Source organism: Solea solea, chromosome 9, assembly GCF_958295425.1.
Source record: "Solea solea chromosome 9, fSolSol10.1, whole genome shotgun sequence".
NCBI lineage: Eukaryota > Metazoa > Chordata > Actinopteri > Pleuronectiformes > Soleidae > Solea > Solea solea.
This window is the reverse complement of record NC_081142.1, coordinates 9,093,884-9,670,599: the sequence shown is the minus strand read 5'-3', so window position 1 is coordinate 9,670,599 and position 576,716 is coordinate 9,093,884. Positions and strand designations below refer to the sequence as shown.

The 576,716-nt window shown below is 40.8% G+C and overlaps 30 protein-coding genes and 1 long non-coding RNA gene across 55 annotated transcripts in view; 16 read left to right on the top strand and 15 right to left on the bottom strand.

Annotated features, from left to right (window-relative positions):
- The first annotated feature begins 483 nt into the window (after positions 1-483).
- Positions 484-2,827, top strand: timm13 (translocase of inner mitochondrial membrane 13 homolog (yeast)). The gene is made up of 3 exons (XM_058639426.1): positions 484-716; positions 1,316-1,384; positions 1,788-2,827. The coding sequence occupies exons 1-3, from the start codon at positions 597-599 to the stop codon at positions 1,884-1,886; spliced, it is 288 nt and encodes a 95-aa protein (XP_058495409.1). The 5' UTR covers positions 484-596; the 3' UTR covers positions 1,887-2,827.
- Positions 2,828-2,913: 86 nt separating this feature from the next.
- tmprss9 (transmembrane serine protease 9) lies at positions 2,914-12,199 on the bottom strand. The gene is made up of 16 exons (XM_058639425.1): positions 11,782-12,199; positions 10,001-10,213; positions 9,715-9,842; positions 9,567-9,634; positions 9,307-9,482; positions 9,142-9,186; positions 8,759-8,872; positions 8,440-8,605; positions 7,497-7,771; positions 7,112-7,254; positions 6,059-6,344; positions 5,836-5,952; positions 5,587-5,755; positions 5,230-5,495; positions 4,950-5,086; positions 2,914-3,555 (listed from the first exon to the last, which is right to left on the bottom strand). The coding sequence occupies exons 2-16, from the start codon at positions 10,116-10,118 to the stop codon at positions 3,394-3,396; spliced, it is 2,370 nt and encodes a 789-aa protein (XP_058495408.1). The 5' UTR covers positions 10,119-10,213; positions 11,782-12,199; the 3' UTR covers positions 2,914-3,393.
- An 801-nt stretch (positions 12,200-13,000) lies between these two features.
- Positions 13,001-15,254, bottom strand: lsm7 (LSM7 homolog, U6 small nuclear RNA and mRNA degradation associated). The gene is made up of 4 exons (XM_058638771.1): positions 15,159-15,254; positions 14,842-14,932; positions 14,639-14,710; positions 13,001-13,482 (listed from the first exon to the last, which is right to left on the bottom strand). The coding sequence occupies exons 1-4, from the start codon at positions 15,162-15,164 to the stop codon at positions 13,340-13,342; spliced, it is 312 nt and encodes a 103-aa protein (XP_058494754.1). The 5' UTR covers positions 15,165-15,254; the 3' UTR covers positions 13,001-13,339.
- A 313-nt stretch (positions 15,255-15,567) lies between these two features.
- Positions 15,568-18,111, top strand: LOC131465105 (kelch-like protein 23). Its single transcript, XM_058637452.1, has 3 exons — positions 15,568-16,562; positions 16,992-17,403; positions 17,507-18,111. Exons 1-3 carry the CDS (start codon positions 15,608-15,610, stop codon positions 17,808-17,810), a joined length of 1,671 nt encoding a protein of 556 aa, XP_058493435.1. The 5' UTR covers positions 15,568-15,607; the 3' UTR covers positions 17,811-18,111.
- Positions 18,112-19,887: 1,776 nt separating this feature from the next.
- On the bottom strand, positions 19,888-30,479 carry LOC131465096 (ceramide synthase 2-like). The gene is made up of 11 exons (XM_058637429.1): positions 30,308-30,479; positions 28,603-28,779; positions 26,454-26,571; positions 25,044-25,162; positions 24,410-24,467; positions 24,152-24,202; positions 23,002-23,094; positions 22,355-22,483; positions 21,681-21,787; positions 20,228-20,384; positions 19,888-20,150 (listed from the first exon to the last, which is right to left on the bottom strand). Exons 1-11 carry the CDS (start codon positions 30,475-30,477, stop codon positions 19,950-19,952), a joined length of 1,380 nt encoding a protein of 459 aa, XP_058493412.1. The 5' UTR covers positions 30,478-30,479; the 3' UTR covers positions 19,888-19,949.
- A 19,575-nt stretch (positions 30,480-50,054) lies between these two features.
- fbn2b (fibrillin 2b) lies at positions 50,055-107,412 on the top strand. Its single transcript, XM_058637661.1, has 65 exons — positions 50,055-50,207; positions 52,448-52,769; positions 60,196-60,278; positions 60,413-60,520; positions 66,452-66,547; positions 66,940-67,035; positions 75,309-75,506; positions 77,997-78,122; positions 81,812-81,937; positions 85,546-85,698; positions 86,763-87,008; positions 87,145-87,288; positions 87,509-87,628; positions 87,717-87,842; positions 87,926-88,048; positions 88,602-88,877; positions 88,987-89,040; positions 89,127-89,252; positions 89,704-89,829; positions 89,952-90,071; positions 90,873-91,010; positions 91,123-91,173; positions 91,343-91,468; positions 91,600-91,827; positions 92,122-92,247; positions 92,351-92,479; positions 92,619-92,744; positions 92,923-93,048; positions 93,245-93,367; positions 93,459-93,584; positions 93,680-93,805; positions 93,972-94,094; positions 94,210-94,332; positions 94,450-94,575; positions 94,667-94,789; positions 94,993-95,115; positions 95,691-95,852; positions 95,956-96,024; positions 96,150-96,275; positions 96,370-96,495; positions 96,872-97,021; positions 97,140-97,211; positions 97,304-97,429; positions 97,996-98,121; positions 98,382-98,507; positions 98,730-98,846; positions 99,128-99,256; positions 99,349-99,468; positions 99,645-99,767; positions 99,871-100,023; positions 100,156-100,221; positions 100,322-100,447; positions 100,662-100,781; positions 100,904-101,026; positions 101,362-101,493; positions 101,615-101,740; positions 101,841-102,047; positions 102,145-102,270; positions 102,404-102,526; positions 103,046-103,162; positions 103,252-103,380; positions 103,508-103,627; positions 104,032-104,263; positions 104,356-104,509; positions 104,629-107,412. Exons 2-65 carry the CDS (start codon positions 52,591-52,593, stop codon positions 105,004-105,006), a joined length of 8,673 nt encoding a protein of 2,890 aa, XP_058493644.1. The 5' UTR covers positions 50,055-50,207; positions 52,448-52,590; the 3' UTR covers positions 105,007-107,412.
- On the bottom strand, positions 107,251-121,479 carry LOC131465222 (cortexin-1-like). The gene is made up of 2 exons (XM_058637662.1): positions 121,300-121,479; positions 107,251-109,982 (listed from the first exon to the last, which is right to left on the bottom strand). Exon 2 carries the CDS (start codon positions 108,854-108,856, stop codon positions 108,476-108,478), a length of 381 nt encoding a protein of 126 aa, XP_058493645.1. The 5' UTR covers positions 108,857-109,982; positions 121,300-121,479; the 3' UTR covers positions 107,251-108,475.
- A 19,012-nt stretch (positions 121,480-140,491) lies between these two features.
- timm44 (translocase of inner mitochondrial membrane 44 homolog (yeast)) lies at positions 140,492-155,758 on the bottom strand. The gene is made up of 13 exons (XM_058638173.1): positions 155,559-155,758; positions 155,059-155,163; positions 145,972-146,184; positions 145,782-145,862; positions 145,542-145,691; positions 144,949-145,082; positions 144,373-144,458; positions 143,501-143,593; positions 142,889-143,013; positions 142,667-142,717; positions 142,472-142,561; positions 141,914-142,024; positions 140,492-141,293 (listed from the first exon to the last, which is right to left on the bottom strand). Exons 1-13 carry the CDS (start codon positions 155,628-155,630, stop codon positions 141,174-141,176), a joined length of 1,431 nt encoding a protein of 476 aa, XP_058494156.1. The 5' UTR covers positions 155,631-155,758; the 3' UTR covers positions 140,492-141,173.
- Positions 155,759-155,804: 46 nt separating this feature from the next.
- Positions 155,805-163,879, bottom strand: hnrnpm (heterogeneous nuclear ribonucleoprotein M). Its single transcript, XM_058638174.1, has 16 exons — positions 163,603-163,879; positions 162,004-162,185; positions 160,397-160,449; positions 159,692-159,699; positions 159,201-159,294; positions 158,837-159,112; positions 158,469-158,622; positions 158,312-158,361; positions 158,177-158,234; positions 157,814-157,942; positions 157,679-157,729; positions 157,400-157,468; positions 157,198-157,299; positions 156,485-157,080; positions 156,348-156,399; positions 155,805-156,261 (listed from the first exon to the last, which is right to left on the bottom strand). Exons 1-16 carry the CDS (start codon positions 163,701-163,703, stop codon positions 156,098-156,100), a joined length of 2,139 nt encoding a protein of 712 aa, XP_058494157.1. The 5' UTR covers positions 163,704-163,879; the 3' UTR covers positions 155,805-156,097.
- Positions 163,880-166,137: 2,258 nt separating this feature from the next.
- Positions 166,138-172,472, top strand: dmap1 (DNA methyltransferase 1 associated protein 1). Its single transcript, XM_058639479.1, has 10 exons — positions 166,138-166,572; positions 167,251-167,342; positions 167,834-168,029; positions 168,188-168,346; positions 168,442-168,609; positions 168,837-169,022; positions 169,913-169,984; positions 170,695-170,767; positions 170,960-171,309; positions 171,817-172,472. Exons 1-10 carry the CDS (start codon positions 166,477-166,479, stop codon positions 171,874-171,876), a joined length of 1,452 nt encoding a protein of 483 aa, XP_058495462.1. The 5' UTR covers positions 166,138-166,476; the 3' UTR covers positions 171,877-172,472.
- A 17,752-nt stretch (positions 172,473-190,224) lies between these two features.
- Positions 190,225-218,485, top strand: rnf220b (ring finger protein 220b). 3 transcript variants are annotated; one of them, XM_058638541.1, is made up of 16 exons: positions 190,225-190,518; positions 191,767-192,378; positions 209,460-209,586; positions 211,002-211,044; positions 211,159-211,251; positions 211,570-211,612; positions 211,923-212,012; positions 213,686-213,729; positions 214,022-214,109; positions 214,443-214,542; positions 214,906-214,965; positions 215,089-215,162; positions 215,819-215,903; positions 216,780-216,888; positions 217,679-217,753; positions 217,852-218,485. In XM_058638541.1, the coding sequence occupies exons 2-16, from the start codon at positions 191,787-191,789 to the stop codon at positions 217,921-217,923; spliced, it is 1,695 nt and encodes a 564-aa protein (XP_058494524.1). In that variant the 5' UTR covers positions 190,225-190,518; positions 191,767-191,786; the 3' UTR covers positions 217,924-218,485. The 3 variants fall into 3 exon arrangements, with proteins under 3 accessions (XP_058494524.1, XP_058494523.1, XP_058494525.1); XM_058638540.1 differs by having other exon boundaries at positions 215,086-215,162; XM_058638542.1 differs by lacking the exon at positions 211,923-212,012 and having other exon boundaries at positions 215,086-215,162.
- Positions 218,486-219,207: 722 nt separating this feature from the next.
- On the top strand, positions 219,208-223,341 carry guk1b (guanylate kinase 1b). 2 transcript variants are annotated; one of them, XM_058638937.1, is made up of 9 exons: positions 219,208-219,294; positions 220,324-220,439; positions 220,616-220,657; positions 220,913-221,035; positions 221,718-221,814; positions 222,405-222,543; positions 222,679-222,763; positions 222,833-222,918; positions 223,137-223,341. In XM_058638937.1, exons 2-9 carry the CDS (start codon positions 220,328-220,330, stop codon positions 223,164-223,166), a joined length of 714 nt encoding a protein of 237 aa, XP_058494920.1. In that variant the 5' UTR covers positions 219,208-219,294; positions 220,324-220,327; the 3' UTR covers positions 223,167-223,341. The 2 variants fall into 2 exon arrangements, with proteins under 2 accessions (XP_058494920.1, XP_058494921.1); XM_058638938.1 differs by lacking the exon at positions 220,913-221,035.
- Positions 223,342-223,611: 270 nt separating this feature from the next.
- On the bottom strand, positions 223,612-265,640 carry obscna (obscurin, cytoskeletal calmodulin and titin-interacting RhoGEF a). 3 transcript variants are annotated; one of them, XM_058638933.1, is made up of 85 exons: positions 265,389-265,640; positions 264,499-264,566; positions 264,144-264,410; positions 263,615-263,776; positions 263,358-263,462; positions 262,413-262,679; positions 262,037-262,306; positions 261,355-261,621; positions 260,988-261,251; positions 260,633-260,899; positions 259,733-260,002; positions 259,313-259,579; positions 258,924-259,190; positions 258,246-258,518; positions 257,655-257,918; positions 257,311-257,577; positions 256,369-256,635; positions 256,003-256,272; positions 255,526-255,792; positions 255,111-255,386; positions 254,680-254,946; positions 253,843-254,109; positions 253,144-253,410; positions 252,781-253,047; positions 252,385-252,651; positions 252,031-252,297; positions 251,630-251,896; positions 251,161-251,427; positions 250,713-250,991; positions 250,284-250,541; positions 249,885-250,151; positions 249,193-249,459; positions 248,820-249,086; positions 248,402-248,668; positions 248,034-248,300; positions 247,599-247,865; positions 247,116-247,382; positions 246,726-246,992; positions 246,281-246,547; positions 245,691-245,957; positions 245,314-245,580; positions 244,920-245,186; positions 244,439-244,705; positions 244,006-244,272; positions 241,714-243,897; positions 241,548-241,620; positions 241,342-241,436; positions 241,128-241,240; positions 240,816-241,016; positions 240,292-240,374; positions 239,869-240,042; positions 239,628-239,787; positions 239,409-239,510; positions 239,155-239,319; positions 238,876-239,034; positions 238,261-238,438; positions 238,067-238,180; positions 237,445-237,612; positions 237,095-237,197; positions 236,866-236,995; positions 236,678-236,783; positions 234,861-234,969; positions 234,576-234,712; positions 234,371-234,483; positions 233,685-233,853; positions 233,336-233,423; positions 232,921-233,121; positions 232,764-232,824; positions 232,590-232,667; positions 232,325-232,497; positions 232,155-232,181; positions 231,896-232,048; positions 231,645-231,690; positions 231,460-231,537; positions 229,256-230,996; positions 228,939-229,067; positions 228,702-228,824; positions 228,070-228,237; positions 227,813-227,918; positions 226,774-227,013; positions 225,666-225,889; positions 225,525-225,539; positions 225,187-225,283; positions 224,427-224,576; positions 223,612-224,312 (listed from the first exon to the last, which is right to left on the bottom strand). In XM_058638933.1, exons 2-85 carry the CDS (start codon positions 264,536-264,538, stop codon positions 224,132-224,134), a joined length of 19,923 nt encoding a protein of 6,640 aa, XP_058494916.1. In that variant the 5' UTR covers positions 264,539-264,566; positions 265,389-265,640; the 3' UTR covers positions 223,612-224,131. The 3 variants fall into 3 exon arrangements, with proteins under 3 accessions (XP_058494916.1, XP_058494917.1, XP_058494918.1); XM_058638934.1 differs by lacking the exon at positions 250,284-250,541; XM_058638935.1 differs by lacking the exons at positions 244,920-245,186; positions 245,314-245,580; positions 245,691-245,957; ... (1 more) ...; positions 246,726-246,992; positions 247,116-247,382.
- Positions 265,641-266,616: 976 nt separating this feature from the next.
- On the bottom strand, positions 266,617-274,422 carry zgc:153738 (uncharacterized protein LOC558115 homolog). 2 transcript variants are annotated; one of them, XM_058637457.1, is made up of 20 exons: positions 274,217-274,422; positions 272,457-272,784; positions 272,187-272,306; positions 271,857-272,039; positions 271,689-271,760; positions 270,922-271,127; positions 270,747-270,831; positions 270,543-270,650; positions 270,310-270,385; positions 270,115-270,221; positions 269,915-270,001; positions 269,772-269,833; positions 269,579-269,661; positions 269,202-269,309; positions 269,046-269,114; positions 268,915-268,967; positions 268,498-268,584; positions 268,239-268,416; positions 267,907-268,145; positions 266,617-267,826 (listed from the first exon to the last, which is right to left on the bottom strand). In XM_058637457.1, exons 1-20 carry the CDS (start codon positions 274,225-274,227, stop codon positions 267,710-267,712), a joined length of 2,379 nt encoding a protein of 792 aa, XP_058493440.1. In that variant the 5' UTR covers positions 274,228-274,422; the 3' UTR covers positions 266,617-267,709. The 2 variants fall into 2 exon arrangements, with proteins under 2 accessions (XP_058493440.1, XP_058493439.1); XM_058637456.1 differs by having other exon boundaries at positions 268,915-269,114; positions 274,217-274,419.
- A 1,179-nt stretch (positions 274,423-275,601) lies between these two features.
- alkal1 (ALK and LTK ligand 1) lies at positions 275,602-284,140 on the top strand. Of its 5 annotated transcripts, none has more exons than XM_058637461.1 (6): positions 275,602-275,737; positions 276,067-276,348; positions 278,991-279,044; positions 279,641-279,721; positions 281,087-281,160; positions 283,656-284,140. In XM_058637461.1, the coding sequence occupies exons 2-5, from the start codon at positions 276,078-276,080 to the stop codon at positions 281,149-281,151; spliced, it is 471 nt and encodes a 156-aa protein (XP_058493444.1). In that variant the 5' UTR covers positions 275,602-275,737; positions 276,067-276,077; the 3' UTR covers positions 281,152-281,160; positions 283,656-284,140. The 5 variants fall into 5 exon arrangements, with proteins under 5 accessions (XP_058493444.1, XP_058493443.1, XP_058493445.1 ...); XM_058637460.1 differs by having other exon boundaries at positions 279,638-279,721; XM_058637462.1 differs by lacking the exon at positions 281,087-281,160 and having other exon boundaries at positions 276,131-276,348; positions 279,638-279,721.
- Positions 284,141-288,193: 4,053 nt separating this feature from the next.
- On the bottom strand, positions 288,194-295,437 carry mindy4 (MINDY lysine 48 deubiquitinase 4). Of its 3 annotated transcripts, none has more exons than XM_058639035.1 (18): positions 294,985-295,437; positions 294,625-294,744; positions 293,814-294,019; positions 293,473-293,734; positions 293,133-293,386; positions 292,955-293,007; positions 292,733-292,854; positions 292,517-292,633; positions 292,307-292,398; positions 292,069-292,170; positions 291,737-291,800; positions 291,033-291,098; positions 290,866-290,933; positions 290,719-290,782; positions 290,306-290,467; positions 289,981-290,161; positions 289,317-289,395; positions 288,194-288,868 (listed from the first exon to the last, which is right to left on the bottom strand). In XM_058639035.1, exons 1-18 carry the CDS (start codon positions 295,057-295,059, stop codon positions 288,820-288,822), a joined length of 2,136 nt encoding a protein of 711 aa, XP_058495018.1. In that variant the 5' UTR covers positions 295,060-295,437; the 3' UTR covers positions 288,194-288,819. The 3 variants fall into 3 exon arrangements, with proteins under 3 accessions (XP_058495018.1, XP_058495019.1, XP_058495020.1); XM_058639036.1 differs by having other exon boundaries at positions 289,981-290,077; XM_058639037.1 differs by lacking the exons at positions 288,194-288,868; positions 289,317-289,395 and having other exon boundaries at positions 290,003-290,157.
- Positions 295,438-295,483: 46 nt separating this feature from the next.
- On the top strand, positions 295,484-313,392 carry mutyh (mutY DNA glycosylase). The gene is made up of 26 exons (XM_058638536.1): positions 295,484-295,757; positions 296,346-296,414; positions 296,498-296,664; positions 296,763-296,959; positions 297,220-297,304; positions 297,405-297,521; positions 297,847-297,910; positions 297,980-298,109; positions 298,204-298,281; positions 298,397-298,481; positions 298,576-298,594; positions 307,608-307,753; positions 308,413-308,546; positions 308,884-308,923; positions 309,007-309,080; positions 309,172-309,213; positions 309,297-309,368; positions 309,596-309,709; positions 309,825-309,922; positions 310,678-310,822; positions 310,951-311,038; positions 311,547-311,729; positions 311,891-312,036; positions 312,124-312,273; positions 312,754-312,804; positions 312,910-313,392. Exons 1-26 carry the CDS (start codon positions 295,552-295,554, stop codon positions 313,042-313,044), a joined length of 2,835 nt encoding a protein of 944 aa, XP_058494519.1. The 5' UTR covers positions 295,484-295,551; the 3' UTR covers positions 313,045-313,392.
- LOC131466005 (uncharacterized) lies at positions 300,617-306,993 on the bottom strand. The gene is made up of 5 exons (XR_009241369.1): positions 306,644-306,993; positions 305,893-305,967; positions 301,690-305,430; positions 301,291-301,610; positions 300,617-301,201 (listed from the first exon to the last, which is right to left on the bottom strand). It is a non-coding gene; the product is annotated as an uncharacterized LOC131466005 (long non-coding RNA).
- Positions 313,393-313,875: 483 nt separating the features above from the next.
- elovl8b (ELOVL fatty acid elongase 8b) lies at positions 313,876-319,757 on the top strand. The gene is made up of 8 exons (XM_058638049.1): positions 313,876-314,095; positions 314,212-314,269; positions 316,095-316,282; positions 316,424-316,504; positions 317,546-317,602; positions 317,680-317,794; positions 318,749-318,876; positions 318,966-319,757. The coding sequence occupies exons 2-8, from the start codon at positions 314,212-314,214 to the stop codon at positions 319,125-319,127; spliced, it is 789 nt and encodes a 262-aa protein (XP_058494032.1). The 5' UTR covers positions 313,876-314,095; the 3' UTR covers positions 319,128-319,757.
- An 88-nt stretch (positions 319,758-319,845) lies between these two features.
- On the bottom strand, positions 319,846-391,083 carry LOC131465404 (zinc finger protein GLIS3). 3 transcript variants are annotated; one of them, XM_058638048.1, is made up of 12 exons: positions 390,718-391,083; positions 390,220-390,546; positions 359,337-359,514; positions 356,625-358,158; positions 337,967-338,128; positions 335,640-335,750; positions 333,571-333,712; positions 330,258-330,432; positions 321,834-321,979; positions 320,850-321,005; positions 320,678-320,757; positions 319,846-320,294 (listed from the first exon to the last, which is right to left on the bottom strand). In XM_058638048.1, exons 1-12 carry the CDS (start codon positions 390,731-390,733, stop codon positions 320,292-320,294), a joined length of 3,030 nt encoding a protein of 1,009 aa, XP_058494031.1. In that variant the 5' UTR covers positions 390,734-391,083; the 3' UTR covers positions 319,846-320,291. The 3 variants fall into 3 exon arrangements, with proteins under 3 accessions (XP_058494031.1, XP_058494030.1, XP_058494029.1); XM_058638047.1 differs by having other exon boundaries at positions 319,846-320,757; positions 335,652-335,750; XM_058638046.1 differs by having other exon boundaries at positions 319,846-320,757; positions 390,718-391,082.
- Positions 391,084-393,541: 2,458 nt separating this feature from the next.
- On the top strand, positions 393,542-397,154 carry dio1 (iodothyronine deiodinase 1). The gene is made up of 4 exons (XM_058637419.1): positions 393,542-393,950; positions 394,036-394,179; positions 395,916-396,115; positions 396,428-397,154. The coding sequence occupies exons 1-4, from the start codon at positions 393,614-393,616 to the stop codon at positions 396,491-396,493; spliced, it is 747 nt and encodes a 248-aa protein (XP_058493402.1). The 5' UTR covers positions 393,542-393,613; the 3' UTR covers positions 396,494-397,154.
- Positions 397,155-400,189: 3,035 nt separating this feature from the next.
- On the bottom strand, positions 400,190-416,031 carry ssbp3b (single stranded DNA binding protein 3b). Of its 3 annotated transcripts, XM_058638860.1 has the most exons (18): positions 415,851-416,030; positions 414,089-414,161; positions 413,915-413,976; positions 413,745-413,829; positions 406,810-406,899; positions 405,631-405,705; positions 405,327-405,389; positions 405,165-405,228; positions 404,997-405,070; positions 404,690-404,754; positions 404,552-404,600; positions 404,239-404,274; positions 404,035-404,089; positions 403,884-403,948; positions 402,837-402,915; positions 402,594-402,622; positions 402,395-402,496; positions 400,190-401,603 (listed from the first exon to the last, which is right to left on the bottom strand). In XM_058638860.1, exons 1-18 carry the CDS (start codon positions 415,904-415,906, stop codon positions 401,574-401,576), a joined length of 1,152 nt encoding a protein of 383 aa, XP_058494843.1. In that variant the 5' UTR covers positions 415,907-416,030; the 3' UTR covers positions 400,190-401,573. The 3 variants fall into 3 exon arrangements, with proteins under 3 accessions (XP_058494843.1, XP_058494845.1, XP_058494844.1); XM_058638862.1 differs by lacking the exon at positions 403,884-403,948 and having other exon boundaries at positions 402,837-402,899; positions 415,851-416,031; XM_058638861.1 differs by lacking the exon at positions 405,631-405,705.
- A 1,546-nt stretch (positions 416,032-417,577) lies between these two features.
- On the top strand, positions 417,578-428,109 carry acot11b (acyl-CoA thioesterase 11b). Of its 4 annotated transcripts, none has more exons than XM_058639406.1 (18): positions 417,590-417,607; positions 417,697-417,739; positions 418,734-418,832; positions 418,930-419,121; positions 419,771-419,840; positions 420,473-420,533; positions 420,613-420,714; positions 420,809-420,944; positions 421,036-421,189; positions 422,411-422,530; positions 422,676-422,814; positions 422,931-422,986; positions 424,297-424,363; positions 424,460-424,543; positions 424,845-424,978; positions 425,562-425,693; positions 425,845-425,971; positions 426,322-428,109. In XM_058639406.1, exons 4-18 carry the CDS (start codon positions 418,932-418,934, stop codon positions 426,469-426,471), a joined length of 1,722 nt encoding a protein of 573 aa, XP_058495389.1. In that variant the 5' UTR covers positions 417,590-417,607; positions 417,697-417,739; positions 418,734-418,832; positions 418,930-418,931; the 3' UTR covers positions 426,472-428,109. The 4 variants fall into 4 exon arrangements, with proteins under 4 accessions (XP_058495387.1, XP_058495388.1, XP_058495389.1 ...); XM_058639407.1 differs by having other exon boundaries at positions 417,592-417,607; positions 418,712-418,832; XM_058639404.1 differs by having other exon boundaries at positions 417,578-417,739.
- Positions 428,110-428,601: 492 nt separating this feature from the next.
- On the top strand, positions 428,602-432,838 carry fpgt (fucose-1-phosphate guanylyltransferase). The gene is made up of 4 exons (XM_058638451.1): positions 428,602-428,786; positions 428,892-429,062; positions 430,420-430,512; positions 431,371-432,838. Exons 1-4 carry the CDS (start codon positions 428,693-428,695, stop codon positions 432,768-432,770), a joined length of 1,758 nt encoding a protein of 585 aa, XP_058494434.1. The 5' UTR covers positions 428,602-428,692; the 3' UTR covers positions 432,771-432,838.
- Positions 432,839-434,249: 1,411 nt separating this feature from the next.
- On the top strand, positions 434,250-447,445 carry tnni3k (TNNI3 interacting kinase). Of its 2 annotated transcripts, XM_058638449.1 has the most exons (25): positions 434,250-434,485; positions 434,762-434,870; positions 435,047-435,132; positions 435,428-435,525; positions 436,147-436,257; positions 436,341-436,439; positions 436,545-436,683; positions 436,888-437,032; positions 437,120-437,224; positions 437,349-437,443; positions 437,561-437,710; positions 437,813-437,896; positions 438,000-438,056; positions 438,668-438,760; positions 438,844-438,901; positions 438,978-439,172; positions 440,245-440,349; positions 440,435-440,487; positions 441,135-441,187; positions 441,780-441,912; positions 442,878-442,987; positions 444,553-444,612; positions 445,165-445,334; positions 446,189-446,268; positions 447,089-447,445. In XM_058638449.1, exons 1-25 carry the CDS (start codon positions 434,446-434,448, stop codon positions 447,166-447,168), a joined length of 2,508 nt encoding a protein of 835 aa, XP_058494432.1. In that variant the 5' UTR covers positions 434,250-434,445; the 3' UTR covers positions 447,169-447,445. The 2 variants fall into 2 exon arrangements, with proteins under 2 accessions (XP_058494432.1, XP_058494433.1); XM_058638450.1 differs by lacking the exon at positions 434,762-434,870 and having other exon boundaries at positions 434,423-434,485.
- Positions 447,446-448,353: 908 nt separating this feature from the next.
- On the bottom strand, positions 448,354-460,095 carry erich3 (glutamate-rich 3). The gene is made up of 15 exons (XM_058638535.1): positions 460,007-460,095; positions 458,628-458,721; positions 457,444-457,569; positions 457,240-457,311; positions 456,929-457,057; positions 455,989-456,147; positions 455,673-455,873; positions 455,172-455,352; positions 454,887-455,073; positions 454,478-454,689; positions 454,254-454,394; positions 453,451-453,801; positions 451,600-451,734; positions 449,709-451,499; positions 448,354-449,639 (listed from the first exon to the last, which is right to left on the bottom strand). Exons 1-15 carry the CDS (start codon positions 460,024-460,026, stop codon positions 448,354-448,356), a joined length of 5,085 nt encoding a protein of 1,694 aa, XP_058494518.1. The 5' UTR covers positions 460,027-460,095.
- Positions 460,096-473,843: 13,748 nt separating this feature from the next.
- On the top strand, positions 473,844-483,152 carry LOC131465581 (LIM/homeobox protein Lhx8). 2 transcript variants are annotated; one of them, XM_058638393.1, is made up of 8 exons: positions 473,844-474,024; positions 475,400-475,525; positions 475,696-475,817; positions 476,768-476,988; positions 477,864-477,967; positions 479,349-479,444; positions 481,003-481,192; positions 482,103-483,152. In XM_058638393.1, exons 1-8 carry the CDS (start codon positions 473,938-473,940, stop codon positions 482,177-482,179), a joined length of 1,023 nt encoding a protein of 340 aa, XP_058494376.1. In that variant the 5' UTR covers positions 473,844-473,937; the 3' UTR covers positions 482,180-483,152. The 2 variants fall into 2 exon arrangements, with proteins under 2 accessions (XP_058494376.1, XP_058494375.1); XM_058638392.1 differs by having other exon boundaries at positions 477,864-477,994.
- Positions 483,153-483,191: 39 nt separating this feature from the next.
- Positions 483,192-518,578, bottom strand: slc44a5b (solute carrier family 44 member 5b). 3 transcript variants are annotated; one of them, XM_058638389.1, is made up of 23 exons: positions 518,276-518,578; positions 502,529-502,577; positions 498,379-498,452; positions 496,552-496,636; positions 496,265-496,349; positions 496,029-496,142; positions 494,583-494,643; positions 494,349-494,472; positions 492,592-492,675; positions 492,223-492,335; positions 492,014-492,145; positions 491,593-491,692; positions 491,407-491,499; positions 491,138-491,225; positions 490,651-490,913; positions 489,906-490,000; positions 489,695-489,798; positions 489,524-489,597; positions 489,237-489,307; positions 488,870-488,958; positions 488,198-488,282; positions 485,929-486,023; positions 483,192-485,572 (listed from the first exon to the last, which is right to left on the bottom strand). In XM_058638389.1, the coding sequence occupies exons 1-23, from the start codon at positions 518,313-518,315 to the stop codon at positions 485,501-485,503; spliced, it is 2,190 nt and encodes a 729-aa protein (XP_058494372.1). In that variant the 5' UTR covers positions 518,316-518,578; the 3' UTR covers positions 483,192-485,500. The 3 variants fall into 3 exon arrangements, with proteins under 3 accessions (XP_058494372.1, XP_058494373.1, XP_058494374.1); XM_058638390.1 differs by lacking the exon at positions 483,192-485,572 and having other exon boundaries at positions 485,741-486,023; positions 518,276-518,577; XM_058638391.1 differs by lacking the exons at positions 483,192-485,572; positions 485,929-486,023 and adding an exon at positions 486,143-487,440 and having other exon boundaries at positions 518,276-518,575.
- Positions 518,579-539,191: 20,613 nt separating this feature from the next.
- Positions 539,192-541,596, top strand: ptgfr (prostaglandin F receptor (FP)). The gene is made up of 2 exons (XM_058639313.1): positions 539,192-539,974; positions 541,270-541,596. The coding sequence occupies exons 1-2, from the start codon at positions 539,192-539,194 to the stop codon at positions 541,594-541,596; spliced, it is 1,110 nt and encodes a 369-aa protein (XP_058495296.1).
- A 1,893-nt stretch (positions 541,597-543,489) lies between these two features.
- On the top strand, positions 543,490-552,242 carry zfyve9b (zinc finger, FYVE domain containing 9b). The gene is made up of 16 exons (XM_058638452.1): positions 543,490-543,748; positions 545,125-545,930; positions 546,094-546,193; positions 546,280-546,479; positions 546,597-546,708; positions 547,184-547,306; positions 547,415-547,570; positions 547,659-547,883; positions 548,789-548,871; positions 549,003-549,107; positions 549,218-549,368; positions 549,869-549,949; positions 550,233-550,395; positions 550,656-550,761; positions 550,849-551,028; positions 551,510-552,242. Exons 1-16 carry the CDS (start codon positions 543,685-543,687, stop codon positions 551,669-551,671), a joined length of 2,817 nt encoding a protein of 938 aa, XP_058494435.1. The 5' UTR covers positions 543,490-543,684; the 3' UTR covers positions 551,672-552,242.
- Positions 552,243-565,901: 13,659 nt separating this feature from the next.
- elovl1b (ELOVL fatty acid elongase 1b) overlaps positions 565,902-576,716 on the bottom strand; it is a 14,025-nt gene continuing 3,210 nt past the window's right edge. The window contains exons 2-9 of one of the 2 annotated variants that reach the window (XM_058637728.1): positions 571,092-571,173; positions 568,129-568,229; positions 567,856-568,046; positions 567,679-567,759; positions 567,497-567,553; positions 567,312-567,417; positions 566,820-566,956; positions 565,902-566,737 (exon numbers count right to left, since the gene is read on the bottom strand). In XM_058637728.1, the coding sequence (XP_058493711.1) occupies positions 566,387-566,737; positions 566,820-566,956; positions 567,312-567,417; positions 567,497-567,553; positions 567,679-567,759; positions 567,856-568,046; positions 568,129-568,207 (1,002 nt within the window). In that variant the 5' untranslated portion in view covers positions 568,208-568,229; positions 571,092-571,173 and the 3' untranslated portion in view covers positions 565,902-566,386. The remainder of the gene's footprint in view (positions 566,738-566,819; positions 566,957-567,311; positions 567,418-567,496; positions 567,554-567,678; positions 567,760-567,855; positions 568,047-568,128; positions 568,230-571,091; positions 571,174-576,716) is intronic. The other variant, XM_058637729.1, reaches the window with a different exon arrangement.

The following is a 576,716-nucleotide window of genomic DNA, read 5'->3' as shown; positions in this document are numbered from 1 at the left end:
AACATTTTTTCCATATGCAATCATACAGAGAACAAATACACAACAATCACAAAGCAAATGTTTTCACTCCACCTTGATCTTCAAATCCAAATCATATTACACACACAGCAGGCATCCGATATAAATAATTAAAGCACATGTACAATCATCCATGTTTTAACACAATATTACTACAACAAATACTCGGTGGAAGACAATTCCTCCATGTTGAGGTAATTGAGAGTTTTCTCTGTAGCTGTAGTTATTACAGGTGCCCATGTAACAGAGAAAGCTTGTAGCTTGTAGTTTTTCACTTTTCACGTATAAAGTCCTTAATAAGCACAACAAAAACAACTTTTAATGTATGTAATTGCCGTATTGAATATTTATTCTGCTCACTACTTGTGATAAATTACTGCATTGGCGTATCCATGTCTACACTCGGAAAACTACATTTCCCTTAAGACTGAAAGCCGTACACGGAAATGACGTATGGAGTTTTCCGCCGCCGTCAAGGGCATTGAAAACTGCATTAACGTTAGCGTAGCTGCAACTCTCCACACGTGTTTTCTGTCAGTCCCTTAAAGTTCTCATTCTCAGTATCGACATCGGTGGAGATGGACGGGTTCGGTTCAGACTTCTCAGCGGGAGCATCCGGCGGTAAAATGGACCCCGGCACCATCATGGAGCAAGTGAAGGTGCAGATCGCGGTAGCTAACGCTCAGGAGCTGCTGCAGGTAAGTCAGAGGTGCTAAGCTAACATGACTAGCCTATGGAAACTAATCTAGTATGATGATAAACTAATTAAAGTTTCCTGTTGCAATGTTTACATAGAAATTTGAAATCGCATCAATGACACATTACTTGTGTAAACATGTTCAATGCTGTTGACACAAAGACTGTTACGTTCATAATCGATTCATCTCTCAATCATGTTTTTTTCGATTAATGAATTAGTTTGTCAGTTTAATAATAGTGGTGAAAAATGTCGCTCATTGTTTCGTTTATTTCGTTATTTCGGTATTTTCCTCTCATAGATTTAGTTTAGTTTAGTTTAGTTTAGTTTAGTTTATTTGTCATAGGCTGTCAAAGAAATCCTCATTGACGAAGCTGAAATCAGAGAACTTGCTATTATGTACACTTAAACAATTCATCTAACATTGTAGCCTTGCATGCAGTTTAGTGAGCAATTGATAACCAATGAGTTGTTACTGAAAAACCATGACTTGACTACCAGATGTATGTTGTACTTACAGTAATTTCAATACTTCTTAAGCCTCAGCTGTCTATAATAAACTAACTGTGATGATTAACAATATCTCCCTTTATGTTCCAGAGAATGACAGATAAATGCTTCAAGAAGTGTATAGGTAAACCTGGAAGTACACTGGACAACTCTGAGCAGGTGGGTGTGCACCTTCTGTCACCTTCTGTGCTAGTAAAGTACATTTACATTGGGCTTTAAACAAGTTATGTTGTTCAGTCATGTTCTGTACATTGAATTTTGTAGAAACTGAATTAAGGAAAATGCTTGAAATGTCAAAAGGGGTAATTTTATTCAAACATCAAAGGTATCATTGTGAGCATCATACTCCCAACAAAACAGGAAAAAAAGATATATTTTGCCAAATCCATTTTCAACATCTAACACTCATTTAAATGTAGCTTTCTGTTATAGTATATTGAATATTGCAGGGCTTTGAAAAAGTTCTTTGTAGTTGTAATTAACAGTTTCTTCACTTTTTTTGACATTTTCTAGATGAAATAGGTCTGATCCTTTTGTAACCTTGTTGCTTTTGGCCTCACAGAAATGTATTGCCATGTGTATGGACCGGTATATGGACGCCTGGAACACCGTGTCCCGAACATACAACTCCAGATTACAGAAGGAAAGGGCTCACATGTGAACATCCATGCCCTTCTTGAGACCATTGCTGACACAGAAGGAGCACCTTCCACCATCAGAGGTCATGAGCATCATACCTCAGACAGGCGGGGAGAGCCTGTGGACTCTAGCCATAACACTGTCTTTGTGAACATTTTCATTCTGCTCTGAGGAACAGCTCACAATCCAAGATTGACTAATTATGTTTTTATGTTAACGATCATTTAATTTCCTGGTTGATATGTTAAAAAAACAACACTTTTTTTTTTACAGCGTTGTGATATGTCCATGCTGTGAAAGCAAACTGCAGCACCATGGCATTTGTTTTTTGGTATATTTATAACATAATATGTTCAGTACAGTCAGACTTCAACATAAACATGTCATTCAGTTTCATATATTCCTGCCATAAAGGTTGATTTGAATTGTTTTGGTCGCAACAGTTTAACCTTAAAACACAATCAGCAGTGTGCCACCATTTATTTTCTATTCCTAATGACATTCTGCTCTGAAAAACACTCTGTGAGAATAAGCAACAACACAACTGGCTTTTTTCTACACATGCTGCTACTCTGAAAGACCTACTTAAAATCAGCAGGGAGAACTGAGGAACACATTGGTGTTTTCACAACCATGAACCTGACATTCACAAGCTTCTTAACAGTCTGCTATCACAGTACGCCTGGAGAACAAAACAGTTTTGTCTGACCTGTTTTCTAGTTGTCACTCTATATGCTGCCCTCCACAGTAGTGGGCTTGTTTGAGCAGGGTCTGCCTTGCTGTAGATGGGGTACTGAACCATTCCTAGTTTTTTGTGTGCAGTTCATGGGCTGTCTGGAAACCAGAATCTTTTTTTCCCCCTCTATCTTGCTGAGTTTGTGTCTGGAAGTAAGACCCAGACAAGCATGTGAGCAATATTTGAAATATAACGATTATCAGGAGAATAAAGCTCATCAAACAGGTCGTCTTGTTTCTATGTAATAAGTGTCTATCGATGAATGAAATGTCAACCTTTACCCAATTCAAGTTTAAAAAAGAATTAAAAGCTAATTCCACTACCACCATCTCACACAGGATTATTTTCCCCAGAAAATCCCACCCACAAATAGCAATTTATAACATTGGAACTTTTCCCTATTTTCCAAGAACAGATACAAAAAGACAAGGAAATGTACCCATAAATGAACCATGTATATTCTGAGCCCCACACACAATGAAAAAAAAAAGTATCAGGAAAATAAATAACTGAAATAAATACTTTCAGTCATGCTTTTTTTCCATCTGGATTCTCTGTGTTCCCTTAGTACATGTTGAAAAAGAATTTCAGATGACAGTACAGGATACAAACCGTAACCTTAACACGAATAGATCAGACAATTCAATACTTTGGTATCAGAATATCTGTGTGGCTTTTAGCATGACTTAAGTCCATGTACAGTACAATGCTCGGGAGAGGATGTATTGAGAAAGTCCACTGTGTCCACATGGATTGCCATTTCCTTGCTACTACGGCTGAATTTTTAAAACCTTCAGAAAGGCACGTAAGTGGATATCCATTTCCTGACAGCTGTCACTCGAGTGTAAACCCCTGGAAAACCTATTCGCCCACATCCATGTCCCCAGCTGGTCACTCCAGCAATAAACCACTGGCCAGAGGGCTGGCGACAAGTCAGCGGTCCGCCAGAGTCTCCCTGGATGAAGGAAGGACAGGAGGGAGAAAGACCAACAGTGCAGTTACAGACATGGACAAATATGTATTATTTAAATCATCATATTAATGTAAATGGTCTGTATTTATCAGTGTTGTAACAAAGCACAAATACTGTGTTACTGTAAATACACGTATCTGTACTTTATTTATATTCTAGCATTTTACTCCACTACATTTCCTCTAACTATATTTGTTACTTGTTACTACCAAATAAAATCACAAGAAGAAGAGTTGGTAATGGTCTGTATTTATTGTACATAGAGCTTTTCTAGTCTTGATGAGCTGCTTTTACACTATAGTTTTGCCATTCACACACTGAACCCACAACCTTCCAGTTGAAAGACAACTTGCCCTACCACTGAGCCACCATGACTCAATCTTAACTCCTCACGTTTTTAATACTTTTACTTCTAAAACTAGATGTACTAAAAATACATTTTATATAAGAAAATTACTTTTGAAACTTAAGTACAGTAAATGTCATATACTTTAAGACTTTAGTAATTAATAAGTAAGTGATATTTTAAAAAGTGACTTGTAATTGTCTGGTACTTTTACTCAAGTATCCTTAGGTACTTTATACAAGACTGGTATTGATATAGCCATTTTCTCGTTTTAATGATCACTCAAATCTGATAGTTTTTGCCATTCATAGAGTGCGTCTACACTATGTGCAGCTGGGAATCAAACTCACAACCTTCCACCACTGAGCTACCGTTGCTCTGGTATCAAACTTCCTGCTGATGTTCATATTTGTTTGTTTGTTTGTTCCCCACTACAATTTGTATGCGAGTGCTCTTCCACTGGAGGAGCTCTGACCTCACACTCCTCACATGTTTTTTTTTTCTTTGTCAGTTTTTCACATGTTTCACATGTTCTCAGTCACTATTTTCTAACATATATAATATGTGAAGAGGAGAACCTCTGCATGTGCTTTACATGCATTTTAAGGAGGCGTGTGAAAATGAGAGAGTCAGAAAGACTAAAAAGAGAAAACTAAGAGAATGACATTTGGATCACTGCGAAGATGCCAGGTGCTCTGACCGAGACAGGAATGCATGTGGTTTTCCTTACTTAAGATTACAGAGAAGGAGCAGGTGAGACGGGGTGTGCTGTATTTTTAGGAAATAAAAGTCTACTCAGATAAGCATCTCTCATAGGAGTGCTTCAATATTTCAAAACAAGCAACACTTGATTTTCTTCATCAACTGTTATTTTTGTAACCATGACATGCTTTTACATTCATTTTTTAAAGAAATCATCTGCTGTAAAAGATTTCCATGTCCCTTCTTTCCAAAGTATTATTATAATCTTGACAAACAATCAGCCAGATGTCTGGACCATTTCCATACTGTGAATTGTTTTTTTTCTTACCAAACAGGTGTCCCTGCCTCCCCCCATGTATCCAGCACACATCATGTTGGGAGTCAGCACATTTCCATACGACTGCTGGCAGCCTGCCTGGTCAATGATGTTCACTGCAGCTTTCTGCAGTAGGTTGGTCAAGGAACCTGGTGAATAGAACAATAATAATAATAATGTTTTCATATATTTACCCACTTCACTTAACTGAGATACTATCCATGTAAACAATGGTTTCCATGTTCTTTATGGCACAAAGCTGTTTGTACAATGCATTGTTGTCTTCACTCACCTCCTTCCCTCATGGATCCCCAGCCTGTGATGTAGCACTCTGCATTGTTCAGGAAGTGGTGCACAGGTGAGGGGAGACAGACTGACTGGATGGTGTAGGACACGGGTGCAGCCGCTGTCAGCTCCAGCAGAGCCACATCGTAGTCCATGTTGGTGCTATTAAAAGCCGGGTGAATGATGACCCTCTGAATGGGAATGACCAGAGCTCCGACCCCTGAGCGCAGCACTGACCCCAGGCTCACAGCCCAGTTTGTGGGGCTAAGATCACTGTTGGTGTAGATGTAAATAAAAGAGCATGTAGTTTCAACACAATAATGAAGGACGATGAGTGTTCAGATCTAGAATAATGACACAGTACCTTTTGAAGCAGTGCGCTGCAGTCATTAACCATTTGCCATGAATGAGTGTGGCGCCACAGCGATGAAGTCTCTGATGCTGTAGACTACCAATCCAAGGCCACTCTCCTCTTCGAGCTGTTACTCCACCAACAATCCGATGGGAGCCCAACGCAGGACGCAATCCACAATCTGAAACAAAAACACCCATCAGAGGTGCTTCGTTTTTAATTACAAGTGTAGTCTTCTTTATAAATTTGATTTAAACATACCACAATTTCTTTCATCTTCCTGGTTGGGGCAGTCTGGTACTCCATCACACTCTGGGTTTACCTTGCCAATGCATGATGTGGTGCTACACTGAAAGTTTCCAGTGCAGTTCTGAATGACTGGGAGACAATAGAGTTCGGATATTAAAATAAAACCAAATTCATTATTTTTTTATATTTGAGATATTATATCTATTTTTTCAAATTTTTAAAGCTATGATATTACCAGATGGTGTTTGTGCAGAAAATGCGTCCATGGCTATCGTCATAGGTACATGCGGCTTATTAAAGCTCACTTCTTCCTCAGTTACTGGCACCGTGGGGACATGCTGGAAATAATAAGGGACCAAGCTGGGATCTGTGTGGCTTAGAATCCAGTTGTGGAGCCTGGTGACCCGGGTATAAACCCCAGGCCTGTTGATCTGGGCACAGCCCACACCCCAGCTCACCACCCCTGCCAGGAAGAACTTTCCTGAGGCTCCCACACATACCAGAGGTCCACCAGAGTCACCCTGCAGGGAAAACACGAAAAGAGTTGATCATAAATGTCCTATCCGGGCTGTGTGTCATAAGTTTATTTAATTCAATGATAGCCAAAATTAAAACAAGCCTCCATATATGCAGACATTATTTTTATTGTACAAGCCTATGGGCTGTGTAATGATCTGGGGTTGCTTCAGTAAGGTCTAGGGGTGTGCCCAAAATAAATGATGTCAGCTGACCACCTTAGTATAGTGAATGACCAGGTGACAAAAGATGATCCAAGATGACAAAACCAGGATTCACTGGGCTCAAAAAATGAGAGAATGAGAATCTGAGATTTTCATTTGAGATGAAACCATTGAGAATCTGAGATTTTCTGAAGAGAATTTCACACAATGGTCCAACCGTATCATGAACACAATATACTGGCAAATAATTAATGCAAGAGCAAATTGAAACAAAAGTTAACATATAGAAGTGATGCCATGGCGAATGCATGCCGTCATCAAGGCTAAAGCTAGTCTAGCTGCAAATATTTGAGTTTTTGTGCATTGTCGTTTGTCTGTCACAGTACCAGCACACATCACCATGTTATTCTAATAACAAAAACAACATATGCGCCACTATCTTTATGGTGGGGCCAGTTTTGATCCTACTCATAGCTCCAAATAAGAAAGAAAATGAAAGCCCAAACTCTGCCCCAAGACAAGAAAGTGTAATAAAATGGAAATTGATAACTACTGCTATTGTAATAATATGTGAAGAGTTATCGTACAGGCACAGAAATAGCACTGACCTGACATGAGTCCACCTTGCCCTGCAGGAACCCGGCACACATCATATTGCGAGTAACAGCACCTCTGTACACAGACGACTTATTGCACACCTTTGAGTCGATGATTTTCACCACTGCCCTCTGAAGTGTAGGAGGCACCGCAGCTACACAAGAGCATACAGCAAGTGAATTACTCCTTACATGCTAATCATATAACAAGAACAATACTAATAATGTATGTATGATTTCTGACTTTTGTCATGCCTCATCATGGTATTGATAGAGCAAAGAAATGTTACGATAACTTGTTCTTTATGAATGATACAGTGTCTGTCAATCAGTTCATTTCCACATTAAACTCTTTCTCTGATGTTGTGTTGTGGTGCACCTCTGTGTGCAGACTCACGGTTAAACTGGTGCAATGCTCCCCAACCCGACACCATACAGTTCTGGCCTGGAGAAAAGACATGAGATGGGGAGGGCAAGCAGACTGGCTGGACGTAAGAACTGAAGGTGAGCGGGGTCTCAAGCTCCAGCACAGTTATATCATTGTCAGTGGTCATAGGGTTGTAGTCTGGAGACACAACCAGTGATTTGATGTTAATCGTCTTGGACTCCGACTCCTCACCGCTCACCAGACTGGCTCCGACCAGGGCCGTCCAGTCTCTTGGGTCACTGTCCCTAAACACAAAAAAGAAGACAGAAAAAAGGTTAAAATATACCTTTGTGTCACTTGGGCAGGATGGTGTGGCAGTGGGTAAGACCGCTGTCTCACAGATTAGGTTATGGGCTTGAATCTGCCATGACTGGAGTTCATTATTACTAAGTTCATTTGACCTCCTTTTTATTGTTTTAATTAGCAACTTTATTTACTGTGGATTTTTATGACGTGTCATTATTGTTGTTTCTATGTTATAAAGATGTGGGGAAGCCCCATCTTGCAAAAGGTCAGCTACTACTGGACACATACTTATGTATGTGTGTATACTTTATATATGTATATATGTGTATATGTATATGTATAGATATACATATATATATATATTTACTTAATAAACTGTAAATACAGTTTATTGTATATAAATAATGTTTTAGTTTTTTTCTTTTTAAGTTTTATTGGCATGGAGAAAATTGAATTTCACTGCAGAGATCACATGTTATCCTTGAATCCTCATTGGCTGCAGCCTTCATGTTCACCCTAAAAATACAGTGGTATAGTGTATGCGAGTCCCTCAATGTATAGAAAATGTTATATTAATGGATTGAAATGAACATATACAGTATAACTGTGCCTTGATTTAAACTTCAAAACTCCTCACTGTCTTGGAAATATGATGCCCGATACCTACCTTTCAAAGCAGTGTGCTGCACTGACCAGCCAGCGTTCACTGATGATGGACGCTCCACAGGTGTGGCGTCCATGGAAGCGCAGACTGACCTGCCATGGCAGCTCACCTTGCTGAGCATCCTCCCCACCAACCACACGATTCCCCATGACAGGACGGGTCCCACAGGCTGAGGAGAGAAGTGCAATCGTTAGGGTTAGGATGTATTGCAGGAACTGTGATTTAAAAAAAAAAAAAAAAAAATTTAAAACCAGAAATAACTAAAGAAAAAGAGAATTATGGGTCTTGAATAGACGGAAGTAAAATGTATAGTTTCCCTCACCACAACGAGCCTCGTCGGATCCATCTGCACAGTCACGGATGGAGTCACACTCTGGATTTAATTTGGTGACACATTCTCCATTGTCACAAGTGAAAGTGTTGTCAGGACACCTGGCTGTAGACAAACACACACAATTATGAGTAGACAATTGGGGAGGAAGAATCAAAATAAAGAATAAAACACTAAAGATGTTTGAAAATAAAACAGTACAATCTGTGCAGAGGAAACCCCAGATCTGTATCAAATAATGTGTAATATTGATTTTCCCAAACGGTCTCTGAGTTACTTCTCATTCATTCAGGTCAGGGTTATCAAGAAAACATTGACTCAATGTGATGTGGGTTCACAAAAGGTCAGAAAGGGTCATTTTCCCCATGACTCACCTGTCATGTCATCTCCAATGACATAAAATGATTTCCCACTGGCACCTAAGGAAAGAAGTGCAACACATTAGATCCTGATGAGACTGCGGAGTGCTTGTCACTCCCTCTGCACACATCCACTTTTAGAACCTCAGTCAGTCAGACTGTAGTCTTTACTATACCTACCGAGTAAGATGATAGCATTGATCTGTCCAAATTCTGGCACCTCTAGCGGTTTCCCGTGCATTAATGAGCCGAACCCTGCTCTCAGCAAGTCCTGAATGAAACTGTCTGAATACTGCTGGATCTTGGAGACCCTGAAGACCAGTCTTAACGTCACCATCACCCCATCATTAATGTTACTGGGAAGGAAGAGCAATAACACAACAATTATTAAATCTATTCAATCTAGATTCTTTTTTTTGGATCTACCTGCTTGTACTTACCCATAGGAAACAATATTACAATCAACATAGTGACGTGATATTGATGAAGCAGTGAAGACATTCTCTATCTATAAAACAGAGACAATTCAAGTTTTAGGACAACAGAGGAAACATTGACCTCTCATGAGGGTGATAGTCTGTTACTTACCTTTGACTTCAAAACTGAAGACAGTACTATGGAGAAACCAGAGTTTTCATCCTGTAAAACAGGATCATACTTCAGACCCTTCAGCTCCACCGTATCCATGAAATAATGCTCCTCCTGCACCAGGTATGCTGGCAACGACAGAGGGGAAAAGGTTATGGCATCTGTGATTAAAGAATGTGGGAGTTTCATAAGGCTTAGGGGATAATATTTGATCTGTTTCAAAACAGGGATTTACCAATTAGACTAAATTCAACTAAGTATCAGACAGTACTGTTTGTGGACCCACCGATCAACAGGCCAACAAAGGCTCCAATAACCAGGAAGAAGAGCAGCAGGGCTACAAAGCTGCTCCTGTAGCAGGCAGGGGACGAAACCCACTGCCCTCCATCCTTCTTCCCCTCCATGTTGGATTCACAGCCTCCAACCTCACAACTCACATTCCACTGACTCCAGCATCATCATCATCATCATCATAGTCGACTGACAAAATAATCCAGGCCTGGAAAAGACACAGTAACAAAAAATGGCACTGATGGTGGTACATTATACAACCATGCAATAGGCGAGGTTAAGGGATATGGAACATTCTGCCAGATCATCTTGTAAAGATATCACCATTACAATTAAGAAAGAAAGAAAGTTATTTTGCAATCCTCCATCACATTTCTATAGTTAGTATTTCTACGGTTAGTATTGTTGGACTGAATTGGGATTCTACATGCTATTGTACACATTATATCATACCTAAAGCTTAATAAAAAATTGGTTAACTTTCCTCAAGCAGCATGGATAACTAAAATCAATAAATACTGATTAATGAACAGGGACTTTTCAAAGGATTCTAGTGGCCCGAGGCAAAGGCGACCTGCAATTGCTGCACCTAACCAAACTGACTATACATCCCACATGACTGACAAACCCATTTTCGGCTGCTCCAAATTAAACCTTTGGCAGCTGAGTTTTAAATTCAACAACACCAACCATTCATTTATTGCTTTATCCTCCACATGAGGCCTGCTGGAGCTAATCCCAGCTGACATAAGAAGGGGGTAGTACACTCCTGGGCCAATTCACTGTCACATTCTCACCTACAGTCAATTTCAGATTGTCTAATTAATTAACCTCTGCATGTTTTGTTTTTGGACTTATGGGAAGAAACCAGAGAACTAGGAGAAACACACTGGGAGAACATGCAAACTCCATGCAGAAAGCCCCATTACTGAAAGTCCTTCTTGTTCTTGGGGGTAAGGTGAGCTTTGTTTCAGGCGCCCAAAGCACTTCTTAGTTTGTATGTTGGTGTTGAAGCTTTTAGCAGCAAGCTTAGAGGCCCAGGACCTCTTTAGTGGGTTTCTGACCCTGGTGGTGTCATATAGCCCATCATATAATTTGCTGTGGAGTAACATACTGTAATCATTCATTCTTAGGGACCCCTCTCAGCTTGGGGCCCCAGGCACTGGTCTGCAATACCTCTGAATAATACAGATTATATACTCCATAATCCCCAAACATGAGTACACATGACTGCATTTTATACAAACATTCTAAAACAGGTTACTGGTTTTGGTGGTGCTAGTAAACATAAGATTACCAAAAACAATGACATTGTAGTTAAATGGTGGGACACATTTATGTGATTAGCCTGTACATTTATTATTTCCTTTTTAACTGTTTTTTTTATATTATTATTGTGTTGTTTATTTATGTGTAAGCTACTGGAATTTCCAAGGGATAATAAACTATATATCTATGGTAAATCAAGTTTCGAGTATCAACAGCCACATTTTTAAAAAAGCTAAAGCACAAAAACGTTCAATGTTCAAACATGAAACCGTGATGTCTGTTGCTGCTTCAGGTGAGCGTAAACGAGACTATGGTGGCCATGTTACAAATCAGATGTGGAGAAAGATCACAAAAAAACCAAAAAAAAAGGTCTAACATTAACATATTTGAATAAGTCAATTCAGCGCCTGATGTGAGAGTAGCTGAGTGGACACGGTAAATACAGGCGCGTCTCACTGTGGCACATTGAACAATACAGGCTTTATGTTCTGAGGCAAATTCACTCACCTCCGTCTTTTCTCATTCCTCTCAACAATGATATTCACCACATACCACAGTCCTCCGCGTGAGACTGGCCCAGTGCACATCCATGGATGGGAGAAGTCAGGAGTAGATGCAGCGGAAAAGAGCCGCTATATTTGTTCCACCTGCCGAGGGGCGTGCCGTGCGCTTCCCGCAAGTAACTCACCTTTATAGTTTACTTTACTAAGTGCTCTCGGCTGCAGAAATCCCCGGCCGACCCTCCACCTATCCGCCCTGATCCCCTTGGCTACACCTTTATGTGCACAGGCATTTCTACTGTCATCTCAGGGATTTCCATGGTGATGCCAGGTTAAAAAAAACAAAACGAGCATTAGACTCATTTACGCAACGCACAAAGGAGAAAAGTAATAATGAATATTGGAAAGAGTGTGTATAAATCAATCCCCAGGCTCTTCAGTGGAGCTCAGTAACTACCTGTCCTGTCTGTGCTCCATTGACACAGTGACTGAGCAGCAGAGGAGGAGCTAAGCCTCCAGGAATTCAGCGTTTTTTACTTTAGGAAGTAGAAGTTTCCTGGGCTCTCCAACACCTGTAAATGTACCTGGATCCTTTTACAAAGATTACATAGATTACAGCCTCCACCTCATGTGTCTTAATCATGACCATATTCACCTACAGCTCTTAAGGATGACAGGGTGAGAAAGATAGACCTTTAACTTACCAACTTGTGTTTTAGTGGCAGCTTTTCATTTCTAATTACACAGATCCAAACTAAACAGCACCTGTCAACTTAAATACAAACCCTTTGATCTTTACCTCACTTCCTTACCTTAAAGCACTTAATACCACACATATATCATCAGTGAGCCTACAGTCTTAAATGGCTTAACTTCTAACACATGCACACATTCTCCAATTATTCCTCTAAACACTAGAAGATCAAGAGTAAATTTGGAATGTGTTCATTAATCACCTCAGCACTATCAGAACTGCTAATTATTCTATTTTTGTAAACTAAAAGATTTTTCAAAAAATCTTTAAATATCAATAACTGGTGCTTTTGGTCTTCATAGATGGAACATGTCACTCACACTTTAGGAAATGCAAAGGCGGGGGTAGTTGAGTTATTCAAAGCAATAAACTTAAATTTAAGGACTTTAATTCTCTGCCATCCAAACAAAATGTTATTAGGTAGATGCATGTTAATTTACATTTCTGTATACTAGAAAGAGAACAAAACTAATTAGACCCAAGGTACATTTTTATTTTCTTATCAAAAACAAAAGAGTAAAAAGTTAACTTATCCTGAATAAAAAGAAAACAGCACAGTTAACACTTCCCAAACATGTGGGTTCTTTACAACTCAAATTTTTGGAAAATTTGCACATCACTGACAGGAACAAAAGCAAAGTGTTTATTTGTGTCCTTTGCTAATTAACATATGTATTTTTACAACAAAAAATGCTCTGTTTTTTTATGCAGTTTCCCTGTTTTGATTAAAACAAATAAAAAAGAAAAAAAAAAGAAAAACACTCACAAAATATTCACTGGTATTACTGGTGTGTGTGCATGCTTGAGTGGGTTAGCCATCCTGTTGCTGTATGAATGGGTTTGGAATGGCCTCCATGCCATCCTGAGGACAGATGAGCACGACTGATGTTCCTCTACAGACCACCAGCCCCAGCTGCCTGGTGTCTTCCGTCAGCTTCAGCTGATCATCTGGATCTGAACACACAACAGACAGAGTAAGTTGCATGTTATGCAATTTATAAAAGCTTAACTTATTTATTAAATGTGTAGTGTGCAACTTTTGGTGATCGATTGTTGTCTCTATTCTGCCTCCGTTTGTCTCAGTGAATAGAAACACTGTAAAAACAATCAGACCTGACTGAAGGAGCATTTATGTGCATACACCAGCAGAGCAGTGGCAAGAAGCCTTAATCCTGACAAACAGCTTAACGGCAGGGTTGTTTAAGCAGCAGATTTCACTTCTGAAACTTTTCGTGGGTGTTTATTTGGGTCTGTTCATTTTTTAACCCGTTAGCAGTTGTCTCGTCTGAAAATTACACACATCGCTTCCTGCTTGGGAATGTTGAGATCTAAACATCGCTATCATGAGAAACGTAGACAGTGTCATGTGGAGCCGATAGACTTAATCATCACAATCTTTTTTTGTTTCAAAATCATTCCAAATCAAGCGCCATTGGATATGTTGATCCAGGCACGTTTCTCATTGTGCCACTTGTGTAACTGGATTCTAAAATGGGTTTCAGTGCAAACCACAAAATGACTGCAGTGTGGCTGAGGTGATTGACATGTGGTGTACCACCAAAGACACAGACCTCAACTTCACTTTAATGACAGCACCAATCATTGTCTATGTCCCGCTGATGTATAGGGTGCTTTTGTGTGTAGTCTTTTATGCCAAACCTGTAAATATGATATTATGTAACTACATAAAATAAACCTTTGGATAAAACCTTTTATAAATAAATATGTGATAGCAGTAATGTAGATTATAAACCACATTATTCCTCAGAGAAGCAAATATTTTGAATAAGATTTCATGAATATACTAACTTTATTTAGGTCATCAATTTGCACCTCCCTATCCCTTTTTGGTTTCCACCTGCTGTAAAACTACCAATAGTTGACTAACAACAGTGGATGGAAACACATATGAACATGCATTTCACTTACAGAATTTTTAGAAATTCAGAAAAACTGCGCTATGTCTTTCAATGTCTTATTTACTTAAACAGCAGTTACTAAAAAATGTGGCTGGGATTTCAGTCTTCTCCCAAATATTAGTGACATCTTCAATAAAATGTTGGTGCAATCTAAATACACACTCGTTTTCTCGCTGTTTTTATACACTTACCACGCATGTACTCGATTGTGCCGTCCAGTACCAGGTTCAACAGGGGGTCGAACCCCTTCAGGACTCCACTGGCTATAAGAAAAATAAACATTTAAGTGTGCAGTATTCTTTAAGGACACACAGCTCGTACATGTAGCGTTAGCTTCTGTGCTTACTAGCTAAACTGGGTAGCGTTAGCCTGTTAGCAGAAATGATTCGCCTACCTTCTCGTCCTCCTTGAAACTTCACACGAATCGGCTTGTCGATGTATTTTGACAAGTCGAAGATGCTCTCCTTTTTCTTCTTTTCTTTATCCTGCACAGAGGGAAGTGTTGTTAGTCACATGCGAGCTCACCACAAACAAACAAAAACAACTTAGTAGCCCGAGTTTAGCTCCGCTTTGCTGGCTAAGTCAGAACAGTTCTACGCCTCTGATTAAGACAATAACTAACATTTAGTGAAAATAAGAGAATAACTCAGAATAAGTGTGTGTAAACACGTGAAAGAGAGTTTGAATGGCAAGAAAAGCAAACGAACTCACCGCCATGTTAGCTGTGTGACACGGAAGTTAAACTATGACCCCAGAAATGCTCCACCAATCAAATCGTTCACATTTGTTGATGACGCCATTGGCTTTCATTCGTTCATGTTCACTATAAAAATGTACTAATAAGGAATATCAGTTATACCTTAACAGTATAATGATTTTTCCCTATTGATACACCTAAAATGTTGTTGATTAATACAAACTGTATTGAGAGTATACAAGACAATAATTACATGAAATAAATCATGACAAAACTAGCATTACATGTATAATAAATTATGGTTTTGCATGTGATATAATTGACAGACCTTCAAAACTGACCTACTTTGCTGTGTTGCATTCAGTCAACAGTAAAGTCAGGTGGAAGTCTATTAATATCACCAGTTGGTGTGTTGGTCAGCAGAAGGACAGGCACTGTGCATAGTGTGGCTGTTTGTCGTGACATGGCCATGAGCTTGAGATCAACAGTTTTCCCTGAGCAGATAAGTAAACTGGAGGAGGACAAATCAGCTGTAAATGTGGAGGACTCTGAGTCTGATATCCCCGATGCCACGCTATGTGTTGAAGGTGAAAGTTTTTATGTCAACCGTCAATGTCTGGCCCAACAGAGTCCCTACTTCAGGGCTCTGTTCTTTGGCTCTGGAGTAGAGAGCAGCAAAAGAAAAGTTGAAATTAAAGGTGTGGGCCGGCAGCATTTCAGGGTTTTGATGGAACACACCAGGAGATCCAGGCTCGTTTTGGACAGAGAAAATGTTCTGGGGATCCTTGAGACTGCAGACTATCTCCAGCTCGAGCGAGCCAGGCTGCTGTGCTGCAAGTTCCTGGAGCGTGAACTGCACCTGAGTAACTGTTTGGGTATGATGACTTATGCCTGGCAGCGAGGCTGCACTCCACTCTACACTGCTGCGAAACAGGTTGTGCTCACACACTTTCCTGCGATCATCGCTGAAGAGGACTTTTTGCCTTTACCTAAGGAGACAGTGGCGCATATTCTTGCCAGTGATGATCTGGCCATCATTAAAGATGATCTGGCCTTGGAGGCCATCCTACGTTGGGTATCATTTGACCCTAAAAGAGAGGAACACTTTCTGGAGCTCATTGAGCTGGTGAGGCATGAGTCTCTGTCTTTGACATTTATCACTGAACTTTTGACCAAAATGAAAAGCTCTGACCCCAGAGCAAACCTCATCCGCAAGCTGAATGAACATTACCCAGTCTCGTGGTCAATAGGCAGGTCACTGAGGAGGATCAGGGCCAGGGAGACCTTCTTTGTCTTGGGCGGACCTCACGATCAGGAGCAACAGGCACTGTACCAGTTTCATCCTCTCAGTGGGAGATGGCAAAGCTGTGCACCTCTGCGGAGGAAGAACCTTACACAGTACTCGGTAGCTGCAGTAGGTAATGTTTGGGTATTAACAACAATCTTTTAATGACAAGTGTATTTATCCTCTATAGACAGTGTGAAAATAAAAGGCACTTTAAATGCACCGAATGTAATTTCTCTCTGTCAAAACAGTAACAAAATATCCAGTTTGATGGAAGTCTGGAAGCAGCATGAGATCGCTGGACTTGTTGTTTTGTGTCTCATTTCCTTCCCACATGCTTTCTTGAATAGAAAAAAAAGAGATTTCTATGGATTTAAAGAGTGTTATCAATGTTTTGACTAATGTAAGTACACTACTGCATGACATTTGTATAACATTAGTCTCAATGTTTTTAGATATTTTAATGCATAAATGTTATATATTATAACTTATTATACTGAACATTGAATTGATTGTCTCTTTTGTTTAAACACTGATTTTTTTAAATGTTCTCATCATGTAGGAGACAACGTGATTGTGACGGGTGGCTACTTCCGGGATGTGCTGTGGTTTAGCGTGGACTGGGTCAGTGTATACGAATGTGGCAACCAGCGCTGGGTGAATGCACCAGCCTTGCAGAAGTCCAGACACAGCCACTGCTCCATTGGGGTGGACTCAGTGTTGTATGTCCTGGGTGGCAGTATGGATGAAGGGCTTGTGGCTGATGTAGAAAGGCTGGTCCTGGGGTCAGAGGACGGCTGGGAGGTGGTCAGCCCCATGGTTAGGGCTGTGGAGCGGGCCGCCACCGCTGCACTGGGGTTGTGTATCTATGTGGCTTGTGGCCTGGATGAAAACGGGGAGGTGTACAGTGGAATTCAGAGGTATGTTGTGAAGGAGGATCAGTGGGATGTAGTCTCTTGTTCTCCATTTCCACGGTGAGTCAGTCCTTAGCTCTTCTGTTTTACATAATCAAAGTGATATTTCTTTGTTAACTTGTTGAAAAACAGCAAACATCCTCTATTTTCAACATATTCCTAGATATGACCTGGTTGCCACTGAGCTCAATGGTGCCCTCTACCTTTTTGGAGGCCAAACCTTACGTTTTGACGTGGAGACAGACGAGTGGACGGTGCTGGAGGAGGAATCTCTGGAAAGGAAGTTCTTCTGTGGCTGCACCACAGTCAGCGGTCAAATATTCCTGGTCAGTGAGAGGAGGATTAACAAAGCATTTCCAAACATGGTGCTGATGGACCCGTATATAAACACTTGCATTGAGATAGATGATGCCATACCCTGCCCTGTGCCCCTCAGAGGGTGTGTCACCTTGAGAATGATCATGTGATGGTGTGTGATGTGACTACTGCATATAACACAAATTGTAGTTATATGTAATGAAAATGTAATTTCTTTTTTTGTGTAAGAAGTTTTAGCTTCTGCAAAAATAAAATGAAGTTTCTGAAAAGTTAAAACCTAAAATGGACTGTGGTAACACATTCAACACATACAGGCAACAACATTATTGACAAGTGCAAATTTCTACAACAGAATTTATTAAAACTTCAACTTCCCACACAACCAACAAAGCATCCATGTACACTCATACGGTAAGAGTCAAGTGTAACATCAGTGGATACATAACAGCTCTCCTGCTATTTGCTAGTATTGTATTTTATACTTTTCTTTAATAAAATAAATAATATTGTAGTGGGGGTCATTAAGTAATTCAGTGGATCAGCCCTTTAAATGTTCTGGATCATTACAATGCACAGTAGGTACAGTAATTACGTCCCTTTTCAAAGTCAGATTCAGTACAGAGACAGAAACCAGAGCACCGTACATCGTTTTCCTACAAAAACGTAACAGCAGTTTTTCATAGTGGTGTTATCTATGAACATTATCTGTTTTTTTTTACAGTCCTGATGATCAAAAGCCTGTGAATCTGTAGCCAAACAACATTACAGACAAAGTCACCTGTCAAGTCTGGGTTCAAGTATGTTAGATAAATGCATGTACAAGCCAATTATCTCTTGTTCCCTGTAAAGCATTACAAAAAATATCCTTACTTACTGTATATAAAAATGATTGAATCTTTACATTTCATAGGCTTTTCTTGTTCTAAACCATAAACCATTACACCTTTGACAACGCCACTATCTAAAATAGCTAACATTTCACAATGCATATCTAATGCCCATTTTCTTTATGGCTCACCCAGATGTTACCAGCCTCACCTACATTTCAAAACTAACATGAACACAGCAAGGCCTGGTCCAGGTGTCTGGTAAACAGGTAAAAGTATTCACACACGGAGCTTAATAGCAAGTGTTCATCACGTAACAGTGTTAAAACAGCAGCCAAGGCACAAAACAAGGGACAGCAGAGCAAACCTTAACAAAAACATCACTGAGAACGCATAATGCCTGTCATAATATTTAAAGTAGAACATCACACCTGTGAGCACATGTTCGCACAGCTATCCTTTAAAGGACTCGCATTGACCTCCGTTCTTTCAAACAAAACGTTATCCCCAAACTTAACATAACCAGTTAATGCTTAACCCTACTCTTAACCTAACCACAGTTCAAATCTTAGCCCTAAACTTGACCAATTAACCAAAAATGAGGTTCTGCCTCATTAGGTACAAGTTTTAGTCTCCATGAGGACTATTGTCCTGACAAGATCAGTGTTTATGCCAGGATATGTCCTAAAAAAAGGAAACAAATGCAAGGACACACACACATACAGGCATCAATTTTGAGACACGGGGTGGTGTCTCTACAAGGATATGTTCTTCTTTGTGCACTAGGGGGCGCCACATCACTTTTAAGAATCAAGCTCAACTGTCTACATCCACAGAACAATGTCATTTGTAATTTTCCACGTACTAACACAATGTAGAAACTATCTGTTGAGTAAAGGCTTCATAAAAATAGTCTTCAAAGTGGTTTGTCGACAAATTTACAATCAATGTTTTTACTAGTTTCTGTACAATCAGCCATGTGTGGACACACAGCCTGAGGAGTGAAGCACCACCTCATTCAAGCTTTAGTTTGCTCGGTTTAAAAAAAAACATTACACAGTCTATCACACAGCTGGATGTTTTGTACAAAACACTTGGTTTCGATTGTTGAACGGATGAATGAAGTTCCTACACTAGGTATTTACAAACAAGCTAATATAATACAATGAAAACAAACAGCATCAATACAAACTCTGCAAAAACAACACATATGATCAGATGTAAAGGATTGTTTTTTTTAACCCTCTCCTTGTTTTGCCAGTTTATTTTACAAAAGGTAAAAGTAATGATGCTGTTTTTCCTTAATCGTACAACGATTTACAATCATTGGTGTCTCTTTTGACCTCTCTTTTGAATAAATACGATGCAGACCTACCCTGATGTGAAATGTATCATGTGTCAGAAAACAGTGAATCTCCAGTATAGGCAATGGGGAACACGACTTCAGGTGAGGCTTGGCCACTATCTGGCTTTGGGGAGTCTGCTGTTCATATTCCTCTGATTAGTCAGGTTGTTCAGGACACAGTTGTTAGCCAGCGATGCTAATTTGGAGTTAATTGTACCCTTCCTCTGCTGCCAGCTGCATTCATCCCCATCTTCTTCATGCTCCTCCTCTTCATCGTCCACTTCACTCTCCTCATCACTACGCTCATCACGCTCGACCTGAGAAGAAAAACAAAAGTCGACAAACTCTGTAAATACCTGCCCTATGATATAATGTAACAAAGTATTCTTCTTACCTTGCCCAAAAAGACAAACTTGTAGACCATGCGCAGGATAAGATATGCCCAGAAGATGTGCAGGGCTTGCAACACTAACAGCAGGACATTGAAGAAATAATAACCAAAGAAGGGCTGGAAGAATTCTGTAGACGCCACCAGTGTAGTGTAGACCACTCTATAAAACACAGACAGATACAGTCCAGTGGCAGTTGCTGGTCTTTGAAACATTTCAGGCCCAGTTATTTATACATAAATCCTTACATTAATTCTGCAAACACACAACTAGAAAAAGGAAACGTGGTTATTGCGTAAAAGTGAAATGCTATAATAGTGTTTTTAATTACAGTGCATATGTACAAATGAAAATGGGCTATACCATTGAGCAAATAACACACAGCAACCAGCTATTTCTCTCTGAACTTCCCTTGCAAAATCCACACAGGACAGAGGCAGCGCTGTCAATCAAAAACTGGTTCCGCCTTTCAGACAGTTCCTCCATCGTCATCCATTGACTCCGAGAGAAGCTGAGCTTCCTTGGAAGTGATGTTTTTGCTGCATTTGTCCAATCACTGTCGAGCTCACCGCAGTGAACAAACCCTAATCTGTGCTGTCCCTAATCTGTTAATGCGGAGGCTGCTACGGGAATACGAAATTCATGTAAGGCGATATTTTGCCGACATTTTAGTCGCCACTGATACAGGCAGTTTTGATCCATTCTAGGACCCTGCTCAGACATAGTATTAACATCCATCCTAAGTGACAGGTCTGAACAGACCGAATGTGTTTTCAGATCCGATCACATAAACCACATTCAGAGCAGGTTTGAGGATGCATTTGTCCACCTTCCTGAATTTGGAAAAAAACTCAGTTTCACATCAATATTACACTAATCAGCGCTTATAAGTTAATTTATTCGCAGCCATAGCCACTTTTTTCACACTCATCGCCAACTACTTAAAACCCTTAAAAGGTACAAGCATTAAATTCTGTGTCCGATGACAAAATAAACTCTATGTGAGGCCTTTTCTACCTCCTGGTCTCAGCTTAGGAGCCAGTGCAGTGAAGTCAAAGGAAATATGAGAAAGAGTCGTGGGATCTGAGCTGATCCTTGACAGGTCAAACAAAACATTACAGACCACAACAACTATGGACTTTTTTCTTCTTCTTCTTTTTTTTAAAGATGTCAGTGATGTCATACCAAAACATTTAGGAGACTTTGACTTGCAGTGTTATTGTAAGGACACAGATATGTACACCACTTCCACTTCAAAAGTAAGTCAAGCTGAAACTTTTCTTTTGATTGTTTTGAGGTGGATGTGGTTGTTATGAGATTGATAATGTCATCTGTATCATGGTATCATGTTTAAAAGATAAAGAAAAAAAACATTTCCATCAACCAAGATGATGCAAGCACACACACTGTCACTAAAGCATCTGCGATGACAAACACTTCTGCAGTAGCATGGCCTACCTGCCAGGAAACACCACCAGTCTTGTGACAAGGAAAAGAAGAGCGAAGACGACAAAGAGTGAGTCACATGTCCTGGTCCAGCCAGCATAGTGAAACATCTTGGCAGACTTTTGTAAGGAAAGAAAAGATAAATAAAAATGATTACTATCTTCATAAAAAGCTAGTAATCACAATAATCTCTACATAAGCAGTTTATAGATGATAGACAACAAAAGCTGCTGGAAGTTCAGACAGACAATTATCGTCATCTGAATGGGATACCCTACAATAGCCAGCCAGAGAAGCCAGAGAAGAATGAATTCAAGCATAGTAAATATAGTATGTTGTTATAGGTTACTGTGTCCAGATGACACTCCTTCACACCAGATGACTCGCTCTAAACGTTTATTCAGCTCTAATATGACACTGATTTCAGATAACATATTTCAGATGTTACCAGGTATAATGGACCTGTTGTTTTACAGCCACAACGTTTTTCTTTGCTTTAACAGCACAAACACAACACATTTCTTTGCATTGCTCCGTCCATACTAGACCCAAGAATAGGAAATCAGGTGCAATCAATGCAAGTGCTGTATTCAAAGTGGAATGAGGGAGGTGCAGGGAGGGAAAAGAGGGTTAAAAGGGTAAAAGGGTAAAATATTGACATTTTTAAAAATGATGGAATATTCTACCTCGAGAAGGAAATCCGAAGAATCGTGCACCAGCATCACCAGAGTGCCAACTCTCACATAGTTTGCACAGTAGGAGAAACCAATGAGAAACAGGGTGGCGATGTGATGAATGACCTGTTCCTTGAAATCCTAGAACACACACACACACACACACACACACACACACACACACATAAATCACACAGCATGAGAAAGTACAGTAGTCTAACCACAACTTTTACAGTCTGTCTTGTTCATCAATTGTGTTGACGACAGTCAAGACAGATTTACGCGTTGTCTGTAGTTTGTTTGTCGTTGCAGCTCAAATATCTTTGTGTCTCTACTGCTTTTTTTTTATCACGAGCCAAACTAAATTGGCTAAAGGGTGAAGACGCTGAAGAACAATAGTTTCCTCAAAGCTACTTTTGTGGGTGTGGTGTAAATCTACAAGCGTTCCAGGTATCTTAAAAACTAAAATGGGAGCAGTAAGTGGTGATGTCCCACAGATAATCTGTTTTACATACATATTAAAGCCAAAGGATCAGAAATGTGTGAGAAATGACATTATGGTTTTGTTGTTGTTGTTTTACCATTTGACTAGAACGTTCTGTTTGTGTCTGTGGGGCGTGAGTGTGTGTACTGTATGTGTGTGTGAAAATAATACTCACTTTTCTCTTGACATCCACAGACACGCACATGAGCAGCGACAAATAGAAACCCATTTCCAAGACGTAGTACCAGTAATGAGCCTCAGCCACGGGCTACAAAAAAACAAGTGAATGAAACAAAGTCAAAATTTAAAGACAGTGCTTACTGGCATTTCCAACATCCTGCTCCCTCAGCTGTGCATTTCAGGAGCACATACTGTTGATGTGCTGTATTCTGAAGCTGAATACATTCTGTATTCAGAATGCTGTTCATGCAATATGCAGAATGTAGAATTAACTGCAATTTCAAAGTGATTTTGCCACTTCATACCGTATAAATCGTTCTTCTCATTCCTATAAAGACTCAACAAACCTTCTAAATGAGGTGTTTTGTTATGATGAAATAGGTGGCATACTATGTTAAATCTAAACTCCTCACTAACTCTGCAGCAACACAATGGAAGGAAGTTTCTTTGTTAGACCACAGCACTTGTAGAAAAGGAAAAGGGTCAGCAGATGTATCGCCTGCAGGCGCAGTAATCAGTCAAAGTTCAGACTCTCAGGCTTTTCATTGTTTATTTTTGTTGTTTTTTTTCGTTCGTGCTCATGACCCACAAGGAAGAGCTGGTTTTGTTCTGGGGAATGCAAACCTGCCTGCATACCTGACTGTTGTCACCACAGACAGATATTAGCTTAGTCACTCAGGGTGACAAAAAAATCTAGAGACACAAACGTATTCAGGGCAACATGAAGGAAGTGAAGAAATGGATATGAAAGATAGTGGGTGGAGTGTTTGCTGTGGTCGAATCCTTATACACAGACTACATACTGTTGTTTATTTTCATTGAATTTATCAATAAATCAGTCTTGAACATTCAATAAGTTGTGACAGGTGCAAGTATAAAGAAACATATTTGTATATTTGTTAGAACAACGAAGCCAAAGATGTTCCTTTATACACAAGAAAATGCTTCAATATGACTTTCAACTTTCAGGCATTTCAGAAATGTAGGTAAATCCCACAGATTATCATTATTCAAGGCAAGATTGCTTCTTGAATTATTGTCTGATATAATTTGGTGACAGTTTTTTTTAGTTTTTTAAATCAACAACATTACAATCATTCATAACCACAAAACTTTTATTTGAAATCACGGTGTTTCCTGCTCACCTGTTTGGGATATCCTCGCCAACATTCTCTGTGGTCCCACAACCACGGGCTCTGGAGGATCAAGGAAACAATAATTCACATGAAATAGACCGCAGTCTGAATATTATTTAAACCTCAAAACCAGGTAAATCACACTATGAGACCAGTTATGCTATGAAACACTTGTGTTTTTACATTCAATTCCCCACATGCACACCTAATACAGGCAGACATAAACTGTCTGCAAGTGTAATGCAGGACAATGAAATGAAGACTTACATTCATTAAAGAGCCAAGCCCGGCTGTGAATGCTACAAGATAAAAGACGAACCTCCACCTGCAGAGACAGGTATGTGCAATATCGCCTGTTAGAGAGTTTATTATTAAAAATATACAGAAACACAAACAGGGGAAATAGATAGAAATATATGAATATGGCTGGATCATGCAAGTAGGATGACATAAGTCACAGAGGACTGTAAATCAACTTTAATACGACCATTTTCCTCCATGAAATCACCATGGAATTTGCACACTAGACTGCCGTGAACTCCACCAAAAGTTTCCTTTGCAAAATTGACTCAGTGACTGCTGTTAAATTACAGCTCCACTTAGAGGAACCCTTCCAAAAAAAGCACAACCTGCTTTAATTAGAATAAGAATACTTTATTAATCTCAGAGGAAATTGTATGGTCACACAGTATTAAGAGATACACAGTTATAGGAAAGAAAGTACCAAATATTACAAACAAAAGTCATTATATACAGTATATAAAATAAAAATAAACATTATCAATATGATAAATAAGAACATGGGTAACTGTTAAACTCTGTACAGAACGTGCTGATATAAAATATTGTTCTGTGAAGTTAATGCTGTTAAATTGGTGTATTTAGTAAAAGAAAAACTCACGAGGCCTCGCAGAACTTTTTGGTATTGCTGGGTCGATCCTGGTTCCTTCTGTGTCTGAACCAGGTCTGGATTTTTCTCTGTGAGAGGCCACATTGTTTCCCCAGGTTCACCACATCGCTCTGAATACAGACAAACATTTTCACACATATGTGTGCACACAGTCAGGGTTAGAATACACCTTTTTTTTTTATTATTATTATTGTTATTATTTTCATGTGCATACATTTCTTGGTAAAGTGTGCAAAAATCTACCCTCTCAGTGTCTGAGCTGCAGAATTACACATGTGACACAAATACAAATACAAATACTGTGTACAATGCCAGGACAGCAAATGCTTGACACGTGCCTTGCTCCCCGTACAAACCAGATGATTTTCAATCCCATGTGCATGCACTTATGCACGCAGACCCAAAACACAGAGCAGCTCTCAAACACCTGTGGATTTTTAATATGAAAAGTCATGTCACGTCTTGTAGTGACAGGTACTAAACCCTGTTTGTCCTCACAGGAACTTTCAGTGTCACAATGCCAAATGAAACCAAGAGGTGGGAGGAGAATTTCCACGTCTACCTGAACATCACCTAATATCTATAGGTCATCTACTATGAAAGGGAAAGGGAACATATCTGCGTAAAGAGATTGTCGAGCAGTTGTCGAGCAGTTTTTAAACGTCTGCTGTTCTGATGCGTCTGTGGTTCACTCACATTTGTAATTAGCAGTTAAAAAAGGGTAAGGACAGTGATTAAGAGAACAGGCAGCATTCTCATGGTTAAGCATTTTAAGAAGGAAACATTTGACGATGACATCTACTGAAGACTGAAACATCATAATCAGCGTGACTCGGTACTAAGTTCACTCACTGGTTACTTCCTTTTTAAAAATCAGTTCCTTGTTCCTGAAATTTAAAACAGGTTTAGTTTGTGGGCTACCATAGTGACATGGTGATCAAAAATCACAGCCTCTGTGGAGCTGACCTGACTTGATAAAAATATAAAAGGCCCATTCTGGGGTCATGAAAAACAACAACTTCTGTCAATTTCTGGTGATTGTTCACTTATAAAAATATATCTTTAAAGGCTTTAAACCAAGCAAGTGGCTAACTAAGGGCACCAGAGTGTGCAATAACAACTTTGATGATTATGATGTTTTATCAGTAGAAATTAGACAGATAGATGCTACTTTTGCCCCCTCAAAAAAACAAGCACACATTGAACAGGTATTGTAGTATTAACTTTCTTTATCTACAATCTATCTTCTGCCAGATGAAAACACACTGAACCTTTAACATGTAGATGAGTTTGTAGTACTTAACATGAAGTTAGAGGGTTTCTGTCTTAGCAAAGCGGCCTTGGAAGTTGCTGCTTTCACAAAGGATTTTCAGCAGAATAAAAAGGGAAAGAAATACAAACTTGCGATGGTTGCCGGCTGTTCTGTTTATAGAAGATCTCCAGCTTTGGTATGGAAGCAGCTCGAACACGAATCGGATCCTTCACACCTAAATATTTGCTAAACGGGAAAGCAATGAGCCTGAAGGGACACAGAGGAAAATAAAATGTCATTTCTACATCATCTTCAATCTTCATTTTGTTTTTCAGTGGATAACAAGCATTGGTCGATACTGACGCCTCTTTTTCAAAACCTTTCACACATCTGCATTACTTTCATTAACCAAAACCCATTAAAACCCAACTAAACAGAGTCTATACCTCTCAAAATGAGCTAATTCGACCATAAAAAGACAATGAGTGAGTCAGAAAGCAGCATAAATGATTGTCATCTTTGAAGATGTGTTGATATTTCACATCATAGTATAAAAGTAATACTTTTTTTACTTACTAACACTGTAATCAAACTGCAAAAATGCAGAAATTTGTTTCAATATCTTCTCAATTTCTTTATTTTCTTTATATAGCCTAACATCACAAATACAATTTGCCTCGAAAGGGCAAAAAACATGCACAAAAATATAATTAGCAATATCATAATTGTCTGCAAGCACTCTTTTATAGTCATAGCACAACACACTGGGTCGTAATTCAAGAGGACGTACTGTGAGGCCACACATCAAACAGCTGTCCAATGTGATCTCACCCCACCATAGTACAGAGTAATAGCAACAAGATAGCTCGTTATTCTTCTGCCCTGACAGCCCGTACTGTCTCTCCCATGGGCATATAGTGACATTTGGCAGGTTCAGCCTTGGTCATTAGCTGATATGGCATTGAGGGACATTTGATCTGCGTGTGTGTTTCATACAGATGGACACACACAGAGGACCAAAAAGAAGGGGAGGGACAATGTGACTGTATGAGCACAGGTGAGACGTGCTTGTGTGCACGCATAATCACATGTGTACAGTAACTCTACCTAAAAGATAATCACCATGCTCAAGTAAAGGACAGCAGGGTTAGACTAGAGAATGAGAAGGTCAGGGTAGCTTTACACAGACACACACAGTCTCCGGTTACAGGAATTAGTCAAACAAACACACTCATAATCTATCCCTTTAAGACCATTTATTTCCATTCATTTGAGACGCCTTAACAAAGCCTTATCCATACACCTAACAACAATTCAAATCATAGGCCTCATTTTTAAGGAACTTAACCAGGTTCTGCCTCATCAGAACCAGGTTTTGGTCTGAACACTGGTCCTGTTAATGCCAGAAAAGGTCCAAAAAGGTAACAAATACAAGTACAGACACACACACATAAACCCACTTATCTTACTACAGGGATCAAATGAAGACACATGTTTTCACCTTCCACCTGTCTGACCGCTATTCACACACGTGCAACACCTGAGAATCCCCACAACAACAGTAACACAATACACAGACGTCTGCCTCTACCACACACACAGGCACCGCATGTTCAAGTTTATTATATGTTATTATCCAGCCCCCCCCCAACTCAAACTTATACAGCTACTTCTAGAGCTGTGTAGTATTGTAAGTGTATTGATAATTATCATGATAAAATGCCTGCTAGCTAAAGACTGACATTTGAATAGAAAGTTGAATAAACTAGTTAACTGTTGTTTTAAAACTTATTTTATGGTCAGAGAGTGTGTTTAAATATTAAAGAAAATGAGATTAAGGTATTAAAGTACTATTTTCCTTTTCTTCAAACACACTCATGCATCACACCTTTTAAGGACCCACGACAGTCAAGGAGCACGGCCTTTTTCCCACAGTCAGCAGCTAAATCTGTCCACTCATGATGGCTGCCTCCCATTGCAGGTCTGATCTACACCCTCCATCTCCTTGGAGCACTGATGCAAATAAAGGAGTCATGACTCCGAACCACACACGGTGTTGCAGACAATGAAGGAACCAAACACACACAGCCAAACCAGTGCAAGTCTAAATGAAAGCAGAGGAAATCAGACGCCGTGCTTTTAAACATTTCCTCAAATTTAATCGGCCTTATGCTTGACTTTCGGGGACTGTTACGTTAACGTTCATGCTCGTAGGCAAATGACAATGACAACAGTCAAGAAGTGGATCTTGCACCTGCAATTTCATGATCCAGCTGTGATGATGCAGGCGTTTCTCACCTCTCAAAGACATATCTAAGAGCTATAAAGGTGAAGGCCAGTGGCAAAGTGTAGATGAGATCCCTGGGTAAAGGAATGCGGCCGTCGCCCTCCTTAATCTCAATGTCCTGCCAGCGGACGCCCGGGGGAAGCCAGTACTTCTCCTGCCACAGCCACTCATTTATCAGGGCCTCCATCCTGAGGAAAGAAGCAGAGGAGTGGTTCATGCAAGTGTTTGCTGGACCCATGACCTGGGCTGTTAAAACATTAACGCCTTATACATATTTAAGATAAACACAAGCTAAGACTCGAAAGGTTAGTAAAGAAGTGACACACACAGGACAGAAAGTGGCTTCTTATGATCATGATCATGTTTGTCTAACTCCAAGAGGAAACTATGTTTTTTTTAGCCTTTTACCTGAAAATTGTTAGTCTATAAAATATACAAAAGACAGACAAGAGGTTTTAAACCCTTTATTTCATTTAACCATTAATCTACACCCCAATTATAATGAGCTATACAGCCGTACACAACTAATTAAAGCAGATCTTCACATCTGAGGAGCAGTAACAGGAGACGATTTGCATATTTGGTTTGCTTGAAAAATGACATAAACAATGCATCAATAATTGTTGTAGTAGTTGCAGCCCAGTCTCTGTCAATCAAATAATTACACAACAACACCCATTCAGGTCAAAATCAGTTTGCCAAGCACAGAAACAAGAATGATATCTGGTCCAGTTCCAATAACTTGCGTGCAAAGAAATCAAAACAACTCAGCCTTGATGCTTGCCAATAGTCTCTCTCTCTCTCTCTCTTTACACACTCACACACATACACACAGAGGGAGAGAGAGAGAGAGAGAGGAAGAAGAGAGAGAACCCGTTTTGGTCTCTATTGATAACCACTGGTTACAAGGTCAGTGTTGTCCTTAAAGAATGCATTACCTAGCCTCTTACCCTTACCTTAACCATCACAACTAAGTTCCTACCTAAACCCAATTCTAACCCTAAAACCAGGGTTTGACCTCAAAAAAGTCAATTTAAAGAAGAAAAGAAGTGAGAAACAGTCAAAATGTCCTCACTCGGTATGGTTTATTATACGATTGTTGGTCCCCACAAAGCCACAAATACAAGAAAACACACTATCTATCGCTCTCTCTCGCTCTCTTTCTTACACACACACACGCGCGCGCACACACACACACACACACACACACACCCCTTTAGGACATTCTTAAATCACATGCACAGATCAGGTCGATTTCACTCCTCGTGTAAAGTCCATTATTGTAAAAACCTCTTTCCTGTAGCATTGATTTTATTGCACATATTGATCGTGGGCCTCGCTGCACAGCATGTTATTATTAAAGGCTCCACGCAGCAGCACGCGCTATCAAAGCAAAGAGACACAGCGACACGCCACTTGCGCACACACAAACACACACAAACACACACACACACACACACACACACACCAACACACATCTACGGAGACGGAAAAGCGACACATTAAAAAACAACGCGTAACATAATTAACACTCATGCACAGACAGAAGAGTGACATCGCGACCATCTCTCCTCATCATCACCTCGACTACGTCAAGCCTCACTGACACACAGTCTCCCCTTCAACACACACACAACATAGAGAAAAGGAAGATAAGGAAAAGCTCAGTGTCATTCAGCACAAGAAGAAACATGCGAGGGCATTCATCGCTGTTACCTGTGAGCGCTGAGCGGCCTGTGATGGGGATGGAAGAGAACAGCGGCACCACGGAGGAGGAGAGCGAGAGGAGGAGCGTGTTTGACGCAACCGGCCCCTGCTGAGGGAGGGAGGGAGGAGGGAGAAAGGGAGGGAAGGAGGCGCTGTTCCACTGCCTTCATCATAATCATTATTATCATCATCATCATCATCATTGTCAGCATCTTCAGCATCATCAGCATCATCATCAGAGACGATCCTAGACTCTAGGGGGCCACAGGCAAAGAAGCTAATTGGGTCCCTTCACCATCAACAAAAAATGCATTTAGGGTTTTCAGTAACAGCTCATTACTGCCACCAGTGGGCCAGTGATCTGGGGGGTCGCTCAAGTGAAAAGGGCTCAAGGGGTCGCATGTGGCCCATAGGCCCCTGGTCCAGGACATGGCTCATGTTGGTCAGTGTATTTTTTTTAGAGGTGAGATATTTTCTGTGGTGAAGTTTTACACATAAATAATTGTACATTTCTTCTCTGAATGCATTCATGATAAATTGCTCTGGACTGATGAGGAAAGATTGCTTTGAAGTCGTATGTGCATGGGATCAGGGTTCAGTTAGAGGACAGGGGTGTTGTGTTTCATTTTAAGAAAAGGGAAAATGGACAAAGACTATGTTTTCCTTTCAAATCACCTTAATTTATTACATATTCATAAAGGGGATGAAGTATCACAACACTATGATAATGATAATGGAGGTAAATTATCATAGTGTTGTGATATTAGATCGAGGACTTGCAGACTCACTGTATGCATTGATGCTTAGTGTAATTACTTAATGTAATAATAGTAATAATTTACCTCCCTAATGATAATGGAGGTAAATTGTTGTTTATTAATTTTAATAATTACAACCTTTATTGGTTTTTAATAGGTTTTCACTCAAGTATATTGCACCATGGCGCCATGGTTTGTCAGTTGCAGCTTATTTATTATTGGCAGGAGAAACATGCATTTCAACAAATAATGCTCAAGGGTTTAAGTATAGGTGTCAATTTTGTTATTATATTCTAGTTATTAGATGAGTCTCATGCTGCTCAGAGAACCAGGGTTACGAGAGTAACCTAAAGTTAAGATCTGTCCTATTAGTCTACATTTGAGGTCATGTTGTGTTGTAATGTTGGAAGTGTCTCTCAGGTGTCATGTACTCTGTCTCTACTGTCACGCCAATGAAAATGTGACATGTTTTTATTAAACATAGTTTCCCTGTGGAGACAATAAACTTTCTGCTCACTTCACAAAATCTTGAGCCATGATGGAGAGATTACGAGACTCGTCTGTCTGCACCTTGACATAATGTGTGACACGATCTAAAGTGAGTAAAAGTACGAGTGTCCTACTAGAAAATGACTTTGGTAAAAATTGAAGTCACTTTTAAAATAATACTTAAGTAAAAGTCTTAAAGTATATGACATTTACTGTGCTTAAGTATCAAAAGTAATTTTCTGGTATACAACGTGAGACTAGAAAAGTGCTATATAAATGAAGACCATTAACAACTCTTCTTCTTCTGATGTTATTTTGTAGTAACAAGTAACAAAGATAGTTGGGGGAAATATAAATAACAGTAGTAAAGTACAGATATGTGAATTTTGTACTGAAGTACAGTAATGAAGTATTTGTTCTTTGTTACATTACGACACTGATATGAGTAATATGATGAGTTGCGTGCCGACTCACTCTATACCGATCATGAAGATCATGAAAACACAAAAAGCCCTCTTGACTGACGTGATAGTGATAATATCACCTAAGCTTCCCTCAGCTGGGTGTGTTCTGTCATTGCTGTTTTTTCACATGACATATGACCAAGTATGTTACTGCTCGTGATGCACTCCACTTCCCTATCATGTGCTGCAATCTATCAGACGTAACTACCGCATTATAATCACAGGAGGAATGTGGGCGGCCTGTCCGGAGCGAGCTTAGCACATTCTATTGATCACAATTCTAGAAAAATAAACACGCGTACATGTTTGTACAATTTAGTGTCAAAAAGGTGAAATTGGCGTTTGTTTGGAAACGAAACAGTGTGGTTTTACACGACAGTGTTACTTTGTGCATGTGCCCAGACAAAAATTGAAGACCCAAGTGTCGTCTGCAACAAATTGGTACAATGGTCTGTCCAGGCCTGCAATGCCACAATGCAGCCACAAGGAGGCTTCAACATGTAAACCATTTAACAGCACAAATGTCCACCTGCTGGTGGCACTGGAGGTAAAGTTACTGAGGTAGTTACTGAAATCCTAATTAATACACAGGGATTCTTCCACGTCTACCTCATTGCATTACATAACCATTAGAGTTGAAGGGGTATTTCACTATGGATGTCAGTGGTGGACTGATTTGACCAACAGACAAATCAGATACTGATGCTGCTAGACAACCCTCCCTGCAGAACATCCACTGTTATCGTCCAGTAATGTCTTACTGGGCTCTCAAAGCCAAAGTAATAGGGACCTGGAGGATATCTGAAGATCCCCTGGTTTGTAGCCGTGTACCACTGTGTCTGGGCCAACAATAACAGGCAGTGAGGTGGGGAATGTGGACAGGAAACCAGTGCTTCACAGCAGCAGCAGCCGTGGCGGCTCTGAGGCTGGCTGAGCGAAGCTGAGCTGCTGAGGAGCTGACTACAGTCACATTTCAGCCAGCACTCAGGCGGGGCTCCTCCAGGAGACGCACACACACACACAACTTTCCCACGGGATTCTGACAACGGATTAGGCCACTATGCACAAGAAAGTGTTTGGATGCACTTACTGTATGTCTCACTTATACCGGATTGTGCAGACACACAAGAGCACAGACAGCCAAGAAATTTTACAGTTTAGTTACATGCTGATTTTTGCTGTATTTTGCACCAGATTTCCCCATTATATGACTGTCATTAGCTCTTACACACACACACACACACACATACTCATGCAGACACATGGCCTCATCAGCACGTTCTCCTCACACACACACACACACACACACACACTCATGCAGACACATGGCCTCATCAGCACGTTCTCCTCATCTCCCCATTGTCCAAAATCCCCCTGGTCTCAATTAGCTGTGACTCTCCTTGTCATCTCTTTCTCCTTCCCTCTGCCAGGTGTTTTGTCGGCACCGTGTGGCTGCCAGCACAATGCAGGCTCTGTTCTCATCCCCCTGTGGAAGACCGCTGGGAGACCGTTCTGTCTCGGGCCCTGCTTCTATTAATTTCTCTCCTGGAGCATTCCTCAACCTCACTGCTGTTGTTTCTCATTCTTTTGTCTGTTGTTTTTGGCACCAGGTCTCCCTTACACCCACAGAGAGAAGCCTGCTAACTTTCCAGCTGTAAGCTTTAGGACAACAGTGCAAAGCATCCTTGTCTCTGTCTGAGACCAGGCTAACATAACAACTGGAGGCTCACAGTGAAAACTGTGCTCCTGGGTTAAAAAGAGTTCTCTCTTCTGGACCAGGTTTGACCTAATTCCAGTGCAGGATTAAAAGGTGATACCACTTTATACAGGCAGAGGGCGCCAGATATTGAAGCCTTTTCGGATGACCAAAAGTTTTATAATCCATATGTGGGTGATATCCAGCACCCACCCTTCTAAATAGTGCGCCAGTTTAAAAGGCACATTTATTTATTTATTTGTTTCTTGGCGTCCAGACCTCACTTATCTGTTTTAATACACTATCACATTTTATTATTACATTAAAACCTTATTTAAAAAAGTAATGGTAAGGCTTTTCCATAAGGATATCATGAGGTGAGAAATGGCAAAGTGTAATAATTATAGATATGGACTTCTAGAGTTATAGATTATAGACTTGATAGACTATAGATTATAGAGTATACCTGGTTACTTTTCAAAACAAAGGTACAAAGGGGTTTACAGGACATGCAATGGAAGGAAAACGTGGGCAATTAAAACATGCATAACAATAAGAACATAACACAGAACTGGATAAAACAATAAAAGCAATACAATCATTTTTGAATTACAAAATTGCCTTTTTATTTTAAAAGAAAGCTGGAAAATAGGATCTCCAGTCAGCTATACTTACATTTCACATTCATTCATTCATTCATTCATTCATTCATTCATTCATTCATTCATCTTCTACTGATTTATCCTCTGGTGCCAATCCCAGCTGACATAGAGTGAAATGTGGGGTACACCCTGAACAGCTCCATTTAAAAATGATTTAAGAGTTTATTGCAAGCCTCAGTGTTTGTGTCCTCCTCTGTGTAACTGTACATTTTGGATGCCAACATAATACTCGATATTTATTTCTGCTGTGGAAACAACAGCAAACAAAACATTCCACCCCGCTGTATATTCCTCACATCCCATATGCTTGTGTGCGTCTGTGTACAGACGTGTGTTTATGTGTTTGGTCAAAGGTGCATTTCCATTCTTCAAGGGGACGGACATAAGGAGGTAAACATCCTTCAACTTCATGTGAGGACGCTTGATTGTCAAGCATAAAGCCGGCTACAAAGCCTCTCTCACCCACCTGTTTACACGCTTAATTAGCAGGCAAACACCAAGTCAGATGGAGGCTATGTCATCTGCCGTGTCAGGCTGGGGGTCAGTGTCTCATAACCTCACTCCACAAGTATTTAAGAGACACAGAAGCCTGGAGACACTGAAGTCATGAGACAAAATCTGATCCACAAAACCAAACACTGCAGAGTATTGGCATCGCTGGCCAAAGGTAATGGGACACAGTTTAAGAAGCTGACTGTTGTTTGCAAAGAAACGCAACATGCCAGTTTGATAAAAGAAAATGATTAAAAACTGTGTAAAGGTCATCTTGTTCTTTTTCATTGTGTTAGCGTGTGAATCCGTCATGCCAAACTGAAGTGGAACCTGCTGCGGGGAAACAAACGCAATGGGAATGTAAAATAAAGCATTCAACATGACTCCAAATATTCTTTTTTTTTAATTTGAATCATTATTCAAGGACAAGGAAATAAATAAAACATGTCGTGTGATGGGAATGTCTAATACAACTGAGTCAGAGATCAACACATATAGATATTCAGTGTTCTAAACTGTCAGCAAGTAATTTGGTTAAATGTTAGTAATTAGTAGTTAATTACTTAATTTACTTACATTATCATTATTGTTACTATTGCTGAGAACACATCTTAAAAAATTGATGTTGTGAAGTTGCTATTTTAGCCAACTTTATATTATACAATGACTGAGAATGTCTTTATGTGCTTATTTACTATATATGTGTGTATGTGTTTTTCCCCCCCATTTTTTAACCAGTTAAACATCTGTTTTTTATACATATTCAACTTTTACAAATGTAACAACAAATATGTAAAGGCAGTGCATTTGATCAATACAAGATCAAGGACAAAACCAATTATGATGCCGATGCAGTTTCTCAAAATGGGCTTGCCAACAAATTCGAAGCAGTTACATCAAATTCTTTTTCAAAATCGACTTAAGTTCTCCCTCAGACATCACTCTGCAAGTTATTCCATGTTCAGAGAGCAGAATATTAAAACCTGTTTTCACTCTCGGGGCCATCATCTGTAGAGTACGTTTGGTCTCTACACATGTAGACAGACAGATAAGGAGGAACCAGGCCAAGAATAGTTTAACATATAAAGGTATAGTGTATATGCAGGGACGGCCATTTAGCAATGGCATAGAGTGCAGTGATGTGTGTGATTTCCATCGCCAGTAATAAAGCAATGGGGTTGGGTGCCTTGCTCAGGGGTATCCCAGCCCTTTGACCTGGTAGGGACTTGAAGCTGCAACCCTCCGGTTACAAGCCAAGTTCCCTTGGTCATGGCTGCCCCTTGCTGTGTTGTCACAGACGAGAGTTGACTTGGGTGTATGTGATTTTACATTTGGGCGTGAGATAATGACTTTGAGGCAATAACAGAGGAGGCCCACGTCTCATCTTCATTCTTCACCTGTCCCTGGCCCGCAGTTTTAAAGTTTCTGCAGAGAGAAACCAGGTGAAGCTGAGCAGTAAAATTATTGCTATCAGCCATTGCCTCTTTCCCCAGTTAACGGTACACCTCCCTAATGACCCGCTATTATGTACAGCTGGTGTTCGGGGTAAAGGTCGCAGATATCCGTGTCTGTTTCGTGGCATTCCTCAGCATTGAATGCCGTCCTATTTCTGTCCCCCATCCCATTTCTTAATTTTTAGACAAAAGTAATGCAGACTTCATTTAGTCAACCTGGAATTAGGTCAGAAATGTAAAAAATGCATTTGCAGCTTCTGCCTAAATGACATATGGCTGCACATAAAAAGACCGAAATCACAGATGTTTCCACTGGTCCATTATTTCTATGCTGTCTTTGGCACCAACTGTTATTTCATATAGACAGTTTTTAAAGATCTTGAATGTCTCTAAGCAACTGCACAGATGTTGACAAATACTACACTTGCTGGGGATTACATTCAGGTATGAATTACCTACGGAAAACAACCTCCAGTGTCGGTGGTCATTCTGAGAACGCCGTGCAGCGCACTGGTATGCTTTAATATTTGAGACAACAGTGCCACGAAGTAATGAGTATCAGGACCAGATCACTCCTGGTTTAGATCTTTGCACGGGATCTGTTTTCTTTAAGAGATAATGAATATATTTGCATAATTATTCGGTAACAATTCCTGTGTCCCTATGTGCTCAACCCCAAGTCTCTAAAACAAAACATGACTGTTTATGATTTTACATTTGCACACACTGTTCCTCTTAGCTCTAGATACCTAATGAGCACGATTTTGCTGGATATTTGTCTGTGTCTAAATATAAAAATGTGTTCACATTCTCAGACAGCATCCAGTGCTCTCCCAGAGACTTCCACCTTTTCACCAGACATTCTTCAAACATGTCCTTTAATAGAGAACAGACTTCATACTAATGTCATGGGATAAATATTTTTAAAATGATCTTCACCGCACTTTTGTTTCCTCCATCGCAGCTGCACCTCAGTCTTGCTCCCTTTTTACAGGTTGGGACGTGCACATCTGCGTCTCCTCACCTCAGCTTCTCATTGTCTTCCTGTGACATCATTGAATTACTAACAGGGAACCCTTCTTTCAACTTTATTTCGGTAATGATTGTCATTATCATACCACCAAGTGTCTCGCTCTGCATCACGTTTGGTGATGTCAGGGGAAGGTTGCGGGGGAAAGGACAGGTTCAGGTGCTGTGGAGGGAGAAGATGTCTCAGACTAAGAAGTCAGTTATATTATCAGTATCATCACCTGTAGTTAAAGCTGTCGTGTGGAACTTTTAAATATAAACAAACGTCTGTCACATTCAAACAACATTGTTATATGAGTTCAGAGTGTGTCGATTAAGCACCACAAAAAAACCCCAAAAAACTCTCATTTGTGGCCATAAAAATAAGTAAAACGTGCACAGTAATGCACTGCGGCTTTAACTTTAACTTTATCTTAGTCTCATGAGCTGTTGTCAACATTCTCACAGTGGACACATCACTTTATTGCCACCTCTGATCACCAGTTGCTGCTTTGATTCATCCTCCCACTGCTCCACTTATTCGACCCTCTGTGTTTGAAGTGACCCAGGACTTACATGCAACTTCTTTAACTTTATCGCATGAGTTTCAAACCCAAAACTTATGACTGTGGTAAAGGAAATCGAGTGAATGTTCCAAGTCACACATTTACTTGACAAATAAGCAGTAATTGAGTTATATGAATAATACGAATATATGAATAAGTTATACATCTTCTCACTCCTTTTCGAGTATGCAACTTTATTTGTTTGTTCTGTACTTTTTGTTTTGCATAATGTCTGACATTCCTTTGCGGGCACTTCATTTGCTATCTTATACATTTGCGTTTGCATTTACGCACTTGCATTTTGGAAAAAAAACATTTACATTTTTTTTCTTTACAATGGCTTGTGCACAATGAGAGGAACGGTCACTCCACAGCTGCATTCTTATCTCGCGTCAGCAACAACAGCCAGGAATGTGTTGTAGCGGTCACAAACCTGCGACATTGTTTTCATGACCCTGCTACATTTGAGCAGAAGGGTGGGGCTTCTCCTGCTTTCCGCTCGCTATATGCCCACGTAAATATTTACTGTTTTTTCAAGCCCTTGCATTAATAATCTGTTGTTTGATTTATTCACCGTCTGTTGTGTTTGGTGTGTTTGGTGTTGCGTCTCACGGTGAACACTCAACAATAAGCCACTGCAGGTTAAAAGCCAAACTGCAAACATGGACGACATGTGTTATATTTCAGGCTAATCACCACCGCCGCATACAGCAGAGGTGTTTAGTGCACTCGCTCCATGAACTGGCCGGCAATCTGTGCTGAGGTCTTATGTCAACAAGACTCTGGAGATTTTAAACACTGTAAAACTTCACACCTCACAGAGAAAACCCTGGACTTGAAAATGACTCCAGTGTTTTTTTTTTGTTTTTTTTTGCCCTGTCTCTTTCTTAAATGGCACCTGTTTTTATTCTTTCATCATCTGTGATTGTTGTCACTTAAAAAAGAAAAAAAAGAATCTTGTCTTACTTTATTAAACCTCATTCAAACAGCATAATTAAAAAATCTGGATCATTCCGTGTCCTTTTCCTTTGTTTGCTCCAGTCCCAGCGTCTCGTCTCCTCTCCTCTCCCCTTTCCCTCGTCACCATCCCTCCTCACGTCCGAGCTCCTCACCCCTGCTGTGTGTATGAAACATGGCTGATCCTGGCCAGGAATTTGCCCTATATCAATGGAGTTTGGGGCCCGTGGCTGTAAATCACATGACCAGTAATGTGGGAATGACCATAATGGAGATGGACAGGCTGGGGAGAGAGCGGGACAGTGGGAGTCGCATTCCTCAAACTACTCCTTAGATTATAGTGATTGTGCACAAATCTATGCATTCGTGTATTACCTACATATCATGTCACCCCTGACCTTCAACATATTCTACAATACCATTACTCCCAAGTGAATTGTTCCCACGCCTTACTCAGTCTTACACATATCCCTTCCTCTTCCACAGCATACTACAGTGTCACTATGGAATATCTGTGATGTGCCTTTTTATGTGGCAACACAGTGTAAGGTATGCAAACCAAGTTTCTCTGCACTGATGCAGCAGCTTTCAAACTATGCAGAGCACAATCAAACCACGAGCCTTCAACTAGGACCAGATGCTGAGACCACGCTGTAGAAAGGCTTACACTCACTTCCTCAGTGAGACCACACAACTCCCCAGTCACATTTCAGCTATTTTCCTGTGCAGCATACAGAAGGAAATGAATGTCCAAGTATACTCGGTATCGGATGGCCTTTTTAAGTGATTATCACAGTTTTGGAGATGGATTTAGGACAGTAACTAGAGAACCACAGAATAATGAACTGGCAACTAACTCTGTGAGCTCACAGGCTCTTCAAGTGAGAGTTCACTGAGTCTATCACCAACTCAGCCACTCACACACAGGAACAAATATTGATTCTTTCAGACCTTGTGTCTTTCTTTGGTGTTGGGCTGGCAGAGCAAACAGCTGGACTGCTATAGCAGCGCCTTTCATCCCCGAGAAAACCCCCTCCCACTCCAAGGCCTCTGTCTGTCTGTAAACCTACACGATTGCTTTCTCGGCGTGTGTGTGTGTGTGTTCTCCAGTGGGGTGACAAGCAGAGCGTTGCAGCATTGCACTTGTCAATGTCAAACAGACACATTCTGTAGATGGTGTGTGCAACCTACTTGGATTCACGGTGCTTTTTCCATACACAGAGAAATGCCTTATCATTTAAAAACTGTACTGTGTTACTTTTAAATATAAACAAATGTATGTTGCACTGAAACCATTTTTCACACAATGCTGCATAAGCGTCACATACAGTAACTCTCGTCTGTGTTTCTCATTACAGCGGTGTTTAGATCTCCTGTCACGCGGCTACGTTCCCTCGCTGCACACAGGAAGTGATTTGTTTTATATGAAGACAGATGGAGGCAACAGCAACATTGAGCTAGTAAAGCAAACAGGTTTGAGGCTGACTGAAAACAGGAAGTAAAGGTTTAGAGCAGCAGTCTGAGACCTTATTCATAATCTCTGAAAGTGGAAGTTTTATCTCAGTGTCTGTAGAAATTAGAAAGTGCAAATTGAAATGACGAAAAGCTTCCTCAAAAAGACATTTAGTGATATATACTGTAGTTAGAATTCAATTGTAAGATCAATGAGACTGTTAAATATGATGCCATCATAGCTTTGCATACAAATGGGAGCAGTTAGGAATGGAGTTGATCTTCTGTCCACACTGACCTTCAGAAAATCCTCTGTGACCGTTATGACCATGCGGCCTCGATGGGACCATTTGTATATGTTCACAGTTTGCAGCGTGAAAATTAACTCATCATCCCTTTAGATCTCCTCACTTGTCACTACATATGCTCTGTTATGTGCTTCCAGACTAAACACTCCCCCCTTTCCTTTTGTTGGTTTGTGTAAAACTCCTGGGTGGTCCATTGATACAAGCCTCTACTGCTGTAAGACACGCAACTGAGGTTTGACCCTAAACAAACGTGTCACTGATAGTCACAGGAAACAACAGCATCTGTTAGTGTTGATGGGGGGGGGGGGCGGCATGACTTCAAGTGCTCATACGGTGAATACGTTTGTTTTATTGGACATTAGCACACAGAGAGTGATCATTTCTTTAAATAGTTCATTTCGTTAGGTATTTTCTCCCGCCAGTGTCCCCCCGCGGCCATCATGTGGAGGATAAAGCTGAAGAAGACGAACAAAGATATTTCCTCCTTATTGTTTTTGTTGTTGTTTTCTGTACGCACACATCCCTCACCTCCGTGATTCCCTGGAAAAACAGCTGTAACAAGACAAGACTCAAGACAACAGCAGGAAGGACCAGAGGGATGGATGAAAGGTGGAAGGAATGCTGATAGACAGGTGGGTAAGGAGGAGGTTCCAGGTATCTTAGCATCTGTTGTCCAAACCTCTAATGATCATATTATAATAGCAGCAGACTGGATGTCCTGTTGTTCTATTTGTCCCAAGTTCACCTCCTTTACTCGAGTTTTACACCCACATAAAAAACATGACACATGACAAACATGCAGATGCACACGCTTACTTACATATACACAGGTGGGACTCACAGATGCCATGTGCGTGGATGTGTTAAGGGTAAAGTGAGGTGAACACAATGTTCATGCTCTTTTGACTTATTGTAAATTGGCTCAGTGGATTGGAATGACACAAACAAGGAGAATGTGGTTGAAACTGTGCTTGAAGGAAATCATATTAGGTTCAATCCTTTGGCTTTGATGCCCAAAAACCTCATAGCTATCTTCATCTGTTCTGCAGACGGACAAGGACTCGTCCAAGTAGTGCAGCGCTTGCATCTCTCTCAAGAGCAGTATTGGCAACAACAGACACATTACCTGTGTCAGAAATCTACCAGAGGAGGAGGCAAGTTCAGATTCTGGTGCTGGAACCAGAGATCCATGTGTCGAAGGGTAGGGTTAGGGTTTAGAAATCTTTGCACACAGCCTGTACCCCTCAGACGTGTTAACTGGGCACTCAAACCATGTGTCTGCGAGTGAAAAGCACACAGATTTATGTCAAGAATTGACTTTATGCTTCACTGTTTCAATTACGATCTAAACAAGCATCATTTTTGCACTTCCTACGTAGCTGAGGATCAACTGGAATTCGTCTGTCTGTGTTGTGACGCTCAACAATTTGGATGCCTCCCAAAACTCCTTTACAGTAACTCACCCAAATGTCATACAAACACTTTACAGTTAGACAGCTGGGCATTATCGTGTTTTTCTCGAACTGAAGATTTTGCAGATGTTACAATGTACTCTTAAGGGCAATTTGTATTTGAATGGAACAAGTTTAACCAGCATTACTAGGCCACTGACAAAAAAAAAAAACATCTTGTAAACTTAATAAATCAGTAATTTGGGGCAATGTTTGTTAAAGCTGTAATTACAAAATAGCACAAATAAAGTTGAAGATGTATCATGATAATAGTGGTTTCTTCTTGAGTGTGTGTCGTCCTAGTATCACCCACAGCTGAGGTCATGAAGAACCAGGGCTCAAGGTTTGAGTGGTTTGGAATAAACTTGAGCCAAAAGCTACTCTGTGAAATCCAAGACCTTGTTATAGACAGGGTGACGTTAAGTCATGAGAGAACACATTACTGGACAATATATGTTTTCTTAAAGTCTTACAGGCTCCTCATTAATTAAGGCTTGGCTTTTCCAAAGTGAAAACATAAATGTAAGTCGTTTACACGAGACCATGGTACATACAGCATATGCATGAGCTTCAGCATCGGTCAAAGTATGGTTTCACTGAAACGGAGATGAAAAGTTTATGGTATGCTAAAGAGCAAAAAAAAATCAGAGGGGAGGAAAGACATATCAAAGTTGTTATACTTTCTGGTTGACAGATTGTTCCAAAATCCGGACGCCATGCTGCCCATCCCCCTCATTCAACAGCCAGTGCAATCATTTTTCACCCTTTTCCTTTTATTCTCAGCAGTGTAAATCATTTTAGAGGACCACACCTCAGTAGGGGCAGCCTGAAACTCACCGCAGAGGCTAGGGTTAGGGGAAAATTCTTGGTGGGTATTATTCAATGAGCTTAGTTATTGAAAAGGATTACAGTGAAGTTGGTTATACGCTGAAATCTGGTGAAATCTCAAGTGTAGTCACGAGTCTTGTAACAGTAGAAAAAGATATAGATATTTGGTTCATTCTGTGTAGTGAACGAACAACTGAAAACTGTGTTCAAAACTCATTTCATTTTGCAAAACCATAAATAATATACATTGTCTGGCTTTGACTGAATGAATATGCTGGACTATGGTCAGTGTATGAGGAAAACAACACAGGCTTTCAGGGAATATACTATATATATACTTTTTAAATGTCTGTACTGTGGAGATGTATTTCCATATAGATAATATCACAGCCTCTGTTTCACTGAGTTAATATCTGTCTTTTAAGTAGTAGTTCAACATTTTATTGCTTTTGACTTAAGTACCACACATTCATAGAACAAAATAAAAATTTTTTTTTTTAAATAAATTACTGAAGTGACAACATAATATCTGATAATTCAGCCCCTGGTCTGCCACAATCTAGCCATGATTTGCCCGGAGCTGAGAGCGGACGAAGAAATGACTGCACTCGTTGGAGTTTCAACTTTACAGTTGGAGCAAGAAATGACCTACTCTCGTCCAAGTCCCAGCTCAAGGTCTGAACAGGAAACGGAGGGGAACACCACCCCCACCGAGCCCCTTGCTTTCCCTCATTACAACACTCCCAAAGAGAAAACAACACAAAAGAAAAGTATGGCACCTAATCTCAGAGATGATTAAAAGACAACAACAAGCGTGTTTGTGAGTGTAAAACACATAATACTTGTAACCAGTGTGATCATGAAATAAACCTTTAGCTCTAACTGCTGTTGTGAATTTTCAGTCTGTGAATTCCAACCGTTGTTTGGATTCCTCTGAGAGAGAATGTTTTATGCTCCTTTAAAAATACAAAAGACGCTGCACACATCTGAAAGCCATTAGCCCCTCAAACTGTTACCAAGCAGTCTGAGGATTCTTTCCGCTCTCTTGGAATCTTGCTACATTTCTCTCCTTGCCTCTTTTGATTTTTCAGCTCTTTCTTTTGCAGCGTCTCCTGCCCTTGCCTTTTGCAGTTACAAGGGTAACGGAATTTCAAAACTCTCATCCAGAAGCTTTTGCTCCATGGCCCACTAAAACCCGAGTCTTCCAAACTTCAGCCATAAACCTCTCTCCATCCCACTTCCCCACTGTATGTTTTAACAGTCATTAAACCATGGCCAAACGAGCTGTGCGGAGTTACAATGTGCTCTATCACTGGAGAGCAGCATCACGTGTACATGAGACCGCCTCTTCCTCCTCTGGTTCCCACAAAACAGGCAGGAGACATGTGAGGCAGGTCTTCCCTCCTCCCTCCCTCTCATCCTCCAAAGTCTAACCTTGCATGAAAGGACCAATGTGTTTGTGCGCTATTTTATGAGATCACATATTCTCATCCCCGACGAACACTGCCATTCTTTGTCTTGACTCGCGTTATACTTTGAAGTTCTGCATTCCTCTCCCACTGCATCACTGGGGCAGCACAGCTGCACAAGGCCAGGTCTTTACAGGAGACCAAAACAGCAACAGGTAAGGTGAGGCGAGAAATGCTTCGCCTTCTAAGCAAGTGATGGAAAGAAAGATGGAAGAGGAGGTACGGAGGGGAGTGGTGAGGGAGGGTTAGGAAATGAGACTGGGTTGAATAGAAGGAAAATCTGGAACAGGAGCCTGGGGGGAAAAAACAGGAGGTCAGAGGGTTGTTCTATTGCCCTGCACGTGAGGACATGTCTGTCTGTCTGTCTATCTATCTGTCTATCTATCTATCTATCTATCTATCTATCTATCTATCTATCTCCTTTTCTAGTAGATAGTCCCAAAGGTAAGATTTATATACTGTGACACTTTTATTTTAATTTCAGAAACAGTTCTCAGTACGACTATTTTTCTTTTTTAAGTTATAAAAAATAGGGTGTCTATCCATCCATCTGTCTGTCTGTATGTCTATGCCAGTTATAGTTCCAGTTTTAGGCATTCAGAGATCATCTTTTCATTTGTTTGGTATGTGCACGGAGCACTGATCACATTTTCATTCACACAGGGAAAAAAAAAAAAAAACCCAACAGCTGACCACAAGATTTCCAACTGAGACCATCTCTAGACCCAGCCACACTCCACCCTGACCCCACAGGCTCCAACCACAAACCCCAAGACCATGATGACACTCTGAAACCAACCACTAATCCCTCAGCCCCGCCTTACGATATACAGTGCACACGCTATGCACGCACACACCTCCATGCTCCCATGACCTTAGCGCTACTCTCTGCTGTAAAAGCTGAAGAGACAGCATGTGAGTGACATCAGTGTGGAGAGCGGGAAATGTTACTGATGCACAAACGACGGGGTTTCTGGTTTTCTTCCTTCCGCTTATTGCTTAAAGCTTCAGTGAACTACTTAATTGCTTTATTTAACTTTTCTTTTTGATATTCCACATTTTGACGGATATTGCTGTTTCTCTTCTTGTTTTACATTAAACACGTGGCTGGATGGGTGAATGATTCTTCCTTTTATGAAGTGTTTACCAATGAAAACTTTAGTCCATCTGAGACACATTTCAATGTAGATTTTCAAATGTTTCGGGCATTCATATGACATTCATATTCATATGGTTACTTATATATATATGAAACAAATTGTGGTCCTTTAACACATACTTCTCAGGTCCGGTCCTGCCTTCAGAGACACATGTGTGATGGTTCACTGCTGTGGGCAGTGGGACAATATGACTAATTCTGGCTATTAGTCTCTCCCTGCTGTGAAGCTGTCATGGAAGTGATTTGGCTCAACGATGTCTCTGCTGACAGGACTAGACAGCCTGAAAACCCCCTCCAGGCTCCGGTGGGATCTCCTGGTTCTTACTGTCTGTGTCAGAGGAGATCAAGCATTAAAGTCAAACACTGCACAAGCAGAAGTGCAGATCACTGCTGTGTCCATACACTCACACAAACAGTTAAGACATGGAGACACTTAGCCTTTTCCCATCAGATAAAGATGCTGTTTGGAACATTTTGGCACACAAGGAATCCCAGTTAGACATGGGATATAAAGATTAGCCGGTGTACGTGAATGTCAAAGTGTGTAGCTATAGCCCCAGTTCCAACGAGCAGTTCTATTTGGTTCAGTTTGGTGTATTTTACGATTATTTGTGTTTCCTTTGTCCAAATGTGTGCAGGGTACCCAACAGTCGCCTAGCTCTTAAAGGGTGGACTTAGAAATACCACAGTTTGATGATTTATTGACAGAATCATCACTTTAGAGGAATCGGGAGAATAGGAAAAAACACAAAACACAGTTTTCTTCGCAGCGGGCCTTCTCTCAAACAAAGCTTGTCCTCTTCTTGTGATTAACAGCCACATGCCAAGAAGACAGAACGTGAAATGCTGGACTTTCTCCATTGTAATCCTTTGTTTACTGCGTTCCGTTTTTCCCTCTTCGTGGAATTTATTGGCAAGCTACCCTGTGTCAAGCTGGTATGACATCACACTATTTACGTAGCTGACACAGATATCACCATCTGGCCCACACACCCCACGGTGGAAGTGCAAGGCAGATTAGGGTGTACCATTCCAAACCACACCATGGCAGGCTGAACTTCACTGTACCGTTTGATGGAAATTTGGCTTACATGTTCATATGAGGACAATCTAATCCTTAACTGGTTTCTGGCTTATTATACCAAGTGAGCAACAAGAGGGACCCACATGCTCAACGAATTGCCCACATTCCTGCCCCCACTATGCCTGGCACATGTAATAATATTCTAGTCTGGTTCGTGCAAAACAAATGGCTTGCTTTTGTCAATGTGAGCCCGAGTAGTCACCACAACAGTCACCACAAGACCAACCAGGGCCATTTTTTTTGATTCACGGCATAACAAGTATTAAACCTGACAATGGAACTTAATCTTGAAAACACATGTTCATGTTTGCAATCGTCTAAACACGAAAAAACCAAACAAACCAACAAAAATCTCTTGTACTTCAGAGATCGCAACGGGAAATATGTGTGACGTCAGAAGTGCGAGTGTGTGTATTTACCGCAGGTCAACGTATGGTGTGTTTACGTGGGTGTTTCCATATGTGTACACAGAGGTACTTACTGAAAAGCGATGGGAGACAAGTGAGAAAAATACAGAGATAAAGGGAAGGAGAGGGGGACAAGGAAAAGGAGGGGAAGGGACAGCTACTAAAAGTATTTCGGTGGGCTCTGGAAGCACAGAACATACAGACAGACAGTGGTGTGTTTTTCCTCTGTAGCCAGATCACTGCTTGGCAAAATATGGTTCTGTTTAGAGGGGAGAGGGAGGGTCTGCTGGGGGAAAAAAGAGAGAGAAGGGACACACACACATACTTGCAATGGGCTTGAAACTCCTTTAGGGTCTAAATCTTTGTTCCCATCTATCCCTGTCTTTCATGGTGTCAGTGTGAGCCCGTGAGACTCCTTCAAGGCTTCTGCACCACACCACAAATCATCTCGCATGACTCTGCAGCATGTTGAAGGCTGGTCCTACAGCATGTTCCCCATTAGGGTGAAATGCCCTTTTCAATAGGATGATCTGAGAGAGTGTTCGGTGGTGTGTACATGATAGAGGTACCGGTTTGAATTCTTAACTCTGATGTAACGCGACATGCCCTGGTTATTTTCACTGAGCACTTCAAGTTGGCCACAATGCCGAGCGCTCACTTAACAGTGGAGGACAATGTGGAAATGTTCATGCTTTCAAGTTAAAGTCGAACACATCCCTTGATAATTAAAAGTGGCTTTACATCATCTTTTCTGGAAGTCAGTCCCCCTCAGTTTGTTAAATTTAAGGCATGCCCAAGTTCTGCAAAGACAAAATGCATTTTGCACATGGTTGTAATTACCCAACTTTTTTTAATCTTTGCTTTGAATACTGGCCGGAGAACAACAAGAAAACGCCTGCCCTTTGTAAAGCTCACCAAATAATGTCAGGGAGAGAACACAACATCCAGGTAACCTTTAAATCCACCTAATGACCCTTACAAAACCTGTGTGTGTGTGTGTGTGTGTGTGTCCTGTCCGCTCTGCTTGTTGTCCCCAAAAGAAGTTTCCACTCTGACAAACAAACAATAACTCTTCAGAGTTCTTTCTGAAGCTTTATGAGCGGATTACTGACTGAAGAACCACTTGAACATTGAGAAGCCTCTTTACCACAATTGACCGACGGTTCCTTTTGCAGCCAAATTGTGTTTTTGCTTTGACTGTTCTTAAAACCATTTCACCAAAGTATGTACTGCAGCGCGTTAAAGCACGGGCTGGTGGTGTAATGGTTTAACAATCACTTTGACCAACAATACTAGTATAGTGATCTGGAATCAACTGATGGACTGAAGAATCCAGACAGCAGGTACAAGTGGGACAAAAGATGTCACTACAGTCGCCATATGTCTCAGCTGACATAGGACGATAGAGAAGGCATAACCTGGATAGCTTGCCAGTCCATCACAGGGCCACATATAGAGAGACAAGCAACCATTCACTCTCACACCTCCGGTCAATTTAGAGTGTCCAATTTACCTAATCCCCAAATTGCATGTTCTTGGACTGTGGGAGGAAACGGAGGCACCTGGAGAAGACCCACGCACACACAGGGAGAACATGCAAACTCCATGCAGAGAGGCCCTAGTTCTGACCGGGTGCTAACCACGACACCAACTGTGCAGCCCGGACACAGACATACTCTCGCTAACTGCTGTAAAATAGCAGCACATAATTATCCAGTCGGGGATGAGCTCAGTCAAAAACACCTGAAGTTACATTGACACATTACTAAAATACACACTCTGTCATATCGAGGGAGATGATGCTATGAACGAATCTCAACGCACATTTAACACCAAGGACAGTCAAATGCCTTTGATTACAAAACAACAATGTTGGGCAATTAGACAGGACACTTCTTAAGCCCTGGACACACAAGCTGACCAAGTGGCATGTGTTACAATTGTACACACCACATTGACTGCAACCATCACGGAAACCAAACCAATAAATAGTTTCTGTGCCTGTGAGACTTACTTTCCTTATTAGAAGGTGGCATTCATCTGTATTTGTCATTTAAAAAAGGGAAAGGGGAATTGTTCGTCTTTGCACTCAGTCGTCACACACACAGATGGACTCTTCGTCGCACAACAAATTCAACTTGGATGACATCTGGGAGGTAGACTGAAACTGTGCTGGTGTTGTCAGAGCCATCCACAGAGCTGCTCATGGTGACAAGAGCCAACGGTGCTGCACCCATGCGGTTTATGGACGGCCAGCAACTGCTGCACAACATGATGGGCCTCACAACAGCACACACACATAAACAACAGCGTATGAATTGGATGTTTCTCTTATCAGTACAACCAATAGTATGGAAAGCTCTGTTAAATGTGAAATGTCTTTACTGCTGACAGGAACAATTGGATTGTGGTTATTCATGCTGTGGGTGTAACAATACGTTTGCACCATCACTCAGGCCAGCTGAACCACACGAGAGTGGTGAAATCAGCACAGTAGGTAGAAACATCTGAGATGTGCTCAGCTGTCCTCACCAATATACCACCCAGATGGCAACTCTGTCAATGTTAACTTCCTATCAGCACTTGTGGCAACAAAGCACAAGGATGTGTCAATCACAGGCAGTAAATAGCCGGATGATTTGAGCAGCGAGCGTAAATTTGACAAACTGCGATGGATTTCTTTTTTTTTTGAGCCACATGAGAAACTGTTGAATGTCGACTCAAATGAAGCCCCATGACACGACTTCCTCACTTTTTAATGGATAATGTTAATTTCCTAATTGTGTTTCCACTGTTGGCTTACTGCTTGGTGTTAATGCAAATGCTGCTTAGCAACCATCAAAGATCCCTCACTGGTGTCATCACTCACGTGGCCCGAAGGAGTGAAGATAGTGAAGATATGTTGGTCACAGTGTGAAGGTTTAGCTGCTTGGCCCCTTTTATAATGACTCTAGGAGTCTTGAGGAATGTGGGTTTGTCCTGCAGTCCGTGACTACCCCCTCTCTCCCTCTCTCCCTCTCTCTCTCTCTCTCTCTGTGTCTCTGCCTCACTCTGTGTCCCCTCCCCTCTCCCTAACAGGGCAATTCCCTAACTTTTCTCTTTTTCTCACAAGGCTATAGTTAAATATTCCATTCTGGAGCGCATATCCTGTCTCAAATTCCGACTCTGGGCTCCTCGACGCCAAAGGCTCTCCAGTTGTTGCAAGGTATTGTGTGCATTAGTGATCTCTGACAATCAACGTATCAATAGCGCTGATGGTGACTATTGTTTTACGAGCGCGTTGTTTCACGGGACATTATCCCGCAATGCGCGTCTGCGGAATTGATGCGAGTTGTGCAAGTTTAAGATGCGCAAAGATGGATGATACATTTATTTTATTTATTTATTTTTACATTTGTTGTAAAGAGTGTGTGAATCGCGACAGCTGCATTTTTAAACCGGCTTTTTTTTTTAATAGGGGAAACATTTTACAGATTGATTTCTCGCCTTGCAGAAAGAAGTTGTCATAGTGTGGGAGAAGTGCAACTATTGATGTGTTAAAAGAACGTTTCCACTCGTGGACAGAGGACACACACGCCGCTGTTGCGTTTGTCTTCATTCATAAAGTTGTGGTGTCACACAGACAGAGGTTTGTGCTGCAATATAGTGGGGAAAAAAAACAACACATTTTGTTTCTGTCAGTAAACAACAGACACATCATCAACAAGAGTGTATTACATTTATGTACTATATATGCGTGTGTGTGTGTGTGTGTGGTTAACGCTACTGTACTTTTATTTATTTATTTATTTATTTATGACTTTGTGTTTGACATTGCTCAGGAGACGCCTTGTGGCTTCACTGTGGTGTTTAATTGATTGTGTAGGAACCTGTTTTCATTTTGACAGCAGAGATCCTCAGCGCAGCTTCCTCTCGATAATTGATCAGGCATTTCTTTTGTTCACCATTGATCCCGCCCCCATCAAACTTCTCTTGCTGCGTGCAACTACAACCACAGCTACTTTTGTCGTGTTTAATGTGGGAAAAAAAGAAAAGGAAAACTGTAAGAATCAAAGTACCAATGGATTAGTAAATGAATCAATGAACTGATGTGTTTCTGGGTTTATTGGAAAGGTGGAAAGTTGTCTGAGTTGAGCCTCTTGTCTGTGAATATGATGTGGTTTATGGACTCTTCTTTGGTTTATCAGTGTGGGATTATGTGGTTTGGGAATTTATTTTATGGACCATGAACAATCGTGCGATATAGGAGATAAATAGGGCTTACATTTGAATAGAGTTATGTGGGGGTAATGTTATTTATGTATAATTTAGGTACAATTACATTCACATCAGTACTCCTTCACATTCATCTTTTTCTCTTCGTGCTTTAGCGAGTGCACAGCTCATCTACTCAATCTTCCATTTTCCATTTAAATTGATCTGAGTCACTGGGATGTGTGGAGGCCATATTTCTTTTTCTTTTTCTTACTTTGTCAGCCCTGATAATGTAGTTGGACTCATAAGTTGAGGGCTGCAGGCTGGATCTGCTCAGGTTATATATCACCAGGGGCCCGCAGTTCACTCTCAGACCTGTGGTGTATGTTGAGGTATAGAAGAGAAAATAAACCTCCTGGCTGTGCGGTCCAGCTGCACTCTGGGTGTTTTCCAATTTAATAAAGTCAGGACAGGCTTCGAAGACTGTTATCGTGTATCGTGTATCCAGTACTGTACAATAAATGCAATTTAAAGTCATTTAATTTGAGGTTTTTGGAAGTGCATTCATTGATCTAATATTGAGCTAATTGATCATCATTGCATCACCATTTAACTCTTACTCAACTTTGACCCCTGTCCTTTCATCAGTCCTCCCTCTGGTCTGTCTCTTTGGCTGCCTCCAGGCACATGGCTATGGTTTAGGGCAGGGATTTCCAACTTATACGCCATGTCTCCCTTTAAATCCAAACAACGTCTACAAACGACTTGAAATAATACAGTGCGATGGATAAACTGATGGGTGGAGGTTGTTCTGCATGCAGTGATTCACAGGCCAAAAACTATCTCACACTGAGATGTGTCACAGTTTGACAAGCCTCCTGTTTTTATACGTCTTTAATATGATTACAATCGCGATGAGCAGCATTTTAATAACAATAACTATGAAATATTTGTGTCTGTGTAGTCACAGAAAGACATTTTCCTGTCTACAGTCAATACATACAGTATTTGGTGTGTGTTGTTCTTCTCATACAGTATGTCTTCTCTTTCTTTAACATATCCAACAACAGTATATCCATTTCACAAGGTTGTTAAGGTCGGAAAGGGGTGATTTGACTTGTACGACAAAATCGTAAAAAATAAACTTGATCTGTTGGATCAGTGATTTCCAATCCAGAAAATGAGGGCATTACAATTATGGATAAGGGGCAAAGATTCCATAACTTTTATCTCCTCTCGTCCTCTGTCTAGCCCCTACACTGGTGTGCACACCAGGACTGGATCCAGGTCTAGATCTTCCTGTTCACCCTGGGTCCACCCCGGTGAACGGACAGTCAAGTAAGTGAGTGGTAACGACGGGGTGCTGCACTTGGAGGAACAGCCAGACAGAACCAATGGGATCAGGGAATCTGGCTCAGATGCTGCTGCGATGGGCAGCGGTGTGTCTTGCAGCGGTCAATGTGGCATGTAGTCAAACTGGAAATGCACCGTTTGAGGCGAGCCGCTTAACCAGTGCTGTGGACCAGAGAGCGGCGCAGCGGGTTCGACGCCGTGGCCAGGAGACACTGAGAGGGTAAGGATGAGAGTCTGCGTCTGTGTGTGAGTGTCACTGTCTTTGTCAAAGCCAAATAATCAGCAGTGCACGACACAGTCTGGTACTGATTTTGTTAACATTACAGTGTAGAAGTATCCACTGAGTTGCGTTAAGTTTGGTTTTGCATACACAGCTCAGAATATTTGCTGCTCTATCTGGAGAAAGGTTTCAAAAAAATAAATGACTTTCCCCTCGCTGCTTTCCTGGCAGCTCTCTTTCTACTGCTGTGCTTTCTGGGCAGAGGCCAAGATCGCCTTATAACAAATTATGCTGCTGAATACTACCACATTGTTTTCACAAAAACAGCACATGTTCAACCTTAACAGGCAGCTTGCCACACTGGAATCCCACAGTGTGTTTACAGCAAATTGACATTTTCGTGGGAAAGAGAGGGGAAATGCAGCTTTCCTTACATCTCATGGAGAATAATGAGAGAAAAGCATGATTCCCCAAATTCCCTTGAGTGTATTAGTTGATCTGGAGAAAGTAGTTCAGGGCTGCTGGGGTGTGATCGCCGCCCCCGGGGTTTTACCTTGAGGCAAGCAGTGGGGAGAATGGTGTGTGTGCGTAACATGTGAACATACATGTGTGTGTTTTTAAAGGTGTTGTTTATTTGAGTGCCTGTATGTGGGGAGTATCCAGTGAAATGGACTGCAGGGATCACATCACCTCTCACCAGCTGCGACCCCCCCCAAGCCAACCAAACACCCCCAGATCTGGGTGTGGGACGTATGTCAGTGTAGCAAATAAAAACGTTCTTACTGTATATTTCGCCACAAAACAAAAGATGTTTTGTTGGGGCCCGTTTTTTGGTGTCAGCGTCAGTTATTCCAATCATTCTCCCATCTGTCCCAGCTTATGGTTTCCCCCCCAGTGCCAAGCCACAGGAAATGAGGTATTCGTATCACCCAAGGGGGGGGTATGAAAGGGGGCATTTGTTTCATTGCTGTAGGTGACAAAACAGCCGAAGGAATAACAGAGGTCAGGAGAGGCACACAAGAAAAGAAAGCAGAGTACCTAAGGAAATTAGATGAAAGACATGAAAAAGAAGATCAACAGTGAAAGAGACGGACAAAAAAACCAAACTTTGTAAATTGAGTTCAGTTGAGGCTCATTAATAGCGTGTGGCTAAGCCTACATGCAGTCTGGAACTGGTGTTTTTTTTCTTTTAGAAAAACATGTTCTGCACAGGTTCCAGCTGCATAATAGAAATAGAATTCCACTTTTATTTTATTATGGTTCATTTTGAAGTCAATTCCTATATTTGCATTTATGGTTTATATGAAGTTATTTCACTTTTAATTCAATGTTCTTTATCCTGTCTGCTCCATCATGTGTTCACTGATAAACTGAGAGGATTGGGACTGAGTTTGATGTTTTATGTTTTGTCTGCAGCTACAATTCACATTAACAGAGAGTGAAGGCCAGCGAAGAGAAAAGAGAAACCAGGAGACCTTGCACAATAGCATTTTTATTCCCGTCAAATAGTGTGGTTTCATGAAAACAAGTAACAAAAGCCTGAAGACTTTTTCCATTGCATTGTTAAGTTCTGGAAACACCACTGTGTTAGGAATGAATTGCTCATACAATGGGCTTTGTGTACTGAAATAAATAGGTGACAAATTTACACAGCATCCAGCGTAACAAACAAAAAACCATTTTTTTTGACAAAATGGTTCAACATCTTTTTGATTATTTTTATTGTAATACTAGGTGTTGCCTGGTAACTGTCACTGGAATTATTACTCACTGGAATTATCCCCAGATTTAAAACCAGCTCCCATGTTCTGATGCAATCTGGCCAAAGCAAACACGCTTAATGTGTTGAATTATTCTGCCGTATAACTGTTTCAGTGTCACTGGCTGAAACAATTACAGATCATCTGAAATCATTCGAGATAATTCGTCGTCATCTAACCACTCATGTGATGACTAAGTGTTGATATGTCAGATAGTGTGAGCCAACTGTGTTTTATTCAGAAATCAGTGAATTTTACGACAAATCTTTGGTGCCAACACCGTCCAAGTCACTCGGTGCTATGGCAACCAGAGATAAACACCGCCTGGATATTCCTTAACGGAGTGTACGCAACGGCCGCCTTCATTCACGCCGACAACCCAAAATACATGCAAACCCATGCTTGTGTCGTACCATAATGCTTTCATCCAATAGTTGCACCACAGTGAACTGTCTGTCAGTAACTCAGTGTGGGCTTCACAGATTCTCTTTGTGGGAGATGGAGGGAGGTTAGTTTAATGATGGTCATTACACTGGCCTTGGGCTGAGGTGTAGTGTTTATTTGCTGGCTGGAGCTCCATATCCCCTGGTCTGTCTCTGGTAGTGCCCGGTCTTATGCTGACTGACTCTGATTTATTGGCTCCCACACTAAAGGCTGGCACTGGTCCACTCAAGGGGCGGCATCTGATCAGACTTTAGACCCGGGTGGCTGCCTGGCTTGTCTGCTTTACTAGATGAGTGATGAACTGTCTGGTTGGTTGAAAAAAGAAGGAAAGTGTGAGGCAGACATGGAGGGTTTCTCTTACTTTCTTTTTAATGCCCCCAAAAAGTTGAATATTTATAGATGAATGCAGTCTCTGGTGTTAGAATAGCCGTTGGAGTATTTTTGGTGTAGCCACTCATCTTATATTAACTTGGCTCTGCTGTACCCAGTTCTGCTGAAAAGCGTCCTTTTGGATGCTGGCTCACTTGGCGGACACTCAAGTCCCTTCTTGTATGTCCATACCACCTCAATGGTCTGGTTAGTATCCTCTATTTATACTCTGCCTCTACTATGTAGACATTGAAAGGAGAATAAGGCTTCGTCACACCAGAAATAAGTGATATGAGGACAAGGAGCATAATGAAAACTCATGAAACACCTCCAGAAGGTATTTGCGATAACTGAACATCTGCCAACTTCTCTCTTTGTGTTTAATGTGCTTCAGGGAGCATTTTAGGTTTTTATGTGTCTACCTTCTATATTTACTGTACATACAGAGTAAGACTGAGAGAGAGAGAGAGAGAGGGAGAGGATTATCTGGGACGGCTGATTGGCATGTGGTCTGTGAATAAAGCCGTTTCTGTTTAATGTCAGGCAGTGTAAAAAGATTTAGCCATCAGTCTGCTCCCCACATTCCACACTGCCACACACACTGACTCACAATAAATAAAACAAAAGTGCATTCTCGTGCATAAAGGCTCCTTGTGAGCATATTTCTGCGCAGAGCTGTGTTTGATTTACAGTTAAGTTATTTTTATAGCTGATCACAAACAGTATTAGTTTAGCCACGAATCATACAAGTTAAGAAAGATGTTGGCATTTGATACATTTTGTTGTCATGGCACAGAAGAATAATCAAATATCTTCTCTGGGGCTTATATGGTAGACCACAGTTTAAGTTAATTTAATATAGAGCTTAATCTCTTGTCTCTCAGCCAGAAGAGTCTTCACAACAAACATGGCCAAGTCCCTTCTTGGCTGCACTGCTAACAGTCTCTCACTCTGATTTTTCTCTTAATTGAATTCACTTTTTTTTAATGGCATGGGTTTAGAAGGACAATATTTCCAAGAGAAAAGGACCCATTGTTTTCTTGTCTCCATAATAATCACAGCTGCTTAAGTCTGGTGACTTTTTTTTTTCATAAGGATTTTACAGTTTAAGCAAAAATCACAAACTGCTTTCTTTTTCCCTTCCTTTCTTCTGAGCAATCATGAGAAGCTTTCAAACTTTTATCAGACAGCTTTTATCTGCCATGTGAGTGAAGTTAAATGGTGCTTTTCATTACAATGAGACATTTTAATATGTTTATAAATTGTATTCATGTTCCCTTCTACTTAAACTAAAACACAAGGTACACTAACTACTCATCTAGCATTTATCACCACCTGTGGTCAAATCCAGTGTGTAACATTAAGGAGGTTTTTATTATCAGATATTGAATATACGAGCCATAAGTGTGTTTGTATAAGTGTATAATTGCCTCAGCCTCCTGTGTATACTTCAGACTTCGGCCTTGCTTTAAAACCAGACTAAAAGGTCATGCGTGTCAGAATTAGTGACATCTGACTGCTGATTGTAAGAGACGGAGGACTTAGGCTCCACGTGATGTACATTTTGTGAGTTGGGCAAAAGACTCAACGAAGAAGACCGAAACCATGGAAACTTGCTTGAGGTTGTGTGAGGAAGACCACTGACTTGTACACATGTACTACTCCGCACTCAAAGAATACAAGGAAGTACAAATTAGGCCAAATTCCTGGTGAGAACTTGGAATATGCAATATGTATAGAATCCTAGACTCACGTGGACCCTACGGCATAAGATATTGGCCGCTGCAAACGTGTAATACGCTTATTGTCAGTCTAGGAAAACCAAGCATATTTACTTTTAAGTAATGATAAAAAAAAATTCAATTTCTGCCATCAAAACTACTACACACTCCATTTTGTATGACCAACAAGTCTTGATGTTGCTACAGGCAGCTACATGGAAGAGTTTTGCTGAGGTGGTTCAGATGCCAGGCAGAAGACCTTTGACCTATGACCAGTACACATGGACACAGACTCCTGACCTGGAGCCCTGGCAACTGTGAACTTATGGTCTGTGTCTTTATGAAAACAGATTGTCTGCAGTCATTTTCTGTGCCTGCCCAGCTCTGCCCTTCTTTGGAGCTTAGTGGAGGCTGCCGCTCTAAACTGCCTTAACATTTGACCCCCTGGATTCCTGCAAAGGAGCAGGACCCTCAGGCTACGGCCTCATAACAGCACTGGTGATTGAGCGTTTTCGAATAGTATAACTTTATATAACTCTCTGGTAACCAAAGGATGCCATATACACTCAATACTTAACAAAAACAGAAAACTAAAGTTAATTGTGGAACATGTAATTTATGGAAAATGTCAAAAAGACTTTTATCTAAGTTCCATGATGATAAATGATATGCGAATACAAGCGAATAGATTTATGATTATTATGGAGGTTGATACTGTCTCCTCTTTTAAACTTTGAACCCTCACTACTGTGTTTGTTTTAACTCCATTCAACACCCATTTTCTCTTTATTACTATTAATAGAAGTTAATGAGCCGTCCACAGAGCAGGAGGGAACTTCAAAGGCTTTGACATGGCCACTGAAGAGTTAATCTTCTTTAGATTGAATCCAGAGAACAGTAGGACATTTCAAAATTGAGGATAAACCCCTGGGGCTTAAACTCCTTTTTTATGACAGTCTTTCAGTCTGTTTTACTTCACCCTCAAAAGCCCCCTCTTTGCGATAGAAGAAGGGAAAGAGAGATGAAGAATAACAAACCATAGCACCTCAAAATCAGGCCTGCATAATCCTCCATATACTGCCATCGTCCAGTTCTAAAACAGTGGAAATTCTTGAACGTTTTCTAGCTAATTAGATCAGGAGGAAATGTGGTTCCCTGCTCATTAATTGACGGAATGCAGACGTCTCGATCGATGCATTTCTGAAGTTTTTTGTGTGTGTTTTTTCCCCCCCGAAGTTCGACCCTCACCAAGCTTCTGCTGTCTCCTTTCGTTTCCATATCTCCTGCTTTCTGCTCCCACTCCTCCTCCTGCTTCTTCCTCTTCTCAACAGAAACTTGTTTTGCTTTCCCTCCCACTGTTCTCCTGTTCCTTTCCCACCGTCCTGTTTTCCCTTCTCCCCACTGCCGTCCCTCTTCCACTTTCCCTGCAAAGCCAGCCGTCGCGTTTTTCGCCTCAGCCCTCTCTGCTTTTGTCTTTTCTCCCACGTCTGTTTTAGTTTCCCCCTTTCTGTCTGACCACTAGTTCTGCCTACATAAATATATCTTGTCTGTTTGCCCACCTGTTTGTCTGTCTCTCTGTCCCCCACATACCATCTGGTAATGTGGTTGGAGGTGTACCCTGCTAGCTATGCATCAGAGATTCAAACCCCAGCTGTCATCTGCCTGGTGACAGCCCCGGGTTACTGTGGATGCTGTCTAGTGAGTAGGAAGGAAGGTCATCTGTTTCATGCTGGAGGAACTTGAAAAGTTCATCAGAGCAAACACTTCACGTTCCACTTTAGCTCTAGTCTTGCAGTCCCCACGTTTTAACTGCATGTTCCATCTCATCTACATTTTTATGAGAGAAAAAGCCAATCGTCAGGTCAACTTTTTAAACTTTATTCATTCTAGGCTGCTAAAACTAGAATATCATAGCCTCTGCAGTACCACTTGACCCTTTAGATTATTTTAACTACTCCCTTAAACGTGCCTCAACTTTATAAAAGTATATCAAACCGCTAGGGTATCCCTTGTTAAAGGCTTGTTAAATTATTCTCCAATTTTACTAGTCCTCGGTCTCTGTCAGAAAACACAGAGTGATGTAGCCTAAGTTTAAACAGTCATAAATCGTGTCCAGGGGGCAGAAATGGACTAAAGTGAGATGTGATGTGATCCCTGAGGCAAATTACTCTACTATGAGCATCTGGATAAGGCTTTTTCACAATTTACCACGCTATGGTCCTGCAAACAAGAAACCACCAGCACAGATATACACATCATCATTATTATTATTATTATTGCCATTACACACTCTGAGAGGTCACCAAGGATATCATTACTACAACCACATGGTTGAAATCCCTTCAGCTTGTTAAACCGATTTCTGCAGGGTATTTCACTTGAGTGCACACAGTGACTCACACTTCCTTATAGATGTGGAGTTGGGCTTTGGGATTGATGCATGTTGGTATTTTGGGTCCAGTTCTAAATAAACTGAGCTACAGGCAAAGGAGTGTAATTATTCATGGATGATAAAAGTGAAAGGGAAGTGTACTTTGCATTAGATTGTAAGGCAGCTGCACACTTAAGTACCACTGCACGTTTATGTGTGTGTGAGCCGAGCTTGTCATCTCTAGATGTGGTTTAGCCATTTCCTCGGCATAAAACTTTGTGGCTAACCTGTCAGGCCAGTCAAGCACTATATGCACTGTTATGACTCCTACATCTGTCAAACTGGGTCAAAGTTCACTGCAGGCTCCCTAGAACAGGAAGAATCAGAGCTGTATGAGGGGGGTGGGCAGCAATGCGGAGGATGACTGGATACTTGCCAGAGGACAGGACAGCCAAGTCTGTGATTTGAGGAAATGGCGGAACCTTATTGTCCTTCAAATGTTAAATTTAGCCTTAAACGAAAATGAAAATCCTACGCCTCATTCTTCCCTCCATTCTCTGAAAATACCTCCATCCATCACTCGAGGAGGCTTCGTATCAAAGGTTGTTTTGTTTATTCTGAAAGCAGAGCTGTGCAGGTCTTGGCCAGCTCAGAAGATTACTCAAAACTGTGTGTATTTGTTTAGGGATTTTTGCTAAAATATATTTGGGAGGTCTGGGTGAGTAGTGAGTTTGTTTGTTCTATCTCTTTGTCTCCGTTAGGCCCAATGTGTGTGGCTCTCGCTTTCATTCATATTGCTGTCCAGGATGGAAGACACTGCCCGGCGGGAACCAGTGTATTGTTCGTAAGTAATCCTTAAACTTTTGATACGACAAAGCCCAGTGGAAAAGATAAAAAAAAAAAAAATGCCACTATCGAAAAACAAGTGAAAGAGCAAATTCTCTCCTCTCTTACCCTCTCCCCTCTCCTCCTCTTCAGCAATTTGCAGGAATTCCTGTGGCGATGGCTTCTGTTCCAGACCCAACATGTGTACCTGCTCGAATGGTCAGCTCTCTCCCAGCTGTGGAGCAGGAGCAGGAGCAGGAGGTCAGTAATGCTTCTAATCAAACACACACACACACACACACAGTATATATACAATAACATGTTCTCCTAACATCAAACTTCATCATAATGGGATAAACAGAATCAAATTCTATCTGCATTCAAGCTGACACGTTTGTCCAGAGCAATTTACATTTCTTCCCAAACAACTTTTATTATATATATATTTTATGGACCAAATGTTTTATCAGGGAAGAAAGGAACCCGAAATGCTAATTAAAAAAAAAATATCATTGCATTCAGCCATAAACTATGATTAAAGGATTTGTTTGACATTTTGGAAAATGTGCCTATTCTCTTTCTGTTGGAGAGTTCACTCATCTGTCCATTACAGTTAGAATGAAGCTGCAGTCAGTTTACTTTGTCTTGCAGAGTCCAAAAAAGAGTTAATTGTTCCCGCTGTTTCCAGTCTTTGTGCTAAGCTGAGCTTACATTCTACTTATTATAGCCTTTGGCCTTTTCAGCGCCATATCTCATCATTTATTGAACAAAGTGATTAGCAGAACAGAACCCTAGATCATTGTTGCAAGTCTAAGTATAGAAATAATGCATTTTCCTCTGAACTTCTGAACCTGCCAAGCAGCTTAGACTCCTGATGTAGCCAGTTACACTGAGCAGTTTCATCTTCTACTCATTCAATTGCTCTATAATTTTACAGATGTAATGGTTCCACCCCAGAATAGTTATGCAGCCAGTGTAATTGTAGCATGTAGAGTCCTAGGTTTGCACTAGAGACTGCAGGTCACCAGGTTTTTATCAGGATTAAAGTAGAGAGTCTGGCCACTCCAGCTCAGTCTGCAGGCCTTAGGTGCAGACCACTCTGCATGTGTGTGTGAGCACACGCAGAGTGTGTGAAATCACATTTCACACACTCTGTGAGATCAGTGCATTGTGTGCAGGGTTTAAGAATGAAGTTATTATGTACAGCACACGCTGGAATCAGGTCACTAAGCAGCACTCGGGGAGCAAGCAAAGTGTAGCTTTATTGCTTCAATTGGCCAAAGTCAGCTTGTCGGGTCATTCCTGAAGTCCGACACTTTTCACATGCTCACATTCCATTACACACATGTGGCTGTACACACAGGTAGACTGCAGACAGATAGAATACCATACATGTATGTTATGACCCAGAGGTGTAAAGTGGGATCTGTTCCATCTACAAGTAAGGATGAACCTTAAAAGGAAGGGGTGGACAGAGTCTCCTGCAGAGTCAGTGCTTTGGCAAGACTCGTGTCCCTCAGAGACCGGAATGACGCTTGAAAGTGAAGTAACTGCGAGAGCTTTGCAGAAGATGGAACTAATTGATTGTCACACTTGGTGATTCTCAGTTTCTGTCAGCTGGGATTTATGGTGACTTTTATCCTCAGCCACTGAGTTGCTCTATGATCTGTTAAATGCATTGTTAATTTTTGCCATGCCAGATGTTGATTAGTGTACATACATCACCCAAAACGTTTTCAACGCTCCAAATACATAAAAATCAATATTTCTAACTAATGGACCGTCTAATTTTGATTGCCTTTTAATGACTTCATCTGCTTTACCCTTCTGTGCACTCATTTCTGAGCTAAAGCCCACATGAAAGGCCAGAGTAAGGAAGGAAATATTGGGTGGTGCTAGTTAGTCAGTGTGTTTGGATGGATTACACCTACCTATTGTCATTTGCTGTGTGTTCTGCTGCTGAAGCTCTCTCAATAAAGTGAAAAAACACAGGGGATCTAAATGAGACAAGCCAACAATACCAAACAGCCAATGCTACTTCCCAGTGTCATCAAACTAAGTGGTTTTGGCTGAGAGACCCCAAACTGTAGAAATTAATGCTGTGTGTTTAAACACTTGGTTTTCATTTATTGGTTTTTATCAAAGTTACAAAGCCTTGTAATTGGACTATTATAGTGGCAAACACTATGCATTGTACTGCTCCTCTTTCCATTCAATAGGATCATTTAGTGCAGTTGGAAACAAACTGCAACTCAATGGAGATCCGTTTGGAAACGCCAATTTCCTCGGCCTTAATTATGCAGCCTGATTCTAGCACCCTGCTCCAATGGGTTACAGATAGCATCTCTATGCCTTGCGTCTTGCCTGTGGAATGCAGACATTCAAATAAATCAGAAACAGATTTGTGATTTTCTACTGGAGCCACACCATGTGTTTATGTAGATAGATCAGCAGATGGTCAGAAATGTACACATGTTCAGAAACAGTGAAAGGAAAAGCCAGGGCGGTCTTGGAGTTGCATGAAACGTGTTTACTGATAACCTGGAGATATACGTCACTTCCCAGACAACAAGGGCTAGCAAGTCAGCCTTAAAGAAAACCAGACATTCTTACAGCAGAGCAGCTGTGCACAGAACCATACAGGGTCATCTTTATTACCTTGTGACTTCCTATAACCATAATTATGAAATTATGACCATGGTTATTCTCGCCCCAATTGCTGAGAAACACCTGTCTTTAAACTGACTTCTATTGTAGGGTTGAAGGTGGGGGTGGATGCGTGTTAGACGGATCAGGGGAGAGAAAGAGAGGCACTAAAGACAAAAGACAACATTATACCATGACAGTAACAAAGGCAACGATAATATGAACGAAAAAACACCAAGTAGAACCACAGCAACAACAACACTGGCTATAACAGTTTGAAGCACTAAAGTCCCACGTTAAGTGAAGCAGAGTGTTGTGTGTGTGTGTGTGTGTAGGGGTTGTCACTAGATGTGGTCAGGAGTTAGAGTGGGGGACCATGACAGTGTCCGGTCGGCCCTCCACAGCAGGCCTATCAGGCACAGATAGCTGGATGTATGTGCGCCTAACCCATGGAGGACCTGGCACCCAGGGCCAGCCCCCAGACAATAAGAAATGATAAGAACCAAACCACCTGACAGAGGACCTTTTTAATTAGAAGCCACGCCGTGTCAAAATATTCCATATTCAAAGGTCCAGTGTATAAGAATTAGTGACATCTAATGGTGAGACTGCAGATTGTAACAAATGGACGACTCCTCCACTCACCCCTTCCTTTTCAAGTGTCAGGGAATTACGGTGGCCTCCTTGTACTAGTAAATGTACGTCAAAGAAGGCTTTTTCTGAGGCCGTGAAAAACAACAATTTCTATTTTTAAGTGATTGTGCACTTACAAACTACTTACACGTACACATGGGTAGTATCTTGAATGTCTGCCAATAAATCCTCCTTAATGTTAGATACAGTACTGGACTGTTAATGCAAATGTTGCTTGGTCTTGTTATGATGTATGGAAGCAAATCAATTGGTCTGCCGGCTCAGGCTAGAGACGTGAGTTACTGTCTCCACAAATAAAAAGGTGAAGGCCTCAGATTTTCCAAAAATCAGCCTGCTGTGACGGCATCTCATATAGCCTTCCATTTCATTTCATTACTTTGCCCAACACTGAAACTGCAGCTGACCAGTCTCTGGTCCCTGGCGTCTGAGTAAATCAGGACAAAACACAGCTGTAAAGTTCCTCAGCTTTCCATCAGACATGTGTGGCCATGCACCCAAACACACACACACACACACGTACACATGTGCGTGTGCACACACACACACAGAGAAATCTGGACTTCCTGTGTTTCGCAGCCTCTCGTAAAAAACACCCAGATGTGAGCGGCTCACCGTCGACACTACCAGAATACAGAGGTGCATTGTGGTGCCTCAAAGCTACACCCAACTCGTTTTGCTCCGTATGCGTGGAAGACTCACACATAGATGCAAGCGTGCGCACACATCCTGTTGCTCTGCACGTGTAGCTGTTCAGACACAGGCTATTGGGGCAAACCATGCCTCTTCACCTGTGGGGGAGGGAGTGCCATGAAAAGGGGGAGTGAGCTGCAAAGTCAGCCAGTGAGATCATCGTCTTCTGCCTCCAAATAGGCTTGTTTGCTTCCTTCTCCTCCCTTTCCTCCTATCTAGTTCCTGTAACAGATAAAACACATGAGCTGAATATCTGTTACTTATATACCTTCAGTCTCTTTCCATCCTATCAGCACTTATCCCATCATCATTTATTCCTGAGGGCAGAAACATCAGTGACTACAAGGGGACAGAAAGACTCTTGCTGCAGAGTCTCTTTCCCCATCCACCTCACTCTGCCAAATACTTTCCCAATACTTTCCCCTGCCTTGACCTATTTGAAAATATGTTTTCATGGGGAGGGGGACTTGTTGAAAAATGCATGAGCTTACCCAAGATGCCCTTTGTTTTGTGTGAGTCTAGGTTACAGCTCACTGGAATGGTTTCCTCCAAGGTTTGCTCCACAGTTGGGAAAACAGCAATTATTTACTGCAATAATTATTCTTATTCTTAGAAAGCTTCACATCACTGCCACTTTGCATTGGCCCGAGTAAGGACAACAGAGTCAAATGAGCGCACTGTGGCTTTACACAGCTTAAGGTGAAACCTGATAGGACGACTTGACTGAACTCCCATGAGAGTGAAAGCGAATGATGGAAAGTGAGAGAGAGAGAGAGAGAGAGAGAGAGAGAGCCAGCAGTCTACACTAACATAAAAACCTGGATTGCCCCAGAGCCCCAAACTATTTGCTTTAATTGATGACCATATGTTGCCATGACGTTTTCTGCCAAATCTGTGCATAGAGTCTGCCAAGTGTTGCATATGAAAAAGATTCTTCCAGACTTAAGATGCATTAAGTACATGGAGACATGAAAGCTTTGTTGACAATCTCTGCCTTGCATTTACTGAAACTCTGCAGGGTCCAAGATATGTACTATTGACTTTGACTCATGTAACTGAAGTCTCTGCATGTAAGTAAGCGAGGGTCGTTACGATGAGGAACTACCTGAGAGTAAAGTGGCTCATCATGACTCACACAAGTATTTAGTGTGCTTGGGCACAGTCAGAATAAGTGGATGGATTGTCGCAGCTGAAATGTCCCTTGTTGGCAAGTGTGCGTACACAGAATTTGTCATTAGAAAGAGTCACCTAAGGGGAAGCCCAGTCATTTCCCTTCTTCTGCTGCACGCCACTTAAAGAGAGAGAGAGACATAGTGGAAAGCGAAGCGGAAAGAGGGAAAGGAAATTGATGTTAAACTTGCATTTAAGAGATAGACAGATGAGCATGAAAGGCACTGGGGGAATAAGGGAAAGTGGATGAAGGAAGAACAGTAAGAGCACAAGGTAAAAGACAGTAAGACATCCACCTGAGTCGAGCCTGAAGGAAGAAGTAAAACAGGATGTGAGAAAACAGTCTGCTGACATCCAGCACTGTAGGTGTCTGCTGTCCTCTTGTGTATGGTAAAAGGCTGGCTCAGCTGAAAGATGCTGAGCTGTCGGCCAAGAGGACCAATTAGTTTCTCTTATGGAAGCTGCAGCTACGTGTTTAAGACCTAAGTCTCACACTTTGACAAAGCAGTCTGCCCGCCGGAAGGTCCTGTTTCAGATTATAACAGCTCTACTTGTCTGTTTACTCAAAATGGCATGCTTTCTTTCTTTGTGCATCCTGCTACGTTTGACTTACACCCCTTACCCAGTTTCCCTCTTCCCTCTCCTCTCAGCAAATTCCTGAATGACAGACTGTAGCACACAGCTGGCTTGACTTATTGCCTGATCCCAGTCGGCTTGACTTTTTTTTTTGGTTTCGTGGCCTGGGGGCCTTTGAGCTTTGTCTGATAAAACAAAACTAACAGAAAATGTGAAGATGTTCTTAAACAACTCTTAGAGTGGGTTAGAATAAAAAAACAAAAACCTTACTGTAACCAGTCAGTCAGCTAAATTAAATTATTTGACACTAAACATAACGTCGCAGCTTCTTTTTCTTGATAGAACGAGAAGAGTGAAGTTTCTAATGTTGATTTTTGAAGTGCATCTGTTCTCATGCTCATCTTCACAGTCGTTCTCATCACCCTCATGTCCCTCTCTGTTTCTTGTCTCTTACAGTTCAGTCCTGCAACATCAGGTGTATGAATGGAGGCAGCTGCGCCGAGGATTCGTGCTCCTGCTCGAATGGCTACACAGGCAGCCACTGTGGCCAGCGTGAGTGGAAGCTGCTGCAGCTCTGCAGACTTTTTGCTTCTTTTATTCAGACCTCGTTAGTCAATTAAGACCTGTTTTCAGACTAGTCTAATCCTTTTGAAAGGTTAGACATGTTTTTGGAGTTAAGTGAGACATGACGTGAGGAGGGTTAACATCACTGGCCAAAGGACTGATGTCATCCGTGACAATCTTCACATATGTTTGTAATACAAATATACAATGCAGCGTGTGTTTATGCGTTAGTGAAGCAAGTTATTCAACAGTGAAGTCATTTGAAGCTAAATGAAAGACCAGTGTTTGTGTCTGTGACAAGAAAAGAGTGTGTTAATGTGTAGCTTCTCTGTGATTCACTCTCTGTCTCTCCCCCCCCCCCCCCCCCGTGTCTCCTGTAGCTGTGTGTGAGAAAGGCTGTCAGAATGGTGGACGCTGCATCGGGCCCAACAGATGCGCCTGTGTTTATGGTTTCACCGGTCCACAGTGCGAGAGAGGTGAGAGCTCATCCTCCTTTCTGTTTGTCATTGTTTCTTTTTTGTCGCCTCGGCACAGCGCGGTTATTTTGCTTCTCCATTAGTGATAGTACCTGGTACTTTTTTTTTAGTTCCTGCTCAGGTGACGTTCCAAGCGAGCTGAGCCGATACTATGCGTGACTTCATCAGACTGCCGGCCACTGATTGGCCAGAGTGCCGTCACTGGAAGAGGCACAAGAATCAAAGCGACCAATGCCCAACTGTAGATCAGTTAAAAACAATCAACAATCCTGAAAACGTGGGTTAGTCTCCAGCATTTTGCAAAGAAATGTCTCAAATCTCATCATTTAACAGAGGACTGTGGTGTATTTAGTGACAGCACTGCTGAAAGCCTGCGATTGCCAGTGGCGAGCTACATCACAAACCCAGCCGCTGTATTCAGTGACTGTGTCAGAGTCTGTGCTCCGGTCATGGATGAAGTGCTTAACAAATCTTTTTTAATGAACGGATTCTAAGGATTCAGTACATCGAAAAACAACTGCTTTACAAGTCACACGTCACTAGTTTGTGTGTGTCGTGAATAAAACAAAGTCGCAGCAATTTCATGCAGCCGTGCTGTGATGACCCCGCCCACGTTGAGGAGGTACTATATTGTAATGGAAAACCAACCAAACTGTGTAGAGTCGAGGCGAGGGGAGGTGGTACTATGCAGTGGAAAAACGTCATTTGACTTTGTCAGCCAGGATTTGATTGGCCAAACTGCCTGATTGGTGAGGTGGTAGACTATGTGACCCTGCGTTTTATCAATACGTTCCCTACAACACACACTAAACTGGTCCAGGTACCAGGAAAGCTTTGACGTGGTCATGCAGTCAGGAGTGCTGTTCCCATCAGATGTGCTGCTGCATTACTTCAGCGCTGAGTGAGCAGGCTCTTCTTTATGCAGCGTCAGACAGACAGTTGGTGTGTATCTCCTGGGCATTGAACAGAGGCCTGTAATATGTGTGTGTGTGTGTGTGTGTGTGTGTGCGTGTGTGTGTGTGTGTGTGTGTGTGTGTGTGTGGTGGGAAGCATTTGGAAGAAGGTAGCACATTGCTGTGGCAGAAGAAAAAAAAACCCCGTCTGAATTGATGGCTACTTTTAGTCTCTGCTCACCTCAGTTCACCTTTTCAGAGAAGGAGAGAGATGTTTATGCCTTCATGTGTGACCTTACTGTGACCCTCACCTTTTTGTACCGCCCTCTTCCTGCCCCCCCTCCACTGTTACCTGAACTGAGGCAGGATAATGGCCACTTTTCTTTTCTCATATCCCTCTCTCCTGTCGTCCTTTCCTCTATACTGTAGCAATTGTCACTTTCCTAGCATTTCTTCCACTCTCCGTGAAACTCAAGGATTCTTTTTTTTCTTGGACAAAACAACATCGGAGGGGTTGAGTTTGTCAGAGGCAGCTCAAAAGACATCTGGCAACAAATACTATACCCCGTCCCGCTCCTCAACATCCCCACAGGACTGACAGAATAGACTTTCTTTGTGGAGTAGTCATGGACGTTTCCTGATGAGGAGTGGAGACTGAGCGAAAGAGAGAGAGGGAGGGGAGGAGATGAGGGAAAGGGGAGGAATTGGGTGAAAATGAAAATAGACTCCCCAGCTGTGTACACACAGTCTTTAGAGGAGACATAGAATTAATCTCCATGTTGTAAGATTGAGTAGAATCCCGGAGCTGCAGGTAGCATAGACAATTAACTTGTCTGTTTTCGTTGCAAAATATTCCCCAGAGAAAAGAGAGATGATGTCATTTTTACAAACAAATGTATTTATGAAGAATCACTAACAGACATGAAAATGATCTTGGTCACTTTGTATAAATTATATAAAAATACATGTTTAGACAATAGATCTTCAGGTCACCAAGGGAAAGAGCCCAAACTCATAAAATCTGGAAAGTGACTAATACATTTTGTTAGTATTGGGTTCATCCCGAGGAAGGCTGGAGATTCCCTGGTGTAAACTCTTACGAGTATTATATATCGTGGTGTTTTCAGAGTCAGTGTAACTGAGGCCATGAGTCAACAGATTTATTGTGTGATTCAGTGAGGGGACTGCACTGCAATTATGAGGGCAGTGAGAGTCCCTCACTTTCGGAGAACTGGGAATGTGGAATGGAGTCATGGGAAACTCCTGTGTGTTTGTGTGTCTAGTGTGTGTGTGTGTGTGTGTGTGTGCATGTGGAGCAAAGTGCTAACAGCTCATACAATATGTGTGTCTAAGGCTTCAGTTATGGTTAACATGAGATACTTAGCATTATCTAAAGCATTTACCACAGTCTCTACCATACCTTATCATAATTCAGAATCTACTGTCTTCATGATGTGTTTCAGAATAACTTTGACACAGTTAATCAAAAGTTCTCTATCGCTAGTTTCTGGTCCTATTCAATAGCACATGATGTCAAGTTCATGCTTTTATGGACGATGTCATGACCCTGTCTACGAACAGATAACTCTGTGTGGAGCAGATATAATCTCTATAATATGTTAACGCCCGAGTCATCCATACTTCTCCGTCCAAGCATAATTATGTGAGAGCGCTGCTGGAGAACCTCAAGGTCGCCTTGCGGTGATCCTTCGGAGATTCTCCTGCTCCTAAGTATGTGCTTCTTAGAGAATGTCAGGACCCAAATCTCTGGAAATGCTTTTAATTAACCACTTATCTTCAAGCTGACATATATTTACCATTAATGGATGTGTTTGTGTGAAGATGAATCCCATTGACTCTAATAATCTGATTTATAGACTTAGTTGAAATTTGTCAATGACTTTTTTTTTTTTTTTTATTGGTCCACTGCATTGGTTTGAAACAACATAGTTGGAAAAATAATGACATTAGCTTTGGCCCAGTTAAGCCAGCTCTGCTCCAGTAATACCCGGTCCATTGTGTCCCAGTGGACCTATATAGTTCCTCTGTCGCCAGCCCCAATTCCAGACCAGGCCAGACCAAATAAATCGTTAATTGCAGAAGAGCAATTTTGTCCCCCAGCAGGCGATGATGTCAGGGGCATTTTAAGGTTTTAGAGGTGAAGGAAGTCGTGATATTTCTCTGAATCTGTGTAAGAGCAAGAGAAACAAGGCTTAGATAAAGGACTTTGGAATTTGCTAAATTTGGTCTACAGCAAGTCTTTAAATGATGTCCTTTTGCAGAATGATGATGGATAACCCACATTTCTCTTTTCCATTAGATTCACAATGAATTCCATTTAACCATAAACGGGCAAATATCTAGACATCAGAACCAGCTGATGGTATTTTCAAACAAACATAGCAACAGTGTGTTTTAATTTGCATCTGAAAATGTGTTGCTATCATAATGAGCCTGGTACTTCATTCAAATTAAATAATTGTATGATTGAATAATGTGTAATCCCGTTTCCCCAGCTGTGTTTTATTTTCTGTTTTCATGGCAGCCCTTAATTTTAAAGAGCTATCTTGTAAATGATGAATTGAGGTTGTTTTTTTTACCAGTACCAGGTCAAACTTGGAAGCTGTAGCTTGTCCTAGTCAGAATTGAACTGGGTTCACAGGATGGCGATGAAGGCAGTGTTTGATCGAGCAAGATGAAATATGAAGCCGTTTACTCTCACTGCTGTTACTAAAACATTCCCGTGTGCAGAATAAATAACACGTCTCATGAGTGGCTGTTGTTGATGGAGCCAAGAGCCCACTCGCCCACCAGTGTTTCTTCCTGGCGGCGTCATTTAAAAAACGTCTGCGTTATTGTGCCACTCCTGCAGCACTGTGTCAGGAAGTTTCCCAAAACAGACACACAAAAACTGTGTAAGTCAAGATAGCTTCTACATACAATGGGTGAAGTATAGGAACAATGACAGAGGAACTGTATCAAGCGATCTGATGCCATCTAAGTATAGATATTCAAAATGAACATGGTGAAAGCAGTAATGTGTGTTATGTGTGTGTGTGTGTGTGTGTGTGTAATCACCCCCACACAGCAATTTGCAAGAGGTTTCAGGCTTTTAGATCATGGTAGATTGCAGTAGGCTTATCTCTCCAATTTCCATTCTCCCACAGTTTTTGGCCCTCGTAAGTGTGTGTGTGTGTGTGTGTGTTAAACATTTGGTCATGTTCGACTGGCTGCTGTTGGTGTGGAAGAAAGCGAAATGAAAGGAGCAGACTCCTTGAGGAACGATTAGGTCTAAAGGAAAAGGGAGATTTCAAGCCTGTTGATAATGGCGCTGATAAGACTAACAGTCTGCTACAGTTGGCCAGGATGGAGGCTAACCTCCCAAACACAAGGACACACACACACACACACACAAATGCAAACAAAAAAGCCCACACATTCGAGTGATTTATTTATATCAACATTAGTGGGGACTAAGGGACACAAACACCACACTGGAATCAGAAATTACACAAGATTGGCCAAACATATGCTCAACCTGTACACACTGACCAGACACAAACACACACACACACACACACACACACACAAATATGCAGAGGTTGTGTATGAATATATTTCTACACTTAATTGATTTGACTTGATGACCTCTTGTCAGAGTGTAATCAATCAGTGTAATCGCCTCATATTTTCAACAGTGTCCTATCTTCACAAACCTTTCCCTCATGGGAGTTTTAGAAATAGTTGAGCGGCTATAATTGAGTTTTTCCTCTTTTCTCATGCAATGTCTCTTTCTGCTTAGTGGTCCGCTCACTCAAATCCAAGATAGCACAGTTGGACATGGTTGATGGGAAAGTTTTTTGTTGTTGTTTTTTTGCGTTCCAGACAGATTTAAGCATTTTTTCTCTTTAGCTCGTTTTTTTAACAGTATTTCATCTTCCTTTAATCCATCTCTCATTAGAGCAAGTAGTAATCTGCTTGAATGAGTGGCCACGTTCTCTTATCAGATATGGCTGACTTGACTACAAAAACATTATCACATGCGAATGGTCAGATCATGGTCAAATTGCCTGATTTGAACGACGTTCTAATCTATGTGGACTGATCTGGGTTAAAGGTTATAAGTGCAGCAGTGGCTTAAGGCAAATTGGGGTTACAACTTGTTGAGTGAATTTACAGAGCACATAGAGTAGCACAAGAGTCAAAAGAGAAAAGGCAAAATGAGAGCCAATAATAGAAAACATAGGACAAAGTCCAAATAAGACATTAAAGCAGTGATGTAAAGCAGTTTGAAGCAACATCAATGGTGATAAAAACCATGGAAAGCCTTGTCACCTTTAGTTTTTTAAATGAGAGAGGGGAATTGACAGGATCTGTTGGTATCACTAATCCTAATCCAGAATACAGTGTTAACAGGGATGGCTCAATACCACTTTTTTTGTGACTAACGTCCAAATCACAACTTTGAACTCCCACCAATACTGGTATCACCTCTGGTATTATCTCTTTTAAACAGTTTGGCTCTTGCTAAGACATTTGTGTTGATGCATTTACCACCTAACTACAACCAGCCAATTTAAAATAATATAATTCTCGGTGGAAGATGTTTGCAGCACTCACATGACAGTCAGATTTCTTTCCTTTACCTATATGTGTTCTTGTGATTTGGGCCAGTATCACACCTATACTGATACTGAGCATCAAATCAGCTCATCCCAATTGTTAAGGATCATGAATGTGTTACAGTATTTGACCACTGGAAGTAATTCATTGAAGATTTTTATTGGAAATTGCCTCATAAACATGTATGACAGAATACTGCATTTAGTCGAATGCAAAGTGGGAAAGTTCTTCCTTTACTGTGAAGTACACTGGATGGAGAAGAATGAAGAATGAAAGCAGAGATGTCTCAGTGAGGCAGAGATAGCTCACGGTGGAGTTAGGAGTAAGACATGGTGAATGTTCTTGATCTACTAAGTCATTTGAACACTAATTAGACAAAATTGTTTCCCAATGTCGTCAGCAGGACTGAGTCAGGATGCTTGATTATGCTCCTGTCCTCAAGTGCCCACCACGCCCCTCTGAATCTGCATGCATAACTTATAGATGTGCATACCACTGTGTCCCTGTCACACTAACCTCTTGATTCAGACCTACACACACATCATAAAAATGTTTACGCACAAGACGATTAAAAAAAACAATACAAAACAAACAAACAAGAAAAACCCCTGAAACATGAAGTGCACATGTTTCTTCTGGACACAGTGAGACAGCCAGACTGTTCTGCATTGTTTGTTATTGTGTGCTTTCAAAGAAACCTGCTCCAGTCTTTTGTTTGGCTTGACGCTGGCGCTCAGATGGATGATGTGTTGTTGTTCAGATGTGTGTATCCACAGAGACAAGTATTTCCATCTTGTGTATACACATGTGTTTAGGAAACGGAGAGAATAGGGCAATGTTTGAGACTTGGCTGTTGTGTGTGGCCACAGTGTTGCTGGATGACCAGTGTGTGAGTCCACTCATGTCCTCTGTGTCATAAGAACAAAGCACTGATGCTAGAAACACTGTCTTATTTTTTTTCTTATTGCGCAATTTGCTTGTGTTGACATAGAGTTGTTTTAGTCACTCAAGCTATTGGGGAATTGTTTTTATTTTTTTTTACAATATTATTAGATTTATATCTTTCTTGAGCTAAGGGCCACTTTCAGGGCAGTGAGTATTTTTAGCTTTTACTCACAGAAAGAAAAATATAAAATAAGGATTCCCATTCTTCAAAAAAGATCTCAATGTAAATATGCTGTATCATGCTTCTTCTTAATGACAGTTTTGGAGAACGTGACCAATTGCCTTTATGAGTCTGCGTTCTACTGTGAAGATGAAAGTTCAAAAAGTGTCTGATAGACGTGCAAGGAAAGAGCAGGAGACACACACACACAGACAGACAGGAAAACCTTCAGTGAGCATAGAGAAATAAAGACAGATGGATGAAAGGGAGAACTGCTGTGAACTCCAACCTGCACTCTGGATGCCCACTTTGACCTACTTTACTTTCCCTCCCTCTCGCTCGCTGTCATTTTGTTTCTCCGTCTCCTACTCATTTCCCCTTCTCTCCCTTTCATGTCGGACAAGGAACCAATAAGGGCGGTTCCATTCTGTCCTTCAGAGCTCTCTGAACTCTCCTTCCTCCTCACATCTCCCTGCCTTGGCCAACCGTGCACCACCGTGTCTTTCATCTCCTCTGACACAATGTAACAATCCACGTTTCAAATGGAGGCTATAGTGAGTTTGGCGCCACTGTAGAGAATGTAATAATGGTTTCCTCCACAAGGGAAGGCATCATTACGCCGCATGTGATTGAAAGGATAAATATTGTATTCCTGAAATCATTTCAGTATGAGGTCAATGTGTCTGAATTTGTTGTAAAGTGCATTTAACAAGATTAACCCTGGGTTTTGCTGGAAAGCTGCGGAGCAAAAACGGAGGCTTGACGATCCCTGAAGCCTGGAACATTTCATACTCACTTTCTTCAGAGTTTGTTATGCATGCAGCATCTGTTTCAATGATTGAATTTGCTTGTTTACTTTCTCTGTTGCCGTCATCTCCCCAAATACAGACTAGTAAATTTTCACACAGTATTTATACGTTAATGTTTTGTTATTAATATACAAATACTGTATATTTTGAAGTTGTGTTGCTGTCAAACACCTAGAGTAACTGACTGTTATTGCCTGTAGCTGCTCCTACTCTATTTTACTATCAGTGAAAATAGAAACCTCCACTGTTCAGCTGACGTTATAGTTAAAGCACTGGAATGTGCTTCACTAGGTTGACTTATTATCACAGCGACAAAATGCATAGCAGTCATTCCAATCCTATTGCTAAATTCCTGCTGAAAGAGGAACAGCATTGATTTGTTTTCCCAGTTTAATCTGAGCAGGTTTAATAGGATAATGGCGGTGAACTCGTGCTCCGGCGTGATCCCCTATGTTGCTACCAACGCTCATAATGTTCCTCTTAAGCTCTGGTTAAACCCACTACTTGTAAATGCTCCTTTATTGTAAGCTGAACTTTGATCAAACGACTAAACACTTGAAACTATTAAACTGTGACGATGTGTTAAAAGGCCCAGTGAGTCACCCTCTAAATTCATCCTGTTCATCCTTTTTTTTTATTTATTTTATTTATCACTTATTACAGAAAATATGGCTTTTGCCCAAAGAAATCTCTCATTTGTGTGCTTGTTCTGGTTTCATTTAGTGCTACACCAGATGTGTTGGAGGAAGTGAATCACCATTTTTTTGTTTTGTCGTTTAATACTTTAAATGCAAAGATAGTCATTAACTAACAAAGGACATGTGCCTCTCTCTCCGACCACAGACTACCGGACTGGACCGTGTTTCACGCAGGTGAACAACCAGATGTGTCAGGGACAGCTCAGCGGAATCGTCTGCACCAAGACCCTCTGCTGTGCCACCATTGGCCGAGCATGGGGTCACCCCTGTGAGCAGTGTCCAGCCCAGCCACATCCCTGCAGGAGAGGCTTCATTCCCAACATCCGCACCGGAGCCTGCCAAGGTCAGTGTGGTGCACGTACAAAATTCTCTCTTTCTCGCACACACACACCTGATGAGTTTCCTTATTAACTTGTTGTTAGCAGTGATGAAGGAGGCTAATACTGTAAGACTACATACCATCACCACAGTGAATGCTGTAACCATTCATTTATCCATCATCATCTAAGCTGCATATCCGACCAATAACATCCTCAGTGCAGTGTTAACATAGTTGGAGGGTGTGGTGTTTATGTGTACTCATGGACCGGATGCCAGCTTGTACTTTTCTGTTATCCTGCAGAAGCTGTGTACATGCTTCTATATCGACTGCAAGACAGTAAACAGGTTGACTTGTTTACTGTATGTAGGTGTCACTGTGAGTGATATATGCACTCTGCTACATACAGTATGTAAGGTTTGGGTTTGTAGCCTGAATGACAGATCGTGTGATCTCGAATCTTAGGAGACGTACCACTACAATAAAGACTAATTATAAGAGAAGTGCTTACCTGTTTTTTCCTGTCCTGTTTTGTTAATAGTACACTCTGATACTTTTGCACTTTACTAGACTATTAGGACTTGAATTTAGGCTGTAAAAACGGTTGTGTAATGCCCTCTGAGGGACATCATCAAGTACACAATGACTTACTTCTGTGATCTTAGTTTTGGCTCGGAGGTTTCCGACTTTTAACACAAAGCCTGCATTACAAACTGGGGGTGCGCAGTTGAAAAGTAGCAATTTACAAGGAGCACTGTGTCTATTAAGAGCCACAGCTGAGTTATCTAATGGAAGAATACAATCCAGTGTAAGTGTGGTTCCTTTTGACCATTTATTTTTAAGTGTCTTCTTACACGTCTTACATGTTTGCTCTGACTTTGTGGAAATGTAAATTGAAATTGCTGTCCACGTGTCTTTACTCGCGCAGCATGTATGGATTTAATATAATAATATAATCAAACCACTGAGGCTCAGAAAACCAAGCAAAAGTGAACTCAGATTTTCCCCCTTTTCCATGAACATTCCTGCTCACAGTGTTCCAGGCCAGACTCGCTGTGCATACCTCTCTAATAACCTATGGCCCAGCTCAGATGAAGCAATAAGATTGCATCAATATCCATATGACAACATTATGGATGGTATGTCCAACATGAGGCCAGCTCGGATGTGTTTCTGCCCTCATCCAGCTCCCCTCACACCCAGGCAGATTGGGATGAAGATTTTAATTTGAATCAAAAACAATGAGCAACGGAAGCAGCCAGAAAACTACTTCCCCTTTCATATCCAGTCTGTGGGGCCGACGTAGCCTTGGTTAGTATATGGATATACATTTTTATGTAGACAGGGTGGATGCTTAAAGACAGGATGAGAGGAGGGTCACCTGTCACATGTTCAGACGTGTAGCTGTGGAGTTTCAGCTCGACCGCACTGACCTTTTCTTTGGACGCGGCTCTGACCAGGCTGTTCTTATGTTAGAAGTATGTCAGTGTGGAGCCAGAGATCCCTCATCTCTCTGACAATCTTCTCTCTTACTCTTACTTCTTTTTCTTCTTTCATGAATCTGTGTTTCTGTCTTCTCTCCCGATCTCTAATTCTCCTTCCTCTCTCTCTCTCTCTCTTTCTCTCTCTTACACACACATACACTGAAATAGCTCGTTGCCAGAGAACCTAGAGCAGCGTCTCACTGGCAGGAACACAAAGCACACATGACCATGAATCCAAATGTAAGGCTCCACGTCAGAATGTTGGCCAGCTTTTTTTCTCTCTCACACACTTTGGCTTTTAGTTTTCATCATTTCTTCAGTACACGGATTACAGATTGAATGCTTTATGGATGATTACAAACAGGCTGTCTACGTAGTATTTGTGCATGAACGTGCAGGTGTGCACACATGTTCAGAGGCTTTTGGGTTTTTCTCGAGAATAGCCCTCATAATTCCTCGGTGTGTGTGCGTGCAATTTTATAGGAATCAGCCAACTGCATATCCTCAATACTGGGAAAAGTGACTCACGTTGAATGCTGGGAAAAGCGTACATTTAAAAAGTCATTTCCTGTTGAAACAAGAATTAAAGCGGGTCTTTCTGGAAGTGGTATTAGACATCTGTCTGTCCCACGTTACTTGTAGTTTAATGTTGCCCAAATGTTGACTGGCAAATGAAGATCAAGTCAGAGATTTCTCATAGGGCAACATTTGGGATTTTGGTCTTTGGATGTAAATTATGAGGTAACTCCACTCTTTCAGCCTGTCAGCATCTCAATTCAATTCAATTCAATTCAATTCAAAAAACTTTATTGATCCTGAAGGGGAAATTCCATCTGTATAAATTGCCACATATTTATATATAGTCTGAATATTTTTTCTGCCATTGTCTTGACCAAGGAGGAAATATTGCTTATTATTGTATGCATGGGTGGTGCTAAAACCAGTACCGTGTAGATACAATCAAACATTTGTTCTTATCTGTTCCTGTAACTGTACATTGACTTCTATGTTTACATCTTCCTTCTCTTAGATGTGGACGAGTGCCAAGCTGTGCCCGGCATGTGTGCGGGAGGTAACTGCATCAATACTGTGGGATCTTACGAATGTAAATGTCCCGCTGGTCACCGTCAAAGTGAAACCAGCCACAAATGTGAAGGTGAGTCTCACACACACGTAGCAGAGCTGTAATTGTTGATTTAACACAATTACTTGGAAAATGACGTCTCACGGCCATCTTGATTTAAATTGTCCGATGGTCAGTTGCAGGGGAATATGAGTGAAGTAGTTAAAGCAGTGACAGTGTGAGGTGACTTTCACACAATGTCTTGTATGGAGAGCTGGATTATTATACACAATTCTAAGCCAAGCCATTACAATTCCCCCCTTCCCATCTGCTGAGGTGTCCTTGAGCAAGACACAGTCTTGCTGCTCTGCTGTCGATCCACCAAACATGAAGAAATCCTTCTTACTATTGAATCATTCCTAATTTAGTGTGTACGGCCAAATATTAAATACCCGTTGGTTTTCTTTTAGCAAGTTTTACAGTGGAACTGATTTAAAAACTGTTAAATATTTGAACTTGAATTTAAAAAGTGAAACGTTGAGTTGGTAAGAGTCATGGCCTGTGCACTTTATGATAACTTTAGGTTTGCTAATATAATGTGACAACATTAAGAAACAACATACGCGTTGACTGGATAGAATATTATATAAAGCCGAGGTTAAACAATCCGACGGTTAGTCAGGCTGATTTTGTTTCTCTTGGCCTGAAGCTTTTTTACACGATTACAGAAAGCTGTTCAAATGTTGCACTAGCTATGTACCTGTACCACATACTTTAAATCAAAAACAAAAACAAAAAATGATTAATTGGCAAGTGGTGTCTCCGCCTTCAGATTCATGAGAAGCAGTTATTGTGACGTGTGTACAAAAAGTGATTTATGTCTCGGTGAAGGGAAGAGGAAACAGAAAGTCTGACTTCACTAATTCACCAAGTCAAGGTTTTCAGTTGTGGTTTTGGGTGACTGCCTCGTCATGTCAGGACTTACTGTAAGGAGAGAATGAGCACTTCCAGAGAAGGCGGGCACTGCCAGAGAGGTTTGGGTGTTGATACTGAGCAATTATACCGCATGGGAAACAAGGACAACACGAAAAAAAAAGCTAGAAACACAGGATATGGAACTTAATCAGGATTTACCAAGTGCTCACACATCCATGGTCACTATTTTATCAACCTAACCTCTACTCTTTACTACTTTACACTGGCAAAGGATAAATATGATGCCAATTAATGCTATAATATATTTTACAAATATTGGCATCGACTGCCGCTGCTTAGTTTTCTCAGAAAACGGCCACACACAAGGTTTTCAAGGGAAAACGCATACATTTTGCTCCAGATGTTACTGCAGTGGTGTAAAGCCCCAGAAAGGAAGAAGTTTGTTAAATACTTGCAGGTTCGGTTTTAACATTCAAACATAAAAAAAAACGATGATGGAGTGACAGTCATTTGTTTCCTGATTAGTTTTCATTGGCTATCAGCCTGATTATCGGCTGTGAATGAAAAGCTCTTTTAAAACACTTGCTCTTTCAGTTTCTCCTCGTCTTACTTTTCATCTCTGTTGTTTCTCATTAGTAGAGCGTTCTCTAATCAAGCACATGGCAGGGGGGGTGTTTACACAGGCGTGCACATCTCCAGTTATATGACATATGTTTTTAGGTGTGCCGATTTGCCTCTGAGTTTTTTTTGTTTTTGTTTTTAAATCTGAAAATGCTCGTGTGAATGTATCCCTCGTTGAACAATGTACTCTTGTAAATTTCAGCTCTCGTACCGACTTGTTGTTTTTAGGCTTTATCGAGCTATTTCACTTTGAGAAGAGAAACAGTTCAGTGTTGGTGAAGCGTTTTAAAACAATGCGTCGCTTGTGTGAAGATGTGTGTCTTAAGTCATGGATCTGCAGGAAACCGATGTTTAGTGAAATCTCACAAAAACCAGCGCAGGTCTTTTGGGGGAAAGATTTAATTGACATGCCCTTCTACCTAATGCACAAACAGCCTCACCCAGTGCTTTCACTGTGAAATTAGTGAGGCTTGGTAGTAGTTTAGATAAAGTGTGGTTAATATGTCCTCAGTTCTGTTTTGGGGCACAACAAGGCACCTGGTTTTATAGCCCCTGCTCCTCCTCCTCCTCCTATTTCTGCTTCTTGTGCTTCTCCTTCCATTTTCCTCCCATAAATACAGCCCTTTGGCTGAAAACCAGCTGTTTATGCTGAACAAAGAAACACTGACTCCACTGGGAGACTTTCTCATGATGCACGCAGACCTCCCTGTTGCCCTGACACCTCTCACGCACTCACACTGCACAAATATGACACTTTCACACATCCGAATTTAGACGGAAAGAAATATACTAAATGACACGCATAGCCTACAGTAGATTAGCAGATTTAGTTTGGCTTTATCACACTGATGACATTTATCCAGGTGACAAACATTTCCCTTTGTACACACACACACGGTCAGTCTCACAGTGTAATGTCTGTGTGGAGTGTAATGTCTGGCATGCTGTTGTTGGTGCTGACACAAGGTTCATTTGGCTGCGTGCTTTTACAGCTTTAACTAGGCTCTCTGCCACTGGTGTCAGACACACAGTCAGCAGAGGAAGGACCAGCTCAAAGCTTCCCACCACATATCCCCTCTAAGGTGCAGGCACATATATACTCCATGTCACCATGATACATGGATATAAAGAAACACACTCTTTACTCAGAGGAAGACAAACACTAGCACATTCTTCACTTTTCCAGGCAAATGTGAAGGGACACAAACACACACACACACACACACAGTTCACCAAGACTGAACGTATTCTCTAATTATGCCCCACAGTGGTGTTGTAATTACGTATGTGTATAAATAAGTGTCACGTCATAAAAACTCAACACCTTCTGGAACTTTGAGTTCCCCGCGTCATGCAGCAGTGAGGCGCCCTCTCTCTGAATATTCCAACATAAAAACGTCATAAACGTGCACCACACTGAGGCTGGCCCTGCCAAATATCATGGCCGGGCACTCTCACGTGTTCTAGGCATTTCTGAGACATGTGTTAATGCGATTAAGCCAATTTATTCACTTAAGCAGGATGTTTTGCTCATGTACTTTACGGTTGGCACTTCTTATATTGAGAACATAAGGCTCCCTTTAACTCATTTGCCAGCACATACAGTACATTAGAAAGTGTAGTGTACATATTTTTAATATAATATAATATCATACAATGCTGATTTAGCCCATCAGCTCCACATGAACGTGTTTAGATCTCGTTTCACGTGGTGACCGGCAGTATGTATGTTTTTGGTGACACAGAATGATGTGTTTTATATCGGAAGTCGGAGGCATAGCAGCTACTCTTGTAAATTGAGCTGGCAGTGAACTTGAGAATAAGGAATTATTCCAGAATCTCTGAAACATGAGTGGGTTTGTGAGATTATGAATCAAAGGCTCGATTAGAATGGTCGTCCTTCCAGAAAGCTCTGCGAAGTGGGGTGGGGTTGTGACGCGAGTGGTATTTTGGTGACAGAAGTTACACACTGGAGCTTTAAGTGCAGATGTTTATACCTAACAACACGTTAGGTATAAAAATAGCTGCACACTGAGGATCTTATTACTTTGTTTAATTTCCCCAGAGGAAATTGAGTGAAATAAACTTTTACTGCAGTGCACTACTGCATCTCTCCAAACAAAGGAAATAGCAGCTTTGAAACCTTTTTTGGCAGCATTAGTCACAGATGTGTCTTGTGATCTGATGTCATTTCTGATAACTGTGTGTGTGTGTGTGTGTTCCAGATGTTGACGAATGCAGCACCATCCCTGGTGTGTGTGATGGGGGAGAATGCACCAACACTGCTGGTAGCTACGTCTGCACCTGTCCACGAGGCTACATCTCCAGCACAGATGGCTCCAGATGTGTGGGTGAGTATTACACACATTATCAGGCACCCCCCCCCCCCCCCCCTCCCCTCTCTCATTTCTGATTTCCCTTACCCCCTGGCTTCACATCTGGCCTGTAACTTCCCTCTCTCCATCACTGCTTCCTGTGATTGGAGTCCTGATGACTCAAGCTGGCTTGTAGACCCGTGGTCACCATGTGCAGTCAAACACACTTGCACGCACTGTTTGGCCATGACTGCATTAATCTGCCCTAATGTTTGTCTCACACACACACACACACACACACACACTGCCCATACCTAACTGACATGTTAATGTAATCCTGAAATCCTCACAACCTCATGACAGCCACAATCAAACACAACCAGGTGTTAATATATTATTTCAAGATTTAACACAAAAAATTAAACCCTCTGTTTCCTTCTATCTTTCATTGCCCCAGTAAAGAAAAAACTATTGTAGAAAAATGAAACCACTGGACTGCTCCAAATGTTTCCTCTGAGTAAGATATTTTATTATGCTATGCTATTGTGTTATTCAGAGATGTAACCTGTCCTCCTTAATCTCAACATGAGCAGCTTGTTTTGCAAAAATGAATGCACAAGGAAATTGGTTCAGGGTTCAGAACTTCCTCATCCCAAAATGCCAGATTGGCTTTTTCCACACATGCACATACAGAAACAGGGTGAAGGCAAATTGACTGATTGAAGTTCACAGATGTTGCCTGCAACCTATTAGCTAAGATAATAGCTGTCAGGCACACTGCTGTCCACTCGTATGTGCCTTGTTTTATCGTCTAGTTTGTGTTAAATGGGAACTTGATTTTCAAAATCGACATTATGTTCTATTGAAGAAAACCTGAAACTAGCAACTGAGAGAAACAAAAACATATGGGGTAAAATGAAGAGCGGATGGAAACTATTGGAAATAATATGTTTTCCTAATCATACTGTAGTGCACTGGCGATGGGGTTAGGTCTTTTGGGTCTATTTTTGTGCTATAGAACATGAATCATACATTGAATCAGGGTCATGCATAAAGACAGATCTTGTCCATATTTTGTCTTTCCTTACTCCACTGTCATCCCTGCTCTTCTTTGATTTTCTGGACTGATATATCATTCTTTCACTGTGTTTCTCAGTAGAAAGCAAGGATCATGTTCAGCAGCACCTCAGTGATTTACAAGAAAAGTCTCTGTTTACTTTGGAACTGTGCTCATTTCTGTTTCCATTTGCACTTTTTCTCTTGTTCCATCTCCGCTGGCTGTTTTTTTTTATACAACTCTTTATCTCTGAAACTGAGGCATTCTTTCACTCTTTGTCATCCTTATCTATCTTACTGTTTCCTCTTGGCCCCTTTTTTTTCTCCCAGTCCCTCACATCTGGATCCTGCACCTTGCTTCCCTTAGTTGTGGTTTTCAGTTGCTCTTCTGCAGCTGGCTGAAGGGAAAGAGAAAAAAGGGAGAGCAAATAAAACAGGTGCCAGACACAACTCCCATATATCCTTCCTCCATCTCTGACCCTCTTCCAAAGTGAACTGGATTTGTTGGAGACAGGGGCAGAGATATGTAAATCAACAAGTCCAGACTCGGTCAGGCAAGATCCAAGCCATCTTTTGGATATTTCAAACCAGTGATCCAAAGTCAAACAAGATCATAAGTGATGATTATCGCTGTGCCTCATTCTATAAATGCATATTTTCTGGACTTGAAGCTATACTATGCAACCAGGTGTTTCGTCCTGTGCTGTGTGAGATGCACTGGATCATGGTGTAGTGAGCCAGTGGGAGGTGTTTGGGGGGGGGTTAGGCGCTGACTGTAATCAGAGCCTAATGCTCTGTCACACAGTGGAGGCTCGGAACAAAAAAAGAACTGTCCAGTCAGTCAGTCTGTAAAAACACCTCGCCAAATGAAAGCATATGCTCATGTAGAGGAGGAATAGCAGCGAGCAAACCACCGTCTGGATCCAATTTAAGTCATCGTCATCCTCATCAGCAGAACCCCACCCACCCAACCCCCTTCTCCTCCACCATACCTCCAGCACGGTCGCTCTAGTGGGGAATTTTTGGGTCGAGTTTCTGGGCATTTATGTGTGTGTGCGCATGTGTTTGAGTGGATAAGTAGTGGAAGGTGTATCTCCCGTTTGTGTGTGTGTGTGTACTGTACTTGGTGATCTCAGTCAGCACAGCAGCCTCATATTCTTTGTAATTGGCAAGAATTGCTCCACATGAAACTAACTAATTCCAGACTGCTGGCTCATTAGTGAGTTAATCGACTTTTGCCCCCTTTACTTACTTACTTACTTTTTTTTTTCCTGTAAATGAACTTAAAAGCCTCTCTTGCATATGTTGTCTGCGTTCTAAAATAATACACGTGCATTGGCTCTCTCTTCTCCCCTCGCTCTCTGTTTTCCATTCCATTTACTCCATACACACACTCATTGAAGCTCAGGCCCCTCTCTCCTGCCCCAGTGACCCTGATCTGGCAAACTGTAACAAATAAGACCCCCCTTTTTGGAGGCCCTTCAGATGCCTGTAGTCAGTCGAGACCCGAGCCAAACTCTCCCACCGCTAGCCCATTAGGACGCTTCCTCTGTCCCGCCACCATGAAAAAGACAAGCCAGACTTCTAACTGCACTGCTGATTTGAAAGGAGCTTTTATTACATGTTACCTTTTCCCACGTATAATACAGCGTTCGCTCTGGAAATGTTACAGATGGTGTAACCTGAAGTCTGTCTGGCTGAAAGGTTCATATCTGTTGCCCGTCTAACCACAGTCACTGGTGATGTCGTAATGTAATGATATATTGTGGGGTAAACCCAAACATCACTGCATCAAAGTTCTGGTTTATTAAATTACTGTTGTAGATTTGTTAAGATAATAGTCGGACTTAACAGTTTTCAGGCTGCAATTATTTTATTATTGGAATTATTTGTATTTGTAACCATTTATTTAACATTTACATATTTCTTTTTTTAATTGTTTCTCATCAGTTATATCAGCTATCAGCTATATAACACTGTAACACAGTATATCCTAAGCAAATTCATTGTATATTAATTATATATTAATATAGTATTGGCAATATGACATATTTTGATTCTGATTCAATCAATAAACTGAAGCTAGACTTAAATAAATTATAATGCATATCAGTAAAATAGCAATTTTTGATATTATTGTCATTTGGTCTCAGGTCACGGTGTAGCAAAACTAGTTGCCAAATATAAATAACATCCTCCAATATAAAAATATTAGAAAGTATTGTTGTATTAAGGTATTATGGTTTGATTTATATGTGAATTTTCTTTTCGACTTATCAAATTGGGTTGCAGCAGACAGAGTAGCTCATTCCAGACATCCTGTTGTCCAGTTTTCAGCTCCTCCTAAATAGTATAAACTACAATATAATGCATAATCTCGCGTACAGTAGAAAAAATTATGTTCCAACTTATCTGTTCTTCTTCTTCCTTAAACCTAAAGTTTGTAACTTAATCTTCTGAAATGGATCTTTGTCATGAAATCAGGGGAAACTTGGAACATGCAAACTTAATAATGAGATATGTAAAGCATACATTTGTTGCTTGTCCAGTCCTCTCATGATGTCCACGTGTCTCTCCCCATCATTCAGACCAGCGAGTGGGCACCTGTTTCTCTGCTCTGGCTAATGGCCGCTGCGCTGCGGAGCTGAGTGGTCAGCACACCAAGATGCAGTGCTGCTGTGACACGGGACGCTGCTGGGCTATGGCACAGATCCCTGAGATGTGTCCTGTCAGGGGCACTGGTGAGTACACACAGAATCAACATTAAACACACGCAAATCCAATGTTTCATTTGTAGAAAAACCACACAGGACCAACCGACATCTGTGTTGTCGCAAACCGAATATAAATAAATGAATAGATATAAGACACAACACACACCCATCACTGTCGTCCTCTGTTGACACAAATCGGTGTTCCCCTCAATGGAAAGGTTGATCATTTTGGCACGAGCGCATGTGGAAAATGATGACACGTCTGTTGTAAATGGCGTTCAAGCCAAATGGAAATTCAACACAGTAATGTTAAACCAGACAAGACTGACTTTGTCAAAGAGAAGCTGCTTTGAGTTTGTGTATGTATGTATTCTGAGATGGGCGGGGTCAGAGCATTCACCCAAAGTGATGAGCATGATGTCATAAGCACAAACTAAACAGAGAAAGATGGAAAGGATTTGTGCGGAGATAATGGTCCACCAGCATTTGCTCCTCTGCGTGACATTGTGTGATCCATAACTGATCTTTTTGCTTTTGATTGTTTTGTCTTTTTACTGCACCGGAATAAAACGGGTGTGTTTGATTTATTGTGACTGCCAGACTAACATGAATACCTACACATACATACCTGCATACACATATTAGTCATATGTGCCAACATCCAAAAATACACAATATATCTGCTGTCATTACATGCACAAGTAGAACTGAACAGATCGTCATCTGCTGTGTGCCCACATTTTTCCTCTTACTACTCTGTCAGGCTTCGTTCCAGTAAAAGCAAAACTGGATCTGGTGCAAGTCTTACAGTAGACACTAGACACTCAGCTTTGTAACAAACTTGGGGAAAAAAAATGACACAAAGTGCAAGTCATAAAGTGTAATGCGGTTTGTAAAACCTGGAACACATTTAGCAAACGCACAGTGTTAGAATTTCCAGTGATTTAATCTGAATTAGTGTTTTAATCCTCAAACTCTGCTCAAACAGAAACTCTTTGTTAGTACAACTGGTAACAGAGAATGTAATCTACACCAGATTTGCCTCAATCTAATGATCATGTTCCCTGTGATTTCTGTTTTTTTCCTTATAGATGAGTTCAGGCGTCTGTGTATCGTGGGTGTTCCTCAGGTACATGGTTTTCCTCATGGTTACCCCAATGGACACTTCCCTAGCAATGGCAACGGTTTCAACTATGGTCCCCAGTTCCCCAACGGACCTAATGGGAACGGGAACGGCGGCATCGGTGGCAACGGTGGAGGAAGCTTTGGAGGGAATGGTGGGAGCTTTGGAGGCAATGGAGGAAATGGAGGCGGACGTTTCAACCACCAGCATATAGGTGTGTCTTGCTGTGGATCTGAAGATGATAATCGTGTCTAGAATGTCTTGATGTGTCTGCATTTGTTTAGTTTTTTATAAATTAAATTACATTTATTTATAGTGTTGATAAACTCCCTCTGTTTGTGTGTTCCCAGGCACCGTTTCTGTAAACGAGTCCATTGACGTATGCAAACACTTTACCAACCTCTGTCTAAATGGACGCTGCATTCCCACGCCTATAAGCTACCGCTGTGAATGCAACATGGGCTACAAGCAGGATGTTCGCGGGGAGTGTATCGGTAAAAGACATGATCATATACATATATATATATATACAGTATATAGACACTCTATATGTATTGTACTCTCTCAGCCATATGGGCAAACATGAAGTGCTGCACTGCCATCTCCTGCTGATGGAGGGAACTTAATACAAGTGAATGTTGATGCATGCAGGAGAGATTTGCTTTGTGTGTTTTGTGTCAGGATGGTTCACATTTGTCCTTTTTCTCTCTCCAGATGTGGATGAGTGTGTAAGTAATCCATGCATCAATGGAGATTGTGTCAACACACCTGGATCATACCACTGCAAGTGCCATGAGGGCTACACCGGGACATCTACCAAACAAGCCTGTATTGGTATGTCCGACCTAAGTGTGTTTTATTATAACCTAAGAGTGATCTTCAATACTAATGTAGTGGTCTGGCTCTCCTCTCCTTTCTTTAGATATAGATGAGTGTATTATGAATGGGGTGATGTGTCGCAATGGCCGCTGTGTCAACACTGAGGGAAGCTTTCAGTGTATCTGCAACGCCGGCTTTGAGCTCACTCCTGATGGGAAGAACTGCATCGGTAAGAGCGCAACATCAAATCAGCTTGAACCTCACATGAACCTCAATTAAGTGAACCTAATTCCATCTCTCTCACCGCTCCAGATCACGACGAATGTGCCACCACCAATATGTGTCTCAACGGCATGTGCATCAACGAGGATGGCAGCTTTAAGTGCCTCTGTAAGCCGGGCTTTGCACTAGCGCCGAACGGACGCTACTGTACTGGTATGTAAGATTTATGACGTACAGACACGGGCCTCAAGACTTTGGGCCAGACTCAAACAGTCTGCTTCACTGCAGTGCTGACAGATTTGGTGCTCCCTGAAATCCCACATGTCAGACTTTCAAACATTGCCAGCATGATCTAACCAGAAAATGACACATGTGTTGATTATTTAGATTTAAATATATACATTTTCTGAGTCTCTGGCGAGAGATTTCTGGATGCTTCAAGAGTAGCTGTCTTATCTATCAGACAGAAGTATGTGTCTAAACTCCACATGACCTGATGTTCTCATGGAGACCTCTGTGACCTGAAACATTTTTTATTTCAATTTAGCTTTAAAATGCTGAAATGCTTTGAAGTCGGGCTAATTTTTAAGGGAGTACATTTGTGTGACTTTTATTTTTGAAAGTGTGATCAGTGATCAGAAAAAATATCATTTAAAAACACTGATTTACATAAATCAAGGTGTTTGAAATGTCATTTTACTCCCACTTTCTTGCCTTAAACTCTCTGTTATGATGCCTGAAGACTAATCCGTCCTCTCTTAATCAGACATCGATGAGTGTCAGACATCAGGCATTTGTATGAATGGCCGCTGCATCAACTCCGAGGGCTCCTTCCGCTGCGAGTGTCCACCCGGCCTGGCTATCGATGTAGATGGGAGAGTGTGTGTGGACACACACATGAGGACCACCTGCTACGGTGCCATAAAGATGGGCACATGCTCGCGTCCATTTCCTGGTGCCGTGACAAAGTCCGAGTGCTGCTGTGCCAATCCTGAACACGGTTTTGGAGAGCCTTGCCAACCCTGCCCCTCCAGAAACTCAGGTATTTTCAAGGCTTTAGTCTTTTTTTTTTTTTTTCATGTTATTAAAGTTTGAATAAACAAAAACATGTAAATTCAACTCCTCACATGTGTCGTCTTCTCATCTGTCAGCTGAGTTCCAGGCTGTGTGCAGCAGCGGCATCGGCATCACGGCCGATGGCAGAGGTGAGTGTGTTTTCCCACAGTGTTGTTAAGAAGCACTCCTCCAAGCATTTATCTACGTCTGCTGGATAATGTTTCTCTCCTCTTAGACATCAACGAGTGCGCTCTTGACCCAGACATTTGTCAGAATGGCATCTGTGAGAACCTGAGAGGGAGCTACCGCTGCATCTGCAACATTGGCTACGAGTCCGACACCAGTGGCAAGAATTGCGTCGGTGAGTCAGAGTGGACTGGACTGTGTTCGTGGTTTTAATGACAGCGTAGATTAGGAGGAAAAGTCAGCTACACCCCTCAGTATACAAACAGCCACTCAGTCAGGTCTGATAGTATTGATTGACCAAGCCTGTTTTCAACTGAAGGGACACAGCATACAAATAATGTTGCACTGTTTCTCTTCACAAAGACCAAATCATTTCTATTTCTATTTCTACAACTTTAGCAATAGAGGAACAAAAGCAAGTGGATGGAATTAAGCATGTGTGCTCTTTATAATAAACTAAATAAAGAGCATCCACTGTCCTCAACGTCTGTGTGCATTATTGTTTACAAGTTAAGCCGCTTGGATTATCACAATGCTGGTTTAAATAAGGTTTAGATAAGATGTAAAATTTGTATGTTGTTGTGTTGTATGAAACAATGACGATTTTGACCTCTTTTCACTTTCAGACATCAATGAGTGTCTGGTGAACCGGCTGCTTTGTGACAACGGTCTCTGCAGAAACACGCCTGGCTCCTACTCCTGCTCCTGTCCCAAAGGGTTTGTCTTCAAACCTGAATCAGAGACGTGCGAGGGTGAGCGCATACACACGCAGAAAGTTTAACACAGAGTATTTTTGAAGTGCCAGCATGGTGACGATTTGTTTGATTTAGCCTCTGGGCCGCTGACCTCAGGCGTTTGTTTTCTCACGTTCCAGACATCAACGAATGCGAGTCCAGCCCATGCATCAATGGAGCGTGTCGCAACGTGGCCGGGTCCTTCAACTGCGAATGCGCCCATGGCAGCAAACTGGACTCCACCAACACCATCTGCGTGGGTAAGACATCCGCTCCTCCAAAAACGCTTGTTAGAAAATTGGAGCAGCACCACAGGGTTTGGAAACAGCTTGTCTCACACGAGTGTCAAAGGGACATAATTGGTGCAAGATTCTTTTTGTCTGTTTACATTTGAATAAAAGTTTACTCTCCGCTGTTGTAAACAAACAGTGGGGTTATGAGGTTTCAAGGAGCCGTCCAGAGACATTATCATCCTCAGATGGCACACACAGATTTATTACATAAATAACTGCATGCATGGAGATTGCTTTACTTTGAAGAGCTCTGCCACAGATTCACAATGACGTGTGGTATGTAAGACTCCGCTGAGGTCAAATATTTCCGTGTTTGGAGGTTTGTTGTTTTTGAGAAAGGATACTGGGAAAGCCACATGTTAGTACGAAATACAGATGTTATTGTATCTGACTGGCAGAATGGGTCGTTAACGACACTCATACATATTGCATGAGCTGGCTCTGTTAGAGTTCTTCACATTTCTCTGGTTTTGGGTCATTTGTGTTGGATGGTTTGGATCACAGTCCTTCAGTTCATTTGAAATGCACTAGCATAGGATTCATTCTAACGACGCATGGGCCTGAATCATCTCATTCTGCGGTCACAGACACACACACAGCCAGCGATTGTCTTTGGTTGCCATGGCTACAGCTTTTCTCTATTGAGACAGTAAGGGGGAATAATGTGTTAGACCTGAAGGATACACAACGTTTGCTTGAGTGGCAAACAGTGAAAGAAAACTCCACAGAAAGAAAACTCAACTCTCTCCCGTTTCTTCGTCTCCACAGATAGCATGAAGAGCACCTGCTGGTTGACAATACAGGACAACCGCTGTGAAGTCAACATCAACGGAGCCACGCTGAAGTCTGAGTGCTGCTCCACGCTGGGAGCCGCCTGGGGCAGCCCCTGTGAACCCTGTGAAATCGGTCAGCTCAAACTCAGATTTGTCTATCACATATGCAGGAGTCATCAAACTAGGGGAGGATTCTGGTATAAAACACAAACTGTTTCGAACCTGTTCCTTCTTCTGTTCCTCAGACACCGCCTGTTCTCGGGGATTTGCGCGTATGAAGGGCCTAGTGTGTGAAGGTGAGAGCGTCTGATAACTTCATAACAATTTTGACGTTTTTGACCTTCTAATGTGCCGTAATGTGCTCCCTGCAGATTTGTCTTTTAGAAAACGAATTATTAGTGAATGTGTTTGTTGGGTGTGTTTCACCTTGTAGTCATTGTATGTACTGTGTGCTCTTCCCTGTAGACATCAATGAGTGTGAGGTTTTCCCCGGAGTGTGTACCAACGGCCGGTGTGTCAACACCCAGGGCTCTTTCCGCTGTGATTGTGCGGTGGGTCTCACCTTGGACAGCACTGGACGCACATGCGTGGGTAAGAAAACTGCAACAACAGAAAGAGTACACATCATTTTAAGGGTTTTTGTTATTGTTATTTCACTTGACTGTGAACAAAAGGACAACACTTGTGTTGGTGTTTTACAATTTCATAACCACTATTTGTAGACACGCGCAGTGAGCAGTGCTTCTTGAAGTGGCATGAGGATGAGTGTGGCGAGCCCCTGCCTGGCAGATATCGTCTGGACATGTGCTGCTGTTCAGTGGGCGCTGCCTGGGGAATTGACTGCGACGAGTGTCCCAAAACAGACACACTGGAGTACAAAGCCATCTGCCCCAGAGGGCCAGGCTTTGCCAACAGAGGAGATATTCTGACCGGCAGACCGTTTTTCAAAGGTACACAAATTCTCATTTTACAGAACGTGGACATATCAGCTGATTTATTTACTTAATTTATTAATACATGTATTTCCTATTAGGGAATAAACAGGCCACAGGGTCAAGCTTCTACAATCGACATACTCAATTAAATGGGATATTTTTTTAATTATTATTGAAGCTGAGGCTGAGGTCTTCTGGAATTTTATTGAAGTCATACACACTTTGTAAGGCCAGTTCACTTGAGTGGTTTTGGATAGTGCTGTGAACATTGAAGGATGCGTGTGTTAATAACATTGTCGTTTTCCTCAGATGTGAATGAGTGCAAGGTGTTCAACGGTCTCTGTACGCATGGAACCTGCAGAAACACCATCGGCAGTTTCAAGTGTCGCTGCAACAACGGTTTTGCTCTCACGGCCGAGGAGAGGAACTGCACAGGTATGAGAGAAGGAGTGACATAGATTTACTTTTAGTTAATAACCAAAAAAAAATAGCAAAACTTACTCAGTAAGTTTTCCTCGTATCACTCACTGTGTTTCAGACATCGACGAGTGCCGCATCTCCCCTGACTTGTGTGGTAGTGGCACCTGCGTCAACACACCTGGCAGCTTTGAGTGCGAGTGCTTTGAGGGCTACGAGAGTGGCTTCATGATGATGAAGAACTGCATGGGTGAGCAGTGAGCACATTTCTGCACACAGAGACACAACTTCAAATCCCAGACTTCCCTCCCTGTTTTCCATTTCAACTCATCTTTTCCTCCTTATTCCCCTCTTTGTGACTCTTTTAATTTCGTCCTCTCTGTTGACAGACATCGATGAGTGTGAGAGAAACCCCCTGCTGTGCCGCGGAGGAGACTGTTTGAACACAGAGGGGAGTTATGAGTGTGAATGTCCCCCAGGACACTCGCTCAGCAATGATGGCTCTGCCTGTGAAGGTTGGTCACACACGTCTCAATGGATCTTATAATATATAATTCACTTCCCATCCAAGTCTATTTAAATAGCCACTGTGAAGTCATTTTCACTCTCACAGAAAAGGATGTAAGGATGTGGTGCACAGTTTTATTTGTTAGTGTTTTTTTTCTCTTTAACATATTTTTTTTTCCGCATCAGATGTGAATGAATGCCAGCTGAGTGAGAACTTGTGCAGGAACGGACAGTGTGTGAACTTGCAAGGAACATACCAGTGCACCTGTGACACGGGTTACCAAGCCACGCCGGACCGACAGGGCTGCGTTGGTGAGTCAAGCAAATTTATTCTAAAGATAGATACACCCTGACTTTGGATAATAATAATAATAATAATTTGATTATGTTGTGCAAGACAGCAAACTTCTGGAGATTGTATTTAAGCACTTTGAATAGTTGGAGTTCTATATCCATTCTGTCCCTGAAATCTGAATGTCTCAGCTGAAACTGTGACCACATTTTGCAGACATTGATGAATGCACCATTATGAATGGAGGCTGTGAGACCCACTGCACCAACTCAGAAGGCAGCTACGAGTGCAGCTGCAGTGAAGGCTACGCCCTCATGCCTGATCTCAGGACGTGTGCAGGTGGAAAAAACCCCACAAAAACATACACAGCCACCTACATGGTGTTTGCTACCTTTATCACACTGACATTTATATCATCTATTTCTGTCAGACATTGACGAGTGTGAGGAGACACCAGACATCTGTGATGGAGGCCAGTGCACCAACATACCTGGGGAATACCGCTGTCTGTGTTACGACGGCTTCATGGCGTCCATGGACATGAGGACCTGTATTGGTGAGAGAAGAAAGTTGTATTTTGTTTTTTATATATCTGTCCTCTAAGGTCAGAGCATTCACATACTGTCTCTCTGTGCGTCCCTGTCCACGCAGATGTGAACGAGTGTGATCTGAACGCAAACATCTGTCTCCACGGTGACTGTGAGAACACCAAGGGCTCCTTCATCTGCCACTGTCAGCTGGGATACTTTGTCAAGAAGGGATCGACAGGCTGCACAGGTATACACACACACACACACACACACATGTGTGATGAGAGGCTGAGCTGTCTCTGAGGTTTGACACCAACGTGTTCTTTTATTTGTTTTAAGTTACCATTAAACGTTTACAAGAAAAGAACTCGAATTAAAAATCTGTTTTATAATTTATATGCACAACCTTCCAGATGTGGATGAGTGCGAGATCGGGGCTCATAACTGTGACATGCACGCTGCCTGCATCAATGTTCCTGGAAGCTTTAAATGCCGCTGCCGGGACGGCTGGGTGGGAGACGGCATCAAGTGTGTTGGTGAGTTCACAATATACTGCACAATATTGCTGTAATGTGAATTTAAGAAATGTTTTGTATGCGATGATTTTGTAATCGTGCCGAGTTTTTTTTTTTTATTATTATTATGGTGTAGATCAGGATGAGTGCTCTCTTGAGGACCACAACTGTAACCCCAACGCGGACTGTGTCAACACACCAGGATCCTACAGGTGCACGTGCAAAGAGGGCTTTAATGGAGACGGCTTTTCCTGCTCTGGTAAGGCAGACAAAATGATATCTCTGACTAAAGGCTGAGTGAATTTCAATTCAGTTGCTATCACGGTAACGAGCTCGTTGCAGCTATTTCTGACGCATTGATCGGATCTGTTTTTAGACATGGATGAGTGTGCAGACAATGTGAACCTGTGTGAGAACGGCCAGTGTCTGAACGCTCCGGGTGGATACCGCTGCGAGTGTGAAATGGGTTTCACGCCCACAGAAGACAGCAAAGCCTGTCAAGGTACTGAACTCCTTCTTGCCACATGTCTTACAATCGTTTGGGTGTTGTTGGTACTAAAAGAAGTGTTCTCTCTGTGTTACCTTTGTCACAGACATTGACGAATGTAACTTCCAGAACATCTGTGTGTTTGGAACGTGCCAGAACCTCCCCGGGATGTTCCGCTGTGTGTGCGATGATGGTTACGAGCTGGACCGCAGTGGAGGAAACTGCACTGGTCAGTGTTCTACATGAGTAACTATGAGTCTAACAATGTTTCAGTCAATAATAGAATGAAGGTTAACAATGTGACCCTTTAAAATTCTTAGACCAAAGATTTATCTACCAAAAAAATAAAGGATTGTTAGTTTTTTTCACATTCTGAAAGATGTCTGGTGTTGTGGTTTTGTCTGAGCTTGTGTGTGTCAATGCGTATGGCAGATATCAACGAGTGTGCAGACCCGGTGAACTGTATCAACGGACTGTGTGTGAACACTCCGGGAGGATATCAGTGCAACTGCCCGGCTGACTTTGAGCTCAACCCCACAGGAGTGGGCTGTGTAGGTGAGTGGAGAAAACTTTTAACAAGGAAGTCACACAGTGAAGGACAAACTATTGGACCACACTGGACCTTTGTGATTGAAAAGACTGTGTGTGAAGAGAGAATATTTCTATGTTTGAAAAACATGCAGTTCAACAGTGGGAAGTAGGGAGAGTTCAAAGGAGCTCAACGATTTTTTCATTGCACTGAGCAGTATTAGAAATGATGTTAGAGAATTTGGTAATTTTAACACAATAATATTGTGTGATCTGATGAATCTGTTAGTCAAATACATATTTCTTCAGCTATAAACAAAAATCGCATGCTGTCTTCCTCAGTGCACATGTGAAGAACTCCATGAAAAATACAATTTGTTTAAAACAATTAAGTTCAGAGAAGTTTTTCTTCTTGGTCAAAGATGAATAAAAAACACTTTGGGGGGGAAAGAATCTTGTCATCATTCATGCATGACAGATTTAAAATAATGTTGAAATACAACAGTTCAATATAAAAACTATTGTTGAGGTTAATTTCACTTGTGGTCTCACAGCATTCTGCTGCATGAGTCTGTCTTAATGAGTAAATGCGTGTCTGTCAGATACTCGCGTTGGCAACTGCTTCCTGGAAATCAATCCACGCGGTGACGGAGGAATCTCCTGCAGCGTGGAGATTGGCGTTGGAGTGACGAGAGCGTCCTGTTGCTGCTCCCTGGGAGGAGCCTGGGGAAACCCCTGTGAACTGTGCCCCGCCCCCAACTCTAGTATGCCACAAAAAACACTGCAATATGCTATAATTAAAATTGATAACATTTGCTTTTCAATGATTATGCTTCTGCTCTAACTTGCTGTGTGCTGTGTTTGTAGCCGAGTATAAGACTCTCTGTCCTGGAGGAGAGGGATTCAGACCCAACCCCATCACTGTTATCTTGGAAGGTAAACCATCCAGTTTTCTCTGTTCACCTCTTCCTTATTTCGTTAAAAAGGGAATATTTAATATTACTACCAAGATGTCACACAGATAGACATGTAGTGATTTAACCCTTTGAATTATTTCACAGATATTGACGAGTGCCAGGAGCTGCCAGGGCTCTGCCAGGGAGGAAACTGTGTCAACACCTTTGGCAGTTTCCAGTGTGAATGTCCAGTGGGCTACTATCTCAATGAGCAGACTCGGATCTGTGAGGGTAAGGACTGAAAGACAAATGATTTATGTGTATTGATTCAAACGTATGTAATGCCTTTACTTGTTTTGTATTCACCACCTTTCCTCATGTGCAGATATTGATGAGTGCACAGCGCACATTGGGATCTGTGGACCTGGTACCTGCTACAACACTCTGGGCAACTACACCTGTGTGTGTCCACCTGAATACATGCAAGTCAATGGAGGAAACAACTGCATGGGTGAGTGCAGACTGAGAGGCTTCTCTTTACTCTCATTATCTCTGGTAAAAGTGAGCACAAAGGCCGAATTAACGACAGTAAAGTTATATATTTTAAAGAAAAGACAGGCAGAAAATAATAATAATACTTAAAACATAAAGAAAGAACTGTTAATACTAATGCCTTTTTAACATATTAAAAATGACACACATGCACCCTCATACCCAAAGTTAAATAAATGTTTACATGGATTAGTTATAATAAAAATGACTGAATAAAAAAAAGATGATGGTAAATAAAGAGGAAAGTCACTCTGCAGTGATTTATAGACTAAACATTTACCTGATGGTCCCCCCCGCTTTTAAACTGACTGTCAACTGTCCATCTTTTAATTCAGACATGAGGAAGAGTGTGTGCTACCGCAACTTCAACGACACGTGTGAGAACGAGCTGTCCTTCAACATGACCAAGAAGATGTGCTGCTGTGCCTACAACGTGGGGAAGGCCTGGAACAAGCCATGCGAGTCCTGTCCTACCCCTGCTACCTGTGAGCAACATTAGCACCTCTTCACTATTAAGAAAACACAGACACCAATATACACTCACACGACTCATCAGTGTACGACTACTTTTGACTACAGTCTCCTCTGTCCTGACTCTTTCAGCTGAGTACCAGTTACTGTGTGGAAACCAAGCGCCCGGCTTCATCATTGACATCCACACTGGCAAACCCATTGGTAAGAGTCTTACATTGCATGGTCAACATTGGTAGTGGTGAAGAGTGTAATCAGATTTTACAGCAAGTGTTGTTTGCGTTGTCTTCTTGCAGACATTGACGAGTGTAGAGAGATCCCGGGTATCTGTGCCAGTGGAGTGTGCATAAACCAGATTGGAAGCTTCCGCTGTGAATGTCCCATGGGCTTCAGTTACAACAACATACTGCTCATTTGTGAAGGTAAAAGTTACTTCTTCTCTCTCACTCCCCCTCTTTGTTCACTTGTGAACAAAAAAAAAGTCATTTTATCCACACACTTGTATGAGTTCCTGTCTTTTTATTATTAAATCCTGCTCCCTGTCTCTCCTTTTCTGCACACACAAACGCCCCCGGGCACAATCAGACACCTTCACCTTTGGACGGTGCTTCTGAATTACTGTGTGCTTAAAGTGTCACTTATACAACATGCAGTATATACTCACTGCTGGCAGGAACACTACCATTTTAAACACTACATCCCACCTCGATCACTGCCCGAAAGGCACAAGCAGTCTACTCAGCGGCGGAACTGCAGTGCTCCTTCTTCCTACATGAATTATGTCCTTGTAAAGAGAAGTATAGTGGCTCTGAATGGGAGCACATGCCCCGACTTTAAATCATCCAGAACCTGCCAGTGACTGTCTCAACTGTATCAGCTCCAAAATGGCGCCCTTGTGTTTACTCTCCTGCTGTCCACTGCCCTGACCAGACAGTTATAGGGCCTGTGATTGATGAGCACTCTCGCTCTGTTTCCTCCTCCCTCACAGATATTGATGAGTGTAACAGTGGGGATAACCTGTGCCAACGTAACGCCAAGTGCATCAATATTCCAGGAAGCTACCGCTGCGAGTGCTCGCCAGGTTTCAAATTGTCCCCCAGTGGGGCCTGTGTGGGTGAGTCCATCCGGTCCGTCCGGCCTCATGAAGTTTTCTGTTCTTAAAATACTGAAGAGCAGGAAAGATGATGCATTTTCAATCTCACTCGTTCAATAGTAGTGCTAGATGTATGAGTTGAGACGCAGTTTGTTTCCCGTGTTTATTTATAAAAGTGTGACTGACCGTCACAGCTGCTGATCTGACGGGATTTGTTTACAGACTATACCGTGTCAACGCGGTAAATCTACTTTTCAATGTGTTTATTTTTTTTCTCTCAGATCGTAATGAATGCCAGGAGATTCCTAATGTGTGCAGCCACGGCGAGTGCATCGACACAGAGGGCAGTTACCGCTGCCTCTGCCACAATGGTTTCAAGGTTTCTGCTGACCAGACCATGTGCATGGGTGAGAAGGACACTCCAGTGACCACATCATTACCACATTATATTATATTTGACATAATATTTTATGATCAGACTACTTCTATGTAGCTTATTCCTCTTTTGTAAGTTGCTTTGGATAAAAGCGTCCGCTCAATGTCTACTAAATGCATTTGAATCTTGTACGTCATAATACATGTAGTATCCATTTGTGTAGTAATTTGAATATTTTGTTGTTCTTTTTTAGACATTGATGAGTGTGACCGACAGCCGTGTGGCAATGGTACCTGTAAAAATACGGTGGGATCCTACAACTGTCTCTGCTTCCCTGGTTTTGAGCTCACACACAACAATGACTGCATGGGTATGGATCCTTTACTCCTCTTTCTCTTAAAGCCTTAACATACCTACACCTGTAAATTCTAATAAAAAACACACTGCTTTTTCTGTAGCAGTGTATTTTGACAGACATACAGTGATGTCTAACTGTTCTTTGACTTTATAGAGAAAAATGTGAGCGTATATTCATAACCAAATGTCTTTTTAATTCAACTTTAACTGTGGTAACAAAGGGCTACAGCCGTGATGCCTGGATAAACATACAACATCAGAGTCCTGATCTTTCCAATGTCCCTGTTCATACAGACATAGACGAGTGCAGTGCTCTCCAGGGCCAAGTGTGCAGGAATGGACAGTGTATCAACGCACTGGGTTCCTTCCAGTGTCTCTGCCATGAGGGTTATGAGAACACTCAAGATGGGAAGAATTGCATTGGTAAGCGTCAAAATAGAAAAGTGGCCGGTGTGTGTCTCACAAACACCAGCAAACACACTCTCTCTTGAATCTTTTACCTGTTTCTTTCGTAGATATCAACGAGTGCGTGAGTCTGCCTGGGACGTGTTCTCCAGGAACATGTCAGAATCTTGATGGTTCCTTCAGGTGTATCTGTCCTCCTGGATATGAGGTGCAAAATGACCAGTGCATTGGTAAGACACACACACACACACACACACATACAGAGTTAACATACAATAAATCAATCCTGATAAACACTGCAATTAAACATGAGGGACATTCATGATCGGAGCATCTGCTCCAACCGCCCTCCATCCGCCCTCCCCCTCCTCACCTTCCTCTGTGCCGTTTTCCACTCTCTTCCCAGATATCAACGAGTGTGAGGAGTCCAACATCTGTCAGTTTGGCACCTGCACCAACACCCCAGGCAGCTTTCAGTGCTCATGCCAGCCAGGCTTCGTGCTCTCTGACAACAAGCGCCGCTGCTACGGTGAGAGGAGAGGCTGTTAGTTAACATTAGGGCACAGCGGACAGTGCTGGAGATGAATAACAGATAGACTACTGCTTACTGGAGCTTGTTTTCTCTTTTACAGATACCAGAGAAAGCTTCTGTTTCACCAAATTCGACGCGGGCAAATGCTCCGTCCCCAAGGCCTTCAACACCACCAAGGCCAAGTGCTGCTGCAGCAAGATGCCCGGAGAGGGCTGGGGACTGCCCTGTGAGCTGTGTCCACGAGAGACTGACGGTGAGTAACACAGGAATCAAGGAAAATGGAATTACATTTTGGTGGCGTGAGATAGGGAGTGTATTGACTTGGTGGAGATTTGCTCTCTCCGAGTTCTTTCTCATGATCAGACCTTTCCCTGTTCATCTCCAGCTGCTTTCAACACTCTGTGTCCCTACGGCCATGGAGTCCTGCCTGGACCGGGCGATGCACGTGAAGGTGAGTGCTGCTCTAACCAAAAAAGTCGTTATGGTTGTGGTGGAGATGTGGGGTGTATTCTGAAAGTGTGCAAATGTGTGTTTTGTTTTCTTCTCTTCAGATATGAATGAGTGTCTGGATAACCCAGGCATCTGCCAGAATGGTATCTGCATCAACACAGACGGCTCCTTCCGCTGTGAATGCCCCTTCGGATACAACCTGGATTACACCGGAGTCAACTGTGTTGGTGCGTTGCTCTCTGCATTTATTATCACCTGCAGATGCAATGCATCACTTTCATTAATCCATGACTCACATAAGAAGAATCAATTCTTTTGATTTTTTATTCTCAAACAGCAGCAGTTAAAAAGACTAAATAGTTAGTTTTAGGATTTTTAAAAGCTAAAATTGATTGATTACAGCTTTTAATTGCCTCTGTCCCTGATCTTCTTCTTTTCCAGACACTGATGAGTGCTCCATAGGAAACCCGTGTGGAAATGGAACCTGCACTAATGTGGTGGGAGGTTTTGAGTGTTCATGCCATGAGGGATTTGAACCTGGACCCATGATGACTTGTGAAGGTCAGTCATTGACACATCAACACTCCACACGCTCAGCAGAATATGCACAAGGTGGTTTTACATGACAAAACAGACTAAAAACCTGTGATTTCTCTTCTCCTCCTTCTTCTTCTTCTTATCAGACATCAACGAGTGCTCCCAGAATCCTCTGCTTTGTGCTTTCCGGTGTGTCAACACTTTTGGTTCCTATGAGTGCATGTGTCCTGCGGGCTATGTGCTGCGAGATGACCAACGCATGTGTAGAGGTGAGAGAACACTTTGATTTAACACTACTGTCATTCTCAAACACCAGCAGCGTCACATGATGCCCTCACATGATGGGGCTGTGCGGCTGTTTTTGAAAATAGAAAGTCTTGCACCGTCAGCCACGTGCATCTCACAGCAAAAGATTTTTCACCACTTGACATTCCAGACATTTAATTTTCAATGGCAAAGCCTATTTTAAACATGCTCCAAATTTGGAAAAACAGTAGATCAGTGCTACAGCGGTCACACACTGCATACACCCAGCCTAAGACTTTAAATTTAATCTGACTGATTTATTGTCTCTCTCTCTGTCTCCCTCTCTCTCCCCCTCCAGACCAGGACGAATGCGCAGAGGGTATGGATGACTGTGACTCCAAGGGCATGACCTGTAAAAACTTAATTGGTACCTTCATGTGTATCTGCCCTCCCGGCATGCAGCGGCGACCAGATGGAGAAGGGTGTATGGGTGAGTAAAAACATTCAGCCAGTGTCAATGTTTTATCTCAGTCCACAACAGCTGCTGTTGTTACTGTGTTGTTCTCTGCACTCTCTTCACCCTCTCACCCTTTGCTCTGATGTACTGGCAGACCTGAACGAGTGTCGCGCCAAGCCTGGCATCTGTAAGAATGGACGCTGCACCAACACAGTAGGAAGTTACCGCTGCGAGTGCAATGACGGTTTTGAGCCAAGCTCCACTGGAACTGAATGTATCGGTAAGTTCACCACAAAGTGTGGTGGTGGTGGTGATGTTATAACTTAAGTTTTTTAATTCAGCTGTTACAGCGTAATTATTATTATTATGTTTTCCTTCAGACAACAGAAAGGGCTACTGTTACACCGAGGTTTTGCAGACGATGTGCCAGCAGTCGTCCACCAACAGGAACAGTGTGACTAAGTCTGAGTGTTGCTGTAACATGGGCCGAGGCTGGGGTTCACAATGTGAGCTCTGCCCGCTGCCTGGTACTGTGCAGTACAAGAGGATGTGTCCACTCGGACCAGGCTACACCACTGATGGAAGAGGTGAGGAAGCACGACAATAACAGGGGTTATATATTCTATAATTAGTGACACGCTCAGACTAGAAGCTCTTTGCTGAGTTATGTGTCTGCACTTCCAGACATCAACGAGTGCCAGGTGATGCCAGATCTGTGTCAAAATGGTCAGTGCATCAACACAATTGGATCCTTCCGCTGTCACTGCAACATGGGATACAAGACGGACTTCACCGCAACTTCCTGCATCGGTAAGACTGATCTATATCCTCTCTTGTTACCAGTTATTCTTGATCTTACACATTGATTAACACCGGTATCAATTTGTTTGCAATATCTGCTGCTGTCCTGTGTATTCTTAATCTCCTTGTGTGTAAATTTCAGATTTGGATGAATGTGCTCTGTCTCCGAAGCCGTGTAACTTCCTGTGCAAAAACTCAGAGGGCAGCTACCTCTGCTCCTGCCCCAGAGGATACATCTTACAGCCAGATGGAAAGACATGCAAAGGTACACGGATTCACTTGTTAATGTGCCTGAACGTTAATTTGTCAGTGGAGAACGATAAATCATGTAGAATGTCATTTAAAGGTCCAGTGTGCAGTAATTAATTGCATCCAATGGTGAGACTGCAGAGTGCAACAAAGATTAAGATTATTATGCATCAGATTTGTGGGGGTGGAGATGTTCTTCTTTGTTTGCATAGTACAGTAAACTTTCACTTCAAAATGCACAGTTTCAGTCTGTACAAGATGACACGCTCTGTCTCCAGAAACAGGAAACCCTGTTGCCTAAAGATATAATATAACATATAAAAGACGTATTTGTAAGCAATAAAAACCAAAAGATCTGCTAATAAACCGACATATATATATGTATGTATATATATATGTACATATATCATTTTACTCATATACATCATTAATTGATTGATTAATTATCAAATGAACATAAATATAATGTTGAGACATTACTTACCATCATTTTAGTAAGTTTAAGTTTGGTTTTGGTGTGTCCTCCCCCTCTAAGATCTGGATGAGTGTTCGACAAAGCAGCATAATTGCCAGTTCCTCTGTGTCAACACCATCGGAGGCTTCACCTGCAAGTGTCCTCCCGGCTTCGCCCAGCACCAGACTGCCTGCATCGGTGAGTACATGACAGAAGAAGAGCTGTAGTTTTTCTGCTGAGAAATTGGAAGAAAGACAGAAATGAAAAAAAAATCTTTCTTTTTGCAGACAATAATGAGTGTGCAGCTCAGAACAGTGCGTGCGGCTCTCGGGCCTCTTGCATTAACACGGCGGGTAGCTTTAATTGTGAGTGCTCTAAAGGGTTCTCCTTGGACACCACTGGCATCGAGTGTGAAGGTGAGCGCCATATGATATTTTCCCGGATAAAGAGAGTTCTGCTGAGGTGTCAGCGCTCGACGCTGGAGACACAAAAGTTGTAGAGAAATAAATAAAAAAGAACCCTCTCTATTTTCCTTCTCATCAGATGTGGATGAATGTAGCAGTAACCATCGCTGTCAGCACGGCTGTCAGAACATGCTGGGAGGCTTTCGCTGCGGCTGTCCTCAGGGCTATGTGCAGCACTACCAGTGGAACCAGTGTGTGGGTGAGTTACTCCGACTCAGAGTTTCATGACAGTAATGAACAAAAAAAAAAGTTTTTGAAAGTCTCTCTGTGAGACTGTTCGTTCTTAATTCATTCATCATTATAAATTAGTTTCTTAAAGCTCTAGTCTGTAATTTCGCTTCTTATCCAGTCGGATGTTATCATTTTTACAGTTTATTGTTGCTCCATTTCTTATCACATTGTACACCTGCTCATATTGATGAATATCATAAGGTGTTCATGCTGTTGACCTTAATTAAATGGTCTTCAAACAAGTTTCATGTGAGAATCTATGGCCTTACTGAAAGTGTGCAGTTGTATATGTATACATTTACACATCATAGAAATGTGTTAGGGTTGGTATGTTTCCAGGAGTAATTTACCCTGTTTTCCTTCCGCCTGCAGATGAGAACGAGTGTCAGGGAGGATCTGTGTGTGGCTCCGCCTCCTGCTACAACACACTGGGAAGCTTCAAGTGTGTGTGTCCTTCTGGCTTTGACTTTGAGCAGAACAGTGGAGGCTGCCAAGACGTGAATGAATGTTCCGCAGGCGGCAACCCCTGTATCTACGGCTGCTCCAACACTGATGGAGGCTACCTGTGTGGATGTCCTGGTGGTTTCTACAGAGCTGGACAGGGGTGAGGGAACTTGTTTTTTAGTATTGCGGGTGGCAAACACACACTCCTCATGCTCAGTTTACTGACCTTTCACTCTCTGTCTCCATCCACAGTCACTGTATAACAGGCTCAGGTTTCTCAGGCGAGTTTGTGGAGGGTGAGGATGATGACAGTCTGTCTCATGAGGCCTGCTATGAGTGCAAGATCAATGGAGGTGGAAAGAATGGAAGACACAGGCGCAACGCTGATAAAAATGACATAAACCAGGTACATGTGTCAACACACTTCCTGCTCTCCTCATGCTCCTCCTGACAGTTCCAGGGTCAAGAGTGCTTCATTTCTGACTGATTAACCAATTCATCATTCTGTGCTTGTCCTCCCTATAGGAGCCAGACGTGAGCATGGCCAGTATGGACACTCAGGGCTCCATCCCCATGAACCTCTCTTTGGCCACGCTGGTCAACAGGGAGCCTCTGCTTGAGCTTCTGCCTGCCCTGCAGCCTCTGGAAAACCACGTACGCTATGTCATCACACACGGCAATGCTAACGAACACTTCCGCCTGCTGGAACGCCGCGACGGAAAGAGCGTGCTCCGACTTGGCAAGAGGCAGCCTCCACCAGGATCCTACCGGCTGGAGATCGCCAGCCTGCCGCTGTTTGGGCCCCGAAGACTACACCAGATGGAGAAGCAGCATGACAGTGACTACCTACAAGCAGAAATAGGAAACGCCCTGCGCATCAAACTTCACATCCACCTGCACTGAGCTCATAATGTGTCCCTGGACTGATTTTTTTTTTTTTAAAGCCTTTGAGTTTTATTCTGACCTTCTATTCAATAATTCCATCTCTCAGCTTACCCCCCCCCCCCCTCCCCCCGCGGGACCATCCCCACCATCAGGGGGGTTATCAAGGGCAATGAAAAACTGAGTCAATCAGCCCAACTCACTACCACTTTGTTACTGTTCATGTTATTATATGTTCATGTTTTTTTTCTTGACTACACTCCTTCTAGTGCCCCTCCACTTCTACCTGACCTAGCACTCTTTTTCCACTGAGTTGTCCAGTGGAATAGATGGCAGAGAGGTGTCTTTGTGCTTGGACCACTGCGCTGAGTAAAAACAAAACAGCAGACAGATGACCCACAAGTCCATGAAGCACTTTTGTAGACAAGCAAAACAAAAGTGGCCAAAATGTTGGTATTTAAATCACTGTGCAGGAGCTGAAGTGATTAATTTTTTCATTACAAACAATATTAAAGTTATATTGAGTGTAGAGATCGGGGATCAGGTGCTATCATAGTGGTCTGAGGACTCTTTCACCTCTCTGTAATCTTGGAGGAAAAAAAAAAAATCACAACACTGGGGAACAAGGATTGTCACGTCTGCCCCTCTCAGTATTGTAGTGTGTCATTTAATGTGTTTGTGCTGTTTTAAAATGTTAACACGAAGGACTGCAACATTTACACAGCATTTCAGGTTCTTCTGTCTGTAGCAGTCTGTTTTATAGCTGGATGCCAACCAATTCTCAGACGAGAAAACAGCAACTGCTGTGTTCTCCATCTGATGTGACTGACTTTCTGACCTGCCTGCAGGCTGTGGCAAGCAGGGATCGACGTGTTTGCATGTGTGTGCTGTCATGTTTGGTTACCTCAGTACCTCTCGTCGGGTATGGACACCATGCTGTGATGCTGACTGTAAAACAAGAGAGGGTGCTAGTGTCCCTCAGCATCCACCATACGCAGGGATCACATCAGTTAGCTTGTAGACTTTAAAGAAGATAGACCAGGTCATTGTATTTTATCCTTTAAGGGATTAAGACTTCAGGTGCACTGAGTTTGGACCTGATAGCGACCTGGATTGTAAAAAGCTTCAGAGGAATGGTGCTGTAGCCCACAGGCTGAAATTGATAATAAGCTGACTTTAGCTGACTTCTTTGACTTTACAGTGAGTTTGATGTCGGAGGTCTCGTTTACAACGCAAAAAAAGAGACACACAGCTGAATACAATGACGGTCTAAAAGGTACATGACGTGTTAACATTACCTAAGCTGTAACTAAAGGTAGTGCTTGGCAGTGTAAGGACACGCACAGGTGAACACGAAACCTCACAGAAAAACAAGCAAACATTTGTCAGGTCATCTTTCATTTCTCTCAAAGAGAAAAACGGTGCTAGATAATGATACCATCTCTCTTACGATGTACAAACAAAGTGCAGTCTTGAATTTGGATTGCAAACGTGACACTTCTTTTTGCTAGGTTTTATTTTTGTGTTTGTCTGTCTTTTGTATTGTCTCAGTGCTGAAAAAAAACAAACAATATTATCAAACTTGCTTCTTGAAAATTAAATTGTATATTTTTAAATGAAATGTTTTTTTTTTTTATGTCAAGGCTGCCATACCAAATACTCACAGTAAACCCAACTGAAGGCTTGTAGTTTCAAAACTTGGCAAATGCAGCATCCTACTTGTTGATCATTGACTGAATCATTTAAAACCCCTGGCACCAGTCATGTCAGAAAAGAAAGGAATCAATATTGTTATTATAAAAGCGTACACTGTCTGTACAATACCATTAAAGCCAACAAAACCATCCCCAAGAAGGATTTTTGGTGCTAATTAATATTTTATTCTCTTTACAATAACGGTTGCTGCACTGTCCCACAGCCTAGGCAATGTTTATAACACATAACCATTTTTCTAACCTGGGAACCTTTGTATACTTTGTGTCTTTATTGTCAGTTTGTAATTTTTCTCCTATTTGCCACTATGTTTAAAAGAAAATGCAGTGTGCTGCGTGTGCATACTGTATCTCAGTGTCAGTGACAAACTTGAAACAATATTGTCATTGTCTGCTTGCATTGAAATATCTTGTGCTTTATATTCAAAAAGGAGTCTGCAGTTGAAATGTCTAGCACATGCCTGACATCTGCTTTACCAAAGTCCAGCTGAAAGCTGAAATGACAATCATCCAGATGCACATCTACTAGTTAGGGAGTAATAAATCATTCAGCCATTGTGGAATTTCTTTTAATATGATCATCTTTGTGCAAGACAAACACCAAAGATTTAGCAAACCATCTGGCAGTCTGTAAGATTACAGCAATTCATATAAAATTGTACACTTTTGTCCAATGACATAAATGGCAATAAAGTATTGTGGGTTATATTTTTAAGTCCTGTGTGCCTGAGTTTTTCCTTTTTTGTCTTTGTTCATGGCTGACAAATGTGACACGTGATGAGAAATAATAATGACTTTATTTCATCTCCAACATTGAACAGTGAGGACCCTCCATAGAGTCTGTCGGATCTTTAATTTCACCGATGTATTGAAGGGTATCAAAAACCAAAGCAGACGGTCAGAAAAAGACGTGATTACAAAACACAAACAAGCAAAGCTACCTGCTTTGCTTCCTCATGACTGCATGGCTACTTCAAAAACCTACTGTCTAAGGATCGCTTCAGAGAGAGGAAAATAGCAAAAAGGAGACTCCCAAACCTGAGTCAGGAATAGAAAAATAAAGCTTTTTTGCCTAAAAGTAGTTTGCTTCATCACCACACTTGGCAGGCTAACTAAAGCAAAGGACAGGAAATATTCTACTTGCAGTAATAAGAGATTATATATTTTCAGTATGGCTTCTTGGTTATAGACGGTAACACGAAACATACACGGACGGGATTTCTTGGAGACGTAAACTGCGGGATCGATATCTAACGTCGAAACACGTCGAGGCTTTGTGCAACTTAATCAGCACTGACACAGAATCTATGTTATAGACACTTTGTAATGGACCTTGATTCGTTAAAGGGGCATCTGCTTCCGTGTAAACTCCTGTGTCTTCATCACAAATGAGGCGTCAAACTACGTTGTGATCGAAAAGCACTGGAATTTGTAAAACCTAGCCCTAAAGTGATGTTGTAATGTTAGCCTCATACATTAGTTCAGGTTAAGGCAGCTGTGCAGCTTATTATTTCAGGGGTTTTTGTTTTTTTTCTCCATGTTCACACACTTGGGTTTGGGTGAGTGCTTGCCTTGCAGGGTGTGGCTCGTATTGAATCAGACTTGTTATAGTTGGATAAGATACTGCAGCCTCATATTTACACAGACTGCAGTTACATCAGGCAAACCTCCCCCTTACAGAGCATTCACGTTACTTTCCATGTCCAATTCTAAGTTCCACTATGTATGCTACCCTGTCTGTGTACCATGAAACATCAACACCCTGTTGAAACATCACCCTACACCAGTGCATAATCAAACTGACCCCTCTCCAGCCCCTCCTTGTGGTCAGTCCAGGATGATGCAGGCATGCGGCTGTAGGGGTCCAGCAGGATCCTGAAGCACCTGACCAGCAGGAAGACCAGGAAAAGCATGAGGAGGCCGACGAAGGCCAAGGCAGTACGCTGCTCAGCGTCCACACCCACCAGGACCAAAGGGGGGCTGCTGCTGCCACCACCAGGACTGCCGGGGAGAGAGGAGCTGGCCGGGGACAGCAGCAACTCATAGTCAAGAGTGGGCACATCATTCATCCTCCACGGGACCCGAAGGCAGGGCTTACACACTGACTGGATGGTTGGTGTGTTGGGAGGAGTTGATGAGAAAGAAGTGAAGGTGCTCATGAGGGTCAGTGCAGTGAAAATGCCAAACTGGAGACGGGGAGTTTGATTGAGAGGCAGAAAAAAAAAAAGATGCTTTACAAGTTTTTATATTGTAGACCCTGTTTGTTGGGTGATGAAGTTTAACAGCCTAATTCAGCAGATAATTAACAAGAACGGTTTCCTCTGGTGGCCAGTTTATTTTGTCAAATCAAGGTCAGTCAGCGTGACATGACTCAAACATGTCTGGCCTTAATGTGCTCTGACACTGTGACAGACACACACACACACACACACACAATTTCCAGTTAATATTGACTAACTTTTAGTGTCACATTATTTGGAAATCTATGGCTTCTAGCTTGAGCGGCCCACCTGACAGTAATGTTTTTGTTTCTCTGCCACGTCAGTTCTCACTCTTAATCTGAGCAGACAGGATGTGACGCTACCTCGTGCTCATCCAAACACAAACACTTCTGATCACAGTCAAGGTCAGTGTTCCATGCGGGAGCTAATGGTGTACACACGTGGGCATCTAACACCATGTGTATTGCAGTTGATCCGTGTGACTGGGTGTTATGTCAGTGAACCACGAGCCAGACACAAGTGTTATAAAAACCCCACAAGGCTATTTAAAGCATCTGCAGAGGCTGGCAGGTGTTTATCTGTGAGCGCACATGTATAAGTGTAAGTGTGTGGCTAATTATAACACGAGGTCAGCCGATCAATGGCCCTGAATATTAAACAGCGCATCACCTCATCGCTGAAGTTTCCTGCTAAATACCCAAAGTTCTTCTCCTTCAGTGCCGATAGCTGAAGCGTGATAAGTGGGTCAGAGAGCTGTCAGGTGTTGTTATGAGTTACTTTCACTGTTTCCCTTTGGGATGATCTCCTCAAAAAACAACCTCTCTCCCTTCCAGCAGCAAGAGGTAGGAAATGAATGGGAAGCTAAAGGTTTTCTGTGTTTGGTGTCAGTCAAAAGAAAAGTGGCTCCATCCGGTTCAACCTTTAGTCCAGTGAAGGCAGAATCTGTCCACGCAGCTCCTCCAGCTGTCTCGACATGACAGAAGGATGTTAACGATGTGACTTCTTATGGTCAGATATTGCTGGTTTAGCCGCAGAATCTCTGGGGCTTCTTCTAAATCACCACCTGAAAATAAAGGCAGCACATGGTTAGAGAGGAAATTAAATGAACTATTTCAAAATCTCCTTTAGAAACACTTAGAAGCAGTTTTGTAAAGTGTCCTCCCATCAATCAATAGTAGAAGGCAGGATAATGATTACATTGTCTCATCTGAGTCACAAATGCTGATGTTTATGACTTGCTCCAGGAAATGCGTACAGTTAGAGACTCTTATATTCCCAATGCCCCTTTCTTCTTCTTCCCCTGTCCTGTGCACAACATTATAGCCCCTTTTTGCTGACGTCTGGTGTCGTGTTGTGTTTTTAACTTAACTAAGCACTTTTATGTTGCTTGTTTGGTTAATGTGTCGTGCACTGTCATTTTGTTCTTCTTCTTTAGCAATGACACCGCTACTAACAACTAACACAGAGGCTAGGGCTGCATATGTAAACATTTTTAGCACACGCAGAATGGACCGGATTACAAACATACTGTATACCCTACCTATAATCTCTGATATAACATCAGCCAGACAGATGTTTCTAATGTGGACCATAAGGACAGGATTAAGTCATTCCTTCCTGATTTCATCATTTGATGGTAAATGAACGTTATGACTCTCTGCTCAGTAAGTGAGAGTGACATGATCCATCTGCAGGAGAACACAGCATCCTCTGCAACGACGCACAGTGAGGGCGCTGATTATGGTGTCATTACAGCCACATTAGCAGTAATGGATGCATGATTATAAAAGCAGATACCACATGACATCACCCTCATTTGTCAGTGCAGTGTAACACTGGGCCATTTGTTCAATTGTTGACCCCTTCAATCATCTGCTCACATGATGGAGGGCAAGACTGAGTGTGTTGGAGCCTCATTAATAAAAGATCATGTTCTCCCATTGCAGACCAGGTTTCAAATCATTTAGCAAACATGATATGCAAACCATGTTTGTGTGCTTTGCTTAGACAAACACGATACATGAGATATGGAGATTATTCTCTATGTGTGTGTGTGTGTGCCTGTGCAAGAGGTGTTGATAGCAACTACTTTTTTTTATTGTGAAGAGATTAAAAGTCCATTTGAATGCATTATATTAATGAAGAAAGACGACTCAACTCATACTATCCACTGCATGACTATGGCAGCATGTCTTTTCCATACATGTTATCACCTCCCTTTTTCTCTTCTCTTCCTTTCAAAAGTCTTCTATCTGTTACTTTATCAGTCAGTGACTCTGGGGGTGCATTGGACTCAGGCTGGTAGCAGGATGACACACCTGGGAGGAAGCACTGTGAATGATTGTGCACTTTTGTAAATGTACAAACAGATCTGCTCTCTCTCTCTCTCTCTCTCTCTCCCTCCTCTCTCTCTCTCTCTCTCTCTCTCTCTCTCTCTCTCTCTCTCTCTCTCTCTCTCTCTCTCTCTCTCTCTGTTTGCCCTCTGACTGATGAAACTTGCAAAACTCCCAAAATAGGTCAGAAACCTTGAAAGTGCTTTCAAGGACAATATCAACTCCATTCTATCAGGAAGTCCATTCATCAACACTGTTGATACTTTTTCTTAAAACCCAACTTTAAAACCAAATTCTCACACTTTTAACGTTTACATTATTATGAGAGACTGGCTTTGGGCGCAGCTATCACTAAATCAGAAGGAAATAAAAGAAAATGATATAAAATAGTAGATTAACGTGTCTTGCACGAGGAATGATATGAAACAAGACATGACAACAATAGGAGAACACGGGAGAAACGTGAGAAACTCAATTCCATCAAAGATGCCTAATTAAGCAACAACAGTAATCCCACATACCCAAGCCTGGTTTTTCCCTGCAATGACAACTTATATTGGCATCATCATGGCTAGTTGGCTACAGAACGAGAGAGAGAGGGAGAGTACATGTAGATAGAGAGGTACTTGAAACTCAAGTACGAGCAGCAAACACACAGAAAATAGAACATTGCTGATGAAACCCACACAGTGTGATCATTTCCATTGTGAATGCGGGCGGAGCAGCTAAAAGCTACAAACATAACCTCCCCATCCGATCCTATCCAACCTGTAATTATCTAGTGGCAGCCTTTCTCCATTATGTCTCATTAACTCATCATCTGAGAGAGAGCGAGAGAGAGGGGGGGGGGAGAATGGTCATGTAGTTCAGTTATGGTTCCCCAAGTGTGTGTGATTTGAGTTGTGGTTAGTTAAGGTTAGGGTTAGGCATTGACTCCTAATGTTTAAGATTAGGGACAAACCTTTGCTTAGGCTGTCTGAATGAATGGAGGTCAATGCAGTGTCCTAAGAAGAACAGCTGTGCAAACGTGTGTGTCTGCATGTGTGTGAATAAGTCATTGGGAGGGAGAGGGAGGACAGACAGAGATTGCTCAGCTTATTTTCCTCCTCGTTAAGTCTCTCCCCACCGTCGGCGTCATCCTCTCTCACTCACACTGTGTCGTCCATCAGCCTTGTCTCAGTCGACACGCATTAGTTCTTTGCCCACTCCATTTCCTCTCCACAACAGTTTTGCAAAGCGCAGACAAGACCCCTGAGATGGCGGGAAGTGAAGCAGACGCTGCTTAGTCTTCATTGAAAAGCCCTTAAACAGCCACTTCTTCTCACACAAGCACACACACACACACACACACACACACACACACACAGTTCACGTATTGTAGATGAAAGATGCAATTAAACACAGTCACACTCTGTAGGGCTCTCCTCACAGAACCATTGGTCAAGCTATGCCGACTGACACAGTATTACATTTACATGCACATACTGCACAGTAAATCACACAGTTCTGCTGATTTTTGTAGTTATTCCCATTAACGTGTGGCATTACAACCAGGGCTCAAGTTTGGCTGTTCCATCAGTTTCCCCAACACAAGGCAAAGTTCTGTCTTTTCAAAAGAAGGGGCCACAGTCCACCGCTGTCCTCTGACCGCACCGCTCCTCAGACTCCACAAGATTCAGTGCAGAGGCAGGCCGGATTTGTCATTATATATAGCCTGTGTGAAGCCACTCTCTAAAAGTAATTAGCCATCGGTAACAAAGAGAAGGGGAAGAAAAAGAGTAAGAGAGAGCAAGTGGAAAGAGCAGCAAGAGAAGGAGAGAGTTAATGTTCCCAGCCACAGCCACAGCCTGCTTGAATTGGATGAACCCTTTTCCAATTTGCTGCTTATAAAGATAAAGTGGACCTGAAGAAAATGCAGAGGGCAGCTGCATGAGATGCACATGCTCAGGTGTGTGTGTGTGTGTGTGTGTGTGTGTGTGTGTGTGTGTGCGTGTGTGTGTCCCCTCACAACGCTTTGTTTACAAAACAGACCCAGCACATCGTAAGCAGCATTATATATACTGTCAGATAGTGGGAGGCCTCTGGAAGATACTTAACACTGATACCATCCATCAATCACTTATCGATACGTTTGATTTTCTTTTCGTGGTGACACTGCGTTGCTTTGTGCTGGTTCATTCGTCACCTCTGGGAGTTGCCGTCTTGCAGCGTATCTGTGGCTAATGAGATCAATGAGGACCAGGTCACCTTCAGCTGTGCACAACAACAAACACTCTCCAACTAGCAACCTTATCTACTATTAACACGTGTAGTTTAACCTGCACTTCAAAGACACTTTGCTATCTTCTGAGGGAGACACACACACACACACACACACACAGGTGTGTATGCAAACTCATCTACAGACATTACTTCACAGGTATTTTTAGCATCTGAAAGAGACAAAGTGTCTGCGGAGTCATTTCTCTTTACACAACCTGCCAACTCATTGGAAAGCCTGTCATAATTAGGCTGGCAGACAGTGAGAGGTTACAATAATGGTGATAAAGCTGGGCAATTAAATATGCTGTGGTTCAAACACAGCCAGTCATTTGGATCTGCATAGACACGTGATTTTGGACAAAAACATATGTATTTCAAAGTGAGAGACAGACATAAAAACACACTGAGAGAGACAGAGAGAGCAACCGGTTCTTTTACAGAGTGTACATGCAAATAAGGACACAATGCCACGAGAGTGGAACGCAATCTAGAATGCTGACCTTTTAAATCTAAAAAGGGACAGTGACACAACACGGAGGGCATTACATTTTGCATTAATGCGTCCTTTAAGGACGCGTCCATCGACATGAACACATACTTTCCCACGGCTCACTCGTAGTCAGGTTGGAGTATGGATCTCACTGTCAAAATGTTTGCAAAGAGGAAAGACAATAGCTCACTGCTAATGTTAACACTGTAACACACAAAAGTGTTCACATCAGCACACAGAAGAGCACCAGGAGAAATGAACAAGTGGTGGAGATAAGAGAAGAAAAGACAAATGGAGGGGAAAAGGGAAAAGAAAAATTCCAACGTCCAACATCCATGGCCGCCTGCCATCTATCATTTTATCACAAGCCCAGATGAACACGCAATCTTTTTTCCCTATCAGCATATTCAGAGATTTTCAAGGTCACTCCTCCATCAATATTCGAAATATTCATGATTTTCTGATCAGTATTCATTTTGAACAGGACAAGCTTCCTGTTTTACCTAAATGCAACACAGCCTGATTAAGATACAGCTGAGGTTCTGCCCTGACAGCGACAACTGCTGCATGGCAGACTGCACGTAGCTCCAAACTAGGTCCGCTCATCAGGAAGGTTGCGTATAGGGAATTCCATCTTAATTAGTTTCCAATTATTAGGGCTCATCCCTTTTCCCAGTTGTTCCGTGTCACTCTGAATGACAACCTGAAGGGTCAGTACTGTATGTCTGACTGAACACTGGGAAATATTCCTGTACATCTTTGGAGAAACTGGAGGCTGCTGCTGATCAAGATCCTTCAAAACTGTAAATGTACTAACTGTCAAAATACAGTGATGACAGCAGGATGCCATATATGGACACAGAAAAAATCACTTCCTGCTGGTGAGCAAAACACACACAGATGCAGCAACATAAGCCCATCACGTGCCAACAAACGTAGCAATATATGTTTCTTGCATCCGTCGTGTTAAAATTAGCTCTGTCAAGCAAAACTATCAGACCTGACTGAGGGAGCGGTTGTGTGAACACAGCGGCAGCATCGAGGAAGAAGAAGCTTTTGTCCTGTCAAACTGCTGAACCACCAGGTTTTTTTTGGAGAATTCACTTCTAAAACTTTTTGTCATGGATGCTTCTTGGGAGTTTTTCGTTCATACTCCAACTTGTTTGCAGTCGCCTCACTTTACTCGCACAAATTTACTGTTGTCGCCGTCTGTCTTGACTTAAACGAATCACTTCCTGTGCGCAGTGCAGGTATGTTTCTGTTGGTGTCCAGCTGATCGGCTTAATTAGCACTGTTTAACCTCATCTGACGACTGGAAGAGGCTACAGAACAAAACACGGACTACGTGGGCTCAAAATGTGCTACACAGCATTCAAAAGGATATGTTTTACTTTTTACTTTACAGTCATTAAACTGCCACGAGGTGTTTTATTTTCACAAAAAAATCACATCATGACACTTGATCATCAAATAGGTCCTCACTATATGCAGAAACTCTGCTGTTAATAGAAAATAGTATCCGCTATAAAATAACCAATGCATGCACACACAGTGAACCTATTTGTGATTTTTTACTTTTTATTTTACACAGTCATGACTCTCTTGGCTCTAAATGCGATTCTTTTTTTTTTACTGTCCTAAAGCTCCTGGGGTCTGACTCAAAGGCACCACAGACTTCAGAAACATATTTCTTGCTTCCAGCCACCTCCCTCACAGATGCTGGGTTACTGGCAAACATTAAAGGAAACTGCCTTTCTCTCCTGTCCCCCACCACCGCCTCAATCAATGCCGCTGTATATGACCATTATTTTATGAGATTCCTCACAACACTCAGCCCTCGGTCTCTGTTTAAAATGGACTTCCACATTCAGGGTCAATGAATGTCTGGTCAACTTCATCCTAATTCATAAATTACAGGTCAAAAAGGACAAAAATAGGGCTCCGCAGTTAATGGATGAAAGTGTGGATGAGTTTGTGAAATAGAATGGAATGTTTGGTATGGAACAGGACAACAAGGGCAAATGTGAGGTTGCACTTTAATCCCTACAGTTTACCTCAAAAGATCACCACTGTGCAACATGGCAGAGTGGAAAAACCCAGTGATGAGGTAGGATGTGATCAGATGAGGTAAGAGTTGAAGGTGCACAAAGGAAGTGGAGACAGAGAGAGAGAGAGAGAAATGGTAGAAGCACAGAGCAAAGGTGAAGAGTGGAATGGTAATCCCAATGATTTACACCTGTGTTCGGACAGAGCAGAGGTCTGTCGCTGCCCAGGGAATGCAGAGGGTCAGGTAACATCAATCAGATACATGGAAAGAGCAGGAGGAAAAAATAAATTGGGGAGGAGTGTAAAAGAAAAAGGAAAATGTGGATTAGAGAGGATGGAAGTGTGTGTGGAAGATGTGTGTGTGTGTGTGGGGGGGGGGGGGGGGGGGGGGGGGGGGGGTAAAGTAATATGGAGATGTCAGCAATCTTAAGTTAGAAGACAGCACTTCCCTTCCATCAGGCAGCCATTCTGTCAAATCCACTGGAACAGAACAGAGCCTGTGCCAGCCAGTCAACTGACCCTTGATGAAGGCTATATTTACACAGTACACATATATATATATATATATATAGTACTGTATATATACATTTATATATATTACATGCCCTGCCCACACAAAACTTGCTCAAATCCAAGGTGGCAGGACTTTCGGAGTCAGCATTAAAAAAAAAAAAAGGTCAGAAACTTAGTCGACCGTGAAAGGAAACGACCTGAGACATCAGAGAAACCATAAACCAGGATGTAAAACAATGCTTTTCACTCAGCAATGCAAAAAAAAAAAAAAAAAAAAAAAAACATACCAGAAGACTTTCACCCATGGAAGTGATGACACGCACTCCTGGGTGCAATTCTCAGTGAGTCCATATCGGAGACAGAAGCTTTAAATTCTCAACAATGGCAAAGTGCTGATTCAAACAGTGAGGCTGAAAAAAGTGCTCAGCGGGGAGCGGAGGACGCCTCTGATCCACACTGAAATAGGAGCCACCAGTTGAACTCCTAAGCACGGATTATACACAAAAGAAAAGTCATCCCAAAGACACGGACGTTCCGTCTCGCTGGAGTGAAGGTGAAGGTAGTCTGTTCAGCTGATTTGATTACTGGGCTTACAGTGGGGCGCAGAGGAGGCCCTAAAGCCTCACAGACCCCAAAAAAAAAAGCAATGCCAAACACATCTCGGGCAGAAGAAAGGAGAGCTTATCGGCACACTTTATTTCATGGTCCATCAGCAGATTTCATTCCAATAAGTGAATAGGTCTCATCTCGTTCCCTCCTCCAGTGTTCCCACATGAGTTAATAGACTTGTGCTTGGAGCTGAGTCTCCGGGGTTTATCTCTAAGCTGAGGAGAGAGACAATAAATCCTGCGGCCAGTGTCAGTTATCACAGTGCAATAGATCATGAGGTTGATGAATATTTGTCAAGGGATGTTCAATGGAAATCAAAACCACATACATCTTGGAGGATCGTCTCTCTCTCTCTCTCTCTCTCTCTCTCTCTCTCGCCTGTCGTGGATGGAAAAACTAACGATGACTTTGCCGTGTGTCGTCCATCTCCATACTGGTTCTGTGATCACGTGAGCAGGAGGGGGGCCCCCCTCTTTGCGTGGCCCCATGTGCTAGGTTGCCACATGTCAACACAGTGCTGATATCGCAGGGTGCAAAAAACGACAAAATGAACGGGTGATTTCTTGTTTGGTGGTTCCACATGAAAAAGCCGTTCCAGCACTGAACTGTTCTACAGGCTGGAATTTCAATGATGGCATCAGAGCGACGGTGCAGGGGCCATAGCGCCTCACTCAGCTGCTTTTACACCAAGCCTGAACAATTTAATAAAACAACCACTTTGGTGAGCAACGGAGAATAAATGATGTAAGATATTAAGCGTTAGCGCAGACATTGGCAGTGACACAGAGCGAGGCGGCTGTGTGGTGGAGAGCCTGATTTGCTAATGTGCTTAATGTAATACTGTATATGCTGACGTGAGTGTGAGGCTGAGAGATAAATCCACCTGGTTTTCTCTTTCCCTTCCATCTCTCCTCTCATTACAGTTCATTACATGATGACACTGACAGCTTCCTGCCTATCCGCTTTACCCCAGTGTTCAACAGTTAATAAAGTACATTTTACTCTCTATTGACAAAAAATGAACTGAATGAACAATTTTTAAATATTGCCTTTCCACAGTCTGTGGAGTGTTTGGTAACAAAAGAAAAATCAATGGTTATCAGACACTTAAATAAAATGTGTCTGCCTCTACTGTTGATTAAAGTAAAACCTCTTAAAGTTCAAAGCTGCTTAACCTTATAGAGATTCAGCTCTTGGTAGAACACTGACCTTTCCTGGATTGTTGAGTGTTCACTTTTCTGTTTTGTCTATCACTAAGAAAGGGGCCCTGTGGTTTTGGATACCAAAAGTGATAATAAAGGTTTAAATGTCTTAAGTTTCCTATGAACGTCTCTGTAAAATGCTCTAGTATTTCACTCCACTGGTCTAACAATGCTGATTTCTTGAGATTTCTTGCATCTTGCCAGCTCAGCAACTGAATGAACACTTGGTATTGAGTTATTAATAAATGAAAACAACAGCAACATTGTCGGGTTGAGGTTATTGCTCAGGGCAGCAACTGCACAGATGAGGCATCAAAAGCTTTTAAATGTACAGTTTCTGAACATGTGCCAAGTGCATTACAGAGGACTGTGATACCTTCAAAAGTATTCATTTGGCAACACCTTTACAGTCTCACTGTCAACAATATGGAACCCTGAATGACAGAGTGACCTTCAAAGCTTTAATCTGAACCCTCTACCTCTGTCAGATTCCACATACAAACACAAACTCACATTACTCATTACTGTTAAGAAGGCACATTTAATTATTCAGCAGTTGTCACCGTAACACGAGACAATACGGATGTGGGCGTCCAGGAAGGCCATGGTGCATCCAAAGCCTGGCACAGATTTCAGAGTCCTGGTGGGTAAATGATAGGGTGCAGGACAGGCCAAAACACACACCTCTATTCACAAACGGGATCAAATTACACAAACCGAGGTGACAGCAGATCACAGATAAGATAAATGCAGTGGCAACGCGGTACAGATAGACTGTTTAGGATTTAGGATGCTAGCTATTTAGGACGTGTGCATCTGACCTACCCTGTGCTTCTACCAGGCTTTCAGAGGAAAAGAAATAATTCAGTCCTGCTGCAGAGAATTACACAAATTGAAGAGGAGCAATGGTGCCCCGTTCTCAGGGGGACATAAAATATGATTGGGTCTAGAGGGGACTTTATTTACTTTTATATTGTTCTTTAGCAAATGGCAAAACTCATCAGTGAGCACATTTTCTAAAGCTGTTCATGAGGATATAACTGTAACAGGGCAAAACCTGACATGTTCCAGTAGACCAGCACAAGCTTGCTAGTAAAACCTCAAACACATGTCTAACCAAGAGAGGTCACTGCATCAGCTTCATTAAGACTAGGCCTGGTCTTTGGTCGCCAGTCATCAGCTCATTGTTTACTTGTTTGCTAAATTTACAGACACTGTCGTCAACATAAGTAAAGGACAGTAAAATCATACATCAACCACAGTATAAAAAACACACACACATGTATAAATTCCATTGTGATATATAATTTAAAAAAAAAAATGACATTCAAAGGGAAAAAGATTATACAAAACACAATTCAGTTGACTTGCTTCTTACAGCTTTTCACAGCCTGATTCAGGAACCCCTGAGCTCTGACCTAATTAGATGATTTTAATGTAGAATTGTGGTCTTTTTGTTATACATTCTAAGCTTTAACCCTTTAGTGAACAGCTTGCACAAGGACAATAGGGATCACACTGATTTCTGCAAGTACACACTTTAATCTGTGGATTGGTTCATGAAAATCTACACACAACATTAATTTAGCAGATGAATCACGGCTGATGAAATTTTATATCCTTTATATCCTTAAGGAGGAAAAATTGCGTTCTTTAAAATGTGGCGAGAGCAGAGCTGTGGTATTTTAAACAGCTGCATTTTTCACCTTTTCCACTACTTACTCTTACACAACTTCATCTAAACTACCAACGGGGGAACAATCAGAAATTAGAAACTGTCAAATGAAATGATATTGGAAACGTGCACTTCATCATGGAAACATTAAGTTCAGCTGAAAGCACATCTTTAATCTTTAGAGTTAGCATTACTTCATTTATATTCTTTTATGCACCTAACAATGATAACAGCAAGGTAAATGACATTTTGATTTTTGAGGTATTTCAAGGATGGAGGTGAACAAAGGCAGTGAAAGCACTGTCATTTCATGGCAAATTGGTGGATGATGTGGGGACCTGGTGGGTTTTATGTTTCAATTAATCAAAAAACCTCTGGTAGCCATATTAAGGAGTGCTCCTCTATGCTCCCGATCTACTTCTTTATTTCGGCTCTTCTTCTCTCTAGTGGCTGCCACAGACTATCACCTGCTTTTTCAGTGATCTGCATATTTGATTTGGCAGATATTTTTACACAGGATGTCCGTCCGGACGCAAGCCTCCCCATTTATCCAGGCTTGGGACAATCACAAGGCGTACCTACTCGCTGGGGTCAATTTCTTTGTGTCTTATTAACCCAGTCAATTGGGAGCAATGGAGATTGGGCACCTTGCTTGTTGTGATTCAAACCACCAACCCTCCAGTTACAAGCCAAGTCCTGATCTAATATTGACAAATCAAGTAGATCAATAATTACATTTGTCCAAAGAGGTATAAATGACCAGAATATACCAATTATTGAGATGACACAAGAGGCCCTTATCCATGCAGTTGATATAGGGATCACATTGGGGGGGTAGTCTGCAAAAAATGCAAGGTGTTGCTCTGACATCTTTATGTAAAACTTTGTCTCATCAAGGCCACATATCGAACATCTCTCATGTTCATTTCCAAAACAACAGAAGCGTTTACTGCTGCTTTTTGGCAGTGGTGCTGTTGTGATCAGCTAATAGAGGTTTGGCAGACTTGACTTGTCTGAAAGAGAATAGAGCATCTGTAGTGAGAGGACGACTTTCTAAAGTTTGACACAAATAAAAGGAATCGACGACGCGGAAACTTTACAACAGAGCATCTTTAAAAAAAAAACGTGTTTCATATCGCACTTCTCTAAATGCATGTTCGTCACATTTGCGCTGATTTTTTTTTTTATTTTTTTTTAAACAATGCATGCACTATGAGTGTGTTTGTAAAGATATTTTGAAATTTACAAACCTGATTCTCCATAATCTGCTCCAACTGTGTCTTCTGTTCCCGGACAAGCTGCAGCCTCAAACTTTGGGATGCGCTCGGATCTCCTTCTCTGCGTGTCCTCCTGCTGCTCCTCCTCCTCCTCCTCCTCCGCTGCTGCTGATGCTGATGCAGACGATGATGCTGCTGCTGCTGCTGCTGCTGCTCAGCCTGTCGCTATGACCGGAGACGAGACTGGAGGCAGGCAGAGACTCTTAAACTCCCCACCCACTCCGGCCTCCTCCAGCGCACACAGCCAATCACAAATGTAGCCTCAATTCAATACTAAATTATTGATACAAATCACAACTATTTAAAATCAGACAAACACATGGACTTGACTTGAATGTGGGATGGGAGACAATAGTGTGCCCTTAGGCAGGATTTGAAGCAAATATTTTTTCGCATCATTAAGTGCACCTTACGGGGGGGGGTTCTCAAATGCAGGTGGAGGGACCATTGGGGGTCTATGTGACACTGGCACAGGCTCCAACATGAAAATGATGATGATGTTATACATTAAAAAGCACATACAATTATTTTATAATGTGAACAAATGTACAGCTTTTGCACTCATTGTCTACCACGTTATCTGTCACATGGGGGGGGGGGGGGGCTGACCTAAGGCAAAAGGTGGGGTACACCCTGGACAGGCACACATGCACACGGGGAGAACGCAAACGCCACACATAAAGACCCTCAGTTGAACCGAGATTCGAACCTGTGAATTTCTTGCCGTGGTGCATCAATGCTAACCAATGTCTCATCATGTGACCCATAGAATTTTCTATCTAGTCTTTATCTTCTATCTAGTAGGGGGGCCTTGTCTAGAAAGAAAGTGAGAACCTCTGCCTTAGAGGAGTATAGTCATAGACAAATAACTGACCAAGAAAAACACTAATCTGACATAAAAATGAATAACCAGCTCTTTCCCTAACCTTGCTGTCAAAACACCATTTTCATATACATCATTTAATTCCTATCGAAAATAGGATATTTACAACCGCGCTGACTATTTCTGCAACAGACAATAACACTAAACCACAACATTATACAAAATATGGTTGCAAAACCTTTGCCAAATCAAATATGTGGATGACTGAAAACAACACTGGCATACCAGATTGGTCAAGGCCCGACTGCCATCGGTGCTGTTGACCAGCAGGGTGCCAACGGAAACTGTGAAACTGTTGGCTGGAGACAAAGGAAGAGAAGAGGAGGAGAGCGTGTTAGGAGGCAGCGGGACAAAGGAAGGATGGGAGTGTGGAGGTGAGAGCGGAGACTTTAGAAGTTTATTTATATAACACTTTTCAACAACAAGGTATTCCTAAGTGCTTTACAATAAAAAAAGAAAGAGAAATACAGCAGCAGCATAAAAGATATAAAGGGCATCATAAAACACAATAAAAACATTTCAATAGAGAGGTGAACGAAAGAGGGGGAAAAAAAGAATTAAAAAGAAATTTAAAGTTGCAGTTACGGCTGAGGTGAAGCAGTAATTAGCTTTTTTTTTTTTTTGAAACACAGTGACAAACAGGTAGATTTTCAGGTTAGATTTAAAAGAATTCATTGATTTAACAGACCTGCACTCTTCTGGGAGTTTGTTCCAGATATTCGGGGCATAAAAACTTGAAAGCAGCTCCCCCATGTTTAGTCCTGGTTCTGGGGACTCAGAGCCAACCTGACTCAGATGACCTTTGTGGTCTGGATGTTTCATAGTGAGCCAGCAGGTCAAAACTATCCAGTGCTTTATAGACTAATAGCAATACTTTAAAATCATTTGTTTAGCAGGAAGCTAGTGTAAGGACATCAGAACTGGAGTTACTGTATGTGTTGTGCCGGTGAGAACAGCATTGCAGCAGTCTAATCGACTGAAGATAAAGGCATGGACCAGTTTTTCCATAGGTCCTTTAAGTCTTGATGTGTTCTTTAGATGATAGCTGGCTGGTTTAATGGCGAGAAGGAAGGTAGATGTATGGTGTGTGCAAGAGCAGGCAGAAGGGAAGCCAGGTAGAAAGCAAAACGGTGCAAGGGGGAATTTGTGAAGAGTGCTCTGAAGGTGACGGGAATGTCAGACAGAGTCATGAGTTTCTCCAATCTTCAAGAACATGATGATGATGTGCGACAGGTGGTTGAGAAAGTGGATGAATTTAAATACCTGGGGTCAAACATCCAAAGCCATGGGCAGTGAACAAGAGGGGTAAAGAACAGAGGGCAGGCAGGGTGGAGTGTTCGGAGATAGGAGTCAGAGCTGATGTGGGAAAGGGAAGGTCTTCAAGATGGTAGTGAGACCAGCTATGATGTATGGCTTAGAGACTGTGGCGGAGAGCTAAAGAGAGGGAGTGAGTGGGAGTGACCAGGATGGACAGGATTAGAAATGAGCACATTTGAGGGACAGCTCACATGTTGAATGGTTTGGAAATAAAGTAAGGGAGGCGAGGTTTAGATGGCCACATGCAGAGGAGGAAGAGGGAATATATTAGACAAAGGATGGTGAAGATGGAGCTGCCGGTCAGGAGGAAAGAGGATCATGGATGTTGTGAAAGAGGAGATGAAGACAGATGGTTGGAACAGAAGAGGACACAGGGGATAGGACACCCCTAAAGAAAGAAGCTGAAAGTGGTTTTGCTATAATATTGTGGCTGAACTGTGTACAGTGTTCCTATGTTTGAAACAAAACCCAGAGCAGGAAAAAATCTAAAAACAGCAATCCTCACACCAAAAATGGAGAGAAAGTAAAAAGGAGTTTGTTGACAGTCTGTTACACACACTGTGCAGCGGGAAGAGTCAGACTCCTCATACATGCACAGCTAAAGTGGACCTTCCACTTTTCTCTTCTCCTAGTTTTGTTTCTGAAAGTCTTTCCATTAGACAACCAGAATATCACATTCAAATGGATTAAATTGCTTGTGCAGATCGTCGTATGGCATTTCCTGTCAGTTTATCCAAATATCTTGAATGGAAATGTAAAAGCTTGCTCCACATCCTTTCGGTGTTTTCACTTCACTAGTCTGCTCCATGTCTTCATGCCTCATTGCTTTCCTCCTCTATTTCGTTTCCTACACAACCCACCCAGGCCTCTCCATCCTTTTTCTTTCTACACTCATATGAGGTTTCCATGCGGGGAAAGGGGAAACGTGGTGGCATCTGTGCTATCTGTGCCATCTGCTGTCATCCCTCCATCTCACTGCCAAGTGCTGCTGTGGTCAGTTGTCTGGTCCTGGACCCGCGGGTCAAGCCGCTGGGTTGTGGCAGGTGGAAGACTGTGGTGAGAAAGTGCCAGCAGAGAGGTCCAGTCTAGAAAGGGACCTTAATTAGATTTATTAGTGTCGTTCTTTTGGTCCATAGGGGTTTACCTTTGAGGTGGTTATATAATTGATGGGGGAACTGGCCAGCCTGCTTTGCTGAACTAATTTTTCCAGGAAAGACTGCTTCTTTCTGAATGCTGCATGTTCTCTTCTTTCTAAAAACAACCAAAATCATTGCTCCTGTGGTGCAGTATGACTAAAAATGATTGCTGGGAGGGGGCAGCTCGCAAACACTGACCACCTTAGTAGCAGCAGGAGATGAGGTGACGACATAGCTCTATGAATCAGTCCCATGAACAGATGCAAGCAGATGTTTAAAAAAAAAAATCAAATACTTGAATATAGAATTTTTGTAGGGGAGAACTCAATTGTCCCAGCTTGTTGTTTTAGTGTCACACACACAGTGTGTTTGTGTTCCAGACTTTGGAACACACACACACACACACACACACACAGGGATGTTGCAAATATTGTCTGCAAAAAAGTTATTTGCACATACATTCAATATTTTTATGGATCAAGACACAACTTTGCATGCAAACAGTGTCTGTACATAGTATATATACAGACACCTCATCTTTGTATACATAACACATTCAGATACCCTATCTTACATTCAAACACTTGACAGTTATTATACAGTCAGGGCCAAGATGTTTTTGTATTGGTGTTATGTACCACATTCTATCTAACCCCCTTGTTTTAAAAACTGATTCTGCTGCTGGAGTTTGTTTTGGGGTTTTTTTCATTTATCATTCTTCACATTCCTTGGATTGATTCATTATAAAAAAATTCAAGCCAGCCTCCCTGTTCAGCTTAGTAATGTCTTCTTGTATTACTAAAGCAAACAGAAGCTCTATAATATTGGCTGAAATGTCAACTTGTTTTAACTGTACTGTGGAAAGGCTGTGGTCGTGTATAAGTACTTATACAGTACGTATAAGTACACGTTAGTACTGCTAACGTGGAGTGGGTCACTTTTACAGGTGTGTGTGTGTGTGTGAGAGAGAGACGAGAGAGATGTTTACAAGGAATAACATGTTTGAAAGAGAATAATTACTTGTGCCTGATATTGTGTGTAATTGTGAGTCCGTCTGGTTCGGTTTGTGTGGGTGGACGGGGCAAGTGTCCATGACCAATCAATAATGCTGATAATGAGATCTGAGGGGTGCCATTATTGTGGCCCCTCGGGCATGTAACGCCTCCTCTTCCGTAAAGAGCATCATTGTCTCCTCTCCTCGGAGTGAACATACACCTCATTAACCTTTTGAGCCAAGACAACACAAGCCAGACGCCGTTTAAATGTGCCCGACATGTTCTCTTGTTTATTTTCATAATCTATTTTCTCTTTTTTTGAGTCATTTCTCAAAAGGTTTAAACAACTTTATCTGCTTATGTGTAGTGATGTCACGGCAGTTGGTGGTTTTCATAGAGCTAAAGGTTGGGGGGGGGGGGTAGGGGAGACAATGAGATCCAGGTGAGACCTGAGCAGGTCCAGGTCATCAAAGAAGTGGGAAACACAGGTGAGGAGCATCTGAAATGAAAAAATACCTGAGTATCAAAACTTAACAGGAAATACAAGATAAAATGTGTGTGATATAGAAAATAAAAAGGGAACTTTTGGCTAATATGTGTGTAAAAAACTGTTAATTTTATCAATTTAATGAACAAACCTTCACCTGCTGCTGCTACTACTATTCGATGGATTTTAACAAAACTGAGAAGAACCCATACATTTTGGTGCAGGTCTGATAAGAGGACGGATACAAGAGTTTCACTTTGTTAAACTCTTGCCAGCTACAGTAACTCTTCGTGAAGGGAATCCCCTCTACTGAGGGCCATTGTAGTTATTAAAGGGAATAACCTTCTGGAAATGTCCCTGGATAATCTCTACAATTGTTCCATCATACATCCATCATCGAGTTGAAATGAAAGGCTTTTCATCAACTGCGAAAAAAGTGTTTACGGTGATAAAAACTGGCAAAGCGGGATCATTCCCCCCCTCACTGAAGCCTGCCGTCCCAAATGACAGTTATCCCCCCATGTTGGACACCAGCTCATGCATTATCACAATTATATGCGGAAAACAAAAACCCAGTGACTTCTGCTTTCAAAGTGAAAGTGGAAAAGTGAACGGAGAGTGTGAAAGTCATTAAAACCAATGGGAATCAGAGCTGCTTTGTAGCCGCTGACCTTGATGTCAGTTCCCCTGGTGTGTGCATGTGTGTGTGTGTGTGAGAGAGAGAATTAGTGCAGAGGTTTGACTGTGACTATAAGGAACTTGGCTAAACTGCATTTAACTGAATGAGACACTGTGGGTGCTCCAGAGGCTGTGCGCTGTAAAAACATTTAGTGTTTTCATGCTCATCCATCATAAGCTGTTGAATAAGTCAACTAAATGCGCACATATAAATAAAATTCAGCAAAGATGCTTCTCTGGCTGAGACATAGCACGACATCAGCACATTTTCTCCTGTGCATGGACACATTTTGTAATCAGAAAAAGGACTGGTTGAATATTTACATGTAGCTATTAACACAAAAATTATTCTAACACCGTAAAAATTGGCTCGCTCCGATCCCTAACATTGATAAATGTTTGATATTTAAACCAACACCCATCTGCAGCTGTATGTGTTTACATGTTCCTCTTTATGTGTCCTCTGCTGTCAATGATTGCTGAGAGTATACCGCAGAGGCTGTGTTTCCCACATGGTTTGATCCAGGCTGCAGGCGAGGTGATCGATGAAAGGGTTTAATTTCACCTCACTTGTGGCAAAGAAACAACATTTATCATACAGTCTTACACAACTTCACCCCGGATTGTCTAAGTGCCACTCACACACACACACACACACACATGCAGTGATGAGTCAGGTCTATCTCTATCTCTCTATCTCCCTCTCTTTGTGGGTGTGTGCAAGCTTGCATTATTTTGACCAGGAGATGTGACACAAAAACGTACCATCGTGTGATCCTGTGTGTGCTAATCGATTTGTGCGTGTTTGCATGCCGCGGTGTTGTCACGTCACGTCCACCGATGTCCATTTCCACTCATTTTAAAAACCTAACAACAAAACCTTGAGACAATCCATCACTCCCTCATTTACTGATGAGAGAACACTTTCTAATGAGACATTAGCTCAACCCCTGACCTTGGTAAGAGCAGTTTGAAGATTTATATTCCTCTCCTAGGGGAGAGTGTGGTATGGTAAAATGCAGAGTCTTAGTTATTATTCATAAGAACTTTAATTATGCATAGCTGCTCTAGAGTAGTAAACAATCTAATGTGTAGCGTGAGAAAACAAGTACTTAGTGAAAGGCTTTTATTTATTACCTCAAAACATAAAGCAAAGTGACAGATGGCTGCTTGATAACTGCTTTGGAAAATGAGGGGAAAGCAGTGAAAGTGTGATCATGCTGAAGAAGAAGAGAGAGATGAGAGGAGATTATCAGGGAGAAGAGAGCGTCAGTATTGTACTTCTCGTGGTGTACAAGTCATTCTGCTTGTTGGGGAGCATTCAATTAAAATGAGGGGACATTTGGTTCAGATAACAGATTCTGATGTAGCCAGTTGACTGATGATGCGCCGTTTCAAATTTTCTCCACACGATTAGCATCGCCACATAATTAATTCTGGCCACATTTAAAGTGATTGATTATTTCTATGAATTAATGAAACCAAATAGTACAAATATTAATAACACATGAGGGATAAGCCTTGCCACAAATTCATCCAGCCATGCTGCCGTAATGGATCACTTTCAAGTTTGATATTTGCATTTTCTTTTTTTTCTTACACATCCAGGGTCGTGCACTGACACACACATACTGTATGCTCATGGGTATTTTCACTATACTCACTCAACACTCTGGGGTCACTGGCCTGTTTAACCGCTCACTCTCTCACCTCACAGCCAATAAATCAATACCACCTCTCTACCTGTGATTAAATAGGCAAGGTCAAAGATCGATCTCCTCTGCTCCACGGCACAGTTTGAATCATTGGAGCTGAAATACCATACAGAGGCTTCTCTCAGGCCAATGAAGAGATCAGGCTTTGATGATCTAAGTGATTTGACACACTGAGTTGCTGAGCCCGTCTGTCAATCAATCAGTGTATCAACACTGACACTGGAGTGAACATCCACATGAAAGTGACTAAAGCAGTTACAGTGTCAGGTGTGCGTCAGCGTCAGTACCACGCCGCATGAAATCTGCACACTGAAAACGCAGTTAGTGGACTGAGCTGAAGACAGATAACTAATTAAGGGTGACGTTTTATGCTGATGTGGAGAGAATGAAAAATAACGGAATCATTTTTGGTAATTATGCAATCAATTCATGTGTCCTTCACATCATTATGGTTATTTTACAGAACTTTTTTTTCTAAATTTTCAGGCTGTTTTTTTCCTAACACTGAAAAATAAAAGAGAATGAAATATTGAAGTCAAAGGAAACAAATTCAACTGCACACTAATATCAATGGCCACAAATTTAAAGGCTTTTTCATCTGTGAACTCACACCTTTCACAGATGATGACTAAAGCATTTTGAGTGTTGTAAAGGTCTGGTTGGCATTTGGTAGGATTGTTTTTACCATCATCATCATCGTCATCAACCACTGTATGACAAGCAGAAAAAAAGTAGCGATAAATCAATGCATCCTTTCTCCAAATGAAAAAACTGAAAAACTTTACATCACCAGGCTCATCCATATTCCAGAAGATGTTTTACCAATACTGAATATAAAAAATATACAAAAGACACAGACAGATGATCTCTGATCTAAGAGAGCCACAGTGCTCCAGTTGCCTCCTCGTCTCTTGAGTCTGAGGACAGCTCGGGTGAGATCTATGTCTTAATGATTTGAAGCTGCAGTGCGTAACGTTTTGTGGTTTTTCTTTTTTTGTTGTTGATGTGATGACTCTTATGAGCAGAAACAAGCATACAAACATAATGTGTACGCCACGTCCTTCAACAGTAAACAGGTTGCATCACTATCAGACATGACTGAGGAAGCATGTGTGTACATACTGGCAGTGCATGGGTGGGCAGGGGCAAGAAGTGTGAACAACCATGTGTTTTGAGCAAATCTACTCAATTGTTATTATTTTGTTTGTTGGTTATTCATATTCCAACCTGTCTTGCTTTCTTATAGAATATAAAACATATTTCTTCCTATGTGCATGCATGACCACAAGATTTAAACCCAGGGGTTTGGATGTACTGTTCGCTGTCATTGAGTTCACAGGTGTATGAGAAGTTCAATCGAACAATTAAGTGTATCTCCCCTTTTTTCACGAAATATCTACTTTTATATTTATAGTGAAAATGCTTTTGATCTTTTCTCCCAACTCTGAAATGTCTGATTTCAATATTTTCATATTCAACAGTTTGTTTTATTTATTCTCCGGTTTGTTTGATAAGTCCCATCAGGGCATATGGTGCAGTAGTGCATATGTTGCATAATTATACAACATCTTGTATTTTCATGCAACCAAAAGGACGGTGCATGGTTACCTGGGGAACACTGTGAACCAGAAGCAGCCATTCAGAGAATGATGGGTCATGGGTAAAATTTGAATATTGCCCTTGGGAGCACACCCTACCTGTGTGAAGTGCACAATGGCCTTTCTGTTGAGGCTAAGAGGTGTTTAAAAACCAGAAATCACTCTGGGGCCTAAAGGGGACTCATTAAAAATGTAAAAGTGGCCCTGCTCTCACCATCAGTTACTAGAAATCTAAGGTAGAAGTGAGAAGGAGGGAGGGGACACTTTGGATATTTTTGTCCAGGATTTAATTTCCTCTTGCTGCATACTTGATCAAAACCTCTCTCCCCCACTTCCTTTTTCTACCCCCTTCTTCTCCTTTCCTGGTGTCTTATGCCCATGATCAATCACACAGTCGGACTTTAATATGCATTACAGAAGAATATAAACCATCCATCACATGGGGGCGAGGACCAGGACAGTACTATGCTGCACATTTCATAGGCCAGTGAGCTCCAGCAACTACAATGTGCCAGCTGCAGAGCTGCTTATGCCTCTATTTATTCTGCCAAGCAGACCTGGTACAATCCGTCACTACAGGCTTGACTCCCTTGACTATGTTTCATGCCTTTTATGGAGCCATGAGTTGTTTTCATACTTAACATCTTCCTAAAGTCGCCCAAATGGCCTTTTGTGAAGATGGATGGATAGATGCAAAGATCTGCCTGCGCTGTGGCAACACAGCAAAATTAAACAATGCCGGAGAATGCATGTATGTGAACCATCAAATCCGATCTTTACTTTATCATAAGTAAACAATGTGGCTGGTAATATGAACATAACCTGAAGAGACATCTCATATTTCCTTCATTTTGCATTTAGCTCTCTTCAGTGTGTGAATCCAGTGTAACTATGGCTGTCAGCAGACTTACATCATGCACATGAATGCTTGTAAAGAGTCAAATGGCACGACTCTGCACGTTTTTGTTTTGTTTTGCTTTTCCATTAATGATAATACCCGGTACGTTTTTTCGTAACTGTGCTGACGAGGTTCAAAGTGAGCTGAGCCGTTACTGAGCGGCCACTGATTGGCAGAGTCCCTGCACTGGAAGAGTCATGAGCGCGACGGCCAACAGAAGAATCAAGCCGAACAATGCTGAACTGTAGATCCGTTAAAAGGACTTAAAAATCCTGAAAGCATGAGTTAATCTCCAAGATTTAGCAAGGAAATGTCTAAAATCTCAATATTTAACAGAGGAGTGTGGTGTATTTAAACTGTCAGTGAGGTATTTAATTAAATCATTGATACATGAAAGGTTATTTTAAAAATGATGGATATCACAGAATACAGTGTTGGCTTAAATAGGAATGACCTTTTATTTGGCAACATCTCAGTGTTCAAACAAAAACAACAGAATTCTCCTCATCAGTGTTACAGTTGTAGCTAGTAATAGTTAATATTCACAAGCAATCATATACAGGAGCCTACAGAGTGAGAAGTCTGCGGGGAAAATGAACTCATATTATCAATTACCGTTCATACATTGCTTTTAAATGACTGCAATTATTATTTCAAGCATGATTAGCCTTGGGGGGATTCTCTTGAGGACAGCGTGGTGGATTAACCCTGTCATGTAATTTGGCAGGGGACTGCAATGGGGGAAGTGCACCCTAAGAAACAAGTTAGAATATGTTAATGTGACTCTAAATGTAATGTACTTTAGGCTAATTATAAATCTTCAGTCCATGAATTAATTAAAAACAGTCATGCAATTAAAAAAAAGCTACATTAAAAACAAAACAAATAAAAGATTACTGGCAGTGTCTTATCACAGGTCGCCCGAGTCCTCACTCCATCAACATCACTAATCCTGCAGTTTGATAATTGGTGTGATAATCATCTGTGCATGTTGTACATGTCGGACATTCTTGACTATGCTACTCACATCATCCACAGCTACCTCTCTGCAACTCAGCGATTCACTTACAGCCGAGGTTAAATGCATGCTCTGAATACACAAGTCTGCCCCAAACCTTTGATTCTTAGCTGATTCAGTATTCTCCAGTTTCACATGCATCTGCATATTTTCCACTGTGTCAGTTTGCACTGATGTCTTAAGTTCCTCGATGAGCTTTTTTTCTTCATTTCATGTCCTCCATCTTCTCCACTTTCCCTCTTTTTTTTTTACGTTCTACCTTCTGCCTCCAATAATAAATCACCTTACCTGTCTGTCGCTCTGACCCTGACCTTGATAACTATTGATGAGCGGATGGAACTCTTTTTTCTTTTCTTTTTTTCCCTCATTCTCATCTACCTGTCATGCTGATGGAGAGAAAAGAGCAAACCAACCATAGTGTGCTGCAGGCTGGACACACAAACACACACACACAGCCACATTTCGAGGCAGAGAGAGGAGGAAACGAGAAACACTAGCTCTGTATCTTACATCCACTGGTGTGTGGATTAGACCTCCCTATCCCGGATTGACCTCTGATCTGAGGACAGCTATAAAATCCTTACTTTTAATGATTAACAGTCTGTAATATCCCTTATGCTAATAAAAGCCTTTGACAAAGCCAACATTTATTTCCCCAGCTCACTGGCCTCTATGACTGATAGGACATGGCAACAGTGGAAAGTTAATCTAACCAGGCCTCCATCCTCATTAGAGATATTGATATGTGGTGCAGATCAACGAGGGCAAACACACGAGTCGGGCTGTACCTGTAGCCCGACCCCAGGTGCTCTGAGACCAGAGCATCATTCTTATTACTAGTATAGATTAACTGTCAAAGGTGAGATGATCTGTATCAGTGTCTGTTTGCCAATGGGCCCAAGAAAAAGAGAGGGTATAAAGAGAAACATGTGACTCATGGTACACTCACCGAAAATGTGCCATTTTATTACTGTAGGGGTCACACGGTGGAAGAGTGGCTTTAATTGTTGCGTCACAGCAAGAACGTCACCAGTTTGTTCGGGCGAGGGTCTCTCTATGTGGAGTTTGCATGCTCTCTCTGTGTGTGCAGACCAAACACATGCAAAATTGGGGTTAATTAGACACTCTTAATTGACCATAGGTGTGAATGTGTATCAAGTTCTTATATCACATTAAACTGCAGAGTAGGTAATATTTTACAGTGCCATGTGGTAAAGCTTCATTACTTTTTATTTATCTATCTCAGAGTGAATTAACCCGAAGCTTGACTCTCAAATCACATTGCAATCACATTGAAATATCTGTCAGAAAATCTGCAATTACTATTAGAATATAATATTTCCCCCACATCAATTTTCAAATGTCTATTGTTTCTCGCAGATCTGCACAAATATCACACAGTAATCATTTAAAATATGTCATTCAAATGAAAATGAAAATAATTATGGAAAAATTATAATTTCCTCTGATATCACACATCATATCATAATCGCAGTTCCGGTCAAAATAATCACAATTAGACATTTATCCAAAATTGTGGAGCCAGTTACATATGGAGTATTACGTTGCAGTTGACATACTGCACCTCATTTCCTCTACTTGTTGATCTATCACCAAACACTTTAGGCTAAACCCTATGATATACTCTGGAGTGTTTCTTAAGTGATTCTTTTTTTTTGTACATGTTTAAAAGTAATGACTGTCTTCCACCTGCCTGTGCTGTTGAGAACGTATGAGTCAGAGGTTAATGGCTATGTTTGAGGCTGCAGGCAGCTTGTGAAGCTGCATCTGTCTGGTTAGGAGAACAGTCTGTATTTAGAACGACACTTCCCTCTACTCATCTACAGAAATACTCCCTGCAGAGGCTAATGTGGCTCACCCAAACTGACATGTCAGACCTCTGGACTAGAAAAGCTGGCTGGAGAGAGGACGGAGACACTGCTGATCAATAGAAACAGCATTTGCTTCCATTGTTTTCCCTTCTCTCAGCAGATTTGTTATTCTCATAAAGAACCTGCTTCCAGCAATTAGAATGGGCTTACTGATAGTGTCTTGGGTGAACTCTCTTAGAGATTAGATTTAAAAAAGAAAAAAGGAAAAAAAAGGGAGGGGGAGGAAGGTGATAATGGAATTTAAATAAGTGGAAAAAAGAAAAACATTTGTATGGAAATGAGCACTGTGAAAAAGCAGAAGCTAATACCCACGTCCCATCCACCCATGTCCATGTATATACATCTATATATAGATATATATATATATACATGTATGTATGTACAGTGGTGCCAGTGTTATATAATGACTCTTTATTTAAAGTAACATATAATGTAATTTCTATTCATATTAAACATTTAAGTTTTGAAAATTGTTCAGTAAAAACAAACCGGGGTTGTTGGGGGTTTTTTTTAGCAGAGGTTGACACCAGCGATCAATGCCATGATACTGGTGGTCAGACAGCATCAGCCTCACAAAGAGCATTTAGTGCACTACACACACACACACACACACACACACAGCTAATTGACTAATGAAGACAATGCTGATTAGTCACTAAGTCTACTGATTGGAGTTTACTTGACTTTTAAATATATGTAACGGCAGGAGCCAAGAATTGGTCTCCTTCAATAAACGTTGGCTATGCTGTGTTTCTTTGGCTCTTGCCAAAAGCTAATTTCAATATAATGAACTGTACAAAACAAGGGAAAGAGGCCTGTGTCTATATACATTTGTATTATATTGGAGATGCTTGCAAAATCAGCAAATGTATCCGATCAAATTGATTTTGTGAGGAGGGGGGTGGAAAAAGAAGCACCGTGCAGGAATTAAATATTTCAGAGAGGAATCCTTTCACGACCACCTGTGTGTGCCTACTCTGAGTATTTATTAGCACCAACACATGCAGACACACAGAGCTATGTCTGATATAGCCGGGCCATAGGAGCCATTATCCCACGTCTCTGCTGTAATTCAGGTTCTGGGATTTCTAGCACGTTCTGCTGGTCTCAGGAAGTGCATGGCTGGATTTGACAGGGCTGGTTAGAGCACTCACACTGTCTTTTACTGTTGATCAGGCACACCTGACCCTTTGCAGATTAGCCTCTTGCTTGGCCACTCATTTACAATGCTAAGCAAGTATTGCCTGTCAGTCGCTCTCCCTCATCAAGAGAGGCTTCTTACCAACTATGGTTCTCCATCTCCCTCTCTTTTGTTTTTATTAAAGGAGTTCTTTCATAACACATGTCCAGTGTTGGCACACCATCTCTGTTATTGCTGTCTGATCTAACGGGACTGCAGCAATATATGAAAATGAGATAAGGATGTATGGACCGCTGACTTTCATAGGATGATACAAAGCTACACTATATTAGATCCTGAATGCTGTTAGCAACGCTATAACAAGTCGAGCTTTATGAAAAGATGAAGAGGATAACCGTTTAAAGAAAAATGGCAATATCCCCAAACACCCGACGGTCCATTATTGAACCAAAGGCACAAACACGGCCCTTTGTTGTGTTGTTTGGTATCAGAGGAATAGAAAACATGACTGTTACAGCATACTACTGACGCTTCAGGTGACTTACCTCCAAATAGAGATTAAAGAAAACATGTTTACTTAGGTGGAATTTTACGGATGGGTTTGGTCTATTTATCTGAAATGTGTTTGTAAGGCATAAAACAATTAAACTATTAAATTAGTGTGCCCCTAGGGATAGTTCCTTGCCGTCAAATACAACCAAAATAGTAATAACTTAATTTACCTCCACAACAGCCCTGTATAACTACAACTATACTGTATCTTATAGCTAGATAACACTAAAACATTGGTCTCTAATCTGGAGGTTCAAAAGAGGATTTATGTTTATATTTATCTCTTTATATCCTGTAAAATTTGGGATGCTTTTATTTATTCAGGGCTTAATTGAAGTACTTTTGGTTTAACCGCTCCTTTACCCACTCACTGTAAAGGGGTCACAGGCTAAAAAAGTGCTTTCATTTAAACTGCAAATACTTAACCTACATTACACCATGTACAAATGGTGTCAAAGTCAGAGCCAGGAAAGTAGCAACATGGGTGAGAGGGTCCGGAAATGTGTCTGTGGGGAAGTCACAAGTCTCGACAAGAATACAGCCACGCTGCAGTCCTCTGGTGATTAGCAGGTTGCCTTGGCACCAAGATGTTGAGCCTGATTTGGAAACAGGAAGAGATAAATAAAGAAATACATGGATTAACAAAGAAGTAACACTTGCACCATAACACCTTCAGCACTATACAAGAGGGGGAGTGTTCATATCCTGTTCAAACACGGTGCTGCAACAGCTTTTTACTAACACAAGCATCTTGCGTCCTCCGTTTTTACACTTTTGTCTGACAACCTGTACGAATGTGAGAGTGTGCTTTGTGTGGCCAGGAACTGGCATGTTGGCACAGTGCCCACTTCATTTGGGTCAGGTATGAGCAGCCATACATTCACACACACACACACACACACACAGACAATCTTTGGTGACCTTGATTTTTTGGTTCTTTTCAAAATGCAGTGCGTGTCCCGTGTGCCACGGAGCTTTTGGGCACATCAGAAGACTGTTGTAGTGTCAATGCACGACTCTACATCAAGAAAGGACAATGTCATGTTACATTACGCTCATCTGGAAATATCCAAGAGCCCTTTGTGTGACACAGAGGAGTAAGAACGGTATAGCCGTCTGCCACTATCTTGTTATTTTATATGATAAAATACAGGCAAAAATGATGTCGTATTGTTCATATGCACATTTTTGCCTCAACAGCAAATCTATTTATAAAAGATAATTAGATGTAAGGACTAGGGAAAATGACAATGATGGTTAAATTTTCCTTAAGGACATAGTGTGCCAGGGGAGCTCAAGGACAGCATAGTTAATGGGGCATCAGATGACAGCAAAGAAAGGAAATGGGGAGGATGTTGAATAAAAGAATGTCTGACAGGCGAGAAACACTTGGCATATGTTGGACAATTTCTGTGATATATACTGTAGATGAATAGTTAATGTTATGGTTCTAGAATAATGCAGCCTTCATTCTTTAACCATAATGTAGAACGGTTATGGTGATCATTGCCATCAGCAAAGGAGCAAAAATTGAAGTCGGTTACTTTAATAGCAACAGGGGGCTCATAATATATGCCCTTGCACTACTATTATGTTTGTTTGTTTTTTGGTTGAGTACATTTGGAATAATATTGTACTATTGTACATTGTTCTGGTAAATATAATAATAAATAAATGAAATAAAGGTAGTATATAGGATTTAGTAACTTTGATTGATGACGTTGCAGCTAAATATCTTCTCACCTCACTCTTCCCTTACAGGCATGGAGGAGAACATATGTTGCATTCAGTTGTCATTAAACCTCAAAACCTGTTTAGTTGGTCCATTAAAGACATCGACGTCTGCAGGGAGGACCCACTCCTGGAACGAAAAACAATCTGTTTTAGTATTTAATTTTTGCTAAATGGAGATAATTTCACTTAAATCACACATACTAGACCTTTAATAATAGCTGCTTCCATATTCATGTTATTATGTGTGATTTTTCTTTTGTGCAAGTTCTTCCTTCTTAAGCTCCCGTCACCCTGCTTGTTAGTCCTGCTGCGGCTGCCAACCTGAATCCCAGGCCACAGTGGGATGTCAGCATTCACCCGTCAAGTCAGAGAGTCCATGTGACACTTCTGCCCCACTTCCTTGGGACTTGACCTCGCACCACTTCAGTGTGTGTGTGTGTGTGTGTCTTAAAAATGACACGCATGTGAGAACAGCCCCCGGTCAGTCAGCTGCATGACTGCTACTTTTTTTGCTCTTAAGTCAGAGACTGTAACTCATGATCTCATACAGGTGCCAAACATCCTTAGTAAAATCAGTTAAAAAGCCTCAAAGTGGGATTTGTTCAAAGCGGTTTAAGGCCAGGTCAGTTAAGTCAAACCAATTTGGAATTAAAATGAGTCTAAAGGTTAAAGCTTGGTTCAAATTAACATACAGCATTAGCAACAACTTCTCAATCCATAACCTTATACAGGGTTTATACACCTTTGCCAAGGTCAAATGCAAGCACATTTCAAGCACTTTCAAGGTCAAATTAATGCAAAGTTATCTGAATACATGTACATAGTACTCAAATATAGTTATTGCTATAGAGATATTATCTTATAAACAGCCAAATATTGTGGTATAAAATGGTCACGGTCACACTGTCCAGGTTGACCGTTTTAATTCTGACACTTCTTGACACTCCTCCCAAGCAAACAATTCAGTCAATAAGCTATTTCTTGTTAATGGAATAGTCATTATTGAGAGCATTTTCAAGCACTTTATCCAAACCTTTACTGAACCTCAAACACAGCATTTAAATTGAAGTACTGTTGAGGACTTTAAGCACTTGTATGAACTGTGCTTATAGATTTGTGATTGCAGAGATATAATTTGTCAAATGACATTTTAAATACGCACCAACACTATCGACACAAACACTTAATATTAACAGGTCTCTCTTAAAAATGAGACCTCATGCCTCAGTGAGACTATCTGTGTAAATAAAGGTGAAATAAAATTGATTTTACAATAAAGTAGCCTATAAAAAATATTTTATGGACACTTGAAGTATTCTGGTTTGCTAAAGGGGTGATTACTTATCCACATGCAATGATTTATATAGGCATTAATAAGAAATGTTTTGGTAACTTCTATAGAATACACAGCTAGGCAAATTAAAAGTATAACTGTACTAAATGTTTAGTGTGATGGATTACTTTTCAAAAATCTCATTTAAAGGAGCTCACCACTGAGACTGCTTTGGGGTATTTAAATCAGTGTAAAAGCCTGTGGTGCAAACTCACAAGCGTGTCAAATCCTCTCTCGGTCAGTCTGTCAGGGTCCATGTGACCATCAGCCCCTGCAGTGAATTCATCCTGGATGGCTCCTCTGAACAGCTGTGTGTAGAACAGTGTGTATTGCGGGGTTGCATCATGAGCAATGACTGCTACATTGGGGAGATGCAACCTCAGCACAGCTCAGCAAAAGAGAATCCATCATCCAGGACAACGTAGGAACTGAGGACCCGCTGGTCCTCTGGTCCTCATGTAGAGACAGACACACGGTACACTATGCAGACATATACACAACAACCAGCCAGGACTTTTTTTTAAAGCCACCCTCTACCCTCTCAACCAAGGCCACTGCAATCAATCCTGCTGTTCAGGTCACTCCAAATTCATGACATGACAATGGATGCTGCGCCGAACCGCTCCAGCTGTATTAAGCTACCCGAGTGCTGCCATTGATGAACAACATCCTTTCTCTTGCACCCTCTACCCAATTCTATTCACCTTTCACTTAATACAGCCACAGTGGTTGGGACATTAAAGGTCATTTCTGAAAGAGAAAAAAAAGAGAATAAAGATCAGGTCAAAACAGAACAAGTAGGCATTGCTTACACATTTCAAGTAAGGTGGACATCCCTCAGAACTGGGCCAACTGCAATAAAGGATGGAACAAATACTGTATGTGGCGGTTTCCTGTTGGTTTGACAGATATGATGCAACTTTGTGTGAGATTTACATTCTGACATTTGTCTAACTATTGCATGCAACTAATTAGGGAAGACATATTTACAAACAGGACGTGTAATGAGGTGTAATGATACATCATCAATCCATATAGCTTTGCCTAGTTCACATTCATGTTAAATATGTTCCAGTGAAGTACAGTATGTGGATATACTGTATGCCCACACAGCCTACTCAGGCTTTTCTCAAAGACATGCTGGTCATGACAAATACGTCCACATATCCTCACACGTGTGATAGATTGTTGGTGTGATTTGGTGGAAAGATGGGCGTCATTCAGCCTGTGTTGGAAATGTCTAAAAGAGGAGGTTTGGCCTGGGAATGTAGAGCCATACATTTGGAAGGATTTCTGAACCCATTCTGGGAGGTCACAGTGACCTTGACTTTCCGCCACACAAATATAATGAGTTCATGCTGAGTTGAATTGAATGATTGTGCAAAATTTGAAGAAAAGCCCTTCACGATGTTCTTAAAATCTAAAAATAAAATCGCATTCACAAACATGGGACAGACATAGGGACAGGCAACACAAGAACATTATCACCAGTGTGGAGGCATATAAAATAACCATGTTGATGAGATGTAAAGCCAATGGTAAACATGTAGCATTTAGGCCTTGTAACAGATCATTCTAGTCCAAGACAAATGCCAAAAATAATTGTGTTCAGGCTTCTGGAAATATAACTGTAAACACTCATTCATACATAGCAGCCCTCTCCCCAAAGAAAATGTGATTGAAACACAGAAATGCCATTTGAGAATTTAATTAAAATAAATAATTGTCAACAGTCCTCATAACATCCCTCAGATCTGAAGGCAAACTCAACCATTTAAAAGGCAAAAATATTTTTCATAGGGTTTTATTTTTTTAAAAATATCTGCCAACGTCAAAAAATGTGGCACATTTGTTTGTTTTTTTTTAATAATAAATATAGCCTCTTTTACAGTTCAACAGTTGCATTGGGCAATTATCATACAAGCAAGGTTTGAAGAGATGAATGATTGGCCACAACACTGCGCATCACCAAGATAACAATGCCTCAGTGGGACTGATTAAACAGGACAGTGGCAAAGCTTAGGTACAAATTTACACTGTTGTTTTCTACATTTTCATCTCTTATGCTCAAAATGAAAGAGCTGAATGCAAGTTGAATAACTTCCTTTATCCAACAACTGTGCTGCACCATAGTCAATAAATGGAAAGCCAGGCAGGCATCTCAAACAGAACACATAATGTTGGTTTTGAATTCTTTGAGTGTACCGCCCCCTAGTGTGATCCAGAGGAATAGAGTCAAGCATACAAAGACACTAATGTGCCAGTGCAGTACGACAAGATACATTGAAGCACCCAAGTGTTAAGCAGCATCTTTCTACAATGATCCTGTCATACAGTGAGCCCATGTCCCACTGGTGTGTCCCTCTTTTTCTCGCCTCTTCCTCTCTCTCCTCCCAGCCAGCTCTGAGGCCTGTTCAGGTACAGTATGTTTTCTTCCTGGATGAGTGCATCTTGAGCACGTCAAAGAGTCTTAGAGGATTTGTTCGGTGCTAGATGCCGACATGTCAAGTAGTCTCCAGGCAGCACAGGGGTTAAGCTCCTCCTGGTCTCGACAAAGAGCCCACACATACATCATCCTGAGCACTTTCTCCTTGAGAAACAAAAACAGATGGATTCATTTATTTGAAATGCTCTTAATCGCTGTAGAGCAGGTCATTTTTCAGAAGCTGCAACCAAATATTAACATCCACTTTATGGTTAGCCTCATCTTAGCCATGTTGTGTTTTATAGAGAAAATGCTCCATTTATTACCAAAACAAAAAAGAATATGTTAAAAATCATAAAAAAAGATGCTTAGTTCAAGGTCCATCTATTATTAATGTCCAGACTTTCCAGACACAACTCTAAAGAACTGTATACCCACCATTAATCCCCTGGAAATAGTCTTCTACTCTGAACACTGAGCAGGTGCCAACTGCACGGTACTGAGTGGACATTTTTTTACCAATTACAGGTGTCCCTGAAGAGCCCTGAGTGGGCATCATGGCTGCTTTACAGCCCATAAAGCTGTAGTCTGGATCCTGGGTGAAAATAAATGATAGCATGCCCAAACAGTAAGAACTGGCTACAGTGTCTTATAACTTTCCCCGGGTGCTTTGTTACTACAGCATCCAAAGCTTTCTAATACGAGTATAACCCAACACAGATGAGCAAACTGCCAAATAACTTACTTTTGTTGTTGTATTTGTGTTTGTCTTTGCATTTACTTACAGGATCTCCCTCTACAACTTCTCCTTTGGTGTTTCGGATCACCATGACTAACTGAGCCTGGAAGGTGATAATCAATACTGGACCCTGGTCCATGATCTTCCCCATGGCCAACTGGAGAAGACACATATTACATACACAACAAATGTGATTTTCAGATGAAATTCTAATATTAAAACTTTGTAAATCGTGGTTTAATAAAGTTGATAAAGACACTCAAAACAATAACAGCCCATCAAAAATACAGCAGGGTTAAAAGTTAACAAAAGACACATGCTGTGCTTGACAATGCCTTTTACTTTATGTTAATTCTTTTTTCAACCTTTGTCCCTGCAGATCAACATACTGTATACAGTGAACACAAACTCTTAAAATCAAAGCAAAAACAACTGTGCACTAAAATGTTGGTGCTATTCTCTTGTGGAAAAGCAAAGCAGCTTTAATGTCAATAAAAAGGAAAGAAAGACAAGTTGAATCTAATGATACATTTTTTCATTATAAATCTTCTCATCTTAACCATAACAATTAACAAAAAATGTAGTATAGTCTACTATAACTTACATCCACATTGTCAATGTCCAGGATCTTAGAGTGGAACTGAAGTCCCATGGCCTTAGCTTGCTGTAGTGGGTGTGCCAGCTGACTGTATGTCTACACGCCCAAGTGAAGGAGATAAAGAAGGTGAGATTAAGTTATGACCAGTAGCATTTCTTTAATATCTTCAAGGTCAGACTCAGAATGTAAGAAAGATCATACCGCTTCATAACACCAATCCTTCAGAACCTCCAGCTCCCCTCTGATCATTGCCTGCGTGAAGACATACCATTTATAAATACACACTGACACCTTAGCACACACAGTACTGGTGTGTTCTCCCTCTCAATTGTAACAAAATCCAAAATGCATGAAAATAAGTATAAATTCACAATCTTGCAAGTGACACTGGTCACTACTAGCAGTGTCTGCAGCCAAACATACCTCCAGTATATTAGGAATGATATCTCGTTCACACTGCTTGAGGAAGGAATCTTTGTCAAAGGAAGGGTCCACCTTCAAAATCTCTGTAAGGACTTCGGACATCTCCGTCTTTGAAAATAGTCCGCCTACGCACATGTGGACAGGAGACGCAGGGTTTAAACATAAATCGCTTTAGATGCGAAACACATAGAATAGCGAAACATAAATAAATACAATGGAAACAGTAAAGCAGCTTGAGCAGAGCTATTTTACAGCAGGACATGGATGAACATTTGTTGGGGTGGGTTCACTCCAGGTTCTGCAGCAGGTTCAAAAACATGCAGATTAGGTTAATTGAACACTTGTTTGTCTCTGTATGTATCGTGGCTGATAGAAGGAAGCTCTGTACATACATGTGCTGTATGAATGTATGAGGGAATGGTACCAAAACCGTCGCGTAAAGCAGCTTTGAGTGGGAGAGACTAGACTGGCACTGTATATATACACAGATATTTACCATAGATAACATAAAATCTGAGACTATGAGGCACACGTTTTCTTTGTTAAACCTTTCTTTGTAAAAGCTTGATTTGACTTCTTGGTTTTATTAGTTATCAGACTGAAGTCTCTCACCTATAAGGTCGGTCATCTTGTCAGTGACAGCACGTGATGCTCTGATAAAGGCATTGTCGCTCTCATCATACTTCATCTTCATCTCAAAGTATCCTGCAGCAATAAGAGTGAGGTAATCAGTGAATGAAGCCATACATTTCCAGTTCTTGCAATTTCCCCATTTCAATCAGCTGAAAAAGGTCTATACCACATGTTTTCGCATGGATGGTTCATTGTTTTATCACAATATAAATAAAAACTTAAAGTTTGAGGGGTAAAGTGCTAACAGTGCTGACAAGTTATGGAAATCTACATCGTTGCAAATATGTTGACTTTAAGCAACGTCCTAACTGAGGCAATTTTTTTTTAACCTATCAAAAGATAGACAAAGACAAATGATCAAATCAAATCATCTTTTAAATCAACCACTTGCAAGAATCCCTGATTCTACACAGTCTAGATCTAACATTATAGCAGCAAAATCTACTAATTAGTGCTTACAGCAAATGTTCATCAGTGCCGCTAATATAACGCTTCAGGATATGTACATTGGTCTCCATCCAAGTAAGACATACATTCTATATTTTAATTTATCTGACCAGAGCTAAGTAATCCCCAACAACAGTAGACCATTTTCAGCGTGAGATCATTTCTCCAGAATCTTTGCAAACTGTTTAACTACTAGTGCTATCAAAGTGCAACTTTATCCCCACTCAGCAAATAAACAAACAGTATGGCTCTGGTTAGTGACACTTTAACACAAACATGGATAATAAAAACATTCTATTTCATTCTAATTGATTTATAACCCATAATGCATATCAGCAATGAAATTAAAAGTTTGTTGTAAATGCACATCCAAGGATGCTAAGATAATGCAGTGAGTTACTTACTGTTAAAGACAACATTGTTGTCTTTGAAGTCCTTCCACTGTTGGTACCATTTTGAGTCCTTGTGGAGCACAACACCCATAGCTTCCCTAAAAAACACAGAGGGGGAGGTTTTGAACAGAAGGAAGAGAGACATGGGTATCAAAAACTAGTGACGTGTTGCACACAGGTTGCTCGTCATGCTTAGTATGAGATTTTCACATTAATATAAAGGAATACAATTCAAATATTTATTGGTTGAAGATATTCATTTGCATGTATGCAGTTTTGGTGAAGAATGTTTTTACACCCCTCATTACAATAAAAGTACTTAATGAGGTTAGATAAGGGTCTAAATCCATTTCTTATTCAAAATTCTGTTAATGGAGGGACACTGCAGATGTAGCCAGAATCCAACAACATCTTGCTCATCTCTTACAATATTACTAACAGGTCTGATTGTAGGCATTTATGTCAGTCTCTTGTTGGCTGACCAGGTGTGAGACCATAGACAATGATTATATCTACATAAGTGGTACTAGCTAAGCAGAGAGTTGTTAGTCTCTCAAGACCAGGGCAAAGCAGAGGGCACTCACGTACTCGTTGGCTTTGAAGACTTTGTCATCTCCTCGACCCTTGGATGAAAACTCACTTCTCTTTCGGAGTCTGGCAGGAGGCCGATAAGGGCCAGTGTGACCAAGGTCACCAATCTCTTTCTTTACACTCTCCATGCCCTGAAATTAAATTAACAAGTAGTAGCCAAGGTAGACATGTCATATACAAGATAAAATTGTGCTTCGGCCTTCCTGCTCTATTTTCATAGTGATAGTAGATATAAACAGACAAGGCAGGGGGAGAGATGGGTGGTGACATACAGCAAAGGGCCCAGGTTGGACAGAACATGAGCATCTTACAACGTATGTAATCTACCTAAAAAAAAAAAAAAAAAGGCAGGGCATTGCTGATTTATCATTTTCAGAACAACCATTTGTGAGTTATATTCAATATCACCTTTATTACTTAGAATTCATCACCAGTCTTGAAATGAGATTTTTGTACACAATGCTTTACATAACAGGGCTGAAATTTATTTTTCATGTGTACATACTCATTTGGACACAATTCAATAAAAATGTTTCCTCATGGTAAAATACATTGTACGTACATCTTCAACCAAGAGTAGCACTCCATACCTGAGATATTGCTTTAAACGCACCGGTCTTCCCAAAAATCTCTCCACTCTTTGTGACTGATTCTGCTGAGGTCTTAGCTGTTTTGGCTGCTTCCTCCATTCCTCCCTTGATTTTCTTGCCAATTTCTGTGCGACTGACCTCTTCCAGCCCCTGTCCACAAACACACAGGACAGAGTTGCACATCTATTCTGTGGCATCAAGGAGGAGGCTGTGTCTGATTGAGGCATAAATCCTACTTGCCTCTTTAACTGTCTCAGAGATGTTTCCCAGCTTCTTCTTTAGAATCTCAGATGTTTTTGCTGTTTCAGACTCTATAGTTTTCTGTGTAATAGATGGGAGGAAATTGGTTGAAAGACAACACCACATACCCTTAAACTTATTTTGCAGAACATGCTACAATTTTGAGTCTTAAGTGTGGACTTATACTAACATATTTCCTTCTAGCTTGTTTTAATGCATCCGACTCCTCCAGTTTTTTTGCCTCTTCCCGAAACTTCTTAATGTTGTCTTTCATTTCTTTATTCTTGTTTAGTTCTTGCTTCAAGTTGTCCAAAAATTCCCCAAGAAAACCTTTTCTGCCACCACCCCGCTCCCCTGACAAATACCTCACTTGCAGAGGGGGTAACCGATGCATGTGGGTGGTCTGAAACAGAAACATCATATTAAGATAAACTTATTCAAAGCATGCCAGCCACAGTTCACTCAAACTTGGGCTACATTCACATTAGGTCAGAGTTTTAGAGCTCCCAAAACAGAAACGTTTGAAAAATTGAGTAGTGTGGACGTAGCCATAACATGTTCATTGTGTTGCTTATTGAGCAAGTAGGAAGGGATGGAAATTGTGCCTCTTGCAAGGGTAGAACAAAGCCCAATGATGTACAGGGTGTCCATAAAGTCTCTTTACAATTTTAAAAATGTATTCCAAAGGTAGTTATATCTACCTTTGGAAGATATAACTAAGAAGATATCTTAACCAGATTTGTTTTATTGTAATCAGTGGTTGTCAAAGTTTGTAATCACATTGAAATGATGCGTTTCAGGTATCCTGATTGTGAAAGAGGTACTGTTAAATGAAACCATAAAAAATGTCTACTCCTCAAGAGAAGGCACAATGTGTATCATGGTTTATTGAAACAAAATTAGATGTGCAGACTCAGCGAAACTACAGAAGTATGGAAGAAAACCACCATCACGTCCTTCAATTCGTGTCATGCATGAACAAATATTACAGTTTTTAAACTTTCAAAAACAAACTGCAGTGAGATTTATTGACCATGATCAGAATTAAAATTAAGTAAAGTCAGTTTTATTTATTAAGCCCAACATCACAAATACAATTTGCCTCAAAGGGCTTTACAGTCTGTGCAGCAAGTTCACCCCTCTAGAAACTCCACAAAACACCTTGCGCGAGGGGAAAATGGGAGAAACCTCAGGATGAGCCACAGGACGGACACATGTAGGTACTGCGGTCAAGTGAGCCGTCATTCGTCTTCGCGTGGTCAAGTGAGCCGTCATTCGTTTTTAAGTGCGCCCGTGCAGTCGAACTTACGGTAAATGATGGGAGTCGGCTGAGATTCAGCGCTGGTTTGATACCGAGCAAGATCACTTCCGGTTTTCAAAATAAGACAAGTGCAATCAATCGCGCTGATAGCCAGAAGCTATTGAACTAAATATTTTCCTTAACTTATTTAGATTTTTACTGTACAATAACAACATATTGGCCCATAAGTTCTGACAATGGTTGGTACAGTTGACTTCAGGGGCATGCTGGCTACTACCTCACTCATTATCAAACAGTTTTACTGTATCATTTTTGAGAAATTAATACTCAAAGTTGTCTCTTTTTTACTCAGAAAAAGGCAGACAACTCCATTTTTACTGTACAATAAAATCACTTTGGCCCATAAGTTCTGACAATGGTTGGTACAGTTGAACTTAGGAGCATGCAGACTACTACCTCAGTCATTATCAAACAGTTTTACTGTATCATTTTTGAGAAATTAATACTCAAAGTCGTCTCTGTTTTACTCAGAAAAAGGCAGAACTCCATTTTTACTGTACAATAAAATCACTTTGGCCCATAAGTTCTGACAATGGTTGGTACAGTTGACCTCAGGGGCATGCTGACTACTACCTCACTCATTATCAAACAGTTTTACTGTATCATTTTTGAGAAATTAATACTCAAAGTTGTCTTTTTTTTACTCAGAAAGAAACAGAAAACTCAATATTTACTGTACAATAAAATCACTTTGGCCCATAAGTTCTGACAATGGTTGGTACAGTTGACCTCAGGGGCATGCTGACTACTACCTCACTCATTATCAAACAGTTTTACTGTATCATTTTTGAGAAATTAATACTCAAAGTTGTCTTTTTTTTACTCAGAAAGAAACAGAAAACTCAATATTTACTGTACAATAAAATCACTTTGGCCCATAAGTTCTGACAATGGTTGGTATATTTGACCTCAGGAGCATGCTGACTACTACCTCACTCATTATCAAACAGTTTTACTGTATCATTTTTGAGAAATTAAGCATCAAAGTTGTCTCTTTTTTTACTCAGAAAAAACCAGAAAACTCAATATTTACTGTACAATAAAATCACTTTGGCCCATAAGTTCTGACAATGGTTGGTACATTTGACCTCAGGAGCATGCTGGCTACAACCTCAGTCATTATCAAACAGTTTTACTGTATCATTTGTGAGAAATTAATCCTCAAAGTCGTCTCTGTTTTACTCAGAAAAAGGCCCAAAACTCAATTTTTACTGTACAATAAAATCACTTTTGCCCATAAGTTCTGACAATGGTTGGTACAGTTGACTTCAGGGGCATGCTGGCTACTACCTCACTCATTATCAAACAGTTTTACTGTATCATTTTTGAGAAATTAATCCTCAAAGTCGTCTCTGTTTTACTCAGAAAAAGGCCCAAAACTCCATTTTTACTGTACAATAAAATCACTTTTGCCCATAAGTTCTGACAATGGTTGGTACAGTTGACTTTAGGAGCATGCTGACTACTACCTCACTCATTATCAAACATGTTTACTGTATCATTTGTGAGAAATTAAGCATCAAAGTTGTCTCTGTTTTACTCAGAAAAAAACAGAAAACTCAATTTTTACTGTACAATAAAATCACTTTTGCCCATAAGTTCTGACAATGGTTGGTACAGTTGACTTCAGGGGCATGCTGGCTACTACCTCACTCATTATCAAACAGTTTTACTGTATCATTTTTGAGAAATTAATCCTCAAAGTCGTCTCTGTTTTAATCAGAAAAAGGCCCAAAACTCCATTTTTACTGTACAATAAAATCACTTTGGCCCATAAGTTCTGACAATGGTTGGTACAGTTGAACTTAGGAGCATGCAGACTACTACCTCAGTCATTATCAAACAGTTTTACTGTATCATTTTTGAGAAATTAATACTCAAAGTCGTCTCTGTTTTACTCAGAAAAAGGCAGAACTCCATTTTTACTGTACAATAAAATCACTTTGGCCCATAAGTTCTGACAATGGTTGGTACAGTTGACCTCAGGGGCATGCTGACTACTACCTCACTCATTATCAAACAGTTTTACTGTATCATTTTTGAGAAATTAATACTCAAAGTTGTCTTTTTTTTACTCAAAGAAACAGAAAACTCAATATTTACTGTACAATAAAATCACTTTGGCCCATAAGTTCTGACAATGGTTGGTATATTTGACCTCAGGAGCATGCTGACTACTACCTCACTCATTATCAAACAGTTTTACTGTATCATTTTTGAGAAATTAAGCATCAAAGTTGTCTCTTTTTTTACTCAGAAAAAACCAGAAAACTCAATATTTACTGTACAATAAAATCACTTTGGCCCATAAGTTCTGACAATGGTTGGTACATTTGACCTCAGGAGCATGCTGGCTACAACCTCAGTCATTATCAAACAGTTTTACTGTATCATTTGTGAGAAATTAATCCTCAGTCGTCTCTGTTTTACTCAGAAAAAGGCCCAAAACTCCATTTTTACTGTACAATAAAATCACTTTTGCCCATAAGTTCTGACAATGGTTGGTACAGTTGACTTCAGGAGCATGCTGACTACTACCTCACTCATTATCAAACATTTTTACTGTATCATTTTTGAGAAATTAAGCATCAAAGTTGTCTCTTTTTTTACTCAGAAAAAAACAGAAAACTCAATATTTACTGTACAATAAAATCACTTTGGCCCATAAGTTCTGACAATGGTTGGTCCATTTGACCTCAGGAGCATGCTGGCTACTACCTCAGTCATTATCAAACAGTTTTACTGTATCATTTGTGAGAAATTAAGCATCAAAGTCGTCTCTTTTTTACTCAGAAAAAGGCAGAAAACTCAATTTTTACTGTACAATAAAATCACTTTTGCCCATAAGTTCTGACAATGGTTGGTATATTTGACCTCAGGAGCATGCTGACTAATACCTCAGTCATTATCAAACATTTTTACTGTATCATTTTTGAGAAATTAATACTCAAAGTTGTCTTTTTTTTACTCAGAAAGAAACAGAAAACTCAATATTTACTGTACAATAAAATCACTTGGGCCCATAAGTTCTGACAATGGTTGGTACAGTTGACTTCAGGGGCATGCTGGCTACTACCTCACTCATTATCAAACAGTTTTACTGTATCATTTTTGAGAAATTAATCCGCAAAGTTGTCTTTTTTTTACTAAGAAAAAAACAGAAAACTCAATATTTACTGTACAATAAAATCACTTTGGCCCATAAGTTCTGACAATGGTTGGTACATTTGACCTCAGGAGCATGCTGGCTACTACCTCAGTCATTATCAAACATTTTTACTGTATCATTTTTGAGAAGTTAAGCATTTGATTAGAAATTGATGCCTAATCAAAAAAAGACAACTTTGATGCTTAATTTCTCAAAAACTATACAGTAAAACTGTTTGATAATGACTGAGGTAGTAGTCTGCATGCTCCTAAGTTCAACTGTACCAACCATTGTCAGAACTTATGGGCCAAAGTGATTTTATTGTACAGTAAAAATTGAGTTTTGGGCCTTTTTCTGAGTAAAAAAGACAACTTTGAGGATTCATTTCTCAGAAATTATACAGTAAAAATGTTTGATAATGACTGAGGTAGTAGTCAGCATGCCCTTGAAGTCAACTGTGCCAACCATTGTCAGAACTTATGGGCCAAAGTGATTTTATTGTACAGTAAAAATTTAGTTTTCTGTTTTTTTTCTGAGTAAAAAAGAGACAACTTTGATGCTTAATTTCTCAAAAACTATACAGTAAAAATGTTTGATAATGACTGAGGTAGTAGTCAGCATGCCCCTGAAGTCAGCTGTGCCAACCATTGTCAGAACTTATGGGCCAAAATGATTTTATTGTACAGTAAAAATTGAGTTTTGTTTGTTTTCTTAGTAAAAAAAAGACAACGTTGACTCTTAATTTCTCAAAAACTATACAGTAAAAATGTTTGATAATGACTGAGGTAGTAGTCAGCATCCCCCTGAAGTCAACTGTACCAACCATTGTCAGAACTTATGGGCCAAAATGATTTTATTGTACAGTAAAAATTTAGTTTTGGGCCTTATTCTGAGAAAAAAAGAGACAACTTTGATGCTTAATTTCTCACAAATGATACAGTAAAAATGTTTGATAATGAGTGAGGTAGTAGTCAGCATGCTCCTGAGGTCAACTGTACCAACCATTGTCAGAACTTATGGGCCAAAGTGGTTTTATTGTACAGTAAATATTGAGTTTTGGGCCTTATTCTGAGTAAAAAAGAGATGACTTTGATGCTTAATTTCTCAAAAATGATACAGTAAAAATGTTTGATAATGAGTGAGGTAGTAGTCAGCATGCCCCTGAGGTCAACTGTACCAACCATTGTCAGAACTTATGGGCCAAAGTGATTTTATTGTACAGTAAAAATTGAGTTTTGGGCCTTATTCTGAGAAAAAAAAAGACAACTTTGATGCTTAATTTCTCACAAATGATACAGTAAAAATGTTTGATAATGAGTGAGGTAGTAGCCAGCATGCTCCTGAGGTCAACTGTACCAACCATTGTCAGAACTTATGGGCCAAAGTGGTTTTATTGTACAGTAAAAATTGAGTTTTGGGCCTTATTCTGAGTAAAAAAGAGATGACTTTGATGCTTAATTTCTCAAAAATGATACAGTAAAAATGTTTGATAATGAGTGAGGTAGTAGCCAGCATGCCCCTGAAGTCAACTGTACCAACCATTGTCAGAACTTATGGGCCAAAGTGGTTTTATTGTACAGTAAAAATTGAGTTTTGGGCCTTATTCTGAGTAAAAAAGAGATGACTTTGATGCTTAATTTCTCACAAATGATACAGTAAAACTGTTTGATAATGAGTGAGGTAGTAGTCAGCATGCTCCTGAGGTCAAATATACCAACCATTGTCAGAACTTATGGGCCAAAGTGGTTTTATTGTACAGTAAAAATTGAGTTTTGGGCCTTATTCTGAGTAAAAAAGAGATGACTTTGATGCTTAATTTCTCAAAAATGATACAGTAAAAATGTTTGATAATGACTGAGGTAGTAGTCAGCATCCCCCTGAAGTCAACTGTACCAACCATTGTCAGAACTTATGGGCCAAAATGATTTTATTGTACAGTAAAAATTTAGTTTTGGGCCTTATTCTGAGAAAAAAAGAGACAACTTTGATGCTTAATTTCTCACAAATGATACAGTAAAAATGTTTGATAATGACTGAGGTATTAGTCAGCATGCTCCTGAGGTCAAATATACCAACCATTGTCAGAACTTATGGGCAAAAGTGATTTTATTGTACAGTAAAAATTGAGTTTTCTGCCTTTTTCTGAGTAAAAAAGAGACGACTTTGATGCTTAATTTCTCACAAATGATACAGTAAAACTGTTTGATAATGACTGAGGTAGTAGCCAGCATGCTCCTGAGGTCAAATGTACCAACCATTGTCAGAACTTATGGGCCAAAGTGATTTTATTGTACAGTAAATATTGAGTTTTCTGTTTTTTTCTGAGTAAAAAAAGAGACAACTTTGATGCTTAATTTCTCAAAAATGATACAGTAAAAATGTTTGATAATGAGTGAGGTAGTAGTCAGCATGCTCCTGAAGTCAACTGTACCAACCATTGTCAGAACTTATGGGCAAAAGTGATTTTATTGTACAGTAAAAATGGAGTTTTGGGCCTTTTTCTGAGTAAAACAGAGACGACTTTGAGGATTAATTTCTCAAAAATGATACAGTAAAACTGTTTGATAATGAGTGAGGTAGTAGCCAGCATGCCCCTGAAGTCAACTGTACCAACCATTGTCAGAACTTATGGGCAAAAGTGATTTTATTGTACAGTAAAAATTGAGTTTTCTGTTTTTTTCTGAGTAAAACAGAGACAACTTTGATGCTTAATTTCTCACAAATGATACAGTAAACATGTTTGATAATGAGTGAGGTAGTAGTCAGCATGCTCCTAAAGTCAACTGTACCAACCATTGTCAGAACTTATGGGCAAAAGTGATTTTATTGTACAGTAAAAATGGAGTTTTCTGTTTTTTTCTTAGTAAAAAAGAGACAACTTTGATGCTTAATTTCTCAAAAACTATACAGTAAAAATGTTTGATAATAACTGAGGTAGTAGTCAGCATACCCCTACAGTCAACCGTACCAACCACTGTCAGAACTTATGGGCCAAAATGATTTTATTGTACAGTAAAAATTGAGTTTTGGGCCTTATTCTGAGTAAAAAAGAGATGACTTTGATGCTTAATTTCTCAAAAATGATACAGTAAAAATGTTTGATAATGAGTGAGGTAGTAGCCAGCATGCCCCTGAAGTCAACTGTACCAACCATTGTCAGAACTTATGGGCCAAAGTGATTTTATTGTACAGTAAATATTGAGTTTTCTGCCTTTTTCTGAGAAAAAAAGAGACGACTTAGAGGATTAATTTCTCACAAATGATACAGTAAAACTGTTTGATAATGAGTGAGGTAGTAGTCAGCATGCTCCTGAGGTCAAATATACCAACCATTGTCAGAACTTATGGGCCAAAGTGATTTTATTGTACAGTAAATATTGAGTTTTCTGTTTCTTTCTGAGTAAAAAAAAGACAACTTTGAGTATTAATTTCTCAAAAATGATACAGTAAAACTGTTTGATAATGAGTGAGGTAGTAGTCAGCATGCTCCTGAGGTCAACTGTACCAACCATTGTCAGAACTTATGGGCCAAAGTGGTTTTATTGTACAGTAAATATTGAGTTTTGGGCCTTATTCTGAGTAAAAAAGAGATGACTTTGATGCTTAATTTCTCAAAAATGATACAGTAAAAATGTTTGATAATGAGTGAGGTAGTAGTCAGCATGCCCCTGAGGTCAACTGTACCAACCATTGTCAGAACTTATGGGCCAAAGTGATTTTATTGTACAGTAAAAATTGAGTTTTGGGCCTTATTCTGAGAAAAAAAAAGACAACTTTGATGCTTAATTTCTCACAAATGATACAGTAAAAATGTTTGATAATGAGTGAGGTAGTAGCCAGCATGCTCCTGAGGTCAACTGTACCAACCATTGTCAGAACTTATGGGCCAAAGTGGTTTTATTGTACAGTAAAAATTGAGTTTTGGGCCTTATTCTGAGTAAAAAAGAGAGGACTTTGATGCTTAATTTCTCAAAAATGATACAGTAAAAATGTTTGATAATGAGTGAGGTAGTAGTCAGCATGCTCCTGAGGTCAAATATACCAACCATTGTCAGAACTTATGGGCCAAAGTGATTTTATTGTACAGTAAATATTGAGTTTTCTGTTTCTTTCTGAGTAAAAAAAAGACAACTTTGAGTATTAATTTCTCAAAAATGATACAGTAAAACTGTTTGATAATGAGTGAGGTAGTAGTCAGCATGCCCCTGAGGTCAACTGTACCAACCATTGTCAGAACTTATGGGCCAAAGTGATTTTATTGTACAGTAAAAATTTAGTTTTGGGCCTTATTCTGAGAAAAAAAGAGACAACTTTGATGCTTAATTTCTCACAAATGATACAGTAAAAATGTTTGATAATGAGTGAGGGAGTAGTCAGCATGCTCCTGAGATCAATTGTGTCAACCATTGTCAGAACTTATGAGCCAATGTGTTGTTATTGTACAGTAAAAATATAAATAAATTAGGGAAAATATTTAGTTCAACAGCTTCTGGACAATGTGACCCAATGTCTTAAAATCAGCATGATTGATTGCCCTTGTATAAGTAACGTCTTATTTTGAAAACCGGAAGTGATCGCGCCGGTATCAAACTAGCGCTGATTCTCAGCCGACTCCCAGCATTCACCGTAAGTTCGACTGCACGGGCGCACTTAAACAACGAATGACGGCTCACTTGACCACGCGAAGACGAATGACGGCTCACTTGACCGCAGTATGTAGGTGTCACATGTACAGAAAGAAGTTCAAAGCAGACAACGCAAATGTCTGCTGTGTGACCTGAAACACGGCTTATGTCAAGTGTTTGTACCTTTGAAGAACATGTGAGGAAACCTCGTATCCTGAAGACATTGGATCTGTAGTGAAGACGTAGGTAAGAGGAAGGGAATGACACCAATCCTCTTCCCGCACAGATCTGGAAACATACACAGAATGGAACACTCCTGCCAAGAAAATGCGTTCACTCCTAGCATTGTATACACTTTTCAAAATGGCATGTGAACGAAAAGAATTTGTATTATAAATTCGTTTTTTAAGAAAACATTTCTGAAATGTGTTGCTACAAAGCCGAATTTGTACTTCGCAAAACTTTAATTATACGATGTTGAGCTACAAAACCCAAACACCGGTTCAAAACACATCGAACGAGCTAACTCGGCTAGCTTACGCCACTTTGCACCCTGTTAGCAGATTACGTGACATTCTTCGCCTGTGTTTAAACATACTTTACAAATACAGATAAACGCATTGTCACAATGTTACGCCGTGTCCTAGGAACAATATTCAACACAAAACGCTTCCAGTGCTTACCTGGTAGGACAGCCATACGGGGACCGCCATTTTGAATGTTACCCTGACCTCCTTCCGGTGATAACCTTCCATGTCCGTAAGGGGAGGATATTCAGAGTCACGTGACACCCCTGAAGGTTCATGTACCCCAAGTAGACTTTAACTACATGTAATCCAACTACTATTTAGTAGTCTTGAAGGTTTATGAACGATGGAGTTTCATGGTAATGACCATTCTTGTTATTGAAACGCAACACAAGAGTCTGATAATTTCAAATGTTGAGATTTACTTATCAAAACACCTTATACAACAAAGGCAATGAAAGATGAACATGACAGAAAAAAATTAAAAGATTGGTCTCTAAAAAAAGAAATACGAAAATTTCAGACAACTAAAACAAAACACTGTCACTGATACAAAGTACTAACTAAAATAACATTTGCAGTTACACATATCTAAACAAGCAAAGTGTATTAATTTTTGCTGAGGGGTGATTCAGATCAAAAGAGTGTTTGGACAATGATAGACTAAATGAAATGCCACAACTCAGGCACATAATTTATGCATTCCTATCAATTCTAACATCAATCTCCCTTCCATTCAGCCGGTAGCCATTCATCGTCCGGCAGGCGCGCTCAGCAGTTTCAGGGTTGTCGAAGCGGACGACACCACAACCCTTGGACTTGCCATTCTCCATCTTAATATCTGCATACTGGACCATGCCTGCATAGGTGTTAGAAGTTACATTTGTGTAAACAAGTACATATTGTGATTGTTTATTTTATATTTACACAACTAAAAATACTTACCACATGTATTGAAGGTGTCTTTCAGCATCTTCCAGGTGAAGTCAAATGGCAGCTAAACAAAATTGAGGCAGTTTATTAAAATTAAAAGTCAGAAAATCATAGTCTAATATTTTTCTGCACAATTATACAAGACTTACATTTCTGACAAAGATTTGGCAACCCTTCCTGACATTGCCACCCCCAGTTCCAGCTCCTCCAGCACCAACTCCTCCAAAGGAATTACCGCCAAATCCGCGATCCAGGTCAGCAGAGCGATCGAACTGGCCACCACCAACTCCTCCAGATCCCATCCGGTCCATGCCAGAGCTCATGCGGTCAAGGCCACCTGTGGGGAAGCGATCCAGTCCTCCAGTGGAGCCCATGCGGTCGAAGCTGCCGGCCATTCTGTCAAGGCCAGTGTTGCCCATGCGATCCATATTCATTGGGGAGCCAAAGTCCAGGCCAGATCCCATGCGATCTATACCAGATGGACCCAAGCGATCGAACCCAGAGGGGCCAACGCGGTCCATGCTGGAGCTCATACGGTCCAGGCTAGGTCCAAGCCTGTCCATACTGGGCCCCAGCCGGTCCATACCTGAGCCAATTCGATCAAACCCAGAACCCAGCCTGTCCAGGTCAGACCCACGTTCCATCCGGTCCATGCCCATGCGGTCCATTCCGGACATGCGTTCCATGTTGCTTCCCAGTCGGTCCATTCCAGAGTTCATGCGTTCCATACCACCCATGGAGTTTCCTGTAAGTAAAATAAAGAAACATTATCAAATGTCTAAGCTAAAACAAGGGTTTATCTTAAGAGGCTTATTGCAGGACTAATAAGAGGCGCTTCAAGCAAAATCCTGAAAATACGAACCCATTCCTCTTTCAAAGGAGTCCCCAAAATTATTGCGAGACATTCCCATTTCATTTCGCCCAAACTCCCTGTCAAAAGCACCACCAATTCCACGGTCCATCTCTGACAATGCAAGAGATTAAACCATTAGAAATGCCCAGCAAACGTGAAAGTAATCCACGTTTGCTTTGGTGTGCATGGCACAGCTCAAATATCTTCTTACCATTCATTCTGCCCATTCCTGAAGAACCAAAGCGATCCATGTTGTTCATTCCTCCAAAGTTGTCCATTCCTGTAACAGAAAACAGAAAGTCTCAACAATTGTGGAAAAAAATAAAAAATATTTTTCAGATTTATCACTGTTAGAAATGTGATAGAATTAAAATGAAGGCAAATGTTTGTGTGGTGAGATTATGCCATTAATGTGAGGAAATTGTTCAGAGGATTTTCAAATGTATGGCTGTTTACATTAGTAAAAAGTTAATAAAGGTTTGGTACGTACCACCTCCCATACGGCCTCCCATGTTGTTGCCAAAGCCCATTCCATCCATTCCTACAAGTGAGAATAATGATGATGAGCTACTTTAATTCCCTCTCTTTTCCTTTTTTAAATAATAAAAACAATGAGTCAAATTACCACCAGGGCCCATGTTGCCCATTCCTCCGCCTCCTCCTCCTCCTCCACCACCACCACCTCTGTTAAGTTGGTTAGCATCAATAGGCTGGCCACCAGGCCCCAGACCCATACCAACACCACTTAGACCACCTGGAAAAAATGATTACAATATAAACATTATGTGAACGAATAAATCAATTATTCAAAGCATTACAAACTCAAGTATCAAGGAGACCACTGTGAAATCCATGAATATTCTTATGGCAGAGCACCCTCTGCATGTAAAGCATAACAGCAACATTTACTTGGCTAACAAAGCATATTAATTTACAGTGCACTTGACATTTAACTAATCCAAGTGACACACAAACACAGTAAACTTACGTGGAAGAGAAGAAGCTCTATCAGGTTGTCCAAAATCTTTGGGCAGGGATTTCTCATCCTGGGAAAAAAAAAAAGAAAATTCAGTCTATGCCCCCCAGATACAATCTGATACATAGAAATGTTCAGGCAACTTACCAGCTTGACATGCATGACCCTGTTGAACAGCAGTTGTCCATTGAGCATAGCTGCAAGTCTGTTAAGGAAATTGTACAAGAGGGACCTGGAAACAATGTAGCTTTACTGAATGAACATTACATGTTAACCCCAGTCAACGTGTTTTATAAAAGGATACAGACAGCTTGGACTGCTTCAATAGGCATTTCAAATGTTACTGTGCCCATGCCTCGGCTCTTCCCTTCCTTGTCCTCCAGAATGTCGGCCCTCAACACCACACCAGCCATGCTGAACACCTCTTTTAGCTTCTTCCAGCCCACTTTGTAATCAAGCTAAAAGCATAAAGAACAATTTAAAGGGTTATTGCATAAGCAAAGTCACACTTAAGTTCGATAGAAAAACATTTGAACATTTGTCAAGTTATTTTATCTACGACAAACATCTTTTATTATTTGACCAATTTAGCTTTATTTCTAACTTCTGATATCAATTAATTATTCAGATAAAACTAAAAACCAAACAATAATATAATTGTAGAAACCTCACATTAACAACAAAGATAGTGCTGCCAATTCTGCCAGCCTGGAGACCATGGATGACTTCATTAGGGATGTTGGGGTTGTTCATCAGGCTGGGAGGAATGTTGACCATGGGGCCATTTGGTCCAGGTCCCATACGCTCCATGTTGTTCATATTGTTCATGTTGTTCATGCGGTCCATTCCTCCCATTCCACCCATTCCTCCCATCCCTCCATGTCCTCCTTGAGGGCCTACACCTTGAGACTTGTTGATTTCCCTCTGACATATGACACCATCAGGGTCCTAACACAGCACAGGATAATATGACAAGTCACATACTGGTCTGAAGAAAAAAGTTTATAAATGTTAGTTTTTTGTTGTCATAGCCTACCTCCTTCACTTTCAGGGGTCGTCCATTAAGATTGTGCTTGTTAACCTTCTCAACTGCTTTCTTCATTAGCTCTTCAGTCCTAAACTCAACAACACTGACAAACAATAGGAACAATTAGTGCTGGGCGCTATGACCAATAATGTATATCACAGTACTTTTATTTATTTTTATGCATGAGCATGGAGAAGTGCTCCAGCGAGACAGACAGTTGTATCCTGTATTGAGTGTGGACACAACTCGTATAGCGCTCTTTCTTACTTCTAGCTCTTATTTGTACCCAAATGTTTAAATGCACTTATTGTAAGTCGCTTTGGATAAAAGCGTCTGCTAAATGACATGTAATGTAATGTTGTGGAATATGAAAATTCATATCAATATATATGAAGTTTTCAGTGTGAACCAGTATACCACCCAGCACTAATTAGCAGTCCTGAATGCACACTGGTTCATGAATGTGTATGTAGTATGATAAATCAAGTCAGAATACTTACGCACAACCCTTTGTTGATTGAAGCAATCAGAATGGTCCACACCAAAAGATGTAAAAACAGTTCAAATTAGTAAAAGCAACAGTTATTATAGATGTTAAATTGTCATACAAACTAACCAAAATGAGAATTTCATGCACAGAAGATCAACACCACACAAGCCTATGGCCTTGGCCACAGCCCCGTGCTTCCAAATAAAGTTACATTATATCAAGATTTTCCCCATTCTCTTAGACAATGCAGTCAAGTCTGAAGAATATAAAGAGTATTTTCCAACATCCAAAGGGCAGAAAATCCATAGTGGAATAAGATTCCCAACTACTGAGATACTGGAGGTGTCTTTTCCATTAAAGCAGTTCTACAGAATGAATTATATTTAACAACCATCTAAAGCCTTGTCACAACCACTTGCAGACTTAAGTTCATATGCAAATCCAGCAACCAAAAGGGACATTGTCAACTACTGCAATCCCACATGATTGTCTACAAAGAAAGCTGAAGACCTGTTAAACTAGCATCAACTCTGGATGGCCTCAAGGTAGTGCCACAGACGACACCAATGAAACATGCCTCTGGCATGCCACCATTTCACACTCCACCAAGTTTCTGAATCTGAACAGTTTCCAACAATGAAAATAAAACCAAAGCTGACAAACACAGGTTTGCCTTTATTGTTGTTTTTTTTTATTTGTATGTATTTGCACTTACCCTCGATTTGCCTTCTGCGTCCATTAAGTGTTCCACGTACGTTACCTCACCCACTACAAATCAGATTCCAGAGACGACACACACCAAGGGGAGAGAAGCCGAGAGAACATTTGGGGTTTAGAGCAGAAACACAAGTAGGGCGGCCGTTGACAGTGAGCTCAGACTGCCAGTCCTGAGCATTCCCCCAACACCGCAGCAGCACAATATGGTACAGGTCGACAAAAAGCAAGCTTAATTTGTTTTGACAATAAAATAGACTTCTTAGCCTGTCCTTGTTGGAATTCTCCTGAGGCACCAAAAGCAATCGAACCGAGGACAACAACTACTAAAATCGCCATCAGCATTCCCATTTGAATATAATGCAGTGCACACCACCTTCAATATTTAACCAATGAATTTCAACTCATCAAAACCCCTTCAGTGCCTCAACCCATGTCACTGCAAACCTGCACATACTGTGTCTATCACAATTTGAACATCAAACTAATGCACTGATATATTTGCCATCAGCTGAGCCTAAGACGAAACCTACAGTGAGAAAGCTAACCATAATATTTGTTTCATATGGGACAGAAATTCACCCATTTTAGGATGCACAATATAATAATTTTGATTCAATGTTGGCCACAGCCACTTTTAATTTCAGGTTTGTTTGTTAAAACAAATCATATCATGAACCAGAACCTCCAAATACAAGGACAGTGCTAAAGAAGTTGCTTCATTTTGTAGACCTGTACCCCAAGAAATCCCCAACACATAGCTGTGTTTGGCACAACATGGAGATCTGCTGAGAAAACATTTGCTTGTCAAGGTCACACCTAAAAAAGAAAATGCAATTTAACTACAGTCAGTTGTCATACAACAAATACCAAGCACTCCTTCTGAAAGAGGATTTTACCCATCTTGACACTTGCTCTAACAGGAGTAAATGCCAGTTTAGTGCATTACTTATGACTAATCAAAAGCTTTCCAATAGCCCTTAATAGCTAGTTTCTCATGAATAACAAAACATTAGATCCATTTTGTACCTTTAAGAAAAAACTTAAAAGTTAATACCCTTTAAATTCATAGTTGCTGCATAAGTGATTTATTTTGAACCGTGTCTAAAAATGTTGACCAATTTATCAAAAGAGCAGAGGTCTTACTGTTTGTTGACATGTAACTGGGAACAACTGGTTCCTCGTTTCAGGGCAAAAATAATTACACTACAGCAAAGTAGTGCATATTTGTTCATGCATTTCTTGAGAAACACATCTCTTTATGCCCCTTATGATTCCAGGCCACTAGACTTTCACATTAGTGCACCAACTTTCTTTCACTTCACAAAAACCACAAAAGGTTGTAATAGTCACAAGAACAAATGAATGTTCTGACAAACACCCAGGTTCACAGCACTTGTGCAAGTCTGCAGAAATTCCTTTGACAAACGAGTAAAAAGACCCCATTTCTTGTTTCCAAAAAACTCCCACAAACATTGTACACCTAAAAGTTTGTGCAAAAAAAAAACCCACAGTCCTTCAAAACTGCAGTGGTCAAACAAAATGATCCCAGTTAATTTTAACCATGTCCACAGCAGACTGTGTCTAGCCATTTTCCAGACACCTTACCTTTTTCTTTCATTAGGTCTTTGAGGGCTTGCCATTTCACGTCATATGGGATGTTGCTGACAAACACGCGGTATCTCTTGTTCACATTCCCATAGGGTTCATAGCGTCCGGTTCCACCTCTCTTCTGGGGCCTCTCTTTCCTGCTGACATTAGGCTCATGCTTGACTTTCCCATTGATTTCTCTGTGAAAATATAAATTAAAAACAACCCTTAAGAATGAGATTGTGATTTTAAATTATGACAGGTGAATTTGTAAAAGCCACAAAAAAAACAAGCACGCACTTGTACCAAACAAATCTTACACTGATACGTAATACTATAAATGTATTTTGTCTAATCTTAGGTAAATCAGAGAGGCAAATATGAGGCCAGTTCTTGTAAAGTAATTTAATATTGATGGTTCCTTAGTTGTAGCTATGTAAGAAATTAAATATGTTATATTTACAACTTAGGGCTCCAAGAATACAAGACAACGCATAACAATTTCCTGGTGAGAAATTACCACAACTGGAATTGAATATGAAATTGAGAACCCATGTGGGTAACGCATCACTGATGAGGACCCTCAGTGTATGAAAGGAACCATGGCTTGTATGCAAGTGGATTAATGTAAAGTGGCTAAATGGAGACAGCACTGGCACATTCCATTTGTTCCAACTCGACATAGGCTTCCTAAATGGCTGCTACTTTTACCATTGAATGCTCACAGTGAACTAGTCATACACACAGCACTGTATATATAATTGTTGAAGAAATGGGCAAAATTGTCTTCGACTGGTATTGCTTACAATGCGTCCATATTGTCTTTCGACTTAACCGGAACATGGTCGGAGGTGATGTCAGGCCCAATTCGGACTTCCGACTATCGATGTAAATGGAACGCAGCCGAAGTAGGCGCCATTTAGGACCTACTAATTAAACACGAACCAACTGTTAACTAACCTATACTACCTTAACGAAAAATCGGTAATAAAGTTCTATGTTTTATTATCTACCGTTCATTTGTTATTAGAGCATATATTTTAAGAAATGTGTATTGTATGCTGTACATTTAACACGAATAAGAGCTATTTTTTATAATGCTTTACTTAAGGATCCCAGAAAGAATAACTGCTTCTTTCGTGGAAGCTTATGGGGATCAAATTGTGAATGGAGTAATAATTGACGACTTAAAAGCAGTACGGATACATTTGCTACTCTGTACTGCATGCTAGCAAATCGGACGATTAGGTTAAAGTGGCGTGGCAAGGCCGCTCTGAGAACGTAGTTGGACTGACTGATTGTACAGTAATGTAACATATTATCCGTTTAAATTGCTAACGCCACATTTTAAAAACCCTAATTTTGCAATCGGTCGACTTACAATGACCACATGGGCCGATTAGCTTTGAAAAAAACACGGCCTCGAGCACGCGCCATAACAGACGAAATGTACCACTTTGTCGTGAAATTGTTGTGAATAAAGCCGTTTAAGGGGACGCACTAAACCAAACGATTCTCAACACATACGAGCCAATAAAATGTATTCCTCGTGTATATAATCATAACCATAAACGAGTTCCATAGAGTCAACAAAGGAATCTGGATGAATGGACTTACCCCGGCTGCTGCTGCTGCTGCTGTTGCGGTTGCTGTTGCGGCGGCGGCTGCTGCTGCTGGCCTACTTTCTCAGTCGCGTTTTCGCCCTGTTCGTTGGACATCTTCTTTCGCTAGTTTGATTATTTCTTTAAAAAAAATAACACTATCGCAAATAATATCGAAAACGAGGGTTTTCACGATTGCTATCAGCAACAAATAGCACGGCTAGCTGGGGACTTCAGAGACCACTCCTGCGACACCAGCTACTGAAAATGGCGGTGAGAGCATTCGAGTCTACCCCAAAGAATGCTGGGAAGATCAAAGGCAGCGGCGGAATTCTTCTTCTTTTATTTTGATGGCGGATTTCAAGCAAATGGCGCATTACCGCCACCTACTGTAGAGTTGCGTCACCTCCATGTTGTTGTTGTATAAGCTGTGGGATTATTTATTATAAGTTTCAGACATGTTTCTGAAGATATCGTAAGATACTTTAATTGATTAACTTTTTTTTTTTCAACAATTTGTGTTATAGAGGCTGATATATCTGAGTGCATATGCATACATTTGTTCACAGTTGACTATAGAAGGCAAAAAAAATAATTGTTTGCTTATTTGCTCTTTTATTTATTTATGATTGTTTTATTGTGGTACATTGTGAAATTACAGGTGGTGAAGTTGTGGGGGTAGTTAATTTATGTATGATTCATGTTTATTTCACTTCAACAAATGTTGTGTTCAAGGGTTTGAGCTTTGCTTGTTTGTTGTTGTGTCTTTGTGTCTGTGTTTTTTTTTTATACTTTTGGGATATTAAACATTTTCCTGCGTTGTTTCTCCTGAAGGAAATGAATGAAGAGGACATATTAAAAGCAGGAAAGTCTATTTTGTCTATGTACACACATTTCACATAGAACAGTCTTCATATAAGCTTGCACTACATATTTCTTTAAATAAATAATGTTTCTGCTTTTAAAGATTCTGTTGTTGGCTGAGGTAGTATTTTTGTATGTTTACCAGTTCGAATGCTAGTTAGACTAAGGGCCTTTCTGTGTGGAGTTTGCATGTTCTGCATGTGCTAGTGGGGTTTCTCCAGATACTCTGGCTTCCTCCCACTTTCCAAAAATATGCAGTTTGATGATAAGGTTAAATGGACCTTGGGTGTGAATATAGAGTGAAACAACCAAAACACAAATCCAGAGTGCATGAGGAAACATTACATGGCATATGTTAGAGAACACACTTTATTCTAAACACAATGCAAGGTCCAACAATGTAGAGCCAAACTGGGCTAAAAACGAGGTTAAAAAATAAATAATGAATAAATAAATAAAAATACAGGGAATAAAAACTGCACAGGATAAAAAGATAGTAATAAATACCTAAAAAAAAAAGAAAAAGAAAACATAAATACATAAATAAATTCAATAAATAAAGCCCATAGGTGTATTGCACATAACCCTTCAAGTTAAGTTGGCTCTGTGTTCAACAACATGACAGCAGAAGGAACAAATGACTTGGAGAATCGGTTTGTCTTCCTGGGAGGTTGCACATAATGTCGTCCTGTTGGAATTAACATAAATTCATTGCCTAGTATAAGGTCATAAGTAATTATACTTATACACAACTGCTTTGCATTTCTCCTCATATCATAACATATCACATCATATTATAGTTTTAACCCTCTAACTTTGTTGACTATTGATACATGAATTGTTGAGTTATTCTCAATGCCAAACAAAGTCAGCACTGCACACACTGGTGCACTTAATAAGTCACATGCCAAGTTTGAATTGCCTCACAAGTGAGCCATCGAACAGTTATGCAATTACCAGGCAGACAGATGGACAGTAATTAGTCTACTCTGTTGGTGGTTTATCATGTTCAGTTGTATTTCTTGCGTCTATTTTGTTTGTTCACAATCCTCACCTCCAGAAGGAGATTCAGGAGTCTCTACTCTAGAAACAAACTGAAGAACAGCTTCTTTCACGTGCGCACACAGATAATCACACCCACACAACCAACTCCACCCCACCTCACAGACAGACAGGAGCCTGGACTGGACATTAAACAATATACACTTCATACTGTAAATACGATCAGTATCACACGGGTCATTGCTTTGTACATACTGCCATAGCCATTACTGTATTACTCTGTTTTGCCCTTTAATACACTGCTATTTGCACTTCTGGTTACATGCCAAACTGCATTCCATTGTCTAAGTGTTTGTTTTTTTAATGACAATAAAGTTAAATCTAATCAAATCTGAACTAGAGGAAACACTCACAGAACACACATTTCTGGTGAGGCAATTCAAGTTCCCTCATTGTCAATGCACTCAATCTAATCAGATGGTAATCTTTAATCCGACCATTTCTGCCTTTGGTCATAACCTACATCCCGAGAAAATGTCATATTTTCAAACAATAATAGCCAAAAACATAACTTCTTAGCGATGATAAAAAAGAAAAAAAAAACTTCAGTTCATCGCCAGACCACGCGGAGGCGACAGTGAATATTTGAGTATCTCAATCAAATCTCACCAGAGACGATAGCAGTTAGCGGAAGTAATGTCGGCTCTCCCGGTTGCTGCTGGCTACTCGTCTATCCTTCTTTCCCACAATAGCTTTTTCTAATTCTTCATTAATTTTCTATTTTGCTTGACGTAGATTAGACGGGTTCGCAAAATATTAGAAAAAAAACCTCTTAAAACTGCGTCTCGTCGGTTCTCGACTCTCATCAGTTTAGTGTAGTTTAGAAATGATGTTGTTAGCGTTAGCCTCTACATAGAAGCGCATTTAGCTGACAGTATTGTATTGTACGAGCGCCAGTAAATGAATGAAGACTACTTACGCTTGACATTCTGAAGAGAAGCGTTAAATCACAACATAGTAAACAATGACTACAGGCGCTGATGTAAGGGATATACTGGAATTGACTGGTGGAGATAATGATGGACCCATCAGCAAGAAAGACCTCATCAACTCAGACAAGGTGAGAAACAAACTGAAAATATCCTCAGTGATGCATTTCAGTCCGTCCACACTGGGCGAAACATGACTAACTGTTTGATTAGTAACTTAAAGTTAACTTGGGGGACCACAGTTATCCCATGATACGCTGATATATGACTGAAAAGAGGCTTTCAACTTCAAAATAATGTAAAAAAGAATACATTTTAAATTTCATAATTTATAGATCGATAATAACTCTATTAATAAATGATACAATATATATATTACTGCTGATACTACACACCACGGCACTTCCAATATCATAGATGCAACATTATTATAAATGTAGGTCAGGTGTTTTTCTCATAAGGATTAATTGTCACATTTGTCATTAAAACTTCTTCAGAAAAAGCCTCGCCAAGCTCTGCAAAACAGACATGATAAGAGTGCAGCAGATAAATCACACATTACAATCTGTCTGCCTTCAACTAGAGCTGTATGTATCATTTCTGCATCTATTTAGAAATGATCACTCAAAACAACAACGCTGACGATAATTTAAACCTGTCAACAGTAATTATCCTCACACATATATAGTTGTGTATATATATCTATATGTTTTTTTTTTGTTTTTTTTAAATTCTAGTTCAAAAAATTGAGCTTGACAGTGTCACAAATGAATGATTTAAAATAATCTATTTCTCCATCACATTTTCAGAAAAAATCGAAGAAGTCAACAGAAACTTTGACCTTCAAGAGACCGGAGGGAATGCACAGAGAGGTCTATGCTCTGCTCTACTCAGATAAGAAGTATGGAGTCCTTTTTTAAATCATGTATCTTGAATTGTTGTGTGATGACAGCATAGTCATACATACACACAAACACAAGGTGGACACAAACATTAAAATCACTAAGCATCCAAAACTGCAAACATTTAAAGGTCAGCTTTCAATAGGTCATCCAATTTCCCCTTAAAAGTGTTCAATGAGACCAACTCCTTTAGTTTGATTTACTCTTAAAGCATTTCAGTTGCATTACCAGGGCATCAGTGCAGCGACAACTGGTAATGTTTTTCACTTGAGAATTCAGACAAGAAGAGTTCTTATACTGTATTCTTACATGCTGCCTCTAGCTGTCTGATCTTTCACACCAATGATGCTTGCTTTTTAATGTTCTGTTTGTCACTCTTTTGTGTGTGTACTGAATGTCCTAATTGATCCAGGTAGATAATTTTTTAACAAAACAGATTTTCATAAAATGATCATATTAACGAAGACGTGTGTTTCCTGTTGTCCCCCAGAGATGCACCCCCTCTGTTGCCTAGTGATACTACTCAGGGCTATAGGACAGTAAAAGCCAAGTTGGGCTGTAAAAAGGTGCGTCCCTGGAAGTGGATGCCCTTTACTAATCCCGCTCGCAGGGATGGGGCTATCTTCCACCACTGGAGACGTGTGGCAGAGGAAGGCAAGGACTACCCTTTTGCCCGTTTCAATAAGGTAGGGTTTTCTAGTGTCTTCATTTCAGTCCAATCACAAACAACACATGTGTTTTTAAAGCTGCCCATCCCCTGTCATATCCTCTCCTCCAGGAATGCTTGATTTATTTTTTTAACTACTTGTCCTGATTCAGTCTTTCCTTCTGCCTGCTTTCATAGACAGTACAGGTACCAGTGTATTCAGAGCAGGAGTATCAGATGCATCTCCATGACGATGGTTGGACTAAAGCAGAGACAGACCATCTGTTCGACCTGAGCAAGCGCTTTGACCTGCGTTTCACAGTTGTCCATGACCGCTACGACCACCAGCAATACAGAGTAATCACTGTTACTAACCCACAGTACCCACATTTTCTTTTATGTAACTCCCTGTGACTTAACATTAATGAACATTTCTTCCATGTTTTTTTCAGAAGCGTTCAGTGGAGGACCTTAAAGAACGGTATTACAATATTTGTGGTAAGCTGACAAAGGTCCGTGCAGCTTCAGGGACAGAGCCCAAGATCTACATCTTTGATGCTGGCCATGAAAGACGTCGTAAAGAACAACTGGACAAGCTTTTTAATCGCACACCTGAACAAGTTAGTAACGTTGTCTTTTTATTTGGCATCTAACTTGGTTGTTTCCTGAGCCAAATAAAACTGCAACTAGTAGTGCAGTTGTGCTTTTCAAGTCAAACCTTTATGAATAAATGCTAGAAATATTTATCAAACCTTTATGAATAAATGCTAGAAATATTTATCAAACCTTTAAATTGTTTTTCAACCTTTTAAATAATAAGATTGCACCGCTCTCATTTTTCCTGCAGGTGGCAGAAGAGGAATACCTAATTCAGGAGCAAAGGAAGATTGAAACGAGAAAGAAGGAGCGGGAGAAGAAGGCTCAGGATTTGCAGAAACTCATTAAAGCTGCTGACACAACCACAGAGTTAAGACGGGCTGAAAAGAGGGTGTCCAAGAAGAAACTCCCACAGAAAAGAGAAACAGAAAAACCGGTATGACATGCACTCCCACAAAAAGAGCAAAGAAACCATGAGGCAACCGTCGATACACGATAATTGTTTACCCAGTGATTAAGTCACAAAAAATAGACATAGTAAAATTGTACATTTTAATTCATAATTTCCGAAATGTACAACGTTTTGTTGCACATTTTTCCTTATTAAAATTAATTGGATAGTTCAAAACACACATTTTCATATTCCATATACTTGAATCTAGAAACTTCATTCAAATCTACACATTTCCAGCTCAATTAGCACATTATTCAATTAGACAATTTCAATTTCTCATTAAAATAAATTGAAATGAGCCTATCCAGCTTCTCCATAGAGCTCAATATAAACTGACCTCCCCACTTTTGAACACACAAATCCCCACACTAGATAGTCACAGTAGTTAAAAGCAAAAGTCAGTTGTCGTAGAGATCAGTAGTAGACAGAGTACAACGCCAGTCACAGAGTGACACAATACATTGTCACAGCATGTCAACTCTTCACGGACGGTGCTCTTAAAGGGACACGGCACCTGTTTAGCCACCGGTGCAATGGCCCATTGTTTCTGCTGAAATCAGCCTCAATACAAGGTGATGTCAGGTGTAGTTGTGTAATCTTGTCTTCCTCTGTGATTGTATTTCATTTTTGTGATGACTGTGACAGCCCCAGTCGAAGATTGTTTTCACAAATGTTCAACTTCTTTTTAAACATTCAGTGACTGAAGTAGAAACTTGAATTCATCATTTCAGCCTCTCATTCATATCAATTCAATGCAGCATGTCAGAGAGGCTTCAGCTCAGACAGAAGGCAGCAATCCCACTGCATTGTCTTGAGAAATTGCCTTCTCTAGTTTTGGTTATTATTCTTATTGTTCATTTATTTTCCTTCAGGCTGTTCCAGAGATGGCAGGCATCAAGTTTCCCGATTTCAAATCAGCCGGAGTTACGCTACGCAGTCAGAGGGTGAGTATGTAGATCCTTCTTAGGTGTTAAAAATAGTATTTTACACACACACACAACTTTTTGGCTGTCTCACACTAGTGTGGAACCTATAATACTAATTCAAAACAATGAAACTGAAGCTAGAGTAATTAAGATAAGTGCTCTATCAGGAAAAGTATTGCCAATGCGTCAGGGTGTGTTGTAAAATGCATGTCAAACTTTTAAAATGCTTGGATTGTTAAACCTTTTTTTTTAAGAAAATCAACTAAAGTAAAAATTTGATTGAACCACTATTAATATCAAAACAAATTTTAGCGAAGCTTGAACCTGCAGTTGATGTATGTGAGAAACCAAAAAGTCTGACTTCAGCTGGCCATCTCTCATTAGCACTGCGATGATTAATTCTGTTAGTGATGATCTCATATCTGTAAGATCTAGCAAGGGAACTCTTATTCATCTTCAAGACTGATGAGGAGCTGCCGCTCTCTATGGAAAATGCATTAGCACGGCTAAAGAAGTGGAGTGCCCCTCCAGCTAATCAGTCAGACAGAGTTCAGTGGATAAAGACATTTTGATCTGGCTCACTGAAGTGCATTTCATAGGAATTAAAAACCCTGAGGTGGAGCTGTTTATCCTAATATCTCCACCACCTGAAATTACACACTTGAATGTGTTGACGTGTGTGTATATCTCACTGTGTGTGTGTCTGTGTGTGTGTGCGCACAATGCAGATGAAACTGCCAAGCTCTGTTGGCCAGAAGAAGATCAAGGCCATTGAACAGATTCTCGTAGAGCAAGGAGTCGGTGAGTGTGAATTACCATTGGTAATCTTCTGATATGCAAAAGTCTAACATTTTAAAAGTTGTCAGTCATGCCACAAAAGTGGCTTCAACGTAACGTATCATAACACACAATGTATATGTGTTCTACATCTGCTGGGTTAAAATGACGAATGTCAAACCTCATGTCTAATCATCTTTACCTCTGTGTGTTTAGATCTCAACCCCATGCCTACAGAAGAAATCGTACAGATGTTCAATGAGTTACGTAGTGACCTGGTACTGCTCTATGAGCTGAAGCAGGCCCACAGCAATTGTGAATATGAGCAACAGATGCTGCGCCACCGCTATGAGGCTCTCCTGAAGGTCGGCAGTGGAGCCGGGTGTGGAACTGCAGGGGCAGGACTACTCGCTTTACCACAAGGCGGTGAGCTCAACACCACCAACAGCACTGTAACATCCACCCCAGGGGGCGATGTTCAGAACTGGCCCTGTGTAGATGACATCAAAGTGGAAGCCAAGGAGCAGATCATTGATGTTGTAGGAGCACCGCTAACCCCTAACTCGGTACGTCTGCACCAGCTCAGCGCCATCAGACATTTTCCATGCTTAGTTTTCAGCTTGTTAGTATCAAGCGGTTTCCAGTTTATGCTTGGATTCTGATGGAATCCAAGCATAAACTGCTTAAATGGATTTAAGCTGATGCAATTCAGTCCAAAAAAGCCATGATTTTTTGTCACTGTCTTCCTCCATTATTTGCGGGTTAAAGTCTGGGGTGGGAACTATGGTGTACGTGCAGAGCACCCAGGCCAGCTTGACTTAGACTCTGGTCCAACTGAAGGTATACATGCAGTAGTTATTTGACTACTAATCACATTCATTGGGACTTTGAGAAATTCAATTTATTTGATTTTCGATTTTAATTTGATTCTACAATTTCACTCCTTTTTGCTGCACTAGTGACTTGCTTTTTTCATAACAATGGTCTGTGGTTTGGATACATGCAGAATTTAGAACTACAAAAACATTACTGCTTCAGTAAACACTCATGTGATCTTGTACATCCCATTGCAGCGCAAACGGAGAGAATCTGCATCTAGCTCATCGTCGGTGAAGAAGATGAAGAAGCCATGATGAAGATGAGAGCACCAGCTGGTGCATAGTGGAGTTACTCTAGTCACAGTGGAGAAGCACCACTGACTCCACACACACACACAACTTTTCACCTTCTAAACAAGACCTCTCCACCCCATCCCCATCTGGATTGCCCAGCATTTTTGTGACAAAGGCAACAACTGAGTGACATTTCATTCCATTACTGCTCGTCTTCCTGCCTCCACCAATGCTCGGCTATAGATGAGGCAAAATCAACTGTAAATTGCCAGGCTGAGCTAATCAGGACATTGGCAAGAAGGTGGGAGTTACAGGGTAATTGAAATGAATTGGAATGAAAGAAGAGACTATGTGAGTGGGAGGACCTCCAGCCTCAATGCTCATTTGACCCATCTGAGGGGTTTTTGTAGCCTAATCACGCCTTAGTGTTTACTGGAAATGTGTTTTTGTTGTAGTCTGCAGAATTGACTCCATCTCCACTGAGGAAAGAGATGCCATTTCTATCTACTGCCTGTGTTTTATGTCGGACTCGTGAGGCTGATTTGTTTCGTTTGTCCTCAGGTGACCTTGAATATGCTTTCGTCAATGATTCAATAAACCTCACTGACTTTGTTTTCTCGCTTTGTTTTATGCGTCTTTCTTCCACGGTGATTATCCCTTTTCATTGCAAGCCCTTTCTCAGATAAGATCTTAACGTGGAGGTAATTAGTGTTGAATACACGTTTACTGAGGAAATTGTAGGATCACGGCATTCTTGTCTTACCTGTCATTTAAGTTAAGTGACAACTAATGACTTCATTAATATGATAATTAAGCATTAATCATTCTCCGTTTGGCTCAGCCAATGAAACTTCATTAGGTCCCGTTCCCATAATATTGCTAATTGCGTGTCAGTTATAGAGTTTAGCCTACTTATACATTAATTTGTATGCAAATTTTGAAAACGTTTGCCCAAAAGAGGTTGCGTTATCTGGACACGTGTGTAATATTTATATACTGTCTCTGAATAGATATAGCTATAAAGATATTAAGAATAATAAAATAAAGACTTCAGGTTAAAAAATCTGCTTACTAATATATTTCAGTTTGACTTCTGTCTTTTTATAAGTTTTATTCTTTTTAATATAGCCCTTGTTAGTATTTTATTAAAAAAAATCCCATTTATCATTATGAAATAATGAATTACGACAAATCAAAAACTGAATTATATTATATAATTTTTGCAAGTTTGTTCCATAGCCTTGAATATGTACTCGGATGATTTGCTGTATTACACTCAACTCTTCACTCTGTAATGTTTACATGTGTGATGAACTCAGTTGACTTCACTTGATTTCTAAAAGAAGACGAGGTTACATAAGGTTGACAGTGCACTTCAGAGCAAAAAAACAAGCCATGAGGTCTAAGGAAGTCAATGTGCAGAACTGTCTCTGAAAAAAAAAAATCTCTGCATTGAGGATTTCCTGAGCTGGCTGAGGCGCAGAGGTCCTATATGAAGACAGGAGAGCTACACTCAACTAAACTCCCTCATCTTTATTTTAGTCTTGATCCTCTCCAACCTCAGCAGGTTCCTAACTTAACTGGCACAGATGAGAGCACAATAACAGCCACTGAAAGCAGCATCACCACAATCAAAACACCATTATTATCAGACCAAATTAGCACCGCTAAGGTTAGGAGTAAGCTCATTCGCCCACTATACGCTGTTTGATTGAGAGGGAGAGAAAGAGTGAGAGAAGGCAAGTAAACATGGGTAAAATGGATTCTCTGTGTCTATATTTCATGTTGAAAATTGGCTCATAAATCCAGTGGTTTGATCTATGGAACCCGTCGTTGCTTGAAAAAACCTCCGTAAATGTGTAATTTCTCCCTTGACAGAACACAGCCGAGAGGCTATCTTTCTTTCGTTTCCTCCTCCCCTCTCTCCCTCTCTCTCCCCATGGTCTCTGTCTCTCATTCTCGCTCCCTCTTTACCAGCCTGGTGTAGGATTAATGCTCTGCTCTCTTCCCCCTCTCTCCTTTCATGCTCCTCCGATATCTTCTTTTCATCACCGCTCATCCATTTATCAAAACTGGAGTTTCCCTCTCTCTCTCTATCTCTTTCTGTATCTAAGCCAGTCTTAAGTTATTTGGCAGGTATCTTGTAAGATAGCTTTCAAGAAGGTGGAGGTTATTAATAAATAGTAGTCTAAATTGAAAATGGGTTGGCGGTGATGCATCACTAGCCATGTGTGAATGAAAAAGACCCCCAGGAGCCACCATCTACATCCATCTGCCACGAGCTTCATCCGGGCCACAGTGTACGTTCTGCAACACTGATGTGAAAAGCATGAAGCAGAACACCACAGCAGAGTGTCTTATAATGTGGTTGTGATGGCATTGAGATGGGATCTCTTTATCAAGGCCAGGCTGAGGCTTTAATCACAACCTAAGAGGTGCACTGGCTGTTTATCATAATTGAACTGTATCCAGGCTAATCGCTGGCATACGTCACTGTCGAGGGGTCGCCTGGCTGCACCAACAGCCGAAGCTGGTGTTGGTGATTGAACACACAGTTAAGGGAAGGGATGTGTGTGTACTGAGGGACATAAGGCAGAAAGAGGCAGGTAATAGCAGATGTGATAGAGTCTTCTTCAAATACATCACACCTGGAGGTAATCGCTGATGTGACAATGATTAGATTGTCAATGCCTCCTTTCTGTGGCACAGCGCTTTATACCCATCATGTCACATACAATCACTGATTACTGTAAGGGAAAGAGGCAGGGATGTTGCAAAAGCAGTGCAAAGTCTGGGTTGGGATACTTTCCTTCCTGGGCTCTGGATTGAGCGCTTTCTACATGGACCATAACAAAGATCTAAAGCAGAGCTCCGCCTCCACGACCCTCTCTCATCTCCATGTTTCTCACTTTGACTTTCACCTCTCCCAGCATTCAGGTCACCTTGAGGGAGAAAACTTTTAATCATTTGTCCACATCAAACTCACCTGTGCCCTCTGGGACAGCGAGCTGCAACAAAGAGCAGGGGAGTTGAAACCGAAGGTTGGAAAATCACAAATGCCCACAGGGCTGGACAGTGGAAGTCATTTCCACTGGATTTTTTTTGCTAGTGGGGGAAAGCTTGCTACAAGAGAGACCCAATCACTGGTGCTAAGCAGTGCTTACAGCTAGGCATTAACCCCACTGTCCACTCTCCACATTAAAGCCCCGGGGAGGTAGAGGAGAGTGGAGTGGAGTAGAGCAGAGAGTGTGGGACTAAATCTAGACTTCCTATTCCAAGGACTGTGCTGCTCTCTGGAACATCTCCTCGGTCAGGTGTTATTGTCTTTCAAGGTGTCCTACCTTGAAGGGAAGGAACGCGGCTGGTAGTGACCGAAGAGAAAAAGTCATTTGAGGAGTACTACTTTTCTGATACACACTGAGTTTATAAGAGATTTTTAAATTATTTATAAATTATTTATTTATAAATAGTTTGTACCAAACTAACATTTAACATAGACAATACAATACCACAAAGAGTATAAAATGAAGGTCAAGGACACAGTAATTAAATTGTATGAAGGTAAAAAAAATTAAAACATGGTATACTCAGTCTTTCGACTTGTACCTAATAATGTTCTCTCTTGTGTGCACAATGAACAAAGGGACACACTGAGATAAGCAGTGACCCTGTTAGACCGCGGCCTGCTTAGGTCAGTACAGTAATTGCATGTTGACAAGACCAGGCTGGACAGGTCAGCCTCACACCATCAACCTCTCAGAAACAAACCACTTTGATTTGATTGGTCAGTGGGAGAAAGAGAAGCCTCTGATATGTGGTAGAGTTGGCTCGCCAAACTGTGACGGTCTTTCTCGCTCTCTCTTTACCTGCCCAAGCGCAATTCTAACAAAAAGAGCGAAAAAAAATCCAATTTACCATGCGGATCCACAGCTGTCACGGCAAGGGAATTAAACATTACCCATAACTCACTAGGGGTGCTGAGCAGGTCAGTGGATGGCAAGGATGGTAACATCACTCTGGGGTGTAATAACAAAGGATTTTAACCTCTGACTCCATCACGTGGGCTGCTGGCAGATTGTCCTCACCAACACCAGCTTTCACCAGCTAGTTAATAATCTTTGCTTGAGTTGACGACTCAACTCACAGGACACACCTTGCAACTCATCACTCAAACATTTTCCTAACACAAAAAGGAAGACATGGGGAATTGTCAGTATAAATGCAATCTTTTCCAACCCACTGGGTCCTGGAGCAGTTCCTGTGATGCTCCATAGGGGGTTGCAGGGATCCTGTAGCTGCTCGCGTCCTGGTGTCATCACCCACACATGCTGACTGCTTGCCTGGCTGGCCTGCCACCACCAGAGCCTCAATTACCTGACTGACGTTTCATTAGCGCCTGCAGCTGATCCCGTGGCTGAGAGGCAGTGGGGCGCAGAGGAGCATGGAGCGAGTGAGAGAAGGGGGAAGAGAAGGAAGCTTCAATGCATTACATTCTCATGCGCTGTCAGTGTCACAGCTCTGAGCAGCCACACAGCCACTCATTACATTGCAGCCATTTAGTACATGCTCTTATTGAGCTCGACTGTGTATACTAAAATAGAGCTGGCTAGGTTTTTATCTGTTGACAATAGCTCTGAGCTGACACTCACATACCTGCCCTGGATTGTTGAAGTGTTGTAGGTGTGTGGTGCACTCAAACGTGAGGTAGCTATAGAGTGTCCATGAGATGAATCAATCTGGTGCTCTGATCAGAGGTTTATTTCCTCTTTTGTGTGGATGCAATGGAACTATATATTTGTGGTCCTGTGTACATCATGTACCTGAGTTTGTGCGTGGTGTGTGTGGCGTCTTCGCTCCTGGGGTTAGTGCAGGCCATGTCACAGATGATCCAGGGCAGAGCTGAGGGGGCTTAGCGAGGCCCCCGACCTGAGCCTCTCCACAGAGCCCACGCTTGGCTGGCCTCTCCTTCCCATTTGTCATCCTGGGCCCGTAAGACCCCCAGAGAGATTAGGGCAGAGCAGAGACACTGGAGGAGTAGCAGGAATAAGAGGATCAGTTAAGCTATAAACACAGACAAGTACAAACTTCTCTCACCCACTCTGGCGCAGTGACAGTCTGTAATGGCTGTCAAAAGTTCCTTGTGTGTTGTACATCTTCCTTTAAAAGACACCACACTGCCCGAATGTGTCGTACTTCTCGTGTCAGCAAACACAGCAGGTTTTTTGGAGGTTCTTTACATTGATGAAATCCTGTGTGCGGAGTGAAAAGTGGTCTCGAGTTAGACAATAGACAAAAGAGTTAACTGCATCGACCCACACTGACCCAGGATAATGAACTATGACCCAATGCAGAACAGAAAATGCAAAGGTTTGCCTGTAATTAGAATTGTGTGGCACAAGGACCATTAGTCAAATCTTTCAGAGCTCCTTCATTTCCATATTTTTGAATATGCTACTTAATTATGCAAAGGGAATAGTGAGGTAGCTGAGAAGTTTTAAGAAAGCCTCATAAAGTCCTTATTAAGAGCAGAGGGGATTAATGACAGTTAATATGAGGGCAATCAAACATTTAATGCAAAGGCTCTCCTGCAGGCAAACAGTATTTAAATGAGTCAATTAGACATTCATTATCTACAAGCCTATAAGTGGAGTCAGATCTACATAAATGTTGGTGCAGAGAATCACTCCATCTAGAAAGTAACTAATGAAATATAAAAAAAAGTTAACAACTAAGACATGGAAAATTTACAAATATTTATTGCTAGAGGGCTGGTTACATGTTCTCGTCAAATCAGTGAGAACGTGTGATATCCAGTGGAGATTATCTCATAAATCAAAATTATTGAGTTAGCATGATCTCGCCTCCCAATTAGCTATGTAGCATTGTTGAAGTCGAATGAGAGAGGGGAACGAGAGGAGCTCAATTGCTTATTATAAAATTACATCAAATCCTGCACAAGAATTTCTCCAGTTTTACTTTAACTGCGGCTAAATTATTGTCATTCCAAAAAAAACAAAAAAAACAAAACACCTTAAAATAATCAGACTTACACAAAAACGTACATATTCTGCAGAGGATGGCTTTAGTAATAAAACCAAACTATGCAGATATATCATTGTCAGGACCTCCTCCTCCTATCCTTCCTTCTTTCCCTCTCCATGTCTGAGCTTCCACTCTTGTCAGTTGCCCCAGCACACAATTACTGTGTGTGATTGCTATCAGGCGGGACGGTCGGGGAGGCTCCCAAATTAGGGCCTAAATAGGATTTCCTACATGGCGAAGGGCACAGGCCTGGACATGGTAATGAAAGCCTATACATCACAATCAGGCCGACAATCCTATTCATACTGAAACACATTACTCTCACTCCTCATAATTATAGAGGGGTGACAGACGGGCCTGTGAGGCATGGTGGAGGAGGCGCAAGAGTGACGAGGAGGAGGAGGAGGAGGTGGAGGAGGTGAAGGCGTTGGAGGTGGAGGTGGGGGGTGCTGGTTCTGTGTCGGTGTCTGAGGTGGCTGTCAGCTTCAAGTGGCTTCTTCTTCTCTCCACTTCTGTGATCTCTTGTACCTGGAGTGACCTGATTAAGTGGGAGTCCAGTGGGTTCAATTCCACACTGTTCCAGCATGGTGATCCCGCCACCTATAGATCTGTGCAATTACAGAAAAGAGTTCTAATTTGGGCACTTTCTCCCAATGGGGCAAGATTCTTCAAATGGGACACTGACCACATCTTCCAGCAGACTGACTGACACAGGCACAAACACACATATATAACCCCCCCCCCCCCCCCCCAACACACACACACACACACACACAGCAATGTGATGAGATGTGAGGGGGGACAGCTTTGCGATCAATACCATGAGCAGGAATCAGCGATGGGGAGAATAAGACAATGGCCTATCAGATTGAGGTTGACTTCTCCTTGTATGCGTGGCAGGCCTGTGACAATAGATTGGCCCAGAAATCCGATGGCACAATCTGACAGTGGGGAGAAGAAAAAAAAGAGGAGACAGATGAAAAGAAAGATTGCTAATGCTCTCCAAGCAGGCATTTTAATCTGTGACAGAGGAGGGATTTGGTGAAAGCCATTATCACACGGCAACCCTGCTTCTTCCTCCCTCCCCTTTCTACTCTGATAAGACAACCTTATCAGACTGCTTGGGGGAGAATATGTATGTGTATGTGTGTGTGTGTGCGTGCATGTGTCCACACTTTTGCATGTGTTTGTGTTGCAGGATCTACCAAATGTGATTCACTGGACCCCACTAAGCCCTACTCACACAATGTAAATCACCTTTAGAACTCAGTCAGACGGAAAGCGTCACAAAAGGGGAGTCAGACCCAATAACCCACTTTACTGGGCAAAGAAACAGCCTGGGTGTCACATTCTTGCAACTGCTTGCAGCTGAGACTTGAGCGAAACTACCTGCTTGATTCTGTGTGTTCTATTGTTTTCTGTGTCTCAGTTGCTCTTGTACAAAAAAAAATCCTTTCATCTTATGGCCACATCACAAGAGAAATGAGGTGGTGATGGTGCAGGTGGTGATGGTGCCTGCCCATTTAGGTCACATGTTCACCCTGAAAATATCTCCACTCTGTCAGCTTGGCCAGGTGCAGGTGTGTGTGTGTGTGTGTGTGTGTGTGTGTGTGTGTGTGTGTGTGTGTGTGTGTACGAGGCGACAGATAGAGGGACGTATTAGAGCTGGCTCTTTCTGAGTCAATGGACTGATGGAGATTTACTGTGTGAGGCAGTGAGTTGACAATGTGAGAACATACACACTGTATATAATGTATATGTACTGTATATGTATTCAATTCAATTGAAATGACTTAATTCGGAATTTCATTTGTGTAAAAGCATCACTGGGTGTCACACATCACATCAACATATCATCACCTCAAAATATGGCAAACAATAATCCACTCTTCTCAACACAAAATAACATGGTATTCACATCGGTTAAATGTATTAAATAGAGGTTTAAAAAGTAATGGTGTAGGATGTACATCAATGATAGTGAATCTGACAGATGTTGGCACAAAGCCTGACATGGCGTGTATGTGAATGTGTGTGGGTGCGTGTATATTATATGTCTATGCATGTGTGTGTGTGTGTTGAACTATCCCCACTCATTGTGTGTCTCCTCAACACGGTGTCCCTTCTGTGATCAGGACAATCCATCAGGACTTGCTCCTCATTAATCACCAGACAGACACACATGCACCTTCACACACGGTCAAACGCACACAGTCACACCTTTGGGATCAGGGCAGGCAGTGGGGCTGGTTTGGAAAATCTCTCGTGGCTGCACCACAGAAAGCATGTCACCGGTGCCAGGTGACACAACACACCTGTGGACACGACCATGACTTCAGAGAACCTATCAAAGACTTCCTCCAGAGACAAAATGCTGCACCACAGAGGTTTCTCTGTTTCACCACAGACAGACAATATCACGATGTAAGCATTCAAGTCACTTCAAACATTGATGATTTTTCTTGTGGATGATATTCATGGTCCTCAACGCACAACATTTTCTGTAGGAGATACTTCAATTTGAGTAGGTCACCACTGGATACTAGATGCCCCCATTACAACTGCTAAGTCCTCTTTGCCTCTGCACTTGTCTCAAGTATCCACTCATGGCCTTTTAGTATGGATCATCAGATCAGAGCTGAGCAAGCCTCCATAGAACCAGCACACTGGCTAATTCACTATTGATCCTATCCCATAGACCAATTTCCCCTTGTGTTTGGTTTGGGACTACGGTTTCGGTCACGCTCTGTCTCTCCCTTAGGGGTCAGGGAGGAGCCCCTGCCACTCTCTTATCAAGCAGAGAGCACACACACCAAGAGTGTGTACAATGGAGAGAGAAGGGGAATGAACGGAGCGAGGGGAGCGTTACTAGCTTGCAGAGAAAGGGAGAGAGGTCATTAGTGGATGGTGATGAGTTCCAGAGTTTGAGAGAAAGCACAATGACACGGGTTTAGCTCAAGCTAGCAGTGTGTTTTGCTGCTGTGGGAATCTTTGTGCCAGGAAAGTGAGAAAGTGTAGTATTTTGGGCAAATTTCAAAAAAGACATAGAACTGTCCATGGTGCTGAAAAAACACAACATTTAAAAAGTTTTCTTTCTTTCTTTTTTCTTTCTTTCTTTCTTTCTTTCTTTCTTTCTTTCTTTCTTCTCTCTCTCTCTTCCTCTCTCTCTCTTTTGCACATGTGTCCATCACAGAAGAGGGATCTCTCATGTCTCTGGGTTTGCTACCATTTTCTTCTGTCAATTTCTGTGTATGTTTTTTTTTTGGAGGGGGGGGGGGGGTCCAAGAGGATATCATTCCATGTATAGATTGTAAAGCCCTTTAAAGAAAGCTATCATTTGTGACTTTGTGCTACACAAATCAAATTAATTTGAATTGATTTATGTTGCGAAGTTCCCCTGTTATTATGTATATATACAGTATATGTATACATATATATATATATACACACACACACACAGTCTTCAGAGATCAAACTTGTCTATGCTCACATTTCTTTTTTACCTCCCTCTATCTACTCACCTCTCACTCTCCATCACTGCTGTCTCCACATGTCTTCCCACCCCCACGTCTCCCAAAACCATCCTCTTTATCTACCCACCTCTCACTCTCTACCCATCCACCCTTTCCTTCACTTTCTTCCTATACCTGTCCATCCTGCCTCCTTCCTCTCTGGTTCCCCTCTGTCTCTCTTTTTCTTTCTCCCAGTAACAACATTCCCTCGACTAATTGCAATTCTGTCAGCAGGTAAATGCTTTGTGACCAGCCACTGACAGTCACGCCAGCCAGCTGCTGACAGTCATTGTGGGGCAGACAGGACAGCCTCGGCAGCGTTGGCAGTCAGTTAGCAGGCAGTGTATATGGATGTGGCCTCTCAGCTGAACAGTGAGACTCCAACTGTCTACTAGTGTGTGACACTCCCATTACCCCACCACAGAAAAAGGTAGACAGCCACAGAACAGCTGGATAATGCACTGTCTGACTGACGATACACTCTACCTCTCACACACTCTGCTTCTCACCTCGTCTCCGGGCCTGTGACAACACCGTCTTGATACTGTCAGGTTAGGAGCTGGCAAGTGTGACACGCCAGCACTCACACAGGTGATGTACAATATTAAAACAATCACGAAAAGGACAAGGTCGAAGGGAATGGGGCTCGATGATGAATGACTGATCAGAGGATATAGAACAGTCATGTGCTGAAGCACAGACTGGAACCGCTTGTATCGTGCTACCACCAATTTAACTGATTAAAGGGATTGTGCAAACAGTTTTGCACAATATGTTCTTAATAAACATAATTTTGAATAAAGAGTCAGCCCCTTGACGCAGTAGCTCCTTGATTACCAGGCTCCGCTAATTAAAGCAGGCTGTTGACAGTTGTCACCATGACCCTTAGCACAGCTCCCCTGGGCGTCCTTTTAGCATGCTAATGCTAATCCCCGGTGACGGGGGACAGGACAGGGCTGTCCCCTGCAGCCCCCGACTGTTGTGACCATAGGATGTGTCAGGACAGGCACAGTGATGTGCTAACACGGAGACGTGCCCATGTGCATGTCACACATCTGTAATTAGAAAAGAGGGAGAAGAGGCAGCTGCAGCGGGAGAGCTAGAGGGGACAGTTGTTGTGGGACCACTTGATCTCTGTACGCGACACAGCTCGGAAAAGAGCAATGTGTGCCTCTAAACAGGCCTATAAAAGAGCAACTGGTTTCACAGGCCTTAATGCGACGATGTGCCCCGATTTGAGCTTGAGAGGCATGTACGAGATTTGATGCAAGTGGATTTGTGGAGAATAGAGCCACACAAGGCCACACAAAGGGAAATCAGAAACCAGTTAATGTTACTACTGAGAGGAAAAAAAGAGAGCTCTTGCACTTGTCTATCAGTGTGTCTGTCGCTCTCTTCTCCTCTCCAAGGGAAGGTCAAGGACACATGCATATTCATGGAGGAGCCTGGCATAGGATCGATGGCTTTTAATTGTTTTCTCTTGGTTGGTGGAGGGACGTGCCAGTGTCTATTGATCTGTTTGAGTAGAGGCCACTCACAGAGCACGACTGAGAGACCTTTACCTGACTGAACACCGATAGACTGTGTGTGCACAAGTGTGTGTTTCTGTCTCTCCCTCTTTGTGTGTGTGTGTGTGTGTGTGTGGAGGGGTTGACGACTATGTGGTGATTAGGATTTTGACACACACAAAACCACAGGCTGCAAGCAAGGGCCTCATGGGGCTTAGAGGTGGATAGACATACACAGAGGTGACACACCGCAGCAGAGGCGGGGAAGACAAGGGAAACGGAGAACATCATTTGCTCGGCATGGATTTGAATGATGAACAAAATACCACCACGGACAAATGAGTAGTTTCAGTCACATGTTATATATTAGTGGGTCCCTATAGCCTTAGAAAGCCCTGTACTAGCAAACAATTATGGGTCATTATGTTTAAAGGTGACACATGTAAAATATGTACAACAGTGACATTTAGCGTGGCAGTGGTTGCTGCAATCCCATTTCAAAACCTGGCATGAGTGTGGTTCAAGTACGTTGCCAGATTTGCACAAATAAAAAAATTACATTGTGTTCATGCACATACGGTACACATCTACATACATCCCATCATTTTTGATAAACATTGAGACTATAGGAGACTATAACAGACTGTAAAAACATGATATATACATTAACTGACAAAGTGAGAGTGTCTACCCTAGCATCGTCTTTGGTTTGTCAACTTCCTCAACTTTCAGTTGTCACTACAGACCCTCCTTTTTCTTCTCCTCTGGTCACGATGTTTTTAACAGGGACACCAAGGCTTTTTGGGTTTGTTAAAGTTCGGAATTTTCAATACTTGTTGCTTATTCTGCTGGCATTCCATGAGTTTGTATTGTATAATTGCTGAATATGTTTAAATTGAACCCATTTCGGCTTCTGAAGAACATCCAAATGTTTGTGAATTGCAGAGCCTTGTTAATAGCAGATGGATGTGTTCACCTGTCCATCTCCCAGCCAACCAGATCTTTCCCTCCGCAAATATTATCCCCCAGAGCTCTCTCTTTCATTTATTCTTTTGTAGCTGGGTGAATTAGTCAATTTGAACAAGCAAAGTTGGGAGATTGGCAGCAAGTTGGAGTAAAAAGAGGGTGCACAGAGAGATAGGGAGAGAGGAAGAGAGAAAGATAAAAAAAGAAAGAAAAAAAGATGGTGACAGTCATCCATTTGACCCAGGCTGTTGAGTTAGAGCAGCCTGGCTTGTCAAATCTCTGTGCTAACAGTGAATAGCCATATCTGTGCAGAGCATAGAAGGGTGTCATGCACTATGGTTTCATGGTTCAGGATAAGGCTGGATAAAGCCATTGGCGGGATGACACAGACAGAAACACTTTTCACTCTCTCTCTCTCTCTCTCTCTCTAACTCCCTGTCTCACGCTCTCTGTTACTGTCTCGACTTGAGAGTGAGAAGCATGAACACTTATTTCAATCACATTGGCCGAGTTACTGTATGTGGGAGATGGTCATCAATTAAATGAATGCTGTGTATTTAAACAAAGGGAAGAGTTTCTCGCTCACAGCCTCCTTTTATTGAACAATAAGAAACCTCCACCCCCTCTCCACAAGTGCCCTCCTTTTCTTCTCGCTATTACACTGTAATTTCCTCCTCATACATACATATATTCACACACTCTCTCAAACACACACACACGCACACAGGACCTATTAACGGCTCATTAGCCTGAATCATACATGAATTAGACTCCTGCCTGCTGACAGTAGCTCAGAGAACAGGCCTTTTTTTTGCTGAGGAGTCAGGGGTTAAGTTACCAATCAAAATAGCCACGCAGATGTATTCAGACATTTTAATATTGGCTATTGTGGGAGCTCTAAAAAATGTTAATCTCTTACCGGCGCGGCTGCACCCCAAGGCAACTGAAATAATAGTCTTCAGGAGGGGGGCTGGTGTCCAAAGAATTGATGTACCCTGTGGCATTTGGATAATTGTGTTGGAATTGCTGCCACTTTGAGCAGTTTTCAGGCTAAGCACCCTTTCTTTTTTTTTTATGTCTTTGATTACCTGGACCACAGAGCGCTGTGTCCTCTCCAGCCACACTCCACCTCCTCTTCTACTTTAAATCCTTCAACTGAGTTGCTTATAAGGGAAATCAGAGGGGCACTTCCCATACTAGGGAACCAATATTGTGCTAACACAGTAGCACTATCAGCATATTGGTTCCTGGACAAAGGGCCAGGTGTTACCACAGTCAATATAATGTAAACCACCAGAGGGGGCCAATGATGAAGACTGGCCCAAGAGAAGTCAACACACCTACACATACAAGCTCACAACACTGTTTTACATGTTTTACAACTGCTAAGCAGATTATTTGTGTTGCACCTGTCAGGTCTCCCTTCCTCCTTACTTTAATTTCCTCCGTCTACACATGGTATAGCCCTCCTCACCCCCCCCTGCCCCCCGCTCTGTGGCCCTGTCCTCTCCCAGGATTCAGACTAATGACTAGTGACAGTCCACTGAGGGGAGCGAGCTGTTTGCAGTCAGCAGTGCGTTTGTTGGTAATTATTTTCCAGAGTGTCACATTAGTGTCAGCCTCATGGCAGTGAGAGAGGAGCAAGAACGTGGGCCCCGGATGGGTGAGGGAGCGAGGAGAGGGGAAAAGGGTGTGATATTTGGTGCTGGGCAGTGTTTTGTTTATGTGTGTATGTGTGTATACTGAAGTGTTTGCGTTGGGCTGAGGACGCGGGCTGTCACTGCTCTTTATTGTTCGACTCATGACTACATACGACTCAAGATTTAGGATGGAGGTGAGCAGGAAAAAGAAATATTGGTGTACTGTTTTCCTGCCCATCTTCACATCTCTGCCTGTCTTTCAAAGATACGGTCGGGTCATAGGATAAGGAAGGTAACACTCATCGTTCTAACAATTGCCTCATGAAAAGACTAAAAGCACCATGCACTCCACTGATTCACAAAATTCACACAACAGTGAATTGGATGACATGACATGGATATGGCACTGAAATAAATTTGATATAATCATCATAGAATACAATCTACATTGTACATTGAACAACAAAATGGTCAGTGCAATAGTAACAACATGCAACACTGAACAATTAACACAGCAATAGAAAACCACTAAAAAAAAAACACAAAATATTGGCTATCCCTTAAATTTCAGTGTGCAGTTATTGCTTTTGTGTAAAAACATTTTTTTTGCCTATTTATCCTTGTGTCTATATGCACTGCCATCATACTACTATATTTATACTGCTGCTGTTTTTATACCTTTGAGGACCCACTAGTTTTGCCACTTCTCACTCATTGCTGTTGGTATATCAGTCCTTAATAACATATTGAGTGTTTACATCTATAAAGAGGTTCGTGGATACATGTGCTCTGGCAGAATGTCGTAAAAAGTGATCCACTTGCACATAAAGGTTTGTCAAGTGTCCTGCTGTTCAAACTATACATTTATGACTAAACATTTTGAGATCATTTTTCATCTTCTGGATGAAAGGTTTAGTTCAGGATTGAGGGCCATGGAGAGGAATCAGAAAGTCTCACAAAACAAGATTTGTGTGTGAAAAAAAAGACATTTTCCTAAAGTTATACAAAATAATAAATGCTCTCCCTCTTGTAAAACGCCCTACATCCACCGTGTTCTTACAAACAGTCAATTCAGGAAATGTAAATTTCAGCATAAACACAGTTGAGTTTATACAAACTTGTGCAGAGAAAGTGAAAACACAGAGAATGCTGATGCATGCATGTGTGCTCACCTTCTGGTTTATGTGTGTGTGTGTGTGTGTGTGTCTGTGGTGGGGGGGTCAGTCACCAGCCCCCTTGGGAGGAAGCAATCAATGATGGAGACCATAATGCACCTCTCTGTATTCCTCCTCACATTCACGCTCACTGGATGCTTTGGGGAGCTGCGACGCGCACACACACACACACATTGTAACATGTTCGACAGCTCATCTTGCACACGTTCCTCTCCACTCCATCTTGTAGCTGTCTGGTCGATGGCCTCTCTCTCTGTCTCACTTCCACTGCTCAGTCTTTGGCAGACTGCTCTCCACTGGCACTGTCTCTCCCTATGTTAATATAGTAGCTAACCTCTCTCTCCATAGCACTGCTACCACACAGTCTCTATGTTGATATACTGGGGCAAGTGCAGCACTCCACCGCTCCAACTACAGCTGACTCCAGAGAACTGAGGACTCTTCATCTCCACCACTCTTACTGCCACTGTGGGGATCCTGCCGGGCTTTGCCATCGTCCTGTAAACTCTCTTTAGCTTTAGTAGCAGGTGCTTCGAATTGATTTTTTTTTTCTCTCTTGCTTTTCAAATGAAGGAAGATTATATTCATTTTGCAGTCTATCATAACTGGAGATTGTGAGTCTCGCACCGAAAGCTAATTACCACTAATTGGTCTGTGGAAATGATTACAGCAGTAACTTAGTTTACTCCAAGCACCCACAACAAGAACTGGGAATCGGGGAGATTACAAAATAAAGCATGACTGTTTACTAAAAGACTCCACTGGTGACCTCTGGCATCGTAATAAAGGAAGTGGAGAACTCTTATCATGTTGATTTCATTTGTCTGAACTGCACATTACAGGAACTAAGCTGTACTGTGTTTAATGTAAAAATCTAAATATGAACCAAAAACCAAAGCGCATAAACCGCACGCGATAAGATGCTCTGCTCTGCGAGTGAATGTTTGAGTATGGCAGTCAAAAAGACAGCTTACTGACTCACATCCTGTCAGAAAATGAACACATACAATTAACATCACATCCCATCATCCTCAGCTGAGTGAGTACGCCTGTAATTGGCTGGCTGACCAGCATACGTGGCTCCGGGTGGCAATTTATTCTGGGAGCCATGCAGTTTACCCTGGGCGGCTCACGGCCCCTGTGCCATAACCTGGCTGAGGCAGCGGGGACATCATTAACACTTCACTGGGCTGCAGGACACACACACACCCATCATCCGCCGTACAACACCCACAGCCACTAGCACACGGCATGGCAAATTGGAGAAACAGGGTAGAAATGATGTAGTGTTGTGTTCACTGATAAGGTGGCAAATTAGGATATTTTTGGTAAAATAATGGGTAAGCAGTTTCCCAAAAGAGCTGTCAACCTAAAGATTACTTTTAATTATTGACGTGTGTGTGTGTGTGTGTGTACTTGTATTCATTATCTCTTTAGGACCTTTTTTGGGCATAAACACTAACCTTGTCAGGACCAGTAGTCCTCATGGAGGCTACACCTATCATTTCTGGGGAACTGGTTAAGTTTAGGGCTAAGATTTTCAAGCCTCATTTAAGGTTAGGGTTTGGCATTAAGTGATTCAGGTTAAGGTTAGGGAGAATGCTTTAGGTTGTCCAAATTAAAAGAAGTCATTACAGTGTCCGACGTAAATAGCTGCGCAAACCTCTGAGTGTGTGAATTGGCATGCGGTTGTCTAACCACAAAACAATGTGTGAGTGACATGGTGCTCCAGTGGAGTAATGACCTTGCCTTGTCACAAAAAAGACATGTGCAACACACCTCCATATTGGTTGAAGGGCAAAACAGTGAGAAAGTGAGTTGGGACTCTGGTCCATTTAAACGGTCTTCACGTGCTGTTTGTCCCTCGACTTCTTCACCAGGCACTTGTCTTCAGGTGTGGGAGGAAGCAGGCCCACAGGGAAGGCTCCATTCCTGGGAATGTGAGGGACAGATGACAGATAAGACATTGGGATATTTATTGTTTAATATCCCAATTATTCCACCTGATTTCAGGCTGAGTTAGTACCCACTGATTTCAGGCTATGTCTCCCCACAAGCCCTATCCTTGTCTTCTTCTTCTTTGCTCTAGTATTCCCATTTCACTCATTTCCTATCTCAGGACTCTCTCGCTCCCAGATTGCGCACACACACACACACACACACACACACACACACACAGGCACACACACACACACAGGCTCACAGCCAAATGGCTGTTCATTAAAGACAGGGACCTGAGGGGAAGCAATCGTCTGAGAGACGGAAATTGCGTGTCACATTAGATTAGCAGTGTAAAGCCTCTGGATTGGCTCCGGGGAATAAGGAATTATTTCAATTACATTATTTCAAAAAGTCTTTAAGCAATACCAATACCGATAAAAACAAATTAAGAGTGATTTGGGCTGATTTGTGGCGCTCTGAGCTGTGCTTTCTGACAATGTGCTGGAAATCAGATATGAATAATGTTGATATTACACTGCGTGTAATGTGTTGGAGTTGAAAGCAGATTATCTGTGACAAATAATACCACTGGTTTGCATTGTGTCTCATCAAAAGGGAATGTTTCCACGTGTCAGTCACACAGGCTGGATGGACACTGTGGAGCCACGGAGGAGAGGACAACTCCATCACCTGCCATTCACAGTAACAAAGCAGTGACTCCCACTCACAGAAAGTGATGACTTGAGTGGGTTAACATGAATTTAGACGGGGGGGGGGGGGGGGTTTAAAACATCTTAATGTAGAGTCCTGTCACAAGTCTGACATGTACTGTCCCAGACATCAACTGGAGCAAGGATCCATACAGCAACATTTACAGTGTTAACTCTGGAAAAAGTCATTTTAGCACCAATTCTGATTAGGACCAAATACACTCTGGATGGAACAGTGTTAAATTGAACTATTTTAGCCATAAAGTAACACTAAAAGATTTAAATACGCCCTGAAATAGTGTTGAATTGAGCTATTTTATTTATAAACTAATGCAAAAAATAAAATCAAATACATGCTGAAATAGTAATGCTAAAAGAGATGAATACACTCTGAAATAGTGTTAAAACACTAATTCAAAGTGTATACTGTATTACTGATCCAAAATTTGAATTGGTGGTAAATTGGCTCTTTTAGTGTTACTTTAACACTGCAAATGTGTTGCTACACGTGGAATTATTATAAATAGGAACGTTGTAGACCAAATTGAAAATATACAAGCTTTACTTTTTTAATCAAATATACAGATTTTTTTTATTCTGTATTATGGGGAAGCCACTTCTACAAGCCACAAGGTTTTTCTTGTGTTTTTCCTCCAGCAAAACTGAACACTGTGTTTTTCTTTTGACTCAATTTCACTCTTTACCGAGGGCAAGGAATTGAATGAGTCCATCGCAGGCAAAGTCTCAGGGGTGAAGAGCAGTTGTGGGAAAGGGGGGAAGCGTCTGCACCGAGGGAAAGAGGGGCAGGGAAAGAGGGAGCGAGGGAGGGAGGGAGGGGGTGTCACAGGAGCGCAAGAAGGATAGAAGGAGAGACCAACAGAGGGAGAGCGGGTCCACTCACTGATACGAACCCACGAACACTGCCAGTCCTTCACTTCAACACACCTCAGCTGCGACTCAAATCTCCAACACGCGCAACATCTGGAGTTGGGACAGAGAAAAGCCGACGCTTTCAGCAGCTGCTCGTCTCTTTTTTTCTCCTCTTCTCCTCTTCTCCTCTCTCTGTTCTGTGCGCTTCCACGAAACAGTGCCGCGTCCTTGAAATTAAGTTGGAAGAGAGTTTTTGGTTGACGGCGAAATAAATCTCGCCCAGAGTTACTTCAATCGCGGTAAGAACCGTCGTTCTGTTAATTGATTTTTAATTGGTGATATGCTTGCCATGTGTGTGTGTGTGTGTGTGTTTGTGTGCGCGTGGATGAGAGCGATAATTCGTGGGAAACTTAACTTAGGCAGAGTAACTTGGAAGCTGCTGACGCGCTTAAAAGTGAGAGAAAATGCAATTTCTTCAAGTGTGAAAAGGTCAAACCTTTGACCCCCGTGCGCGTATTCACGTGTGGCAAAGTCTTTTTATTATTTAGTTATTTGGCGAGAACAAAAAGTTGATTCAACTCTGCGTAAACTTTTATTATCACCTTTATCAGTCTTATGAAACTTTAAAAAAAGTTTTTTTGTAAATGTGAGTATTGTTTTTCGGAGGATTTCAGTCTTTCAGTCTAATTAAGGTCAAATGAAAGGACTGTAATGTGGTGAATTGTATTATTTTAACTGCTTTAATTGTTTTTGCGTGTCATGGCAAATAGAGATCCTTCAACAAAAAATATGCATCTATCAATTGAATATCATGAAATATAAAAATGTTGACATTGTGTTTTCGATTGGTTGAACTTGTAACTTGCTATTTTAAAGGAATAGAAACGTTACACTTTGAGCTGTTTTTCACATTTTAAAACACACATAATGAGAAACTTTAAACTTTTATTTTAGTGGGCAAAATCAACATGATTTAAAATGCACTTATTTCGGCCAATTATTATAAATAATTGATTATGTATTGGCTGTTTGTGTGGTAGATTTTAACGTTGCTGTTTGTTACATTTTGCTTTTGCTGCAGAACCAATGTCATTGTCAATTCAACATCAAATGAAATAATTACTTATTGACATTTGAATAAAATAGGATCAATTGTAGTGTATTGTGTGCTTACTTCAGTATCAAATGTATCTTTTGCAGGCTCAGCCACATGTGTGTTTTAATGGCAATTTCATTGTAATTATTTACAAAAACTGTAGCGTCCTCCACCCTCCAGGCCAAAAGTGTAATTGTAAAACTGGAGTTTAATACAGTAAATAGATTATTTTCTTAAAATTAAAAAATAAAATCCAGCAATCAAATATATATCTTCCTAAAGCAGATGAAAGTAATTATTATAATCATGTTATCGTGAAAGGAAATAATTACCTTATGTTTGTCATCTAAATAAAATGCCTTTTGTTTTTCTTACATGCGTTCCTGTGTGTTGTGGTTCAGCAGCGGTTTATGCTCCACCTGAACTCTCTCCTCTCTCTGTCTCTCCTCAGGACCACTCAAAGGGAGGTGAATGGACCTTCACCGCCCCTTCAAGATGGACAGCCCCTCCTACCTGCCAACTCCTCTCGCCTCCCCTGCCCTGATGGTCCTTGCTTCCACTGCCGAGGCCAGCCGAGATGCCTCCGTCCCCTGCCAGGCACCAAGGCCCTTTGGCGTCCCTGCTTCCTTGGAGAAGGACCTCCACCTCTCCTTCCCCTCTGCCTCCTATACTTTCACCTCCATGTATCAGCGCCAAGGACCCATGTCAGGCACCTTTCCCTCCCGAGACTTCCCAGCCTCCCTGCTCCACCTGCACCCCCAGTTCACTCCTCCAAACCTGGACTGCTCCACCCTTGGTATGCTCAACCACAGCGGGGTGGGAGCCTTCCGACCTTTCTCATCCCCACAAGAGGAGAGAGAGTCGGCTGGTTATCAGTCAGCTTTCACCCCTGCCAAGAGGCTGAAAAGCTGCTTCCCAGAGGTCGAGGGGAAGGAGTTTGACTTTGGCTCGTTGGGGGGCGCTCTCAAAGCTGGGGAGGACTCAGGGAGGAAGCTGTTCTCCATGTCAGGCCTGCTCTCTGATGGAGAGGCGTCGTCTAGCCCAGAGGAGCGCAAGGAGCACAGTGAGTAATCACTTAACTCACAGAAACCACACATGCATATGAACCTTATAAATCTTTCCCTGCTCACATCTAAAGCTCACAACAAGTCACTTATTGCACATCTTTAAAAGATGCTGTGAGTTTAATTGCGCACGTATGAAAAGACCTTGCCCCACACACACACAGCTACATTGGCTAAAAGTGACAAATTGAAAAGAGCCCATATGAGTAAAGATGTATCTGACAATATTTTCCCTTTTGCTCTCTGCTCTTTATCGCCTTGCTGGACTAAGTGTTTACAGTGACTGGCTGTGACTGACTTTGACACAGATAAATTGAACAGTGTCACTTATTCAGCTTAGTGATCATTAGCCACATATGACCATTAGGCCTTTTGGAAGTCAGACTTTTCTTGGCAGTTGAGCAACACAAATACATTGCAGCATATGGAGGCTTGACACAGGAGGAGTAAGAGTTGGAACGAATGACACCCTGTCAGAGATAACGAGGTGGCAGAGATAGAGAGGAAGGGATGGAGGAGGATAGAGAAAAAGAGAGAGGGAGAGAGAGGGAGAGACGTGACGATGCGCCTCAGCCTGAGCATCCCAACGACAACCCTCAGCTCAATATGGCCGCCCACACCAGCCGTCTGATTTGTTGACAAATGAGTGGGAGAGGTGTCAGTCAGTGCACTGTGGAGGAAGAGACGCTCCTCATTACTCCTGGGGATAATTGCCCAACAATGCGAGGGCACAACACTCGCCTCAGAGGGAAGAGGGGAGGGAGAGAGGGAGCTGGAGTCAGGGATGCAATGCTAGGCATGATGGGAAATCAAACCTCCTCAGTGGCGGTCGCCAAGGGGAGCGCCTGACAGATGAAAGGGACCAGACAAAGATAGAGAGAGAGCACCCAAAGGCTCGGCAGATCAGAGGGGGATACCATCGAAAATAATGACAATGTGAACGGGAGGGGGGCAGAGACAGAGAGAGAGGGGCAAAGGCAGGGGGGAGACGCTGATACATGCTCTCACACATATCACCTAAAGGAAACTTTCATCCCACACATAAAGGATGGAAGCAGGGATGAGTTGTCTTAAGAAAAGTTTGGATTGTGCGCCGTGTGTGTCTCTATGCATATGTGTGTGTCTTTGTTGAAACTTGCTGATTTTGTCGCTGGTTGGTAGCTGAGTGACAGGGCCAGGGAGGCGGAGTGGCAGGAAGGAATCTCAATATGGAATTTTAATAAGGACGGAAAAGGAAGCGATGGCAGCCAGCATGCTGGTGTGAGAGGTGTGTCTGTCTGACAATGTTTGCTCTGTGCACTCGTGCATGCGTGCACCCCTCACCTCCTGATTTTGGGAATCTCATTTGGGGAATGTTGACAAGGACAAAAGACGGGGTGGAATAGAACATTGGAGGCACCCCCCCCCCCCCCCCCCCCCAAAAAAAAAAAAAATGAGAAAAACTGAATTTGAGAACATTGGAAGCTGCTTTTCCAGCTTTATCCAATTAGATTGGAGCTCAGGCAAACTAAGAGCTTTAATGCAATTGAGCTCCCAGCACTTTTCTAAGTCTGACATACACTTGTTCCTCTTGACTGGGTAACAGACAGTCACTTCAGGACCAAAAGTCTGAAATGTTAAGCTTGAAATCTTCTTGGGGGCGTGAGAGCGTCTCCACTGCAGAGGCGATGGCAATGCAAATTCTCAATGAACTATAACCTAGACCATAAAATCATACTTTCATACCTTTTAAGTTTTAAATCCCATGAGTGTTGCTGCAGTCTCCCCACCAGTGTATCAACGTTAGGTATACTTGATGGACATTGCACTGTAGCTGCCCAGGACATTTTCAGGTAATTTATTTTATAGCACATTCTGTAGTTCTGTGCAAAGATGACCAAGTAGATCCTCTTTCAGCTTCATGTCAGGTATAGTGCACCATCCACCTCGCGTTTCATTTCCAGTGGATGTCACCTTCTGTCCATTTAGGGTTTTTCCTCTGTCGACTTTTTCCCTCCAAGCCTTGCTTCTGTTTTATCAGGGAAGGTCTGCGATGCACGGTGTGCTCTGACAGCTGTTCAAACAGCCATGCTCACTTTCAAAGGGCAGAAGTCTTCACTGGAGCGAGTCATGCTTATTTTCCTTGGGGAGATGCTTTCCGCCGCAGGCCTGAGCTGGAACTAAAATGGCTCTTTACCAGAAAAACACAAGTTTGGGAACCGGAGGAGTGGAGTGGCAAAAAAAACAACATGGCCAGACACTGACAGTATGGTGTGGGTGTGTGTGTTTCTGTGTCTTACTGTGGTGGCAAAGCTGAGGGAGAGCTGTGATAACTGGAGTCAGATGTCTGAGAGTTGTGATACTTGTGGGATTCCTGAATGTGGCTGTCAGAGAAGTGAAAACTGTATATACTGCACAGTGGACAAAAAGAACAATGAAGGCCAAAAAACAGATTCAACCCATGTCCATCTGACAGTTCAGACATTTTACCTACAGTATTTATAACTTCTTTTCGTAGTGCTTTAAAAAGACGCGAGGCAAATACATTTTTATAGCAAAGACAACTGTTTCAGAGCACACATCTGGGTTTGAAGGTGATGGTCAACATGTCATTAGTGTTTGCCGCTCACAATAAATTACATGCCCACATGTGTTGTCCCAAGTGTGGCCTTTGTTGTGACACATGGGCATAGAACTATAAAGGTTTCTGCTTATTGTTCATCCTGAGATGTCATTTTAAAATTCAAATTCAGTCCAATTTTTGTGATTATTATTCATTTGTCCTGTGAGTCTGTGTGTGTCCACTTTCGCGAAGGTGAAACCCGTGAGTTGAATTACACAGTCCACTCAGCAAGTATTGAATCTGACGGCAGGCGTCAAACAAACTCCCCACCTCGACACAATCCATGCCTCAGGTTTCTGAATCGGACACAAGAGTGAAAAGAAATCCTGCGTGAAGTTAACAGAGGACAAACATTTAAGCATAACACACACTTATGCCTCCCTGCCAGATGTGCTCTGTGTATAAGTGTTCCCCACGGTCGGTTATTCATGGGTTGTTAGCGGACTAGTGCAGCGCACGGACAGAATCAATATTACATAGATTAATCTTAGATCTGTCTCCCGGATTATTGCCGCGCTGAAGTTTGATGGGTTGTTCCTGACATGGCTTACAAGCTTTGTGTGCACGGGTTAGGGTTTACATAGATATTACTTAATTTCTTTGAAATATTGTTAATTCATTCTACAAACTGTCTTCAGTTTTGAGGAATTAAAGTGTCAACCTCAGAGATTTTGATTTAATAAATATGCTTGAGTTATCTCACATAGTCATTGTGCCTATGATCAACAATTTGAAATATTTATATATTTGCAGGATTTCAAAGTGGTGGAAAAAGGATGTATAATGCAAACCTAACATCTCCTATACTTCACATTAAAAACACACGTTTTATTATAAAGTAGTCATAGTTTTTAGCTTTTTTGTTCTTAATCTTATGGCCAAATGTTTCAGAATGAAAATACAGAGCAGAGAAACTCCAAATGATTCTAAAGACCAACATTTATTTGTACATACTGCACATGTTTGTATGCTTTATCATGCACAAAGCAGCCCACACACATACACACGCGCTGTGTGTGTTGATTTGGGAACAGCGTGGACATCTGCGCAGCGTGTTTTCTGTGAAGCAGTCGCTGACGGCTGCTCGTATTGAGTGGGGCTTCCTGTTGAAAGACACAGTGTTTACATCCCACTGGCAGACCACAGGAGATCAATAGCAACCACTCGATGCTCATGCATACACATATAGTATCTGCTGTCCGCTATTATTCCCAGGATGAATACACCTTATCAGGCCGACTTGTGTGTGCCCTCTACACATCAGCCGTCACACATAACATGTCTGGGTTTTTTTTTTCTCTTTGTTGCTGTGATTTTGTGCTTTAATAAGTTGTACATTAACATATCGTAATACTATATAATACTGTATAAAGTAAACTGAACAAATAAGGGTAATGAGAGGGTGAAAAAACTGGGAAAATGTTGGCAGGCAGATTGAAAAGAGTTAAATAAAATGACTTAATGTCTTTGGTTGCCCTTATACAGACAGAAAAGGAAAGTTAAGTCAGAGTGCTGAGATCTGGGTTGTACGGCTCTTTGATCCTGTTGATTTTTTGTTGCCTCACTGCAACACAAATTGCAGCTGCAGTGTTGTTCAGTCTGTTTCCAAAGCCATATCATCCAGAGAAAGTAGCATCTGCAACCCGCTCTCCGACTGACCACACCGGCTGCCTTGATTTCAAACATTCAAGGAGGAAGCATTACAATATTAATGGTGGTTGTGTTTGATGTGAGAACATGCCGCGGTTGACAGTTCCCCCTCCTGTTGTGATGGTAGTTTGTTCTCCTAATGTTCTCCCAAGTAAAAGAAGCTTTCATCCTGGCAGGAGGGGAAACTTCTCTGCTTTTTAGCTCCTTCCCTTCATCTTACGAGGGCTGCAGAGAGGGAAACGTGGAAGCCTTTTCCTCATGTAGTAGGATTGTCTGTGTGGTCTCATGAGTGTTCGTGCATTGGGAGTGCATTTTGTGTATATATCGGTGTGTTACAGCTTCCATGCAGGCACCGTCAAGACTTGCAGCCTATGGACCACACGGCTTGTCAGAGACAGACAGGATTTCTATAAGTCTGGCACAGGCTTTTACTGTAGCAGGGGGAGATCTGTGTGTGTGTGTGTGTGTGTGTGTGTGCAGTGACCAACAGCACCTGTTAGACGGTCAACAGATTGTTCAGCTGAAACATGAGTCATAACACTTCTTGTATCTGCCACCATCTCCCAGTGTGATCAGCCCACACGAACAGCTTCTGTGCAGAGAGAGGACAAGAACACAGGAAGACAGAGAGGGAGAGAGAGAGAGAGAGTGTGTGAATGTGGGGCTTAAGGTTGTTAAAACAACAACTTTGCTTTAACAGAGGCCATCTTTCCTTCTTCCCTGCTCTCAGTTTTTCCTCTTTTCTACTTCTCTTCACTTCTCTGTGCACCTGATCGACCTGCATCACAGCTGCCTCTGATCTCACATCAAAGACCTGGTTATTGTGTGTTCATGTGTGTGTGTGTGTGTGTGTGTGTGTGTGTGTGTGTGTTCAGCCCAAGGTAAAGTCAGAGGGGGCATTTTGTGTAGAATTGCACATGTGTAAGAAGTGGTTCATAGGCACACACACACACACACACACACATGCATGCGTGTGCACGGACTCACATCCTCCGTCTCATCCCCAGAGTCTAACAAATCAGTCAGGCAGATAGAGAGGGCACAAAGGCCAAATGTTAGGGTTAAACACATGCCACAGAGGAGCAAGGGAGAGAGACAGCAAGACCACACCGATCCTGAAAAACAAATGTATGTAATACACGGCATGCGCATGTGTTTTGTACACGCATGTTTGCCCGGTGTCACTCACAGACCTCATTATAGCATTTCACTTGTGCTTGTTGCAACTGTGGACGAGCTTGACAAATAGCCAAAAACATCAAGGGCACGCCAAGCGTGATCGCTTCAGTTCCCAAACGCATGACGTCGTGTCAGGAATTGTCACCATTATAGGTAACATGTGTTTTCTTTTTAATTTGGAATAAAAGTAGTAAACACCTTTAGGAGGCTGCAATCTCTGTCACGGTGGGGATATGTTAGAGCATTAAATAAGCCACGCGTTTTTATCCCATAATTCAGACACTTAAAAATGTGGAGGTTAAAGAATTCACTACAAGCAGAGACACATCCTTAGAATGAAAGTTAATATTTGTTAGGTCCTAGGACCATGTGCATGTGACAGATTACTTACACATGCATTCTAAAGACCTTTGATTGATTTAGTCCCTTTCAGTCCCGCGTCGCTGTTCGCCAAACTCCCATCAGCGCCAGTCCACCCCTGCCTTAAAGGTCAAAGTTTGTCAGGACTGACCTCTCACCTCGCTGTGTAGGGGTGTAAACACTCCCCCAATTCTCCTCAGAGAATAGTACTGGGTCGGAGCAATAAATCACAGGCCTGATAATTGGTAGGAAAACAGCAGTCCAGTAGTATATAACCTTTTACGTGTCGTCTCAACTCTTTATTATGGTGCTAATGAGTGGCTGTGGATCAGGGTTAGAGCCGCAAGCAGAGTGTTTGGAGGTTGGGGAGTGGGAGTGGGGTAACCTCAGTAAAATGCCGGCTACTACCACTCACACACTCACAGTGGTAGTAGGTGGACACATGTGCATAAACAGGAAGTCAGTGCACACACACACACACACACATATGAAGACACACTCAAAGATATGCGCATATGCAAACATTTCCTCAAAGACATTTATATTCAAACACACACGCACACACACACACACACACACACACACACACACACACACACACAGTGGCTGCCAGGCTCAGCAGTGTCCATTACAGGCTACTATTAGTATGGAGATTGTGCTAATTGTCCCCATAGACCACACATGCAGAGCTCGGCAGGCTCACTGTATGAGTCCATGAGGCTGAGTAAGAGCAGAGAGCCTCCTTCACACATCCCATTGTCTCGGTTGTGACCCTGTTAGTGCAATTACAAATCAATCACTGAATGATTATGGGATACATGCTGTGGATTGTTCCTATGCAAATGATGCCATTGTAGCACATCAAGTGGCTACATTACTGCATCTGAGGTTCATATAAGAAAAGTCAAAGATTTTATTTGTATGACAGTGACAGAGGGCTGTCAGAGCGAGTTGTGAAATCAAAAAAAGTTGAATTGTAAGATTTCTATCTTTAGATCTTCTTTTATATAACCAAAATGCTGCTAGGTGTTACTTTAACCTAAATATAAAGGTTCAAAATGCTGATTCCCATAATGTCTTATTTTATCATGATCTTCCGACAAAATTTTAACGCGCAGAAAACATGTTTTGCCTTAAAATCAGTTACATTGTATCCATGAAAATATCATTAATTCAACCCCCCTTAAAAATACAAAGAAATAAAACAAGTTATTATAAATTCAGTTGTATATTGAATTATAAAATCATTTAGTATAATCATGAAGATCAATAGTGCATTTGTTTAGTCGCATTTAGTCTATAAGGTGATTTAACAAATAATGTACAGTTGTTACTGCTTTTAATTTGAATTCAATTCAATTTAACCTTTATTGTCATTCTTTCTTTTTTTTTACACTTCAGACCCGAAATGTCATTTCATCCAACTCCAGGTCCTCACAGTGCAAACAATCATAGACAGAGACAGTCAGAGAAAATAGTCCCAGATAAGAGAAATCCTAAACACTTGTCACACAGTAACAGTAATAGTGCCAAACCATGGCAATAAGTGGACAATGATATGTGGGACAATTTGTTTGGACTTAAATGCTTGTTTGAAAAAGCTCCGGCGTTTAGACGCCGTTGCTCTGGGTGGGCTGGCTCACTGTCCCGCAGACTGGAGAGCGTCCACTCTCATTAGCAGCAGCTCAAAGCTCCTGATCAGTCAAGTAGAGGAGATTGAACTGTGAGCGGCTCCTGTGTGACCCCACTGAGTGTCAACACAGAGGAGAAGATCTATACCCGCTGGCGCTGCCACTGGATTCTTTGTTCTCCTGTGTTTGCTGACAAGGGGTGGGGGGGATCGGAGGGGCGTATTGGCGTGGATCACACTGTGCTGCGCTCACCGGGGCTACACGGCGATGTGTGCAAATGATATACAGTATACATCACGCACACACACACACACACGTTTCTACGGTTGTCCGCCTTTCTCACACACACACACACCAATAAAACGACTGAAAATTCACACCCTTAGTTTTACTCTACACAGTCCCACTTACACACAATTAGACTTTCAACAAAAGAACATTCACTGTCTGCTGTGCAAGGTCATCAGTCCACTCAGTGTTACTTTAAAGCTCAACAAGGCGTCAGGATCAGTAGCGACGAGTGTGTGCGTGTGTGTGTGTGTGTGTGTGGTGCTGGGATACCAGACGCACCAGGCAGGGATTTATTTATCCTCAACAGAAACAAAAACAACAACAACAACGACAACTGTAAAAGCCCTATTTAACGTTGACATTTCCTTGCAATTAAACGCGTGAACCACAAAAGATTTCAACAGTTGGGCAACGCGCTCACACTCACAGATGAGACGTATAATGCAGAGTAAATGAATTTGATCACATGCACAGTCTAATTGAATCCAAATGCAACAACCGCAGTGTAATTGTTTATATTGTGAAATTATAATCGTTTAAAAATGTTTTTCGTGCTGGTTTAGTTATTTATGGTCATATTACGGGGCATCAAATTCTTATTGGTACATCTTCCCATAAAGTTTACAAACAAAGTTTTACTATTTTCACATTCTTATCTTTTCTGACCGTGTCTGAATTTGTGTTCTTGTGTAACCTGTTACTCTTAATCTGCTCAAAAATATTTAGATTTGTTTTATTATTCACGTCATTTAATACATATTAAAAACCAAGCTTTTCTTAACTCTTCAAAGCATGAAATAACCTTTCAAGCTCTTTTATCCCTTTGCGGGTGAGTGAATATAAAGCCGTTCAGCCATCTCTATCTTTCCACCATTTGAAGATAGAGCCATCATCATCTGCTGTAATTGTTTCCTCTTCCAGGCAGACACAATAACATCCTTTAGAAAGTGTGACTAACCCAAACACAGGTGCATCACACAGCACCAGGTGCTCGTGTTCCTCTGGTACCAGCAGCAGTTAGTGCTGTGTTTATGACAGTATCAGATGTTATCTGGAGGAAAGGTGTGGGAAGATTTAATCTGTAACAATAATACCAGCTAATGATGCTGAAAGCAGGGATGCTGTGGAGTAGCGTCCGAAATGTCAACAAGTGGCGACTGGCGGTGATTGTCTGCTCACGCTGCGATTATGGAGACTGTTCAATTTAGTTTGAAGTCTCCACTGACAGGTCTGTGTGTCCCTGTGAAGTGCTGCTCACTAATGACAACGCTTTCCTCTGCTCCCCATCACTGTACTAATTATATGTGGGACAGGTGTGTGCTGAGGAAAGCCGTTTGTAGGTGTGTTTAAACACCTGTGTTACTTATGTAGGACATTTTCTGATATGAACACTGACTTTGTCACTTAAGTTTTGTATCAAGATGTGAGTGTGTGTATTAAGTGATCGAAAAAGAAAAACACACATTTTCAGTTCAATTGGTCTGTTCTTATTTTCTCTGGGCAAACCAGTGCTTATATAATATATTTCTATTTTTTCTCTCTTTGTTCATTTTGCTTGAAATGTTTATATTATAATTAGTAAGCAACGATGTTTGCTGCTCCTTAGGCATAAATTCAAGTATTTCCATATAACTTTTATGAATGCACAAAGGCATAATTAGTAAAATGAAATGCTATACATAGCTCTGGGTGTCTGTTTGTAAATCATATTCCAGGTTAGTAACATTTACGTATGGAGATACGTCACATGCCGACATCTCTGTTGGTGCAACTATTATTTCCACAACTATGTTGAAAATGAAATGTATTTACGAGTATATTTATTTTATAGCAGATATGTTTAAAGATATCCGATTTTTTTGGATGTTTTGGCTGATTATAAGTGTTAAACCCAGCAGTCAGTGAACATATCTGTGAGTCAGGACTTTAAACTGTGGAGGCCGGCATTTAACCTTTCGGGTGTACAGCCTGCAGGAGTTCTATTAAGGGAAGAAAAAGGGAAATTGGTGAGTTGTGTGGGCTCGACCGTCTCATTTCTCACAGCGCCTGACTTCTGTCTCCTCCAAGCGAGCAGCCGGCTCGGGCCCTGTCGGCTGCGAGCTTGAAGGAGACAGATGCAGCCTTGAGGATTTGGACACAGCTAATGTAGTAAATTGTGTACCTGCGACTGCAACTGCTTAACACGTAGGGAGAAAGGATTGTTGGAGTGATTTTCTAATGGGCAAGTGCAGGTTTCACACGGCTCAGCACATACATAGAATCTCAGAACAGTGAAGTCAATTGGTGTGGAGCCACTTCTCCATCGCCAGTACATGTATTTATTTGCAAAAGTCCAAACATGCTGCTTTACCCTTGACAACAATGCCGAGCCGAGGCAAATTACATTTTCCTGTTAAAAGGGAGTTGTTGTTTTTTCTCTCCACTGATGCCAAGTTCTTACTCATTGTATGAACTGTTGGATTTCTTTTCCCCTCTCTGTATAACGGGGGTGGGAAACTGTTTTTCTGACCTCACTGACATAAATAAAGCAAGCAAATAAAAGAAGTGTTAAATAAATGATAATCATTAAACCCAACTTTATATGCAACATGTATAGCATTTAGATTTTAAAAGTAAACATTTTTTTAAAAATACTTTTTCTTTTAGCTGTGATGCGTAACCTCATTGATACATTTAATTTCCTGTGATTATTTCAAAATAAAGGTCTGTGGCTATGTTGTACGACTTAAATATTTATTGAAGTATTTTTTTTATATGTATTTATTTATTTTCTATTAATGTAAAGGTGCAAAACTGAAATGTGACCTTGAGCTAACCTGTGAGAAAGTCGCCGGCCAGATAAAAACAAATATGCCTTGAATGATTTGACACTATAGAAATATCATTGATTTGATTTGACTTGTTACCACATGTGAGCGGTAAATTACAAACAGAGAGGAAAAGGAAAGGAAACATCAGATCCTGTGGCAGAGCTGTAAGGAGTGATATCACGTCTACTTCAGTATTGTCTCACTGATGTCTGTTTGTAGCTTTAACAGGTCAAAGCACTGCTTGCTTTTATTGCTATCACTCAAGGCCGCTGTGATGTGAAAGACATGTCAGCCTCCTCCTCGTCCACGTCGGGTTTTCGTTGATGTAGTCCGGGCAACACAAACCCGAACATTGTCATCACACAAGAACAAATGTGGTGAAGAGTATGTGTTTTCCCAAAGCACTTAAGTTCAGTGCCTTTTTGGCTACATACTGTAACATAAGTTTACCTTAAACCTCTCTCCACATCTGGGAACCTCATCTGGATTGGAACCTCGTGCATCTGAAAGCAGCAGAAAGAACAAAGTAAAGCCAATGTTTTAGCTCACTGAAAAGCTGTTATCTGCCTGTGGATGTGTTCGCTCACTTCTCTGCCGCTGAGTGTCAGGGTTTTACATTTGTCAGTGTTGGCACCGCAGTCACTTCAGGCGTGTTCTCTTTGTGCTTTTGGTTCACTTAGAATTTGGAGAAATTATTAAAAATATAAAAGTCGTCTCCAGTACACTCAGGCTTTTTCTGTATGGACACATCATGCTGTGGGAAGAAATTGCCTCTGGACTTTGTAGTTGTTTTTGAGTCCTGACGTAATTAAACAATTTAGAAAAGTAATGCAAGCAACAGAGCGATCCTCTCATTTTCCCCTTATTAAGCACTAATTGAGAGGAAGAGTGAGGGGGGAAAAGAAAATGGAGATAGAAGTGATGAGAGGAGAGTCAGGAGACAATGGAATAATGAGGGAGAGAGAGAGCGAGAGAGAGACACTGAGTATTAAAGTGTATTAACCAGCGGTCCAGGTAATAGTGATGTGTATTTTTGGAGCCAATCTAATTACCCTCTAATGAGCCATTGTGATCTATTAGTCTCTTGATGTCTCTTTCACTCTCTCTCTTTCCCTTTCAGACACACACACACACACACACAGATGATTATGACAGCCATTTGAATTTGCAGCCTATTATATACGTGTTTGCTTTAATACACACAAAAACATAATATAAAAATATATACTTATATAAAACCATAACTCCTGAGTTACTCACTGACTGACATCATTAAGTGAAGGTTGATGATTACCGTTTGTTTTACGATTAAACCCACACTTACATTCCTCCTATGCCATTTGGAAAACAAAAAGAAGACTTACGTTTAATTTTCTTAAATAGTGGAATTGATTACCTGAGACAGGTTCACATTGTGACAGTGTGATACACCGTGACAGCATTGCTCTTTGAATGCTTCCTCCGTCCGTCCTGTGAGTTCAGACTGAGTGACAGAACACTGGCGAACAATTGTGTATCACTGTCCGCTGTCTGTCAGCGGCGTCTTCTTCTTCCAGACTCACTGCTCTGAGTTTGACAGACGCCAGTCAGCAAAACAGTGTCAGAGACTGGATTTGGCATTTTGCCGCTCTGAGCACAAGCTCCCTGATGTCGAAAGTTGAGTTTCATTGGTACTTGGTATGAGTTAGGAATCACAGTTTTGCTGTCGTGTATTGTCATATACAGTATGTTCATGGATTTATGTGTCATGATTTTAGTCTTGGTTTTATAGACACATTTAAAGACCAAGTGAAGTTAATGGCTGTTGCCTTAAACAATAAGCCACTTGACATCAGTGTTTCAGTAATAAAATACATTTACTTAATTCAAAATGTCTGAGTCTCAAACTGAACTAATTTCAGTTATAGAGAGGGCAACACACTAAATTAATACTTGCCCTGTTAGTTTAGCCTTGCTTGTGAATTGGCTGATGTTTATTTCTGTGTTTAATTTCATTTTTATTTTTCACACATTTTCACAAAAAGTAGTACTGATTGATCTCCTTGTCTCTTATGGGGACAGAGAATATTTTTCCATTTGTCTGATTTTCCTTATCTCACTTCTTCTTGTGGTGAGTTAAGAGCCAGTTAGTTTGTCTTACAAACCCAAAAGAACAACAATGCTGAAAGATAGGATCCTGTGTATCGTATCTATAATAGTGTGAATCGAAGATGTTGAGGTGACGAGTAAGTAGCCTCATATAAGTGCAAATACCCAAGGACAGTCCTAACTTTCCCCCACGACTTCCACTCCCTCTCTCTAATCTGTAAGTCACTATCAAAGATCATTGAGCCATGCATCTCAATGAGGGTCAGATTGATTGGTAGGAGGAGAGTGGAGGCAGGGTTCGATCTTTGCCCCCAGGCCCCAAGAAGGGCGATATGGTCACAGGGACACTGTCGCACAGCTACACAGTCCACTCTCCATCAACAAGATGATTGGACACATACATGCTGAGCCACGCCCGCACCTGATGGAACAATTGTAGTGACTAATGGAGAAGATGAGGGACAGAAAGAGCAAGCAGGAGAAGGAGAGAAATTGGGGGTTTGTGCACTGATTGACTTGTGGTCAGAGAGGTTATGCCCATTGATCTGTGGACCAGAAGAAGGAGGCTTTGGCCTGAGGTGCTTCAGAATGAGTCTATTTGGGTTTAGGATTCCTGTCCATTCCCACCAGGAGCGTTTTCATCATCCGACTCCCCAGGACTCACAGCTGCTGTCTGCAGTTGTCCACGTAATGCACAGAGCACCGCAGAGGCCAAAGGCCAATCAATGTTCTACAAGAGGTTGATACAGATCTTATTAGTCAATGAATGATCATTAGTGGTCTAACGAGGCATTGATTTGTCCAAGGGCCAAAGGTTGTGGTGGTTGTGGTGAGTGTCTTTAATACATTAAACACAATTGATTGCAGTGGAGGGAGGGATATTTTTGAAGGATGCTGAAATTACATTGGACAGTGAGAGATTTGAGGTCAGACGAGGAGAGGAGTTGGACCGCCATTGGCTGTTTGAATGTAGTTAGAATTGACCACGGCGCCCCGCAGCACATTTGTCTTTGATTTGTTACCGGTGTAGCAATTCTGCAATTAATAAAAAGCAGATATCTACAAGAACTAACTCAAAAGCAACTGGACTTGCTGTTTAAAAGGCTGAAGCAGCAGCCTTTGAAAGCTGAGGAAATGACTCCGCGCATAGCAGATGTGTTACTACAGGCCCTATTATGTTGCTCATTAAATACCCAACGTCTCAATAGGCCATTATTTCCCCAATAAAAAACAAACGGCGGCCTGCATACTTTCCCCCCTCTCCCCCCCTTTGCTTCAGAGGTTAGCTGTACCTCACAGACGGCAAAAAAAAACCCTGACTAATATCCTGCATGTGATGCTTTTAAATAGGAAGCAGGCCGGGAAGTAGGGTGGGGTACAGGTGTGGCGGGAGCCAATGGCTTTTATAGCCCTCCACCTTCTCTGTAATTGTGCCAAAGACCTGCCTAGACAACCCACCACTGCTGAGTTCGCTGCCAAGCGTTACTTTTACTCCTCCCGCCAATCTCTGTACGCCTGCTGGTTATATAGAGTGTGCTTATTATGGCTTAATAGGTGGATTTCTGTTGTGCTTAGAGAATTGTTTGATGATTGGGATAATGATGCCAGTTGGAGTGAGTTGTCTCAGCACTTTATCGCCAACAAAGACGTAAAAGAAAATGCAGACCCTGCTGCTCCAACCTCAACTTCACATCCTATCCTGGATACTTGCTTGTATGTCCCTTGCTATTCAAAGCAGTCCGATCCCCTTTATGTCAATCAGAATTATAACCACGTCCACAGGTTTGTCACTGGGGGGACATTCGTTACAATGTCCCCCCTGCAGAACAGCCTTTTCATGCCCCAGCATAATGTCAGTGGGTGACATCCCGGCCTGATGTGATGTGGCATTCACTAAAGGTCACGTTAGGCGTCTCTGCTGCGCCTGCATCAGCAGAACTGGCAGCCGTCATATGGGCGCTGGCATCGGCCATTACCCAGGCCCTCAGGGGGACTCAGTGCTTTGAGGATTTGTCAGCGTGATTCTGATCTCTCTGTTTCTGAGGCAATGCACTGGTCCTAACCCAGGACAGTCACAATCCACGTCTTTGATGCAGAACAACAGAGATCAGTCAGTCATACGAGAATACGAGGATAGCCATATGTTTTGTTTCAAAAGATGAACTTCACAATCTCATGATGCTCAGGATAGCAGGGATGGGGCAGAGACTTTTCGCAGTGTGTTGATGGGTCACTTCCCACAGGGGTGTGTTCTCTTCAAATCTATCTATACCTGTATGAAAGTGTATTTACCGTCCATGCCAGTCCGAAGTTTTACATTAAGCTATCATTGTAAAAATAATAGTGAAGTCTATTTTGAAGTGAACACAAAATACGAATAAATATATGACATGAAGCAATTCTGATTCAGGCTTTTTGCCGCAGTGACAGACTTCTGGAGATTTTTGTTGTTGATGATGTTATTATTCTGCCTCTGTTTGCTCTTCTTGTACAGAAACGATGTCACATTTTATCGCATTCTGAAAATGTGACCGAGGGAGCGTTTCTGTGTAAACGGCAGCAGTGTAAATGTGTAAATGGGTGCAAGAAGCGTCATCTGAAAATGGTTTGAATGTAATACACATTTCTTTGTATTTAAAAGTTATCTCTTACACTTTTGAACAGAGTCAAATAAAGTCATCATGCCCAGTGGGAAAAGGGCGAATGGCAGCTGGCCAAAGGCTAGGCAGTCAGGAAAGGATGTCCTCGACTGACAAGACATAAAGATAGAAAAAGGAAACAATCAGAGACAGAGACACAGTGAATCCATTGAGCGATGGACCAGTCAGACTCAGCACAGCCTGGTGTGAGAGGGCCAATCCATCCAAGCCAGTTGCCGTAGTGAGCTAACAGTTAACAAGCCCCAGAGGCAGATTTTACAGCCCCCTCTTGTGTGTCTGAGACCCCCCAGGGTGAAAAAGGGCTGAGGCTGACTGATACTGACAGGGTTTATGTGGGTGAGGGTGGATGGCAGGAGGGGGGATGGAGACGTGTAAAAAGGTGGTCATGAACCAGCAACTGTCACTTATAAGAGAGCAGCACAAGCACCGAGACAGCCCTCAGCAGAAGAATGCAGGCACGCACAACACACTCATCCATACATCCACAGACGCACGCAACCACACCATTAAAATCTGACGTGTGCGTGAAGCGGAGGTGAGAGTTGGCGACGAGGCTGTAGTCCGAAAAGCAGGGGGGGGACTTATCCAAAAAGTGGACCAATAAAACACCTGAAAATCAAATCCCATTGCTCTTATCGCGGCGCCATTCAGAGACGTTATCTATGCAGGTAATGTGGTTATAAATTCAATTTCAGCCCAGAGATTTCATTGTTTACCGATGCCTGCATGTTCCAGGCGGCAAAGCACCGAAAGCCCAGGAACGCTCGATGCGTGTCGGGAAAAGTCATTTAGGCTTCCACAAGGGGATGCAAAAAAGGCGAGAGAGTGTGGGGGGGGGTAGTGCTGTCACTCTCCCAAGGACACCTGACTCCACGTTCTATTTTCCTCCCCATGTTTTATTTAGAAGCCATTTTGTCCTATTTGGTTCCTCATAATGGCTGCTCATAGCTCAACTGATGTCTGGGGACGGCATTTGCCGACAGACAAGCTCGTCGTGTCATGTCACTGGACATTTGGAGAGAAGCTGGGACAAAAGTCGTAGCTCTTGAGTAATAAGGTCCACAAGGAAGTTCAGTCCACTGTGCTCCACAGTGAGTGGTCAGAAACGCTCATATATATATGTATATATATATATATACTGTACACCAATCTGTGTTGTGATTGCAAGCGCTGTCATCTGTTTTCCCCTTGACTGTGCGTTGATGGGAAATTAGGTGCATCTTGCCCACACCTCTCTCCATGTGATTGATGGCTTTCAGGAGTAAATCACCTCATCTACTAGGTAAAATCTTGATATAGTAGAGCTCCTTGGGCTCCCAGCTGGCTGCTTATGGCAGTAATCCATCAGTGGGGCCCAATGGGCCGAGTGGCCCTCCTGGGTAATGTTCCTGTTGACAGCCTATGATGTCAACACACTGACACGAGGGGGGCATAGCAGTGTCTGTGTGTTTGCGCGCGTGTGTGTTTAACCTTATTTTACTCCATGAGTTACTAGTACTACACACACACACCACAATAGGGCAGCAAGAGTATATGTGGACAATAGCATAAAGTCATTTTACTACAATTATCCTGCTTCACTTGTATGTAATTCATTATTTCAACCTAAATACTCAGAAATGCAACTCACTAACCCTTTGTTAACTGATATAGAATCATAGATTAATTTCACTAGGACATCAGTTTTACTGTTGGATTTAAAATACATCCTGTATATTACTGTGATTTTGTTCCATAGGAAAATCATGACACAGTTTCTCTAACACCACCTACTTCTTCATTCTCTTCTCTGGTTCTTCGTCCATCCAGACAGGGTGAAGGGTCTCTACGACGCTCAGGCCCCCATGTGTCCAGTCTGCCACACCATCCTGCGACCGGGTGAGCTGCAAGACCACATGGAGCAGGAACTTACCAAAGTTGCCCAGCTACAAATCAGGTATCACACTCTGTCATCCAAATTCACTCTGACCACTCGATAATCCTGTAAATACTCACAATTGTATTCCATTCCATTAACACTATGCTCATGTTAAAAAATGTTGATCAGTGTTTCCCAAATCTCGAAAATGATGATGTTCTCAAATGTTCTTGCTTTTTTTGTCCACAAACCAAACATATTCAGTTTTAATGATTTCTTTGTCAAAAGGAGCAATGAAACCAGAAAATATTCACATTTCAGAAGCTGAAAAATCAGACAGCTCGTTTCAATTATAAAGAAAACTCCAAAATGGAATAATCGATTATCAAAATATCATTTAGTAATCGATTCATTGAAGCCCTAATCCACATACATCTATTTTTTCTCCAACTTCTACCATTTATCTTCCAGTGATATATCACAGACTTTTCTATTCTGTTTATCTTTCACACAATTAATGCTGACACCCCCCCCCTTAAATTTCCCCCCCAAGAGGTATCTCTCATCTTCTCTGTCACCTGTGAGCAGTGTTTACAAGCTGCTTCATTGTTCCCTACATATTTCATATTACAGCCTCGGGCCTCAAGACAACAAATCATACACTGAGCAGATAATGTCCCACTAATGGCTGCGTTAAGCCCTACACACACACACACACACACACACACACACACATGCACAGACCTACACAGCTATTCTTCTTAGGACACTGCATTGACTTCTACTCATTTGCACAGCCTAAACAAAGCATTATCCCTAACCTTAACCATATTACCAAATCCTATCCCAAACCAAATCACAACCCTCAACTTAACCAACTCACCAGAAATAAGGACCGGGTTTTGGTCTCCATGAGGACTACTGGTTCTGACAGGGTCAGTGTTTATGCCAGAAAAGGTCCTAAAGAGGAAGCAAATATAAGTAAAACACACAGTAAAACATACAGGGATGAGACGGGTGCACACACACATGCACACACGTGCACACACACACACACACACACACACACACACACACACACGCACGCACACACATTACCTGCTGCTTAGACCAGAAGAATGATTCCTCCAATAAAGACATTACACTCCAAATCTACTTAACGACCGCTCCGTGGACAGTAATGGTTTCAAATTGAACTTGGCCCACGGGGACACCGTGTGTGTGTGTGTGTGTGTGTGTGTGTGTGTAACGACAACAGTACCTGTGCACGGGGAGATAGAGTGAAATGAGGTTACACACAATCTCCGACACAAATTTAGACAAAGATAAAAGCAGAGGTTATTTACGAGGTGACATTTTAAAGATTATGTTGCGTTTGCATATGGTTTAACAAGAGAGTGTCGTCGATCTGTGTGCGAGCGCACGCGCGTGTGTCACCGTCCATCTCCACGCTTGTTTAACGTCGTCATCTTCTGTGTTATTTGTCTCTGCAGTGACACTCCAGTGCAGCATGACCTCCTTATAAAAACCCCAAAGGTAAACAACCTGTGATGTCATCACGAGTTTCAGTTAGGTGTAACGTCCTCGATCATTTTTGCATTTGACTCTTTCTCCCTCTTTCTTGTTCCTTGTCTTTTTTTATGTCTCCAGTCTGTTGCTCTTTCTCTGCACATAAAGCGTGAAGGAAGTTCTCCCACTTCTCCCCCTCGACCGGCCGACAACACTCATTCTGACCGATACCAGGTAAAATTTAAAGGACGGGAAATCTTCATCAGATTATTAGGATTTTCAGATTTCAAGTTAGTATACATGGTTTTAAATATAATTGTATATCCACTTAAATAAAATCCAAGTAAATCCAAGACCAACATAGCAACTCCACAACGGGGTGATCAGCAGATGACGGCATAAGCCGTTTTCATAGCAGTAAATAACCAATAATTAGCACTTGCTGTGACACATGCAGCTGTGGCTCATTTATTTCTGTAAATGTATTAATAAAATGAATTTGGTGGATGATAAATGTGGAAGTTGTTGACGTTCTTCCTCTGTTTGTTGCAGACATTTCTCCGCGTGCGGGCAAACAGACATACAAGGCTCAATGGTACGTAGATTAATGCAGAGTGAACGTGTTGTTTTGTTGCATTGCCGCTGATCCCCTCAGTCCCACAGTCGACTCAGTCAGGTCTTTACATTCGAAAGTAACGAGTCAGAGTTTTTTAAAAAAAGTTGTAGTTTCCTTTGCTGATGCGTCACGTTGTGTTCCGTCCAAACCTCCCCCCCCCCCATCAGTCGCTCAGATATCACCGCTTTTTTTCTCCCCCCTACACCATCTCCCATCTCCACTGGCCTAGCGCCCACACGAGCAGAGGAGCTATTAACCTTTCAACTCTGACCTCTTGATATGTTAACAGTCGATGACCTCTGCTGGTGCAGGTGCTACGTCAAATCTGCCCCATTACGCCCTCACAGCGCAGGAGCTCACCTAGACTGCACACAAGCTGGTAAGAATCACAGCCAAGCACTCTCTTCAATCCCCGCAATCTTTTTTTATTTTTATTTTTTTTTCTCGCAGCCAAATAACAACATTTGCTCTTACCTGCTTCATTAAAGTGAAGATTTGCTGGGCTTAAAAGGGAAAGTAGTTAGTAGGAGTAAATATTAGTGTCAGTCTTTCACCCTATGCTTCTTTTTCTTTTTCTTACATTAGTTAGATATAATTATATATTAATGTTTAATGAATATTTAGTGTTGCCTGCATTATTGTTCACATGGAATCCAATAAGAAATTGATGTTTTCAATGATTCGGCTACACCCTCTTTATGTGACAAGAAAATGTCATATTTGAACCACTTGTTCGTCCAAGAACTCTGTCCCTGTGCGTTTATAATATAGTGCGTATAGATCTACGTCCATAAAGCTGCAGCTGACACAGCAGACGTCTCACTACTGTTATTATTACTGTGAGATTGTGTGGCTCTTAGTGGACTCTTCAAACTGCCAGTGCTGTCGAGGTCTGTTAGCCTTTAGTGGGCCTTTATAACACGATGGCATAATGAGCTTATAAATACACATCAGGGAGGAAGAAGGAGAAGAAGAAGAAGAAGAAGAAGAAGAAGAAGAAGAAGAAGAAGAAAAGGAGAAGTGTGTGTGGGGTTGGTTGATTAATCAACCTCTCTCTCTCACTCTTTGATGAGCTTTTCCTCATCTATGACCGTCTCTTTAACCCTCATTATGTCCACTATGATGGCAGTGCTTGGGTCATGGTCACCAGCTCTCTGGGTGTGTGTGTCCCGCCCCCCCCCCCCCCAACCGCCCTGAGGGCCACTGTCATCCCAGCAGGAATTAGAAGGCCCTAAAACTTAATGTCCCCTTATGCAATCTGCACTGAGTCAGTTCAGAGAGTGAGAGGAGGTGCAGTTGGTGTTCTGCCATGTTAACTTTTATATGTTAGGAAAATGGGAGGAGGAGGAGGAGGAGGAGGAGGAGGAGGAGGATGGAATGGGAAGGGTGTTGTTGTATGTGTGGAGCCCACACTTGTGTCTCCTCTCGCTTTTCACTGTGATCACACTCCAGGGCCGGTGCTTTACTGTGACTGTGTCACAGGTTGGTCCACACCGACACAGAACAGTATGTGGAATGAGCTCAAGGAGCAGGAAACCTCTAGTGTTTCAAAACACTTGTGTTTGTCCAGTGGGCCTTTACTGCCCTGTCACATGACCTCTTCATCAGCATCCACCCTGTTTTTAAACCTTTATTATTTTAAAACGTATGTTTTTTCACAGTGGATTTTGTTGCGACTGCTGTTCTCCTTCAAAAACTACAAATACTTTGTTTTAGTTAATGAATTTCTTTCCTGATTAAAAAATGTCTAAACGTTAAAATTGAAAGACGTTAACTGAAATTCAGATATAATATTAAGAGACAAAATATTATGTGATTGTCTTTCATGAAAAAAAAAAGTAGTTAATAGAACTTGAACATTGTGTAATAATAACAATAATAGTGTAATATAATATAGGAAAACAGCATATAATGTGGTCCTCTTTTTTGGATCGTCTTCATGTGGCAAAGAAAGAAAGAAAGAAAGAAAGAAAAAAAGAAAGAAAGAAAGAAAGAAAGAAAGAAACTGTTACTCTAAACTAACCGTATGACTGTCTTTCTGTTTTCTCTCAGTCAGGATTGGAAAACTGAAGCGGAGGAGACCAGGGGATGGACAGGTATGTGTTTCATTTTTGATATAATATAAATATAGTATTAAACAGAGGCGTGTCCGGGGTGATGTTGGTGGTCTGAACCCTGTGACAGTGTTGACTGCATTTGTTCATGTAGCAAAACCATCACTGTCAGCCTGCTGTGTATCCATGTGAAAGCTCTGCAGGCGTTGGTTCACAGCTATGAAAACACAGAAGCAGATCTGCAGCTGGAGGCTACAGGAGGCACACGGACATATTCATTCAGACAGTGAACTTGTGTTCTTCATGTGTGTGTGTGTGTGTGTGTGTGTCACAGGAGGGTTCAGTGGACCTGGTGCCACTGGAGAACGAGTGGAATGAGAGGAGAAGGATTCAGATGTCAGCTATCGTCGGAGGGTTTAAAGGTAAGGATACATCTTTGTGTGTGTGTGTGGGATCTTGTTGTGTGGAGGGTGAATAATGTGACTGAGTGGCACTTGAAAAACCACTGAACTTTTCAGTCCACATTACAGCGGAGCTGAATGCCTTGAAGGGTCAACTTAAGAGTAGCACTTTTTGTGACCTTGACCCATGACCTGAAATTTGACTGACAGGAACAAGGTGTGTGTGTGTGTATGTGTGTGTGTGGGGGGGGGGGATTAGTGAGATGGAGAATTCCCGACTCTGTGAATCACCTGTAAACTTTGAAATAACGATAAAATGACTACAGTTCTCTATGTATAAAATTGTCTTATTAGGTGCAATGCTGGTGAGCACAACTTCTACTAAAGAGTGTCGTGACAGTGACGCAGACCTGGACGTGGATGGAGATGATACTCTGGAGTACGGCAGAGCACAGTATCCTTTACAGTGTTGCGCAAACAGTTAAACGCAGCATGTTTACTGTACTTTTCTATACATTCTGATCTGTTCATTATTTCCTGATAACATAACATTAAATTCATAATGTTAAGTGTGCCAATCTCAGCTGATATAAGGCGAAAGACAAACAACCATCCATACTCACACCTACGGTCAATTTAGAGTGTCCAATTTGCCTAATCCCCAAATCTGCATTTTTTTTTTCTGTGGGAGGAAACCCGGAGAACCTGGAGAAAACCCACGCAAACACGGGGAGAATTCCTCAGTATTTTCTCCATTAGATTTGTCTTAGTCGTTGCTACCACTCAGCATCTTGTTTTTCCTGAGTTTGTCTCTCAGATACACAGAGGCAGATGTCATGCCCTGCTCAGGAGAAAGCTCCAAGGATACAACAGTCAAGTATGGCCTTTACTTCATGCTTGATATAAAAATGAGATGCCACATTATACGTCTTTTTAAATATGTTGTTTGTTGTGTAGTTTGTCGCGTTTAAATGTGTGTTTTGTTTTCTTATTTCAGCAGCAGCAGCAGCAGCAGCAGCAGTGTATTACCTGACTCCAGAGTAAACCTAGACTATTCCAAATGGTTAAATGATGGTGAGTTAACTCTGAACGAGTGACTTGAGGAGTCGAAGGCTATTCTGGCCATTTTGAATGTGTTTGATTTTGTCTTTATATGCATGGACGTGCACAGATAGACCCCACGTGGCCTCTTATCAGATCAGTGCCTATTTTTGAAAAGGCCTTTTGTATTTATTTCTTTTTCTAATTCTATGTGTGGTTTTTTGTGTGGCCCATGGCATCAATTCTCATTTAAAAGGGAGTAATAATGCCCAAATTTTAGACTTGAGTTGTAATTTCTGTGAGGCAGCTGTAATTCTTTTCTGTACAACAACAGAAATGTGTTGAGTCGGCATATTAAACATGTGCACAAGTGCATGATTATATGTCTGTGACATTATTAAATCATGAGGAGTAGCTCTTTTTTCACTTTAACCCCTGCTTCCTTGAAACTCACTGGTTACACGCCGTATCACAAATGTTTACCATGCCGTTAATTGTGTGTCTCTACACGATTAGACATCTTTTTTTAGAAAATAATCAGTTTCTCTACTGTAAAAATGACAAACAGGCTTAAAGAAGGACAACACGGAATGACTCTCAATAATTGGCTGATAAGAAGACCGTCTGATGGCTTCTTGCAATTAATTTCATATTAATGTACTCAACCGTTTGTTTCTTTGTTCACTCAGGAAGTCCATCGACCAGCAGTGGAGAGAAAGCGGACGGCAGCGAGTCCACTCTGCCCAAAACCTGCAAAAATACAGAGATAGAGCCGTAAGTTCAAAACATGTAAAGCTAAATTTTAGAATCACACGAAGCTCAAAATACACATTGAGTCTGAGCTCATCATTGCTTTGTTATGTTCAAAATAAGTTCCCTCATTTGAGTCGAATATTATATATATATTATAATTTGTCCTCATGTCTGCTAAAGAGGCAAAGTGTTCTCTTTGTTACATTTAATCTCACATAGTTTGGGGCTCTGAGCTGAAAATGCAAATAAAAGTATAGTGTCACTATATACCATAAAGTATAGTATATTATACTATATCTTGCTACTATATCCTGCTCGTTGGGTAACCATGTACACGCGACACACACACAAAGCACAGCTAAAGGAAGTGTAACCGTCTCTTTTGGGAAGTGTAATTTTGGCCGCCGAGCTCCGCCTCTGTGTCGTATCCGCTCGGACTACCTGCCCCTGCTTTCTTTCACCAGCATGATGCACAATACTATATCAATATGATGATATCATCAATCAAGGTCACAGCCGGCGACTCGACCATGTGCACACATTTCATCACACTTAATGCACTACAGCCTGTCTGCCTCCCCACGTCTGCACATACAGTCGCCGCTGTAATTGTGAGCGTGTTTGTGTGTACATCTAATCTCTGTGTGGACCCTGGCAAACCCCACCCCCATCCCCACACACACACACACACTCTCATCCCTCGCCCCCCCCCACACACACACACTTATGATAAATGAGACAGCGAATGCAGCAATGTGATTGCTGCTAAATTTCATGCTTAGTGTCCATGTTGGCCAGCGAATAATTTAATCTGTCTTGGATTTATAAATGACTCTCCTGTGTCTGACTAACGCACGTGCCCTCCCTGTGTGTGTGTGTGTGTGTGTGTGTGTGTAGGCTCTCAGACAACTCCACGCTGACAACTCTGGATGCACTTAAAGCTCGGATACGGGATTTGGAGAAACAGTTGTCCAAAGGAGACAGATTTAAATGCCTCATCTGCATGGTGAGCAGCAGACGCGCGGTGACGCAGAAACTGATCATTCCTGTAGGGACCCGTGTTCTAGGCAATAAGTCTTTATTATTATCATGGTGATTATACTAAAATAAGACTTTAAATTACAGGATTTGTTTGTCATAATGCTTACATGACAGTATGACGCAGACTCTCATTATGATTAGTTGACATGGAATCATTCTGTAATCTGTATTGTGTTAATATGAGTCTGTAATTATTACAAATATAATGGTTGACCTAAAGAAAATTATTTAAAACGATTGAGCAAATTGATTGAAGTAAACATTTCTCAGAATTTCTCATTTTGTTTTACATAATTTTTTTTTTTTTTTTTTTTTTAAAGACCTCTATTAGAAGACGTCCCCTAATTGTTATGTACGATGAATATAATCATCATGGAATCTATGTTAGTATGAGAGTAAAGAGCAGCTGAAAGAAACGTGTTCAGATCAACCTTTGATGAGATTTCAGTGAATCACATTACATTTATGTTTCTAACTCAACTAAGCCAAAGAGGTTTTTATGTCTTCCTTTGCTTTTCTCTGGTTTTAAGTTCTGTCAAGAAACACCAAACCAAATAGGAAATGTAAATGAGTTAATGAATCAATTAGTGCATCCTGGTCTTAGTCAGACCTTTCACATTAATACAAATATAAGATTATTAGGAGCATCTCCTTCTGTGATGCTGTTATTGTAATTCCATGTGGACATCTAGTGGACATTTTTTGTATTACAGGAAAAATAAATCCTCACCTTTGTCAAATCCGTCTTTCCACAGGACACGTACACAACTCCGCTCACCTCCATCCAGTGCTGGCACGTTCACTGTGAGGAGTGTTGGCTTCGTACACTGGTAAAACTTTCAACTTTTTCCACATTCACAAATAGTTAAATGTTCATTATGAGGTGAGGTAAATGTGTGTGTGTGTGTGTGTGTGTGTGTTTTTCCAGGGAGCAAAGAAGTTGTGTCCTCAGTGCAACACCATCACTTCACCTGGAGACCTGAGGCGGGTTTACCTGTGACGGGGAGGAGCTTCTTCTGTTGTAGCCAATCAGGGGTGGACTTGTGGGCAGCTGGCCTGCCGTGGACTGCCATCCTCTTCCTCCTTGGTTCAGTGTACTCCTGAATTCTGATGAAGAGTCGCAAACGATCATCCGAGACCCTGTATAATAGCAATGTTGCTGCAACATCGACCAGATCCAGAAGAAACATCTAGAACCCACTGAGATCTCAGGCACTGAACAAAGCAAAAGAAAGAAAATACATAGAGAAATGTTTTTGGACAATATTTATCTTTTTCTAAACCTTTTGTCTGTTTTATGAGGAAAAAAAACAAAACAATAACATGCAAAGCACATGTACATAGTTTTGTGTATGTTTGAATTGGTGTGTGTAAACAATGTTGACTGTATTTACTGTACATAGTTTTTGATTCTCTCACTTATTGTTTGTTTAGCTCCCGTAGATCCATTAACAGTAATCTCATTCACGCTCACTTCGTCTTTGTCACTGATGTGTTTCTTTGTACAGGATCATAAAATCTAATTTTATCAATGTTCAATAAAACGTGCGTCTTAAAAGTCACCGTTTGGCAAAGTCCTTCAGCTGTGGGTCAAACAAAGACGTTCATTGACCTGTTGAGTCCACTCGGCTGCTCTGGTGACCGTGTGTGGTGTGTTTGCCCTTTAAAAAAAATGGGTCAGAGGAGGATTAGCCCCGACAGCCAGTTGCATCTCGTTTGGACTCGAGCGACACTAAACCCTGCTATTCTGAGCATGAACTCCACCAGACACGACGGGCCATCACGCTACACCACAACCTCGTCTTAGTCCCTTTATGACATTGTTTAAGGTTGTTTGCTCTTAATTCATTTCTTTTATGTAACCTCATTTCCACCACTTTACGTGCCCATGAGCAAGTTTTATCGAACTGCCGCACAGCTTCTGAAAGTGAAATGTGTAAGTTGCATAAATAAAGGATGGAAAACATGCTTAAAGACATACAAACTTTCATATATACATAAAGTATTCCTAACCCTTGACCTGTTTTTTTTAATTCTAAAGCCAAAATTCAAAAGTCAGCTCTTTGACATTGGACAGAGTTTTTTCAGGTACTCTTCAAATTAAAAGTGACATCATTATTATTACTATAATGTATTAAAATGTGATCTGCTGAAGGTGTGGACTGTGTGGATTAAACAAAGTCAGCATGCAGACATGTGATTGGTCCCTGATGGGAGGTGGAGGTAATTCAGACTGACAGTGAGCTGCTTCAGTGTGAAACACACACGTACACACGTACACACACACACAAACACACAAACACAGTCGATTAGAATCTTCACTGAAGAATCACCAGAACTGACACGGTCGATAGAGGCTCTGTGAATAAAGGTAAGGTATCTTTTTTTTTAACTAGTTTAAAACACAGAAGTTTTCTTCATTTTCTTGTACAACGTAAAGACATAATAAAGCTTTGCCGTTGATTATTTACTACTGCAGGTGAGAAAGATCAGCTCGCACTGACTTATGATGCAAACGCCACACTGCTGTTAAAATTACATTTGACACCTTTGAATCATTGGTAAGAAGACACATATTTCATGAAACAATCATCTTACGATAAATAAATTTGTATTATTGGTATTTAAGTTAATTATTTATTAAACATGGTGGGAGGTGAGCGAATGAGAGATTTCATCCTATTAGTAACAAAGATATATGTTCAAAAGCTGCAGGAAGAATGAATTTATAGTATCAAGTAAAATTATTAATAATGCTACATTTACACATTCAATATCTATATTACAGTTAATATTAATGTACATATTGAAGTTGATTTGAGAGATATACTGTAGCTAATTATTTTTCTAGGCCTTACATTCTTAAAACAGCAGACATGAAAAGCAGTGGGGTGTTTTTTTGACAGGTACAAAGTAAACGTCATACGTTAATGTAGTTTCTAAATGAACTGATTGAACAATATTCTTGAATTATGCACCTCTCTTAGTTAGCACAGTGTTCGTCATCCACCTGTCCAGGACTCTTTGTACAGCCTGGCCCACATCCAATTATTCCCGCTGACTGACCTGCAATGACTTCATTAGCGAGTGTTCTCAACATTAACCCCGGAGCCTCGGGCTGTCTGACAAGTCAGCAATTAGGATTTCATATTTGAATAAAGTAGGATATTTCTAATTGTCGATTGGTTATCGGTGGAGATTAGAGCCACAACACTGAACACTGTATTGTTGGGATGTTTCCTCATGGCAATACACTGAAACCAGTAAACATGAGCTTTACCGTCATTGCATTAATGAAGAAAGTGAGTGCAAGGATACTTTCCACGATGAAAGGTGGCTGCAACACTTCTTTGAAGTTTTAAGTCAAGATTCTGTCCATCCGTCTGTCTCTCTATCACAGAACAATGTCAGGACCAAGGCCCTTGGTGCTGAGCGGCCCCTCAGGAGCAGGGAAGAGCACGCTGATGAAGAGGCTGATGAAGGAACATGAAGGCGTCTTTGGATTCAGCGTGTCACGTACGTTTTTGTACCAAACTGAGAGGGAAGTAGGGACAGGAGTTGCAGCATGTCGTCTGGCATGTAGATTTGTGCGTTATCTAATCACGACTGAGGTTATTGTGCAGCATCTTTATCAAAAGCAAATCCAGAGTTGTGTCTGAATGGGCTTTAATGTTGAAATCGTCTCCTCACAGACACAACAAGAAACCCCAGACCAGGGGAAGAAAATGGCAAAGGTACAGTATCTTCAGTGACACTTTAGTTTCCTCGTACTGTAGGTAGGTGGCTGATGTTTTTAGTGCCACGCTGTGTGCAGCAGTCCTACTGTATTCCACGTGTTCTAGCCTCCCTTCCCTGCGTGGTCCGCACTAAACGACCACAACACTTCTTACTCCCAAGTGAGCTGCACAAATGGTTGTGTCCTCCCTGTACAGCTCCATTTGGTATCAAGGGATAAACCTCTTTCTGTGCCTTTCTTGTTTTCTCCATAGGGCTGAACAGGCTCCCCATGCTTCTGGGGGCTACGTTACTGCCCGTAGCAGACGTCTTCTCCTCTGACTTAAAAATGTCCACCTCAGTTTCGTGTCCAAATGAATCAGAAACCGCAGAGAAAGGTGACCTCATTGTGATCACGTTTTTCTTATTTTTATTTTTTAAAGGCAAGGGGAAGGGGGTTACTTTCATCAACCCTGACATGCTCTCATTGGATCCATAGAGGAAGCAGTGAAATGAGAATGAAATTATCTATGGATTTACGATGAGACAGCCTGCACTTTGGGAGTAAAAAGCTTTTGAAAATAGCCCCCTGTGACGCCTCACTAGTGATTCCCAGTTCTAGTACAGTGACGTTTAACTGTCCTATTTCTTGTTGTGGCTAAATGTGCACTCATGACTTGCAACCATTAGCATCACCACACCGTTCAAGTGTTTTTAAACACTGAATATTGTCGTAGAAATGCCAAATATTTTACATCACATCAATTGAGCAACATGAAAGTGGATTTTTATCACAGACTGGACCAAAATGAAATGAAAAATTATAAAAATACATTCTGTCTGGAATAAAACCTCCGAATCTTTCAAATCCTTTTTAATGTGATGATTTAAGCTTTTGTCTTTGTAGAGCTTGTAGATCACTTGCACTTCATCACACATGAAAATGTTCCAGTGAGGTTTAATGAGATCGCATACGTTCTTGATTTGATGTGATAAAATCATGGTCATCCTTCAATAAACAACCTTTTCTTTCCCATCATGCAACAGTGCTGAATTGATCATTAACGCTGAATCTTACAGATTACCACTTCACAACGAGAGAAGCCATGGAGGAAGGCATCAGCAAGGGAGACTTCATCGAGAACGCAGAGTTTTCCGGCAACATGTATGGAACAAGGTAAATATTAAACGTCACGATATTTGATATATTATGTGCATTAAATTGCTTATTCATTGAAGAATATATCAATATCAGTTTGTCAAAGTATTCTTGTTAAATAGCCGTTTGACAAACTAAGGTCAAATGCTGTTTCAGACATTTTTTACAGGTGTTCACATGAGTGGCAAAAATAAACTAATTTAATACCACATGTCGTCAAAGTTGAGAAAAGCAGATATTGAGTCTGTTGCCTTTTAGAGGAGAACAGCTTCAGACTGGGCCACAGTGTTCAGCAGGATATATAATAGTCTGTTGACAGATGGAGCTTTAACTTGCATTAAGGTCAAAAAGAGCAGCGCTGCAGCTCACCACCTTGTGTGTCACGTTTAATCTCTTCCTCCCATCTCTGACAATAACACACACACAGAGAGAGAGAGGGAGAGAGTGCAGTGTGAGGAGCGTGGATGAGTCGCAAAGTCACTGCATGCGAGCGACACAGAAGGACACACGTTGAGAACATGTGTGGACATTTGTTCATAACTGTAGCCCTGCTCATTTGAATACACTTCTGTATCATCTAATTCTGTACCACTGCATTGTTTCTCCAGTAAAGCTGCCATAGAGGACGTGCTGGCCAAGAACTTAATCTGCATCCTTGATGTGGACATCCAGGGTGTGAAGAGGATTAAAGAGACTGATCTGAACCCCATCTTTATCTCCATACAGCCTCCTTCCATGGATATACTAGTAAATATATTGTCATTTATCTAGTGTAGAAAGTTTGTTTTATACTCTTTATTGTCACATTAAAAGGCTGCAGTCGTGGTGCTGTGGTATACTGTTGTTTTTGTCGTCACGTCTTTGCTCTGGTGTTTTTGTCAGGAAAAACGTCTGAGGGACAGGCAGACAGAGACCGAGGAGAGTTTACAGAATCGTCTGGAGGCGGCTCGCATCGATATGGAGCTCAGTAAGTTTCTGTGAGACTTAATTCTCAGAGAAAGAAAACGACACAGGCTGATTCACTTCTTATTTACAGGTAAGGAGCCAGGAGTGTTTGATGTCGTTATCGTCAATGATGACTTAGAGCGGGCGTACGAGGAACTGAAGGACATCCTCAGTGAGGTGAGCAAACACAGATCATAGACATTAATAAATGTTTCTAATTTTGTAAGGTCTTTTTGTCTTTGTATATTATTTTGTCTTATTTTGAACCAAAATGAATAAATATCCCATAATAATAATACCTCCTCAGATGTTGGTGTTGTTGGCTCAGACTCATCATAAGATTGTTAGCTTTTTGACAAAAATAAAGACATTCATCCTCATTTTTCTTTACACAGGAAATCCAAAAAGTCCAAGAGGCCAAATGATGACGAGGAAACAGTAACCGAGTCTTTCTGCTGTTGGAGAGAATAAACCTGAGTAACAGCGTCTACACTCACTGCAAACACTATCAACCTGAAGGTTTTCTTTTACTTTCTGCAACAAAAAAATATACAACAATATCTAGGTATGACGATCATGACACACACATTCCCATTATAGGTGGTAACCAGTGCTGTGCACTTGGTCTTTAAAGGGCCAGGGTTTGACACTGGACTGTCCACAAGTGTGGAGGAAAACATCAGTAAACACTTGAATTCTAATATATTATAATTAAATCCTCTCATAGATGTTGAAACAAAATTATTCCTAATTTATATCGATGACTAGTAGAATAGTTCTATAAAATGCTGAATATTATTTACGTCTGAGATGATGAATAAAATATGTGTACGTCTGTTTGTGTGTGAGACTGAATAAAGAATGACTGACCACTCTATTCATGTTTATTTAAATCTGTCGTTCACTGACTCACTCCAGTGTTTATTTAACCCAATATATTATTAAAATGAAACTCCAGTGAAGCATCAATCAATCATCAATTCATTTACCATTTATACATCGCAGTCTTAACATTTAAAGATTTAAATAAAACAAACTCTGGTTTCTGAGTCAAGCAGAGCTGCACAACAGAAATGTTTGAGTTTTTTCCCAGTGGGAGAAAAATACGTCGAAAAACAACTGTCTCTCATGTCACAAACAAACAGATTTTTTAGATTTTTTTTATCCCTGATTCGTTTCCACATTAAGCCAGAGCAAACTTAAAACTTAAAACACCACACGCTCACGTACAAACGTACCTAAAAACTCATTAAGACGCATCACATTTTCATAATCAGAAACTAAAATGTGATTCTTTTTCAATTTTTACCACACAGCTAAAATCAAAGGTGCAGAGTAAGAGGCTGCATATGTTAAACCAGCTGGTGAGAGATTCATTTGCATGATTGCTTTACTGAAAGAAAGGACCCTGAAGCTTGGTACGGACCAGCTCTCGCTTCTCCTCCTTCTGCTTGAGGTAAGCTTTGAGCTTGTCTGTGGAGAAACACACTTTGGAGTGCCGGGCTTTGTGAGGAGCACGATGAGCGCGCAGCCACGGGTTCTGGAGACACTCAGCAGCAGTGGGTCTCCCCCTGCAAAATGATATTTAGTCTTATTTGAAAGTAAGTGTTTATGTTCTTTCTTCACTTATAATGGCTTTAATTAAATGACACCCATGCACACTGTGATTTAACTAACGCACTCACCAGGATTTGTTATTCAGGCTGCTCTTCATGAAGTTCAACGCTCCCTCTGACAGTCCAGGGTAACAGCACCCAAACTGGATCTTCCCCTTCTTAATGTTTCTGTCCTCCTCCCAGCTGTGCTCTGCAGAGAACGGGCTGTCTGCGCTCAGCCTAGTGAATGAGAATCAGAAAATACAACCAGAAAAACAGTTTCATTGTCCTGATACGTAGAACTTCAGGTCAAAGACACACATCCCATAAATTAAATTAAAAGGAGGCACCAGTATTGAAAAAAAACATGAAATATAATCAATAATTAAATTCCATACATATTGTGCAGATGGTGTGCATATATTTAAAGTCTCCAGGGTGTGGGTGTGATATGTTGTTGTGCAACATTTCATGATTCAGGCACTCAGGAACTCGCATGAGTTGAACAAAAGCGCCTGTACAGCCTAACAAAATAAAATACAACACAATACAAATATAGCAGAAGATATATAAAATAGTATATAACATGACCATTTGCATTTTGCCAAATAAGGACACTCAAGGAGAAGCACTTGTCTGCTTAACTGTGATGCACGTGTATATGCTGCAGCCAGTAATGAGAGTATTATAAAAAAAATGGAGTCAGAGCACGCCCTGCTGGACTATGTATGTGATGATGCTGTGTAAAATAAAGGTTTTCATATTGGCGTACACTGGATAACATATAGATATAGAAGCATATAGATATAGAAGCTTTTAATCACAAACATAATTTTTTTTTTTCACTTACATGATGAAGGACAGAACTCCAACAGCCCAAATATCAGTTTCAGGCCCGACACCATGACCCTCCAGGATCTCCGGAGCTTTAGGAAGGACAATATAAACTGACAAAACAGACAGAACACAGGGAGGGAATTGTTCATGAAGAGTTACGCTGTTACTGGCAATGCCACCTTTCACTCACATGCTTGATTTTCTGCATTAGGAAAATAAATCAGAAAGAATTGGATACAAAAAAAAGAGGAAAATGGACTTGGGTTTGTTAGGTTATGGGAGCTCGGATCAGCTGAGGTTAGGTGGAGTTATTTCCATCCATCAATTCCTCCTTCCTTAATGAATGTGTACCTTTGCTGCGACAGTCTGTTGGAAGCCATGACAAGCCACAGTTTAGTACATTAGAAGAATAAGCGAAATGTGAGTTTTAATATTTTACACACTTTAGTTTGGGTTGTTTTGTTTTTTTAATTGAAAACAATTCAGCAGTACCTTTGCTCTCTGACAGGCCTTGGATGTGTTCGACAATGAGGGGCTGTCCAGGTGTGAAGGACTGAGCTGAACCAAAGTCTACAATCTTCAGGTGGTTACAATCGTCCACCAGCATGTTGTCAGACTTCAGGTCCAGGTGGACGACTCGACGGCTGTGAAGGTAGTCGACGGCGCTCAGAATCTGGAACAGCAGCTCTGCAACATGAACCTCTGCGTACAGATCTCTGAAAGGACAGCACACGGTTGTCATGCACACTGGGTTTACACAACTGGTGACAGGTTGCATAAAATACAACGTATTAGATACTGGTCTAAAAAAATATTTTATTTCATTTATTGTTTTGTATTTATATTTGATTTACAGGTCCAGTGTGTAAGAATTAGTGACATCTAATGGTTAGACTGCTGACTCCTCTGCTCACACACCCTTTCCAAAGCTAGTTAGGGAACTATGATGGCCATTACATCCCAGAAAGAATGTTATTCTTCTTCTTTGGTTCGTAAGCTTCCACTTCAAATTACGAAACACACAGTTGAACAGACATTGGTCTGTCTGTTCAAGCTGCTGTGGAAAACATTGGCCTCTGTAAAGCAAGGCCTAAAGTACAGATAAAAGAATTATTCTAAGGCTATGGAAACCAAACAATTTTTATTTTAAAGCAATCTACATCTATACAAACATAGTTAAGTATGTTTGTATAGGTAGTATAATTTGGTAGTTCAATTTCTGCCAATAAACTATCCTAGAGGTTATGCACTGGACCTTTAAATGTAAATGTGGTTCATATATGTCCCACTGAATCACTCTTCACTCTTCAGATTTTGACAAAATTAAAAAGAAAAGGGTTTTTAATGACATGCATTCCATCCATCAGATGAAATATGTTTGAGAAGTATAACTTCTAATCTAAAATTGACATTCCTTGATGAAATTATGGATATTATATCTGATGTATTTCAAACAGCAGATAAATCTTTAATGTTTGCAAGGATTGAACATTATATATATTTCTCCCCACAAACATACTTATTTTTATTGTTACTTATATTACTTACATACTTATATTATTATTATTTGTATTATTAATAAACATGCTCTATCGTTTACCTCACAGCGAGACTGTCGAGCAGTTCCTTGCCGGGGCAAAGCTCCTCCACTAACACCAGGTAGCAGGGGGTGATGAAGGCAGTGTGCAGCTGCACCAGGTGTGAGTGATGGAGTCTCTTGAGCAGCTGATACTCACTCAGCACCAACTGTCTTTGCTGTGCGTGGTACGGGGTGATCTTAGCAGCAAACACTTGGCTGGTCTCTACATTCCTACAAAGGCTTATTACACTGAACCGACCCCTAAGAGAGATGACAGAGTGTTAGAAAAAGGAGGTAAGGCAGCTGGTGGTGGTGACTGCTCTTGGTCTAATGTGCGGTGGATCTGGCTGTGACCCTGAAAATATATCTAACTTTGTCATAAAAGGATATTATTATTTTTAAATGTTTAAATTTTAATTGATCTTTCCTTTCCTATTGGTCTTATCGCTTTAATTATTTTAATGTCCTGTTGGTCTTAATGTTTTCTTATGTTGTTTTACATCTAACTGTACAGCACTTTGGTCAACTTTGTTGTTTTTAAATGTGCTTTATAAATACATCTGGATTAGATTGGATTGGAGATACTGAATAACAGTATTTAGTTAAATCTGGTTTTACTTATTAACATAAACACATGTCTTTTCCACACCATTGTTAAATGAGTTTACACAATGATGATTAAGCCTAGTAATTATACTATCACAACTCGTAATAGTGATGTTTAGACCTCAAGTAAGACAACAAAAAGCAAACAAAACACAAAGACGTGTCACTCAACAGTTGTGACACGTTGGGTTGTCCCCTGCCAGACAGTATATATACAAAAGGTCTGATAGTGTTGCTTGACAGAGCCCGATTGCAGATGAAGGATACATCATACAAACAATGTTACATCAAGACTTAACAGAGGCAGAAGAATAACATCGGCTAAAACTAAACAAAGAATAATATTATCCTCTGCTATCAAATTGTCACAAATACTTATGAAGTTATTTTTGTTAAATCTTGATTATCATGTGGCAAAGGGATGTTGCAGCTTTCCAGTTATTTAAAATCCCACCTGTTGATCTCAGAGAGGAAGCTGTAGCTCTTATGTGGAGGTGGTCCTTCTGATCCAGTGGCCTTTGACCCCAAGGTCTCAGTTTGAATGAGAGAGACGTGAGTCTCTATACGAAAAGAATGAATAAAAGTTAGAAACCTCCATCTAGCAGCTGGTGAATACATGGCATCTCATCAGTCCTGCGTTAACTTGATAAAAACATGTGATTATTAAAATGCCATACATGCATCCGTGTGTTAGAGAGTAAGTTCCCTTACCTTCAGGGTGCGTTGCCAGTACAACAGGTGCAGAAGGATCACTGAAAGGTCCTGCTCCTATCTTAGTGATGCAGCCAACTCTGAACACATAGGACAGTCCTCTTGGTAAATCCTTCACCACGTAGCAGCTATCAGTCACCTCCTCTGACAGGACCGTCCACTCACCACCTGCACAGACACGGGACATTTACAGTGAAGTGATGAGATACTATAGAACAGTCACAGATGGGTCATGGGAGATGACTATTAAACAATATAGTCTGGTTTAATCAAAATAAAGTAAGGCATTACATACTTGCCAATAAAGGAGAGCCAGAAATATTATATATTATTATGGGCAAAGAATTTATAATATGAATTAGGTCACAGTGGTTTGTTATCTTCAAAAAGTAGGTTCCAATATTAAAGGTTTCTGAAAGACTAAAACATTTCATTTCAGTTAAGACTACAATTCAAAGCGTCACATTTAGTCACAGATTACAGGGCCGTCACCTTCATGAAAAGAATGATACAAGAGGCAAGTGAAACACTATCTACTGCACATGCCTGATAAGATACATTAAAATAATGTGATTTAACATAAACAAACGACCAAATCCAAATCATTTCTGTTATCATCTCTGCTAACACACCGTTTGTACTGTACTGCACACAGTAGGTGACAGGGTCACTGGACTGTACTGGTCTCCAGACCACCAGGACTCTGCCCCCATCCAAATGGAGCACATCCGCTTTGTTGGGACGTACCGGGAGAACTGGAAGTAGAACAAGCAAATGAAATCAGGCTTAAAGATAAATAACCATTACAAGATTTCAGCTATTTCTTGGACAAGAACTACATATTCTCCATGTTATAGTTTCTTCGCAACCTTTTGTCTTTTTGAATCCAGGTATTTTGAGAGAAGGCAGGATTTTGGAGGTCCTCTTTTTTGGACTTTCAAGACCAGTTCGATGCTCCCTTTCAGATGGGAGTTGGGCTGATCCTTTAACTATCGGCCCTGTTGTAATGGACGGACAACAGCCAGAGGAAAAAGCCATTTGTTGTTTAAAATCTTTAAGACAATGTAAAGGTACGAGAGTAATATAGGAGGTCATTTTTTTTATAACATTGTCAAAATGTAATATTCTCTTTGTGGATGCTGCTACACACCATTTCATAAAAGAACTATAATTCTCAGTAACTCACCTTGACTCACATCCTCCTTACTGGAAGACCTGGAAAACAGCTTGGTCAGGCTGGAGGCTGAAGCTCTAATTTTCTTCCGCAGAGACATGCTGGGTGAATCTGGCTTCATGATCTCACCCAGTGTGGGTCCTAACTCTGTGTTCTCCAGCTGGGAGTATGAATGGCCAGTCCAAGACTGCCTGCGTAACATCTTCAGCAGCCCCAGCTTGGGTGACTTTCCTGTGGGGAGCCGAATTTCCAAAGCTGGAGCAGATGCGTGCCTCTGCAGGCCGTAGCTTTCCTTCTTTCCCCTGGCCCTTGGAGGTGTCTCTGGAGCCTGGAGTGAAGAGAGGCTGGGACTTGGGCTCGGCGTTAGTGAGGGGCCCGATTTACCTCTGCTAGTTGTACATAAGTTGGGGTTGGAACGGGTGCGATTACGCGGTGGTGCCTGAGGAGGCAAGCCTCTGGGTATGACTTCTGGGAATGAGCAGGGGGATGATGAAATCAGAGTTTCCCTCCGATCATAGTCTTCACTCTCCCCTGACCTGTCATTTCTTCTGAGATGATCATGACTAAGCTCCTCATAGGAGCCGAGTCTACTTGAAGACTCTGAGCCACCATGCTCCAAAATAGACGATTCGGCCAGAGATCCCTGGGAGCCAGCAAATGTACTTCCCCCTTCTGCCTGTTCCTCATCCAGTGTGTTGCTCATTCTGTCTCCAGCCATGAAGTTTGAGTGAACAGATATTCCACCTAGTGTGTGTGTCCCATGCACAGGAGCGGCAGGGACTCTTTTTCTTCTTGTGGGTCGCCGTGGACTTGGACTCGGGATGGCCAGCAAGTCTCTCCCTGCCACTTCATCATCTGTGAAATCTTCCTTAAGACTTTGAGAGCCCTCTTCCTCACCTGGCTTTGTGCGCTTGGGCGAGCTGGGAGATCGCCGTGAATATTCATCAAGGGACCTGCTCCTCCTGTGAGGAGGTACGTTGCCATGGGCAAGAACAACTCCACTGTCAAAGGAACAGGATTTCTGTATTGAGGGCTGGATTGATCCCCGTCTTTGGCCTCGATTTGTTTCAGTCTCATCCTCTACATATTCAATGAGTGGCTCATTGAGGCGTCCTGAAAAGCTTCTTCTGAGTGGTTTGCGTCCTCTCTCCTGCTTTTTGGCTTTGAATTTGTCCCGTAGCGTCATGTGTCTGGCAGACAGAGGTGAAAGCTGATGAGAGGTGCTGTAGAAAGTGCTTCGGATGACGCTGCCCCGAGGGATACGGCCTCCGTCACTTCCTGAACCCTCATCCCAGTCAGACAGGTTGAGAGATGGACTGCTGTCCTTACTCAGCTTACGCTCCCTCAGAGGTGTCTGTTGGAAGGACGCTTCTGATGACACAACTGACTGCCTGCTCATACTGCGCTCTAGGGAACTCCTTCTCTCCTCTTCCTCTCCTAATGTCAGTTCCTCCTCCTCCTCTACATGTAGATGGGGCTTGGCAAAAGGCGCAGGGATCTGTGCTCTCTCCATTAAAGGATCATAATCGTCATCTGTGTCCTCCTCTTCCTCCTCCTCAGTTGGGCTGTAGTGCTGGAAAAAGCCCCAAGAGTCGGCTTCATCATACTCTGATGATGAGCCACTGCTCAGAGAAGAGCTGCTGTGTTCTTGGAGCTCGCGAGGCACTGTCACTGCATTCTCTCTGAGGGGAGCGTTCAGCAGCTCAGGGATAGGCCTCAACATGAGAACTGACCCAATGCAGGTCAAAGAACGCTGGGAAGACGTTTAGAATTTAACTTTTGTACATGTAATGTTAAACTTCAAGATGATTATTTTCAGTAATAAACCGTATATGAAAAGTGGATGTAGTCTTCTGATTGCAAACAAACTCTGGTCCGAACAACTCGGACCACTCATATGTGCTATGCTTTATTACTTATTTTCTCTAAATGGAAACAGAATTTACAAAATCATATTCTATTGAAGAATAACTGATAATTAACCCCTCAGGAAAAATATTTATTGATTGATTTATTGATATTATTATAAATCAAGTAAGAAGTTGGCTCATTTTCCCATAGCCTTCAATTCAAACGTGTTCTTCTTGCAACCAGCGTAAGTTGCCTCCGACGGCTAACTGCTACTTCCTGCTGCTACTTTTTTCCAACCAGTGTGCTGCATCCATTTTTTTATACAGTGAATGGTTTCCGTAAATATTACAAAGGAGGCCACTTACCTGCCATTTTACTTTTGAGATGAATACTTTCAAACTCTTTGTGTTGATTTTGTCAGTATCCTCTCCTGCATTTTCATCCTAAAACAGTTAGAAATATTTGTTCTATTAATTGTGTTCCTACATTTGTTTAGTATATTTTTGAATACATTTAAACTTCTATTGTGTTGTGATGTGTTTTCTCTCACCTGGAACCATTCATGGCTCAAGCACTCAAAGGCAGTCGGTCGCTTCCTATGTTAAGGAAAATTGCACACGTTAGTTTGCAACTGTTGTATGGTTGAACAAGCAACCTACATTTTTCAGATGAGCCATACAGGATAATACTTTGATTAATGAGGAATGAAATTAAAGAAAATTATCCTATAATGGTATTTTTGACTGTGGTGAAATTTTGTAGTGGGACTGATTTGAAGTGGAGGTTTCAGAGGGCCCTTACTCTGGGTCTGGCTGAAGGACCAGGCGGAGAAAGTTCTGGGCTTCGAAGCTCCTGTTCATGACATCAGGAGCGTCCCAGTTCAGGGTCCCCTCCCCGACTGTCAGCAGTGTTGCACGGTCTGTCTCACCCAAGAAAGGACATCGACACACCAGGCTGTCGAGATAAAGATGAAAAAAATATGTGGATTAAACCAGTTTTTTGATAAACTTAATATTTAAGATTTGAATAATTTGAGTATTATAAGTGGAGTTATACATACCATAGATAGGCTACAACACCCACAGCCCTACCAGAGAAAACAAGAGAATAATATGGTTCACTGTGTATTTCAAATAACTTTTAGCTCTTGTTTAAAGCTACAAATAAGACTAGTGTGACAGCAATAACGCAATAAAAATACACATTTAGATATTTAATCTGATCACTCACCAAATATCAGTGGCCACTGTGACTGGTTCCTGGTGAACAATCTCAGGTGCAATAAACTCTGGTGTACCGAACACGCTGTACTGGTGTCTGGAGGTGTCTATTTCTTGGCAAAACCCAAAGTCACAGATCTTGATTTCATCTCTCGGTGGATACACCATCAGGATATTAGCAGGCTGAAAGAAACATGAATACAAATTAAGAACTGCTTAAAAATAATACAACAATCAATATTTATAAGCAATGGTTATTGTACAGGGAACCTTACTTTAATGTCTAGATGCAAGATGTTCATGCTGTGAATGTGGCCAACACCCTCGAGGATTTGCTGGATGTATGACTGAACCTAAAAGAATATGTAGTATATTAATCAACAGCCATATTGAGCATATGTGCAGGAAAAAAAAGACAGGAATTCATCAGAATGAATGCAAGCTTGTACCTCTCTCTCTGAGACTGATCCTCTCAATAATAAATGGTCCAGAAGACCATGAGAGCAACAGCTGGACACGGTATTAAAGAACTCAAGCACAAATCAATTGTAAGAAGCTCAACAGACAAAGCAGTGATCATTTTGTGATATTTAACAGGGAGGATACATTTCTGTGATCAGCACAAGAGTGCGTCTGGTGCAGAAGAAGTCCAGCAGACAGGCCACTCTGGGGTGAGCCAGACGGGACAGCAAGTCTCTCTCCTGGAAGGCCCTTGTCCGAGTGCTGCTCTGCAGAGGCAGGAACTTAGCAGCGAAGACTTCACCAGTCCGTCTGTGGACGACACGCTTCACCACCCCAAATGTTCCCCTGAAACCAAGAAAGATGATGGTAGTCATTGTAAATCTACTACTACAGTGTAGCGTGGTGAGGAGAGGAAAAATATGAAGTCTGCTGATGTTTTCTACTGACATTTATTTCACTAAAATTGAACTTGCATGCTTTGCATGCTTAGTTGCTTCTAGTATACGTGTTAAGGATTTATAAGAAAATGTAGGGTGCACACTTTTATGTTAAGGTTCACCTTCCAATTTCCTCATGAACATCATAGACAGCGAATAACTTTCTCCTCTTGCACAGCTCCACCTCTCTCTCCTGACACTCCAGTGGACCTACGGAGAAACAAAACAAGCTGCCTGGACCACTATAAAGACTCACAAAATTCATTACACTGTTAACTGAAATGATTTGCTTGAAGTAGGATTGCCAGTTGCAATGTTGCTTAGTGGACTGGCAACAACACAACTATCTGACAGGATAATCGTGATAAAGACACAGCAAGCAGTGACCTGTGGTCAAAAATACATGAACCTTCTATAATCTGCATCTAAAATAAAAACTTTTATTTTTACAGCTGCATACTCTTGTCTCACCTTCCTCCACTGTAAGCTGAGCCTGGCACGAATCATGACCAGAGTTATTGTAAGCAATGCAGGTGTATATGGCACTGTCTTCCCCCTCACAGCAAACGATGGTCAGTGAGTAGCGAGCACCGTGCTGTACTATCTCCACATTCTCATTGGCTGCAATATCCTCCTCATCCTGTAATAACAGAATAAAAAAAACAATTTTGACAAGTGAAAATGAAGGAAATAAATCTGCTTCCTTTTTTTTCGGCAGTTTTTTCAATTTGCAGATGAAACAAACAGGTTTAGGACTATAGTAACTTTATAATAAAGGTAATAACCTAGAAGGAAAGCAGCAATGTAATTCAGAGCATCGTTTTAAACCATTTATTGCAATGCAGGAAACTGGCTGGGGTGGTGGCAGCAGCAGCAGTGTGAGGCAGCATTGGTGCAGCAAGAAATGAATGGGAGGAAGTGTTGTTTTCCATGTTTACATTTACTGTCTTAATGTGAGAGTGGCTGTGATTGGAGCGTGACCAATAGATGGCAGTCCGCTTGCTGTCAGTTGATTACAGATGAGACATATGACTAACATGTCTTCATTTAATAAAAATAGTTAAACGATAACATATTTTAGTGTAAGTGTTTTTGTCATTCCAAAACCCCTTTGCATCCAATGCCATTTTAAAATCCCAGATGGACTTTGCTCTTACCTTGTACCACTGTATCTTAGGAGCAGGTCTCCCTGTGATGATGGCAACAAATGTAGCTGGTTGGCCCGGTTCTACATACACGTCTTCAGTGGGTACTTGGATGGAGGGAGGAGCTGAGCAGGAAGTTAGATCAAATGACGATCATATAATATTTGATAGGAGTCATACTTGTGAATATTATGTTTACGCTTATGATAAAAAATACCATCTGTAATCTCTTGCATTGGTTCTGAAAGGTAAATCTCCTCCTCCACTTCCTCAGGGTAACATACAGGCAGATGAACCGCGAGATCCATGGATGTGGATGGATATGGAACAGCCTCCTCAGCGCTATACTGTGTTCTGACAAAAAAGAGGATAGATATTTGCATTACTTTAAGCATTCCGCACTCAATTCAGTTGTGGTAACTAATTCAGACAACAGGCCAGTGCGGAGTGATGTCCAAGGAAGGAAAAGTAGAGTCTATATGATATATTTTCCTTAACTTACTGTTCAGTGTATTCCGGAGGGAGAAGCATCTTGACAATGGAGGTGGGGCTTAACTCAGCCTGTAACCATTTGTTCACAAAGGCAGTGGACCAGCCCTCGGAGTCTGCATCTATCAAAACCAAAATCTCAGTCAGAAAGGACACCGATTTTAATATTACTATATCATTCTTTATTTTTATTTAATAACTGAATCTTTATCGCAATCAATGTGCACCGAAACAATGGAAAAAGGAAAAGTCAGAAAGTATACATTACCGTACTTACCATGAGCAATTTTATTGCACTCCTTACCTTGAGACTTGAGGGTTTAACCCCACTAAACCACACCTCATCAACAGGATGTGAGCATATGCCCACGCCTGCATGGGTGTGAAGGGAACACCTGTCCAGCACATGACCATCTTGTGTTCGTAGATGTGACGAGTTAGCTGGGCATGCGTTGGCGAAAGGGAAAAAGGGGAATGCTGGGTGGTTATTTATTATCATGACAATGATGACTTGCATGGAGTGGTCCATGTGAGGAACTTCCTTCTTTAGGACTGGTAAAGGGAAGATGGAAAAACATGACATTATGGAAAATGAAGGACAAACATGGTGAATTGGTGTCCACAAGCCAGAAAACAAAAATAGGTGAATGAGACAACATTATAGTCAATATGAAGTACATCTCTATCTTTCATCAACATCATTTAAGTGAACTCCACTGAACTCCTATCATGTGTTTACTTACTACCAGCTTTATTGCTAACACTGTGTGATGGCAACAGTAAAACAACAAATACAAAAGCAGTTTGATAATCACTACATAATTAAGGATATGTATACTCTTTTATAAGAAGATGTTATTTTTTTAAAGGAAGCTTTTAATTATGGCACTTCAGCTAATTATTGAATGAGTCTAACTGAGTCACATGACCGACTCTGTTTCAATTCATGTTCTGTGTGGAAAGTGGAAATGATGAAAAAAAAAAAAACATTCATACAATAAATGTATCAATGTCTTTTCATGGATGAGAGAAATGCCAGGAAATGCAGTATAGTGTTGAATAATGTTGAATAAAGTTGAATAGTATCCACAAGATCCTATAGGTTTATGGCAAATAAAAGCTTGTATAGGTGTAGTTAGAAGGTTAAGCCTTTGTTTGTTTTTTTCAGGACCAAAGAGCTGCAGATTAAATTTAGATGGATTAATTAGAGACTATGTTTAAGTACGGGTTTATTTCAGCAGTCAGTAAGACTCAGTTAATCACTACCACTTGCATTCAGCAGAGACACAGATAGTGTTTGTTTATGAATTATACATTAACCTTCACTTGCAATGAAGGAGATAGGAGAAATGTTTAAAAAAAGTAATGCACAGTATCCCCCTTTAGTATTTTAGGTAATATAATGCAGTTAGCTGATGTTATTTGGCTTTTGTTGCAAATGCAGCAACTGCATCATAAACTTATTCTTCAGTCGAAATCTGAAGCCCATGCCATAACCCCAGAGGATCTGGCGATAACTGGTTTGGTAGTTGACATGAGTGTGTATGAAATGGGGAAAAAAATGAGAAAGAAAGTGAGTAAAATCTCAAAATGGCGTAAACTTGACTGAATGGATGAGTAGTAGGATTTTGATGCTAATTGTTGTAAAGTGAAGGGGTGTCACATGGTATGATGCACAAAGGGTGACGAGAACTGAAGTAAAAAGTGGACAATGGCATGTGCTTCATCCCTTGTCAAACTAAGAGGAAGTGTGGATCAACCACATGAAAACCCTGTTGGTTTCCATCATGTGTGGAAGATATTTACCTTCAGCAGCTCTTCCAATCCTACCTTTAGGTGGCAAATCCTGAGATTGGTCAGTCAGAGTGTCGTTCGTTGGTACATAAGCAGGACACAGACCCGCCTTGCACTTGACACAGCCCAACTCATTCCACAGCTGCACAAAAGAAAATATTTGACTTAATATATCTCAAAGAAGATCTTGGACACTTATCATGGTTGTTATCTTTGGTTTATACCTCGCACTCATACTGCCCAATATCTGCCACTGTTGCACTGATGACTGTCAGACACAAGATTCCACTACGAGCGTCGTTCACGATTGAATACTTTTGCTGGTCAGTCAATTCTCTGCCATCTTTAAACCACCTTAAAAACATAGTGTATTTGACATACACAGTGTTAAAAAACAAAAAAAAAACTCTACAACCACTGTTGTCTTTTGTGGATTTTTTTTTTATGGTTTACCTGATTCGTGGTAATGGAACACTGAACGTGGAACAAGTGAACTGGATATCCTCTCCTTCTATCAGACAAGCACTCTCCAGCCGACTCACAAATCTGGGTGGAGCTGGAAAAACATTCAAATTTAAAAAAGGTTGGTTGTTTTTTTTTTGTGTATATTTAAAATCTAATAAGCTTTAATAACAGACATGAACTATTAAAAAATGGCTGATTAATTATTACCTGTGTCCCTATAAATTACAACTCAAACAGAAGTCATAGAGGTCATTATAATATCAATAGCAACGGAATTATAGCAGTAGTAATTAGAACAGCAGTTTACTCTGGAGGCCCACGTGCATCCACAGACTCACCCTGCACCACAACCTTTGCCAGAGTACCAGCAGTGCCCATGAAGCTGGTGGCATAGCAGGTATACTGTCCAGAGTCTTCAGAAGTGAGATTGTCTAGAACAAGACTGCAGGTGCCAGACCGGTCTGCTGTGATGATGTGACGGGGGTCATCCTCCAGAGGAAGACCATCTGAGAAGTAGAGAAACAGGTTAATGCTGTAAAATAACAACTATATACACTCAGTCGCTATATTAGGTATACCTATTTAACTGCTGACAGCAACTCAATGCATTTAAGGCTTGTTGTTGGTGCCAAACAGGCTGGTTTGAGTTACTGCAGACCGACTATGATTTTCACAAAAAGTCATCTCTTGGGTTTACAGAGAATGGTCTAAAAACTGAAAATATCCAGTGACGGCAGTTTGTTAGTGCAAATGCATTGCTGATGTCGAACCATAAAGCAGATGAGCTACAGCAGCAGACACATTAAGCGCCACTTCTGCCACTTTATTAGGTGTCATGTGTACCTAATAAAGTGGCTCCTTAGTGTACATGCTCGGCTAAAGTTACTCTAATGTTAAAAAAAGATTTAAAAAAAAAAACTGTCTGTTTATATATGATTTTAAAAGGCTTATTTTTCTGACCTTTGAACCAGCTGGCCACTGGTTTGGGTGATCCTGTGACCTTGCATGTCAGTTTAATCGTCTGTCCTATCTTTGTTGTGCAGTCAGACAGTGGCGAATCAAACGCTGGTGGACCTATTGATGCACACACACAGAAATTAAACATAAAGACACAAAAATCACAGTACATTTACCTGGTGTTAACTTTTACTTACTGTTAGTGGGCAGTCTGGAGCGCTGCTGGAGCTCCTTCAGTTCTTTGAGCCACGGGAGTTTAGCCAGCGTGGAACGGCCTTGCAGCGTATACCTCCGCACCGAGCCCCTGTGCTCATGCCATAACCCCCAAGACTTTTCATCTCCTCCAACACTCTCCTTTATTTCCACATCATTCAGCTGGATGGATCACGGACGTGAGAATAGGAAAGATGGGTCAGACCGAACACTATCACTGCACACTAGGCATGTTTTCATAACAGCTTTTTTTCATCCAACTGTAACATTTGCAGCCTATTCTCGTAAAAGTTGCAGTGTGCATCAGGGAACATGTGTTTGTGTTCTTTGTGTAAAATAAAAATTTTTTGGTATTTAATTGTATTTTATTTTGTGTACAGATTTAATAGCTTTCAATGTTTTACATATTTATTTATTCCGTTTCTACCACTCTTAATTAACACTGCTGAGGCCTGCACAGAAATTCCACTTTTACTATAAGTGAGCATGTATAAATGGCAAATAAATCATCTTTAAAGAAATCTCTTGAATTTTGAGTATCACGTTTGTGAAACTGTGGTATTGAAAGATTTTTGTTTGTACCTCATTGTTACTCCTACCTTCATTTTGTTCTTGAAGGTGTAGGTGACACTGTTCATGCGCACATCTCTTTTCAGTTTACACAGGACAATGCATTCCTTGAAGAAAAAGACTTGTCTCTGATGCCCTCTAGAGGCTGTCTTCATTTCTGGAGATTCCTCCCACACTGTGAAGACTCCCTGTACAAAAGGAAACAAATGAATAGACAACACAGGTTTATAGTTTTTGTTTCTCAGGATGTCTCATCATTATAATGTTATAATGTTTATAATGAAAGCATGCGAGTCATCTGTAGTTACCTGTCGCACAGGCTCACCCAAGGAAATTAGAGGAGCTGGGTAGTTCTCGATGAGTGATACCTGGTGCAGATTGTCAGACCTCAAGGAAAGACAGGACACCATGGAGAAGGCGTCCTCTAACAGACAGCAGCTCTGACCACTCTTGGCTTTATTCTTGATTAACTCCTGCCAAGAAAAGAATAAACAAACAAATCTAGTGTGCGGCATAATCTATTAATTTATACACACATTTGTAAATGGAACCGTATACTGACCTTCAGTAAACCCTGGTAGGTTTGAATCCTCTCCACTGGTCTCTGGAGGAAAGTAAGTGCATCCATGATGGTTTCATCCGACTGACTATATTGTGTTAACTCCTGGAATGTAAATGCAACATTTTAAACAATGAAGACAATTACATCAATAATGCAATAATGCTGCTGCTGAACAATTTATTTTTTTATCATTTAAATAAGAGCATATTTTGTGAATACCTTGAAATACTGCTGCATAGCCTTGTCAGTGACACAAGCTTCTGATTGTGCTTGTCCCATGATGTAGTGGAGATACTTCTCAAAGTCTTCGGAGTGCATGATCAGAAGCACGGCCACGTCATCGTCTGTGTCACAGCCTCTTAGACCAGGGAGGACTGACCTAGAATGAAGGCAAATGAGAGTCAACATAGGTGGAGGCAGTATAACTTGAAAAAAAAAATGTGTATTAAGTGTGTATTACCTCTCATGCAAAGACACAATGTCCTTGATGTTCCTGAAAATGATCTCTTTCTGGCTGAGGATGTTAGCGGGCACATTGTGACTAGAGTCCAAATAATTAAGTTGGTGAGTGATGAACATCTTCATTTCCCTAACAAACTCCTCCTCTCCATTGATTAGGCCTTGGACCAGTTGACTATGGAAAGATTGGACATGATTGTCACACAAGAAATTGGAAGTAGAACAAATACATTCCAAACTGTTGGACAAGCAGGCCACAAGTTGTCCCATATACAGTACATGCAATCAGTACTACAAAATAATTTTGGTGCAGGTATATCATATTCATACTGTGTCATGATAACCTGACTCATAACATTTATTAGACTAATTTAATGGCGAGGTTCCTTATTAGTTTATTCAAGATTTTTGCAGAATAATATACCTCAGAGCTCTCCTGTATTCTTCTACTGTAGACCCAATTTCATCAAGATCCTCTTGAGGTGTTCTTATTTGTGGGAAGGTCTCCTGTTTTAAACAAGCCGTGTATATTAATAAAAAACGTATAACGAAACAAAGGTTAATGTCTGTGTTTGTGTCATAAATGGCACAAACTTCAAATATCTGTTACTTGTAAACCATTGTTAGATGGCTTCACACAATGCTCATTAGCACCACATTACTCCATCTCAGTATATCAGTGTTCTCTCTTAGCGTCCGTGGCAGCGTTTCTGGGCTGCACACAGACTGATGATTTATGTCACAACTAGTGGAGGCAAGGCAGATGTTTTACAGTTAAATCAGGATTGTGAGCATGGATGGAAAATGGACCTAGAGTCATCTTCACAGAAAGCTCTGCAGGCTCACAAGTCTGATATCACTGCCTGCTTCCTTGGCTAGCAGTGATTTGGTGATAGAAGTTACACACTGGAGCTTTAAATGATTCAGAATTGGATTTATACACCCTACCCTTCTCCTCTTCTCCAGATAGGCTGGACACACCCATCCTTGTCGCGCAGGGTTGGTTTTAGCAGGTTTGGTCCTCACTAGCCAGCTGTCAGGATGAAAAGAATCCAGGACTTCTACAAACTGCCCCTCCTTGAGGATGAAACTGTCCTTATTACCACCGGTTGAGCTGCAGTCAGCTCGAGCCACATACATTTCAAACACCTGAGCAGGAAACAAAGCAAATATATCAATTATTACTTTCTCAAATGTGTTACATTAGAATTCTAGCACACACAATGAACCCACTAATATCATATTATATACAAGAAGTACCTCTTGGCTATTCTCCTCTCCTTCTGATTCTGATCCAGATACAGTACTAGTTAAGGGTGTGTGGGCACGATGATGCTTTGGAGATGGTGTCCTCATTTTGCTTCCTTGAGCCCCTACAAATTGCACAGGAGGATATATGTGGTAATTATGATATGAAACACAAGTATTCATTGAAAAATAAAAAACAACAATCAACAAAATCAACACTGCTCACCTACGACTTTCAGCAGTTTCATAGGAGTTTGTGGAGCACTTATTGCTTCTTCATTGTCCTTTGGAGGTACTTTATCTTCTGGCTTTGGAACTTCCCTGTAAAAATATGAAAATGGCATGGAGCATTTTAGGAGAAAACGTTTGTGAATAGCAGTGAAACTCTGATGATAAAAAAAAAAAAAAAAACTACTTCGTCTGCACTCTGACCTTGAAAGAACTGGGCTGGTTTCAACAGGTTCCATTATGTCAGGAGCTGTGTCATAATCAGAAGGACTTGACACTGTTGAGAGCAGATCATATGTATTGTAAATATACAGCCAAGGAAATCTATGCATTTGTTCGTACACACACAGAATATAAGTGAGTTACTCACTCGAGCAGGCAGCAATGAGAGATGATCCTCTCCTCTTTTGGAGCTTCTTTTGTGTATCCTGCTCCGTCAGGTTGAAGGCCTCCCACAAAGAGACACTCACACTTTCTACATAGTTTGCATCATCTGTAGCTGATGTGGGAATCTGATTCTTGGTTTGTGTTTCAGCCTGTTCCTCAGGCTTTACTGGAGCAAGTTGCAAAGGAGTTATGGCGGCAAGGGGTGGGTGTACAGGTTTCTGGGCTGTAGGGACCGGCTGCAGAGGCTCAACAACAGTTATGTTTCCATTGTAAGAAGTCATGCCAAATGTATTCATCACCTCACAGGCATAGATTCCAGTGTCATTGGTTTTGAGGTTTTTGATCACCAGTGTGCACACACCATTCTCTGTGGTCTCAACACGGCAGCGGTGGTCATTAGTGATCTGTGTGCCATTTTTCAGCCATCGCACTTTGCTGGGTTTTCCGTCTACAATACACACTAGAGTGATTGTACTATGAACATCTGTACTTTGGTTCTTAAACACCTCTGTGAAGACAGGTCGCATGTCTCTTCTTGTTTTGTAGCCTTTAAAGGCAGCCTGGATTTTGACTGCAGCATCTTGCATTTGTGGTTCAAATTCAGTGCTTATGTCAACATCTGGTGAAGCAGCATGGGGAGGATGTTTCTCCTGGAGTGCATGAACTGGAGAAAAAATAGAGGGTTGACCAATTGGCTGATCCTTACTGTAGTCCACTGGTATCTCTGTCAAAGCCTCTAAGAAGGTCTCATCTTCTGACAGGTAAACAGCTTCCATAATTTTTTTCTCTTCCTCCCTTCTCAGTGGCTTAACTGCAATCTTTATGTCCTGGTCAACTCCAGGGTCTTTTTTCATGGGTTTTACTGGTTGTTTGCTCAGCTGTTTGGTGTCTATATCTTTCTCTTCAGCTTTCACAGCATGCTTTATTTCATCAGTTACTTCAGTGTCTAGTGTGGCTGACAGTTTCCTCTCAAATCTGGGTTCCTCTTTATCCACAGGTCTCAATAACTGTTGTGTTGCCTGACCATCTGTTCTTTTCACCACACTTTTCACTGTTAGCTCTTGTTCTTCTTGTTTTTCCATCCCTCCTCTTGGTTTGCTTTTAATCCTTAATGGTGGTTTTGGAGAGACATGTTCATCCTCTCTTATGGAAGGCGTTTCTGGTTTTTCTCTTGACTGTTTGTCCAGGTGATGTACAGAGACTTGCTTCAGTGTTTTTCTCTCTCGTTCTTCCTCTGTAGAAACTTGTTTCATATAGTCTGTATGTTTGTGGTCCTCTTCTGAATCATTTACTGTAGCCTTTAATGATTGGGGAACAAACTCCTCTGTTTTCTTGACAATACATGTCAAAGGTTGTTTTCCGTCTGCTGGCTTAAATTTAGATCTTACCGGGGGTTTTAAAGGCTCCTCTTCTGTCTTATCTGCTTCACCTTCCTTCACTGTGGACCTACTATTATCAGCCGTTGATGTTTCTTTTCCAATTAACTCTTCTTGTGGCTTCCCAGGTCCTTTTCTGTCCTCACTGTCCTTCCACCCATGTGTTCCTGGGTGTTTCTCTCTTTTGTCAACTTCAATTATTTTCTCTGAAGGCTTTTCAGATTGTGCTACGCTCAGCTTGGCTTCACTTTCCTTTTCTTGACAAAGTAACATCTGTTTCTGTTGTTCAAACACAAGGTCATCGGAAATTCTCTCTGACTGACTTATTTTCAGGTCGCCTATTTGTTGTTTCCCCAGGAAAACTTCTGTTTCCAAAGACCTACTAGGCTCTTTGACGTTCCTGTCAATCCTGTCATCTTTCTCCAATAATCTTATTGACTTCTCTGGTTTGTTGTCCACCTCACACATTTTATCTTCTTCCTTCTCCAGTTGTGTTATATTCTGTACAATGTCATAGTCTTCCTCCACAGACTTGACAGGTCGTTTTCCCTTATCCGCTTTACCCACCTTCAGTATAGTCTTATTTAGATCTATTATAGGCTCTACATCCTTTTCTGAATTTGTGATAGAAGCTTTCCTATTAGCTCTCTTTTTGGGCTCTGGAGGAACAGGTTTGGCCTCTTGGAGTCTCGGCTTCTCATTCTCTGGAGTAGGAGATGTTTTGGAAACAGTGCCCTTTACTCGAGGTAATAGAGTGGGAGGTTCTGTCTTTGGTGGACGAGATTGTAATGCTATGGAGGAGAATGAGAAAACTTAATAATAAAATGTGTAGTGAAAGTATGAAAAAACATATACGGCATTTATTTCTTGCCAATCGTGTATCAAAGCTTACCACCCACCTGTTACTGTCACAGTTGCAGTGGTTTCTGCACTACCTGCTTGACATGTGTAGCTGCCACTGTCCTCAGGGTTGAGCTCTTTGATATGCAGCTGGAGGAGACAGCCATCCTGCGTCATCTCATACTTCATGTTTGCTTTCAGTGGCAGCTTGTTCTTCTTCCACTGCACTGAAACTCCTGATTTAGACACCTCACAGCACAGAGAAACCATATCTCCCTCCTCAGCCTTCACATTTTGCAATTCCTTGTGGAAGAATGGAGCCAGCTCTATATAAATGGTACAGAGTAGAACAATATATTAGCATGCAGCTTGGCCAGTCTAGAGGACATCTACATCACCCCATCGTTTAATTATGATACAAGTGTACCTGATTAAAGAATATTTTGTTGTATGTTATTAACTTCACACCCAACTTGCAACAAGCACACACACCTTTCACTGTCACACTTGCAGTGGTCTCTGCACTTCCTGCTTGACACGTGTAGCTGCCACTGTCTTCAGGTTTGACCTCATCAATGTGGAGCTCCAGTAGACAGCCATCCTGTTTCATCCTAAACTTCCTGTTGGCTCTCAGTGGCAGTCTGTTCTTCTTCCACTGCACTGACAGACCAGGTTTAGACACCTCACAGGACAGTGAGACAGTACCTCCCTCCTCAGCCTCCACACTTTGTAAGTCCTTCTCGAAGAAAGGTGTGACCTCTGTGAAATATTGTCATAAAGATGGCAACATTGTCATCAGAAATTGCACCCACGAGATTAATAGATATCTGCCCACCACACACATTACCTGTTTCAGTAAGTTTACATTATTATTACAAGTGACGTAACTGAACAACAACAAAGTCTAGTCTCTTTGATTTAGATATCACTGGCACAGTCACATTGGTCATATAAATCTCCAAACTTCACTCACCTTTTACTGTGACACTTGCAGTGGTCTCTGCACTTCCTACTTGACAAGAGTAACTGCCACTGTCCTCAGGTTTGGGCTCATTGATGTGGAGGTGAAGCAGGCAGCCATCTTGTATTATTGTGTATTTACTGTTTGTTCTCAGTGACCGTTTATTCTTCTTCCACTGCACTGATACTCCAGGCTTAGACACCTCACAGCACAGAGAGACTGGACCTCCCTCCTCAGCCTCCACATTTTGTAATTCCTTGTGGAAAAATGGAGCCAGCTCTTGATTGGTGGTACAGAGCAGAAGAATCAATTATTCAAGATACCATCACCAACCATTGCCAATAAGAATATATTTAGTTGCATATTATACAGTCCAGACCCAACAACACACAACAAGCATACACACCTTTCACTGTCACACTTGCAGTGGTCTCTGCACTGCCTGCTTGACATGTGTAGCTGCCACTATCCTCAGGTTTGAGCTCATCAATGTGAAGCTCCAGTAGACAGCCATCCTGCTTCATCTTGTGCTTCCTGCTGGCTCTCAGTGGCAACCTGTTCTTCCTCCACTGCACTGACAGACCAGGTTTAGACACCTCACAGGACAGTGAGACTGTACCTCCCTCCTCAGCCTCTACGTTTTGTATTTCCTTGTGGAAGAATGGAGCCAGCTCTAGTTGGTACAGAGCAGAACAATATATTATTTAAGACAGCACCAGATACAGTACCAAATAAGAAATATAAATATATCTCGTTGCATATTATAAACTTCACACAACACACCTTTCACTGCCACCGACGCAGTGGTCTCTGCACTTTCTACTTGACATGTGTAGCTGCCACCATCCTCAGGTTTGACCTCATCAATGTGGAGCTCCAGCAGACAGCCATCACGCTTCATCTTATACTTACTGCTGGCTCTCAGTGGCAGCCTGTTCTTCTTCCACTGCACTGACAGACCAGGTTTAGACACCTCACAGGACAGTGAGACGGTACCTCCCTCCTCAGCCTCTAGATTTTTCAATTCCTTTTTGAAGAAATGTGGGAGCTCTGCAAAACATTTACATAAAGAGGGGGACATTGTCTTTAGTAATTGTACCCAAGACATAAAAAGATGTGTTGGCCGAACATGCAGGTGAACTTATTCAATGGTGTTAGAGTCCATATTAAACTAAATCCTTTTTATTTTCAGGACGTTTACATTATTATTAGTAGAAACCTCTTTGTATCTCTTTGATACAGATATTGCAGACACAGTCACATTTGCCATATACACTACCAGTCAACAGTTTGGACACACCTTTCCATTTACTTGAATGAGGAAGTGTGTCCAAACTTTTGACTGGTTGTGTATATATCCAGAAATCACACACCTCTCACTGTCATAGTTGCAGTGGTCTCTGCACTTCCAGCTTGACATGTGTAGCTTCCGCTGTCCTCAGGTTTGAGCTCCTTGATATGAAGATGAAGCAGGCAGCCATCTTGTATTATTTCACACCTCCTGTTTGCTCTCAGTGGTAGTTTATTCTTCTTCCACTGAACTGTTACTCCAGATCTAGACAACTCACAGGACAAGGAGGCCGGGCCTCCCTCATCAGCCTCCACACTTATTAAGCCTTTCTTGAAGAATGGAGGAAGTTCTGGGTAAAAGGCAAAGACACAGTTACACAATGGAAAATGCTTTAAATGGCACTAGTATAAAATAACACTTTTTTATTTTACAGAAAACATATATTTTCAGTTGGATGATTTACAATAAGGTGGAGGTAAGATAACATAATGACTACTATATAGAACAGAGTCAACAGATAGACACACCTCTCACTGTCACAGTTGCAGTGGTCTCAACACGGCCTGTTAGACATGTGTAGCTGCCACTGTCCTGGGGTTTGAGCTCTTTGATGTGGAGATAAAGTAGGCAGCCGTCTTGTATTATTTCATACTTCGTGTTTGCTCTCAGTGGCAGCTTGTTCTTCTTCCACTGTACAGGCACCCCTGGTTTAGACACCTCACAGCACAGGGAGACTGTACCTCCCTCCTCAGCCTCCACATTTTGCAATTCCTTGTGGAAAAATGGAGCCATCTCTAGAAATGTGGTACAGAGCAGAACAATATATTTTTTAAGACAGTACCAGATAACGTGCCACTGAGAACTATACATATATTTTGTTGCATATAATAAACTTCACACACAACAATAACACACACCTCTCACTGTCACAGTTGCAGTGGTCTCTGAACTTCCTGCTTGACACGTGTAGCTGCCACTGTCCTCAGGTTTGACCTCATCAATGTGGAGCTCCAGTAGACAGCCATCCTGTTTCATCCTAAACTTCCTGTTGGCTCTCAGTGGCAGTCTGTTCTTCTTCCACTGCACTGACAGACCAGGTTTAGACACCTCACAGGACAGTGAGACAGTACCTCCCTCCTCAGCCTCCGCACTTTGTAAGTCCTTCTCGAAGAAAGGTGTGATCTCTGTGATATATTGTCATAAAGATGGCAACATTGTCATCAGAGATTGCACCCACGAGATTAATAGATATCTGCCCACCACACACATTACCTGTTTCAGTAAGTTTATATTATTATTACAAGTGACGTAACTGAACAACAACAAAGTCTAGTGTCTTTGATTTAGATATCACTGGCACAGTCACATTTGCCATATAAATTTAGTAAAAGCTCACACACCTTTTACTGTGACACTTGCGGTGGTCTCTGCACTTCCTACTTGACAAGTGTAGCTGCCACTGTCCTCAGGTTTGGGCTCATTGATGTGGAGGTAAAGCAGGCAGCCATCTTGTATTATTGTGTATTTACTGTTTGTTCTCAGTGACCGTTTATTCTTCTTCCACTGCACTGACAGACCAGGTTTAGACACCTCGCAGGACAGTGAGACAGTACCTCCCTCCTCAGCCTCCACACTTAGTAAGTCATTCATGAAGAAAGGTGGGATCTCTGTGAAACATTGTCATAAAGATGGCAACATTGTCATCAGACATTAATAGATATCTGCCCACCATACACATCACCTTATTATTTCAGGAAGTTTACATTATTATTACAAGTGATGTAACTGAATAATAACAAAGTCTAGTCTCTTTGATTCAGTAAAAGCTCACACACCTTTTACTGTGACACTTGCAGTGGTCTCTGCACTTCCTACTTGACAAGAGTAGCTGCCACTGTCCTCAGGTTTGGGCTCATTGATGTGGAGGTGAAGCAGGCAGTCATCTTGTATTATTGTGTATTTACTGTTTGTTCTCAGTGACCGTTTATTCTTCTTCCACTGCACTGATACTCCAGGCTTAGACACCTCACAGCACAGAGAGACTGGACCTCCCTCCTCAGCCTCCACATTTTGTAATTCCTTGTGGAAAAATGGAGCCAGCTCTTGATTGGTGGTACAGAGCAGAAGAATCAATTATTCATGATATCATCACCAACCTTTCTAATAATTTTTGTTGCATACAACACACAACAAGCACACACACCTTTCACTGTCACACTTGCAGTGGTCTCTGCACTTCCTGCTTGACATGTGTAGCTGCCACTGTCCTCAGGTTTGGGCTCATCAATGTGGAGCTCCAGTCGACAGCCATCCTGCTTCATCTTGTGCTTCCTGCTGGCTCTCAGTGGCAGCCTGTTCTTCCTCCACTGCACTGACAGACCAGGTTTAGACACCTCACAGGACAGTGAGACTGTACCTCCCTCCTCAGTCTCCACACTTTGTAAGGCCCTTTTGAAGAATGGTGGGAGCTCTGTGAAAATGTCATTAAAAAAGAGGTTAATTGTCTTTTTGTGGTAAGGAAATGTCATTTTCTGGTATGGAAATGACATTTACTACAGGATTTCATAGAACACATACGTTATACGGTTAAAAGTACAAATTCATTTTCCAGATTTACACACCTCTCACTGTCACACTTGCAGTGGTCTCTGCACTTCCTGCTTGGCATGTGTAACTGCCGCTGTCTTCAGGTTTGAGCCCCTTAATGTGCAGCTGGTGGAGACAGCCATCCTGCCTCATCTCATACTTCATGTTTGCTCTCAGTGGCAGCTTATTCTTCTTCCACTGCACTGCCACTCCAGGCTTAGACACCTCACAGTACAGAGAAACTGTACCTTCCTCCTCAGCCTCCTCATTCTTCAGTTCTTGTTTGAAAAATGGCAAGAGCTCTAGAAAAATGTGAAGGAAGTAGGGATGTTTCAGTATAACAAAGAAATATTTGGTTTTCAGCAATTTCAGATGATCATGAAAGTCTTCCAAGCCAAATTCACACACCTTTCACTGTCACAGTTGCAGTGGTCTCTGCACCTCCCACTTGACATGTGAAGCTGCCACTGTCCTCAGGTTTGGGCTCCTTGATGTGTAGATAAAGAAGGCAGCCATCTTGTATGATTTCATACTTTGTGTTTGCTCTCAGCGGCAGTTTGTTCCTCTTCCACTTAACTGACACTCCGGGTCGAGACAGCTCACAGGACAGGGAGACTACACCTCCCTCATCGACCTCCACACTTACTAAGCCTTTCTTGAAGAATGGAAGGGGCTCTGAGAAGTGTAGGCCAGAACAAAAATATTATACACCTTTAAAATCTGTGAGATGTCACATACTTAAAGGTCCAGGTTGTAAAGTTTGGTGAAATTATTTCCATAAATAAAAAATTAAATATAAAATAATTACACAGATTTTTAAAGTATACTATCTCCTTTTCATTATCACATAATTAGCCCTTCATATTTGCGTCAATGTCGGACGACCACGTTAAAGGTAGGTGAAGGCTACCATAGGTTCTCCTAAATGCTTGGGTGATATTCAGCTGTAAAATGCAATGTCACCAATAGATTTACTGTAGCTAAATCCTTCACACTGTACCTTTAATGCTAGCTTGTGCGTTTGACTCGACTGCATACTATTCTGACACACATTTGATGATTAAGCAAAATGTTCAGCGCACATATCCAACTTCACACACCTTTCACTGTCACAGTTGCAGTGGTCCCTGCACTGCCTGCTTCACATGTGTAGCTGCCACTGTCCTCAAGTTTGAGCTCCTTGATGTGCAGCTGGAGGACGCAGCCATCCTGCCTTATCTCATATTTCCTGCTGGATCTTAGTGGCAGTCTGTTCTTCTTCCATTGAACTGGCACTGCAAGTTTAGACAGCTCACAATGCAGAGTGGTCACACCTCCCTCTTCAACTTCCACACTCTGCAACTCTTCCTGGAAGAATGGCGGGAGCTCTGGAATAATGTGAGAAAAAGAACAGAATTTGAGAGACATCTGATATATTTCAAGGTAAAAAGTAAATCTTACAGTATCTACAGTTTATCAAAAACATCTCCGTCTCCTAAAAGCAAATACTTCAAGTTTACCTGTTACAGTAAGTTTGGCACTGCTCTGCATATCCCCTGTATCACAGCAGTATATTCCAGTATCCAGGGCCTCCACATCATGAATAAGCAGCAGGTTGACCTTTCCCTTCTTACGTAATTCATATTTATCACCATTACGAAGAGGAATATGGTTGCGTCTCCAGGTAACCGTGGACGTAAGGTCAGAGATCGTGCAGGACAAAGAGGCTGTGTCTCCTTCCACGATTACAACATCCTCAGGCTTTTCCTCAATTAAAACTAAAATGTTAAAGTAATGTGCTTCTTAAAAATCATCATCAACGTTCTCAACATCATCAAATAAAGGCGATATACTGTGTTTTTAAGTGATGAATGACTTATTCCTTCAAAAGGTTACAATTGGAAGGAAGCTTAACATACGTCTACTTTTTATCTGATATTTCAACTCACCTTTGGGTTTAGGAACCACTAGCAGACGTGCAGAGGTCCTTTCATCCCCAATTACAAATGCCACAGTGCCCGTCTCCTCGGGTGTCGTCATGGTGAGGACCAGTTGGTGTTGGCGACCATGGCACATCATCTGGTTCATCTCATTCATCTGCAGAGGGCTAGACCCAAGCCACCAGACACCTTCACTCACATCCGCATGGCTCAGCTCACACACAAACACTGCATCCTCTCCTGCTGTCACCGTCATGTCTTGTAGTGCAGTAACAATCCTCACTCGCTCTGTGGAGAAAGAGGGAGCTATATAGCTGTTTCTTTAGAGATGACATCTGATATATTTACAGTAACTTAGCTGAGAGCCGTTGGTTCAATTCTTTTCAAGCACAAACATCCTGTGAATTACCCCAATGTATCAGTAGATGAGGGATGAAATGATCCATTATCCACCTACCCTTCACAATTAGCTTGGCCACAGTCTTTTTGCCTCTGGTGATACAGCAGTACTCTCCAGCATCCTCCAGAAGCAATTTCTTGATCTCCAGAGAGTGCGTGGGGCCCTTCTTTTTTATAATGCATCGTCCTTCTTCCACCACAATGTTGTCCTTCTTCCAAGTGACCGGGACATTAGCATTTGAAACTTCACAGGACAGCAGCATAGATTTCCCCTCCATTACCACTTGGTTTTCCAGTTCCTTCTCAAAGAATACTGATGCTGCCGCTAATGAAAGAAACATAGGAACAAATAAGTAGAACATCATCTCAAAGGTAGAGAATACTGACTCAATCATGATGGAAACACTGATATCAATGGATATTGTGGCATGTTAAATACAACACACACAAACACAGTGGGTCAGGAACAAAGGAGTTCAATCTCAGCTCTAAATTGACATTTCAGGAGTTAACAAAGTCACATATACCTCTCACATTCACTTCAGCCGTTGTCTGTTGCTCTCCAAAGATGCAGCTGTATTGTCCAACATCCTCTGGCTGGATGTTTTTTATTATCATCTCAGCTATGTTTCCTTTCTGTATCATCTGATATCTGCCCCCGTGATAGAGCTGATCCTCTGCCTTCCACCACTGCACGGGGACCCCAGCCCTGGACAGCTCACAGCGAAGGGACACGTTACCACCTTCACGGGCCTCTTGGTTCTTCAGACCCATTTTAAAGGCGAGGGGAATTGCTGTAGCAAAAAAAAAGAGCCACAAATAATGAACAACATCACCTAAAGAAACCTTGGGTAGAGTGGTACTAGGTGTGTTGTTTTCCTTGACAAATAATACTGACTATTAAACCTGTATTAAATAACTCCCTTACGTGTGATAGTAACATTGGCTGTGGTCTTGACATCACCATGGATGCAGCTGTAGAGACCACTGTCCTCCAGCTGTGCATTTCTTATGGTCAGCTCCATGTTGCTGCTTCGATTCTTAATCTGGTACTTGATATTATTCTTCAGAAGCTCACCTCCTTTCCTCCACTCCACAGCCAGGCCGGGTTTAGATAACTCACAGCTCAATGTGACGCTGTTCTCCTCCTCCACCTCCATGTTCCTCAACTTTGTATTAAATGTGATGGGAGGAGCTGCATGGAATAGAACCATCAGAGGTCTCTTTCATTTGAAAGACACAGTTAAATATTCATAGTTTCGCTGTCATTTTTCTGTCTTACCTTTGACCGTGAGCTCAGCAGTTGATTGGCTGTCTTCGGTCTTGCAGGTGTATTTCCCAGCATCACTCTCCTCCACGTTATTGATGATCAGTTTTGTGAGACCTCCCTCCTGTTTCATCTCATATTTGTACCCAGGTTTGAGGACAACTCTGCCTTTCCTCCATTCAACTGGAGCTCCAGGTTTGGAGAGCTTGCAGCAGAAAACTCCGCTGCCTCCTTCCTTTAGTTCTAAATTCTCAACCTCTTGCTTAAATGTTACAGGGAGTGCTGAGGAAAAAAACAAAAAACAAATTCAACAGAATCCAAAATTGCATTTATTTGGCATGTTTATGTCATGGTATGCACAGTCGATCTCACTGTTGTATGTTATTTTATGTTGGTTGTAGTGAAGCATACCTCTTACTTTGATGTCAGCTGAAGTGACAACAGCGCCAACAAAACAGCAGTACTCCCCTGCATCTTTGAGACTTAAATTTCTAATCAGCATCTCAGCCACCCGGCCTTCTTGCTTCAACTGATATTTGTCTCCCTCCTTCAGGAGCTGAGCATTTCTCCTCCACTCTACTGGGACTCCTGGCTTAGAAAGCTCACAGCGCAGCATAACGCTGCCCTCCTCCACAGCCTCCTGGTTCTTCAGCTTCTGCTTGAAAGTGACTGGAATTGCTGAAAAGTGACAAATCAAATCAAAACCTGTCAATGACCAAAGCATATTTTTCCTTCTTTTTTTTCCCCTGGTGCGTACAGTACAAGGTCTCTAACCAGTGATAATGATGGTGGCGGTCGTTTTCATGTCATCACAAACACAGCTGTATGTGCCACTGTCCTCAGGTTGGCTTTTCTTGATGAGCAGCTCCACTGTGGAGCCATTGTGCTTCATCTGGTATCTCTCTCCACTGGTCAGAACTTTGTCATTTTTCTTCCACTGCACAGGAATGTCAGGTTTGGAGAGTTCACAACAGAGCGTCACCTCATGTCCCTCCTGCACCTGAATGTTTTTCAGTTCTTGGAGGAATTTAATGGGTTGTTCTAGAGAGGACCATGCCAAAAGATTAAAAATGACAGAAAACAGTTGACATGTCAAGATACAGTCTCTTCATTTTCATCTCCTGCATTATCACAACTGTGTTCATTGGATTAAATGCAAACATAACTGTAACATTAGTGAGAAAGCAAGTAACAAATAACAGAAACAAAAAGTCAGCAGGGTTCTGAATCATCAGAAATACTTATTTCCCATTACATCACTGTAATAGTATATACACCATATTTCAAATCCAAAGACAATTCAGTGTATATAACAATGTGCAACAGGTTCTAACCTAGAAATTCACCTAATAAGTATGCAGCGTCCCTTTTTGTATCATTTTTATTCATAGCTTATTTGATAGACTATGATCCGTGGGTACTAAAGCACTATTGAAACAAAGTGTACCTGAATATATTGAATGCAGGACTCACCATTCACCAGGATCCGAGCTGTTGTCCTCTGTACACCACACATACAGGTATAATCTCCAGTGTCATCTAGACTGAGGTCCAAAATCTTCATCTCCACCTGGAGGTCCTTCTTTCTCATCTGATACTTGGCTCCATTCTTCAGCAGCTCACTTCCTCTCCACCACTCCACCACGGGAGCAGGTTTGTTGAGCTCACAATGCAGAACCACACTGTTGCCCTCCGTCACCTCCTGGTTTACCAATGGCAGCTTGAAACTTGATGGTAAAGCTGTCGATGTTTCAGAACATGTGCAACAAGTAGAAACCCAAAAATGAATATGATAATCATCATTAAAATAAATTTGCAGAAACAATTAAAACAACAAAAACAAAAAGTCAGTCTACTGCTAACTACTGAACTATAATACTAGACTAAAAAGACTGATAATGGGTTATAATGCTTTAAATGATTGTATAATAATGGATTGTTATATAATAAATTATATTCTAAGTAATGGGTTGAACATCAAGACACATATTTTTATGCATGTAATTTACTTACACTTACAAACTACAGTCTAAACAGTCCAAATGCTATGACTCACAAAGTCATGTGATCTTGACAGCCATGATCACATTGCCATGCTGGATGACTACATATGCACAAATAGACTCCCTATTGAGTAAAACCACATAGCTTTTATCGTGCTATTTTTAAACCCGACCTCTTTGATGTCTGCGCTCATGGGATTCTGTTGGACACATTTGATAACATTTATAAGAGGGGTAAAGCAATGCTTCACAAAATCAGGAATGCAAGGTCTCGGTGAGAGTTTCTGACAACAACAGGTTGTCTCACCTTGAACAGTGAGCTCAGCAGTTGATTGGCTGTCTTTAGTCTTGCAGGTGAATTTGCCAGCATCACTCTCCTCTGTGTTGTTGATGACCAGTTTAGTGAGATGCCCCTCCTGCTTCATCTCATATTTCCCTCCAGGCTTCAGTATGACTCTGCCTTTCCTCCACTCCACCGGAGCTCCAGGTTTGGAGAGCTCACAGCAGAAAACTCCACTGTCCCCTTCCTTTGCCACAAGGTGCTGGAGCTCTCGTTTGAATATCACAGGAAGCGCTGTTGCATGTGAAATCAAACTCATTTAGTCACGCTGCTGTTACTGCTGACTCAAATGAACTCACTCTATGGTTTTGTTTTTTACAATATGTATTACAGACAGTATTTCTGTAGATCAGTTGAAATAATGTATGATTTGATGGTGTTCTGTGTTTCACACTTACATTTCACTTTGATTTCAGCTGTGGTCTTCTCATCACCTATAATGCAGCTGTACTTCCCTGCATCTCTTGACTGGACATTGGCAATGGTCATCAGAGCCATTTTTCCTTCGACTCTCATCTGATACTTCCCTGGAGACATCTCCTCACGCAGCTCCTCACCGTTCCTCTGCCACTGTAGCCGGACTCCCTTCTTTGACAGCTCACAGCGTAATGTCACACTGTTCCCCTCTTCGGCCTCCTGACTCTTCAGGCTCATTTTAAATGTGGCAGGAATTGCTGTTAAACCAAACACAGACACTGTTTCAAGATGAAACGCACAGCGTGGGCAATAATACGGATAAATTAAAGCTCAAAAGCCAAAAGAGTCAGTGAACAAATATGCAGCAGATAAGCACAGCACACAAATTGAGCATACCAATAACTTTAACAGTGGCCTTCGTCCTCTGCTCTCTACATACACAGGTGTATACACCACTGTCCTCTTGCACAGCATCTCTGATGGTCAACTCCAAGGCAGTGCCTCTTTGTTTAATCTGGTACTTCTCCCCGTTTTCTAACAAGTCTCCTCCGAGCCTCCATTCCACTGGAACTCCAGGTTTATTGATCTCACAGATCAATGTGATGTTGTGTCCTTCCGCAACTTGGAGGTTCTTCAGTTTTTGCTTGAAAGTGATGGGAAGAGCTAAATGGCAACATTAAAATAAGGAGAAGTGAATAAGTATCAGCGATCGAGCGATCGATCTATCAATCGCAAAATTCACCTTGTGTTGGATTGTTCAACCACGAAAAGGAAAGCCGGGATTATATATATAATATACAAACATAAACACAAACAAAACACAAATCACATAAATAATCAGGAAATAATTAAACAGACATAGTAAACACATACCATTTACAGTCAGTGTTGCAGTCGTCTCTATGCTTCCACAGATGCATGTGTAGATGTCGCTGTCCTCAGTTGTCACATCACTGATCCTCAGTTCTACCAGCATGTCTCTCTGCCGTATATTATATTTGTCTCCATTTATAATGAGATCATTCCCGCTCTTCCTCCATTCCACAGCATGACCAGGTTTAGACAGCTCACAGCGAAAAGTCGCAATGTTTCCCTCCTCGATCACCACGTTCCTCAGCTTCTGCTTGAACGTGACTGGAAGAGCTGAGGAGCCACGAATGACCATAGATTTAAACAAATAATGATTCATAATTTAACAATTCATTTACAATCCACCTAATAGCCTGAATTACATCCTACCAGTGATTTTGATAGTGGCGGACGTCATCTGATCAGCACACACACAGCTATAGACTCCGCTGTCCTCAGGTACACACTTCCATATCAGAAGCTCCATAGTCGTCTCCCTTTTTCTTATCTGGTGTTTGACCCCATTTCTCAGCTGCTCATCCCCTTTCCTCCATTCCACTGTTACTCCAGGTTTGGACAGCTCACAGCGCAGAATGGTATTGCTGCCCTCCTCCGCTTGCATGTTCCTCAGTTGTTGTATGAATGAAATAGGAATAGCTGCAAGACAAAAGCTGATGTGTCATATACTAGGTTGATTTTAAAGACTTAGGCAGCATGCTGGAGTACTAATGGCAGAATGCAACTTCTGATAATACACCATTACATACAATACATAATTCTGATCAGACAGACTCCACTCAACAAGCAAAACATTTTCAAGCTAGAAAAACAAACCATCATTCATGACTGAAGGTGTGAAACTTCATGATCTTAAATATACACCATCATTTAAAATGAATCAAATTTATTACATTCAAATACATTTTAATGGTTACAAAACTGTGGTTAAATAAAGCTTAACCAGCTTTCTGATATATTTCATTAACATGTTTGATTTACTACAGTTCATGTCATATCTGGCAAAACTATGCACTGTTCCTTTAAATACTATTTACTAAAAAAAAAATATATATATGTTTGTTGTGCTATGTGTATTTTGTGCTTGTTAATGTTCCCAAATAAAAAGAAATATAAAGACTATTTACTAATCACCCCTGGAAGTACTTATTTAGCTTAAATAATAAAGTCTCATTTGTTGAATCTTAATTCTTAAGTTAAACTTAATATACTTATTTAACATCAATTAAGCACACTTTTTGGAAGAAGAAAAGATTTGTAAATTATTTTAGGGTAGCATTAGGTATAGTTGAAAATAAGTGATGATATGCTTACCATGCACTTTGAGACTTGCAGTCGTGCGGTGATCGCGGCACTGACAGGAATATTCTCCTGAGTCCACAGGTTTCAAGAATTTGATGGTTAAAGAGATGATCGTCTTTCTCTGTTTCATCACATACTTGTCTCCGGGTCTGATACTCTCAAACCCTCTCTTCCAAAGGACCTGGACCCCAGGCAAAGAGTACTCACAGGTCAGGGTCACAGTCTCTCCTTCTTTGGCCTCCACAGTTGTCAGAGTCTGGGTGAACTCTGCTGGGATGGCTAAAGCAGACATGAAAGAGGGTAAAGTAATGCTCATAATAATGAAAAATGAATCCGCAATTGTTTTTTATTGATACCTTTGACAGTCACAGCAGCTCTAGTTGTAACAGATCCTGCACTGCACTCGTACACCCCCGCATCACTGTTACAGACTTCTCGAATTGTCAGTCGAGCCTCACAGCCAGAACGACTGGTGGAATATCTGGAGGAGCTCCACATTAGGCAGCCATCTTTGTACCACAGAATGTGGCATGGTTTGGACGTCACACATGACAAAACCAAACCACCTCCTTCAATAGCCTCACAGTCGTCCAGCGCTTTAGTGATGGTGGGACGCCTCTCTGAGAACAAAGAGACAAAACCAAATCAAGACCAAATGAAATGTTATGCAATGTCTGTTGCAGTCAAACCATTGTCAAAAGAGTTCACACAATGCTGATTCAGCCTATCAGCTCCACACGACTCTCTCTGTGTGTGACATTTCCATGCTGAACACAGGAAGTGATTTGTTTTAAGACAGATGAAGACAACAGCAACCTTGTGCTAGTAAAGCGAGACAACTGCAAACTGATTTTAGCAGCAGACAAGAAAAGTTCAACAAACTTAAATCCCATCCCATCAAAAATAAATCCCAGTATTAAAGTTCATCATAAAACTCTGACTCTCACCTCTAACCAGCAGTGACGCGTACGACCTTTTGTCTCCTGCCACAAATGAAATGGTGCCAGTGTCCTTGCGGGCGAGCTGTTTAAATGTGAGGATGTGGTAGCCTCCGGGCGACATCTGGATCTCATTGAGCTCATTGGTGTACAGCAGAGTCTCATCCAGGTACCACTTGACCCCGATGTAGTCATCGGGGCAAATTCGACACCTGAATGTTACCGTATCACCTTCGAGACACGCAATATCCTCAAGTTCATCCAGGATCAAAACACACTGGCCTAAGTGAAAAGATTGAAGACACAGAAAGGTCAAACATCCAAAAAGATAACATAGATAATCATACTAGAAGGGTAATATTTTAGCATAAGATGAATGTTTAATAAATGAATTAACTTCATGATATGTGTGTAATTTAAAACATGTACACATTAACCCTTCTGTGGGTCCAAACCCAGTCTCTAAGATTGCCATATAAAGGGTCATTGCCATAAAGGATAAAGTGTTTCAGCACCTTCTGTCATATTTCTAATTCTCAAATGTTCATCTCTGTACTGACTGTAAAATACCATTGACTACTGCATGTATATTACTTCATTTCATAGATTACTTTTCTATGCTAAATTGGCCACAGCTGACTTTAGATGAACACCTCTAAACCACAGTGAAGTATCCAAACATCTCACCCTGCACAGTCAGTTGCGCCCGGCTCTGCATGGTGCCGACATTGCATGTGTAAATATCTGTGTCCAGTTTCTCCAGACAGGTAATTGTCAGGGACAACACCACACCCTTCTGCCTGATCACATACTTCCTGCCAGACTTCAGCTCCATCATTCCCTTCAGCCAGGCCACTCGCTTGGCGGGATGCCTGGTCTCACACTCCAGGGTCACTTTACCCTTTTCCTCTGCTCGTGCGTCCCTCAACTCCTTTGCAAATGTGTGCTGGAATTCTAAAAGCAATAGTGAAGTTCAGAGATGTGTGTGTCAATGTATACACTCAGTACTATAGCCATAAACCCAGTGGGTCATCACATGACATCAGATGATATTTATTATGAAATCCCTCACCTACCTCTGATCTCCAGCTTAGCACGGGAGGCAACACCTCCAGCCTCACAGCAGTATTCCCCAGAGTCTCTGATGGTGCAATTCTTGATCACCAGCCGTGCCAAGTGCTTCTCCACGTTCATTACATACTTAGGGCTCTGTCTGATGAGATGGCCATTTTTTAACCAGCGAATGGTGACCTCAGTATTGGCGATTTCACAGCTCAGCTCTGCATCCTCGCCTGGCACCCCCTTTACATTCAACAGGTCCCTGAAGATGTTCACCGGTTTCTCTAAAGGGAAAATGCATATACTCACATTGAGGATTTATCAATAAATATATCTACTAAATTACTTTTTTTCTTCCAAAATAAAATGAAAAGACTGGTAACTTAACAATCTGATCAAATGTATGATTATTTCATCTAAGATGACCAAGCATTCACCTTTGACAAAAAGCATGGCCCTACAGCTGAGGTCTTTAATTGCAAAGACCACATCTCCAGTGTCCTTAAGAGTGGCATCTGTGATGGTCATCTGATACTTGCGGCCACTGTTGATCACCTGGGTCCGGCTATTGGTGACCACCGTCTGGCCATTGATTGTCCAGGAAGCCTCTTCGTCAAGATCGTGAGAGAGGAGACACTCAAAAGAACAGCTTTGACCCTCTGAGACAGAGGCTGTCTTCATACGATGAACAATAGTGAGGTGCAAGTCTGTCAAAAGATAAAATATATAGTTGTTTTAAAATATTACATGAATATGTCTTAGTCATGCAGTTTATATTGAATCTGTGTGCCAGATACTATGAATACAGAGGACACAGAAAATCTAATTGGAGCCAGAATGACAACTGAGTGTTTTTCAGTTATTTTTAACTACTGGTGCAAGCAAAACACTTAGTAAAGAGTAAAAAGCTCTTCTCCATATAAATGGCTGTTGTAGTAGAATGGAAGTAGCAGTTAGCCATCAAGGGCAACTCCACTGGTTGCTAAAAGAAATCAGTAAACATTTTCTCAATCTCTAGTTTCAGGTCTTCTTCAATGAAACATGATGTTGATTTTGTAAATTCTGTTCAAATTTAGAAGGAAATAGATGATAAAGCACAGCACATATTAGTGGACACTTTTGTGACTGACAGCTGGTATCGTCCAATAGGTGCCCGGTTCCAAGTGAATGAACTTCCAGTTGCAAAAACTGTCATTGCACCTGTCATATTGTGAATCTACAGTGTAAATCAGCTTTGAGTGGTCATCGAGACTAGAGAAGTGCTATATAAATATAGACCATTCACATCCATTTTTATATACAGCATATTCTCTTTCCAAATGTTTTTTTCTCCTCACCATGTACTCTGACTTTAGCCTTAGTCTGGCTGGTGCCCAGGTCACAGCTGTATTGTCCAGCATCCTCTTTGCTGAGAGAATGGATGATCAGTGCCATGGACTTCCCAGACTGGAGTAGTTCATGCTTATCATCAGCTGTCAGAACCATGCCATCCTTTCTCCACACAGGAGTCACAGTCTCTTTGGAAATTTCACACTGCAGACAGACCTGCCCTTGCTCCTCTCCCACTACATCCTCCAGTGACCTCAGGAAAACCACAGGACATTCTGGAGCCAAAGAGATTCACATTATCATTATTGGTGCTCACATTACCACACAACCGAACTATGTCATGCAGTTGTATACCCAGATCACCTTTGACTCTCAAGAGTGTCGTCTCAGAGAGAAGGCCTGCTTTAAAGGTGACCCTGCTCTGCTGTGGCCGCAGCTTCTTCAATGTGAGGCTGTGCATTGTGCCCATGTGCTGGATCCTGTTGATGGCGTTGGGGTAGATGCGGACATTGTTGAGGAGCCACTCCACGTTGGCAACCACATAGTTGAGCTCACATGAGAAAGAGGCAATGCCATCCTCCTCAATTTCCACTGGCTCAAGGTGTTTGACCAACTTAAGTGTTCGCACTACAACACAAAGACAGTCGTACGAAGAAATGAACCGAATGAACATAAAGATGCAGTATACTTAAAACACTTAGTGTTGCACCAATGAACACGATGAGCATACCTTCTACTTTAACGTATGCTGTGCTCTGTGAGCCTCCACCCATGCAGCGGTACTGCCCTGCATCCATTCCTGTCAGGCCATGAATGGTCAGCTCTGCTCGTTTCCCTTCTCTCCTCATGCTGTACTTGTTCGAGGTCTTCAGGGTAGTCCGACCTTTAAACCATCTCACCACCCTGGGAGATGGGGCAAACTGACACCTCAGAGTCACAGAACTGTTCTCTTTCACCTCCACATCTTCCAAGTGGTGAACAACCTCAAGGGGTCGCTCTGCAAGGGAAAAATGCAAAGATTTTTTAAAATGCATTTACTTTTTCAAACACTGATAGAGCATTCAATTTGTTCAAACCATTGTTAAAGGGCTCCATGTTACTTTCTCTTTGTTTCTCAACATTGCTCTAGTAAAGCAAGATGGCAGGATAAATGCCTCTTGCCCCCACCCACCCCCGCTCTGCCACTATATAAACACTAAAACTTCCTCAGTCAGGTCTGTATTAATTGATTGACACAGCCCATTTACAGATGGATCCAGCATTTTATATCATCTCTGTTTATGAAGACCAAACAGAGGCAGAATAATAACATCATCATGGTCTAACATAGGTACTTAAACCAAAATAACTTCAATGACAACTTTTAACAATTTTTTCTTCACATCCACACTCAGCAAGTCTGAGATACTCACCTTTCACAGTGAGCTGAGCAGTGGAACGACTCTTTCCAGCTACAAAGAGCACAGGGCCACACATGGTGCTATCTGTGGAGGTGAGAAGGAGACTGTGGAGGGCGCCGTCCCTGTTGATGTTCACCGCGGCACAATGCTCCAGCACCTCCCCATTCAAGGTCCATTTGGGAGGCCTCACAGATTTCAGGCTGGTCTCTGCTTGGAACAGCGCTGGCTCTGGCTCCATCACCTCTACCGAGCTCAACCCCCGCACTATGCCGATAGCCTGCTCTGCATGTACAGTCGGAAAACACATTACCACTACTGTTACAACTCCTAACACTATAATAACAATACTACATTAGAAAGGCACCATCTGAGTAAGTAAGCATCTCACCCTCCACCAGAAGCAGACATGAGGTTTCATCATCTCCAGCATCGCAGGTGTAGGTGTCCTCATCTGAGGAGCACACGTCATCAATGGTCAGCTGCCTGTACACATCTTGGCTGATTAGTTGGTACTTCTTATTGGGCAGGAGCTCCTTTCCGTTCTTGTACCACCTGACGTGAGCATTAGGTCGTGACACCTGGCACTCTAGCAAACCCCGGTAGTGATACATGGCTACCTTGACCCTCAGAGGGCGCACTATTTGGACTGGGAGCTCTGAAGAAGGGAAGAATGGAGACATTTATCATATTAATAAAATAACCATGATTTGTCATCACAGATTAAGAAGACATGTTAAACTGAAATACTGGCTTAACAGATGAGAATGATGCAGGGGGCGGAGCTACAGGTGACAGAGCTGAAGATGCTAAGATTTTCATTGAGAAAGACCAAGGATGGACAAGATTAGAAATGAGCATATTTGAGGGACACCTCAGGTTGTAGCAGTTTGGAAATAGAGTCAAGGTTGAGATGGTTTAGTCACTTGCAGAGGAGGGACAGTGAATATATTGGAAAAAGGATGTTGAAGATGGAGCTGCTGGGCAGGAGGAAAAGAGGAAGACCTCAAAGAAGGGTCATGGATATTGTGAAGGAGGACACGAGGACAGTTAGTGTGGCAGATTATCCTGTGGTGAAGATTGTCATCTCATCATGTGAGAATTATCCGCTGCCTCTTTAAAGCACTCGTTCCCTCTCAATCTCTGCCTGTTGCTGACACACTGATATTAGTTAATGGGGTTAATTTCACTTGATGCCAGGTATACTGAAATTGTATCACTTCAGAAACTTTGGCAACTTGCTTCTGTAATGCATTGAATTTGGATTGCAGTAACCATTTTAAATGCTTGTTTTACCTACTTTACATTTATCACCTTTAAGAGTCTGGTGACTCACCTGTAACCATGAGCGTTGCATAGGATGACACACGCTCTGCAGTGAATCTGATCTCTCCAGCATGCTCCGGCCTGACTGAGGTAAACATCAGGGTGTGAGATTTACCTGTAGATTAAAGGAAAATATTATCTTTAATATCTTATCTTTAAATTTACAACTTATGAAACACACTGGAGATATCGGCTCTTAAGCCTGTGTTATTTCACAATCAACACACACACACAAGAGGGTATTGATACTCTTTTGCTGTCACTTGCCCTGGTGTCTGATCTTGATGTTGTCCCCAGTTCTGATCCTGCAGTCATCTCGGTACCAACGACCTTCCACATCCACCTGGTTGACCTCGCATGTGAAGTTCACAGGTTGACGCTCAACTGTGTCGACATCCTCTAGCTCCTTCACTATGTGGATATCTCTAGCTGGCAAAAGATATCCAAATTCTAAACTTAGTAAAAGCAAACTGTACAGGACTTAATGCATATGCTTGTTAGACTTTTTCAGTCGTTAAATTGATTAAACTGTAATTTGCAGTAGCTGTACAAACAACAACAACAATGCTGGTGAATCAGAATGTTATTAGTTGTGCATTTTTATAAACTAAATATTCATTTAATCATATGTAAACCAAAATGTACCATCCCTTGAGCCCTGCCACAAGCATGGTTAATGACAACAATAATTTCCTGACATAGACTATAAGAATTAGGCTATCCCATTGTATGTAGGCCTTGGACAGGTCTTTGGCTTTTGACCTGGACTTGAGTGGCCAGGAAGTTAACACCTTACCTTTGACACTGAGGCGGCCGGACGTCTGAATGCCACTAGCCTCAAAAGAGAACAGGCCAGCATCTCCCAGAGCCACCCTGTTCAGTATGAGGGAGTGTTTCTTCCCATGCATACTGATGCGGCAGTTGGGCTTACACTTGAGTTGCATCCCATCTCTGGTCCACACACCCTCGATGTAGGCCAGGTTGAGCTTCACCTCAAAAGAGCAGCTCTCACATTCGGACACCTCCACATCCTCCAGACCCTTCACTACCTGCAGCCGGTTCTCTGACAAACACACATTAAGACCTTAAAGATTCCCACATTCACATTGTAAGAGCCACATTTCAAGATACAGCCTGAGAGGAAAACTCACTTGCAGCTGCTACAATTCCACCAGGTATGTTGTCGCCCATGTCTCCTGCTCTTCTCTGTGAATGTTTACTTTGTAACCACACATAGAGGAGTACACATCAGGTAACACAATTCTTATTCCTGCCACGAAGCTGTATCTGCTTGAACTAGTCACGCCTCATTCCCATGTATCGACATTCAGCTCGTGTCAGGTGCACTCTGTAGACACATGACATCATGTAGTCTATATCTAATCATACCAAAAAATACATTATTTCAAGAGTACAGTGTTATAAACCATCACTTCCAGAGGAGCAACATGAAAATGCATACACATGGCATGGTTGATCCCTGTGATAGAGTGTCAGTCCTTCCTCCTCAACAATGTAGAGCAGTGTAATCTCTGTCACTTCACTTGACTGAGCTCAGCACAACCAATATAGACTCAGCTGTGATGCCACCTCTCTCGGGGTGCATTCACTCAACTCAGGAAGAGGGACGTGCAAAACACACAAGAGGCCAAATGAAAATGACCAATTACTAAACCCATTAATATGATATTTCAATATAAAACTTTTCAGAGGGGGACATGTGGAGCCTTTCTACCTCATTACCTACCAGCTAATATGATTTTTCATTATGCGTCATACAGTAACACTTAATCTGCTAACATTTGTCTTAATTACTTCCAAAGGTCTAATATGATTTGAAGTCTAATGTGATCTCAAGAAAAATGATATTTCCGAATTGAATCATGCATTATATGACTCAACTTACCAAAAGCTTCCATAAACATAATTTTCAGTAGTGATTGATTTGGTTCTGTTCAAGTACACAAACACACAAATTGAAAGAATCATTTGATCAAACTAAAACAAGAGCATATCAGAATAAATGTAGTGATATACCCACCTTCATCTAAATGTGTGTTTTCAGAAAAGAAAGTATCCTTGCAGACCCTCTGAAACACCTTCACCTGAAAAAAACACTGGATAAAACATCCATGGCAGTTGATCTAATCCGGGTCTTGATTTGTTTCTCACAAAGCCTTTTAGATTAGCATCAATTGTTTAGCCCAAGGAGAACATGCCCAGGTTTGCAAACTATATCCCAGTCCCCAAGGCTGACAGGCAGCAGTGCTCTCTCTCTCTCGTTGTGTTTTTTTCCTCTGCTGTGATGGAGCGTAGTGCTGAACAGCTGACATATCTGTCTCCACATACTAAACTCCAAAATAGCCTTCTGTCAGTATGAGGGCAAAGATAGTTTTGGCTAGAACAGAGTGAGGCAACGCATGTCCAGCATCACCTCAACCAACAAAAACAATCAAAATGTGTACAACAGGCTTAGTGTGTTTGATGGTTTTCTCGTGTGCTGGAATGAGTGAGACGTAACCCGAATCATTTCCACGTCTCCACGCATGTTGTGTGACACACAATGAACACACTGCTTTGTTTGTCCTCAACGCTCGCCCTGTAATCTGAGATCAAATGTGCGTAAATGACTAGTTCAAACTAACGTCCTAGGAGTCGGACTGCAGTTTCATCACGTTCTAAGAAGCATATTTGTGTTTGGATTGATCATAGTCCACATATCGCAACGGGGAGGGGGGGGTTTCCCACCACTGTCAAAACTGAAAGGTCATCAAAGGTTAAAATGGCATTACTTGAACTGAAGTGGTTGACAACCTGAAAAGCACAAAAGCACATTTTAGAGACACAGCACTGCAAATGCAAACATCTATTTTACCTACTGAACTGGTGAACACATATCAACCTCCTCCTGACTCGAGGTGTGTGTTCAACTTGTTTTACATTAATGGGCTTCCCTCACCCAGCCACGCAGACAGAACAAATGTGTGTAGCATTGTGTTCACCTCAGTTTGACAGACAGCTGCATGTGTCACTTAGCTCTCCTAAATCCAGTGAAACTCTATCAACGGGATAATCTCTGTGCAGTACTGCTGGGGCACAAAAAACAACTTGTCGTCACTGAGGGGGGGAACGTTGGCCCACAGAAGCAAAGCAGTTTCACCTTTCAAGTTTCCAGCAAGCCATTCTTTATGAATCATTTAACAGCTTTCTCAAAACATAATAAACAGTCAGTTTAGGATTTTCCAATACCATTTTCTGTTTTACTGGATTACAGTACTGATTTAAAAAAAGGTTGTTGCACTCCTTGAAAATAGGGATAAAAATATGCCCTGTGATATTAAATACAGCAACGAGATTAACTTGGCATCTTAAAATACGGGCTTTTACGTGAGCAACCTCCTATTGATAATCTAAATATAGAGTAATGTTAAAGGAATCAAGGTAATGTGAGGATGTGTTGAGTGAATTTAGAACTCGACAAAACAGCTGAACAGCCCACCTAAGCCTCTGGATCCTTGTTTGGTAACACTCGCCCCTCCTGTATGTCACATTTCCTCTGATGAAGACTCTGTATACCTGACAGCAGCAATATTAAACACATTATGTCCTGCACGTCTGAATATAATATATTGACAAAGACGACTGATCCCAGAATGTGACCCATAAAAACACCCACTTTTCAGCTGCTGTGTGTGGTGTATGATAGTGGTGTGTTATGAATGTCAACCACTTAAGCACATGTCATTGCCAGGCAGCTTTAGCCATACAGTAAAGCATAAGATGCCCTTGACCAAAAAAAATATATAACAAGACAATCTTGGCATGTCTAATTACAGCATAGGGTTGGGTTTGATAATTATAGCTATAGATGTCCGCTCACCAGAGACAGGCCACTAAATTAGTTTTAGATCATATCAGTGTATATGTCATTGACTTATGGGATATAGGAGCTGAGGATTATGTTATTGGCATAAATACTGTATCTTAATAAGTTTCAGACAGTGAATCCCCTCACTGAAGCATATCACAAAAATAGTACACAATACTGATTATAAACTATGGATATGAACACAAATAGAATGGTGATTGTAATTTAGAATCAAAAAGTGACCTGTGTCTTCTGTCTCTTTCAACTAAGTTATATTAACAATACAGAGATGTCTTTATTGTGCTTTTTAGATCATCTACCATCGCACCAATTTACAGGCATGTCACTGCCGTAAGTGAGAAAAACACTGTTCCTTTTTGGGTTGCTACATTAGCTTTTTATTTATTCTGTGGGGAGATAATGGGGACTCTGGGCATCATCATGTTACATGTGGGTTTCTTTAATTCTGCCAAAATTGAAATGTAATGACTGACTTATTTTTTCCCTTTCTTTTTTTTATCTTTGCCTTTAACCGGGGCTTCATCTTCTTCTTCTCTTCCTGTAGCAGCCTTAATCCTTTTCTTTCCCAGAGGTGTTTTTGCATACCAGTTCTAGGGAGAGAAGAGATGTTTACACTAATATAATATGACGATAAAACAATGCAAACTTAATTATGACTTATCCACTGTACTTTAAGGGCTTCTTCCTCTTCCTGAAACACAGGGTCAATCTTGGCTAAAGGAGCAACAAACTCAGCAGCAGTCAAGGGTTTGTTTGCCTGCTGAAGGATGCGACGCTTGGTGACGACACTCTGGATCACCTGGACCATGTGACCTGGAGTGTAGCCATCAGAAATCTTGGCGAGAGAGCTGAGATCCAAGGACTTGGTTACCTCACCGCTGTGCTTTTTGATCAGTTGCTTCCATAAAACTGAAGGCAAATAGTAATAAAGGTCATTTTTCATACCAAGCGAATGACGAATACAATAATTATGAATCTCAAAATAAAAAAGTATTTTCTTACTGTATCTTGAGCCATAATCAGGTCTTGGGATAAGGATGATTTTGCTGTACATTTTACATAGTGACTTAATATCAGAACTGTGAGGATCTCGAGTTGTACCAACTATCAGAACACGATCTTCCCCTTTGATCATCTTCAGGAACTTGGGCAGATCTTTTTTCAACCTCTTGGGATCTAACTTTTTAGACAAATTAAAGAGATGAAATCACAGTGTCATGATGTTACCACCCAGAGTTCATTATGTAGGTGTAGGCAATACCTCCTTTTCTTCTTTGGGAACTTTCTTGTAGAACATTTTCTCTGCATCTTCAATCAATATTACAGAGGGCTGCAGCAATCTCGCGACCTGTGTGTGAACAATTATAAAGGCTTTTTACTTTTTTGCATTTTTATTTTGTGGACTAGTCACAATGTATATATTTTTGTATAACCTTTTTATAAGCATTCATAGAATCTCAAACTTTATGCTAAGACCACCACAATAAATTAAACTTAAGATAGAAGTGGCTACTGTAATGACAATAAACGGCTCTGCGTACTACAGACCATCTTTGTATTTAAAGTTAGGATTTAGATGTAACGTTTTGTAGGTGAAAATTCAGATTTTAAGATCATTCATCATGATTATAGATGTTCTAAAAGGTAAATTTGACTCTTTCCAATCCAGGTGTCTTACCTTAAAGACAATGTGAAGCATCATGGCCAGGCCATTCTTGCCTGGGTATTTTCCTGCAGTATTCAGAGGTGACAGGTCAAACAGGGTGGCGCCTGTCTCGTGACAGATCGCGTGGACCAACATCTTCTTACCAACACCTGTCGGCCCTGTCAGTAGGATGGCCTTTATGAGAGGAGCTTTCTCATGAACCACCTGCGAGCCTGCAGAAGATGCACATGTTATATCCAAATCCCAAACAGATTTTCAGTGAGGTTTATTTGATTTTACGAGGTGAAAAGCTTCCATACCTAGTGGTAAAATTGCATATAGAGATATGACTTGTCGTACATCTGACAATGATGGCATGGGCTCAATGTCATACTGCCTCAGTGTTGTGCCAAGGTAGCTAAAGTCCCCTTTGAGAACGAGGGAACAAGAAATACATGCATGAGTTATTCATCTGGTGATTTATCAGAGGGGGAAATTGCAAGAAAAACTGTGATCATAACGCTGTGGTTAACAAACGTGCCAGAAGAGGGCAGCACACAACAACATACAGTCATTTAACCACAACCGCAAAGTTCCAAATTAACTGTGACAACACATTAATTGGAATCACAATAACAGTTTTAAAGCTCTATAAATTGACAAAGCAGTCTACACCAAATCATATTAAAAATCTTACCCAAATAATCCTGCAGATGAACATTATTGGCCTTTTTCAACAAGCCCAGTTCCACCAGCTCCTGACACAGAGACTCAAGAGTCCTAGCAGATGTGAATAAATAATGCAATTGTTTTGCCCAGTATTTGCTGACATTGACTGACTTGACTCATACATTTCATTGTGTTCATATATCCACTCTGTGTGCCTTCACCTATCAGCTGTCAGATCTTTCTCCTTTTTCTTCCTCTTTCCACTCTTAGAGCCTTTCTTTTTCTGTTAAATGAAAACAAATATCAAGGAAAACAGCCCAAGCCAGTCACGATAATCTGAAAACACCGTCTGTCACTTTAGTACCTTAGCGTTTGCCTTTGTCTTACCACCCTTATCTTTGTCCACAGCTAACTTCCATTCAGCAAGCTCTTGTCTCATCTGCTCATCTACCTGATACAAGCACAGAAATCACATTTAAACACAAGTGATTTACAAACTGAATGTAGTAAAAAAAAAAAAAAAAAAACAGACTTGTATATTGTAAGTTCTGTAATCAGCATCACCTGCACTCGAAGCTCTGCCTCCATGACTTTCCTCTTGTCTTCCTTGATCAGCTCCACCTCGTGCCTTTGGTTGAAATTTGTGCACTCATCACGGGTTTGCCAAAAATCTAAGGATTATGTAAATGATAATAATGTTAATATTACTATACTGAGGATTGACATAAGATCTTGTCACCATATTTAGGTCGAACGTACCAACAAAGGTTTTGTTTTCCACTTCCAAGTCAGACAGAAAAGCAGAAGGTAACATCTTCAACCCTGCCTCCTCTTCCTGCGGCTCAAAATGTAAGGTCATCGGTTATATTGTTTTACAGAACAAGCAATGCAAAGGAAAGTTATCACATTTTTTTGATGGTTAATAACGCCAGAATTTTTTCATTGTTATATTATATACAGTATGTAAAAATAATACTTAACAAAGCTCATACTTCTTCTGCTTTTCCCTTTTCCTTCTTCCCCTTTTCCCTCTTTTCCTCCTTCACTTTTGGTCTGTTGTTTGAATCCTCTTTTTCTTTTTCAGCTATTTCTTCCATTAACTAAAAAAAAACAAATACATCAAACAGCATTCTCCCTCTGTATATAATTGAAGAAATATGCAATTAACCATAGTTTGGGCTGGGTTAGTACTTAACCTGCTGAGGGTTCTTCTCTGCAAAGATGAGAGCTGAGCCTCCGTCCTCATCATTAGGATAGTCTGGAAATGATCCGGTAGCATCTCTGTTTAAAGGAAATCCACAGGGACAATGAATGAGTGAATATTATACGATGACAGCTAAAATTAAACCGCCTTGCTCTGTGCCACCTCACCGACATTCAATGAACCACTCCCGGATTTGGTCTTTCATTTTCTCACTCATGTCATGACTCTCCACATCTCGTAGTTGTTTTCTGACAGCTAAAATTGACTTCTGGAAGTCTTCCTCGTGCTCCTGTTGTTTAATGCGTGTGCAAGATTCATTTGCTTGGGCCTTGATTTCTGCTGGACACGGCACCTGGTGTCTTGGATCCATGGCCTAAAGTGAAAATGGCAAAATGATATAAAATAAATATTGTACATTATATGGACAAAAGTAGCCAAAGTCAAACCTGTGAATTCAGGTGATTTAATCAGGCTTTGGGCGCTCAGCCCCTTATCTCCAATGAAGAGCAATCCTAACGTGACAGTTTATCTTAATCTTAACAGTTTGAGGAAGGCCCTTTTCTATTCCAACATGACTGTGCCCCAGTGCACAAAGCAAGGACTATAAAGACATGGTTTGACTTGGAGTTTGGTGTGGAAGAACTTGACTGACCCGCACAGAACTCTGATTTCAACCCCATCAAGGACTTTTGGGATGGACTGGAACAGAGATTGTGAGCCAGGCCTTCTCATCCAACATCAGTGCCTGACCTCATAAATGCTCTATAGTATTAATGTGCACAAATTCCTATAAAAACACTGTGGAAGCTGTCAAACTACATATACTTCAAAATACTGTATGTATGTATTTGAATGGTGTAATGGTCAGACGGCTCAATACCTTTGTCCACATAGAGTATGTGAATAGCACAACTAAATGGCTCATTTTACTCACCATTCCCAGAAAAATCATTTCTTCATCCCGAGCAATCTTTGTCTTTTTCCTCTCTACGTGGCCCCTCCATACCTAAAAAAAATTTTCAACCAAATCTGTCAGTATGGAAGACAACACAAGGCAAAAACAGGAGCTCATAGAAAAGGCAAGTACTATTAAACTCATGACCTTCTGAATGCAGAGTGCTGCCAACTCAATGTCAGCTGGTTCAGGTTCCTTGGTTCTGTACATCCTGTTCATATTTCTGCTCTCTTCATTCAACTTTGCCCTCAAGCGTCCTTGACGGGCCCTCTCTGCCACTTGAATGATCTTAATTGCCACCTCTGGACTCATTTTCTTCAACAATGGAGGCTTTAATAAAAAGAAGTAGACAAAATAAATTGAACGCTTACTTTTAACAAATAATGAATGAAAATCACAAACTTTATATGTAACAAAATACAATGCCGTGGCCTAAAAAAGCAGGCTTCATTTTCAAATATGGCTCCTTTAGATTACCTGCGGCCTTTCACTGACTTGCACCAGTTTAAGGATTTCTGTCAGCATTGTCTTTCGTTCTTTGAGTTCTCTGCTGCATTCTGTGACGAAATAGCAAGGGATAGGTATCTCAAGGTCTGCCTAAAATGACAACAAGGAAAAAAGCTGCTGAGTTATGAAGAGACATCACTGACAAAGCTATTGTCTGGTGTTGATAAGTCAGAGTAAATGCTCTTGTGAGATTGAAGAAATCCAATTAACTTTAATCTTGCTCCAGAGTATGAAACTTACAGGTCTGAGCTTTAAGTCGTGAAGCACATCATCCATGTAGTGGTATTCTGAAAACTCTTTCTCCACCATTTCATTCTTCAGTTCTAACAATCTCCCAATCACACCATCGAGAATCGCCCGAATGACTCGTCTCTTCTGAGGGTGGACCAACAGGTCGTAAACTGTCTCCAGCTGTCTGAAGATTTGGATGTAGCGCACATAAAACATGGCCACACGCTGGAAGAACACAACCCGGTCTTTTTCCGGATGGAGGGGCTCAGCAGGCAGCTCCTCAGTGAGCAGGCGACTCAGCTCTAAATGAGCATCTGCCCACATCTTATTGTATGTCCTGGAAAATTAGAAACCATCATTGTTTTCAGATATTTTATAAAGAGTCATACAAGTGTACACTTGCTGACTAGAAGTGCACAGGAAAGACAATTTAAAAAACAGGATATGAAGAACCTAACTATAACTCAACTTAAGTGTAAAATAACCTCTTGCTTTATCCAGGGAACTTGCAACAGGGAAGTCAATAGTTTGGGGCTCCAAAAAATGACTGATTCCATTAGTCTACAGCAAAAACAATCTGAAACTCCCCCTTAGATCCTATGATACAGCTATGTACAAGATATTGCAATTAAAGCATGCTTGGGAGCACCCTACTTGGTCCAGTGCTATTTGGCTGCTTAATTTGGTTTGATTCTGTGTTGGGGCCTCCAGTTCCCTTATGCCTGGGGCCCACAAAATCTTTAAAATGCCCCTGGCTTTGACTGCTGCTAAAGCATACAATTTTGATTAAAAAAACAAAAATAGCAATACTTTTATACTAAAAATATTAAAATACCTTTTCATATACAAACCGAATACTACTTCACTGCTATTAGTTGTTCTGAGTGTGTTAAAGCATTTACTGTACATAAGGATAATTATCTGTTTTCTTATTTATGTCATTTGATGCTGCACACATTGTGGTGTTAGAGAGCCACCCTGTGGTCCTTTTGAGTACAACTTTTCATTGTACGCTCCTTATATTGTCGCTCAGTCAGCCTGTATCAGTCATTAATGCTTTTCACTGTTGTTTATTTTCTCACAGCAAACAAAACCTATAGAATCATTTGTATCATGAGGTAATGGACAAGTTGAATAGGACTGTGGTTCTGATCATCACCTGTAGGAGCCTCAGTCAGTCATTCCTAGAGATGTTTTAAGTTAAGATATAATGTTATTAAACTGTTATTTTTGTATTATATTCAGTTAGAAGGGGGAACAAGAAAAATTATAGGCCAAAAAAAATCTGCATCATTGGGCAGATTGGCATTGGCAAACATATCAGCTGATTTATAATTTCAAAAGCTGTGAACCTACCCTTTAAACTGCTGACCATTAACACGTGGTATGAAAACAAAATGTAAATAAGTTAAATAATAAGTACATTTAATTTCTGGCATGTTGTTGGGCGTTACTTTATGTGACGATGTACTTTTTCAAATTGTTTAGTTAAGTGTTACTGTGATGCCTTTAAATGAACGACACTTGGCTTATATTTGTACGCAATACTTTGCTTTAACAGAGACAGCTAGTGTCGAGTCCTGTGTGTACGTTGAGTACTCTGGCTGTGTCTCCTGTTGGGAACAGGTAAATATGAGTGGAAACATATTTCGAAGGAGAACACATGACGACGCTGTTAGCATGGATGCGGCTAACCATGCAGCTAGCAAGTGGAAGTTACATACGGCAAGCTAACGCTAAACTCGCAAACAACGGAAACTGCCGTTTACCTTTGCGACATGTCGCTGTCTCCGGGGAGAAGGAAACGGTTTCAACGTCTACGAACGAAAGACGAAACAAAACGTTGTAGAGTGTCACATTTAACTGGAGGTAAAGATGCGAAGTTTGCGTCCCAAAGTTGACACTATGCTTCAGCCGTCTCCCTAGTAACAGTCATTCCGGAAGTTGTCCTTATTTTACCATTTAAACAATTCAACTCCGTTTAATCAATTGAACATAGACAGACAGATAGATAGATAGATAGATAGATAGATAGATTCACCCAATAATGATTCAGGTGTGTATTTAGGAGTGGGAAAACAGGAGAGACTGAATGTAGAATAAAAATGTATAGAATAGAAAAATAAATCTGTACTGGGGAAAAAAAAATCAGCCCTTAAAAATAGAAGCTTGAGGAGCTGTAACGGCGAGTGCCACAGTCAAGGTTTGAGACTAGTTGTTGGTTATTTCGATTCTCAGCTGAAGGATCAGAAGAACCGAAGGTGAGATTTGAAGAGTGCGCCTGTGGATTGTGCGCTTTTACGCACGGACACAGTCTGTGGAAACTGCAGCCCCCCTCACTCCAACCCCCAGGGGGCGCTGACGCTATGACGCAGACATCACCTGTCCTGCACCTGGGGACATCCTTCCCGTCAGAAAAGACTGCGAGAATCTCTACAAACACAAATCTCCCCGGATACATTCCAAATATATGACAAATGAATTCGCAGGCTCAATTATCTCACTAATTACTACTTAGGGAGGACTCATTGATGTATTTAAAATATCAATACCATCAAAGTGTCATAATTCTTTTAAAACATTCACACTTAGACTATGGACTTGTGATCACGGGTGAAAAACAGCCGGGTGGCTGGCTGCTCCTGGAGGCGCGTTCTCTGCACGCTTAAGCGGTCACAAGACTGAGACATCGACACACTAACAGGTCAGGTAGAAGTCGACATACTCTCACAGTCTTCTCATCCCTGTATCCTCGATCCAGCTCGTTGCTCCATTTGGGAAAGTACTGGCTCGCGCGCCTTTACGCGACTGGCGTCTCCGTCCCTTTTTTGTCACTAGTTAGTTTTTTTGGATAAGACATCTGGGAAAGGACAGCGTTTATCTTGATTTTAATAGGTCTTTTTTTTGTTTAACTTGAACTTTAGTGATTTTTTTTTGGTGCGTAAGGGAGAGGGCGCGTGCCAAAGTGAGCGGATGCCACTAGAAGAAATTGCACCTAGAATGTCAATATTACCAACCACTCGAAATCGATTTTATTACCTCCCAGAAGATAGCTTCTTGTATAAATAGAGAAACATTGTTTCCATAAAGACGGCGGCGAGCAGCACAGTCTTTTGGTTTCTCTCTCTCTCTCTTGCTCCCTCTCTCTCTTTCTCCCCCCCCCCCCCCCCCCCTCTCTCTCCCTCCCTCCCTCTCTCGCTCTCGGGACCACAGACAACGCCTGGAAGAATTTGCAGAAGACAACTGTGTGTCTACTCTCCAGGACATAAGCATCTTTAACGCCTAAACTAGTAAGTATCAAGTTAGATTAACTACTATTTGTTGATTTATCAGTGCATTGAACTAGAAAAATGTACCTGTTGCGCAAAGTGGAATCCACCAAACCGATTGTGGAGATTAATTTAGAGGCAATGTTTATCTTTTAAATGTTTTTTGTACCGTAATTTTGGGAATGTTTAGGGTCTCAAACTGCAAGCATGACTGGTGCTTGTATTGTCGTTTTGAGTATGATGCACATTTCCTACATCTTGATGATAACAGAAAACAAATGTGATGTGTGTTTGACTTCATGGAAACAATGGAACTCCTGTGTAAACAAGTTATTTGCGTGTGTTTTCAGACAGTGAAGTCATGCAGGTGGAGAGGAAATGGCACATTCTGTTGACTATCTTCTTTCTGCTCAGTACCTCGGGCCACTGCATGGACAGCAAGGAGGTCAAGCAGAAAGAAAGAAGGACCCTGTTGGATCTAATCTTACAAGTTATCAGGGACAGCCAGCAACGGGACAAACCTGACTCCAGGCGCTGTAACAGTGGACTCTTCACCTCAGCCCAAGACATGAAGTTCTCCTCCCGTGAAAAGCCTTTCTATGTTTCAAGGCTGGATAACAGTAGACTCATAGGTAAGCTGATAAGATTTATTTTTAGGTTCTGATGATGAATGCATAATCCCCAATTTACTATGGAAGACAGCTGTCATTGGTCAGATCTGCACTGCACATCTCATATAGGAGCTTTATTGAGTGTGGCTGAATGGTACTTGATGCATGCATGTCAATTAAGGAAATATGGAAAAGGTCCTTTTGATGACTCAAAAAGAGACACACGTTTTTGTCCCTAAATATCCACGTCCACTTAAAGTGTTTCTGGGAGATATATAATGCAGGTGTGCCTACGACAAAGGTATAAGGTCAGGTATCTATTCACCTGATCATAATCTCTCCCTCTCTCAGTCAGTGTGTGATTGACTGACTGACAGACAGAGACATGGATAGGTTCTATGGATTAATGTAGGAGGAGCATCCTCAAACCAAGCCTGTGAATGATTCATTCAGTATGAATCACTGTGGGCTCCTAAACATGAATGATGACAACGCCACATGCACTCGAACACATCGTGACGTCCTCAACAGGCTCACCAATCACAATCATCTCTGCAAGACTCTGGCTGTGCTGTCACATTAATGTAGCCCACTGCATCACAGTCACCGCTTTTGACCATAATCAGACAAGGTGACTGAACAGACTCTGTTTCATTTATGTGTAAAGAAGTGTCCAGAGCATGCTGCTGATTAACGCTCCCTACCAAAATGAAGTGCCTTTCAATATTATTCCCACCAAAGTTCAGTTAATTTTCAATCTCCAGTTAATTATTTCCCCTCAACTAAATGGTACTTATGATGTATCTGAGGTCTCAGACAAGTGACAATGGAACTACTTTTATTGGCTTAAATAAAACATTACTTCCCGGCTGGAACTGAGTGGATCATTAATGCATGTATCCATGATTATCTGAGACCCATGACAGATGGTTTACTAAATTAAACTGTGACAAAGAAACAACAGATAAAGTCGTCTTAGAGTGCGGTTGAAGATTAACATGTGCAGTTGGAGCTTATTTATTACCAAGTGTAAATAGTGCGTTGTTTACAGCAATTCCACACTGTCTCTGAAGGTCACTATCAATGAGATCGTGTTCTGAAGTCGTTGCACTTGCATCTCAGAGGCCAAAGTCTCAGCCTTAGCTTACGCAATTGGAAAATTACTTTTCTCAGACCACTGACTGGATGGAATTTGTCTTTTGAGGTTATAAAAGAAGCATATTAGCAACTGATGCATGTGATGCAACCAAAGAGCCATGGTCACGCAAGGATAGATATTTTGAACACAATGAGAAGGAAGGAGAAACATCTGTGAGACCTTGGCATGTTCACCCTTTACTTGTCTCTGTATTTCCTCCATTGAACGGCAAGAAAGACCGAACATTAATGAACATATATTTAAGAATTGTCTTTTTTTATCCATCCCAGTTTGTTCTTTAATATGTTAGGCACAATAAATCTTTAAAAGCTTTAGTCTTTATAGTTTTATATTTTATTGTTGTTGACATGCTGTTATTGATTTCCAGGAAATACAGTGGCCTGTCCCAATGTAACCAACTCTGTGTAATCCTGGCTGCGATGTTCTTCCCAGCTGGTTTTAGCATAACAGTGCGATATTGTGCCAAGTTATTTTAAAGCATACAATAGGATGTTTTAGATGTTTTCAGTGATAGAGCAGGTTCACTTCAAACTAGAAAGTCCGGTGTTTGACCCCAGGCTGCATTAGTCTATATGCCGATGTCTCTGTGGGTAAGTTGCTCCTGATGGTTGCGCTGGCAGATGTCAAGTGTTTTATTGACATGTGACAGAAAAGTACTGTTATTGATGCATTGTATGAATGGGTGAATTGCAAAACTGTAGTGTCATCAAGACTAGAAAGGCATATAAATATAGACTGTTTAACCATTTAGATTTTAGTATTTAACACAGCTTCCTGTCATGGCTTTCAAATGACCTGCATTATCTTCCTCCCTTCTGCGGTTATGTGCAATTACAGTATAACATGCTTCTGGGGCTGGGGGCTATTATAGTGATAGCCCAGTAACAATATGCATGGCCTTATTCTGATGAGCATTACATCTCCATACAATAATCTCTTCAGCCTGTTAGCATGGCCAGTGTGTTATGAGACAGCTGCATCTGTTGACCATGTGGACACAGAATGGAGGGGTGCGTCCACTTAGCGCTGTGCATCTTCACTGGTCTCACAAAGCGATCTAATTACGATGATCATGTCAAGAATTCGAATTCAGAAAAGCACTCAGATAAATCTAAATTTCACTATGAATTGAAATCCCTAACAATAAAAAACAACTTCTAGCAACTGGAAATTCAACAAGCAATTCAATTATTGATTATGTGCTGCCTCTGAAGAATAGTTTATGTCCATATTTTTTATTTTCAACACCCATAGTCCAGGTACAGCATAGACACTTTAAGTATTCACAGTTATTCATATGCCTCTTTAAAAAAATATATTTCTATATATAAAGAAATAAATATATATGTATACATATATATGTATATATCTTATCTTAAAGTAGTTGTTTTCCTGCATCACAGTGATAAACGCAGCATAGAGCAACAGTGACAGTGACCATCATACCTCCTGCTGTTTGCTCTGTAGTAAAATGAATGTTAACTGTGATTTTGTTTTCTTTCAGAAATTGTTCCTAGAGATGTAAACATGAAAGACAAATTCATTCAGCATTTCACAGGTAAGAAGAACAGCATGCCGAGTGCACTGTACAATCTTTTCCCTTCCAACTGTTGGGTGTACAATCCTCTCTGAACCAGCGTACATACATACATACATACATACATACATACATACTTAAGTCCCAAAAAAAATCACCCTGCTAGTTGTCTGACATCAGCCACCATTTTTGGAAACTTTCATTTTAACCTAACAATGTGTTATAATGACAGTACTTATAAACTGTACTTAGTTACTCACCACCGCTGGAAGCTGACAGAATTAAGTTGAAGGCAGTAAGAGGTTAAGCTGATTATTTGTCTCGGGACCTATGAGTAGAGTTCATTACTGGTGTGAAAATCTGGAAGCTTAAATCTTAGTGATTATAAATGAACACTCAATTCCTCTAGTGACTGAGTTCAGGTGAAGCACAACTCTTTGTTTGTTTGGTCTGTGAAGGTGCACTGTTCACTTTGAGTTTGTGATTTGACTGTTTTTTTTCTTATTGTTCAATTGCATATAATTTACCTTGTGAGCTTGTTGTGTTGCTGCAATCACATAACTAATGAATCCCTTGAAGTTTTGAGTTTGGCTGATGAGACTTCTTTCATTAAGCAGGACCAGTCAAGTTCTCGTCGGAGTGCAGAACACACTTTCATAGACTGTATCACAACACAAGGGATTGCTCAAGACCAGCATGTACGTATGCCTTTTCCATTCATTTTGCATTCTTCACCACAGTATTGTGCTTTAAAGGATTCAGCATTCAAAGGTTTGTGACAGTTACTTTAATTGAAAATTGTTGTAAATCTTATAAAATAAGGGTAATATGTAAAAGTGGTGCAAGATGGCTCAGTAGCGCCCCCAAAGGTGAAACCCAGTAGAACCGAGCCAAAACTAAGTTGCCCCAAAACTCGACAGTCCATTTTGAATTTCGCGCCCATCTTAGTGATTTGTCCGTTTCGTAAATGAACAAACTCGTCTGAGTGCGTTCATCGTACCGACATAAGAAACGCATCAATTTGTACTAAAAACATCAAAGATGTTATCACGGGGTCGTGCAGATTCAAAAGGTGTGGCCATGGCAACCATTTGCCACGATAAATGCCCTTTAACTTTGCAATACACTGACTGATAGACTGGAAACTTAATACATGACACAACTCTTTATTCATACATATTTTGTTCTTGCATGTACACCTTTTAGTGGCTTTACTTTTCTCTTGAATTCTTTTTTTTTTTTTTAAATGGATGTGAATGTGGTCTGTTTCACCTGTCTACAGGATTTGACAAAGCCGAGATAATATCAAGTCTGTTAAGTGGTTCTTCTCAATTGTTACAGATCTATGATAAGTTGATATCGAGAGCAGTGACACTCTGATTTGGAAATCTGTGATTTGCAAAGAGTCACGTTTACGTCATGTATTGTTTTAAAAACACGAAAATACTGTAAAATCTTTTATTTTCATTTAAAAAAAAAAAGTTTATTTAGAACATGGTTTAAAGTGAACGTGTGTATTTCCTTCTGTTGATAAAGCACGCCGTTAGAAGGACTGCAGACATTGTTCATGTGTCACAAATATACACATGTTTAGCCAGTGGACAGGGAATCGTCAGCATCTTTGACTGATTGTCACTGGAATGACACAGATCATTGGTGAACCTTTACAGTTTGTTTCTCATGCAGATTTACTCATGATGATATTACAAAACACGGCTAATTGTTTACTTTGCATGCAACGCATATTACTGGAACATTGCAACTGTAAGTGCTCAGTCAGGAATGAGCATATTGCAACACATCTGACCACTTCTTGTGTTTTTTTCTATTGTTCATGCTGTAGTTAGTATATACGCTCCAGCATGTGCCCTACATTTTGAAAACAGCAGACTAACGGCTTTATTTTAAATACAGTGTTAAAAATTGCCTAAACTGTGATTTGAAATGAATGCTCATCATTTAGTTCATTAATCAGGCTCTTGGGGGCTAATTATGGGGCTTTGATTCTAATATGACTCTAACATGTTAATAGTGGTTTTTCTCTTGTCTCCGTTTTTCTCCAGATTACAAAAGATGTGCAAGATTGCTAACACGATTAGCAATGAGTCCACTCTGCATGCAATCGTAGATATTGCGTGTGAGTAAAAGTGTTTTTGTCTTCTTGGGCTGGGGTCATTCAGCCTGTAGCGCACACACACACACACACACACACACACACACACACACACACACACACAGGTACTGCTCTTCTGTTTTTTCACGCCATTCTTACAGTGGGTGTTTCTCAACATTACACATGGAGGAATTTATTTGTTGCTCTTTGCTCAGATTTATCTCAATGTGCATTTGGTGTGTGACTGAGGAGAACTGCTTCTCGTCACACAATAAGAGAAGCGACTGCAGTGTGTCTGTCAAACGAGTGTGTTTTTAAAATACAGTATTTCTTACGGTTGGAAACACTGAGCGTCTCTTGGGTGTTGAATGTTAATTTATTATCCACTTGTGGTTTGTGCTGGTTGGCTGCAGTTGCACACAAATCAGTTTCATCACTTGTGTGAGAGTGAGGGAGCAAAAGAGGGAAGAGAAACACATTTAACACATTAAACTCTCTGAAGTAAAGATCATGTTGAGCAAATGCGGCAAATGAGAATGTGTTGTCGTCGATAATCCCCCTGTCTCCTCCTGTGTCCTGCGACAAGAGCCTCGAAAGGAAAGATGTTAGAGTGACAACATGTCCCTCTCCACTGTTTATGTTCAGCAAAATACTGCTCTGTCACTTCCTGTTGATCCCCCTCCATCGGTTTTTCACTGAATGGTGATGGTGAACTGCTCTCCTACTATATTCCAATCCAACTTCATTTATAGAGCACTTTAAAAACAACACAGTTGGCCTAAACTCTGTACACAGACATGAGGATAAATACAAAAGTAAAAACAATAAAATACAGTAAAACAATAAAAACTGTTAAAGCCAACATCTCGAACTGAGTTAGACAAAAAAAAAAACGTTTAAAGAGAGGACTTAAAAACAGGAAGTGGTCGAACCAATACTGTGGGGCAAGACCATGAAGACATTTAAAAACAAATAAAATCATTTTAAAATCAATGCCAATGAAGTGACTCTAAAATTGTAACATGCTCTCATTTGTTTGTACCAGCTAAAAAAAGCCAAGCAGCAAATGAAGCATTGGTTCATTTATTTTTATTATTGTTATGATTACTATTTGTTATATTTGTTTGTTCTGGTACCATTGTACCAGGTTTTTGTAAAAATGACTCAAGAGATCATTTACAGATTATTCTTTTTATTCTTGCCTCATAACCAACACATGAAAAAAATGATACAGGAAGATATAAAAGTATTTCATGATAGCCAGTTCACCTAATGAAGTATGTAAACATGAAGGAAAGGGACAGGAGGGTGGAATTATTTGCATTTGCAGATTTGCAGTATGTTTTTCTATGTGAAGCTTCAATTGAATATTCAATTCCAGTGCGTAAAAATGACTGACATCTAATTGTGAGACTGCAGACTGTAACAAATGGACGACTCCTCCGCTCGCTCCTCTCGTTCCAAAGCGTCTCTACGGTGGCCTTCATGTACCAGAAAGGCTGTTGTTCTCCTTTGTTTGTGTAGTAAGTTTCCTGCTACAGAACGTGAATCATGGCGATGTCTGAAATCGTGTATACAGAGTAGTACAGACACGTCCAGTCCAAAGTCCAGTTCATGGGTCAGTCCGTTTCATAATGTATTATTTATTTATTATTTATGGCCCGAGATGAAGTCAAACAGAAAATCAGCCCAGATTATGTCCTCATTGGCTCATCTGGTAAAAAAATAATTGCACTTTGAAACCAGAGTCCCGTGTTCAAAACTCAGCCATGACAGACAGACACATCCACCAAACCTTTATTGTGATAGAAAGGCAGGATTCTTTCACTCCTGCGTGGCTTAATCACATTTAAAAATAACATTTTTGTGACAATGAATATAGCCCCATTTCCAAATCAGAGGACCCCCCCCCCCCACATAATCAACACCCCTGGAGTAGTATATTTGCTTCTGTAAAAAAATGTTAAACCCTTAACACTCAGACCCAAAGGACCATTTGAGACTATCGTCAGCGAGTCACTTTCGTCATCGTCCTCCCTTTGTTAAGGTGACCTTCAGTGACAGCAGGTCTGATGCGGTCACCGCCGCACACGCCGTAACGCGTGAATGCAATTAGGTCCAGCTGGTAAGTGATTTCTGCCGAGACGCTCATCCACATTAGTGTCCATTTAAGTTGATTCACTTTTTGTGGTATGGGGCGCCTGGTGATTAGAAAATTGAAGAGACTGACTCATTCTCAGGTATTCAGATTCTCAAGTGAATCGGATAATAACATCCTGTCCGCACTATTCTGAGAAATCTAACTAACGTATATCACAATCGAGGAACTTTTGAAGGCACATTAAGTGATTCATTATTTAGTCACCTCCAGCATTCCTGAATGAGCTTCGACATGACATGTCGTGGAGCGTCTTCAGTGGCAGCGACGTAATGACCGTCTTTTACAAGCTGACATCAGGACTTTCTTAGACTCTGCATGTTGTTGGACTTTACTCAAGGATTCTTTTTTTTCATTGCAGGTCCCCAAACATTGGAAGAGGGATCAATGTATTGCCAAGGAAGTGCCTTCAAATCCACAGCAGTCATGTGAACATTGTTGTTTATAGTGTTTCTGTTTTTGTTTTTCCTGTCGCCATGAGTGAGAATGTGGATGGACACGGCTGGTTGTTTGTGAGTGGATTTGCTTTTTATTTTTATTTTATTTTGTTTTGTTGTACCTGTGTGTAACATATGCATTAGCATTTTTAAGCAAACACTGATTTAATATAAAAGGCACCTATTTATTGAAAGTGTATGTATTTAATGATTCAAAATCGGATTATTTTGTTAATAAAAGCTGTATTTTTTTGTTATATATGAACGCCTCTGAGGCTGTTATGCTGAAAGATTTGTCCTGCTCCATCATTGTCCTCATTACCTTTTATTTGGCACTTGAGTAACTGCTGACAGTGAGAAGATACAGTGGTGATAATGCCCTGCAGTGTTGAACAATAAAGACATTTTGAAGCACATCATATGTCATATGTTGGTATTATTGGAGACGAGGGTTCCCGACCATCAAGAGTCAGATTTGGATTGATCCTGCAGAGGCAGGCGGTGTGATGGTGATGCAGACAAAGTTACTGACAAAACAGTTTACACTAACACGTTACGCTACATCGTATCCCGGTCTCCACACTAGTCGGGGAAAAATGTATATCAAACAAAAATGTCATTAAAATTTCCAACGCTGGATTTCATCAAAACATTGTTGCAGAGAGAATGAGTTTGGCTTTTTCCTTGAAGTCTGAAGCCCCCACTGACCCTGCAAGTGTAACCATCGCCTCTTCTAGTTGGAGTTTGTTGCAAAATTGCTGGCAGATTTTTGTGGCTGTCTCTGACAATCTCACACTCAGTCATTGCTGTCAAAAACCTTGGACTCAAAGACGTCTTGAGCAATTTCGAGCTCAGCGGAATCAAAGATACATCGCGTTAGGCAGATACTCAGTCAAGTCCTTAAGTAACCACATGCAGATGACACTGTAATAATGCGTGTGATGACATTCATATGACATGTGTTGCTGTGTCCTAATGTAAATGAATCACCCTAAAAGCAAAGGTTGTGCCCATTGATGGGCTTGGCAATTTTTTTTTGGAACACATTTCTTCAACTGTTGACAGATGCAGTAAATCATCAAAATCCAATTAATAAAGTGTGCCAGGTATTAGACCCTGAGCCTCACTTGCCCAACATGAATTTATGCCAGACAAGAAATTCTTGCTTCTTTGCCTTTTAAGGTTTTAAAATGAGGAATAAATCGTTGTGTTCGAATTTTAAGAGATTAAATCATGCAGAGCTGTCGTCTCCTCACAATGACTTACTGATCATATACACAGTAAAAACATCATCAGTGTTGCCATTGATGAAACTACAGGATCAATGTGCACTTCTGCAGGGAGTTTTACTCCGTCTCTGACCCTCACAGTGACATAGCACTAAGTCCCTAAAAAATAAACAGGATCCTTGTCATGTTTCTTCATCTTGTTCTGGAATATGTGCCTGGGGAATAGTTAGAGTTATTGTCTGTTGTTTTCATTTGGGTAGTAAAATATACAGTACAGTGAGCCACACACAGCGGTGCTGAGGTTGTGAAGAGAACACATGCTAAACCAAGCACATTGCTACAGACTGGATTAAGTCTGAATTGACAAAGTTCACACAGCAAAAATCAACTGCCACTTTAGTTAGATTGTGAACTAAAAGGAAAGCAGGTGTTTCTGTGAGGTACAGCTCGTATCACAGTGATTATAGACCACCGTGTTCTGAAGGGCCATAAAATGTGTGATTTTTCACAACTTCCCGTCCAGCTTAGAAATGTATGCTCCATCAAATTTCTGAAAACCATCAAGACTAACTAATGCCACAGTGACAAAAAATGAAGTTGGTTTGGTTATTAAGATGTATAAGTTAAGGAGTTTCCTCTGTGCTATATCATGATTACTGCAGCAATTAATGAAAAGGGGTGATATTTTCCGACCCAGCTATAAAAGGATTAGGTGGCTAAAAATAAACTTTGCTTCTCATGGGGATGCAGTGGGGATCCCTTTTCTCCGGGTGGGAAGGGCAGGGACACCAGATCCTAATCTAAGGTGGATATCACTTATCTGGAGACAAACAGCACAGATTAGGAGAGGAGACAGAAGATGCACTGGGGACAGCATGTGGGAGGGATCTAACACAATTATACCCAAGCACTAAATCCTTCCTGTGATACCTCTGAGCAATGCTGGAGCAATAAACAGTAAATACAGACCAAAGCTGGGCTGCATCGTTCTAAAGCTCAGAAACACCTTAAGGCTCGAACTACAGACTGGCCGCTGTTCTTTTGAAACAGACAGCGTAAGAGGAAGAATCACAGATTTACTTTTTATGACAGAGGAGGCTATGATTAGAAGTGACACTAACACCAGTCACGCAGCAAAGAGTCAATGGATTATAATGATACTTCATATCATACACATATTTATCATGTGGTTTACCCATGCACCAACTGTTAAGGGTAGATAATAACTACTAAAACCTAAACATGACATACATCTCCCATCCACGTGAAAATGTGTTTGGCAAAAGTAAACACTTTAATCCAATTTCTTGGAGCCAAGGGCCTCTTTCACGCAAACCACCTTATTTATAGTGATCGCAGTCGCATTGATGTGCCGTAAAACTGTTGTAGAGGGCTCATTGATTCACCGAGTCTCATGATTAATTCATGGATCTTACAGTGCTTGAACCTCTACATGAGTCACCGATAATATACATTCAGAGAACAAAGGCTGCATTACTTATTTGACATTTGGAGGGTGATTGAATTCGCACCGTTCATCTCTACCACGCCAAAATGGCCATCGATATGAGAGGCAGATTTAATTAAGAGGAGGAAGCTTCTACTGTTTCATTGTTTGCTGTTGCAAATATGGTTCGGATGTCAGCGTTGACCCCTGTGGTTCTAATATATGATGTGGACTCTGGTTAACTTTGCAGGAGACAGTTTGATGGTGGTGAGTTGCAGCATTGTCTGTGCGCCAGCTGCAGTGTCTTTGATCCCACGTGCTGGAGGTATTGGCACAGGTCTGCCTGCCACCCACTCTGCGTGCCCCACACTGCGTGAGCTCTGACGTCTGCAGTCACCGATTCCCCGCGAGGCATCTCACTGCTCTTTTTGCTTCCCCTCTTCCTGAAATTTCAAGTAAGAATTAATTCCCCAATTAGCTTCGAGTTTGTTTTCTTCATTTGTAAAAATAACTGCATAAATCTTCTGTTAACAAAAAAGGGGGCCCTCGGAAGCAAATTCCAGTGCAAGGGAAAATATTTTTGCTGTGCTTCGTTGTGTTTTCATCCATTAATTCAAGCTTAGAATTTGTTTACAGAACGGAACTGATACTAACAAGTACCTCGCCGACGTTCAACAACATTTCTCTACAAGCTGGATTTATTTATTTTAGATTAATTGTACTTTCAGAAATTTACAAATCAAGTTTGTGACAGCCCCAAGATTAGGTTAGTCATATTTCATATCAGTGAGGAAAGGTTCAGTGTCAAAGACTACTCACTGTAGTTTTGTCTAATAAAATACTAAATAGCCTAATAAATAGTTAACTATAGCAGCATTTATATTTTACGCCAGTATTTTCTGAATAACAACAATGTGTATAATACACTACTACTACTAATAATAATAATAATGACATAATGATGTGGAGATGCAAAACAGTGACACAAAACTTCATGTACAGATATTTTATTATCTGTGCTGATGTGAGAAAAGTAAATATTATTTCGTACAAACTCTGGTACTTTCTCTGTGCAGCTTCAGAGCTCACTGGCAAATCTTCCTCAACAAACCCTAAAGCTCTGCACTATTTATTTTCTGATTCATATATCACAGCGTGTCAATGTGCACAACTTTATGTTGGGAGATTATTTAAATCCAGGTTTGACATGAGTTCATTACCCAAGGCCTCATTTTCTTATGTCTAATGCATGAATCAATTCAGAACACTGGAGCTTTACTATATATATATATATATATATATATATATACATATATACACATATATATATATATATATATATATATATATAGCATACACTTAGACCCAATAATAACGATGTTACATTATTATTTTCTACAACTCAGACTGTTTTACTGATGCTGGTCTTGTCTTTAAAGGATAAATGTGCTCTGCCACACATTAGTGTTTCTGGCTACAGCAAACTGCAATGGAGCATCTGCTCAGTGTCATTACGTCTGTCAATTCAGACAGAACACACTCCGAGCTGAACTAACTCTGATCAGCTAACGAAACCGGAGAGTTCCCCATTTCAGGGTTCACCGACTCTTAAAGTTAATCTCTAAGTCTGTTAACCTGCTTTTTGACACTCACATACACACCAGTCAGCACTTATACATGCAGCCTTCATACAGCACATCTGAATTGTAACAAATTGTAACACATGCAAAAGCGTGTAATAAAAGCAAAGTTCAAAAAGAAATGAAAAAAGATTATGATTAGCATATGAAATTTGACACAAAAAACTTTAATCATTATTTATAAATGTTGGATTTGAATTACATATATACTTCTTTTCCAGGTTTTCTGAAATTTCTTTTGCATTACTCTTTTGATCTATTTGTATTGCTTTTTCATTTGCAAGGATTGTAAAGCACATACTATATTGCACTTATACTTTATTGGTACAGCATACTACAATACCATACAGTATGTTGTATCTCTTTACCGTATGCATGCAAAATATAATTGTATTGTGCGACTATTCAAATAACAAAGCTATCACATCTTTTCAAATATCATTTCTTACAACAGACTGATAATTTCATTCCATGTGCACATATTATGTATTGATTATGTAACATATAGGCCATTGTGTCATGTAAACCAGAGGTGGCCTTTCAGAAATATGACAACTTTTGTCCTGTCAAAAAGGTTGGGAATCCCTGATGTAACAAAAACAATCTAATTAAACTAACAATGCAATAAAAGAATAATAACACTGCATGTGAAGATAAATATGAATAGAACTTCTGAACTTTCATTAAGGCAAGTTTGTATAAAAATGTTTGTTAAAAATATCTAAACTCTAAATGATAACATATTTACAACAACATCAAACCATGCGATGAGTCAGAGAATAGGCTCTGTGTCATTCCAGCTGACAAATGCACCTGGCCACCTGGAAAAAAAAACAAATAAACAAAAAAAATATTAGAATTGTGTGCCTCTGACAAACAGGTGACGTGGAAAGTTCCGTTGTGTTCCTAACCCTTAGACATTTTTTTTTTTTAACAATGTCACAGTGAATTTGATATGGTTTCACTTTTTATGTAATTGGTTTGAATTTTTGAGTTGGGGCCCAAAACTGGCTTTGCAGAGCCAGTTTGTAATCAGGCCATGCTTGACTTCAAGAGAACATCTGTGGTTCATTTGAAGAACCGATGATATTACAGTCACCAATCCATTTATGATTGAGAATGATGGAAGGAAATCCATCATGTTATTCTGTAGATAATGCGTGGAATTCCAACTAATTGAATACTGTCAAAACATGTTATGGATGCTGTCAGGATGTGCAGAAAGCCATGTGTATGTGGACGTGCATGTATGTACAGTATGTGTGGTACCTTGTTTGGATACAGTGCTCCAGTGGAGGAGTGAGATCAGTGCTGAGGTCCTGGTGGCTCATGGTCGATTTGCCAACAGCTGCCAATGCAAACATTTGAATAACAATCAGTATAGACATTCTCACAATGCGCCCTTTGCACAGCAGCCATTTTTGCCGGTCAGTCAGAAAATCAGGAGTTAATAATCAATTGAATGACGGCTGATGGGATCAGTATCACCTGTGCCCATTATAAGGGATGAGCCAATACTGATCCTCAATATTTTTACTGGTTTGAAACTGGTCAAAATCCCTGGATCAGATATAAAAAGGAAAAGAGATCTGGCACGATCCGAACCCGAATATCACATAAATGCTTCCCCAATTAAGGCTGTAATAGGAGACATGTACGATCACGGTCAGAATGTCTGGGTTTATTTTAAGCTAAAAGAAAACAAGACCGTGTTAGACTTACTACATGTGTATCAGTAAATGGCTGTCATATTGGTATCAGTCACGAAAAAGTGGTTTAGAGTCATGCATAAGAATTAGTGTTGTGTCACAGTAAAATAACTACACACTAAAGCAGCGGAGTGTTTGTTCAGTGGTGTTGATGAACAAAAAACCCAGAATTAAAAAGGTAAGAATATGTGCATTAAGTGCGTGGAACAAGTGACATTACATACACACAGTGAGCCGGATCTCTTCCTGTTGATTGGCCAGTCCATCATAATAGTAGAGGTCAAACTCCAAAGATCTTTCCAGATTAGTCAACAGCTCCCTCTGCAGGCCAAACAGCACACTGAAGTGGCTTTCACTGCACACCACCCATATAGGGTAGTGGGGAGACTTCATGTACGCTCCTACCTTAGATAAACACAATTAAATAGAACCAAACATAGGAAAACAGTATATTAGTGTGTTAAGTATCATATTAAGCACATTGAAAACATTATTTGTGGTGATAAGTCTCACGTTTTAACTTCTGTATCAGATCTGTCAGCCTCTCACCTTACAGATGTTATAGTGTTCAAACAAGGACAGCAGACCAACATCACACCGACTTTTGATTCCCTTGAGGAGAGTAATGTTTCCGTTGCCTGAGTCTAACTCCATGTCATTGTCAAAGACATTGGAAACTGCTCTGCCACAGAGCAACAGGTTGACCAGCTCCTGGTGAATACAAACACAAACACGCAATGTCAGTGTTCTGCAGTTTGTATAGAGTAATATCAGTATTGCGCTGATGAAAATAGTGTGAGATGAAGTGAGATAGTCTGCTGTTGTTGTTGTTGTGCCATCAACAAACTAGTCGTGATGTATAATCACAGCACATGGTTTGGTAAATTGTCTGTATTTAGCGTACATAAAGTTTTTCTAGTCTTGATCCACTCAAGACACAAACAATTTGATTTGCATCAAACCTGAGTGCAGTAACCATGGGCTCCAATGAGTGTGGTAGTGGGCACGTCCATATCCTCTCTTACTCTTCAGAAAAAAAGATAAAACACATTTCGATGTTTTGGGCTTATAGCAGCATGTAATTAACGTGCTTAGGAAAATCCTCATACTTGTCAATAGACCGAGACAACACGGCAGATATTGTCAGTAGAATGCATCCTAACCCTCCCGTCTCAAACTGTGGAAAAACAGAGTGGATTAGAGCAGAAACGTTGGCACTTGTTTGAACAGACGTGTCAGAAGTAAAATGTGCATCAGAATGACATGAGTCTCTCACCTGCTCAATGTGCTGCTCTAAATGCAACTTCAGGTCCTCGACACTATCCACAGAGACTAATGTTATCTAACAAAAAAACAAAATAAAACTGTGGTTAAAATGATTACATTGCTGTTTCCCCAGGCAAATACCAAAGATAATTCCAAATGTGCAATTTGATTTTGCTAGATAAATTCCTACAAAATATTTTAGACACGATGTCACTCCAGAAAAGGCCACACAGTGGAGCACATGGCTCGCACTGCTGCCTCTCAGCAAGAAGGTTGCTGGTTCGGATCCAGTGGGCATTTCTGTGTGGAGTGTGCATGTTCTCCAGGTTCTCGGGTTTCCTCCCGCATGTCCAAATAAATTGGAAACTCTAAATGACCCATAGGTTTCAGTGAATGATTGTTCGTCTCTATAGTTTGGCCCAGCGGTAGAACTGGTCACCTGTCCAGGGTTTACCCTGCCTTTCACTCTATGTCAGCTGGGATTGACACCAGCAGCCCCGCGACCCTCATGGAGGATAAAGCGGTAGACAATGAATGAATGAATGAATGAATGAATGAATGACACTCCAAAAAGCTAACACATTAACTAATAGTGGTGAAACAATTGCAACTGCATCCTGCAGAAATACTGAGCAAGTGATGTTGGTGGATTTGACACCAACATCACTACAATACCCACATTTCCCAGGTGTCATTGAGGCCACAATTTGATACCTTTTCAAGCACTCCTTCTGATTTGTAGCGTCCTGATGGGGTGAAATGACTTCTTCCAGAACTTCTGTTTTAAAAAAAAATGTAAATAGAAATAACAAAAAAAAAGTTAAACTCACCATAAACTCTCCAGCTTAAACAGCAGATTTATTTCTGAGATGACTGGGTCTGACAACATCAGGTGTCAGCAGAGCTTGCTGGCTCAATCTACAGTGACATACTGAACTTTCCCAAACCTTAAAATCTAAGCTGGGTATTTACATGCACTTAACTGGTCATGAGATTCTGTGTACTGGCCAACGTCTTCATGAAGAGGATTAAAAGAAAGATCTTACACTGCGACTGTGGCTCGCTTCTCCTTGCCAGCCCTCCACAGGATTTCAGCCAAAGCTAAAACGAGACACTTTCTTCTGGCACTGCTGGAAGGTGTTAAACTCCTGAGAAAAGCAGGTTGATAATATAGCTATTCAAGGGTCAGTGATTAACAGTGACTAAGCATTCCTTGATGTGAATGAGTGGCTGTCAAGTGATTGCATTAGTGCAAACAGAGGTCAACAGTATAGAATAACCTACTGAAGGCTTGCATTACTGCTTCCAGTGTTCTCAAAGAGCATTTTCTTTAGAACAAAGGCTTGGATGGATGCCAGCACTCCACAAGGTCCACCCTTTGAAAATAAATATGCAGAAGACAAATATGTAAATACAAAGCACAATTCAATAAGTAATATGAAATCGAGTGCACTGGATTAGTGCATTTCTGCAAGATGAAACATTTGACACAACCTTTTTCTGCACAATTCCATATCTCAGGTCATGTGTTTCTGAAAATGTGAAGCCTTGATTTCTCCACTCTACACTGAAACAATTTTGACTGGAACCAAGAAGAAGTATTTTCAATTCCTGGGGGAAAAAAAAAAACAGAACACAAAGAAAATTCAAGGCAACTGCAAAAACTGTCCTAAGCATTTCTAAAAACAAATCATGCTGTAAATCACCAACCATGGCAGTGCGTTGATCCATCGGGCGGCTAGCGTAGCTCTGCTCTGTGATGGCTCTCTGAAAGGACACTCTCGGGAGACCTTGCAGCTCGTCATCATCATCATCATCATCATCAATGTCGTCTGGAAATACAGTCACATAACATCCACTTTGACTAATGAAAGAGCAGGGGTCAAGTCCTTTTTTTTAATGTTTTTGCATAACCACATATAGAGAACTTACCTAAAACCATCACAGACACATCCAAGTCAGTCAGGTTGGTCCTGGTTTTTACTCTAAGCAAAGAAAACTATACATCAATTCATGAATAAAGTCTGGCAACGATAGAAAAACATGTTTAACAGAATAAAACCATTAAGTGACAAATGAAAGTGAAGTGTAACATCTTAAAGCTATTTACTTTGTTGTCTTCAGTGAGACTTGCGCCACTTTTTCAAAGCTGTTTTCACTCTGCATTCCCTCTGTGGGACTTAGCAATTCCCGTCTCCATCCTGCGTGTTTAGCTGAGCCAGCTTCAGTCAGGCCGCTCTCTGAGCTTATGGAATGTGAGTCCGACGAGAAAAGTCCGTCCCTAGATGGCCTGAGTTCATCTTGTTTTCTGAGCAGCAGCTGGGCTGCTTCTCCCCTTCGACTCAACCTTTTTTTGTTTGATTCCTACGTGGAAAAACACCAGTTAGGGACAGGAATATGACAAATAAGGTATCAATATGTTCTAAAGAATTGCATCACAAGACCAGTACCTGAGGTGCACTAGCTATTGGTCCAGCCATCATGCCACGTCTAATGCGATTCATTTTGCTCCTTTGCGTGCTCTCAGTATTTTTTTCTGATTCTCCTCTTATAACACTCTTGTTGTTGAAAGGAGCTGAAAGTGGCTGCCCTTTGTGGTCTCCTGAATCACACGACCTTTGTGGGGTTTGGTTATTACTGGCCAGACAGTCATTTTCAGGCAATAGTGAGGTATATGAAGGTTGGGAGGAGCGAGTTTCTTCTACATCAGACCTGTGAGCAAAACAAAATCCTGTGTAGTCCAAACAAAGTTGAAACGGCAAGATTGTGAAAGACGCGGCTCGTAAAATACCTCAGTTGGACGTGTTCGCTCGTAAAAAAGCGAACTGTGCTATCCTCCTTGTTAGTGTGTCGTATCACTGTCGGTGTTACTGCAGGAGAAGCGACCAAGCCGAGAGCTGCAGCACTTTCACCGCTGGTGATGTTGTCATGATTATGGCCGGCTATGTGATGCTTCACAATGATCTCCAGTAATGTTTTCAGGGGAGAGCTCTGGACCTGCAAAAACAGACATTTAAGCTTTCTTTGTTCTTCACTTGCACAGCAGAACTCCTTGAGGTGAAATCCTCTTTGAAGTTGACATTTTCTGATTTAATAGAACAATCACAGTGAAACACAGCATCGGTTTTCATTACGTTTGGCATCATGTGTCTAAAATGCTTGTACAATTGAAAGTGGAAATTTCAATGGGGAAATTCTTGCCTGCTTAGAGTATAAAAATATAGAATGTAACTTGCTTAAGCCATTCCCAAAGTAAAGTATGGAGGGGCCCAATGTTGCAGTTGGAACTCACTAAGTCTGTTCATTATTAAGCTTTAATGTCCATGAACAGAGAGCAGCATAGGAAATGTTCAGAGAAAAATCATAGGAACCTGTCGTGGATCAGCCATCTAGTAATGCACAACTTATTATTACAGTTATTATTTAATGGTGATATGTTACATAGATATGAGGGTATTATGGTATAATAGTGTTTACATGATATAAAGACAAATAACTTGTAATGTGAATCAAATTGGGGTTGTTTTCACTGATGACTTTTAGTGTAAGTTAAGAGCATACACTGTATTTACAGTTATTTGAAGATTAGATCCTAAATGTACCTTATTGTCTCTATAGAGGCTCTCCATGTTGAGAATTTGCCGCAGATGTGATCTGTTGTTTATACTGGACTCTGTGCGCGGATGCTCTTCATCCATACAGGCGATAGTCTTCCTCAGTCCCTGCACATGAAGAGCAACAGGAGGAGCAATGTTACACAAACACTCTGCTGACAGAGTTAATGTAGTTTAGTGTGTATGTGATGACATACAAGCAGACAGAATACAGATAAATAAATACAACGCCGACATAAACTCCAGCATTAGCAGAACTGAACAGTAGGCTAATGCTAACAGTGTTAGCAGCTTGAGCCACATAGGCTACAGCCTGTTAGCCACATAGCTTCATGTTAGCTTACTAACCTTTCGACTCAGGTATTCCCGCACCAGGGACGAAGAAACCTCTTCAGTTGAAATGACCATGGTGGGTACGTACATTCAGTGAATCCGACGTAGACATTCAGAAAGACGCTGTTTTAGCAACAACAGCGGTGACATGGACCAAAGCGACTCACGGCTTGTGTGTGCTACAAATGAGCTATGTGCGTTTCCACGGCAACGAGAGTCGTTTTGCTCCCTGCTCGGATATATACTGCAAAAGGATGAGGTATTCAAATATGGCGGTCTGTTTTTTTCTCCACTAGGAGCAAGTTGAGCAACTCACTGGAAAATATAGAGAACACATGTAAATAAATAAATAAATACATTCACGTATCGAAAAGTCTAAATCCGGAGACAACATGCTGAGGTCTATGTGCCTGCTGAGTTTAGACAAGACAGACAGACAAGGAGAAGATTTTGTTGTTGAGTGCGGTTGCTAAGCGACTATACTCGCTCTTAGTAAACTAATGGAGAGAAGCAAGCCAGGACATTTTGACCAAGTAAATCATAAAAAAAAAAATCGTAATTAGCTAAAGTAAGTTGTGACAAATGTCAGCGCAGGGAGAAACAGCGAACATCGGAAAAGTGCTAAGTTTTCTTCGGGAATGGGACCGTGGGGACCGAGCAGCCCGCGGACGCATGTTGAATACGTTCCTGTGTCAGAATAAAGGGAAAAGTTGTTATGAGCTGGAGTGCGAGTTCGCGCAGGTGTCCAGTCTCTTTCTGGCTCGACTCACCACCTGGATGAGACTCACGTATCCTTTCTTTGTGTATAGAGTTGCCAAAATAGTAGATCCATCTTTTTATGAATCTCAGCAGCACAAAAGGAACTGTCTAGTCTAGTGCATCTAATCTTAAAGTAGCAATAGCTACAGTACATTCGGTAAGCTAAATAGTTTTAAGGGCTATACACATTGGATCACAGTAGTGGGGTTACATTATGTCAAATTCTTAAGTTTTCTTAGGAGGATTTCATTCTGTTTATTGTTATTGGCAGTGAAAACATGTGTGTTTATTTGTAAACACTATATAGGAGCTCTTAGTTATTGTAATTGTAAAAGTATCTTGTTGTACATTGACATTGTGAATATTTATGATTGGTTATTCATTGGAAATAGGGACAAAATATTGACATTTGAATTTAAACTTCATTGTTATGTCATTCTTGCTAACATGCACCTCTGGCTGTGGGCTTTTGAAGTTTTGCTGATTTTTAGGGACCCGCAAACATCTGAAGTTTGGGAAACTCTGGTTTATTGAATTGAATATACAGCTACATTTAGACTTATGGCAAAATAAGAAGAATCCATTGAGAGCAAACAGGCCTTAAACTTAATATTCAGATACATGTTTGGGACATTACTGGGACTTCAGCTGAGAGCTATTCGGGTTTTCCTGTCTGCGTCAGGCCAGTGAGTGAGATAAAACATAATAATAAACTGTAAAATACTGAGCTGCCTTTGTGTTTATTTTTGTCTGTTGTGTTTTTGTTTAGTGATCAATATGTGATGGAGTTCCTGGAGGACGGAGGTGTCCTCAGTCTCTTGGATATCTTGAACCACACACAGAGTAAAGAGGAGGACAAGACAGAAGCACTCCGTCTTCTGCTCACTGTCTCCAATGCCGGCCGCAACTACAAAGAGATTATCTGTGAAAGCAATGGTAAGATTCAATATTCATTTGAATCAATATTTGGATAAATGCACTTTGATTGGCACTATAGAAGAAACATGCTTTACCCTCTCTTTTTTTTTTCACAGGTGTCAAAGTGACAGCAGAGTGTTTGGCCAAGTCGAACACAGAGGAAACCCAAGAGACAGCTTCAGCCCTGCTGGAGTCCCTGTCCCACGGAAACCCTAAATACCAAAGCCAAATCTACAAAAGTCTCATCACTCTCATGACCTGTAGCTCTCCTAAAGCCCAGCATCTGGTCCTGCATACTGTCCGCATTGTTCAGGTAAAGCTAGATACAAATAGTGCAAACAAAGCTGCACCTCACGGCTGAAACTGAACTGAAGATCAAAACTGGGGCTGATCTCTGCTGGTGTGATCCCTTCCTATGATGGTCAAAAAAGATTTATCTCTTATAAAAATGTGTAGAACATCTGGATGCTATATTTAAAGTTCATTGTATATTTCTATAAAAATAAACTTGCCTTAAAGTTCATGAAATAATATATTATATAGTATAATGTAATGTGCTTTTCTCTCACACAGTCCAAAATGAAGACAGCTCATCACAGCATTGTAGAGCCTCTGCTGAACATGCTCACATCAATACACCTGGACATCCAGGATGAAGGTTAGAGGAGGAAACATTTAAAACCAAATGATGGTGAATTGATGATTGATGATGACCTCACTGCCTAACACTCTTCCCTCATTGTTTATCTTTCTGACAGCTATTAATCTCATTTTAGACCTGAAGGGTTTTGATGTGAGACCAATAATCCTCAGTGGCCTGGTGGCTCTGCTCCGGCAGGCTAGAGAAGAAATAAAGTCACAGGAGATCACAGAAGGTGACATTTTTGAAGGTTTCTTTGTTTAAATGTAAGCAGTTAAAACTGTAGAGCATAACCTTTAAACATACACATGTCAAATGAGTTCACACAATGCCGATTAAGCCACAAAACACAACTCCCTATGTGTTCACTGTAGCTTTAACGTAAATTGTCCTCGATTGTCGTTCTAATGTCTGGTCATTTCTGATCTTCATGGTGATCAGTAATGAAAATTTTAAAAATTTGATTTCTAGAAAGTATACCTACATGTTTTGTTTATGTTGGAAAACCTTATCTTGTGATAATAACACGTTTTTTTTGTTGACCCATACAATGTCATCAGAGACTGAGATGACTGCATCCCTGCCTGTGTTTGTCCAACAAGCTGCTGCAGCTAAGGCTATAAGGTATGGTCATATTTCAATAGGCAAAGAACAGCACAGTAATGTTATATTTTAATGGTGTTATGTGTTAAGGTTGCTGGCTGAAGGAAATCAGGAGATTTCTCATGATCTTCTTTCTCTTGGAGTGATTCAGTGTCTCCTGTCTGCTCTGGGCAACAGAGAACACACTGATGCCCAAGTGCAAGCCAGCCTGGCCTTGGAGGTACATACACAAACACACACACAGTCACTCACGCACTCTCACACACACACACACACACACACACACACACTGATTGTCTGTCATCTCTGCCTAGCACTTTGTCCGCTCATTCCCAGTCATAGAGGAACATGTGCAGAGAGTCATGGGCAGCACACTGTTTGCAGCCTTTATGGTGAGCTTTAATAACCTACTGAATCCTTAATCACTATAATAACATAGTTAAAGTGTGTTTGTGGACATTGTGAGAAGGCTGTGCAAATAAATCAAATGTTCACCTGTTTCTCCAGCACAAACCTGATACCTTGTACATGAATTTGGATGAAACGCAGGCAGAAATCCTGCTGAATAACAAGGCTGATATATTATCTAAAGGTAATGACTTGTATTGTTACTGTTGGTAATGAAACTATTTCTGTTTGCCACTTACTTTTCTGCAATATGTAAAATGCTTTTGTCTTTTTGTCAGGCTGTGAGTTCCAGTTTTGAATGCTGATGTGGAAGGATGACTAGAAGAACAATAATTTTACTGGTGCAGATGAGTAAAATGTTATGTTAAGACAGTATGTACATTCTGCATTAGTTATGTTAGTCGTTGCATTGTCTTAGTATTTGTTGCTTACAAGTTATTGATTTGAAAATGTGCATATGATTTTCACAATATGTTTTTTTTTTACCCCCCCATCAATCAATCTATCTTCCAGTTTTGATGGTGACTGAAGGCTCAACACAACAGCTGAATAATTTTATTGACGCACATGAAACATTGTGAATGTGAATAAATTACTTTTTTCTGAACATGTTAATGTATGATTTCACATAAATCTACATTTTAATTATGTAACTTCTTACATTGAATTGTAATAGGTTTGTATCATGAATATGGTTCAAATGTGGTTTGGCAAATCGGAAAAACAATCAATCATGTGAAAGTGCAACAGTTCTGCTGGGAAGTCATACAAAAGCATGCAGTGCTTTCATTTATTCACAAGGGGGGGCTCATCATCTGTGTCCAAAAAAAGTTTGACAAACAGGAGAGCTTTATTTATTGATTCCAGAGTGTAGTGAATGTACAAACAGCCAAGTGGACACAAAAATACAATTCATATTTACAAAATAAATTAACTTTTATAAGCTCCCAACCCAAACTTACATATGCAAAACATGAATAACACACCCATGAAGTGAGTGTCCTTTTGTGGAAAAGTATGTCAAGCGTAGGTGCAGAGGTGGTTCTGTGTGTTTCAACAGGGATTGTTGTATCCACCTGAACCTTGATATGTGAGACCCCAGACCCGTCCTGAACATGTCCTTAAAAGATTACCTCCCCACTGGAAGTAGAAGTGCGAAACAGGAAGTAAAATCTAACATTGTCCGATCTACAGGAAACTTGATATGTGAGTCAAGGGACCTTCCATAGTTTTTAAATTTCTTAGTTCTATACAACACAAATCAATAAAACCAATTAATTTTGTGGACAAAACAAGACATTTGAGATCATTTCCAGTTTTGAGAAACATTTTTCAACATTTTCTGGTCCAAGGAATCGAAAAAAATAATTGACTGGTGAATTGAGTAGAAAAAAAAAAAAAAAAAAATCACAAAAAAATTGCATCATCACACAACCAAAATGTCGGTCATCTCTTTTTCCTGTCGAATTCATGATGCACTGGATCCAGAGACTGGAAGAATCGTCTACTCGCCCCTCTCTCCATCTTGGGTCACCAGTGTTTGCAGCTTGCAACAAGCCACTGACTTCTTTGTCTACCGCTCGGTTGTCCCAAGTCTGATCTTTACTTTGGGAAACATCTTGTACATCTGTGCCTCACACTTAGGTGTTTTATTTAACTGCTGAATATTGTGTGGAGTGTTATCTGGCTGTGATTCATCACATCACCTACCTGAGGCTGAGACAGTCAGAAATATTAGCATTGCATGTGTGGCTGCTCATATTGCTGCTGGTGTTAATGGTACTGCAACACTGTTCAAATAACTATTTTAATAGCACTTTTCAAAACAACTCTACAAAGTGCTTTCCATAGTAGAAAAATAAAACTTTAGGCGTAAAACAGTAAAGACAAGATTAAAAGATAAACTGAAAAGCCAGATGAAATAATAGTAAAAATACATCTGTAGTTAAAAGAAGGCATTTTAAAGCAAAGTAGTCTAATGTTCAGTGGCATATTTTTATGCATTAGCCATATTTAGTGTTAGTGGCTAGAAGGAAGGAAGTTGTGAGACGGGGCAAGTAGCAGCATCACCATCCACTGTAGCATTCCCTGCTTTAGAGTCCAATTTATTATATTCCCTTTAAAATCTTGTACAAATCCATATAGGGTTTGAGTTTTCTGGTTAAGAGAAACCGAACACTTGGAGCAGTGTCAAAAGGTGCAAAGTCTACAGTAACAGATCAGTGCAATTAGTTTTAAAAGAATTCCACATATTTAAGTTCAAAGCACTAACTTGTCAAAATAACACTCATCACAGAATCACTGAAAAAATACAAGTCAACCATAAAGTTAAGAACAAAGGTTTTACTTGATATAAAGAAGGCAATAATACAAGTTTTCAATGTCTAACATTACAGGTTGAAAGTAGCAGTGTCTGTACACCATCACCATCTACAGTGATGTGATTTACACTACAAACCTGTCCATTCCAATCCTTTGTTTCGGAGGAAGATACATGCACATCATGACAGGCCGAGTCACAAAATCAGATGGATCCTTGTCTGATTTTGGAAACAGCACAGCCATGGTATGCCACTCAGTCATGATCCGTGGCCAGATTTCCTCACACACAGAGAAGAAGGGGAAGGACGAAATGCCTTACCATGTTACGAGTCAACTCAATTTACCTTGTTCTCTGTTGTGTGAAGAAGACCCAGCTCATGAAATCTTGACTAATTTAAAATTGAGCAATTGGTGAAGCATCACATGTACAGTGTTTTGTCATGTATGGTTGTCGGTCAGTGGGGACAGGGGGCGTTAAAGTCCATTTTAAAAAAATAAAAAAGATCTTGGTGACCATGTCCTGTTGGGCAGAGTGTCGTAGCAGCCATTGAGCCATGTGTACAGTATGGCAAGGTCCAACATCTAACAAAAAAATAAATAAATGAGTCAGCACACTTTAGTATTAAGTAAATATGGATCAAACATATTGAGTACCATTTGAAAGAACGTACCTGAAGACATCCTGTGGAAAAGGTTGGTTCATCTTGGGCAAAGTCCTTGTCACAGAAGGGTCAGTTCATCTTGGGCAAAGTCCTCGTCGTAGAAGGGTCAGTTCATCTTGGGCAAAGTCCTCGTCGTAGAAGGGTCGGTTCATCTTAGACAAAGTCCTCATCTTAGAAGGGTCGGTTCATCTTGGGCGTAGTCCTCGTCGTAGAAGGGTTGGTTCATCTTGGGCAAGGTCATCACCGCAGCCATCCAAGACGGGACTTCTCCAGGTCGTGGTGTCCAACATGGAGTCCCCTGATCCAGGAATGTGCTGCAGCCTTCATCTCTTCAAAACAAGGAAGAATTTGATAAGTCACAAGAAAAAAAAAATAAGTAAACAAATGACAAATCTTCAGGTAGCTCACCTGGTCAAGTGTGACAGGTCCTCACATCCAGTCAGAGCTCACCGATGGATGCCCTCCCTAACCTATACCTGCCTTTCCTGTCCTACACTGACAGTTACAAGCAATCTTTGCCAGCCATTTGGGATGATGCTAACCCCAATGTCTTAGTTGGCTGCATGAAAAACTGTGAATCTCCCAGTTGCCCAGACAAACGTTCCTTCTGATTCCGTAGCCTCGCCACAAAAAGTTCCTCTGCTGAAACCCTCATTTTGCTAAGCATGAAATCAATCCCACTTTCCTGTCCTCGGATCTCATTTTCTCTCCCTGCAGCCTTTCGACAGCCATTGCTGTTGTAACATCTGCAAGGGGCAGCAGTTTCACAATTCAGAGCTTCTCGTGTGTTTAGCAAGACGTGGCACCAGAGTATTGACAAAGCAGACACCTGAAAATGCTTGACCCCAATTTAAACAAATGCTTCACCATCTACAAGTGATGTGATGTGATTTACACTACAAACCTGACCATTCCAATCCTTTGTTTCGGAGGAAGATACATGCATATCATGACAGGCCGAGTTACAAAATCAGATGGATCCTTGTCTGATTTTGGAAACTGCACCGCCATGGTATGCCACTCAGTCATGATCTGTGGCCAGATTTCTTCACACACAGAGAAGAAGGGGAAAGACAAAATGCCTTACCATGTTACGAGTCGACTCAATTTACCTTGTTCTCTGTTGTGTGAAGAAGATCCAGCTCATAAAACCTTGACTGATTTAAAAATTGAGCAATTAAATAACTCAAACATCGATGCTGTTGGGTCATGCAAAGAGCTTGCGATCTTTTGCATGGTTTCCCAAACATTTAGAGGTCAGGTTACTGACCCCAAGACTGTCAAATTCAATGATTTTCTGTCCTAAACTGATGAACCATTTGGGTAAATTAGATCAAGCATTTAAAAGGTGTTTACATTGTTAGTAGTCTAATGACACTTCTTACCCAACACATGAAGACGCAGTGAATCAGGATACGGCTACCTTTAGCAGATGCAACAGCAGCAGTGGGTGGTGGAAGGCTGCATGGAGAAAAAAAATTTGATATGGAGACAAGTTGGAGGAATCATTTAATGTATAGCTCAACAAGAGTTAAAGCAGAGAGAAACGTTAGGGCAAGTCTACAAAATCAGAGGAGGAACTTCACCAACACATCTAAGAGATAGCAGTTTCTCATGCAACTGACCAAGACATTGGGATTAAGCATCTTCTTAATGACTCTACAAGCTGCCTAAATTGTGAAATTTGAAAGAAATTCATGGGTAATAACGGACTACAGACACCTGTTCACTGAAATAGCGAGTGTATGGTGAGGTGTTAACCCTATGCTCTATAAAAAATCCCACTTTGGGCAAGTAAAGTCCTACCATTTCAACCAGCTGCCAGCTTCGCAAATAAGAGGCAAAAGACCACTTGTGTTTACACGTTTACATGATCACCGTTAACCACAAAGCTCCAGACACCAAGTCAATCCAAGAAACAAATCAAATTATGAAAAATAAATTAAAAAGATGCAGCTGCTCACTCCTGCTACAAGATAATTACTTGCACAACAGACTTTAACATGAAGCCAAATTCTGTCTGATTTCGGTCTGAATTCAGCCCACAGAATAAAAGATTTATTTCAAGTCATCGTATCGAAAGATAAAAAAGTTTGAACATTTGGTGCAACTTTCACTTAAATAATCCGAGTTGTCTCTCTGCCAGGTTTGTGTCCTCCTAAAGAAAATAAACGCGCTCTAATCCTGCAACCTACAATCTAATTTAGTAAAGAAACTATGCAGGATAGCCCTGCATCCCTAAGGCGAGTAAAGTATAGTTTTGCAGGGGAAGATAAAAATCCCCTGCTGGGAGGCCTCCCAACATGACGCGCAAAAAGACTATGAACACGAAACGGTTCAACTCCTTTAGAAAGAAATAAACATGGCAAAGTGAGACAAGTCAGCGTTAATATTGAATTTGATGTCAGTTAGTGACTACAAAGGCTGATGGCAGTGGGTAAAGTTTAAGACTTAAATGGATATCAAAAGTGTGCCAACAAATGCCAGATTTAGTGTATATCATAACATTATCCATGGGCTGAATAACATCTACAATCTAATGTGACTACACTTGCATATAAATCAAAAATTTAGCTTCATAATCAAATCAGGAACCAGTTATCTTATCAAAGCAATTACCAGTTGAGAATAAAAGACATCAGCTTCCACGTTTGTCAACAGTCCAAGTTGCAACTATGATAACTGAGATTGAAGACCAAAATCACATTTTTAAATTAAAGCCATTTCAAAATAAGGTACCAGAATTTCCTACAGAAATCAGGCGCCTCAAGACTAATCAACTTAAAAATCATCTATTTAAGTTGAGACTAAAAAAAGTGACTAAATCTGACGAGAGAGAGAGAGAGAGAGAGAGAGAGAGAGAGAGAGAGAGAGAGAGAGAGAGAGAGAGAGAGAGAGAGAGAGAGAGAGAGAGAGAGAGAGAGAGAGAGAGAGAGAGAGAGAGAGAGAGAGAGAGAGAGAGAGAGAGAGAGAGAGAGAGAGAGAGAGAGAGAGAGAGAGAGAGAGAGAGAGAGAGAGAGAGAGAGAGAGAGACCACTACAGCAGTCTTGGCATGTTTCAGTGTGTAAATAAAGGCCTTTGAACTCAGTTACACGAAACAAAAAAATTTGATTATTGTAATGCCATTGTGTCAGGCATTGTAAATGTTAAGATGCAAATTAACTCTATAAATGGAGTGTACATGATTTACCCACAAAGATCATGTGGCAAAGGCCTTTAATACTTACCCGAAAAGGTACAAATTTTACCTGTTTTTGAAAGAATTTGAATTTGCTTGTCGTCTAATTGGTGTGCATCTTGACAGTCTTGCAGCATAAATTTTGTTCACCTTTCTGGTGTAGTAAAGTCAATTGGAGTGTTAGTCTTGGTCCAAAGGTCAGATTAACGTCAGTCCAAGTCAGTCATCACACACACACACACACACTCAACCAGGAAAACTTAGTAGGAAAGACAGATCAGAAATGATAGACTGGCATGAACACCAAGACCAAGAACAGTCATGACACAGTGGCCATGAAGAATCAAGATTCAGGTTTAGAGCAGGTATAGTAATGGCACGGCGGCCAAGCAAGAAAGAAAAACTACACTTAACATTTGAAATTTAACTAAAACGCGATCTAATTAAGATGGACATGCAGTGATGTCGGTGCTCCTCTTGACTGATGCTAGAAGAAAAGTACAGGTTAGTTCACTTACTGTGCATGGACGCGGAAGGCACCCATGTTTGCCTATGTAAAATGACTATACGCGCAAGGCCAGACGTACAATGACACAAGTAGGCCACGAAGGCGCGGGCACAGTTAGCGATCAAGGCCTACTTGCATTAAGGGACGTATGGCCATACAAAGGCAATGGCAGGGCTGCCATTTAAAGCCAGGTACTGTGTTTGTAGATCACAAGGATCTATTTTAACGTTCTAGGGCTAACGGTAGATTAATGGCCACGATGGAAAAGAGAGAAAAAAAAGGCTCCATGTACAACCCTCAGCTATTTGACAGATGGAAAGAAAGCAGGAGAATAGAAAGAACGTGGCCATGTTGGACAATGAAGAGAGATGTAGGCACAGCAGCCAAGAAAGAGTGGGGACACAGCGGCCACCCAGAATTAAAGCATGACACCTACTCTTTGACGATCTTCATGAAGATCAATCTGGGGGGGAAAAAAAAACAAACAAAAAATGTTTGAGTCCAGTCTCCAGCCTTGACAATGTTCAAGTTCATACCGTTACAGGTGTAAAATAACTAGGTAAGGTTTTCTAGAATGTGTTTGTATGAGGTACAGACAAGGTTCCCCAGCCTGAGATATAAAGACTCACTTTCAGTGAAAACATTGCTGCCAGAACAAATTCTATTCTAACAGTGAAACAAATAAATTAACATAATTACAAGTGATGTATAATAAAGTTGATTAAGATTTAACGAATGCCTTTTAAGTTCAAGTATAGAAATGTCAGTACCTCATACAGCCACACTCTTTAAATACACAAACTAACCTATATTATACATGTGTGATTAAATTAATATGGTATATTGCCATCAGTTAAATACATTATGAAAATTAGCAATAACATTTTCAATGATGTAGTAAATTATCTCTAAAGGTGTCACTCACCTTTTTTTTGACAGCCTCAGGCTTTTGTATATGGCGGGTCCGACCAGGTCTCCGTGAGCAGGAAGCAGGTTGTTCCTTTAAAAAAAAAAGTTTGTATTTAATGACTACACTAAAGTTCAGAATTATAAAATACATGTATAACCCTGTATCTGTTTTTAAACATTTAACATAAAAAAATGTATTTTGTTAAATGTGAATATTTCCTCATTTCTTTGCTCTGATCATTTGCAAAGTAGGAAGGATCGCTTACCCTGTTATGGACATTTAGTACAGTACTAATAATAATTGTAACTAACTGTAATTATAATAATTTAATTAATTAAACTGTACTCATTTAATTAAACCCTTAACCCTCCTGCTTCCTTAATATCCTACAGCCAGGGGGAGCAGTGCCATTCTGAACCGAACGGGCCAATCTGACGAACATTTAACCTTTCATATCATTTAGATTTATTCTTTGGCTTAATCTGGGATGTTTTACAGTATGGGCAAGTATGAATGAACAAAACACTTTAATGACCACGCAGTCTTTTCTAAACTTTTATTGCTAACATGGGATTGAAACAGTGTCAGTGCTTCAGTCGCGCTCTTGGGTGGTTGTTGTGGCTTCAGTTGTCCACCAGATGTCAGCGTCACTGAAGCGGTGAAGCTTTTAATCTTTTTCGACACACTTGTTAGCAAAGCCTCCGTGCTTCATAAGGCTTCACTTGCCCACCACTACCACTAAGATAAATTGACAAAAGTTACTCACCATTCTGGACGGGTCATCAATCTGGACCAGGTCGAACACGCCATCCCGGAGCGCCTTGCTGCGTTTTTATACAGGAGCTAATGCACGCGACCACATTTTCAGCGTCTGACGTCACGCCGCGGTAGTTTTCTTTCTTTTCTCTTCTTTTTTTTTTGAAGTTTTAGGGCGGTTCGCGCATTACCGCCACAAGTTCCCTCCTGAACAGTTTCAGTAGTTAAGCAGCAACACTTTTTTCGCGTCTTTTTTATTTCGTTCCATGGCTCGTGCAGCTTCTCTTCAAAGTAACATCACAGACCTGTTGGCTGGAGGGAGATTAAATAAGAAGAGGAGGAGGAAGCAATCAGCGGTCATCAGCTGATTGAAAAACACCTGCGTGAAGACGAGCAGGTGTGTTGTGTCAAACAACGATTTGGTGCATTACCGCCACCATCTGGTATGGAGTGTGGATCGAAATGTTGATCTAACTGAACTATTACTTATAAGTAAAAATAATAAAATAAATAATATATATATATATATATATATATATATATATATATAATTATTATTTAACTACATATTTTACTTTCTGTATGTGTCTCCTGCAAACTCCTTGATGAACATATGAGCCCCGATGGACAAAAAAATGTATACAATAGACAAAAATGCTAGAGGCCAGATCAGGTCTACGTGGGGGCCAGCTGCATTTTGCAATAGGTAAAACATTTATTTTTAATTTATTTTTAATGTACACAAGTGCATTTAATGTTTTCTCCAAAGTAAGGATATTTATACTTAGTGATAATCGATAAATACGTATAATCATGCAACTGTAATAAAATAATGTATGCAACTGTGTTTTGGGTCCGCCTACCGGATGTGACGTAGAGGATATGGCGCCCGGCTCCCTCGCAGCGGATTGGATCAACAGCGACTGTCCCGTCCTCAAGCTGGCGGGAGGCAGAAATGAACACATGAGGTGAAGCGTTGGAGATAAACAAGAAGATAAATACAGTGCGTCTCTGACAATGAGTCACTTACGTTCGGCGCTGCACAAAAGCAAAAGAAGCGGACTTAAAATGGTAGAAACTGCGAAACCACAGCGGAAGAGGACAAAGAGAGCAGTGAAAGGTCGAGCTGCCACACACTCATGTTACTGAATGTTGTCAGATCTGCCTCCTGATTTACCACAGCTGTTTAAATACACGCAAACTTATCCTGTGCGCATTTGATTATTTAAGTTTCTCTGTTGATTCATATAAATCCGTTAAAAACTATGATATTCCCCCGCTAACTGTCTTAATGCAAATGTGCAGAGTGAAAGAGGAAGTACAGTAAATCAATGTTATAAATAACTTAATATTCTGGTCAGGTTGTTTTATTTGGTGATTCAGCTTGCATTCGTAACTGATGATGTTTTCTAAAATATTGATTATAAATAACTTCTTCTTGTAGGTCTTCTTGTTATTGAAGAATGTCTAATTACTGAGTTATACTATCTAATATATAATTAATGAGCCACCACATTAGTAAAATAAGCAGTAGACCAACTGATTTAGAAACAATATTATTAATCAAAAATCTGACTGGATTATAGTATTTTAGTTAAACTTATAAAAACAAAGCAAAATAAAAATTTGAAACTATTATCACTGTTCCTGGGATCATGTCTTCTGTACATCAGCTCACAATCATCTTGTGGCATTTGGTGAAAAATGTATCACTTCTGCTTAAGAAGAAAATTTGCCTTGTGAAAAGTTGGGATGAAAATGTTGTTTTTGCCTTTGCAGAGGAGGAAACCATGAGTGCTGCCTCCCCGTCCTCATACCACACATTTCCCGACCCTGCTGATGTTGTGCAGCTGCGCTCTCAGCTCCTGAACTGGTACGACAAGGAGAAGAGAGAGCTGCCATGGAGGACTCTGGTAACAGCAATATTTGATGTACACATTTTGTTAGAGGCAGCCACACCAGAATCACAATTTTATTTAACGTGAGTAAGTTTTTTATAGTTGCATATAAACTTATAAAAGTACAACAAGTTGTGAAATAAGTCTGGTTCAGGGATGTGGATGAGGTTTCTTCTTATTTTGACACTTAACTAAGACAAAAAAGAAGAGAATCCACAGTGCATTATGTTACTTAAGCTCTGTAATACTGTCAGAGTATCACTCATTTCTTTGCTCAGCACAGTAGGCAAAGTACAACCAATGCTTTTAATTGACGTGAAATAATGTAACTGACTGTTTTTTTAACTGACAGGCTTTGACAGAACTGGACCTCAACATCCGGACATATGCAGGTATGATGGTATTGATGTTTTGGTGACAAATGAAGATATTTTAAATTACCAGACACAGACAATTATCCTTTTTTTTCCCTCAGTGTGGGTTTCAGAAATCATGCTGCAGCAGACTCAAGTTGCCACAGTAAAAGATTACTATAACAAATGGATGAAGGTTGGAGTCTTTTAAATGGAGCTAAGTAAAACTTAAATCAAGTGAATATTGTCTTATGTGTAATTGGGCCTCTTGTTTCTTCATGTTCCAGCGGTGGCCGACCGTGCAGGATCTTTCCACTGCTACACTAGAGGTGATTTCTGAAAGCACAGATAAAGAGACTATTAATCTATAAATGTTGTTGTTCTCAGTTTTAATTCATTTAATTATTTGTAGGAGGTGAACCAGATGTGGGCAGGCCTTGGGTACTATTCCAGAGGGAAACGACTCCATGAAGGAGCTCAGAAGGTCTGTGTACACATATTTATAAAGTGACTCATATCTTAGGGGCTGCTTTTCCTCCATTTGTATTTGTGTGTGCAAAAGACACTGCATGTGAATGGCCCCTTAAAATGTGAAGTCATTTGTACAGTTGCATTTTACCTGTTAGTTACAGTCAATAGAACACAGCAAGAACTATGACAGTGTGTGTGTGTGTGTGTGTGTGTGTGTTAACTGTTAGTGTTTCATTCAAGGTGGTGACAAAGCTAAAAGGACAGATGCCTCGGACAGTTGACGGTCTGCTCAAAGAGCTTCCTGGTGTGGGACGCTACACTGCTGCTGCTATTGGTTCAATTGCACTTGGACAGGTTTGCCATCAGATAAACAGCCCCTTATATTCAGTTACATCTGTATTAGAGCTATATCTGAGGCCTTAGCCAGTGTAGCCAACACTACATAACTGTAGTCATCCCCGTTACCTAGGTTACTGGAGTCGTGGATGGCAACGTGATTCGGGTGCTTTGTCGCCTGAGGGCCATTGGAGCTGACAGCACCAGTCCTGCAGTAACAGAGGCGCTTTGGTGAGTTTAAAGTACAAGCTAATATGTTCAACAAGCCTGACTTTAGCCACTGAAATTACTTCTTACTTTGATACCCATGAATCCTACTTTTAATATCATTTGGGTGCATAAAATCAAAAATTAACCTGGTTGTGAAGACGGTTTAGGAGAAGCAGCAGCAGAAGAGGAGAAGAGTAGTTTGTCACAGTTGCTGATGATACAATTACTTCAATAAATAACATTTGTTTTATATTCTTTTAAGAAAAGTTGGACAAATGGGAGAGAAATCATCAGTCAAAACACAACAAGACTTCTGCACACTGTAGTGTGGACTTGCACTTCCAAGATTTACTTAATTGCAAATAGAAAAAGAGCTGCACATAGCTGCACTGTATGAATGTTTACGTAAATGGCAAAACTTGTAATCAAGAACAGAAAAGTGCTATATAAATACAGCCCATTTACCATTTTAAACCACCCAGTTCTGAAGGTTTACACTTGCAAAGCGTATATACTGTAAACCAAATGTGCTCACGTAACACAGACTTGTGTTGCTGATGTTTATTAAAGCCAGCCGACTAAGATAAACTAATGGTGAGACATTATGGAATATCATAATATCATAGAAGCTATTGCTTGAAGTAAATGACATTCATGTGTGACCTGTGTAAGAAAATGCATGACCTGTTACAACATAGATACCTTAAGACCTCACAGAAAGATAAGTGTGTGTTTGCTGGTCGATGATTGTAGCTTTTCTCTCCCTTGTATTTCAGGACTCTAGCTAATACACTGGTGGACCCTGAGAGACCAGGAGACTTTAATCAGGCCATGATGGAGCTAGGAGCTCGAGTATGCTCGCCTAAAGCACCAGTGTGCAGCCAGTGCCCTGTACAGTCTCACTGTCACTCTTACAGCAAGGTAAAGAAGCTCACAGGGTGTTAGCCATTAGTATTATTTTTTATGATTAGTACTTTGCCTTGTTTTGTTAAAGAGATCATAGTCAGGCCAGGCTATTGCTGCCACTTATTATGTTTTTGAATGCGCAGGTTATAGTCAAACAAGATCAAAACTCCAAGAAGCTTTTTGGAAAGCAGGAGAGGAAGACTTTAGCCGTGCCTGACATAGAAGACTGCCGTAAGTGATCCACCTCCCCTTATCTCTCAGACCTTCATGTTGATGTGTTTGAATGAATTAAAGCTGTAGACCATACGTTCTAAACGTAAACAAATGTTTATCACATTCAAGTCATTGCCTAATGCCTAACTCACACTCTAAGAAATATTACTTTTCCAGTGTGTTGGTGTAGTAACTGTCTGCTCAGTGGACCCTTGTGTTTGTTTTTCGTCCTCCAGTGTTGCTGCAAAACAACATAACCTCATTGTTGTCTTATTCTGACAGACCAAACTGCACTCATCGCACCCTCTGCTGGAGAACTTGACAATAACTGTCTGACTGTAGCAGTGCATAGAGCTAGTTAAGCAAGATGGCTGCAACTAGTCAGTATATAGCTGAAAAAGGCAAAAATTGGCCACTAAAAGTTTCAGAAGTGTTTTTTTACTGCTAAAAAAATGGACGTTGAGCAGGTGCACAGGATAAACCATTCTACCAACATGGGACTTTTGAATTCTCTTCTCTCCCTTAGTGAGCAGGGGGACATGTCCACTGTGTCCCTCCCAGCCTTGGGACGATGACTTGGGTGTTCAGAACTTCCCCAGAAAGCCGGCAAAGAAGCCGCCCCGAGTGGAGCGAACAATGACCTGTGTGGTGATCAGACGTAGAGAGGAGGGAGAGGATGAGTACCTGCTCACACAGAGACCTGACAAAGGTGGAAAATACACACATTTACAAAAATAAATAAATCTGAACATGTAAAAAGTAATGTTTCCATTATACTAAATTAAGAATTTGACAACTGTTTTTTTAAATTAAACGTGTTGCATTTTAAATGTTTGATGTTTGACTGCCTGTGCATGTGTGTTTTGTCAGGTTTGTTGGCAGGTTTGTGGCAGTTTCCAAGTCTTGTGCTGGAGGAGGAAAACTCTGAGATAAAACAGAAGAGGGCACTGTGCACTGAGATCAACGGGATACTTGAAACTCATGTGACTGAGAGCCTCCTCCAGTACATCGGAGAAGTAAAGCAACAGCATCGTGAACACGTTTACACATTGTTTATCCATGTGACAACCCTCTGACGATCACCGATCATTCACTGTTTGTAGGTGGTTCACATCTTCTCCCACATCCACCAGACGTACGTGGTTCATATTGTGCATTTGAAGGACAGCGCGACACAGACGCAGACTAAAAATGTACAGTGGCTCACAAGATCCGCTCTGCAGGAAGCGGCCGTGTCCACAGGAGTGAAAAAGGTTTGTTTTCTTTATGTTTGTGTGTACACCTGTGTTGGACCCCCCGCTGTGTAATTGAAGTTGTCAGGACTTATGAGGAGAACTTTATCCTATTATCAACAAGAGAAAGCAGCAAATGTGTTTAAGAGGTAATGAACGCCTCAGGGACCTGATCACGTCTAGATCTCGCTAAGTGCAGGTCTGAAAGCGTCGTGATATCTGATCAAAAATATCACATTCAGAGGTGGTTTGAGGATGCATGTGGCCACATCGACCAGAGACTGCCTCCTCAGACGACCTAATCTGATCCATGGCAGCAGGCACATCTGTACAGTTACTTGTTTAAAACAGAAAGTTGTTCCTGCAAAGAGCCATGATGTCGATGTGTATTTGAATAAAGGGTGGAGACACCTTCTCTATACATGTACATGGTCACAGGGGGACGAGTGAGTGAGTGTCCACATGTGTGTTAATGGAATCAACATGTCACCTCTCCTGCAGATTGTAAAGCTTTACGATTCTCTGGACAATCACAAAGAAAAAACCTCCAAGGTACACACCTTTCCATTTTATAGTGCCTTACAAATATACCCCCATTATTCTATGACCCTGCACTAATGTCACACATGTCTCTTGTTACTCTTTGGTCTCTTTTAGAAAGCAAAGAAGCAAAACATAAGTGATGTTGAAACTGCCAAGAAACCACAAACCTCAAAAAGAGGTGCAGCGAACAGCCGAGGCAGACAGCTCTCCCTCAGCTCCTTCTTCCAGACCGTGAAAGAAGAATCTTGATGTACTGTATGAGATGTGAATGTCCAACATGGTGTCTTTGTGTTGATAATTCACTGAGATTCAAATCATCAAATAATTTTAAACAGATCAGAGTTATAGGATATAGGATATTCCTTTGGGGACCTGACATGGGACATAAGATTGGTTGTGCATCAACAGATGATGTTGATTTTTAATAACCTCACTGCAGAAAATATTTTTATTACTGTATATATTGAATATACAGTTGGGTGCAAAAGTGTATTTAAATGTGTTTGATAATCTGAAACATTTAAGTGTGACAAACAAATAAGAAATCAGGAAGGGGGCAAACACTTTTGCACACAACTGTGTGTGTGTGTATGTATGTATATATATGTATGTATATATATATATATATATATATGACTCCGGTCTTCTCACATGACATCAGGAACATCTCTCATTGTTCACCCTCTGCATACAGATTGGTTTTATTGTTGAAGTGTTCTTTTACATTTTTATTTTTTATTTTTTTTTTACATTTAATTGTTTAAGGTGACCTTGAGTGTCATGAAAGGTGCCTTTAAATAAAGTGTATTATTATTATGTGTGTTTTTACAATAAAATTAATCTTAAGGAGGAAACAAAGACTGAAGTTTCTGACAAACAGACAAACACCACGCTTGAACTGAAGTGAAATGAACATTTATGCATTTTATATCCAATATATTCTTATCCACACACAGAGGTAAATACAGCATATATGATTTATACAGGCCACAGGATACATTTAGGCGTAGAAGGAACTCAAATAACACCAAGCACAGCAAATGAGTCATTTATGCCTTTTCGGGAAACAGCACCCCCTACTGTTCAAAACCACAACTTCCCGCCCTCCGGAAAAACACAAGGACCGTAACGGCGATGAGTACGAAATGATCGAGTTTTCGCTCTTGATTCATCCGTAATCCACACGTATTGTTGTGTTTGTATCCTCCGGTTTGTTGCTGCTCTGTCCGTGTTGACTCAAGTGGCTGATCTCCGTGGATCTGAACCGTCTGCGGCTTCAACTTCGCTGAGTTTTTCAAAGGTTCTGCACCGTTGTTACTGAACCTCACCACTGGAACACTGTGTGTGTGTGTGTGTGTGATCTTGTCTTTAAATTGTCGCTCTCTGTGTGAAACGTGCTCTCTGCTGTGTTTTCAGATGACTTCTGATGTGCCCAGTAACATGTCCGTGTACCAGTGGATAGTGGAAAATGGAGGTGAGATATACTCCATTACTTTTGCAGTGAACACACATCTGAATACTGTGCATATACTTTATTTTTGAGTCTTACTCTTAACGGTCCAGTGTGTAACATGTAGGAGGGAGAAATTAAAGATTTCAAATGTTTTACCCACAAGTATTTTGATGCATGTATAAGCCAGAATCTCACAGACAAACGTAGTCTCTGGTTGTGTGAAGTCGAACATTTATTTATTTATTTATTCTTTATTTAGCCAGGAAGTTCCCATTGTATCTCTGTAAACAAGAGTGGTTACGGAGAAAAAACGATTCCACACATTCAACTCACAACTGAATGAGGAAGTCATACAAGGAGAGTATAAAGAGAGGCATAATAAAAGTGAAGTGCAGAAGTACACAGGTCATACTAATAAGATCCTTTATCCTAACCCTTTCATGACAATCCATAAAACACCTTTAAGGGTGTTTAAAGAAGATAATATCTGCAGTGAAATTGTATTTTGCAGCTCATTCCATGTCCATGGCGCACAGAAGGAGAAAGCAGTTTTACCGGATTCTGAGATCATTCTAAGAACTTTTAGGAAAAGTGGAGCAGTAGACCTGGTGCTGTAGTTGCTGATGTTATAGGATACCAGGCTAGAAATATACAGGTACAGATTCTTGCAAAATACAAGAGTGAGTGTGTGAACCAGCATTTGTTATGCAGTTTCTGAAGCACATTCATACTGTTAGTGGGGGAATCCTCTGTTTATTACAGTGTGCAGTCTCAGCATTAGATATCAGTAATTGTTCCACAAATTTACCACATTATTATTTTCGTATATTACATCCACAAGCCACTTTATTAGGTTAGGGTTTAACTTACACAAACCCAAATGTCTAATCAGCCAATTAAATGGCAGCTTCTCAATGCATTTAGGCGTGCAGACGTGGTCCACAGCAACCTGCACTGATACCTTTTTGCAGGCATTATTGACAGCAACAGCGTATGTGTGGGAGATTTAAAAAAAAAAGCAGTGGATTTGTTGTTTGGGTTTGCCACAAATGCGAATTGACTATCACGTTTATGTGTCCACATGGCACTGAAAACATCATTAGAAATCTATGACTATCATATTTCAGCCTGGTAATATGAACGTAGTGTGGGTAAAAAAAAAAAAGAAGCCTTGTTGATGATAGAGGTCAGTGGAGAATGGCCAAACCACTTCATGATGGAAAGGCATCGGTACCTATAATCAAAAACTCATCACAACAAGGTCTGAGGATGATCATCTCTGAACACACATTACTTTGACCCTTGAATCAGACGGGCCACACCAGAGTGTCACTCCTGCCATTTTACTTGGTGTCTTCTTTGCCTAATAAAGTGGCTCGTGAATGTAAATTGTAGTTGAGACGAAGCACAAGCTACTGTGTGTGTGTGTGTTCAGTGTGTGCGAGTTACACTTGTTTGTGGCCCGTCACGTGGTTTGACACCACAATGCCACTTTTCAGATAGATATTATCTTGTTAAAGGAAACCTTGCAGTGGCTAAAACAGTGTGTGTAGTGTACACAAGTGTAGCCCAAACTCAGTGTTGGCCCTTTAACATTTAGTTATTTAGTCAACTGCATGTTTCTGCATTTTCTGAGTCTGGTTTATGTTTACAGAACTGCACACACACTGACAGGGTCACATGAATTGAACTGGAACGTGACAAACTGGAGAAACCTGACATTTCCTGTGCACAGTAAAACAAAACCACTGGTTTAAGTTTGAGGAAATCAAGGCAGCCCTTAAAAGTCAAGGATTGTATCTACATATGTGTCCTGTCATGTGATAAATAATGTTGTGTGTTTCAGACAAGAGGACGGACCCGTGGCTGCTGGTCTACTCCCCCGTCCCAGTGTCACTCATCTTCCTGCTTTACCTCGGTGTGGTCTGGGCTGGACCCCGGCTGATGAAACACAGGGAACCTGTTGACCTCAGAGTTGTTCTCATTGTTTACAACTTCGCCATGGTCGGCCTGTCTGCTTACATGTGCTACGAGGTGTGCTGCATGTGTTTGTTTAAACACAGAAAGCCAAATCATGGGCATGGAAATATGATTCAAAATATTTGCATTTTACCACACACATGATTATATTTATGGCGTATCACTTTATGAAATGATTGTTTGTCATATTTCCAGTTCCTGGTCACGTCATGGCTCTCAAACTACAGCTACCTGTGTCAGCCTGTAGATTACAGCACCAGCCCACTGGCCATGAGAGTACGTATGATCATCATTCACTATGAATTTATCCTCACTCGGTTTTATTTATTTTTAGTCTGCTTATATAGTGAGAATCCACCAATACCGACATCGGCCTCATACAATCTTTTTACGAAATGACACACATCTTTTTTGCCTTTTTTAAAATCCCCAAATATGTCCACATAGCTCAGACATGAACATTCATCATTCACAATAACTGATCATTTTCTTTCTTTTTACAGTCAGTGTTCAGGGAAGCACATAGATGATAGAGTTTTTGGATTGCATCGGCGCTGAGTGTTTTTATGGAATTAAAATAAGTTTTCTGATTTCTCAGCTTCTTAAATGTGAATATTTTCTGATCTCTTTGCTCCATATGACAAAGAAATCATTAAAACTCAATCATTTTTGGTTTTTGGACAAAACAAGACATTTGAGGAAATCGTCCTTTCCAGGTTTGAGAAACACTGATCAGCATTTTGGGACATTTTATGGACCGGAAGATAATCGACAGATTAATCGATTATGAAAATCATCGTTAGCTGCAGCTCTACAGTCCAGGGTTTTGGACCATAACTGATACTGAATATATCTATTGCCTTTAATTTCATGTTATTATTGTTTATGTTTATTTTCATAAAAGTGTTGATCATTGTTTATCAATGATGATGTTCTCATATGTGCTGTTGAGTCCACAAACCAAAATGATTCAATTATCAGAATAGTTGACAATTAATTTAGTAATTGATTAATCAAGTTAGTGTTTCAGCCCAAGTGTATTATCTGCTGTACTAACATTTTCAGGATTTCTGTGTTTTTCTTTTGGTCTCTAATTATATTCATTTTTCTCTGATCTTATTGCTGCTGATTTCTGTTCACTCGTTGGTATTTCCAGACAATCTCCAGTGTTGATATTTATGATGGCATTTCTTCAGTTGTGTTTTTGTTACGATATGTGGTGACTGGTCATGGGTAAAATAACCTCTGCTACGTAACACATTCACTAACCTTTAAGAAATGACTAATAATCAAAATCAATGGTTCTCCTCCCTCCAGATGGCCGGAGTCTGCTGGTGGTTTTTCTTCTCAAAGGTCATAGAGCTCAGTGACACAGTGAGTATTCATTCAGACATTCTCAGTTGTGATGGAAACCATTGAAGGGATGAATTCATTTATGCCTCCATGAGCAGATCTTCTTCATCCTGAGGAAGAAGAGCAGCCAGGTGACCTTCCTTCACGTCTACCACCACGCCACCATGATCTTCAACTGGTGGGCGGGGGTCAAGTATGTGGCCGGAGGACAGTGTAAGTCAGCTGTTCACATAATTACTGTAAATGTCCAATTTCTCAAGAGACTGAAGTGAGCCATTATTTTCCTCAGTGCCACTGAGCTTTCTTGAAAAAGCCTCACCTTGGCACTGGATGACTTGTTCCTTATTTAAGACAGATGGGGGCGCTGTAGCGCAGTTTGAGGTGACTATCCTGCAGCTGTAAATACTGTGTGTGTGTGTGTGTGTGTGTGTGTGTGACTTGACCCCGAAGTATCTGTTTGTGCAACTTCGTTGCTATGCGTTTGCTCTAGTGTTTGGGTGTATTCATTGCCTTTGTTTAAAAAAAACAAAAAAAAAAACAATGTTTACATCCTCAGTAAATGCATGTGCTGCATGGGCTAACATATCAGTCTTTCATGGGCTTCGTTGACAATAAAAACATTATTATAACACCATGAGTGGAGCGTACCAATTAAGGACAGTTGTAAAGACTGTGATTGCAGACTCCTGCAACTCCCAGTTCTTTCAGAGGCGTAAAGCAGTGATTGAAGTGTTATGATGTTGGTAACAAATACTTCATTTCACTGTGCAATATTTGCCAAAATGCTGTAAAACTGAATAGTAACATTAATCACTGAATATCATCTGATTAATATTAGTGTTTTACACTGACACAGTCGGATTCTCAGATAGGGATTTTGTTAGTTATGATATTTGGTCTCAACTGTACTTGAAGTGGGCTCAAAATGTTTTACATAATACAAATATTCTATGCTGTACTTTTGACTCATCACACATGCATAATTAGGTTGAATATGAACAATGCTTACTTGCCTGAGTGCATTTATCCTTTCACTTTTTCCACATTTTATTTGTTTCAACTTAAACATCAGTACTGACACTATTTGCCCTTGACTTTGATGAATGTGAGTGTTTAAAGTCTGAATTGACTGATGTTTATTTTATGCCATTATACCACATCCTGCAGCGTTCTTCATCGGCTTGGTAAACACCTTCGTCCACATTGTCATGTACTCTTACTACGGCCTGGCTGCAGTGGGCCCTCACATGCAGAAGTACCTGTGGTGGAAGCGATACATCACACGCCTGCAGCTGGTGAGTGACAGCATCTACATAATGCACTCTCGATAACTCTATGCTTCAGAACGCCAGACTGACCTGAACTTCCTTTGTTGCCTCTCCAGCTGCAGTTTGTGATGTTCCTCCTGCACACGGGTTACAACCTGTTCACAGAGTGCGACTTCCCCGACAGCATGAATACACTGGTGTTTGGTTATTGTGTCACCCTTATCATCCTCTTCAGTAACTTCTATTATCAGAGCTACCTCAACAAGAAAAAGAAATGAGACCCAGCTTCAGAGTTTCTGTCTGCAGTACTCACCACTAAAGTCCACTAGAGGGCACCAAGTGCCTACACTGTATGTTAAACAGACACACAACTCTAATCTTTTCACTTCTTTAAAAAAAAAAATTAAAAATAAGAGCCAGTAGGTGATCAAACAATTTATTATATCTTAAACTGAGAAAGGACAAACATTCAAATGACTGTTGTAAACAAACTGTACATTTATACATATATAATAAAGAATGGTTGTGTTCTGCAACATCGCAGAATATAATAGTGAGCCCAAACTCTCCTCATGGAACAAACCCAAAAGCACAAAACACAACAAGAAAATGCAAACATTTTTTTTTTCCACTGTCAAAACAGAACAGCACAGCAAAACGATATATTCTTTTCTACACTTCAGTCTTAAATAGATTGAACGATGCAGATTAGAGAGAGGAGAGGAGGGAGAGGGCATTTCAGTTACAGTCTATTCAGGTGTTTTATGTTGTCAGGAGTTTGTGTATTAAAGCTGAAAACCTGCATGTATAAGACCAGGCAGGTAAGAATGTAAGCACCAATGTAAATGAGTCGAAGAATCCTCTGTACACGATGAGTTCTTGACCAATAAATGGGATTCTGACGCCAAGTTCTGTTGCTTTTGGACATCCGTGTTTTTAAAATGACTAACGACAGGACGTTTCCACGTAGTTTCTTTGCCTCATTGCATCCCTTAAATTAAACACATTCAACTCATTGCTTTCTCATTGAAACATATTTCGGAGAATTCTGAAACACTGGATTAAAAAAAGTCTCAAAGGACATATGGGTTGAACATTTAACAGTAGTTCTTTCATGATGTGTGGGGACTTGCTCATGACAGAATGAAAGCACAATGTGCAAACCTTGACTTCAGTCTGAAATACCTGATGTTACACTTCTCCTAGCAATTCAGCAGTGTCTTTGGGAAGACTCTTCCCGCAGGCTAAATAGTCACATATTTAAAACTGCACATCCCACATTCATAACAGCCGCCGCCTGTGACGCATCTGTCTCGAGTCCGATCCTTAATGACTCTCATGGCATCACTGGGGTTATTTTGTCACACACTAGAAAGTTTCCTTCACAGTCACAGAAGCTCGGGACAACCGAACCAATTGGAATGTTCAAAATGTGTGGAGTTTCACTGAAACAGAATCAGATCACATCCTTTGTATTCTGAATTACTGGACAAGAAGTATCACTTCCTGGTGATGATGCTGTTGTTTGAATGGGTCAGATCTTGTGCGGTCCACTAGTCTGAATTAACTTCACAATGTTTTCATATATATATATATATATATATTTATTATATTAGACACTTTCTGTAAGTAAAAAAAACAAAACAAAATCAGGAACTGCTGAACTGTGGAAGTGCTGATCGGGGCGTGCGTGTGTGTGTGTGTGTGTGAAGATGCATGTGTGAGGCATTTGCCTGCAGAGCACAAGAGTGGGTGTGGTGGCGATAGCGCTCTATGTCTCAGTATAGATGGACGACATGTGGCTCAGGCTGCGGTCGAAGCTGCCCACCTGGAAGAAGATGCTCTCCTCTGGGCTTGAAGAGAACTGGCACCCTGCATTTCCTTGCAGCTCTTGGGTCAAAGTGAAGCCTGTGATTGACATGATAATAAATATTCTTGATAAAATAATTGGGGTTGTTGGTACAGTTATGATACGAACTCCGCTGGTGAATTGTACTTACTAGCAGAGCTAGCGTTGCTCGTTGACATGTGGAAGCCATTGTGCTGATGGGAAGTGTAGGCGTGAGAATCTCCCGGGATGTGGACACCACCGACCGTCTGCTCCATCCTGTAAGAGTCTCCAAAATGGAAGCAGCTCTGAAAGCTGCCTTGATATTCTAGGAAATGAGAGAGAGAGAGAGGAGAAAAATAGAAGCCAGACTTGACCAACTGCCACTATCGTCTATGGCTGATTGTTTCCAAGGTCAGTAAGCGTCCGCTCCATCTGGTTGAAACTTAATGTGGATCTCAAATTATGACAATGCTATATTTGTGCTCGTGCTAACTCTGCCAGGCCCATAGTATGTAACATTTGTCCCAATCGTCTCAGTTTATACTCAGAATCGACCGCAGGAGTCACGATAATGGGAGAACAGCCTTTCCAGGATCGCTTTTACGCAACTCCCTGACCACAGCGCGGTTAGAGAGACGTCCATGTGTAGATCTTTACAGGGAAAACAGTGTTTAAGGCATTAGGAAAAAGGTTCAGGAGTGACAGCTGAGCCTTCCGATGTTGGGGTGCTGAGAGACAGCTGAATTCATAAGCCAGCATTTTGTTGGCTAATTCAGAGCAGGGAAAAGGCTTCCGGCATGTGGTTTCCCCCCTTTTCTGTGTCTCTGACTAATCTCTCTGTCCTCTCTCTGCTCCGGCACAACTACAGACCAGTATCATTGCTCTAACTTCCTCTCTCTGAGGGCTTTTGAGTGGGTTTGGTGGAGAGCTTTGGTAAAGGGACACTAAGATGATTAGATATAAATGTACAAGTGATGTAATGTTGTGCATTCTCTCAGAGGACACCGTATACTGCATGGTGATGAATCACCTGCCCGAGGAACAATTTCAGGATAATAAACTTGAAATTGCAATAACCGCTTTTAAAATTCAATCCAAAACCGATTCCTCTAAACAAGTTGCTTTTAGTCAGATGTCTCGAGGTCCGTCTTACCATCGTTAGCAGGCTGATGGTGGTGATAGTGAGAGTAGGGCTTTTGGTGAGGGTGAACATGCTGTTTCTCCAGAGGAGGAGGAGGAGGAGGCGGCGGAGGCGTTCCTGTTCCCTTTATCCCAGGAGACTGGAGGGGAGCAGACACACTGGAGGAGACACAGAGGGTGGGTGAGATATACATTTAAAGCTCTTAGTGTATCTTTCTTCTTTGCTGACAATGTCAATTATTCAATAAAACGCTTCATGCATTATGACATTGCAATCAAAGCTGGCGCTACACGCTGGCCCGCTAACCACACGACGGGACTAACTCAGCAGGGCAGTTAATGATCCTCAACGCAGAGAAGAAACAGTCCAGGCGTGTGGAAACTTGGGCTCCCTGCACGTAGTGGTCCTCCTACCACATATTATGATCTTAAGTCAACAAACAGGAGAGGGTGCATTCAAGTGAAACCCCCCCCCCCCCCCCCCCAACTATGCATGCATGCACACAAACACACACACACACACACACACACGCTGACCAGCACTGCACAAACCCCGGGCTTTGAGGCCCGCAGAATGAAAGCACGATCCTGTCTACATTAATCACATTAGAGAGAGGAATATTAAGATTATATATCTGTGACTGTGTTTTGAGGATATTCGGTGATACCTTGATCACTTAAATAAGGTTTGTCCATGTTTATCAATGAAGTGTTATTGATAAAGCATAATCTTAAAGGTCCAGTGTGTTAGAATTATTGATATCTATTATTATTATTGTTTTTCTTTATTTAACCGGGTAAAAAAAACCTCATTGAGATTTAAAACACACAGAATGTTACTCCAAACAGTGCAATCACAACTAATGGTGAGACTGCAGAGTGCAACTAACAGGAGTACTCAACTCACCCTTCCCTTTCACTAGCATGTCAGGGAGCTATGATGGCCTTTATATACACCACAAAATATGTGGAAACTCTGCAGTTTCCTCTTTGTTCTTCATTGGTTTATGCACCATATTACTAAGCTTGCATAGTAAGCTTCTGCCTCAAAATGAGAAATGCCAGTTTTATCCAGCTGCAGAGATATTCTAAGGCTATGAAAACCCACCGTTTTCTTTTATTTTAAAGCGATTATACACTTAAACCTACTCATGGATAGCATATTCAATTTCGGCCAGTAAACCCCCACATCACTGAGTAATATTTAAAAGGAACATGCTCACTCTGTCTTACAAGGAAAACCCAATCTGAAGATCAAAAACTTTAAAGCAAATGATGAAAAACGACTGAAATCACTGTAGTTGACTCATTCTGCCATGTTTAGCGTCAGAGATAATAGTGATAACTGATAAGTGATGCTTGTTTTGGCTTGTGCAGAAGCTCCCCGCATGGTCTGAAAACAAGTTCTGCATAACATCACATCATCTAATATGAAAAGTATGCAGCTATCACTGTTACTTATGTTTAACACCACCATTGCTGTGTGCACATGAAACTGAAATTCCAGGAGTGATCAAAAAAAATTAAGCTGCTGAAAAGATTATGTGCCTCATGTTATGTGTCTGTCTGAGGTCTAAGTGAGTGCCTGAGTTACATTTATGGACATGTCACAGTCTTGCCGTGTTACACTAACATCCGTCAACACTTGTAATGTGGCAAACGTCTGAATTTAATCACTACAAAGAATACTTAGACTCCCGTTCCATTTCTTGCCAAGAGTTGAATGGGGGGAAATTGATACCACTCTCATGCCTGTGCAACCAATGTGAAACTAAGTTTAGTTTAGCACAAAAACTGTAAACAGAGGGAAACGGTTAGCCTGGCTCTGTCCAAAGGCTTAAAAAAAAACATATATCAAGCGTTTTATAACTCATTTACTTCATCAGTACAAAAGCTGTGCTGCCTCACAGTGATATATTTACTCACAAGTGAGAAACATGTTTGGTATTTATTCAGACACTTAAATGTTAAATGTGAACGTTTACAAGAAACTAAAAAAAATGAGCAACAATTTATGACTTCATATTGCAGATTTAACAATAATGTAATAAACAGCAGTGTGGTGTAAATTCCAGAGCGATAGCCAACAGAGCTGCCGAAAAACAACAAGCCAGGCAAACCCCCCCCCCCCAGAAATATTCAGCAGCTACTTGGTACCCTATCATGACTGCAAATCAGGAATGCCAACACATAAATTGCTGCTGTGTGGAAGCATATGGTTTGCACTGAGCGCTATATGAATGTGATGACAGGGGGTTACTGGAAGTGGCTGAGCCATCAGATGACTACTCACTGCCGGCCTGGCTGAAGGCCATAACATGACCTACTGCTCTGGGCATGAGGGGTGTCCCACCTGGCACTTAGTGGCTCCGAACACGGTGTTTGGCAAAGTGGCTGACGAAGGGTAAACAAAGTCAAAATGGTCTTGCCAATGGTAAATGTATTTAACATTTTAATTAGCTGTCAGACTCAACTCTTACTTATTTATCTTATCTAGAGGGGATTACTATGGGAGATATAGTGTTTTGCTCAGTTGCTGAATTATTCCTATGAAATTGGTAGCGATGTTATATTCTCGCAGTGATCTGGGATTTTCATCATATGGAGAGTGACTTAAGTAGCTGTAATGTCTCCAACTTTTATTTCAGCATCAGTATCTGGCCCATTAGATGATAAATATTTGCTTATTTTCACAAAAACATTTAAATTTCATTTCAAGAGAACTTATTCAAATAGATTCTGTTGCTAGAATTGACAGTTAACTAAAACTAAATGTTTGGTTTGAACAATAAAAATAAAAGCACTGCTGTTATGGACAGCCAGGTTTGGAGAGTAAATGTCTGTAAAACAACTACTTGCATATGTTAGGCTCAAAGAAGAAGCAGTAATTCTTAAAATTTAAATGATGCACAATAAATATTGACAGTACGAGTACGTCTCTCACAGGCATTTGTCTCCATAACAAGCTGGTGATTAAAGACAACGTCCCCATTATTGTTAGCTCAAGGCAGCAAATGTGGGTTTTGTTTCTGACTGAAGATGTTTGAAGATACTTTGCCTGATGGAGATACATATGTTTTGGCCCAATGTTCAATTGTTTAACTTAAAATTATATGAGCATGTTTAGTGTTTTTATTACAGTCCATGTATTATTTAATTTTTTATTTCAATTTGAATCAAGATTTTTTTTTTTTTAATTGAGAACTGTGTATCGTTCCATATCATAATAAACAGTTTCACTTGGATATATCGTTATTGTGATATGACTTTAAGCTAATTTCCCACATGGTTGAACTTTTTTTCACATAACCCGACCCTTCATGATCAGACTGGACACTCATTGGCCTCCAGGTTGTTTGAGTTTGAGACCACTGCTCTATAGTTCCAACAATATTTTCCAAATTCCTATATCTACCGGATTATTGAATTAAACAAAGAAATTAAAGTTCGGATAATTATCTGGATGTTTTTACTCTGAGTTCCATCTTGTCAATGTGAAAGTGTTCATTAAGGTATCAGATTTAAAAACCTAACTGTATATGGACTACACTTGACCTCCACGTCTGTCCAAACATAGCTGAAGAAGCTTGTGTGACACCATGTGTCGGTTCAGTGCTGAAGAAGCTAGCCGCTAGTGACCGTGGCTAATCCACAGGCTGGCACGGGCCCAGTACATGGCCATGTGTTCCTGCAGAGAGCACCATTCCCCCAGGAGCTGCTGTCAGCACAAACTCGGGAAACAGTTATACTGTTCATATTTTTACGAGCTGCCTCTCTGTGCAGCTAAAGTGAATCATAAGCTAATCACTGCCAGCTGCCCCCGGCCCTGGTCTCACTAGTCTCTAGCTTGCTAACTACTCAAGCCTGTTGAGGTACGAGGGGAATCTTTCATATGCCACATTAATCTCTCCTCAGATACACCTTCACTGACCATCCTGCATTCTCTTGGTTTTTTCCAGCTAGCCCACCCACCTCTGTCCCACTGCAGTGAGAGCCGTTTGACCATTGACCTGTTGATTCCTGAAGGTAGAGATAGTGGGGATTTTGAGCAGAGGCTTATCAGGCTGATGGAATACATTTCATAAACACAGAGAAGTTCAAAAGGTTAGAGAGAGAACAAAACATGGTATGTAAATTACTTTAATCTAATCTGTATGAGGACCGTGTTGGAAAGAGATGCTAATGTGAGGTCTCTCGTTAAGGGCAGAGTCTGTGAGACCTCACCCTTTGCTCACTCCGGTGGACGCTGACTCAACTACTTTGCATAGAGTGAATTTTTTTTGAGAAAGCTGATGTCATTCTTAGACTCTGAGTTGGTGCAGCAATGATGGTCTTTACTTAAATCCACAAAAAAGAGGTTACGTTCCTGGGTGCTGCCCTGAAGCCTCAGAAGTCCAGATAAAAGGACTTGTACCGAGGTATGTGGGTAGGGACGTCATCATTATTGTTCACATTATTGTTGCAGTCTTGGCTGACTGTGGAGGCATGACGCCATGGAAAGTAACCTGAAGATTCATGAAGAGTCCTGCTCTGCTCCTCATTTGTCTTCCTCCACCTGCAAACTGTCCCACCAGGGAGCAGGGATCAGGTCTTGTCCTCTGCAGACCCCACATTCTCCACAAACACCCTCTGCCTGCCCTCTCATCTCCCTCCTCTGTAGCCAACCATTAAGCCCTGCTGATGGATGACGGGGGCTGCGTTGGCCCCGATCGGTGGGAACGCTTCTGGATCTGGTTAGCAAGCAAAGTCTCTGTTTGAGAGACAGACTACAGCATCCTGCTAAAGCTAAGCTAAAGCTAAGCCAGGCCCGCAGGACTCGATGTAAAGAGCACAGCTGGGGCTCAGGATTTACTGGGGCCCCTGTGTTCTCTGTGTCCCAGAAAGATAACCCAGACACAATTAAGCAATCCATAATCACCATCCTTCTTGGAGGAATTTTGACTTTAGATAATCAGAATTTTTTTATTAAATGTTTATGAGATGGGTTAATTAAAGACTATTCCTTGATTACGAGAACCACAAAAGTAGTGACTGCCCACATGTTGCCCTGAGTGACGACCTTTGTAAGATTGACGCTCGTTTTCTGGATCACTGGAGAATGATAATGGCTCGAAGAGGGACAGTATAGAGTTACAAGTCGTGAACGTCCCCCTTCAGGACAGAGGGCTCTTAATATATATGCCATCTATGCTGCCACTCCAATTGAATTAGCCCATGTCAATCATTGCCAAGGCATCAAACCAACTCAGTAAATAATATTTGCAGAGGGCCTCTAATATCAATACTTGGGTAAAAGCAGTCGAGACTCCCTTCTGCAATTATATAACCACATATGGCAGGAAGCACAGAATGACAACATTCACCAGTCCTTGCTCTCGTGAACACAGGCCACCATAGTTGAACAACTGTCTCTGTACATACACTCTCACATGTGCCACGCCAATTATACGCATTTCACCTGGTATATTTTAATATCAACTTTAGAAAAATGACATAGCTTTTTTTTTTTTTTTTTTTTTTTTACAAAGAAATAAGTCCAAATGGCCAATTTGAGCCAGAGTAAACACATTTAGCTATGAGGTCAGAAGCTGCCACACTAGAGGAAGGTTAGTTTGATAATTTTGTCAAAATGTTTAATGTCCTGCTAAACCATTTGGGAAAAACAAGTGCGGCACTGATATTGACTTTGGCAGCAGCCTGTATACTCAAGGCCTTAAACATGTTAATCAAATGCTCCATCATCGGGCAAATGTAAGTAGACGTTTTATGCCCAGCTGGTTGTAGGTCCTGCCACAACTGGCTTTTTGACGACTCGCCCCACTCCGTCCATATGGTGCGATGAACGGAAAGAACACTACAGCATGTGTGCACGCTCAGTCATGAGCACTTTTGGATCAAAGTGCTTGGTTTGATGAAATCCGTAAATTTAGAAAGGGCTGTAAATGTTAAAGGAGCAATGTGCAACATTCTGCATCATATGGCATCAAAAAACATATTAACTGTGTAGAAAAATAGATAAATAGTAGAATACAAATGTCCAAAGAAGAAAGTGGAACCACGTTCCTTCTGTGTGTGTTGTTATCGAGCCCCTGCAAGAAATGCAAGAACTTGTGTCTTCACAACATGAGCATATTGGAACTTTCAAATTCACAACCTGTTTTCTGAGTGAGTTCCTCTTCAACGACACAATAGACACAGCTAGATTAATTGCTTGATACTAAATCTCTTTTGTTTCTGCACCTTTTGGGTGACATGTCGTGTCTACTCACATGTTTTTTTAAATGTGCTTCATAAATAAATTGGATTGGAATTGGTACTAGCGGAAAGTATGTCAAAGAGTCCAGGTGACGATGCTTTCCACGTTAACATTAAGAAATCTGGTTATAAAGGCTTCTGCCAAGGAGAGAATAAAACATAATAATAATAATCTAGCTGCCACAATCAGGTTTTCAACTTTGACAAGTGGTTCAACAACAAGTGCCGCTCAGATATTGCATATTGGATCTCAGCGTTCTCACAAATATGAGTGAGCTTAAGGAGGGGATGCAGAGAAATATACAGCGACAAGGTAGAATATTTACTTTGCATCATGGGCACTTGGGTTACATATGTCAGGAAAAGACGGGGTTGTCACTGTGTTGCAGTCCCCATGCCTATGTGAGTGCTGTCACAGCATCCCTCTACTCAGGGGCTTTTCACTTTCCATTTCTTTCACTGTGCAGGTAATTGTGAGGCAATGAAAGCACAAAGTCATTTCAACAGTGTTCTGCTGCTTTCAAGGCTTGAAACAACACATCACCTTCCAGATGCTTCCAGGCCGACCTGACGTCTCAGCGCGGTGCTCGGACGTTTACATGCACACAGGCTGAGCCGCGTCGGCCCGGCGCACTGTTTGTGCTGGAAGTCGAGCGGTCTGCTGTGACTCACACCCTCACATCACATGCAATCATGTGTGTTTCCCTGGATTACTGTATGTAAACTCCTCTCACTCACACACGCTCCCACACACAGAGACACAAATGCATGCGCGGAAGCCATCCGACCTCATCGTGTCATACGCCTTTGCTGTATATACTCCCATAGAAGTGTATATACACACGCAGACACCCAAAGAGCAGACCACAGCGCTAAAGGAAAGCATGTTTATGTAACATGATCACATTTGTAACACACGGTTTATGATGCTCGATTCCATCCACTCTTTCTCAATGTTGTTAAACTCTAAAAGACTGTTTTCGCTCACTACCTCCCCGGGTTTTCGGCACGTTGTTTAGTACAGTACACACTGTGCCTCCTGACGACACTCGGGCTCTGCTGGCTCTCTGGGGAAATCATTGGTGCTAATAGGAAACATTCTGCGCCTCTCACGCACACGGCCATCCCTGCTGTAGTGTCCCCAAGCAAGGCACCTCTACGAGCTGCTGATTTGTTTTTACGCACGCGTGAAAGCTGTCAGTATCTAAAGTAAGAGGGATCTATGTGGAAATTCAGTAAAGGAGATAAATGTGCTCTTGTTATAGACAATATTCAAACCATTTTCTTAGGAAATCATCCTCACTTTTATGACTTTCTCTTTAAAAGTATCTCCATATGTTCATATGTAATTGAATTGCACAATTATCTGGAAGATTTACCATCTTTTGGGATTGTATAATGCACGACAGTTGATCCAAAAATCATGTATCCAATGCAGTATGATACAACCGCAGTACCTACAGTACATCTGCACATCAGAGTTTTTCCTTCTCCTCTCCTTTGGGAGATAATCTGTTAATTCTAGTCCTTGGCGGATTAAACAGCTCATAACACAAACACCAGAGGATGATACTATCACACTGCTCCAGCGGTTTACTCTCGTTAAAAGTGTGAATCACGTCCAGCCAAGCGGTGTGGTCATTCTGCTGATGCTGTTGTATCCAGCGGAGATGAGGGACCTTATGAACACTGATCCCAGAGCCAGAAATGTGGCTGGTCATGTGTCACGTTGACCCTGTGGTGACCAGCACAGCCCCTCTTCCCCTGAGGCACATCTTAGGGGTTGAGGTTGTTTCCAGTAAAACAGCCAAATGGGTTTGTCAGCATGACTGAGAGGCTTAACCCAACATGAGCTAAGTGGGTTCACCCTGCGGTAGAATAGATGATTGGTGAAAAACAATGGCTTGAAATATATCCATATAGATCCAAACCATCTACATCTATCTATCTATTAGTGTCTATGTCTATCAACAATGGCGGAAAATGTGATCATAATGATAGCAGAGGGAAAATGTTTGTGCTGAGGACCCACTGTGAGGATGGAGGAAGGGATGGATGTATAGATGTATGGATGTATAGATGTATGGATAGATAGATAGATAGATAGATAGATAGATAGATAGATAGATGTATAGATAGATGTATAGATAGATAGATAGATAGATAGATGGATCCTCCCTACCTGTCTCTTGTGCCGTCCATAGCAGTCAGCGGGGACAGATGATGAGGGCTGCTGTGGTCACGGTCGAGTCGGTGGTGTCTGGAGGGCAGGTCAGTGGTGGACACAGGGTTGGGGTTAGGGGAAAGGAGCTCCACTGACGCGCTGTGATGGGGGGTGCTGGAGCCAGTGTACAGGCCTGAAAGACAAACAAAGCTAATTCAGTAAATGTGCCAAATAAACCCCAGAGCCCAATGCTCCGTCTTTCCTTTGAGGAAATCAAAAGCTTTTTTCATGGCAACAAGATTTTGTTTTGACAACCTTCATCCAATCAGTGAGCGCCGTAAAATAAAACGTTCTGTGTTTGCACTGTCTGTAATTTAGGGTACATTGTTTGTGCTGCCACAGGGTTTGGCCTTGTTTGTCCTTTAAGCTGTTTGTTCTTATTACACAATAATAAACAGAAATGTTACATGTGTTCAAACAGCGACTTTGAATAGTAGGGCATTTAAAAAGGGGGGAATGAGGTTAGTGGATAGCCTCTGTTGTGTGTGTTTGCATGTCATGGTTTTTGTTATGCGAGTACATGCAGGCTTCTATTTAACTGTGAGGCTTGAGTGTATGCAAAGCATTTCAGCATGTACAATGCACTGTTGTCAGGATGATTTTCAATGCGATCATTTTATTGACTCGACTTTAATGTACAATATGCCTTTCACTATTCAATTACCTCGTTTTGAGAAACTGCATTGGATTAATATTTTGTTGATGCAGTCATCTGTGGGGGGCCGTTACTTTCTACTGACACTGGCAGCATGTTGCCAACTTTTTCTACTGTTTCAAGCTGCAAACTATGATTAAACACTGATCTATTTTTCTTATCCACCATGCCCTGGGCAGCTAAGGCTGCAACTAATGATCATCATTATTGATCCATGCTTTATTTGCTTTTATTATTTTTTTTTTTACATTTTTAATGAAATATGCACATCCCAAAGCTCCCAAAGCCCAAAGTGACGTCTTAAAAATTTCTTGTTTTGTCCAAACTAACAGTAACCGACAACATTAAAACCATATGCATTCATTTTCCAACAATACAACACAGGAAGAAGCAGTAAATCTTAACATTTCAGATGTTTGAGTGAGAGAGTGTCATTCTTGCTGTACTAAAACATTTCTTTTCATGAATGTGCTGTAGTGCTTGAAGTCTTACAATTTTCCAGTGGTTAGTTACATTCCATCACTATTTAAAAAACTGTTGCTCCATAGGGAGAGACTAATTCACTCAAGAACTAGACATTGTAGCAACCAAGAAAAACTAAAGTTGACGTCCCTTCACTCTCCTAACACTGTAAATATATTCTCTAATTTCATCTGCTTTGTTTTATCGCCTGATTTCTTTCCCAGCGTCCTCAAGAAGCGCTGTGCACCGACTGAGTGGTGCAGTCAACCAGCAACAAGAGGAGAAGACAGGACGAGATGAAAGACGCACACAGATCGGTGCTCCTGGTTTTTGCCGTTTCCCGGCCCAGCTGTTCTCCGGTGGAAGCATGCCAAGTCCAGATCTGACAGTGCTCTGAAATGGTTACAAGCTTGATTCATTACCCTCAAATCATCAGTCAGAGACCTTAAATGTTTTCCCCTTTAGCCTCAACATCTGCTACCAGAGCAGCAAAACAGTCGACAAATAATTGCTGTGATTGCGTTGAGTTCCGAGTGTCAGAGATGAGCTGATGGCACTGGTTAAGAGGCAGAGAAGGATTATGCTCTGAAGAATTTGAGTTCGGGAAATACCAATAATAAAAAAGTGAGGTGGAGGTGGAGAGGTATATAGCAGCTCAACCTCTCACCATAGCAGAAGGAGCATGTAAACCTCTGCATTAAAACTCTGGGTACTTCCTCTGGATAATCGAGGAACACTCTAATTATGTTCTATAAAACAGAGAGGGGCTTCTCGTAAGTCTCGCTGCAGCCATGTGAATAAGAGCAGACTTATAAGCAGCAAACAGGAAAACAAGTTGAGCTCTGACTGGAAGCATGAGTCATTTTCTGCTCCACAAGTGTTAATGATGAGATGGCTGCCCAATTTGCTCCACCTCTTCAATGCATCTTATTGGCCCTGGGACAAAGTGAACTTCATGTAAATGGGGATCCTGAATGCCAACCTGCGACATCGCTGCTGGCCTTGAATAACTCTGCATCCCTGAACACTTTGGCATCAGGCTCCTGAGTGAGTGAGTGCCTTTAGGGATTTAAGTACTTTAAGACAAGAGCACAAGTAACATCCACTCAGAAACAGAGGGAGGCTGAGAGTAAAAAGCCAAGACTCAGAGGCCCAGTTCAACATTCAAAGACAACTTGAGCATTCACAGTTGTCAGCGGTGCACAGAGTTCCAGCAACAATAACACAGAGCAATGGGGAGCCTGGACCGGGTACAGGAAGAAAACAAGGACAGATGTGGCCATAAACTGAGGACGCTGCGGGACATCACTCTTGTCTTTAAGATTGTTAAAATCTATTTATTTCTCTTTTCTTCCCAATCCAGTGCGGTGTTGATTTTTGGTGATGGTCAAATTCATCAATTAGAAAACTGGAAGCATAAAAGCCACATGTGAAGAATAAAAGTTTATGTTTGTAGCTGTTGCTAATGGCTTTTACAGCCTTTGCATGACAAGATGACAAGTTAACGTGACATGATTATGAAATACAAACCAAACAAACAAGGCTGCGACACTTAAGCTAAAATAACCAAGTGCAGACCTACAAATAAAAGGTTTTTTATAAAATGTGTATACTTAGTTAAAGATAAATCACAGCGGTGTCATTAGTTTATATTTGGCAAGTATGCTTTTTACCGCCGGAAAACATGAAATTACCATAATACATCTGCAGGAATGTTCACATGGCTGTTGATTATCACAACGACTCGATGATTGCTTTGCCAGGTGTCAGGATTCCTGGCGGTCAGAGCTCATTTGCTGGCCTATTCTTCTGTTTTGGAACAAATATTCCCTGGCCATCAATATATTTGAGCTACAGCCAGTCACTTGCACTCGTGTTTTCATTTGCTCAGCCATGGACGATAGTGCTGCTACTACTAGTGTCATATGACATGTTCCATTCAGGACAACCGTCGAAAGATTAAGATATATTGTCAAAATAGTTTTGTCTGTTGAATACATCCAGTAATTAAATTATATCCCAGGCCTCTTTCCATTACTTTCCATGTAGAAGGTTTATTGACTAAGTGAGAGACTTGAGACCTGTGTTTTGTTGCAGGCAGAGGTGTCGGATTACTTCGAGTGTTGTATGACAAGAGTGGCTCCCTGTGTGCACCTGTGAAGATGTCTTGACCCAGTCCAGGAGAACGACCATCTTTGCCGTTGTACAGTTGCTGCGAGGAGGCGGAGCTTTGACGGTGCTGCATGGACAAACAGTCGCTCAGGACGTCCTGCTCCAAGTGAGGGCAGGGCCGGAGCTATCGATCACAAAGATAAAAACAGAGCAAAACACAAGATTAGAGTTTTCGCAAGCAATTGCGATGAGTCATTCGCGGAGAACTCCATATGGTCCACAGGATTACGCGGCCTTGGATGCTATGTGGGGTGTGGTTCTTATGAGTGTTTTCTCTTCTCTCAATAACGTGATCTCCATTTTAATTTGAAGCAGTTACTCGGCAAATGAGAGTACAATGACAGTCAGGGGACCAGATCATACGCTCCTCGCTGAGTCATCCGTTGGCCTTGGACATTCTGGGTAAGGGGTTGCTCGCACTGAATCGGAGCCAACGTGAGATCGCTTCTGTTTCTCTCACTGCCAACAGTAATGGAGGCAAGTGAAGACACATTTAAGCTTCAGCGTCTGTAACACGCCACGCAGAAGAAATCCAAACCTAAGGAAACTCATGTCAGTGGATGAAATGCGACATCTGTCTTATGGATCAGTGGAACAGCTGAGCTCTGGTGTAAACATCAGCGCATTTCGATGTAATAAAACGTTTACAGTTGCCGAGGTACACACCAGGACTGTACAAACAACCACAGCTTGTTCTTTCCTCAGGAGATTCACCTTTAAAAATACTGAGGAGCAAAAACCAGGCTGAGGACAGAACTAAAGCTAATAACCTGACGTGAAAAGAAAGGAAGTCATTTCAATCTGATGGTGTCAAATAAAACCCTTCAGTCTACATGGGTCAAATAATGTACATTTGCAACCTGGTATTATCATTGTCACCTGGTTCAGATAGCTACTTAACACTTGTACCTTGTAGTTATATGCTGTTTTTGCCTTACTTTGAATTGTGTTGAATTAAAGCAAATAAATGCAAATTAAAATGAAGCCCACTGGGAGTTAATATAATCATTTTTAAGACATGTTTGGCACACAGTATGTACAGTTTAGCTGTGTCTTTGCAGACTAAAACACAGCTGCAACAGAATACCATGCTCTAGAGCTACTGTGCATCTTTTCTTTTTTTGGTGAACTTCCAGTATGACCTTATTCAAGTCAATGTGGTGGAGCTGCAGCTTTTATAAACAGAACACTTTACTTAATCTGCCCCGTTTTGATCTGTGTTATCCACAGATCTATGTAGTTGGTTTAATTTACGGGTTGGGAGGCCCGGGGTGGACCAGAGGGTTGTCTTTGAGAATCATTTCCCCACAATAGATCAGGTCTGACCACATTTCATCATGTTCATGGTCAAAAGCCCATTCTTTCCCTGACTGGAAGTGAGTAAATAACAGAGAGAATGGGCTCATTGTTGTGGAAGGAGCTGGATAGTGGCAGGCTGCATGATGTGTTCTTTTGCTTAGCATCGTAAAAGGGAAACACATGTGTGCTTGTAGCATTGTTAATAAGCTGTAGTGTGGAATACCCCAGTGGCCAGATGTTATGGACAAATGTCAAACAAATGCTCTCACTCCACTTTGCAAGCGAAACCGTTCGCAGTGTCATTCTGAGCAAAACAAGAGCCACAGTTACAACCGATGAATTCTTCACAGCACACTACTCTCACATGGTTCTCCCAGGAGGACACCACACACATGCACACACACATGGTTACACAGCGTCCCCTGGCCCCTTACCCTAACCTTAACCATAACAATGTCTAAACCTAACCCTAACTCTGAACCTAAACCTAATTCTAACCCTCAAAGAGCCCCTTTAAGTTGAGGACCAGCCAGAATGTCCTCGCTCTCTATGGTTTATTTGTTTTTTGGTCCTCATAAAGATACCCAGGTCATGAACGTCATGACGGAAGGGAGGCGGTTAGGTTAAGCACCTTAACTTTAACCTTAACCAGTTCCTCAGAAATTAGGTTCTGCCTCATTAGGACCAGGCTTTGGTTCTTAGTAGGACTACTGGTCCGCTTTGAACCTCACTCTTCTGTACAAACCTCTTACCTTTCTACGCACCTGTTGCTCTTTGGCCGAGTGGATCTTGACGTGTTTGCGTAGGGAGCTGGGGTCTGTGTAACGCTTGGTGCAGCCAGGAATCTGACACGCGTACGGTTTCTACGAGAGGGGAGAAAATATTTCAAATCACACGTGTGAAGAGTGAAATACGTCTGTATTATCTTTGTTGAAAGACCACTAGCAAAAAGCAAAAAAAGCAAAAAAAGGAAAGCAATAAGGAGCCAAATCACAGCAATACAGTGAGTTTGAAATGAGTTTGAAGTAAAGGTGAAGGTAAAGTCCTACCTTTCAGCTGGGAAAACACATTATTTGAAGTAAGACAGAAGAGGAAGAGCAGAAAGAAGAGACAGACAATCAGTTGTGAGATATTTTAACACCAGATTTTGTAAAAATGACAGAACGGAGGTGATTTAAAAGCTGGTTGGTCTAGTTTCTCCTCTCCCCACTCTCCTAACGCTTACTTACTTCAAGATGCTGATTAGTCAAGCTTACCCGATATTTAAGTATTTCCTGTGACATGTTTTCTTGTGTTATACTTTCTGCACTTTTTGCATAGGACATAAATATAGCCCTGTTACGCTGGCTATACATACGTCAGTGAACGTTGATATACGGACTGGTCATAAAGAGGGAGATGTAGGTCGATTAGTATAACTGGACTAACATGTGTAGAATGACTGGACTGTCGTGAAGTTTCCTCATCCTTTCACATTCCTCTCATTAACCAAGCAAATAAAGCATGTAGCTCGCTGATTGAGGGATTTTTTTTTCTTTCCCCCCTCACAGCAATTTCTTTTTTTTCATCCTCGGGAATATAAGCTGCCCATTAAAGTGTAACGGGATACACGTCTTTATTAGCTCTGCCTCCATACCTCAACCTTCTCTGTAAATAAGCCATTGTTATTCCAGGGTGCTTACGGTGCCACTCATCTCCGCTGTGTTTGTTTTGCCAAGCAAGGCACCCAATACGGCACTGAACCCTCAGTTAAAAACATAAAAAAAAAAAAAATCAAGCACAACTTCTGTGTTGAATAAATATCATTAAAGCTAGAAAATGATTTTCTCCCTAAGTGTTTCTGGCAGGCCAGGCAGCTGGGCAGGCATAGTGACGGCCTTAGCAGGGTGTTAATGTGAAGCCATAAGCATCGAGGTCCCAGATTAGCTGTATCATTTGTCCTACTGTGGGGAGAGTGGGAGGTGGAAGAAAATCCCTAACTGACAGAAAAACACAAGCCTGCATTCAAATTTGTGCTTAGATAAATACTCTGAGTGATTTACTGGTCCTCGGACCAAAACGCACCGGTAACAGGCCAGCACTGGAACACAGGGGGAAATATCCCGGCTGTGTTGATATTGTGGAAATACTGCTAAAAATATTTATTTTTTTTCTCTTTTTTTACATGTAAAAATTACCATTTGTGACTGTTACACTACTTGTGTGCTGCAGTGTCAACAAATGTTTTAATTTTAAATTATTTTTAATAATGAATATTCAGAGTTGTGGTATGTGGTATGTAGTTTCATTGTGTCAGAGATACACATTTTTTTTCAAGTTTGACTTTCCTCTGTAAATCCTTACGGTTTCTCCATTTCAATCTGTTTTTGATTAAAAAAAATAAAATAATAATAATAATAATAAAAAGATGAAATTGATTGAAGAGACTATCTGTATCTATATATATGTATATATATATGTATCTGTATCTGTATCTATTGGTATTTTAAAGCTGGTATTTGATACATTTTTATTGTCTTTTAAGCATAACGTGAGGTGTTGGTTTGGTGACTGAGACGTGACGAATGGCAGTGATGGCTGACTCGACCTTTCCTTTCAGCTTCACAGGTCTGAAAAACAGGCAAAGCTCTGTCTGAGCTCAAAACGTCCATCTCCGTCTGTTCAGACTGCGCCTCAGCCTAATGGAACTGATCATTTAGTAATCTGTGGAATGTCACTGCCAGAGCTGAGACAGTGAGAATGTCTCTGACTAACATGAAAAAAGTCACGTTTTACACTGTAAAGATGTGGGAAACCTGAAGCGTAGATTTATTCAGGAATATATACCCACACATACCAGTTATTCAGCATTTATTCGTTTAAAATGACCATTTAAATTGAATCCCTGACTAGGTTTGATATAAAATACAGCCTGTGTTTGACATACACAAACATTTATAGTCCATAATTCCATGCAGACATTTACCCTGCAACACTCAGACCACCAACACTATTTTAACTGTTGGCCTGAGACATGTTAGACCTTAATCTACAGTGAAATATTGGGGAGGTGAGAAAGAGCAGAGACTCTGTTTCTGACCGTGTCCAGGTGAGTGCGCTGATGCTTTGCGCGGTCGCTGGAGTTGCTGAAAGCTTTCTGGCAGCCGGGATGCTGGCACAGGTACGGTTTCTCTCCTGTGTGACTCCTCAGGTGGATCTTTAGGTTCTCCAGACGGGAAAACGCTTTGTTGCAGCCCTCAAACTGTGGAGGAGGGAAGACACCACACACACAAAAGAGAAAACCACACTCAGGCAGATGCGCAAAGACACACACACACACACACACACACACACAGAAAAAGAGACATCAATCAGTGTGAAGCTGGCAAACAAGGCAGGCTCTGTATACACATGTGTGTGTGTGTGTGCGTGCCCCTCTCTTTCCCTTGGTCTCTTGATCGCTCACACAGCTGGTGGAGTTCACTCTTCACCGCATATTCCGCAGCCATGGAAAAGTGAGAGATGCTTCAGAACATGGGTGGTTTAATCAAGAGCATTTTTTTTTTCCACAGCTCTTAAATTACGCGGCCAATCCGAGGACCTTTGTTCACAATCATGTTCATCTGAGAGCCGGTGTGCGTGGTGACCGTACACCTGCCGCAAAAACTCAAGAGCCGTACGGCGGCCGTGAATGGACTGTAATGCATAGCATGAGATAAGTGTTCTGCTGCGTATTGTACATTAGACTGACAGGTGACAGTGGATGTAAACAAGCACATGCCCGACCCGGCTTGGCCCAGTTGATCCAACCACTCAGCCAATGAACACCACAGATTTGTTAACATGTAAATGATTTATAAGGCTTCTCGTGTGTCCACTCCTGCTCTTAAGCAGAAAACATGGATGACTGCGGGATGAGGAGGCCGCCGATGTCAAGGCCCCTACAGGGACTGCTGTGTAAAGAGTCACATTAGAGTGGGAGGCACAAGTCAGTGTTTACCTATTACCAAGTATTCAGCCGCACCTTGATATCACTATACAAAGACTTAACTGTCACAGGGTATATGATAGGAGCAGGAGGGGGCAACTGTTCATGTCAGGCTTATGAATAATATAATACACAAATAAATAAACCAGATGTCCTCAAATTAAACTAGGACATAAAAGTCGCCTTTGCACAATTATGTTTCTGCTGTACACTCACTGGACACTTTGTTACGTACACAGAAACCTAATAAAGTGCCGCTGCAGCCCATCTATTTCAATGTTTGAAATGCTGTGTGTTAAGAGATTATCCTTTTATACCTTGATTGTATCGAGTGGATATTTGAGTAACTGCTGCCTGTCTGTCATCTTGGATCAGTCTGGCCATTCTCCTCTGACCTTTGGCATTAATTTGATCCACAGAACCGCTGCTCACTGGTTGCTTTCTCTTTTTCCAACTGTTCTCTGTAAAACCTGATAGATGCTCGTGCGTGGATGTCCCACTAGACGAGCACTTTTCTGAAATACTCTAATGATCGGTTTGAAGGTCAGCAGGTCGTCCTGAGCATGTCTACATGTCTAGATATTAGTGTTGACAAACAGTATATATGTAATAAAATGAGTGATTCTGTTGTTTGTTGTTTTAGTTGGACGTAATGAATGAATGAATGGAGTGCAGTGGAATAAAAACTCCAGAGGAGGCAAACAACTTAGTTTTGATATTAATGTCAATACACATGAAGCAATGTCCACTTATGCTTCCTATATCAATACTGGCAGCATCTACTACTCACGCATATATATATATATATATATATATATATATATGTATAACATGTTGTCCATGAACCATGTTAAAGCACAAAAGTGCTCCCTGTTATTCCTGCAGCAGAATCATTTTTAAATGTCAGCATTCTGAAAATAGCTTTTATTCAAACTATGTCATAATCGTAAAGATGAGGTTCAACCATTGAGCCACGTGAAGCCTGGAAGACACGATGATTACAAAAAGGTGCAGTTATAGCCAGCTGTAAACTCCTCTGTCTTTACTGTTCATTGTACCCTGACCTTTAGTGAAGCCTGCAAACGGCAGGTCGGGTTACGGCGAAGGAGAGAGTGACACCATTCTTCTAATGGGCCTTCAGCTTCATCTGGGCTCAATGCTCATCCCTGGCCTCCTTCATTCACTCACACGACACAGGCAGGGCCTTCTATTCACCGAGCCTCCATTTAATATTGGCGAAACCTAAGCCTGTCATGGTAGAGTTGTGTTAGGTGACCAGGCTGATCTGTGGGTGTGTGTATGTGTCCATGTGGATCAGTAATAGAGTCTTAATCTGCTCGCGTACAGCTATGCAACACAAGGGGAGTTGAAATCAGCTTCGGGCTAATGAGTGGAATCCAAAACTTGATTTTTGCTGAACAGTAACTCGGGGCAAACATCATTGTATCAAAACGTAAGACACGGATTTATCCATTACCTTTATCAACAACATTTTATCATTTCCTTCAAGCCAACATAAGAGTTTGAGAAACATAAACATGCCTTTTCTACCAAAGCACTCTACTATTGTTAAATAAAACAACAAAAATTTCTATTGAATTAAATTGACAAATATCTGGGTGGCCTTGCGTGAGCAGCACCGTCCAGAGTTTCCTTCTTCTTTTTTCTTTTATGTGGCACCGTACACAAAATGACGGTAGTTAGTTAAGCTTAACCATTGGCTGGAATATTCAGCCTTTTAACAAGTATCCATTATATATATTTTTTACAAATAAACTCCCCAAGATTATAATTTAAACCTGGTTTTTACACATCCTTAAATCAATCCCTAATAAATAATAATTAACTATCCTCTGCCCCCCCCCCCCCACCACCCTATGAATTTTAACCGTAATCATCCTGCTTAACCTGAGTTTAATGCTGCATATAATCAATTAAATATTTAATAATAGAGATGCCGACCAATATTACTTTTACTGTTGTTTCAAGGTAATGTGCACTGTGATACTGGGGCAATACATGTTCCCCAGTTTTCTTGTGAAACGTATACTGTACATAAAATGATGACGGCAAAACGTGCAGCAGGACGGCCTGGAATGAAGTATGAGGGAAAAATATTACCCACGATTCCTTAACACTAGACAGACACACGTACCACCCAAGCTCCTGCACGCAAGCGTAGAAAAATGTTTTTCCGTGTGCATGTCGCACAGCATTGCACAGCAGAAACATATTATTCTTGAGTCGTGCCAGTCAAATGCTTCACATGAATGAAAAGAGGCAGCCTAATAAAAATCTCTGTGCGGGGGAACGTCCACGCCGCCATACTACTGGTCCGGACAGACGGGGCCCGCGCTGCCTGCACGTAACACAGCACCGAAAACAAACACGACACTATTACAAATGTGCCAAATGCACGTATTTACGTATACATACAGAAGAGTCACTCTTTTCTGCTTCTGTATGATTTTGAGGCTAAATTATAGTTAGGGGCCCCGTGGAGGGGACTGTGTTAATCGCGTAGAGCGTGTTATTACTCTGCGAGCGGGACTAACACGGAGACAGCAGCGAGTATGAGGTTTTCCTGTTTGAGCGGAAACCGAGAGGCAACGAAAATCATACGCTGGGGAAAGATAATTATTTCAAGTGATTTCATTTGGAATATTTAAGTCGGACTTGATGTGTGCATCATAAATCGATTGTGAAATCAATAACTAAGCACAGTCAAAAAATAAACATATCAATAGAGCACATGTCAGTACGTCTACTATGTGGTCAACACAGAGCTGCCTTACACATAAACAGTTTAGAAAGTAATGAACACACAGATTGAAGTGGTACACACAGAGTGCTGTGGTGACTGACACAGGATTGATTTTTTTTTACCTTTGATATTATCTATGAAAACAGTTTAGAAGGCACTAATCACATTAATTGCTTTAAACATATTTAGTTTTCCTCCTCTCTGTAAACCTCCCTCTAAGGTAAACCGACAGATCACCAGCAATGTGAAGGAATTGAGCCACGTATGACACCGTTTCACTCACTGGACTGGGGTGTGTGTGTGTGTGTGTGTGTGTGTGTGGTGGTGGTGGGGGGGCTCAGTAGTTCAGTAAACATTGGGGGTGACAGCAGGGTCTTGACATGGCTGAAAGGGGCGAGAGTGGATTGAAAGGGTGGACGGGCAGCTGATCACAACAGACAGGTTATAGGCCCAGCATGCGAACTGGTGGAGGTGCGGTCCAGCTTGAGACGTTCATGGGAAATGACTCCTGACTGGCAGGGAAAAGGCCAAACAGTGTCGCGGCTAAAAGGCAGCAGTGTGCACCTCCTCTCACAGGCGGAGGCTCATTAGTAAACTGCAGGAGCAGGAGATGATGCAAACAAACCAGCAGTTATGGGGTCTGGGGGAAAATGTGGCTGTTGACATTTGGGATAGAAATCTGATTAAAGGCTTTAATGAATGGTGTAAGACGAGAGATGGAAGATAAGAAATAAGTTTGACATTACTCACTTGTGCTGTGTTTCTTAGAGTCTACGGTCTCACCTACAAAGCAAATTATATTCCAGGATTTTCTCTCCGGAATTTTTCCGCCACATATGTAATTTAATATAAGTCAAGTTTCAGTATAACTAGTATCACTATTCACTTAGTTCAACACTGTGAAAACATGAACTTGCCTCTATCCTGTCATGATTCCGTTTTGAATGATTTCTTTGTTATACGGAGCAAAGAAATCAGAAAATGAAAAATTTGAAATAAAAAAAAATCACTCAAAACTGATTAATCAATTATCAAAATAGTTCATTTACTAATCGATTAATTGTTTCAGCCCTAATTACATAAGTATGTTACATATTTTTAGAATTAAACTGCAATTTAGTTATGAGCCCTACTCATGACTGATGAGCATTTTTACTGTCTCTTCAAATGCCAGGGAATCCTTTGATACCTCCTTCAGCGCAGACCCGGGGCAGTAATTGTAGATCAGGTCTCTAAATAATGAAGGGGAAAATGGTTTCAACTGTTCAGCCGCTAAATAGCATAACATACAGTATTAGTCATGTTCATAGGACCACCTATAAAATAAAAAAAAACCCTCTCAGAGAACGAAAGCCTCCACAGGTTTTCCACTACGATTGGTTTTACCTCAAACATCTCGGCGCCTTTACTGCCCAGCCTGACAGACACCACGAAGGGCAAAGAGTTTTGGTGGCAAAAGAAGACACTGCCAAATAAAACATGTTACAAAGTACCAAATGCTCAAAAGCAGACTGTATAACTTTATGAGTATGAAGAAAAAAAAAAAGCTGTTGCTGGAATGAGTTGGTTTATCACAAGGTGTCTTTCTCTGCTCTGACCAACGAGGAAAACCACCAACACTTCAGGATCTGTTCGGTGGGGAGGCCGTGGAGGAGAGTGCTGCGGCGGTGGATGGGAGCAACATGTGCATTTAATCTGCCTGCTTCCAAATGCCCTGTGGCAACCACAGCAAAGAGCAGAAAAACGTAAATGGATGAAATTATATCCATATGATTCAACGAGACAGCTAAGGAGAGGCAGGTTTCTCATGCGCTTCGTCAGGATACGAAATTAAACACAGCTTGGCTAAAACATTTTCATTACATAGTTTACACATATCATTTCCACAGAGAAGCGGGACCCTTTTAGCAGCCAGCCTCATCTGTTGCGAATAGGGCTTTAATTTGAGTCAAACATAGCGATGGGGTTTTCATTTTGCTTTTCAGGATAGAAATTAATTCACGCACACACTTTTTTTTTCCCTTTCTTGACACATCTCTTCTCCTCTCCTCTCCTGTGCGCTTTGTTTTTCCACATTCATATGAATAGCGAGTATGACGACACACTGCAAATGACTAAAAGCAAGGGAGTGTTGTCCAGATGCGTCTGAACAGGCGAGCTGAGTGAGAGCTCAGCCGATAAATTGGTGGGAGGAAGTAGTCATGTAAATGACTAAAGAAATTGTTCTTAACAGCCATTTTGCACTCATGCCCAAATAGATTGGGGGCCAGATTTAAAAAAAAGTAATGTGGATGGCACAACAGGAAGCTTTCCTATGATGACTAAATGAGGCTGTGCACATAATGAGCCGGTCCAGCTGTTCTGTTCCTCTCGCAGACTGTTTGCCGAAGATTGAGGAGGAAGTGCCGTGATGGATCTGAACCCTGCTCCTGTGGCGGAGGCCTGGCAACACTGCGAGCCTGGCCTCATAACAACACCCTACGACTTCATGGAAGCACTTAACCTGCTGTGATTCAGGGGCCTTCATTCAAATGTCTACCAGCTCTGCAGACCTGCATCAGATTAGAGAGCTAAGACGTGATTTCCTCCTGAACCAGGTGGCCTGCTGGGGTTTACCAGTTCACCAGGCTGAGGTAAAAATAAAGAAAAAGAAGGGAAACATTGTCCCATTCTCAGAAAGATGAAGTAGACTGACAGGGAAAAGGAGATGGTGTCTCTTATCGTGCAGCGTTAGCAGAGAACCAAACTGACAACTGACCTAATTCCTCTGTTGTCCCTCGCCTGTTCAATTTTCCTTCTGGGCAAAAGCTCAGGGTGTCAAATCATTTTCATGCACACATACTTGACACAACTGTTTTAAACAGAGGTTAGCCGTTCAGCTTCCTTTGAGACAGGCTGTGCTGATGGAAACCACTGGATTGTGTTTTGTTTCGCGTCCATATCAGAAATGATTATTTAGCCTCGTTGGGTGAAATATGAGAGTGCCTGAGTAGAACAAATAGGTCTCGGACATATACTGGGTTAGGTCGTCAGCAGACACGAGGCTATGACCTCACACTCAGTGGACGGCCTCTATAAGAGCCATCCCACTTTGTCTCATGACAGTGTTTATTCTCACTCGCAATCCTCACCATTTATAATGGCTAATTAGAGTGCAATACAAACCGTCCAGTGCCACATAACCACTGAGCCATTAATTATAAACCAATTCACGAAATCCAAACCCGCCACGAAAAAGACAGACTGTGGGTTACACAATGAAAATCCTAAACATGAGCTGTGCTCTGAGTCGGCGCCTGGACTGATGTTACTGGCAGTCAATACAGGATCCCGCTCGATGGGCCCACGAGCTACGGCGTCCTCTGACAAGCGGGCTTCAATCTGTCCAGCACCTTTCAATCACACCTGACTCCGTTCTCGCTCTCGCATTCTCTGCCCGTCTCTCTCTCTCTTCTCTCTTTCAACCCACACTTTCTGACGATGAGCTCCTCTTGCCTTCAGAGCAGCAGAGGAGCAGAACAGCGTGTTCCCCCGACATGCTCCCACTCCGTTTTTTCATTGTCGGTAGTTGTGGGTGAGCGATGAATGTTTAGCAACAGCCAGCATTGACTATAACATTATGTTTAACTGATCTACTTAATTGTTTTTATTATTAGATTGTCGGACAAACGCTGGATGAATGTGATGATTGGCCCAAACTCGGAGGTTTTCTTTGGATCATCACCATCATCCATCATTGTCTCTGTCCTATGTGACCTCTCCATTGAGTCTGTGTAGAATTTTTAAGTTTTGTATTTCAAGCTTTTATTTGACTTGATTGTCCACATCTGTTTCTACTTGTGCATGGAGTCTGAAACCCTTAAAGCTGAACTGGGCATCTTTACATGCTGACAAGTCTATATTGTGTCTTTACTTTAATGTGCCTCGTCTATCTGCGGAGAAATAGACTTTAAACTGCAGAGTGCCACACTGCTGCTTCAAAATGCAACAAGTCTTGTGATTATATTTCATTGTGGTAACTGAGAAAGTGCCAAATGTCTGGTAAGACGCCTCTTAATATTTGATATGTATGGAAAGGACTGAAAAATTAAAAAAAAACTAAAAGAAACTCCAAAAATAGCTCAGTTTGCATGAAGTACATTGAAAATAAATAATTTTTGACCATAAAATGAAGGTGCATCGTGACAAAAACTTTTAAAAACTCATTAATATTTGTTATGTATGAATAGGATGTTGGTTTTTAAAAATAAAATACATTTTTATAGCTTCATTTTTTGTGAAGACATGTTTGTTCTTAAGGGACAGTAACGTTAAAATGTGTGTACATGAATGAAAGAAAGAAAGTGTGAAACCAAAGTGTGAATTTAGAAAACCAGAGTTAGCTGGAAGCTTCCACACTTTCACACATGTATTCGTACCTCATTAGTTGCGCCTCTTGTACGTTGAATATCTGACTTTATTTTAAAATTTCCAGTTGCTGCCATAATTCTGGTGGAATTTTATTTTTAAACCCCGACCACTGGCTTAAATTCCGGTGACAACTTGATACGGTGCACAATGACACCATGGTTGAAGTCAGTGTTTCTGGCTTGTACAGACTTGTTAGGTAAATAAATAAAAGCCCCTCTCCCTTTTTGGCAAACCATCTGTTCTCCACAAAAGTCAAAAGTTGACACAGCTGTGTAAAGGCGTACGCCTACTGTAGCGTTCAACGGCAACTCTATAACTCTGATGTGACAACAAATAAACATTGCAGAAGCCCTGTGAGCTGCCAAGGCAAATACCTCTGTGCCAGAACAACTATAGTATTCAGACAGAAAACATGCCAGCAAAATTAAACAATAGGTCAACATGGCACTGTGATCAACACCAGCCCAAGAATTCACCAGGGCGAAGAGAAGGAGTGCGTTTATGCAACCCTCTAGAGGGGGACCAGACCGCAACGCCTTCTGGGTAAAACCCCCCCCCCCCCCCCCCCAAAAAAACAGCTACCCCTGAAATGTGCTCCAACTGAGATGCCATGGTGCCCCGAGATTTGTTCACTCCTCTATCAGCCCTCTCGGCAAACACATCACCATTTCTTCACATTTCAGTAAATCAATTCACAACATTCCAGCATATCGTTCTCAATTCATCGTCGGTCACTTAGTCCACACCGACAGGTCTGTGCCCACTGTCTGGTAGGAAAACGTCTATTTGAGTGTTAAACCACTCCCCATTCCTGAGCAATTAAGATGGAATCGAGTAACCCGCCACTGGCAGGAATCCTGTTGTTCCAGGAGTTGCTTTGGTAAACATTTTCATATTTATGGAATATTTCCTTCAAGTCTTCTCATCTGACATATGTTTATGTTAGCTGTAATATGAGTCCGGACCTGACACTCGCTGACCTCATACATTTTGCCAGGCACATCGCTTTACGACATTTTTCCCATATACAGTATTTATTTCCTAGCTGCACTTTAAATCAGGCATGACCTAATCCAAATTTCTTGGCCTTATTTCTTACAGAACCTGGAACACTGGTGACACTTGGATTTATTTGCTTTGCTCCTGACAAGAATGCATCCTGAGCAAATGACACAGTATGAATGAGTGATGTTTTTACTACAGCGAAGGTGTTGCTCTGACATGAGAGGCCTCTTAATTCACACCCGAACTATTCTGGTTCTCAAAACCTCACGAAAAAAACCCTTTTGTATCTGCGTCAAACTAATTCCAAAGTTGAACGCGTCATATGTGAAACAGATGTGTTAAGAAATGATCAGAAAGCACCAGGTCTTCCTTCTGCAGATAGTTAGAGATTATTGGGGTGTAAAACTCTTTGAGAGAGGTGAAACCCAGGTGAAATATCAGTCTCAGCCCAGCTGGGCCACACAATCATAAAATCATTGTGCGTTTCACAGAGAGGATGGAACACACGCTCTTTCCGTCTCTAATTCCCTACCTCACTCTCATTAGCAATCATTACAGTCCATGTGGTTTCTTGGCGAGGTGACGCCGCTGTGATATATTAATGTTACGTGCCATTTGACACCGCAATCCATGCCTCAAAACTCTACATGGATCCTTCCACTGGGAGCTCGCTTCACTCTTGCTTGACTTTTGAGCATTTGAAAACAAACTAAGAGTCTTCACAGAGTAAACACACACACACACACACACACACACAAGCCTCAGCTTGGATAGCTCCCTCTCCACAGACGTTTGCATTGGCCTTGCAAATGCTTCAAGAATGCTCTCAGGTCCACATTTTGTGCATACCGCATCACTTGTCATGCACAATACTGTGTGATGAACCAAAGTGTTTCTTTTTTTTCTTTTGGATGACATCAGTACACGTGAATCGCCCGTCTGGCTCCATTTCCTTCGTCCTTCATTGCTTTTCTCAAACATTCAAATTAGACCTGCCACACCGACCACAGAACACTGCAGGGCATCATTTAAACTTGACACCGTAAATGTAAACACGTCTTTCGCGACATCATTTATCCATACTTCTCGCAGTGTTTATTCTGCGCGGTAGCGACTCGGCTCTCTTATGTGTATTTGTTGCACGTCTAGTCTGGTTCTGGAAGAGTGCGTGCAGTGCAAATCCGTCTGTGAGGACGGATACAGTCACGCCGGGGAGATGAGCCATGGCTCTGAGAGAGAAGAGCTCCTGGTGTTTAAATGTCCTTGTCGTGTGTTTGGTGGATGCGTACAGTGTACACAAAAATGGACGTAGGAAGTAGCAGTTATCCACCAGGGGGCAACCATCAGAAAACATTTTTCCTTTCTAAATGAATGGTCTGCATTGATAGTTCCAGCTACTCTACAGTACAACATGATATACATCTTTAAATCATGCTCTAATTTAGCGCAAAATTGGCAATAACGCATGGCACATATGAGTGGACACCATGTGACTGATAGCTTTACCATTCAACAGGTGCCTGGTTGCAGGTGATGTCTGTTAACTTCCGGTTTCTAAAACTGACATGGTCAAACTGCGCCTCTCAAATGCTTCACAATGGCAGTTTGCTCTGCAACTGGACGGCTATGTTCATTTTTATGCACAGTCTATGGGTGGGTGATACAAAAGTGGTCACTGGTCGATGAGTCCAGAAACACAAAAAACAAACATCGGGGTTTGCGTTAATTAAGACACTGATCTCTGTTCTGCAGACAGTCAGTCTGAGTGAGTGTATTCGTTGACTGGCTGCTGTGGCACAAACTGTGTGTTGAAACAAAGCGAGGCCACTGTGTGAATGTGAGGGGGCAAGAGAGCAGAGACTCAGAGAGCAGAGAGGTTCCTGGCTCGTAAAAGCACCACGAACGAGCCCTGGCATAAGTATCTGTTTATCTGTGCCTCAACAACACATACTGTATGATACATGGTGGTACACATGACGAAAGGCATCACTATAGTGACTCACTAACAAAGTATTGGATTTAGTTGGCCTACTTTGTCCAAAAATGTGTTTAAACAGGTTCAGGTCCCACCTCCTCTGTCTACAACAGCCCCCCGAACACGACAGAGACCCCAAACACACACACACACACACACACACACATGCCCGCCCCACCTTCATCTCTCCCATGTATTAGTAAACTGATCTGGCTCAGCAGAGGGGTTAAACTGATTAAGGCTTTGGATTGGACACAATTATGACACAATCTCCATGCAATGTGTAACCAGGCACAACCCCTGTGTCTTCAGGTTTCCAATATCAGAGTGTGATTAAATCGTAAGGAAATGGGGGGGGGGGGGGGGACTCAAAATATTGCATTCCAGACAAATGTAATTAAAGTGCATCACATGCAGTAAATCCCACATGCTTTGATACCTGGTTAAGAAAGGTGGCTGTAGCTGGTTAACCTTTCTCTACCTTCAGTGGATGATATTTGTGTGCATATGTTACACAAACACTGAACGACGGAAAGCATCCAGTCAGGACAGCGATGTCGGGAAAGCTTCTTCTATGTTCTTCAGTGGATGCAGATAATACATGTCTCTGAAAGTTAACGAGCAAACATTACTGAGAAAACGTGTGCATATGGGTGGCCTGGCCGTCCTACGTAAGAACACCTGATGCAAGAAATTAAAAACTTGAAATCCAGAGCAATCATTGAGCTCATGTTTATTTACCAAAGTGAAATGGTCCGGTAATGCCAGGCTAGTGCTTGGAAATGGAAAAAGCACAAGGTGTGCATGACTGCAAGGAGAAAACATTTGCTCCAAACGTTTAATACTTGACATGCGGCGAGTGTAGTCCATCTATTTCTGTTGTGCAATACACTGAAGGTAGTGTTTTGTCAATAAACCTACAATTGGACATGCTGGTTTATAAGATACAGACTGAGAAAGAGGAAGTGACAAATACATCTGGGGGTTTACATGCATACCATGCACCATGCATTTAGATCCTTTTAAATAGTAAACCTTTAGGTAAGTAACTAAAACCACATTCCAACAGTCTTGTATAAAGTATCTTATGCTTGAGTAACTTACCAGAAAATGACTTTGGAAAAGCTTGAAGTCACTTTTTATAATATCACTTAAGTAAAAGTCTTAAAGTATATGACACTTTAAAGCAGGGGTGTCAAACTCAAATGACCTGGGTGCCAATGAGCATCTAGTCTGGTCAAGCGGGGGCCGACATGGAGGAAAAAAAGTGGAAAAAACTTATTAAATTATTATTAAATTTATAGCCTAAGATATTCATTATGATATTAGACAGAATTGCAAAGTAAAAGTGCTTGTTTTGATATAAAATGATTCGCAATAAAAACATATTTATGATGCACAAAAATGGAGAATTAGACGAGGATAATTGTGATTAAAACAGCTTAAATATATGTAATTTCATGTTGAGTGTAATACATTTAAAGCAATGATTACAACCGAAAAAATACATTTAGCCCGCCCACCTCGCACAGTGGTGGGTGGGCCGCAAGTAAGCATTTGGAGGGCCACATGTGGCCCCTTGGCCACCAGTTTGACAAATGTGCTTTAAAGTATCAAAAGTAATTTTCTAATATAGAATTAACTTTTTTAAGTAAGTAAGTAAAAGTAAGTACGCTTTGGGTTCAATTCCTGACTCTGCAAGTAAATAATAAAGTAATAAAGCAAATAAAGTACAGATATGTGAATTTTGTATTTAAGTACAGTGATGAAATATTATACTTTGTTACATTACAACAGAGATAAATAGAGACCTTGAAAGTCGGGTTTAAATGTTGTATTTGATATGAAGAGTCAATGACACCATGGTAACCCGCAACTTTGTTAATGATCTATATTCAATGTCAACAACAAAGAAGCGGTAGATGTTACTGAGGTGCATGTTGTGGCCGTGCAGATGGAGTTAAGTGCTGAGTGTATCATAACAGTCCTTAATTCTCCTCTGAACCATAGATAGTGGGGGAGAAAGAGTGAGTACAATTGGGATGATGTTGGGCAGTTGGGGAATACTGAACCACATTACTGTGAAAGATTGACTGGAAAACTTTTCCAGCCTGACATGATACTGGCCTGGCCTCCTCAACAAGGAACACATCCATCCAGGGCTTTCATTCATATCCAAAACATCAGTTGCAGATTCCCTCTGCCAGCAGTTTCATCATACCAATATCACATATGGACAGTGTTGTGTTACTATTAGCATGACGACCGCGCTGCCAAGCAGTGCAGCAGAACTGACAGGAAGGCAGAGGATAACCACGGGATTGGATTATGGGTTTGTAGTAAGAAATTAGACCATCTAGCTACCTGATGAACTCATTTGCCTGGGGAATGACTGACAAAGCTAATTCTGGAAATGATTTAATGGAGAGCAGAGGCACAGGACCCTCAGATAAAGTGCAATAAGTTGATCTGTGCCAGGTGCTTATGTGAGCCTGATAAGGTCTTTGTGTTTGTGCCAATTTGACAGACTTTAAGAGCTCTGCTTCAGCGTGCAGTTACTACCGACATACTGATTCAATACCCCTTCTCGCCTGCTGACTCTGATTACTTTAAATGAACCATATTCAGACCTGTCCTCTTTTGCACTGGAGTAAATGTGTGTGTGTGTAGCCTGAGGAACAAGTTGGCCTCACTGATGTGCAATACTTTGGTTTTCTCTGCATGCCTGAGTTGCATAAATGTCGCTGTTGGGTGCAAAAAGTACAGTGTCTTCCATTCTTTTAACAACTAAGGACAAAGGATGATGACGATTAACCATTTGTTGATAAATGAGTGTTGAGAAATTTCACAGATGAGGAATGTATTCATCAACTGTTTACTTTTGCATGTGGGTCATTTCACTGGACCTTACATGCTGTGTGGCTACGATTTATACCAGGAGAGGGTCAGTGTTGTAATTTATCAAAGTACAATTATGTTGTTACAAAATTCACATATAAGTACTTTACTTAACTATTAATATTTCTAGCAACCTTTATTTTTACTCCACTACATTTCCTCTAACTGTCTTTATTACTCGTTACTACCAAATAAAATCAGAAGAAGAAGAAGAGATGGTAATAGTCCGTATTTATATGGCGCTTTTCTCGTCTAGACTAGCAGAGTCAGGGATTGAACCCAAAACCTTCCAGTTGAAAAACAACTTGCCCGACCACTGGGCCACCATGGCTCAATCCTAAAGACTCACTTTTCTCATACTTCATCAGAAAATGACTTTTAATACTTAAGTACAGCAAATGTCACATACTTTAAGACTTTTACTTCAGTAATATTATAAATTATGACTTCAACTTCTACCAAAGTCATTTTCTGGTAAGCTACTTTTACTCAAGTATCACTTTTAGGTACATTATATAAGACTAGAAGGGCCACACATCAACCAAAGCAATCACGTAATTAGCAACAAGTCAAAGTATGTATATGGAAAAAAAAAGCGAAGCTATGAGCTGCACCTTTGCCAGAACAAAGCGTCGCTGCCATCGCAAATTTGGGCGGAAAGGCTATTTGATTCTACTCCTTGTGGATCGTTAGTTTTCCTCTGCAACACACTGTTTCCGTTGGATGTAAACCCTGTTGACTAATGGAAAGCAAACATGGCCCATTTCCCCGGGTTAGTCAGATTAATATCTGTGTTTCCCATGAACATCCGTGTCATCAGAGAGAGTGTTTCTCTGCAGCCTGACTTAACAACAGGGACACACAACCAAGAGCGTCACTTCCATAATTTAACGTGCCACTAATGTTTAGAATGAATTGTTAACCAACAACTTTTGCTCAGGGAGATCACACAGAATTTGCAACCCTACTGAGGAATGACACGCTTCTTTTTATTTTCCTGAACAGAATAACAGATCCCTTTCTTGAGGTAGTCGTCTAGCTTCACAACCCCAGACTCAGAGATCATGGCATCTAAATTGTCCAGAAGCTCAGACGGGCACAAACACATGATCAATCACCACCTGCACCCAGTGCCCGGAGACAGATCCTGTTTCAGACAGCATTCAGAGGAAAAGTCAGGTCATGTGCTGCTGACTGAACCTCACTTTTAATTAGCTAATGGCACTGCCCGTTTCATCCACAGCATATGAGCTGATTGCACATAAAATACTCTATTAACCCCTGAGAACGCACGGCATCTTCACGTCGGCTGTTTCAGCGTCTGCTGCTGAGGTATTTTTCTACTCTCGTCCAAAAATCAGTCCTGTAAATCTAAGTTTATGCTTATGTATGTTTGCCGGTTTCACACCGGTGAAAAAAAAAAAAGAAGGAAATTCCATGATCTACTTTATTTTTTTTTCCAACGTATCTCCTCATCCAACTTTCCTTCAGCAAGTGGTTTGACTGAGTGTGTCGGTGACTGTGTGTGTGTGTGTGTGTGTGTTTTTGTGCTTGTCTAGGCACCGTCAACTAATGCTGGCTGCGTTTTATCATTGTGAAAAGATCTCCTGCCTACAGTACGTCTCGCCGTAACACTAACATGAGAGTGACATTCAAATATGTCACACTTCTGATTTGTGAAGGACTTTTGTTCAGTTTTTATAATATATAATAATTTTGTCTGGGAGAGACAAATACAAACTGTGTATATTACTGTGGGCATGTCAGACTGGGAAAACATCTTTATCTCCAGACTTAATGACGTAAATTATTACAATTACGACACAATTATGGTCACCTACGTAACATAAAAAGGGTAATGTTTCACGCCTTGAGCCGCTGACTGAATTCTTCCTCCTCCAACAACAACATAACCACCTCTAATACAATTTAAATAATATGTTTTCCTGATATCTGACCGTGACTGTTTTGCCACACAAATCAAATAAAGCACCGTTTTCCTGCCTGAAGTTACTGCACCATGCAAACCTTCTGTCTTTTCCACGGCCTCGATGCTCTGGGACGATATTCAGTGACCTGCAGCCCGCAGACACTTCAAATCTGCTGGGTCAGACTCTGATGAAGCAGAACAATATCAAAGTCTCGGACCATGTCAGGGCTACTCTTGCTGGATATATTTTTAATATTTATGGGGGGAAAAGTAATAATCTAAAACAACAAGTGAATTAGGCATGAAAGACAACAGGATATTGCAGAGAGATTATGTTGTTTCCTCTTCACCCTTGTGTCTGTCATTGCTTGCCTGCCTTACACAACTGCCCGGGGCCTAAATTTAATTGGGAAGGAGAGGGAAGAGGCAGCAGAACTTTTAACCCACACAAACACATATAGCAAGAGTGAATTATTAAAAAGAAATTGTTTATATTGTTATACGGATGTGATACGAGTACAGCGGATGAATACGATATACTCATGGGAGGGTATTATGTTTGGATGTACTCTACTTCATGAGCAACCACTGGAATCTGCTGCAGGAAAGATAATAAAAGGATTAGCTCTGGGTTTTCTAGGGCATTTGGTCCTAAAACAGAATGTCTCATCTGTTTCCTCCACACATACCTCACATTCTTCAATGTCTTCGTCTATTGCATGAGCACAGGAGATATGACTGCTACTTGCCAAAGTGCAAGTACTTGGGATGGACACAGGTGAAATACACGAGCAGGCAAACTCTTTGCATGCAGAGTTTCCTATAAGTGCCGAGTGCTTGCTTAGATTGGTACTGTATACAAACACAAACACAGCTACAAATACACATGGAGGGAATGTTTATTTTCTCTGGTCCTCCAGGTTTATCTGCTCAAGTCCCAGATCAACAACTGATTTGATGTGTTGATTCAAGCTTGAACACATTTCACATTTCTGTTTGCGTTCTGTCGGAAAAGCCGGAGTGTTACAACCCAACAAACTGTACAAGGAATCAATACTTCCTATTGTGAGAACAACATTCCCGTGTTCACATGGCTGCACGGCTCTGTGTGTGTCAGTGTGTGTAAATGTTTTTATAGCTTTGTGAGGACAAAAAAAAAAAAAAGTACAAACCCATTTTGACCTAAAAGGGCTTTTCCAGGGTTAAGACTTGGTTTTAGGGTTAGGGTTAGGTACTTAGTTGTGATGGTTAAGGTTAGGATAATGCATTCTGTCTTTGATGTGTCCTCACTAAGACATAAAAAAAAATGTTGTGTGTGTGTGTGCGTGATTAGGTTAGGCTGCGCCTCATGTCTGCAGACAGAGTCCAGTTGCTCGTCCACACTGGGCCGAATTGTTCTATCCCTCACATATGGCAAACATCTCCAAACACACAAACATACATCGTCAGAGTGACACATTTACCTGAGCACATGTGTCAACCAAATGTTACTCAATTCCTAAACGGAGTGAAGACATACAAGGAAAAAAAAAGTTCCAAATGCAACAACAGAGAGCTTTTAACACAACACACCTGAAGAATAATTAACAGCTGGGGCAGGTTCACTGTAGCTAACTACAAAAAACTGCTGATTTTGTGTCCTTTTGCTCTTGCGTACCAGAATCACCCAGAAGCAAGATGATTTTTATATTCATCACTGTTGAAAAGTGCAATGAAATACAACTTCCTTCTCAAAGTTTCCAGCTTTACCAAATTGTCAGAACCACTGTTGTACAAGGTACGTAGAGAAAATAAACCTAACTTTTTTCTTTTAAAGAAAAATAAAAAAAACAGTCTTGAGATAAAACAGGTGTCGTAACAATATTGCAGAGTCTGTTTTTCAGTAATTAGGATTTGGACGGGTTCCTGAACTTGAGGAGGAACACATCTGACAGGAGCTTTAGGTGAAGCCGTGAATTGAGCAAGACGAGCAAATGTTACCGTCTAGCCCTCTGTGGCTTCATCTCCAGACTACTACATTTCTCTTCATGTTTGGCTTGGACATGAAGCCAATTCACTTAATACTTGTGGGACAGCTAAACAGTTAAAGCTCCCATTTAAATGGATCAAGTGTAGGCATTGTTTGGTTATGTTAACCATATGTGTTGGCTTTTCATGATCTGAAACCCTTCTCAAAAACAGAGTGCTTGTGAAAATAAACATTGCATTGCCCTACACAAATTGTGGACTAATTGTGTATTTGGACTAAGTCATTCTTAAGGTTGGAGGGCTTTTTCCATTTGCTAAAGGACGTGGGGAAATGACAGCTTGACATTGATTAGTGTGTTGACTTGTGGAATTGGAGCCTTACCTGAAAAGAATATAACCACAAATCTATTTATACTAACAAGGTAGTGCTACCCTTACAGCAGCTCAAATCTTTAGTGGGATTTTTTCCCTCCCCTTTCACGTCTTCCACTAAATACAGAAATTACAATCATAACTGGATCTCAACCCAAACAAAAATAAGAGTTTCTGTTGAAAAGTAATCAGCAATGAAGCAGGTCCAGTCTTTCTGAGGAAAACTCATCTACACACACTGTGTTACTTTTGTGAAGTGTTCTTTTAAAATCACATCTTTTAACAGATGGCTGCAGTTATGGGACAAACTAGACTCAAATTAAAACAATAAATATAACCTAATACTTTCAGAACTTTATAGGACAGTTTTTAACAAGGCTGAATGTGAGTATTGTGAATACATGTAACCACTTGGTTGGTTGGTTATGTGTGGTTTATGGTGACTCACCATACACTTGTTGGGTTTCTCTCCAGAGTGGACCCTCATGTGAATGAGCAGCTTGTACCGCGCATTGAAGGGCTTGTATCGGCGAATGCAGCCAGCCCAGAAACAGGTGAAGTCTTCGCCTTTGCGCTGGTCGATGTGAACTTTCTCAATATGCCTCACAAGCTCCTCCTGCTGCTCATACGCAGCACTACAGTCAATCCAGCGACACACCTGCCTTTCCCCCAGTGTACCTCCAACGGCCTCCTCCTGTTCTGGGACTATGGACCCAGACGAGCATCCAGAGGTTTGTTTGTGTCCTAGAGAGGAAGCTGAAGCTGTTTGCTGGCTCAGGCTGTGCAACAGGCCCCCAGGGCTGGGCCCCACGTATTGGTGCAGGTGGTAGGGCGGAGGCATGGCAGATCGAGGGGGGTGATGTGGGTGACGAAGGTGCCCACTACGACCACTTAAATGATGGTGATAGTGCTGCTGAAAGAGTTCATCTTCACTGGGAGAGAAATCATCAAGAGGCTCCTGCTTGAGGACAGCTCCTGATTTTTGCCCCCCATCCAGAAGAACTCCAGCTTCAGGCCCCGAAGTCAGCGTCCCAGACATCAGAGCCCCACTCATCAACATCCCAAGCCCATCCGAGCCTCCCACTCCTCCCCTAGCTGTTCCTCCAGCTCCACACCCCTGCAGCATGGAGCCCTGCTCCTCACACGGCCCCTGGCTCTGCCCCTGGCCCTGCTCTGGTTCCACTGATGACACTGACGAGGAGGACGTGGAGCAGCAGGAAAGAGATAAAAGGCAGGAGGCAGGTGAGGACAGCTGACAGCTCTCCTGTCCCGTAGTTTGTTGGGGGCTGCCGTGAGCTTGGGGCCTCTGTTGGGCTTCTTGTGAACAGGAGTTAGAGGGTGGGGATGTAGAAGAGGAGGAGGAAGAGGAGGAGAAGCCGGCACTGCTGGCGTGGCTGGGTGAGAGATTAGTACGTAACCCGTTGACACAGGCCACCATCGACATCTGGGAGGAGGAGCAGGTGATGGCGGTGATATTGATGTCCTCGGAAGCGGCGCCAGAAGCTGATGGTGAACTTGTCGCAGCAACGCTGCCAGTTCCTGCAGCAGAAATAGACTGTGAGGCCAGGGACAGGCAGCGTCTCTTCAGACTGTTCGCACTGGGCAGCCGTGCTGAATGATGGGAGCCAGTAGGAGACAAAGCCAGTGGGGAGGAGCCATCTTCATTATTAAACGGTTGAACTGCGTCACTTAACACAGCACTTCCGACGCCGCCTGCTGTACATATGCTACTACCGTTGTTGCTAACATGTGGACCTACGACTGTCAAATCCCTTGGTGCCCCCAAACCTTCCCCTGTTCTACAAATCTGATAACGGGCCTGAGATGAGCTATGAACCCCTGACCCTGTGCTAGGGGTTTTATAGCCCATTGAATTCTCCTGTTTGATTAGGTAAGCCAGAGAGGAGCGTGCCGTGCTGGCACTGCCACAGCTCAGTCCATGTGAGGCTCCTGGCAGAGTCCTGTGGAAGACAGAGGAGGATCTGAAATGAGAAAACACACAAAGAGGAATGAGCACTTATTAGTTCAAAGGCTAATTACAGACTGGTCATCCTTCCCAACAGCAGCAGCAGCAGAGTCATTCTATATCAGTCTAATATTTCATCCATCATAGGCCAAGGTTTACATATAGTGACATAAGGTGAAGTTGGACACCACTTACTGCTGGTCATCGAAAATGTGTTTGTGAATCAATGAAACAGGATCTTCTCGTAGTAGGAGGATATGAATGGGCATTTATGACTAAGAATAGAGAGTGGGTGTGGTCATCGGCTACTGAGACAGAGAGGCCACTGGCTAGAGTGTCCATCTGATGGGCTTTGATGACACAAAGGGGTTAAACCCAACCCAACATTGGAGATAAATAGAGAGTCACCTGTTTTGGTGGCATAATTGCAGCTCATGAAGGGTCAGCATTTACAATACTGTGTATTATGGTGGGAATCTTTTCCCTGCTGAATGGGGAACCCAGGTCAGATTTCTCCATGCGTTGCTGTGATCTCCTACATAATCATTCCTGTCAGTTGGCTCATTATGGATTTTGTCCAAAGCCCCTGAGTGATGTGAGAAGAGCTCTCCTTTCTCCTGCTGTCTCATGAAGGAATCGTCTTTGTCCCTTCCCCTGAGCACATTGGGAGAAAAACAGAGCTAACGCTAATGTGGAATGGAGAGAGTCACTGGCAGACTTTGTCATCATTGTTGTTAATAAAGACGTGACCCCCACCACCCCCCTTCTTCTTTCTCTATTCAGGAATACCATTTCCTGTTTGGCTATGGGGGAAATATCGGGACACAATATGCGAAGAGTGAACGTCTGTCCAGGTGCACTTTCAACTGGATAACAGAGGTTCGTGGAAAGACAAAAAGGTGTAAACAGCACCTCATAGATGTGCACGGGGAAATTCTCTGTGACTTGACCAACAGTAGTCAACGACTGCACAAAAGCAGAATCCCATTAATGCAACATAAACATTGTACTGTGGACCCCTCCTGTGTGTTTTATGAGACCAGGTAAAGCTTTGAACCCGTTAACTGTATGTGTGCATTTAACTCACAATAGCAAGGATAATGAAAAACACATTGTACCTGCATGTTGTTAGTAATGCTATACCAAACAGGAAACGAACACTAAACTCAAACAGGAATAACACTGACAGGTTACCTTGTGTCTTGGTGAGGGCCGTCCTGCAGATGGAGGTCGGGGGTGGGTCTGTCGCAGTGGAGGCTCTGGGGGTAAGTCCCCCCTGAATGACCCCCCATCGGCAGTGGCAGGTTCTGCCCACATCGCATTAGTGTGTCCTCAGCGTCAACATCTTTCTCTGAGCAGAAGGCACCATTCACTGGAAAAGGACCAAAGAGAACATGAGCATGTTTTACAAATGATAAGAACATGTTTGATACACACCTGATACAGGCTACATTTGTGCTCTGGTCATTTGTTAGTGTTGTTTTAGCAGGCAGAGCTGTGACCTCAAAGCTGGCTAAGCAAATTGCACTCAGTTATCTACTTACAGTCTTGGAAGAATAATCAGTTTACAATGGGATCCGTGCCATCAGTGACATGTTGAAATGCTATTAGATTATAAATATTCTCTTGAGGAATAACTTAGCTGCCTCAACACGAGTATCCAGTGATATATGAAAAGCTCTTTGGCAAAGTCCGACTGGTGACAATAAAAATGACGACGGAGAGACTTATTGCCAAATATTATTGCTGGAGTAGTTGAGGAACGGTAAATAAATGGTGATGTGTCCATTTCGGAAAAAAAAAACAATTCAAACAAATATGTCCTGAAGGTTCAGCCAATGAGAGTGAAACTGTTTTATTAATCATGCTGTTAAATTACATACTGGCTCTTTAAATGTACCATCCGTTCCTCTAATTTTAAGCGATCAACCCTTTCGTGAAACCGTTACCTTAATTAATTAGTGAATTATTAATTGAGGAGAATAGATTAACCATTCAAGTGCGGTGTAAATACCTTTTAGTAATGGAAGGACCACCACGATACTCAAATATAAAAAAAAATAAAGGTAACTGTGGTGTCAATATTGTCTCTTTTTCTATAAACTACAGATAGTTTAATCTTGCCTGCAAAATGAAGCATATTTAAAAAAAAAATTGTCTCACATTTTATATAAAATTAAATTAAATTATATTATAAGAACGAGAAAGAAAAATAAAGCGGGAGCGGAGCTCAGCGCATGAGGACATACTTGTGAGAGGAAAGCTAATATCTGCACACACTCATTAGGAGGTGGCCACGCACCCTTCTCCCAACATCCCTAACTCAATTTCTCAAATTTAATTATCTTCTAACAATATTATTGACAATGTTATCGCACACAAAGACCCAATTATTACTAAACTCATCCAAAGGTGTGTGAAGGAGAGCACAAAATGTGAAAATATTCCACAAAAATAGGGATTGGGCTTAAAAGAAAAAGATGAACAAAAGATATTACAACATGAATAACAGATGGAGAGGGAGAATAAACAGGAAGAGTGCAGGGAAGAGCGAGAGTGTTTTTCTGGGAGAAAAGGTCACGAGAGTGAACAAAAGACAAGAGAAAACAAGGGAACTTTGTGAGCCATGTTATCCCCAGTTTTAGGACCATCTATTTACACATCCCTCCACTCGCTGATGTATCCACAGTCTCCTCTGCATTTGTCTTGTTGCGGGTCAAAGCGGAAACACAAAGAAGAAGAGAAAAGGCAAAGCGAGCAACACAAACACACGAGTGTGGCCAGGGGACTGAAAGAACAGCGCTGGTTTCCCTCAAAGCCGTTAACTTTTACCTCTGGTCTGTTTTCAAACAATACAAACCATTGTGTTTATCAAATTCTGGATTGTTCTGGCCTTACAGTTTGTTGGCCGGGCATCCCCAGCAATTAACAAGCACAACTGTGTTACTGTATGAAAGTTTCAAGGCCCAGAACTGATGTGACGCCAAGTGTTTCCCTGCCTCCAGTCAGGAGTAATTCAGTCAAGATGGCCAGAAGAAGTGACATGAAGATGACTAACATGGTCACATATCTTTTAATTAGGACGTGACTGTCCATTTGCATGCACACAAGAGCACAAACAACCAAATGCAATCATCATTTTAAGGCAGTGGATGGACTGGCACTTCAACGCAGCTTTGAATGAATGCACATGGTCACTCTCACACTCGTATCAGAGTCATCGCCATACGAAACACAGACCCACACCAGGCAGCACAGTGAATGTAACTGAAGAGATTATAAGACTTTTTTCAAAGCGTAATGCTCTGTTGTGCAGTGCAGAATGCCAGGAAACGTTCAGCATGTAAATGAGTTAAGCACAGAGAGAAGTCAGAGATGATCCCACACAATGATTCCCTGTCTGTAAATTGTTTTACTAAAGCAGGCTGATAGAGCCACCATTGTTCTTCTTCACAATGTTTTTATTTTTGGAAATAAGCACTTTAATATGTCTTCATTTTGAGAAATTACTTTACAAAGGTTGCACTCTATTACTAAATACAAGTGATATTAGAGCTGGCAATCGAACCACAGTAGTTCTCAGTGTTCGGGTCCAAAAGGAGTCCGAAGAAACAATTCACAAATGACTACTACTGAAAGCTGGCAGCAAACACCTGGACACATTCACAATTCACAATCTGGTTTACTTATTCTATAATCAGATAGTTCCAGACTGGTTTTTGCCAGGTTTTAAACTATGATAAACAGGAAAAGTTCTTGTGCAGCTGCATGTGTTTTGACGACATAAAACCTGGGCACATATGCCGTCAAGTTAAAGTTAAAAGGGGTTCGGAGAACAGAAACATCCTTATATTATATACTGTATATAGATATGAAACTGATTAAGGACAGCTATTTTATCAGTGTATTAAAACGCTCAAAATAAATCCCAACCTTTCCTGCCCAGTATCACGACTTTCATTCATGTCCATGAATGAAGGATTTTTTTTTTTGATAAGGATTAACTTAACTTATCTATTAACTTAACTTATTTTTTGGCCATTTGAAAATAAATGAAACAACACTGACATTCATTCAGTGGTGTGTTTGTATGCACTTACATCTAATCATGATGTTCCAGGATATTTGAGATGCATCTTGACATTTACACAAATACACAACTGAACACACATTTTTTAAGTGCTTCTCTATACTTTTACATCTATTGCTACAACCTGGCGGCAGCAGCAGCAGCAGTAGGATGTTTGTTAGTGGAGTCAGTGCATGTGAATTTGGTGGATCATGGTGATGAGAGTTACGTGGTTCCTTGAATGCATCGCGTAGCTGCTGTTCCTGTAAAGTTTACTCACCCTGTTTGTGTACTTTTACTGCAAAATAAAACCATGAAATACAATCTTTCCTTATTCTACAGCGTTCGCTGAAACCTTTCCTTCATTACAATAAATGTGTAACTCACATCCGTGTACTGCAAAAACAGTTCTTCTAGAAATTCGCCAAATATTCTTAAATTGAGTAATATGTTCTTTTTTAATGGGGTAAGCAAATTTTGTTTGGCTAGAATACCTTAATAATTACCTTAATCTATAATAATGTGCCTTAATATGAGGAGAAACACGGCAAAAACTAGACAGAACAATATTTCAACATTTCTTACGTAACATAATATCTTTGCTTGTGATACTTAACTTAAAATTAGTCTTTCTTTTCTTGATTAAGCTGACTTTATAATGTTTTATATTTGCACACACACCGATCCTTTTATGCAACCTGCTGTTTTAGCTTGTTACTGGTACCAAGCTGTAGAAAAGTTGGATATTTTTTCTTAGACATAGATTATTTTTCTAGTGCAACACTTGCTTGCCAAGATTATCCTTTTTTAGGCATAAAACAAACCTATTTTTTTTTTACTGCAAACAGTGCTTATTTGACTGTTTTTGCAGTGTTAACCGCTAACACCAGAATTCATAGAGAAAACCATTGCGTTGTGTCTTCTTTTTCTTTTTTTTTATCATGTAAAACAATACGATATGGTATGGTGTGAGTTTACTTTCCGCTGGAATTCTTCATGGAACTGAAGTAAATGTTCACTTACATGCAAACGCTTTCACAGACACATGGCGAAGCAAAAAACTATACAACTCCAGCAGCTCACGGTCCCATTTGTTTGGAAGAAGATTTTCTTGTTATTGTCTTTCAGGCAAAGACACAAATACATCTGGATTTTTAACGTCATGCCAGCATCTGACTTTCACATGTGCTTGAACTGTGTGTCAGAGTTTGCGTGACAGCTGGTGGTAGAATCATGAACTCTCGGGAGAGGGACAATCAGGGCCACTGAAACTTTTCTCGCAGCACTTTTTATTTACTCGTTCCAATAGAAACAGATAGGTGGAAGGAGTCCCCAATAAAAAGGGTGAAAATAGAACCTTGTGTTTTGATGGCTGTTGCACTGGGTTTGCGAGCGGTCGCGTAGATTCAAGGACAGTATCTCAATCAAAGAGACCTCCTGAATGAGTGTTAAATTAGTGTTTGAGGTCTTCATCCCTTTCCCGCAGAGAGTTAGCACTGAGGTGATTTAGAGCGTTACTATATTTACAGAATCAGTCACGCTCTGGTTAAAGAAACGGGCTCCTCACCATACGGTGGCTTGGATGGAACCCAGCAGTCAATTTAGTTTAAACTCAATATGCCATGGTAATACAGCGTTGAACATTGCAACGTTACAGCAGCCCTGGTCTGATCAGGAGGTGGAAGCCAAAGACAGCATCAGGGACTGAGGTGAAACGTAAAACATCCAGCAGCAGTGACGAGAGGAGAGTGTGGGGAAAAATACCACCCACACACGCAAAACATACTGGATGTAATTATTGTTTGTAACCTGTCTTCTAAATCTCTAATATTTACTGTGACCTGTGTTGATGACCTCTTGGCCAGGTCACCCTTGGAAAAGAGATTTTGATCTCAATGGGTTCTACCTGGTTAAATAAAGGCTAAATAAATACATTTAGAGCCAGTAAACTTTTTTTTTTTAAACTGTAGATGAGGGAAATTTTGTAAATTTGTTCCAATCCATTTTCTTTGTCAACATTTCTTTAAATGTATAAACATGTTTCTTAAAGGTTCAGTGTGTAAGAATTCCTGAGGTCACTGCTCTTTTTCCAAAGCATGTCGGGGATCTACGGTGCCGTTTTGGCCCTTCCTTAAAGTAAATATGAATTATTATTCTTTGCTTTTTATTTTAAAACAACAGTACATTTATACAAACATATTTATCCAATTTCTGCTAATAAAATGACCACAAAGGTACAGAAGGCAACAAGCAAACAAAGATACCTCTATTGTTAAATGATCTTTTTCGTAAAAAACCCAGAATGTAAACACAACTTTTGTTTGTTCCCCAAAAGGCACGATTAAGTGAGTTGAGTATAAAAGCTTGTGAGCATCTTAGAACAAGCAGGGTGGGATGTTCCTGTGATATACACAGTTGCAAGCATTCAGACCCAATTACGAGTGACGTTGTAAGGGCGTGAGATCAGGAGCGCAGGGGCAGAGACATAGACAGAGAGAGGGAGAGAGAGAAAGAAAGAGGCTGGACGAGGCCAGAAGCACCAGGGGCAAATGTTGTGTTCTGTGCAGAGACCACGTACAGATGTGCTGGCTCATCCGCACAAAGAGCCACTGATGTCAGCATCACCAGTTAAACACTCAGGCATGAATAAGAACTTGATTGTTATCTGCAGCTTAAAAACTGTAAGAGAAAAATCATTTTTTGGAAGAAGTAGCTCAGCCACTGTTGGTAACATGGAGTCTAATAATACTGTGTTACATCAAAGAGGGCTATCTTCTGTTCCATTAATGTCATCACATGATATCTATTGCCCACGCCGCCTCCTCTTCTCTCCTGTATAATTTAAGTAGCATGTTCCTTTCAGTGAGCACTACTGCAGGATGACAGTAAACCGAGGAGCTCACCGAGATGCACAGGAGAAGTCATATTAAAGCAGCAGTACGCCAGTTTTCATGCCTCGTCGCGCATGAATGCATAAACTAATGCTTGAAACAAGACTGCAATTATAAATGGATAAACGTGGTTATTTGAGAGCTTGTTCGGGGAGACGTGTGATTATTTTTTGGCGGAGGTTGTGGAGAGAAACAAGGCTCCAATCACCCTCCAACATGTCTGCTGTGATGTCATCCATTTGTCACGCTGCTTGCTCGTCAAAATCCTTTAGGAAAACAGCGCCCGAAGCCATAAAACCTCAGACGCGTCGTATCTGCAAGTGTAAAGTGCTTTCTAATCCTTTTCCTGCCGACTAATGCGGCCACTGTGACCGTGGAGGCAGAACAATAAGATAATTCTGATGGTACAACTCTTCAGTGGAAGGTTGCGGTCATTGTGACGGTGATTATATTGATTGTCGAACACGCTTCACGTACTGGATGCGTTTGACATTGGGGATCACGGTCAGTTAGATTGTGCTGTAATCGTACACCTATTCAGGCTGCTTCAGGGGCTGATGATCGGAGTCATGTTCAAGTTCAGCAACGTTGTGCCTTGGCTCAAAACTCTTGCCTGACCTCAGTGACTAATAAATGACTAATAAAGCTGAGCAGACACATGTCTCCAATCTAGCAGAACTTAACCCCACTGAAACAACACGGCTATTATTCCAAGATACGCATTTATGACTACCATGCCATACAAAGCATTCCAGTCCGTACTGTACTGAAAAGATCAAACCACATCATCACATAGTTGAAAGTCTATGTCGCTGTCTTCTTCAATGAATCTCTCTCCTTCTCCCTCTCTCTCTGGTATCATTATTTCTCTACAGTGCTCCATCTGATCAGCAGATGGTCTGGACACCATTATTAACTGTAATTGGTGGTAATCTGGGGTGATTTTTTATTTCGGTGACACTTCATTTTCTATAATTCTCGCCTCTCCCTTTTAAGTCACCTAAGCGTTGTGTTAAGTGCCAGAGTGGGACTGTGCTTGTGCCAGTGTTTAATGTGTTCAAGTCTTCAGAGACATGCAGGCCTCAATGAAAAGCAGATGTGCAGATGGATAGATGGTTTACGGAGAGGAAAGAGGGAGCGATCAGAGGTGTACTCTACTTAAAGGAGCGGGACAATGCCGTTGAGGAGGGGGTATTGGGAAGGGAAAATGGGTTGTCAGGAGTGTGATGCAAACATCTGAACCCAGGGAAAAACAACCTGCCAAAACCGCAAGACAGATGCCTCTGGAAATCCAATGTGACACCTCAACTGGCCCCACTTTTGGCTCCATAAATCATAACATTCAGCACTTAAGCAGTTAATAATGATCATTTTATTCCCGTTCAGCCCAACACCCCCACCTGCTACACTTCTCCCCCCCCTCACTTTTCTCGCTCTTTCTTACATTAGACAGGTCAAACACATACAAGTGTGCAACAGCCGGCTGCAGGACTTTGTAGCGGGACGCTCGGGTTGTGTGTCTTGTCTTGTGCAGATGTTGCGTATTAAGGTCCAAAGCCTTTCCCAGCTTCTCTGAATCTCATAACTCATGTCTATATTTGTGTCTGCGGCATAGGCCCGGAACTTATTTGTTTGCTTAGTAATAGATGGATGATTGAAAAACCTGGGGGCATAAATAAATGAAAAATAACAACGTCTACAGCGAAAGCTACTCTTAAAGCAGGTGCGGCGCAAAGGAAGAAGAAGAAGAAGAAGAAGAAAAAAAACTTCTATTAAATTACTGTTAGAGCAGAGAAATGTCAGTGTTTTCATAGCAGGATTACCGGTACCAGCAGACATGAGAACTTTCATGAGGATAAAATCAATTTGTTCTGCCTGATTTTAGCCACTCTCAACCAGGTATCTTTGTTCCTCACTATTTTCTCATGGAGAGCCTGGTCACACAATAACCTCAGATTAGCTGTTATGAAGTCGAACACAAAGAAGAAGAAAAAACCCCTCAGAGTGAATCAGAGCGACTCATGTGCCTCCACAGGCATTCAGCTGTGAGCCTCGACTGTTTCTGGGCACAGCACTGAAATATCTTACTTTAGCTCCAACACGGTCACAGCATCGCAGAAAATGATTATAACTGCAGAGAATAAGCTACGAGCTCAGCTGTCCAAGGGAGCGTCTTTGTGGATATGACTGGCTGTTCGCACTAAGTGGCTACACAGCTTTAAGTCATACTGATGAATGCAGCGGTCGGTAAATGATTAGCTCCCCTGCTTTTCGGAGAGAAGGACACATGTTGTGGGGAGCAGGCGTCCTCATTATACCGAGTCTTTTAAATGGAGAAATACTAACCACAGTCATGAACACAAACAAATAGTTGGCAGTCGACAGTCCTCCCATCCCCAACTCCACCAACCCACTCCACCCACTCTAACTCTGTGCCAGGCCTGGTGCCAGTCGAGGTCTCACAGAGAAGCCACTTCACCACTTGGATTTAAGAGCGGTGCTGTTAAGTCAAACACTAAACACAAGAGAGAATGTTGTGGGATTATGTCACTCCACATGCATGCTCAAGCACACATACACTCTCACAGTCTCACACACACACACAGACACACACACACACACTCTCTCATGACACATCCTCTCACACATACTTTGACGGAGGAAGATGCACTCACTGATCACCTCCCACAACTTCTTACCAACTGCCACATCCAATCATTTCCTCTGCTTTCCCCACTCATTAACATAATTAAAACTTTACACTTGTGCATGTCACCACCTGGTGGTAGCACCTTGTCACTGGTGATGGCTTCCAGACCATCATTTAATGAGGGCACATGCAACGCAACAGCATGAAGAAAAGAATAGTCTGACCGCAGATAACACAGAAGAGATCCACACTAACGGCAACCACACACACACAAGTTACGAAGAGTTTGCATTTAGTTTAAATTTAAAAAAATCACAAATCAAGATGTTTTATAATACAGTTCACACATTCTCACACTGCAGACCTGACTTCACAAGAATCAATGGCAGAGATTTGTGTAACAGCAAAATAGATTAGCTCAGTGATGTTTATAAGACTATGTTGTAAACATTTTGTCACCGCTGTGAAAACAGTCATAAAAAAAAAAAAAAAGGACCAACTGGTTTTGACCCTGGAGGTCTTTGTCAGATTTTCCCCCCTCACAGGGACCTCCCTGCTCAAACCCATGTTTGAAAGAAAGCTTTTAAAACTGAATTTAAGTATTTCTGTTGCTGCTTTCCATTCAAAAATTACTTAATAAACATCTATATTCTCAGCTAAAAAGATTTTTTTACTCTGTACCGGATGTGATTTTGAAGTACAGTACTTCCAAAGAAACATACTTAAGTAAAAGTAAAATTACAAAGTACACAAAAAACCTACTCAGTGCAAAACTTTAATAAATATTACTCTCTGATAATCAGGAAGACAAGGCACCACAACTGAACAACCACATAATGATACCTGATCTCAGCATACAGAAACCAAAAGTTGAAATCAAAAGAAAGGGACTCATAGTCCACTAAAGCTCTGCTCATGCACCGACCTCTGGGGAAACGAGGCTGACAGCAATGATGGATTGTCACAAAAAAATAAGCACAAGAGATAGTCAAGTCAAACTGTCTCAAAACACATGTTAATATACCAAAAATGTGCACAGTCAACAAACCACTCTGAAGCCACAACTCTATCCCGACAATCACTGTGATAACAAGTTTTTTTGGCCACAAATCTGCACACTGCCAGGATTAATCACAGACAATCATAACGTTTTATAAGAAGCCCTCAGCCAAACCAAAACCTATAATTTAACTAAAAATAGCAAAAAAAACAACAAAAAAAAAAGCGAACAGTGCACAATGCACGGTCACGAACATGGACTGACTTGACGTAAAGGCAGACTGACAAGATGTGCTGCACTTGCCTGGCAGACGTGACAGAGACGTCTGGCTAGGTGACAGACACCTTTATGGGACTGGGGAACAACACGGCTCCAGAGCAAAGCCAAGAGCTCTGAGACCTCGGCAAGGGACCCGGAGGTGCTTCAAAGTCACACAAGAGGCTGCTCTGTTTGGAGAGGCGGCCGTAAATACTGGCAGTAAATGTAGCCGGTCCTCAGTTTTTAGGACTGACGAGCAGCTGAAGCACCACACCCTCAGAGAAAGTGTCAAAGGTGAGATTGAAACACTTCTCAACTGAATGTTTCCTACAACAACGGAACACTGAGAGTGTTTAAAAAAAAAAGAAAGAGAAGTCTTAAGTGTTTATTTGAAAGGTTTTCAGTGTGACTTGCTTGTGTTTTTGTCTATGTGTTCTCTCGTGAGAATACCCGCTGTATATAAATCTGTTGTAAAAAATAAACATGGAAATTTAGTGCAGGAGCTGTGTTTTGTCTGTGTGCCTACTCAAGTCGTATCAAAACACAGGAGACGTCCCGCCGCAACTGTAGTGAAATCAGATCCATTCGTCAAACATCGCTATGACCCTCTCTTTGCCAAAATTACTATAATAGCATAATAAATCTGCACGGCTAAAAATGACTAGGATATAAAAATAACTTCTGTCAAACAGAGGTCATTTGTAATGATGGCTTTATTCTCGTGTTGAATTTTATTCCACTTGACACAGCAATAAAATACAAACATTACATCGCAGCGCAAATTTATTTGTCCTATTTTTTGAATGCAAATGAGTTAACGAAATGTGGGACGTTGTCGACTATAAAAGTTCATAGATTTACATGTCAAAGTGGTCAGCGAGGTTAATGAACTGAATAAAAAAAAGGTTTAGCAGGCAGTAAAATATCATATAATAGAGAAAAACTGAAATAAATTCACGTAGGTTTAAACAATAACTAAAAAACTGAAGCCACACTATGAGCCAGTACTCACTTGAGTCACGTATACTGTAATTTTACACAAATATATCATGTTCAATCCCTGTTTATACTGTAAATATCAAGCCCATACTGTCTATAATGTACATTCTATTTTCTATTCCATGTTTTTGGACTGGGGGAGGAAAATGGACAACCCAAACATAGTTGACAAATTCATTATCTAACTTGATCATGAAACTAACGATTAAGACCATAAACTCAAACTCAAACTCACAAATCAAGTGAGAATTCAGGATCATCTTCATACGGACTTCCATTCAAAGTTCTTGTTGCAGCGTGTGGAGTCGCCTCCTGGTGGCAAACTGCTACTTCCTCTGTTTCACTTGGCTACGTCCATTATTTTCTATCCAGAGACTGTCGTTGTGCCAGTTTCTCTGACATTTAGTCATAAACAAAGGTTCGCTAACTATTACAGTTTATCTTGAGGGGAATATGAATGTGTACAAACTTTTTCCAGCCCAACTTTATTTTGACATGTCTCTCGAATGTAAACCTTGTTGAGGCACTACCTGAAAATTCGAGCAGTCTCCTCTGGGCACGGCAGTTCAAGCCCAGGTTGTTGACATACTGTAAAGTGCTGGTATGACATTGCATTCCTCAATCTGTGCTGCCAGCATCATGACATAAACTGGGCAGAATGTAACCGTTACTCAGCAACTGAGCGGCGATGCCAGTGAAAACAGATTCACCTGATTCCCCCAAAAGTCTATTCCGATATGACTGTCTTCATTTTTCATTCAGTCCACTCCACCCAATATTTACTAAGCAAGAGATTTTGATTAGACACAGATGACAGGAAATTCCTCGGAAATGACAGAGGTTAATCAGCTACACATTACACAAGCATCTCCACGAAACACATTCTCTGCCCCGCGCTGCCTCCTGCCATCAATTACAGTTGCAGAGTTGATTGGAGATTTGTTCGTCTTCTGTGAAACAAGTGATCAATTTGCCGCGTATGGTAATGGCTTCAAGACAACAGTGGGGGAGAGAAACCTGAAATGTTGAGGGAAAAGGTCTGGCGGAAAACGGTCGGTGGTCCCATTGAGCGGTCGGATTTAAATGTTTAATTAGATCACATTTGAATGGAGCAACATTTGAAAATGATTATTCACCTAAACAGAGGGGATGCTGGTTGTTTAAAGCAAGGACCAAACCAGATGTTTTGGAAATCCAATATCACTTCCTACTTCTATTTTAGTTTGTGTTGTTTTAGTTCAGGGAGAAAAATGAAATGCTACTTTGTGAAAAGGATATGTTCAAAGCATGCATAGCAATTGCTTTGGCTTCTGAAGTTTCCGGTTTAAGTTCAGGCCAGCGTTTCACCACAGTGTCCACAGTGGATATTAGCCATTGGAGATGATTAGGGGTTATCTCGGTTACAAAGTGTAGCTCTGTGAGGAAAATGGCTTTTTCAAAAGCCCACAATCTGTTTTGACAGCGGAGGCAAAGAGGGAAGACTTGTATTTTGATTATATTATTGCTGTTGTTACATTACCAACATTTGAAACCCTTTATATGTCTGTATATGCAGTCAGCTATTCTGCTCAAATGTTACCTTGAGCACAGGACACAACAAAAAAGGCCCAATTATGTGAGCGAGCCCAATAAAGGTAAAGTGTAATAATCTGATGATGCAAATGAATATCAGTGAGATTGTCTCTTTATTAAGTGAGATGACCTCAGTTGGTGACAAGATAGTAACCAAGCCCAAGGGAACAGCTGACCAGCAAGGATGTAATGGCATTCTGGGAAAATTAAGACCTGGTTTTAGGATCCAGGTAAAAATAAGTTTAGGTTATGTTGCACTATCCTGCCAATATTTATTCATTTTGACTTAATTTGCACATTTTTAAACAAATATATTGTATTTTTGACCAAACTGCTGCTGACTGCCTGTGTGTGTTTGTGATTTAGTTTACTTTATAGTTATTATAGTTTATTTATTTATACTATTTTTTTAAGAAAAAGGAGAAAGCAAGAAATGTCATAAAGATGATTTTGATGCATGAAGTTGTGATGGTTAAGCGTGAGGGGCAAGTGGTGTGTATGTTTGTGTTTATTACCTCTTTAGGATCGTTTCTAGTCCTCATGGAGAACAAAACCTGGTTCTAATGAGGCAGAACCTAATTTCTGAGGAACTGGTTAAGATTAGGACTAAGATTTGAATAGTGGTTTAATGTTAGGGTTAGGGAAAATGCTTTTTTTTTTAAAAGTGAGTGGAAGTCACTGAGAATCCTTAAAAGGATTGGAAGGAAGGAAAATGTGTCTGAGTGTGTGAGTGGGTGTGTTTGGAGGGTTTCTCCAAATGATTCATTTTTGGAGCTGATGAGTCAACAAAATATGCTCTGATGAACACATTTTCCAAGATATCTCAATACATCGGGCAATAAAGTTAATCTACAATGTATTATTGAACATGACCTTTTCTGAAAATGATATGAAATGATACATTGTGTCATGAGGGTCTTGGATAAATTTCGTAAAAGTATGCGTCATTGAAAATGTGCATTTTCCAAAGTCCAAAAAAATAATCAAATCCAACTGAGCTCAGGTCATCAGGATCTCCCCAAGATACTCTTCAAATGAACATCTTGAAATGTGCACTATCAGCTTGTTTTAAAAATGATGATTACACTCACTTCAATGGCAATGTGTGTGTGCTGGAGAGTCAAACTCACACAGTAACCAAAATTCAAAAACATGGCTGAAAAAAATGACAAAACAACGAGCTGCAGGGGAGAGGGACCTCCTCTTCGGGGGCACCACATGATTTTGGGGTTTTCATAAATTTATAGAATAATAAGCGAGGGCCCCAGGTTTTCCACTGAGCAAACCTGAGTTGAGTTTCAAACCACACATACCTAAGGAAGTCAGCAATACCATTCCTTTATTGTGTGGGGAGCCCTTATTAACCACGGACCACCCCCCTGACAACCCCACACACTCTCACAAACACAGATCATACACAGGGACAGGAACATGCTCTGTAGGTAATTTGAGATGGACAGTCCTGCAGACATTATATATCACTTCACATCAAACAGGACATAGGCTGCTGTGAAGAGGAGGAGGAGGAGGAGGAGGAGGAGGAGGCCACAATTCATAGTGTACCCCTCATCTCTCTACACCCTCAGGAAGAGTCCAGGGTTTGCCACTGCTTGAGCAATGATAGTTTGACTCCTGACCCCCTGCACTTACAGGGACTAAGGTGCACAGAGGCCTGTAAAAAAAACAAAAAACCCAAAATGGGACCAGGTGACACCTATGGAAACACATTCAATCTTGTGTGGTGGGAGGTCAATACAAAGCTATTTACACAGACACCAGCAGGCAGTGTTGGGCCACCATCAAAGAGCTTTATGAGCAAATAAATTCTCACTGCGTAAGCGTTTTTGATGTGCGGCCCCCCCTGAGTTTCTCCTTCACTTGTTTAATGGCTGTAATACGACTCCTTTTATTATGATTTCTGCTCCCGCTGCTGGTGGTGTTGGCCAAAGTGAGATGTGAGGTTTGACTCATGAGTGAATCTATTTCAGTTAGAACATGGCTGTCACTCTGTCTAACAGCTCTTAGCATCTTCAGTAAACAACATAACGCTAAGAACTTCACCAGTGCATATGGACACGCGAGAGACAAAAGGCATGTGGTGAATAAGGATATTACACGTCCAAAAATGGGAAATAAATACACCCACCACTTTATTAGGTACACAGGACACCTAAGTAGATGTCAGGGCTGGCACCAGGTGTGGTCTCCTACTGTTGTAGACCAGCTGCCTCAAGGTTGTTGGCATGTGGTGTGTTTTGAGAGATTTACTTGTGCACCTTCATGGTAATGAATTAATGTCCATTCACCTCTAACGTCTATCCAGCAACCTTTTTATTATAATATCAACAAGTCATTTTTGCCTCAGATCTCACGCTCACTGGATATTCTCTGGATCGTTCTCTCTAAACCCTAGACATGGTTGTGTGTGAAAATCCCAGAATCCCATTTCAGTTTCTGAAATACATATGTAACCTGGGTGACAAACCAGGTTAACTAGCATGTCCATTGATGAAGAAAGTTAATCATTATTAATAGTTATTTCATTAGTTTCGTTTTTTTATTGTATTCGTTAAATGCTGAAAATTCCCAGGTGTACATGAAGGCAGCATATCCCGTATTGCAGCAGCTAACCAAACAGGTAGCAAAACGTCATTCCACAGCCAATTAGATGCCGAGTCGCGGGAAATCTTACTTCCGCAGCAAGATAGCACACGTGTACGCAAGGAGTGAAACATTGAGGTATAGTTTTCTTCAGAAAATATGGATAACATTTAATTTAGCTAAACCAGCTATGTTCATAGTCTTATTCTGTGTTTGGTTCGACCCAGGAAGGGTAAGAGTTCTGGCGTTAACGGCAAACAGTAGTGGACTCAGTGAGATATTTTTGGCTATTAATCACTGATGCTGCGGCGAGACAGTTGTATTTGGTATTCATTTCTTTGTTACATGTTGAGTGTTTATTTAAATCGTTTAAGCACCTTGTATGTGCATTAGCACATTAAACAGCACATTTATTAGCCAACTGTCATTTTATTTAAAGCTAATGCCTGTGTCTGCAGGTAGCCATTTTAGACAGCAAGAAGCACAAGGCTTATTTTTGGCCTAAGGCAGGCAGCTAATTTTTTTTTTCAGTGATGTGTAATTAAAGGTTTTATATGTTTAAAGAGCAAGCCTCAGAGTAAGATGGTGTATTCTATTTTAGAAAAATGTGAATTTATTGATGTGTGGAATTATTAGGGGTTTACACCATTAATTATTTTATTACAAAATAAATAAATAAATAAAAGTTTACTGTTACTGCTAAATGTATTTGTTAAAAGTCATGGTGCTTCCATGATAAGTGAAACACAGAATGCACTCAATGTTGTTTTCACTAAATGTGAGGTTTATTGGTTTAGTGTGTAATATGTGAAGTGTTTATGTTGTCTTCCGTGATATTGGTTAAGCTGAAACAGTTTAATACTGATTTTTGGTTTATTTGTATTGCATTAGAATGTGTTAGGGATATATTCTGTTAAATAATTCTACAGTAATTTAATTTGAGAATTTTGAGGTTGAACTACTAGAGAGTCATTTTCATAGTAACTGCATTTAGCAGTACTTTAATTGATGTTATAATCTGGTAAAATGTTGTACAACAAAAGAGAAATTTGAGATGAATACAGAAGAGAGATAGTCATATGATAAATGAGAACAAAGACTAAAAGCCTTTTTTCTCTTAAATACAGGTCAGGTTTTTTAGTTGGAGTGAAAAGATTTCTGTGGACGATTCCAACGACTTCCAGCAGGTTCCAGTAGATGGCCAGCTACCCAGTTTGAATTCAGGAAACAGGATCTACACTTTCTCGGAAATAGCAGACAAACAGTCTGCTTGTGGTAGGATTGTGCCAGTCACCTGTGGCGGCACCAACTTGAACACACGTTAGAAAGAGTGCACTCCAACGTTCCTTTAGACGCGTGGATTCTTGACCTTTTGAACTCAGACAGATCAGAACTCCTCTGATCGGTAATAACTTGACTTTGACTGACTTGAACTGAGAGACAAGTAAATAAGACATTTTAATTTTTTTAAAGGGCCCATTTTTTATTTTCTATGCAAATGTTTATTTCTTTGTATGTTGCATAATGTTCTGTTGCAAACTTAAATGCAAAGTGCAGTTAATTGAAACCTGTGGTGTTGCTGCGGTCATTGCACTCTAATCCTTGCTCCTTACAAACCTAGAGAAGCGTGTACTTTCCAGGAGTGGGTTACACATATAATACAGATACAGCCCGTCTGGCATCAACCACCACACCACGTTCAACATCACTTGAATCCTTTCTCTTTCCCATTCTGATGCCCTTATATAATAAGGATTCTCACTGAAATTTTTTTAATTAAATTTAGTACTGGCACAGAGAATACAATATTATGCAGTTGTATATGACATATCTATATTTGATGTGGTTCTAATACTAGACAATTATTGTCTTCGCAATATAAGCTTTATTCATATTGCTAGGATTGTTTCATGTTCCTCATGTTTTGTTTTTTTTGTTGAGGACTTATAAAGGTAGTTTTTGTTTTGTTTTTAATTTGATTAATTTCCCCCAATAAGGTGGGCCTTGCACTCTTTACTTAAAGAGAATTTGTGAGACAATTGCAATAAGACTAACACTAAAGTTGGATTTAAATCACTTACTTAATTTAAAATGTAACTGTCAGATTTTTAAATGTTGATTTACATTTTTGTTTCCTTTTAAACTGTGAATGGAACACCCATTGACAAAACGACTTTGCCTTTTGAATTTGAATGAACGCACCCAAATATACCAAGAGTAAACTCAAGAGGGTTTTTGGACAAGGTCTGTGGTGAGAAGAACCCTAATCATACGATAACGAGCAGAAATAAAGAAATCATTCTTCATTTGGATGTCGGCCTGTGTCATGTGTGTTGTTTGGCTCCACCTGGCCTGGGAGTGTAAGGGCTAAATAAAGAGGGAATTTCGAAGGGCTCTGGCCTGTACCATGTGTCAAGCCTTTCACATTACCTGGCATTGATTGTGAAGTTCTTTTACGAACCATAAAAAATATTCATTTCGCCCCTGACCTGTTTTCCAATACAGTATCCAAACCAATAAAAGGGTTTGCTTTTCATTTATTTTTATTTGAGCAACTTTGAAATGCAAATGTTTGTTTCCTTGCAAGTAAAAAATTAAGAGAAGCCATTTTAAAAGAGAAATTTGATGTGAAATATGAATTGTAGCCATTTTACATCATTCCTAACATAAACATGAGGGCTCTCAGTGCAAGTCTTTTTGTGCTGTTAAATGAGTGTACTTTGGCAGGCTGCAGTGTACATATACTGATGCTTTGCCTCGCTCGCTCAAGTCCTTCATGGCTCAGAGCTTTTGAGGCTCGTAGAAGACTGGCATCTTTACAGTGGCTTAGATTTGGCCATATTTATGTGTCAAGTGACAGATCTGGCCCTGTTAATGTGGGCAGTGTGGTAGACTGCATTTACATTTACAGCTAAAGCTATCAAGGACATAACTAACAAGGTATGCTGACGTTTGTTGGATTGCGGGTCTAGGGGCTAGACATTTAGCATGTCTCACTCCACGGCCTTTTTCAGCTGTCAAAATTGCAGGACTTACTAGTTTGTGTAGTTGGAATAAAAGGCCACATTCCTTGGAACAATAATAGCTGTTGTGGCAAAAAATTGGGAAAGATTTATAAGTGTTGTCAAAATGTACAATTAAATAAAAAAAAAGTACATTTTATGCCAGCTGAACGTTCTACTTTGCCATCTTTGTTCAACGAGATATGAAAATCGCTAGAATCAAACCACTGCGGACGCGTCGGTGACTCAGTGAAAGTAAACCGGAATTATTCATCAGTTGCAGCAGTATAACTGCTCAAAACAAATGTACTCGGTTGAACTTCTCAGCGTCATGTGCGTCAGTGTCATTTTACACACCTAAAATAAACATGAAGCACTGAAACATTTTTGTAGCACAAGCAGTGATGTTTAATTCAATAAGCTTGACATGTCGAGCACGCCAAACTGTTGCATGGACAAAGTCCAACCACATGGCTGAGGCTGGCAAAAGGCCTGCACTGCATGTTGTTTGTTAGAAATGGTCAGAAACCTGGCCGAGCCCACGTAAACAGTGTCAGTGTGTGAGAAGATGAGGCAGAACGATGTTCGATAAGTTCTGTCAGTATTGTTGGGATCAAACAGGAATGTGTTTGGCCATGAAACAAGAGGAATTTCTGCGGGGAAAATGGGATAGGAGTTGGATTAGGGGTGATTAAGAATAAGGACAGCGGTGAAATATGAACCCTGACAAATCGCCTATCCTTTATTACTTCGACCTGTATTGTCTGCTGTAAATATTTATTTTGCTTTTACCCATCAAGCTTGTTGGCAGGAGACACTGTCATGATGACGCAGCTGTGGCACGAAACCAGCTACAGTGTTGATCATAAAATCAAAAGTCTTGGCTGTTTGGTTTACAGTTGTGTATAAATTGTTACTTGCTGATTTTTTGGTGATTTACTTTCACAATAAAGGTAATGTGATGTGACATTGGATAATTACAAAGATTTTTTTGGTCATTTTGTTCAACGGCTTGTATCCTGTCAATAATGCCGGAGGGTTTTCAAAATGTACAGATTAAACTATGTTCATAAAAAGCAGTATATCCATTATTGTACTATTTCAACATGTGAGGGTTTCATTTTCCCAAGAAACCCTGAAAGGTCTGTTACACAGTTGACCTGTGGGTTCCTCTACAGGACAGCAAACTCACTGTCAAACTCCATGAAGCTCTACAGAGTGCGTCAGGCTGTGTAATGCTGTGGAACAGACAGCAGGTATTTGTTAGTTCATCAGCGTTTGAATTAGGCTACAGGCTGAGGTTGTGTTCAGGAGCAGCAGGGCTGTTTTGACTAAGCGATCTCAGCAAGGGCCTGGTCATGGAGACTCCCAGCATTTGTAAAAGATTAGCGGCCTAGTCCTGATGCACTGAGCTCAGGTCAGGCAGAGTGCAGGGCTCGGACGCGAGGGGAGTTTCACCCTATCTCTCCCATCTGCAGCTCACACACAGCATATCTGCTAGTCCCGGTACATGAGACACACTGAATAATGTGATTAAGGGTTTTGGAGCAGGGTCTGGGGTTCGCCGAGGGGGGATTGTACAGAGGTTTGGTCCTTCAGGAAGCAGCATTACCCAGTTTGACTGACAGTCACTAAGGTCATGCCACCGAGCCACTTACAACAATCTGACCTTAAAGCTGCAGTGTGTAACTTTAGGTTGTCATTGTTGTTGATGATGATGAGAATGTTAATATTCTGCCCCTGTTTGATCTCCTTGAATATAAATAATGTAACATTAATTGTATACTTTCATCTGAAAACAGGCTTTGTCAAGCAATAGCATTCGTGTTTAAGAAGCATTTATTATTATTATTCCCTCAAACAGCCACGTTTTTTTGAGCAGTATAATTCACTTCTGAGACCAGTTACTCTCAAACCTTTTGCCTTATGTGCACAGATATTTAAAGAGAGTGTCTTGTGGAGCTGTTAAGCTTAATCAGAATTGTATAAAACAGTAGATGTACTGTAGATGCACTCCAATTTGAAGCACAATCATATGACGAGCGGCTATCAACGCAAGTGTTTTGCTGTGTTAACTGCAGATTTGTATAACTTCTGTTGTGTGTTGGTAAACTTGTGTTTCATGGGGGTCTTCTAAATGTGAGCTCTTCCAGTCACAGTATCTAAGCCGAGGAAAGGAATGACAATAGCCCACATGGTCTCAGGCTATCATTAGCCAAAAAGGTAAATTCAAACTAACTGTGACGGGAACAATAAAATAATTTGTCAAGGGAGAACAGTGCAGATAAATTCTGCAAAGCATTTTCCAATTGGCTGAGACTCCGGTACACTGGGCCAAGTGCTCAGCACCTGGCTGTCACGGCTTTGACGCTCCCTAATTCATTTCAACTTTCAACCACATGCCTATTAGATCAGTGTCGAAGTGAAAGTGCCTGATTTGGCTTTTTAATCCATATTAGTCAACATGTGCCGTGAGCTGACTTTTAAAGGGTAAAAGTTAGATAAACACAAATAATGAGAGTAGGGAGTCATCCAGCCCTGTTGCCTTCAACCCTCTATCTCTGCACTAAATCTGCGACCCGACGTCAGCGAGGGTGTGCTCGGGAGAAAGCCAAAATACTCATCCTAAATATCCTTGTCAAAAACAGCTGGTGATATATGAGAGACATTTCCTGCAACAGGAATGTTTATTGGTTACTGAAGCAGTTTGAACCCATGTGTCCTGCCTGTGTGGATCATGAACGTCAGTGTGTCTGTTTTAAAGGTGAGTGAACCTCGTCTTGATGGGTTCTGGCTTCATTGTAAAGGGCTGTAAATGTCAAGGCAGCGCAGACAGCTATGGGCTAATTTCCATCAAGACCAAAACCAAAAGTTTCTTTTTCAGCCTAACCCGCCCATCACCAACATCCGAAATAAAAACCAACAATGCCACTCCTATTATTTCTGTTCCGATATAATTAACTGTATCTTTACTGACAATGAAAAACATGGTGGTTTGATTTGACGGTATTTAAATACAACAGTATACACCCTAGTCTGTTTTCTTCACTCTTACCAATTCCAACCCAAGGCTGATGCTTTTCCATTGATTAGAAATGGATTTAAACACACATAATTACATACAACACGGACATATGCACTGATTTACAAATACACATGGACACACAAGTTTTAGTGAATGATTCAGTCATGCCATATTAGTAACTCCTCCACATTTACTTTGCCAAGTGCTGACATCTTTTATTTTCAAAAGCAAATTTGGGAACATGTGGCAAGTAGCTGACGGCATCAGCAAAAAACAACAAAAAAATGTGCTGTAGTGTTTAAATCACTTTTTTCCCCCCTTCTTTACTCTGCTCTAATTAGCTGTGAAAGGTGTATTTTTTAGTAACTTCTCAAGTTTTAATATTTTCAAAATTGAGGAACTTGTCTACCTTGATCTTGTCCACTTTGACACACACACACACACTCACACACACACTCCAAACCTCCTCACTACTAAAACTGCCAGCAATGAGCCCCATAAGAGATCCTAAGTGTCCAACATGATGTTTGTGTTAAGCAGTGTATTATAGAAGCCGACTTCTGGGTCTTGGGGGGAATGTTAAGCATGTTAATGAAGAGTGCATACTGAGGCTATTACTCTGGGTAATATGGATCCATTTAACACACATATTGCACAACCCATATGAGCTGTAGTTCAAATAGAGAAAAAGCAGTATGAGACTTAATGTTGGCAACGGTAACTCAAAGAAGGACAGAACTGATTGACTTCAACAAAACTGCTTCCAGCCAAACTATTTTCTTCTTTAGAATCACGGGACGATATGGCCAACATCATAATGAAAACTGCACAGCCTTCTTTCAAATGCAGTTTAATGCAGATAATGTAAATCAGACAGATACAGGAGCCAGATAACAGATGTCTCTACTGTTTCCAGAGGAAAACTGGCTCTGCTCATCTGCAAGATGCAGATTTTTTTTTAGCTCCAGAGAGTGAAATCAGGCCGACATCTGTACAGCATGCACGAGCCAAAGTTATCTCACAGGTATACTCCATCAACCCTCTGAATGGCAACCACTCTGTCAAAGACCATTAAACAAACACGCTGACATGTGACGGACAAAAAGTGGAGCATAAATAGACAACTCATGGATTAGCATGAGATAATGTATGATTCAGCAATCCACACTAAGACCACAGAAAATATTGTAGATGTGACAATCATGTAATGCCAGCTGTTACTTACGCCCCTAAACTTTGGAACACACTTCCCTTTGATATCAGGGAAGACGGCTCACTAGATATTAAAAAAAAAAAAAACAATGTATATTTTTACTCTAGCCTTCAACTAGCTCCTTTTTATTTATTTAAGTTAATACAGGGTTTTTACTTTTAAAATTTTATTTTCCTTTTATTGTGATGCACTTTGAGCTGCAGTCCTTGTATGAAAGGTGCTATACAAATACAGTTTATTATCATATCATCATTATTATTATAATTATTATTATCATTGTTATTATTATTAATAGGGTGTGTTCCTGTAGTAAGGCAGTGCATTCTTATTTGAAAACCTAAAAATAATTTGGGAAATAATACAAATGTTATTGACTTGTTTGCTCACACTCATACTCGTGAGTTCTCATACACAAGAAATCCCCATGGGATGAAAAAAAGTAAAAATCCATGCACTCCACCACATCACATAATGAGAAATTTCGTCTTCTTATCACATACACCATCTCCTTGTTGTGATACTGAGCCACAGCTTTCTCTTTCAAATATAATTGTCTGTAAAACGTCTGTAAAAATAACCCTACGCATTAAAGATCACAGTGCTGGCACGGAGCCTCTACACTTTATTAACATCCAGTGTCGGCCTGGCAAATCTCCATGAAACTCACAGTTACAAGCATTAACTGGAACAGAGCACCAGAATCCCTTTCCCCAAAATCCTCCACTTCCTCCAATCAGGCAGCACCATGCTGTCCAGATGTGCTACTTAAAAACAAAACATCGGTCCACCTGTGCCTCGGTGCTGACACTGGATGAACACGGTGATATCAATCTCTGAACTGATGAAACCTAAGAGTTCTTGACTTGGAGCCATACATGAGCGATAATAAATTTTGACTCGGAACCTTTGCTTGCCAGTGTTTGAAACAACTCCTTGAAAGAATAATTCTGTAGATGTTATGTGATGAAAGTTGGCCCCGTATCTAGGACAATAATGTGCACAGATCTATATCTGCCAACACGTAACGCACACATGAATATGTGAGTCCAAGTCAGGAGAGAAGTGCAGGTTGTCAGACTCAGGGTTTGTGATTGATGTCAACTCACATCATTCAGCAGCACAGAGAGTTTTCTTAAAGCAGCCTTCGTTCTATCGTTCCTTAGTGTACTTATTAGTCCAAGTAAGCAACTTAATACAGCTCAGTTGATGGGTTGGATTGCACATGACTAGAGAATAAGTAATTCTTCCAGAATGTTGGGCTTCTCTTAATGAGCACTAATAAAGTATATAAACTGCACTATTAAGCTTTATAATGTCTTTCATAGTTCCCTGGGACTGTGCCAGCCAATGGTACCGTGAGCTGACTGGGCACTGCCCCGTGGAGGCTTCCTGGCAGAGACGGAGAGAGGGAGGGAGAGAGAGAGAACGAGAGAGAGAGAGAATAAAACTTCAGTCTTTTTTGGCTGCTTTCTCCTGCGCTCTAATGAAGACATTAAAACAGCCTCAGCTCGCATCGTGTTTGCCCGTTTGTTTTTGTCCACGCGGTTGCAGCCAATGTTCGGCTGGTTGGCTGACTAATCTCCAGCATGACCAGCCTCATAAAAAGGGTCATTTCAGACACTACGTAAGTTCATTTATTCGAGTATTTGAACCTGTAGCAGTTTTACATGGCAATGTGTTTATAAAGCTATGGTGCACACTAGGGACGGCTCGATACCACTATATTATGTGCAATACTGATAGTGATACCAACCGATATGAGTCACACACACACAGCACTTTTCCATATTATGGTTCTAGAACAACTTTATTTTACTTTTCCATGAGTGATAGTGGCGGGTACTTTTCTAGTACCTGCTCTGGCGAGGTTCCAAGCAAGCTGAGCCAATACTAAAATGTGACATCAACAAACTGCCGGCCACTGATTAGTCAGAAAGTGTCATCACTGTAAGAGTCCGACACAATAATCAAACCGAACAATGCTGAACTGTAGATCAGTTAAAAAGACTGAAAGAAAAAATCCTGAAAACATGGGTTAATGTGGAGTTGAGCGACAGCACTGCTGAAAGCCGGAGATCCTGAGCTGAATCACAACCTGTTCAGCCGTATTTCAGTCCAGTGACTGTGTCAGACAGAGTCTGTGCTCTGATCATGCAGGAAATACTGAACTAATGTTTTTCATTCACTGATTCTAATGATTCAGTACACTGAAAACAACTGCTTTGCTTGTAACTAGTTTGTATGTTTGTGTTGCGTATAAAACCCATGTTGAGGAGGTACTGGAAAACGACGTGCCTGATACCAAACCAAGTAGAGTCGAGCTGCGCCAAGTAGTGCTAGAACTTTATAGTGGAAAAGCGCCAATAGTCTTTTTTAAAAAGACATCAAATCACTTCATCCTTCATTCTCCTTCTGTTATCTTAAAAAGATAACTTAACAGCAGTCCACAACGCTCACATGATCCCTGCACTCTGATCACAGGACGATGGCGGTGTACGTCTCTCTTCACCGCCTGTGCCTAATGATTATGTACATGATATTTGGGATTTTTGTATCACATCAGATTTGAGATTTTTCTTCCACTGATTTTGACCAGTGCTGGACTGATGCAATACTGAACATCACGTCAGCTCATTCCTAAAGCACTGCACACTTAGCAACTGTGGCATGTTGTGAATGTTACTCACTCGTCTAGTGGAAAAGATGCTACAGCAGCCTCGTCATAATGGACTCAGATGGCTGAAACTTCCATTTCACACTCACAAAATCTGTGATGCTTATTTATTGGGGTCACTGAATCCCTGACATGTACGGCCACATCTCTCTCTCTCTCTTTCTTTCTGTCTCTCTCACTCCAGCTGACAGCTGTGAGGGCCCCATCGGCTCGCGGCCCTGTTCTGGCAGAGGCAGCACAGCGGCGGACGGCCGCCTTAACTGCCACAGTCACAGTGGAGTGGATTTTTCTTTGATGAAACACAGCAGAGTCGAGCCAAGAACAGCAAGTGGCACAGCAGAGATGTAAATCAAAAACCCACTTGTGTGCTAAGTCATACACGGAGAGGTTCGCAAGAGGAGTTGCTGCTGTCTGAAAATGCATGAGTAATGCAGACGCTATAGTCAGCCGCGGGCATGCCTGTCCAGAAGAAAAGAATCACAGAGAAGTCGAGGAGCTGCAGCAACTGTGCTTCAAACGGGTAAAATGTGAAACATCTACATTCACGGGGCCCGGCAGTTTTAACCAATCAATGAAAGTGTAGTGTGTGAAATCCTGCAAAGTAGTTCTCCAGGCGAGGTTCGCTTCTAAAAATACAGTTTAATGATGACATACCTGAGCCAGCTCTGCCGCTTTCTTTTTTTTTTCTTGATTAAACTGAGGCCCAGAGCACATTTCTCCTGATATTCCAGAGATATTTCAACACTTACTCAAACCAGATCATATTTTTTTGCTTTGTGACTGTTTGGGTTTCATTGGCAGCATGAAAGTCAGAATGCCTTTGGTTACAGTGAGATGCCACAGTCATACCACACTGGTCACATAAGAATGGGAACATCTGACCCGAATGACACTGACTGTGGAGAAGTTGGAGGAGCTCTGATGCTAAGATTTCAGATAACTACTTCAGAAGATAGTCGAGCAGCAAAAGTTGCCATAAGCGTCCATAAATCTCCCTCCTCTTTCTCTCTCTCTCTCATTGAATCCAACCACAATCAAGTTGATGCAACACTTGTCTCCTTCCCTGCCATTTATCTCCTGTTTCCACACACGTCATGTCTATTCCTGGCCAAGTTTGATTGAGGTGATTCAGCCGAGCAGATGCCAGAAGAGGGGTGTTCTCTCACACTCCCTCTCCAGTGGCTGTGACTCAGGAAGTGCCCCCCATTCCATTACCCAGCATTCCCTCCTCGACGCCTCAGCCAGACAGAGGTTTACGGGAATACCTCTGCGGAATCATCACCGGGCCTCGGCTTTATGAATCAATGGAACATGCTGCAAACATTACACCCTGAAACACCTTTCCCAGGCAGCCACTCGCATTTGCCCATAACTCACTGCTGAGCTCATATGAGACTCAGAAGACGTGGGCTGAGACTCGCTCTCAGTCCATGGGAATGTACTGCCTGATGAGAAAGAGAAGAATGCTACTGTTACAGTACTACTGCCACATGAATGAATATGCCCACATGTAGAAGCACATCAAGAGATTTATAGCTATTTGTTAATACTAGTAGTTTTTCTGCCCACACAAAACAGCAGCTGTGCACAAAATCTACAAGTAATATAAAAATGATGCTAAATAATGTTCACAACCTAATAAAAAAAATGTCTTGCGGTTAAAAAAAATAAAAATTAATGGATTTAACTGATGGTTGATCACAAACATCTGCTACAAGCTTTTGGTACAGTGACCCTCACCTACTATCCTAAAATTAAATTGCATTCAATTGCAACAAACGGTGTAATAGAGCTCTTAATTTAGCCTTTTCTCTTTTAAACAGAGAATTATTTGAGGAAGTGAAGGCGCTTCAGTGTGTTGCTGCCAATCAATGTGATAATTTGAATGTATGATGATGAAAAAGTAGGGAAAATTAGATAAAAACTCAATTCGATAGAGAATAAAGGAATATTAACCCTTTATTACTGTGAAGAAAATATGTATTGCTTCTTTTTTATTTCTATATTCATTAAAAAAATATGCTAGAGGAGGAAAAAAAACCTTTATCTAGTCTTGCTTCTCTTATCAAATCGTATCTGGAAGTTTAGTTTCACTGTCAAATTACCAAACCAGAAAACCCCCCATAGCCCATAGCAAATGATTGATTCAGTAGCTAAATATGCTAAATATGACATGTGGTAACCCTTGGTGAAAATTCACACAGTTATTTGCCATGTCACCTCCTCAACTATTTCCCTCTGTAAAATAAACTTTCTTTTAAGGATATACTGTGTATATTTTCAGTGGGAGAAGATTTTGGATCCATACCCAGCCTCTCGGCCTTTCGGAATCTAACCAATATGCACAACACAAACAATAAGCACAAAACCATTAAACAACCTCAAAAGAAACTATGATTTATACGGACTCCCGTCACACGCCCACTCCGGTTTAACTGGTATAATAATGTCACATTGACACAAGTAGAAAAAACAACAACAAGAGGAAGAAACAATGTGCTCAGTGCATATACATCAAAGCCAAACTTAAAACAATTATAAGCTTGAAGTTCATGGCAATTTACAAAACCCAAAATGCCATGAAACAGCTGAAGTAAACATTTTCCCAGAAGTATAGCTGCATAAACATTTTACATAACAAAAAAAAGATACAGCACTGATATTTTAAATGGGAACACATGTAGGATCTGTGCCTAATGAGATGAATATTTAAAGAATATTTAGAATATCCACAATGATTTTCCCGACCTTTAAAGTAACAATAAAATCCAGCCCATGTCTTGCAAACAGAATAGATGGAAGCGACATAGTGAAATAATCTACTTTGTTTGAGTGGAATAACTGAAACAAGCACTCAATGCTTTCCTCTTTGCACTCACATGATCACATCCAGAATAATTCACAGGCCAGTGGGAAGCTGTCGTTGAGTGTTGTCAGAGATGCTTGTTTCTCATAACAGTCAGATTATCACCCTGTAATCTGATGTTTTCTGGTGCTGCCGCATAAAACACCGGAAATTAATTCTGTTTTGGGGGGACTTCAAACTTTAGTGCCAATGCCACTTTACCACAAAAACGAGGCAAATGTGTGTGCGTGCGTGTGTGTTTATACACTGTATGTGTGTGAGCGGGTCAGTGTGTGTGTGTGTGTGAGTATATGTTGGCACAGCGTCTGCATGAATTACAAATGGATGCTTGTGTCCTGCCATGCAGGTGTGCACACATGTGTTGAGTCTGAATGTGGAAGAGAAACCTGCCACGCGGTGGTGATGTGTGCGTTACAGCAAACCTTGGCGAGGAGCCGTCAAAAAAGACATTTTTAACAATGATCGGATTTATGAGGCCATTACTCATCTCTTTACAGACTGAATAAACAGACAGGGAGTGTGAGACTCCAGCTCACTCCTCTAATTCAAACATTTTCCCTCGGCCCAGCATCGTCCCAGCCAGGAGAAACTTTAGTAAGGTATCAAATGATGCGAGAGTACACAATTCATTCAAACCTGATATTCTTTTTCAAGAGGGGTCAAGTGTTTTTCTTTGCAAGCTAAATATTTTCGTTGCCGGTGGGCACTTATATTTATAGCACAGTTATAGAGTCGCAGTGCCGGGATGATCAGCCGCTGTTCCTCTCACAAAGCACAATACACACGCGCTTTCCCAACCAAGTTTCTGCTGTAAAGTCTGTGCCACGATCAACTCCATGTAAAGAGAAATACAGAGCAATTTTCCAGGAGTTCTGATTTACACTAATTGTTTAGTGAGTTAGTTGTGACATAAAAATCATTTCTAAAAGGAAAGGTAACATCCAATCAAAATACAGCACTTCGGCTCCTTTAGTCTGTAATTGAACACTTTTTTGTAACAGTGTCCTAAATCTGTCCTAAATACAAACGCACAGAAACATCTTAGCTCAAATTCATAAAAAGAAATCACAGCATAGAGTTGCATTTTTTTTAGTACTTGGACAACCGGTGTCCCTTAAGTGTTAATAAAACTGAGGATTATATGACACGTCGTCAGTGCACTGCATTTTATTACTTTTATCAATTAGTAAGTGTTTACATTTTGCAATCACACGACACATGATAGGTCAGACATCTCCCTAATGTGTCACTTCCTTCAAGAAACTTATTACAGCCTGTGTTTGTTCAGAGATTCTTTTCAGTATGAATCTCGAGTCATGGTTGAAAATGCAGTTAAAACTCTGGCTCTGTCCCTAAATGGGAGTGTGTAATACGATCGGTCGGAAATGAGGCATGATACAAAAGACTGATGAGTACTGAGATCACTTTCATACTCCGTACTCCACAAAGGAGCCTGTAAAACAACACACACATGTCTGGAATATGTTGACAGCAACATTAGGGGGGTGAAATGAAAGCAAATCAAACGTTTTATTATTCAAATATAACTGCAAAATAAATAGAAGAAATATGACAATTACTTTTATATGTGAAGCTGAATCAAAGTGCTCTTCAGGAAGTAGTTGTTGGCTTGCGTTTCCACAAAGGGCTGAAAGCTGCTTTCATTCACAAAAGCCACAAGATACTGAAATTATTAAAAATATCAATAAACCGCCTCACTGAATCAAAGCAAAACAAACAGACAAGCCAGTGTGAGTGTGTGTGTGTGTGTGTGTGCGCGTCTCGCTCCAGCGTTAATCCGTACAACATAATCCACAAACACATTATACATCTTGCATTCCCACAGTTTACGGGAAGCGAGTTCAAAAGCGCTGCAGAGACAATGAGACGATTCATTCTGGTGCGGGATGCTGGGGATGGAGGTTCTGAGGGCACAACTGTGCTCCAACACAACTCATAAATGCTGAGACACATTCGGCAAACATATGGTTTGTGTTTAGCGAGAAGAAACAATAATCAAATCCGTTGATCTTCTTCTTGCTGCAAGGATGACTGCTAATATAAAAGTTTTTTTTTTTCGTCTAATCATAATTTAGGATGGGGTTGTAATTACCTCCGCCCTTCTCACAACAACACTCTGTCTAAACAGGATGGATCAGACTTCCACACAGACTGAGAACCCACTTTCCACTCTGGACTCTGTGTGCAGTTGTTGTTGCAGTTGTTGTTGAACGTTTCCAATGAGCCAAAGTTTTGTCTTATTTCCTTGTTTTGCAAGGCATCAACTATAGATTACACAGTCATTAAAATGTCATTTGAGCATTTTTTGAAAATTAGAGGCAAAGTCAGAATCCATTCACTGATACGGATCCAACCTGCCACAGTTTCTCTTCATCTAAATGAGTCAACATCACACTAACTAAACGCTGCCATGCCTTGTTAACATCCGTAGGAAATGCAGGCTTATGCTTGGCAGTCGCTGCACATACAGCACATCACTTCACATGTGCAGCAACAGACACTTTGATTATGCTGTTATTTATGAACTGCATGGCCAAGGATCCCAGTGAGCTCTGGCTTTAATTAGTGAGACCTAATCCACCACTGCAAACAACAGAGCTCGCAGCACAAATACTCTGAACAGCAGTGCATCAAAGGATGATGCTGGAGAAGGAGCCATGTGGAAACAGCAGCGTTTCAGATGGCGGCTCTTTTTTCATCAATCTCAGTGACCCACTAATTGGTCAAATTGGCAAGAATGAAGCAGCTGCTGTTTGACAAAACTGGTTATTGGCCCTCAATTTACTCTCAATTAGCTCTTGCACATGTGCACTTACAATATATGTTGTGGTATCATTTTCTTCAAAATATATGGAGCTATAGTGTTTATGCACTGTGTGCAAACGCCTAAAATATTAATACAGGTAAATATGTTTGCCTCAGAAAATTGTGAAATGTTTCTGTTTAACATGTGTTTGTTGTTTTCTGCCCATAAAGAAGTTTAAAAAACACAATTAGTGGCTTTTACTCCCGAGTGAAACTTTAATCTTTAATCATCAGAAATTGTATCGCGGAAATAATTAACGATATATCGCGAATCTGATACTTTTTTTTTTACTCTGTATGTTTACTATTTTCAGTGACGGCAGTGAAATTGATATTATTTATTAACTACTATCGCATTCATATCTATCCATTTAATCAGCTCCAACCTGCAGTCACCACTGCAGCATCAAATAAATCGGGCTCGACCTTACCTTGCACGGGTGCGAGAGAGAAGCAGGAGCGCGGAGCTTTGGCTGACACATGCGTTTTTGGCTCGGACGCGCAGAGTCGCTTGGGGCTGGCGCAGCTCATGGGAGTCGCGGTGTCATGTGGGCTCCGGCAAAGCTGAGATCCATAAGCACCGCTCCCGGCTCGCCGCGCACAGATGTCCGCCTTGCCGCTGAACATGGAGAGCGTCATGCCGGTGAAGTCCGTGAACGCGGGGGTCTGACAGTGGCTGACCATCCCGAACAGCGCTGAGGAGTTCTGCATCGATGACCCGGCGTTCCCATACAGTGCGCAGCTGCTGCTCACACTACCTGTGGCACACGAGAACACAAACACACCTATGAAGGACTGCAAATGTGAGACGCAGTTGTTGGTGTGTTTTTTCCACCTCTGAGGATGCTGTAACCATGCGCTCACTTGAGCAGGAAGGATCAACAACACTGGAGAAAAGATTGAGAGTTGACGGATGAGGGAACACCTACCGTGTCTGAGAGACATGTGAGGAGAAGAACAGGTCTCATTGTGCGCATCAGCTTGTTGAACCAACTGGAGGGGAAAACATCTGCAAGCCGCATCGATAGCATCCACTTAGTCCGGATCAATCATCAGCATCCCATGAGTCTCTCTCTCTCTCTCTCTCTCCCTCTCTCTCTCTCTCTCTCTCTCTCTCTCTCTCTCTCTCTCTCCCTCTCTCTCTCTCTCTCTCTCTCTCTCTCTATCTCTCTCTCTGCCTTGCAGCATTCAGCAGCACCAGTGGAGACACTGGTGCGTCCGCGCGTCAGTGGGAGGATAAGGATCTGGATCAGGACAGCAGTGTTGTAAATCTGAGCTTGGATGCAAAGTTTGGGAATTCCTGTGTGTGTGCGTGTGTGTGTGTTGACCCCATATGCTCTCCGGTGTAATGCACTACACTAGGCTACACAGTGTGAGTCAGTTGACCTGTAAAATATGCAAAAAGCTGGATGCACATTTAATTAAAAAAAATGGTGTGTGTGATTTATGATTAGATCACAATTTAGGTGCATACATTTTTTTAAATTGTATTTTAAAACAAAAAGTACCAGGCTGAAGACTGGGTCACTGTTTACATACAATGAATTGATTTAACCATGAACTGGCCTCAGCAAAGTTTTATATCAACATTGGACTATACTGTTTAGTAAAATACACATTATTTGAACACACTGAAATGTATGAATCGAATCAAAATCAAAAGGGCAAAGAGGGCATACAGAAACAAGGAAGCACATTCATGTTATTTTATTTACTGTATGTGCTGTAGGCCTATATGTTTATGGCTATATCTTTATAGCTTTACCCACATTTTAAATTACAGTCTCCGACATGTCACATGTACTGTATGTCAGCGAATAATGTTGCTTTTCTACATATTTTTATGTCAATAAATGCATAAGAACCCTTGTGGAGCCAGGCTTGATCACACAGTATAGCATCTTAGTTTAACAATAATAATAATTATAATTATAAAATTAATCTAGTGAGTGGACAGCTGGGCAGGTTTTGCAGGTTATGCACAATCAAGTACATTCATTTATTGGAAAATTTGCAGCATCTGTGGAAAAAATGTCTGACCAAACTGTTTCAATTGTCCAGGTATAATCAGTGCGTACAAGGCAAAAAAGAAACTTCATAGCATAGATTTAAAAACAATCCTAAAGTCAAAGACGATGATATTTCTCTAGTATCTGACTCTGGTTAAAATGCATGGTTTGTATAGACTTCATATAATTATAATGCATTATCGCCATAGTCCAGATCCCTGACAGTCACTGTGATTTTACAATATGTCTGAGGTTTATAAGTGAGTTTATAATCAAAATGCAGAGAACAGAAAAAAAACAAGTAGTCACTTTGGAGAAAAACAGATGGTGTATGAGTTTTGATTTGAATTTTGATGTAACGTTTAATATATTTATAAATTATTAGCCTAGTTGCACTTGTGCTCTTGCTTAACTGTCTACTTAAATATTAATTTTCAATATTTCACAGACATATTCAAAATAGAATTGTTTTAAAAACAAATCTCTCTGTGATGAGTTATTAAGAAGCCAACAGGATCCTCTAAAGAATATTTTGACATTTCTCAAACAAACACGTAAAAGTGATATTCCAAGATTTCCCAGCATCTGTAATCCCGTGTTCAATTGTTCTATCCTGCGACGCCAAGTTTGTCAGAGATTATAAGAGCAGCTGTTTTGTTTGGGTAATGTTGACCTGCAGCGTCATCTAGTGGTTTCTGTGTGGAGGTAAAATACTGGGATAAATACACGCTGTGTCAAATGCGTGTATTTATTTATTTATTTATTTTAAAAAACACGAGATGACGGATTAATAAGGAATATATCACATTTACAGGATGGGATTAAGTTCATGTTTGAGTTAAGGTACGGTGAGATCAAACACAGTGCTTGTTACTTTACGGACCCTTTCAAGTGTGACAGAAAACCCGGATGTTACGGTCTATTTTGTCTAATGTTGTGGGTAGAACTTGTTTTGGTCACGTGTTCAGTGCAAACAACAAATTAACTGCTTCATTTACATTTCATTGCGTTAATAAATGTTTTCACATACACATTAAAGCACCTTTATGTTTTAAATGGTGCGTATTTTTCCTCCATTCAACTGCAAATCATTTAAAACATCAGACCAGGCCAACAATACCTAATCAGTATATGTACATTTGTAAATAAAGTGGAACTGGTTTGGGTTAAGGGCGGTCTAAACACCCCCAACAAAGAAATAATCCATCTCAAGTAAAATAGATAGAAAAAATCTGTGAAAATCCAAGAATAACTGTTTGTATTTTTCTACTTTGCAAATTATAGATCTGATCAACTTCTATCAGTAAGACCTAGTCCAAGAAAATGTAACTGTTTGAAACTCATACAGGAAAGAATAGAGGAGGCTATATGTGACGTATGCACACACACACACACACACACACACATGCATGCACATGCATGCCCGAGGAACTTAATGTATATTTCTGTTTAATACTTCTATATATTATGTTTTAGTTTTATTCAGCTTCATTGTGACTATGTGAAACTCAAGATATCTCAAAGGGACCATGTAGATACTGTAGGCAAACGTGAAGTCATTGTGAGTAGAAAAAAATTAATTGCGGATAACTGTTAGTGACTGGTCATAATGACGCAGCAGAGTTCATACACGCGTTGCACAACTTGGGCCGTTGACATGGATATCTGCCCACAGAGAGAACGTGTAAGTAGCTGCTGTAAACACGGAGTGGGCGGCAACCAGCGGGTCAGACAGACAGACAGACGTGACAGACAGACAGACAGACAGACTGAGAGAGATAAACTCTCAGTGTCGCTTCGCCGTCGAGGCGCAAACATGTTTCTGCAGAAAGTGCGCGTGTACGTGTGGACAACATGCGTGTTTTTCTTCATGTTGGCGCTCGTCTTCACACTCCGCATTATGCATTTCATTTCACCATACGTCACCAAGAAGATGATCGTTAAAGTGGGCCGGAAGACCACTATGCCCGAGAACCCGCTGTTTACGTACGAGGACTGGGGTCCGACGTTCATGTCTCAGATCTTCTTGAAGACCGCGTCCAAGCACATGTGGTTGTCCCTCGGACAGGAGGCTTTCACCGGGGGAGACGCTCCGGACTCACCTGTGGTCACCATGGACGGAGAGAGAACCAGTGTGTGCAAGTTTCTCAAAGGTGCGTCGTGGACACGTGTGTGTGTTTCAAAGTGTCTCCGTCTGTGTTTTGTGGTCCTGACGCTGTGTCTTTTTTTTGTCCTCAGACAACAGACCGCTGGTGCTGAGCTTCGGCAGCTGCACCTGACCTCCGTTCATGTTCAAACTTGACGAGTTCAAGCAGCTCGTCAAGGATTTCAGCGATGTCGCTGACTTTCTAGTGATTTACATCGCAGAGGCTCACTCCACAGGTGAGACCGTGAGAAGCAACACACACACACACACACACACACACACACATCAAAGAATTAGAAGAATAATAAAAGAGTCAAAACAAAGGTACAAGCTCGACAAATCATAACAAATAATCAAAATGAGGTCAAATCTGGAAATGCACAACGATAAAAGTACGTTTTTATATTGAAGAGTTTTTAGTAAACAATGTCCTTAAATGTGCTTTTTAGTAAACAATGTCCTTAAATGTGCTTTTTAGTAAAAAAAAAGTCCTTAAATTTGCTTTTTAGTAAAAAAAATGTCCTTAAATGTGCTTTTTAGTAAAAAATGTCCTTAAATTTGCTTTTTAGTAAACAATGTCCTTAAATGTGCTTTTTAGTAAACAATGTCCTTAAATGTTCTTTTTAGTAAAAAAAAATGTCCTTAAATGTGCTTTTTAGTAAAAAATTGTCCTTAAATGTGCTTTCATTTCCTAAGATTGAGTGAAGGAACCTTAATAGCAGATTTAATTAGCCAGATCTTAGAAAGAATGTGGGATATAGTTTTAAACCAAGCTGGACTTGACTTAAAATCTATTGAACTATGAATGATGGATGAACTGCTGCAATTTTTCCTTTTTGTTTTTGGTATCAACGTTGTCTTAACAACCCATGCAAATAAAAAACACAACACTTTAGATCCTGTTGTGCGTGCATTCTTTGTGGTTTAGGAAAACAGAATGTACAATAGGGAACTTTACTTTGTATAACTGAAGACAGGGAGGAGCAGCTATCGGTGACAAAACATTCTAACTACGTATGTTTAAATGTTTTCAATTGGGTCACAATAATGTGTAATTGTCCCTGTGTGTTGGTGGGTTGTCTCCGGGTTCTCCGGTTTCCTGCCACAGTCCAAAAACATGCAATTTGTGGTTTAGGTAAATTGGACACTGTACTGTGTCCAGGTGTGAGTGTGAGAGTGAATGGTTGTTTGTCTCTTAGAATCTGATAAAGGTGTACATTGATACACAATGTGACTAAAATCATAACATTTTACATCTGTCTAGCGTTCGCTTGACAGGCTTCATACTGGAAAGTGATTAACTTATTGCCTGTATGTGCAGTGTGCTATAAATGTGACAGATTTATCGCTAGATATATTATAATACTATTGCACGGTATTTAAATACTGCACTGGCCTAGTCTTGAGTGTGTTCTTATTCTAATTGTGCTTTGTCACAAGATTTGTATTTAGGAAAGGAAAGGAAAGCATCTTTATCTTCATCTTTATTATCATTATACAACTGGTATTGCACCACGAAATGTCGAGGTCAGATGGCGGGTTGATCAGAGCCGCTGCCACTGAGCTCGCCGCCCACAAGGGACAAACCCTGACCAAATGGAAGTAACATTCTAACATGTTTGTTGATGGTGGGAGGAAACCAGAGAGCAGACATGGGGAGAACATGCAAACTCCACACAGAAAGGTCCCAGACCAGGAATTGAACCCAGCACCTTCTTGCCGTGGTTAGGGTTAGGGTTAGTATAAGATATTCAGCATACTCTGTATTTATGATACTCTGCTCATCCAATAATAACCCTTTGTTTTATTTGTTCTTCCTCTGACCCGCTTTGGATTCTCGTGACGTCACAAGGACAAAACGTCCTCGGTGTCACCGAGTCCTTACGTAACCACAGGATTTCTTTTCAGATATTTGTCGCCGTCAGTGTCATTCCAGTCATTCCAGTGAAATCACATTCTTTCTGTGTCTCAGATGAATGGGCCTTTACCAACAACATTAACATCAGCCAGCATCGGAGCTTGGAGGACAGACTCTCCGCAGCACAGATCCTGGTCCAGAGGGAGCCCCTGTGCCCGGTGGTTGTGGATGAAATGAATGACGTCACTGCCGTGAAGTACGGCGCGCTGCCTGAGAGGCTCTATGTGCTTCAGGCGGGGAAAATCATCTACAAGGTGAGATCTGTGCACTGCAGACACCACGACTAATGCCCGTGCTGTCATCTCGTCACGACTAATTGCCGATTTACCCCAGAAAAAGTGACAACGCTAATGTTTCGCTTTGATCCACACGCGCTTACCTTTGCATGCAATCGTGTGATTAGAGATAATAACAGCGCGTTGGGTGTGAATGTTCCTGTGTACTCACGCTATTACGTGTGCAAGAGCGGTGAAAGAGTTCAAGTTCAACCTGCCAGATACTGTATGTAGAGTCCCGATGAAACTGTTATCTAAATGAAAATGTTCCTTGCTCTTTGTGTCCTCTAGGGGAGGGAGGGCCCAGCGGGCTACGATCCATTAGAGGTGCGTTCAATCCTGGAGAAGATGGAATAAGCAGATTGTTAATCAAGTCGAGGCCTTTTCTTTTTTCTTTTCTTTTTTTTTTGAATCAGGCAGCAATCAGTAAACTTCCTCTCTCATCTCATCTCTTACGTTAGCCAGCGCTTGTGTAGATACGTCGTACACATGCATCAAACTTGCATGTGACACTGTCTCCAGGCTTTTGTGTCTTCTAAACACCAACTTCAGCCTCTGAGCCTCTGAGCCTCTGAGCTTGAACTCACCTCTGTGTTTCTTAGTGACAGCTACAGATCAAACCATTGGCCTCTGTAGCTTGATGAAGCGAAACACACGACGGTGTTCCACTCAGACTTGGGTATGATGCGCACAACATACTACAGCTGGAGATGCATTTGTGTTGTAATTATTACCTGTGTTGTCTTAATGCTACATTTTACTCAAAGTTTAAAGACAAATCCATAGTTTAAGACCATGAAAGTCCTGTTTCACTAACATTAAGATCTTGTCTTCTTGCCTTTAAGTGCACTAGGTCGTTCAAGAGGAGGCTGCTTTATCATGACGATTACAGTGTAAAACTCTTGTAACTGTAGTTTGATGAAAGATTCCTTCAAAGTCGGTTTCCTCTGAATAATACTGGAGCACTTATCATTGGACATGTGAACCTTTTAATAAAAAGAGTCTTTTTATATTGGAATTGTTCTTTTCATTGTAGTTTCATGGGGACATCACAACCAGTAAAAGTGTGAAAGCAAAGGGTGCCACGAGATGTTTCAGTGCCCAGTGTCTCCACCATATCATGAACCAGTAAGAATGACCTGAATTAAATCCACAGGAGACTCACAAAAACACTGCTTACAAAGGACACAATATCGCAATTCTGTAAGCTAGAAATCCAAAAGTTCAGTCTTGTTGCCGTTATGTCGTCGGACGCTTGTACAGTTCCTCCACATGAGGGTCACGGGGAGGCGCTGGTGCTAGTCCCCGCTGACATAGGGTGAAAGGCAGGGTACACTCTGTCCGTCACAGGGGGGGTTTCCAGCCATCACACTGGAATTACTGTACAATGTAATAATGTCTGTCCTCGAATACTTCGACGAGTAAGTCTGTATCTTGGACAGCATATTCTTCAAATGTCTTTGATGCCTTTGGGAGACAATGAATAGACAAGAGACGACATCAATGATGATGGCATCACATTACCACACTGACACCATCCACTGTGCTGTTCCAGCCATCTCCATGTGGCCGTATGCCCCGCAAACATGACGACACATGTGTGCTCACCATACGGTTCAGGCCATTGCCATTGCTTGGCAAGTGCATAGACTGAATGTTGTCGGTCCCTGTAAGATTTTGTCCAAAGCTGCAGAGGTCTCTACTTTCTTCAGTCGATGGCTGTGGGGCTTTCATTTGAACGCACACAGCAGAATGTGGTTGTTGTTTGCTGGTCTGCTGGTCTGCGTGTGATAAATTGTGTACTGCAGGACAAACTGTTATGCAAGTTCAGCAAGTTCACCCGTGTGCACACACACAGGCTTACATGTGAGTTAATGCCTAACTGTTTCATGTTTAAATATGGAATGATTCAGACTGAGATTATATAAACTGTCTGGAGAAAGTGCCTTTGTCACCATGAAACTCACTTTTAGTTGTTTAGATACATTTACAGCAGAGGTTTGGAGGAAAAAAAACGTGAAACAAGGCATCGAAAAACCTGTTGTTCTTGCTTAGTATGGCTGAATGTCTGGCCTATGTAATCATGATTATATCATTTCTTCCTATAGACACTTGGGAAATATAGGGTTTGACATTTATTAATGTTTTTTGTTGTTTAATGCATTTTATTAATCTGATATTTGTATCAAGTAAACCTCTGAAACTGTGGAGGCCTGTGTTTTCTTTTTAAATGCCTCTGTTCAACAGCGTTACATAACAGTCTCATCTTGTGGAAAACTACTGATGCAACATGCAAAACCTGAAGTTAAGCATGAGCTGATCAGTAGATCTGCTGTGGCTCTTGTGTTTGCTTTTCTCCACCATAATGTCTAAATGAATTATCTGCTCGTGCATCAGTAAATGTTTTCCTACAACAATTTCACCACGGTCTTGGCATCGAAGAAGCAGCGTTAACATACTTGTGACTAGTCGTGACTAAGCTGATTTCTGTGAGACTGTAAAAGCTGACGCAGTCGACACGTATAGAGCACGGAGTAATCGAATAAGAACAGGGCAACATCTCACAGTTGCAGGTCTTTTTCACGGTGGATGTGGGGGCAAACGAAACGCTTTTGTGTTGCTGGAGCTTTCATAACATTAACTGTGTGGATCTGGAGTGGGAGAGGAGGTTTGGCTCTGGTCCAGCGAAGCCACATCCTGTGGAGAGCCAGCAGCAGTTTAGCCTTGTTTCCTTTTGACAGACAGGAACAAGAACAGTCAGATCCTCCCCAGCCGTGCACTCTTGTTAAGATTCACGTCTGAATGTATGAAAGTAGGGCAAAAAAAAAAAAGTCCTGGATGTACAGTATGTTCAGACTGTAAATGTTATGTCATCCTTTGGTCTAGTTCACTGAAGGCCACCAGAGGGCAATGTACAGCCATTTTCTCTTAAAGAGATTCACATACATGGGGGGGCTGTGTTTTATTTAATGAGGACATTATATCACCACTAATTCTCTTGATCAGACTAATTATTAGATCTAGACAAGGGACTTATTATCTCAAGAAAACTGACCTTTAAATGTCAGAAGCTTTACATGCTGGTTGTTCCTTTTGAGTGAAGAAAAAAATGATGACATAATACTGTGACTGTACGTTTAGCCTTGTGTTGCATTGTCTGTTTTTTGCAGATGAGCTCGTTTTGGTCCGGTCTGCAGCAGTTTGTGGTCGGATTTACTACAGATGAGCAGGAATAGACTATAAAAATCCCAACAGGATGGACAGACTGTACATTTTGAGTATATTATCTTAATTTATTTAATTTATTTTAATTAGCAAATCTGGAAAAAAGGTACAACTTTTCAGTATTTAAAAAGATGTGAGGGAAAAAGTTCCCAAAAGGAAATTAATCTTTACAGTAAAAGTTTTTTTTCCCCCCTTCATGACATGTAGGCAATACATGACGTGTCCTAACTTCCAGATGGAAAACTACTGTATCGTTGATAAGTTCTCATGCAGAAGTTTTCCTGCACAACAGCTCTCCCTAAAGAGATTTGAGTAAAGACATGGAATCTAGTGCGGCTGCCATGTCCTGCCCGCTGTATTCATTACCTCTTTAGGACATCGTCTTGCATATACAATGACTTCATGGTGACCAAAACATGGTCCTAATGAGGCAGAACCTCATTTCTGACGGGACTGGTTAAGTTTAGAGCTGCGATTTGAGTTGTGGTTAACACTTTGTTTAGGTTGACCAAATGAATGGAAATCAATGCAGTATCCTAAGAGAAATACATGTGTGTGATCGTGTTGTTGAAGCAGAAAACAATTATGTGACACCAACTCCTTACCTGCTGACACCAAAGTGTTTTTTGTGTGATCCCGCCCCCCCTCGTCTTTGTTGTTATAAAACATTGTGTGTTCTTTGTTCCCATTCGTCAATCTAAGAGATGTAGGTGTGCCAATCACCCATTCATGCAATGCAACAGTCAGGTCTACGACTCTGACACCAAACCGGTTCCTCTGCTCTGACGCAGATCCGTCAGGCAAAATAACACGACCCAGACAGTGAAATAACTTATTGTAAAATTATATTAACAAGCAATCTTTCCTCAATTTGAAATAAAAAAATATCAGCAAATAAAGGCAACATAGGACAGATGTGTATAATGCATAATGTTCACAGGAAAAACAAAAATCCTCATCACATTTACAAGACTGCTGCTAAGTTTATAATGATGCCTATTAGAATCGGTTTAGAAAGCTTTGACTAAATGAATAGAAGGGCCAATATACATAGTGAAAGATTGTATCAAAATATAAAAAAAAAAAAATGTGTGGGGTCGGGGGGAGGAGGGGGCAACGACCAATGACACGGTGGGGTGGGGGGCAAGTATGCACAACCAATACCTATTAGATTAAAATGGGCAGCTCATTCATCAAAATCAACCAAAGTGGAAATAACACAGGAGGCTACGACGATGAAGAGCACAGAGTGTTAAGCACAGGCAGGTAAAGAGATATACACCACATCTTAAAGCAGGTGTCCACATAGAGAAGAGCAGCACTAGGTAGTATGTTGTGTACACAGATTCTCAGCATTCATGCACTCACGTCTCATGCCCAAGTCTGCTTCCCCCTGACAGAACGCAACAGTGTCCCGGCCCCGTCAACATCAAACGGCACAGAGAGCACGGTAGCATCGCTGTCAACAGTCAAGAGACTGAAAACTGATCCAAAGCTGATCAATTTGACACTCTAAGAACAATTGGAGCACTTTCATACTGCGGAAGGTCGTCACAACAAGAGCTGTGTTCATTCACATCTTTTCCCCTTGAAAAACATCTTTAAAAACAGAAGAGTGGACGTCGGGTTGGGAAGAATGGTACATTATTCAGAAAGGTGGCCACGGAGTAGGAGGCAAATTCGGAGTCCTATGTCAACTGACGTTTGTGACACAGTGTAATGCATGGCGATAAGTAAAATGACAAGACAAAGACTTTGCACACACAATGCATATGCACACTCTCCAGTGTTTTAAGGGACAAAAGCAGAGACATTTCCTGCACATCTTGCACCACAAAGCAATAATTCAAAAGTACAAGAGGTAAACTTCAACCACTTTTTTCCTCTCTTCTTCACTCTGGGGCAGAGGGGACTAAGAGGGGATATGAGGGCTCTGCAGAGAACGTAAAACGTGTCATGTATGCATTTCAGTAGCTGGTTTTGTCACAATCGGGGGTTGTGAAATATGGAAAAAAATTGTCCTTCACTTTGAGCAAGGAGCCGTAGTCGCCAGCCATTTAGATTTTTACTCCGATCAGCATTCTGGCGTACGTGAGGAACCAAAGTGGTGCCTGTCCCTGATTCGGTGCTGCTGTGATTGGCTGTGTCCTATTAGTGAGTTCAGATCCTTGGAATGATGGCAAATAATGTTGGGTGGGTTCGACGAAGGAGGTCACACACTCATCGTCATGGTTGGAGAGTACTGTGGAGGCACAGAGGAGAGAGGAGAGACTATAACTCACATCCACACCATATATAAAAAGTGGCTTCCAGTTTGCTCAGTGAGTCTAACCAGGGAACTAACAATTACTTACTGAATACCACTAATTGTAAAAAATAACTCTGAACGGAAGTCTTTGGGAAAAGGTGATTCATTCTCATTTCAATCTTTTCAAATGGATTAAATGTGGATTAAAATCACTAGTTTCAGGTCTTCAATAGATGTTGATTTAGTAAACTATGTTCCTTGTTTAGAGAAAAACAGATGATTGAAATGGAATCTGTTCAAAAACGGTCATGGCAGTGGTCAAATGGCAAATCTCATGGCTTTAAAACCTGATTTGAATTTCATATTATAGTCATTGTAATCATTTATTTTTTATAACTATCTCAGTTTTATTTTTATCTTTTTTCTTATATTTTGAACCACTTTACCTTATCAGTATCCCCTTTTTATTAGCTTCATTACATACTTTGTTTATTGTATTACTATTGCATTGTATTTGTTATTATTTATAGAAGTATTTTGTCCGGCGTTTTCCTCGTGGCTGATTTCTGAGATCTATGATCGCGTTTCCTCACGACTATTTTGTTTCCGTTTTCATCTTATGCGTCGACGTGATCGGTGATGGGCGGAGCGATTGCTTGTTTTGTTTTTATCCCGTGAATTACTAAAACTGTGCTCTCCACAGAGCTACTAGAGTCAGATGAGTACCACTACAGTCACCAACAACAGTGCAGTTATGTGAGCTGGAGAGGAACGAGGAGACTCACGTTCTCGCTCTGAAAAGAGTGGAGGAAGTTTCCACTCAGCTCCCCATCATCCCTCGGGGTCCCAGGAGGATTGCTAATGCCACTTAAATTGTTTGGGGAATTCTGAAAAAGTAGAGTGCAAAACATTTTGTGTAAATGTAAAACATTTCCCTCCCCCACACACAGATTTGAACCATCCTTGCATAGTAACAATATTTACCTTGTTCATTCCATCCATATCACCAGAGCCTGAGGATGAAATAATATGAAAAACAATTCAACAGTGTTTCTATTCTTAGACAGTTAGTGATTTTAAACCAATGGCTCTCCATGAAACAACCTGCGAGCCTCTACTGTACTTCAGTGCCACATCACAGGCTAAACATGTGCTTATTTAATGCAGAAGAAGTGCAGAAGACTGCAGTGTGATTTTGTTTTGCCTGTGGCTGTAATGTGGTGTTACCTAGTGACCCATTCATGTGGTGTGGTTCCATCCCAGCCATGGCTCCCAGGGGTCCGTCAGAGCCTGGGCCCATTGGAAACTGGAGAAACAAGGAGAATAGCTTCATCTGTCACATCTTCACAGCACAGTAAAGCACATAAAGCTGCAGAGTGTTTCATGACACATGCCCAGCAGAATCATGGAGCCCAGTTTATATGCAGTTATGTATTTACTTATTTCTGTTGCTGTGAATGTGAGTCATTTTTCCACTGGGAAAAAAAAGGGGCACTGATTATTTCAGCACAAAGTTCACTCAATTTCTATCAAAAATATTGCTGTTTCGAAAATTGCTATTTCAATTTTAAAAACAACAAATTTGTTCAGTCCTATTGAATGGTATTGTTAAGATCTTTTCAAAAACCAATGGATCCTAGTTCTTGCAACAAATTATTAGGGCATCAATTACCATCTTAAACCCATCCGTGCATCTTAAGCAGATAAATTTGCTCCATCACATTGTAGGAAGACAAGTCCATATCTATTATTCCCATAGCAATCCACTTTCTTCAACTTGTGGCACCTATGATATCTACACCAGATCTTGTCCTTTCTTTTTTTTATTGTCAAAACAATCGCTTTGTATTTATTTACATGATTGAATGTTTGTGTTTGTTGGGCTGCTGCTCTGCAACAAATGGCCCCATGGGGAAACATTGAGGTGTACTGTAAGAGACTGACTGATACATAAGCTTATATGGTCAAATTACACTGTAATGGAGCCGGTGAAAAAAAAAGCAGGTTTTTGCAAATTCCCTGGTTTCTGCCTCTCCATTCAACAGTAGTATGTGGGGTCTCAGGTTGCACTTCACAGTGATAACATAAATTAAAGGGAAGAGTCATATTTAATTCCATTTAGAATGATGATGAATGTGAAGACGAAGATAAAAGAAATCCTCACTTTAAACCAGCTACATTTAGTCTCTCTCTATATACATATATATACATGCATGTATGTATGTATGTATGTACTCTTTACAATTCCGAATGCAGACACTGAAGATCACTTACATTATTTCGGTTGCCAGGTCCAGTGTTGATCATGGTGTACAAGTTGTCACCAGAGTTGTTTGAGTCTGTAAAAAGCCACAGTCACAGTTAGTACTGGATTGAGCATGAAAACGGTAACGATTAAAACAGCATAGGTCGGGGAAGAACTGACCTGCAGGGCTAGGCATGATGGGAGTTCCAGGTGGTCCTCCTCCTCCAGATGCCCCCTTTGGAGAAGCAGTCTCGTTTTACAAATGTGAACGTGTGTGTGTGTGTGTGTGTGTGTGTGTGTGTGTATATAAATATATATATAAATATAAACAAACATTTGTTTCATGCAATATTAAGCAGTCAAGACATAATGGTGTGTACTCACCCCATATGCGCCAGGAGAGGGTGATGAATAAGGCATCTGAAACCAAACACAAAAACATTTCAGACCAGAAATGGGAGTGCAAACCATTTTTCTACACCTCAAAATGTCATTACTCATCATTTGATAATCCTAACACTATTATGGCCGTCTGTCCAAATGTCTGCGGAAACCCCCGACACATTATACTACAATTACATCCTAAACTAGAACATTAGACCTCCACTGGCATGAGAGGAGATCTGCGCTGCAATCTGAACCCCATTTCTCTAGGTTTATGTGTGTGTTTGTGTTGTGTCTGTGCATTAGTACTCACAGAGTTGGCATTGTTGGGATTGGGCCATGGCCGACCAGTCCCTGGGCCCCTAGATGGTAAGGCAGACAACAGGAACCTAAGTAAGGTATTGCATTTAGGTTGAAATACATACATGTTTTATAAATTAAAAAGGCTCACATGTTCACTCCTGGCATGCCAGGTCCCATGGTGTTGTGTGGAGGCCTCATCCCACCACCGAAGTTCTGAGAGGACAACAAACAACAACAATAAGAACAAAATTAATTTTAAACCATGACATGCAGTACTAAGAGAACTCCACCACTAATTAGTATTCTTGGATTTTGCTGCAAAATCTACCAAATCATTTTACAATAAATAAGAAGACTTGTTTTGTACTTCTTGACAACTGCTTTATGTGCCTTGATTTGGGGAAAAATAAAATAATTATTTTTTTTAAATTGAATGAGTGAGTGCGGTAGCCTACCTGAGGACCGGGGCCCATGGGTCCCATGCCTCGGGGGCCACTCATTCTCTGCATTGGCCCCAGGTTAGGATGGCCTGGAGGGAATAAGGCATTTTATATGAAAACAAAATGTAATGTTATATTTCTGCTGCATATGCGGCGTGTAGTTAATAAAGCACTGATTCTCACCTTGTGGCCGTGTGGGGTCCATGTTTGGCAGCATGGGATGAGGACCTGGTCCTCCACCTGGTGGCTAAAGGGGATAAAATCACAAAGATCCAATTAACCTTGACTTTCAAATACATGCTATGTATTATAAATCTATGGCATGTGTGAGAGAAAGAGGTCTACCTGGTTGGCCATTCTAATGGGGGGACCTCTTGGGCCTCCAGCAAAGCGAGGTGACATAAAAGACTGCAGAAGAGAAGAGAAAAAAAAGAATGTTCCGTGAGATTCCAATACAAAAGGGACATACATCTCTCTAAATTTACTATTATTCTACATTCATTTTGTGAATAGTGACAGCAGCATAAAGCATTAAGCTGAGACGAATGCCAAAGCATGAAGCATCAGCACTGAGAACCAGCGTTCCCAAATGACTGCAGACAGCAAAAAACAGAGAACAAGTGAGAGAAGGCGGGAGAGGGCGCATTACCTGACTGTGAGGCCCCATCATACTGTTAGGGGGAGGAGGCTGGGGGTGAGGAGAGCCCTGGGGACCAGGAGGACCCTGTGGCATTGCACAAAATGAAGAGGCAAGGGCGAAGACGGAGGTGGGAGAGAGGGAAGGATGGGATGAATCGAGATGGGGGTGAGAAACAGTAGTGACAAAAAGAAGGGCAGAGAGAGAGAGAGAGAAGAAGGAGAAGCAGGGTTACTGCAGTGGCAGAGGACAGTCAGAGTGCAAGAACCAAGGTTTGCTGCAAAAAATGTACAAAAATAAGAGGCTCACTTTCACATACCAAACATGGTAAGAGGAGAGAGAGAGAGGCAGCAGAAGAGAGCAAGCAAATGACTTAGCCTTGAATGAAAGCAAAGAGACAGAGAGATGGAGAGGATGTGTGCTATTTTGCCTGTCAGTCAAGACATTAAGAAGCCTGCTGCATGCAGCATGTTATCAGTGCTAATTTCGCTGAATTAACAGCATCAATTAAGCTCTATGCAATTAGCTTCATAACAACACTAAACACCAGCACTGTGTCGCTAATGCTGCTGATCTGACAGAGAAAGAGGTTTAATTGAGCCTCCTCCTGGATTCTGGTATAGAAAGTGTGAGTGTGTGGGTGCTCATGTATCAGTGTCAAAATGCCTTTCCCTGATATTAACGCGATCATATAACGAGTCGCACTTTCTTGGCTTACTGATCAAAATAAAAGGATCGCTTGGTCGAGTGGAGACAGGGCAACGCTGCAATTTTTTATCACCTTTTAGAAGTAGGCCCACACAGATGCCCGTCAAGAGTTTATCCACATATTGATTTACAGTAGGTGCTGCACCTTTCGATTTCTCCATTAGGGAAAATGGCCACGCCTGCCTGTTTACTGCACTGGAGAGGCCCAGGCAGACACAACGTCTGTGATGTTTACTACAAGGTCTCTGAACAGTGTGGAGCAAAACAAGATCCACAGAACTCGGTCAACATTATACAAATCTGAACCCCACTGAAGAGCAACATGAAAAATGGACCACACATCAATTAATTCAACAGGAAATTATTCTTCATGGTTTCGATACTGGATTCATTGTTGAGTGGTGTTGAGATTTGTCAAGTAAAAACAGTGAAAGTGTCAAATGGTTCCTAAAGGCAACACCATCAGTGTAGTGTTGGACTGACCTGGAAAAAGCCAGGTGGCATTGGTCCTCCTGGCATGCCCTCACCAGGGGGCATCCCTCCCATCACAGGACTGGGGGCTGCTGCTGCACTCTACGATGGAAAAAACAAAACAAAAAACACAGTCAGTAACAGTGCCACACAACAGCAGTTAACTGGCAATACTTTAGAGATCATCACCGCATGGATTGTAGGTTAGACATTTGCTCCCGTATTCACTATGAGTCTAGGTGCCACATATGTGACAAATCCAATCCAGGACAAATGTTTCAGGAACCACTTCAGAGGTGGAATTTACGTCCGTCCTCACTCCTGAGTGACCTGATCATGGGCAGATTGTGCCAAGTACAGGTTTGAACACACCAAATCTGTCCCCAATGTGTCTTCAGATTAGAGGTGAGGTGTGAGGACGCATGTGACCTCATTCCTGAGCTGCATGACTGCAATCCTTCGGAGACTGCCTCCTCAACTTACATCCTCTCACACTCTACGGTTTAAGATTTTTGTTTTACACTAAAAAGTGCTCGTACGTCGATTTATTTTTAGCCACTGTCACAAAATTCAAACTGAACGTCGCACTTTCTTCATTGTTAATGGTTCATGTTATAGCTGCGCGAGTAGATTCACTCAGCTCCTCTTTTCTCTTTCTCATTCTCTCGCTCTCACACACACACACACACACACACACACACACACACACACACACTTAAAACTTAATTGTATCCAACAGACTTGATGTAAGTGTGTATTTAAATACAGGCCAGAGGAAGCCAGATCCCATCTCATGTGGTCACCAGAGACACATCCAGGATGCATTGTAATGCTAGGTGTGAACAGTCCTTGTAAGACTGTCCACAAGCGATCAGATCACTGAAGACAGACGTTAATACAATGTCTGAACACACTGAAAGGGATCCACATCATTTATGGATGTCCTATATAGGGGGTATTAAAATGGAATCCTTTTTGAGGCTTCTGAGCCCTGCTGACCCAGGAACCAGTGGATCAGATAAGGATCAGTGGTATTCACCAAGTCAGTGGCTCCAAAGTGCTGCTACACAGCAGGGGCTTGCTCGGCTGATTTCCTGCCCAAACCACAGCTCTAATTCACTAATGTGCCATTTGCTTCTGTCACACACTCCTAATTGACTGATTTTTCTTCCCTGTTGCTGCAGCAATCTGAGATGAGCTAATGTCTATAGAGCTGTGGAGTTTAGCTCGCAGACAATGGCGACAGATGGGGAGAAGCTCCTCTACTCCCATTGTTAATATGTAGTTCACTCATGTTATACGACTACAGCAATAGATGTACCATCATGGACATGCACACATGCGCGCGCACACACACACACACACACACACACACACACACACACAGACAGAGGTTCACGAAAGAACACACTGATCTCTGTCCAGAGCCCCACCACAGCTCTATAGACGTCACTGGTCAATAGCCAACACACTCCCTGATATTGACTGCACCTTCTCTAATTATATCTGTTCAGGCTGCCACTGCAGGGCCACTGTGAAATACCTCAGCAGGGAGAGAAGTGAGGCCACAGGGAAGAGTCACATCTAATCAGCCCTAACACCACTGGGACTCACACTGAGAATATAAATCATCTTTCTTCACTAGAGACGAGATGCAGGGGGTGGATCCAACGAGAGAGTGACTGAGATTTTAAATATACTGAGCACATGGATTTTTATCAAACAGCCCACTGCTGCTGTAGATGCTTAAGAAAATATGTGGAGATCACAGTGGTTTTACAGAATCCAGTTCCACTCCATCCACTGTAGTTCCTCATTCATCGTAGCATGTCACTCAACTACCCAGCCCACTTATGTGTATATGTAGCATGTAACCATAATATGGGATTTCATAGGGATGCACAAAACCTTGACATGTTTAGTGACCTTTGACACTTTTTACCAAAAGTGCAAGAGTTAAAATCAGAGAGGACTGTTTCTGCTTTTCTGCACTACTATAATGTAAACTCATTACCTAGGACTAGGTGCTATAAACCTTGTGTTATGACCACCACGTGTGATATAGCATGTGCACATACAGTACGTGTGTGTTCAGAATGAATTACCTTTGCCAAGGAGGTAATGTTATTGGCAGCGTCCGTATGTGATCAGCTTCACTCAAATAGTAAAATATGGATACGGATCAACACTAGTGTATTGTGTACCGACACGGAAACTGAGCAGGCTTGGTGGAGGTTTCCACTTGTGATGATGTGGTGAAAAAAACAAAAATATCTGTGTGCACAATAACACCTGGGTAAATAAATATCTCTTATCTTTCATTTGATTCAAATTCAGGACCATATTGGATGTTACACTAAACATCGGTTGAAGACCAGCACTGGATGGAAAAATAGGGCCTGATCACCTGCATTGAATAAAAAAAACAACCTGTTTAGCAAGAATTAAACTGCCTGGACAAGTCTTCCATATGCAAGCATAACAAAAGGTAAGGTTAGGAACTCGCCCTGTCTATAACAATTACTGTGTTGAAAGACTCAGTAGCTACATCAAACCTAAATGGCTTAACAAGTACAACATACAGGCATAAGGGGTTTGATGAAAGGTTTATGGGTTTTTCTTAATCATTATTAGTTGATAATTTTTTTGTTTTTTTATAAAAACAAATATCTGTGATGACAGAACTCAGACTTCCATCTTGCATCATCAGTTACATGAGTAACAAACTGCTGGTGTGCAAAAATATCAAGTCCCAAGAATCCTGAACGGAATTGAACAAAGAACTCGGGATAATTTGGAGGAAACAACTGTTTCCAATTATACCTAATGATAAGTATTGTGATCAATTTGTCACAGTCGCAGGAAACATGAGTCATGGTTAAGAGTGCCACTAACAAGTACAGGTTAACTTTTTGCTGAATGCCAACAGGTCACTACCAAGGGACTGTCTGTAGAGAGGCTCCAGGTAACGGCAACTACATCAACATCAGCTCCAAGACAGGCAGGAAGTGGAAGCTGGGAGATATAGATTAAAAGCACCTCAATGTCTCTTCATTTTATTGCAGTGGGACTTTATCTTAAGATAGAAGAATTTGTCTTTGTCTCAACCTATGGCCTTCTATCGGCTTACATGGAAAACCTAAAAGCCTTTTTGGTGGTATTGCTTCAAGACAGACTCAATGGGTTTGTACCATAGATACTGCAACGCTTTACGTGGTTTACCTTAGTTTATTTGAAACATACTAGGCATCTATAAGAGCATATGGTACATTTCGACCGAGAAGAAAATCACAAGTAATATCATATCAAATTGCAATACTTGTGTTACATGTTGATGTTAATATTTTTTTTGTGAAGAGAAGTAGATCTTAAACTGAAAACAACATTTTTGGTGCAAGTAATTGTAAGCAGATGTCTGCTGATCGTGATCTCACTGGAGATAAAGATCTACAGTTTATGGCTAGTTTCACAGTGGAGTGATATATGCTTTTCCAGTCACACTGTCTGGCCCCTTGTAGAGAAATGGCAACTGAGGTTTGTTTTGTTCCTCTACTCTTAAGAGGCCCTTTCCTGGAAGGAGGCCTGAAAAAGAAATAATGAAGTAAAACACTGCCGTATTTAAAAAGGGTAATATTCAAATATCAACAACTTCCTAAGCTCTACTAAGGCCAGTTTGCCAGACAGAGAAGCAATGTGCATGGCAGGTTCCCAGGCATGTTATGTTAGATCTTTATCATGTCTCTCTAAGACCCACAGCTGTGCTTGCTGGAGTTTCCCAAAGAGCCTGATGCCGCTTTTGGTTTAAAAGGAGTTTTGGTCTAAGCATCAGCTCTCTGGTACAGGAAAGGGACAGATGTCTCATATCTGCCTCAGGCTATGAGGATCTTGTCCAGGGCCTTCCATACAACTTCCCAGGGGACCTTCTCTGAGACACACACAACCCCCCCTGAACCCGTACTGATTCAGCACGTACATGTGTGGACTTAAGAGCATACAAGCGTCTCCAGCAAAAACTGATTGTCTCTGAATCCTTAAATCACTGAAGGGGGTTACAAAAGGCCAAAGTGGCAGCGGATGTGCTTGTGTTGCCATTATACAAACAAAGGGTGAGGGGAACACATGAGGGGAGGAGGGGGTTGAAAGGAAAGACAGAGGACGGTAAGGATGACCATGCCTAGGATTGGAAATCGAGAATCTGAATACAATTTTTTTGTCTACAAGAACAGGACATAGCTAACCATTGGTCATTTGTGAAAATTATGTTCACAGAATGAAATCTAAATATCACATTTTTCCTTTATTGTTGCTCTGATTGACTTTTTTCAAACTTGACTCTGCGTTTAAAGAAAAGAAGTATAGTTCAATATTTTTAGCCTTTTTAAAAACCATGCTGGAATCAAAAACTGGGAATCAACTGGAATTGATCAAATTCAAACAATACCCAACCCTAAGGATGACCACGAGGTTTACTGAGGTACTATGTTAAAAATAAGACTAGACGCAGAAGAGAGGCCCACATAGTATGAAGAAAAAAGCCAGAATTTTAAAAAGGATGGGGGACAAATGATGAAGAGGGATAGGCTGCAGCACAGACCACCCAACTGCTGGCTCCTGTCCTAGAGAGCTCTGAGCAGCCTCACTTCTTCCACTCAAACCAATGCTCAAAAGAAACCAGCCCTTATGTTTAGCTTGTAAATGTTTAACCATCAATCAACATCATAAAACCCACTAGATCCCGACACGATGCTTGCTCTCTCTCACCCTCTCTGGTTACTTGTAGCAGGTCCCTTCCACTTCTCATCTACCTCCTTTCTTTTTCCCCAACCCCCCCTCCTCTTTTTATTCCCTCAGCTCCTCTGTGGTGGGCATATGCCACAGTGCCACTCCCCTTTCCCTTTCCCAATCTGCCCCTCAGCTCCATGACAGCCATCAATCAGCCGCTGAAGCCATGGCGACGAGGCCCCTTGGGGAGCGTTCGTCAGCCTCAGCATGAATGCGCCAGGGCTTTACGAGCACTGCCGACTAACAGAGCGGCGCTCACCTCCCCCACTCCCAGACAAAGGCTAGGGTCCGAAGACTAGTACTGTCCACACACATGCACACTTTTATGAACCACCAATGTCCACAAATGAACACAAGAATACCCAACATCAGTGCAAAGGGCAACCACAAGATGTCGGGGAGAGCCAGCCACACTGAAACTCTTAAAGCGTCACACCACAGCAGCACACTGCGCTGACTGATGTTTCACTTACCCCTTATTTGGCTAATGTTTTCCATATTATGAAAATGGTCTCAGTCATGTGATGGACTGTGACATAGCAGCTTGTTTACATGCTTATCGCGTTTAAAACTGATCTGAGGCCATTTCTTCCTTTCACTATAAAGATAAATGCAACGTATCTGCCATTCATACTCCTTTGTCTAAAACAATAAAAAAAAAAACATTTGAACAATATAATGATCTATAACTCAGGTCTGACAAAGTGAGCTTTGTTAAAATCCCAAAGCAGAATTCTTAAATCGTATGAACATTTCCTGTATTCCACAAACAAAGCTACAATCACACGTTCCATACACAATAAAATACAAGATATTGCAATCATGAAACAATTTATGTAAGGTGAAAAACAAAATGATCTCCTCCTTTGTCAGACTCAAAATAATTGGTAATGTGGTTAGTAAAGGGCAGAGCCACGTTGTAGTCTCTCTCTTGGCACCCAGGTCACCTGCCAGATCAGGAGGCCTGTTACCCTGACAACCCTATCTGCCAGGAGGAGGACCAACATCTCTGTTTTAACCCATTCCTGCCCTATACACCACCAACATACCTAGATCCAACCTGAGCTGTTCATCAGTCATCCTGAGAGGTTTACTTAACCTCTAATGTCTTTCTTGGCTGTAGTGAAGCAGCAAAGTACATTAGAATATTTATTTTATTCAAATCAGCTCAGCTCATCTAATCTTTTAAAATGTGGTCAGAGAAGCTTAAGGATGGGAAGAGGAGAAGCCACTGACAATATTTTGTTGCCAACTGAAACATGGAAACAACATAGCACACAGGAAAACAGCCCTAACAACGGCACAATTATCAAGATGCAAAACATCCATAATTTGCTAAAAAAACTATCATAAGAGGAGCAGTGCACTCAGCAAGATCTTCATAAATTCAGTTTAAAACCCATTAGGGTAGTGGTGTTGCAAAATTAATTATATGTTTCAACACAGACTATTACACATTCGGGAAGCTGGGGGTCTTTGGAAGAAATCAAGTTCTGTGTATACGATCTCAGAAGTTGTAATGACCACACAGCAGGTTCCTATTTGTTCTCACAAATCAGGCCAGGTGCCTTAGCCTTTCGTGGATAAGGGGGGGAAAGCACTTGACAGGTCTGACTCAGGACATGCTGACACCAGCATCATTTTCCCAGAAGCCTATAAAGCTCATTGTTGAGCGCATCATTCGTACCACCAATGGGGGAAAGATGACCGACCGTAAATTCAGAGGAGGGGGGGGGGGGCAAAAACTGCATTAGCTAGTTAAACACTGCTACAAAATATATCATTGGAAACAGGTGACTTTTATCTCTGAAACACAATGCCAAACACAGCAAATAATAATAATAATAATAATAAAAAAAATAATAATAATAATAATAATAATAATCAGTCAGACATCATCTTAAGGTGAGTAATGATAATAAATGGGAATCACAATGACCAGAAATATGACAGCTGTATAGCTCCAGACAGGGAGCTATACCTGGTATCTGGTAGCACTGTTGTAAGCAGTGCTACCAGACAAAAGATCATTAGCTCTTTTCTCTGACAGATCCTGCAAAAAAAATAAATGACGCCATTCCACAACTTGATCTGGAGATGTGATAGTAACCCCACAATTCCCTCACATTGTTGTCTACTTCAGGAAAAGACAGAGCATTACTCACGTAATCATGGAAGGCTTTTGCTTCACTGGAGTGGTCACATGTCTCTCTCCTCTCTGGTGCAGCACAATACAAGTCCCAGAATACACTGTGGACAAGACAGGTCATGAAGCACGCACAAGAACCCAAACAGCATGGGCCTATATTCAGGAGACAAGAACACAATCACTTACCACCACCATGAATGTAGGAATCCGGGGGGTTCTCCGAGTGTTATGTTTTTCTCCCATCGAATCTAGGAGAGGAGGATTTTAACGGTCAGCCAAGTGAGTCAATTAAAGACATTTTTATTATTATTGTCAAAGAGCACATGCAGTACATCTATGGGGAAAAAAACAACAATATACCTCTGACAAAAAGGTCTGTGCAGACTTCTGTGCTCCTATGTGTAACAAGTACTCATAGACGTATAGGGCCAACCTGTGTGGTGACAAAAAAAGTTTCAAAATGTATGAAAACATCAGTCCAGTTCAAATAGAGCTGAGCCTATGGAAAACAGTCAGCTGCGGTTTTAAACTTCTTTATTGCTCGAAAACAGCAAACACATTTCACACATCTAAGTTAAAATATTCAGAGTGACTATAAGTGTGAGTGTGCAATGCACAAAATACATTAATATATACCTTTGTTGTTACACAAGTTTAATCACAATAAATATTGTTATCTATTTCTAGCCAATATTGCAAAAAAATTTATCAAATTGGCTAATATGTTACATATATTGAATTATTTTAATAATCATTAAGACTGATTGTTGTTCCCAGGTGAGAGTTGAAGAAACCAATAAACTTTCATGATCAGAAAACAACAGAAAAACACTAAACACAGAAACCCCTCACACAAAACATTCAAAGTTATATTTGTTACATCTCAAAGCACAAACTTTATATCGACAGATGCTGAACCTTTGATACTTGACTGAAATTATATCACATTCATTGTAACTGAATTGTTGAATGATACAGGCAAATACATTATCAAAGTATGTGGCAAATATCAGATACTAAAAGATAGGTTTTTGTTCAAATTAAAAAGAGTCCATCTGGGATAAAACATGCACGGTAAATCTCAAAAACAAAGGTTGTGCATATGAATATATAATCAATCTTTGTTATATTACTATTGAACACAATTATATTGTGTTAACTGTAGTTATCGAAGAGGCAATAAGGCCAAAACTGTTAACAAGGAAAAGAAAAAAAGAAAATGAGTCCACATCAATAATTATACCAATATGAGTCAAACAATGTAAAGATAATTTAAGTGTGATATTTGCTTGTTGAAAAAAAAAAACATTTATTGTGATGTTAAACTTCTTTATGGACATAACATTACAAAATATTATTTGTGTTATATCTCATGGTGCGTTTGTGGAGTGCATAAGTATCATATATCTGAATAGTGAACCGTAGTTAAATTGCCACTTGAAGAAAATGATATTGCGATAATTATTGTGAGAAGCCCTGCGGTTCAATTTTCTATTGAGGGACTAGAGTCGGGCACAGGCCCTCTGAACAATGGCTGCCAAATAGCCTTTGCCAAAAAATTAACTGGGGACTGTGCAGTCAAGCCAAGCCTAGTGAAGACTCACGACAAAGAAAATGATGAGAGAAAGAAGTAACGCGGTAGCACGATTTTACGCATAATTTAAATATATAGCGTAAATATACAGCACGTAGTGTATGAACTAGGTACGGTATCCTGTTGGCACTGATGAGGCTAAGGGGAATAAAAACGGAGCCCATTCACACATACACACACACACACACACACACACAGAGAGCGCAACAGAGAAAACAATATAGTGTTGTAGCAGGGCGATGTTATTGTTTTCTCCACTCTCCGAGCTCTCGACTGACAAATCTCGCAAAAATATCACACAACCGCCGCTAAAAGCACAACCACAATTGATCGGGAAAACGTAAAGAGAGGGTAATTAACCAAAGGCGGCAGAAACACGACTCGCGGAGCAGGAATGGCGAGCAGACAAGGCGGTTCATTCAATTCCAGTCTCGGCAGGAAGAAATCGCCTCCTGCTAGCCTGTCCAGCGAACATCATAGCAACTTACGAGGCAGAAAATAGACATTAAAACACGGTTCTCAGCTTACTTTTCTCGCGCTTGGCTGTCCGACGGCACCGGGGTGCCTTTGCCTTTGGGGAACATTGTTTAATGTGGGTGGACGCCCGCCTTCTCTGTGTTTTTTTTCGCTATTTCATCTGTCAGATCATCGCGGCCGCGACCCTCTCACACTCCAACCGCACTCCTCCTTCTCAACCCGACAACTCAACCGAGCCTGGTCCGGAGGCGGGGGGGGGGCGGGACTATAGCGCGACTGATACTGCTGACAGCCAATCACAGCGCGCCATTCGTCTTAAGGTCTGCCTTCTTGTGGCGCTTTCAGTTTGTTGTTTTGACGTCGCTGATTTAAACTGCGATATGATGTGAGTTTAATCAACACTCAACTGAAACTGTCTCTGACTTTTTTTCTGACTCATGTCATGTTTTTTATGTTTTCATTTAAAACAATATATTATTTGTTTTGTCTAACAAAAAAAAACATCCTTCCATCGAAAAATTAAGGTTGTAAATTGCATTTATTTGTTGATTTTTGTTGTGTTCTGACAAATGGTGAAACATAATATTTTTTTTTCAGGTTTCTTTGTCAGAGATGGGGAAATACATCAGAACATATTCACATTTAACATGCTTAAAAATCATTCAATCGATTATCAACATTAATATCGATTAATGTCACTGAATTAACGGCAATTAATTCAGTGATCAAATAAAAGATATGTCAATTAATTGTTGCAGTCCCCAGTATTCTGTGTGTGTGTTGAGAGAACATCACTGTTTAATTGCTTATTAAAGAAACGATGGAGGGCTTAGCTAACATTTTGAATAGCCATGTACGCCCTGCTCTCACACACTTACGTGTCTGCCTGTCTGTCTGTATTGTGGCAATGTAAAAAATAAATATGCCAGTTTCAAATTTGCTAATTTGAAAGTTGCACACCTCCAATGTCACTTTGTCACCCTTGAGGGTACAATACCTCAGTTTGGGAATCACTGATTTGATGAATGAGAAAAAAGTGCCAAACAAAGTGAAACCAAATCAAGAAGTTTAAGATTGGTAGTATTTTTTTCATGTATTTGAGCGCATGCTGGCAGGACTGCCCCTCCCTAAACACAGAACACGCACTGTGCTAGGGGTGACGGTAGCTCAGTGGTAGGTTTGATGTGTCCTTGAGCAACTGCTGAGTATGAAAGATGAGTGATAGAAAATGTGCTGTACATAGATGCGCTGTATGAGTGTGAGTGAATGGGTGAATGGCAAAACTGTAGTGTAAAGTAGCTTTGAGTGGTCATCAAGTCTAGAAAAGCGCTATATAAATACAAACCATTTAACCGTTTTCATGGTAAATAGGGCCTCAGGGTAGAGCAAATTGGGCGCTGCACAATATGAGACGCACGAAAGGCCGCCAAGCCAGTGTTGTTGAAATAAAAGTATAAACCATTATATATTTCAGATTTATTTTATTTACTTCAGGTTCGTTTCAGGTTGAAGTTATTTTCATTTGACTCTTCTTAAAGTTTCATACTTTTTCTACATTGTCTTTTTAAATGGCATTTTGTTATGTTGTGATTTTGTAAATTGTGTGTGTGTGTGTGTATGGGAGGGGGGCAATTTAAAATTCTGCCTAGGGCCCCAATTTAGCCAGGGTCGGCCCTGCATGCCAGATAAAACGGCGCATAGACTTAAATCTGTAACTGCAGTTCCACCTTAAAAAGGGGGCCAGTACTGAGTTACGCCCCCTCCTCCTCCTGTGACAGTGGTGAAAGTCTTTAGTAAAGCCGCTTTGTGTGTGTTTATTATGAAGTTGTGTTGAAATAACAAGATTTTTTTTCTGCTCTTTCAACCGAGTGCTAATTATATGTTTTGGGCAACGCAGGTGTTTGTCTCGACTTCATCTGCAGCACAAACTCCCAACTTGTGTAAGTATTTTTGAACTTGTTGTTGCTGTTGTTTCACTGTGTATTTACTCGTGACAGTGTGTTGTTGTGAAATAAACAACAGGGTCACTCAGGTAACGCGACAGCATGGTCGCCTGATACTTTTATTTCTGTGCAAGTTGCAGCAAGAGTGCGTGGTGAAAGTGTCGTTTCTGTTGAAGTGATTTTAAAGGTCACTGGTGCAGTGCCGGTCCTCGATCATAGGAACGACAGGTGACCCAGTCCTGGCACTGAGGAGGCTTTTTCCATGAGAGAAAATGAATGGATTTAATCATGAAATAACCTTAGAAATGATGAATAACACCACTGGACTTTAGTTTCAATGTTACCAAGTTACCAAATAACAGAAAAGTAGAATAATTGTGCACAAATTGTATTAACTTGTTTCCATCAAAATCAGTATGTTTATCTATCTTAGTTAATCAGTGCTACACATTTTGAATTGTACTGTCCAATCCAAACCATTTCTATATATATATATATATATATAAAGCACTTTAACAGTAACATTGAATTACACAAAACAAAACAACAAGAAAAAAAAGTGTTATTTCCTCTGCTCTGTTTCAGTCTCAACCAATATTATATTGTAATTTCCATGTAAACCTCATTTGTTAATGGACATGACAGTACTGATTCATGTGGCACAAAATAAATCAGGTAAATCAGGTGACAGCATGAACTGACACTGACATAGTTTGATATGTAAGTATTAGATCAAATAAGTTTTGCCCTTAATCTGTTGTTGTTGTTGTTATTTGTCTTTTTCTTTGCACATTATCACATCATGATACAAGATGTGGACAAACATGACTAACATTGTTTTGTATTACATTGATGTTTTTACATATATACATTAGTTTCATTTATTAGGTGAACACTGATTGTATAAACAGGCTTAAATAGATTTTATAAGTGCTGGTCTGGAGCTTAATTCCAAAAATCTGGTTTCAGTTTGGACATGTTGATATTTCAGTGACTTGTCGATGACTGGGAACGCTGTTTTCTTCTTGGATTTTGAAAGCAACAGGCAACAACAATAACTTCTGTGAAGTTCTTGCCATTCACTTTGCAGGTAATGCAGGCTCCTATAAACGTTGTTATAGTTAATTTAAATGGACACCGTCATGGTTTGGCTGTAACTCACCTTTCTGTGTCTGTGCACCTGTGAGACATGATGTCTGAGGGGGAAGATGTCGACACACTGCTGGACCCTCTGATCATTGAGGAAAGTGGGGAAGTGTACAGAAACCCCACTGAAGTAAAGATGAGTCAGATTGTGCTGCCCTGCCACGCCAATCACTGTGGGGAGCTGAGTGTCGGGCAGCTTCTGAAGTGGATGGATTCCACAGCGTGTTTATCTGGTAGGAACATCTCAGTTTCTCAAGTGTGGAGTATGAATTGAAATCTGATTTTTAAGCCTGCATAGCCTCATACCTTGCTCATATTCAACATATACAACTTTTTCCCCTGCTACATTTCACTGTATATTCACTCCTGTACATGTTGTGTGACCTTTAAAAAGTGGCGTAAGCAAGGCAGGGTCACCGTAAAAAGCATGATATATCCACAATATCTTCACAACTGTGTGTGTCTTTCTTGCGAGGAAACTGTTTGTCTCAGGATCACTAATGTGAGGACATGCAACATCTGAAGGATCTTAAGGGTTAAGATTAAGGGTTGGGAATAGGCACTTCATTTGTAAATGATATAATTGACGCTCTCTTTGAAATTTATTGTGTTCAAATAATTGCTATAATAAGTCCCTTTTTAATTTGTTTCAAAGCTTCACTTTTCACACCTAAGCAGTTTTGCAATGTTGATAATTTACAGAGCATGAAAAAATGATAAGACGTTAAGGCAGTCTGCTGCAGTTGTGTGCATTGTAAAGGGTATTACCGCTATTTAGTGTGACTTCATAACCATATCAGCACACATTGACAGATCAAAAGCTTTCGGACCCGCTGATGCTTTCTGCTGCACTAAATATTTGTATAATCTCTCCGCTCCCAGCTGAGAGACATGCAGGTTGTTCCTGTATCACTGCCTCTGTTGACGACATCCACTTTGAACACACAATTGGGTAAGGTGCTTACCTCAGTGCTGCTGAGACGGAAAGCATTTTAAACACTGTCTATGGGGGAGGACAAATGGGGTCACGTGAAGTCCTCGGATACAAAGGGATACAAATACTGACCTTCGAGTGAGCAAAATTCTGTAAAAAAACAAAACACCTGGGTGTTAAAGGTCCAGTTTGTAACATTAGGACATGTTTATTGGCAGAACTTGTATATACTACTCATAAGAATGATTGTTTGAGTGTATAATTTCTTTAAAACAAAAATGCCTTAGTGCCCTGCTGCACAGAGATCGTCATCTTGCACTGCCATGTTTCCAAAGCAGCCGAAGCTTACAATGTAAATATAGACCAGCATCCTCTCTGGTATGCTAAGGCCACTGTAGTTCCTCGACACACTTGGGAAAGAAAAGAGTCAACTATTTATTACGGTCTGCAGTCCCACCATTAGATTTGACAAATTCTTAAACATAGATCCTGTACTTTTACATAATGACAGCGGCTATATACAGTAGCTACTTTATGTCAAATGTTTTTTTCTTGAAATTATCTTCACTCATAGGCAGTAAAAACACTGATGAGTGAACTTAATGTCTCAGATTGTGTTTGATAGTAAGGTGTCTGTCTGTCTGCTGTAGGTTGGGAAAGGTTGTCAACATCATAGCAAAGGTCAACAGAGCCTTCACGTCCAGTATGGAGGTTGGTGGGCGACTTCAGGACAGTGATTATATGTGGAATTTCTTTTTTTAATATAATGAAGTGAATCTTTTCTCCTCAGGTGGGCATACAAGTGAATTGTGAAGACCTTTACACTGCCAGGCAGTGGAAGGTTTGCCAAGCCTTCGCAACCTTTGTTGCCAGACGAACTGAAGCTGGAAAGGTAAGAGACAAAAAGACACAGCACACGGAGATAAGTGCAACTTTTAAATATTTGTTCACAGTCACCCCTGAAACTGTGTGTGTTGTTTTCACAGGTGCAGCTGAAGCAAGTGTCTCCTCACTCACAAATGGAGCAGATGGAGTACAGCCTGGCAGCGGAGAGAAGGAGGATGAGGCTCATCCATGCTGAGATCATTACAGATCTACTGAGCAGCAGCACAGCTCAATTGGGTACAGACCGAGTGTACAAGGGTTTATAGCACAGCACTTGGCCATATGCCTGCACCATTTAAATAGCTGCTTGGTTTTGTTCTCCCACTAGGAGAATGTCAGGAGTATCAGGGCGCTGTGGCAGCGGAGAGGACACGAGTGGAAAGTGTAGAGCTGGTGTTGCCTCCACATGCAAATCACCAGGTTAGCACCTTTGGGGGCCAGATTATGGCCTGGATGGAGAACGTGGCTACGATTGCAGCAAGGTACACACCAAACATTTATAAAACTGAAATAAAAAAAATGAATCAATCTAACTTCACTGGTGTTTAATGTAATAATTAAGAGGATTTATTGACAAAAATGGGTCATAGTATAACTGTATAATGGCGTCTTTCCACTGCACAGTACCAGCACGGCTCAACTCTATGTTTTTTTTCTTTTGCTTTTCCATTAACGATAGTACCTGGCGAGTTTCCAAGCGAGCTGAGCCGATACTAAATGTGACGTCAATAGACTGCCGAGTGTCAGTTTGATTCCTGTGTCGGATGTTGACACAGGAATGACTTTTCCAGTGCCGAAATGTAGATCAGTTAAAAAGACTCCAACGTTTAGCAAAGACATTTCTAAAATCTCAACAGTTAACCCAGCGACCCCTTCCATCATATTTCAGTTCAGTGACTGTGTCATGCAGGAAGTACTGAACAATTCTGTCAACGAATCCTTTCAATAACTGATTCTAATGATTCAGTACACTGAAAACAACTGCTTAACTAGTCACTAGTTTGTGTGTGTTGCGCATAAAACGTCATACGGGCAGTTTCATGCAGCCATGCTATGATGACTCAGCTCACGTTGAGGAGGTATTATAGTCATGGAAAATGATACCAAGCCAAGTAGAGTGGAGCCATGCCGAGTCATGCTGGAACTGTGTAGTGGAAAAGCACCATAAGAGTATCATTACTTGGAAATACAAATGATTTGACCTTTATTTAACCTGATGCATAAACCAACCAAGCAAAATGAGGTAATGGCAGAGCGTGGAAGATTAGAGAGAGTTCTAGAGTTTCTGGTATGCAAAGACCGGTGTAGTCCACTGACGCGTTTGGGAAAGCCAGGGTTGAGCAAAGGAGTCCTCTGTTTGTTGCACTCTACAGTCTCACCATTAGATGTCACTAATTCTTACACAATAGACCTTTAAAGGGAACTGCTTGCTGAGGGTTAGTTGAGAAAACCACTAGTCCAGCTAGTGGTTTTCTCAACTAACCCTCAGCAAGCAGTTCCCTTCTGGTATGAAAATCTACCTTCCAGCTCCTTCGAAGCTCACAAAGGAACATGCTATATTTCACCACTTACATAATGAAGAGGTGTTATTATGTGTGTGACTAGTTAATTTTCCTTGTGTCTTGCCAGTAAACCACCGCAGAGACATTAATAGGTCCCGTGCCAAGGTTATTCTGCTGTAACTTATTTATATTTTGATCTAGTCGCTTGTGTAACGCACACCCAACCTTGAGGACCATTGATATGTTCCATTTCCGCGGACCGTCTCACATTGGTGACCGACTGGTTCTGAAAGCCATTGTTAACAATGCCTTCAAGGACAGGTGAGTATTCAGACAGTGACAGTATAAGATAACTAACTAAACTCATCTGAATGTTTACAACTGAGCTATATAATATATAGTGTGGCTTTGTTGTATGCAACGCTGTGTTGACAACTCATTTGCCCACATATGTGATATGCTCTAGCATGGAGGTGGGAGTGTGTGCTGAGGCCTACCAGGGTGGGGAACCTCTGCGTCATATAAACAGTGCTTTTATGACCTTTGAGGTGCTGGACAGTGATGGTAAACCACGCACACTGCCACGAATCCGACCTGAGCCTGTGGTGAGTTGTCCAAGTGTCTCATTGCTGCCCCTTAACCAAATAATACAGCGACAAAGGTCACATAATGAGCATCCTTGATTTCCGACTCCAGTAATATCCTCTCACATGATTGACAGGATGGAAAAAGACGCTATCAAGAATCCGTCGCAAGAAAGAAGATTCGCCTTGATAGGTAAGTATATCCGTTCAAGCCATGTTTTGTTATTGGTAGAGCAAGATTGATGTATCAGAAGTTTTAAAAAATTTTTGTAGTCTGTGTAGTCTTTGGCTAAAGTATGTATTTGGTTTCTAAAACACTTTTTATCTGAATGGTTTGTCCTCACGGTACTGTACTAAACATGATCAATCCTTTTGTTTGGACCAATAATGAATACAAGTCTTTTCTTTCACCATTTTGATGTCATAGGATGTAAGAATATATTCAATAGCCACCAGGAGGCAACTCTGCTGGTTACAAAAACAACACTGCTTGAACAGAAGTCTATTGGATAATTAGCATACTTCACTCTTGGTTTATAACGTCAGTAAACATGTTTCCTATTCTCTATTTTCGGGTCTTCAATAGGATATGATGTCAATTTGTAAGCTATGTTTCAGTTTAGAGGAAACTAGACTATCACTGTACATATAAGTGGACAGTGGTTGTTGGCAAAACGTGAACATGGTGGCAGCCAAATTGTGAATATCGAGGTTTCAGAAACAGGAGTTTAGCTTTGTATGGGTGCAATCACTGATCTACCTGTGCAATGCTTTATATGTAATATTAATCTCTCACTCGGCCTAAACAGTACAGTATGTTTTCTGTGTGTTTTGAGGGCGGAGCATGGATAAAGGGGATGGGAGGTACCGGTTGCAGCATAGCCTGCCCTGGCAACCTTTTCATACTTTAAAGCTTTAAGCTTTAAATGCAAAAATTTTTATGTCTTAAAAGAAGGTTATTTTTTTTACAAAGTAAACTTATTTGTGTAAAAAATGTGGTTTGAATGAAACTGGGTCACATGTCATTGAAGAAATAGTTCCTATAATACTGCATCACAAAGCAACATTGTCTGCATAAGCAAACACCAAAAACATTACAAAAATGCACGGATAAACATTTTCAACTAAGACGATCGTGATAAATGATGTTGTATAATGCAAGTGAATCAATATAAACAGTGTCATCAGTGCTGAGTGTGTCCAGTGTTGTGTGACAGAATCCATTGTTTACACTGCTCTGCAGCAGCACATGACTTGGCAGAGCAGCGTATCACAGCTGAGCAGACTTTGGTGCAGAGTCTGTCAAGCATATTAAGTTCATTGTTTGACTGTAAAACACTGAGCCTCCCGTATAACCATTATTCCACTATTTGATACTCAAATGTGTAGGATCATACTGCAGCTGCCAGCTAGAAAGAAAAGGTTAATAATGGCCCTGATGGTTGGTCTTTATGTTTTCACTGGGATCCCACTGATTGTCATCGCTGCCCTTCATGTTTACAGGAAATACATTATCTCCTGCAAGCAAACTGAAGTTCCTTTGTCTGTACCCTGGGATCCAAGTAACCAGGTATTGTAATTTCTGGAAACACGCCATATAAAGATAACCAGACATGGACTCTATTTAAGTCTATTATATCCAACAGTTCTTTTTTATTTTTAACAGATATACTTAAGCTACAACAACGTATCAGCACTGAAACTAATGGACACCAGAAGCAACTGGGTATTAACGTGTGAGAAAAATAAGGTCAGTGTTGTTTATGTTACTGTCCAGGATATGGCTTGTTAAATAGTTACAGCTGCTCAGATTCAACCAGGAACTCTGACTAGAAAATGCATCGTCACAGTGGTTGTACACAAAAAAGGCTCATGAAAGTTGGAAGTTGAGACCTAAATAAAGCCACTGTCAATACGTCTGCAACCAGCAATTAATGTGTTGTATAGTTTTGACAGCAAACTTGACACAAGCACATTTAATTCCTGCCACAAATCTACATTTAGACACTAACCCAAACTGTTTTTTTGTGGTTGCGCATTATCGCTCATAGGTCAGACTCTATACACTAGAGGAAAACCACACGCTGTGCTTCAAGGTGGAGATGCATGTCAATGTCGCAGCAGAGCAGACGTTCCACCTACTGTCAGACCTCAGGAGGAGAAAAGAGTGGGACCCACATTACGAGTCAGTAACTCTTTTTTTTTTTACATCGTCTGATGCAGAGAAACTTATGCTGCAGCAGAATGTACTCTGATGCAATAAGTCTCCAGGGCAAATCTTAATCCTTAAAGCGAAGATTTATTTGACAATATTAATCATGTAATTCCTTGTCATTTTTCCTGAAATTAGATCTATGGAGTTGCTGTTTTTTTAAATTACATCCTGAATGTGATTAAAACAGTTTAGATCAAAATACACAACAGAGACTAATGTGCATTTAGAGATAGTTGCTCACAGATGATGATGGCGGCATGACATTGAACTGAAAGTGAATAATGAATAGTTACATTTGAAATACAAAATTAGAGAATTTTTGTAAGTGAAATAAGTATATGTCATTATTTATGTGTCTATTCTTAAATGTAATATAATAATATTTTAAATGCTTGGGCACCAGTAGATATCATGATTACAGCAGTAGTACAACACAACGGTAAAGTCACATACCGTGTTCATTTTATGCACTTGTCTGAAGTGTTTGTGACGAGTGTGGGACGTAAAGTTTATTGGCGATGCTCATTATTATAATTATTATATTACTTTACAGCGAGTGTGAGGTGATCCATCAGGCAGATGAGGATGACACCTTGTATCGAGTCGCTACACCCTCTGTTGGTAAAGGGGCCAAAGGCAAGGACTTTATCTTACTGGCGTCCAGGAGGAAACCATTTGATGCCAGGTGAGCCATGCCAAAATATTGTATCATAAACATTTGGAAAGTTTGTTCGTCATTTACAGTCCACCTCATATATAAATATGCTAGAGTGTTATTGCATTCCACCTGTTTTTTATAGCCTTGTGATGCTTTCCCACATTTCTTTCCCTCTCAGAGACCCATATTTGATCGCTCTGCGTTCTGTCACCATGCCCACTCACCCTCCCACTGTTGACTATACCCGTGGAGAGGTGCTGTGTGCAGGCTTCACAATCTGGGAAGAGTCCAGTTCTGTCACCAAGGTTGGCCAAATGACAGGGTCACTCAGTCTGGCATGCACGCTTCTTGCTATTCGCTTATGTTACAATGGAAAGCAACACAGCTACAAGAGTTTCTTACATACACAAACCGCTGATGTTGTTGATGATGACAGTGACTCTACAAGACTCATAAGTTAAGACATACTGATATATATACTAGTGACATTTGACTGTTTGTTGAGGGATATGTTGCTTATGGTCATATAAAATGTCCTTTAACTGCATTACTGGTGGTATAGCGATGTTGTTTTCTGAACTGAATGAGACATTACATACACAAAAGGCGGATGTGAAGGTTGGATGAACCATAAGTGACCTTTGTTTTCTTTCAGATCACCTACTACAACCAGGCCACACCTGGTGTCCTCCCTTACATCTCCACAGACATCGCGGGCCTCTCATCCAGCTTTTCCAGTGCTTTTTCTGCCTGCAGCCACTTTTTGGAGGCCAACAAGGACAGCCTGCCTGCATCTGTACTGTGATATAACTGCTGAAATAAACATGGAGACGTCATCTTGAATCATATGGTACCTTCACAAATATGCAGAATCACCCATGTCACCCATGTCATGGACACTGATGTTACCCCAAACCATCACACATGCTGGCTTTTGTACCTTTGATTGATAACTGTCTTGATGGTCTTTTTCATCTTTGAATTGAACATCTGTTTCTCTCAAAAACAAACTGAATCTTAGACTCCTAATGTTTTCCATGACAATGATTTTGCTCACTGTCCATCACTGTAGCATGACGGTTTCTCATATAAACCCACCTGAGGGCTTGATGTTCATGCACATTCAGCAGTGGTTTCTGCCCTTGGGCTTTATCCACAGAGATTTTCCCCCAACTATCTGTATTTTATGATATTTATTATAAACTGTAGATGGTAAAATATTGTTTAATTGACCTTAATCAATCTTGCACTTTGACTTTGAACTGGCAATTGTTCCATGTTTGCTCTTGCTTTGGTCGATGCTGCTTTTATAATCAATTTTCATTCCCCCCGTCCTTACTTATTATCTGTCAACTTGCTCATTGTGGAACATGTTTTTCTTCATTGTGTTTCAGTGTCATATTAGATTTTTTTTATATACAGTAGTAGCAAAATCCAATAACGTATCTGTTGAATCAAGGTTCAAGCGATTATTACATACTGTAGTTGTAGTTTATTTTGAGAAAACACCCCAACTTTAAAAAAAAAAGAAAAAAAAAGGGGGTTTGTATATCAAGAAGAGCCTATTAGACCTCACTTGTTGGGGTACTGTGTTTTTTTTGTTTCTTGTTTAAAAAAAAACAAAAAAAAACTGCAGTTAAGTGCAGCTGTGTTCACTCAGATTATAAACATATTGGCAATGAATTTTTTTGTTTTGAGTCAGTATATTATGATAAAAACTTTTGTGCAATAATACTGGATGGGTCAGTCTATCACACGTGGTATATCTTAAGTTTTTAACACTAATCTATTGTAATAGGGCAGACTTGTCACATAGGGATGAAACTTGCCCATAAATTTATAAAGATATTTGATTTTGTTTTAGATTATTTTCTACCTCAATGATTAAAGCTTTCAACCTGTCTGATTTGACTTAAAAACATAATTTAAGATGTACAGTATATTTAATGTAAAATCTCAACTTTATTTTCTAAACAATAAATAATTTAAAGGTGAATACTTGCATGTATTTTATTATATGTGGACATTCAGTGGCCAAGTCTCTCACATAACGACTCTTATTGATTTAACTGGAACAATAAACACATTAGACCAGTGGATTGTGCTCATTTGAGTGGTTTGTTGTGTTCACCTCCGTCCCCCTGCATTCTTACCATTCCTTAACCGGTTTTTATGACTGAAAAGAGGTACAAACACAGCTTGCACTAACTGTATATCCAACTGATTCTTGTGTTGCAATAGATGCACAAAGCTGCCAGAGAACTAAGCTGTGTAACTAAGCTTCGAGGCTAAAAACAGTTGGTAGCTCTGCTGGTTTTCCACGTATTGTGTTTTCTCTGTGATCATCCTGTTATGCTCTCAACTGTTTCCTCCAGACAGCAAAACAAGAACAAGAGTGTAATCTGTAACATGATCTGCATTAAAAAAACAAATTCTGTTTCAGCACTGTGTGGACTTTCAAGTAAAGCAATGACATACTTTCAGACATGTGCTAGTGAATAATCCTGTAAAATAAATCTAAATGGTCGTGGTAGAAGTGTCTTGTGTGGTTTGGCCTGCAGCTCAGTGCGCTCCTTGCCAGGTTGCATTGCTCTGCATAAACATGTTGCCTCTGGAAGGCAAGCTGCCACCTGATGGCAGTCAGTCCTCCTCCTGAGTGTTCCACTCCTGATGGAGCTTTGACTTAACGGACATTTACTGAATATTAAGTGTGGTTAGAGGTGGTAAAAGACCAGACCTGTGCCCTGGGGGCAGCATTTCACTGGAACTGGAACTTGTTTACCCATAGCAGTACGACAGTGGTTGGTCTTCGTCTGGGAGGTATTTTATCTTTTTAATGTGTCTTTGTCATTTATTAATTAATGTATTTAACTTAAAAAAGAAAGAAAAACAACTTTCACATGCAATGGCTCCGCCTACGCTGTAAACACGACTGACCCAAACCACGTGACAGTACCCGGAAGTAGGACGGTGCGAGGAAGGAGTTTGAACTATTTTGTTTGATATCGCTGAATAAATGATATTCAATGGACACAGGAAGCGATACTTTGAGACAACCTGGTGTACGGATGCTACAAACTGCCACGAGAGAAAAGCTCAGAAAGTTTAACTCTCTGCGAGGTGGGTGTTTATTTCGTGTCCGTCGTGTTTTCACCTGCTGTATCTCTCTGTGTTTGTGTGTGTGTGTGTGTCTCTAAAACCTGTCCTGTTGTCTGTGGACTGAAGGTCGAAAGGTGCAGAGTGATGGTGAGTTTTGGGACGTGGTGGTTTTGACCGCTGCCGATGAGAATCAGAGAGAAGCGTATGAGGTACAGCTCCGAGGGAAAGTGGACAGAAGAGAACTTCCACTGGGAATACACTACGAGGTCTTCTCCGACCCTCCTGGACCCAAGATAGGTGAGTGAGTGAGTGAGTGAATGAATGACAGATTATTAGTGAATTGGTGAATGATTCTGAGAGATTATTAGTGAATGGATCTGAATTAGGGCTGAAAAATTAATCGAAATTTTGTGAAAATCGCAGTATGGCCCACTGCAATTTTCAAATCACAGGAGACCCAAATGTGTGATTAAATATTGTCCTGACCTATACACATCATATTCTACAGACTGAAGAAAACGTGTTTGTTTCGCACATATCTGCACACATATCACACTGTAATGATTTTAAACATGTTATTCAAATGAAAATGAGAATAATTATGTAAAAATGACCATTCCCTCTCATATCGCAATCACAATTTCAGTCAAAACAATCACAATTAGATATTTATTCTAAATCGTTCATATTTTTTCCTTATATTTTGCTTCAGAAGTCACATATGAATGGCAGCCAGTAATAATAATAATGCATTTCAAACACTCAAGGACACTTTACAGAGACAAACAATAAAAAACAGACAACAGGAAGACACAGAAAATTTTGAGTCTGGATTTGAAGAGTGGAAGAGAGTCAGAGTTCTGCATGTCTGGTGGTAGTGAATTCCAGAGATGGGGAGTAAAGCGGCTGAAAGCTCTGCTCCTCATGGTGCTGAGGCGGGCGGAGGAGGTAAATAAAGTGCAATTCAAACAGTGAGGTGGATGGAGGAGGAGGATCTGAGGGAGGAGGATCTGAGGTGGCGATGTGGAGGAGGTTGGAGAGATACGGAGGGGCGAGGTTTCGGATGGCCTTACAAGCATACAGGAAGATTTTGACAATCATGAGGTGCCGAGGCTGTAAACAAGGATTGAAGCGGTATGGGGGGGTAAGGGAGGGCTGCAGTCGATTAATGTTGTGTAGATGAAAATATGCAGACCAGGCAATATTATTGATGTGGGATTGGAATGATAGTGTGCGTTCGAGGATGACACCCAGACTCTTAACCTGAGGGGAGGAAAAAACGGAGGAGCTGTCAATGGTGAGGGAATAAACTGTTAACTTTGGATAGTGTGGATTTTGTGACCATAAGGAGGATTTCTGTTTTATCACTGTTTCATTTGAGGAAATTAGAGGTGAACCAGGATTTTATTCAGATAAGCAGTTGGTGAGGGAGAGGGGTGGGAGTGTGGATTTTGGTGAGCTGGATAAATAGTGCTGCGTGTCATCCGTGAAGCAGTGGAAGTGAATATTACATTTTTGGAAAATATTGCCATGAGGAAGGAGGAAGATGATAAAGAGTCAGTAGTGCACTTCCTCATGTTTTTACTACTTTAGAGGGTTATTGACATACTTTCACTTTTATCATTATTATGACCATGCATTTTTTTTTTTTAAGGGAATGGAGGCTCCACTCTGTACGCTCTGCAGCAGCTGGACAGCATGTATGGAAAGGCTCTGGGCAAAATGAGAGTCATCCTGATCCATGCAGGTTTGTTAACTAACATTTCAAAGAAAGTGCCTAAGGGAACGTATCCTCCTTTTTACACTTAGCCAAGCAAGTGGTAATACATTGTCCTTACTCTCGTTCCATTCAGTCAGCGGAGAACGTCAACTCCTTAATTTTTTCCCCTGTCCACTTTGAAGACGTGCAACTACAGATTTACAACAATGCAGTATTTATATACATAAAAAAAATTAGCTCCAACATATCAATGCATTTAATTATATTAATGTAAAAATTGCATAAAAACCTCTGTAATCAGAAACCCGTGTCTCTTGTTGTTGGGCAGTTATGTTTCTTATGCTCTCTAAAGACGTTAAACAAAACATTTCCTGGTAGTAGAGAGATTCATATTGTTTCACTCGTAATGTTTTCACATTGTTCATTACAAAGATAAATAGTATTGAGTAAATATAACAGTGGAAATGAAGAGATATTTTACGCTTCTGGCTCCTTAATGAATGAAAGCTTTAGCTGCATCTACCACAGACAGTTATATGGCATTGATGATTGTTCATTTTTCATTTTAAGAAACAACAACAAGTCTGCACAACAGTTGGTATGAATGTTTTTTAGGGAGCAACAGCTGCGCAGGCACTTTCTGCTTCTTATTTTGTAAATGCTGTGCGGCACACTAAAAATTAGATTTAACAGTAAATCTTTAACACATGACAAGACAAACCTTTAGTGACTTGATGTCCAAATGTTTTGTCACAGGTGATTTATGTGAAAATATGACGCTGCCTCCTGCCAATGTTGATGGTTGTTTATAAATCCTTAGTCATTTTACTGCAGATACTGTATGTGATGTTTCCAACTTAAACCTTCCTGTGTTTATTCTTCCAGGCGGGTTTAGTCAGCGTTTGCCCAGTGCCAGTGCTCTGGGAAAGATCTTCACCGCCTTGCCACTGGGTGACCCTCTCTACCAAATGCTGGAGCTCAAACTCGCCATGTATGTGGATTTCCCATCCCACATGAAGCCTGGTGTACTGGTGACCTGTGCAGATGACATAGAGCTCTACAGCATTGCAGAGGTTGAAAATATCAGCTTTGATAGACCTGGTTTTACAGCTTTGGCTCACCCCTCACCACTGTCCATAGGAACCACCCACGGGGTCTTTGTGTTGGACTCATGTCAAAGGTCTTCTGACTTGGATATGGAGAACAGTTTGTGTTTGCGCTATCTGCACAAACCGAGCATCAACAAAATGCATGAATATGGTGCAGTTTGTAAGAGCCTGAGCGGTTCTTCCTCTCAGTCTGATGCTGAGTTTGTCTACACAGACAGCACCTATTATGCCGACTTTGAAACTGCAAAGATGCTTCTTAATCTACTGACAGAGTTGGGGTCTGTGCACTGTGAAATAGATGCATACGGGGACTTTCTTCAAGCCCTGGGCCCCAAAGCTACAATAGGCTACACCAGCAACACCGCTAATGTTACTAAAGAGGAGAGAGGACTGGTTGAAATCCGCCAAAAGATCTTCCATCATCTACAGGGGACTCCCCTGAATGTCATTCTCCTCAATAACTCTAAGTTTTATCACGTCGGAACCACGTCAGAATACCTCTTTCACCTGACAGAGGACACGGCACTGAGGAGTGAGCTGGGCCTCCTGTCGTCTGCCTTCAGCATACACATGGATGAAAACCCTGGCTGCTGTGTTATGTACTGCGTTCTTGATCCCAGTTGCTCTGTGGGAGCTGGATCAGTGGTGGAGTACTCCAGACTGGGAGCAGGTGTGACTGTAGGTAGGGGCTCCATTGTCAGCAGCTGTTGCATCAGCCCAGGGCTTTCAGTGCCTGATGCCGTCTTTATGCATTCTCTGAGTGTGAACCACCAGGACAGAACCGGGTTTGTAACTGTCGCCTTTGGGATTAATGACAACCTGAAGCGCAGTGTGGAGAGTCCTGCCGACATGGAGAAGCTGAAGCTATTTGGGTTCAGCTTGAAAAAATGTTGCTCCTACTGGGGGATGGAGAATGAAGCCCTGAGCTTCTGTGGTGACTCGCCCAGCTGTAGTTTGTGGAACGCTCGCCTGTTTCCCGTTTGCGCCGATCAGCAAAGCTCGTTCTCGTCGTCTCTGAAGATGCTACAGGCCGTTCTGAGTGGCTCCATGTTCACGCTCCCCAAAGACACAGAGCTGATGTCCATGCAGCAGTGTTTACAGCGTAAGAACCTGGAGGAGATGTTGATGTTCAGGATGGGCCTTTACCGGGACATCACACAGAGATCAACCAGCTGAAGCTGCTGACGCTGCTTCATTTACTTTATATGTAAAAAAAAAAATGATGTGTAAATATCATTACCTTGATCAAAGTCATGGATTTCTGGAGGATTGAAAAATGCGGTGTAGTGGCGAAAGTACACTCAATTCCAAAGCCACTGAATAGTCGTTAGCTGTAAGCAGGTTCGAATCGGCCTGACTCGTAGGTGCTGTTTTAATTCATCAATCACGAAAGCGAGAGAGTTGTGTGAAGGGTTTGCACATTTATTTCCACTTGCCGTACATCCAAGTTACATTTCTATCCACATGTATCCAAGCTTCTCGAGGATCAACAACACATAGAAACATTCCCTTGATGTTCCAGGTAGTGAATGACGATCTATAGGTTCCAACAGTAAGACAACGCAACCTAATGTCCTTGTTACATCAAAACTTAATACAGCTTCTAAAAAGACACATCCATCAGACTGCTAGATATTTTTCAGTACATATCTTCCAATCCCTTTATCTATCATAGCCGTCAAAGAAATCAAAGTGTCCGTGGTACCTTTTATCCAACAGTTAACAACTTCAACTGTTCATAAATTACATTGTAACAAGTGATCTTGTTACGAAGTTAAATAAGCAAAATGTAAAATATATATGAATGTTTTGAGACAGCAAAGTTACAAATTATGCTTTTAAATGCTACGTTGGAAATGAAGGGATCAGTGATTTGCTTTTGTTTTTGCTTGATTTGGTTTGGTTTGTGTTAGTCTCTAAATGCATACTTTGTTTTGTCAGCTGCTTAAAGCAGTTTGAATTGCACTTTATTTATTTTAAAATGCTATAAATAACATTTTATTGATTAATTTCAATTATATTACTTGCATCAATCTTACCTCTGCCAATGACTTTGTTTTGTGTCGTGGGGTGGCACAAGGAAGAATCCATTAAAATTTGCAACAGATTTACGATAGATAAACAGGGTAATTTTTGTTAATTTATCAGTAAACAATGCAGAGATCATTATGAAAAATTAGTTTTCTTTATTTATGAAAATGTCAAATTTGAGGGGCTCTGGATAATCATTGAGTTTTTAGTGGTTGGAAGTGGTACGTCTTAAAACACTTTATTATTAGTCTTTATTATTATTAGTCATTTAAAACAGCAACCTCAGATGAACACATGCAGGTAAAGGGATGGGTTTTATTTGTTTTGTTTTTTTAATTAACAATTTTACATTGTTTTTATGTAAATGTTGCCAACAGCATGTCTGCTGTGTATTACAGTCCACACTGATTACTTGTTTTGTTATAATTTTATCTCGATTATGTGTTGATCTTAGCTCATATTTATCATACAAATTAATTTTTTGCTTAAATGCTTATTTGTATTGTTTGGACAGCACTTTGGTCAGCTGGGACTGTTTTTAAAATGTGTTAAAAAAAATAAACTTCAACATTATTTTAACCTCTAAACTCCGCATTTACACATACGCACACAGCATCACGCTAATGTACGCTTGCTTGCATTTGGAGAGAGATCGGTTGTCATACTTGTTGGGCATTCCATTCAAAGGTGTTTATTTATAGCCCTCAGCCACGATCCCGCTTTATCTGGACCTTTGCTATTGTGGCACAGAGAGAGCGATTGTGTTACTGCTTTATTCACCAAACTACTCGGTGCATTGTACAAGACAACAAACCGATCAATGGGAAATTACAAATCAAGACCATCGCAGACATGCACAGGTAATGGTGTGGGGTCTTTGTGATTTTCTTTTCTTAATGGTCACAGAGTTTGACAAAGTTTGAGCCCAGAAGTGTTTGTTTGACTTTGTTGTTATACTAACTCTGGCAAGTAAGAAGGCTTCTTTTAAGTAAAGATTATTGACGTCAATATTGGATTAAAAAAAAGAAAAGAAGTATGTATATGTGTGTGTGTGTGTATATATATATATATATATATATATATATATATATATATATAGATGTAAATAATGTAATGAAACTTTTTACGTGGTGAAGACGAGTGGAAGAAGAAGGTGGCAGAGTCGTACTCTGTGATCATTGAGAGGTTGGACGATGACCTCAAACTCAAAGACAGTGAGCTTGCGGACCTCAACCTCGCTTTTGGGTGACAAAAAAACCTTTTCTACTTAAGCAATTTTAACACAATAATCGTATAAACTTGCATTCATTTGAATATTTGTGCTTCTGTTATGCCTATGTATGCATGTATTTGCTCATGTCTGTGTCAGTTGGGCTTCAGTTGTTGTTACAGGCAGGTGATGTTGATTTTCTGTGGCTCAGCTCTGATGAGGCTTTTCAGAAGGTGAATTTGAGCTACCGCACAGAGAAGGGGCTGTCGCTGCTACATCTCTGCTGCGTATGTGGAGGTATGCATGACTACTGGAGTCTATTTATAACTCTTTAACAAAATCTAGCAGCGGTGAGAAGGATTACCATGGAGTGACTGGAATTATTGTGTGTGCATGTCCTCTTTGCTGTTTACCTCAAGTAAACAATGGAACTATACTGTGCATCAAGGTTAAATGTTACTGTTATTTAAAGTGCAACACATTTTAAAGCAGCAGTTTTCTTATGGTTCCAGCACTCCTGATCTTATTTTGTAACAGTAGACCTGATCTAGTGTTGAATTAAACATCTTTTCCTCTTCATATTTGTAACCAGGGAACAAGACTCATATCCGCACCCTGATCCTTAAAGGCCTGCGTCCTTCCAGACTGTCGAGGAGCGGGTTCACTGCGCTCCACCTGGCTGCTTACATGGTAAGGATTTTGTCTCTTCTTGCTTGTGTCACGTGTCACTTGTCACCTGACAAAAAAAAAAAAGCTTTCTATGTTTTACCACATGGTGGAGTAGAAGTACCATCTAAACAAGTGTGTTTTATAGCCAAGTCTGAGCTGAAGTTAGTGAGGGTATTAAATCCCCACGCCCTGTGATGTGTATTTATGTCTCTCTATAGGTTTCTCAGTCATTCTTCTTTTTATAATTCTCATAATTCTCTTCTTATAATCTGCAAATGTATTTCAAGTATTTCCGTTCACATTCCCTCAATTAAAGATAATTCATGTCAAAAATGTCCAGTTGCCTACATTTACACTCTTAAAGAGCCTTTTTTTGGTTCCTGTACTCACACTTGGCCAAAGATGCTCTTTGGTGGGGTCACATGTCAAACCAAAGTCAGAACAGTCATGTTTGACTCTTTTAATAATCTAGCACTGAGGTGTTTCAGCCACAGAGGCTTACTTGTTTGTTTTTGAAAATAGGGGTGAAACGTGACCAAGCCATGATATAAAAGGCATTATTATTATTATAAGTGATAATAAGGGAGTGTCCTGGAGTTTGTCCTGACTTTGGTGAATCCATGTCTTGTCTCGATAACACAGGACAATGCTGAGCTGCTGACAGAACTTCTTCACGGAGGGTCAGATGTGCAGCAGCTGGGCTACGGAGCACTCACTGCTCTGCATGTTGCTACACTGGCCGGGAACCAAGAGGTAAGAACTGAACCTGAACTCTTGTTTTCAGTTCACCTGAAGAAAGTGATTGACTTTTCACTTTTCATACATTTTCTCACCAGGCCGCAGATATTCTCCTGCAGAATGGAGCTTGTGTGAATGTCCAAGATGCTGTGTTTTTCACTCCACTGCATATTGCTTGCTACTGTGGCCATGAGCAGGTTAAGTGCTCTTATTAACCATATCTGTGAACTGTTGATTTAATTCGAAATAGTTCCAAATAGATCTATTTGACACATTTCTCTCTCTCTCTCTCTGCCTCCCAGTTAGCAAAGCTGATGCTAAAATTTGGAGCAGATGTGAATATGGGTGGTGAGGTGGGAGACCGGCCTCTGCACCTGGCCGCTGCCAAGGGTTTCCTCAGCATCATGAAAGTGCTGATGGGGGAAGGAAGCAAAGCTGATGGTGAGTCCACGTTTCTTATGTTTAGTGTGTTTAGTAATAAAACACACACATATTCTACCTCCTATTATGGTAAAACAGCCTTTGTGCAACATCAGTGCATCCACTTGCTAAACCGGCAGGTTTCCTTCTACAAAAACCACAGGGGTGCTAATAAAATCTGTATTTGGAGGTGACAGCCCTCTACTCTCCTGCTTTCCCTTCCAGTGAATGCCCAGGACAACGAAGACCACGTCCCTCTTCACTTCTGCGCTCGTTTCGGTCACCAGGAGATTGTGCGTTTCCTCCTGCAAGGCAACTTTGAAATACAGCCGCACTCTGTCAACATCTACGGGGACACACCGTTACACTTGTAAAACAGCTTGCAGTGTTAGTAGAAAAATCTTAAGTTGATGGTGCGGCGTGGACATGAAGTGTGTTGAACGTTGTGTTTCATCAGGGCCTGCTACAACGGGAAATTCACAGCAGCCAAGGAACTCGTACAACTTTCTGGTACAGAAAGTTTTTCTAAGGAGAACATATTTAGTGAGACAGTACTTCACAGGTACTGTGAGTCTTTATAGTCTGAAAACAGCATCATGCATACATTAGGTTGAATATGGACAAAAGTCTCATTAATGAGTGTCACCTTAAAACACACTATTCCTGTCCTATATCCTGTCTGACAGTGCATGCACCTATGGTAAAGACCTGGAGATGGTGAAGTTCTTGTTGAGTCAGAGTGCTATGAGCATCAACCATCAGGGCAGAGATGGACACACAGGTGACTCCTCACGTCCAATAAACTATACCGTGACTCTGTTTAGTTGAATCACGTGTGAGTTCATTTCTTCTGTGTGTGTGTGTGTGTGTGTGTGTGTGTGTGATGTGACATGTTCAGCTCTGCACAGTTCCTGTTTCCACGGCCACATCCGTCTGGTGCAGTTTTTGCTGGACAGTGGTGCAGACATGAACCTGGTCGCCTGCGACCCAAGCAGGTCCAGTGGGGAGAAGGACGAGCAGACGTGCCTCATGTGGGCATATGAAAAAGGTTTGTTTTGAATGATGATGATGATGATGATGATGATGGACTTGGCTGGCAGGAAACGACCAACAAAAACCGGGTACAGCTTTCTTTGTTTGTGTTTGCCAGGTCACGATGCCATTGTCACCTTACTGAAGCACTACAAACGTCCAGATGACTCTCCCTGCAATGAGTACTCGCAGCCAGGAGGGGGTGAGTCCCCCCCCCCCCCCCCCCCCCGTAATGTTATTATCTGGGAAAAGAAATCACAAGTGTTTTCCCACTGATCTGCCTGAATACATCCACTCTCTTCCAGATGGGTCCTACGTTTCTGTCCCGTCTCCTCTGGGAAAGATCAAAAGCATGACGAAAGGTAGTGAGCTGGAGTCAAGCACAACAAATTCTTCCCACAGCTCACGTCACTGTCAGCTCGCATGACACAGGGAAGATAACATATGGCTGATATTATTATATTATTACATCACAGATGTTGCGAACTATAGAGCTGTCTTCTCGAGACATTCATCGGTAGTTACAACATTCAATTCAGTCAAGTTAGGTTAACAAAGTAATTGAATGAAAACTGATTTTAGATCAACTCCACATCAAGTGTTGAACCCAAGGGTTGAAAATTATTATTTACCTAAAACTGAAACTGAAGAAATGATAATGATAATGCAATATATCCCAAGCACATCAGGGAGAAACGTGTTTGCTGAAGATCATGGTCTCCATAAAGAAATAAAATGCTCATTCTAAGGCTACATTACTTTTGATTTTAAAGCAATTGTACATTTACACATAAATACTTATGCGAAGTGTTTAATTTCTGCCAAAATTAAGATTATATAAGTATAATGTGACCTAATCATTTGCCAAGCTTATAAAATAATGCACCAAATGCAAAAGTGTCACTGAATTAAAAACTGTGTGACTTTTGTGTGCAGGGTTAATGCTTGGTTACATGTGGCTCTTTGGTTTCAGAGAAAGCAGACGTTCTCCTGCTCAGGGTCAGCCTTCCATCCCATTTCCACCTTCAGCTGTCTGAGCTGGAGTTCAACGAAATTATTGGATCAGGTAGTTTATTCTATTTTCAGTTTAACAAGTGCGCCTCCAGATCTGACAGTAATATTAATAACCGTAACTGTTTTAACACTCAGGCTCCTTCGGAAAAGTCTATAAAGGCAAATACCGGAACAAAATTGTGGCCATAAAACGGTACTTGTCCTTTTGTCACGCACAGTTATAGAGGCCTTTTTGCCACCTTAGACTAATTCTTGCCTCTCCTCTTTAGCTATCGCGCTAACACATACTGCTCCAAGTCAGATGTGGACATGTTCTGCAGAGAGGTCTCCATCCTCTGTCGCCTCAATCACCCCTGCATCATTCATTTTGTGGGGGCGTGTCTGGACGATCCCAGCCAGTTTGCCATTGTGACCCAGTACATCAGTGGAGGCTCACTGTTCTCGCTGCTGCACGAGCAGAAGAGGTGAGGAAGTCAAGCTGACACACCGCAGCTCACCGTGTGCTCTAGTCTGCGTAAAGGCCTGTTGACACACACAAGCTATGAATTTGACAATGTCTCACAGATCATTCAATCACAGATTCACACACACACACGCATTTAAATATTCAAACCTGTATTGTGTTACATTCAAATTGATGTGAAAATTCTCCCAATCCCGCTTAAGCTTAGCTTTAAACCTAACTCCTTAACCTGATAAAACTTTCAGAAATGAATTATACTGTTAAACTCAACTGGTCATTGAGCAGTTTCACAGGATAAGCACTGCCCGCCTCTGTGCTGCCGCTGTATACACAAACACTCCCTCAGACAAAGCCTGTTTCCAGATAAAGGACGCAGCAAACAGAAGATGTTACACTGTTTCTGTTCACAAAGAGAAATATTAAAGACTTTGCGTGATAAAGTCGTTGCAGGTTCACGTCACAATAATTAATTTGTGGGAAGCTGTGATAGACATTATAATAAATATATATGTTTTTAAATAAATAAATAAATGTTTTTATTTTGAATTGTTGCTTACACTTTGCCAAAAAAAAACTTGCTTCAGCTCTGTTGTCATCTTTGACAACGTGCTCTGATCTTGGTTTTTACTGCTAGACCATTCCAATGTTTATTCCTTCATATTTTTAACAGGTGAACACATATATTCAATAATATTGTATAATGTTTATTAGTATTATTAGCAAAAAAGCTTATTGTTGGAGTTTATTTGCTGTCACTCTGTGGTATTTACAGAGACTTAATCCTGAGCTATAAAAAGAGGCACAAAAGTTTGCTCAAAACAATTGACTGTTTCAAATCTCATTATCCTCTTTAGAAGGACCCCCTTCTTTTGTCACACACAGCCCTCTGTCTCCCTCTCTCCCCCCAGAGCAGCAATCAACATTGATCCAGACGAAGTGTTCCGCTAGCTGTAGGGACAGGTGCTGTCTTTATTGACTGCCCTATTGATCCGTGTAAAGTGCTATGTGTGATTGGCGGGGAATATTGAGCGAGCACTAAGTGGCTGCTGCTTTAATGATGTGTCAATGGACAGGCTCATCGACCTGCAGTCCAAGCTAATCATTGCCATCGACGTGGCCAAGGGCATGGAGTACCTGCACAACCTCACTCAACCCATCATTCACAGGGACCTCAACAGGTGGGTGCCGCACTAATAACACTGTGTGGCGCTGACGGTCTGAAATAACTGTTGTCATTGCAAATAATACATGTGTTCCTTCCAGCCACAATATTCTGCTTTATGAGGACGGACACGCTGTGGTGGCTGATTTTGGAGGTAACTGTTCATGATTGCATAAGTGGACGATCACTGTCAGTACATTATCGACAATTCTCTAATGCCCTTTTGTCCACTAGTGGTGAGAAATGACGTAAATATGAATGTTATTGAATATTTGTGTATAAACGAGTGGGTGTATTCATGACTAGGTGTGAGAGTCACAGGGTGCCTCACGGTACAATACATGATACATGCTCCACGATACTAGTAATATCATGATGCAACAATTCTGTGATAACATATCGTGATGTAAGACAATCATGTAGTGATAGGTCACCATCATATTGCAATGGCAGTTTGTTTTGCACTATGAACTATTTTGTTACACAGTCTATGAAAGAGTCTACACAGCAAATCTTTATCTACACTGTTAAACTTTATCTGCCACCTAAATAAATGTTTGGCCCTTTTAGCATGTGTTGCTATGATGCAGTTTAATGTAAAATCAAATTATTTTAACATTTCATTCTTTGGGAGGTGATATTGTTATGTAAGTATCATCAGTGTCATCCATCACTGGTCCATTTGCTCGCTGCCATGTTTCTGTTTTCTGTTGGTTTCACTTCAGTTAGTTCTTCTAAACAGTGTTTATTCACTGGCTCTGCTGCTAAATGTAATAATTATGTACTGCCCTTTGTTTGCAGAATCCAGATTTTTACAATCTGTAGATGAGGATAACATGACCAAGCAGCCAGGGGTCAGTGCACTCTCTCTCTCTCCTTTCTGTGTGATCACACACACACACACACACACACACACACACAAATTGAAAAGAGTTTGCTTGCTCGCTTCTCTGGCCAAATACGCTCACACCATCTGCATCATCCATGAGAGAATAAGAAGAAGAGCAGTTTTCCTGTGCAGGACCTTAAGATAGATCTTCGGCTGGCACCTGTCATCATTTACCCAGCAGCTTAAAAAAACTGCCTCCGTGCAGTTTCTGTCTTGGTTTGCTGACTCATCACTTCAGAGTGCTTGGCCTGCAGTTTGATGTTAAGTGTGCTGCATCCCTTGGGAGCTTCCTGTTGTGAAGAACTACTTGCCCTTGCTGGGATGCAGTGTTTATGTCAGTAATTGGGCCTCATTGTGTGTGTGTGTGTGTGCATCTTCTCTTCCTTAAACTCTGACCTTGTCAGGACCAGTTCTCCTCATGGAGTCCAAAACCTCTTCCTAATGAGAGAGAACCTTATTTATGGTTAAGGCATTAACTGGTTATGGTTAAGGTTAGGGATGACACTTTTTTGTTTAGGCCAACCTGTGTGTGTGTGTGTGTGTGTGTGTGTGCACAGAACCTTCGATGGATGGCTCCGGAGGTGTTCACCCAGTGCACTCGCTACTCAGTGAAGGCGGACATGTTCAGCTATGCCCTCTGTCTGTGGGAGCTGCTAACGGGAGAAATTCCGTTCGCTCACTTGAAACCAGGTAATGTTTCTCCAGCCATGACTTTAATGGTGATATTAAAGTGCACATGCTTGAGTAAAGTGAGGTGGGAAACACCCCAAAATTGTATGACAAGCCTAGACAAATGTGCTTCTTATATTTTATGTGAACATTTTTGGTGTTTAGTCTTTTAGTGCAGAAATTGTGCGTGCACCAAAATGTACACATACTGCACTTCTACTATGATGCAAGCACCATGTTATTTTTACAATATTGTAGTACATACACGTGATATGGAGGTATTATTGATAGCACATATTATTGATAACACAGCTATGGTACATTAGTTAGGTTCAACAACAACACCATATACAATGTGATATGCTACCACGTTAACATCTCAGATACTACCTGGCACTTGGTGTACCTTGGAAAGACCCATGTTCATCTTGTGTACTATTGTACACATTTCCAAATGAATGAGGCCCACTGTTATATTTATCGTGGTGCTTTTCTGGCTTTCGTATAAAGTATACAGAATGTTTTTTTGCCCCAATTACCAATAAATAATTGTGATTACCCCTCGCTTACATATAAACACCACACACAGCATATCATTAAAATGTGAATAACAAAGGGAAACATCATATTTATATTAGACATAATTTAATATGTTTTGATTTAGATTTGTTTTTTCATGGAACAAAGAATAGATGTTTCAATGAATTTGATAAAAGGCCTAATACCACCATGGTCCACCAGGGGGCTGTGGCCTGCACTTTCTTACAGACTATGAATATCAGAACAAAAATAAATAAATATATATATATATAACATATAACATATGTGTTGGGTGTTTGAATGTTGGTGAAATGGCTGATCGACTGACCAACAGAGCCACAGACTGATAATAGTGTTCCTGCAGGAAACAGGGCTACAGATATTTAGCTCTTTATTGATTATTATGAGAATGTACTGCAGAAATGAAATTGTCCTCCTGTCCTCAGCTGCAGCAGCAGCAGACATGGCGTACCATCACATCCGGCCTCCTGTTGGCTATTCCATCCCTAAACCCATCTCTGCTCTTCTGATGAGGGGCTGGAACTCATGTCCAGAGGTCAGCAGCTTGATTTTCACTTACCAGGAACAGTCATGTCACCAAGTGTCTTTAGGCCGTGGAGCTCTGTGTAGCTAAAGTAGATGAGTCAGCTGTTTGGTGCAGCAGTAATGAGTGGGACTGATGAATCCCCTCATGATACATTGACGCAGGACTGTTCATACTTAGGAACTTGGGATCGTCCCTCAGCACAGTGAAATTCACAATTATCCAGGCAGGTTTTTTTTTTTTTCCTCTGCCTAATTAAGACACGTTATTACACGGCCGAGCATGTTCACACATTTCTCCCTCTGTGGTTCGTCTCCTTCCTGTTTATCAGTTAGTTAGTTTATCAGGTAGACTGGCTGGCAGACTGATGGACAATATGTCTCCCCTGGCATTTGACCTTGTAATATTTCTCCCTTGTACCTTGACTTTTTAAAAAACTGTGCACAATTCTCATAATGCATCACTTATTCAGTATAACAGCCACCATAGTGTTTAGAAGCAGTACGTGCTGCCCTGTGTTTGCACAGCCAGAAACTGTCCCATTGTTGTGAACATTACCTCAAGAATCTCAACAATGCCTCAAGAAGGGAGATTTATTCAGAATTGTGCTTGTAACTGAAGGGTCGCGGTTCGAATCCAGATCAAGTCAAGGGTTGTGGGACCCCTGAGTGAGGTACCCAATCCCCATTGCTCATTGTTAATTGACCACTAGAAGGTGTCACATCCATTGTACTCCCTGTGCTCGTCCCAAGCACAGATGAATGGAAGGGTGAATGTGGGTTGCGTTGAAAAAGGGCATCCGGCATAAAAAACAACAACATCTCTGCTAACTCATCTGCTGTGGTGACCCGCTGAGAGGGAGAAGCTGAAAAAAACAAATTCAAATTTGGTTCAAACCTCCACTTGGCCTCGGAAATTACATTTTTAGATTTGTGTGTATGACCTCAGAAAATATACTTTCCCCACTTTTTCATTCATTCATTCATTCATTCATTCATTCATTCATTCATTCATCCTCTACCACTTTATCCACCACATCAGGGTCACAGGGGACCTTTTAAATAAAAAAAACAAACTACCAAATATGTTCATTGGAATCACCTGTATATAAAAGATGAACTGGTCAAACTTTTTTTGTCTCATCAATGACTTAAGACAAAACTTTTAAAATAGATTTGTAACTTGCATCTAAATGAGTGGACGTCATTTTTGCTGCGATGTCTTGCATGCTTGTTTTCAGATCTCAGGTGGACATATTGTCTGCTGCAGTCTGGGGGTGTGCTGTATAATTGAACTCTTTGTTCTTTTACAGCAAGGCAGGAGATCTAACAACTGTGTTTGAAGCAGAGTTCACATTTGCTTTTTATGGGCAGATATATATATATATATATTTATATGTATATATATATATATATATATATATTTTTATATGTATATATGTATATATGTGTATATGTATATATATATATATATGTGTATATGTATATATATATATATATATATATATATATCTGCATGTATACACATATATATTCTCATATATATATATTCATAATGGTTTTATTTTTCTGCTTCAGGACAGGCCTGACTTCTCCGAAGTGGTTTCCAACCTGGAGGAATGCTTGTGCAATGTTGAGGTAACTTTTCTTTTCTTTTCTCTTGAATGTACACACTCACATGGACCCTTACCTTCTTCCTGACATTAGATTTTCTTTTTATGGTGCTTCAGTAAGTTATGTGTTATCTTTTGTCTTTTACTGTAGCCATTACTTGTCAATACCTAATCCAGCAACTTGGAGCTGCATAGTGCAGTGAACAGCAGTAGCCGCTGTGTCATGTTTGACGCATGCAGGCAGTGGTTGAGGAAGAGCTTGATGCTGCTGGCAGAGCATACATTTTCAACATCTGATTGTGATTAGTCGTGAAGCCCCTGCTGAATGTCCAGGTTCATTTTAAGCAGACAAATCCACTTCTGATACTTTTCATGGGCGCGTCTTGGTGTTTTCAGACATATGTTGAATTGAAAGAAAGAGTCACATAAAGAGTCACAGTGTGTGGATAGATATTCGTCTATATTTAAAAACTAGGCACTCCAGCTTTAAAAGTCAGCCCCTGTAGTGCCTTGCATAACAATGTAATTCGCTAAGTCATTTCTTTATCTCTGCTTTTGTCGTGTGCTCCCACCACAGCTGATGTCTCCCGCCTCCAGTAACAGTAGCGGCTCTCTGTCACCCTCCTCCTCCTCTGACTGTCTCCTCGGGCGAGGAGGACCTGGCCGGAGCCACGTGGCCGCCCTTCGTTCTCGCTTTGAGCTCGAGTACGCTCTAAACACTCGTGCCTATGCCTCTTGGACTCAGAGGTAAGAGAAAAGATGAATGTCCCCAGAGAGGTGAGGGTTAATCAGTTGGAGTTGTGGGATTGATTGATGCAGGGATAACCTGCAACCTGCAGATCTTTCAGTTTAAGTGAAATAAACAAATAAAACACTTTCTCTTGATTGGGGCAGTTAGATAAATGGCTCTCACGTCATCAATTCAATTAAAGGCAGTTTTGTAAATGAAATGAAACAAAGCTCAAGCTTAAAGGTTTTTAGCTGAAGAATGTCTATAAAAAGGAATTCCAGCAACATCATGTCTGGGCTTGTTGAGAGGACAACTGCTCTGCCAGTAACATGTAGACTAGTTACTGTTAAGAGTGAAGTTGCTCAGAGACCAAACAGGAAACAAAGGAAGCAAATGCAATAAAACATGCATGGCACTCTGACTCAGGAGGAAGGACAGTGTGTGTGTGTGTGTGTGTGTGTGTGTGTGTGTGTAGTTGAATCCTGGCAACAGTCATTGTGAGCCCAGTAACTGGAGGTGGGGTTATTGTGATGTGCCATCGGTTTGTTTGTCCTGTTCCTGCTGGTGCTCTATGAAAGGACAGACCCACAGACTTTCCTCCTCATCCTTATATTCCACACAAAGTGTTGATTTAACCACATACAAAAAAAATGCCTGGTCACTCCTGCATGAATTCTGCACGTGGCACTTCTGCAGAGAAAGTGAGAGCAGTCTGTTATTACTTTATTACTTCAAACATTACTTGTTTAAAATTGGTGTGTGTCTGGCTGCATCTCATTTTTCTATTTCTCCACGGAAAGGAATCAGTTTACATTTTGGATTTAGAGTTCAAATTATATTAAGTTATATTAACCTATATTTTCATTTTCAGCGAGCAACGGCGAGCATCTGGAGGCCTCTCACTGGAGGAACTAAGGAGGAATATGCAGTTTCCTCCCATTGATCGAAATGGTTCGTAGGCAGAGTACACATATTACACTGTACACTGACAGTTGTTTAGTTTGTAGAAGTGAAGCTGGAGCAGTTGTAATTTGTTTCTTAAACACTTTGATGGAATATTTGTTCAAATCCATTCCATGTCTGCAGAGCTATCAAGAATAAAAGAAAGAAATCCAATGGGGTAGAAATCTGGAAAAGGTTGCAGTAGCAGGCAGTAATCTATAAAGCCCCTGTGGTCATGTCAAAACTTATTTATTTATTGGTGTCTATCGGGACATGAAGAGGATTTCAGCGAATAAGATCAAGTGTATTAGAAACAAATGATGCACTCCACCTTTAATGGTTCATTGCTGAGCTCAAGCTAGTAGTGCCTGTTAATATTATTCCTGTCTTACAGTCTGTGCCACACATCTAGGTCACGATGAGCACTGTGGTATTAAAACAACCACTATTAAACAGAGACTTTCTTCAGTTGTGAATCAATAAACATTTACTGCTCTGGTGAATATTTATGGCATTGGGACAGTGGATAGATAAACCAATAGATAAATGAATAAACAAATACAGTGCCTATGTTCATAGGGATGAAAGAAGGTGTTACCTAATGCAACACAGTGGCTCAGTGATGCATTTTTAATAGTTTCCCCTACAACAGCACGGCTCTATGAAGGCATGAGAGACGTCAGGCTGTGGCAGCACTGAACATGCTTGTTTGTATAGATATGTGCATGTGATTTGTTGAGTAGGAAGTAAGAGAAATGCAGAGAGCTGAGAAAGTATACTGCTAATCAGTCAATGGTGTTATTCACCAGTGAAACCCCCTGTTTTTCAGGATATGTGTCCGACCCCATGAGCACCATGAGATTCTGCTCTTCCTTCAGCAGCAGCGGCAGCTTCGAGGACAGTAACTAACACCCACTGCTCTTTATTATGGCTTTATTTATTCAGATATTCATCAAATAGGTTTGAAATTGAATTTACACTTGTATAAATATACGGCAGGAGTGTTAGATACATTGCTAAATGTTAACTCATTCGCTGTTGTGTAAGGATAGGTTGTTTGTTAGTTTACGTGGTATGTTCTTCCCAACATGTCCAGTCTTTTATGATATGTTTTGTAAACTTTTCAATACTGAGATGAAGCTTCTAGGTCCTGTTTTAAATATAATTAAAGAAGTGTGTGTATTGATACTGTCTTAGAAAGTGTGTACTGTACACACCTTCATTTTTGAAGGGTAAAAAAAACAAGCCGCTCTCCATCTCAGTTCTAATTTTATTTTCTGAATGGCAAAAATCACACAAGCAGTCAGTCGCTGACAGATCACAAACATGCATAAACTCAAAAGACAAGGCAGTATAAATACATGTGAAGTATAGTGGGTTCTTTTTTTTTTTTGAAAAAAGAGGTAGTATTAGCAGCAAAGACACAAATCAGTGCCCAGATTTGACATTTTTACACGTTATCAGCTTAATTAGAATCAGTCTATTCACGAGAATGTTACCTTTAGGTCACTGTTTGACTAGATACAGAGTCATCTAAACAAATGAGGTCAAATTACTGACCTAAGATCCTTGTTTACACGGATATAAGCGGCGGTGGAGGTGCTGAGAAGTTGGGCTTGTGCCCAGTCAGGTGAAATATAAAGTGCGCTGGGGGCTAACGCCACTGTGGGAGTCCAAAGATCGATGAATTATTCAGTCATTTGTGAGCACAAGTGGAAGAGTATCTGTTTACAGGTAATAGGTGATCGCAGCTGCACTTGAGAGCTCACTAAAGCCTGTGATGCCTCTTTGTCACCAACAAAAGGACGGGATGATCTATTGTATACATTTTATGCAGCCGTCAAAACTCTGTATGCAGCTTCTTCCTATTTGTTGAGTGAAGCATGGAGATGATGAAGAGGTCGTTATGTAAATGAGGAGCCAGTTTATGGGACATTACGTGACAGAAAAGTTAGATTCCGGACATATGCAATGTCATGTGATTGTCTAAATGTTTGTTAAAGTGCTTTCTCTTGTGTCTGCGGAAGTTTTCAGAGTAATTCCTGAACTTTTAATAATTAAACAACCCTTTAGCACACGCTGAGGTGTGAAGCTCTAATGTAAACTCTCTGTTCTCGCAGCATTTAGCAAAGGATATGAGCTGTGGCCAAACAAAGTCTCATCCACTGAGAACGAGCTCAGTCTGTCTTTACTCAGTGTGTGTTTGATGTCTTGGATTAGCTCTTTATTCACGGTCCCATCCGACCGTCTGGGTTGCGTCCCTCCGCCACGGGACTCCTCTTGGCTTCCGTCGTCAGACTTGGACGTTGTAAAATCAGTTATTTCTGTAACTTCTCCACTGGGTTCGTCTGTTTTCCCCCATGTTTCCTCTGTGTCTTTCGCTCCATCCGGACTCACTGAGCGCTCGTGATGCTCCTCTGTTTTGGATGCAGGCGAGGGACTTTTTGTCCCTGGATCATGATAAATAGTTTTCTCTTCACTCTTAGGTTTGCCACTGGCTACTGAATGAAGGGTTCCTGCGATGCTTTCCACTTCAGTTTTAAATATATCACTTTGCCTCGGTTCATCTTGAACCTTGTTTTCCTCGTCGTCCATCTTGTCTTCGCCTACAGATCCTTTGCTTCCCTTTCTCTCTGTTTTTGTAGAGTCTTCATCACTGTCTTCACTTCCTGTTTTTTGTATTAATAAGTCCTTCACCTCAGTCTCCTCCTTCTCTAGGAGACTGTTTTTGTCCTGGTTATTTTCATGGGGTTTATCATCAGACTGATCACCCTCCAGGTCTTCCACATTGTTTTTCTCTCGATCCTCACTTTGACTTTTTTCTGTTTGCTCATTCTTGAGTGGACTCTCGAGTCTCTGCTGCTCTGCAGGTGTTGTCTCCTCTTTACTGGAGCTGGACACTGGCGCGTGTGAAGTGTCGTCCCTCAGTTCATCGAAGGGTTCGACAAACTTCTTGAAGAACTTTGATTCTTGATGCATGTTTATCCAGTTTGTGACCAGATCAGTCTTGTCCTCATTAGCTAGTTCCTCTGGAGTTTCCGTAGCCACTGTGACGCTCTGTTCCGCGACATCAGCCTCGTTGTTTGCTGCTTGAGGTTTGAGCAGCACACTCGCTCCTTCCTCCGAGGCCTTGCTTACCTCCTCCATGTCTCCTCCGTTCTCTCCGTCAGCAGCAGAGATGTTACCACCAGAAGTGTTTTCGTCAGTGTGTGGGTTTTTGTCCGATATCGCAGTGAATTCATCTAATTTGAGAGCCGGGGAACCTAAAGCCGTTGGTGTTGAAGACTGTGCCTGATCTGCTGAAGAAGCAACGATCATGTCACTCATATTATCATTATTTCTGGTTGAGTGGGACTCTCTGTTTTCAGTATTGAGGTCAGCTGTGTTGCAATTTTCATCTTGTTCTGTTTCCTCACTCTCCTCTCTGCCTGTGTTTGTCTTATTTTCTGTGTTTGTTTTCTCCGTCCCAGTGATTTCTAGCTCCGACTCTTGCTTTTCACCGCACTCATCTCCATCACCATCATCGTGAGACTCTTCTTTGACCTCTGTACTTCTCTCTTCATTCGGTACCTGCTCTGATTTTCCTTCATCTTCAACGTGCTCGGCTGTTTTCACCTCATCTGAAGCCTCTGTCTCGTCATCATGACTTTCTCTCTCTCCTCTGTTTGACATTTCCCCATTTTCAGCGTTGACGTCTCCCTTTTCACTCTTGGTACTTGCCCCTTCAGTGTCTTTCTTTGTGTCGTCAGACTCCACCACGTTGTCTGACATCTCCCCGGCTGTTGCTTCGTTATCACCAACATCCTCTGACTGAGCAGTATTTTCATCAGCTGTTTTTACATGGTCAGTGCTTTTCTCCGGTTCTTCAGTGATCTCGGATGTTCCCTCCCCCTCTTCACTCTTACAAGTTGTGATATTTTCCCCTTCGGGTTCTTTGTCATCTTGTTCACTTTGTTCAGCTTTGTGCCCGTTGTCATCTTTTTCTTCTTTCTCTTCATTGAGTTGTGCCTTTGTCTCAGTCATTTCATCACCTTCGTGAGTTTGATCAGCTGTGGCCTCCTTTGCTCGAGATTCCTCGTCTTCATTCTTATTCTCATCACTTTCACCAAACTTGTCTCTTTCCGTTTTCTCTGATTCGTTGTCTTTCTCCTCATGTGCAACGTCATCTTCCTCTTCAGCACTTTTCTCAGCTGCTTTGTCACTTTTAGTGTCTTCTACCATGTTTTCCTCATTTTCTACCTTTTCCTCTGCCTTACATTCATCGTTTCCCTTTTCTTCTTTTATATCTGTTTCATTATTTTCTTTACCATCACTATTTTCACCTTGTGCCAGTTCATCTGATTCAGTTTGTTTTTCTTCCTCCTTACTTTCCTCTTCACATGTTTCCCTCTCTATCACACTGTTTATATCCACAGATTTTTGCTCTTCTTCCGCCTCTTGTTGCCGACTGCCACCATTACCTGCTTCTGCTGCTTCCTCCTCAGTTTCTCTAATATCATCTCTACTGGCCTCACCCTTTGCACTGTCCTCTCTTATTCCTGCTGTATTTTCCACCACTGATTCTCCTGTCTGTGATGCAGCCGGTGTGTCTGTGCTGTCTCTCTGCTGCTTCTCCTCTGTGTCAGTTACAGGTGCCTCTTCACAGCTGATGGCCTCTTGTTCCTCTGAGGGCTCTGCTTTCATCTCCACTGTCTTACGCGCTGTCATAACCTCCTCCTCCGCATTGTCTGACACTGCTTTTTCATCAGTGTTTTTAACCGGCTCTGATACTGATGACACATCTGCATCACCGGTTTCTGCCCCTTGTCCTGTCTCTTGTGGCTGTGTGTCAGCCTCCACTGCTTCTGCACTTTTCTCCTCTCGTTCTTCATCTTTTGGTGCAGTGGTTGTATCGGTGCATTCAGCTCCTCCATCTTCCCGAGGTTCTGTAGTTTTGGGTTCTTCAATCGTGTTCTCCGCCGCCACAGGTTGTGTTGCTGCACCCATGTCCTCTGATTTATCCTTTTCTTCAACATCTTCTGATGCAGGCTTTTCATCCTCCTCCTCTTTTGTGACCGTCTCATCTTTAGCATCGTCACTGTTCTCATGAAGCTCTTTTTCAGTTACACTGTCCTCTTTTTTTGGCTCAGATGTGTCTTCCTGAACCTGGACCACTTCAGCTTCACCAACATTGGCATTTTCCTCACTCTGTGTCTCCTCGGCCAGGGTCTGTTTCTGCTTCTCAAATGTCACTGATTTCTCTGGAAGATGAAAAATAAGTTGGAAAATGTATACATTTTCGACAAAAATGATCTTGAAAATCACAGACAGCAAAGTGATATGATAAAAACAAACTAGTACCATCATTGTCTTGTTCATGTCCCTTATCGGTGGCTTCCTCCTCCTCCTCAGTGCCGGCGTCGGTCAGTTGAGGCTCACAGCTCTTCTGGGACTCGTTTAGTATGGCTTCTGTGATCTTCTCCTGCACAAAGTTATCTTAGGAAACAAGAGGAGACATGGCACATGCAATGATATAAAATATCATGTCCACAGGAACTCTGTGAGCGACTAATGATAAAGCTGCTGTCATCAATGTCGACTTTTGTCTAACTTCTTGTCTGCTGTTGCCGTTAACATTCCCCTTCCTCCTCCCTCTGTCACTTTGTGAACATTTTTGTTCACAAATGACTGAATGAAAATGTTGTGGAATACTGGAATAGTTCTTTTTGATTTACTGTTCTGTCCTGACACTGAAGTGCAAACATTCTCTGGATATTGTTTGGATCGGGTGTAAACGCAAGTGCGTGCAGGAGTTGCTCGCACGTTCTCCAGAGATTGAGGTCATGCTAGAACGCAGGATGAGAAACACACCAGTAACAATCACTGACCAGACAATCTCGATCAGTAATAGCTGTGGAAATACAGAGATTTAACTTTTTAACTTGAGTATTTGGGTTGGTGTAGTGGTTGGCACTCTTGCCTTTGTAGCATGAAGGTCATAACAAGGGCTTCTCTGCATGGAGTCTGCATGTTCTCCCCATGTGTGGGTGGATTTTTTTCCGGGTATTCCGGTTTCCTCCCACCAAAAACATGCACATTTGGGGATTAGACAAATTGGACACTCTAAATTGGGCGTGAGCGTGGATGATTGTTTGTTTGTATGTGGCCATGCGATGGTGTACTCCGCCTTTCACCCTATGTCAGCTGGGATTGGCACCAGTGCCCCCTGTGACCCTCATGTGGAGGATAAAGTAGTTGAAAATTAACAAATTGATGGATTAATTTAGGAGTGTTTCCCTGACAGCAGCTTTAGTAACAATGTGGTTGAATGTGTGCAATGCAAATGCAACAAAAAACGGAGGCAATGACAAAAACATGCAAAAAAGAAAATCATCTTTAATCTGTCCAAGTGCAAACATAAGGGAAAAGCACAACATGCAAAATGATAATAACACTACACAGAAGATGAAAAAAACAACAACAACAAAAAAACAGCAAGACAATGCAACACAAAAATGAAACTTAAACCAAAGTTTATAAAAAGAAATAAAATCACTTTGACTGTTGCCTCTTTTGTGCAAACTCATCCCAGGAGCACAGGTTAACTGTGGAAATAACTTATATAATATGTGGAATTACAATATTTGCAAGTAATTAGAAATGAATCAAACAATGCTGCACATATTATAGTTGTACTCTCTACACAAATATTTTTCATCACATATAAAGCGTGTACAATCAGTAAATCCATGTTCTATTTTTTGCTCTACTTTTGAATAATTTATTCATCTCACTAACGTTTGCCATTTAAAGCCAAAGTGTATATTGCAACTATCAACAAAGCAGTTAAAAAGGGCTTTCCTGAATACACAAGTTGACAGGATAAAGAATGACTTTTTAATATCAAACTCACTTTGAAAAAAAAACGTGTTTGACATTAAATAGTGAATCAGACAGAAAATCATTTCACACACACGAAAAGTCAAAAGAAAACATAATTTTTCCACTATTATAATGTAATCACATTATGATTTTAAGGTAACAATCTGTCAATACTGCATTACTGTAACAGTAATTATTTCATTGATGTACCACTATGTTTACAAATCTGCTCATAATGGCTCAGGCTCAAAGATACTCATGTAATGATAATAGTGGAAAAACCTCCATGTAAGATGGACTGATCCATTCCTCACCCTGTTCTTTACTTACCCCTCTCCTGTTCCTCTTCATCCCGTTTTCCCTCCTCTCCTCTACTCTCAGCTTCTTTTCCCTCTGAGGTGTCATCATTCTGTCTGTGTTCCTGTCCTGAGGGGACGCTGGTGTCGGAGACGTTGATCTCTGTGCTGTCCCCTGCACTGTGCTGTAAATCTGAGTCCCTGGCTAAACCCGACTCGCCCTCAGTGGCAGCTGCTGCTTCTTCTGGATTCAGTTTCAGTTCTTGGTTGTCCTCTCGATGGAGCTCTGCTTTCTCATCCTTTTTGGAATCTTCCGCGTCCTCCGCATCGCTCACCTCCTGGTCGCTGCCTGAACAGCTGGAGCCTGAACGAGACTTTATGTCCTCTGTGCAAGAAACAGGGAGCATTTTAAAATCTTCACACCACCAGTATAAATTAATATACAAAGGCTTTATTCCTCTCAGTGTAGTGGAGGTCCTCATAAACTATTTTTTTTTAAAGTTTAGAAAGTTTTTCAGTTTTTTTTCACATCTGCATTTGGGTCCTCCATTTTTTTTTACATCCCTGACAAATACATAATCAACCGTTAACTGAGATATCAAATTATCATATTTTACAGGTTTCAAATTAATAAAATGAACTTATAAGTCATGCTTTACTTTTATAATGATAATACCTTATTATTTACATAATGCTTTTCAAAAACTTGACAAAGAATAAAAAAAGGAAAAAGAAAAAGATGAAATAGCCAGTGTGTCCAATGTGTTTGCCTCCCTGATCTTTGGGAGAAGGCTCAGTCACCTTTTTGAAGGTTTTTATTTGAGTACGATCACTCACCATCCTTCTCGTCGTCTTGCGTCTCAGACGTGTCTCTGTCTTTAACCTGTGACTCTGTGTCACTGGATGCAGACAGAGGGATCTTTTCTTGTTCATCTTCCACGGGGCCTTCGTCATCTGCTTCAAAGTCTTCTTCATAATCTAAGGGGAAACGCAGTAGACACTGAGTGACGAACACCCATGTCTTATATTATTCATAATTTCCGTCGACATCTCAGTCATACCATCTCTGGCTTTGTCCTCCGCGGTTGCTTTGACCAGTCCCTGTCTCGTTTCACAGTCTGAATGGGAGGACGTGTCCTCCTCACCAGTCCTTTCTGTTTCCATCTCAGCAGCTTCTTTTGGGCTGGACACCGACACCTCACTTCCTCCCTCTTCTTTGGCTCTCTTTGGTGGAGGAGTGGGTTTTTTGTCCAATCCCATTGCGATGATGCACCTGCAAAAATGTTCATCAAGCATGAACTTTATTTGAGAGTCATGAGAACAGGGTGGACATGAGTCTAATATATGTCCGTTAATCTAACGATATAGGTCATCGACACCTGTATTGTATTGATAAAACAAACAACATAACGTGTTCATTATTGAACATACTGCTAATATTCTCTTGTTAGAGACACATGTGTGTCTTACTTGTAGCAGGGCGACGCCCCCTCCACGCTGAATAAGCCAAAGTGTCCGTGCCTGCCGCCCAGTCTGGAGCCTTTCCTGTGTTTGAACTCACAGCAGGAGCTCAGCCGTTCGACCTGGAGCCCGTTCAGGAAGAAGGTCAAACTAAAGGGGAAGCCTCTGTGTCGTCTTGAAATGAACTGGAAAGACTCTGAGGGACAGATTGAGGATGGAGATGAACAGAACAGAATCCTGAACCCTGTGATGGATCTGTGCTTAGTACATATACTCAGATCGAGTCACACTGACCTCCCTCTCGGAGCTTGCCTTTGTACACACAGAGGTTCTCTCCTCCACAGTGCTGCTGGAAGACTTTCACCTCGTCCCTCATGTCGATCATGTCGTGGGAGAGATGCACTGTTTTGCCAAAGTACACCATATTCACACTGACTCTGCTCTGCTGCACGGAGATCCTCAGCATTGGACGGTCCTGAAAAGTTCAACATCAATTTAATCCAGTTTTTTCCAGGAATTACTCAAATTCTCTACGCGACTGATGGACACAAGTGGCTGTCATAAAGTTCTGAGAAATGTCTAGAGTATTCTTCTAACATCCTGAATAATTAATGTGTGTGATCTGGCACTATAAATGGAATAACAGCTTGTAATACTGAAGTCTCACTAATCGTGGTCTTGTATTTGTATCATGGAAAAGCTTGTCCATGATGTGCCAAGTTTGGAGAAGCCAATATCAGGAGGCTGCAGCTTGGAAGTGTTTGTTGCCTGGGAAAAGAGAAGAGCGTTTAACACCTCATTGACGTCAGCTACACTGGTGGCGGTGGTAGGACGCAGTCTGCGGCCCCGGAGCGTGCCGCTGGGAGTGACCTTTACTGCCCTCTCTTTCCTCTTTGTGGCTGGAGGGACGGGGGTGACAAAATTGTTGATGACTGGGAGGCAGTATGGGGAGACGCCATTGGAGGTCTCTTTTGTGGTCAAACATCTCCGGGACTCCTTTTATGACAGAGATGATAATATTCATATTAAAATGAATCTGATTTTGCCTTTTACAGAAGGAAACACACAAATCTGAGAGTGTGTGTGTGTGTCTGAGGTGTGACAGTCTCACAGTGCCGTTGAAGAGCTGCTCGTTGTCGTTGGCAGACCTAAGGAGTCTGTAAGGAGAGCTGCGTCTGAGTGTAGCTGTGGTGCTGTTACTGTGGATCGGCTTCAGACGCACCGGCCTTTGCATTTTCCCTGGAGCTGTGTTTGGTCGAGAGGATCCCAGCTACAGTACACACACACACACACACACACACACACTATTACTGTCACACTGTTCATCATCAAGGAGTATGATATGTTTATTGATTGTTGCTCAGTGTTCCGTCACACAGATTTCTAGTTTCTATACTGATCTAACCAGCCGCAGGTAAATGCCTCATTTTAATTGTAACATAGTGCTGCAATGATTATTGGATTTAATCCATGATTACCTCATTAAGCTTCATAAAAGTGAATGTTTTATTTTTATGTTTCATTGCTCCTCTTTGACAGTAAACTACTGAATTAATCGTCAACTATTTTGATAATCAATTGATCTGTTAGAGTGTTTTTTCAATAATTAAATCAAGTTCAATTTTCAGCTGCTTAAATGTGAATATTATTATATAACAAAGAAATCAATTGAGGACATCATAGTTTCTAGGTTTGGTAAACACCGAACAACATTTTCTAGACCAAACAAGTTTGGGAAAAAACTATTGACAGATTTAATCTGAAATATACTCAGTTCTTTTAATGTCATTTGTGACTCTTGTGAAGACATTTTGATTCATTCCAAGGAATTTGGTTGCAACTGAAATCTGTATAAATCTTTGTAAGGCTGATAGAGATTTCTTCCTGTTTGTGAATTTCCTTACACTGCATTGTTTTCTTTCAGTTTTTACTATAGTGACTTTGACTCTCTTAGGAAGTCAAACGAAAGTTATTGTTAACAACAATGCTGATGCTGATAACAATAAAACACTGCCCTCTTAATCTACTGTTGCACTAAGGCGGACACTCACAGACTCGGAGGATTCAGAGTGATCTCCCTCGGGCCCAGAGTGCTGTTTTCGGACGCCCCTCGCCCCTGTGGGGGGGCGTGGAGACAGGATGCGGATGATGTCTTCTTCATACCTTCTAGAGCGCTCCAGCTTCCAAAAAGACCATTTATTATTATTATATTGAGTGTGGTTATATAAAAACTATTACATTTTACTAAACAAGATTATTTCACACAGGCTGTTTTTTAAATGAATAATCAATTTAAGAGCAACATGTTAAGAGCCATTAGTTTATAAAATAGTGAAGTAGTATTTAAATGTAAATGATCTACCTTGATTTTATGCACTCTTTCCCTCCTTGCAAACTCCTCCAGTTTTCTTTTGATCTCTATTTGATGGAGACGCTGCATGACAGGGGCACAGAACAAACTCACACAGTTTATATGCAATTAGAAGCAGCAATTAGTCTGCAGTGTTTTGTTTCTTCAACCCCCCCCCACACTGCCTTTGTCTGTGGTACACTGTGTTCACCCCACCTCCATCTCCAGCACCTTGTGGAAAATGGCCTGGGCCAGGCATTCACGAACATGTCTCTGGTGGGCTCTGTGGATCACTTTGTGTCTGTACTCTTTGTCTGGAACAATGCGCCCACTCCTGGTGATCTGAAACCAACAATAGTGTCAGCAGAGGCCAATCAGTGTGAGTTTTAAAACAATGATCGAGATATTGTGTGCATCACTGCAGCATTTTGTTCCGTAATAATTATTTTTCTTTTGCAGGTTTTATACAATGATTTATGCAGCTGTGCTCAGCGAGGAACAACCTTCTAGTTCTTCATCAAGTACCTAATGACCGAGATTGTTAATAGATTTCAGTATCGCACACAGTGCCCATCTCGTTACCATGAGGGTCCAGGGCTTTCAGCCACTCTGGAACTCTCACACACGATATCCGTAACATTTTCAGAATTGGCAGCCTGTGGCCAAGTGGAAAGGGAACTTGACTTGTAACTGGAGGGTCGCCGGTTCAAATCCCCACCCGGCCAAAAAGGGCTGGGGTACCCCTGAGCAAGGTACCCAACTCCCAATGCTCCCGGGCGCTACTCAGTGTGGCAGCCCACTGCTCCTAATCCTAATCCTAATTCTAGGATGGTTCAAATTAATTAAACTTAACTTAATTGCCTTCCAGTCCAGCCCAAAAACATGCAGATTTGGGGATTAGGACACTAAACTGACCCCCTCCGTAATCCTCACGTGGAGGATAAAGCGGTAGAAGTTGTAGGGATATTGTTTTGTTTTTGTTGAGAACACATTCTAAATTATACTAATACTGCTTCCCCTATTTGCATATACATAGCTTTGTATTTCTAGAATAAGGGTAGTATTTTTGAAAAATTGTGCTTCCCAACCTCAGTTTCCCCTGATTTGAGAAATATCTTCGTTCTTTTCTGTGTCACATGCCCACCAGTGACACTTGGTCCTGTTAGCGTAACTGTTAGCAAAGATGGCGGACACTGTGTTGCAGCGTTGCAGTTTCAAGCTTTGGACCAAGTGTCACAATACTACCCCTATTCTAGTAACACAAAGCTAAATGCAAATCGGTGAAGTATTCCTTTAATGTCAGTATTAAAACAGTAAGTAAGTAAGTAACAGAAGTACAAATTGAATTTTTAGTGGACCTTCTCATCATCATCATCATCATCATCATTGCATTGACTTACCAGTCCTGCTCTCTGCAGGTGTCTTCTGATGCGAGTGTTGCTGAAGTATCCAGCGAGGTGTTTGTCTGTCAGACTGTTGTAGATTGAAAGCAGACTGCAGAAACAAGGCCTCATTTCATGAACAATATCCTCACTCTATTCTTTAACTTTCACAACAGTCCTTGGTGGAAGTTCTTGATTACTGCTAACAGAAAACTAGAATCTTAACCGAATGGTTCAACTGGCCACAGCACCACTGTTTGTTTGTTTGTTGTCCTCATTACTGAGACATCAGTCTGTCTGGAAGCAGTTTTTTTCCAAACCAGATTTGATTTCCTCTCACATTTGTGTGCAGGACAATTACGACTATTGGGGTCTGTTACCAGTGTCTGATTACACACAGGAATAAGATGGGATGAGACACTTAACCCTGACTGTCGCCCCTTTGTCTACCTGTGTGTGTGCAGGTGTACTATCATTTTATACATGACTTCTCTCATTCTTTATTACTTGTTTAAATTTAACCTCAGGGATGAAAAATTAGGAGCCGGAATAAGTAATGAATGATTAACTTAAATCCAGAGAGCAGTAATACAAAAATATGGATCTTATTTATTTATTTATTTAACCTTTATTTTACCTGGCAAAACATTAAGAACAAATTGTTATTGACAATGTTGGCCTTACACAACAATAATAAACAAGTCTTTAGAAACTTAAAAACAGTGTCAAATTGTGGTAAAACATTTACAAGTGTCATTAAGAATTGCCTTTAGATGGCCTTTAAAAGCAAACGCAGAGAAGAAAAAAAGCATTCTTTTTTGTAATAAGTTCCAGTAATTTGACAGTTGTCCAAAGCAAAACTTGGTTTTGGGGATGTGCAGTGCTTTTTTTAATGGGAAATAAATAATGAATGATTAACTTAAGTCCAGACATAAAGAACATATGGATACCAACTTCCATAAGACATCACCACCAACAACTTAACTTTTAAATTAGCTTAAATAACACACTCACTTAATTGTAGCACTGGTGTGTGTGTAGAGTAAATGTTAATGAGTAAAAAGTTTGCCATGGAGTAGCAACCAATGTAAATGCTCCAGTACCTTTAAATACCTGGGCTATTTGTTGTGTTTTTAACACTTTTATTAAGTGTTGTCAGCAAATATAAAGCCAACACAAGTGTCATTTGTGTATTTTGGTGGACAGTTGACTCAGTCATTTTAAAGTAGTTGCCACTGGAGTGACATATATTCTACTCCCAGTATCAATATACAAGACATGTATCAAGTTATTCTGGGGTTTAAATGTGAGTTAACGAGCTACATACAAATCGACGACTGTAAACAGATCTGACATGCATAATAAAGTTAACAACAACAACAACAAACTGCACCTACCCTGGGTTAAGATGATTCATGGCTGCCGCTACTTTTCAGTTTCTTGTCAGAGTTTCAGAGTCTGCTTGGTGTCTGACGGCGCGCGTGTGTGTGTGAGAGTGTGTGTGTGTGTGTGTGTGTGTGTGTGTGGGAGAGAGTGAGAGAGAGTGAGAGAGAGCAGGAGTGATGAAGTGCGGCAGGACATTTGGAGCTGACACCACCAACCACCATCACCACCGAGGCTGCGGAACTGATGACACTCGCCGCCGGTTGCCATGGGAGATCACGTGACGAGGCTGCCAACAAGGCTGGTTTCCACTTACAGACACATCTAAACCATAATACACACACACACACACACACACACACTGGTTGGCACAGCTATTCTTCTTAGGACAGTCTAAACAAGGCATTAACCCGAAACCTATCCAGTTACCCAGAAAGTATGGCCCAGGTTTTGGTCTCCATGAGGACTAAATGTCTCCTGTGAGTGATCTTCATTATGTCACATATGGATAATTATATATACATGGATTATTAAGCATCAATTAATTAATTCATGCTTAAGCAGCATTCTAGTTGCTCTCAATACTTTGAATTCCCATTTAATCATCTATTATAATTTAATTGTTGTTTGTGTTTGAATATGTTTTTTAAAATGGAGTAACAGTACGTATCCATTTACCACTGGCATGTATACTTTCATGTTATACTCACAGTTCACAGTTTAATGGGGCAAATGTGCAAGTGCATCATTCTTTCATATGTTACCTGCTTCAGTGTTAAGCAGGTAAGGGGGAAGTACACAGTAAATATGTTTATATGACTTAGAAAGATTAAGATAGTACCACATCATTCAAATGACATTAACATATTGAATAATAATAACGTCTCCCCAACATAAAGAAGAGAAGTTTTTGTGTCACTCCATCTTCATGCCGACGACAGTCACATTTATATGCCACTAAAACAGGAAAGTGCATATTCTGTAAAAAAGTGCATTGCAGAAATGAAGGCATGGATGTCAATGAACTTTTTGCATTTTAATGATAAAAGGACTGAGGTCATGTTGTTTGGGCCAGTGACACTTCCATGTTAATCTGGGTCCACACAGCTAAAGCTAAACCATTATTTTCTCATCATCAATTTGAGATTTTAATCCACGCTTTTATCACAACTCGCTTAAACTACTGTAACTGTTGGCCGTAGCCAGACGTCACTTGCTCGACTACAGTTTGTTCAAAATGAGAGCATATTATTCCAATTCTAGCGTCACTTCATTGGCTCCCAGTTCCTTTTTGGATTGATTTTTAAACTATTGTATATGTTTTTAAATGTTTTCTTGGTCCCCACAGTTTCTGTCTGACCTGCTTCAGCCGTACGCTTTTAAATCCTCTCTTAAAATTAATTTTTTTCTCTTTGGCTTTTAACACAGTTGGAGATCTTGGATTTTACTGTGTTTTATTGTTTTTACTTTTGTATTTGTCCTTATGTCTATGGTCAGTGTACAGCACTTTGGACAACTGTGTTGTTTTTAAAGTGCTTTATAAGTAAAGTGGGGTTGGATATCACGAGTTTTAATCCATGCTTTAAGAAATTTGATAAAGCCTTTTGGAAGTGTAGTCTGTGTCTAATGTAGATTCTTTTTTTAATCTTACACAAGTAAAACGAGATCTGTTTTATTGCAAAGATTTAACTCTTAAACTGATATTTACCATTTCTCCCTCGTTTAAAAGGTATATAGTAAATGTCTCTTTAATTTGCTTTGCAATTACTGGTCATGTCAAAGGTTAAAAGTCATGGACACAAGATGTCATCTACCATCACCATGAGTCCATATTTAATAAATTCTCATACATAATCGTGTTAACCTACAGATCACTGTTCTCTTTATTGATTTTAAAGTTACGTCAAATGTGATATAATATGTGAGCCATCAGTCCACTCAGCACACGGTTACTGATCAGTAAACAACCTTCAGCTTCCACCTCAGAAAATGCATGAGCAGCTATAGATGTGATGAAGCTGAATTTGGAGGTCCTCTGTGGCCCTCTTGTGGAAATAAAGGAACATTGCTTTTTGCCTGCAGAATATTATTTTAAACAATGCAGAAGCCGTCTCTGATGTTAAACTTAAAACATATAAATATAAACATACTTAAAGCATATAAATACAGTATCATCGATAAACACATGAAGACGAGAGATTACCGTCAAATGTAAGACACAAACACAGCTGTGCAAGTAGGAAATGTCTTATAATTTCAGAATGTCACATAATGCACAGGTCATGTTTAATGTCAGAATTGAGGGCTCAGATGTGCATAGAACCCTGAAATATAGATTGATGTTTATTTGTAAAGATATTGAAAACAAACCGGGAGAAAGGAGGTTAATCGCAACATTTAACACCACAAATGTATAAATAAAAGATTTTAGATGAATGAAGCTTTTCAAACTGATCAATATCAGTACCGCACACTACCGCTGTGTATGCACAGTCACAATGACATCACGATCTTTGTAACCAGAGTTCACAGTGAACTGTGTGACAGTTGTCAATTATTTGTTTTGATTTTTAAACCAAACTAAGAGTAACCAACAGAGCTAAGTGAACTGCATGTAAACATCAACACAGCAGTGCTATACCATAAACTGTAAAAAATGTGATCATTATTTTCATGAAGTTTGTTGTCTGTTGGTTTTCAGAAGCACTCAGAAGCACTCAACACCTGCAGACACCTGTGGATGTTTGACGAAACCAGGCTGCACAAGGTACGGGAGACAGGTGTGTGTGTGTACCTGGTATTCCTTATGTTGTGGGGACCTAAATCTGTTTATACAGTCACATTATAGGGGCGTGTCTTCCTTATGGGAACACAAATCAAGTCCCCATAATGTAAATGACTGCATTTTAAGGCAAATATATGTTTTATAGTTAGGCTGAGGTTAGGGTCAGGGTTATGATTAGGCCAGTAGTCATTTTGGTCCAGGAAGTTTGTGCAATGTAAGTGAATGGAATGTCCTCTGAAGTCATGGAAACCAGTTTAAGTTAAGTCTGGGCTTAAGGTAAGGGCTCTGATTTTAATTGTGGTTAAGTCCATTGATTGATTGCTCTTTTTTTAAATGAGACAGTACATATTAATGATCATTTACATGTAAGATTGTATCCTGATGGTTAATTTCCATCTCCATTCTCCTTGACAGCTTGGTGTCGAGAGAAGGAGGAGGAAAAAAAGTAAGAACAATGAGAACAAATGCGAGAAACAAGCAAACAACATAGAGCAGAACCATATTAGCACGATGCCCGTTACCCATGTGCTTGAAATTACATTTTTAAATCAACACATGTTCACATATTAGTGTCACCACATATTGCAATTTTCATGCTAATAACCATGTGATAGATAGATAGATAGATAGAACAATAGATAGATAGAAACGCAGACATGATGTGAAATGAAAGAAGCAGGTAAAACAGAGATATCTGAGGACACATTCACCTTCTGCTCAGTTAGGGGGGAATTGATACAGACATATGCTATTGATGCTCACAATGAACACAAGGCCCTGAAATGTAAGTCTTACAATAATAATTAACGCAGAAATAGATGAGGGGTGATTATAAATTCCATTCAGGATTCTGAGATGGTGGAGGAAGGGGGAGCAACAGTTTTCGCAATCAGTGTTAAATAGCGCAGTTTTGTGCCTGTGTGATTGTCAAGTGGGCCATTACTGGTTGATAAGAGCACCTTTTCCTTATGTGGCTTTCCTTATGCGAAAGGGAGCATGCTGCCCCGATGCATTCAGGCCCCTCTTTCACTGCACTGCTATTTTTACTGCTGTGATTTCCACCCAATCCCCCGCTCGCTGCCCAACAAACGCAAACCCTACAACCCCCTACCCCACAGCCACCGTCCCTCCTCCAGCACCCCACCCCACCTCTTCCCCTTCAGATTCAATGATTACCCATTTACAGCAAGGAGAAAAGGTCATGCCAAACTGGTTGTGTCAATTGTAAACCACCCCAATTCTGACTGATTTGAATGAAAGAAATGAGCAGTTGCAGTTTATGGTTGAAATTGAGTATCATTGATAAACACATGAAGAAGAGAGATTACAGTCTAATTAGGAAATGTCAAATAATTTCAGAATGTTACATAATGCACAGTTCGTATTTTCAAATTGATCAATATTAGTGCTACATACACATACTGTTGCTGTGTATGCACAGTCACAATTACATCATGATCTTTGTAATCAGAACAAATGAAGAAGAAAATAGCAAAGAGAGCCTGTGTGCAAACTTTTAATGTGTCATTAGTAACAAACCAGCAGTTTATAGCAAACAACATTAAAGATTACGTCTTATTGCCCTTTGGTTTAAAACTAAAATCTGTTCAGTTTATACCACAAATGGTTTAGTACATGTGGAATGTTACACATATTAATGTGAAAGTGAGCTCTTTGCCCCTGTGTATATACAAACATATACTGTATGTAGGTTAATGTTGGTCAAAGAGATAATACATCTGGTGAAGTAGCAGCTTCATATTTCCTCTGATTCTAATAATTCCTGTATTTTATCTCCAAAAATAATTCCAACACACCCCCCCAACACAACAGACTATATAGAGTTCACTCTGAACTGCGTGACATCACAAACATACAGAGAAAAGTATTTCTGTAGAGCTTGACAATGAAACCAAACTAAGAGTAAACAACAGAGCTGGGTGAACAGCATGTAAACATCAGCACAGCAATGCTATACCATCAGCTGTAAAAAGTCATTATTTTTCATGAAGTTTGTTCTCTGTTGGTTTTAGATGGTGGACTCACCCAGCAGCAGTTTCTCTGCACTGCACTCAACACCTGCACACACCTGTGGATGTTTGACGAAACCAGGCTGCACAAGGTACAGGAGAGAGATGTGTGTGTGCGTGTGTGTGTGTCATTATTATGGGATGTGTCATTCTTATGGGGAAGTAATCAAGGCAGACATTTCACCGGCATAAAAATCATGTATGTAAGTCATGTATGTAAGTCTTACAATAACAATTAATGCAGAAATAGATGAGGGGTGATTATAAATTCCATTCAGGGAAAGGTCTTTGCTGTAAGCTGGGAGGTGGCGAGGAGATCTTGGGGAGTCGTGCAGTTCTGAGATGGGGGAGGAAGGGGGAGCAACAGTTTTTGCAATCAGTGTTAAATAGCACAGTTTTGTGCCTGTGTGATTGTCAAGTCTCACGGTAACGGGGAGAAAGGGGAGAGGACACAGGCGCTGTTCGCCGCTTCTCACACTGTCTGAGTATTTTTTTTACTGCTATTTAGTAGCTGATGTGCCCTGTTAGCCGTCTCCTGAACTTCACATGGAACTCTAACATCTAGCGGCTGAAAAGACTTGACTTTGACATCATTGTTTTACGGATGAATCATACCTGCTGCTGTCAAACTCGCCCCTGCTGTGCCACTGGCATTGGCATACCCTTGGTCTCAAATCAACTGATACCACCGGGCTCCATGAATGCTCCACCAAAATATCCTGTGGATGTCGGCTCTGCTGCTGGGGCTGTTGGCGGTGGTCTTTCTGCTGTGGTCCCGCACAACGTGCACCACAGCTGCCAACCTGTGTGTGCAGGGACTATGGCTGACTGTCAACACCGGGACCACATCACATCTACCGGGCGCCATGCTCCAGTATACACCATCGCAGCTGCTGGAGCACAACACCCATGGCCTTCCATCTGGCCCAACTGTCCACAAAGTTGCCTACCAAGAACACCAGAAGACCTACAGCAGAGCACTTTCCACAGCAAGATCACAATGTTATTCAAACATGATCAACAATAATCCTGGCAACTCCAAACAACTCTTCTCCGTAGTCAATCATCTGCTCAAACCCCAAACCCACGCCTGTAGTAACATCACAGAGGAACAGTGCAATAACTTAATTCTACACTTCACCATAAATCTGTTCCTCGCTGTCTGTCACCAGCCCCCCAGCCATCTTTCTCAGTTCTGTAAGAGAGATTGAGGGCATCATCCGAGGCGGCTAAGTCCCATATCCATTAAAAACGGCAATAATCAAGCCTATTCTAAAAAGTCCTGAAGTTATGGCTAATTACCATCCGATCTCCAACCTTCTGTTTCTGACCAGGGTTCTCCATCACTTCTCATCCTCCTGGACCTCACAGCCACCTTTGACACAGTCGACCATAGCGTTCTTCTCCTTCGTCTCCAGCACATTGTTGGATTTACTGGCACCGCTCTGGATTGGTTTGGGTCCTACCTCACAGATAGAGCTGCGTATGTGGCCCTGGGGCACGCTAAATCGCAGCCCTACACTGTCACCTGTGGGGTCCCACAAGGGTCCTTGGTCCAACCCTTTTTAACATCTACATGCTCCCCCTGGGCCACATCATCGGAAAGCATGGCGTCTCATTCCACTGCTATGCCGATGATACTCAGCTCTATGTGAGGTTGCACCCAGCCTCCCCTACACCCCCATCAGCACTCACCTCCTGCCTGGAGGAGATAAAAGTGTGGATGTCCAACAACTTCCTCCAGCTAAACAGCATCAAAACAGAAGCCATCCAAATTGGCAACCCTCACCAACTCTGTTCCTCCCATTTAAACCGCATCTCTTTTTCTGGCCTCTCCATCACCCTCTCCCCCTCTGTTACAAATCTGGGAGTCAAATTTGACCCCCATCTGTCATTTCATACCCATGTCCACCACCTCAGCAAAATTACATTCCTTCACCTCAGGAATCTTGGTAAACTCCTCCCGTCCCTTTCCCTCAGTGATGCTGAAAGGCTGGTCCACGTTTTTGTCTCCTCCAGACTGGATTGCTGTAATGCACTCCTCATCGGGATCCCTGGCGGGACCCTTCAAAAGCTTCAACATATCCAATTCAGTGCTGCCAGGATCCTGATGAGGGTCCGGAAATTTGAACACAGTACACCTATTCTCCGGACACTTCAGTGGCTCCCCATCCACCAGTGCATTCATGTACACGCCCCACAATACCTCCAAAAACTCCTCACGCCACAATCCACATCAAGAAACCTCCGATCCACAAATACTTACCGTCTCTGCCCCCCCAGGACCAAACTCCACACAATGGGAGATCAAGTCTTTTTAGCAGCTGCTCCAAGGCTCTGGAATGCTGCCTGACTGCAACACAGACTATGGAAATTAAAAAAAAACAACAACTGGACACTTTGGTTAAGGAAAACATACCAAAAGGGCTGCCATTCATTTATAATGTCTTTTAATCTATGTTTTTGTGTCCACTTTTAACCAGCTTCTGTAGCTAACTTTGACTGCTTTATAAATAAATGAATTATTATTATTCTTAAGTGGGCCATTACTGGTGGATAAAAGCACCTTTTCCTTATGTGGCTTTCCTAGAGGGAGCAGCTCCCTTGGCATGCTGCATTCAGGGCCCTCTTTCACTGCACTGCCATTTTCACTGCTGTGATTTCCACCCAATTCACCACTCACCACCCAGCCAATGCAAACCCTTCCTCGGTGGGTTAACCAGGCTGTGTGTGTGTATGTCAATATGGTATGTCATTATTAAGGCACTTGTGTTCCTTATGCAAAGACATGTTTTATAGTAAGGTTAAGGCCGTGGTTCTCAATTATTTTCTGTCATGCCCTCCCTAGGGGACAGAAATATTTTCTATCACTTTCACTATTTGAGAGGTACTGGTTTAAGGTCAGGGTTAAGGTTAGACCAGTAGTAATTTTGGTTAAGGTTAAAATAGGTCTCCAGGAAATTAATGTCAATGGACACCAGTGTGTATGTGTGAGGGACTGGTTATGTTTACCGCCATCATTTTACCTGTGATTAGGTTGATTGATTGATTGATTGATTGATTGATTGATATATAACAATGGGATATTACATATTAATGATATTAAACAAATCAAAGAGTGGATAAGAAATGCCAAATATTAGAATAAAGTGCTACTGCTTCCACCCTTTGTATAACAGTTATTAAAAAGCAGGTGAAATGTTGCTCTTTTTCTTGCCAAATAAACAAGCATGTACTTTTTAGAAACATTAACTATCAAAAGTAGAGCGTGAAAACAAAATGATAATAATAATTTCATTTATAATTCACGATTATAAATTCCATTCAGGAAAAGGTCTTGGCTGTTAGCTGGGAGGTGACAAGGAGATCTTGGGGAGTCATGCAGTTCTGAGATGGGGGAGGAAGGGGGAGCAACAGTTTTCGCAATCAGTGTTAAATAGCACAGTTTTGTGCCTGTGTGATTGTCAAGTGGGCCATTACTAGTTGAGCACTTTTTCCTTATGTGGCTTTCCCTATGTGACCTCTCACATGCTGCTCCCTCTCACAAGCTGCCCCGATACAATCAGGCCCCTCTTTCACTGCACTGCCATTTTCACTGCTGTGATTTCCACCCAATCCTCCGCTCACCGCCCAGCCAACACAAATCCCCCAAACCCCCCCCTCCCACCCCACAGCCACTGTCCCTCCTCCAGCACCCCACCTCTTCCCCTTCAGATTCAATGAGTACCCATTTACAGCAAGGAGAAAAGGTCATGCCCAACTGGTTGTGTCAATTGTAAACCACCCCAATTTGGACTGATTTCAATGAAAGAAATGAGCAGTTGCAGCTCTAAAGAAAGCAAAGGTCCGTGTGGAAGTAGCAAATTAAGAGACTATCTCTCAGAGGCCGAGCGCTCGCCGCCGCTCAGACGTCGCCTACATTCCTCGTTCGTACTGTATGTGGGTCGTGTATCATCTACTACACACTTTTGCGTGTAGTAGATATAAAGGAGGATGATAGGTTCAGCTTCTTATTACTTTTTGTTTTTGTTTAGATGTCTCACTGTATGTTCTTTGGAGGCTTTTGTGGGTGGGTGAGTGAGTTTTTGTTTGTTTCTATCGTTTTGAATGTGCAGCTCTGTTGCCCTCTCTCGTAGTTTTTGTTTAAGCTGACATATGTGAACATGCATCTTTGTTTGGGACTTCACACACCTGAGCGTGTGATTTTTATTTCCCTTCTAACATTTAAAAAAACAAAAAAAACAAATCTCTGATGAAGTCACAAAATGAGAAATTTTGAGAATAATGTGTCTATTTTATATAATAAACAATACTGTAAATGCAATGCGCTGTGTTTAGGATTATTTAAGGTTATAGGGTAAAACTCCTTTAACTTACTGTGAAGAAACTTTCCTTTCATAATAAAACAATTGCACACAGCTTGAGAGGCTGGCACTTTTGAATGAAGGTATGTGGACAAGATCTAAAGTTGATACAGATTTAAATGAATTGGTATCAAAAAGTATTTTCCAGGAATCAGTATCGGGGATCAGATATTGATACCTTATCAAACTTTTTTTTATTTTAGGTCACGCTGCACATACACCAGCAGCCAAATTCAAGGATGGAGGTAAAGCAGCAAAGCAGTCAAACGAGTCTGAAAGTATGTTGACAGATGAGACATTGTTTTTGTCTGGTCCACATCAGCAGAAAAAACATTTATGAACTCAGCCATGCAGAGCTGAAACTGAAAACACGCAACTGTTACACACTCAGATACACATCTATTCCAACCATCTGAGCTCATATCAGGGAGTCCACAAGTGGTGCGTTCAAAGTCTTTTTCACATCTGAAAGATACTTTGTCTTGTCCTGATAAAATTCTCATGCTCGTGACTTTGGGTTATCATGTGTAGCTAAACACAGCTCTCCTCTCACTCCAGACCTCTGCATGTGCGCGTGTCACTGTGAGCAAAGGGAGGCAGTTTCCCCACTACTTTAAAGTGTTGCAGTGTTCAAAGACTCATCCAGACTTTGAACAGTGGCTTCATATCCACACAGAATCGCACGCTGCCTGAGTGAAACGTCTGCTCTGCAGTATGCAGTGCTGCAGATGTATAATCTGATAAAGGGCATTCATCTCCACCAGCTGGAACAGGACACATCTCGATGGAGGCACGCTAACTCCTTTATCCGTCTGCGATAGGGATGCCAACTCATGCCCGTGCAGGTCCGACTGTTGTCCCATGAAAACGGCTGCAAGTAAAAAAATAGCCCACTTTGGAGTGTGTGTGCATGGCGGTTGGGGGTGGAATGGAGTGTGTGTGTGTGTGGTGATGATGATGATGGGTGGGATTGCCACAGTGTCTGGGTTAAATGAGTCAGTGAAAATATAAAATAAAGGGCAGGAGTCCAAGGACATTTATGTTTCCTTTCAGCAAAGCCCAGGAGTTGGTTCATGAGACTCCTGGCATCTTGACCTTGGTTATGTGAAGGTTTACTGTGTAAGAAGTAGTGATGGTGAGACTGCAGAGTAATAAACGGACGACTCCTCAGCTCAGGGAACTATAATAACCTCTGCATTTAGTAGCAGAAAGGAAGAGGTACTTCTCTTTTGGCAGAATAAGTGCCAAGTCATACACTCTGCACCCCCGTGAGCACAGAGGTCCACATTGGTAGATGCTGGGGTGGGCCAAAAATATCAGTTTGGTCATATATCAGCGTCCTTCCTCGTGCAATACAATAATCGATAAGCCAGGGCAAATACCGATATTTTAATTAACAAATGAAGGCGTTCAAAACCGGTGTTTCTCAATCCTGGTCCTGGGGACCCACCACCCTGAATGTTTTAGATGTTTCCCTGCTCCAACACACCTGATTCAAGTGGTCAGATCATCATCAAGCAGGGAAACATCTAAAACATGCAGGGACGTGGGTCCCCAGGACCAGGACTGAGAAACCCTGGTCTAGTGTGTAACGTTTAGACTACCCTAAAGTAAACAGTCCCTGCCAGTTTTTACTCGCCGAGTGTCATTACTTGATGTCTCCTCGCGGCGGCGCTGCTCAAATGAATGTGGGAAACTTTGGCGAAAGTTACCTGACTGAAGAAGAGGGAGTTTACAGCGGGATAATGGCGGAGAAAGCTACGTTAAGAGATGCCCCATCCGTGTTCAATACAGAGACTTTATGCACTTTGTTCTCTATGTTGTGAATAAATAGAGCAATCCTGCACATTTAACTTTTCACGCTACCTTTCTGTTTTCTTCAGTCAGACAGATATTGTGAAGTATCGCTATATGATTGTCTTGCAATATAGTGATTATCACAGAATCGATGTATCGTGATATTATTGGTATCGTGGACCATGTGTATTCCCACCCCTAGTCCACGCTACATTAAGACGCACCTACTGCACATGATCCCTGTAGCACAACACCTGCAGTCCACTTAGTAGCAGGCTCTTGTTTTGATCAAAAGAGACAACGAAGAAGACGTAACTATGGAAACTATATACTATACGGAAGGCTGCCAATACCCACACATGTACAAGTCGGTGCCCAAAGAATACAAGGAAATGAAGTGGAATATGACAGGGTGATGGCCTTGTTAAAGTATGAACTGAGCTACAGGCTTGTAAGCTCATGCCAAGCTGCGACGCCGCTCTCCTCAGACGTGGAATGTGACAAGTACGACCCAGCCCTAAAGCTTCCACCTCACAAATGCAAAGTGCAAAATGCTTGCTGGTTTGTCTATTCGGGATACTGTAGAAATAATGTGGCGAAAGATGGCAGCCTCCATAAAGTAAGGCCCTTCCCCATAAACCCTCCTAAATGTTACACACTGGGCCTTGAAAGTATCTGAATGACCAGAGCTCCCGTCCGTCAGTGCTTCGATGCTGATTGGTCTGCCTCATTTTCTACACAGAGCAACTGTGTGGCGCAGCTGAAGGGATAGAAACAACGAATTTGACTCATGTCCGTTCTGGAAATGTTGAGATACCACGTTAAACTGACGCCACGTTAAAACCAAACGACGGACAGCTTTCTTCATTTGTCTATAGATCGAAGAGACGGTGAAGTCTTTTTGTTCCACCTGTCATCAAACTATTAAGGGAGAGTCTGCAGATCAAGTGTTTAATTATATGGGTGAGTAAGTAGTGCACACACTTAACATAATCCAGGTGTTATGTTTAAGCTTGGATGCATGTTGTTGTCATCAGTTAGTTTAGATACTTGTATTGTGCATTATTCCATGGTTTATTTAGCCACTGTGTTTTAACTCCAAAGCAGGAAAAATGTGCTTATTACATAAAACGTATTGTTTTTTTGGCCATAGAATACAGTTGTAGTTTAGTCGACATGTATTCTAATAACTAGAATAATGCTTAGAACACATTTGAACTTTTGTCTGTACTTCAGGTATTTTTTACACAGCAGGGTTTGTGTTTTAACCTCAGTGAAGGATCCTCACTGTGTTTTGTGGCTGCAGAATTGTAGCAGACGTTTCGTGAAGGTTGACTAGTGGTACATGTGTTGCTGACAGAGGAGTGTACTATAAATAAATTAATCATTTGTGATCGCTCCTTTTGTCAGAGGTGTTTCAAGGGAATTTCAGGGCCTCAAGGATCTAGCACCCATCATCGCAATGCCCCTGTTTTTATTATACCTTATACCTTATTTTAAGATAAACACATTATTTTAACATTCAAACTAAGTTAATGACTGTTGTCTGGATACTGATTAAATCACACAGCAGCAGGACTGCTGCATATAATATGTTTGCTGTATTTTAACTGGTGCAGGGAACCTAATATATTGAAAGTACAGTGTATTGTATAGATGTACGTATATGTGTATATATATATATAAATATGATTGTATACCTGTAGAAACGTCATCTAAACTTAACTTTGAACTGTGGAGGGCGGTGTTACACCTCTCAGTGTGTAACCTTAAATTATTAGTAGAAGAAGAAGAAATAGACATACTGCAGATCCTGAAGAGTTTATTTAATGGCCGTGCAAACTCGGCCACCAATCCCCGAAAACACACACACACAAGAAACAACAAAAAGCACCACTGCAGAAATGACACATATTCAATAATTGATCATTTAATTTAAAAGCAACAGCGTAACCTATACATATAAACTACACTGAAGACAGTAAGTGGTTTGTAACAGCACAGATTGATCTCCAGGTCCCTTAAATCAGTGGGATTCTAATCAGATCTGATCTCACAGGATTAAATAGAAATTAAGCAGATTTTATTTAGTTTTTTATTTTATTTTAAATATATGACATTGATATTTGCTGTTTTCTCTTGTAAATGACAGGATCATCATTTAAATCTTCATGAGTGATTCTCATTCAGCAGACATGGCCTAAATTGTTCATATATTATCAAGTTAATGTGACAGTACAACATTTTTCTTTAGCAAATGCACTGAATATATCCAAAGTAAAAGTATGAGACAAGTTATTGACTATCTGACATTAGCAAGGCCTTCTGCCTAAACAAAAAAACAAACAATTGAGGCCATGTCCCCTGAAATGTCTATGCATGCCACCAGCTGATATGAGGTATTTTGTTTGTGCACTGTAATGTAATTTAATCTCTTAATATGCATCATATTTATTCATCAAAATATCAATAATAATGCAATAGATGTGCAGTATAATAATAATAAGATGTATTATAATAATAAACATTTACATATCAGCTTTCATATAAAGCAACCAAACACAGTATACTGTTCTTCTTCTTTGGAATACTGTATAATACTGAGTTCAGTACTAGAATGCATAGATATGTTGTGATTTATTATTCTGCACCTTCTGGCAGCAGAACATTTGACATCACAGGAGAATAAACAACACGGAGGTAAATTCCAATCATTTACATTATAAATGCACTTTTAAATCATTCTGAATGAAATCATTTTGGCAGATTTGTGTTTTTCTTCTCCCTCTCCACAGCTCCTATAAAAACACACAGCACGCTTTCTCGCCTCGGTAGGCGCGGCCTCAGAGCAGCAGAAGGAAAACATGAACTCTGATCCTCCCTCTGACACACGCAGCCGAGACACACACTGACTGACAGATCCACGCACGCAGGAGTCCCGGAGCAGAAGACACTCGTGGACGCAAGACATGCGCTGGAAGGGCGAAGTGAAAGTGGAGTGCTGCGTCGTTGGCGAGCACGAGCGCGAGTCCTCGTTGCTGTCCAACGATGACGAGGTGAGTGACGGGACACTGAGGACAGAAGGTGCGCGTGTTTGTCTCCCCCGCAGCTGCAGGTTGGACCGTGAGTCAGTGCGAATTACGTCGGAGGTTAAATAGTGTTTAAAATTGCTTTGTCAATTAAGCCAGAGTGGACGTCAGTGTGTCATTAAAGGTCACACTTCCACACGCTGACACCTCACTATTTTCACAACTTGTGAGAAATGTAGAGGGAAATTATCCCTCCGTGGATTCTGCAATTAAACCTCAAGTAGTTAATGAGACCTCTTCACCGTTTGGTTACGAGGCTGACGTTTGTGGTGAACTTAGCCTTTTTGATTGCTGTTATTAAATAAATCAGCCCCCTTATTTCCTCGGGACCCGGCGCTGCTCTTTGTGATTGACGCGCGTAATTGGCGCGTCTGGGTCTCGCACCGCGGCACGTGCGCGCACGCGCGGCCGCACAGTGGTGGCAGCCGCCAGCCTCCCAAAATGCAGATCTGAAGAACATAATGCACGAGGGATTAAGTACTGTGGGTATTAGTTCAAGTGCTGTCTGTTTTTCTAGGTAATGACTACACTTCTCTTTTAAATGTCATTTCGGTAATCGCGGTCGCCGTCGTTGTCATGGTGAAAAGCGCGGGGCATGATATTTATGTGAAGGGGCAGGGGGCCATTATTTAACGAAGCTACGGTGGCGTGCGTGTCAGAGACACGACGTCCTCCCACAGACATGTGTGAAGACTGCAGGGGAGACGAGGAGCTGCTGGGCACATGCCCCGAGGACAGTGGAAACATCTTGGTAGGCCGTTCAGTGGATGAAGTTTTTTTTTGGTTGTTTTTTTTGGCAGAATTCAGTCAGTGTTTGAAAACAACATAAGAAAAATAATAGACGTATCTTAATGAAAATTCCCAGAGTTGTAGGTTAAGGGCCAATGAAGCAATTGTTCGATTTGAGTGCAGATTCGTTGTTATTTTAAATAATTTTGCGAGATAAGAAAGTGTAATAATAACACTGTGGGAAACTCGACGGCCTTGGTGCAGGTTTGAGTGTTTTATGTGGATGGAAAAAAAACAATTGGCACAACATCATTGAATTCTTCTCCATCATTCAAATCGTCTCTTTAAAAAAACGTAAACATGTCTGTGTTGTTTTACGACATTTCTTTTAAGAGAAATGTAAGTGATGATTTTATGTGATTCGGTCACTTCTGCAGAAGTGTGACCTGCATGAAGTGAAAATAAACACACAGATTATAAAGGGGTGTTTTTACCTCAGTGACAGGTGGAGGGAGTTTTAAACACATTTCAGGTTCTAATCCTGCTTGTGCTCCAAGTGTGGGGCGACGCGTTCGTGTGCGTAATTGTCTAACCGCAGCTCTGCTGCCTTCAGGGCGCGCCGGTGGAAGTTTTGGATGAAGACGCGTCGTCGCTGCAGACGATGGCATCCGCGCCGCTGCTGGGCGGAACACTGTGTGCGAGCTGCAACGAGGAAATTGTGGATAAGTATTTATTAAAGGTAAACACAGCCTTGTATTTATTTATCTTCCTTTTCAAATATCCAGCAAAACCTTTGGAGCGGATTTATGTTTGTGTCTGCGTTTGGTTTGCATTGCTGTGGTTGTGCAGGCATTAAAGCATGTACTCTGTGCAAACTTTATATCATTTATCCCCTTTTCTTTGGTTTAGGTGAACGACTTGTGCTGGCATGTGCGCTGTCTCTCGTGCAGCGTGTGCCAGACTTCTCTTGGCAGCCACACGAGTTGTTACATCAAAGAAAATGAGGTTTTCTGCAAAGTGGATTACTTTCGGTATGTGCATCGATTCTTTGAGGATTCATCCAACGAAAACTGAAGCCGCTGCAACGAAATGGCAGAAACTAAATATTGTGTTAAAATATGAAATGCCCAATAATTAAATAAATGTAGTCTTTCGGAAATTGTGTAATCATAATAATAATAATAACACGAATAAAAATAACTTCATTAATTTAAAATATTTGGAAAATAAAGGCACAATAAACCAGTCAGTTTATCCAAATATGTAACACTTCCAGTAAGTTGTCTCCCCATTTGACCTCAGCTTTAACAGATAAAATGGGTTAAATGCTGTTTTATTCTATTAATCTGCCTATTCAGATGTAAACTAACCAATGGCTATAATCTGGCACAGGATTATGTGTATTAATGTGGAATGTCCCGACTCAAATTAATAAATAAAAACTTTATTTAGAACTGGAGAGTAAAGCATCCAGTCACCTACATTAGCCAAGTGTTTTATTAAAGGCCCAGTGTGCCAATTTTAGGTGGACTCATTTTTATTTGACAGTCAATTGAAGATAAAATTACTTACTTAAAAAAAACCCACATTTTTATAATGCATGCACAATCACCTGGTTTGTGAATTGTTCTTTTTGTTTATTAGCCTTTATATTTATATGAGGAGCTGGATCAGATCTGCAGAGGCCACCATTTCGGACCTTTATGTTTTTACAGTTACTAAACATATTTTGAGTTTAGATGCAAACTGAAGGTTTTATATGTTCTCACACTTGGAGAGGAAAGGTGAGGTATAAATGTTAAAAATCTAGACGCTGCTAGGAAAGACACAAAGTTTTTTTTCTTCTTCATTTTTGTAAAAAACAAACAAACAAACAAAGCAAAACAAAAACCCAGTGAAAAATAGAGATAATGAGAAGAGTAAAAAAAGAAAAAGAAAAGAAAAGAGGATCAAGTGTGACGTGCATATCCTTCACCCGCAGAAGATACGGCACGCGGTGCGCGTGCTGCGGCAGGAACATCCACGCCACGGACTGGGTCCGCAGGGCGAAGGGGAACGTTTATCACCTGGCCTGCTTCGCCTGCTTCTCCTGTAAGAGACAACTGTCCACCGGGGAGGAGTTCGCTCTCGTGGAGGAGAAGGTTCTGTGCACAGTCCACTACGAGTGCATGCTGGACAACCTGAAGAGAGCCGTGGAGAAAGGTGAGTGCGTAACACACAATGATTATTATTATTATACTGTTGTTTTCTTCTTAATTTGAAAACAATAATAATAAAAAAAAAGATTTGTAAATTTTAATCAATGTTCTGAAACGTTAAAAAAGCAAACAAAAATACATATTGATAACCTATTTTGAATTAAATTGTAATAGTGTTTGTTTTAAAAATGGCTTGGTTTGGTTTAGTCTGTCCAGACTGAAATGACTGAAGGGGCTTTAAAAAAAATGCAACTTGTTTCATAAAATCAAATTGTTGTTTTATGTCTAACTGTACAGCACTTGTTGTTTTAAAACGATTGGATTGGAAATGAACTGAGTTAAACATGGAATTACATGTCATTCATTTATTCATTTTCTGTCATGGAGCCTGTCAGCTGACACAAAGGTCCAGCCTGGACAGGGTCACCATGCCCACTCACTGCCAGACGATTTAATCCATCAGTTTAACCTCTACAGGTTTTAGAAACCACGAGAACATACAAACTCCATATTGTGATTTTTTTTAAAATTATTATTCCACACATAGTATCTGCTGAACTTTAAATATTTAATCAGGTATGAGTGTTGCCATATATTGTTATGAATGTGTGTTATAATATGTATATAACAAAACCTGCTGAAAGAAAGAAGTGCACTAAATATTTTTCTGCTTAATCCAGAGGGAGGAGAGTGTTTTTTTACTCCCTAACAATTCCATGTAGATTCTTATTGTCTTATATTACTTATATAAGACACTTATATTTGTAAAAAATGTGCACGCAGATGAACCAATACACATCCGTCTGTCTTAATTCCCTCTGATCCTCTACAGAAACTGAATGTCCCTCTTGATTTTCTAACAGCACGTCTTTGTTTCAGGAAACAATGTAAACATGGGGGGGGCTGTGCCCACCGAGCAGGAGATTAACCAGCCCAAACCCTCGAAGAGAGCTCGGACCAGCTTCACCGCCGACCAGCTGCAGGTTAACCTCCATCATCCGTCAGCACAAGTACCCGTCACGTTTACTGATAGAACAAACAAACACACATGTAATTATATGTTACAGTGCAGTGTTGGACAAAAAGACATAACTACAATTCATATAAGTCTTAGCATGAAATGTGTCTCGGCTTCACAAATGCATGAGCATTTTCCCCCAAAACAAGCAAACAAACAATTTACACTCTCCAGAGAAACTCTCCAGTGTAAAGATAAAGATGTTGGGCATAAAATATTGGCTTCAGCCTTTAAAATATTATGATGAAATGCTCAGAAAACTGCATTAAATCACCCGGAAGTGAGTAAACATTTCAAAAAATGCTGGAACTTTTGCTGGATGCGTAGCGACAGAATTAAGATAAATTATATCACACTCCACAGTTTATTCCAATAAAAGCCATTGAGAAAAGGTTGAATTTTAAATAATATAATTGAACTGTTTCGTCCCTCTGTGCGACAATAATTATTATACACAAGAGCTTTTCAGTTCAATCTTTCAGTCGTTATTAAACACAACATGATTTGTTAACAGCACTGGCTTTGACATAGACTGGAGCAGCTGTGGGTCAGTGTTGGGGGTTTGAGTCCCAGCTCGTCTACATGCTGACGTGTCCCTGCAGAAACACTTCCATTAACCCCTCATTGCCTGGTCCTTCCGCCTGATGCCCGGGCTTCTCATCATATCATTACCCTTAGTGCTCACACGGCACGGCTCTGTGCCGCAGGTGCACCCGTGGTAAAATACCGTGGGAATAATACACAGCTCCTTATATGGACGTCCTGGGGCTGTGTGTTTATAGGTCGTTTTTTTTTTGTCGTTGAGTCAAAGTTATGATTCATTTTATATTGTATTTTTCGTAGTAATATAAAGTAGCAATAATTGTGCAGAAAAAGTCACAAAATTTTAAACATTATTAGTACGTTTTGCTCAGGTGTGTTTATATAGTTGGTGAAAATGAAAAAAAACCACATTTGATCAGATTGCCTAAAAAAAAGATATAAGACACTCTATACCGCACATTCTTGTAGCCTCTGTATATACTGTACGTTTTAACAGAGTGACGGACAAAAGCGGCCGAAATGCTCTGTGTTCTAAGGGTTAATTAAAATAAACTGGAGTAAGGTTATTTTAAAGCAAAGGAAAAGGAAAGAAAGGATCTTTATTGTCATTATACACAACTGAAATTGTGAGCTCAGACGGAGGCTCGATGAAAAACACTGTTGCCTTACAGGAGCAATCACAAGGAAAATAACATTGAATTTGACACAGACAAAACTCCCGTCACACCAGTAAATGTTGCTTTATTTTATTCCCTGAGAGGACAACAAAGTAAATCTGATTTATTTGTATTTCTTACCTGCAGGTAATGCAGGCCCAGTTTGCTCAGGACAACAACCCAGACGCCCAAACACTACAGAAGCTGGCGGAGCAGACGGGCCTCAGTCGAAGAGTCATACAGGTCAGTGAAGCTTCACGCCATGATGATGATGATGATGATGAAGAAGAAGGAAGACAAGTCCTTTATTAGGGACATTCAAGGTGCTTGAAAACATTAGCATTAATGAAAAAGGTGATGAATAAGAAAGAAAGCAAAACAAATATGAGGAAAACAATATTTGAGCAGTGACATAATTACCATACTGGTGATTTATGTTGCTGGTGTTTGTTTGGTCTTTGTAAACAGAAGTGATGTAACACTATTTATAGGCTCAGTACTACCAGACCTGACTGAGGGAGCGATTGTGTGTATACAGCAGCAGTGCTGAGGCGGGTGGGGACCTCAAACTGCTTTTTTTGAGCAGCATAATTCACCTCTGAAGGTTTTCATAGGCACTTCTTTGTGTTTTCATTGATACACCAGTGTTTTTGTGGCGCTCTGTTGCAGTTGCCAGTTTTGGTATAAAACAAATCACTTCCTGTGTGCAGTGCGTGAATGTTGCCAAGCAACGCGGGATCTAATCACTCCTATAACTAAGTCATCCAGAGAGAGAGTCACATGGAGCTGACTGAGTCATGACATTTGTTTGAATGTTACACTGAGTCATTTGTTTCTATTCAAACTTTACGCACTACAGCTTTAATCTTGGTTTTAGAGGATCCTTATTTGAACTGATTTAAAGTGACTTTAATCTGTGTCTTATTCTGTATGCTGATGATAACAATGGTTGTCAAAATATGCAACATATAGCTGTTTAGAAAATGAGTACAGACGGCAGTATTTTCACACAAATATACAGTTTTTAACACATTTATTAGACCAACTACCATAAAAACGTGAATACATAGATATTTTCTGTTTAAAACAAAAAATGTTACTGTTATTTATTTGGCAAATAACAAACTGAATTCAACTTTTTAAATGCAAATGTGAGTCGGCTTACTGAGCTTCTTCTCTGAGAACATTCAACCACTAAAACAAGTAAAAAAAAGTTAAATAAATATAATTTGACATCTTAATCAAGAAATAATAATAATGTGCTTTACTATTTTTGTCTATTTTTTGTACATTTTAAAATTCATGGGTAAAAATAATCATTATATTTTAGCATTTAAAATGTAATTTCGGTTAAGGAGCTACTGCATAGTGGTGTATTAGCCATTGCATGAATAATGATGTTGCTGTTCATTTAGAGCATCTGTGACATAAAGCACTGTATGTACCAATAAATGAAAAGGATACTCAGTATTCTTTATACAAAACATATTTTGAAGCCAACAGAATGCATATTTTATTACTATCAGTCGTATTTCCATTATTGCTCGGTGTGATATATATGAATGATGGAAGTGTGTTGAAATTGCTGGTGTGTGTTTACACAGCCGTGGGTTCAGGCACAGCTTTGATAACGATTGCGCTTCAAGCACAAATTATTCATTTGTGCCTCGTGTCACTTCATGGAAAAAAATTAAAATGATCCACTACATCTCAAATGGAGTGGAAAACATTGCATCAGAACATCACGTTATAATAATGTGGCAAAAGCACCTGCTTTCAAAAGCTGTTTCTGTTAACTCAGGTCTGGTTCCAGAACTGCCGAGCGCGCCACAAGAAGCACGTGAGCCCCAACCACAGCTCCAGCGCCCCCATGACCTCCCTGCAGCCCAGCCGCCCCCCCCAGCCAACCCCGACCCCCGAGGAGCTGCAGTACACAGCGTACGGAGGCCCAGAGGGGTCAATGCTCTCAGCACTACACTCCTTCATAGACAGTGAGAACCGGACTTTTAATGATTTTTTTTTTACCTGAATGATTCTGACATTTTAGATATAGTGTTTCTGTTTCATACATGGTTTCACACACACACACACACGTATGTTGTTGTACACATTTGTGTACGTGTAACACAATCCCACATGAAATGATAACGTGTGATACACCAAAGACAACGAAGAAAATAAAGCGTATCACTTGTGAAATATGTTAAAATTTAGACTTAATTGCTTTACCATTTATTTATTTATTCATTCATTCATTTATTATTTTAAGCATAGCTGTTTGAATGACCCGATCTAATCTTACTTAATCTAACATCAAGATTATTTTTCCACTCACTCACTGCTCAGGTTAAGTTAAACAGAAAATAATCTCCAGTGTTTTAACAAACCAAAAGCACAAGGAGAGGCTGCTCCATGATCTCTTTTTATTTGTGTTAAAAATATTAACCTATGGCTCAGAATAAAAATAAAGGTTAACTTGTACCTGTGGATAATCTCATTGTATATTTAACACTAAGAGAAAAAAACATGCACAGGTATAAATGAGATGACAAGGAAAGGATGAGTAATATGGTTATCAACATGCTGTACATCACCCTTGGTAGCTACGTCAATTTTTTCTTATGTTCGTCTCATGAAAGCAATGTGACTACTTTATAAAAAGTATATATAAAATAATATAAAATACATTCATAAGCAGGTTGTAACAATGGCTCAGCATCGTTCCAACAGTGGTCACTGATTTCTGTAATATTAACAGATTTATTAAGAGATTTATATTATATTCCTAATTAGATCAGATTGGGATTCATGTTGGTGACAATAATCAATCAGACAAGATGAGCTTTTGTGTGTTAAATGTGTCAGTCACTGTAATGATTCTGGTGCTCTGTGTGCCCACAGTGCACCCTCCTCCACCCATGTTTCAGCCACTGCTGCCAGCCCATGCCATGACCTCCCTGCCTGTGTCTCACGCCTGAGCCGCACACACACACACACACACACACACACACACACACACACACACACACAAGCTTGTCTATTCTTGTAAGGACAGTGCATTCACTTCCATTCATTACGACAGCACAGAGTGTTTAACCCAATCTGGTTTATACCTAACCCTAACCTTCACCTAACCACAACTGACTAGCCCTAAACGTAACTATTCCAAGCATCCAATAACTTCATTTGCATTTTTTTGGACTGGGGGAGGAAGAGGGAAACCCAGAGAGAACACGCGCACACACACACACACACACACACACACACACACACACACACACACACACACACAAGGAGAACATACACACATCAGTGGAACCAGGAGCCGACCTGGTGACCTTCTTACTGTGAGGCGACAATGTTAGCCACTGGACCACCATTTAGCTGTCTCGACTTAACCATTTACTCAAAAATGAGGTCCTGCCTGATTAGGACCAGGTTTGGGACTCCATAAGGACTACTGGTCCTGACAAGGTCAGTATTTATGCTGGGAAAAGGTAACAATCACACACACACACACACACACACACGTGAAGATAAGGCTCAGACTCCACCGGCGATGATACGTCATTAGTGTTCAGATCAATATAATTTCATTTTCAAGGAATCTTGAAACCTGTCCCAGCAGTTTCTAAAACCCTTGTTTCCTTTTAGTGCATTTTTATGGACGAGTGCAATCATTTTCAACCCTACATTTACTGTACAGTGTTGAGGGGGGAAAGGCTTCAGTGTACCTCGACATATATGGCATTACTATCACTTTCTATCTGTTTGTGTAGTCGTGGACATCGTTTGACCGTGCTACTCGACGTGAAAACCCCACCACATCCCAAACCGTCAACCGGGGATGAACTTGAACTTGTTTGTTTAGCAGTGTTTGTATATTTGCAATTTAAATTTATTTATTGTATGTGAAGTCTGTTTTGAAAATAAAATGTCTAATTTCACACAGCTGAGAGAGTTCTGAATGACTGACGACAGGCAAATATGCACGGTGTGTAGAAAAACTTTATTGACAAAAACACAATTTTAAAAAACCAAAACACATCTGTTTTATACTGAATATACAGGCACATGCGATATATTCTTTTAAGAAATAGCTTTACTTTTGTAAATAAATATCAGACAATGGCAAGAATGAGCAAAATTCCTTCAACACTGTGAGTGAAATTACCGTAATAACCACATGTCGGCTTTAATGTGCAACTTCTCAGCTTTCAGAAACTTAGCTGTCGTGTAAGTACTGCACTTACACGTGCACTTACACGTGCACTTGTGTCGTCGGTGATGCGCTCGGTGTTTAAGGGTTAACGTAAAAATAGCTTTGAGCTTTTAATGCCAACATAAAATAGTATTGTGCAAAGTATTATACAAATAATTTCCCTGCAAGACCACAAAGTGTTACAGATTATAGGCAGTTATGTCCAAAAGTCATCCTCTTGACTGTTACGGCTGTGGAGTTGGCATTAAATTTCATTCTATGGGATATTAAAAAGCTCTTCTTTGAAGTTATTTCCTAGAATTTGATGAAATTGTTCAGGGAATGATCCAAAAATGACGCCAAAGTGTATTTCAGAAAACAAAAAAACAAAAGCCTTTGTTAATGCAGGTTCACTTCTTCCCCTGGTCTGGTGTATAGCTTGTTTTTTTCTGCTTAAAGCGCTGCATCTCGAGAGTTTTATTTTTAACAGTTTGCAGATAGAAAACTGACGCCCATTCCAACAAAGAGAGAAGTTTTACTTGTGTGTACTTGTTGACTGTGGTTGACCAAAAGAATCTAATTTCCAGACGTGGGAGGGAGAGGGAAGCATATAAAAACAGTTTTTACTCCCCTTATCAGATCTCAGGTATTCACTCTCATGAGAATGAAACTGAACCTGAGTTTTGTGCACAGAAACATCAACAACTGAGAGAACAGTAGTTTCCAGCCCATAAATATTGAATAGTGACATGTTGCAAGTGTAATAGGCCAAACTGAGCGCCACACGCACAGTGTCTCCTCTTTCATACGCACAACAAGTTTGTGTGTACGAGTTGTTTTTGCTTTTATTGAATGGTTAACGTTGTGCGTGTCCCAGCGTGTCGAGCTCAAACAGGGGTAGACAGTGTGTAAATCTGCCTGTGTGCTGTCACTCCGAGGCACCATGGGGGCAGGAGGTCTGACAAACACAACAGGAAGCCTCACAAACACCAGTCGCATCTCAGAGATCAGAGGGTCAGTGGCGTACAGCACAAAGTGACGCATACGATGACCTCATCGCAGGTTTCATACGTGGAGGAGACAAGGACTCCAAGTGCAAAATGTGCCAAGAGCTCTTCTTGTTTGGCTTAATAATAGCCTGCTGCACATGCTGTGTGTCATTTCTTTTTTATACAATACAAAGAAAGTCGATCATAATCTGGATTCTGGCTCCAAGAAACAACAATCTTCAGCTGAACTGCACGGGATTTCTCAAACTGACAAATCTACAAAAGTGCATCTTTTCCCATGACTGTTTTGTTCACATAGCTGTTGTGTTAGAAAATCATAGAAGCAGAGTAGGTTTTTAACACCCAGTAAATTAATCTGATTTGTAAAATGTCATGGTCAGGTCATTATAGATTCACCCTCTGTACGGATGAAGCTGCAAGGACCACACAAACTTCTCAAATCACTGCATTTTAGTGGAGAGTCTGTTTGTTGCTGTATATAATCCAGCGTTAGTGAGTTGTTGTTGTTGTTGTTGTTGTCGTTGTCTTGTGTCAGAGGTGACTACATAGTGACAAAAACCTTACACTGAGTTTGGTGTGAATGAAACACTAGATTCTGAGGATGTTATGGCCATTTTTGAAATCTTAATCAAGTAAACATGTTTAATAGCTGCATTTTAATCCTCTGAAACTAATGACCAACATTTTGATGGTTTTAAGACCAGCTTAAAAACTAAAGAAACAGTACGTATGTCACATGTTTTTGCTGCTTGATCACACACTGGTTGCCTCATTGGAAACAACAAAACAAACCTATGACATCTCTTCATTTTCACCTTCACATTTGATTTTTGCTCTGTTGTTAGCGACTGTCCCACAAACAGAAACATGTAAATGTAAACTACGTGGCTGCAAAATCAAATCTCATTAGAAAAAAAAAGAGGCCCATACAACTGAAACACTGCACAGAAAAACATGACATAAGTTGACAATATGCATCAACATGTTGCTCTCAATGTGAGACTAAAGTATTAAATATACTGTGCTTAAAATCCACAGAAGAGTTCACAATAGACTATTTCATGGCAGAAAAAAGAAATGCATTTGGCTCAACAACTGCACACGCATAAGGTCTGGTAACGACTGGCACCACCATGTGGTAGCAAATGGCAACTGCAAGACTTCAAGAACAAAAACCCAGCTGAGGCATACTGCATCATTTGTTCCAATAAGTTCTAACTAACACCATCATTAAACATAAAACAAAACAAAAAATATTAATACAAACTTCCTAAAACTGTACATATATATATATATATATATATATATATATATATATATATAAATGTTTTTTTTCTTTTCATAAAAAACTCTTGGAGTTAACAGTAAATACAAGTAATGACCACATCAACTAGTACTGTGCAGGTAAATCAATCAGTTTGTCTGTCCATTACAGTGTATGTGTATGTGTACACTTACGCCACATGTGGCAACAGTGTAGCTATTCCCATTACTCCGGTCGACGACCTCGTCTCACCTTAGGTCTTGATCTCCGGTTGAAGATGCTCTTCAGGGTCGTGTTCATGTAGTAGGGCCGGACAGCAGAGCCGTCGTTCACTTCCAGGTCCCACACTAGGAGGCAGCAGCAGCAGCAGCAGTGTGTTAACAGTCATGAAAATCAAAGTTACTGTAAACCCCCACCCACCATTCCTCTGATCACGTTGCTACTTTGAAGACGCACTGGACAATACTCCAACCATTTATGTTTATTCCAAAAAATGATTCACATTGTCATTGGATTTCATTGATTAAAAAAAGTCCCCTATACAAAAAGAACACTGAATAGTCTCCAGACAGATGTGTGTATTACACTTAGTATTAAAACAGCACTACATCTGAACCATCCAATAAAAAAATTACCAAAAATGGCTTTGACATCCTTTTATAAATTGTATCGCAAAGGTTCCTGGTGTTAAATCTAAAACAACAGAATAAGAGGAACAATTTCTCTTTTTTTTTTTTTCTTTTTTTTCCCACAACTAGGCACATAAACTAGTGGCTGCATTCAGAAGTTTCCTGAAAACTCTCAGGTTCAGTTCAGATTTGAAGTGAAAACCATAAAATGTCTTTTTAAAGTCTTGACCTCCCCGAATTCTCCGTCTGGTCTACAGTACGTCTATGAGCATAATGGAAACTTTGAAATGATTGTGACCTTTTTCAGAGAAGAAGAGGAGAAACCTGTTTTTCCAAGTGCAGTAGACACACCATTTTGGATTTGTGTGTTTTGTGTTAGTATAAATACAGTGGATCGAAAAAAAACAACAATGGTAAACATCAACAGCCAGCAAAACAATCATGTCAGGCAGAAAAAGTAAATCACATGGTTCTTTTCCCACATGTGAAAGTGCATACAAAACATGAGTTTACACTAGAAGACTGAAGTGCGACAAGAGTGACCACGAGTCCACCACCTCTTTCTTTTAATGGTGATGCTTCATGCCATAGTTCATCTGTGGCATCTGTACATTTTTAAGGTCCTCCTGTTTGTTTCGGTAAAAATGCTCATGTTTATTATCATTTTTTTCTCAGTATGTGCATCCGTCCTTTAAGTTGACAAGTACCCTCTCAATAAGGCAGAGGTCAGCAGAAAATTCAGAAAAGAAAAAGCAGGAAAGGAAAGGGCAAGAATCTGAGTTGGCTTGAGAGAGGAAGTAATCGGATGCCTTTTTCTAATCCCCGATGCCTTTTCTGTGAGGAATTGTTGTAAAAGCCTGTCCTTTCATGTCCAGGTCACCCGGGACCAGGCAGGGATGCATCCAGTTTTGATGTTTAGCCCTACATTTGCTCTCAAACATCTAGACCCCTGCGCATTTGAGTTTATTTGGGGAAGTGTGCGAGAGAGTCAATAGATGAGTAAAATGGCTGCACATTGCTCAGGAGCCAGTGCGGGATTTGGCCCCTTCTTCTCCTTTGCGCAGGATCTTGTGCAAGCCAGGTGGCATGTAGTAGGGCCTGGAGCAAGAACCATCATTCCTCTCCAGGTCTTCACCTGATGCCAGGTCACAGCACGGGGAAAGGAAGAGGAGGGAAAGTGCACAGAATGACAGCCAGGAAGAGAAAGAAAAGAAAGACTTAGTAGAGGTTAATTAACACAGACATGCAGGAATTAACTGAGAGCAGAAACAGAGATACAGAAGTCAAGATATGAGTCAGTCACCAACTGACAGCCTACGGGACATTTAAAGAGGCCGTTTGTAACATAGTTCATGCATTTATTGTTTTTTAAAGACAATAATTCCACAGTAACCTCCTCCGTTGCCTGTAGACTGATTTTTTTTCGATAGTGAATCTACACAATGCAAAGTTGTGTGTGCTCTTGTATGCCTCAGGTAAACATCAGTGACTGACTTCCACCCAATGCTACTGAAGCAGTAACAAGTAGTGAGCGAGTTGTTGTAGTTTGTGTAGGATTGGAGTTTGCCAAGATCAACAAACACGCAGCTCCTACAGTAGCTCAGCAGCCGCCAAAAAAAAACCAAAATCTCCACAGAAGCTAATAGTTTTATCCAGAGGAAGTAATTGACACCAAGCGTTGACTCGAGTGTGCATCTTGTTCCGTGAGTAAAACACTGCAGAGTCCTCTTTTTGGCCAGAGCCCAGGACGCTCACATGTGGATGTTACGAGCTCCTGTGAGCACGAGCACAGCGATTAATGTGTCCCCATAAATAACAGTTTAGCCCCTTTTATCTGTAGTTATAAGTAGTGTGTTTTGTCACGCAGAGTAGTGAGTAAGCAGCATACTTACAAAAGCACAGGAACAGCGTGTCCACACACATTGCATACACATTGAAGAAGCCATGTGCAATCATGTAAGATCCAAATATCAACGTCTGAAAGAATCAACAGTTCAGTATCAGTAAGCACAGCAGTGACTTGGCTATTTTATTATGTGAAACAAAGATGTGCAGCACTAAGACAATGAGAAAGAATACACATGATATGAAACTCTGGTGTAGAGCTGCAACTAACGATTATTTTCATAACTGATTAATCGATTAATCGATAAATCGATTTATCGTTTAGTGTTCAGAATATCAAAAAACCTTAAAAAATGTTGATCAGTGTTCGTCAAACCTGGAAATGATGATGTTGTCAAATGTCTTGTTTTGTCCACAAACCAAAATGATTCACTTTTAATGATTTCTTTGTTATATGGAGCAAAGAAATGAAGAAAATATTTACATTTAAGAAGCTTAAACAATCGGAAATCTTGTTTTAATCATGAAAAAAAGCTTCAAACCGATTAATCGATTATCAAAATAGTTGTCGATTAATTTAGTAATCGATTAATAATCGATTAATCGTTTCAGCTCTACTCTGGTGTGCTTCTGAAAAAATATTAAGAATAATAAGCTGAAGAGAAAACAGCAGTGATTAAAAGTGACTGATTTGCTGAGAGTCAGTTTTGAGTTCTTACCACGATGGGTACCCAGTAATAATTTAGCGACGGCACCTCCTCTTGAATAGCTGGTATTTTACGTGTGAAGAAGCAAAATGCCAAAGCACCTACAGAATAGAAAATACACAAGCAAAGGAAATATAAATTAATTTATTTTACTGATTGAAACACATACTTACTATGCAAATGTCAGTTCATATTTTGGTGAAAAGTGAGGACAGGTGAATAAATACCCTCTAAAACCAAGTTTAAAGTTTAAGTCGGGCAACTTATTCATCAGTAATCAGAAATGTACGGCATTGCACAGCAAAAAAAAAAATGCTTTATCATTCTCCATTTATTCAGTTTAAATCACTTCACAGATTGGAGGTGACATGAAACTCACCAACACTTCCTGTGATGAGCAGCTTTCCTAAGAAGAGCAGAAAGTCTGTCACCTTGTCGAGGACAGCCACACTGCAGCAGACGAGTGAGAGAAAAGCCGGAGTGGAGGAGAAAGGCAGACAGCAGGGAAATGGGAAGACACACCGTTATGTGTTGAAACACACATGCAAGAAGAGATCACTATAAAAGTGCACAACAATTTGTTGGAGTTTTACCCACTGAAATGGAAAAAGAAGCAATTGTCGAACTTGTATGACTCTAGATGACACAGAAGCATAAGAATCTTACCGAATCACATTCCTCATCAACAGGAAGAAAGCGTCCTTTGAAGAGGTGCAGAAGTTCTTCCCATATATTGCCATCTGTAGAGAAAACAATAGACAGAGGTAAGGAGCACAAATTGAACTTGATAACTTGCAACACATCAGTCCAAATCCTTGCCCTGCTCCACAAACTCACCATAATGTATGCATTTCTGTTTATAAACCGTATGAAACGCTCCAGGCACCAGAAGCAGCATTTGAGGCAGCAGAGCAAGAACTGAGCACAGGAGTTTTGTGAACCTGTGAAAACACGGTAGGGAAACAATCATGGACAATGCAATGAATAACATCATTACATTGTGTGAGAGAGAGAGAGAACATCAGTGTGTTTAAAACTGACAGCATACCTTTCAGTTTGTGATCCAGGTACTCCAGAGCAACTCGGACCATCTGCACCACAGCTACAATCAGAGAACCGAAGGCCAGGGAACCTGTGTGATAACTGTGACACGAGGTAAACATCAAGAAAAAGGCTATCTTTCCAATATTTTAACTGGTAAGTAATATGTTTGCTATATGTAATAAGTTATACTTAAAACTGTGTGTAACTTTAAACGACTGAATTTCAAATACAGTCAAGCCAATGCCAATGAGTTCACATAGTGTTGATTAAGCCTATCAGCTCCACACCACTCCCTCTGCATTTCTTAGTATAGCAGTGTTTATGTTTATCTCATGTTCCCTGGTGACATTTTTGCACTGCACACAGGAAGTGTGTTTCTTTAAGTCAAGACAGACAGAGGCAACAGCAACAACTAAGTAAAAGTTGTAAATGTGAATTCTATGGCTCTGAAAATCTGGTTATTCTGCAGTTTGGCTTGATAAACACTTCTTGCCCCCACCCGCCCCTGTGCTGCCAATGTATATACACAAACGCTCCCTCAGTCAGGTCTAACAGTATTGGTGGACAGAGCCTGATTTCAAATGAAAGAAGAAGCATACACATAATGTATATGTGTAAATATATATATGATAAATATATCATTTCTGTTCACAGAGACCAAACAGGCAGAATAAAATATTAACATCAACAAAAAATACTGTAGATTTAAGTGTAATTCCAGTGCATTATGTGTGCATGTAGCTACATACCGTATGGCCCTACTGAATGAGGTGAAGAGGGGGCAGGCAGGGATGTCGTTAGGCTTCTTCAGGGCCCAGTAATAGGAAGCAAAGGCCCCGGCCAGTGTGCACTGGCCCAAGGCGTTGACGAAGTTGACCAACCAGAGGAACACGAACAAGTTACACAGATGGAGGACTAAGATGTAGCGGTGGTATACACTCTCCCCGCCGTAGAAGGCGAACATGCACTGTGACCCGGGGCACACTTTGGTGATGTTGCTCTGATTGAAGGTCTGGAAAAAAAAAGCAAAAGCTTTAGTGTTGATGTGTTCTCCATTGATGATGTAACATTAGAGTAAAGGACCAGAGACTCTTATTTGTCACGTTGGAATGAAACTCAACACAGTGTGTAGATCCTCTTCTACTAAAACTGTAATGCTGCACCACCATGTTGACCCTGTAGGTCACACACAGTATTTCCCCATTAAATGTACGTCTCCTTAAGAGAGTGCATTACCTTTGGACTGCATGTGAGGTTGGCATACATGCACTTATCATCAATAGGTGTGACTTTATAGACTGCATGACCAGATGACGATAAGAAGCTGAGGACAGTGTATTTAAGGAAAATTCTACAGTGACAACTTACACACGTGTTTCTATGTCAATTCATATTCACAGTTCATGTTTGCTTGCGTCCCATAAGTGAGTGTTTCTAAAGTAAAACCATGACGAGCAGCATGAAAGAGATAAAACAGTTCATTAGTATCTCAGTTGAAAGGATACACTGCTGTTACAGCCCAATAAGCGATGCAGATGGCCAGCAGAAGAAAGGTGAAGACAGGGTAGAACAGAGTGGACATGATGTAGCCAATGGCCCTACAAACAGCACAGATCAAATGTTGAGTGTATGGAAAAACTTGGTCAGCACAGTGGTAATGTAATGACAGCACAGCTTTGATCCATTCTTACTTGCTTCCCTCCTTTAGTAATGCAACAGCGATCCGCAGCCTTGTCCTTAGCGATATCAGTATTATCACAATGGAGGCCTCAACCACTGACAGTATGATCACTACAAAAAAAATCACATTATATGCATTATTAGTATTAAAAACAATAATTACAATTAGTGTTTGCTAAAGTGCATACAGAAGAACTAAAATGTACAAACATGAAAAACATTGCTTTTATAACTGGGGCATTGTTATTGTGCTATTGCTATAAACTATAACTTTGACTACAGCAATAATAATAACACATTTATTGATTATAGAACCTTTCACAAAAAGTGCTTAGAAGGAAAAACTGACAAAAAACTAAGAACAAGGCATTAAAAACAATGAAATACGTATTAAAACAAAGAGCATAATATGACATAACGAGTACAACATACTGAAAATGAGCCACGTCTGGCTGAGATGAAGGTAAACACTGAAGTCTGTGTGAAAGCCGATGTCAGAGATGGTGACATTTGCACCTGGTTTCCTGCTCAGAGACCTGTACTCCCAGTGGCAGTGCCAGATACCTACAGAGACACAGAATGGCAAATCTAAATCTTGTTGACTGGCATTGTGGGTAACCATGTGAGATGTATGTACTCACCATAACCAACGGCAGTGAGGAGACCAAACACAATGAGCCACAGGAGCACACAAGCAGTGTAGCGCAGCAGTAGGATGAAGAGCAGACTGATTGCCATGGTTATCACCAAACCACTGCAACGACACAAACACACACACAATGCAAAGCTGCTGCATAAATATGGCAAATTCATCTATAGGTTGGATAATATCACATGGAAGAGCATTGCTACAAAACAACCCTGGGACACCTTGATAATCCGTTTATAGGTAGATTAATTTCTTTGGGGTATATTTTGCATAGCGTTTTCATCATTTCATTATTTCTCTCACTCATGGTTAAAGGTAAAGGGAAAACATGACAATCAGCAGAGGACACAGGAATTCTTACATTAGGATCCAGCGCCAGGAATTTGCATAATCCTCAACAATCTTCATGCCAACTTCTTTGGCATTAAGCAGGCTGGCGATGCCTCTGTGGCAGAGTAACACGGTATGAAAGGAAAAGTGGGAAACAGAACAGGTGACAAAATGAGTTGAGCGTGTGAGAGTTTAGTAATGTTTCTCAATCAATCATTTTGACATTTGCTTGTTAAATGTTTTTGTTGATCTGAACTGTGTGACCGCTACACTGGGTTATAATTTGATATCAAAGAGTCAAAAAACAGTAGCTCTGCTGAAATGCTATTTAGCAATAAAAGCTACAATGGTGAGGAAAAATGGAGTAGCATGTTACTAACTGCGATACAGGCAAGCACTGATTAAAGAAGCATTAAGTAATATCATGCCAGATCCAGAAAGTATTGCGTAGTGTTCAGAGTACACAGAGTCAAGTCTTAAAATGTGCCTGGAAACCTTTCAAAAGAGGGTAACAAAGATAAAACTTCACATGTTTCAGTTCATCTGCAAAGGTATCGTCATATATGTCTTTAATCAGAAATATTATAGAACCCCAGTAACACAAATCACTCACTGACACTGATGGAGAGATCCCTAGATCATAAACCCAAACTTATCGCTGATCCTTTAAATGACATGGGACAGCTTAAGTTAAGCTTCTTTACACAAGTTAAATGAATAGAATGAGAATACAAGACTATGACAAGGCTTGACTACAGAGACACTGCCCTATGACTCAGGCAAATCTATTAAGTGCAGACAGAGGACAAACAGAGGACAAGCTACCAAGCCAGACACAGCACTGAAAGGAGTTCTAAAAACAACCTAATTATTATGAAGAACTCTATTTTAACTGCCTCAAAAGGTCAATAACACCCTGTACACATCCAAGAGCGTGGATAATATCCACCACTATTATGCAAACTCGCCTAAATATGATTTTACAAGTGGCTCATGTGGTGGCCACAAGGGGGCACTACATTACTGTAGCTCTTTTGATTGACCAAGGCTGTGCACAGCCTGGTGTTAAAAATATACCTCCAACAATTTAGTTATTAATCTGTCCAAATTCTTCTTCAGTCTGTCTGATGGAGGGATGCAGGCACAGATTCTTCACGTTGAAGAAAAGAGGAATAAAGGTTAGTCTACACAAAGCTACCGGCTGCACTGGAGGCAAAGTTAAAGGGGTCAAATTAATTGTTTTTGAGACCTTGGTGCTCCCTGTTGAATGGCCACAAAAAGAAAGAAAAAACATTAAGGCGCATTACATTTGCAGGTTACTAAGAGCAAGCGCAGAATCATGTTTATTTACGATGGCAGCTCACTGCTTTAAATGCATGATTCCTCCACTTATCCGACCTTTGTCATCTCAGTCCATTAACACGTCGACAGCGCAGATTTACAAAGCAGCTGTTGTAAGTTTTTAGTAACACTTGCAGTTCCTCTAGTGAAGCTGCACTTTCATGCAATAGACATGCACATGATTTTGAATGTGGTTAGACACATTCCTGGGCATCAGAGACATGCCCACTTGTCCTACCCTGTAACATTTGTCCAAACCTCTGTGGAGTCAGCAGCCCTATTGACAGTACAACAGTTTCAACACACGCTGCGGTACAGTGTAAAGTATTCTCCTTTAACCACAGCACATGTTGTGTTTATCATTTAAACACACTATTTTCTACTTGTGTAACATTAATAGTTTGACAACAAAGACAGGGATTCAGGGTGCAGTGAAGCAGGACTTACTTGGCAGCATCTTTAAGGTCTCTGACACTTCTCTTGTTATTGTCCCCGTCTTTGAAGATGGTCTGATTAGCTACAGTTAAAATTCCATTTCTTGTAATAAAATCTGGGAAGCACCGCTGAAGGACTGAAAGACATTTAGGGGTTTTTTTTTCAGAAAAAGTGATTTCCTTTACATGCATGCCAAAAACACATAAGGAGCTGTTGAATGTTTTGAATGGTTTCAGGGGCACTTACAAGGTCTGCTTGGCACAATCATGGACGGGCAGTCTTCATCTCGTATGACTTCCATCGCTGACTGTAAGGGAAATGAAGGAGATGATGATTCTAACAACTGAAACCGTGATCCTGGTTAGTAGTGATTAAAATTACAGTGGCGTGATCATTTAATTAATTTTCAGTGATTTTAGCTTCAGTTTTCCGCAAGAGGCCTAAAAACAAAATCTGATGTGACAGTCTGTGACTGATGTGATGTAACACTACCACACTTGAGTTGCTGTAGGAAGTGACGATGATGATTCAGTTCTAACAGTATGACTGAGTTGTGAGCTGCTCCCACACACCACCTCACTAAATGATCTTTACAGACCGACATGCTAACGTCACTGTCACCGATCTGCTGCCAGTCCAACACAACCAGACTGTGATGTGCATCAGTGGCTTCTAGCTCAAGCCGGCCTGTGTCTCAAAGCTTGTTCAGATCTGCTTGTTATAAATGAATACCATTAACTGTGTGGATAAAGTCAAGGAAATCTGAGGGTGTTTTAATTTTTGTTTAAAAGTGCATGTAGCTGTCCTTGTGTTAAACAAACTTTAGATTGGCAGATTTTGAAACCAGTATTTCACAGAAGTCACCTGCAACCAGGCACCTACTGGGCAGAACTTAACTGTCAATCCCACTGGTGTCCACTCATATGGGCCATGCTTTATTGTCTGTTTTCCTTTAAAGGGAATGTTCTTTTGTAGAAGACATGAAAGTAGGCTCATTTTCCTGTAGACCTCCAGAGAGAGATGTAGGAGTTTTGTCCATTTTAATATAGCTATAGTCTATGGAAGAGTTGTAATCGACTACATGAGGCCCACCACTTAAGATCATGTTTGGCCCACCAACCTTCTTTAATCACTGCATGTGAGGAACAGCTGCTAGCGAGGTGATAGAATATAATATTTACATTAATGAAACTTAAATAGATTCAACACAGAGTTTTTTGATTGCAGGTAACCACATTATTATTTAATTTTAGATGCATTTCTGTCTGTATTCGATACCAATAGATTTATTTTGCATAATTAATGTTTTTTTTTTATTGTGAAGTATACATCATTCCATATCAAAACATGTACCTTTATTTTCAATTTACGTGAAATATTATCATGAATATTTTTATTGCAATATTCTGATGGGATATTGTGCTCATAGTGTCCACTTGCTACTGAACACGCCCCCTCCCCCAACATTTTTTCTCTAGACGGCCCTCTCTTGACCAGACTAGATGCCCCCAGATCATTTTGAGTTAGACAACCCTGGTGTATGAATAACATGTTCCTTTTCAATGATCTAATATCATTTTTTTTTAGATAATACATGTAGTGATGTGCCGCTATTAAAAAAAGAAAAACTGAACTGAATATTTAGAGGAGAAATACCTAACATAAAATCCAAAATGGACCACTTTCTCTCACCTTACTTCCAACTGTGAAACTTGGCTTGCAGAACTGCTTGTAATATTCCCAGTTTTTGGTATTCCATGAATCCAGGAGAGTAGCAAATCTGTCAGGGCACTTAGAGACACAGAGCTGGAGGAGAGACATCATGTTAATGAGACAGCCCATCAATCTTGAATATCATTCATGGAGGAAAAGTTGGAAGAACAGCATAATATGAAGAGCTGCAAGAGGGGATTCAGTCAGTGTGTTACCTGGGTTGTAGGGCACTGGAGGTTAATTAAAACTGTAGGATTGGCACATTTCAACATGTTAAAGTAGAATAATATGGCTTTGTTTCTGTGGAGACAAACAATAAAGACGAGGAGAAAAGTCAGTGTGCACACACAATCACCCACACACACACCGTACTTGCTATAATTAATCACAAATCATCTCCATGTATTGTGGTGAGAGTCGTTAGTGTGTGGAAGGATAACAATGGAAAGCCAAGAAACAAATTGAAGAACATAATTACTCCACTCCATATTTTTGCACTTACGCATTGGGCGTGTTCTTCTGGCCACAGAACTGACCATGGCTGTCAGTCGGGTAGACAACCTTCCTGGGGTCACCATGGATCCAGGCTGAAAACATTCAACAGTTTTCTAGTTAACTGCATGGACATAAACACAAACTCAAACGTTTGAGTGCATCAGGCCAAAGTCATATCTCTCAGTGAGTACTAACCAATTACTGAAAATAACCTGCACAAGTGAAGGGAAATATACTTGTATGACTGCATGAAAACATTTTTAATGATATGTAAAAAAAAAAAATCAAATCAGTTAAATTTGTTCTGTTCAGCTTCGCATGACAGGAGCAACAGTAACCCTGACATTCAATTTACTGAGCCATTTGTGTGTTTCAATTGTTTGCCCAACCTGAACAACACAGTGTTAAGGCTTTGCACCTAGTCAGTCAATTAAAGATTGTGCTGCGAATGAGACGGCACAACAAAGACATTGTATGAGTCTTTGTCACAGCGAGGACGATGAAACTGAAAAATCATACACAACAAAGCTGCTCAGCTGATTGCAGACTTGTCAGAGTTTATTTGAAGTCACATCCATTGTTATGGCTTATGCTCTTTTTAAATAATTGGAAAACTCTGAGTCTTTTCCTTCCCCAGATTGAGACGTGACACCAATGACAAAAAGCTGGTGAGGGTCGGCACTTTGGTGACAGTAGCTTTGGGACCTCATTTACCCTGATTTGTGATAAATGTGTTTGGAAGAGGAAGAAAATTGGTCATATGTGCTGGAGGAAAAGCATGACGTATTCTTGTGTCAAGAAAAGGGTATATCAAAGAGGTGAAAAGATAAGAGACGGGACTAAAAGAAGATGGGAGAAAAACATGAAGAACAAGTGAAACAAACTAAGGCCTCATCCACATGGTAATAGAACTTTCCCTGTACAATCTTTTTCTTTTTGTCTTCATCCACACAAAAACACCCCAAAATGGCTCTAAACTCTGTAGTACGTATGCCAGGCCTGTATATGGCAAAATCATTTTTATTTGAACAAGTATATATTAGCAATGTGTACAATCACATGAACAGATACAGAATGAACCAAGATTAGATTTGACCGTTCACATTCATAACTACAGCTATTTACTTACTTACTTACTTACTAACTTCAACTATTTACTTTCAAAAAGCAAAGCTGATTCTGTTTACCTTTCACACAAATGTTGCCTGGCTTATATATATATATATATATATATATATATCTCTCTGATATACCTGAACTAGGAACACATGCTGAAGTGACACAAATCTGATTTGAAAATCGGATTTGACTATCAGATTTCTGCGTCCACACAGCACTCAAAGAAATCTAATCTCAATGTAGCCTAAATGGTTCCAAGAATTTACAGCTGGAAGGAATCCAGCAAGGCAAGAACATGACTGGAACACAAAACAGCTTTGCTTCCCCAATCACCTCAAGACAGGATACAACCAGAGTAAACCATACCAGCTGCACCCCAGAGTCCCTTCTGTGCAGGAGCTGCATTTTTAAACTACTACTTCTTTGTTGACTGGCCCGCTATCAAATCATGTCCATTTTGTAGTAAACAAAAATGTTGGAAAAACGATGATTGAAAAAACAAACATTTAAAGAGTGCACACCACCTACTTATTTCACAAGCTACAAATTCTGACTTGTACAAGCAGGCAAAACCCAAACAGAAAATAGGATAAGTGAGCCATTCACACTTCCACAACATGACAAGAAAATATCATTATGCGTGCGCAAGTCCATGTTTGTGTGTCTGCAGTTGCGTCACTGTGAAACTTGGTGTGAGCAATGTGTCAGAACTCACCCACAGTGCCCAGAGCGATGTAGCCAAGGATGACAATGACGAAGACAACACAGCAAACCACATCAGTGCAGCTCCTGGGAAGTGGAAAGATGTGGGGACAATGAGACACATGTGGGAAACCAAGATTACAAAGAGCAAAAACAAAAACAAAACCCTGATTATTTAACATGGCTGGTTAGCTGCATTCTTTAATCCAAGTCTGAATCATAAGCGGAAAAAAATCATTTAGTTTAGTATACACAGGGATAATTGGGAATATGCCTCACTTGAATGAAAGAATATACTGGGTAGGTGTTGTGTTGTTTAACCACTTCGTTGCTTGTAATATATGGTAATATATAATGCAGCTGCTGTGAATAAGTGTGAGATGTATATCTGCGTGCAGTATTTGCTATCAGGCATGGCAAGTTGCCATCCTGATGCTGCTTTTCAATGTTGTAGAGCTCTTCTAACTTTCTAATCAGACCCCAATCCCCAGAATTAACTGTCCCACAGGCACAGACAAAGCATTTTTAACACTGCCTCTCCCTGCACAGTAGGCATAGACTGCTAGATACAGCAGTGTCACTCTCGCTCTCTCTCTCTCTCTCTTCACAGCCTCTTCCATAACAAGCTTTCTTTTCCTTTTCACAGTGAGAGAAGCTGTCAGTCCAGCCCCTTCCTCGGGTGCTCTTTCAAAACTCCTCAGACCGTGAGTACTGAGCCTATCCTTGAATAAAGCCAAGTACAAACCACTGCACGAAGTGGACGTGTATGAGGGACAGAAATACCCTCCAAACACCATGTGCTACACATAATTGACTTGACACCGTCATGTCCTTCAGTTTTCAACCTCTCTCCTCTTTCATCCAGAGGAGCAAAGCCAAGGTCAAAAGTAGGCCTGGGCTCAGAGATGTGACAGTGCCTTGTTTGTGTTGTTCTTTTGAGGAGGGAATTGTCCTTGTTTTGTATGCAGCATAGTTACATGGTTCTGTATAGACACTTCGTACAGTATGTGCACTGTTTTGCAACTTCCAAATGCCACATAAATCTGGAAATTCAGGCTTTTTATTTTGTTGTAATGTCATTAATTAATGGCATTATTAATGAAATGTCTCTAATCTCTTTGGTTGCAAAGGTAAATGCTTAACTTCACAACATGGCATCATTTTCAGGCTTTACAGTAACATGGTCATTACTATACTTAGTCCTATAGAATGCAGACTTTCCTTATAAAATGGCCTTTTATACAACATTTTGTGGAGAAATATATGACCACATTTTTGTTGACCTTAACCAATCAGCTCATGTGATGAATGACAAATTAAAATGCTATCTTTTACGACCATAGGTATTTCATGTGCATGCCGAAGCATTAAGAGGTGGACCTGCCTTAATAACTGCAGTGAAGCTCCCAGCCTATAAAAATGTAGACTGAGAGTATTTCTTGTCCCAGCCAGACTGATAATCCTCTGCGTTTCTCATTTTCGGAAGAAGATTATCCCAATTTTATCTGAATTTCATTAAGACTACACCTACCTGCAAATTCAAAATATGATAACTTGAAACGTGATAACTTGAGTCATCATCTGTCCTCGGCGACATGTTTGGAGCTGATAATATTTGATCTATGTGGTTGGTTGTTATATGAAAAGCTTCGGGACTTACACTACATTATTTTTCATAGATAATCGACAAACAAGGGCAGCCGTGAAGACAACCACAGTTTAGACACAACATGCCACACCACCAGCAAAACTACTGGTGATATTGTGCGAATAATTAAACAAAGAGAGGCAAGGGAGTATCCATTCATTCAAAAAAAAGAGCAAGGGGAAGTGCTGTCTAGGTTGCCATGGCAATGGCTGCATTCTTTGTCTTTAAATGCCTCTCTAACCTAGATATTAGATATGTAAGCTCTAATTCAGCCTCACATCCCAGGTGATTAGAGGGGACGAACTGAGGATAGTGAAAATAACTATTATGTTTTCTTATCTCAGGAAAGCAAGAGCCAGGGAATCCAAGTCTAATCCCAAAATGCAGAAAGTATAGTAACGCCCACCTGGCATCCAGCAGTCTGGATTATGCCGTGTTTTTCTTGCTGTTGTCAGTTTCTTTTTCTGTGTTCTGGCTTCTCTTTTTTCCGGGTCAAAGCCCTGAGGCTCGAACTGTGCAGAGCACAGAGCAGGCAGAGCGGCCAGTTTGAGTCTGAGTTAAAACATAATAAACGGCTCCTAACTGCGTTATCTTGTTGTGTTAGTCCAATGTTGAGAAATTTGATTTCATATAATTTCCAGTCCAGTTTTACTCGGCTTAACATCACGCAAACTTACTGAGTGGTGCTTTACAGCTATCGAGGCTCTGCTGATGCAGTCAGAAACTTTTGTGTCCATGGTATATTTACAAGTCTGCCACTCTGCAGGAGTCAAGGTGACACAGATGGCAGCAGTGCCACAGAATCGTGTGGGTGTCATTGAATCAGTGAGACTGCAAGACTGTGTCCCCTGCCTTGCAGCAGGAAGAGATATTTGGAGTGCCACATATGCAGACAAAAGGGACATTTCTCCCAGTCACAAGGACTCAAATGAGCAGCTTTTCTGACCAACACAAGCCTTTTTTTTTGGTAAAGTGTCACACATGCTGTGACGAGCGAGATCTACAGCTACATTTGTTTGTGCGCCATTACAGTATACTTAACTGCACACAGTAACACCAAGAATGTTTCTCGACATGACATTGTTGTTGTAGCTGGCATAAGTTTACACTGTACCATGTCCACTTCTGTCTGAGCTTGAGGGGACTGCTCGGTAACAGATACAGTAACTTCATTTAGGATTTGAGCTTGGATGAAACCAAGATGACCACCGAGTCAGTTCACTCCCAGTTCTCATTAAGAAAAAGCCTCAGAGCCACAGAAACATCAAAGTATCGTTGGTGCTTTCACCCAGCCATCGCAGTGAAATGGGCTGAAGAGAGTGGGATAAAGAGACACAGGAGGACTGAAACATGCCTTCACAGCAGCCTGCCGAACTGACACTGAACAAAAAAAAAGACATAAGAGCCTACCTCCCCCCCACAAAATAACTAAATCATAAAGAAGCTTGTGGTGACACCCTTGAGGGGTTTTGCTTTATTGCAAAATTTTGCTCGTCGTCGTGATAAATCATGATAGTCTTAGACCTCATTTCAAAATACACTATATATTCATTTTTGTAAGGAAACGATTCAACCTGTGGTTTTGAAAAGTAGATCTTTTTTATATTAGGGTTCAGGCATTATAAATACCAAACTTTTCACATTTTAACATATATTTAATGTTAATATGAAAACATATTCTGTCCAATCATATAGTGTATAATATTAACATTACGGTTTGATGTGTAAATGTGATCAAAATGTTTTTTAAACACTATTTATAAAATAAATATTTGCTATTCATCCAGTAATTTATATTAAATTGTAAATAAAAGTGGAAAGAGAAAGCACACAGAGAGTAATGACCTCTGCCAAGCCTGCTCACTTCCCCACAGTAATACACTGCTCTATTTACTAACATTATTTAAAAGAAATAAACTGTATCACCACTATAATGCAACATTTGTTCTCAGTGGACCATGACCTACAGGCCTAGAAATGTAATCCACATCCATCCTTTACTATAAAAAAAAAAAAAAGATAACCTCCTTTGTGGAGATAACAATTTATACAACTGTAATCTACATGAGACGGGGTGGCAGACTTACAGTTCATCAGAAGACGGACTACAGCGCTGCTGATTAAAAATGACCTCCCAAGTGTGTGCTCTACATCCGTTACGGCTTCTTCTGAGTGGTTGCTAATGTGTGTTATTGTGAGAAGTCCAGCCGTCGGCTTGACTTATGGCCATTGATCTGTGTGGTGGAGTGAAGAGAGCTGCCAACAGTCTGACTCGAACTTTATTAACAAACATGACAAATGATCAATCCACCGGTGCCCTTACAGTGGTGCGGGCCAGAGAGATTATACAACGGCTGAAATCAATACACATGTGCATTCGATGTAGGAATATAATGTATAGTAGTCAAAGGGTCACATTATACAAACTAAAGTAATATCAGTGTCTGAAATGTTTGCTTCTATTGTGGGTGATAACAATATGTCTTAATATGTAAGTATTCTGTATTTACAGTACCTCTCATGGACAGGTCCTCTGAAGTTTGGGTCAAACCTGCGTGGCTCACCTATAAAACAAGCAAAAATAATGGCACACATTAGAAATGATTATCAGTGTGTAAAACATTGAGAAGAGGTTATTAGCAGAATCTGAATGTACTACTATGTTTGCATATGTGTATACTTGCTTTGTTTTGTTTTTGTAGCCTGAATAATACTTTTATAAGTACAGTATGTACTCTATGTATGTTGAGTCAGAAGCTTTCTACACAAACAAAGAACAGTGACATCCTTTCTGGTGTGTGCACTTGGATGGCCAGAGAAGTCCTCTGTTTGTTACAGTCTTACCATTAGATGTCACTAATTCTTACACACCGGACCTCTAAAATTCACTAAAAAGAGTGCATATGCATGACAAAGCACCAGACTGTACCGATTATGATCCGCTTCACCAACAGAGTAGAGGAGACGCTGTGTTTGCTTTGTTGGAGAGTATAATTTACATCACAAGTTAAACAAAGGAGACACAAGGAATAAAATATCTAAACATTTATGACCATCCTTTTATTACACTGACAGACACCATACACAAGTCTCACACAATTTAACCCGCTGTGCCAGCCAACTGGCCAGGACAAAGTAGGTTATTTCACAGTACAGGACTGATAGGAAGAGAGATGATAAAAGCCACAACAGTGTTCCTAACATGGAAACATCATCTATCATTTTAATAACTCTTGAGTAAAACAACTTATCTGGGTCACAGTGAGGATTCCCCATTTGACCCAGCCGGATAAATACAGAACCACAGTTGCAAACACCATCAGTCACTAAAGGGGCAAACTCTGACTCTGGCTCTACTTGTAGGTGTGACAGAGCACAAACATTTGCATTCAACATAGACTATTTTTAAGTGCTTAAATGTCTCTCTACCTCCACTGTAAATAATTACAACAAATTCCTGAGGAATTCCTGGCAATAATCACACATGCATTGTAATATCACACATTGTCACACATGCAGTGTAATATCTCCCAGGTTTGGGCAGGTTTAGGGGCAGCATGAGTGGGCTGATTTCCCATCTGCCATACCCAAGTGATAACAGCTTCTCAAACTGTGAGGCATGAGTGCATTGGACAACACACACAGGATGGCAAGAAGGGTCGGCCTTGTTCTTAATGTACTGTAAAATGTTGTAATTGTAAACGTGTGGTGGGCAGCAGCCTTTGTGTTGTTTGGAGATGTTGACAATGCTGAAAACATTGTAGCCCTCAATGCTAAAAGCTCACGTTCAGAAAACAAAACCTATCAAGGACTCGGGCAACAAATACAAAAGCCACAGGGTATGTTCAGACTGCTACACAGTTCAAATCAATAATTACAGATTTGACAGTGTCACACATGAGCACAAATACCTTTTGGCATGCATCATCATCATCACTAACAGAAAATTCATACACAGAAGCTACTGCAGTGAATTTAACTCTGGAAGAAGGCACTCTCCTTCATTGTTGTTTGAGTTTGCCATGCTTTCACGGAGCAGGTCAATGACGTCAATGCTCAACGCATCTGTGTTGCCAGTGCTGATAATTGTGACATTTTGATGGAGCATTTGTATTATAATTTACCATAGCTTTTCTAGCCTTTATAGCACACGAGGTCCAGAAAATGCAGACCAATTGCATGCTCTGTCAATTCCCATGTGACAACATGCAGCAAATCCTATTAGTAAATTCATGCCACACTGGATGTCTGAGTGTCTGCATTGCTTAATGTCTGTCTTGTTTCATTTTCAGGTTGGGACACACGATTACAGCCGCCACACAGAGTGAACCACAATGGATTTCTTGGATTGAGAGCTCTCTTCTGTTTCTCACGTGTCACATACACAGACAATTATCTCCCACAGTATATTGCAATCTGTCACACATGCCACCAATACAACACTTCCCAATTCCTGTTCCTGTATTAAAACCTAAAACTGGCATGATCAAACTCTGTGTAAAACATAGCAGCAGCTCCATGTGTGAACAACTGAGTGAGTGAGAAATACACTCCAGCAAGAGAGAAGGAGGAAGATAAAATAGACCTAGAATCAAAGAAAAATAACGTCCGAGGTATGGTCTAAGAAAACCAACGTAGCACAGTTTAAATCAAAACAAGAGTAGAGAGTTTAAGAACATTTAAATAAGCCATCCATTTTAAATTGACAAAAAAAAGGTATTCAAAATATTATTTACATATACTAAATTTGATTTGGAACTCAGCTGTTGACAACACACATATTTACTTAACCAACTCCACTTGTTAGGCAGCATGATGTTATGGACCTTGGTTTGACGAAATGTCAGTCTAGAATACTGCAGTATACACAAAAAGGGATTCTGATCTAACTGTTATCATTCATGTTACATGGCCACATATCGGATATATAACCGATCTTTATAGATCTGATTTGAAAATCGGAAATGGCATTACGTTTTGGTTTTCATAGCCATAAAAAAATCATATCAGCCAAAAAACAGAAACAAACGTCCAAACATGACAACTTTTACATCAACATTTGAACCAGAGGGTTGCCAGTTCAAATCCAGGATAAGTCAAGCTCAGGTTTAAATAAGCTAGAAAAACACTTCATGAAATAGCCTTTAATGTCTTATGTTAACTAGCAGTTTTTTCTGTTGAGATAAAATATCAATATACTAGTAAATCATAAACTAGTTCATGTTAAAAATACAGCCTGGGACACAGTGGAACTGGATATGTCAACTGGCAGCAGTTGCATCATCTGTAGAACAGACACACCCCCCCAAAAAATCCTCCCCTGTCTCTTCTCCTTGAAATCTAACTGATTCAGCAGCAGCTTCTCACACTCCATGCATCTCTAAGTGAGTGAGTTAATTACCTCGACTGACAATAGTCTTGCGGTGGTGAAATTGTTAGAGGATGTGGGAAAAAAAGGTTTCCACTGCTGATTTTTCTGCATGAAGGTATTAAACCAGGATGTAACACACATTTTACTTGTAAATGTATGAAAAATCACTGGCTTGTAAGTATTTTAACATCCACAGACCCTCCATGCTCTGACAGCTTACTGTACTTGCTTTCACAATTTTTCTCCTTCATGTCCAAGATTCTCTGAACCATTTGCCTGCTGTTGTTCCTCTCCCGCAGCAGAGGAGTTCTGAAGGATAGAGATGCCAACAGCAAAATAATGTTGGGAAAACAGCAAACCAAGCAGGTGTCCTTAAGCTGCACAGTCAGCAACAAACATTGGCAGGACCAGACACTACTTGTATATGAGTGAGTGGGAAAATCACGTCTCTGTTTCTGTTAACTCATACAAGCTGTAATTTGCATACAGTTGATTAAGGCAGATTTATGTTTCAAAATTATTTTTCAAAAAGTCACTGACTGGCCATATGACTTTTACTTTTGTCCTTTATTTATTTTGACCTCGACATCTGCACAAGTGGTGGCTGCTACTCTTTGAAACAGGGGAAGGTCTTTTCGGGCCCAGTTATTTATACATAGATGCTTACATCAATTCTGCAAACAAACAACTCAAACAAGAAAACACGATCATTATGTGAAACTGAAAGGCTATAATAGTGTCTTTATTTACAGTGTATATGTACAGACAAAAATAGTCTATATCATCAAGCAAATAACACCCAACGACTAGCTATTTGTCCATAAACTTCCTTTGCAAAATCCACACAGGATGGAGGCAGTTAATCAAAAACTGGTTCCGCATTCCAGACACTTCCTCCAATCATCATGCAGAAGCCCTGTGTCCGCCCAGGCCCACCCCCCATCCACTGTTGTGGAAGCTGAGCTTCCCTGGAAGTTATGTTTTTGCAATATTTCTCCAATCACCGTAATGAAAAAACCTATTCTCAGTCATCCCATAGAGAACAGTTGGAGCTGAGCTTCTGCAACGGGAATACGAAAATCACGTAAAATAATCCGTCATCCATCACACCTGATTCTGAACGAAGAGTGACACGCTCTAATAGCGTTCTAGCACAAGTTTAGTATTGAAATGAAATACAACACAGTACATATTTGACGAGATCTTAGAGGAAGCTGAGCTTTTCTTGCTGTCTTGGAACAACAGCACTGGTCTGCACACATGCTATGTCAGCAAACCAGTGTTACAACTGACTCACACTCATGATAAAGAGGGAGTCTGCACCAGTCTCCGTTATTCAACTGATTTACATAAACTTAGAGAAATGTTATTAGATCAGTTAATCAGTGGTGTAGTGAAGGTGTGAATGGGCATGAGGAGCATCTGGGAAGGAAAGAGAGAAAGAAGGAAAACTGCCCAGTTGTGATTTTAACCTGATCATGGCCAATCAGCTGAGATGGACAACATAGCAACCCCTCCCCCTCTGCTCCACACTCTAATGACTTGCAACTGAAGAGATTGTCACAGCAGGTGCTCACTGCAGCATGTGTATGGCACTGACATTGAATATACAGTAAGTGGATATTCATTTAAAATAGTCCACACTATTGAGAGCACAGCTCAAACACAAATGCACCAAATGTATACCACAATCACATCTTCCAATCTTCAGACCGTTAACTTTGTTATCATGATGATGATGACATATGACCAACTTCCACTAAAAAGGTGAAATGAGTCAAGTCAGTCAGTGTCAGGCATACCAACATTTTAGTTTTAACATGTGATAACAGGACAGCACCATACAGTACCACTCAGATTATAATTTGAGGTCCATATAAATGTGCACACAATGCACAAACATTCTTCATGGTTAGAGAGTTATGTCACATTATCTCACATTAGAGTGAATTAAAGTTGGGTGCCAAGGGCGAGTGTGAAAACATAGATGGCTACTAGACATTGCCCAATCCAAGCAGAATATATGGAGAATGTTTTTAAAACAATTTAATTGATCATCATAGGTCGTGTGAAGTATCATACCACACATGTCTCTATAGTGCAGGAGCAAAGTGGTAAAAGTAGGTTGGTCCATATGGCGAGAGCAAGCTGAATCACAATGACATCAAAGAGAGCTGGTGGTGAGAGGACAGATTGTGGTGCAGTGAGTATCGTGCGGAGCGGCTTTTTTCAGCCATGTCAGTGGTTTTTTGATCAGCCTCCAGCAAGATGTCCAACACACAAATGACAAAATGGGGCCGTCATTATGTTGGTTAAATCCAAATAACAATATAAGACAATTGATACAATATGACATTGGGAAATAGAACATGATTGTGTAAGGATACTCTCTATCCTGACAATCTCTACAAAAGTTGACAATATCAGCCCCAACATGTGGCTATTGCACACCAAAATACTGAAGAGGATTATATAACTCTTCACTTGTCTGCCACAATAACATTCAAGTGAGCAAGCTAAATTTAGCTTTAGCTCATGTTCGTAGTTATGGCATCAGTATAACAGTTTCCACCAGGCGGAGGAAGTTTATTCTGACCCACATAACAGATTTCAGCAATGGGATAAGAGAGAGGTAAAAATCAGTTGTGATCCCAGGCTGCATTAGATGACAGCTGTTTAGACTGCACTGCAGTCTGCCAGTGCTGGAGACGAGGCTGGTGAGCTAGCTGTGTGATGCTGGCAATGGTCAGGTTGAGTGGGTCTGTAGTCAACATCATTTGGAAAAAGCCTGGCAGGCATGCTACACTGGGACAGTTAGTGTAATCTGTCAGCTCTGACAGCTAGTCTCCTCTATTGATGTAGCATTGGAGAAGGACACCATGTCTCCACTGTGACTTAAAGATTAATGTAAAACACAAAAATGAGGTTAATATTCAAACTATCTAAAGCAATGAGGTTGGTTGGGGTGAAGGATTACACTTCAGGATTAGACAATGTCTTTGGCAGTAATCTTCACTCTCTTGTATCGTTTGCATTTGCATCAAGTGTACGAAAGCAACCAGATCTATGATGAGGATCTAACATTCTAAATTAAGACTGTGAGACCATGACATTTCTACTATCAATGTACGTTTCTATTTAGGTTTTATACAAACACACAAACAGGACTGAAGGGCACCATTACATGCTGCAGTTTGAAGTCCATATGACTTGGAAGTATGTGCTGAGATTGACTGATTGATTGAAGAATCATCCTCAGCGTGTCTGTGCTGGAGGAGAGCCAGTTAATCACCTTATTTTGCAATTTGTGAAGATACAACTTTCCATGAACAGGTGGCTTAATATAACTACATATTACACATACTGTATCTCTGATAGGCCACACGATCTCAACACTAGACTTCTATGCAGGATTTTTCTGTCAGGAATCAAGCAAAGAGAATGCCTCAGGCAGCAGAAACAGAGGGGCATCTCATTGACAGCAACATAGCGCCTCAATGGGATGGATCATTGGCAAAAAGAGAAAGTGGCAGCCATCAAAAAATCTTAACACTGGCTTGAAAAAGACAAGGTCCATTCCCTTCCGCTTGGCCATAGGCTGGCAGGAGTCTACAACAGCAGACAGAACCCAAGATGTTCCTGAAAATTTGCAGCACACAAGCTGGGGCAGCATAGATTGAGAGGCATCACTATGTTGGAGGGTACAGGTACAGGAATATATATATATATGCCATGTATGGGTTAGTCCCCATGTCCCATCTGGTCCTGAAATTCCTGTGAGATTTCAAGTTACATGCTGAGAATTAGCTGCTGGCAAACCAAGAGGACACAGTGGTGGTTGACAAGGAGCAAAATAAGTCTAGATAGATGAAGCAATCCTAGCTGACAGGAACATTAGAAAGAAGTCAAATGAACTGATGTTCATGATCTGCAACTGATGTCAAAGAAGAATGGGTAAAATGCAGGACAAAAAGTTATAGGAATTAGTAAAGGAGCACTGATAATAAAAGAATAATACATTTATTTGTTTTAGGGTGAAAAGGGAGAATAGTGTGATCCAGAGATAATTAGTGTCCATCAACCGAAACTAGAGGAGAGGCTGATTTTAAAGCAAAGACAAGCAAATTAAATGCAATTTGCTTTGACAAAATTTCTCCATGTCTACAAATGTAAGTACATTATTTTATAACGGAATATTTTGACACGTGTTTTACATTAGGAACACAACTCTCAAATGTAATGTGTAGGAATAATAATTATAAAGTACAGCGCACCTTCCAGTGAAAACTTTTTCTTCACCTTTTCCATTCCCTCCCTACAACTACAGCCCCCACTTACCCACATTTCTCAGCACGTCTCTGTACATCCAGTACACAGACACATAAACGTGGGCAGACACAGACACCAGTGTCCCTAAGCTCCACTGTCCAACACAGGCTTCTTTCATACCGTGGACAGGCAAACAGCTCGAACACTGCAGGTGCTTTACATGGGTTGAGTCAGAGGGGCCATTGGGAAAGGACTTTTTTGTTGTTGTTTTTACTCTGTGGATTCATAAATATTTCCAAGACCTGAAGAGAGTGAAGTGCTGACTGCACTCAAGTCAAAGCTATGCTGGTCTTAGAGAGGTCTAAGATCTAGCTACAAATAAATAAAAAGGAGAAAACTAAATGTTAAAAATTCAGAATAATGATGTTGCTCAGCAGGGTAGGCACAGCCTGCAAGTCTGACTGCTGTGTACAGTATATTCATTCATATTTGATGAAAACACTGGCTTCTGTCAATCCATGGGGAGAAACAACATCAGTAACATTGCTTTGGGCCTTTGAGTTTTCCTCTACTCTGTATTTAAAAAAAACTTGCAGTATTCTGGTGCCTCCTGCAATATCAGCGTTGGATACATGACAATGGTTACAAAACTGCCCATGTTGATCATTGTTTTGAAGATAATATGACCAGCAAAGCTGTGGTAGGATAAAAGACTACAAAAAGGTCATGTGTTTGTCTGGGGAGTAAAGGTTCACAATCAAGGTTATACAGCTAAATCTAAAAGACTTAGAAAAACTAAAGGCTCTGAGAGGGTCGCGGTGGGCAGAGATTTATTGGCAAAACTTCACTTACATTAGGCAGCTCTTATGTTCCACTAACCCTGAGACCTCTCTCACACATACCCACAGAAAGAGAGGGGTGGGGTTTTCCACACTCCCTGCAGATGGAAAAACAGGAACTATTGGAGTAATTTTCTTGAAGAATACAAGGAGTTAAAAGCTCCAGATGGCCCACTTCCATTATGATATTAAAAATGTGGAGCGTTAATGCACATAATCATGCTCCATGTGGCAGTCCCACCCTTCCTGCTTCTGCCTTTTCTCTACTGCCCTCCTTACTCCAGAAATATTTTCTGTCTTGCTCATAGTTTCCTTCCCTGGAGAACAACATAACCTTTACAGTACTTTGTCTCCTTATTGAGACATAACATCAACATACAGATCTCTGGTTTAGCTTTACTTAGCACAGTCACTTGGGATCCTTTCAACTATTAGCAGATGGTCCAGGACGGTGTACATGGCACAACTGTCTTGGTAGTCCACAGGGCTAACACCTATTAGTGCATGAATGGTACTTGCTGTTCATATTTTCAGAGGGAAGCAGCACTAGCTGACATCCCTTAAAATGCTGAAAATGAGGGACCCGGGCTTGGATCCACCCCCCGGGAGAGGAGTTAGCATCTCTGAATGTCAGTCACTGACAGCTACCCTGCTGTTCTGAGTGGAGAAATAGCAGTGTTATGGCTGGGGCTTTGTGACCTTGGTTACTTCAGTGGGATCCTCCAGGCATGTCAGTGGCAGCCCCATGCTCCTGTGAAATAGGACTCAGTGACAGGCTCTAGCAGCTTTGGCCTGGATTTATAAAGATTTAAAAATAAGTGGCCACATCTTGATATCCGTGTGTGCAATACACACCAATTAAATATCTCAACATTCCATGGCAAGCTACAGATAATGTATTGATTCTTTGAAGCACTGTATCATAAATATTCTTGACAGTGGTTTTCTGACTGATCTTGTTTTGTGTTGTATTGATAGTTTTCACGTGACGCCACATTCCTTTAGGAGTGCCTTCTGGAGGGCAAAACACATTTTCCTTGTACAGCATTCACAATCAAGATACTCAATGTTTTTTTTTAATCAAAATGCAGCACATTTATTGCTACGTTGGGGCACTAATCAATGAGCAGACAAAACTGGGTTGTGCTTTTACAGGACCCATCCATTACAGAAAATTCCATGACAGAGATTGTTTATCAATGCCATTAGACACGCCTCTGACCCTGGGGAAGGAACACAGGAATGGTGACCATCAAAGTGCACACGTCTTTGCAGCGACCATTTTATCAAAGGTAAGTGCATGCAATTATGGCACTCTTTAATCACTGTATTTTAATCATATCTTAATGTAGTCGTTCTGACACGTTACGTTTTTGTGAACTGACCAGGTCAACTCCAAGTCCAAGACCAAGAGAAATGACTAACAAAACAGCAAGTGATGCTATTAGCAAATAAGCTTGGTAGCTCAATAAAAGTACTCTAACGTTACAATGGAGTGAGGTTTGTCTTTAGTCTGAATAAGTTGTTTATTCGATTGTTTCCATTTGTGTTAACTGTGGGTTATTTGAACATAATGTCCTGTGTAATTGTTTTATGTTACCTGCCTGAAAACCAATGTTTATGTGCAATGATACTTTTAGTGCTGATAATAGTACTATTTAAAAAAGGGCAGAGATTAGCAATATTAACCTTTTCCGTTTGTCAGTATGTAGTCATAACAGTCATATTGTTTAATTATAGGTGCCAAATTTGATGACCTAATCTCCTCAGACTGGGTACCCTCAGTCTTCTCCCGCACTCCAGCTGATGGACTAACACTTTTACTAAAGTTGTATTTGTATGTTTAAAATAGTACATAACCCAAAAAAGAAATCTTGTGAAAATGGCTGTTGTTGCTAGCATGAATAATATCAGGTGTGACAGAAATGGCAGTGAACATGGTCATGAATGTTATGTACAAATTTGCTATAAATAGTAGGTCCCCATATATAAAGTGGGAACTTCTTTCTCTCAGGCAAACGAGTTGTGTCAAACTTAAGACATCTTGTGCATGTCTTCCAGAAATGTGCTCCAGTCGGTCTTCATTATGCAGTACAGACACCCCACAGTAATAGCCTATGTTTTCAGATGGTTTGCTCGCATCCTGTGATATACTGTATGTAGATAAGACCCATGTAGACATCACCAAGTTGAGCTGAGGCAGACACTACGTTGTTTTAAGTGCTTGAAATGCAGCTGCAGGAGCAGTAAAATTAAAATGCAAGTGTCTGAAAGTGTTCTTCATACCTCTGTTTTTCTGTGGCCGTCAAGTAATTTAAATGTCCATTATTTTGAAGAGATGCGAAATTAACAAGCAGACTCCGGTTCAAAACTTTCAATTAAAAGTCTGATCACTAATTGGCAGCTGATTTGCAACCATTTGCCTCTCTCCCCCTGGTTCCACTCCCCTCTGGACAAGTGTTTAGTCTTATTTTTACTATGACAGCTTTTCCTTTTTGGTGGGAAAAAAAGATTAAGATAATATATACTACTATCTGCAGTGCACACAATATCCAAGGCTCTACAGTGCAACCAAAAATGTTTTGCACGACAACATTTTGTTCTTAGGTCGCACCGGTGTGCTTAGACCTTCAACTTTAAACTTCCCTAATGTCTATCTGCGCATGCTCAAACTCATACTCAAGGAAGGATGATGTCCTAATCCAATCATCAACATTGAAGTAGTCTCTGTGATACGCCAGAATATGCCGTAATCCCACTAGAAAATGGCCAGGATTTCAGTACAGCAAATGCAATCCAATGCTTTAAATGCCCCTGCTTGTACAACCATTCATAACATTAGACAAGTGTGACTCTTTTGTTTTAGGGATGACTGTTTTAATATACCTTGCTGCATGTACGAAGCATCTTTACAACTAAATGTCCTATTTTCACAACGTATCCATCGCTTGTCTGTGCAGAGGTGAATCACAGAATTCATTTACAGACCCACCCTATCACTACTGTGAATAATACAATAGAAAAAAAACCTAACCTTGTTAAAAAATAATGAGCATATACACACCAGAAGTCTACAATACAGAGTCGTATGCCATGCACACTATTAAAATGTGTAACAAGAAAAGAGTGAGCACAGCTCTTCATTTTAAATGCATATTTGCAGAGGACAGTGACACTTATAAATAGCACGTGGTCTTAGGTGCAAATCGGCCGTTTTAAACCACAGCCCTCCTCGACTGCCATTTCAGAGGACGGGGCGTTGAGCATTGGATTCTAAAACACACGCTCTGCTTTCTGTCAAGACTCTGTATTGACTCAGTATAAAAATGCAGTGCATAGGTAGAGCCACCCATGCGAGAAATTTGATAATTAACAGTGTGCCTGAGTCACCACTTTCTATAGTGAAAGGATCTCATATCTAAATTGTTACAAACCTTTCAGAGAATGATGAGTTTTTCTCCTTTTCTAACAGACTGAACATTTCAGCAGAAGTGTAAGCCCACAAAACACTTGCAACAGAGTTAGAAATACTATAAAATATACCAGCCTTAAGCACTTCAATCAGGGATGTAGAGCATGTGGGTGTGAACAATGAGAGGGCTGATTGTCTGTCTACCTGCTATCACTTGTTTCAGTAATATTTCTTCACGTTTTTTGTTTTATTTTTGTCTTTGCTACTCCTTCCACTGTTTTCCCAATTATATTCATCTATTCATTGTCTACCACTTCATCACTTACATGAGGGCCGCATGGAGCTGGAGCTAATCCCAGCTGACATACAGAGAGGCCATCACACCTGGTCTTTTTGTCGTAAGGCAACAGTGCTATCCACTACTTTAAGAGAATGGCATCTTGTAATTTTTTGTCCACTATCATCTATCCCTTATTATTCTTATGTTGAATGATGTAACACACTGATATATGTGTCATAGCAATGTGGTTTAAAAAGAAACCTTTTTATATCTCGACTTACTGATGTCTTTGAACCAGCTGGCATGGAAATAATTGATTGGACAGCACCATCCACCTCCTTTTGGTCTGAATCACTCAAGTCAGACAATCAGAGATTCACAGTGCCTTATCAGCAACTAAAAGGGTGATTTTCTTCTGTGCATTGCACATTTACTCTGCATTTCAACAAATGCTGGGTGTGAAGCCTTTAGCTGCCAATGTAGGTTGGCAACACTACCTGGCAGGGGGTCCTACAGTACAATTGGTCTTCTTGCTCAGTTGTGGCAACCAAAATACTCCAATTTGCTCTTCTGCCCAGCAATCCAATGGAAAAGAAACAACAGGGAGCCAATAGCAAAAAGCAGCTGACCTAAACACAGGGGGGCACTATAACTCTGTCCTATGTTGCATTAGCTCAGACACTGGACACTATTAGGGCAAAAAGTATGTTCCTTAATTAAATTGTCTTCCCATATTCTGTGAGATTTTTTGGAGAGTATTAGAAGGGATGAAGCAAAAGGTAATGAAATATATTAATTGTATAATTAGGCACACATACTATACATACTGTATAAATATTGTGTCACACTCCTCCCTGAGCTGTTTGCCTACAACACTTTATCCATCTGCTAATGTCACATTTGTGTTATACTGTAAAGAACCAGCTGGATCATGGAGTGTTTCAATGTCCCACTGGTGAGCTTCATGTCTGCAGGGCACAGGGAAACACAGCTATAGCTGACAGGTTGCAGTTTTGACTGGCGCAGTGCTGGAGTCATGAGATCTATGTGACACAGGGGGTCAGCGTGTGAGGGAATAACTGAGAGACACAGTAGCTTTCCCCATCAAAAGCTGCCGGGAGCAAACTCGACAAAACCTCTGAAGCTCTCAGGCAACACAGCCACTGTACTGATCAAGCCTTTGTGACTGACACGTCTGACATCACAGCTGTAAATATTACACCTAAGGTTAGACAGATTACAGTGTGTTCACCACAATAGCCTTGCAGTGACAACATTTCAAATAATTACATTTCTAAATATGTTGAATGGTCTGTACTTTTCTAGTCTTGGCCACTCAAATGGTCTCAAAGGGTAGTTTAGCAGAGCTCGGAATTGAACCCACATTCATTTGAAGGACAACTCACATGCAACATACAAGGATTATTAAATATACAACAAAATACTGTTATATGTTAGTAGTATAGACATCATATCCCAAAAAACTGCCAGTCTGAAGACAATCACCAGTGTGTGACTTTTTTGTTTCTTCACAGCATCTGGTTAAAGGGGATTTCATAGCTTTGATAACCAAAAGATTACTGAGGTAGGTTAATGAATAGAAAATCTGTCCAAATTGAAATAGCTCCATATAACGAACATGCCACATGGAAACAGATTCCATGCACAGTTGTAGCCAGACTACAATGTTCAACTGGACAGCTGCCTTTGTCCCAGTGTACAAGCACAAGTGGGGAATTCATTTATTCAACAATAAGATTGTCAGCAGCCTCCACTCCGCAAGGGGGCAAAAAAAATAACAACTTTCAGCTTGATGGTATCAGGCGATTTCTGGTTGAGCATGCAGGTATTGTTAGCATGTCCAACACCATCTTCCTATCATTCATTAACTGTCACAATGTCAAATTATTTAAGATGTCTTCTTTTACTATTACTGGGTCTTAGCCAGAGGGTGGGAACTATGGAGCACATGCAGGCCGCCAGTTTGAGTCTGACTCTGGGCCGACTGAGGGTATGCATACTGTTGTAGCTTCTTCTAATGTCGTATACAGGACATTACAAGATTGCAATTATAATCATTAAGGGGAGAAGAAGAGGAGGAAAGTGGACTTAAGACTTGATGATATTAACAGACACCAATTATGAGCACCAGGTGAACAATGCAAAACACAAAAAATGTATCACAGGAGTAAACCAAAGATGTGGATCACTCTGAGCCAGTTCAAAAGAATAAGCAATAAAAGAAAATAATCAAAAGGTATTAGACTTCTTATCCCATCACTTAAAAAAACTATTAAGTAAGGATAATCGACCATTACTGCATATTTGATCCCGGTGACAAATGTACTACACAGCATGGGGCCATTGCTGAGGCTTAAGAAGATTAGTTGTAGCATTTCAGTCAGTTGACAGACAGTTTACTGTCAGAGGTTCTCAAACAGTATTACCAAATTCTTTGCAATATCCACAGAAATGTATATATTTTTAAGTATCAAGAGTTAACGTTTTGTTCCAGCGCATAACACACACTCTGCAGAAAGTTAATATACTACCCATTACTATATTTGTAAAACATTTAAAGTATGGTTAAAATGTGGGTTTTCGTGGCCTTAGAATAAATCTTTTATTATGTATTTTAGGAAAGGGCCTTAGTTTACGGAGGCCACCATCTCACACCACTATGTGTCTACAGCAGCTTGAATGGACAAACCAGCCTGAAATTTGGAGTTTAAGTTGCAATGCAAACAAAATAGAAGTACATGCTTTATAATATGCAAAGGCCATCTCAGCTCAGCATGGAACAAGGAATGGGTGACCATTAATTGTTCCATGCTGCTATTGTTTTTGCAAAGCACGCTCAATTTATACAACCAAAAACACGAGTGCCTGGAGAAAAGGGTCGGTTACCACTGCAGTAAGTTATCCTGAAAACTGGTTCACCATCAGCAAATCACTGAACACCGTTTTGAGGAAAAATGCTAAAAAAAATCTAAAATGTCATCTCCTCAGTACTGGAGCTGATGCTTCTCCCTGGCTATGTTTAAACTACAGGCAAATCAGATTATTTTTTTCTGCATGGGTTGCTTTGGAAACAATGTAGGCACACCCACGTTTGTGATGTGGATTTCAAACATAACATACACAGGAAAAATGGATGTGCATGTGTTCCATGCATTAGTCCTGACTGGCTTCACTGTGTGTGAAGTGGAGTGTGCTGTACTTCTGTTTTTATGACATTGTTGTGTCACGATAAAAGTGATGCAAAAACATAATTGGAAATGTGATTTGAGGAGTCAGTGTTCAGACTGAGCTGCATAAACCAGATCTAAAATCAACTCCAATTGTGGTTTGAATCAAATTTAGATTCATGACATTTATATTTTTGTTTAGTGCTTTTCCTGTACATAATTAAAATGCAATCTGGATAAAATCTGGATGAGTTTTGGTCCCTGGCAATCCAAACAAGGCCTTTGTCTGGTGTGATGCTGTGATAGACTGGAGCATCTTTGCCTTGTGGACTGACTGGTGTTACAACAAAGGAATTTCATGACATCATGTTGAGATTGAGTTCAATGTGAGAAGAATTGTTTTCTTACATTTGTACAACCTCGTCAAACGATCACAAAAGAAAATAATTAAAGGGCATATCACTCATTGATCACGGTCATCTGCAGCTCTTAAGGTGTTATTAATGCTTAATGCTGGAACTATGTGTCAACCTCATGTAGAGGAGGAAAGTGGAGATTACAGCAGGTAAACAAAAGAAGGCAGATATAAAGGCAAAAATGCTCAACAGTTGCAATACGGTTCATTCTTTAAGACTGCATAAGAACACAACATGCGTTCGATTAATGAACTATTCGAACGTTAATAACCCCTTTAAACCATCACCCCACCGGTACTGCGCATTTGATGACAACCGTTAAATAACCTCTCAAATGCTACTTGGGGGAAGCTAGCTAACGTCCCCGTAAATCACGACGAGGGGGTCAAACGTGATTCAGTGTGAGAAACAAACAAACAAACAAATGCAGCGTCACGGGGGGGGGGGGTAATATCTCCGCGTTTACAACAAAGACGAACCGACTCACCATAGTAAGAGGAGGGGGGGATGTCCGTCTTTCTAGCCATGGCACTTGGTAGGACAGATGCAGCACCGTCGTCTGGGTTTTGGAGACTGCATATGAGAGTCGATGTGAAGAGCGGCTGTGTCGTCGGTGTCTTTCGGCGCTTCTGTCGGGGATTGACACTGGAACCTTGAGAGGTCTCTGGCTCCTGGTCTGAGGATGCTTCGACCACGCAGCTGAGCGTCAGTCGTGTTTACAGCTCGACGTCATTAATTATTCCGAAACGGTCTTAAAGGGGACGCGGTGCACCATTGTTGCTGCTGCTGCTGCTGCTGGAAACTGTCTCGCTTTCTCTTTGTTAGGATGAGATTTAAAGGGATAGTTCAGTTTTTTTATTGTTGTTTTTGCTAAAGTAGGGGCGGGTCAAAAATATCGATTTGGTGATATATCGTCGTTCTTCCTCACGCAATTCGATAATATCGATATTATAATGAACAAACGATTGCGCTCTAAAGTAAACAGTCGCTGCCTGTTTCACTCGCCAGGCGTCACCACTTCATGTCTCCTTGTGATGGCGCTGCTCAAATGAATGAATGAATGAATGAATGAATGAGGGAATCTTGGGCAGAAGTTACCTGGCTGAAGAAGAGGGAGTTTACAGCAGGATAATGGTGGAGAGAGCTATGTTAAAAGATGCTCCATCCTTTATGCACTTTGTTCTCTATGTTGTGAATAAATAGAGAAATCCTGCACTTTTCACAGACATTTTGTTTTCTTCAGTGAGACAGATATTGTGATGTGACTATATGATTATCTTACAATATATTGATTATCACAGAATCGTATCATGAGGTACACTGTGTATGGGGTAGTAATGTAGAGTCAGTGTGTTACATGCGGCATTCTCAACATATTTCTACATGTGTAAGTGCAACAAAACAGAATGTGTGTTAGTAGATGACAGCCTGGTAAACCACTGAACCTATTTCAAATGTTGGGAAGAGGTAAAATGTAATAATCTTTATGTTCTTTTCTTTTACAGGACTACAACATGTTTTCTCTGCTGTTCCCATTTACATCGAACATTTGGACGTCTCCCCGTCCAAATGTTCAGAGTGCTGAACCCTGTCTACTGTACCCTCAAAAAACTGAACTGTCCCTTTAAATCACATACCCACAGCTTTTCAGATGAAAAAAACATTGTAGGATTCACACCAGTGACTGCAGGATCACATGAGAGCATCGCTCTTGCCATAGAGATATATTTCTGTACAGAAAAAGCAGTGATTTCCAAGCTGCAGATCAACAGCGCTAACAGCTAGCAATGCAGCTATAGTGATTTTAGATGACAGTGAAAGTCTCACTCAAGAGAGGCCGTGAATAAACACTGACCTCAGCTGGAGTTTCTATGGTATTGCAGAGTATTCCCTCTAAACTCATGGAATCTTCAATACTGAGATCAGATGGATGGTATTTAACTTGAATATGCTTCAGTGTACAGGGGATAATGTTTATGTTCATAGGAACTTGAATATTACAGTCACTGAATAAGGAGTTATTTGGGAGTAATTAAGGAGTTCAATCAGAATGTCAGTTCAAAAATCAATATCTGCTTTGGATTGCAGCATTTTTCCACTCTCTGAAACAAAGGGTAATTTCACTTTCTGTGGTTTTATTACAGGCTAGATAGAAACAGAGGATGGTCTTCACACAACCACTCTTCAGCACCCTTGCTGTGGTTGCAATCATTGCTACTGCTGACCTCTAAAAATTGAAAACTCTGAGTTCCACTGCAAAAATGTGATTCAGCAAAGATGTTCAGCAGAAGCATTACTGCATACATGTGTAGTAAAGATACAGAAGGCCCCGGGTGTTTGGATGGAACTGGGGTCTTTTGTAAATACCATCCAGAGGCTTAGATGGTTTGAGTCAGGGACACCGTAATGAGGGAAAACAAAACTGCTTTTGGCACTGTAAACAGATGCAAACACAACATGTTCTTTTGCATTTGTAATGCATCTGGCTCAGCACAGGCAAACAGCTGTCTGGCACTGCAGCGGATAGGAGGTTGGAGTTAATTAAAAAAGGTTTTGTTCCACATATGCAGCCTCACTCATGTCGGTGTGTGTGCTCCCTGCAGGTGTGTTTTGAGATTCATTTGAGACCTTGGGGACACCTCTAATCAAAGCACACAGACTGCCAGTCACCCAATACTCTGAATTCACAATGATGAGGTGGACGATCGGGATCTACTCATTCAGGATACAGATAGTTTGATTATTCAATCAAGGATAGGGTTTCAAGTAGAGCTGCAACTAACGATTATTTTCATAATTGATTAATCTGTCGATTATTTTCTCGATTCATCGATTCATCGTTTGGTCCATAAAATATCAGAAAACCTTAAAAAATGTTGAAGGGTGTTCGTCAAACCTGGAAATGATGATGTTCTCAAATGTCTTGTTTTGTCCACAAACCAAAATGATTCACTTTTAATGAGTTCTTTGCTATCCAGAGCAAAGAAATGAAGGAAATACTCACATTTAAGAAGCTTAAACAATCAGAAATCTTGTTTTAATCATGAAAAACTTTGAACTGATTAATCGATTATCAAAATCGTTGTCGATTAATTTAGTAATCGATTAATAATCGATTAATTGATTAATTGTTTTAGCTCTAGTTTCAAGAAAACCAAGCCTTCAACAAAGTCCGAGCTTTGCATTTCTGTATATAGGGGAAATTATTAATCCTGCAAACATGTATTGTATATTTAACCGACACATAAATTGTAATTTGCAAACCATATTTTACTATATTTTACCATATACAATCTGATAATGAGACAATGTTATTCCATTTGTATAATCCCCATACACATGTTTCAAATTGTATTGACCATTGTCAATTTTCTCTCCTTAATTCTTGCCTTCTCAGATTTATCATAACCCCTACAAGATGTATATATTAATGTATTATGTATCCAAATCATGTATCACTTAGCCGTAAATTTCAGTATAACACCTCGTTCTAAAGTATCTGGCATTCGTATGAAAGGCTAATTAGTGTAACATGGCCGTTGTTTAAAATTTAATGACTTTCTAGACCATAGAACATGACAAACACAACACATTTTTAAAGGGAATGTCCCAATGTCTACATGGAAATGAAACAAAAACAATTAGTACCAAGATTTTAAGCCAGTTCCCTATACACCTTTTTGTGTTTACATACTGTAGCTCTACAGCATTTCCTCAGAAAAGCAGACTTTCACTGTCCAAGCAGTGAGGTGCAAGCACCAAAACATAACTGACTCAAAACTCTCATAAAAAGTCTTGTAACATGTCACAAATGTGCGTGTTGCGTTCACTGTCCTACTCAGTGTTGCAATTTACAAAACACATCACACTTTGTATGGAAAGAGAGGGGAGACTCTAGGAGTACCAGGTCCCTTCACTACTTTATTACTTATGTACCATCTTCTAATCAGAACCATACACAAATAATTTGGCAATAAAACACTCCCTCTTTTCAGCACTATTTCAACAATGGCAAAAACATTTAAGAACCAAATTATCTTTATATCGGCATCAACTTAAGAGCGTTTCTATCCTCTTGTAACTAGTTCCTGAATCTCTCTGGCTTATTGACTATGTGTCCACTGGTAGTGGACCTCTTCTGCTGAGGTGTCTCTTATTGACCCCATGTGCATGGGGGGTGGGGGGTTATTTCCTCTGAATCCTTACCATAGTCTCTGGCAACAGTAAGACATCCTCATCACTGTATGCCTAGGTCTTGACACAAGAGCGCTGTCATATGGCTTCAGCCTATCATGATGTGTTATCTTGCTGCACTTTAGTCCTTGAATCTCATAGATGACAGGGCCACGATGTGCAGCAACAGTCCACCGTCCCTTCCATGCAGCCTGTAGCTTTGTGCTCAGTCCCTTCTCGTTGGTGTCATCCTTGACATACACCAAATCTCCAACACTGTAACAATGTTCTCTCGCTCGAATGTCAGAGAATGTGACGTTCTTGTGCAGTGCTGAGGTGTTCTCTTGCTGAATCTTGTGCCTCTTCAAGTCTCACTTTTAGACTATAAAGGAAGTTCTGTGGTTGATTAACCTCCCTGCCAAGCATGAATTTGTTAGGTGTGAACTCTGTGACACCATGTCCAGAACTGTGGTAGGGTGAGGTTAGTTGTGGTTAGGTTAGTTTTGTTCTCATAGCACCAGATCATCTGGAGTAAGGATCTATTGAACTGCTCTACCTGAAGTTTGCATATTGTGAAAAAGAGAAGTTTGAGAACATTGCGACATGTGACAATGAGACATGACTCCTTGAATGATAATAACATGATAATAATGGGGTAGTGGGAAGTTCCACCAAGCACCAAGGGCTGGGAAAGTTCCTGTTTTCTTCTCATAGTGTTTCACTGTGTCAAGTCATAACACAGTGAAATGCACAAGAAAAAATTCCTCTGTGTCTCAGGGTAAAAACATGCAGTAATGCATCACCTTCATAATGCATCATTCAACATGGGTCAAAGGTCACAAATGCTTTAACTTTCTCACTCACTCAGGGACCTTAATTAACGCCAATTCACCTGGTTTCACACTGTGACACTTTCCTGTACCGCTTAGTGTCATGAATGGATGCTGATAGTCTGCTGCACTCTCTGAAAGAACCACCAGAAAACGGTGCTTCAGACTGGGTGAATCAGTCTGTTCTCTTCATTTGAGGACTCCCGCTGCTCCTGCTGCTGCTGCTGAAGGGGAATCATGGCGTCTATAGACACACACACACACACACACACATGCATGCAGACAAGAACACACAAATGCCTAAACACGTTAAGATTTCATGCCTTCATCATAACCATGTGTGAGGAGAGCTGGGCTGTAATTTCACAAAGATAGGTGGTAGATTGTGGTCCATTCATGTCTAACCTATGACGTCATTAAGTTCCCTGCATTAATCATTACAGTGGCAGATGGTCCCCTGCCTTTGAAAATAGGGCTGCGACAATCACACACATTTACATGATATACTGTATGAATCCGCTGATTGTTTTCCCATAATATGTCAGCATATGTTTAAAAATGGTTAACCTTATATTCTCATGTATTTTGTTCATAAACCAAATTATTCAGTTTTAATGGTTTTTTTGTGATATGAAACAAAGGAAAACCGAGAATTTTCACATTGAAGAGGCTAAAATATTAGACAACAATAAATTAATTCAAACTGATTAATCTATTATCTAAATAGGTGATGGTTGATTATTAATTGATTAATACTCTATTGCTTAATTAATCCTTGCAGCCCTTTTCAAAAGCTACACATCTACTGCATATGCTGCTCTGAGATTAGACTTCAAAGTTATGGTGCACATTTATGAGGGCTATTTTTTGAAGTCTCTGTGTTGTTGTTGTTTTTTTTCTTCTCCATGTTGCTCCCTGTCTACACTCTGCAATGTCGGCTGATTTTTGTCCTCTCGTGTGCATGTCTGTGCTTTGACAGGCTACAGTAATTAGAGCTGCACAGTTGAATAGACACTTTCAAATGCATGCCTTCACATCCACATACACATTTCAGTTGAAGACATGTTAGATTTCCAGGATCTGTCAGCAGAAAACATCCACACTTGGCCTCGTGAGAGCACGGATGTGGACGTGTGCCTGTGCTGGTTCATGATCCATCTGCTTATTATGGGCTATATAGTGCTGTACTATGACACCTTGTGCTGCAGTCAGGGGCAGAAATAGGCATCATTAGAGAGTCAGTTATGCAAAAGAAATTGTCATAATGGATAAAAGTAATCTCATAATAAGGAAGGTCCAGTGCTGCGGAGGGTGTATTGGCAGGAATGGAATATGCTAACCATCAGTCTATTTTTAAAGTAAGTAAATAATTGCTTTGAAAAAATATATATAGTTTGGTCTTATGTAGCCTTAGAAAAAGCCTTGTATACTTTATGTACTTAATGTGCCTTCATGTTTCTACATTAGCTTGAATGAAAGTGCATCTCATGTTTCACCAGGGGGCGAAACGTTGTTGTAAAAAGCAGTCAGTTGGAATAGAAGGTATTTTGGACTGTCTCTGCTTTGAGCTGATGTTTCTCATTCATCCACTCAGTCCCCAGCATGCGCAAAGACACCAGATAACCCTCGGAGACCAGAAACTATTGAGTTAAAGGCCATTGGAGAGTGGTGCATCTTCATTTATGACAATGAAGGTACCATGATGGGCAAATGTCAGAACCACAAGCTCTGAACAGGCGCTCTAGACAGTTTGAGCCGTGTGTTTGGAAGTATGTAGAAGAACAGTTACAGTGATGTAGACAACTGACTCCACCCTGAAACTTCATTACAGCACATATGGTGTCCACTCCTATGTGCTGTAATTAAGTTGTGAATTAACAGTTGCAGAATCTCCACGTGGAGTCAGCCAAACCCCCCGATCTCGAGGCATCAAAACAGGGTTCTGATCCCTATGGATGACATTACAATCGCTGCTTGGTAAGAACCACACTGAGCAGGTGTCATCTTCAATGATATACATCCCAATTTGTAGTCATGCTAATATACTTTAAAATCCTGAGGGATTTGATGAAACTGTAAAATAAAATTCCAGTCTTATCTTGTTTCTCCCATTTCTCCATCAACTACTCACTGCTAACAAGTCTCTCCAGTGTCATCTACCTCCTTTCCTTTCCTTTCCTCCCTCTGTCTGAGGTTGACTTATGAAGAAAGGAGAGCACAGCTGCCTTGATTACTCTGCCTTTATTCTCGGGAAAATTGAGCGCAGACAACGTCTTGCGGCTGCTTCTTGAATGTGTGTCATCAGGAGTAGCTTAATGAGATGCCGACTGTCCAGAGGGCTGCAGTGTAATCAGTCGGCCTCTGAGAGAGGTAGAGACATTGGTGCTGGTCGTTAAACCGCCACACCAACAAACAGGTCCAACCTCATCTACCAACCTTTGCTCTCAGAGTTTCTATATTATACCTATTATATTCTATATAGCATGCTGCTCATATTATGTGTGATATTTAAGGGGCTATATTGGTGTCATTATTGTTTGAGCAGAGTTCAGATGTTCAAAGTTAAAAGTGACACCAGTCCTTTGCACGAAGACGCAGAACAAACATATATACCCTCTGTCTTCACATCAAGCACGTGGCAAACAAGCCAATGAATAAAGGCCAGAAGAAAAGAAAACATCACAGGAAGAGTCTGGTGATGATGAACTGGTGCTGACTGAATAAAAGCTAGCTGAGATGTCTTTGTCCCGAAAACGTCTCACCTTGATGCAAAAATATGCAGAAAAGCTCTGCCACTTAGCGAGTCACTGCGGCATCCCGTCTACCCCGAACGAGAGACGCAGCATAGAGGGCGTAATGCTGTGTCATTTTCCCCCCTTTTTAAATGTGTTGTGCAGTGTGTTCTGTAGGTTTTGAAGGTTATTTCAAGACAAACTAAAACCACAAGTGAAGTGCGTTGCATTGCAGATTTGCAGTTTTTCTGCTCCAGTGCAGGGATCCTTAAGACAATCATACATTGAACACTCGAATTAAGTCAGTTTCATTAAAATATCACAGTTATAATCAACCCTTAAACTAAAAGGAGTGTAAAAATAAAAGGGACTTACTGTGGAAGTTGTGGTGCATTATTCAGAGCTGAGTGACCGAGTTTGCTTTGAAAGCAAGTATCAGAATCAGAAAACGTTGTCTGTTGTAACAGGACAAAGACATTCAGTGCCATTTCTAAACATACAGTGTGTGCATATTCATAACAACAGCATAAAAAGAAGTGAAAAGCAGGGATGAGTTCTTGTTGATGTCTTTCTTGGCGAGGGAGACTTTATAACAGCCGCCTGAAGGTAGAAGCTGAAAGGACTTGTCTTTTGTGATGAGGCTTTTCTTTGGACTGTACCGGTAATTGAGATGGGGTTTTGCCACGTTATTTTACTTGCTTGATTGATGATGATGACGGGAAAGCTTTGATTTATTGTAGACAGAAATGGAAGTGAACCAAGGATGTGACGTTGAAAGTGAGAATAGATTCTAGAAGTAATTTGTAGACAGCTGTTAAAATATTTTGCCAAGTATCACTCGGGTTTCCCCTGGGAGAAGATCAAACTGATGAGTTGTGTGGGTAATAATTCATCATTTTGTTCCAGACCAGTAAAAACGATGACACAGTTACCCTGAATCACTTCCTCATGTTAGGTTAAAGTTAAATGGTCAGGTGGTAAATGTATCAGACTGATAAAAGTATCTGTTGATACCGGAGATGGTGATACTAGTATAAATAATACTAACTTTGAGTTCTAAAGTGCCTTTCTCGAAACCCAAGGTCACAAGTAAAACCAGAACCAGGAACCAGGACAAAAACACAGAACAAAAAAACAGTCAGATGACAAAAACCTGCAGGAACAAGTATCACTTCAACATCAATTTAAAAGACTGCAGAGTTGGTGCCTGGCGAATAGCCAGAGGGAGTGAGTTCCAAAGGGTTGGAGCAGCGACACTGAAAGCCCTGTTGCTAAAGTTTTCCCTGCAGGTGCGGGGGGTGGAGAGGAGACCGAGGTCAGGAGACTGCAGGTTCCGGGAGGGACGGTGCACATGGAGGAGGTCAGAGCGATAATGTGGAGCAAGTGAATGGAGAGACAGAGGAGGAGGAGAGGCTTGAAGATGATCGATTCTTAACTTAATGGGGAGCCAGTGCAAATGTTTCTGTGTGGGGGTGATGTGTTGCCAAGATTTGGTCCGAGTGAGAACCCTGGATGTTGGAGCCCATATCCAGCATTTCCTTGGGCACCCCAAACAGTACCAGTGTCGGACACAGAGAAGAGATATTGAGCCATCCTCAGCCACCCATCTTCCTGTCATTGGATCATCACTCTAAGAAACCTGGGAAGTTTCAGCATCACTGTCAATTGCCTTCTACTAGTCAAACACAATCCCTGATCATCGACATGATTAAACCTACCTCGGGAGTAATTGTTTGGACAGTGCAGAAAGGAAAATGCAACCCATCAGTCATATGTAGAAGAAGAAACCGGAACATGGGTGTTTTTTTTTTTGCAGTGATGGCAGGAAGGGTGATCATGCAGTGAAGCGTGTAATTCACTCCAGGCTACCCGACAGACTCCCTTCTTTTGGGCAGTATGTTGGGGAATGACGATGCCTGCTCCCACTCCTCAATGTATAAGTCTCCAGCCGTCTCTGACTCCACACTCCGACACATACCAGGTAATCATTCAACGTGGGGTCACAGAGAAGATGGAAGACTATACTAAATATTGCTAAGGGAGAAACACAGCCTGTGGCCCTGGTAATAACACATGTACGCATACTTGCACACATTTCCACCTCAGAACGTGACGCACTGTGAAGCTCAGTGCACAGTTCAGGATGCCAATAGCTCTGTGTTAATGTTGGGAATAATTCATGTGAATAGTCTGGGGTTTTTGCTGTCGGCTCATTCCATCCGAGCTGTGAAAACCTGCGTTGACACAACAGCATCAGGACCAGGTTAAGCCGGTACAGCAGGTCCCTGACATACAGTCCAACACCTTCTATATATCTGCAACACTTGCGCACAAAAACAAAAAAAAAACAAAATTGTCTTCGCAGTGACCTGAATATTTGATATGATGCATTCCCATGCCTTAATCTCTGCATGGGAGCATTGCCATATCTGTCTGTATGACTGGATACAGAGACTTATGTGTAATTATGATATATTAGCACTAAAGATGCACTGCAGGCAGTAAAAGTGACAGACAACAGTGACACAGTTACAGGTTAGAGGCAAATACAAGTGCAGACTGCTTAATTAATGTAATATAACTTACTCATTTTCATTTCATAACTACGGCTAAAGAGCACATGTGAATCAGGAAATAGCCCTTTTTAACTGCATGGATAGTTATGCTCATGCCTCAGGTACAAATTAGTTTCATTAACTCAGGATGTATGATAGCCATTAGACTGCTAATTCGAGTCAGCAACCTCTTTTCCTTTTTTGTTTTACAAATATTGTCTCATTTGGTAATTTGCTGTGGATAATGGTGTTTTTTTTTTTTTTCCAGTACGAATTCCAAATCCTGTGTGACAGGGTTAACGTGTATGCCGTGGTGCCTCCTGATTTCAGCAGGTAGAAACCAATTATGATAAGATTTTTAATGGATCAGATGAATCGATTTGTGCCTCCCCAGAAATGGCTGGATGGTTGAAATAACCTCTGATTTCCACCCACTCTTCATTTGGCCTTGGATAAAAATGACATACCAATATTAAAAGATAGTACCAGTAAATTTTCCAAGCTGAGCAGACAATCATGACAACAAAGTATTTAAAAAGCAGTGTGTTGAAGTATTTCTGGTTCTACGCCATAGTCAGCAAAGTAATGAACAAACAGGCAAGTTCAGCTGTTTGTGGTCACAAACGCAGGCATGCGAGTCTTGTGAGATTTATGCGAGGATACACAAAATGGCACGTATCAAAGTACTGATCTAAGGAATCAATTTCTTCCAATTAAGATTGACATTAATCTGAAAAATCCATTTTTGAACCAGCGCTGTGTGAGCTTGTTCTTCAGTGCAGTCAGAGTGGTGAAGGACTGTGATTTCAGCAAGTATTTACTTTGACATTTTGCAGTAGATGTAACACGTTTGACTGCAGAGGCTGGAAATAAAAGGCAGAGCTGTGTTAATGTGTGAAATTCAAGTTCACTAAAAATAGGAGAATAACTCGTCGGATGTCGTTTTCCACATGCATCGACGTGGGCACAAAGGACTGTTGGGTCATATTAGGACATTCAGAGAGAAATGCAGGCCACACTGAAGTGACTCTCGACAGTCTTCCACTGAGCTTGGTGTGACTGAGAGTATCAGAGGAATAAGACGGTGCATAATGAACACATCTGTTAGCCCAGATCCTTCAGATCTCTCTCTGCTTTTCCTTGTTCCTGATTAATTTCCTCTTCTCCCGTCCTCCGCCTCATCTCATAATTATCCCCACACTGCTTCAGTGCCATATCATTACTACGAACCTACGCCACCCGAGTGCTCCATGTATCTCATGCATTAGAGGTTTCATGGAGTAGGCCGCACCGCTGTTTGATGATGAAGAAGAAGATGTTTCGGGGACAAAACCCTCAACATCCACTTTCACCAGCCAGACTGGGATCAGCATGAACTGCTCGTACACTCCTTCTCCAGCTGGACCCTGAGACTCACCCCAGAGATGATGATCCACAGAGGAGTGCAATATACACGTGTGGACAGTTTCTAGTGTGCAGATTCCCACTCATGTCGATATATAAATGTATGCAACAGCAGTAGGACAGAGCACGCTGTTGTGGCGGTCTGGTCCTGAAGGCCATTGACACACAGTTTATGTTCAGTTACACACAACAACAATATTACACTGTGTGTGCACGCGTGTGTGTGTATGTGAAAGATAACTGAGATATACAGTATATATATAGTCACTATATATAATGGTGGAGGGCAGGTAGTTTACAGTGAAGTAAACAGTAATGATTCTCAATGCAATGATACTACAGGAAAAAATGTTAATGTTCAGAATATGATTTTCTCTTTCTTGACAAAATTGACTTAAACAATTGACAAAATTGTTGCTGTTGGATTTTGTATCGATCGACTAAGTGGTTAATTTCAGCTTTACAATGTGAGAGAACCAGATACATATTCAGGTCCAGGAATTATTCAGAGAAATGTATGAGCTGAACTTGTGAGCCATTTGAACTGCTGATTTCTGTGCGGCTTTATTTCTCTTTTTCTCCTTTTAAGCAATACTAAAATAAATCATCATAGGGATCTTGTCATGTAACCCATTTATTAAACCACCACCCAAAGCCACAGCTGCCCTAAATGAACAGCAGTGGTAAATATCAAAGTCATTTTTTATGTTTCTGTAATGGTTACACCAGTATGTGGAAGCTCTAAAATGAGATGTTGATCCAAAAGGATATTTGTAACACTAAAATATAATTATTATGGTTATCCATGATTTTTCAACAGTAGAATACTAAAGCACATTATTATTTCTTGATTAAGATGTCACTGTTACTTGCATTCCTGAATAGAAAAAATAGTTTTAGTGGTTGAATGTTATGCTTGATTAATTTCTGACTTCTCAGAGAAGAAGCCCAGTAAGGTATTCGGGTATAAAAGGTTTTTGAAAGATTTCTAAAATATTTATATTTTTCTCGCTTTTATGACAGGGGGTCTAATAAATCTGTCGAGCACTGTGTATGAAGTATAAAATGTAGGAATTTAACATGTATCGTTAATCTTAAAGCACCAGCCCTGACTGATTACTTGTGATATATTTGCACAAATAAAAATCATTCCAACATGTCAATCTAGAAATAATAATAACGCCTTCAGTTTCACTAGGGTCTTCTCAGACACTAATACAGAGCCTTAAAAGTCTGTGGCTCCTTGGCTGCTCAAAGAGCCATGTTCCTGACACCTGATGCCATTACTTGTCATGTTAAGTAAACATCAGAACAATATATTGTTATACTGATACAAGTAACGGCATCAAAGTAACCTCCTGTCTGCTTGCTGATGAGCCTGTTGATGCAATCCTGTACTCACACGAGGCAACGTCGTAGTTTTATTGGGAGACGTCGAGAGACACAGAGGATACTGTGGTGTTTGGAGCCAGAGTGGTGGTAACTATGTATTTAGGTGAGCTGTTTTTCCCTTAAGTTAAGTGTGCAGTTTCCTCCTAAAGCTAAGAAAGTAAAAGAACATAAGAAGCTCATTCCTCAAAATGTTTAGCTGTCCCTGCTCTGACAAAACTAAATTCACCTCAGGGTATTAAATTGTGAATGCTACCAGATCCCCTAGTGATTTTATTAGCACAGCATTAGATTATAAAACTAAAAACTGCCCGAGTTATATAACTTTCCTGAAAATGAAAGAAAAAGCTTTATCATCAAACACCCTATCCAGCACTAAATAATTTCTGAGATAAGACTTCAGATCCATAAAATATCTTGTTATCTGTAAAGTGAAATGCAGCCAGGATCCAAAAAATTAAGGTGAGTCTGCACTGACATCTAGTGGCCACATGTGTCCTCACAACCCTATACCGGAGAAAATGTGAAATAGTATGAAGTGTAAAAGTGAAATCACTAAATGTTTAAAAATGAATTGATGCTTTCAGCTGCTAAAGGAATTAAATGTACATTTTGGTTTATAATCGATCACATGACCTTTATAAAAAGTAGTTAGAACTAAACATCTTGCTGAAGGGATTTTCTTTTTTTGCCTTTTTAATCACATGGACGTGCAACACTGTCTGATAAGTATTATACACTTAGAATCATGATCTTAAATGCTTTGAGTCAATATTTGAAATTTCTAAATATCTGTTTTGTTTCATCTCATAAAGAAATGTGTGTTGTATTGTTTGCTCTGCTCCCAACCACAGATTTGATACCTGGTTTGTGAGCGAGCGAGAACATGAAAAAAACAACTATGTTTGGTTTGGTTTGGTTTGGTTTGTATCTTCATAAAACCTGTGTTTATCTGCTCTCAGCTCTGTCACACCTGGTGGGCTTTTTCATTTTAGTCCAACAGAATGTTTTCAACAAATCCTTGACACTAAGTTACTGAGGACGGTATATGGATGGGAGTGAACTTTTCAGACACATCAGTCATAAAGTATGCTGTTGTCATTTGCCTTTACATTTAGATTAGATATAGGATATTCTGTTTTCAGTTAAACAAATCCTCTTTCTGCTTTACTGGTGTTGATGAAACCTGGTTGGTTGAATGATGTAACATCCACATCAACATTTGGCCAGAGCACTGTTTTATTTCTGCAAATGAATCACTAATACTTTTTTCACCCTAATTCCTGGAGCTAGAGGCACAATTGCAATTATGTCCAATATGGTGTCCACATTTAACAAAGCTGCAGGGCTTCCTGAGGCTGAATTAAATGATCAAATGTGCCTCCACTCAGGGTAATCCAGGAAAAGTCTTTGGTCCAGGGTGACTGCGTCCGCGGTTCCCATGATGCCCCTCACTAATTACAAGTGTGTGATGTGTGGATCGTTTGTGTGTCTGTGGGGCTCCTTACGTCGTCCTGTCCTGCCACCTCAGTGCTCCAGCTTTGAGTCATTCTGTACCGTGCTCTGTTAGCATTTAATTAAATTGTTCCTGCGTCAAATTAAGTTGGCACATCCAGGGCAAGGGCCATTAAAAGTAAACAAAGGAAAAATTAAGCAAACTACACTTACCTCGTCTGAACCTCGTGCTCTGAAATGCTCCTGGGCTCTCTTGTGATGAGCAGAAACAGGTGTGTGTGCTTTGTTACCTCTCTATGACCTTTTTCTGGCATAAACATTGATCTTGTCAGGACCAGTGACCCAAAACCTGGTCCTAATGAGGCAGAACCTCATTTCTAAGGAACTAGTAACGTTTCAGTCTTATACAATATGTGAATTAGGGTTAGGTTAAGGTCAAGGTAAGGTTGTCCAAATGAATTAAACGCAGAGGCCTAAGAAGAATAGCTGTGTGTGTTTGTGTGTGTGTGTGTGTGTGTGTGTGATGTGTGTCCAGGTATTACTAATGTTGTGGGGACCTAAACCTGTTTACGCATGTCACATTATGGGGTCTTCCTTGTGTGTGTGTGTTCCTGAACTTCATGTTCAGAGTAGCAAAACGTGTGAGTCGGGTTCTAAATTTATTGGATCAGTTATCTAAATTTATGAACCTTTAACAGCACCATCTATTTGAATGTTGCTAACTCAGCTGTAATCTTTATCAACACTTGCATAAAAGTTAGATATTAGGTTCAGTCTCATAATCTCTGTTATTAGTCAATCCCACAGCTGTCCTCAGTATTCAATGTGAGGTCATCACACCATATCATCAAACATATGCAGCCAGAAAAATGCATCTCACTGGCAAAAGATGAGGCTTTGAGGTGATAGCAACCTGAGGACCGTCCCTCCCATCAGTTGTTTATTCTCGGCCGTAGCACTGGCACATTTTGAAACTCCCTTGCTCTGCTGCATTAACAGTGTCCTACAAATGAGGGGACATCTTTTTGCGAGAGACTAGGTGACAGACAGAGAAAATAAGAGATGACAGGAAGAGTGAGGACAAAGGAACAGCACCTTTCCCACCTGAGATTCTTGGCACGGATGCATTTGTGTGATTAGATGAAGACGTTGAGAAAGTGACAGAGCTACAGCTGGTGCTGCTGCTGCTGGCAAAAAGCCTACATTATGGGTTATTTTCCCATCTTGCTCAATCGACATCCAACTCCATCTGTACCCCACTGATTCAGCAGAGTCTATTACAGCAGCCTCATTTGGTCCACCCAACAAAAGGAAAAGCCGATTGCAGTCCCGCGCCTGCACGGGCCTCGCATTGTGCCTCACCACTCCACTGCCTGTCATTACAACCAGATACTATATGACACCACACTTGTAGGTGTAATGTCACCTGAGAGAAGATTCTTTAACAAAATTCATCTTATGCCTCATAAGAAGCAGAAGATGAGGTTTCATTATCACATCAAGAGGACAAGACGTTCTGTTTTTACACTGACAGAAGGCTCAGCATTCACAGACTTGTGCATGTGAATGGCAAATTAATAAAGGCATTTCTTTTTTTTTTCTGTCATGTCATGTCATTTCTGTCTGAAATTTTCTTTTTATCATTCTCTCAACAGTATTTCTTCATATAATAAGGAAAGGGGCTTGTTCATCAGCTCCTGCAGGTTTTTACTCCATAAGACAAAAATCATGTGAACAGGTGTGGTGACTTCTTGTCAGTTCACTGGCATGTGTTTATCTTCAAAGATGAAATGTTACCTTCATATATCCTTACAATAATTAATAATAACTGTGGTCACCTTCAAACGGTTTCTCTTGCCAGGACTGTTTTCAGGAAGTTCTGCTTTCTGTACCAGTGCAGCAGTGTCGTGGATTTTCATGCACAGTGATTCAAAACTGTAATCCCTTGTGCTGCGTGGACATTTTCACTTAAGGGTCCAGTGTGTGAGTTTCCTGGGTTTCATAGCTGCTCTTGTGGTTGCTGTGTGATTCCCAGCAACAGCACTGCAGTTTATACGTCGTCTCCTTCTACTTCGGGGTCAAAAGGCCGACTCCTGTCCGACTAAGTGTATACATGCAGGACTAATTGGACTATGAATCGTATTATCCAGGTATATTAGTCCGACTAAGACTAGATTTCATACAGACTAACATTAAGAAAACCAAATTATTGTCTACGTCCGACTAAAATTTGACTTTTAACATGCATGAAAACACTGGATTGACATTTAATGGTGAGACTGCAGAATACTGTACCAAATGGAGGACAGCTCTACTTCCTTTTCCCAAGTGCATCAGGTAACTGTGATGACCACAGCACACTGGAAAGGATGTTGTAAGCTAAAGGCAAAAGTGGTTTTTCCCATTCAGGCTGCTGTTGAAACATGGCAATGCAACATGGCAGCCTCTGTCAAGCAAAGTCCTTGCCTATGAATGAATGTATTGTCTCTCTATGTATTTTGCCTTCAGGCTGTCTGATATCTCCTGCTTGAAATCAAAATGAAGATCTCCTTCAATTGAGTCCTACATTTTAAACAAAGGGAATGAATAACTGAATGAATAGATGCATTGGCACTTTGAAAAGTAAGGCAGCACCGAGAGAAGTGAATGTTTGACACAACGGTCGAGCAAGAACTTGGGAGAGGAAATTAACTTTTGAAGGATCATTTCTTCAAACTTCAAGTACGTTAAAGCATCAAAGTCCTCCAGGGTGCAGCATTTAAAAAACAAAAACTCAGAAGACACTTCCAGTGTCGAGTCAAAGTTAACTTCACACAGGACAATAACAAGCTGAAATGCAGTAAAATTACAGAAATACACAGGATACACAATATTTGTGTAAAAAAAAATTTTTGTCTCCTGACTCTGAGAACAACATCAATCATTATGCTGATGTCCAGTGTCAGTGGGAGCTATACACTTACAGAGTTGATGACTGCACTCTTAAAGTGATGCTCTAAAACATACAATATTTGTCCAAATGGTTCATTTTTTTCCTCCTCTCTTTTGAGACCCAGTTTTGTCTCACAGCTGGCACATGACGGAGGCAACTTGACTTCCTCAATAAGAGGGTTTATCATAGGTTCCAGTGACATCGCAGATCTTTTTTGTGAAATAAACAATTTCCAAGTATCACCAAGTACTCTTACAAGTGTGTGAACAGGGACTCTTCAGAATAAAGTTTGTTGACGAATATAAATTCACCAAAAACACAAGAAGGTGAGGTGGGTTGTTGTTTTGAGCAACAGGAGCAGTCAATAAAAATGATAATGAGATGAGCTTGTTGCTGCAGCATGTGATAGATACTGAAGGAGGGAGGTAAGATGGACGAAGTTCATATTTTCAGAGGAAGTGTTTGGAGGTGATGAGGATGCATAGTGATGTGAAAGCGGGAGTATCAAACAAATGAAACACGTGTGTCATATGTTGATTTTGAAATTGAGAAAATATTAATTGTTAGTATTTTTTTCCAAAAGTACTTTTTAAGGATTTAGCAAAAAATTACATTTCCTCTAGGCTTCTTGAATAAATCTGCCATCTGCCCAAAGGGATGTTCAGTGGGGTTTAAATCTGTGATTGATCAAACAATGCAATGTCGTTGTATAATAGATGTTTGTTAACTAATGTAGTGTAGATGAGAGAACTGACCAATGCATCATTCTCTAAGGATGGTTGTTGATTTTCAGGGAGGGACCCAAACCTCAAATATAAGAAAAAGGATGAACTGCTCAGTGAACGATCCAAAGTATACGATACATATATCAAAATATTAAAATGTACTGTTTCTCTCTAACACCAATATTCTGATGGCTTGGACTGGGCACAGTGTTTGGCTGTGGTTCAAACCAATCCTTTTCTTTCATTTTTTGTTTTTATAGCGGCAATGACTCAGTTATGTCTCTTTTTTTTTTTTTTTTTCAGTGAAATAATTCGTTATAATTGCTTTGAATAACCACAGGCAATACGCAGCCACGGTGATAAACAAAACAGATGGAGGCAGATGTTCGACACTTTCCTTCTAAAGAAATATTAAATTGTAGAGCTCAACAATAACAACAAAAAGAACAATAGGGAAATGGGACCCCTGTCGTTATTTGATGAAACGAGTAGTACTTATTTTAATATGCAGATCTCACTCCATGCTACCATTTTCTGTTCAAATGTCAGTTGTGTATACTGTATATGCTTCTAAAACCTCTAAAACTACAAGTTATGCCACATATGACATGTTAAGAATGACCAGATAAACATCTGGATAGATGCAGATGGTTAAAATGACATGTCACCTCCTCAGTTGTCCAAAAACTTCCCCTAAACTTGACATGGCTACTTCAGTTTGTAAATTTGGGCACTTGCCGTGGGAACATTACTCATATTCCTTTCGAACATATACCTGCCTGTGATTTCTTCTTTTGAGTAAAGAACTCTATTTGCGTCAAGATGTGCAGGTTTTGCTCCTCACAGGTCCAGTACGTTTCCTTTTTTTTATGTGATTTGATTTGGATTTGGATTTATTTGGGTTTGTTTCATGGCTAATTTGTCTTTCCTATCTGCATAGATTATTTGGCACAGTTTTTACACCCGATGTCCTTCCTGAAGCAACCCACATTAATCCAAGGAAAGCTGACAAAGCTGATGAAATATGATCACACAGAAAGGGAAATAAATATCGATAAATAGATGCCATCAGACTGGTAAAATCTGACAAATACTCACCACATCTTTTAGAAATAATTTTTTTTGGGGCACTGTAAGACGATATGTTTGAGTCATTGCCTCAATAAGAGAGTATTACTTTGAACCAGAGCCAGGACTAAGCCATTAGAACATTATGTTGTTACAAAGACACACAACATTTTGATGCCAAAACTCAGCCTAATGGTGGAGTCTGACCTTTGATATGTTCATATATTATATATATTATTCTTTTTTTTTTTAACAGAAAATTATTTAATTATATAGTTATTTTTTTTTTATTTAGTTATTTAATCTAAATATCTATTTGAGGACATAACTGAAATAACTGAAACTTCAATTTATAAAAATGCATCCATAGGTGACTGAGGGACAGATATTTATCGTGGGATTTAATCTTGAGCGAACCTTTAGGGCAGGGGTCTCAAACTGGCGGCCTGGGGGCCACATGTGGCCCTCCAATCGATTTCATGTGGCCCTCCAAACAACATCAAGTTGTAACGAGTCATTTCTATATGTTTTTATTTTTAAATTAAAAGATTAATTTTGCATCATAAATATATTTTTTTTATTGTTGCATACAGAATAATGGATAAAAGATAGAAAAGCTCACACAAGTCAAGAGTACATATATAAAAAAGGAATTAATATGGCATATTGATATGTAATTTTGAGCTCCCAAAAATGTTGGGCTTTGTTTTACTTGACTGGCCCACGACTGACCAGACGAGTCATTTGAGTTTGAGACCCCTGCTTTAGGGTGTTGATTATTTTATAGGGAAGAATAAAATGACTTTCATGCTTTCAATGACACAACATGTTATTCCATGTCTGTGTTGGCAGCAGGGTGGCGACCAAGGACTTCGCTCTGACAGAGTTGCTTTTTCATTCATTTGTTTTTGTCATTTTTGAATTAACGAAAAGCCGGAACATACAATCATTGTAATTCCGTGTCCACGTGTGGAGCTGCTCAGGTGCGCGCTCACTGACACTTGGCACCAACAGAGCGCAGGAGGAACAAGTGGCACGGATCTCTGCCTCCATCGCAGCAATATCGAGGAGCGCAGTTTCAGTACGTCCAATGGCATTTACTGCTGCACTGGCGAGGCGTCACTTTGTTTTACTGACGATCATAACAACTGGGAGAAAGGCTTTGGATTTATGGCGAGTTGCGTGAAAGAAGACCGACTTTGAGGTAAGTCAGACGCACTGCGTTATCATCATTATCATCATCATCATGTTTCTCCACAGTCAACTAAACTTTAGACTTCTATTTATTTTGTGTAGTTACCGAATCAAACTTTTTAAATGTTTTCTGTGCGACTCACCACTGTTACCACAAGAGGTTTACTTTGCACATATAGTATATTATAGTATAGTACAGTACAGTACATACTATAGTATATACAGTAGCATAGCATAGTGTAGTATAGTACAATATATAGTATAGTATAGTACAGTACAGTACAGTACAGTATATAATATAGTATATAGTATAACATAGCATATCTTAGTATAGTACAATATATAGTATAGTATAGTATAGTAAAGCACAGTGCAGCACAGTACAGTATTTAGTATAGCACAGTATAGTATAGTGTAGTACAGTACAGTATAGTATAGTATAGTATAGTTATATTATACAGTATAGTATAGTTTAGTATAGCATATAGTATAGTATAATATGGTTTAGCATAGTGTTATGTATACAATGAGTTCAATATAATGTATAGTGTTATACTCAGCAATACTGAGTAACTTGGTAAGACAGTGCAGTTTAGTATAATATAGCATAATACAGTATAATATAGTGCAGTATAGTATAATACAATGCAGTATAGTACAAACATGTATAAAGTAGTACAGTACAGTATAATACAGTCGATTGCAGATTTGTACATTATAGTATGGTACAGTATAATACAGTGCAGTAAAGTATAAGAAAATGCAGCATAGTACACATATGTACACAGTACAGTAGAGTGCTGATCTGTACAGTAAAGTACGGTAAAGTAGAAGCAGTTCAGTATAGTATAGTGTAAGTATATAAGTTTATATAAATCACAAGTTTTAATCATTGTTTTTGACACACAGATTATCTTCACTCTGCCCTCCAGATCACATTTTCACCATGTCGACCAACGAGAGCTCAGAGTCCGACTGCAGGTCAGAGGTCAGCCCTAACAACAACACCTTGTTGTCCATCACTGCGTCCGTCATCTCCATGACAGTGGGCATCTTCTCCAACAGCCTTGCCATCTTTATCCTGATCAAATCCTACAACCGTGTCCGGGTGAAGTCGCGGGCGTCCTTCTTGCTGTTTGCCAGCAGCCTGGTGGTCACAGACCTGTTGGGTCACCTCATCAACGGCACCATGGTGCTTTTTGTTTACAGTTCTCAGAAGAAATGGGAGACATTTGACCCTCACCGCATCGTGTGCAGCATCTTCGGGGCTTCCCTGGTGTTCTTTGGTCTGAGCCCCTTGTTCCTGGGGAGTGCCATGGCAGTAGAGCGCTGTATTGGCGTCACCAGGCCCATCTTCCACTCCACTGTGATCGCACCTCACCACATGAAGAGGCTGCTGGGTCTCACCTGGCTCCTCGCTGCCCTGGTGGCTGTGCTGCCCGTGCTGCTCTGGAGGCCCTATCAGGTTCAGAGCTCCAGGAGCTTCTGTTTCTTCCACATGGAGGAAGCCAAAGACTGGCTGGATGTGTTCCTGCCGCTGCTTTTCTCCGTGCTTGGCCTGCTCGCCCTGCTGCTCTCAATCGTGTGCAACACTGTAACAAGCTGCACTCTGCTGCAGGCCAGACTGCGACGCAGGCATCACTGCAGAGGCACTTCGTACCACATAGAGATGATCTGCCAGCTCCTGGCCATCATGCTGGTGTCCTGCATTTGCTGGGGCCCGTTACTGGTAAGAATTTATCCTCATCATTAAAAAAAGAAGAAGCACAGGCTGACGCTGCAGCAGCTCTGCACAGTGTTGAGTCAGCTAAGTGTTGTGTGGATGGTGTGTGTCTGTATGTTGGCCCAGTGAGAGGCTGGTGAGTGGGGACATTTTTTTCTGCATGTTCCCTGAGCATTAATCTTAGTAACTTTATAAAGTGCTTTACAAAACACATGGCAATAAAACAAAAGAATAAATAAATGTGGATTCTTTTTCCTCCTTCACAAATGTTCTCTGTGAAATTGCTGTTCTATAGTTCTGAGTATTATGATTTGAAAGAACCGTTGCACATTTGTGCACAGTCATGATCATCGTGCCCAAGAACAAAGCTAAAAAAACATAAATGCTGCTTTTGACTCTCTTGTGTGACAATGACTGTAAACGATGATCGCAGTGCATTTTGTGTATCAAACTAAAACATCAAAAGGCAAACGCAGGAGGAAAGCTCTCAGTCATTCCACTCATGTCTTATTTCAGGCTGAGGCGGTTGCATTAGTAATGTTAAATAATTGACTTTAGTCTTACCTAATTTGTAAAATTAATTATGCATTTGTATATTTCTGCTCAACTTGGTCAAATAAAGAATACACTTAAACTTGACAGAAACACAGCAGGGCCTTTATTTTCTTTAAAGGAATTGACTTTGACGTCGACTTTTTGTCAATTTTCCCAACAATTTTCCTCTGTTGTTGTGGGAATGAGACTTGTCTCTCAGATCCACTGCCTGGTGATCGAATAACACATTTATCTCTGGAAATTAGTAAAAAAAGATAAGATAAGATAATCCTTTATTCGTCCTACATGGGGACATTTGCAGTGTTACAGCAGTATACAATCACAGCAATGTAGAAAAGTAGAAACATCCAAGATAAGGAAAAAAAAAACTATTAAGTATGTGCAAGGCAACAAATGAAAATAATAACATAATATTTAAACAAACAGTGTATTCAGGGAAGACAGTGTTATAATTAGCAGTATTGCTTAGTGAATTAGGTAGTTTAGGTGTTAAATTACCAGAATTATTTTTCCAAGCGACAAGGGAACTCAAGGGTTCAAGCCCCTGCTAGGTCAAGGTACCCAATCCCCATTGCTCATAGTTAATCGGAAGCTCTAAATTGACTTCCAGTGTACTCAGATAAAGGGTTGCATCAGGAAGGGCATCTGGAGTAATTATCTTATCCTAGAGAGGCTGTAATAATATAATCAATTTTGCAATTGTATAGTCTCTCAGCTTCTTCTCTTAATTTCCATTGTACCACCAGATTCATGTCATCATTTATAGCACCAGAACCAGCGATGAGCCTGCACCGTTCACTATGTTGATGCAGATACGTATGGCCACGTGGAACCAGATCCTAGACCCCTGGGTCTATATCCTGCTGAGGAGGGCGGTGCTGAGGAAAATCTTCGCGTTGTTGCACTGCTGCTGCTGCTGCTGCTGGGGCTCAAAGCTGAGTAACCTTCACGGCTGGCAGTGCAGCGTGCTCCGCAGCTCTTTAGATGCCAGCAACTCTGGCGCCGCTCCAGGCGACTGTCGCTGCCATGGCACATTACCTCCTCCAGATGTTTTGATCAAATCCATCACTTGAACCACTTTTATTGGTTCTGATCAATCAAACAGAAGGACAGCATAAAGATGTGGAGAACTTTGTTGTTTGGGAATCTGCACATACCACATGATGACATGTACAATATTTGTTTTTATGTTGACTGATGGATGTGGACTTGCACTGCTGTGGTGTATTATGTAACACGGGATTCATTTAAAAATGTTCACTGTGCTCACAAAATGTCAGTCAAGTTAGTTGGAGTTAAAATGGGTTAATGTTTTTTTTTATTATTGTGCTTTTTGTACTGGAAATGTTGCTGTTGTTGGTTATAATTCTGCTGTGAATGTTTCCATGACAACTCCATGGATTTAACTGATGTACTAATGTGTTTCCTGTTGTTGGTACAGTCCAGGTCAAAAACATGGTGGAGTTGATGATATGGACATTTTAATACATAGGACAATTGAAATGATAAATGTCTCTTGAATGTTGTCCATCTTAATATCAGTTTAATTTGTGGCAGGGATCAGGTACATACCAAAATATTAGGCCTGGTCTGTTATTTTACAATCAATTAGAGTCCAGACAAGATTCAGTTGGTCAGTTGGTTTAACTGATTATTCGTTTACTTATTTGTTATACATGTTATTTAGCCAACATTTCTGCAGTTATCCCTAATTCATATAATGTTATATTTATTGGCTATGCCACAAAAGGCAAACTGTAAATTGTGTTACATTTAAGAGTATAGTAAAGATTCTGATCTTAAAATTAAAAAAAAAAAAAATACCTCCGCTTTTAAGAGATAACAGTCAAAATCTTGTATATGTCTATATACCAAAGTTAAAAAGAGATTATGAGCGTCAATCAGTTCATTTATTTGCTTATTACTAGTTATTGTAATAGATAAGTATCAGAAGACGGATCTCTCTGTCAGTGATGGTCACTGTCTAAAATAATTTAAGGTGGTTTGATGATTTTATACTGTAAAGTATTTACATCTTTTGAAGTGAATCATAGACATCTTGTTTTTTACAGTTGATCCACTGTTAATAATGAATAAAATATGTCTTGGTCGTAGCTTGTTTTTTGTGTGTGATGTATTGTTTAGGCTGTGGAGAAAGTGTTAGTGTTAGTTAATAATGGTTTGTGTCTCAGTCAAACACGATACTGGTGCCAAAATCTTTACACACCTGACTTCGAGGCACAAGTCAAGATAAAATAAAATACTATAGTGAGAAGGGGAAAAAAATCCAATAATGATCAAGCAGCTGGTGTCAGTGGAGAGCGGGGAATAATAATAATAAATATTTCTGTTTTTACTCTTTTCATTGGATTTGTTAACAATTAAAGTGTCACTAGCCCGAGCTAAGGCTATATTATTATTATTATACTGTATTTTTGTTTTGTATTTTGTCCAATGCAGCTTTCTACAACAATGTTCATAAGGCATTGAGGACGAGGATGTTCCAGGGACAGACTGTTAGACACAAAAGTAATTTAATAATAACATGTTTGTTTGATTTTCTGCATAAACAAACAAAAAAACCACTTGTTTTTGCACATTTTTACCATTTAGTTTTAGAGTGTATTATATGCAGATCAACCGTATATAAGTTGAATCAAATAAATTCAGCATATCAGAGTGAATACATCATCATTCAGTGTTCTATATGAGATACTTTTTTAAATACAGCAGCCCAAGGATCCTGACATCTATTACACACAATTTGTTTTTCTATGAGCCAAAATATAAGTGATGTAACATTTCTCGATGGTCATTTAGAAGAGTTTCTCAAGCATGGATATTCTGCAATTTATTATGAAAAAAAAAAGGGCAGGCGTTTCACATCTGGCACCATGACTCCCTATATACACTCTTGCTTGCGCACAGTCACTTCTGCGGGATGTGCAAACTGGGGAGGGATATTTCTGTCCACCTCCTGAGTTTCTTCAAAGAGCTGCAGAGAAACACAGGGGAGGAGGGACCGAGAGAGATCAAACTGAGTAGGGCACAGAGAGGGAGGCGAGAGCATCCCATCCTCCGCCTGTCTTATAAAGACTCGGCTGCTGTGGCGCTCCAATCTCCAATCCCTTTCCCTCGCCACTCACATGTAACAGGATAAAATGCTCAAGTTCTTCTCTACGCGGGATGACGAGAACGAAAGCCTTCTAGGAGCAATAACAGAGGGTAAGACATGCACTGATTTCAATGGGGGAGTGGAGATGCTTTAGCCTTCTCCCCCCCCATTCACTGCCTGTGTGTTGCAGAATGATGCTGATGCTGCTGTGTTTGGCACACACAATTGCTGATACAGCATTTGACAGCGCGCATAGTCAGCATCATTCGCGCGCGCGCGTGTGTGTGTGTGTGTCTATGTGCGTGTGTGTTGTTGAATGGCTCACTGAGCATCATCACCTCAGCAGAGTGATGTGATGTGATGTGATGTAACGGGATGCGGGGTCGTTGACTGTGAGTGTCGCATTGCCACCGGCAGCCTCGGCGCCTGTGAGCAAATTAAACACATGCACGTGTGTTGACTGCGTCACTGTCCCGAGAGAAACAGAGAGGGAGAGGGGGGGAGAGAGAGAGAGAGAGAGAGAGGGAGCTCTCACACAAACATCATGTCAGTGCAGCAGCTGCTGTGCCAGGGGGAAATCTTCACTGTGGACTGAGGCGAGCTCTTTCATTCTTTTTTTTTTTTTTCCATTCTGCCTTTGACCTGTTTTTGAGTCAATCAAACACGATGTTTAATATAAGCCGATCATACTGTACATATTGTACATACTGTACCATCAGCTGTTATAGCTGCTGTACAGGCTACATATACTGTACTGCTTGTTTTCTCATGAGCTCCTGACTCACAACTCTCCATACCATTAACTCCCCATACTACTGCGCAATCAATTCTGTGAATGGCAAGATCGTTTCAGTTCAGTGTTTAATACGTAATAGATTTATGTGACACATAGATTACACCATCAAAAATATTAAGAATAAGTAAAAATACCTTTAATTGACAATAAAGTACAAACCCTGATAGTATTTCCTCAATTACAGCCTTTTGTATTTTGGTAATTGCATCGTTTCAACAATGTTTTCATTGCTCGTACTAACAAGCAGTTGAACATGTTGACATGTTTATACAGTGGCCAGTAGGTGTATATATACAGAGCCAATCATCAATAGTGTTATTGTGATATACTTGTTATTCCCTTCAGAGCAGCAGCCATGTGATGTCATTCATTGTATCTACAACACAATATTGATTCAGCATCAATATTTCACTCAGACTGAGTCTGTTGTCTTAAAACTGTACAGTCTGTTCTTCAATCAGCTCAGCCACACAAGCTCTCAAGGACGACCGCATGCCAACGCTGCCTTTAGAGATGATTGAAAATGTGAACATGTGATGATGTGAATTAACACACACGCACACAATTTAAGTGGCCGCTTGGCACATGTGAACACAACTTTTCCACCTAATGAGTCATGATTAATCAGCATGTATGCATGTGTATGTGTGCATGTGCTTGACATGTCATCATGCTCTCCCCTCTGAACAGATGAAGGAGACAACCCGTCTCTGCAGAACACCAAGCATCACTGGCTGAACAGACCCTGCCTGCTGGTGCTCAAAGATGGGGATGTTTCCAAACCGGGATCGGACTGCGGTCAGATCAGACCAGAGCCTCCTTCTAAAGCCGCTTCAGACACAGCAGTCAGAACCACTTTTAAGCAATGTGATCAGAAACCATCTGAACATCCTGCCAAAGTTGCTTCACCCTCCCAGCTGGAGGAAGGCAGCTGCACTGTGACCGCCATCTCCTCATGGGGGGAGAGCTGTTTTGAGGAGTCATCCAGCCCCCTGGTGCTGAGTCCTGCTGAGGCTGCATGGCCAGAGGAGGAGGGCAGAGCTGAGGTGGAGGAAAGGAAATCTCAGGTTCTCCCGTCAAAGGAGGACTCTGTGGTTGAGGAGAAGGAACTGGAGGAGAGCGGGCTGGAGCAGCAGCAGGAGCAGCTGTGCAGTTCACATGCAACTGCAGCACATGAGGAAGCATGTGGCAGGGTGTCTGTGGAGCCTCAGAGTCAGTTTAAGATAGCCAAATCTAATGGTAAAGACGAAACAAACACAAGCAATGCCCAGGAAGCAGGTGTGGAGGGAGCCATGGGAGACTCTGGAGTCAACCCTGGAGATCCTGATAATGAAAACCACCTGAGTCCTGCTGGTATTCTATCAAAGGATCGGGGCAACGTCCTCGGAGAGGTGGCACCAGTGTGGATCCCTGATGCTCACGCACAGGTCTGCATGAAGTGTGGGGTAAAGTTTACATTCACAAAGAGGAGGCACCACTGCCGTGCCTGTGGGAAGGTGAGGAGAATTGTTTTATGGACGTGTTGTGCAGGATTTGAAATAACAATGTTACTGTAAGACGTCCACAAGTAAGTGACTTGACAGTTGATGTGTCAAAACATGTGTTTGTGTCCGTCTGTCCCTTGGTGGTGTGTGTGCATGTGCGCGTGTGTGTCGTCAGGTATTTTGTGCACTTTGCTCCAGTCTCAAGTTCAGACTCACTCATCTGGATGGCAAGGAGGGACGAGTTTGTGTTTCCTGTCACTCAACTCTCATCAAAAGTGAGGACATTTCTTGGCTAAAGATTCTAGTTTTCTTTTTTGCATAAAAGAGATTTTGCATAAATGTTCTGACTTCTTCTCCTCAGGGACACCTCCACGTGGGAAAAGAAGGGTGTGGTTTGCTGAGGATTTCGCCAGCAAGCAGTCCGAGTCCGCGCCCACCACGCCAGCTAGAGAGCCAGTGTTCTCACCGCTGATGAGACAAGTGCTGGGCGAGTCGGCTAAAAGTCCTGTTGGTTCGCCGCAGATCAGGAGAAGCTCAAGGCCAGTCGGGACATCTATTAGTGTAGGATCACCCAAAATATGACACCATATAAAAATACAAGCAAGGTTGTTTACATATGGCAAGATTTGACGCAAACGTAGGACCAGCCCCCCTCACTCCTCCTCCCTCTTCCTCCAGGAGGCATGTGGTCCTTACGGGTGGGGCACCACAGCTTTAGTGAGCAACTCTGCAAACCTCATCCCTCTGGACGGCCTCCCTCCAATCCTCACCTCTACAGGGGTCAAAGGAGGTAAGATGGGAGCAATTCCCTCAACTGACTCCCATCTATTATTCATGCTCCAATCACAGCCATTCTCACACCATAACTCCTTTCTCACCCACTTCTTGCTACAAATGAATTTCCATCCATCCATCCATCCATCCATCCATCCATCCATCTTCTACCACTTCATCCTCCACACGAGGGTCGCGGGGGGGGGGGGGGGGGGGGTTCTTGCTGCAAAGGCAAGAGTGCTAACCACTACCCAAAATGAATTTCCATTTATTGTAATTCATGGGTTAATTATGATGAAAGTGTTCCTGACTGAATGTCTAATCCATCCATCAATCGATTTTCTATTGCTTTATCCTCCACATGAGAGTCTCTGGGGTGCTGTGCCAATCTCAGCTGACATAGGTTGATAGGCGGGGTACACCCTGGACAGCTCGCCAGTCCATTAACGTCTAATATCAGTGATTTTTTTGATTTTTTTTTTTTTCCTCAGATTACACTGTGGAGGAACAGCCCTCTGAGATGCTGCTTATTCAGGAGCTGGAGAGCAGCAGGCCCAAGCCCCTGGTGTTTGTCCTCAATGCCAACCTGCTTGCTATGGTCAAGCTGGTCAACTGTATGTGTTTTAAATATGTTATTTTAGATGAATGATAAAATGTCATTTTCATTATGCACCATGTCCTACAGTTGATTTCACTGATGTAGATGCTTGATTGTGTGACAGATGTGAACAGAAAGTGCTGGTGTGTGACGACAAAGGGAATGCACGCTGTGGGTCAGGTGGAGGTGGTGGTGCTGCTGCAGTGCCTGCCTGAGGAGAAAAGCTTCCCCAAAGACATTTTCAGCCACTTCATCCAGCTGTACAGGGACACACTGACAGGTCAGAGACACACATAATAACTTATATAACATTTATTGAAGTGTGTGTTTTTTGCTGTAACTACACGTCTGTCTCATTATTCCTGTAGGGAAGGTTGTGAAACACCTGTCACTCTCCCTGTTTGGTGGTAGCTTCTTAGGCAGTGAGGAACATGCAGGCTTCCTGTATGTTCACTCCACTCTTCAGAGCCTTCAAGGTCTTCCTCTGCCAAACCAGCCCTACCTCTTTGGCCTGTTGGTCCACAGAGCAGAGGTGGCCTGGGCCAAAGCCTTTCCCTTGCGTCTAATGCTGCGACTGGGGGCCGAGTACAGATGTAAGTACAAGTGGCTGGTTTTCTCAGTTTCCTCCATTTCATAAAATGTTTATCAGACTTATGTATATTAAGCATTTGCATTCATTGTCTACCGCTTTATCCTCCACATGAGGGTTGCAAAGGGCTGAAGGCAATCCCAGGTGACATAGGGCAAAAGGCGGGGTACACCCTGGACAGGTCACCAGTCCATCACAGAGTTAACAACTATTCACTCTCACACCTGGTCAATTTAGAGTCAATTAACCTAATCTGCATGTTTTTGTACTGTGCCCATGTCCCTGTGGTCCCCATAAAGGTTTTATTCAGGCTGAAAATGTGAGCTACCATTGCTCAATCGCTACTTTTACTTCTAAAATCTCAGTACAGTTTATATATATAAAAAAAATTTGTCATGTACTTAAAGACTTTTACTTTTAATATTATAGTAAAAAGTGACTTCAACTTCTGCCAAAGTTATTTTCTGGTAAGTAACAAAGTAAAATACAGATATGTGAATTTTGAACTTAAGTACAGCAGCAAAGTATTTGTACTTTGTTACATTACAACACTGCTTGAGACCCATTATTGTCAGGCACAATATAACCCTTATGCCCACATGGACACGCTGGCTGGGTGAGGGATGATTGTAGAAAACCGACACTCACATGGGGAGAACATGCAAACTCCACACAGAAAGGTCTGTCCAAAGCAACATTTACAAACTAAATGTTAAACACATGAAAACAGGTGATGAAAAAACTAAACATTGTCAAATCGTAATTAAATCATACAGCAGCCACTGCTGATTATTAAAATATGACCCTATTAATCAGTTGCACCTCTTCATATTAGCCAGATGTGATATTGAATCTTCTGCAACACTTCAAGATTCCTCTTTACACCCTTTATTTTCTCTCTTCCTGCAGTTTACCCGTGCCCTCTGTACAGCGTACGCTTCAGGAAGCCCTTATTTGGGGAAATTGGTCACACCATTATGAGACTACTAGTGGTGAGTGTGACATTTTTTTAACTTCTTCACATTTGTCATCATTAATGGGAAGTTTAGTGTTGCAAGTAAGCCTACCAAATTAGATATGGAACTCTTTTTTTTTTTTTTTTTTTTATCCCATCGTGTTCCAGGACTTTAGGAATTATCGTTACAGCCTCCCAGTGGTGCCGGGGCTCACTGTGGATCTAGAGGCGCAGAGGACCTGCATTAAGATACCGACTACAGGGTATAATGAGGTGAGACTGAGCCTTCAAATGACACTCAGCACTAAGGTTATGTCATTTTTATCATGTGTTATCCTTCTCTCCCTCTCTCTCTCTGCCCTGCGGACTCTGTCACACATTAGCTAATGAGGGCTTTGAATAAGTCCAATGAGCATGTGCTGGCCATAGGGGCGTGCTTCAATGAGACTGCAGACTCCCACCTCATCTGTGTGCAAGGAGAGGGTGGCCAGTACCAGACCCAGGCCATCAGCATCCACAATCAGCCACGCAAAGGTGCGGCACAACATTACACTGGACTCAATGCCCTGTGATTAAGTAGCAATAAGGATAGACACTGCCATGTTCTACTACTATGTATAGTTTTACCCATTTTGTAAAACTATACAAAAACCATTTTGTTTACAAATAAAATAAAATGTTTTTGAAAACAAATACCCGGCATACAAACATTGTGCAAATCCTATAGACATGAATAAGGAATAGAACATATTTTATAATGCTGCACATGGGGCTGCATATGAAATAATGCCAATTTGTTCTATATTTATGCAGACACACAAAATAAACAATATCCATGTTAGCTGTAGCGTGTCAGTGGTGCAATTACCCTTACTTGACACTAGATGATGCTACATTATCTTGTCACTTCTCACACTGGTCATAGCTGGTCATAGCTGGTTTAAAACATAACTTTCTTTCTGTTTTTCTTTCTTTCTGTTTTTCTTTCTTTCTTTCTCTCTTTCGTTCTTTCTTGCTTGTTTGTCTGTTTACAGTTACTGGATCATGCTTTTTCATATTCAGCAGTGCTCTGAAAGCATCAGCAGGATACCTGGCCAAGTCTAGCATTGTAGAAGGTAGGATGTCATACACCGGCAGGTCAAGTTCGCCTTGACTTTATTAACCCTCCTGCATTTGTATACATGTATAGTGCATGTTAACACTCCTGCCTTCAAACTGGTGTATTCAGAGTGTGTCGATGTTTGTATATATGTGTGTCTGTGTATATTTTAACAGACTGTATGTCAAGGCGAGCGTACATGTGGATGTATGTGAGTGAGTGAGTGAGTGAGGGAGTGTGTGTGTGCGTGTTGGTGTCTGTTTGTGTGTTTTTCCAGTATTGCTGTCGCCTCTCCTCAGATGGGTTAATGGTGCAGATCACCGTGGAGACCATGGCAGAGCTCCGCCGGTCGCTACGGGAGATGAAAGACTACACTGTCACCTGTGGACGGCTTGACCAATCAGACAGCCAGGAGCTTGTTTGTGTACAGTGGGTGGAGGAAAAATGCACTGTGAATAAGGGGTTAGTGTGGCCACCTGTTTAAAGTTCATGTTGCTGCTGCAAACAAAGAACCTGAGCTCAAAGAGAACAACAGTCACATTCAGTCACTGAGGAATAAAAAAAGAGTTCTATCCATTAATACAATCAATAGGTAATTAAATTCCTCAACGTTTCTTTTTAATCCAATGTTGGTAATAGTAATCCAAACGTTGTGGAACAATGTAACCCCAACCCTACATGTGTAATTTGCAAAATGCTGGCACCTGTTTGTTTCCCTCCAGAGTAATAAGTCCCATAGATGGGAAATCCATGGAATCTATCAGCAGCATGAAAATGTTCCAGAAGTCTGAATACAAAGAAAATGGGAAGATCATCCGCTGGACAGAAGTACGTATGATAATCTGCTGTGAATATTAACCTAACGCCACCTGAAATTGTCTCCTCCTTTGACTTGTGTCTCGATGTGTTGTGCAGGTGTTCTTCCTGCAGACGGCAGATCATGCCAAAGGAGGAGCGAGCGACTCTGCGGAACACAATCGCCTGACAGAGCGGATCGCCCGAGCCTTTTGCCTGGCACTGTGTCCTCATCTGAAACTGCTGAAAGAGGACGGGATGGCCAAACTGGGGCTGCGTGTCACCTTTGATCCTCAAGAGGTCAGAAAAGTTGCCCTAATATATCCAAATATTGAAAAACACCACATGAGAAGACACATTATGAAGCTGCCCTTAATAACATAGCATGAAGACAGAAATATGACAAACATTTGATATTCAAAATAGCACAATGACATATGAAGTCTAACAAACATGCAATTTCCATAAAATAAAGGTTTAAAACTGTGGTAACTTTTAGTTTGTTTGAACCTTGTGTAAAACTGCAGCATTCCAAATTTCAAAATATCGGACAGTGTTGCCTTCTCTTCTCCAGACTCAAAGCTATCGTGGGTAGCCAGATATTTTCCCGAGGGAACAGACTAACTCTTTTGGCAACCAGGGTGTTGAAGGGCTGCATTATTATGCTGGTGCAACAGGCCGAAAGACAAAACTCAAAACATGAGCAGACTTTGCAAGCTATAAATGAGCCCCTGGGTGTGACTATATAAAAGTTAAATAGAGGTTTGCTTTGTAATTTCAGGTGGGATTTGTGGCCGGGAGCAATGGGCAGCCACTCCCTGCTCGGTACCTCAATGCCCTGGACAGCGTGCTCATCCCAGTCATACATAGCAGGGGGCGCAAGCGGGGTGACGAGCCCATCGTGATGGAGCTCATCTTTTACATCCTGGAGAACATCACTTAGATCACACACACACTCTGCACCATTTCATCTTTTTAACCCTGACCACAACTCTCCCTTTGGCACGTCTCATATAAGTGCTGCCTTCGGTTCCGGGGCATTAAAAGCATTCAAAGGGTGAACCAGACCACATCCAAGGCCTGCATCAATCTCATCCACTCATGAGTAGACAGGAGTGGTCCAGCTCTTTAGTGGTTTTCTGATCGCGCTCTGCCCCTGCAGCAGGCGATCTGGGCACGCATGAAACCTTTGATGGAACATCAGAGCTAGGTGCTGTACTAGCCCTGTAGTAGCATTCTCATAGCTTGTTATCACCCATGTCACAATGTTCAAAACTATTGCCAAAATAGAAGAATACCTTTAAAGTGGGAGCTGGATTCAGCCCCACGACCCGAAAAAAGCAAACACAAAAAGAAAATGACTTGAAGTACTGTAACTGTACTGTATGTAGAGCTGTAGCAACTCGATGCACACTGAATGAATGAATGCCCAAAGAATGTTTTCATACTGGATGCATTTTAATGACTGCTCATGAAATGTAATGTCAGCTTGGAATTAAACTTGCAACAATGAAGGAACTGCCGTGTGATTTTCCAAGGACAACACAGTTTATGTTTACACGTGTATCATCTGTTGAAATCACAGGCAGACACTTTTTTAATCTTTACCATCTTTTTTTTTTTTTTTATCGCTGTGCCACTTTCAGTCATCTTGTTCTCCACCTTGTATTAACTAGTTAGAATTGGGTTCATAATACATGATTTCTTAGCAGACCTTTTATTATTATTATTATTATTATGATTATCAATAATAATAATAATAACAATAACAATAACAATAACAATAACAATAATAATAATAATAATGATAATAATGATGATAATAATAATTATAATTACTTAATAACATATACTTCTGCAAGTTAAGCTTTATCTATCAACAGCCACTTTACTGAAGCAACTTCGAGTAGATCAGTTTACAGATGCATTGCATTTGCAGTGACAGTCTTCCAGAAAATGTGGTTTGCTGCAGCCTAAATATCTGTGTGAGGGTTCAGAAGTTCAGTGATGAATGACTTTCCCTTATTTGCACCGCTTTGGCTTATTGAGAGCACAAGTCAAGACAGAAGTTGACTGCCACCTCACTGTGAGATGAGGGACGTCCTCACAGCACCGCCTATGACTTTTTTGACACATTTTGGACGACATACTAACCTATGAATTTTTTGTCAAATTTTGGACGACATACTTAACTATGACTTTTTTGTCACATTTTGGACGACATACTAACCAATGAATTTTTTGTCAAATTTTGGACGACATACTTAACTATGACTTTTTTGTCACATTTTGGACGACATACTAACCTATGACTTTTTTGTCACATTTTGAACGACATACTAACCTATGACTTTTTTGTCACATTTTGAACGACATACTAACCTATGAATTTTTTGTCACATTTTGGACGACATACTAACCTATGAATTTTTTGTCACATTTTGGACGACATACTAACCTATGACTTTTTTGTCACATTTTGGACGACATACTAACCTATGAATTTTTTGTCACATTTTGGACGACATACTAACCTATGACTTTTTTGTCACATTTTGGACGACATACTAACCTATGACTTTTTTGTCACATTTTGGACGTCATACTAACCTATGACTTTTTTTGTCACATTTTGGACGATGTACTAACCTATGACTTTTTTGTCACATATTGTACGACATACTAACCTATGACTTTTTGGTCACATTTTGGACGACATATTATACTATGACTTTTTTGTCACATTTTGGACGACATACTAACCTATGACTTTTTTGTCACATTTTGGACGACATACTATACTATGACTTTTTTGTCACATTTTGGACGACATACTAACCTATGACTTTTTTGTCACATTTTGGAAGATGTACTAACCTATGACTTTTTTGTCAAATTTTGGACGACATACTTAACTATGACTTTTTTGTCACATTTTGGACGACGTACTATACTATGACTTTTTTGTCACATTTTGGACGACATACTAACCTATGACTTTTTTTGTCACATTTTGGACGATGTACTAACCTATGACTTTTTTGTCACATATTGTACGACATACTAACCTATGACTTTTTTGTCACATTTTGGACGACATATTATACTATGACTTTTTTGTCACATTTTGGACGACATACTAACCTATGACTTTTTTGTCACATTTTGGACGACATACTATACTATGACTTTTTTGTCACATTTTGGACGACATACTAACCTATGACTTTTTTGTCACATTTTGGAAGATGTACTAACCTATGACTTTTTTGTCAAATTTTGGACGACATACTTAACTATGACTTTTTTGTCACATTTTGGACGACATACTAACCAATGAATTTTTTGTCAAATTTTGGACGACATACTAACCTATGAATTTTTTGTCACATTTTGGACGACATACTAACCTATGACTTTTTTGTCACATTTTGAACGACATACTAACCTATGACTTTTTTGTCACATTTTGAACGACATACTAACCTATGACTTTTTTGTCACATTTTGGACGACATACTAACCTATGACTTTTTTGTCACATTTTGGTCGACATACTAACCTATGACTTTTTTGTCACATTTTGGACGACATACTAACCTATGACTTTTTTGTCACATTTTGGACGACGTACTAACCTATGACTTTTTTTGTCACATTTTGGACGACGTACTAACCTATGACTTTTTTGTCACATTTTGGACGACATACTAACCTATGACTTTTTTGTCACATTTTGGACGACATATTATACTATGACTTTTTTGTCACATTTTGGACGACATACTAACCTATGACTTTTTTGTCACATTTTGGACGACATACTATACTATGACTTTTTTGTCACATTTTGGACGACATACTAACCTATGACTTTTTTGTCACATTTTGGAAGATGTACTAACCTATGACTTTTTTGTCGCATTCTGGAAGACGTACTATACTATGACTTTTTTGTCACATTTTGGACGACCTACTTACCTATGACTTTTTTGTCACATTTTGGACGACATACTAACCTATGACTTTTTTGTCACATATTGGACGACATACTAACCTATGACTTTTTTGTCACATTTTGGACGACATATTATACTATGACTTTTTTGTCACATTTTGGACGACATACTAACCTATGACTTTTTTGTCACATTTTGGACGACATACTATACTATGACTTTTTTGTCACATTTTGGACGACATACTAACCTATGACTTTTTTGTCACATTTTGGACGATGTACTAACCTATGACTTTTTTGTAACATTCTGGAAGACGTACTATACTATGACTTTTATGTCACATTTTGGACGACCTACTTACCTATGACTTTTTTGTCACATTTTGGACGACATACTAACCTATGACTTTTTTGTCACATTTTGGACGACATACTAACCTATGACTTTTTTGTCACATTTTGGAAGACATACTATACTATGACTTTTTTGTCACATTTTGGACGACATACTAACCTATGACTTTTTTGTCACATTTTGGACGACATACTATACTATGACTTTTTTGTCACATTTTGGACGACATACTATACTATGACTTTTTTGTCACATTTTGGACGACATACTATACTATGACTTTTTTGTCACATTTTGGACGACATACTATACTATGACTTTTTTGTCACATTTTGGACGACATACTATACTATGACTTTTTTGTCACATTTTGGACGACATACTAACCTATGACTTTTTTGTCACATTTTGGACGACATACTAACCTATGACTTTTTTGTCACATTTTGGAAGACATACTATACTATGACTTTTTTGTCACATTTTGGACGACATACTAACCTATGACTTTTTTGTCACATTTTGGACGACATACTATACTATGACTTTTTTGTCACATTTTGGACGACATACTATACTATGACTTTTTTGTCACATTTTGGACGACATACTAACCTATGACTTTTTTGTCACATTTTGGACGACATACTATAACCTATGACTTTTTTTTCACATTTTGGACGACATACTAACCTATGACTTTTTTGTCACATTTTGGACGACATACTAACCTATGACTTTTTTTGTCACATTTTGGACGACATACTAACCTATGACTTTTTTTGTCACATTTTGGACGATGTACTAACCTATGACTTTTTTGTCACATATTGGACGACATACTAACCTATGACTTTTTTGTCACATTTTGGACGACATATTATACTATGACTTTTTTGTCACATTTTGGACGACATACTAACCTATGACTTTTTTGTCACATTTTGGACGACATACTATACTATGACTTTTTTGTCACATTTTGGACGACATACTAACCTATGACTTTTTTGTCACATTTTGGAAGATGTACTAACCTATGACTTTTTTGTCGCATTCTGGAAGACGTACTATACTATGACTTTTTTGTCACATTTTGGACGACCTACTTACCTATGACTTTTTTGTCACATTTTGGACGACATACTAACCTATGACTTTTTTGTCACATATTGGACGACATACTAACCTATGACTTTTTTGTCACATTTTGGACGACATATTATACTATGACTTTTTTGTCACATTTTGGACGACATACTAACCTATGACTTTTTTGTCACATTTTGGACGACATACTATACTATGACTTTTTTGTCACATTTTGGACGACATACTAACCTATGACTTTTTTGTCACATTTTGGACGATGTACTAACCTATGACTTTTTTGTAACATTCTGGAAGACGTACTATACTATGACTTTTATGTCACATTTTGGACGACCTGCTTACCTATGACTTTTTTGTCACATTTTGGACGACATACTAACCTATGACTTTTTTGTCACATTTTGGACGACATACTAACCTATGACTTTTTTGTCACATTTTGGACGACATACTAACTTATGACTTTTTTGTCACATTTTGGAAGACATACTATACTATGACTTTTTTGTCACATTTTGGACGACATACTAACCTATGACTTTTTTGTCACATTTTGGACGACATACTATACTATGACTTTTTTGTCACATTTTGGACGACATACTATACTATGACTTTTTTGTCACATTTTGGACGACATACTAACCTATGACTTTTTTGTCACATTTTGGACGACATACTATAACCTATGACTTTTTTTTCACATTTTGGACGACATACTAACCTATGACTTTTTTGTCACATTTTGGACGACATACTAACCTATGACTTTTTTTGTCACATTTTGGACGACATACTATACTATGACTTTTTTGTCACATTTTGGATGACATACTAACCTATGACTTTTTTGTCACATTTTGGACGACATACTAACCTATGACTTTTTTGTCACATTTTGGACGACATACTATACTATGACTTTTTTGTCACATTTTGGATGACATACTATACCTATGACTTTTTTGTCACATTTTGGACGACATACTATACTATGACTTTTTTGTCACATTTTGGATGACATACTATACCTATGACTTTTTTGTCACATTTTGGACGACATACTAACCTATGACTTTTTTGTCACATTTTGGATGACATACTATACTATGACTTTTTTGACTGATTTTGGACGACATACTATACTATGACTTTTTTGTCACATTTTGGACGACATACTAACCTATGACTTTTTTGTCACATTTTGGACGACATACTATACTATGACTTTTTTCTCACATTTTGGACGACATACTATACTATGACTTTTTTGTCACCTTTTGGACGACATACTAACCTATGACTTTTTTGTCACATTTTGGATGACATACTATACTATGACTTTTTTGTCACATTTTCGACGACATACTATACTATGGTGTTTTGATATCATTTAGGACAACATACTAGATTGTGGTTCCACAAGGTTGGTGTAGTGGTTAGTACTCTCGCCTTTGAAAAAAAAGATCCGGGTTCAATCCCAGGTTGGAACAAGTGCCCTTTGCATTCCTGAGATGTGGCGGTGTAGTTTTGGACGACATACTACAGTCTAACTTTTTTGACTGATTTTGGAAGACATACTATCCTATGAATTTTTTGTCACATTTTGGACGATGTACTAACCTATGACTTTTTTGTAACATTCTGGAAGACGTACTATACTATGACTTTTTTGTCACATTTTGGACGACATACTATACTATGACTTTTTTGTCACATTTTGGACGACATACTAACCTATGACTTTTTTGTCACATTTTGGACGACATACTAACCTATGACTTTTTTGTCACATTTTGGACGACATACTAACCTATGAATTTTTTGTCACATTTTGGACGACATACTAACCTATGACTTTTTTGTCACATTTTGGACGACATACTAACCTATGAATTTTTTGTCACATTTTGGACGACATACTATACTATGACTTTTTTGTCACATTGTGGACGACATACTATACTATGACTTTTTTGACTGATTTTGGACGACATACTATACTATGACTTTTTTGTCACATTTTGGACGACATACTAACCTATGACTTGTTTGGCTGATTTTGGACGACATTCTATACTATGACTTTTTTGTCACATTTTGGACGACATACTAACCTATGACTTATTTGTTACATTTTGGACGACATACTATACTATGACTTTTTTGTCACATTTTGGACGACATACTATACTATGACTTTTTTGTCACATTTTGGACGACATACTAACCTATGACTTTTTTGTCACATTTTGGACGGCATACTAACCTATGACTATTTTGTCACATTTTGGATGACATACTATACTATGACTTTTTTGACTGATTTTGGACGACATACTATACTATGACTTTTTTGAGTGATTTTGGACGACATACTATACTATGACTTTTTTGTCACATTTTGGACGACATACTAACCTATGACTTTTTTGTCACATTTTGGACGACATACTATACTATGACTTTTTTCTCACATTTTGGACGACATACTATACTATGACTTTTTTTTCACATTTTGGACGACATACTAACCTATGACTTTTTTGTCACATTTTGGACGACATACTAACCTATGACTTTTTTTGTCACATTTTGGACGACATACTATACTATGACTTTTTTGTCACATTTTGGACGACATACTAACCTATGACTTGTTTGACTGATTTTGGACGACATACTATACTATGACTTATTTGTCACATTTTGGACGACATACTATACTATGACTTTTTTGTCACATTTTGGATGACATACTAACCTATGACTTTTTTTTTCACATTTTGGACGACATACTAACCTATGACTTTTTTGTCACATTTTGGACGACATACTAACTTATGACTTTTTTTTCACATTTTGGACGACATACTAACCTATGACTTTTTTGTCACATTTTGGATGACATACTATACTATGACTTTTTAGTCACATTTTGGATGGCATACTAACCTATGACTATTTTGTCACATTTTGGATGACATACTATACTATGACTTTTTTTACTGATTTTTGACGACATACTATACTATGACTTTTTTTGTCACATTTTCGACGACATACTATACTATGGTGTTTTGATATCATTTAGGACAACATACTAAAGTATGGTTCCACAAGGTTGGTGTAGTGGTTAATACTCTCGCCTTTGAAATAAGTGAGCCGGGTTCAATCCCACGCTGGAACAAGTGCCCTTTGTATTCCTGAGATGTGGTGGTGTAGTTTTGGACGACATACTACAGTCTAACTTTTTTGACTGATTTTGGAAGACATACTATCCTATGAATTTTTTGTCACATTTTGGACGACATACTAACCTATGATTTTTTTGTCACATTTTGGACGACATACTATACTATGACTTTTTTGTCACATTTTGGACGACATACCATACTATGACTTTTTTGTCACATTTTGGACGACATACTAACCTATGACTTTTTTGTCACATTTTGGACGACATACTATACTATGACTTTTTTGTCACATTTTGGACGACATACTAACCTATGACTTTTTTGTCACATTTTGGACGACATACTATACTATGACTTTTTTCTCACATTTTGGACGACATACTAACCTATGAATTTTTTTGTCACATTTTGGACGACATACTATACTATGACTTTTTTGTCACATTTTGGACGACATACTAACCTATGACTTTTTTGTCACATTTTGGACGGCATACTAACCTATGACTATTTTGTCACATTTTGGATGACATACTATACTATGACTTTTTTGACTGATTTATGACGACATACTATACTATGACTTTTTTGTCACATTTTGGACGACATACTAACCTATGACTTTTTTGTCACATTTTGGACGACATACTATACTATGACTTTTTTCTCACATTTTGGACGACATACTGTACTATGACTTTTTTGTCACATTTTGGACGACATACTAACCTATGACTTTTTTGTCACATTTTGGATGACATACTATACTATGACTTTTTTGTCACATTTTGGACGGCATACTAACCTATGACTATTTTGTCACATTTTGGATGACATACTATACTATGACTTTTTTGACTGATTTTGGACGACATACTATACTGTGACTTTTTTGAGTGATTTTCGACGACATACTATACTATGACTTTTTTGTCACATTTTGGACGACATACTAACCTATGACTTTTTTGTCACATTTTGGACGGCATACTAACTATGACTATTTTGTCACATTTTGGATGACATACTATACTATGACTTTTTTGACTGATTTTGTACGACATACTATACTATGACTTTTTTGTCACATTTTGGACGACATACTAACCTATGACTTTTTTCTCACATTTTGGACGACATACTATACTATGACTTTTTTCTCACATTTTGGACGACATACTAACCTATGACTTTTTTGTCACATTTTGGACGACATACTAACCTATGACTTTTTTGTCACATTTTGGACGACATACTAACCTATGACTTTTTTGTCACATTTTGGATGACATACTATACTATGACTTTTTTGTCACATTTTGGATGACATACTAACCTATGACTTTTTTGTCACATTTTGGACGACATACTAACCTATGACTTTTTTGTCACATTTTGGACGACATACTAACCTAAGACTTTTTTTGTCACATTTTGGACGACATACTATACTATGACTTTTTTGTCACATTTTGGACGACATACTAACCTATGACTTGTTTGACTGATTTTGGACGACATACTATACTATGACTTATTTGTCACATTTTGGACGACGTACTATACTATGACTTTTTTGTCACATTTTGGATGACATAGTAACCTATGACTTTTTTTTCACATTTTGGACGACATACTAACCTATGACTTTTTTGTCACATTTTGGACGACATACTAACTTATGACTTTTTTTTCACATTTTGGAAGACATACTATACTATGACTTTTTTGTCACATTTTGGACGACATACTAACCTATGACTTTTTTGTCACATTTTGGATGACATACTATACTATGACTTTTTAGTCACATTTGGGACGGCATACTAACCTATGACTATTTTGTCACATTTTGGATGACATACTATACTATGACTTTTTTGACTGATTTTTGACGACATACTATACTATGACTTTTTTTGTCACATTTTCGACGACATACTATACTATGGTGTTTTGATATCATTTAGGACAACATACTAAAGTACGGTTCCACAAGGTTGGTGTAGTGGTTAGTACTCTCGCCTTTGAAATAAAAGATCCGGGTTAAATCCCACGTTGGAACAAGTGCCCTTTGTATTCCTGAGATGTGGTGGTGTAGTTTTGGACGACATACTACAGTCTAACTTTTTTGTCACATTTTGGACGACATACTAACCTATGACTTTTTTGTCACATTTTGGACGACATACTATACTATGACTTTTTTGTAACATTCTGGAAGACGTACTAACCTATGACTTTTTTGTCACATTTTGGATGACATACTAACCTATGCATTTTTTTTTACATTTTGGACGACATACTAACCTATGACTTTTTTGTCACATTTTGGACGACATACTAACCTATGAATTTTTTTGTCACATTTTGGACGACATACTATACTATGACTTTTTTGTCACATTTTGGACGACATACTAACCTATGACTTTTTTGTCACATTTTGGACGGCATACTAACCTATGACTATTTTGTCACATTTTGGATGACATACTATACTATGACTTTTTTGACTGATTTTGGACGACATACTATACTATGACTTTTTTGTCACATTTTGGACGACATACTAACCTATGACTTTTTTGTCACATTTTGGACGACATACTATACTATGACTTATTTGTCACATTTTGGACGACATACTATACTATGACTTTTTTGTCACATTTTGGATGACATACTAACCTATGACTTTTTTTTCACATTTTGGACGACATACTAACCTATGACTTTTTTGTCACATTTTGGACGACATACTAACTTATGACTTTTTTTTCACATTTTGGAAGACATACTATACTATGACTTTTTTCTCACATTTTGGACGACATACTAACCTATGACTTTTTTGTAACATTTTGGATGACATACTATACTATGACTTTTTAGTCACATTTTGGACGGCATACTAACCTATGACTATTTTGTCACAATTTGGATGACATACTATACTATGACTTTTTTGACTGATTTTGGACGACATACTATACTATGACCTTTTTTGTCACATTTTCGACGACATACTATACTATGGTGTTTTGATATCATTTAGGACAACATACTAAATTGCGGTTCCACAAGGTTGGTGTAGTGGTTAGTACCATCGCCTTTGAAAAAAAAGATCCGGGTTCTATCCCAGGTTGGAACAAGTGCCCTTTGCATTCCTGAGATGTGGTGGTGTAGTTTTGGACGACATACTACAGTCTAACTTTTTTGACTGATTTTGGAAGACATACTATCCTATGAATTTTTTGTCACATTTTGGACGATGTACTAACCTATGACTTTTTTGTAACATTCTGGAAGACGTACTATACTATGACTTTTTTGTCACATTTTGGACGACATACTATACTATGACTTTTTTGTCACATTTTGGACGACATACTAACCTATGACTTTTTTTTTCACATTTTGGACGACATACTAACCTATGACTTTTTTGTCACATTTTGGACGACATACTATACTATGACTTTTTTGTCACATTTTGGACGACATACTAACCTATGACTTTTTTGTCACATTTTGGATGACATACTATACTATGACTTTTTTGTCACATTTTGGATGACATACTAACCTATGACTTTTTTTTCACATTTTAGACGACATACTAACCTATGACTTTTTTGTCACATTTTGGACGACATACTAACCTATGACTTTTTTTGTCACATTTTGGACGACATACTATACTATGACTTTTTTGTCACATTTTGGACGACATACTAACCTATGACTTTTTTGTCACATTTTGGATGACATACTATACTATGATTTTTTTGTCACATTTTGGATGACGTACTAACCTATGACTTTTTTTTCACATTTTGGACGACATACTAACCTATGACTTTTTTTGTCACATTTTGGTCGACATACTATACTATGACTTTTTTGTCACATTTTGGACGACATACTAACCTATGACTTGTTTGACTGATTTTGGACGACATACTATACTATGACTTTTTTGTCACATTTTGGACGACATACTATACTATGACTTTTTTGTCACATTTTGGACGACATACTAACCTATGACTTTTTTTTTCACATTTTGGACGACATACTTACCTATGACTTTTTTGTCACATTTTGGACGACATACTATACTATGACTTTTTTGTCACATTTCGGACGACATACTAACCCATGACGTTTTTTGTCACATTTTGGACGATATACTAACCTATGACTTTTTTGTCACATTTTGGACGGCATACTAGCCTATGACTATTTTGTCACATTTTCGATGATATACTATACTATGACTTTTTTGACTGATTTTGGACGACATACTATACTATGACTTTTTTGTCACATTTTGGACGACACACTAACCTATGACTTGTTTGACTGATTTTGGACGACATACTATACTATGACTTTTTTGTCACATTTTGGACGACATACTAACCTATGACTTTTTTTTTCACATTTTGGACGACATACTAACCTATGACTTTTTTGTCACATTTTGGACGACATACTATACTATGACTTTTTTGTCACATTTTGGACGACATACTAACCCATGACTTTTTTGTCACATTTTGGACGACATACTATACTATGACTTTTTTGTCACATTTTGGACGACATACTAACCTATGACTTTTTTGTCACATTTTGGATGACATACTATACTATGACTTTTTTGTCACATTTTGGATGACATACTAACCTATGACTTTTTTTGTCACATTTTGGACGACATACTATACTATGACTTTTTTGTCACATTTTGGACGACATACTAACCCATGACTTTTTTGTCACATTTTGGACGACATACTATACTATGACTTTTTTGTCACATTTTGGACGACATACTAACCTATGACTTTTTTGTCACATTTTGGATGACATACTATACTATGACTTTTTTGTCACATTTTGGATGACATACTAACCTATGACTTTTTTTGTCACATTTTGGACGACATACTATACTATGACTTTTTTGTCACATTTTGGACGACATACTAACCTATGACTTTTTTGTCACATTTTGGATGGCATACTATACTATGACTTTTTTGTCACATTTTGGATGACGTACTAACCTATGACTTTTTTTTCACATTTTGGACGACATACTAACCTATGACTTTTTTTGTCACATTTTGGACGACATACTATACTATGACTTTTTTGTCACATTTTGGACGACATACTAACCTTTGACTTGTTTGACTGATTTTGGACAACATACTATACTATGACTTTTTTGTCACATTTTGGACGACATACTATACTATGACTTTTTTGTCACATTTTGGACGACATACTAACCTATGACTTTTTTTTTCATATTTTGGACGACATACTAACCTATGACTTTTTTGTCACATTTTGGACAACATACTATACTATGACTTTTTTGTCACATTTCGGACGACATACTAACCCATGACTTTTTTTGTCACATTTTGGACGATATACTAACCTATGACTTTTTTGTCACATTTTGGACGGCATACTAACCTATGACTATTTTGTCACATTTTGGATGATATACTATACTATGACTTTTTTGACTGATTTTGGACGACATACTATACTATGATTTTTTTGTTACATTTTGGACGACATACTAACCTATGACTTGTTTGACTGATTTTGGACGACATACTATACTATGACTTTTTTGTCACATTTTGGACGACATACTATACTATGACTTTTTTGTCACATTTTGGACGACATACTAACCTATGACTTTTTTGTCACATTTTGGACGACATACTATGCTATGACTTTTTTGTCACATTTTGGATGACATACTAACCTATGACTTTTTTTGTCACATTTTGGACGACCTACTAACCTATGACTTTTTTTGTCACATTTTGGACGACATACTAACCTATGACTTTTTTTTTCACATTTTGGACGACATACTAACCTATGACTTTTTTGTCACATTTTGGACGACATACTAACCTATGACTTTTTTGTCACATTTTGGACGACATACTAACCTATGACTTTTCTGACTGATTTTGGACGACATACTAATGTATGACTTTTTTGACTGGTTTTGGACGACATACCAACCAATGACTTTTTTGTCACATTTTGGACGACATATTAACCTATGACTTTTTTGTCACATTTTGGACGACATACTAACCTGACTTTTTTGGACGAAGGCATATTGTGATATAATTTAAGCTAAACAGATGGACTTTTCTTCATTTGACCGCCCCATACCGATCAGGTCATTGGACTTGAGACCCCTGACTTAAAATATAGTAAAGGAAAAAGAAACCTCTTCACAAGACCAATAATGAAATATGATCTGTTTCATACATCACATTTTTCCCCCAATGCACGGGATGCTTTCTCTCTTCCTGTATGAATGGGTCTCTTGTTCTGCCTCCTACTCTGCTCCGCATACTTGAGATAGCAAAGACAAGAGGCACAAGCATTCAATGCAAATACAAACACAACAAAGCACAATGTCACTCCCAACAAACAACAAGCGAGTTACACAAGCAGAGCAAATTAAAACAAAGTGTACAATGAGAGGATTTAAAATGAAATTTATTGGCATTTGTTTTTTTGTTTTAAATACAAAGTAACAAAATTTGGAAATTCTAAAGCAATACCAATACAATTAGTTATAATTTTTTTGATGTAAAACTATTTACAAAACGTTGTTTTTCCAAGTTCGATAGAAACTGTACAGTCATCTGTCCACTGGAGTTGAGTGGGGGTAAGGTGTGGGTGTGGTAAGAAAGTAGTGAAGGCAAGTGAGGTGAAAGGCCACCAGTGTGACACTGAACTAGGAGGCTGTTTGCAACATCAGTGAAGATAACATTTGAAACATCTTCTCTTCATACATTGTGATCCAATGATGTGAATGCAAGGCCCCAACTGTGGAAATCATTGACCCTGTCTTTTGTATATAAAACTAAAAACAGGAAAAGAAAGCCAAAATTATCTTTGGAATCTGTAGTAGTTTTAACAGGTTCTTGGATCATACATTTTGGGCTTTTTCTTCCAGAGATCCTACGCCTTCTTCATCTTGCCCGTGTGAGAGCTGCCATTTTCATGGTGAGCAGAAACATTGTTGGTTCCATTGGTGACTCCGAACTTGATGCCATTACCGTTCTCATGGTGTTTACCATTGTCGTGGCATTTGCCATTCTTGTACACAGCTGTGCCATTCTGACACTGCTTAACGTCATGTTTGGGCAACCGCTTGCCCTTCACGTAAGCCTGGATCCAGAAGTTGGAGAAGAGCACAAAGAAGAAGGTTCCGTATATCCAGATGAGATGGAGAATAATGGGGAACTGGTAGGCACAGCTATCCAAGAAGTAGTACTGGGTTGCATGGAGAGATACTAGCACAAACTGGATCTGTTGGGAAGACATCAGTAGCAAGTTAAACACTTATCTTGGTGTCTCAGGAGGGCAAACAACTGCGTGAGGGTTTACATACAAGCTGAATGGCAGTCATGTATTTCTTCCACCACAAAAACTTCTGGAAGCGTGGTCCAGCAGCAGAAAGGCCGTAGTAGAAATACATGATAATGTGGACACAACAATTCACCATGGCATGGAAAGATCCCATTCCACCTGAAATAATGAATCGCACAAACACATTAGACTCCAGCAAAGTGAAATAACCCCTCACAATGACCTCACAGTGGAGAAAAAAAAAGAATGTGAAAGCTGTGGATGTTTTGTGCCGGTCAATCATTTTGTTGCACAGGTTAATCATTTTCTAGCAACTAAAACCGGCGTTGAGTATGTCACAAAGTTTCTTGCGGAGGTCAATAAGCTTAACATAGACACAAAAACAAACATTGTGACACATTGTCAAAGTCTGCATGTAAAAGACTGACTTTACTACACCCCAGGCTGCATTTGTTCCTTCATTAATCAGTTTCTAACTCTTTGACAAGACCCGTTTTAGTTAATATGTACTCACCAGGAGCATAGCCAACTCCCCACCACCAGGTCCAGGGCATGAAAGAGTGGTGGAAGATGTGCAGGAAGGTAATCTGACCATGCTTCTTCCTCAACACAAAGAAGATCTGAACAAAAAGAGGATACCGATTAGTTAAAGCCAAAAGGTTGCAAACAAATGTGTCACATTTGATAAAATGAACTTACTGTGTCCATGAGTTCAATAATCTTTGAGAACCAGAACAGCCAGGCCACTCTGACCATCTATGGCACGCAGCACAATGAAGTAAATTAACAATAGTCATTAGCAAACAAGTGCAACACATAGTGAATATTGATTTCAGTGCATACAAATCAATAATTTTGACTCGAGTCAATGTGCAACTTACTCGTAGCGCCTGAGGACTATTTGAGGTATCGACTATGTCACATCGCCAGGTATATGTTGTGGCCCAACCAGACATCAAGAACTAAATGACAAGAAAATTAAGTTATTGACCTTTATCTCACAAAAAGCCCCTTTTAAAACACATCCTTACAAAAGACATTAAACTGCAGCATCTTACCTCATAGACGATGAATATCGAAAGCCCCACGAGCATAAAGTTGTAGACTATCATGGCTTCCTTTAGCTGGAAAGGCTTGCGATTGGCCATCAGACGAGGACCCAGGTACATTACAAAGAACAGGTAAGACAGCAATATCGCAGTCATGTGAATGGGACTCTGCATCAATGGATAATCTGCCAGACGTGGATCTAGAGAAAAAAAGAGATAGAAATAACCATTTCATTTCAAAATTAACAAGTATTATTGTGTTCCGTTGGTTCGATCACCTACCAATGCCTGCCAAAAGGTAGTCATAGATGTCCTTGGCATGTGCTCCAATCTCCTTGATCTCTTGAAGCATGGTTGCCATCTTGTTCCGCGCCCCCAATTAGCTAAAAAAGAAATAAAAATATTAAACGCAATTCATTTACAGGAAACAACATTTTTATTGCATTTCAAAAGGGCATGATGCACTTCCTCATCCAGTAGACTTTTAAGATTTGTTTGGCAACTAAAAAAAAAAAATGTACCAGACCGCTTCCTCACCCAGTGTATTTTGTTTTGAAATGCCTCATTTTGCGGCTTTTTGATACTACTAGATTGAAATTCAGAATTGCTTAAATAAATAAATACATTGTATGCATCATTTTGTGTTCACCCATGACCAATAAATGACAGTTTGACAAGTTTTATGCCATTTCCTGATTCTGTGAGACTGGAAACGATTACTTTGTATACAGTGAGTTCAAGCCTCAAACAGAACACTCCCACATAAACATCCCAGGATGCTTTGCTCCGGCTTCAGCCACTCTGACATGGCTTGATATCAGAAAGGTGGTGCTACAGGGAACTGTGAGGACGTCCCTCATCTCACAGTGAGGTGGCACTCAACTTCTGGCTCGACTTGTGCACTCAATTAGCCAACGCGGTGCACATAAGGGAACGTCAGTAATCACTGAACTTCTGAACCCTCACACAGATATTTAGGCTGCAGCAAAACACATTTTCTGGAAGTCTGTCACCGCAAATGCAATCATGTCATCAAATGTAATGAGAAGCCTCTTGCTAATTTTAAAGTGCCATCAGATGCAGCCTCACACATGGGAATGTTGCTATGGTTTTCAGGCCTGCAAAAGTTTCTGTTGACAAAGGATTATCATATCAAGTGTGAACTGTAGACACAATGTAGAGGACAAGCAGGGTGTGGTCTCCTTTCAGCATACTGGACGCAGAGGGAGCCTTTGTTTGAGGCACAATCTTCAATGCTCTGAAATTTCACTGCCCAAGGACTAAAAAAAAACAAACAGCACTCCTTAAGCCAATACACGTACAGTATAAGCAAATCATTTGACGTTACGAAACGGAGGCCAGGGAACACAGCTCATGCAGGTGCTGCTTGACAAGAAAGGAGAAAAGGTAAAAACAAAGACTTTGGATGCAAAAGCCCAATTATTAATTTCTTTCCTTATTAAAAGTACTTTGAATTCATTTGCAGTCTGTTGTGTCGCAAACAGGACCTTCCACGTCCTTTTGTAGATAAACCCCTGTAGTTTGTTTTTATAAGATTTGCTCACAGTTTCAAATCCCTGAGCTACGTCAACACCACTTTGTCTTTCTGGTCAATCTTCTTGTTGAGCCTCCAGGTGACGAAGTCCAGCATTCCGAGCTGCACTTAACACCACAGACCAACTTCCTCCCACTGACACGGTGGAATAGGAGCAATGTCTCCTTGCAGTTGTGAAGTGTTGTAAGTGCAATGGTAACAGATTAGACACATGACATTTCAGAAAACTCTTACACATAGAGTTGTGGCTGTTTCTGAACCGGTGATGAGGCCTTAGGTCAGGCGCCTCACATTTCAACAAGAGTCCCGTCATGTCTGTAGTGCAGTCTGTGTTATTCTGAGGAAAAATGCTGAACAGTTACATAGATCATACTCATACTCGAGTCGGGTTAGTCGTGGTTCTAGATTACTGTAACACGGTGACCTTGATCACATGGCTTGATTTTAACGACAAGGTTATCAGCGGAAACCTTGACTGATATAGTCCTTAATTACATTTTTGTTGGAAATAAATTGTATAGTTTATAGTCAGTTTGTGTTCATGAGAAAACCATTTGGTTTTATGGGTTCAAATTATTTTGGAGAAGGCGTAAATTCAATAATCTATGAAGGATTGGCGTTTGGTGTAATAGCTATTTAAAATTTCCTCATTTCTGTAGGACCATGTGACTCATTTTAGAGTGGATTTTCTTTTGAAGTCAGGGGGATACAGTCTCATGATTGTACCACTTATGAGAAAGAATAAAAAAAAATATTTTAAGACCCAGGTGAAGTTAAAAAAGGTTTCCAAGAAAACCCAAAATGCAGCCCCTTCCACTCCAACTCAGTGAAACCATGACTATTGCACAAAGGACAACTACCAGCATTTACTGCCCCTCACATTTCTTTAGTCTCTTGCAGTTATGCAGTCATTGATGAAGTCAAACATAATAATGACAGCTCACTGATCCAAATTTTCACCAATTCTGATTCACACAGATTTTGGAGAGGCAGAGTAAATAGATCTTATTCAGTCAGTGTTTTGATGTTCTGCTATTATAAAATACTGGTAGTGAGTCTACAAGAGGACAGGGGACTGCCTCATAACTGTGTTAATATTAAAACGTGCCTCCTGTATTATTCCCATGACAGAGTGATGCCAGTAATAGCTGCAGACACACAACACTTCAAACACCAGTCTTCATCATTCACAGCCCAAAATTATACCAGCCAACCCCCCCCAAAAAAAACAGTTACTTCCTGTCCAAGTAGTGTTTGTCCCACCTCAGCTACCCAATCAGTGTTGGGTAACCTTGACAACAAGGTGCAAGGTGGTTGATTTCCATCTACCAAGGAGACAGTACGATGGAAAGGGACGGGAAACATTTCCCATGTCCATGATTCATTGGGATGGAAAAAGGGAGCTCACGCTCACGAGGTGGGAGTTAATGATGAACTGACTCGATGCAGAGATGCAGACAGGAAATCAGAGAGCAGCAGCAGAGAATCCATTGCTCAACAGATGATTAAAGAGAGACCAGTATGAGATCATTAAACACCAAATCAATAGCAACCTACTTTGAGGAAGCCAAAGTAAAGGAGGAAATTAGAAATAAACAAACAAAACACACCCAGAGCTGCTCCAACATGTGGGCAGACTCGACACACACACACACACGTTAGTTCACCTATGTAACATTGAACAACTTACCTTAGGACTACAACTTTCCTGTGATCCACAGCCGGAGCGGCGACTCCCTTTTCCCGAGGACGGCAAAGGCTCTTTGTAAACTCTAAGAGTGGGCAGGCGAGCAGCAGCAAGCAGAAAAACAGCAGAGCGGGGGGGGAGAGAGAGGGAGAGAGGGAGAGAGAGAGAGAGGGAGAGAATGAGAAAGTAAACTGACAAAGTGTGACTGGTACAGCAGTCGTCCAAATCTCCACCCTCCCTGACTCACACAGTGGATGAATAACCACCAAAGAGGCAGAGCCAGAGAGAGAGAGAGGGGGAGAGAACGAGCACTGTGTGTAAGAGAGCGTCAGGGAGAAAGTACAACTGGGGTGAGAGAGAGGGATGGCGCCAATTTAAAACCCTCGCCGCCTCAAATAAAAATGCACCCAGTTACTAGTGTGACCGCCGCCCTGAACTCGACATGTGCAAGGTTCCCTTTTTCGCTCCTGGTCACACCCGTCTCCCACTAAAACACACAACTGTGGAGTGGGCCTGTAAGTTTTCTGTCAGAGTGGGCTGATAATATTATTCAAAGGCAACGGGCGAGAAATCAGAAGAGACTCTGTTATCATGAAGGGAGCCATTGTTTCCCGACTTTCTACTCAGCCAACACCCACAAAACAAAACTGTTCTTTTTCTGTGTTGTGGGATATTTATTATATTATGACTAAAAAAATAAACTGAAGTTTGGTTGTGAACTGCAAATTTCTTTAAACTTGTGTCATGTCAAAGTTTTTATTTGCACATTGTTATTATTATTACAACAACAACAACAACAACAATGATAATAATGATAATGTTATTTGCCATTTGCAGCTAAATTTATAGTTTTATAATCGTTATATCAGGGAAAGATTCACCACATCCTTGCTACATAATCTTCAAAAGACAAAAACACACATGTCCAGTGCACTGGCAAAGTCAACAACACTCTGCAACATCAATAGTCTCTTAACTGTGATGTTTGCTCAAGGTTGGACAGGGAGGTTAATAGCAGACAACTGTTGATGAAAAAGAGGCGGTGACTCATGAGATAATGCTTAAAATTCCTCCGAGTGTGTTGTAAGGAGGTGGTTCTCTCCACAAAAAAGAAAAAAACACTGTGATCACCATCACGCCCAGACAATCAAAATATCAAAACGTCGTAATCAGCACTATTACTAACAGGGATTACATTTTCTGCTTGTGTAGTATTTTAAAAGAGAAACTGCCAGTTACAGGTGAAACACTGGAGGGAAATGCAGTAATTTCAACTCTATATTTGTGCATAGATGTCAAAACTGCACATAGCCGCTAACACAATTTGCTAACACAAAATTTGCTTTCGGCCTATAAGACTCCATTCTGCAGGAGGACAAAGCTGCATTATTCTAATTCCGTGTAATTTAGCTTTAGTAGACTAATTAATGGAACACAGTGGCCAAGTAATCGAGATGTTTGTTTATTTTGAAACTCTTCCACAGGTGATCTAGTCTTTGTCAGTACCCTCCCCAGAGTTGCACTGTATCCGACTAACTGGGCTGGTTTTTACCTGTCACTTTTGGCCCCGTGGGTAAGTGAGGGGAAGGGAGGGGAGGGATCGAGTGGTGGTAGCAGCACTCAGCACATTTTAGCCTCGCCTCCAAACACCAAAACACACCTGACAAAATAGATCATGGCTTTCTTGCTGACAGAGACATTTCAGATATGATGTGAAACCAACACACACACACACTATAGTCATTTAAATTCCTAGTTATTCAGTTTACTACTGATACGGTTGACGTCTGCGATATGATCACCACAAATGCTCGCATTCAGACTAAACAAGGATCCATCATTACATGTCATTTACATATTTAAATGACCATCAGACCAAAACTGATCTGCACAAATATACAATCACTCGTGGTAAACCCACACCAGAGAGGAAACTGAAGTGCTGGATGGATCAAGAAGTTGCCACTATGTCACATAACTGTAATTTAACATTTTTATCAAAGGCAGCAAACCATCAATTCACTCATCACCTACCACTCTGACAACCAATTTATCCAGTTGAGTGGGTTATTGATCTTCAATTTTCTTCAATTTGAATTATTTTATTTATTATTTATTTTTATTTTATTTGAAATATTGGTATCGGGCAATATTAGCTTTACAACTATTATTTCATGTTTATTTATTTTGCACAATGAAGAAAATGTATCACCTCTGCTGCGGCACAAGTGTGGAAAATGTGTCAATTTCACTACAGAAGAGATTAAGGCCATATCCACATGTAAACAACTATTTTTTTTTTTTGTCATTTTGAAAATGTTTTACGTAAACGTTCTCATGAAATGTCTTCATCCACACAAAAACCCTCAAAACAACTAAACGCTGCAGTTCATATGCCAGGCCTGTATGTGGCGCTGCTACCAAAATACAACAAAACTATCCGCATACAACACGGATCAATATTTTATTTTTACAGCAATTTATGGATAAACCACTAACCAAGTAATTTGAGAATATAAGGCATACTGATAAAGGATAAATTGTCTTACCATTGTTTAGACTAGTCTATGTATGTTTTACACCTGATTGCATTCTACACTGGGATCATGTACCAGCCAAGTCTTTTACTGTCAACCATTTTATTGAACAGAAACATTGGACGCCAATTTTGAGCAGGGCGTAAACCTTTTACATTTGTGTTTTTTTTTGTTAAAGACAAAAACTGCCGCTAGAACAGTGTCAAATAAAATGTCCTACAAAACAAGTTAGCAGCTGCAAAACAAGTCACAACACTCAGGTCTGATTAACTGCACATCTGCAACGCGATGTTGAAAATCAAGAACTAACAGTGGTCTAAAAGCTTCCCAGGAAGAGACTGTGGTTTCACAACCATTCAATGTGGATGTCTGCATAAAAGCAGAAGACATTTGCAGCAGATTCACTACAGCTACGAGCACATGACTTTGAGAATTTCCATCAGCATGTGACACGCTGGTGTGAGGAGTCAGACTCTGCAGCCAAGGCTTTGTCACTGGACAAACTGCAAGTAAAGCTTTGCAAAAATCAGACAGACCAAGCAAATATTTTGGTCGAGCTGTATAATGGAAAAGAGTTCAACTCTTGTTGGTTTAAGCCCATGAAAGATGTTTAAAAACCACAATGACTTGGTTTCTTCAACTGCAGGAGCAAACAGCAATTTCAAGTTATTTGACATTTGAGATCATTTTACATGACATTAAAAAAGGTCATCATGATCATTCTGGCCCTAGTTTTTCTTGTCAAGATTTAACTTCATGTGCCCACAACTTGAAACTACTGGGTAAAAAAAGAGTCCTGAATAGCAGCAGCTTCAGTGAGTCCTGCAGAATGTCAAACTCAAGAGTAAACAAAGCATGACACCGTGCTCTTCCCAGCTGCAGGTCTTCTCAGCACAGACATATCTGACATAGTGACATAGAATGAGTTGTACCCAAACAAAGGTGTTTCTCATTTGACACTGGTTACAACTCAACCTCATCTTAACGTGTTCTTCTATTTGTGCTTTCATTATTTAAAACAAAAAGAGGAAAAGCCACCGTTTCGTAACTTCTGTTTCATCCATTGCGCAATTTACGGGCAAGTTAAAATTCTAGAAAAAAACAAAAAACCTGTGACTGAGAGAGGGCATGAACCATGTTTTCATATGAATGGCTGATATGTTATCAGTTTTATGAATTCATTTTTTCCACACATGCAAAATAAAAACAATTGCAGAACAGTAATATTTTAAAATTATAAACACAAGTCATGCAATTTACATTCAATTGTTTAAATAAAATTAAGATTTTTGAACATATTGTCGGACTCAAACCATGACCTCAAAAATATGATATTCTAATAGTGAGTAGTGACATTGTGACGGATAAGTGTTTCAACAATTAGTGGAAGACTACTAAGGCAATAATTACCCATTATTTTTAATAATCAGTTTGACTTTTTACAAAACAAACATGCTTACTATAGTGTCTTTAATGGGAATATTGTCTGGTTAATTTGCTCCTCTGTGATAGTCACCTCTGTGATGTCTTTTGTTTGTGGACACTTGACTACTACTCTAGAATAATACAATTTGTATTTTGCACGTGCAGACCAATCTACCAAACAGAATTCAAAACAAGAAAAACATTCCAAGTTTCTGTTGCTTTTATATTACATAAATGTCCAATTGGTCTCGAGCCATTCGCGGAAGATTTGTGGCACGATAAGAATACCAGTGACTTAATGATATCCAAGTGGATATCACACGAGTATAAGAATGTTGCTGAACTTGATTTGGGATTGACACATTTATGCCATCTTCCCTTTACTGTGTGTGGGTGTCTGTTGCGAATAGGTGGTGGTGGAGGGGGCACAGTACTACCCCTACCTGCAAGTATTCAGACCGAGGATTGAGCGTTCAACACTGGTCTCATTCTCTTCACGCCCCCTCCCTCCCCCTCCCTCCCTCTGTCCCCGCTGCAGGTTTCACCTACCAACGTCTCAAATTTCCAGACCAAACACACACACACACACACATCCACGCAAAAAGGGGATTGCGTTGGTGGCATTCGTTTGTTGGCCTGCTTTCACAAAACTGACTGCAGCTCATTGATTTGATGCAGCTTATTCAGTACAATGTTTTTCATGAAGTAAAACCTACATGAAGTAGTGTAATGTCTAAGCCCCTAATGTCTAAGCCTTTTACGGTAGCATTGCAAACGTGCAAAAATAGTAAGTGGGAAACCTTGTGCAGGGTTAGCGCCACCTGTTGGAGCTGCAGCTCAACTGCAGACCTGCTAAAAAGAATAAGCACGGCTCTTGATTCGACTCTTTAAGCACAAGACAGCTCAGAACCAAAGAAAATTTGACAAGTCTCGACTGTGACTTGAGCAGTCATGTGAGGTATTGTGCCATCCTGCTAATCTGAGAGGAATTCAACAAAACCAAAAACTCCAAAAGGAAAAATTAAGTGGGATTTACATGGGGAAAAACACAAGTCATAACTTGAAACACGTGAGACCACAACCTACCAGTGTCTGAACGGTAATTGCTGCAAGGTTTATTTGGTGCAAACATTCAAGTCTCGGCATTCAAAGGCCTACATTTGTATGAATTACCACATAAAAATGAAATAGTTTCATTTTGAAATTCTAACAAGGAAACTGGTATTTGGAACCACTAACCAGCATGCTGATACTCGTCCCATTGCCTCAAGGTGTGCATCATTCCACACAGTTCTTCAGCATGAAAAAAAGTGTCAACAATCTGATTTCTTCTGTTGCAATATCAATATCAATATCACAACAACAGATGACGTCACTGTAATAAACAAAGCACAGCAACTGGGCAGGAGATTGACCTTACTGTGAAGGACTACACAAACAAGCGTGAAAATAGTATTAACAACAGTCAAACCTAAACCTTAACACACTTAATACTAAAAAGCATCTCTCCAGGCATGCTGGTCAAAGAGCACCAAGTCATAATGCCGTCATGACATGTTGTACAAAAGCAGCACTTCACAATACATAAGTTGCACAAACCGACTTTACTTATGTCAGGAAATATATGTACAGAATCTATTTCTCGCAGGTGCAAAGACAGCAGAAA

What these genes read in the sequence shown, in the direction of transcription:
- timm13 (XM_058639426.1), top strand. Translation starts at nt 597, where the DNA reads ATGGACGGGTTCGGTTCAGACTTCTCAGCGGGAGCATCCGGCGGTAAA. An exon ending in ACGCTCAGGAGCTGCTGCAG is followed by an intron (nt 717 to 1,315) that starts GTAAGTCAGAGG and finishes TTTATGTTCCAG; the next exon opens with AGAATGACAGATAAATGCTT. An exon ending in CACTGGACAACTCTGAGCAG is followed by an intron (nt 1,385 to 1,787) that starts GTGGGTGTGCAC and finishes TTGGCCTCACAG; the next exon opens with AAATGTATTGCCATGTGTAT.
- tmprss9 (XM_058639425.1), bottom strand. Translation starts at nt 10,118, where the DNA reads ATGGAGGGGAAGAAGGATGGAGGGCAGTGGGTTTCGTCCCCTGCCTGC. An exon ending in CATTGGAGATGACATGACAG is followed by an intron (nt 8,873 to 9,141) that starts GTGAGTCATGGG and finishes GTTTGTCTACAG; the next exon opens with CCAGGTGTCCTGACAACACT. An exon ending in TTCTGCACAAACACCATCTG is followed by an intron (nt 5,953 to 6,058) that starts GTAATATCATAG and finishes ATTGTCTCCCAG; the next exon opens with TCATTCAGAACTGCACTGGA.
- lsm7 (XM_058638771.1), bottom strand. An exon ending in GTTTCAAGGAGGACGAGAAG is followed by an intron (nt 14,711 to 14,841) that starts GTAGGCGAATCA and finishes TTTTTCTTATAG; the next exon opens with CCAGTGGAGTCCTGAAGGGG. An exon ending in CACAATCGAGTACATGCGTG is followed by an intron (nt 13,483 to 14,638) that starts GTAAGTGTATAA and finishes TTGTGTGTTCAG; the next exon opens with ATCCAGATGATCAGCTGAAG.
- LOC131465105 (XM_058637452.1), top strand. Translation starts at nt 15,608, where the DNA reads ATGGCCATGAGCTTGAGATCAACAGTTTTCCCTGAGCAGATAAGTAAA. An exon ending in GTACTCGGTAGCTGCAGTAG is followed by an intron (nt 16,563 to 16,991) that starts GTAATGTTTGGG and finishes CTCATCATGTAG; the next exon opens with GAGACAACGTGATTGTGACG. An exon ending in TCTTGTTCTCCATTTCCACG is followed by an intron (nt 17,404 to 17,506) that starts GTGAGTCAGTCC and finishes ACATATTCCTAG; the next exon opens with ATATGACCTGGTTGCCACTG.
- LOC131465096 (XM_058637429.1), bottom strand. Translation starts at nt 30,477, where the DNA reads ATGATTATGATGAAGGCAGTGGAACAGCGCCTCCTTCCCTCCCTTTCT. An exon ending in CTGGTGGTGTTTCCTGGCAG is followed by an intron (nt 20,385 to 21,680) that starts GTAGGCCATGCT and finishes TGTGTTTTATAG; the next exon opens with AGTGGTCTACACTACACTGG. An exon ending in AGTTTGTCTTTTTGGGCAAG is followed by an intron (nt 20,151 to 20,227) that starts GTAAGAAGAATA and finishes TTTTCTTCTCAG; the next exon opens with GTCGAGCGTGATGAGCGTAG.
- fbn2b (XM_058637661.1), top strand. Translation starts at nt 52,591, where the DNA reads ATGGGATCAGGGAATCTGGCTCAGATGCTGCTGCGATGGGCAGCGGTG. An exon ending in AGGCAGCCACTGTGGCCAGC is followed by an intron (nt 66,548 to 66,939) that starts GTGAGTGGAAGC and finishes TGTCTCCTGTAG; the next exon opens with CTGTGTGTGAGAAAGGCTGT. An exon ending in TGACCAACGCATGTGTAGAG is followed by an intron (nt 101,027 to 101,361) that starts GTGAGAGAACAC and finishes CTCCCCCTCCAG; the next exon opens with ACCAGGACGAATGCGCAGAG.
- LOC131465222 (XM_058637662.1), bottom strand. Translation starts at nt 108,856, where the DNA reads ATGAGCACCTTCACTTCTTTCTCATCAACTCCTCCCAACACACCAACC.
- timm44 (XM_058638173.1), bottom strand. Translation starts at nt 155,630, where the DNA reads ATGGAAGGTTATCACCGGAAGGAGGTCAGGGTAACATTCAAAATGGCG. An exon ending in AGGATTGGTGTTATGAAGCG is followed by an intron (nt 142,562 to 142,666) that starts GTATGATCTTTC and finishes TTGGGCGTGTAG; the next exon opens with ACATACAGTCAGCTGGCACA. An exon ending in TGGACATTGACAATGTGGAT is followed by an intron (nt 142,025 to 142,471) that starts GTAAGTTATAGT and finishes TGTCTTCTCCAG; the next exon opens with TTGGCCATGGGGAAGATCAT.
- hnrnpm (XM_058638174.1), bottom strand. Translation starts at nt 163,703, where the DNA reads ATGTCCAACGAACAGGGCGAAAACGCGACTGAGAAAGTAGGCCAGCAG. An exon ending in AGACCTAATGAAAGAAAAAG is followed by an intron (nt 160,450 to 162,003) that starts GTAAGGTGTCTG and finishes TCTGATTTGTAG; the next exon opens with TGGGTGAGGTAACGTACGTG. An exon ending in GGGAGGCCGTATGGGAGGTG is followed by an intron (nt 157,469 to 157,678) that starts GTACGTACCAAA and finishes TTTCTGTTACAG; the next exon opens with GAATGGACAACTTTGGAGGA.
- dmap1 (XM_058639479.1), top strand. Translation starts at nt 166,477, where the DNA reads ATGACTACAGGCGCTGATGTAAGGGATATACTGGAATTGACTGGTGGA. An exon ending in TCTCGTAGAGCAAGGAGTCG is followed by an intron (nt 170,768 to 170,959) that starts GTGAGTGTGAAT and finishes CTGTGTGTTTAG; the next exon opens with ATCTCAACCCCATGCCTACA. An exon ending in CACCGCTAACCCCTAACTCG is followed by an intron (nt 171,310 to 171,816) that starts GTACGTCTGCAC and finishes ATCCCATTGCAG; the next exon opens with CGCAAACGGAGAGAATCTGC.
- rnf220b (XM_058638540.1), top strand. Translation starts at nt 191,787, where the DNA reads ATGGACCTTCACCGCCCCTTCAAGATGGACAGCCCCTCCTACCTGCCA. An exon ending in TTAAATGCCTCATCTGCATG is followed by an intron (nt 216,889 to 217,678) that starts GTGAGCAGCAGA and finishes GTCTTTCCACAG; the next exon opens with GACACGTACACAACTCCGCT. An exon ending in AGTGTTGGCTTCGTACACTG is followed by an intron (nt 217,754 to 217,851) that starts GTAAAACTTTCA and finishes GTGTTTTTCCAG; the next exon opens with GGAGCAAAGAAGTTGTGTCC.
- guk1b (XM_058638937.1), top strand. Translation starts at nt 220,328, where the DNA reads ATGTCAGGACCAAGGCCCTTGGTGCTGAGCGGCCCCTCAGGAGCAGGG. An exon ending in CTTTGGATTCAGCGTGTCAC is followed by an intron (nt 220,440 to 220,615) that starts GTACGTTTTTGT and finishes GTCTCCTCACAG; the next exon opens with ACACAACAAGAAACCCCAGA. An exon ending in AGGGGAAGAAAATGGCAAAG is followed by an intron (nt 220,658 to 220,912) that starts GTACAGTATCTT and finishes TTTTCTCCATAG; the next exon opens with GGCTGAACAGGCTCCCCATG.
- obscna (XM_058638933.1), bottom strand. Translation starts at nt 264,538, where the DNA reads ATGGGCGACAACATACCTGGTGGAATTGTAGCAGCTGCAA. An exon ending in ACCAGCCCAGTTCTTTCAAG is followed by an intron (nt 241,437 to 241,547) that starts GTCAGAGTGCAG and finishes ATATTTTTACAG; the next exon opens with GGAAGTTCCAAAGCCAGAAG. An exon ending in CCTCCGGAATACACTGAACA is followed by an intron (nt 234,713 to 234,860) that starts GTAAGTTAAGGA and finishes CTTTTTTGTCAG; the next exon opens with AACACAGTATAGCGCTGAGG.
- zgc:153738 (XM_058637456.1), bottom strand. An exon ending in AAAGATCTGACAGCTGATAG is followed by an intron (nt 269,662 to 269,771) that starts GTGAAGGCACAC and finishes CACATCTGCTAG; the next exon opens with GACTCTTGAGTCTCTGTGTC. An exon ending in TTCCCAAAGAAGAAAAGGAG is followed by an intron (nt 268,417 to 268,497) that starts GTATTGCCTACA and finishes TTGTCTAAAAAG; the next exon opens with TTAGATCCCAAGAGGTTGAA.
- alkal1 (XM_058637458.1), top strand. Translation starts at nt 276,078, where the DNA reads ATGCAGGTGGAGAGGAAATGGCACATTCTGTTGACTATCTTCTTTCTG. An exon ending in GGATAACAGTAGACTCATAG is followed by an intron (nt 276,349 to 278,990) that starts GTAAGCTGATAA and finishes GTTTTCTTTCAG; the next exon opens with AAATTGTTCCTAGAGATGTA. An exon ending in ATTCATTCAGCATTTCACAG is followed by an intron (nt 279,045 to 279,637) that starts GTAAGAAGAACA and finishes TCTTTCATTAAG; the next exon opens with CAGGACCAGTCAAGTTCTCG.
- mindy4 (XM_058639035.1), bottom strand. Translation starts at nt 295,059, where the DNA reads ATGTACGTACCCACCATGGTCATTTCAACTGAAGAGGTTTCTTCGTCC. An exon ending in AGCAGTAATGCAAGCCTTCA is followed by an intron (nt 292,171 to 292,306) that starts GTAGGTTATTCT and finishes TGCTTTTCTCAG; the next exon opens with GAGTTTAACACCTTCCAGCA. An exon ending in AAGCGAGCCACAGTCGCAGT is followed by an intron (nt 291,801 to 292,068) that starts GTAAGATCTTTC and finishes TTTTTAAAACAG; the next exon opens with AAGTTCTGGAAGAAGTCATT.
- mutyh (XM_058638536.1), top strand. Translation starts at nt 295,552, where the DNA reads ATGTCAGCGCAGGGAGAAACAGCGAACATCGGAAAAGTGCTAAGTTTT. An exon ending in GTCACAGGAGATCACAGAAG is followed by an intron (nt 297,522 to 297,846) that starts GTGACATTTTTG and finishes CAATGTCATCAG; the next exon opens with AGACTGAGATGACTGCATCC. An exon ending in GCCTGACATAGAAGACTGCC is followed by an intron (nt 311,039 to 311,546) that starts GTAAGTGATCCA and finishes TCTCTCCCTTAG; the next exon opens with TGAGCAGGGGGACATGTCCA.
- elovl8b (XM_058638049.1), top strand. Translation starts at nt 314,212, where the DNA reads ATGACTTCTGATGTGCCCAGTAACATGTCCGTGTACCAGTGGATAGTG. An exon ending in GTGGATAGTGGAAAATGGAG is followed by an intron (nt 314,270 to 316,094) that starts GTGAGATATACT and finishes TGTGTGTTTCAG; the next exon opens with ACAAGAGGACGGACCCGTGG. An exon ending in GTATGTGGCCGGAGGACAGT is followed by an intron (nt 317,795 to 318,748) that starts GTAAGTCAGCTG and finishes CACATCCTGCAG; the next exon opens with CGTTCTTCATCGGCTTGGTA.
- LOC131465404 (XM_058638046.1), bottom strand. An exon ending in GGCCCTCACCAAGACACAAG is followed by an intron (nt 358,159 to 359,336) that starts GTAACCTGTCAG and finishes TTCTCATTTCAG; the next exon opens with ATCCTCCTCTGTCTTCCACA. An exon ending in GGGTCAAGACATCTTCACAG is followed by an intron (nt 330,433 to 333,570) that starts GTGCACACAGGG and finishes TTTGTCTTTCAG; the next exon opens with GCCTGTACACTGGCTCCAGC.
- ssbp3b (XM_058638860.1), bottom strand. Translation starts at nt 415,906, where the DNA reads ATGTTCCCCAAAGGCAAAGGCACCCCGGTGCCGTCGGACAGCCAAGCG. An exon ending in GGCATGCCAGGAGTGAACAT is followed by an intron (nt 404,601 to 404,689) that starts GTGAGCCTTTTT and finishes CTTACCATCTAG; the next exon opens with GGGCCCAGGGACTGGTCGGC. An exon ending in CCTCTCCTGGCGCATATGGG is followed by an intron (nt 404,090 to 404,238) that starts GTGAGTACACAC and finishes GCTTCTCCAAAG; the next exon opens with GGGGCATCTGGAGGAGGAGG.
- acot11b (XM_058639404.1), top strand. Translation starts at nt 418,932, where the DNA reads ATGATGTCTGAGGGGGAAGATGTCGACACACTGCTGGACCCTCTGATC. An exon ending in TTCCACAGCGTGTTTATCTG is followed by an intron (nt 419,122 to 419,770) that starts GTAGGAACATCT and finishes CTCCGCTCCCAG; the next exon opens with CTGAGAGACATGCAGGTTGT. An exon ending in GAATCCGACCTGAGCCTGTG is followed by an intron (nt 422,815 to 422,930) that starts GTGAGTTGTCCA and finishes CATGATTGACAG; the next exon opens with GATGGAAAAAGACGCTATCA.
- fpgt (XM_058638451.1), top strand. Translation starts at nt 428,693, where the DNA reads ATGGACACAGGAAGCGATACTTTGAGACAACCTGGTGTACGGATGCTA. An exon ending in AAAGTTTAACTCTCTGCGAG is followed by an intron (nt 428,787 to 428,891) that starts GTGGGTGTTTAT and finishes TGTGGACTGAAG; the next exon opens with GTCGAAAGGTGCAGAGTGAT. An exon ending in CCCTCCTGGACCCAAGATAG is followed by an intron (nt 429,063 to 430,419) that starts GTGAGTGAGTGA and finishes TTTTTTTTTAAG; the next exon opens with GGAATGGAGGCTCCACTCTG.
- tnni3k (XM_058638449.1), top strand. Translation starts at nt 434,446, where the DNA reads ATGGGAAATTACAAATCAAGACCATCGCAGACATGCACAG. An exon ending in GGAAGGAAGCAAAGCTGATG is followed by an intron (nt 436,684 to 436,887) that starts GTGAGTCCACGT and finishes TTTCCCTTCCAG; the next exon opens with TGAATGCCCAGGACAACGAA. An exon ending in GGGGACACACCGTTACACTT is followed by an intron (nt 437,033 to 437,119) that starts GTAAAACAGCTT and finishes GTGTTTCATCAG; the next exon opens with GGCCTGCTACAACGGGAAAT.
- erich3 (XM_058638535.1), bottom strand. Translation starts at nt 460,026, where the DNA reads ATGAATCATCTTAACCCAGG. An exon ending in GTGTAGCTGACGTCAATGAG is followed by an intron (nt 455,353 to 455,672) that starts GTGTTAAACGCT and finishes TGAACTTTTCAG; the next exon opens with GACCGTCCAATGCTGAGGAT. An exon ending in AGGCAAGCTCCGAGAGGGAG is followed by an intron (nt 455,074 to 455,171) that starts GTCAGTGTGACT and finishes TCTGTCCCTCAG; the next exon opens with AGTCTTTCCAGTTCATTTCA.
- LOC131465581 (XM_058638392.1), top strand. Translation starts at nt 473,938, where the DNA reads ATGCGCTGGAAGGGCGAAGTGAAAGTGGAGTGCTGCGTCGTTGGCGAG. An exon ending in TGCAAAGTGGATTACTTTCG is followed by an intron (nt 475,818 to 476,767) that starts GTATGTGCATCG and finishes CTTCACCCGCAG; the next exon opens with AAGATACGGCACGCGGTGCG. An exon ending in TCAGTCGAAGAGTCATACAG is followed by an intron (nt 479,445 to 481,002) that starts GTCAGTGAAGCT and finishes CTGTTAACTCAG; the next exon opens with GTCTGGTTCCAGAACTGCCG.
- slc44a5b (XM_058638389.1), bottom strand. Translation starts at nt 518,315, where the DNA reads ATGGCTAGAAAGACGGACATCCCCCCCTCCTCTTACTATG. An exon ending in CAGAAGAACACGCCCAATGC is followed by an intron (nt 496,350 to 496,551) that starts GTAAGTGCAAAA and finishes TTGTCTCCACAG; the next exon opens with AAACAAAGCCATATTATTCT. An exon ending in TCATTCAGTAGGGCCATACG is followed by an intron (nt 490,001 to 490,650) that starts GTATGTAGCTAC and finishes CTCGTGTCACAG; the next exon opens with TTATCACACAGGTTCCCTGG.
- ptgfr (XM_058639313.1), top strand. Translation starts at nt 539,192, where the DNA reads ATGTCGACCAACGAGAGCTCAGAGTCCGACTGCAGGTCAGAGGTCAGC. An exon ending in TTTGCTGGGGCCCGTTACTG is followed by an intron (nt 539,975 to 541,269) that starts GTAAGAATTTAT and finishes TTGTACCACCAG; the next exon opens with ATTCATGTCATCATTTATAG.
- zfyve9b (XM_058638452.1), top strand. Translation starts at nt 543,685, where the DNA reads ATGCTCAAGTTCTTCTCTACGCGGGATGACGAGAACGAAAGCCTTCTA. An exon ending in TCACTCAACTCTCATCAAAA is followed by an intron (nt 546,194 to 546,279) that starts GTGAGGACATTT and finishes TCTTCTCCTCAG; the next exon opens with GGACACCTCCACGTGGGAAA. An exon ending in ACTGGGGGCCGAGTACAGAT is followed by an intron (nt 547,884 to 548,788) that starts GTAAGTACAAGT and finishes CTCTTCCTGCAG; the next exon opens with TTTACCCGTGCCCTCTGTAC.